Source organism: Triturus cristatus, chromosome 2_1 (genome assembly GCF_964204655.1).
Source record: "Triturus cristatus chromosome 2_1, aTriCri1.1, whole genome shotgun sequence".
Classification (NCBI taxonomy): domain Eukaryota; kingdom Metazoa; phylum Chordata; class Amphibia; order Caudata; family Salamandridae; genus Triturus; species Triturus cristatus.
In genome coordinates, this window is record NC_140581.1 from 746,652,068 (window position 1) to 747,228,783 (window position 576,716).

The following is a 576,716-nucleotide window of genomic DNA, read 5'->3' on the forward strand; positions in this document are numbered from 1 at the left end:
AATCTCTTTGCAACTAGAGACCTCTATTTCTAACAGGGCTTCAGCACACCATAATAGCAAGCCACCCTGAAAGCCATGTGACTATAACACATGCTTTTCAAAATAAGCATAGTCTACTTGCTTTGCTATAATTTTTCATTACAAACAGGCCTCTAAACTTTATAAAAGGCTTGAAACAATTTGCAAACAAAGCCAACTGAACTGTGACTGGCAACCATCAGGCATACATTTATAAAATTACAAATATAGAAAATATATAATGGCAAAAGCAATATACAACTCCTATCGGTAGTGCCTAACAAGAATCATCACAGTGAAATTCCATTCTTAGGGTTTGTCAGAGTGGGTGATCAACACCAAAACCCTTGCAAACTATGGCAGTCTGTCAGATTACATGTAACCAAATATCTTTCAGTCACCTGAAACACAATGTGATGTCAATCCACTGTTGGAGGCCTATTGGCGTTCCCATATGCTTTCCGAGATAAATAAAGCAGGATGATTGCTATCGATATAACCTTTCATATTAGGCAGGCCAGAATATGGCACCTGCCATTCTCTGCCCAGCAATCAAAGCTGTAGCTGTTATCAATGACTTGTCACTATAACCAACTCAGACATACTGTTCTAATTATTAGCTCCCCCAAAAGGAAGCCACTAGGCATACATTCAGACAATTGTAAAATAAATAAAAAATTACGGTTGGCTAAGCAAAATACTATCTCTCCTAAGAGGACCAAGGAAATATTCTCAAAAAGCAAACATTCAATATGCAGGGTTTGTTACACAGGGTAACCAACACCAAAATCATTGCCTACTATGGTAATGTGTGAGATCACATATTACAAAATACCTATCTGCAGGCGATAATATAAAGTGATAGCAAGTCACACTTAAATGCCCATTGACTTTAACATCTGCTTTTCACAATACATAAATAAGACCTAGTGCCTTTATCATCACATTTCGTAATAACCTGAAAAGGCCCGAGATGTTACTAGGAATGATCACATAGTTCCCAAACTAGATTTTTGTGTAAAATTTCCCTGGGTGATATATCAGGTAATCAAGGGAGTTCCAAAATTGGGATTACTTAAAAAAAGGCATTGTCCCCGGGAAGTCCTGCATGGTTATATTATTTGCTTTGTTTGTTCTAGGAAGTACTGAATCATCCCATGTTGTTTCCCCATAACAATATATCCTCAGGTGGAAATGAAGGAAGTTTTAGGTATGTTTTGCATATACATGGATACATTTTTACCAGTGTCCTGAGAGGGAACGAATGTAAAGTACCTATGGTAAGAAGGACCAGGCTAAATGGAGGACAGTATTTTTCTTTTCTCAATCTCCTTCTTCTTCTAATTCTACATCATTCAGATTAAAGGGTGTGAGTCGGGGAGAAGATACTACTCCAGTAGTTCAGGTAATCATGCCACACACAGTAGCTTTAGCACCTCCAGAAGGGTTTTATTGTGCATAATCTAAATTTGCTGCTTTCTTAAATCAATGCCACCTACACTTTATATGTAAGCTAGCGTACTTTCTTGGGGATTAATATAGAGTAGCATTCATACGTTCCTACTTCGGGGGAAATGCAGCTCTTACTAGAAAGGACTTTAGACACAAGATTAAAAAACTCTTCAATAAATGCAAGTATCAATAAGCAAATTGTTACCCAATCTGTAGATGCAGAACTATTGAATGTGTAACGAGGGACTAAAGATCTTATCAACTATTTGACCAAGTTTAATCAGCTTCGCTCTTTTGTCGGGGTTTATGGGACAATCTTAAAAATGTATTATTTCAAGTAGTTTAGATGTCGTAGTAGATGAACTCACTGATTTAGTAGAATAAATTGAAGCATAAACTAATAAAAAGAGGGAAGGATGGTGGTAAATAAGATCTGAAAGTCGTTGTCATTAGGGGAAAGAAACCTGAGCCTAAGGTGGTGGATGAAAGTGACCTGATGCAAATTTTAGGTTTTCATGGCCCAATTACCAAAAGGCATAGAGATAAGTAACTGTGCCTTTATTGTAGAAATGCTGGACATTTAGTAAAAGAGTATACTAGCAAACCTAAAGAGATAACCTGGACTGTTTCTGCCACTAATGAGGAAGAGGGAAGTGACAGAGCCTGGGAGTTTCCAAGTTCTAACTTTTGGGTGAGGAGAGGTTTCAGGTTTAAGGTTTTAGAGAACTTGGCAACTCTACTTCTGAGAATACCAGTTAGAGTGGGTACCGAATAATAACTTTACCATTCCTCTATGAATTGATTCTGGGGCGAGTGGAAATTTATGGACTCTTCATTTGTTAAAAAGTTAGCTCTTCCAGTACTGATTGGAGGGAAATGTCATCTGGCCCAGTAGTTACCAAACTGCACAACTAACTATGAAGATTTTTGAAAATCACCAAGAATAAATCCGATTTGATTACATTTCTGCACCTTAATGCCAGGCAGTTTTTGGAATTTCTTGGTTATACCAAAATAACTTGACTATCTAAAAGAGAAGGCCAATAAACAACTCCTTCAAGGTACCCAGGGAGAAGGAGATTCTGTAAACCCTGAAGGTTATCAGGACTTTAAAGATGTATTTGACAAAAAGAGAGCTAGTACTTTACCACCAAATTGATCTAGAACTTAGGTTCCAACTTCCTTGCAATATCAACTTCTTTGCAATAGAATTTATGCCCTCCCAAAATGCTAAAATCTTCATTTTAAGGAATATTTGGCTGAACTTTTAAAGTTGGATTTACCCATCCATCCCAGTCGCTAGTCCCATCGCCATTAGTTTTTTGTCTCTGAGAAAGGGAAACAGAGCTCAGTTCTTGCATTGGCAGGTGCTTAACCGCTATGAAGAATAGATATGCATTTCCTTTAATTCCATATGTATTAGATCAAGTAAAGAATGCAACACTTTACAGTAAACTAGACTTAAGGAGGAATTATCATTAAGTGCACATCCAGGAAAGTAAATCTTTATGAATGTCTCTCTATGTCTTTCGGGTTGTGCAATGCCCCAGCTGCTTTCCAATACTTCTGTAATGAAGTATTGAATGCGTGTGTTGATACTTGTGCAGTGGTCTGTATTGATAATATATTATTCTACTCAAATACTATCACCAAACACACAGGTCATGTAAGAACTAAATTACAAAAACTGTGAGACAAATACTAATTTACCAAATTGAAGAACTGTGCATTTTATGTCACTAGTGTGGAGGTTTTGGGATCCATCATTTATCCTAAGGGTATCGAAATGAACAGATAAAAAATGGAAGGCATCAACAGTTATAAATTCCCTCAGTCCATGAAAGATGTGCAAAGCTGCTTGGGTTCTGTCATGTTTTATTGTTTCCTCGATGCAATATTCTGCTTATGTCTCTCTCATTACTAGCTTGCTAAAAAAGGGAGCATGCCCACCAGTACTTAGCAACCCTGACCTAATCTGTTCCTCAATTGTGGAAGCTGATGCTTCACAAAGTGCTATTGGGGAAGTATTATCATCCCAACGGACAGTTATATCCAGTTGCGTATTTTTCACACAAACCTATGCCACAGAAACAAATTACATGGTAGCTGATAGGGAATTATGAGCCATACGAGTGCTTCAAGAATGGTGTAATTACCTTCTGGGCGCTCTACATACTATTAGTATTTTGACAGACCATTGCAATTTGAAATCAGCTCATTATCTTAGTGACAATTACATAGGGCACAATATTTTTGTGATTTTGATTTTGTTATTAATTGTCGACACAGACAGAAGAATTGGAAAGCTGATGCCTTTTCCCACTCTAGATATGCTCCTACGGAACATTCAATTGACTCCCAGTTCATTATACCCATCGATAAATTAGTGGGAGTAATTTTGGTAAGTGAATTAATGACTCAAGCTCAGAAAGAACAAATTACATAAGAATGCTAAAAGGTGTTTACTCAATATTCAAGCACTATGGAGAATGACTTACACTATGTGAAAAATACACTATATTTACCAGTCCTTTGCAGGAACATTAAAGTCATTCCTATTGACTGCCAAATCATCCTGGGGTGAGAAAAACGTGAGATGGGTTGAGCCAATACTTTTGGTGGCATACTATAGCAAAGGATTCTAAAAGGTTTGCAGAGACTTGTGCTGAGTGAGCTCAAAGTAAGGCTTCTCATGAGGCCTATATTGTGTCTGCTTCAACCTGTTCCTGTTCCACCAGCCCCATGGCACACAGTTTCTTGTAATTTCATTGTATAGATACCACTCCTAAAGAGTTTAACACAATTTTAGTAACTGTTAATCATCTGACAAAAATGGCACATTTCACTACTCTTACGGAAGTGCACCTGCTAAAAGGTTAGCAGGAATCTTTTCTCAAGCAATTGTTTGGTTACAAGGAGTCTATTCAGTGCTTATTTCAGACAGGAGTTCACAGTTCATTTAACGTTTTTGGAAATCACTCCGTTGTCTCATGGGTATAGAAGTTAGACTATATTCCAGTCATGACCCCTAGACTGATAAGAAGTCTGAAATAATTAACCAATGTCTCAAACAATATTACAAATTGCAAAATGTAAAGCAGTAAATCATCTTTGTACCATTCTTTATAGCAGTGTGGGAGCAGTGGTTCATATCTCAGTTAATTGCATACTTCCTGTTTGTTTTGAATTGAATGTTTCAAAATTTGGTCAGGCTACATCCTCAAATAAGGCTGGGCTGCCTCTAGGCCATGTCCTGGTTGAACATGTTATAAAGGTGGTAGGGTAAACTGCTCCTCACATTTGTCATCTTATCCATCAGATGTGAGGTTGTTCCGAAAGCTCATGCAGCTGTTGTAGTCTCCTTGATCAATGGGTTATTCTGACATTCTAGTAACTCTCTACCTCATTCTAGAATTCTTGTTATCCAAGTTGAAATGATGAGTACAACAACTATAGAACAGCCATTCATGATTGAATCATTTATTATGTATTTATGTTTTTGGGGAAAAATATTTAGAATGTAATTAAAAATGAACTCCTGTATGGTTACTAAAATTGCATTTCTTGTGCAAGCTGTAAATCTGGATGTTTTATTGAGTTACTGTAGTCTGCCACTCCTGGCCTCATATGCCAACTTCAGGCAATCTGGTTAATTCCATTGCAGCTGTGATTGTTTTTGTGCATTCTTGATTTTAGGAGGTTTTTGCCACTGCTCCATTTTGCCACTACAGAAATCTCTAATGATGTACATGTTCACAAAAGATTGGAGGCAATCAAAAGGTACCCTGGACTTTGAATGAATGAGGCTTCTGTATAGCACATGTATAGTGAATGTTGTAATCTGTGTGTTGAGTCTAAGGTGAAAGGGATGGAGGTTGTGATAAGCAGCAAGAACATCCTGGCAATAACACTTAGTACTGTTTCACTGCAGAAATGTGGAGTGACCCGTTATCACAACACTGGTGGGTAATTGGAGAGGTTGAAACTTGAGAATAACTAGATTTACATTTCCTTTTTGACTCCACTGGTGCAGACATTTTAAATCAACATCAGCAACTCTGTAACATTGAATTTTGCAGTTATATTTTAATTCAAATTTATTTCCATATAATATTTTGCTTTAAAATTTCAAAGATTGAAATCCAAGTCATAACATATTCATCCAAATTATTACAAAAGTATTTCTAAATGGAAGCAAATAGTATTTGGTTATGAATGGTGTTATGCCAAATGCAGGATGGCGGAGTGACTAAGAATTGTGGGGTATTTTGATAGCCATAAAGGCCTCATGGCTCTACCAAGAGACGTATCCATCCCTGCCAATATCTTACAGTGATGAAGATGGCACTTGTGTGAATGAGGAAGGGCATAACTAGTTTCAAGCATTATCTTTATCATGTGACACAAAGGTATTGTAACAAAATATATTTCCTACTGTGAGCACATGGTTTCCCGGCGTGGCCGCCTCTTGTATTCACCAGGTGTCAGTGGCATACATTCTGTTTCTCACAATACAATATTAATTTCTTTTTACTCTGAGAAGAGAATCACCAGACATGCAGAAGCACAAGATGCAGAAAAATGTCTTAGGGGTATTTGGAACGCAGAGCAAAGGAAAGAGATTATCTTTCTTAAGAAGACCCCTCACTCACCAACCTGGTTGGTGACATGCTTCATCATCGGGGTCCCACCTGGACAGCCGAATGCCATCCAGGTGTGCTGCGACACCTGACTACAGTGGAGCTGGTTTTTTGTGTGAAGGTGAATAGAAAATTTTGGTTAAAAATTAGCCAGATTAAACCCAATCCAAATAATTTATCCTAGGGCAATTTGGACAATGTTACAAAATGATATGGATACCGCGATAGGTTAGATTGACCTATAGTATCTTCTTGTGAGTAAAAAGTGAAAAAAGGTCTACATGTTTCAATCATCCGTTGGTATTACAGGTTTTTCGTCAGGACCAGTGAACGTGACCCGGGGGATGTACACTCGCTAAGGTGTACCCTGCTCTTGGTCACTCAGAACCTAACCATCTACTCACGGTTAGGACTCCCTTCCTTCAAATCGTTGAAAGGGGAAAAATTGAGAACGCGGTATTTGTGTGCCTCATGAGAGTCGGGGTCGTATGATTTGTTGCCTACAGGGAGATACGGCCGGTTTTACTGATAGGTACACCACGGATTGATTTGCTCCTCAGAATCTTGTAGGCAACAAATCGTACGACCCCAACTCCCATGAGGCACGCAAATACCGCGTTCTCAATTTTTCCCCTTTCGACGATTTGAAGGAAGGGAGTCCTAACTGTGAGTAGGGTTTTGACGCATCAGTGTTGGAAAAGTGACTCAGTGAAATCTTGTAGATTTCACTGAGTCACTTTTCAGGAGTGTTACTGTGACGGAACGCCCCCCCTGACGCAGGTTTCATGTGGCGCAGGGCTTTACACCGTGATGCATCTCCATAGATGCGTCATGATGTAAATAGGGCGCAACGTGGTGCAGGGTTTACGCCACCGCTGCGTTACAAAAGTGAAGCAACAGCGGCCTAAAAGTGGCGCAAGTCCAACATAAATATGCCCCAATGTCTTTTAGCCATGTGTTATGGAGTGTATGTGGTGCGTAGTGAAGTTCCTGTTTCAGATTTACTTGTAGAGCTGTGCAGTGTTTGAAATATTAGTTCCACCCTTGAAGCCTACTGATTTCTGTAATTACGTAAATGAAGGTAGCAGTGAAGTGCAAAGAAAGTTAGGAAATTTTAACAGTGCCATGGGCCTGGGTCCGTGAGAGTGGAGATGGAAAGGGGGGGAACAAAGACTCTGTTTCTAAAATGAAATAGATTACAAGAACCTCGCAGAGCGAGGAGCACATGCCCGCTCCAGCGCTAGGTCTTCGAGACCTAAAAACGGAAACCTTGATAAGTCCATATCTGTGTCCAGCGCAAGATCCCCCAGTATGTCTTGTCTCGACTTCACTAATTTTGTGTTTCACATACATTGGTATCTTGAACAACACACAGGCAACATTGGACGTGCCACTCTAAAAACAGAGTATAGAATTGTTCGGCATACTTTTCCAGCATCAAGAAGTGTAAACATTTAAGCCTTGAAAAAGTCACTGCGTGATGAAACACGTGGGCTGTCATCAATATATTGAAACTGGAGAGTAATGATTTGTGGAACAAGATTATACTGAGTAATATTCAAACAACGCTTTTATACATTAAAGAAAACGTTTCTGTCTAACATAAGTTCTTACTGTTTGGACTATTATTTATTTCTCGAACATTTCACTTTGAGTGCTATGGTTTTCCTTTCTGTTTCAATTCACATTGGGTCCTTTGTCCAATGTGAACTCACACCTGTGGAAGCAGGGTGTGTAATTACCTTTTAAGCATCACCTCAAAGGAATGTATTATATACATTCAGTGACTATTGTATACTCACTACACTATGTACTTAGAAAACGAGGTGTGATTTCTGATTACTAGTAATTTACTACTACCCCCTTATTTTGTTATATAGGCACCCCAAATATGGACATACACATAGCACCTCGCCACACACATGATGGGTGCACCACCACAGTCGCATGCAGGGGCGCCACCACAGGCACATACTGGTACCATGACAGCATGCTCATTACTGAAGCACCACCGCGTGAGCATGCTGAAGTGCTGAAGTGATGCCTGCTCTGCTACTTCTTGACAAGGAGCCCGCAGTACTGGTGAACTGCTAAAAGGGGTGCCCCACTACAACTACAGGGGTTCCTAGAAGAGTTGGACTGGGACAAACACAGGCCTGTGTAACAAACAGGAAAGTAGATGACATCCAACGACTGTAAATCAAGATTTTTGTGGCACGCTCTTTCTATGTCATGCATATATTTAGAGTGTGTGTGTGTAAGTCCATGTCTTTGGCCGCATGCTTACACGCATGCCCCTGACACGATGCCCTCTTCGGTACATTGCACTGATAATCTGACACACCATGGACACAAACCTAGCCAATGTCGGCACAAAAAATGCACACATCGATTTTTTAGGGCCAGTCCTTTTGGCAGTGTCCTGTTTCTGGTGAGGCTGGTTGCACACTGCATCACAAGAGAGACACCGCGGCCATTTAAATAACCTGGTTTCAGGCCAGAAGTGCCTGCTTCATTTAAACACTGAACAGCGCCTTTGGGTGAACCCTGCCTTTTTGAAGGAAGTTTGCATGCCATAGCAGCAAGCTTTTGCAAGAGCCCCCCAGCACACAGTCCTGAGTGTGCATGACACAGGTAAACAAACTGAAATGGCACCACCTGCTACCATCACACCTAGACACACGTCACAGTGGCTCGTGTGGTCCCCCTCACTACGACTGTACAGATAATCCTGCCTTTCCCTAACTCTTGGCGATTGTCGCCGTATGGAAAGCATGCCGAGGGCAGCACGGTGTCATGGACAGCAGCTGAGAGTGAGCATGCAGGAGAGTGGGCGGACAGCTCCAGCTCGAGCCTGCCACTGCACGGCAAGGACTGTGCTCGAAGCCTAACTGATCAGGCAAAAGAAGCTCTTATTGACCAACCAGTCTGGGGGAAATGTAACCAACACTGGCGGGGGTAGATGAGGTGAGCAGGCAAGCTGCTCGCTGTGGGAGAGGGATGGAGAGCCCCATGTGAAGGGGCACACTGCACATGCACACATGTGTTCCGCCATACACCACAGGTTTATTGGATATGACCTGATGGGAAGGGCTGTACATTGCATGTTTACTGCACAAGCCCACGTGTGAACAACAGTGCACCGCAGGCTCGATGCCCATATATACACAACCCCACAGAGGTGCACTGCAAGCTAATAACACATGCACACATGTGCCACGGCTGTGCACAGCAGACTCATTGTACTACACATCCCACATGCATGCACTGCAAATTTGATGCCCACATATAAATATCCCACATTGGTGCACGTCAATTGAACAGCGCATGTACACATACCCATGGCTGTGCACAGAGGACTCAATATACTACTTATGCCCCATGCTGCACATATATTTACAAACATATATGTGCATCCCAGGTTTGCTGAACATGCACACAATTAATTGGGGCCTGGAGCAGCGTATTGCCCTGCGTAAAGCGCTTCAACGCCTCATCGGAGTAGTAAGCGCTATATAAGTACCATTACAAGGTAATACAGTGCAATACATATTACACGGCTGTACAGGCTCATTGTATTACACACGAATGCACATGCCACAACGATACACCCCTCGCTCGCTGGTCATATATATAAAACAGGACTGAGCACCACAGATTTGAAGTACCGTCCTCAGCAGGCGGTTTATTTGTTACAATATATGATTCATTCATCTGAAAATCACTCACCCATCTGACAGAGGAGGAAGAGCTGCAAACCACCGAGGAGGCGGCACTGGATTAGTATGTTCATCTTGTCCTCGGTTTCTCGCCTCTGCCAACATTTGTGCTCCCTAAAATGCACCCTGTACCCCTTCCTCCGACCGCGCCTCCTCCTGCGCCAGATGCTGCACCAGGCGACGAAAGGCGCATTATCGGCAGCGCAGCTTGAAAGCAGGCCGGTCCCACACCTCTAAGCCACACCCGCTGCCTCCATAGCTCAGCCCTATTCACTTTTAGCATTTTTGGCATGCCCACTGGCCACGCCCCTTCACACACACCCACTCCTTCCCATCCTGTCCTGTATATCCTTCCACACCCCCTTATCATGCCACTGGGGCTCACTGCAAAGACATTCCTTCAAAGCATAGGAAACACCTATGTCACCTAGAATGTCCTGCACGGTTGTGCTTCCTATGATGTAACTAAAGCTTGATGCAACCGCTCTTCGCAATTCAAGCTGCGCCATTCTCCCACATTCTTTAGTGAAGAAAATGGTGCTCACACACTAATTAAAGCATCCCGTGAAACGCCGCCAGTAAAAGATCCAGTCTGGGTGGGCTGGGCGAAAAGGAGACAGGGCAGTAAGCAGAAGGGACTAAGAAGCCTCCTTTACAGTGAGAAGCCACCGTTTACCATGCAATATGATGCAAGCCAATAGGAATCATGGACGGGGCTTCAAGTCCCCTTCTAAAAGTGCATCGATCACAATAAGCCTCGCAGAGCGAGGAGCGCATGCGCGCTCCAGCGCTGTGTCTGCGAGACCTAAAAATTAGATTTTTTAAGTAGGTTCTGGAGACACCAACATGGTGGTGGAAGCAACACAGGGTGGAATTAACATAAGGGGCAAAAGCTAGAAAGGGGGTGTGAGTGGGGTGAGTCGAAGAAAAACAGGGATGCAGGTGAGGGTAAGCAACACCGGGGGTCAGATTAGGGGATCAAATGGGCAAAAGGCAACAACGTGGAGCTGGTGAGGAGAAAGCACATGGGCAAAAAGGTAGCATGAAGTACTGGGGGAGATGTACATGAGAATGAAAGAAAAGCACAGGAGGGAGACTGCTATAGACCACATGCACGCTGATGAGTGATTTGACAAAAACAAAAATATTAGCACCTAAAAAGGAGAGTAGTAGAAGGACACAATCATGTACCCTTTCTCCAGGGGAGGGACAACTATAAGAAGACAATGGAAAGCCCATACAGCTGATGAATAAGCAGCAAACAAATGAAGAAAAATATTGGAAAGAAAATGGGCAGACTTTAAGCCTACTGTAAGCTAACAAAATGTCTTACAACAAACAGCTCATGCGCTATCTAGCAGGTAAAATCAAAAATTGTGTGTCCAAATGCTGAATCCCAGAGAACAATATACACAGTAACTGTGAATGTATTGTTATAAATCTAGAGGTTATGTGCAAAATTGAAGCAAAATTAGTTCCAGATCATAAGCATAAACTCATAGGTACAGATCATGTACTGTAATTTGAAGGCAGTAATAAATCCCATGTTACCACTGTATCATGTAAACAGATATATCAAAGTGGCAATATGTGCAAAAAATGTGATCACATATTTTATTAAAGTATTCGAAAAGGGATGGATGAAATGCTTGAATTATTCTCAGCCACACATCTTAGTCTATTGTTATTTTGCACACATTGCTACCACAGTTTGGACCCATCAATATGCAAATCAGTCTTTACCCTGCTTTAATGGGAACAGGCAAGCCCATACCAGAAATGCCCAGATGTGGGTCCTGTGCTCACTGTGTCACTGGAACAGAGATGTACTTAGCTGATAAGCCCATAACTACGGTAAAACCGGTTCTGGGTTGCGTGTTCTCTGGTGCAAGGAGGACCTGGCTTAGCAGTTCAGATGTGACAGTTTCCATGAGGATCGGGGTCAAGACTGCTTATCATATGGCTGGGCCCAAACTGAGATAGCATGGTGAGCAAAAGATTGATGGGTTGGGATGCTACCCGAGCATTTGCCAGTGGTTAGACAAATTGCAAGCATTCCTCCCATCACCTTTTGTGTGTTGCATATTGTATTAGGCATAGAGATGTCAAGGTACAAGGACACAACAGCACCAAAGCAACATATCACATTAGAGAGATACAACAACAAATTAAAATAGCTCAACACAGGAAAATTATGCAGCAAAAGCTAAACACACAACACAAGTTGATATAACACATCATACCAATACAATAACACATTAACACTACACAAAGCACTGAATACAGAACAAAAAACAGTAACACTCCAAAACAATTTCTCAAAACATAGCTCAATCTTGGATGAGAAATAACTTCCTCCTTATAAACCCAGATAAGACAGAAGTTCTTCTGCTCTCCTCATCAGCAAAAACATGAATCTGTCTCTTCTCAGAGATTCCCTGCTATGCCTGTGTCATAAATCAAATTATTGAACTTCATTGTCGACCTTTTCCCTTGCACTTAACACTAATTAACAAGCTAGGGAAAGCCGCAATTTTCCATCTGTATATATTGAAGATACTACAGCATCTAATTCCTCCAGAACTTCTCAAAACAGAAGTGGAGGCAATTGTTGTATATAGATTAGACTCCATGAATGACTTAGCTGGTGTTGCACATTCACAATTGACCCCAATCAAAACAATCTTTCACTCAGCAGCCAGAGTGGCTCATGAAGCAAAATAATCTGTGCTTCAAGATATGTGTCTTTGTCCATAAAAATATTCATTAAGCAGTCTAATGTCTCTGACATTCTGATGATCTGAGGAGAAACTAGATGTCTTGGAAGCAGGAATTATCTATTGTTGGAAGTTCCCAAATCGTCATTAGAAAGGAAAGAATCATTCTGAGGTTTCTGCATGGAATTCCCTACTGGTCAAAATCAGAATGTTCACACCTCTCTTTGCTTTTAGGAGACAACTCAATTCCTGTCCCAGTACTAAACCTATGTCAAACAGTGATTGCCCTGCAAAATTTAAAACAAGCGTATTATGCATGGAATTTCTCATCTAATTGCAGAGTTACAAATGCTGGTTGTATGTTCTCCTTCATCCCTATCTCGATGTATTCCCTAGTTCTCAGATTATTATTATGTGTAAAGAACTCATATACCTCCCTTGGTCTTGATTGCATTATATAAATACCTAATTAATTTTGTCAATTAATTAATTCCATTAAAGAAACCATTTACCACAGAGAAGGTAGTAATATAATACTCTCTTAAGCTCTTAAGCTATTCAAGACCACAATTTAAGCAAAGGCATGGACTAGAGCACTTTCTATGCTCAGTTTTTGTGATGTGGTCCATGTACATCAACTCTGTAAATGAATATATCTCACAAAACGTGCTCAAGGACACACACACGCATGGCCATTCAAGCTAATTTAACTGGCAAATCTGAATTCTTGTAACCAGCAGATGTGCAAGAATAAGCCTTCAACAGGTTTCATTGTGTGATGAGATTGAGCAATGAGCATAAAGGTTTACAGAAGTAAGAGTGATCCTATTATACCCTGAAATGCAGGAACGTCGGGGGTGGGGGGACCACCAAGGTAGATCTCCTAAGCCCAGAGAGGAGTCATAAGTAATGAAGTCCCTTTGGAGAAAGGGAAAATGGGCTGGTGTCCACACTACAACTCGTTGTACTTATTCAGATATTCAGATAAGGAGTAATAGGAGTCAGACAACCCTGCCAGAGTAAATCTCATCTAAATTTGGAGTTTTATATTCATGAATATATACATATACACATATGCACAATGTAGTTTTTCCGTCCAGCTAATATAGACCAGCATATTTAGCTCAGAGATGAGCTTATATCAAGATTAGTGTGCCCTAACACCTATAAACATAAATATGTAGTATGGACATAGAAGAGTTACACAGCGCTCAGCCAGAAAGTAACATGAGTTGTAAATACAAAGTGCAAATTATTAGTGATACACTGCAAATGCTGGGTTTTTGTAAATATACCAACAATTAGGACACTATCCCTTATTCCTTTGTTGCAAATTCAGAGGCATTTCATTCCCTGACTAAATTAATCATGTACGAATTACTGGACATAGAAAAAATATATTGACACAAATATCTGATTTTAAGTAGGTGAATTCCAGCATTCTTGGTAAAATTAATAAGTGCAATTCAATATAAATCCATTGAATGCAATCAAATTAGAGAGAAGATATACTTAAATCAGGAAAAAATAAACAGCTTACAATGATGTCATATGCATGCATCCACTGGAAATTTCTCAGCTCTATTTTTGTGACTAAAAAGATATAATTCCAAGAACTTCAAAAAAACTTCAATGACATTTATCATAGAACCATGAAAAAGTACAAAGTTTGTCCACACCAGAATGCAATACATATCACGTGTATTAATCTGTATCACTTTAATAGTCTCTCCCTCTGTATCCTGCTATGATGCCTGCATAACTGAAATTGCCCTTTGGATGAAGGCAAACTGTCTAAGCCTGAACACCAACAAGACTGAAATTGTGATTTTCGGCTAGAGCACATCACTGTAACCAAAAGGACTAAGACCGACAACCACCCCCACCACCAATTCCAAGTACCTCGGGATCATCATCGACAGCAAACTCAGTGTGACTGCCCCAGTCAATATTGTTGGAAGATGGTTTATTAAAAGGTGCAGGTAAGTACCTACAGCTAGTAATAACACCATAATCACAAATAAGGTCCAGTAAAGTCTCAATAAATTAATCCTTGCTCAACCCTTGGTAGTTTGGCTGATGAGCAGTCTGGCTTAACTTAGGCGAGAGGTGTGTAAAGTTTTCAATGCAGTTAATAAGTAAGACACAACACTCAATAAAAATTGAACACCAATTCATAAACATAGGAAATAATTTTAGGATTGTGATGACACCAAAATGACAAAAATCCAATGTAGGAAAAAGGTAAAAATTATTTTTAAAGATTAAATGTTTTCTAATCCCTAAAAGCCAAAAGCACCAATTTGGGACATCTGGTTGTGCTCGACCAGGACTAAGTCAAAGTTTGAGGCTGACACTAAGCAGCACAGGTCAGATACAATGAGAGGTAGGGCTCAGTCAAGTTTTTACCTTCTAATTTAGTAACTTTTTTGGAGATTTTTCTCTTAAAGTCAAGCAAGGCACCTCGACAGGTCAGGTTGCGAGTCAATGACAGCAGCTTGCTTCAGGGGGAAGCTTTGGTGAACTCCTGGAGGTCTCATGGACGTCAAAAAGCTCTGGAGCTTCAGCAGTGCAAACCTAAATCTCAGGCAGAGTCACGGTTCAACGTTGCCGGCTTGCTCTCAGTGGTCAACTTATGGAGCATTTCGATTAAAATTCTCCAAATGGTCTCAAACTTCTGGTCAATCTACCAGTAGGTCCTGTTGGGGTCTTAAAGTGTTCACAACACCAATCCAAGGTTCCGGAAGCATTGAGTTGCTCCCTGGAAAGTTGGGACTACATGACCCACAATCCACCCAGTGTGGCGTTTTCTTGTCCGTGAAAGCAGTGTTCACAAAAATCCAAAAAGGAGAAATTCTCACCTGGAGGTTCTGGTCTGGTTAACCCAACCTACAGGTGTGGCTAACTTTCCCTAATACTCCTCTTCCAGCCCATCTGCTAATTCAATTAGAGGAGCTCCAATCTGGTTGTGCGTGCGGGAAGTGGGAATGAGCCTGGCTCCTGTCCTTACTTTTTTTTAGTCCTCATATAATATCAATGTAGGTATTCGGAGCTTGAATCTAGAAGAGTAATCAGGTAATCCCGCTGGCCTTCTCCCCCACCATGAGAAGAGAGTCTCAGAATACACTCCTCTTCCAGATCTGCAACCAACTTGCTAAATCTTTTTTTTTTAGTGAGATCTTCACTCTTTTGACTTAGCTATTGACATTTTTAAATCATAGGACCAATTTTATCCAGACCACTTTATATATCTATAATAATGCATGAAATTATAAACCTTCCCAATCCTCCCAGTTCTCCCAGCATTTAGCCTTCCTACTTCCTCCCATCAAGCTCTTATGGTCTAGCGACCTTGTTCTCAGAATTTATGATACTCATTCTAATTTGGTTGGTGCTATATGTGACACCCATTTAATACATATCTCCCTCCTCGCCAGTTGCATGAGTTAAACAGCAAAGATTTCTGATTTCTAGATAGTTTACTTCCCTCTTCTTCCACCCCAAATATAATCGTTTGGAGGTTTACCATAATGTTTTGACTTATAACCTCTTTAACCATCTTACCACTTCTAGCCAGAAGGGCACCATCAGAGGGCACCAACAAAACATATGGACATCATCAGCCCTTTCTTCTCCGCATTTCGGGCACTTCTTCGGCTCTTGTTTTCCAAGTTTGGACAGCTTTCGTGGTGTCCAGTATGCCCTATGCACTGTAAAGAGATGTTTTTTCTTGTCAGGTGCGGATTTTGCAGTGGACCAGAATGTAGTAATCAATACTTGCCATATATCTTCTAAATTCAAATTTGGTTAGTCCCTGTTCCAGATCCCTTCCAACTTTGAGTAGGGTTCTTCTCCTGCCTCAAGCATTACCCAGTACAATTTTGCAGCCTCCTTTTTCTGAGGGGGTGTTGTTAATTGGCATCCTTTTTCAGAGTCTGCATTATATTTTCTTGTTTTCTTCAAACTGCTGACCCAACTCAGCAGTTGATCATACTTGAATTTAGAGCGATGTCCATCTGTAACTCTTTCTAGTACCTCCCATGGAACTACTCTGGGGCAGAAGCACAGTAGTAGGGGAACCCAAATAAACATCTGAACTGGTACCATATAGTAGGCATGGCCAAATTTATATAGGAAGAAGTTTGCCACATTTTCCTCCTCCATTGTAAGTATTTTAAAAAGGGGTATAATACGCATTTTCCAGAAGTATTTAAAAGTTTTAAATTGGAAGGCTCGACAGTAAACTATTAGGTTAGAACTAGCAATTCTCCCATTGATCTTCCTCATAGGAAACTGTTTCCATGCAATCCTGACCCTTTGTTGTTCCTTGTAATTTATTAACTGCACCTGGATCAAAGCCCAGCAGAATTGTATCGAAAATAATCATAAACTTTGGCAGAATGGAAATTTTCAATACATTTGATCTGCCTAAAAAGGATAACGGGAGACAATTCCAGACCTTCAAAAGATTTTCCAATTCCTTTTTGACCTTTATGAAGTTCGTTGAGCCAGGTCATTTAGGTTATGGACCACCTGTATGCCCAAATACCTGATCTCCTTTTTCACCAAAGAGCTATAACATGTGTATTCCACTTTCATAATTTTGTTTTTTTGTTGATTAACTAAATATCCAGTAACTTTACCATAATCTTCTAGCGTTTTAATAATCTCGGAGTAAGATGTCTACATTTCACTAATAAAGCTCATCAGATCATCTGCGTAAAGTCCCACCTTTTTCTCCCAATTTTTATATTTGAAAGGGATAATATTGGAGTTTGCTCTAATTTTCTGTCAGGAGTTCGATATATATGTTAAAAAGTAATGTGGGGAGCGGACATCCCTGACATGTCCCTTGTTTGATTTGTATCTGGTCTGTAAGATTCCCATAATTACTAAGACTCTTGCTGTTGGGTTGTTATATATACTTGATACTGCTCCTCCAAATCATGTTTCTTTATTAGCTGCTGTAACAAAGGCTGTGAGAAAGGCCAGCTAACCCAATTGGATGCTTTTGCAGCATCAAAAGTAAGGATCGTCAGGGGCATGTAGTTAGTTGTTGCTAAATCTATTGTACCAATCAACTGCTGGGTTAAATCATGCACTTGTCTACCCTTCACAAAACCCTTTTGGTCTTTATGCTCTTCAGGTCAATAATATATTTCACTGCCAATTGTTGAAGCCTTCCATAGGAATTTCCTTCTCTCATGTTCCTGGGTACTCTGTCAATGGCAAAAAACGTTAATGTACTAGAGTTCCTGTTATGTAGTTCATCAAATGATGAGCACTAGGACTCCACTAAGCCGGCATAGAGGGGACTGCTCTAGACTGGATAGCGTCCTACCTTTGCAACACACTAATGTCATCCATTCCCCACCTTTCTCATCCACACCATACTTCACAAAAGCAGGTGTCCCTCAAGGCTCTATTATCTTACCCATGCTTTTCAACATCTACATTAAGTCATTACCGGGACTGATCAATCAATTTCACCTCACGTGCTATAACAATGTAGATGACACACAAATATTCCTTCAACTGCAATGCCCCAAAGTCATTGGAAACTCACCACTTTTCAGTTTTCTCAGAGCTGTGGATTGATGGATGACATGGAGCTATCTCAAATTGAATGCTTCCAAAACGTAAATACCCACATGTGGCAATTGGAAACATTATGACCCGCTCGGCATGTGGCCTGATGATCTGGAAATGCCACCTAAAATATTGAAGGAAGTAAGAAATCCCAGAATGACCATCAACTCCAAGCTATCGATGAATACCCAAGTGGACAAACTACCAAGATCAAGCTTTATTACTATAAAAACTCTGCGACTAATCTTCCCCCATTTGGGATTTCCACACAAGGTCCAGGCTACCATCTCCCTTGTTTGTCCAAAACTATTATGCCAATAGCCTCTAGCATGGATCTCCTTTAAAGACATGAAAATACTACAACGGATTCAGAACTGGGCTGCCACTCTACTCTTATATATAAAACTGCAAGACCACATCTTCCCTGCCTTGAAAGCCCTGCACTGGTTACCGGTTGCCAGAAGATCCATGTTCAAGCTGCTTTGTATCACTCACAAACCGATACATAGATCGGTACTGCTCTTCATCAGGAATAAAATCACCAAACACATTCAACAAAGAAACCTTCGCTCTAGAGTGGCACCTCACCTCAAGATCCCAAGATACAAGAAAAAAAAATAGGTGGCAATCATTCTCTGTTTAAGCAGCCAAACTATGGAACTCTTTTCCCCCAACATAAGATCCATGGATAACCACCTTATGCTTAGAAAACTACTCAAGATTTGGCTCTGCCCCACATAACAACCATATGCAAATAGATACAAATATACAACATATCTCTCTGTACATAAGCATTTATTTGGATTATAGCTGTGTACCTATATGTGTGTATTGCTTTTTATAAATGTGTAGAGTAATTAAATGTTTACAAATAATTATATATAGATATTCATTAGTTCTGCTTTACAAATGTACATATTACTGATACTTAGATTATTCTATGTTTTTAGCATGTACATAAGTGACCTCATAAATAAGTACATCTTTTTATCATAACTATCTACAGTAGCTTCACTATTGAGCTCAAAAAAACATAAAAATCATTAAAACTAATTTAAAGTACAACAACACTTAAATGCCGGAGTTTATTTAATGCATCTTTAATCTACATAAACTACCTTCCTTTATGCATCTATATACCTTCCATGTACTTATGGATCTATATCTGTATTACTTTTGGATCTATATATTTATTACTTTTACTTATTTATTACTTTTCATCTAATTCAGCATATCCAATGCACTGCCCTCTTTTTCACCCTATACTGCTCTCAATATATTCTATAGGTCAACTCTCTGACTCATCTCAAACCTCCTTCTACTACTCTTTCCAATGCAGTAGCATATCTCTCACCCTATACCTTTATCAATATATCCACTACCTCCATTTTCTCATTGATCCCAAACCCCACTACTGTTGTCCCCAAAATAACCCTTTCGATACTCTTCCATACTAACCCCTCTTTGTATCATTTCATACCTCATTTTACTATTCCGATACCCCAAAACAGACCTCTATAAGTATAAGGGACAGTTTAAAAACTTTAACAAACTTGAAAAAAAAGTACAATTTTCTTATCTTTTATAATACTTTAAAATATTTGTATATATTTATTTTAAATGCAGAAGAAATGAAAAAATGCCACAGTATAATGAACTTCATTTAAATTGATAATTTAAATAATTGAAATATATGAAATTTAAATGGTTTTTCTGACGTTTATCTAAAAAATCCCACCTAATTATTAATTAATAAAAGTGATATATAGTAGTATTAAAGCTAATTTAATTATATTTTAATCTAACATTTAAATATATTTATTTATATTTGTAACTATTTTAACTAGTTAGCAATTACAATATCAGTGGTTAGCCATGTGAGTTACTGGGCTTACTACTGCTCCTTTTTAGCAACAGTAACTTTGCAGTCATAAATTAAGCTTCTCCACATTTCTCAAGGCATGGGGACATGTAAGTGTAGACCAGGGATCTCCAACCTTTTCTGTAGTTAGAGCTACTTCTGATCAGTGAAAATAATTGTGCTCCATAGAAGGCTAAACAACATGTGCGTTGTTACCAGACACCTGCGCACCCAGCTCGTTTGACTTTAGGCCTAATGTCCATAAAGCCAGATGCTGTGGTTTCATCAAAATACTTTGACTAGTTGCACTATGACAGAGCTGACATTGTGTGTCAGTGACAGTGTGGTTTTTAGGGATGTATGAACATGTTTGCATATGAATGGAATATATTTGAATGGATGACTGAGAGCCTGTGTCATATTTACTTGCAGTACAGGAAATATATTTTGCCATATGTGGCACCATTACATGTATAACACAAACAAAATGTTATTTTTTTAATTGGAGTAATATAAAGTGCATAAAATGTTCAGAAAAATTGTTCATAATATCGAACATTTTTCTCATTTGAATAAAGGTCTGTATTTGTCAATTATATTTATAACACAATGTCTACTGGCAACTGGGAGTAAGAGGCCTGCTGTTTGCAAATGTGCCACTTTGAAATGTAAGAACATTAAAATGAAGAGTTAACTTAGGTATTAAGGTAACTTTTCATTTTACTATTCTACCATTTAAAAACATCCAGAAACTTCATTTTCTTCACAGCTTCAATAGTAATTTGACAGGGACTTTTATTTAACAGTTACATACCTCAGTGCTTCAGTTGTTCACCTCTATTCCCCTGTCCCAGACTGGGTCATAAATCTGATTGCTCATTATCAGGCCCTGCTATCTACAGCCTGATGATAATATGTAAAATAATAACAGTCTTCCCTTAACTTTAAAAGCAAAATATGACATTGTGCTCATTTAAAAATCAACTCAAGGCTGTGTGCTACTCTGAAGGTGTCTAGGAGCTACTGGTAGCTCAGAATCGACTGGTTGGAGACAACTGGTGTAGACTTTGCAGTACTTTTCTACTTGTATTTTGCAAATAGCCTAAAGTGGTAAAGTAACTACAAAGTGAAATAGTATACTTGTAAATTATTCACATGTGTAAGTTTCCTTTGTAAATAGCCTGCAATGTCTGAAAATATTGTGCTGACCTTGCACACACACTGTTAGGGTTTCCATTCATAATATTGGTTTTATAGGCTCTAAGCCTGATACTCATGCTCTCTAAAGAGTTAGTGGTCAGATTTTGGCAAAGATTGAGGCCCGGCGTATATTTAACATGTATGTATTAGCAGGAAAGCCCTGCATACCTGACACCTACCTAGTTGTGCGATGTTCATAAGAATAAAAATCCTTTAGATAAAGTTATATACATTACTTTCTTTAATAATTACATCCATCCTATATATAAATGTAAAGTAGTGTATTGTAATATTATGTTTTGGGGTGGTTTCTTATGAAAAATGAAAGTTCAGTGGTTTCAAAGTGTTACTCATTGCTTCAGACCACAATGCTTCAAAATGTTTTTCTTCCCTTGAGTTAAGGGAGCACCAAGTTTTATCCTTCACATGTTCCATACAGAAACAAATCTCAGGTCAGAAACAGCCAAATTCTCTATCAGATAAGCAGACTTTATAGCTGTTGGTTGAACACTGATCCATTACTTCAAACAAGTTACCCACACTTGGTACACACTCTTTTGTCTACTAAGTTTATTTATTTCTTCAACATCAATATTTCAAATAATTTGATTGCACCTGCTATTAAAACATAAAAATTATAATTGATAATGGCATACTCCACGCTGTGTTTGTTTCTTAGAGCGGCCTTTGATTTTGTATCGAGGATAACCCTTTGGAAGGTTCTTTTAGAGATGGGTGTCCCTGAATGTTTGTACAAAATCATAGAGAAATTGCATGAATCAAAACATTTCCAGGTTCGGTGTGGGAGGCTAGGTGAAGTGACTGAATAATTCCCTGTAAACAGAGGTATACAACAGGGTTGTGTTTTGACCCGAACCCTTTTTACCCTGTTCTTTAATGGTTTAGTAAGTCATTCAATGAACATGATAAAGATGTGCCTAAACTTGCAAACTTGAGGGTTTAGGCCCACATATTTGCTGATGATACAATCTTCTTAGCCAAATCACCTGTGGGGATCCAGAACGTTTTGGACCAGTTTAGTAGGTTTTGTCATGACAGGGAGCTGGAAATCAATGTGTCTGAAACTAAGTATATGGTCTTTAACTCATGTCACCTGACCTGACCAAATTCAATACTGAATGGGGTACCACTTGAACAGAGCCATCTGTTTAAATGTATAGGTGTTATCCTTGATGGGAAGTTGGACTGGGCTCAGTATGCGTCAAAACAGAGATTAGAGTTAGAACAGCATGCAGGAGGTTTAGCTAAGATTCATCTGGGCTCTATTATAAACCATTCTCTCTGGTTCTCCAACTCTACTCCTGTCAGGATCTAGGGTGGCCTTGCTGTGGGATCACAAAAATCTTAAAACTAGTGGAAAATCGGTTTCTGAGGTAGGTGGTGTGTCTCTTGGCCAGTACCCCTTTAACACCCTTAAGGTTAGATGCAAGTCATGAACCAATCTCGAAAAAATCGGCGGTCAGGCATTTAATTTTTGGGAGGAGACTTTGGGCCACTCCCAAACTGATATCTTATCATAATTTTTTGGAGTAAATCCTCAGGTATCCTTCTTCAGCAGATTTTCCCTGGATCAGATATATTAGAGATACACTCCATGAATTGGGCCTAGCCAATCTGTGGAAAGATCCCAGGGGAAGTTTTCTTTCTATTTCATAAAGGAGATTTAAACCCAATTTAGATCCTATAAGTTAAATAAGCTTTTAACCTCACAGACAATGGGTATTTTAACTAGTGTTTATACAATGCCCAACAATTTCTATTGTGCCAAACGATCATTTTTAATTTTTATTATAACTTTTTATTACGGACAAGGTTAAACATTTTATACATCATACAGTCACGGATATCTGAAGTTTTGTACTGGTGTAAAATTAACAACCAACCTGATATCATAGGTTAGTTACACAAATTTTACATTAGTTGCTCATATGGCAAGGCGTTCTGGATCAGTATCTCGTCTGGTTTGCAGGGCATCACAAAGTCCTCCCCTATAGTCATTCCAGTTTTTCCAAATTTTCGTCCATTTAGTAGGACATCCTCTGGATTCATATACAGTCCTCTCCGTCACCATACACCAATCCATGTCTTTCCTCCACTCGTCTAGTGTTGGTGGTTTTTGCGCCCTCCACTTTCTAGGTATATTTTGTTTAGAAACCATCATTCAATGTGTCACCCATGTTCTCTCTTTACCAATTTTTGGATGATATCAAGCCAAATTTAGCTAGGAAACTATGTGTGCACCTTAGATATGGAACTTTGCCACTTTGCACCTGTACTTCAAGATCGTTGAAGTCAGCTAACTCGGCTGCTATGGGTTGCCCATCCTGCGGATTTGAAAAGCAATCGGTAGCCCATATGTTGTTTTTATGACCCGTTTAAAGTATGAAAAGGGCCAGGTGGATAATTCCAACATGTAGATGTTTAGGTACTACCAGGCATGAGGAGGAATGCAGAATTTTGCAACCTGATTTAAATACCTCCTTGGTGTTTGCATTTTCAAGATATTTATTGATATTGTAGCATGTCAGGAAGAAAATGGGTGCAGTTTTCCAACCCAAATGAACTTGAGATCTTTTCAACCATAAATCGATTATATTTGTTTGATTTTAAGACCCTCATCTATATTGTAATAATGTTAAAAAAATAGTTGAGATTATTTGATTTCTTGTTTTAAGTTTTTTTCTGACAATGAACTGCATTGTAAATGTTTTTCATCTTTTCCTAAGTGTTGAATTTTATTTTATGTTATTACTGTTTTTGTGTGTGCCTCTTTTATGGTATTTTTCTGAAATAAAGAGTATTAAACTGAACTGAAATTTTCCAAGTCTAACTCAAAAATTAATTTCCTAGGTGATTGTAGTACCCACAATATTTGTCCATAACAGTCGTTCAAGTGGAAAAATATTAATAGGTATCCTAATAAATATGCAGATTTACCATGTAATATTTGGTTTTTCATAAGGCAGAAATTCAAACTCTTGTACTGAGAACAAATTATATATTGTGTCTCGCTTACTTGGATTTTCTGATGATTACTTTAGTAATATAGCTAGGATATCTCAATATCATCAATTTAGTTCCATGGAATGCTGTGTTATATCAGTTCCTGTGAATATGCTTGAAATGTGAATATAGTTTTAAGTTAAGTTGTTGCTGTTCCCGTTCATACCTTTTTAGTATCACTTTCATAAAATTAAAAGCAAACAACATCATTTCCGAAATTAATTATATTTTTTTTATCACCATTATTAAACTATAACCAGTAACCTGGAATGTTTCCTTGAATTTTTTCAGCATTTTGTCTGCTGCAGTCTATGCTTCAAAGTTATTACAATTCATGCAATAAAATCATGTTTCATTCTTTGTCACTTTGGACCTTTAAAGTAAACTTAAACGTTCACTTTTCATATAATTTATTGTTTAACAACATTTAATGAGTTATCATTTACCCAGCTTTGGCAAAAGTCAACTGTATTTAAGGATCTACTTTTTTGCTATTGGTGCTACAATACCTTCAGAAAAGCTTTTATAACATTCATATGTTTGTGAAGACACTATTTCCCAATTCAGAAGACATATTTTTAAAAGTGGTGTTAGCAATTAATGTTTGCATTTCATCAAAACTTAATGCTGTTTCCCATTGCTAATAAACAAAATAAGAATATTCATATTTCAGTACTGAAGGTATCAATAATTTACAACATTAGCTAAAAACGTGAACACCTTTATTGCTGTACTGTATCTCTCGAGAATATAAAATACACTAGAAAATAGCATGCAGGAAGTTATATATTTTCTCTTGAGTTTGCCAGCTTTCAGTTATCCATATAGATTTTATTGTTATGGTTTTATTCCATGTCATTAAAACTTTCTCAATATATTCATATAAGAAATCAAATGAATATATCGCTGTGTGCCAAGAAAATAAACACACAAGTGAGATTTGTTGCATTCTGATCCTAAACCCAAGTTTCTGCATAATTTTGATTCCATAAAGGAGAGTTGAAATATGGGAGTCTTGTTTTAAATTCGGGCTTACTCCCCACAACTGGAACTGGCCAAAGGTTCCACTGCTGATACTGAAATTGTGTTCTTATTGCATCTCATATATGCACATACCAATCAGCATATTGTTTTTAGCAGGGCATCTGCTTGTGGTTTTCCACAGTGAGATGAGAATTAGCACTGTACAATGAAGCAGTGTTTGTCATTCTGTGAGTAGATCCTTCACAATATACCTGTCCCATTCATCAGAAAACTAACTTGGGGCCAGATGTATGAAGATACCATTTTGCGATTTCCTAATTGCGCATCACAAGGATTAACAATTAGGAAATCGCAAAATGGAATGTATGAAGGTGTGTAGTTCACATTTTGCGATTCCTAAGGGGTCGTAAATTACCTACCTCATGAATTTTAATGAGGTAGGTTGTAATTTGCGAGCCCCTAGGAATCGCAAAAATCACAGGGATGGTGGCCTGCTGAGATCAGCAGACCACATGTCAGTGATTGCTTTTAAATAAAGCAATCTTTTTTTGTAAAGCAGCCTGAAAACCAGATGCTTTAAAAAAGAAAAATGAAAAGTTTTCTTTTCATTTTTAAAGAGCATGCAGTGGTTCCGTGGGACCACTGCCTGCTCTTAAAAATGGTTTCACAAACATTCACAAGGGTGAAGGGGTCCCTTCCCATTTGAGAATTGGTTACCACCTACTTGAAGTAGGTGGTGAAATGCAAATGTTTTGCACCCGCATTTACGGTCACAAAACATTCATACATACCGATGCGATACAGTATTAGGAAGAGAGCCCTAACAAGCCCCTTCCTAATACTGAATCGCAAACCCATTTTGCGTTTCGGTAACAGGTTACCGAATCGCAAAATTGGGTTTGCTACATAAGAAAAACATTTTTTGCATTTGCAAATGGGCAGATTCTGCAAATCTGCCCATTTGTGAAGGCAAAAAGGCTTGATACATCTGGGTTTTGGAGTCAAGACACCTCCTACAACTAGACAAAATATATGTGGTACCTGGATAGTCTCTGCTGGACCTAGAACTTGACATTCTAATTTTTAGCAAGGGATACCATCTTGCAGCAGGGTGGCTGTCATATAAGAGACTCTCCTGGTAACTCTGTGTACTTCATTTTGTGTTTTTAACATTTCAATTGTTGCAACAGGAATCTCAATTGTTGGTTGAGACATATTTTCCATTCATTCACAAGTCTCACAAGGAATGGCTCCATTGTAATCCAAATTAACAGTTAAAATAATGTTAACATAAGCCAGGCACAAGTTCAAGGCGGTCTAACATATTCTTCTTTACTATATTTGAACTTCTTCCATTTGTTTTGGAAGGATGTCTGTTTGGAAACTTTTCTCAGTTTCGTAGTTACATTGTTAGCTTTCTCGACAACCCTATATGAGCAGGGCCTAAAGGGGAGTGGGAATTGGAGTCTTAATTCCACTTTTGCAAGTACCCCTGCTAATTCCTTAGAGGTAAAAGCTGGCAATTGATCAGATTAAAATGATTGAATTCTAATGATCACTTCTAAGTCTAACAAAACTTTTTTGACTGAACAAGCTGTGATCTGGGATTGAGACCACACCTGTATGAATAGTGTGTACATGTCAACCACTACCAGGGTACATTTGTATTTATATGACGTGGCTCAGGCATATGATTTGGAAGGAACACACAGTTTTTTTCATTGCTTGAGATAATCTCATAAATTGTAGAGTATGTTATTTTTTACATATTTTACATTGTAGTACATATTATGTAGCTTGTTTTGGCATTACTGGCAACTAACAATGCTCCTGTAGGATGCACAATGCTGCAGAAACCCTAGTATGTGCACATCCTTATTCTTTTATGAGTGATGTTTAGGTTCAAATGGATACACGTATTTGGTACATAGAGTTCTCCTACTTTAAGACTGACTTTAGAGAGCCCTTCTTGTCCTAGAAAATAGTTTTACATTTTTTCTGAAAGCCAGAAGGTGAGGCCATTATACTGCATGATTATTAGACCACTGGCTGTATGTCAGGGTCAATTTCGTTTTTGCGCCGTGCCGGGTCGTCTCTGATACTTTGCAAAACTGCAAATGTAGAGCATACTTTGCAGCTTGGTCTGAAGTAGAATTGCCTATTGGAAACAACTCTCTCATTCTGTTGTTCCAAGGTGTGCTGGACCGCCACCAATAGAATCTGTCTTTTGAAGGCAGCAATCTGAGCCCATTGTAGTTTAGCTTTCAACATCTTCCCTGTGAGTTTTAAATAAACACTATGTCCTTTTTCACAAATTATTAATTGGATGCAATCAAGGTAGATACTCATGTATCAGCTTTCGGCAAGGCTAAGAGGAGCACATCCAATTCAGCAATTTGTGTGGCTAGATAACCAGGAGCTTCAATTGTATGTGCTTAATTTTTAATTCTGAAAGAATATATTACACTTCCACTGCTATGCAAGCCACATAATACAGCTGGTTTGAGCTGTTATGAGCCCATCTGTGCTCATTCCTCAGTATACAGATGATCGACATATACATTCAAATGCTGTGCAGACAGAGGTGCCAATTACGATCCGGTAAAAAATTTCCCCGTACGACTCGTATCCGGTCTTTTTACCGTACGAATCGTACAAGTGCCGTACAAACTGTCAATCACGATTCGCATGGTCAAAAGTCCATACGAACCGCCTTGGGAATTATTCCCCACACGTCCTCAGGTCAGAAAATGTGTCCGACATGTCCTCGGACGATTTACCCTACAAATGTGAAAAGTGAAGTCCGACCGAGGAATCACGATCCAACCCATGCGTCCGATCTCACAACCGTATGGTAAAAACACCGTCCGCACCGAACTCCCATTGCAACCATGGAGACATGTGCCTGCATACGTGCCCAACACTCCCCCCAGCACCCATACGTTTGAGTCGTACTCCCCGTGAATGTACACCCCCCCCTGTATGTACACCCGTGTACGTGTCGAACCCCCACCCGTGTATGTACACCCCTGTACGTTCGAGTCCTACCCCCACCCGTGTACGTGTCGTACCACCGTGTATGTACACCCCTGTACGTTCGAGTCGTACCCCCACCCCTGTACGTGTCGTACCACCGTGTATGTACACCCCAGTATGTTCGAGTCCTACCCCCACCCCTGTATGTGTCGTACCACCGTGTATGTATACCCCAGTACGTTTGAGTAGTACCCCCACCCGTGTACGTGTCGTACCACCGTGTATGTACACCCCAGTATGTTCGAGTCGTAACCCCACCCGTGTACGTGTCGTACCACCGTGTATGTACACCCCTGTACGTTCGAGTCGTACCCGTGTACGTGTCTTACCACCGTGTATGTACACCCCAGTATGTTCGAGTCATACCCCCACCCCTGTACGTGTCGTACCACCATGTATGTACATCCCAGTACGTTCGAGTAGTACCCCCACCCGTGTACGTGTCGTACCACCGTGTATGTACACCCCAGTACGTTCGAGTCCTACCCCCACCCCTGTACGTGTCGTACCACCGTGTATGTACACCCCAGTACGTTCGAGTCGTACCCCCACCCGTGTACGTGTCGTACCACCGTGTATGTACACCCTAGTACGTTCGAGTCGTACCCCCACCCCTGTACGTGTCATACCACCATGTATGTACACCCCAGTACGTTTGAGTAGTACCCCCACCCGTGTACGTGTCGTACCACCGTGTATGTTCACCCCAGTACGTTCAAGTCCAACCCCCACCCCTGTACGTGTCGTACCACCGTGTATGTACACCCCCGTACGTTCGAGTCCTACCCCCACCCGTGTACGTGTTGTACCACCGTGTATGTACACCCCTGTACGGTCGAGTCGTACCCCCACCCCTGTACGTGTCGTACCACCGTGTATGTACACCCCAGTACGTTCGAGTCCTACCTCCACCCCTGTACATGTCGTACCACTGTGTATGTACACCCCTGTACGTTCGAGTCCTACCCCCACCTGTGTACGTGTCTTACCACCGTGTATGTACACCCCTGTACGTTCGAGTCGTACCCCCACCCTTGTACGTGTCGTACCACCGTGTATGTACACCCCAGTACGTTCGAGTCGTACCCCCACCCCTGTACGTGTCGTACCACCGTGTATGTACACCCCAGTACGTTCGAGTAGTACCCCCACCCGTGTACGTGTCGTACCACCGTGTATGTACACCCCAGTACGTTCGAGTCCTACCCCCACCCCTGTACGTGTTGTACCACCGTGTATGTACACCCCAGTACGTTCGAGTCCTACCCCCACCCGTGTACGTGTCGTACCACTATGTATGTACACCCCTGTACGGTCGAGTCGTACCCCCACCCCTGTACGTGTTGTACCACCGTGTATGTACACCCCAGTACGTTCGAGTAGTACCCCCACCCGTGTACGTGTCGTACCACCGTGTATGTACACCCCAGTACGTTCGAGTCCTACCCCCACCCCTGTACGTGTCGTACCACCGTGTATGTACACCCCAGTACGTTCGAGTCCTACCCCCACCCGTGTACGTGTCGTACCACCGTGTATGTACACCCCTGTACGGTCGAGTCGTACCCCCACCCCTGTATGTGTCGTACCACCGTGTATGTACACCCCAGTACGTTCGAGTCCTACCCCCACCCCTGTACGTGTCGTACCACCGTGTATGTACACCCCTGTACGTTCGAGTCCTACCCCCACCCGTGTACGTGTCGTACCACCGTGTATGTACACCCCTGTACGGTCGAGTCGTACCCCCACCCCTGTATGTGTCGTACCACCGTGTATGTACACCCCAGTACGTTCGAGTCCTACCCCCACCCCTGTACGTGTCGTACCACCGTGTATGTACACCCCTGTACATTCGAGTCCTACCCCCACCCGTGTATGTGTCTTACCACCGTGTATGTACACCCCTGTACGTTCGAGTCGTACCCCCACCCGTGTACGTGTCGTACCACCGTGTATGTACACCCCAGTACGTTCGAGTCCTACCCCCACCCCTGTACGTGTCGTACCACCGTGTATGTACACCCCAGTACGTTCGAGTCCTACCCCCACCCCTGTATGTGTCGTACCACCGTGTATGTACACCCCTGTACGTTCGAGTCCTACCCCCACCTGTGTACGTGTCTTACCACCGTGTATGTACACCCCTGTACGTTCGAGTCGTACCCCCACCCGTGTACGTGTCGTACCACCGTGTATGTACACCCCAGTATGTTCGAGTCGTACCCCCACCCCTGTACGTGTCGTACCACCGTGTATGTACACCCCAGTACGTTCGAGTAGTACCCCCACCCGTGTACGTGTCGTACCACCGTGTATGTACACCCCAGTACGTTTGAGTCCTACCCCCACTCCTGTATGTGTCATACCACCGTGTATGTACACCCCAGTACGTTCGAGTCCTACCCCCACCCGTGTACGTGTCGTACCACCGTGTATGTACACCCCAGTACGTTCGAGTAGTACCCCCACCCGTGTACGTGTCGTACCACCGTGTATGTACACCCCAGTACGTTCGAGTCCTACCCCCACCCCTGTACGTGTCGTACCACCATGTGTGTACACCCCTGTACGTTCGAGTCCTACCCCCACCCGTGTACGTGTCTTACCACCGTGTATGTACACCCCTGTACGTTCGAGTCGTACCCCCACCCGTGTACGTGTCGTACCACCGTGTATGTACACCCCAGTACATTCGAGTCGTACCCCCACCCCTGTACGTGTCATACCACCGTGTATGTACACCCCAGTACGTTCGAGTAGTACCCCCACCCGTGTACGTGTCGTACCACCGTGTATGTACACCCCAGTACGTTCGAGTCCTACCCCCACCCCTGTACGTGTCGTACCACCGTGTATGTACACCCCAGTACGTTCGAGTCCTACCCCCACCCGTGTACGTGTCGTACCACCGTATATGTATACCCCTGTACGGTCGAGTCGTACCCCCACCCGTGTACGTGTCGTACCCCCATGTACCTACACCCGTGTACGTCAGAGTCGTACCCCCACCCGCGTATGCATGTAGCGTACCCACACCACAACATCCTAAGGACGGAGCGCACCCCAGGCCCCAACATCACAACCGAATGTACGTCTCGTATCAAGCCACACACAAGGACAGCACTGTACAACAAAAAGGCCCATGTACACACCGTATACACGCCAAAAAACGCACGTACACAACCAGGACAAACCAAAACGACACAAGAATACACCATTCGAATGGCAGAAAGCCACAAAACATGTCCAACAACTACCAAAACAACACATTCACTGACCTGCAATAGCCAAAAACAAACAGAGGCCCAAAACACCACCACTCCTTATAACACACCCACCCAATGTTCAAACACAGCCACACCCACCAATGGACCAATAAAAAGGGCCCACACACACAAACCATGAGCCTTTGCAACAGACTCACTGCTGCCAGACCCCACAGACAACCTACAGCACCAAACTAGAAGCTTCACCACACCTTACACTTGCACACCTTCACACAACCACCTTCTCAAACACACCCTCATCACATTCACACACACACACCTGCACAACCACACCCACACACCCACAACCATCCACACCCCCCCCCACCATCCACACCCACACCCCTCACCATGCCCACTAACAAGAATCCAAAGTTCAGTAACCGAGAGTTGGAGGTCCTTGTCGATGAAATCCTCAGAGTCGAGTCACAGCTCTTTGGAACCTTGGTCAGACAGACCAGCATGTCAGAAAAAACAGCCATGTGGCAGACCATCGTCGATGCTGTGAATGCTGTTGCGGACACCAGAAGGAACAAGCAGGAATGCCAAGCCAGGTGGTACGATCTGCAGAGGAGGGTCCGAGCCAAGATGCTGGATGAACACAACCAGGCCAACGTCACTGGAGGAGGGCCGTCCCGCAGACCCGTACACTACCATCCCTAGGGAGGAGAGGGTGATGGCCATACTGCCGGTGGAGGCAGTCGAAGGATTAGGAGGACTCCGAGACCCGGGTGAGTACACAAACAACGCACCTCACATGGGGGAACGTCATCCACAACCAAAATCACAAACAGGCACGCAACCACCCCAAGCTATCGCATGACTCAACCACACTCCATGAACACGCAAATGCCACTGCCGCCACCATGCCCCATGCACCCAGCTGGACAATGTCAAGTCACAGGCCACAGAAGACACCAACACATGACACGGTAACCCGGATGGCGGGAGGGTGGGCCCCAAAATTCACATAGTGCAACTCAGAAGCAGACAACAATGCCCTCTGCCCATATGGCCTAGGTCACAGCCAGACAAACAGTGTGTCCCCACACAAGAAAGACTCGCCAGCAAATGGCGGACGCCTTGCATCAACACATGGGGGTGAAGGCACTGTTTTGCACATGACAGCAGCTAATGAACAGCCAACATTGTGAAAGAGTGGCAGCACACACCACCACAGCAGCAGCGCAGAGACACACACTACACCCAATGGGTGCCTGGAGATCAGAAACAAACTCACATCAACAAGCCAAGGGCCATTCAAAGATCTGCTAACAGTGTGTGCCCAGGAAGCTGGGCTGAGGTGACAGAGGGTGACATACAGAGGGAGGGAAAGGGGGACAGAGAAGGAGGGAGAGGGGGACAGAGAGGGAGGGAGACACAGGGAGACGGACAGAGGGAGGAGGCTGACACACAGAGGGAGGGAGAGGGGGACAGAGAGGGAGGGAGAGGGGGACATAGAGGGAGGGAGACACAGGAAGACGGACAGAGGGAGGAGGCTGACACACAGAGGGAGGGAGAGGGGGACAGAGAGGGAGGGAGAGGGGGACAGAGAGGGAGGGAGACACAGGAAGACGGACAGAGGGAGGAGGCTGACACACAGAGGGAGGGAGAGGGGGACAGAGAGGGAGGGAGAGGGGGACAGAGAGGGAGGGAGACACAGGAAGACGGACAGAGGGAGGAGGCTGACACACAGAGGGAGGGAGAGGGGGACAGAGAGGGAGGGAGAGGGGGACAGAGAGGGGGGGAGAGGGGGACAGAGAGGGAGGGAGACACAGGGAGAGCAAATCAGTCCTTTGGTGTGTGGGAATGTCTGCTCGTCAGCAGGTGGACTGCGTGCATGTAGGCAAGGGTGGCCAGTGCCAGCACCCCCCCTCTCCTCCATGGCAAAACACAGGGCCATGTCACAACCTGTGCACGAGCACAACGACAGCTACCTGCATCATTGAAGTGTGTGTAACTACTTCATGTGCCCACATACAGTGCAACACGGAAGGCGCCAATGCACGGCTCGCCACACCTGCCCACTCCACTGCTGACTGCAGTCACACTTGACGCAGCAAGTAAGACCGTGCCACACATAGTTAAAGGCGCCAAACCTGTGCCCAAGGGACACACCCATGCACAAGTGCACTGTGAGTGGAATGCCAGACAGATCCAAATTCCCAGAGGAAATGTTCCAACTTTGAAACTGATGAAACATGGATGTTGCATGGACCAAAATTAACATTGTCTCTCTCACACACAGGTCAACCTCGTGGTTCACCCCCCAACACTGGGGGGGAAGACTCACAGAACCCGGCTCTGCGGGAGGCCGATTCCACCGGCAGCGACGACTCTCACCCCTCTGTGGACGACCCCGACCAACCTGGCCCCTCTGGTGTCCAACGACCTGCAGCACCTGCGTCAGGTACAACGGGGCCAACCACCACCCCCACTCCTGCCACATCCCAGGAGACACCCAGGATCCCTGCCCCACCACCACAAAGCAGCCAGGCTGGTTAGGAGGGACACGGTGTCCCGGGCACCCAGGAGGAGGCAGGCGACAACGCCAATGCCACCCCTCAGGGGTCCCGGAGACCCGATGTGCCCACAAGGGCAGGCCAGGTGCAAGTGGGCAGGGGTGGTGGGAGTGGAGGACGGCGGAGGCGCCAGCCTGACCAGTTGGCTGGGGACCCGGTATATTCCCATGGCCGAAACATCCTGGACACATACCGGCAGGACACCACGGGCCTGGCCCAGGTTGTGTCCGTCCTCGAGGGGATCAAGACCCAGCAGGCCCAGCAACATGCGGAGCTACATGCCTGTCTACTGCAACACCAACGGAGGATGGAGGACGGACAGGCTGAGCTCGTGACGGCGTACACGGGAATTCACAATACACTCCGTCGGATGGCCGACAACATGGGCAACCCTCCCTGTGCCAGAAGGCGGAGAACATCACCACCCACAGGGAGGGATCAGGAGGAGGAGGAAACATCCGATGGAGCATCCCAGACGTCGTCACGGCCTGCTTCTGAGGGTCCCCGCAGGAGGGCGGGTCGTCCACGGAAAAGACCATGAGGGTCGGCGCTACAGCACCATCTCCCAGGACACCTGGCCTGGCACCTGGCCCACTGGAGCAACAGCAGCACAGCATCAAACGACATTCTCTGCCACATGGCCTTGCTGGTCACTGTCTGACCAATGTTGACAAAGACTGTGGCATGGACTCTGAGGATTTCAAATGGCAAGGACACCAACTCCCCTACTGAACTTTGGATTCCAAACACCCGGAAAGCCCCTCATGTCATACCCCCCCCCCCACTAAAATAAAAAGTCACACCATGATGAGAAGATGCCTGCTGGTTGCATTATTACCTTACATGTGTCTTGTAAAGTCTAACCATGCCTGAGTTCTCTTTTGACTTCAACCATCCACACCCTGGGGCATGAGTCTGGCACAGGACACACGGGTCACAGTGTATTAGGCAAGACAGACATGGAGCACCATACACACCCGTGATGGGCCCAACCAGCTGAGGGGGTGGCCGCACAACCGTGCTGACAGACATATTGAGTACAGCAACAGTCATGCGCAGAGGTCAGGGATCATGTCCAGTGTCCTGGGGGCACCCAGGTATGTGTAGACAGGTGGCAGAACCATGTCCTGCAAGCTTGAGTCCGGTGGATGCACCTAATGGGGGCCTGGCCAACGTTGGATGCATGGGGTTGGCACATGTCACAATACCCACACAGTCATGGACATCATGCACGATACACAGTCACATCTCACACACACAGCTTGCATGTTGCTACTCGACACATAGACACATAGCCACTATCAGTGAAAACCATGCCAGACATGCTGGATGCACCGTGGCAACACACCAGCATTGACTGAGAAGAGGCACCTTGGAGGCATAGGGACACCTTTATTAGTCATGTTTTCGGGATTGCAGAGGCAACTTGAAGTACACATGAACACTTCATGTGGAGTAACATGTGGGTCCAACATTGGCACCCCCCTTCTGCAGCACAAATGCGTGATAGCCATGGAACTGGCACACAAGCGTCGGCTAACAGCTAAACACCCACAGCTGCTCACGGAGAGCCTGCCATACACCATTGATCAGCTGAAGTCCCACAGCATGTCAACCCAATGCAAACCGTATGTGTCCGAGGGCAGTGTTACACACATTGATGCCATCATCACAATCCACTATCCCATCACTGATGACTGTCAACAAGTCTGACCATCTATTCAGGTGTACCCAGCTGCATGTCATGTGCACCATGGTGATGCGACATGTCTGCAGAGGAACCAAACATCGACAGAGGCAGTGTGCATACATCGTGAACAACTGCCACACCCAAAACACCCCTGATGCATCCCTTACCCTAAGGAGACTTCCAAACTTGTCCGTGCGTGTAACACTGAGTCAGCACACGATGACGTGTCCATGAGGAATAGCAGTGCCACCACAATGCAACCAGCAGACGGCATGCGCAAGTACCTGGGGAAGAGAGACACACAAGAAGTCAGCCACAAAAAGCACAGCCACTTGCATGTGCATTTACTCGACACATGTATGGATGACAACATGCTAGGTCACAATTATGACTGGGGAAATACAACCATCACTGGCACCATCACTCCAGTGACACACCCACACATACCTCTGACTCACGTGCCATACATGCAGGTGGAGACACACATCACAACACATGCCACACGGGGACCAATGCGTGCACACTCAGACACTGGTACTCACCACTAAGCAAAGAAGTCGCGTATGAGCCGAGTACGGATGTCCTCTTGCGGCTCCACATCCTCCACATCACTAGCCCCATTGCCAAGCCCTTCGTCCTCCACGGGTGGATGGTCCTCGTCATCTTGATCCAGGATGAGTGGCACAGCTTTCTCAACTGCCATGTTGTGCAGCATGCAGCAGACCATGAAGATCTTGCAGACCTTCGCCGGGGCATATGGGAGTGCGCCGCCGGTCTTGTGTAGGCACCTGAATCGGCTCTTCAGCAGGCCAAACGTCCTCTCTATCACTCGCCTTGTCCGGCCATGGGCGGTGTTGTAGCGGAGCTGGGCCGGCGTGATGGGGTTGCGGAGAGGTGTGATCAGCCATGGCATGTTGGGATAGCCAGCGTCCCCTACATGGGAAGCACATGGACATCGTTAGAACAGGAGAAGCGGTCGTGCTGGAAGTCTACGCAAAATACAGGACAGACAGACTGTACCCACCAACAACACATGCTCGTTCGTTGCACAGCTGCGTCATCATTTCAGGCATCCTGCTACGCCTCATGATGTAGGCATCGTGTGCTGATCCTGGGAAACGAGCACAGACATGTGAAATCACCATGTTGGACAGACACACCACAAGGGCATTGATGGAGTGGTAGTGCTTGCGATTGCGGAACGCTACCTCCTGTGCGTGTGGTGGTACCAAAGCTACATGTGTCCCATCTATGGACCCAATGACATGGGGCATCCCTCCCAGGGCATAGAATACACGCTTGACCACAGTCAACATTTCAGGGGTTGGGAAATGGATAAACTCATCCAGGTGAATCAACATGGCCTCTAAGAAATCATGCAGCACACGGCAGAACATGCCCCGGGACATGCCACCAACATGAGCTATGGTATTTTGAAAGGTACCCGTGGCTAGAAAATGTAGGGCTGCCATTACCTTCAGCTTGGGTGTCAGTGCCGTAGGATACCTGTGCAGTGGTTGCAGGTGTGGTGCCAGTCTCGCCGTCAAATCCAGAATCAACCGTTGGGGGAAGCGGTAGCACCGGATACAATCATTCTCCCGCATGGCAGCCAAGTCCGAAATTGCTCGGGGAAGAGGCGGCGCTCTGCAGGAAATTGGAAATGACAAGGAGGAGTGAGTGCACCACAACAACAAATAATTTGTCCTGAGCACATGTTAATCTGTCTATACACATATGCTACATACGGAGTGAGGTATGTGCCACATGCCCTGGACACGTATGGCTGGCAGGTGACACTCCTACCAAGACCCAGCGACACACGCAGATTGAGAACCTCCACATGCCATGGCATGGGATTAGCTGTGTCCCAGTGCAAGTGAACAGCCAGACGCAAGACAGGAGTGACATACACCCACACATCAGCAGAAGTAGGATGTCGATTGCAGAGACTGGTAGCGGAACACTAGAGCCACAGGTCACATGACATTACACTAGGACAGGCCACACACCTTGCCATGAAGGTGCACATGTGATGACTCACCACACATTCATAGAGAGGATGCAGACATGTCCTTCTTACGCTACTCCGTGTCCCATGCATACATACGCACCTCACATCCGAGACCACATGTGGCCTGGTGTGCGTAACAGTGTGCCATGGCCATCTACACACAGACACATGTTGGTTGCTGCAACGGCTGCAGCTTTTGAGGGAGCTCAAACATCTACCTAATGTGAACCCCCCACACATACATGACATAGTCACATCGTGCACCGTGGGTAGTGACATGTCAGGTGTGGTAACCCCTGTACCGGGCCTCAGGGGACACTTCCTTGAGTTGGTGTCCGTGCCATGCCAGTGACGCTCATGCCAAGTGTGCAGTACGACATGCACACATGTCAAAGGAGTCAAGGGCATGCCTGGCACACATTGCACCGTCACACATTACATATGTACACATCTCATCATACATCTGGTGCCTTCTCCACTCAGGAGTATTGTGCCACATCACACCCTTTCACACCTGTGCCCCACACATGTAGTACTGCCCAGACAATGCCTTGATGTCCATCCATGGACAAGTATGTCAGCCCTATCCCTTCCTGTGTGCTGCCTGTCACCACTGTGATGTGTGAAAAACACCGTACTTCTGCTAAGAGGGCCTGTGTACCTTCCCGTATCACTATGGGAGTGCTGCCGTATGTGTACCCATCGTGATGGTGAGCGTACAGGCGTGTGTACGAGCCGTACCACTACGAGTACGCATACGCTTGGACACCCATAGTGGTACGGCCCGTACACACGCCTGTACGCTCCCTATCACTATGGGTGTCCAAGCGTATGCGTACTCGTAGAGGTACGGACCGTACACACGCCTGTACGCTCCTTATCACAATGGGTGTCCTCGCGTATGTGTACTCGTAGTGGTACGGACCGTACACACGCCTGTACGGTCCCTATCACTATGGGTGTCCAAGCGTATGCGTACTCGTAGTGATAGTGAGCGTACAGGCGTGTGTACTGTCCGTACCACTACGAGTACGCATACGCAAGGACACCCATAGTGATAGGGAGCGTACAGGCGTGTGTACGGTCCGTACCACTACGAGTACGCATACGCGAGGACACCCATAGTGATAGGGAGCGTACAGGCGTGTGTACGGTCCATACCACTACGAGTACGCATACGCGAGGACACCCATAGTGATAGGGAGAGTACAGGCGTGTGTACGGGCCGTTGCTATGCATTTGGGGTGCCCTAGGGCCCCGGAACGCACCGTACCTGTGTGTGAAGCTCAAAATTACATAGGGGACACATGAGGGACACGTATTAAGGCCTACATGCATGCTGGTTGTCATGGAGACCAAGTTTTAAGTTTGATTTTGTTCTGGAAGGTGCACAGCAGAAGTCAGTTGGAATGAATCTACTTTGTTGCAATGTGTTTGTGTGGTTGACATCATGCTGACGAAAAAAACAGAATAAGAACCCACTGACTGCTAGGTTTGAAGGGATTGGAGGAAACATAGGATGCAAATGTGAGTGACCAATCACTCTGCACTCCTGTGAATGAAATGGGCCAGCAAGGCAGATATAAGGCAGCCAGGTCCCATGAGGGAGCACTTGCCTGCACATCTCTGTATTCCACGACCCAGCTGCTGCTACTGATTCCCTGGAACCATGTCAAGGGCTGTGGAGAGGTCACAGCCATTCACCCTGGAGGAGAACATGGCTTTGGTGGATGTGATCCTCCCACAGTACTCCATGCTGTATGGGCGACCAGGTTATCAGGTGAGTGCAGTGTCCACTGGCACAAACTGTGTCCCTTTTTTGTGACTGTGACTTCTGCCATTGTGTCCAGGTGTGACACACATGCTATGTACTGTAGGGAGGGTCCCAGGGGGGGAATGCCTGATGTCTCCCAGCAGTGCCCAGAGACAGGAGGGGTGGGTGCCTATCACTCCCAGCAGTGCCCAGAGACAGGAGGGGTGGGTGCCTATCACTCCCAGCAGTGCCCAGAGACAGGAGAGGTGGGTGCCTAACACTCACAGCAGTGCCAGAGACAGGAGGGGTGGGTGCCTATCACTCCCAGCAGTGCCCAGAGACAGGAGGGGTGGGTGCCTATCACTCCCAGCAGTGCCCAGACGCAGGAGGGGTGTGTGCCTATCACTCCCAGCAGTGCCCAGAGACAGGAGGGGTGGGTGTAGAGTCCTCCCAGCAGTGCCCAGAGACAGGAGGGGTGGGTGTAGAGTCCTCCCAGCAGTGCCCAGAGACAGGAGAGGTGGGTGCTTAACACTCCCAGCAGTGCCCAGAGACAGGAGGGGTGGGTGCCTATCACTCCCAGCAGTGCCCAGACGCAGGAGGGGTGGGTGCCTATCACTCCCAGCAGTGCCCAGAGACAGGAGGGGTGGGTGCCTATCACTCCCAGCAGAGCCCAGAGACAGGAGGGGTGTGTGCCTATCACTCCCAGCAGTGCCCAGAGACAGGAGGGGTGGGTGTAGAGTCCTCCCAGCAGTGCCCAGAGACAGGAGGGGTGGGTGTAGAGTCCTCCCAGCAGTGCCCAGAGACAGGAGAGGTGGGTGCCTAACACTCCCAGCAGTGCCCAGAGACAGGAGGGGTGGGTGCCTATCACTCCCAGCAGTGCCCAGACGCAGGAGGGGTGGGTGCCTATCACTCCCAGCAGTGCCCAGAGACAGGAGGGGTGGGTGCTTATCACTCCCAGCAGAGCCCAGAGACAGGAGGGGTGGGTGCCTATCACTCCCAGCAGTGCCCAGACGCAGGAGGGGTGTGTGCCTATCACTCCCAGCAGTGCCCAGAGACAGGAGGGGTGGGTGTAGAGTCCTCCCAGCAGTGCCCAGAGACAGGAGGGGTGGGTGTAGAGTCCTCCCAGCAGTGCACAGAGACAGGAGAGGTGGGTGCCTAACACTCCCAGCAGTGCCCAGAGACAGGAGGGGTGGGTGCCTATCACTCCCAGCAGTGCCCAGACGCAGGAGGGGTGGGTGCCTATCACTCCCAGCAGTGCCCAGAGGCAGGAGGGGTGGGTGCCTATCACTCCCAGCAGAGCCCAGAGACAGGAGGGGTGGGTGCCTATCACTCAAAGCAGTGCCCAGAGACAGGAGGGGTGGGTGTAGAGTCCTCCCAGCAGTGCCCAGAGACAGGAGGGGTGGGTGTACAGTCCTCCCAGCAGTGCCCAGAGACAGGAGAGGTGGGTGCCTAACACTCCCAGCAGTGCCCAGAGACAGGAGGGGTGGGTGCCTATCACTCCCAGCAGTGCCCAGACACAGGAGGGGTGGGTGCCTATCACTCCCAGCAGTGCCCAGAGACAGGAGGGGTGGGTGTAGAGTCCTCCCAGCAGTGCCCAGAGACAGGAGGGGTGGGTGTAGAGTCCTCCCAGCAGTACCCACAGACAGGAGGGGTGTGTGCCTATCACTCCCAGCAGTGCCCAGAGGCAGGAGGGGTGGGTGTGATGCACAGTGTGAGCCTTGATAATTGATTGTGTCTTTGCCCTCATTCCACCTGTGTACTTTCACTGGCACGTACTGCTTTTGCCCTTCCCCAGAGGAGTATGTCCCTATGGCAAAGGTGCAATGCGTTGGCTGCATGACATGCCTTGTTGTAACCAGCTAATTTGTTCCCATATGTGTCTCTGTGACATGTTGCAGGTGTATTGATGTAGTGTCACTTGTTCATCCTCACAGGTAGGCGCCACTGCCAAGGAGCAGATCTGGCTGACCGCCGTCAGAGCCGTGAGGGGTGCGGATGGTCGGAGGCGGAGCCTGTCCCAGGTGAGGAAACGCTGGCAGGATATCCGGTGCTGGACGCGGAGGATCGCACGGGTCCTGCTGGGGGACTCACCTGAGAGCCATAAGAACCGCGGGCGCCGCCGTCTCTCCCACATCCACAAGCGTGTGCTGGCGGTGGTCTTTCCAGACTTGGACAGGCGGCTACAGGAGATGCAGCAGCAGGAAGGGGGTAGGTACATGTGTGTTTGTTGTGTTTCACCAGCATTTGTACGTGCACTGTTCCATGGGTACACTGCCAGGGTTTTATGGTGCTGTGCAGATCCTGTTACCCACAGTGTTGCAGTGCTCTCCTGCCTCCCTTCCCCTCCTTGCAATGTGTTCCCTGGTCTGTGTGTAGTCACTCCGTCACAAGGTTATGTAGCCTGGCACCTTCTCAAAGTGTACTATGCCTGCAGCATCATGTGTGGGGGTGGTGTGTAACAGGTATTGGGACCTTGCCTGTGCCCTGTCCCGTTCTGGACTTGTGGGTTCCATGTCAGTTGGCACTAATGCTGAGTCCAGACATGGGAGTTAATCTCTCAAGTGCGAGGCCTTCCAGCACGCATGTCCTATGTGGTGGCCTGTGACATGATGTGCATGAGTGTGCGGTACGCATAGTGCAGGGATGTTAGCATGTGTTGCAGTCATTCCCATTCAGGAGCATGGAGTTGTGTGGCCACTACTGTCCCGAGGGGCATATTTTCCTAGGTCTCATGTGTGTAATCCGAAAATGTCGACAATCTCTGTGTCTACAGCATAGGTTGTGCTCTGTGCCATTGTCCCCTGGCACCATGTATATTGACGTGAAATGTAGTACAAGTGTCCACTGTCCAGCCTGACCTGATTTTCCCAGTACATGCTCACGGTGGCCATTGCCTGTGTGTCTTGTTACAATCATCTCATGATGCCCATTTGTACATGATTATTTGGACAGGCGCACCTTGGGTATTTTGTGTGCAATATAGAAATTTTGCATCCCATGGGTATTTCACCCAGACTATGAGATGTACGTGCTTCCTGTGACTCCATAGAATTGTCTCATGTAGGGGGTGGGTGGTGCGGGCATGGCCGACATGTCAAGACCTGAAATCTCCTTGCTAGGACTGGCCAGTGTGTGATGTTTGCCTGGACATACACTCAAGGTGCAGTGTGCCAGTCAGGGTGGGCATGTTATCAGTATTACCTATGCTGCATGTGCCTCTAGTTCCTAGCTATGGTCCCTGCTCATCCCTATTTCCTGCCACGCTGTGTGGTGCAGATGCAGTGCTGGATTGTCCCCAGGGCCTTGCTCCTCAGGCAAAATTCCATGTCATCTCATTTGCTATTGTGTCATGCTCTCCATAGTTTTTCGGTGGCATGGTGGGTCAAACAACTGTGTCTTGCAGGGCCTACATATGTACCTTGTTTAGTAGTTGTAACTCTTCTTTTGTTTCAGGCTATGCACTGTAACCTAAGTACATTGGACTCATGTGACATATGTATACAGGTGTATGATTAATTTCTGTCTTTTCACCCTGCCCACAGCATCGTCGGGGGACACGGAGGGAGACATGGACACAGACGGCGCAGAGGGACCGAGCACCAGTGCCAGCGGTGACATCGGGGCTGGCACATCGAGTGGGCCTGAGGCGGAGGAGAGTGAACCCGGGGACCTGTCGACTGGCACAAAAGAGTATGAAGCTGACGGGTCCGAGGATGATCTCTCCGAGTGGGCGGTGGCTGCACCACCATCTGACAGCAGCCCTACATCTCGCACTACCCCCTCCATTGGCATCAGCCGCCTCCCACGTGCTCGTGTCCCTTCCCAGCGTCCCCAGTCACTGCATGTCTCCTTCCTGCCAGGCACCGCACCCCCTGCCCCTGTCTCCACTGCTGCCGCCAATGCCGAGTCTGTGGACATCCAGCGGCAGTTGCAGGTTGGTCAGACTGCGATCCTTAATGTCCTCCATGCCCACAGCCAGGTCCTCAACAACATGGAGGCATACTTGGAGGGCATTCATTCATCGCAGGCTGACCAACGCAACTTGCTGAGGTCGATAGACTCGACACTGACTGCAGCAGTGGGTCTCCTGCAGCGCTATGTCCCACCCCCTACCCCTGCCCCTTCCACACTTCCCACTCCCATACCTGTCCCACATACACCCAGACGTCAGCATGCACCCACCACAACAGACACAGGCACCACACCAGCAGGGAAGGTCCGCCACACACCTCCTGACACGCACACACAGGGTGTAGTAGGCACACCCACTGGGTCGGGGGGCAAACGTGTGACACGCAGCCAGAGTGGGAGTCCGCATTCCACCCAATCCACTCCCTCCAAATCCCCTCCCCTCAGCTCTCCTGGCCACATCTCCCCCAAAGACTCGTTCATGGCCGCTCTGTCCCTGAGCCCCACATTGACACCACCCCGCAAGCGGTCAAGGAAGTCCACGGTCAGGGTGCTTGAGTCCCCCCCCTGTCCACACCCTCCCCCAGTGGCGCTGTGACCCATCCCTCTGACCCCCCACCCTCCTTGGGGCCTGTGGTTCCTTCGGGTGCAGGGGAGTCCCTGGAGGACCTTGCCAAGGTGTGCAGCGCACTCCTAGAATCTTTGGCCCTGCCCCACCCCCTGTGGTGGAGTCCTCCATCCCTGCACCCACGTCGCCTACTCTTCGCCCTCCTGTCCCTGCGGTGCCTGTTCCTTCCCCCCCACATGATGCCCTCACCCCTGTGGAAGACGACGGCTTGTAACTGTGCAGGCAAGCTAGGGGACACGCATCCCACTGTGTCCCCCATCCAGCTGTGACTTCTGGACTGCCCTATGGGCTTTGTTACTATTGAACTTTCTACGAACAAACAATTTTAGATAATGCTGATTAAAGCCATTTTTGTTTCCTTTGAACACTACTGCTTTACTGATATTGCTGTTGGTGGGGCTGCTACATGAATTTGGGTGGTGATCATGTGTTGGGTGTGTGGGAAATGTAGTAGTGTGCTGGTCATAGGGGGGACCCTGGTATCTGTGTGCCATCACACGGTGTTAGCTAGGTTTCTCTGTCCATGTACGCAGTTGCTGCATGGTGGAATTGTACCACGGTGTATTCCTTCCTCTGTGTACCCTGACATCTTCCCTGCAGGGTGTTCCCAATATGTGGTGCTGAGCTGTGTCTACATCAGCTGGGTGTGTGACGGACTCCTTCAACTTTGCACATGCATGCTGAGCGATGTCTCCACCTGCATCATTCGTGGCATCCTTGGTAGTCATAGTACTTGTGTGTGTGGACTATTGACATGACTTCATGTGGACATGTTTTCTTTTCTGCGCTATGCATGCGTATACTCCCAGCCTCACACACATGTGGTACATGTACTGCAGGGTCTTTGTGCACCTGACTGACATTTGTGGGCATGGTATCTGTGGCTACTCCACCCTTTGCGTTTCATGGGCACTGCTGTGAGTGTTAGGCACACACCCCTCCTGTCTCTGGGCTCTGCTGGGAGGACTCTGCACACACCCCTCCTGTCTCTGGGCTCTGCTTGGAGGACTCTGCACCCACCCCTCCTGCGTCTGGGCACTGCTGGGAGTGATAGGCACACACCCCTCCTGTGTCTGGGCACTGCTGGGAGTGATAGGCACCCACCCCTCCTGCCTCTGGGCACTGCTGGGAGTGATAGGCACCCACCCCTCCTGCCTCTGGGCACTGCTGGGAGGACTCTGCACACACCCCTCCTGACTCTGGGCTCTGCTGGGAGGACTCTGCACACACCCCTCCTGTGTCTGGGCACTGCTGGGAGTGATAGGCACCCACCCCTCCTGTCTGTGGGCTCTGCATGGAGGACTATGCACACACCCCTCCTGTCTGTGGGCACTGCTGGGAGGACTCTGCACACACCCCTCCTGTCTCTGGGCACTGCTGGGAGTGATAGGCACCCACCCCTCCTGTCTGTGGGCTCTGCTTGGAGGACTCTGCACACACCCCTCCTGCCTCTGGGCACTGCTGGGAGTGATAGGCACCCACCCCTCCTGTCTCTGGGCTCTGCTGGGAGTGATAGGCACCCACCCCTCCTGTCTCTGGGCACTGCTGGGAGTGATAGGCACACACCCCTCCTGCGTCTGGGCACTGCTGGGAGTGATAGGCACCCACCCCTCCTGTCTCTGGGCACTGCTGGGAGTGATAGGCACCCACCCCTCCTGCCTCTGGGCACTGCTGGGAGTGATAGGCACACACCCCTCCTGTCTCTGGGGACTGCTGGGAGTGATAGGCACCCACCCCTCCTGCATCTGGGCACTGCTGGGAGTGATAGGCACCCACCCCTCCTGCCTCTGGGCACTGCTGGGAGGACTCTGCACACCCCTCCTGACTCTGGGCTCTGCTGGGAGGACTCTGCACACACCCCTCCTGTGTCTGGGCACTGCTTGGAGGACTCTGCACCCACCCCTCCTGTCTCTGGGCACTGCTGGGAGGACTCTGCACACACCCCTCCTGTCTCTGGGCACTGCTGGGAGTGATAGGCACCCACCCCTCCTGCCTCTGGGCACTGCTGGGAGGACTCTGCACACACCCCTCCTGTCTCTGGGCACTGCTGGGAGTGATAGGCACACACCCCTCCTGTCTCTGGGCACTGCTGGGAGTGATAGGCACCCACCCCTCCTGTCTCTGTGCACTGCTGGGAGGACTCTGCACACACCCCTCCTGTCTCTGGGAACTGCTGGGAGTGATAGGCACCCACCCCTCCTGCCTCTGGGCACTGCTGGGAGCGATAGGCACCCACCCCTCCTGCCTCTGGGCACTGCTGGGAGGACTCTGCACACACCCCTCCTGACTCTGGGCTCTGCTGGGAGGACTCTGCACACACCCCTCCTGTCTCTGGGCAGTGCTGGGAGTGATAGGCACCCACCCCTCTGTGCCCCTGTGCCCCTGTCTGTGGGCACTGCTGGGAGGACTCTGCACACACCCCTCCTGTCTCTGGGCACTGCTAGGAGGACTCTGCACCCACTCCTCCTGCCTCTGGGCACTGCTGGGAGTGATAGGCACACACCCCTCCTATTTAACAATATGTACGCTTAGTACATACACGTGTGTGGGTTCGCTCCATGGGGGTACGGGTCGTACTTACACTGTTGGGGTGGGAGTACGCTCCATACGTACGCGGGCGGGGTACGGGTCGTACTTACACTGTTGGGGTGGTGGTACGGTACGTACATGCACTGTTGGGGTTAGGGTACGCTCCATGCATACGAGGTGGCGGTACGGGTCGTACTTACACTGTTGGGGTGGGACTTGTATGTACGCGGGTGAGGGTACGGGTCGTACTTACACTGTTGGTGTGGGGGTTCGCTCCATACATCCGCGGGTGAGGGTACGGGTCGTACTTACACTGTTGGGGTGGAGGGTACGCTCCATACCTACGCGTGTGAGGGTATGGGTCGTACATACACTGTTGGGGTGGGGGTTCACTCCATACGAACGCGGGTGAGGGTACGGGTCGTACTTACACTGTTGGGGTGGGGGTTCGCTCCATACGTCCGCGGGTGAGGGTACGGGTCGTACTTGCACTGTTGGGGTGGGGGTACGCTCCATACGTATGAGGGTGGGGGTACGGGTCGTACTTACACTGTTGGGGTGGGGGGTACGCTCCTTGCATACGCGGGTGGAGGTACGTGTCGTACTTACACTGTTGGCATGGGGGGTACGCTCCATGCATACGCGGGTGGAGGTACGTGTCGTACTTACACTGTTGGCATGGGGGGTACGCTCCATGCATATGTGGGTGGAGGTACGTGTCGTACTTACACTGTTGGCATGGGGGTATGCTCCATGCATACGCGGGTGGAGGTACGTGTCGTACTTACACTGTTGGCATGGGGGGTACGCTCCTTGCATACGCGGGTGGGGGTACGTGTTGTACTCACACTGTTGGGGTTGGGGGTACGCTCAATGCATACGGGGTGGGGGTACGGTCCGTACATATCCGTCCCCACGCTATGTGATGCTTGTGCAGCCCGTACCCAGGCCTTTGCCACGTGGGTACGAGCCGTCCCGCCATTGTTGGGGTGACGTAGGTGTGGGCGTGGTACGACTCGTACCCACGCTCTTAAGGCGTGGGTACGGGACGTACCTGTCTGGTTGTGTTGCCGGTTCGCGTCGTCAAGAACTTCCGTTGTGGCGGTCGCTGGCTTAGCTGGACACGCCCCCACCCCCTCGTAGTGACCAGGGCCTGAGGGTCAGGTATGTCCAGGGCATGTGTGCTGTGTGACTATGGTGGGGGTTTTGTGGCCTGCCCCTGGTCCTGCCCCCCCCCTTTCCCCCCTCCCTTAGTTGTTCTGACCTTCTGCGGCGTCTGCGTCGTAACCTGTAGAGGAGGTGGACTGCTATGAGGGCCGGGATGACACGTAGGTTCGGGTCCATGTCTGTCCGTCGCGTACGGGTACTCCTTGTTCGCGTCGTCCTGTCTGTCCGTCGCGTACTGGTACTCCTTGTTCGCGTCGTCCTGATTTCCCGGCAGTTTTTGGCTGCCGGAAAATATTCACCGTGCGGGATGACGTCGGTGCGAATCGTAATTCCTGGTTCGTGAATGGCAGGCTGCGAGCGTCCCGACGTCAGGTCGGCGCTTTCCCGGATCGCATTTGTATGTTTATTTTCGTCGGTCGGGGTTTTGTACGATTCGTACGGAAATGGTGTTTCCGTGCGAATCGTAATTCCATGTTGGTAGATTTTGATGACCGGGTACGCGTCGGACGGAGAATATGCTCCGTCCGACGGTTCGTACCCGGTTTTTACAGGATCATGATCGGCGCCAGAGTCTAAGGCATTACCTCTTGATTTGAACGCCTAAGTCCTCAACGTGGAGTTGCAATCAAGCTCTCCATGCGTTTTGGCCTGATTCATGAACAACTGTACCAAATGCAAATTAATTTGGTAAGCTTGCTTTAGTAGCAGCATTCAAGAAACGGACAGCTGTTACTACAGTTAATGTATTTTCTTGGGCTGTGGGTCTTTTTTACTAATTGCAGTTTGCACAGCAGTTAGAATTTTTTCCATTTGAGCACATCCCCCCTCCTCTGCTGTATACAAATGCAATTTCTAGGCAATGACTACAATATGTCCTTCATTGTATGAGATATAATTGTATTGTGGCTACCTGTGCACTATTTTCATTACTAAATCAGGTGTATTACCTCATGTTTGTAAATGTGTCATTGTGAGCATGTTCTTTTGGAAGTCTTTAAGGGTTTGTATATGTTTATATTTCCAGCCCTTCCTGTAAATATAGGGCTGATCAATTGATTCAGGGGTTTCACCCTTTCTGAGCAGTGTGGTAAATATGGTCTGCTAGAATTTAGGAATCCCATTATTGCTAGTAGTCCTCTGAGAGACTGGGAATCTCAGCCCAACAACATCTTTCCAAGAACTCAAATGTGATTCCTTTTTCTTCACCGGATATTTAATATCCTAAAAATATTACATTAAAAAGCATATTTTAGATTTCCTGCAATTTAGCTTTTAAGCTGCTTCTGCAAGCACTGTGACTATTCTTTCTTCTTGCTTCAAATGTTCTTTTTAGTCCATCTTTTATGTATGTTTCATCTACATGTGAAACTATACTTAAATCAGACTATAACAATTATTTTTTTTTCTTCTGACAATATCTCGAGGGTGTTCCTATACCTCTGAGGTAATTGTGTAAATCCAAATTGGATTACGTCTAACAAAAAGGATGTTAAATAATATAATTTTGTTGCTGATATTTGTGTAACAAACTCATTTGCTAATTCTAATGCAGTATTGTATTTGTTAGCACGTTAGTTGCATCATTAAACGAGCTCTAAGCACATTTTGTACTGCCTATGTTGTAAAATGCAAGTTAAAACTGTGAAAGTCCAATACAATTCCCAACACTTTAAAATTATGTAAACAGGAATCTTGTTGATAGGCTGGGGGTGGCAGTTCCTAATTCATTCACAATTTGTTTGAGAATGTTCTTGAGCATCTGGCTTTCTTGAATATTGTTTCTAAACCTGCAGTCCATCCCTTAAAGGACCCACATGTGGTGTTGCACTTTTATCCTGTCCCGCTTGGTTTTTGTATAATGCTGGAGGCAGTTGTAATGTGGTAAATGTAAATTTTGCGGTATATTGCATCTTGAATGGCTGGGGCATAGTACCTTCCTGACCTACTTGTTGCAGTTCCATTTTCCATTTTCTTGAAAGAGTTTTATTCTCTCGCCTAGTTTTTAACTGGGGTCTTTGCGGTTTCACACATGAGGTACCTACCCACATAAATACATAGACTCGAGATAGTACTTTTGGTAGCTTTTCTTCTTTATGATCCTGTGGAATTAAAGCGCATTTCAGGTGAATAGCAAATAGTGGTGCGTTGATTTTAATATTGTTAAGAACTATCTAGACTACTGCATCTGCTTTACCTATTAGCTTCATTCCTGAATCTACTGGTGTTCTCACTGCAAGTAGTTTAATACTTCCCGGAATACCACAATTGAAAACATGCCATTTGCAGTCATATACAAGGTAGCAAACACACTACCCTATGACTGACACTGTTGTACAGTTGGTACCATCCACATTGCTAGGCACATATTCAAAATCCTGGATTTATACTGCAGAGCAGAACAAAGAAACACTATTTCTAATATGTAGGTTTGCCTAGCTAAATAAAACAGTATTTCATTTAGTTTAGCATGGCAATACCCAATTATAGCATTTATTAATGGCTTGTGTACACATTTGCATACTCCGTACTTCTTCAGTATCCCCATGTTATAATAGGGGTGGGCTGAACACGCAAAATGTACTTCACTGATTTCTGAGGAGTTACCCAAAAACTCTGCAAGACTCTAAAGAGTTCTGGGAGCGGCAGAGTTGTGGCACGTCATACTGCTCCTGCTGCTTTTTAGCAGCAGGAGCTTGTCCCACGCTGTAAAATCAGTGCAAATGGCACCACATGGCATGCCAGAGGGTGCTGCCTCTTCTACCACTCAAGTAGATTTTCTACTTGAGTGGCAGCTTTCTCACCACTAGTGACAGCTTTCTCAATGTAGTGAAATCTCACCAGAAGGCGGTCTAGTGCTTGAGAAGAGGAGTCTTTCACTCTGGAAATGGTGTGTACATAGCTAATGTAGGCCAAGTTTGTAATGGTGTGTGACCTAAATGGACCAAAATATGAATTCTTTACTTCATGTGGAAGTGTTCAAGTAAAGCAAAGGCACTTCAAAATTATCATAATGGGATGGACGGTCTTTCTTTAGATACTATGTGAATAGCTCCTCCACATAAGCAGCCTTTAGTATAAGCCAGTAGTAAACACCCCCTCAGCATATAGCGGGTCTGCTCCAAACACCACTACTAACTAGCCCTCACTTAATGGGAATTCACTTAAGAGCAAATGGGAAGTAAGAGCAGAGCACAATTTTGGGGTACCTCAACCTCCTCAAATTCAACCTCTTTTGAATCTCAAATTACAGCTCACAAAGACTCAGCAACAGTGTTCACAGCATGGGCTAATCCTTGTGATTTGTTAAATGCTTAACAATCCTCAGCAGGCAATGGAAACATCATTCATATCCTTTGGTGCAATTAGTAAAATACCTCCAGATCTTTCCAGTTAAGACTGTGTGTTTCTCTTCTCTCCCTGGTTCTAGGCCATCAGAGGTCTTTAGGATCTGAGCCTCATGTTCTGAGTGCCAAGAGGTGATCCCCACTTTTCACGGAGGGCATACATACCATTGGAAGATTTTGTAAGCCCCAAGAGGACTAATGCGCCCTGTTTGTAGAGAAGGACAATGGGCAAGAGTCTCTCACTCCACACCTACAATGATTTATGCTACTTCAAATAAAGTGGTGTTAGAAGTCAGATAACACTGTCAGAGTAACTCTCATTTGCAGAGGGAGATTTTACTTATGGGTATTAGACTACATTAACTATTTACATGCAAAGCCATGTAAGTGCTCTGCATATGTCAGAAAACCATTGGGTTATTAGTTCAATAGCAGTTTGGCTTGTTCCCTTAGCAATCAATTGTGGTGCCTATGCACTCAAATCCTAGGTAAACTGAATACATTCTTCTCCTCCAGTGATTCTCTATGGAGAGAGGAAGAGGAACTCCCATACACCTCCTCATATCATCGATCCAGAACACTAAAAGTGCCTTTGCTATAGAAATATATGGAAGGCAGCAAATGTTGCCATTTGAATTTCCTTCCATGCCTGATTTGTGTGAGGTCAAATGACCTTACATCTCCTTATCATTGCACAGAGCCCTTCAGCTTCCTGGGAACAAAAATTGCTAGATCTCTGAATGGGTAGTCCAAATTATGTCATTTTTCAGCTTTGAAAATAATGTCTGTAAATAATATAATGTTTTTGTACACACATAGAAATGTAATGGAGAACCCTGTCGGCCAAATCCTGCACCTCCTCAACATTTAGATATGGGCAGAACTCAAGTTTTCCTTCATCAGAGGCACAGTTGGTGGAAAGACTTTTGAAGGCTCAACATAATGGGATAATCGGAGGATGGCCATTACACTGTCAGCCCTAAAGGATAAATAGTTTAATCATTTTTTCTGTCCTTGAGAAGGGAAGGAAAGAAATGACTGTCACACCATGGGAGAAAACTCTCAAGGTGTGGGAGTCATTTGTTTTGGTGTTACAGAAACAAACACCCAATCCAAGAGAGGAGATGCAGCCATGGATAATGACATGTAATAACAAATACGGAAGGCATAAGTAACTTCAGGGGAGAGAATTACTTCCCATTACTGATTTTTGAGTGATAACATGGAGGAATACGTGTTTATGCAGCATCTACTGCATGTTGTTCCCAGTATTTCATCCAGACATTCACATCTGTTTCAACAGGCAAAGTGTCCAGATGAAAAATACCTGACTTGTGGAGGTTATGCAGCACTTTTCATCCAGATGAGTCTAGTACCTTTTGCATTCGACCACTTTGGGATTACTAGCCTGCGTATAATGGGGGCATGAGCATTTAAAACAAGTCTGACCTTGCAAAGCCATGCATTAAGTGCTAAGAGAATTCAAAGACGCTTAAATCTTGGAAAGTCCCTTTGTCCTCACAAGTACGGTGGAGAATTTAAAGTATTCTTTACCCAGAGCAAGGAGGGAATATTAGATATGAACGAACTAAACATAGTCATAGCAATTAACAAAGTCACACATCTCATAAAGAATCTAGAATCAATGCAAATCAGAGCTAAAGAACTATGAAGAGTATCTTTATAAGATACTTATACAAATTATTTTATTGTGCAATGGCGCTCATGACTGATACTATTTGTAAATGTAACAGCTTGTTCAGCAATTGTGTTCTTTCAATACAAAGGACCTGCCAGAAGAGTCAGCTGGTTCACCATTGAGCCGAAATCCACCAAATGCAACTGCCAGCAACTAGAAAAGAAGTGACGCACCAGCAAAGAGACAGGACACCACGCCACCTTGACCAGTACCACCACCTCCTGAAAGAAACAAAGAAGAACGCCCTAACAGACAGCATAGAAGGCAGCACAAACCGCGGTAAGAAGCTCTTCACCATCTTGACAGAGTTCTCCAACCCTGCAGTCACGGGGAACAACATCACTCCCTTCCAGGAGCTAAGTGACTCTCTGGTGGATTTCTTCCATGATAAAATCTCAGCCTTCTACTAAAACATCAAACCCCAAACCCCCCCTGCAGACAGCATCAGCCTGTTCACACCCATGAACACAAACCTCAAATAGCTTCTCATCCATTGGAACCCTTTCACATCTCAAGCCACAATCTCCATCCTGAACTCCGTGCACTCGGGAGCACCCATGGACCCATGTCACTACCACATCTTCATCCTTGGGAACAAGATGATTGGCAATAATCTCAAGAAAGTCCTGAACACCTCCTCACCTCTGCCTTCTTCCCTGAGAACTGGAAGCATGCTGAAGTGAGGCCCCTCCTTAAGAAACCATCCGCTTGCTCAACAGGACCGAAGAACTATTGGCCCATCTCCCTGCTCCCCTTTCCAGTCACAGTTCTCAAAAAGGCAATCAACCAGCAACTCACTGGACATTTGGAATAAAACAACCTCCTGAACCTCTCTCAATACAGATTCCAAGCCAACCACAGCACAGAGATGGCCCTGTTCGCAGCCACCAATGACATCAGGGACCTCCTGGAACATCGCAAAACGGCAGCCCCCATTTTCCTGGACTCGTTACCCTACTTCAACACTGTCTCCCATCACATCTTGATGAACAGTTTCCACCCCTTGGGAATACAGGGAGATGCCCTCTAATGGATCATGTCATACCTCATTGGAAGAACCCAAAGAATCCTTCTCCCACTGTTCACCTCGGAAGATTATAAGATCCTCTGCATCTCCCCGCAAGGATCATCCCTCATCCCCACTCTCTTCAACATGTATGACTGCCCTGACAAACACCTTCAGATAACATGGACTCAACATCATCTCCTACACCGATAACACCCAACTCATCCTCTCACTGTCAAGAAGACCCCACCACAATCTGAGCCAGGTGCTACAGATGCATGATGCTTGCCACCAACTGATCAACTGTCTCAAGCTCAAAACGGACTGGACAGAAGTCCTCATCTTTGGGAACAACCCCTCGCCATGGAAACAGGCATGGTGGCCTACTGAACTTGGCCCACCCCCTGCCCCGACAGACCACTTCTGCAACCTCGGAAACATCTTGGACAGCAAGCTATCTTTGGAGAAAGATGCAAGCACAGTCTCATCCACCTACAGCCACACCCTACGCTTGTTCCCAAAGATCTTCTGATGGTTCCTAGTCAACACCAGAAGGACTGTCATGCAAGCCCTCATCACCAGCAGGCTAGACTACGGGAACACACTTTAATCCTGTACACCTCCTAAAGGGACTACAGACAAAGAAAACTCAGAGGCAAGACTCATCCTCAATGTCTCCAGACAGACCCACATCACACCACACCTCAAGAAGCTACACTGGTTCGTGATCCAGAAGGGATGGCAGTTCAAGGTTTTGACCAATGGAGACAAAGCACTACAGAGCGAAGAACCAGCATACATCAACAAGTGCATGATCTAACACCAACCGACCAGACACCTACTATCTCCCTTCCTCTTCATGGCAGACACTCCCCAGATCTGCTGAGGCAACAGTAAACGACGCTCCTTCCCACACCTGGTTGCCAAAGTTTCAAACAATCTTCTCTTGCAACTCAGAACTGCCCCTTTGCTCTGGAAATTCAGAAATTGACTCAAGATCCGGCTGTTCGAAGGAACAGATCACCATGAAGCAGCTAGCAACTCCCACGCCTTGAAACCCTCACTGGTCATTTGCCACGCTTTAACAATTCTAACATTTGATAAAATTATTACGACAACGCAAATGCAAAAGTAATAACAAAATTAATATCATAACACGATAAAGCCCTCAAAATGCAGCTAAAACAATAAAACACAGAGACAGCATTTAAGACAAATGTGCTATTCTATTTGGAATTGTAAATACTTCTCATACTATTCTTATAGATAATGGTTAGATTAGCAGTAATGCCTCTTCATTTTAGGTCATCATTTGTCTTGTAGACTTGCATTTCCTTTGTGGCATATCTAAAATGAATGATCTCCATCCTATATTGATTTTATGAGATCGATTATGCTAGTTCCATGATCAAGATCAATTAATTGCTCATTTTAAAATTATTAATAGTTAATTTTCTCACTGTTAATTTACATCGTCGTTCTCTTGAAAACATGAAGGTAATAATTGTGGATATTATTGTCTCCTCATCCGTGTGTGAGTACTGACAGCAATGCTTTTTGAGATGCATGATTACCATGTCGGGCCTGATTGGCTGATGTTTGGTATCCGTGGGGCACTACGTCAGCTTGGCACAAAATTTGCAAAGGATCAGGTCACTATAAGAAATGCACCATTGATTTCAGGATCTCTACTCTGGTTAAATCAGTCAGGAAGAGAACCTGGGTAAGCCATGCATTTACAGTTAGTTTAAGTTCCAAATGAAATATGTGGGGATGTGACTGTACATTGTCGTTGTAATGTTTTTTAAAGTAATATATGTAAAATTTGATGGAATGTTTAATAAGTTAGATTTTGTATTGACATTGAGAGCTGTGACACATTGACCATGTGGCCAGCACTGACATTTGTTATATTAGAAGAACATAACTGTTTTAAGTGGAATGCATGGTTAACATTAAGGGATTGAAGAGGGCCGAAGGAAGAGGAGTTCCATGATGAGCACCACACGGCACGAATTACTATTGGTGTAAATGTTCTAAACGCCTTTGAATCTTCCGCCATCCACAAGGTGAATCTACAATAAAAACACCTGTTACTGGCCCAACCACTGGACTTCACGATGACTGACTATTTACTTCAGAGTCTTTTGCTGTGCTGATGGGCAGGTCCTGTCTCTTACCTGGACCAGATGATGCTCTATGGAACACGCTACCGATCCAGCTTTGATCAACGACTCACCACCTAGCATTCAGGAAGCAATTAAAAATGTGGCTCTTCCAGAACTTGCCATGAGACGGGAATCTTTTAGTGGTTGCAATCGGCGCTGGGTTGCCTAAGGGTAGCCATGCACTTTATCCACAATGAATTATTAATAATAATAACAATAATAATAATAATAATAATAATAATGCTAGAAGTACTGGGACCAGTCCAGCTCTGCCCATCCCTTGAACTTAAGACTCCTAATGAAGCTCCAACTCTGATCTACTCCTGGCTGCTCCTAATATGACACTGGCTGTCTCCTTCATAGCATGGAAAAGGGGGAATCCTGCAGCCGCTATCTTCTCTTCTCCTTTCCTAGCTTGTTGGAGGTACTCCTGAGCTACACATCACCATACAAGACATCACCGGATGACTCTTGACTGGGCGCTAACTCAGCACCTGGCTGCTGCAGACTGGACCCTGTGACTTCCATTACACCTAATGGAAGTGAGTCCGTGGCTGCCATCTTCTCTCATCCTACACCTGAGAGTGGCCAATGAGATGGTCCCCGGTTTGCATCTAGGGCCTGCTGGGCATACCAACATTTCTTGCTTTGGGATTGTGCTCCTTGCCACCCCTAAAATGGCTCATTATAGCCTATTTGCTCGTATTTCCCATGAGTATCCTAGCGGCTGTTAGCCTCTGATGTAATCTTGGCAACATTCATCATGATCCCTCTGGCAACATTGAGCTCCCACACCACTACAGTAGTCTGAATTTAAACCAACCTATGTGGTGAGTTGATCATGGCTACATCGCTCTGCCATGAGCCTACCTCCTCTATTAGAAAAGTGCTCTGCCCTAAATCACCCTCTGAATGTAAGTAGACCCAAAGGGACACTGATGGCCCAAGACAACCCCCGTTTCAATTGCCCCTGGATGTGACAGGGTCCCTGTTGTTGCTATTCCCTACTGCTGCAGTCCTCTGGCACTGTCTTCATAATATAGCCCTCTGCATCTGAAAAGGAGCCCACTGAGGCCAACCTTCACCCCACGACCCTTGAGGGACACCTCACCTCCAAAACAGTCACTTCCACCTTTAGAATTCACTTCTGCCCATGGCATCCCATAACCCCTGAGAGGTATCCTTATACCTAAACAGACACTAACATTCAATCTGGAATGACATAATTAGCCCCAACTTCTAGCTTGTACCATTCTATTCGCCACCTCTGTATCCACGATGGCTGGAAGTTAGAAAAAAAACACTTTTACTCAGGCTTATAGTTAACAGTTTGTTTAGCATTGGTGCCCCTCTCCATTTTAGGGCAAAATTTATCTTGCAGGGTGACATTACCCGTTTCCCTTAATGTAGTATCAAATTGAGTGATCTTTCACATATATAGATTTTATGGGTCTGATTCTGCTTTTTCCATGATCAAGGTCAATTCATTACTCACTTTAAAATTATTATTATTTCTTTTTCGGATGTATGATGTTACAACGCATACATTTACATCGCGGTACATTACATCGCGGTTTTGACAACGCAAGTCGTTACAATGACTTGCGTTGGAGGGCGCTGGACTTAGGAGTATTATAATTTACTATTCCAACTCCAGTCTACGTACAGTAGGGAAGGTGTTGGATAGTAAATTATACTATTCCTTGTCCTAGAGCGCCATCTAGCGCAAGTCGTTGTAACGACTTGCGTTGTAAAAACCGCGATGTAATGGCATTGCGATGTAATCCCCGCGTTGTAAACGATGTTTCCCTTCTTTTTCTCACTGTTAATTTACATCATCATTCTCTTGGAAACAGGAAGGTAATTATTGTGGATTTTACTCTTTATCAGTGTGAGTATTGATAACTATGCTTTTTGAGATTCATGATTACCGTATTGAGCCCTGATTGGCTGATATTTGACATCTGTGGGGTACTGCGTCTGCTCGGCACAAAACATGAAAGAGATCAGGACACTATGAATAATGCACCGTTGATTTCAGGATCTCTACTTTGGTTAAATCAATCGTGAAGAGAACCTGGTAAGCCATGCATGTGTAACTTACATCTAGTATAAGGTACAAATGATGTATGTGGGGGTGCAACTGTACATTGTCACTTATCATGACACCGGATATGAACAAATCCTCACTCTTGTCTCAATGAGCATTGTATCCAGAGATAAAGGAGAAATCCAAGATCAGAGTAATGAACACTGGGAGGGAGGTCTCTGAATCTGAAAGGATAAGCAAACTGTCAACAGTATTAGTAGAATTTTGGAAGGGCTAGCCAGCTTGGACACTCCAGTAAATTCCTTAGATTATGGAATAGCAGGTGCCAAGGGCTACAAAACCAATAAAATAGCACAACCAATGCACCTTTTGGGTAAAAGTCTTACTAAGGCCCATCCTATGGAAGACAGAGAACATATGGCTCCACTCAATCCTGTCAAACCCCTTTTTGGCATCTAAGTATAGAGCAAATACTTATTTCCTGGGAGTCTTTGGAGTACCAGAGCAGATGGGTGAGCATTCTCAAATGGTTGAGGGAAGATCTCCCAGACACAAAGTCCACTTATGTGGGATTTATCAACATTGGGATAACCCGTTTAAGATGGAAGCCCAGGATGCTCGCCAAAATGTTAACATCCCCATTGAGAAGCAATGTTGAGGAATAACTACCACTATATAAAGGTCCTTTCCCAGCTTTGAGAGGACAGAAATCAGGGTCATTTTGGAAATGGAGTGCCTGAAACATCTGCTTCCTTGAAGGCATCATAGAGCAAATCTGTCATTTTCAGCTTCGTCCATTCATAAAATTTCCTCAGGAAACCCTCTTCCATTGGAGATTTATTATACGCTAATGCAGAGATAGCCTGCGTAATCTCACCCCTCAAAATCTCGTCATCCAGAAGACTTTTATCAGGCCAAGGGGAGCAAAGAATATATCCTCACAGGCTTAGTCTGGTGTCAGTTTTGAGCTTTATAGTTTGTGGTAGCAGACAGAAAACTCCTCCGCAATTCTTTGAGGATTGTGTAAAAAATGGCCACACTCACCGTTAATAATGGGGATAGCCATCCTCAATATTTTCTGCCTCAGCTGGGCTGTTAGGAGGCGTCTTGGTTTCTTGTCCTTAATGTAGTGGTAGGTTTTCAGGCTGTAAAGCATATATTCAGCCTTGGGGCTGTTCAAGGTGTTGAGTTCAATCTTAGCCAATTCTAATGCTTGCTCAGCTGCCACTGTAAGGTGAGTAGAGTATTGCTGCATTAATTTAATTTAATTTTAATTTTAATATTTGTAGGGTGCAACGAATCCTGGGAGGCAGATTACCGGTAGGGTGGTGCTCTAACAAAACAGCCACATTTTAAGAAGCTTCTTGAATTGTGACAGGTTAGGACATGCTCGCAGCTCCTCTGGTAGGCTATTCCAGTGGGCGGGGGCTAGATGAGAGAATGCCCTCACTCCCATCTTGGCTTTTCTGATACTGCAGGTACGGAGGACTTGGTATTGAGTTTGAAGGCAGTTTGTCACTCGATCCACAGTTTATTGGTTAAGGTAGGGTCTGTGATGACTTGACCCCTAACTGTAGCCTTAGGAGCTGCCCACAAAATCTGGGTGGATGACACTAACCCTTTGTTGCTCTGTATATAGGCGGTGGTAAGAGATTTCAGCTCTGCCTCTTCATGAGGTAGATTATAGCGTGAGATAGTAAGATGCCATGTTTCCTTGAGGGCCCAGTGAGGCCACAGTTTATGGCCAATCTGACCTACGCAATGTCTGAAAAAGAGCACTTCACTAGGTCACAGTCCAAGGTCATAAAAACAATTGGTTGTGATATCAAGATATAGTCCAGTTGGAAGTGGGAATCATGGTCTTCTGAAGAAAAGGAATATACCTTCTCTAATAGGATTGCAGGAGCCATATATCAATGAGACCCTGATCCAACATGATGTCCTCTATAAGCAATTTATCTTTGTTGTTCTTCTGTCTACATATGCCATCTGGTCCAAGATAGGGTCTAACATCAGATTCCAGTCACCCCCAACTTCATATTGGTCGAGCCCAGTTCAGCTAGTACCATGTTCAGCCTGAGTAAGAAAGTCATTTTGACCCCATTAAAAGCATATATGGTTCCCACACTGAGCACCCTAGAGCCAACTCATAGCTTGGCTAAGAAAAATCAACTCTTGGTGCATATCCATGTCTGCAGGGTATGGGAAAGCAGAGATTTTTTTTAAGGAGGATCGCAAATCCCACATCTTAAAACTGGTTGAATGTGAAGGGGATGAGTCATGCATTGAATGGTGGCAGAAAATGACCTTCCCCACCTAGTCTCTATTATGTTTTTCAGCCTCCTTACTACTCAAATGAGCCTCCTGTAGGAGGGCAATATCTGCATGTGCAGATGCCTCATAGGTTAGTATATTTTTCCTTTTTACTTAGTTGTTCAGTCCATTAACATTGCAAGAGACAACCATGAGAGGTTTAGGCTGCATCATCTCCTCAGATGGAGGAAAAAGAGATGGCTAGGGGTACAGGCTTGAAAAATGCCTGGAGGTTCTGGTGCAAAGGTTAAATGGTATTCTCTGTGAGTTGGGCTAGGACCTAAATCAGAAGGATCCTGAGATGAGAAAAATGAGAGAGGGAAGGCAAGGGAATGCCGCTAGTGTAAGTGGGAAGCAGGAACCACTATAAGACTGCCTGCCAAAGGGGCAATCCAAAGTAGATGGTTTAACTCCACAATGGAGAGGTTTATCACTGTCCAAAGAATGTGATGCAGTATCCATCTGCTGATCTCCCAGGTTATCTAGACCTTCAGTGAGTTCCCCAGGTTCCCAAAGTGTAGTGGATTTACTGACCCAAAGCGACTGTCAGCAATCTGTGCGAGGTAGACTTAGGGCCTAGTTTAGAGTTCAGCAGTTTGGTTACTCCATCACAAAAGTGAAGGATATCCGATCCACTGTATTAAAAGTTCATTGGTAATACTGTAAAGTGAATATCTGCTAACTTTGTGATGGAGTAACTTATCTGCCAAGATCTAAGTCATGCCGTAAGACTCTTTCTTCACCTCCTACTACCCACCCAGATCAAAATTCTGTCCCCTGTGTTTACACAACACCTTGATGATTGTTTTATTCAACAATTGAAAACCATGTAATTGCGAGAGGAGTAATAAACTGCAACATCAACGTTCCCATGGCTGCAGATTGAACTACTATGATGACTAAAGCCAGCCTAAAATGCATACTGCATACCTGCAGAGTAGCAGTAAAAAATAACACAGAGATAGCTGAATCATTATTATCTGAGATTTACATCCTCTTCCTCACTTAAACCTGGCTGAATAGCCTCTTCTCCATAAAATTATTAAACTACTGATTCCTCCTAATTTTTCAATCAAGCGGCTTGAATAGTATGGGGAACTTGAGTTGGTGTTTCTTTCTTCCACCAAAATACTTTCTAACTCAACTTTTTAATTATCACACCTTCAAATATCTGGGGTTTAAAGTCTCCACTTAGCTATTTCTCAAAAGTGATGTTTCAGGACTTGTCTTTAATGGACTTTTTTCTAGAAAGATATTTTTCCCAACTTTCATGCTTCTGAAGAATTTCAAAGAACAGAAAATCAAAAAAGTCAAATGTGAGTCTAGTAAAGTTCACATATTTCAAAAAAGCTGTTTGAGTTTCACTTATCAGTAGTTTGAGTCCAGTATTTTTGTTGACATTAGCTGGTAGTTTGAGCAACTGAATGAGACCCTTGCCATGCCATTATTCACGTGCACTAATCGTGGAATCTTTTTATGCATTAGAATGTACTGTAGCAGCACACAGAGGTTGCAGCCCTGTCAGCAGGCATTATTTGCATGATTGTTTAGTGTGCAATGTCGACAAATGTCCCTTAGCTGAGCCCCTTAAGCAGTACAAGATGAACACGGACATCAATTAGGGTTTGCCAGGGGTAGCGTGTGATACCCCCGATTTACCCTTAGCGACCCTTCGCTCAGAGGCCAGGAAAACAGTGCAAAGGAAACAAGCATTGGCAAAGCCAATAGGTCTCTCCTATACAGGAGCTATTGGCTTTGGCAATGTGTATTTGCTATGTTATACACCAGTGTGCCTGCTGTTCAGCATAGCTAAACGTTAGTGGCATGGAGTATCCTAGAGTGAAGGGGGCGTGGAGTGTCGTAAATTGGATTTGTTGGAGTAGACTGTCATAGAGTGGAGGAGGGGGAGTCGAGTGTTGTGGAGCTGAGAAGAGTTCAGTGGTTTATTAGCAGAGAGTGTCATAAAGTGCAGTGTTATAGAGTGCAGTGTCATAGAGTGGAGTGGAGTGGAGTGGCATAGAGTTGAATGGCGTAAAGTGCAGTGGCATCCTCTAGGGTGGAATAGGGTGGAGAGGGTTAAAGTGGATTGAGGTATTGGGGTGGATTGGACTGGAGTAGATTGGGGTAGATTGGATTTGGGAGAGTGGGTTGGATTGACTCGAGTGGGGTGGATTGGAGTGTATGGACTCAATGGGGTGGATTGGATTTGGATCTGGATTCAAATAGGGTTAGGTGGATTGAAGTGAGGTGGATTGGATTGGTTTGGGGTGGGGTTGATTGGATTGAGGTGGAGTGGATTGGATTAGAGTAGGGAGGTTTGGAGTCAGGTGAATTAGACTGTAGTGGAAGGGATGGTTTGGACTGGAGTGGGGTGGATTGGACTTGGCTGGAGTGGGGTAAATTGGATTAGAGTGAATTAGATTGGGGTGGATTGGAGTGGGGTGGATTGGAGTTTGGTGTGCTGGTTCGATTGGATTGAGTGGGGAGGACCGAACCGGGTGGGGTGGATTGATTTGGGGCAGAGTGCGATGGATTGGAATAGAGTGGGGTGGATTGGACTGCAGTGGAGTGGGGTGATCGGAGTGGGATGAACTGGATGGGGTGGATTACATTGGAGTGAAATGGATTGAAATGGAGTGGGGTGGATTGGATAAGGGTGTGGTTGGGTGGGGTGGGGGTGGGGTAGATTAGAGTGTGGTTGATGCATTGGATTGGATTGGATTGGAGTGGGGTGAATTGGAGTGGGGCAGATTGGAGTGAGGCAGATTGGAATGGGGTAGGTTGGGAGGATTGAAGTGTGGTGGATTGGAGTGGACTGGACTGGGCGAGTGGTTTGGACTTAAGTGGGGTGGATTGGATCGATCACGGGTGGATTGGAGTGAGTGGGGAGTTTGTGGGGTGAGGTGGGGGGATTGACATGAATTAGAGTGGGACAGATTGGAGTAGGGTGGATTGCGGTGCACTACACGATTATGTCTTAATGCATCATTTCAGAAATTACACATAAAAAAGAAACAAAGTTGATTTGCACTAAAATAATCCTCTTCTTTTAAGAACACACATGTGCAAAGTGAGTAAAGAAGACTTGGCAAAACAAAAGAAAGTTAAATATAGAAAATAAATCTTTGTGATTTTGAAGGGCACTAAAAGTTAAACAGAACAAAATAGTACCTCAATTGTGTCGGAGGCAGCAGACAAGCACTGATTAAGATGAACCAATCAGTGCTTGGCCCCTATTCCACAATTAGGAACGCAAATGATTTTAGGCCTGCTTTGACGAATTATGAGGCTGTAATGAAGAGTGCCACGCAAGCCAACAAATGGTAAGCAAAGGGGCGGTCTACAAGCGCTTTTTGTTAACAAGAGTGTCTCGCAAGCAAGATTCATGCACAAGCACATGCTCTTGCAGGCTCGATCTTAAACAAAAGCAGCAGCAATAGAGATGGAAGACATATGAAGCTCCACAAGAGCTACTTTGCTTTCTCCAGTTCTCTACCCATGTCTCTCTCATAGCCTCTCAGCAGAAAATAGAAATATGGCACAAGGAGGTGGCATTTCCTATCCTGTGTAACAGTTTAACAACCTCCTATTTGCTTCTCATGGTTTAGGGCCTAACCCTTGCCTACCTCAGATATGTGACCAGGGCCTGGCAGAAAGATGGCTATGCCAAATGAGAAATATTTGCCAGTCAAGCATGACAGCATTGCCATTGCTTCTTGACATTGGGCCCAATTCACAAAGGTAAACTTAGACGTCTGGTCTAAGTTTAGACCAAAAGTCAGATTTCACCTATGTGAATCTGGCCCACTGATTTTATGCCTGATTCTAATGATGTTTAACTGCCCAGAGCCTGTATTGGAATTTTGTGATTACAGATGATGCTAGCCAAGAGGATGGATTTATGATACAGAAAACAGTAAAAAATAATTGGTCAGAGAGGGGTAAAAAGCTTGACACCAATTCTGTTAGCAGGCCTTAAATGTCTGCCCGAGGCACTGAAAACAACACACCCAATAAGTGCTGCGGAGGTCATGTTTCTCTGCTGCAATATAGCCTATTGTGAGTAGACCGAAAGCATAGGGTTTTTAGATAGACAGATACTACTTTATTGCATGATTAATTAAAATTATTGCAATCTAAAAAAACCTGAACAAAAGGGAAAGCAACAGCAATAAATCAGAAGAGAAACATGTATGTAAAACATTGAATGAGAACATAGTAAAATAATTTGACACAGTAAAATGAAATGCATTTGGAAGGGCAGTAATAATGACCAGGCTATTCCTCCAGTCTAAAAGCTATTTGCGCCCCTTCCGGTACTGTCATAGTCCCAAAAAACGGGGAGGTTATTTAGCAAGTCAATTATCGTGCAGTTGTGCAGTTGTTACATTCAGCACAGGGACGGTCTCAGAAAGCTGCTGAGAGGCAAGTAAAACGACTGCAGCTTTCATGAATTTCATGAAGCGAGCAGCTAGCTTAGCGGATTCTCTTCTCAGGCACCCTTCAATGCACATCCAAGCCCAGACATTTAGAATGTGCCAGACTGGTCAAAGCAGAACTACCATAGTGGGAAGACCTTCTCACAGATACAGAGGTCATAGGTCAGCGATTTGTCTCCCTTCGTGCAGAGGTGACATTGTCTGTCAATATCATGCAGGTTCCTCCTGCCATACCAGTAGGACTTTAGAGGGTCTAATATGAAGTACAAGCCCATTAGCTGGTGTTTCAGAGTTGTGTTAAAGGGCAGAGAAAAATAGGATGGGAGGGACCCTGGCTCACACAGCTTCGAAGCCAAACCTCCATGATCCAATTTCTTCACAGCTTGAACACCACCATCCGTCGACATTAGCCTAGCTTGTTCTGTCAGCAGTATAGCCACCACGGGTGCTCGTAGGCTGCTTGTCCAGATTGTGCATGCTTCCAAGGCCTCCAACGCGTGATTTAGATACCTGTGCCTGTTTGTTGCCGGGGTGCTTATTAGATCCCAGATAGAAGTTTTTAACATGGGGACATTCACCTGCTTGGCTTTCAGGCTCTAGGCTAAAAACGTGGGGCCTCATTTATGAAAAGTGACGCATCACTGCGTGAAAACAGTGATGCGTCACTTTTCACTGCGCCCTCCCTGCGACTCCAATGATGCGTCATATTTACAGTATGACGCATCATGTCGCAAGGAGTCACAGAAACGTCAGTATTTCTGACGTATCTGTAGGTGCAAAAGTGACGCATTGCTGGAGTGTGTCACAAAAGTGACGCAACTCCAGCAATGTGTCCTTTCACATGGGGCAAGCCCCATGTGAAAGGGCCTGCGTCAGTCTTACGCCTGCTGTGAGGCAGGTGCAAGATATTGACGCATTTGCACCCTAGAAGTGGCGCAGTGAAATCTCGTAGATTTCACTGCGTCACTTCTACGATGCTTACTTACGTGGGAACGCCCACCCTGCATACATTATACCTGAGGCAGGTATAATGTAGCGCAGGGGTTTACAAAGTGACGCATCTAGGTAGATGCGTCACTTTGTAAATATGGCGCATCATGGCGCATGTTTTACGCCACTGGTGCGTCACAAAAAGGGACGCACCGGTGGCGCAAAAGTGACGCAGGGGCTCATAAATGAGCCCCGTGGCTTTTAGTATCCAGTGCTGCAAAGCTAAATACAACTCTTTTCAGATTTGAGCATGTAAAGTCCAATTAGTAAGTAAAAATACTCTTCAGTAAGAAGAAGACTGTGCTCTGTCCAACCAATTGGCCATTTTGTCTCTGAAGTCAGAGCACCATAGGCAATGGTGGGGAGGAATTTTCAACCTATTACCTTCACGAGAGGGGATACATCTGGATTCTTCACTGATTTTTTTTAACTTACTGAAAAGCCAATTCAAAGGAGTTTGCTGCCCCCTGGTGGGCACTAATGTGAGATGCCAAATGGGCTCTGTAGTCCAGGCAATCCACCAGGTATCTGTAGGCGCCCACCACCTCAATGGCGTTCCACTTGATGAACCATGACCCCCTTTTTACCAGTTTGTGGGATATTACAATTACCTTTATTTTCATTAGGTTCGCTTAGGTGATTGGCCATGCAGTAGACGATGAACACATTGAAGAGCCTCTGCAGGCCAATAGGAGTCTGGTCCAAGAGGACCAAGTCATCAGCATACTGGAGTGATTGGATTTTGAGACTGCCCATTTTAGGTCGGAATGCCCTCACTAGGGGCCGGGTGGCCGGGGAGGTCATCTAAATACAGGTTAAAAAAGAGTGGTGCTAGAATGCAGCCTTGCTTCAAGCCTTTGTTTGTCCAGATTTTGCCCGTCGTTTTCAAGCCGGTCCTAACTCTTATCTTTACCCAGGTGTCAGAGTAAAGGGTTATGGCTTTTAGGAAAGTTTGAGAGATGCCCTAGGTGTTAAGATATGAGTACCACAGAGTGCTGAGAATATTTAACAGTGAAAAACTACATAAAAACAAGCAAAGGTCTGTGAATAATAGGTGCAGTATTCTAGTGGAACACACACAGGTCTTCCCCATGAGAGTAATCAATAAAATGTTTATGTATACAATGTTATTTATTGTGTATCTTTAAACTGGCAGTGCTTATATATTTCATCTACAGCCGTAGAAAGCCACATCAGTGTTAAAGGGCTTCCAGCTTAAATAGTGATAAAGTACTCTAATTACTGTAACAATGTTTTTACAACTAATAAGGCCTTATGATGAACAGTGAAAATCATCAATACTTCATTTATTTTAATATCATTAGTGCAATAAAACTTCCAGTCCACATTAAAATTAAACACGTTAAGGAAAAAAGCTCCTTAGTCATCTAAAGCACTCTTGAAACTACATCTATAATATATAATGATACACTCACACAGAGCAGGAAACAAACACACACTAATTTCCCTAATGTCATGTCCACCATTCAGTATTTTTGTTACCTATATACCATCAAACACAATATAATAGTCAAAATTTAGTGTAATATTGTTACTGTGCCTCACAACTTAAAATAGACTATTTGTTTTTAGAATATCAGCATTAATGAAATAAGAAATTGTGATAGCTGTCTTCATGGGTGCTGACCTTGTCCAGAGCCTCAAGGGGAAATGTTCCATTCTGACAACACCCACCGACACCGCCGGCCACACACTCAACCACATCTTCACCACAAGCCCCCACGTCACCTTCAACCACACCAACGAACCCCACTGGACCGACCACCACTGCATCCAGTTCACCTTCAGGAAGCCCACCACGGACCACCGCACCCAACAGATGCCTCGACGCAGCTGGAGCAAAGTCACCGAAGACCAGCTAACCACCACCCTCGCCCAGAACCCCTCCGCCAACTTCACTGACCCAAACACCGCAACCCGCAACCTCAGACAATGGATCGACAACTGCACCAACACCCTCGCCCCACTAAAGACACCCTCCAACAGCCACACCAGCAAGAAAGCCACCTGGTTCACCGAAGACCTCCAGGCCTCCAAACGAACATGCCGAATTCTGGAGAACAACTGGTTCCGCGAACGAACACCGGACAGCCACTCAGCCCACAAGAACGCCACACACAGGCACCATCAACTCATCAGAACCGCCAAGAGGGCCTCATTCAAAGGCCACCTAGATAACAACGCACACAACAGCAAAGAGCTCTTCAACATCGTAAAAGAACTCTCCAACCCCAGCTCCAACACCAACGACATCCCGCCCTCGCAAGACCTTTGCGACTCGCTGGCCCCCTTCTTCCGCCACAAGATCACCGATATCCATGACAGCTGCAACGCCACGACTGCCCCGACAACCACCACCCCCATGACCACCACCCACACCAACCGCCTGCTCTCCTGGAACAGTATCAACGACGAGGACACCAGCGAGATCAGGAACACCATGCACTCCGGATCACCGCTAGACCCATGCCCTCACCACGTCTTCAACAAGGCCTGCACAGCCATCACACCCCAGCTCCGGAAAGTAATCAACATCTCCTTCGAGACAGCAACCTTCCCGGAAAGCTGGAAGCACGCCGAGATCAATGCCTTACTCAAGAATCCCAAGGCAGACCCCAAGGACCTCAAGAACTTCCGACCCATCTCCCTGCTCCCGTTCCCAGCGAAGGTCACCGAGAAAATCGTCAACAAACAACTAACCCGCGACCTCGAGGAGAACAGCATCCTGGACCCATCCCAGTCCGGGTTCCGCAGCAACCACAGCACCGAAACCACCCTCATTGCCGCCACCGATGACATCGGGTCCCTGCTTGACAACGGAGAAACAGCGGCCCTCATCCTCCTGGACCTGTCAGCCGCCTTCGACACAGTCTGCCACAACACACTACGCACACGCCTCCACGCCGCTGGAATCCAAGAGAAGGCCCTGGACTGGACCACGTCCTTCCTCTCCTGCAGAACCCAGAGCGTCCGCCTCCCCCCCTTCTGCTCCAGGGCCACCGAGATCATCTGAGGCGTACCCCAGGCTCCTCCCTCAGCCCAACGCTGTTCAACATCTACATGGCACACCTCGCCCAGGTCGCCCGACAGCACGACCTCAACATTATCTCCTACTCCGACGACACTCAACTGATCCTCTCTCTCACCAAAGACCCTCACACCACCAAAACCAACCTCCACGAAGGCATGAAGGCCATCGCTGAATGGATGAGGAACAGCCGACTGAAGCTGAACTCGGACAAGACAGAGGTCCTCATCCTCGGAAACACCCCTTCGGTCTGGGACGACTCCTGGTGGCCGACCGCACAGGGAACTGCCCCAACAACCACAGACCATGCACGCAACCTAGGGGTCATCCTCGACTCCACCCTCTCCAAGACTAAACAGGTCAACGCCATCTCCTCATCCTGCTTCAACACCCTCCGAATGGTCCGCAGGATCTTTAAGTGGATCCCCGCCAAAACTCAAAGAACAGTCACCCAGGCCCTCGTCACCAGCAGACTGGACTACGGAAACGCCCTCTACACAGGAACGTCGGCCAAGCTCCTGGGACAACTGCAACACATCCAGAAGGCCTCAGCATGTCTGATTCTCGACATCCCCCGCTGCAGTCACATCACACCCCACCTCAGAGACCTGCAGTGGCTCCCCGTCAACCAGAGGATAACCTTCAAGCTCCTCATCCACGCACACAAAGCTCTGCACAACACCGGCCCAGCATACCTCAACAGATGCCTCAGCTTCTACACCCCCACCTGCCAGCTCCGCTCCGCCGACCTCGCCCTCGCCACAGTCCCCCGCATCGGAAGAACAACCACTGGCAGCAGATCCTGCTCCCACCTTGCCGCCAAGACCTGGAACACCCTTCCCACCAACCTACAGCAGACCCAAGACCTACTGGCCTTCAGAAGACTCCTCAAGACCTGGCTCTTCGATCAGTAGCAGCACCCCTCCCCCCCCCAGTGCCTTGAGAGCCTCACGGGTATGTAGTGCGCTTTATCAGTATCTTGATTGATTGATTGATTGAAAGCTTCCCTCCAAAGGAAGAGACTGCAATGGTACTTAATGATTACAACGGCAGTGTTAAGGGGATGCATTTTAAAACTGGACTCTAACTGTGCATATGCATAGCTCATTAGAAAGTATAGCTTAAATGGGTCACATTGCTTTCCTGAGAGTTTGCAATGTACCAGGCTACATTGAAATTGTTCTGAAAATGTAGTACACATGATAAACTAATTTCCTTGGAATAGTTAAAGGTATTTATTTCTTTAATTATTTTTGTAGTTAGAATTCTGATGGTGATTATTTGCTTTTCATGTTTGTATTTTTGGTTCATCGTTACGTTACTGTTCTACTTAAAGCAATGTTTTTGAATGGCATGAATGGTTATATTTGTTTCAAATTATGTACTGAAATATCACCAAGTGCGATTCCTTTCTATGAAGATAACATGTGTGTCAGTTCCTTTAGTTGTCTCCTCTTTGACAATATGAGTGACACAGTTTTTTTTTAATAGATTCTGTGCCTCAGAGATGGTTGATCATCCAGGAACAGGCAGTACAAACCTCTCCAGTCAGCCAGCTACACTGACACTGAATGTGAGGGAGGAAATGAGGGCCATATGTACTACTTACTGGTCACAAAATAGTGGTTGCAATTTGTGATCCGTAGTGTTGCGATCAGTAAAACATTTAAGATTCGACTGATATGCTGATAGGTCAGTTCTTAACATTCTGACGGTTTGGGGTCAGAATCCAACCTACCTCATGCATATTAATGTGGTAGGTTGCAACTTCTAACTTTCTGCGATTGGAGGCTTAACAGGGATGGTGGCCTGCTGGGATCAGCAGACTACCATATCTGTGATTGCTTTTCAATAAAGCATTTATTTCCAGTCTGTTTTCCTTAAAAGAAATGGGACTTTAGTTAAAAATATTTTTTTCTTAAGTTTGTTTAAGAGGAGACAGAAATTTTTACATTCCCAAAGGGGAAGGGGACTCCTTCCCTTTTGTGAATGGGCTACCATTGCCTTTGAGGTGTTGGTATAAAATCAATGTTTTGCAAAAAGATTTTGGTCTCAAAACATTTATACATTAGAAACCAATTTATTACATGGATTGGATGCCTACAACATGCCCATTCCCGATTCTGATTTAGTACCATTCCGAATCCAATTTTAGGAGTCTGAAAAACTTTTCTTACTCCTAAAAAGGGATTAGTAAATAAGGAAAATGCATTTTAATGGTTGCACATGCCAAATCAGAGAGATTGTGATCATTAAAATGCTAAGCACATGTGGCCCTGTGTATTCTTAACCCCTTCAGTGCCCATGACGAGATGGTCTTGTCATGGGCCGCGGTTGCGCTGTGCCCATGACGAGACCATCTCGTCATGAACCCCGCCCGCTAATAGAAAGCCCGGCACAGGGCGGGGAAAGGGCGGGGCACGCAAGAGGTTAAAGGAAACAAGGTGCTATAGCTGAGGTTATGAAGCTATACCTGCCCTTATGCATTTGTCCTGTTGATATGAAAGTATAGAGTTTAGTATGAATGGAACATGGAGTACGATGATAGCACCTGGACTATATTCAAGAAATTACAGTTTCATATCAATGGGGTCAAATGAATGCTTCCTATGCTGCCACAAGGGGTCAAAGAGGATGTGATGTCAATTCTGCAACCCGAGCATTTTGGTGAACCAATGGCCATGAAGATGAATTTCCCAATGGGCACTGATGACACACAGTTGAACTTCCGCCTAAATTAGAGATCAAAGAACTCTTCTAACATCACCTCCTATGTGGATTATGTGTTCCAATGGCCAAATGACAGCTTTCTTTGAATGAATGTTGCCAAGTTTAGATTCTAGTAACAGAGGAACCTGAGCCCATCGAACCCACTTTCTAATGGACCCCAGCCACCAATCTCCTTGAACGTTAACAAATCGATGAGACTTCTCCACTCTCTCTCACATTCACTCATCAAGTCAATGCTAACTAGTTCAAGTTCTCACTCTGCATCTCTGAAATTTTTTAAAGATCTTCCTGTTATTCCAAACGACTACTGGCTGGAGCTGATGAGAGACTCTGGTGTGGCATTTATTGATGGTTGAAAGATCATCTACACTTACTTTCCAAATAAACCCATCAGAAGGCTCCACAGATACAGAACCAAATAGCCAGAATGTGATTAAATCTGCTAAGGCAGTGGCACATCCTACTGATCCTTAAGGCTCTACACTGGATGCCAGGAGAAGCTTTAATAAAATTAATGCACCACGCAGTGTATTGGTGCAAACATCCACAGTACTTGCTGAAATAGCATTTTGTTCCAGATGCTTCCCATCTAATTAAACAACAGAGCCATATGCATGACTGTAGAACTGACTTCAATCATAAATAGTAGAAGAAAAGGTTGAAAATGATAGGATCTTTGATGGGTGTTGACCCACTCCGTGGAGTTCCATACCAATGTTGGAGTGCTGAGTGCTGGTGTGCTGGTGCAATACTCTTGCTGTGCCAATGTCGGTTGCTGTGGGCCCCATCAGCCATGCTGCAGGATTGGGCTCTCTAGCGTGAATTCTGGGTTCAGGTGGCATTCTTGTATTGACACCATGAAGTCCATACTGCAGGGTAACAGCACCATAATGGTTGGGATTTATATTTCCCGATCCTTCAAGGCCGCCGATTGTGAGTGGGGCTTTTACTGCCCAATCAAAAATGGTGCCTTTCTTCTTCCTGTCCCTTGATTCCTTCTAGGTTTGGACCGACTATTTGGACCCTGCTGTCTACTTTATTAGTGTATTCATAACATTTGGGACACCATTGTAATCCTGGGAACCTGGGCTATTGATAAATAAAATAAAGGGAATGAACACCTCATAGAGAGGAAAGAGCCTAATCTCCATTGGCTAGTAAGGTACCTGCACAGACATCATTTATTTATGTCTGTATATTGTACAATTCTTACATCAGTATGTCAAACCCATAATTTCTGAAGTATAGGAGCTCTAACATAAATGACCCAGTGACAGTGCAAAGTGTCATGAGTGAGAAAATTTGTCAAGTGCCATACACAATATATACAATGCTAGGAACCAATAATTGATACAATTTTACCAACAAGATTCAAAGTTAGATTACAATATGTGCATCATTTCTATCAATATCAGCCCGCTAGTAAGGTAATCAACGTTTCGACCCCAAAGTGAGTATTGCAGGGTCATCATCAGGACCAACATGGCAGTACCTGCAAGGGAGCAATGGCTGGATTTGAGTATGTGATGCTGTGCCGGTGTATCTGGACATGAGAAATTTCAATCAAAATAATGGTAGGACAAAATAGCTAGTACTGGATTGCACTGTCAAGAGATTGGTGAGAATTGCCCTGCTACTGTGCAGAACTTTGGTTGTTAAAGTGAGCTTCTTCGGTTTGATAGTTTTTACAGGCATGTCATCTAAAAAATGCTGAATATTCTTGAAACAATTCCCTTCTTTTAAAAAAAGAGAATATTAATCAATGTTAATATATTGAATGAAATGGCTGTACTTTTTTTGTAGCCCTAAAGAAAGCCTTTACTTCTGCACCTGCACTCAGACAATCAGTGTTTATTGTGATGACAGATGTCTTAGAAAGAACTATAAGGGTGACTCAAGTGCAACCTTTAGATGATGATACCTTAGAGGATCCCATCTTTTATTACTGCAGGACCTTATTATCATCAGAAGAAAAATATTCAGTCATCAAATACGAACAGCAGGCCACTAAGGAATCCTATTTTGAATGGAGATTATTTCTTACAAGATACTAGGTTTCCAATTGAAATCAGAACCAACCAGCAGAACTTACACATTTTACAGTTTCCAATATAGGAACAGTTGTGAGGTCCAATGGGCTTATTTTGTTCTTAGTATTGATTTGCGATCACATATGCCCCGAGTACTGATAAAGTCTTAGCTGATGCCTTGTTTTGCCATAATTCAGTTCTAACAAAGGCTATTCCTCAAAATATGTTAGCTCCTGAATGTGTCATCTTCCAAATCTCCTTTTTCTAAGGTCAAGTTATGAAAGCATATAGTGTCATAAATCAAGAGGAAATACGAGAAATTACCAAAATCTTAAATCAAGAAACAATGCCAACTATGTTTTTTCAAGAATGCTTTATTTGTTCACTTAAATAAGTTACAAAGAACTAGGTTGCATCTCTGCCACGATGCTTGGTGTGCTGGTCATAGAGGGAAAATACATTCTCTGGACCTGATCCTGTGGTAGTTTTGGTGGCCAATTGTGATGAAAGGTGATTATAAGTATGTGCAGGGGCGTAATGCAGGCACCTGTAGCCTCTGCACTGCAGGGGGCCTCCAACATTTCAGGGTGCTGCCAAACATTCAGGTCACCTTAGGATCAAGGCCAATTATTATCTTTTAGTTATGGGAGACTCAGGGGCCCCACATCAAATTTTGCAGGGGGAGGCAGTCAGCGGAGCCCCCATGACTGACTGCTGAGTCATGAGGCGTAGTCTCCTCCGACTAGTGGACGTCAAATGCTCCTGCATGGTGTAGCCTTGTGGCTCCCGGCTGCAGGGTCAGAGCGGGGTCGGAGACACAGAGCTGCTGTGGTTTTTTTCCATTTCGTGGTTCTGTGGTTTGCTGGAGAAATTTTTAGGAGATCGGCCCCTACACTGTGAGCAGAGACATTTTGTGAAGTGCACACCACTGTAGAAATAAGGTGAACCAAGCCTAACACGAGGCATTGTGGAAAACATGGGAGCTACTTTGGTGCAGGCCAGTGGACTATGGGACTACTGGATTAATAATGGCATGGGGCTGCTCAACTGACCTAAGGTATGTGGGCTCAGCAAGTGAGCAGTCACAAGGTGGGCTCAACTTATGGGGCAGGGGGAGGTCATGCGTCCCAACATAATGTGACAACAGCATTCAAAGCAGACGGTAGTCTCCCAACCACCCAAGTCATACCAAAACAACATAAAAAAGCATTCCAGTGTCGTGTGGCAGGTTGTAGAGATCAGAGTATACTAGCGAGCACTAATTTAATGTCTTTCACTGCGGAAACACAGTCCAGGAACATGATGGATTCTGTCCATTCATCCTATTCAACGGGAGAGGAAAGTTTTCTAGAGGAAGGTGGAGCAGAGGCAGCAAATGATTCATTCCATTTGCAATCTCTCTTGTTAATTAACCAACCCAGCTACCTATGACTGGTGTATTACTTATCACATCTATTGACAGACTAGGGAAATTGAAGGACTATCCCCTGTTTCAGAAGTTCACTCTAAAAGCAAGCTCTGCACAGAAGGAGACTGTCCTAATCTTACATGAGCCACCAAGTTCAACTCAAGTATAACAAACATACCAGGGGCAGTTGGGATATTAGGTAATACATGACTGGCAGGCATCCCTGAGGTAATAAATACAGGTCAAACTTTGGCACACAATAGGCAACAAGATTCATTTTGGGAAGAGCAAACATGGGGTTCATCGCTGGGAGTGAATAACACTGAGCTTCAATTAGGCTCTACTCCTGAGGAACGGTGGCCATTGCTGGAAGTAATTTTATTGGAGATTTGTGGGCTGAAAACACAGCAAGCTCTGGCAAAGCAACAGTTAATCACAGACTGTCTCAAATTGAGGATAGTTTGATACAGCTACCTAAACGTCCCCTGTGGGCTGAGCAAAGGATTTCTGATCTCAAAGACAATTTTCAAAGATTTGACAAGAATATTCTCCCAGAATTAAAGAAACTGCAGCAGATGGAAACTAAAGATTGATTGGTAAGTAAGTAAGTAAGTAAGTAAGTAATTTTATTAGCATAGTTACTTAAAACCATTGCTGTACAAAGTTGATTAAGAACAGGTATGGTAAAAATACAAAAATGACAATTCTAGGTACAAACAGAATAAAATTTGCACGCTTCATGTTAGTAGGGTTATTTCTTCTTTCTTTGTTTTCCTCATGAGTTCGTATGGTCAATAATGTCAGTCGACAAGCAGTGTTGAGTCAGTGATACAGGATCGTTATAAGTTAATTTTTGCCATCTTTTTGTCCACTGCCTTCATAAATTTTACAAAGCTGCAATTCATGCGAGGATCGTGGGAAGAAAAGCAAACCAGAACTGCCTTTCTACGTGTGCGAATCCCTTGCTGGTTGAAGTGATGTTTCAACAAGTGTTTTCGTTCGTCACGTAGTTTCTCACAGGAGCAGATCAGGTGCAGCATATCCTCTTGCCCCGATCCACATAGCCGACAGAGAGGATCGGCTTTTGTTTTGATCCAGGTTGGAAGATTTTGAATGCAGGGGAGCAGGCCCAGTCTGTACTTTAAAAAGCACATTTTGGTGGATTTAGAAAATCCCTCGCCAAAATAGTGCTGTGGTGCCTTCTTTAAATACGAATTTAGGATCATCCATCCATGCGTTCTTTTGGAAAGGGCTGCCATGTCTTGAATCCATGATAGCTGTTTGATCGATTTTTTGACCAGTTTTTTGAAAGTTGTATGATTTAATGGGGTATCCCAAAGCTGCTCTAGACCAGTGTTCTTCAGGCTGTCCCGTAGGAACTTGGCTGCTGCCGAGGACGGGTGTTGGGCTAACTCCATCCACAAATATTCATTTAATGATCCTTGTATCGATTTCCTCACTTTATCCCAGGCTATCATGTAGGCTCCCTGCCTTGCCAGAATCTGTTGGTCAATGCCAAATTCAAGCCTAATTTGAGCTGGTGAGGTTTGCTTGGGCAAGCTGAAGATGATCCTGTAGGCAGCTGTTATTGTATTATCAAGGGTCTTGGCGTCTCTTCCTCTAAGCACCTCGCTCCCGTAGGTAATTGTTGGGAGAAGTTTAGCGCGGATTACTTGTGTCAAGGGCAGGAGAGACGGGCCAGAAAGTTTGTTATTTAAAGATTTTAGAGAAATTGCCAAAGATATCCCTTTCCCTCGAATACTTGTTCTTCGAGGGAAAGGGATATCTTTGGTAATTTCTCTAAAATCTTTAAATAACAAACTTTCTGGCCCGTCTCTCCTGCCCTTGACACAAGTAATCCGCCCTTGACACAAGTAAAGATTGATTGGTATTCCAGAGGGACGTGAGTCACAGAGAGAGCATCAGAATGTCCCCCAGCTGAGGAATTCTCTCATTAAGAAATTGATACTGCCTGCAGCTCTGAATGATTTATCTATTATGAGAGCACACAGGGTCCCTGGCCAACGCTCAGCGGATGCCAAATACCCATGGACGATATTAGTTAATTTTGCAGACTTCTGTATCGAAGAACAGATTCTTGCCATAGCAATCCATCAAAGATCATTTGCTATCTCTGATAATGTTTATATGAGAATGTTTTCAGATTTGGCCTCAGCAACAGCCTGGTGTCTCAAAGCATTTCAGGGACTGATTCAAGAATTTAAGTGGCTGAGGGGACATGTTTCTATGGTGCAACAAGCTAAACTCAAAGTGCTGTTTTAGGGTCAATTTTATATTTTTTCTATAGTAGAAGATGCAAATGTTTTTTTTTCTATCAAACTCAACCCAAGAATAATTGAGGATGCAGGAGTTCTTTCTGTAAATAATCTTTAGAACCTTTGGTGAAGGGCTATGTCTTGGGCACAAGTGCCCTACCATGGTACAAACAGGTGGAGGGAGGGGCTGGTAAATCGGGGTCCTCCAGCTCTGGGAGGGTGGAGGGGTGGGTATAGGGGGTTGCAGAGGTTCAGGGATGGGTTTGCATACAAAAACATTGCATACAAAAGCAAATATTTTACAATATATTCTAGGGGAAAGATGAAAAAATGGAGAAGGGGAGAATCCTCAGGATAGGCGAGTCCAGACCTATGGTGTAGAGAACAAATTAGATGACACAGAACATTAAAATAATTACATGTCATGTGAATGGTCTGCTGATTCCACCTAAAAGCAGTGCTCTTCTTAAAAAGTTAGCATATTTTGCCCCGGAAGTAATGTTTATGCAAGAAACTCATTTCAGGACCAACACCTCCAAGATAAGTCTGCCAAAAAATGTGCACTTGCATACTTTTCGTCAACTAATGTAGTAGTTCGGGGGTAGGGATTTTATTAACAAATTTGATTTATTTGCGGGTTAAGGATGTAATATGGGATAGGTGGGGGAGATGGCTATGGGTTAAGGTAAAGGTTGACGAGACAGTGTTAAATTTGGTGAATTACTATGGCCCCATTGACGATGGAACCATAGCATTGGAACAAACTTATGATATAGCCATGAAATCGGAAGATGTATTGGTTATGGGGGTGATTTTAATTTTATTCAAAATCTTACACTGGATACTTCCAATAAGGCAAAATGACAATTAAAACCTAAAACAGCGAAGTTAATAACTGCCATGAAAACAGATTTTGCATTAATAGATAAATGGAGGTTTGGTCACCAGGTTTCTCCCAGTTTACTTGCTGTTATTTTAGACACAGGACGGCATCAGGTTTTTAGTAGATAAATTGTTAGCTAATGGTAACATGGAGGTATTATTTAACTCTTTTTCAGACCATTCAGTAGTTTCCTTTACATTAACTCCAGGGATTGCTTCAGAAAAGAAATCAAGGTGGCAGTTTGATAAATCTTTGTTCGAGGACATCACTTGGTTAAGGGAAACCAGAACTTTTATCAGGGAATTTTTTTTCAACTTATTGAAACCTGCTCCAATCAGCGTAAGCAAAAAGTTGTGAGCTTACAGGCCGCTGTTGATAAAGCCAGATAAAAAGAAAAACCTATTTTCAACAGGGGAGCATTTTTTCGAGCCACAGCTGCAAAAATTATTGAAAGCCAAGGAAGAACTGAAAGATTTTTTTGTGTTAGAAGAGATTACAGGCAGCAAAGCATATCAACAAAACTCTATGAAGAAAAGGAGCATATTGGTAGATTTCTGGCTTGGACCACAAAAAATCAGAAAAGCGACCAAATAATAAATCAACTTAAAGAATCAACTACTGGTCAATTAGCAGAGGACAAACATAGGATTGAGGATATCATTCTTACTCATTAAAAAATATATAGGAGGGGGTGGGCACACACAGCCTCACACTCCAGCACTCAGTTTTCCCCGATGCATCATAATAAATGCAGTGCATGATAACACTTTCTTCGGGGTCAGTGTTATCATGCACTGCATTTATTATGATGCATCGGGGCAAACTGAGTGCTGGAGTGTGAGGCAGTGTGTGCCCATCCCCCTCCTATTTGAAAAGGCTCCCTTGAGCTAACGAGCTCTGGTTGATGCACCTGCCCCCAGCGAGTGGTACTGAGACCTGAGAAGACTTTGGGCAGCATCTCCAGCACACGCAAAAAAAGTGTTGCTCTCTACTGAAGAAGGACAATTATCCTGAAAGTCCTGTCTAGAGATACAGAGCACTGGCTGCATCAACAAGGGTGAAAAACTAAAGCCTGACACCGAAGAAAGTGTTATCATGCACTGCATTTATTATGATGCATCAGGGCATACTGAGCGCTGGAGTGTGAGGCAGTGTGCGCCCACCCCCTCCCATTAAAAAATATATATATACGGAAACACAGGCAATAATAGAACAAGAATTGATTTAATATTTTGAATTTTTTGATCTGCTTCAATTATCCGGGAAGTATACTAGGGAGCTTAGCAGCCTTATAGAACCTGTAGAAATTGTGGGAGTGCTGAAAAGCATGACCAATGCTAAGGCCAGCAGTTGTGTTGGTCTATAAGGCATTCCAAGATGAATTACATCCTTTTTTAACCAATCTTTTAAACCAAATATAAGATGGGATTGATATTCCTGAAAGATTTAAGGAGTCAGTGGTGACAGTTTTTCTTAAAAAGAGTAACAAGCCACCAGATTCCAATTCTTATTGCCCTATTAGTCTGCCAAACACAGATTACAAAATATTTATAAAAATTTGGGGGATGAAAATTGCTCTATGTGCCCAACAGATGGTGCATACGGATCAAAATAGTTTCCTTCCTGGGAGGTTAATGGCCACCAAGACCTATTTTTTGATGCAAGCCATTGATTAAGTTTCAGCTATCCAGATCAAAGCTGTAATACTCATGATGGATGGCAAGAAAGCTTTTGACTGGTAGACTGGCATGCTTTATTTTTTATTTTAAAAAAGTTTGGTTTTCCACATCAGTTAATAGGTATGCTGAGAAAAGTATATAGCCTGGCGGAAGCAAACATTATTAATAATGGGTAGGAAGCTGGTATGGTGAATATCAGTCGGGATACTCAACAAGGATGCCCGCTGTCCCCCTTCTGTTTTCCCTTTGTATTGAACCTGTTGCAGCATAAATACATATTAAAATGCTGATTATACCTCCGATTGTAGGGATGGCAAAAATCAAATTGTATGCAGATGATATAATTTTATAATTTAAAGCTGAGGGACTCAATATACAGAGTGGACTGGACGAAATTCAGAAATGTACGCAAATTGGGGGATACAGAGTAAACCAAGCCAAAACGGAAACTCTTACATTTCATTTAAGTCTCTCAGAGACCCCGACTTGTTTACAGCATGTATCATTACGCCCTAATACATACCTGGATATTTTTGTAACAAATTGATATGCCCAACTGTTCCCATTTAAGTATGGAAATATGCTGGGGAAAGTAAAAAACTATTAGATATATGGACCCTTTTGAACTTATCACTAATAGGATGGATCTCTTTGGTCAAAATGTCGGTACTCCCACTGTTTTTATTTATTTTATTATTCTTCCCCTGAAAATTCCTAGTTCTTATTTTAAATAGTTGCATGAAATGATTTGGAAGGTGGTCTGGAACAATAAGCAACCTGGGTAAAACTAGATACGCTACAATTAGATACATCTCATGGGGGGGTTGACCCTGCCACATTTTACAACATACTATCAGGCCTCCCTGGTTAATTTGATAATACAGTTAGGTGAAACAGATTTGGTTCATGATAATAAAAAAAAATGTAACCATACGGTAAAGGAGAGTGCAATCAACCTACCAATTTTTGTACAGTCAGCAAAACTACACACAAAGAACCAGATATAAGCTTTTACTTGCGTTATCAGGGAGAGTTCAGTTGTTTTACAATTCTCAAGACATACCTTTATACCATGCCTATACCGCTATTCAAGATTGTGCAGTAGGAGGCTTACAGCTCACTTAAGGGCAAGAATTAGATTTTGATCAGCTTGGGGATTTTTACAATCATGATAGATTAAATACATGGGAAATAATAGAGAGTGCAGTTTGGCAACCAAAGTGTGGCTCTGTATGTGAGCTTTCACCAGGTAGTGAATTTCGTCAAAAATAATCATGGTACGCTGACTGAATCTGCACGCCAGATCACCAGGCAGATGGCAAATATCATCTGCTGCATCAACATGCTAATGGGGGAAAAGTTATCATGGTTACAGCTTAGTGGGATGAGTCACAAAGCACTGAAAGGTGCGAATTTCAAGAGAATTATTTTTTTATCTAGATGGATGGCATATAATATGCCATTGAGATTACATAAGATGTTTCGAACAAAGCGCAATCAATGTTTTAGATGTAAAAAACAAGACGAAGGTGGTTGGGTACATACATTTTTTGAGTGCTTTAAATTTGCAGCAATTCTGCAAAGAAGATTTTATAGTTATTACTCGTTGTATGTCTATAACAATTGCCCCATTTTGTATGCTGTTTTTATTTGGTTCTTCCAGGGAGGCTAACTTTAAAAAAAAATATCAGCAGTATTTGATATCTATAACAGTGGCAAGGTCACTTATTTTGCAGAACTGGAGAATAAATATGCAACGAATGATTGGTCACTGAATTAATAAAATGCACAGGGCATATAGATTTGAGGAGGCTTATGTGAAGAGGGTAGGTGCCACTGTGAGATTTAGGGCTATCTGGACAAGTTTCTCCTCTCAATTGATAAATTAATTTATTTGATTGTAATCGATTAGAACTGTTTCTTGTAATTGCACTCCTGCACTTTAGAAATGTATATGCTGCTAATCATATAGGCACTTTTATAACCTTTGAAACAACTAGTAAGGATTAATTTTGATCACAGAGGTGTATGTAGTAATATGTAAATATTTAGTAATTAATATGCTGCTATTGGTACGTGCATTTTAATGATTGTCTCCTAATGCTGCTAGATGGAATTGTTTTTTACTTTTTCTGATACGTTGTATATATAGCTGATAATAATATGACATGTTTAAGTTTTTTTTCTTCTTTTTTTATATTGCGAAATGAGGCTCTTTGCTTTGCTCTAATATAAAAATAATAAATAATAATAATATATTTTTTTAACTGATGCAGGAGGCTGCTTTGTTACATCCAAAATCTTTTATTTGAATATTTATCCGGCAACCACAGCCAATTCATATTTTGAGGAAACTACTCTTTTTCATTGTTTTCTATAGAATCAACATTAAATAATTCCCCGTTCTAGGATATATTTTGCAATTTATTAGTCAATTAGATCATCTCAGTTTCAATATCATCCACTGTTTTGCTTATAATGTCAATGTCCTTTTAAGTTTCATACATTTCATTAGTTTCCCCAATAGTGTTACAGGCAACATGATCTTACTGCAGCTTGACCTCGCAATGGGCTCTCTGTCATCGAATGGGAAATTAATTACTTCTGATGTATTGAAATCCTTGAGAAAGAGCTTTCAAATCATGTGATGGTAGTGGCTGTTGGGTGAATATTCAAATTAAAGATTCTGTATGAAACAAAACATAACAACTGTTGCTTAGCTATACACAATGATTTACAATTGAATGAATCAAGCATGAAGTTCCTTTTAAAATAAAAGTAATACGTAGATGGACCTCCTATTGATGAAATCTACATCGCAATGTTACTTATGTCAGAACGCTGGGTTCAGCTGTATCGATGTATCAGTCCTCTGTTAAAAGAAGACACATTAAATGAAAACACAATGGGACTGATGCACAAAGCCAAACATACCTATTTGTGTAAATTTACTATTTTGTCGGTATTAACAAACCACAAGTCTAATTTTTAACAATATGTTATTTTTCGACTTCGGAGACTCCGCACTCATGGCAGGCACATAAATCAATAGGCCTGCCCTGTCTTTTTATGTGCGAGTCCTCTGTCCCAACTGTGGAGTCTCCGCAGTCATAAAATTTGAGGTGGAACTTTATGGAAATGACAAAGAGGCAATACTTCGATAATATTGGCTTTCTATTTTTTTGTATTCTTCTCAAAGGGGAATTTTTCCGCAAACAGTCTCCTTTTCCTCCTAAGGTCTTCTGGATAGCCTCTTCCTTTGACAGCCGCGGCCCGTGGAGGGAGTTCCGATGCAGCACGCGCTACGAAATTTGTTTCATTTATTTAATTGTTTACTTACCTGCAATTATCCATATTCCGGTTTTTAGAACCCCCCACCCTGCCCCTCCCCCACCCCGCCTTACCGCCCCACGGAACTTCCTCCACGGGCCGCGGCTGTCCTTTGATCTCCCCAGCCGTAGACGTCCCTGGGAAAGAAGACTAAAGCTCAGGTAAGTGTTTTTGCCTTTTCTCTTACTACTATTTTAGGGAATAGGAGTGGGGGAGGGGAAGCTATATCACCACGCGTAATCATCCACCAGTGACGCAGCACTTGGGGGCATATCATCAAGGCCCCGCGATAAAATTATCGCCGCTTTAGAGTCCGTTTTCGGCAAGGACATGCTAACACGTGTTTCCATGCCTCAACGCCATTTACCTTAATGCCCAGATTTGCATCTCTAATGAGATGCAAAGTGGGCATTCCGGACCAAAATAACATGAAAAATGTCGCTAACCTGCATAGCGATGAGAAAAGTAGCGCTAACCGCGCTTATCGCTACTTTCCTTACGCCTGCTTTCAATCTGAATTAGCCATTATATCCAATGGAAGGTGGATATTATGGCTAAGTCTGCCCTCCCCTATCAATAAGCTATCACCTATGTTTGTGCGATTATCGCTGGATTTCCAGCAATAATCGCACATTTTGCAGCTAGCGCTTGGATTTTTATTGCATTGGAGAAAAGCGTTGCTGATAGCGCGCTATCTCTGTGATAAAATCCAGCGATAGCAGGCAATAATTATCCTCGCGCTAGGCGCTCTTAGCGATAATTATCGCCAGCTGCTGCTGATATGCCCATGGAAACTACATCACCGTTTGGTAAAGCCTGTGTATAAACTCCTCTATCCAGTATCAAACTTCTTTGCTGTCTGAATTCTTCCTGCCCAAGAAGCCCCTAAAGTGTCCACGTACCTGGGAGACTAAAGTGTAAGTTTCCATTTGTGAGTCAGGCCCATTGTTTTGAAAAGTAGTAACATCTGACTGTATAGAAGAATTATTGCACTTTATCTCATAGGGCTGACAGATAGATCGAGATGAAAGGGAAAATTGCACAACTCACTTTGTGACAGATCTGAATATTTTCTGATTTTTTATGTTACCTCTTTTTGCATTGCGTTCATATGCAAACTGTATGAAAAAATAGTGCTTCCAGAATCTGGGTAATTTTTAGGATGAGCATTCAAGACCTCTTGCATATACTTTAGTATATACTTATATATGTATGTACTTGGTGGGCTCCGGAGATTGGCCATAGGACTTGTCTGCTTCCGCTTAGGCACTTTTTTTCTGTTCGACTGCCTCTATTTAACTGTCTTGATAGAAAACGACCAGCAGAGGTCAGTAAAATACCAGAACTGATTTCTGCTGAGGGACTTTCTTTTTTTTCATTTTCTGGCAACTGCCTCTATTTAACTTCCTTGATAGAAAACGACCAGCAGAGGTCAGTAACATACCAGAATCACTGTAGCATTCTCTAGATTCCAGTCCATAGAAATTGTCTTTCACGGGCACCAGTAGACAATAATATTTTTTCAAATCTTGTATTGTCAGTGATATAACCACTGAGGGCCCTGATTTTATATTAAAAACAGAGCTTTGGACTATACAATTTCCCGCTGAAAGGCAATATTTATCTCCATGTATTCCCATACCTGGCGTGTCACGTAGTTTGTTGCTTACTATCCCTCCATGTAAAGAACAGTCGATGTTTCAGCACCCAGGCTAATGTGCTGCATAGCTAAATACATATAAGGTCCCAAAGGCGAGACCGATTGAATTGCAAATTCTTGTTATGGTATTGCATTCTGATTGAAAGAGGCCAACACGGCCTGGTGGTCTTGTGTTTGGGTAAAGTTGATCTGTCTGTCCAATGTTTTGTTTGTAAATACAATATTCAATAAAAGTTTCAATTGTACTATTATAATTAACACCAATAATACCAATACGATGACACATATTAATTCACATAAATACAGAATATTAATTGTTCTTTCTAATTTTGAAATCCTAACATAATGCAGAAGAATTTTACAATGTCAAATCTCAATTTGGGAATAACTGAAGAAAGCTAAATCCAGGCCCTGTTTATGCATCCGATTCAACTATTCGTAGTTTCCTTGTTTTTCCTTTTTTTTTCTTTTCGAGCTCTGTGATGCAGCTTTGCAACATGTAGCTAGAGGTTGGGGAGCCAACAAATTAATGGGGCCTATTGAGGCAGAGTCAAGCCAAGGGTCTGGCTTGGCTCTTCGAGCCCATGCACAAGCCGAGCTAAGAAAATATTTTCCATTTCAATCATGCAACACACAGCAGATGAAATGTAATGAAGTCAAATCAAAATTTTTAAAAGTGGATTTCTTTTATATGTGGAACCCTTAACATTAATATGTCCATTAGAGCACGGCACCGCAAAGTAATTTTTAAAAGGTTTTTAAACATAAATTCAGAACCATTCTTCCTCCGCCCCCAATCTTGGAGGAGAGCCAAAAGCAAACTACGAGGCAAGACAGTTGTCACCTGAACTGCGTATGTGGCCCAGATTGTTGTAGATACAGCAACAATATAGTCTATTAAATCAAACACAATATTTATTTGTACATCTGGTTTTCAGAACTCTGGTTTTTGAAGGAGCTTTCAATTGGCATAGTCAATAAAAATTAGTTGGTTCTATCTTTAGGGGGTAAATCGGATTGGAATCTTGAGGAAGGCAAATGTGTGAAACAGATTCTTGCTCTCCCAGCATCAACTATGATCCAGGCCCTGAGAGCAGAATGCCAACTTACAGCCTGGAAGTATCAGGGATTGCAAGCTACATTGAATTTCTGGCAGAGACTCAGTAGAGAAGGGATCCCCGAAATATGACACACCTTTGTAAAAGAGAAATAGAGGAAAATTGATTAAAATAGGCATCTCAAGTTAGACATACACTAGTTAAGATTTGCAAGAACAATGGAAGTTAAGGCAGAAGATCCCCAAACAGGAGCTACGCGCTATTATAGACTAACAGGCTCGCGAAGATGATTTATGTTATCTGGGAAGTTAACCGTCCACCCAGTTCCTGGTAAAAAGGTGTAGCAATGGTCATATGTTCCCTTACATCGAGGCCAAGCCAAGTCCTAAGCTTGGAATCGAGGTACTGAAATTTAGAGTTGGCCTGAACCCATGTGATGCAGACAGGAAGATAAAAACTCCAATGAGAAATTAACTCAGCTTGTGTACATGTGAGCTAAAGGTAAAATGCAGGACCCACATATCTTGCTGGACTGCTTCTGGTCCCTAGATGAATGGAAGGAGTTTTTAAAACTTTTTTTTATTACTTATTAATAATCAAGCTCTTAGTCTGTTGATTAATATGAGATTTCTAAATGTTGTATGTGCAATAGGATGATGTTTCATTGCAATACAGGAGTCTCTAAAAGAATTGTTAATATAATTTAATATAGACTAGGGGGTTGAAACGAGACTTTTCTCATTTTGTCATGACATTCTGGAGTCCCCGTATGTAGACAGAAATGTACAGTGTACTGCTATCTAATTCTTCCCATAAGTAGTCATGAATTAAGACTTATTTGATATAGAGTGGCACTGCTCTTATAGTAATTTTTATTTGGTATTTATTGTGCTTTCTATTATTGTTAGGGTCACACTACTTGTATTACTTGTATTTTTACTGTATGTTTTTATTGGTGTCTTCTTTTAGGGCTATATTAGCCGAATAAAGTATATTGATGAGGTTCTGTCTGTCCAATGTATTGTTTTGTAAATACAATATGCAATCAAAGTTTAAATTGTACCATTATAATTAATACCCATAATACCAATACGATGACACATATTAATTCCACATAAACACAGACTATTAATTGTTCTTTCTAAGATCGAAATCCTAACATAATGCGGAAGAATGTTATACGATGTCAAATCTCAATATGGGGCTAACTGAAGAAAGCTAAATCCAGGCCCTGTTTGTGCATCCGATTCAACTATTCATAGTTTCCTTGTTTTTCTGTTTTTTTTCCTTTTCGAGCTCTTTGAATGCAGATTTTCAACATGTAGCTAGAAGTTGGGAAGACAACAAATATACGAGGCACAGCGAGGCAGCGTCAAGCCAAGGATCTGGCTTGACTCTTCAAGCCCATGAACAATCCGACCTAAGAAAATATATTTAATGTCAAGCATGCAACACACCTTAGACAAGATGTAAATGCTAATTTTTTTTTCTAAAGTGTATTTCTTGCATATATGGAACCTTTAACGTGAATATGTCAATTAGAGCACTGCACAGTGAAGTAATTTTTTAAAAGATTTTAAAGATTAATGTATAACTATTCTGCCTACGCCCCCACTCTTGCAAGAGTGCCATAAGCGAACTACGAGGCAAGATATTTGTCACCTGAACCGTGTATGTGGCCCAGATGTGTGCAGCTAGAGCAACTATATAGTCTATTAAAGCAAACACAATATTTTTTTGTACATCAGGTATTCGGAAGTCGGGTATTTGAAGGAGCTTTCATTCGGCTTAGTCAAGAAGAAGTAGTATCAGTAAAATAAAATGTTTGCCTGAGACCACACATTTTGGATAAACTGAGAAGCCGCGATTCAGGCAGATTCTCGCATTTGACTTTGTACTACTAAGCCACTCTGGGGCAGATTTACAATAACTGGCGCATCCCTCCATATCAGCAGGGATGCGCCAGTTATTGTGCGTCACCGCTCCGCCACCATGGATGCGCCGCATTTACAACGCACCATGGGGCAAAAATGGACAGAAGAGTGACGCATCTGCTGCCGTAAAGGCGGTGCATTGCTGGAGTTGCGTCGCAAATGCAACGCAGCTCCAGCAAGGCTCGGGGGTGCCCTATCTTGAAAGTGCTGCGTCAATCCTTACGCTTGCTTCAAGCAGGCGCAGGGTTTTGACGCAGCATGGCCTTAAAAGTGGCTGAGTGAAATTGGAGGCGTTCCTACACTGGAACGCCCCCCCCCTGCTCCAGAACGCCTACATGTGGCGCAGGGCTTTACAACGTGACACATCTCTCAGATGCGTCACGTTGTAGGTACCCGCACCATGGCACTGGCTTTGCACCGCCGCTGCATCACAAAAGTAACACAACAGCGGCGTAAAAGAGGCACAAGGGGCTTGTAAATCTGCCCCTAAATGTGTATATGTGCCTCTCCTTTTCACCTCAAATGTTAATGCCTCTCTTTTGTCTCTTTATGCATGAGGGTCGAAAACCAGTTTGGCAGACAGAAGCCACATGAAAGCTCGGCCGAGATGGGCTCGAGGTTCGAACAAAATCTCCAGTTGAGCTAGCGCCAGGCTTCAGGCTGGAGCCTGGCTCGAGCTTTCAGCGGGTCGACGCTTCTACGCGCAGCGCATTATATAAATCCTCTAAATAAATTAGTAACACAATCATGCTTTTGAGTGGCAGGAACTTGGAATGATGCTTGTTCCTCTACTTCACGATTGATTCAATTAGTAATTTTCATCCTCTTAACTGGCCGAATTCTACTTTTCCACGACCAACGATAAAGTGCTCTAGATTCAGACTTCACGTTCTTAAACATTTCTTTTGGCAGATGGTTTGTTGTCGTAGCAAATGTGCAGGCAGTTAACAGCACATTTGGCACAGAGTCAATGTAATTTCCTTCTTAGCGCGAGCATATCTTCAAATATTTTCACAGACATGCATCACGTCACAGCTCGGGCAGCAATTAATAAAATCGTTCTCACCAAAGCCATTGACAGGCGCAGGTTAAACATTACGTGAACACTCTTGAATGAATGAACTGTCCTTTGTTTCCATGGTTGCCATGGCAGTGCAAGTTTAAACTTTTCTAGCGACGGAGAAAAAGCCCTTTGGCAGTTTTCCATTCAACCTCATTTTAAAAACCAACAGGTAGCACTTGAACTCGAGTGGAAAATATGTAACTTGCCTCCGTGTTATTATAATTATAAAAACTGTTGCTGAATAAGTCTCACAAAGACTGAGAAAGCTAGGATTACTTTCGGAGACTCCTGTCTCTGTGTCAGATTGTCTGTCTTTGTGCACGGCTCTTTCAGTTATCTCTGCATGCTGGTGCGGGCGGGCTTCTATTATGAGCCACTTCGTTCTGGTTTGTTCTCGTGTTTTAGTTATGAAAGGACATTGAATTATAACAGCAGGAGAATTACTCCTTGCAAAATGAGCTCTTCAATCCGGCTTCAGCAATTGAGACATCACTTAACTTACTTCAGTCTGTGAGGAATGTCTGGGTGGTAAACAGAACTCTTAAGAATTGTACAAGTGGTGAGGAAAGTAGAACTGGACAGTTTTATATCTGTTGTCAAAGGGGCGGATCACAAAACATTTTTGACTGATTGTAACTCATAGCCTTGGTGGTAAGATAAGGCAGTTCCGGTGCAAACACTTTTTACCGCCGTTTTTTCAAAAGAGGTTTCTTATAGTGGTAATGTATGACAAGAATGTTTGTCCTTATTTTTCATATGCATTTTGTTTTGGTAGTGTTATGCACTGTTGTTTTTTAATGTGCTGTGTTTTTGTATTGCGTTTTTGTAATATTATGCCGTTGAGTTGATCTACGTTGTTGTGTTCTGTTCTGACTGTTTTGTTGCTTTGTGTCAGTTATGTTTAAATTGAGTGTTAGGTTGATTTGTATTGTTTTGTGTATGTCATTATTAGGTTCTGTTGTTTACTTTAGAGAGGCCATGTTAGACCTGGCATCTTTTGGTGTGTTTCCCCTGTCTTTTTGCTTTCTGACCTCATGGTTTTGACTCTGTTTTTGCTGGTGTAGAGTTTCTGTGCACTTTCTGACAACTGTTTAGTGTCAAAGTGCGAATTCTCCTGTGGTAAATTGTATTATGGATTGATGTGTCCATGTTTGGTATATATGATTTACTAGTAAGTCCCTAGTAAAATGTACTGAGAGTGCCAGGCCTATAAATCAAATGCTGCTAGTGGGCCTGCAGCACTGATTGTGCCACCCACATAAGCAGCCCCATAAAGGGTTCTCAGATCTGCCAGTGCAGGGTCTGAGCACAGTTTGTAAATGCCATGTCGACTTTGCAAGTGCACCTAATTGCCAGGCCCTAATATTCCCTTTTCTTACATGTAAGTCAATCCCTACGGTAGGCCCAAGGTACCCCTGTGGGCAGGGTGCTGTGTATGTTAAAGGTAGGGCATGTACTGGTGTGTGTGTTAAGTCCTGGTAGTAAATTACTGTGTTTCGTTTTTCACCATGGAAAGACTATCTGGCCCATAGGATAGAATGGGAGTTTCCTTATAACATCTTTTAAGCATAACTTTCCATTGGGACAAGATAAGGAAATGGAGTTTAGTATGCCTGGACTCATAATGTAAAAATGCTTCTTTTTGTAAAGATGACTTTTATGTTCTGTGTGTGCAACTGCCACTTTTAGAAGTAGGTAATTTATTACTTAGCCATCCTGTGTGCCTCTGCTGGTTTTGTGGATTGACTGTCTTTCTTTGGAGTGACAGGTGCTGGGGATGTGCATTCTCTTAAGGGAAACAGAGTTTACAACGCTGGTAATACCACCCGGGTAGGTTACAATGCGGACGTTACATCGTCCATGTTGTTACCACGCATGGCATTACAACGCAAGTCGTTTCTACGACTTGCGCTAGATGGCGCACAACACCAGGGAATATGTTGGATTTTAAATCCAACACATTCCCTGCTGTTGCGCTAACTGGAGTAGGAATAGTAATTTATACTATTCCTAAGTCCAGCGCGCCACCTAGCGCAAGTCGTAGAAACGACTTGCGATGTAAAGGCCTCCGTGGTAACAATGCAGACGATGTAACGTCCGCGTTGTAACCTACTGCGGGGTAATGGATGGCGTAGTAACGTCATACATCCTTCTCTTAAGGCAACCACTGGGGTGTCGAGGTGTGTCTTGCCTTTTCTGGATGAGTCAGAGCTGGGCTGAAGAGACCTGGGCTGCATTTAGAGTAGTGGGAGGAGATTTCCTTGCACCTGAATGGGCTTGGTCTGCTATAGACAATGCTGTCTCCACCTCCTAGCGGGAAGCTGGGCCAGAGAGGACCAAACTGGTTGGGACTAGGTAAGGACACTCTCTTCCTAAGAGAGCAAAAAGAAACTGAGTATAAATATTGGGGTCCACACCCCTGAACTTTAGAACTTGCTGGAATCAAGGAACCTGCCAAAAAGAAGAGCTGGGAGAGATGCCAGGAGGAGTACTGCAGCTTTGCTGTGTTGTTGCTTTATTGGGTTGGCCCGCAGTTGCTGCTTCTGCCTTGGGCAGTGAAAAGACCGGACTGAACTTTCTCAGCTTATTGCTGAGTAGCTCCAAGGTTTTGAAGTAAAGCTTGCCTCCTGTTCTGAAGTCTCAGGGACCGCAATCACTTCACCGACATCTGGGAACCGCTTCTGGAACCATGATTTCAGTTGCCACAGAGGGGAAAAAACAACCGACTCTGTTGCTGGCTCCTTGTCCTGAAGGCACGCAGAGGGCACCACCATATCTCACACTGCAACCCTTGTCTCACTGACGATGATGCCTGGTGCTGGCGAAGGTCTCACGATGTACCGCCTCATACCGCACCGCAGTCTGGGCCAACCGACACCAGCTCCCCCTAACCTGCGCTGTTGCTTTCACCATGACCTGTTATCACCACAACAAGCACTGACTCATTCTGCATTGCAGCCCTGGTCTCAACAACACCGCTGGACGACAGTTACTGAGCCGCTCCTGAACCGTGCCTTGAGGGCAATGCTACGCTCCACATCGCAAACAGAACAGTTGCCATGACCGGCTCACATCAACATGATCAGCCACAACGTAAAGGTACTGTTTACAAGTCTGCCGACACCACGACCAATGTGGTCAGACAGAACTATTGGATTCTGTTGTTCTCTGCACCGCGGTAGCACCACACAGAGCTACCGAGTTCAAGAACTGCATTTTATGGCTATTCTTAAAAAGTGCATATTTGTAAGTACTCTGTGTTAGATTTTTATTGTTTTGGTCTTGTATTGAATATATAAAGTATAGGATATTTTCTAAACTGGCGTGGTGTCCCTTTTTAGCATTTTCACTATATTACTGTTGGCCATGTGCAAATGCTTTACACACTGCCTCTGAGATAAACCTGACTGCTCGTGGCAAGCTACCAAGAGGGTGAGCATGGGTTATTTCAGTAGTGTACCCCCCTTAGCCTGACTAGAAGGAAGGGCCCCTATTTGGACAAAGGTGCAAATCATTGCCAACTAGAGACCCCTATTTCGAACAGGCCAACAAATGCCACTGTCAATTAGCCTAATTTAATGACCCCACTGGGAGGCAGGCTGCTGGAGGCAGTTAAGATGCTTCGCTAGATAAAGGGTAGGATAAGCAGGCAGAACTCTTATGTCTTTATTTGCCTCTATTTATGAAAATGTACTAAGGCCTTTTCTCCATGTCATTCCAAATTGCTGTCCCACTTTCTTTTTATAGGTGCTTTTGGTTGAAGTAGGACTGAGCGGAAAGTGCATTCCGGCATCATTGAAGACATGTGTGAAAGCTTTCCTATAGTTCCTGGTGAATACTGAACTAATTTCAGCATTTTTAAATTTTGAATCAGGAACATCCATTTTAATCTGTGAGGAGACTTGATATTTAAGTCATGAATCCTATTTTAGGAACTAGCTGGCCTACTAGTAAATCTTTGAAAAATCTCAGCAGGACATGTCGTGCTTCCGGGCCGCCTTGATAGGTGCTCTCTTCCAGGTCCAACTGCTCAAAGTATTTCAGCAACAACAACTCTTCTAATTTTTCATATGAAAAAGGTAACTAGGACAAACCTACTTCCTGAAACTAGTCACATACAGGGTAGGACTGGAATTGCAAACCAGCCCTAGCAATTATGTCCGACCGGCCCCAAGGGAGGGGTGGGGGGGCTGGCTGGAACACTGCAGCTGCACTTTAGTTCCAAGGGCAGATTTTGCAGCACTGCTGCAAAATCGGCCCCCAGCGACAAAAACACCCCCCACTGGTCCAAAACACTGGGTGCCCGATACGTCCAGTCTGGCAATTAAAGCTTCCTATTGACACTTTTAGAATGAACTGGCTCAAGCAGTGCTTAACTTGAGCAGATGGACTCCGGTACTCAGCACCAGCTTTTAATTGTCAGCACAGTTTGTCTGTTTTAGAGAGAAGAACTATAGTTGTTTATTAATTCAGTATACATTAAAAATGACCAATGCCTGCTGCCACAGCCATTCTAATAGCTTTGGGTGCCTGGAATAGCCAGAACTGCCACACGTGTAGTAGTTTTATGGTTAGTACTTATGTTGTTACTGTAATTGGCACCAAGGACATCTGCAATGGGTGATGTAAGTGGAGGTGTCCTTCTGACAAAGGCCCTGGCAGTTGATTTTACAAATTAAGCACTGCGCACAAGGCCTCTTAGTCAAGAAAGTCATAGTTTATAAAGCTCTAAAGTTAGTGGAACAGGATGAGATAATCAAATAAATTAAGTATAGGTGTTTGAAGGGGAGATCTAAAATATTTTTTGCAAATAACAATTGGAAACACTTTGATAAACAATGGACACAAATATGTTAAATCAGTAAAGGAGGGTTGCCTGTAAATTCAGTACTCTTTTCAGTGATATGGACCATGTTTCGTTATTGCATGAGTTGCAACTCAAGATGGACATTCCACACTTGTTTGCTCCTTATTAAATGGAGTTCAACCACTCTTGAATGATGGTGTGCAATGCTCTGCTACAAAATCACACTCATATTAAGAAAACTCAATTATCTGCCTGGTATAGCTAATAGCATGGCACTTAAAGAGGTGGACAGAAACGTGCTCTGAAAAAATCAAATAGATGGAGTATTTCTCACACTGTATTAGGAATTACGCAAAAACTGTTTTCAGAGCGATGGGTTCAAATGAGGTTGAGACAGGGTACCCATGTTTTACATTAAATTATTTTGCAATATGTAAATACATAGAAATCATGTAAAGTTTTATGCAAAGATTAAGTTATTTAAAATATACTAATGATACATCAGATAAGTGTCACATGTGCCTACATGCAAAGGTGAAATAAATGTGTATTGATTTGTTTTCTCACTCTTCTTCTAGACTTGCCTGCCACAACAGTCTACAATTAAAAGGCCCAAATGAGCCTCATTTTGAATATTTGTAACTCTTAAAATTAGCTTTATTATTTTGATGTCTTTAATGTAAGTCAGTCTTTCATTCTCCACAGGACCCAATAACAAGAGTAGCAAATGTTTGTTTGCAAATGCCATCTCTTTGAACCCACATTAAGTGAACTTAGATATACATGACAAGCATTGTGCAGTGATTTGTTTTAAAAATTGCTCTCTAGGGTTTTCCTAATTACTATTGACTTTTCACTGCATTGAAACAAACAGCCATTGCTATAGCGAAATGAAAATTGATTGACAGGCCTCATAATTTCACACTACTTTACTCAATTGCCTCCATGTCTGGGGGTGCCGTGTCAGCTGTCGCACCTCTAGTCGCAGCACTACTGATAGAATTTTAAGAAATCAAGCACTCCGGCATGGTTGTATCCTTGCCCCCTTCCCTTTTAGTCTATATTTTGTAGATCAAACCAATAGCTTCAGCAAGGCATCCATCTTACCCCTAAACATGGGAAAGGTACAATTTCAGTTTTGCAAAACACGGGACGTAGCTGGTATTGGCCTTTTAGGGCTAGAACTGTCTTGAATAAATATAGTCTTGCTAACAAGTTGGACATCAAAGTCAACAAAACAATGGCAACATGGCCATATTCACAAAAGTAAACTTAGACCTGAAGTCCAAGTTTAGGCCTGAAGTTTAAAGGTTTGATTTACAAAGGCAAACTCAGACCTGAAGTCTAAGTTTAGAAGAATATCTTTGTAAATAAGGATGCATTTGTAATGCTAATTGCCATAGGAATGCGTTGCCTGAACCGCAGGATGGAATACGCCATATTTGGCAGAAAGGTAGATGTTGTTTCGCAGACTATGCTTTTTGTTATTTGATGTAAATCCGTTCAGTAGCTTTTGTGAAATTAAATAGTGATGTCTATGGCCACAGATATTTTGCACTGGTTTCACAGTGATCGCGTTCAAATTGCAACGTGTTCAAGGTAAATCACAAAAGTGGCCACCGCGGGGATAATCTGATTATCTTGACCCAACCTGAACAGAAAGCTGCGGCTGTTCTGCGGTGATTACAATGGCATCGCAAAGAGTTCGAGGTAAATTGCAAAAGTGTACCAGCGGAAATGCTCTGATTGGCTGGATGGAATCTAAACAACAATTTGCAGCCACCAGTTAATCAATCAGGAATAGTTCCCAGGGCTGAAAATCTTTGTCAAAGCTAAGATAAGGGGTCAAGGTGGAGATACTCTGAACCCATGTTTGAGAAATGGGGGTTTTAGTAGCACATGTTATGTGTCCAAAAACTATTTTTTAATCGCACCCGATATTCGCAATGAGGCCATAACTGTCAGCACAGCCCCTGTGAACCCATCGCAGCGACGTCCTGACTATTGTGGTAAAACCGCAAATATTGGTGGAAATATAAAACAAAAAAATATATATATTTGTAAACACTCATCGGTCACTGTCACAGACTCATGTACACATTCACAAACTTACTCAATCACTTATATACCAATTCACATACCCATTCACAAACTTATACATTCAGTCACATACCCACTCAGATACTCTTGCACACACTCACTTTCCCATTAAGATACTCATGCTCTCACTTACAGTCTCACTCAGAGAGTGATGCACCCATGAACAGACCCACTCAGAGACACATGCATTTAGTGAGAAACTCACTCATAGACTTATGCACGCAGCCTCATACCTACTTAGAGAATCTTACAACCACTCACAAACACACCTAGGCACTCATGCACCTACTCACTGATCCACTCAGGTACTCTTGCACTCATTTACAGACCCACTGAGACACACATACACCTGCTGACAGACCCACTGAGACAATCATACACCCACTTATAGATCCACTCAGACACTCATACTGTTGTGTAGTTCCTACAAATCTATAAAGGATTTGCGCGTTTAGACAACATAAACTAAGGGATTGGTGTCCGGACTGATTCCAGACACCTCCAAAGTTTATGTTAGCCTTTAGACCAGCTAGCTCACAGTGCCGCCATAAGCCCCCTAACCTTACTAAGGAGCAAATAGTTTCTGACAACTGTCGTACATTACAACCCTTAATACTTCAGGGATCGTGGAAGCAGAACAGCACTTTCTGCTTAGTCAAACATGCTCACTTAGTCTCAGAGAGATACACAGAATAAATGATGGAGATGTTTTCAATAACCATTTTTTGAACCAGGGTCATTATAGTATAACACTTGTTTGCTGCAATAATTATTAGACAGAAACAGATATATAAGATTACAAGCACCAATGGAGTAAATAACAGGTATAATTCTACCCTGGTGTTAAAACAGTGGATATATGCAGGCATACAGATACATGGCAGTAATCATGCGTACTCCTACAATGCGGAGCCTATCTAAGTGTACCTAAATGTACCTAGCATGTATGTGGATGTAGAGCCAAGAATCTCCCTAGGAAAGAGCCAATCCCATTACCTGATGGGAGAGAACAAAGGACCCCGTCTTGGCCTCGAGTTGGACACCCAGGTAGGGATGTCAGACCACTGCTTGCTGGAGTTTCTGCGTGCAAGGACCCTTGCGTCTTATGTCACCATGAAAGCTTCTCTTCTGGTACCCCAGTGAAGATGTGGTTCTTATATACCAAAAAGGTACCTTCAGGGGTTTTGCCTAGATATGCAATGGTTTGACATTATGTGCAGTCGGCCTGTCATCCAAGGATGACGAAAGTGGTAGCTTTTGTTTGGAGTTATTATACAGAATATGTTAATCCTGCTGTGCACGTCCAGGGCAGGGGATTAAGTTATGCTACTAAGAATTCTCATGCATACTAAGTGGGGCCAGTTTCAGAGAAAACTGATCAACCTTAATTCAGCACATAACTAGGTAAAAAGTCAGTGCTATAACTGTTCTGCAGAGCAAGGTTGGATGAATGTAGGTAAAAGGTCATGTAGCTACTAAGGCCTATATTGGGGTACATTGGGGTTCATAACAATACACCCACTCACACCTATATACTCAAAGACTCACGCATCCGCTCACAGACCCACCCAGATATTTATTCTCCCAGTCACAGACCCACTCAGACACTAATGCATGCACCTATTCACTCAACCAATAACAGACTTATGCTCTCTCTCACAGACCCATTGAGACACTCGTACACCCACTGACAGATCTACTCATACACTCATACACTCACACACCCACTCAGATATTCATACATTCATACAGCCACTCACACACCCACACACTCACAGACCTACTCAGAGACTTATGCACACAGCCACTAATACACTCATAAATTGGCACACCTACTCACATTCATTCTTAGAGACCCATGTATACATTCACATACACTCAGGCTCCTAGTCATTGACCCACCGAGAGACTTATGTACTCGCTCACAGACCCACTCAGTCATGCACCCACTCACTCACAGTCTCAGATACCTACTTATAAACTCATGTATTGACTCACAGATGCAGTCAGTCAGTAATATACTTGTTTTCAAATGCACAAACACACTCATGCATCTACTCACAGATCGACTGAGAGACCTATGCAACCAGTCACAGATCCAATGAGACACTGATGCACCCACTCATAGATGCACTGAGAGAGTTATGCAGTTTGCTACAGAACCACTCCTAGACTGATGCACCACCTTACTGGTCCACTAAAATAGTTATACAATAAATGAGAAACTTACTGATACATTAATGCATGCAGTCACATATTTCACTGAAAGAGTTATACATCATGGTATATAGATTTTAAGGGAGTTATACATGCAATATTATATTCTTTTAGATAGTGATATATTTAGTGTGTTGGTTAAAATCTATTTTGCAGTTTTCGGTTTTGTTTGTGGTGGTGGTTATTGAATGTCTGCTTTTGTTTTCTCATTTTGCGACGTATTCACTGTGATCGTGGCTACCGATATTATCGTGGCACCTGGCATCATCGCGAAAATGGAAAATTAGATTTAAAAGATTGTTTTTATATAAACTCACTATAAAAAATATGACTTAAAACAGTGTGTAATAGACCCCTGGTGTATAAATACTGTAAAATGTTTGCATATATGTGTTTTCACCTCCCACAAATGGTGTGATCATCACAGTTTCCAAAGTTATCACAACTATCGGCGTAATTGCGAAGATGGACGGAAGGGTTCAAACAGTTTTTTAAAAAACTTACTAGTAAAAAATGTGAACAAAGATGTTTTTTAATCTGGGATGTAGTTAGTAATGTGTGTATTGTAATACTTAGAATTAACTTTTTAAATTAAAATGTTTTAATGTGGTCATTGAATGTCTGCTTTTGTGTCTTGATTTCGCAGCTTGATTGTGATCATTGCAACCTTGTTGCGAATTTCAAAAATTAAAAAAAAAATCTTTAATGAGAAAATGAATGCAAGTGTGGGCACCTGGGTGGTCTGACAAGAGTCTTTTTGTTGAGAGTGTGTGTAAGACATCTACAGATAAGACTGTATGCAGAGAATCTGGTTGCTGAGAAATACCCTGTTCCCTTCGTCTGTAAAGTGAACTCACTTATATAAATTCCTTGCATGTAAAAACAGAGGATGTTGTATATAGAGCACATGTTATGTTCTCTTAGTTAAGCAGAAACAGTGGACAGAATTGATTAGACCACTTACATTTCGGTTGTTGGCATCTGCTAGAGTACACCAAGACAGCATGAGGGAAAAGCATAATCAATTTAGCAACAGTATTTTTCATTAGGAATTCCGGCCCTACCCCAGTCAATGTGTCTAGATCATTGCCACCGCAGGGCACAATCATGAGGTGAGGAGCTCGGAAATCCACAATGGTTTTACCCAAAACCAGCAATTGATGAAACCTTCACCCTTTATGGCCAAACCTAGGGGGTGATTACAATGGTGGATGGACTTCTGTCCATCCGCCATTGTCCCGGGGATGGAGATCACCCACCTATAAGGCGGTGGTCCCACACATGCAATTACGATGTGACTGCCGCCACGGTGGTTGCATCTGCCATATTTAACATTGCAGTGGGTGCTGCTAGCTGCAGCACCCGCTGCAATGTTAAAAATGCACCCATAATATTTCCTTTTCCCTAAGTGGCAGGCACCAAGCAGCGCCTGCCACATGGTGTAGGGAAATGTGGGGGGTGCCATAAATGCCCCCCAGTGCTCTTCACCCTGGCCCAGGGATTAAGAGGGGCACGCTATGGGCCCCCAAATCCATTTCCGCCTGCGATTTGGTGGTGGGTTGACCACCTCGAATCGACTGGTGGAAAAGAGATATCATAATCCCGATGGTGGTACCTGACAGGCAACACCGCCATGCTGGGCAATGCGACTGCTCTGAAAGGCGGTCGGAAAATGACCGCCTGTCAGAACCGTGGTGGTTGGTCTTTCCGACTGCCACGTTTCCGCCCGCCATAGTAATCTGGTGGGCGGAAAACCACAGTATGATGAAGGAGGGCCCGCCACGGACAGGCTGTCGGTGGCAGACCTTCCACCATTGTAATCATGCCCCAAGTAATCTCCACATTTGTCAAACCCAAGCTCCTGATAATACCTCTCTTTTTTGCAGCTCAATAAACATAGCTGTGGCAAACAAAAATTCACAATCTAAGCATTTTGAAGTGAAGGAGCATAGTAGTCAGAAGAAGTCTGGAGGCGAATTAGGTAGTTGTCTAAATGAAAAGCAGCTAAAATGGATGTGTTTTCTTTTTTTAAATGATATATTTAATTGGATGCTGTGAGCATATCAGTGAATAAAATTAGGTAGTGTGTTGGATGCAATAGCTAGAAGTCCTATAATTGGCAGTTAAAATTGAAGTTTTTTCATTGTTTAAATGGTGTATTTCATTGGATGCTGTCAGCATATAAGTGAATAAAATTAGGTAGAGTGTTGGATGCACTATCTAGAAGTCCTGTTATTGGCTGTTTTAAAAAAAAGAAATGTAATACATGCATGGATATGTGTTTGAATCTGTGAAGTAAACCACATCTGCTGTATCTCACTTAGAAGTAGCATGTTCCTTCTAGAATGTGCTGTGTACTTGTGACCTACTGGTTGCACTCGGTTGCCAGGTACACAGAGTTAAGAGTGTATTTGGGGGAAGAGTGTTGAAGAAAAGATTTTTTTTTTTTTAAATGAGGAAATATAACATAATTTAAGTAATGATATACTTTATTTTTCAATTGAAGACTATTTAATAAACTGATGTCCAGTATTTACATTAAAAAAAACTGAAGCTAAATAATGGTTTGGGAAAGGGAAAGGGTTAACTGATGCTAACCATTCACAAGTGGAGATACAGTAGTCTAAAATGAAAGACATGATTTCATTTTCTGCCTTTCTCATGATCATAGAGTGGAAAGTTGAAGAGGTTATCATTTTATAGTTGCTTTCTCTTGAGAGTGGTGTACCATTCTTGTGCTTAATTTTTACAAATCTTAACAGTGTCAAACCGATCCAGAAAGAGATAAAACAACAATATAATCTGCAAACTCAGTTCGCTGCTATGTATATAACTTTTTAATTATTTAAAAAATATACATTACTACTGAAGATGTATATGGGAGTTTGATAGAAAAGAGTATCAGAGTAATGTGAAAAAATATATCAGTTGAACTGTATCTGGCAGAGGGTATGTGTTTAAGATTTTAGTACTGTTGAAAGCTACCATGAGCAATGCACAGCATTGTAGTACTTTAGTCACATTATTAAACAGGAGTAGCGTAGTCATGAATAAAACATGAGAACATGTGCTGTGCCTGTATATGAATTATAAAGTAATAATGCTTGTTAGGTGTGTATTATAAGTGTTCGTCAATGTGTTTTTTAACTTATATGACCGGTTTGCATATGTTTAGTTGGAGAGATATGGTTTTTCTGCTTGCAGATAGTTATATGCACGATGAGACTCTTGAGTTTACATAAAGATGTAGTGAACTATATATTTTTGGAAAGATTGCCTGAAGGTGTATATCTATTTTATGTTTATGGTGAGGGTGGTGCATTTCTTTAAACATGCTATGTTTAAAATTGAGGAGGTTAGTAGTGCAGAATATCTCTTGAGAGTTCTTGTGCTAGGTTGACATGGTGTGTAATGTGTCTTTGAGAAATGCTCAAAATATGTTTTAAAAATACAAGAAATATTTGAAAAATGATGTAGGTATGCCATTAAGAAAAGGCTTTGTGGTTTAAGAAAGGGAGAAATGTTGTTTTCAGTTTTAGAAATGTACTGATGCATGTTATCGTTGAGTAACAGAGCAATGTATGCTCCAAGAGATCGATGTATCTAATTATGTATCAAGTTTGATATCTAGACTTCACTCACACATAGCTCAGTAGAAAAAAATAGGTACACTAAACAGGTAATTTAATATAGATTTAGTGCAGGTGTGTTGTAGGAGAGGGTGCTTATTATGTTAAAATGTGAGTTTTGTGTTTTGCTTTGAGTTTGGTGTATTGAAGTAAATACATGTAGTTATATAGCCAGGCCCCTCCTCAATTTAAAACTGCAACATAACATAAAAACAGTTTGTATTATGTGTAAGTCAGTAGTAAAGTAGTTTGTTTACTGGCTAGAGTAAAAATGTAAATATACTTATTTTTTTACAGAACAATATGTACAAAATTACAGACATAATGCCTGCAAAATTTCAGAGGAAAAAGCAACAGAAGCAGCTACAGTATTACTGCAGAACTAGCCCACAAAAGATGAAAACACAGAAAAAGTGGTGAAAAAAAGAACAACTGATAAGACGACAAAGTAATTTCTTAAAAATATATCTGGACACCAGCAAAGGTTTCAAAATAATGTAAATAATAACCAAACGATGAGAAACAATAAGAGTGGACATAATCTTTATTATAAGAACAGGAAAGAATATAACAAAGATGGACACACCTTAACCAGGAGACAGAAGCATTTAAAGAAACTCAGAGCCAAGTTGTTTCATAGTAGAGCGGTTGTAAATGTATTGAGAAATATGAAGAAGTATAGCAGAAGGAGGGAGGTGGTGAAACAGAAAGAACAAGTTGAGGGGATAGTTGATAAGGCCTTTGCTTGGAAGAGGAAGTTTTGCATTTTCATTACAAATAGAATTAAGGCTCTTGACACAATAGTGTTGTATATCAGGAGACAAAACCAGAAGAAAAGATTAGTCAATAGAAGTAATTTTAGGACAGTTTTTAGTGAAGAATTGATACATACTTTGACTAAAGAGCCTTTAAAGCTATATTCAGGATAGCACATTAGTTCATGCTATTGATGAAAGTGGATGATGTTATGAAATGAAGAATGGCACTCCTTTAGCAAAAGAGGTGACGGTGTCTAGAAATGTAGAACAAGTTATTGCAGGAGAGGTACAGGGAAGGCATAGTCAGGCCCTGTATACAAATGGTACTGTAGTAGTGGGGAACAACCTTTACAACGCAACTTTTACAACGCACTACACTTACAACGCATTTTTTACAACGCACAATCCATTACAACGCATGACATTACAACGCATGACACTACAACGCATTTTTAAAAACTACCTTTACAACGCATTCCATTACAACGCATACTACCATTACAACGCATACTATTACAACGCATATTATTACACTACACTATCCAACACTTACCCTACTGTTGCACCCCCTGGAGTTAGAATAGTAATTTTTACCCCTATACTATCCAACACTTACCCTACTGTTGCACCCCCTGGAGTTAGAATAGTAATTTTTACCCCTATACTATCCAACACTTACCCTACTGTTGCACCCCCTGGAGTTAGAATAGTAATTTTTACCCCTATACTATCCAACACTTACCCTACTGTTGCACCCCCTGGAGTTAGAATAGTAATTTTTACCCCTATACTATCCAACACTTACCCTACTGTTGCACCCCCTGGAGTTAGAATAGTAATTTTTACCCCTATACTATCCAACACTTGCCCTACTGTTGCACCCCCTGGAGTTAGAATAGTAATTTTTACCCCTATACTATCCAACACTTACCCTACTGTTGCACCCCCTGGAGTTAGAATAGTAATTTTTACCCCTATACTATCCAACACTTACACTACTGTTGCACCCCCTGGAGTTAGAATAGTAATTTTTACCCCTATACTATCCAACACTTACCCTACTGTTGCACCCCCTGGAGTTAGAATAGTAATTTTTACCCCTATACTATCCAACACTTACCCTACTGTTGCACCCCCTGGAGTTTGAATAGTAATTTTTACCCCTATACTATCCAACACTTACCCTACTGTTGCACCCCCTGGAGTTAGAATAGTAATTTTTACCCCTATACTATCCAACACTTACCCTACTGTTGCACCCCCTGGAGTTAGAATAGTAATTTTTACCCCTATACTATCCAACACTTACCCTACTGTTGCACCCCCTGGAGTTAGAATAGTAATTTTTACCCCTATACTATCCAACACTTACCCTACAGTTGCACCCCCTGGAGTTAGAATAGTAATTTTTACCCCTATACTATCCAACACTTACTCTACTGTTGCACCCCCTGGAGTTAAAAAATTAATTTTTACCCCTATACTATCTAATACTTACCTTAAATGCAATTTAATATTATGCGTTGTAATGGTATGCGTTGTAATGGTAGTATGCGTTGTAATGGAATGCGTTGTAAAGGTAGTTTTTAAAAATGCGTTGTAGTGTCATGCGTTGTAATGTCATGCGTTGTAATGGATTGTGCGTTGTAAAAAATGCGTTGTAAGTGCATGCGTTGTAAAAGTGTGCGTTGTAACGACATACATCCGTAGTAGTGTTTGTAGTATTTGACAGCAATCCATTGATATACTAAGAACATTTCTGCATATCTTTCCAAGATGAAGTTTAAAACAAAAAATAATTAATTTTCAAGGATTGGATCCTTGCAAGGTTAGACAGCATATTCATTGGGAGGGACACTCAAACATAGAGGGTCATTAGGATGTTCGCCCACCATCCTGTTGTGGAATGGGACCGCCCGCCATTGATGCGGGGGTCCCGTGGATGAAATTAGGATGCGCCTGCCCCACTTGCGGGCGCATCCTGCATTCCTGACATTGCGACGGGCGGTGCTCACAGCACCGCCCGCCGCAATGCCAAGAAGGCATGTCGTGCACTTCCATGCACAACATGGCAGGCACCGCGCGGTGCCTGCCATGTTGAGCATGGAACTGCAGGGGGTACCATAGTTACCCCCCATGTGCACCCCCCACCCCCCAGAATCCCAGGGGGCCCACTACGGGCCCCCAATGTAAAAAAATGCCTGCCTTTCTGTGGCGGCAACGCAAGTTCCCGCCTGCATTGTAATATGGATGGCAGTGTCTACCAGACACCGCCACCATATGAAATGCTTTTCCACCCGGTAGGCAATCGGGCGGATTGCCTACCGGCGGAAAACCGGCGGACGGTCTTCCCGTCCACCGGGGTCCCCCCGCCATGGTAATGTGGCGGGGGGAATTTGAAAGAGGGCGGTGATTTTTAGCGGGCGGATCGCCACCGCCATACGAGGAGGTGGCGATCCGCCCGCTATACTAATGACCCCCATAGTGTGGCAAAGCACCTTTCATCATTTCAAGATGTAAGCTGCACACCTCTCAACAATGCGCACTTTAGTTAGGAGGTTGTATTATATGAAAATTCCTGCTTTATTTTTAGGAAAAAATAATAAAGCACTTTTGTATGGTACTGTGGCAGAGGTCGAAAAGGTTTGTGTGATGCGCAGTTTTGTTTCTTTTGCTGAACAGAACAGGAGTATATGAAGAGTTGATAGAAGGAGGATTTGAAAAATAGGATACAGGTATTATAGTTGATAGTTTTGAAGAAGAGATTGCAAAATTTAGTGCAGTGTCCCCTCAAAAACTAGAGTATGTTTGTATATGTTGTCGACACACTCACTGCAAGATTCAAACACGGACTGTTGACTTGTACTAAAAAAGTGAAAAAGAAAATAAAGATAAATGGCAAAGGTTTGCTGTATACTTATTTGTAGAGAAACGCTTTGGCTTGTCCACACAGCAGGTTATATGTATGTACTGTTACAATAAATTAGAGGAGAATAAAATGCCAAAGAGGAGCTGTGCATAACAAGTTAATATAGGTTCCTATTCCAGAACCACTTCAAGGTTTTAAATATTTATGAGTGAATCCTTATTCAAAGTATATATCAATTTCAGGCTATATTCTTTATGGAGCCAAAGACAGGCAAGTTAACACCTACAGAGATGCCGAAAGGTCCAAAAGGTAAAATACTGTATTGGATTAGTAGTTTTTTCTCAAAATATTGAGCAGGATACTCAAGAATATTTAATGGTAATGGTAGGACTATTGGATCAAGAGGATGTGACTATCAATAAATACTTTGGTTTAAGTTAAAAATGAACAATATTGTGAACATTGTGAATTCACCTGTAGCACTGGACTTAATTTGGGATGGCTTCTCTATTTGTCGTTACCAGATTGCACAGCTGTGGCCTTTGAAAATGTAATAAAAAATGCACATGTGGTATTGTGTTTAAATGTATATGAATTATGAGTTTCTGAGACATTATCCGGCCTATTAGGGGTATTGTCTGCAACATGTTGTTAGAAATGAAAGACTTTTTTAACTAATGAAAATGAATTTATAAAATTTTACAGGACCACATTCTGCGTCTATTGATAAAAAGGAAACAGATATACTATAATACTAGCAGCCTCAAGTTGCATCTAAGAGGTCTCTTTTCCACTTCACCGTTGTATCTTGTTTTGGTTGGCTAATGGTCAAAATGAAATCATTTTTTTCACAGTGCTTGAACAGCTGCAATAAAAGAAGAATACAAATTAACTACTATGGTTTTTCTCAGTCTGGAAAATTCACAGATTGTTCTCCGGCTGTTACAATAGTGTTGAAGTCCATGCTGAAGGTAGCAAAACGCTTTAGTTCCAGTAGACATTTGTTTTTTTAGTTTCAATTTTTTTTTATTAAGGGAGACACAAAGAAATCAGCATTCTCACCCCCCCTTTTTATCCCCCCACCTCAAGCTCACATTAACATCAATACATAGTTCAAATCCAGTGGTTGTGCATAAGCCTTAAAAAACACTCACATTTTACATTTAGAATACTTAAAGTGCCAGGTGCAATAATGTGCAAAGCTGTTCATTCATACTTTATGATTCCTCAAATTTGATATGTAGCCGCATGGATGTTTAAAGTGGCAGCAGGGAAAAAACCATATAAGTGATTAGTGCAGAATACAAAATTCAGATAATGTAGTTACATACTGTGGCTGGGTACTCCTCCCTTTTTCCCCCCAAGACACGTTCATACTTTTGGTATAACTCTCATCCCCAAATCGTATCGCTTAATTTCTTTGCCCCCTTAACAGTCCGATTGTTCGACCCAATCATGTACGGGCTTCCATAGTTCCATTTCCTTTTTCTTTGCCCTGTAACCCTTTGGCCTATATATAGATATCTCCACGTTATATACCTCCAGTAACCGAGCCACCCATTACTGCCTTGAGGGGGGTGCAGAGTCAAGCTAGGCTGATGCAATGCATAGCCTATACACTGCCATTGCAATAATTAAAAAGATACCTCCTTCTTTTTCATTTGACCCAGGCATTCCAAGCAATATTAATGGGGGGTCCAGCTCGACCTGAAACTGTAATTTATCACTGAGAAATCCCTTGATCTCCCTAATCAGGGGACCAAGTTCTCTACAAGTCGCAAACATATGGACCATATCTGCCTTGTAAAATGCACATTGTGGTCAGTGTACTCCCTTCCCATTGCTCCCTTTTGTGATCCGATTTGGGTATAATAAAGCCCAAAGCTTGAGCTTGGAGATTAGCAGATATTAAAGTTGTCTGGGTACTTAAAAGATCTTTTGAAAGCTGTCCCCCATGATCGCTAGCGTTTCTTGCCACTTACTGGAACATCTTTCCATATCATCTTTAGAGTGCACATTCAGCAGCTTATAAACAACTCCAATCCTGGAGGGCGTGGGCAACATTGCTTTATTCACCAATTCATTCCTCCCGAAATTAGCTTCCCCGCCCCCATTTTTCTGTAAAAAATCTTTTATTTGCAAATACTTGAAAAACTCCCTGTAGGTGAGGCCAAATTGTACAGATAATTCTGAAAACAAATTAATACCACTGTGAGAGTAAAAACAGCCCAGTTGTTTGATTCCAGAATCGATCCAGCTCTTAAAATGTAAGTCGTTAAAAATGTCTGGCAAATTTGTGTTCCACCATAGCTGTGTATTAATTCAACCTCCCTAGCCCGTTTAGACACCATATGGCTCTCCATACTCTATAGGCTGTTATTAATGTCTTAAACCAGACCCTTTTATTGTATCCGTAACTTAGCTGATGCCACAGGCAACCCCTGGCATCAGAGCCAATTACTAGTTCCCATGGGGTAGGATATCTAGATTGCGTCCTGCTATTATTGGTTTTTGGGAGTGTGGTGAATTGTGTAAGTGAGGCCGCCCATCAGTATAACTTTAGATTGAGGAGGGCAAGACCTTCCCGCTCCCTAGGCAGTGTTAAAAATGTAAATGCTCTACTTGGCCTCGAGTAGGCCCAAATAAATTGTGCAAAAATGTTCTCGAATTGTTTAAACCAAAAAATGTTATTATGTTGCTTCTGCCAATAAGGGTTAAATGTAAGTAATCCATCTTTTTTAGTGCTTTCCTGATTTCCTCAGCGCAAGTCCCCAGATTATCCTTTACTACCTAGTCCAGATCCGAACTAATCTTGACCCCTAGGTAGTTTGTGCTTTTCACAACCTGATTATCATTAAAGGAGATAGATTCATCAACAACTATCTGGGTCTTTTCCTGGTTCAGGGCATATCCTGAGAGTGCGCCAAACTTTCATGCTTCTTCTTTTATCACCCCAATTGCTGTTCTGGATGTGGTGTTACAATTGCTATGTCATCGACGTAAGCCAGAACTTTACTCTCATACTCGTACCTTTCGATAGGGGGAATACTATGGGCCACTTCTAGTTGTTTAAAAAGAGGTCTATATACAGTGCGAATAGAAGCGGTGGAGCACAGACAACCCTTTCGTGTCCCCCTCATGATTTTCAAAGGCTCTGTCATTTCCCCATTTAAAAGTATTCTGGCTTCCAGGTTTTTATATAAAGCTTTCACTGCTCTAATAAATCTTGTCCCTATCCCTTTCTTTTGCATCATAGCCCAGAGAAATGGCAAGGAGACCCTGCCAACAGCTTTTTTAGCATCTAAAATTGCTGCCATAGGGTCTCCTGACACCTGGCTTACATCAAACAGTGTGATAACCCTTCTGATGTGCTCTATTGTTCCCTTGCCGGGAATAAAACCATGCTGCCCCTCAAACATCATCCTTTGAATTATCTGTTAGAGCAATGTTGCAAATTTTTTAGAATACATTTTAACATCCCCATTGATTAGTCTTATAGGGCGATAGGAACCCAATTCCTGAATTGGTTTATCTTTCTATGGAAAGACTATCATTCTTACCAGCGCCCAGGACTTTGGTGGTACCATCCCTTCTGAAGTCTGCAAGAACACAGACGTCAAGATTTATTTTAGTTCTTCTCCAAACATTTTATAAATTTGTGTAGGAATGAAGTCTCGCCCTGACACTTTACCTCAGGGTAGATTTGGCATTGCTTCTACGACTTCATCCCAAGAGATTTGGGAATCTAGGGTCTTGCTTTCCTGGCCTCCATCAAAAATGTGTCTAGGTATTGATTTATTTGGTCCTCAGATTGGCCCCCGTTGTCTCACACCCTCAGTGTAAAGTCTCCGGTAAAATTTGAAGAAAAGCCGCCCGTATTTCTCTTGCCTCAGTCACCAGCCCTAGGACAGGATCCCTTATTGACAGGACTTCGCTACGTATCACCTATTGCCTTGTTCTTACAGCTAGCAGGTGTCCCACCTTTCCCCTCAGTCATACAATTCTCCCGGTGAGCTGTTACTTATCTAATGCTTTTCTTATTAGCTCTCCTTGGATTGCTGCCTTTACGAGGGTCACTTCTTCTTGCGCTTATTTCGCTCCCTGATTTTGCCTTAACAACACGCTTTCTTCTGCCTGAGCTAGCTCCTGCAAGCTTAAACTCCTCTGATTTTTCTCTTACTCCTTTTCCTAATTGAGTATTGTCTCGCCACTCACTCCTGCTTTTAATGTGTCCCAGACTGTTCCCAGTGAGTCCATGCCCATGTTTCTTTGTATAAAATCGGGAATCCACCCTTTCATATGTCCCACAAAGTCATCATCTAGCAATAGGGCCCTCTTGAAGGTACAAGCTGGGGCTTTCTCAACAGATACTCCCCCTTCTAATTGTAACACCAATGGACTATGATCGGATAGGACTCTAGGGAGTCGGTCAATTATAGTTTTGCCCAGTAGTGTAGATGAAGCGAAAAAATAGTCCAACCTGACATGCTTCTTGTGTGGAGCTGAGTAGTAAGTAAACCCATGGTCCGCAGGCCTCTTTAACAGCCAGACATCACACAGACCATGTACCTGACATGGGTTACATAGAGCTTGAAACATCTTTGGTTTCCTTCACATATACGTTTGTTCCAGTTCCCCACTGGCAGCAAGATTTATATTAAAATCTCCGCACAATATTATTGGCAGCGGCCAGTGTACTAGTTCATTAGTTAACCACTCCAATAAAGACGGGTCATCCACATTACTGCCGTATATGGAACATAGAGAGAACTTAGGAAGTTCCGGGACTCTCCCACCTTCGATCACCCAGTGTCCTAGGCTATCTATGCGTACTTTTAAAGTGGATAGATTTTTCCTGGCTAAAATCGCGATCCCCCTTGTGTTGATTCCCTGTGTTGTTGCTCCAACTGTAGTATAGCAAATGTATTTCATCAGATCTTTTTGTGTACCATCTAAGTGGGTTTCTTGCAGGCAGGCAATGTCTGCCTGTACTAAGCGTAATTCTTGTGACACTATCTGCCTCTTTTTAACATCATTTAAACCACACACATTCAATATAGCTATTTATAATCTCCCCATTATTTTGGTTTTCTTGTTTACCACTTTTATTGTACTCCCATTGCATGCATAAAGTCCCGTCTGCCACTTGACCCAGCACTTCTAACCAAGCCAATACCTCCCTTTGTCTACCTGCACCACCCCTATTGTAAACCACTGTGCCCCTTCTCCCCACTCTCCCCTCCTCCCCCCCAACATAAAGGCAATCAGGCATAGCCTGATCGATGTGCGTCTGACGCTCTGCCCCCGTCCCCCTTTTAATAGCCAACTTAGTCAGAGATTTGCAATATGTCCATCATTTTTTATTTCCTTTATTTGGGAGGTCCTTTCCCTTCTTCTTTCTTCTTAATTTCTTCCAGGTTCTCCTTTGCTTGCACTTCGGATGTAAAGCTACGAGTTGTTCCTCTAAATATAATCTTGAGTCTAGATGGGTTCTGTAAGAAAACCTTAGCTACATGTTTTTGAAAGGGGGAAACAATTGTCTTAAGGGCCACAATCTTTACACTGTAGCATGCGCAAAGTCAGGTCTGTCGAAGAATGAGACCCCATTGCTGACCTTTGGAGCATTAGGACGGGCCTTGTCGAATACTAGTCACCACAGTAAAATGTTTCCAAGGAAAACCAACATTGCCCTGGGTTTTTCGTTTCTGCTTTGTGATTGCTTTTTCATGAATAAGGGAAAGCGGTGCGCCCTTTGTATTTCAGTATCCCAGTCCCCGTTTGATAGCTCAGGAAATTAATTCTTAAAAAGTTTTACCATGTAGCTTCCAGGATTGTTGCCTTCCCGACCCTCTGGAATCCCCAAGATGCACAGATTATTCTTTTTGACAATTTTCATAGTCTTCTAGTTTGTTCATGACATCCATCATAGCAGCACTTTGTCCCGTGCCTTGCGCTTTTAGAGATTCCACCTCAACTTCCAGTGCTTCTGTCCGCGTCACTACAGTAGCCAGGCATTCCACAATTTCCCCACAGGTTTTATTTAGCTTGCGAATCCCTGTTTGGACTTTTTTGCTGTGATCCTCGGTCTGCATCCCTCATTTCTGTTTTCTTCCTGGACTTGTTTGATTGACGCTAAGATAGTCATCAGGGAGGGCTCTCCATTTGTATCCGACTCATCTCCTCCCTCCTTCTGGGGCCATATCTGCACATCCAAATAGTCCCACTTAAGTTGTTTACTGGTGCTTATTGTGCTTTCATTTCTGTTTTTAGGTCTCGGCTACGCAGCGCACATGCGCTGCTTAGGAAGGAGACCTTTAGAAATCGTTTCAGTTTTTCAGGCAAAAACGTGCATGCGTTACATTGCTTTGAATGGCAACGCATGCATGTTTGGTGATTCCCTTGTGGGAGCGAGCTTTGAAACCATCTGTTTGTAATTTACAGATGGTTCCTGCTCGCTCCCGCAAGGGAAACAGGTGCAGGCCCCCTCCTCTCTCCCCTCCACCTGCTGCCTCCTCCTCTCCTGTCAAACTTGTTGTTCAAAGGCTTAATGGGAGGACAGGCAGCTGAAGCGAAGGCCTGTGCGGAGGAGATTCCTGCAGGGCACGTCCCAACACTGCTGCCTCCAGCTGTGCTCCACTGAATAAATTACAGCTCTGTCAGCAGTTCCCTCTATACCGCGGTGAAGACAAAAGCACTCTATTGACAAGGCAAGATGCCCATCTTCTCCAATGGATACAGATTGCAGACGGAGCTCTATGTGCAGCGTGCCACCATGCTGGCCTGTCACAGCACATCTTTCGGGAGGGACAAGGAGGCAGCATTCAGGGAGTAGTTTGCGCATTAACCGGCTCTTCAACACCTGAGTGATGTCCTCCACACCCCTCCATAGTGTAATTGGTATCGCCCACTCCTGTGTTTACTTTAACAGGAGCGAAAAATAACGGAGCAGACCTAATATACTCGTGCACTCCGGCCACCAGGACTGTGAGCGAAGTACCAACTACGCCCTGTTTCATATACAACCATTTACCAAGCAGACTGCGTTGTGCCTCAGTTGTTTCACATTTGCACAAATCATGGTGCCGGCTTTCAGGTGGCCACGTTTTTAACATTTATTTATTACTAGCTACCACTTTGAGATGATCAAATGTTCATAAGTTCTTCAAAAGCCCCTCATACATTTCATCCTTTGTTGAAGGGGTCCCAATTGTGCCCATCATTAAACTTAACTCATTACCTTGCCAACCCGGTTAGCAGGCCATTGGGTGTGCCTGAGCTGCGAAAGCCATTTTCTGGTCAGGGTACCCAGATGTATTTTTTCAATACCAGCTGGCTGTGCAGTTAGGCACCCCTCTCCCGTCTGTCCTCCTCTCCGCCTTGGGTATGTCCTTTACCGCACGTTCTGGAAATATATACGTTTTGCTGCTAACACCGTACCGGATCAAATCTGCTGAAATTTACCACAAGAAAAATTCCAAATAATTACCAAAAAAATGATACATGCGCCTGTTAGTCCTCAAAAAATTTGTAACAGGTGCAATTTATCACACTTGATAAATTCCCACACCCAGTAGCTGGAGTTTAGGAAATATGGCCTCAAACATCAGTCACCTGTAACAGGGCTCACAGATTGTGAATCTGCATTTGGAACGTAAAATTAGGCTCAAGGGTTTACCAAAGGGCATTAAATGGGTAGATGCTTTAAGGTACTAAATACCTGTGCTTCCCTAATTTGAAAGGGGAGTGCCAGTAGATTATAATACTTTTAATGGGTGAGTACTAACACTTCTCAGTAGCAAACATATACTCTGCGATAACAAGTACCTACACTTTTATAAACATCAAGACCAGCCTTCTTTTTGAAGAATGTTTTATCAGTCTTCTGATATTGGGTCCCCTGTGGCCCTGTATGTATCCACATGTACAGCAAATCACAGCAGTGGGCGTGGATATTACTAAGTGCATACGGTTTGGAGAAAGTAATGCTAAGCTGCATTCCTTGCTCCATAAGTAGCACCGTTTGTGCAGGGAGACGCAGCTTGTATAGTATAATACAGGAACTTTAAAACTGCCACTTATTATGACCCAAGTCATCATTGGAACAGAGCTCTCAAATTTATAAGTAGCTGAGAAATTCCAGGTTTTTCCAGTGTATTCTTTGATTTGGTGTCTTGTTTGTCCAGTTATAAAAATCAAGACTACACACCCTAGAAAGTAAACAAAAATCTGACAATGGAGGAGCTAATTACTCATATAACTGGGGAATGTAAAGGTGCTGCCCAAATGACCTATTTACATGTGTAAGCGGCATCAGTCAATGTTATTCTTCTTCTGGAAATGCACTATGACACCCATGAGTAGCATAAAAGAAGCATTGGCATAGCCAATAGGTCTTGCCTTTGGGGCCTTATAAGTATTTAGTTATGCAGCACAATATCCTTGGTGCAACAACATCAACTGTTGCATGGCTAAACACGTATAAGGTCCCAAAGGCGAGACCTATTGGCTATACCAATGCTTGTTCTTTTTATTTGTTGTTTTTTCACTTTGCGTTGTTTGTATTGAAGAGCTGATACTGTCCTCTGATAGAGCATCACGGCTTGAGTGGGTATCATCTTGTTCCGATACCTCAGATTCATCCGTCAACTAAGAACATTTTTCCCACTGTAATTTCGGTGAGAAAGCACAAGCCTGAGCACTTAGACTTCTAGATGATCCTGCGCCTGGGAATACCACTCAGATTTTCTCTCTCACAGTTTTCTCCCCCTGGTTGGCTTCCTTAGACTATGTCCCTTGTGCCTTGTGTGATGACGGAGTCCAATTTCCAAGCCCTGCTTCATTTCCAGAACCTCTATCCATTGCATTGTTTAGGAGGATTGGGTTCTCATTTCACCCAGTCACAGGCTTCCCCTTTTCCTCCCCATTCTCATCCTTGTTATCCTCCCCAGCCTCCATTATGGTCTTATCCTCCCCTTCCTCTTGTGGTGTATGTCCTTTCTCTGTGCCCCCTGCCATTCTAGCAAATATTGAGGGAACAGTTGGTTGTGTAGGTCCCCCCTCTACCTGTACGTTGGGTCTGGCCGCAACTGGTTTCTTGATATCCCGATTTGTCTTGCCAACTTCGCCGCGTTGCTTGTAATCAGGTAGGGTTCCATTAATCTCCTGCTGCTAACTGCCGCCTGCATTGTTTCCAACACTTCCAGGGGCCATGAAAATACGCCCTCTCGTGGCTTTTCCGCCTCTGTAGGACATTCGAAGGATCAGTGAATTCCATAGGTTCCACTGCCACCTCCACAAATCAGTTTGTGTAGCCTCGCGTAACTAGCAAGCAAGATAGCGGTAAGCCGCAGGGCAGTCTCCAGTGCTCCCAGGCTGTGCAGTCCCTTGCCGATTCGCTGATCCATTAAGGGAGATGAAGGGAACGGCCGCAGTTAGTCACCCGCCATCTTGCCCATCCGCTTCACCACGTTCTGGTGGAAATTTCACTGCATCTTCTCTCTACTTAAGCTGGAACTTTGTTGTCAGAAGCAGGGGCTAGAGGTCTGGAGACTGAGGCTCCCTCTCCTTTTGTTCTCTGTGGAATTTTACGTGGCTTCTTGTGGTATGTTTTCAAGTGGTACAAAATGCATGTTGTACCACATAAATATTTTATAGCTGTTGCCCGTCTTTGTTTGGTAGTTAGGTTCTATCTGTGCTTTCCAAGGTTGAATGTTTTTAATTAATTAATAAATTAATAATAAATTAATGTATTTGTTATGTGGTGGTTTGGCAAATGAATACAAAGGGGAAAGTTAAATGAGTATCTTAATAAACAGCTACACGGAAACTTTATCTAAAATATGTCTATATGTGTTTTACACTTTCTGAAAAACACTCAGTATTTGTGGTCTGTCCTTGGAAATCATTGTGAAAATCAAAAATATCTTGTACTAAGATGATTAATGTACTTTTTAAACAAATAGATGACAAATACAACAATAAGTGGTGCACCATGCAAATGTAATGTGCAATATCTAAATATAGAAAAAACAATACAGGCATGTTATAGTTATGGAATAGAATAAAAAAGAGTTAGAAATTCAAATTTCACAAATATGTAATCATAGAGACTTCTTTGTATTCCAAATTTCCAATTTTAAAATACAGCAATGTTACAGCCAGTTCTGCATTGTTATAGTTCTATATACGTCTATCCAAAAGACAGATGTAGCCAATGTAGCCAACATGTGTTTCATCTTGGGGTTAATCTCCCAATGACTTTTTCAGGGCTACAAAATAACAAAAACAAATCCACTGATCTTCCCCATAGGAAGTATGGTGTAAGTTCTCAGAAAATAAAATACATCAAAATATTCAGGAACACGAAAAAGCAAGAAAAAACACCATGTTCCTAAGTGCTAAAGGAAAAAAGGAAAAGGAAAAACACAAAAGAGAATGAGGGTTTAGTGGATAGGAGTAGCGACGTTGATCCAAAGTCTATCCATTTTGCCACCTGGTATTCAGGCCTGTTAGTCATACCATAAGTGAAATCTAAAGGGAGTAAAGTAAAACGAAAAATAGTCTAAGACCAAATTTGCCACCAAAGCATTATATAAACAGAAGTCAAAATTAATGAAGGTAACGTCAATATTCACGTCACCAGTGGAAATTTACACTTTCTCCCACACCTAATCATCAAATGATATCATTAGTAGGGATGGGCGGAATTTGCAAAAGTGACTTTCGCAAATTATCGCGAAAATGTTAAAAATCTCCGCAAACACGCGGAAATATCGCGAAGATGCAGAAGTTTTTTTCCCGCCCGTTCGCGGTATGTTCTGCGTGGTCGCGGCTCGCCAGCTTACCCATGCGGTTGCTCGCGGGTGTGGCCATCTTGTTTTCACTCTTCTTGCGGAGCATGATCGCGAGAAGAAAGACGTGATCGCGCGACCAATGACATTACTGCGGGCGCGAACTGTCGCGAGACAGCGCAAATGGCTACCAACAATCCAACATCTCGTGGAGAACATGACCGGATCCGGAAAACTTGTCGGCGAACGCGGGGATTCAGGTAAGGCGATCGCGCGCGTGCGAGAATGTATTATTTTACAGTGCGAGCAAGAAACAAATTATCGCTAAGCTGCGGAATGCGGAAATTTTGACATTTTCGCGCTCTCCGCGGAACGCGAAAATGTCAAATTATCGCAATTTCCGCGAGCGGAACGGAAATTTAGCCCAGGCCTAATCATTAGTCAGAATCTAGTTACAGAATAACTAGTGAACAGAATACCCAATTCGTGCAAGTATTAACAAATCATACCTATATTTCCAATTCGGTCCTCAATTTTAAATATGTGATCTCCAAAAGTAAGCACCATTTTACCAACAAGCTACGCCTACAAATTGTAACACAATTAGTCTACACACAGGCACATCATGCACATGATTCTAGTGTAACAAGACAGCAAGACAAAGTGCATATTTGTATTGCACATTCAATATCATGTATATTCAGTATTAAAGGTGACCCAAAAACCTTAGTTATAAGTCAGTGCTGTCACATATAAGTCTACCAGTCAATATATCTGCAGCTAACAGGGACCACTCACTGAAAGAAAAACCAGAGAGACGAGTTTTTATTATAAATAGGTAACCCCATAATTATGCTGTATTTATTTCTCATCTATTTATTTAAAACGTACATTAATCATTATATCTCAAGATATTTTTGGTTTTCATGACACGGATTTAAAAATTTGAACTTAAAAAATTCATTCTAACTATTCCTATACACCCATATTACGTACTACGTCACTGCTTAAAAAACAAGCTTGTACACATATTTTTCGAGTGAGTTTTGCGCTTACTTTGTAAAACACATAAATGCACACATTTTAGAGCATTTTAATAAGGTTTATTAGTGCAGTGTTTAAAGTCATAGTTTTGAGGGAGTTTGAATAAAAACAATCGTTTAAAATGATTTTCCATTTTTGCGATGATGCTCGGTGTGGCGATGAAATCGGTAGCCGCGGTCACCATGAATATGGCGTGAAATGACAAAACAAAAGCAGGCATACAATAGCCACCATCACATACAAAACTTCTAACTTTAAAATAGATTATAGCCAACACACTAAACACATTACTAGCTAAAAGACTCTGTATTAGCATGTATAACTTCTTTAATATCTCTATAACACAGTGTAAAACTCTTGCGGTGGAACCTGTGATTGCATACATCACAGTATCAATCAATCAAAAAAAAGTATCTTTATTCGGATATTAAAACATCCATAAAAGAACAATGTATTTACACATTTCACATATAGTAATCTGAACATTTCATCTTAAAATATTAAAAAAGAAAACATATCTGATGGACCATTCCAGGATATCAATTGGGCTCAGGATTTAAACTAAATTTCATGTTAAAAGTTATAAAGTGCAGTGCGATGACGTCTGTACAGGTAGGGAATACCAAACTTATAACAGTGAATAAAATACAGGATCGTAGTTCATATAAGATCAATCACGTTAAAAATAAGCCGTAGCCTAATTAAAACAAACATCTTATAACATCCCAGGTACTGTAAACATTACAGTTCATCCTTTGTGTAAACTCCATGAATCATCTCCTGTTCTGTGTACAATGTAAGACTATCGTACGGGGGGCCTTTTAATCCGGATGCCTACAGCACCCGGCAATTAAACTCACTTACATCTCCCCTCTAGATTTCCTCAATTTCATGGCTAGTCTTAAAAAATTTACAGTACAGAACAGTGTGAAGGGTTCCACAGCCAGTTTTAAGTATAAGAGGGCTACTCTAACCTGGGTAAATTTATTCGCCCTTAGGATGGTTTTTAGAAAAAGAGCCCGCGGATATTCATAAAAAGGGCAAAAGAATACAAAATGTAGGGTATCCTGTGGAGATCCTAGATCGCAGCCACAGGGACCCTTTGTACCAATTTCTTTCGTGTACCCCGCGGGAACTGCTAAAATATGATGTAAAAGATCCAGTCTAAATCTGGTCATTAAAAATCTATCATTTTTGTTATAGATTAGTGCCAGGTAGGGTTCGAGACCTACAACAGATTTGGTTAATATATGAGATCTCACTGACCCTTTCAGAATTTCGCTATCTTCCCTGGCACAGGCTATCCGCCTCATGTATTCTACCTTTAAAATGCCCTTTAGCTGTATTAGCATGTATAACTTCTTTAATATCTCTATAACACAGTGTAAAACTCTTGCGGTGGAACCTGTGATTGCATACATCACAGTATCAGTAATTCTCTCCTGTACTGTATAAGTATTTCAGTGGAACTGTGAGAGGGTTCTGTAACGACTAAGAGACTGTCTCAGTGCATCTATGACTGGGTGCCTAACTGTCTCAATGGGCCTTTGGAAGTTTGAGTCTCTCAGTCGATCTATGAGTATGTGCATGAGTACATTTGTGCATTTGAATATAAGTATATGACTGACTGGATCTGTGAGTGGATACATGAGTGTCTAAGTGGGTGTCTCATTGGGTGAGTAAGTGGGTGCATGACTGTCTCAGTGGTGTGTGAGTGAGTCCATGAGTCTCTCAGTGGGTCAATGACTAAGAGTGTGAGTGTCTGAATGGTTCTGTGAGTGAGAGCATGGGTCTCTGAGCAGGACAGTGAGTGGGTGCGTGAGTCTCTAAGTGTATCTGTGACTGGCTGCATAAGTCTCCGAGTGGGTCTGTGAGTGGGTGTGTAAGTGACTGTATGGGTGTGTGAGTATCTGATGGGTCTGTGATTGGCTGTGTGGGTGTCTGATTAGATCTGTGAGTTGGTGTATGAGTGACTCAATTGGGTCTGTGACTGGGAGGGCAAGTGTCTGGGTGGGGCTGTGTCAGGGTGAATGGGTCTTTAATTGGGTGAGTGAGTGGGTGGGTGTGTAAATCTGAGTGAGTCTATGAGTGGGTGTGTGAGTCTCTGAATATATGAGTGAGTGACTGTGTGCATACGTCTCTAAGGAGATCCATGACTGAGTGTGTGAGTAGCCTATGTGTGTGTGAGTGGGTGTATGAGTGAGTGGATCTATGAGTGGGTGTATGAGTATCTCCATGGGTCTGTCAGAGGGAGTGTGAGCGTTTCTGTGGTCTGTGAGTATATACATGAGGGTGTGAGTGCATCTGTAAGTAGGTGCATGAGTATCTGAGTGGTTCTGTGAGTGGGTGCATGAGTGCCCAGGTGGGTCTGTGAGTGGGTGTAAGATTCTCTAAGTGGGTATGGGACTGTGCACATACGTCCATGAGTGAGTCTCTCAGTAGTTGCATGACTCTGAGTGGGTCTGTACATGGGTGCGTCACTCTGTGTAAGTCTATGCATGGGTGCATGAGTACGTGAAATGGTATGTGAGTGGGTGCATTAGTGTCTGAGTGGGTTTGTGACTGGATGTATAGGTGAGTGAGTGGGTATGTGAATGGGTATATAAATGTCAGAGTAAGTGTGAGACAACATACATGAGTCTGTAACAGTGACCAGAGAGTGTGTACAAATATATGCATATATTTTATATTTTCACTAATACTCGCAAAGACGTCATAAAAGTTGCGATGTCCCCATGGTGGTACACAGGGGGGGCACACTGGCAGTCCCGGCGGCATCGCAATTATCACGTGAGATTAAAAAAATTAATTTTGGATACATAACGTGTGTTACTAACAGCCCCATTTCTCAAACATGGGATGAGAGTATCTCCACCCTGACTTGTTATATCAGCTTTGACACAAATGTTCACAGGCATTCGCAATTTACAGCAAAATCATCATGAAATATCTGCTGCCATTGCTGAATTGCCGGAAAATATCTGCAGCCAGCGATATCACTATATTATTCAGCTTAGGGAGGTGCAGGGGATAATGGAAGAATCCTTAAAAAGTTGTTGTTGCCTCTGAGTAGGATTGTATGGTTGTTTGGTAGGAAAGAACAGAAGCGTCAAATGTGGTGATGGTGGTGACTGCTGAGACTGCTGAGATCAGCTGACAGGAGTAGGAGAGGCTAGTGCTGCAGCTCCCTGAGTCGTTATGGAGGCATCCAGCATTAGGCTGGTGCAAAACCACAAAAATAGAGCTAAGGGAGTGAGCCATCTCTAATTTCCCTCACAAGTACACCACAACTAACAAAAAGAGAAGGACTAAAAAACATAACAGAGGAGACCCTACAGTAAGCAATTTTGTTCTTGTATCTGTCCTATAAAAACTGTAATGAAAAGGGGTTGTGATAGAGGGATAGAGAAAAAATCTTAAGATTTTTAAATAGTGCCTTAACCCAGTAAATAGTGGCATGCTTCATCATAGGGCCGCTTATGACGCCCAGGTGCAAACCAACACGCTGGACGGGGTGCTGAGTTTTTTGGTGAGGTAAAGAGAAAAGAAAGAATAAAAGAAGGAACATTTTCCTCATGAGGGATCACTGGTGCAGAGAAAAGTGAGCTAATACTACTTAAGGAGGCACCACCTAAATTCCTTTATTATTGATCCACCTTGGCAGGATTAAAGAGTAAAAAGGCGAGGTGCAACCTGTTACCATGGAGGCCCGCTGACGCGCTTCTTCACCTAACTTTGGTGCTGATTTATGCTTCCTTGCTCTGCCGCACCACACCGGGACCTATATTTCAGGATTTATTTCAGGATTTCTAAGATTTTCTTTGGCATTCTAGGATACCCAGGGACACTTGACTGGCATAACTACAGGATGTCTGGAGGAAGCCTGCACTGGGTTTTACTCCACTGCTGCCTTCCGCGCTGGATGAGGATTTAGGTGTCAGTCGCCCCTACTTGCCTCCAGGTGTGGAGTATTGAACAGAGAACAGCAAGCAGCAAATAAAGGGAAAGGGGATTGCTTCTCTCTCCTCTGAAAGGAAGCATATCTGGTGGATAAAATCAGACAACATACAGCAGGACCTGGCTCATTTCTGTTCTTTTTTTTGGGTGTGCACGTGCCTTCTCCACCAGTGTTACCTCCCAGCGATAACCCTGCACCCTGCACTCTGCACCGAGCAACGATTCAGCAGATTGTGTGCACTACCGGGGGAGGAATGGGGCTCCAACCATTGAAGTGGCTGAGTGATTTATTGACTGATTTTGCTATCACCTACAGTCAACACCCACAACCAGGTGGAGTGGGATTGGGAGCTCTTTGCATGTGAGATCACATCCTACAAGACCAGTAAGGCAAGTAGGAGAGCGACAAACCCTCTTAAAAAGAAAGTCCACCAAACCGCCCTCCCTTAAGCAAGTCGGGGGCATATTTGTTAAACCACAGACCTCCAAATCGCAGTCCTCAGTGGTTTATGGAAGTATTATAAACCAATTAGTAGGTCACAGTTAGAACTAATTAAAGTTATTCATCTCCCCAGCCCACAGTCTGTTGTGTTCAACAACAGTGCTGCAAGCATGGTGGGAGGAGAGGGGCATTCATACCGGGAATCGCTCCGAGCTTGGGAGCAAAAGGGGAAACTAAAGGTTGACTGTCAAGCTAGCCTGCTTGTTGGACCTTCACTACTGACAAAATTTCCTTGTATGAGAGAAGATGGGTCACCCAAGGAGGAGGTGAGCAGTGATGATCTTCACAATTAAATTTTGCATTCACCTTCCGTCCACCCCTCGTCTTATACACCAATTAGGACTTTGGACTCAGAAACACAATCATTCTCCCCACCCTAGCCCCTCTCGCTGGAAGTCATGATAGTCGCAGGCCACCCAGGGTGAATTCCAGTATATCAGATGTATGACAGAGCAGCAAGTATCCTTCCAACTCCCCTCGGCACTATCAAGTTGATTTCCCCCATATTCCAGTACTAATATCTTCAGAAAATCTTGAACCATCCCCTTAATGAGTACTTAGAGAAAAATACAGGCTCTCCTCACTGCAATGGGGAGAGAAGATGCTACATGAAGTTGGAAAAAACAGAGGATTTATACGTAATGGATGAAGAAAGTTTATTAGTAATCCACCCACTTGATGTACAGACAAAAAACAATTCCAGCAACCGCCTTAAATAAAAAATAATCAAAATGATAATTAATCAAACACTTTCTCCTGCCAATAAAGGGTCTCAGGAGGAGCCCCGGCCTGCATTAGGTATTGAATACCCTAATCACAACAATGTTCCATTGCTTCAGTAAGACAGAGATGACAATCTTAACTTATGAGCTAACAGTGAAAAGCCCAGCCATGAAACATAAGTGAGGAATAGCCATTCAAAGAACTGGTGGGCAATTATTGAACAACCATCAGCTAGAAGGGGACGCTTCATGCAGATAAAATGGACTCACAGATTCTAACACTACAGTCCCTGGCGAACAACATATGGAAGATTGAAATACAGCTGATAATCTAAATTCACTTATAATGAATGCCCAGCCACAAACCAACAAATAAATGGGGCGGTGCTGATGCTAATTACTTCTTGAAAGGATCTCGGCTCTTTCAGAAATAATGTCAGAACTCCACAGAGAATACGAATGAAGTAATTCACACCATGTTAGTAAAGAAAGGTTGTCTCCACGCAACGTCTAGACTTGCGAGATTGCCTTTGTCACTTCCTATCAAAATGCTGATCAAATTGCTGATAAAAAAGTGGATCCAAAAACAGAGTGGCTGGAATCAGATAGTAGTGAAGAGCTGAGCTTTGCCAGTTACCCTCTGGCAGTAAATATTGTCTGAGGAGATGCTGTCTCTTCCGTTGTGTTGCCTACTGCAGGCCAAGTACCTCAATCTGACAGCCCTTTAAATAAAATCTCTAAAAAGAACATAAAATGCCTAAAAAAACTGTATAGGAAGCAAAAACAAAAATCCAAAATATAACTGTATCCTATTTTCAGGAACTTCAGCAAAAAGACTGCTACCGCCACAGGAGATCCTGCCTTCGAGAAGCAAAACTATTCACCTAGCATTGCCCCTCTGCCAACCGAATCATCTCTCCTGATGACCCCTATCAGACAAATTAAAGGAGACAGTAAGTAATCCAACTTCGCCCTGGTGGACCCCACCAACGAATAATCCATGTGTCCTTCAGCTGAGTTTCAGACCTACTACAGCCGCTCGACAAACCCCCAAAACTATACAAGGCATAAAACCAGAGGCTTAAATTACTATGGGTGCGGCATCATCCTCAGTACACAGCTGTAAACAAACAAAAATGACAGGGGCACAGATGGAGGCTATCTTGTCTTGGGAAGGAGATAAAGGAATGACTGAACAGCCATCTACTGTCAATACGGTCCACCTCTTCCAAGTGGAAAATAGCGCACTCTACAGCCAAGCACTGGCCTGCCCTGCTTCCCAAAAGCATGGAACAACCAACATTTCTACAATAATGGACCTCTCCTTACATCGTGGATGCCTGGACTGCCTGTAAATCCCACTGTGGGTTACCCAGCAAGAGAGAACCCTTTTTCCACATACATTTATAGCCACAGCATACGTAAATTATGAAACAGTGAACTTCCAGCCTAGCAGCCAACCACTAGATTCTTCCCAAAAAAGTGACCAATATGAGCTTGAAAGTACAGAAGCACGCCTAGTATTTCCACAGGAATACATCTCATGAGGTCATGAAGATATTTTAAACAGAAGCAATCTGCCTAAGCTGCTGTCAGCTCTACCAGAGTTAGGGACTCTAGACTTGAGAGACTTGATCTATAGTATGTTCATCCTGGGGGCCAAAGAGAGCCCACAAGATGCAACAAAAGTTCTCTTTAGAAAGAAAGAGATCTCCAGGCTGATAGAAACACAGAGAGAGGCCTTGGCAGAATGGGGCATAAGCCGCAGTTGGCCTGTAAAACCAAAGTATCCATGGCTTCTAATAAAAAACATGCCTCGCCAGTACTCAGCTTCAGTATTGTGTTCCTCAAAGGGTTCGGCTATCTCCCAGCTGGAATCAGAATGTATCACAATCTCAACCGACCACACAGCAAATAAAAGAGTGTGCCACCTCTCAAAGAACAGCTACTATAGGTTATAAAACACTCCAGGGAAAAGGAGCCTACAGACTCCCATGAAACAAACAATTAAATCAGTATTGCACCTGTGTTCAAGGAACGTACGTGGCCTAAGCTCGCTTCTAAAGGACTACTGTGCTTTTAAGGAAATATACTCTAAAAACATAATTTGCCTGCAAGAAACCTGGCAATTAGCGTACAAGTCCTGGCCTGAACACCATGAATACTATGTATTTGCCTCTCCCTCTATAACTGGGGCTCATGCCTCGGGAGGTGTCTCAATCTGTTGCAGAGATTCTGCAGAAACACAGAACTATGCGTAGGATTATGGGACCTTAGTGTATAGGGACTGAGTCTTCCTACCGCCTTAGTACCCACGATCCCAGGACCAACTAACTATGGTGTTTCATTTGCTCTCCTACTCACTTACAGAGAAACAAATGATTAGATACCCCAGAACACAACACTCCCAGATCTCTCAGGAATCATGGTAACAAGACACACCTTTTCACTCACTCTCTTGTATGTGTCCACAATAAAATCTGACAGAGACATGAAATAGTTTAAAATATTTATTTTAACTAACGTGCCCTAACATGCAGTAAACGTGCCACAACAAGCAGGAAAATGGATAGTACAAATATTGTCAGTATAGCAGCTAGTCATATATCATGAAGGGAGATGTCATCATAGAAAGACAATGGAGAAAGGACTATAGTGCCTAACCTCCCTCCTCTTGCTAAGAAAAAGTATTATTATATAATAGAAGATCTCTGGGCTTAGTCAGCAGACCCCACACCTCAGCCTATAGATCGTTGATCTACATCATAGGTGCTGTCTCGCTCTTCTCCCTGGAAAGGTTCCTCTCCAAATGTGTGTCACCTATTTGTGTACCCCACTAAAACCCAAGTATGCTGTACAAACAACAGCTGCATCGGTATGTTTTGTCTAAGCGCTAAGGTCTGGCTAGAACAAAATAACAAGGGGCATTGTTGTTCGACCTTGCACCCAATGTTCAGTGAACGTTCCAAGAACATGCAGAGAGTGAACACAGGGATGAGTTCTCATGTGAAAGCAATCATTGAAAGTATTGCAAAAATAAAGACATGTAGTAGCATGTGCAAAGGCAGCAGGCAAGCTCCAAAGTGCTCATGCTAACTTAGTGAAAAACGACAATATCTCTATGGCCAAGTGACAATTCCTGGTCCATAAATCTCTTAAGGTGGAGGGGTCAATCATGGCACTTGTTCCCGAAGCTTGCATTCTGCTCAGTCTTGCAGCAACATCATCCACTGACCTAAAAAAGACTCCATGGTTAATCATAGGAAGCCTATATATGAACCCGAAGCAACCCAAAAAACATCCCATGCTGCCCCGGAGCAGCAAGAAGAGGACAATCTATGGAATATCCCAGAGATTGTTCCAGGCCCCCCTAAGAAACATAAATCTGGTCAGAAATCTGCCTTTGTTTTAAATTCATTGGACCTACCATCCTTAAATGGATGGGGAACTAAGGATCAACCAGCCAATCATACACCTACAACTAGCTCTTCCACATCGCTAATTACTTATATCTGGGTCTCTTCTCAGTATTTCACCTGGATAAGCAATTTTCAAGTCTGCCATTCCCCAATTAGCAACCATGCATATTCTCCTATGCTCCATCCATAGAGAGACTTTGAAATTACCCCAATTAAAAGAACTTGGTACAGAAGCTGGCACTGGCAGGATACAAAGAATATAATGGCATGTGAATCCAACCCCGGAAGACGTGGCATAATGGAGAAACACAATGCAAAGTGGAACATCAACAAAATTAATTTCTTCCTCAAAGTGACAAACTTTAATGACTAGATTATTAGCAAAATTGCTACACAATCACCAAACAATAGGTAGAGCTTGCTACACAAATACAACCAACAGTCCTGATCTGAGGCGTTTGATATGTGATCTAAACAAACTCCGGAGGCTAGTCCATAGAGGTTTTGCCACAGAGAGTGTGCTAATGAAGGTCAGGAAGAGCCGGAAGATGTACAGACACAAAGCCAGGGAATTTGCCATGACCAAAGAAGACCAAGCATGGGAAAAAATGTACAAGGCCACAAAATCAAAAGGTAACAATAAAATTGGTCATTTGTTGAGAGAAAATCCAACCAAAACAATGTGAAGTAGTTTCCAGCTCTATTAGCCGAGCAGTGCATTCGTTACATCTATAATCTATATAACTCCAATAAATTAGTAGGCAGTCTTGAGACTTCTTTTGAAGAGTTTTTGGAGGACACAGGTCAAACTCTAAATACATCAATGTTATCCGGTTGCATATTTACTACAGATTTGATTAAGAGCACTTTAGCCTCTTTTAGAGCTGCAGGAACCCCTGGACCGAACGGCATCCCTACAAGGATCTTCAAAGATGCTGCAGCAGCTTGGGCTGACCTTGTCGAGCCACTCTTCAAAAATTGCCAAATGGAAAACACAGTCCCGGACAGTTGAAAAGGCACCATACTGTCCCAATCCACAAAAAGGGCCCATGTGATAACCCAGCCAACTTCTGACTTATTGTCCTACTGGATGTGGACGGCAAATGTTTTGCAAACATTTTCAATTATGAACTGAAAGAACGGTCCCGCTCCAAGGCTCTTATTCAAATCAACCAAATTGGTTTCAGGAGCAGGCATGGGATGGAAGATAATATGATGATTCTCTCTGTGCTCATTAAAACTGCAAACTCCACTAACTCTCCACTTTTGTATGTGGACAAAGGGAGACTATGGAAAAAGTTGTCGATGTGGGGCATACTGAAGGCCTCTCGGGGCTATCATAAGCATATGCACTGACACATGGGTATAAGTAAAAGTAACACCCAATAGAGTCACTACCTCTAAAAGCAAGACCTCCACTGGAGTGAAACAAGGCTGTATTCTGGCGCTATTGCTGTTTAATCTCTGTCTTGCTGACATTAACAAAGCATTAGAGGCCGTAAATGCAGTTTCTCCAAAGTTTACTGGCTATCACTTACATTGTCTTTAGTATGCAGATACAATTTAATTTTTAACCATACAGAGGTAGGACTGCAGAGTTCTTTAATGGTCCTTGTAGGCTACTGTGTTGAAAATAAGCTGGAAATCAACTATAGCAAAATGAAAATATTAGCCTGGGGACAGAAAATTAACAGCCAGCTAAATTAAATTTCTGTATAAGCAACTTAGTGCTCGAGCAAGTAACCAGCTTCAAATATTTGAGCTTCTAATTTAATTTCTGTGGCTCACATGTTATACACTTAGAGGTTTAAAAAAATAAAAAATATTTACCAATTAGGGCCATGTACCGCATTTGTCATTCCCCATAATGGTGTCTATTGTTCTATGAAATTTCATAGAGTTTGTAGCTTAACTCAGTATCATGCGATCAATCCAAGTCAAGGTTCATGTCTAGGTTAACTCTCTGCTCCTCCTTAGCTTATCTTTATATCTGAGAGTATATCTTATGTTTTCATCTGTGTTTCTCACAATGTTTTGTGTGTCCGGTGTCTTGATGATTCTTCTCATGCTCTTCTTGGGCACATTCCTCCAAGCTATTCAAATGATGCCAGGGAATCACAATCATTCAATTCCTGTATATCGCTCCTTAATCCATACGCCCATCTTTTTTTGCATTTAAACAGGAATTATTTCACATCTGTTACGTTTGGTGGGACAAAATGTTTGTCAATTACCACCCACTTCAAATCTCTGTCTGTATGCTTTTTTTAAAAAAAATGTGTTGCTAGTCTAGTTATGGTCTTTTTAAATCTAATATTACTCATATGTTCTAGGATCCTAACTTTTACCCGTCTTGTTTTCATGCCGACAGAAAAATAGTCAGAAGGGCATTTTATAGGATATATCACATTTTCTGAGTTACAATTAGTATGTGTATTTAGGTTCCACGGGGACCTCAATCCTATATCAACTGTTTTTACATTATCTGTCAATGTAAATGTAAATGTAAATGTTGTAGACTTGTAAAGCGCACAGCTGCCCCAGCAACGGGGTGTCCCGGCGCTATAGACCGCTGGGGAACCCGTCCTGGCTATCCCTGTGAGATGGTCCCTTTCTGGGTATCTCCAAGGTGAAACCAGGCATCCCCGGCATCTGTGGGGGGCCGTTGTAGAGATGAGGCAAGCTTAATGCCCAGAGTTGCCGAGTGTGTTCCTGGTTAGAGTGGGTACCGAGGCGAGAATTATCGAGTCCGTTTTGACCCTGGTCCATGACCCTGCCGCGTCGGGAATTGAACCCAATGGGCAGGCTTTGCATGCTCCACATGCATAATGTCCCAATACTGGTGGTAGGCCCCACAGATTAGGTTTAGTTCTTTGTTTCCCTGCTGTTGGTCACATGTGTACCAGGGAGTTTTTGACACTCGCACTTTTTTTAAATGCGAACAGTGGTCTTTGTAGCTTCAAACCTCCTCAATTAAGGATGCGCCAATTCTTCGTCACAATTTTCTTAATGCAGTTAGAAGGTGTCCTGATTGTTGGTACACAGATGTTTTTCTCCTCCATGAGTTTCTCATAGGTTTCCAGAAGGGATTCCCTATTAATATTTCTTGTTCGTTTCCATGCTTTCGTAATCAATTGTCTAAGGTAATTATTTCATTTGTTGCTCAGCTCTTTTGCTTCTACCTCAAAGTTGTTATGAGCAATTCCTCTGAATCCTAAGGAATTGTCCATAAGGTAGATTCTCTTTAAGAGCTTTTGGGTGGAAGCTTCCAAACAACAACTAGTTTTTCTTATCTGTGGTTTTATGATACAATCTGCTCACCAGTCTGCAATCCTTTGGTTTGATCTCTAAATCCAGGATGGTAAACCGGTGGTCCTTATTGTAGATGTGAAGAACAAAAAGAGTTTCCTACTGTTCAACCACATCAGGAATTTATCCAATGAGTCTTTATTTCTTTTCCAGAATAGAAAGATGTCGTCAATAGAACGTGCCAGATTTTTATTGATTCAGAGTAAGGGGTAGAAGCAAGGATGTATTCATCCTCAAATTCTAAAACATAAAGGCATGCCAAACTGGGGGCGAATAAACTGGCGATGGAAGTTCCATGTGGCTGTAGATACAATGTATTCTTGAACTGAAAAAAGGGTTTTGGAAGGGCAATCTCTGTCAAATTCAAAACAAAGAATCGTGGAGTTTGAAACTGCCATTCTTCTGAGTAGATTTTCTCTATTATTCTTAATGTTTCTTCTTGGGGGTATTGGTATACAGTGATTAAATATACAACCCAACCAGAAGTTCACTATTTGGATTGAAGGCAATATCTTTAATTAGATTCAGAAAATCCCTTGTATCTTTAAGGTAGGATGGCTTTTTCAGAACTAATGGTCTGAGAAAAAAATTGCTAAATTGCGAGAGTGGTTCCAATACTTAATAGATTCCCGAAACTATGGGTCTTTCTAGTTGTTTCTTTATGGACCTTTGTATAAAAATAGGGAGTTACTGGTTTTGCTTTTCACAGAAATGCTGCCTCTTTCTCACCTATCCAATTGTTCGTTTAGCCTTCTTCCACCAGTCCTCTTATCATTCTCTGGAGTTTTAAGTTGCCATCACGTCTTAGAATCTTGTAATTCCAACAACAGCCACATGGTCAAAGTACAGGCAGGCATCATGGCCATAACAAAAAAACACATAGAGGCCTATGGCAAAAGCACACTGGCTAGCTACACAAAATGGCCACCAGCCACATGGTCAAACAACAACAGCTAGCAAGAGAGATGGCTACAACAAAGACCACATGCAGGCCTACAGCAAAATCACACTGGCAGGCTACACAAAATGGCTACCAACCACGGTCAAACAATAAGCAGACGGCATGGCCTCAACATAGAACAAATGCAGGACTTTGGCAAAAGTACACTGTGTGGCTACACAAAATGGCAACTAGACACATGGTCAAACAACAACAACGGCCAGCAAGAAGGAATGGCCACAACAAAGAACACAGCGGGCCTACTGCAAAAGCACACGGGCTGGATACACAAAAAGGCCGCTAGACATATGGTCCAACAACAAGCAGGAGGCATGGCCAAAACAAAGAACACATGCAGGCCTATGGCAAAAGCACACTGGCGGGATACACAAAATGTCCACTAGACACATGTTCAAACAACAACAACCAGCAAGGAGGCGGGGCCACAACAAAGAACAAATGGTAGTCTATGACAAAAAAGCACACTCTCTGCCTACACAAAATGACCACCAGCCACATGGTCAAGCAACAAGCAGGAGTCATGGAAAACAAAGAACACATACAGGTCTATCGACACTGACTATACAAAATGGCCGTTGGCAAACACGCACACACACTTTCCAGACAGATGTGGCATTGGAACACATTAATTCAGCAATACCGAAAACTAAAATTAACTGGGCTAAAAGAGTTTACAGCAACACACATCCTCAAGACCATCAAATATATTACCCTACCTATACACTGTTACCAGAAAAAAACATTAAATACCCCCCAATTTTTGGGGGGGCATTTAATCCAATGCTATGCATGGCTTAAATGATGTTTCAATTCAACATACACCACAGAAACAGTTCTTTCATGCACCCATGACTAGTGCTGGGCCTACTGGTGGAAGCCCCATTGACAGACTTGGCCTCATGGAAAATTAAATCAATATTGCAAATTTATTAAAAACATGGAGAAAATGTACTGAATTGTAAAAGAAGAAAAATTACATGTAAAAAAAAATAACTCGGCCCCTACTGAAACTGCAGGCCATCCACCACAATACATTTTAAAAATTGAATAAACGTCCAAATAAATCCTGCTGCAGGCTCTGTATCACAGAAACAACACCCTTATATAACAGCTTTTGAATGAACTTGTGGTATCACAAAGACAAAGTCCTCAAATTCAATGGTATATATGCCGCAGTCAAACCAAGTGATCTTTACAGCTCCAAATCCTAATATCAGGGACAGGATGTTGAAGTCTCTGGGACACTTCCTTCCTGTTGGGAAAAAGGAAAATAAAAATAAGGTCCATTTGAAATTTTTCCTTAATTCCAAATTGTCATTTTGAGGAGATTTAGCTGCTTCTCAAGGAGAGAATCTTCCCCAGGTTGCAGTGAAGTTGAAGTTGAAAAGTTTTGTAGAGCGCTCTGCTACCTAGCGGTTTCCTGGCGCTAAAGACAGAGATTATCTCGGGCGAAGTGGGAAGCAACTATGAAGATTCCCACGGCCATAGGCCATGGAGAATAGATGGGTTTTAAGAGCTTTACGAAAATCCGTATAGATGGGGATGGATCTGATGGCAAAGGGGAGGGCGTTCCAAAAATCTCAAGCCGCCAAGTTTTTTCCTGCGGTAGCGAGGGACGCTGATAAGGAGCTGGGTAGATGAGCGGAGATGTCTGCCCGGGACATAGGCGCTGATCTTAGATCTAATGAAGTCAGGAGCTGTACCAGCCAGTGACATAAAGATCAGGCATCCCATTTTGAATAAAGACCGTTCCAGGATGGGGAGCCAGTGAAGGGTCTTTAAGAGGGGGGTAGTGTGCTGGAATTTCAGAAGCTCATAGATAAGACGGGCAGCCTGGTTTTGAATTAGCTGCATACGGTGACGTTCATACGCCGGAATACCAACATAAAAAGCGTTGCCATAATCTAGGCGAGATGAAATCATAGCTAGGACGTCTGGTCAATCGTGCTTGCCTCTGACACAAAACAAGTGACGTAAGTCAAAGGTGTGGCCTAAAACAGCACTAACAGCTGCAAAATCTTGCGGAAGCTCACTGGTGACTAGAGAATCTTGTGTAAGCTCACGACCACCAGGCAAGTATCATCACACTCCCCCATGCCTGAAGTGAAATTACGAGCGCACCAACAGAAAAAGAACTCCTCTCAGTTAAGGAGTACGGCATTTATCAGTAACTCTGCGTTCTCCATGGAATGTGGAGTTGCAGAATTCTGCAAACTGCATGAGCAGGGCAGAGTTTTGGTGCCCAGGCTTATGTTCGAGTTGTTTTTAGTGCTCGCGCCCTAGCGTTGCAGTGCGCAGCCCTTTTGTAGGGGGTTTTAAAACAGAGCCTGGAATCGCACATGCTTGTGCGTGTGCTTTTCCTTTTGGCTTCTGCGATTGGGCTTTGAGTGCGTGTATTTCCCAAAGACAAATATTTTGGGCGCGTGCACTGCTTTCTTTTGAATAGGTTGAAAAGTGGTAATGTAATTTATAACGTTTATTCCGTGCTCCTGGGCGTCACTCCTCTGAATGTGAGTGCACCGAAGTAAATCCTTGAGTCGCAGACCCTTAGTGAAGGGTGTGTCCCCAGGGCACTGGTTAATGGGTGAAAACTCCCCGAATTTCAATAAAGTTACACTGGTTTTCAATAAAGTTGAACGTTTGTTTTATTTCATACGACGTTAGAAATTCATCTTTTTAACAACTACTCTCATCAAACTACTAGAAGAACTCAACACCATCGATCAAAGATTACAGTTTACCTTTGAGATTCAACAACACACAATAAACTTCCTGGACGTTACCATCACACAAACCAATCAAGGTTTCCAAACAGATCTCCACAGAAAAAGTACAGATAAAAACAACACTTTATCATACAACAGCTTCCATCTCAACGCCTTAAAAAATCATTTACCATTCACACAAATTTTAAGAGTCAAACGGATTGTATCTGAACCTGACAACATGATAACCCGCACCAAAGAGATGCTACACCCGATTTGAAACCAGAGGATATCCTGAAAATATCCTCCAACAAGCAGTAGAGAGAAATAACAAAATCAGCAGAAATAGGGCGTTATCTCCAAGGATAAAGACCCAACAAGATCGTATGACCGTGGTATCTAAATATTCCACAATGAGCAAAAAGTTAAAAAATATCATCAAAAAACATTGGCCAATACTACGTCTAGAACCAGACTTTAACCAAATTTTCAAAAACGAACCAATATTCGCATATACCAGAGCAAAGAACCTAGGAGAAATAATCAAGAACCCAATTGGACAAAATCAACACATCAAATACAAAGGTACCATTGCATGCAGAAATTGCAACAACTTTAATAACATCATACTGGGATCACAAATAACACATCCCATGAGAGGACACACCATCAAACTGAAAGTAACAGCCACATGTGATACGACCAACACCATATATGCCTTGAAATGCCCATGCGGCAAGATTTATGTAGGACAGACAGAAAGAAAAATAAAAATACGTATAAATGAACACAAAAGCAACATCAGAACCAACAATGCAAAATCTACAGTAGCTAACCATTTTCATGAAGCCGGACATAACATAAGTCAACTCAAGTACATTGTTTTAGAAATTGTCGTCAAATCTGAAGGCAAAGACAATCATAAAACATTATTACAACGAGAAAACTATTGGATCCGTCTACTGAATTCCATGAAACCTCACGGGATGAATGACCGTATGGAATTCACGTGTTATCTCTAATACAGATTGCTTTCTTGCAGTTATAAATTATACTTCATTGATTAATTTTCATCTTTTCATCAATAATGCCCTGTCCCATGAACCATCATGTTTGTAATCTACCACACGTTAGTCAATCCATATAGTCAGTTGTTACTTTCCTTCACACATAGGATCCAAGTCCTATTTCGACCTCCATACACACACACACTTAATTACACGCCCACAGACGCGTTGATACCGTACACACGGAACACTCAATCCATTACGAATTTCGAGTGAGCTTGGGAAATTGTCTTGGTGACTACCCGCCTACAGACGCGCTGATACCGCTCACGGACAACTTAACCCGTCACGAAGTTCAAGCGAACTTTGGAAATCATCACGTTGACTCACTAGTAAGTGCCCGTAGTCTAAAACTTTATTAATCTGGAGCTTTTTAAATACACTGATAGATCATTGCGATCTAGTGTATTAAGCTATCACTAAAATTGTTCACGCTGTTTATAAGCCACAGCAGACGATATTACTTATTCCCTCACAAAAACATTAGCAAGAACAACATTTGTTACACGTGCATGTAACCCCAACACTACATTGAACACACACATAGCTGTACCTTTAAACGAGCACCACAGCCGAAAGACCCTTTTTTCTTCACATTAACCGACGCGGAAAACTATACAAGCACAGCAGACTTTACCGTCCCCATGAAATTTTAAATACACTTGGGACAAATACAAACACCTGCACATGTTAGACATTGTGAACATAAGCGAAGAGGGACAAGGCATACTCTGAATAGTTATTCATTCACTGCCTTTATGAGGTTCAAATACACTTTGGATATTATTTATACAATGAGAATGAGTTTATATAATGAGAACGCGCATACACACTTTGAATTGTTACTTTTATTTATTAAGTGCATACCATATATTGTATCGAATATACATTTTGTATAATTTTTTTGTAGATAAACCCCTGACGAAGGCTGTATTCAAGCCGAAATGCATTGGGATATGTGAGAAACGTAGAACTTGTTAATCACTGCATCTTCGTTAAAAAGATGAATTTCTAACGTCGTATGAAATAAAACGAACGTTCAACTTTATTGAAAACCAGTGTAACTTTATTGAAATTCGGGGAGTTTTCACCCATTAACCAGTGCCCTAGGGACACACCCTTCACTCAGGGTCTGCGACTCAAGTATTTCCCAAAGACGGCACGCAATAGGCCAAAGGCGGATGCATTGCTCCGCCCATGGCCTATTGGTGTCTATTACGCGCACCAAAGGCCATGTGGTTTAAATTATCGTGCCCAGACAAGGGCGCGATAATTGAAACCACATGTTCGCTGTGGGGCGTCTTTTTTTTTTTTTACAATAGCGATCGCAAAATCGCTTTCACTGTCGCTTGTTATTCAAACCGGCCGTGCTTATCTCGTGGAGTTGTTTTCAAATAATGAGTCGGCCATAAATATCTTTATATTTCATACCAATCCATGTTTTCACTTGCGTAGGTGTGCAGTGTTTAGCTGTGTGCAATTTGTTCTATTTTGGCATTGTCTTTATGTATATGTTAGTTACAGATCTTTCTCATTTCGTTCTTAATCCTTCACAGTCCTCTTCAGCTGTCAATCTACCATTAGTTCTTGGCTGCTTTCCAATTTCGTCATCTCCGCCTTCTAAAGAGGATTTCTTTTTAATTCTAGCTTTCTCGTCACCTCACTAGCGTCAACATATTGTGACTTCTGATTTACCAAATAAAAAGCATGAAAGGAGTGGCGGATGGGTATCGTGCCCTCTGTTGTGGGCGTTGGAACTGAAAAACACCTTATTTAGCTACGTTTTTTTCTCATAAGCAAAACAGCCATTAAGCAGCCTTACAAGAATGAGCCATACTAAGGCTAACGCTTTTTAAGTTGCTAGCATTCAAGCCTGCATTGGTCCCTCCCTCAGGAAGAACGTAGACACAACGTGCGCATTGAGTGGGAACATTTTCATTAATTTAATAGAGCAACAGGTAGTCCTCTTGTTTGAAGTAGAACCTGAACTGCAATTAATGAACATTCACACTAAAATCATAAAGTGGCAACCATGTTTTTTTCCTTTCTCTTCTTGAAAAGTGTTCATTTTTTGGCGTAATTTGTGGTGACCTCGGACGGCTTGTTGAATGCTATTGCTTCGTCTGTACTTCAGCTGCTGTGACATGTGACCTCATTCTGCATTCCTGTGTCAGGTTTCACATTAACAGGAAGTGTATCCATGTTAGGATAGAGGTCTGTACCGAACTGAAGTTGCCGATGCCATCTTGGACTGGATAGTCTGTTTCATGTGCCTTTTGTTCTACTCGTTCTTTAGTGCTCTGAAATATGGCCTACTGTGGTTGGCTGCCAGCCGAGCTCTGTAATTGTATATTGAACTGTCACACACTTAGAGATAACCAGTAACAAAGAATATGAATAAGAAGATGCAGAAGTCAGCTAATGGTTTTCAAGGAATGGATCAAGGATTTGGTGTTTGCCTCATTCAACAGCGTGTGCATTCTTCTCTGCTTCCCCTTACTATCTCTCATTAATTTAAATCCAGCCCAAAGTTGTGCACTAACTGTGATTTAAAGAGGCCAAATAAGTATACATAGGATAAGTTAACAATAGTAGCTTCACAGTTTGCTCGTAATAAGTAATACTTGAGGAGTTTAATGCAGAGAATTCCTCCTCATTTTGTGGCAGGGTCAACAAATATCGAACTGCTTTGGAACATTTCCAGCAAACGCGTTCACATCTTGAAAGACAGTGTCTGTAGTGTTCTCTGTGCTTTTTGTAGTAATTTTTTATTTCGCTTTATTATTCAGCCGCGCTTTACTAATGTGGGACTAGTCACACTTGATTAAAAGCAGTAAGGATGAGCTTGAATTTGTGAGCTTTCAGCGACTGAGTTCTCGCACAAAACAATGTACATTTTTGCAGCTGGATAGACGATTCCCCAACCTCTATATCCTTGTTTAGTCAGTTCACATTGTTAATGCCGTCTTCTCGTCGTTAACCACATTGACCTCAATTTAACTGTTCTAAAGGGCACATTAGATTTATGGATTTATGGCACCTGCTGCACCCTAGCCCCACTCATATTTTAGTTGGAGAAATTCACTCTGTAAGAACCTGTAGCCAATCAAAGGGTACAGTGAAGGCGGTATTATTTAAGTAGGTATATTTCATAGGCATGTGTGCATAATTGTAGCATAAAAGCCACAAATGAAAAATCTATTGCAGCTATATTTTCCTTTCTTTGCCACAAGTTTAAAATCCTTGTTCCTAGTCTGATCACTCTGTTGGTGGCCACCGCTAGTGATAGGGGCAGCAACAGTGATAGTCTGCTGCGAGAGCGAGATGGTAGTGACACAACAAACCACCCAGCACACTGTTGCGTTACACCATAGCTGAAAGCATGCAGCAGACTAAACCATGCACGCTGGTTAATGGGCAGCAGTAAGCAAGAGACCGTGGACGTTTGCATCAGGAATGTTCTTTACTGACCGCTCGCGTCTTTTTAGGTCGAGCCTAGAGTCAACATGCATGCGCTGCTCTGGGAGTCTTGTTGTAGTGGGGTATTGAATATAAGCTCCACCCACTCTCCGCCTATATTTGGCATTTGCTTGTGTCATTGTCCTTTGTAAATGCTGGCTTCTGATTCAAAAAGAGGCTTGTTAGTCCTCCTTAGTACCGTCTTGTCTTCATTTGGAACCTCCCATTGCGGCTGGCCCTTTTACTGTGGTGGTTACATTATACGTGTTGTTAAGTCTGTTGGCACTCTTTTCCTTATTGAGTTTCTTTACTGCAGGCACGACGTGCTATCCTTATATTCAGCGCGCCTTATGAGGTTTACTCCTTGTCCAAGAAAATCACTTCATCTACCCGTGCTTTCCATTCTCCCCCGCGTTACTGCTTACATGTTATTACTTGATAAATCTCCTGGTTTCTCTCCCGACCACCAGCTTCTGTCCCTCGCTGCTCGTTACACTAAGCCCCTCCATCCGCCCCCAGACCCTGCTTTAACTATTTTTGCAGTAAGTGCGCACGTTACCGAGCTCCCACGGCCCTGAAGTCTTTTTATTTTCTAATCCTCATTGTTATGAAGACGTGCCGCCGTGCCGATTTTATTTTTTAATATTTAAGATTTGTGTGTTTTAAATAAATTAGGATTTGGGAGGTATCGGTGTATTCCAGTTTTCCTTTCTAGATTGCAGTAGCTTATAGAATGCCAGTACAATTGAGGTGAACTTCCAGAAGGTGCTGTGGTTAAGAGAAAAGTAAAGGTGGCATCAGTATGGCGCTGTTGGCATTATCATCTGACACCCTTATCTGTAAAGCAAAAGCACGCTTTTGTTTACTTCTTAAAACAGGGCGGGCGTGTGCTGGTAGAGGGTTCGAGGGGACCTGGTCGTGTTTGGAGAGGGGTAAGAGGGAAGGAAATATGACATATTGTGGTGCTCTAGAGATCAGGCAGTGCCAAGTGGCGTGCAGTGTTTACCGTGCAATGTGACACTTTAGTGGCCCAACGACGGGAGCAAGTATGAATTACAAAGGCTGAGGTTGTGGGCTGGGGTGCATGTGGGATTGGATTGGGATGCAGCTGTTGCATCTCCTCACTCTCCAAGTGATGGGAGGAGACGGTGGAGGCTGGACTGTGAGCAGGAGAGACTCTGCTGCATTAGCTCTAATTTAGAGGGGTCTGAGCCCCGAAGGGGAGGTTCAAGCCTGCTTCTGGTGTATGTGTTTGTGCCTGCAGATATTGATGGCATCAGCTCTGCCCCTCTTCGTAGCCCTTTTTATACAGGTCCTGAATAACCTTACATGATCTGGAGGATCCTTCAGGTGTCTGTTAATTCATGACATAACATAATGCATACACCATAACATAAGACATTATAACACATCAATCATAACAAAACACAAACGACAACATTAAGTACATAAAACATCGCATACAACAAGAATATTAAATAAAAAACGGCATACAACATAGAAAACATAACACCTGAAATCATACAAGATAACAGAAACAATGTAACAAAGCATAAACCATTTAATATAACACAAAACATACAGTAATATAAAATGACAGCACGATGACTCGGTAAAGATAAAAAGTGTTGGGAAGGGTGACGTATTAATTACTTATCGATAATTCCATTACTCTGAGTCCAGTTATTACTAAATTACTGAAACGAGGAAGAATAGTCTTAGTTAATTATCAGTTATTAATTGGAACATTGCCTCTTCGTCCACTTCCTCATTCCATCAATTTCTTAATGAAAAATATCTAGTACAAATCAAGGAAATAAAACACCTACAACCTGGTATCAGGGCAGCGAGACACCCAGCCAATGTAATAACAATGCCCAACACAGCAGAGAAAGAAAAGCATAACAAAACGGACTCAGTTTTGCACCCTTTCAACCAACCAAACAAGCATTTGCAATGCAATAGGTCTCGCATTTATCGAAACTTTGACGTATTGGTATTGTACATGACAATGCCTTTTATCATTGCAGGTTTTTTAAACACATAAATAAAAGTAATTTTCATTTACAATGCCAATAGCTCAAAATCTTGCAAATGCAAGACCAATTGCATTGCAAATGCTTGTTTAGTATGAGATTACTTTTTTTAAACTGTTTTTTCCAACAGGAAGGAAGTGCCCCAAAGATTCCAACTTCCTGTTGCTGTTCTTGTACAGCAGGCTCCTCTAAGTTTTTTGTCCATCTCCTGGCCACTTTCATTTGGATTCGGAGCTTCAAGCATCACTCTTTTTGTCCACTGCATATATACCGTTGGATTTAAGGAACTTGTATGTGAGATTTCACAAATAAGTTAAAAAACTATTGTATAAGGGGGCTGTTTGATTGATAGAGAGAATGAACTAGTATTTATTTGTACTTTAATTTGAATTTTTAAATTTATTGTGGTTGATGTCCTGCAGTTTAAGTAGAGGCATTTAATTGTTCTTCTTTTGTAAAGGAACAATGTTGTACAGTTCAGTCCATGTTCTCCAAGTTTGTTAAATTTGCTATATTTATTTGTTTTACTCTGTGGCCTAGTCTGTAAAAAGGGCAACCCAGTCAGCAAGTCCAGGCCAGTTCTAGTCATAGGTGAATGAAGCAACTGTTTCTGTGGTGTAAGTTGTTTTAAAACATCATTTAGGGCAGGAATGGCATTGTATTAAATAAAAAATGTATTTTGTTTTGTATTTCACATTTTTTGTGTACAAAAAGTGTATAGGTGGAGAAATATATTTGATGCAATGGGAGGATGTGTGTTTATGGCTCAGGTTTTTTTCATTTTTGGCATTGTGGAGTTAATGGTAGTGTTTTCTTCAGTGTTACCATTCCTCCTTTATCTGGCCAGTGAGTGTGCTTGCCGTAGGCCACCATTTGTCTTTGTTCTACATGCCATGTGGCCATGGGCCATTTTGAAGTGTCTGTGTCCATAGGCCTGAATGCGTTCTCTTTGTCCCCCATGCTTCTTTGCCTGCAGTTATTGTTTGCCCATGTGGCTGACAGCCATTTTGTGTATCCACACAGTCCAGTTTGACTTTGCCATAGGCCCACATGTGTTCTTTGTTCCCGGTGCCTCCTTACTTGTTGTTGTTGTTTGACAATGTGTCTGACAGCCATTTTGTGCTTCCACCCAGTGTATCTTTGCTATAGGCTTGCATGTGTTCTTGGTTCCCATTCCTCCTTGATTGCTGTTGTTGTTTGACCATGAGGCCAGCAGCCATTTCGTGCGTCTACCCAGTGTGCCTTTGCCATAGGCTTGGATACGTTCTTTGCTCTCCGTGCCTCCTTGCTTGCTGCTGTTGTTTGACCATGTGACTGAAAGCCATTTTGTGCATCCACCCAGTGTGCCTTTGCCATAGGCTTATATGTGTTCTTTGTTTCCCATACCTCCTTGCTTGCTGTTATTGTTTGACCATGTAACTGAAAGCCATTTTGTGCATCCACCCAGTGTGCCTTTGCCATAAGCTTACATGTGTTCTTTGTTCCCCATGCCTCCTTGCTTGCTGCTGTTGTTTGACCGTGTGACTGAAAGCCATTTTGTGCATCCACCCAGTGTGCCTTTGCCATAGACCTGCATTTGTTCTTTGTTCCACATGCCTCTTTGCTTGCTGTTGTTGTTTGACCGTGTGGCTGTCAGCCTTTGCGCATTCACCCAGTGTGCCTTTCCCATAGACTTGCATGGATGGATATGATATCAATTTAATAATATGCTTGAGGATCATTGTAGTATATTTATATTAAGAATGTGATTTTGATGAACAACACTTATTATATATTACATGTATTTTTTATATTTTTTTATTTTGTACCTACTTGCCTCACGAGGTTTCTTCTCATCCTCCTGTATAAACATTGGCAATTATTGATGTTTTTTTTTCATTTTAATTATTTATGTTAATTTTGTATTTTGATTTTTAATTGTAATTTTTATATTTTTTGTATTCCTATTTTATTTATTTATTTATTTAATTGTTTTGCATTTTGCTTTGGTCAATCCATCCATCCATCCACCATAGGCACACAGCTATGCAGTCTTATTCAGTTTTTTTAGGTTTTCCTCTTTGGCACCTTGCCTGCGGTGCACAGCAGACACATCAGTATAATTCATTTTTTAATGATAATTTCATTTCCTGCAGGACCACATTGCCTGCCATTGGTGCACACTAACCATTTGTTTAAACATTATATTATTCCATTTTACCCATGCAGTACCCTGACTGCCACAGGTGTCTCCTTTAGAATATATGGCCATAAAGCAAAGAGCTATATATGTTGTGTTATCCTGATGGGAAATTACATTTTATGGCATGGTGGTGTGGTTTGAGTTTAAAGTGACTGATGTATTATTACCTAAGTAGCCAACCACAATAGTATTGCGATTGTCTGTACTAATTCAAACTGCAACAATGTCATGTTTCACTAAATGTTTTTCTTGCTAGTTTACTTTTAGGTGTAAAGAGAAGAAGAGACATCACCTGCAGTACTGCCAAACCGAAGGCCTGTTCAATGAAGGCAGTTCTCCAATCTCTCCCGCTTGTGCAGCTTAGTGCCTCTGCCAACTGAGAGCTGTAAGTTGGTCCCAAGGAATGCTGCTCCCAAGAAAGTGGCCAATAAGAATAAGCAGCTTTACATAAGTGGTTGTCAGCACAAACTTTTTCAACAATGCCATGTGCCTGCAGCACCAGCCTTCAGGGAGCAAGCTGGGAGCAGCTCTTCCCCATCAACAGCACCACCAAACCTAAGCCCAAGACCTTGTTTGTCAGTGAGGCAGCCATTGTAATCATGGTGATGCTGAATAGAAGTGACATCGAATTGGATTTGTCCCTTTCACAAAGTAGTACCCAATCTTTTCAGCAAACAGAGCAAAGTGGACAGTAGCCACAGCCAGCAATAGTACATCTTCCTTATGTTGGAGCAGCACAGGAGGTTGAGCTTCCTGCCGAGCAAGAACTTCCTCTTTTAGAATCATTGGCTCCTAGACGTTCAGCAAGGAAAAGGAAGGGTACTACTCCACCATCTTCTCTAAGCACCACTTCTGATGGTGATGATAGGGACATGGCATGGACCCCGCCTGAGTCTGGGATATGCCAGGATAGACAAGGGAAAGAAAAGTTCCTGAAATCCTTAGAATTATGGGAGGGGATGATGAGGAGGATGAAAATGACAAGCTAGTCATTTAAAAGGTGACACAGAGGAGTCTGATACTGCTGTTCAACAGGATGTGGCACAGGTAGCACTGCCAGTTCCAATATTCCCTAAGCCCCAGCTGAGACCTTCACTAACAACTACCTCAGTTGAACTATGCACTGCAGAGAGGCAATTGACAACACGTCCCCCTACCTCTAGTTCTTTTTCAGGTATTGGCCCAGTACGGTTCACACACAGGGGGAGCACATTGCAATAGGCACGATTTGCCACATGAATGTTCATTGAGGTAAGTGTGGTTCATATTATGGTAATGAAGGCCACATGACCCATATATAAAAATATCACGCAATCCAATGGGAGGATTCCTGAGCGTGGTCATAGTGGTGAAGGTGAGGAAAGCCGGGGAGCATCAGGTGGGAGGTGATGATGAAGAAGAGGGTGACATCCTTGTGCAAATCAGCCCTGTCTTCAGCAGTGTGCATGCAGAATCACCAACCTCAGCAATTTCATAATGACACAAGAAGACTCAGTGCCAAATGGAGACACCATGGCACACAGTGACTGCTCCACCATGATGCGCACTGAGTCTTCAACCAACTACTTCTCAAAAGCCGCCAGCATCTGTGCCCTATGACTGCAACCACAAAATGGCATGTTTGTACAGTGGGAAGCTGGTAAAAATGTTAGGGCTGGACCTCCTCCCTTTTTCCTTTGTGGCAGCCATCTGTCTGAAATGGGAGGTTCCAAGTTGGATCTATTTAGCCAGAATTGCTATTCTATCGCTGCATCACGATCTTCCGTAATTGGTTGGACATGCTGTGTAGCAAAGTGTTCTTCACACTATCACTGCACACTGGATCTCTTTTGCTGGATAAAGCAAAAGATATCTGCAATTCTTGGCCCTTAAGAAGGTTTTAAGAGCATTCTACAGTAAGTAACAGTGACCATGTTCACCATGGAAAAATCACATACAGTTGTAAACATCTTGGATGAATCTAACAGCAAGGTGTATGAATGCCTGCGACCCAAAGGGCTCAGAATTGGATTTGTTGTAAAGGACAATATAAGTAACATAGTCATGTATTTCAGGATCCTGTGTTTGGCCCATTGGATTAACCTGGTGGTGCAAGACATTCTTTTAAAAAAAAGACATATTCAGCACCATATTGAACACCTGCAGAAGAATCTGCACTGATTGCAACCATTCTTTTAAATCCCGGAAGCACTTGCGGAGTATTCAGCGTGCTAATAGAGTACCAGTTAAAGCCCTGATATTGGAGGTGTCAACACACTGGAACTTGACTTTTTGCATGTTGGAACTTGTGATTGAGCAGTACAAACAGATCAATGACTATGTCGTTCAAAGAGGAGGGGATGCAATTGGGAAAGCAATGACCATGGATGCTGAGAAATGCGGCCTAGTCAGATGCTACTCCCTTTTGAGGTTTTTACACGGGAAGTTAGCAAGGAGGACAGTACGATGGGCCTAGCTATACGTTGCTGCATCTGCTACAGAGCCAGCAAATGTAGTGTGTCTGAAAGGTTCACACTCGCAGGTGTGAATGAAAACACAGAATCTCATGCCTTGGTTGAGAGCTTACTCTTGCTTTTCTTGTAATTCAAGGCTGCAAAATTACATCACTGCATCCAAAAAATACATCTGTCCCACATTACTTGATTCATGATACAAAAAAATTGTGCCCTCTTTCATTAATTTTTCTGAAGGAGATGTTTCAAAATACAAGTGGTGGTTTGTTGAGCAAGCTGGAGATCTGGAAGAACGACAGCTGGAACTTAGACTTCCACTCTGCAGTTCTAGTGTGCCGTCTTCAACTTCCCAAGAGGATAGTTTTGTCTCATAGCAGCCAACACCAGCAACCAGAACACCACAAACAACAGCAACAGAAGGGTCGAACTCAACCTCTGTACTGGATTTGTATCAAATGGCAGGGCATACGTCCAGTACAGAGATGATGGCAAAAGAGGTCAAGCAAGTGGCAGCACCAGTGACTATGCAGAGGACTTTCCAGAGTAGCTGGATGATACAAAATAGGTCTTTGTTGATCAAAACCTATGGATGTATTATTATTGGAAGATCTGCCAAAGACCAGAGCTCAGCAGAGCTCAGCAGACTGGCAATAAAGTATCCAGCTTGTCCTGTAGCCAGTGTGTCTACAGAGTTCATGTTAAGTGCAGCTGGTGCATTTGTTACAGTGAGAAGGACCAGTCCTTTGCCTCAAAAGGCAGAGAGATTGACCATGATCAAAATAACCCAAAATTCCATACCACACAATTACACTGTTCCTGAAATAAGCACATAATCAAGTGTGTGTTTCTGGGTGAACTACCTGAGTTTAAGGATGAACTCTACTTCCCAGATTTTGTAAGCCAGTGCCACCATAGAACTTTTTAATTATTTCTCGTTGAACGTCTTTGTTGGCAAAAAAATGTATGCGTGTGTCAGCTTTACGCTGCCTCACCATTTTTTAGTCACATATATGGCTGGATTGCAGTTGGACTGGTGTTCAGTGAAGAAGCCTTCACAATACCTTCCTGCCTCCCTCACATGTCTATCCTTTTTTGCATCACTTAGCAGGGCTGCCCCAGAAGATCGTTGATTTACAAGAGAACCAATTCCAAATTCCAATGTGTTGGCTGCATCAAAGATACAATTGTGTACTTACTATCTAACCTACTCATACTAGGATTGGAAAAGGTATCTACAACTATCACAACAATGAGTGAGTGATTGTGAGTGATGCTTGATGACTTATGTGGTGGCAGATAGTGAGGGAGGGTGCTCAACTAATTTGTAAACTTAATTTAGATGATTTGCAATGTTTGGGGCCTGATGGGTGATAATCTTTGCTGAAGTGATTAGCCTTTACAAACTTACTTTGTGAAAATTAACCTGTACGGTCCACTCCTAGCCTTCTTTTTTTTCATCACCTAGAAGGGCTGCTTCAGAAGATCATTTGATTTATAAGACTGCCAAATTCCAATCTGTTGCTTGTATCAAAGAAGATTTACCATTATGTACCTACCACCGTGTTTGGATTGGAACAGGTGACTATTGTACCACTGAGTGATATATTGTTGAGTGATTGTGAGTGATGATTGATGATTCATGTGGTGGCAGATAGTTAGGGAGGGTGTTTAAGGTAATTTATAATCTTGATTTTGATGATCTGCAATGTTTGAGATCATTTTTTCCTGAACCTGATTGGCCCTTTCACACTTCCCTGCTTGTTCTTCATCAGCAGTACACTACACCTTTATCTTGCATGGGTTGGGATTTGGAAGAAGTAACTCAGAGGAGAATGAAAGGACTTAGTGTTAGACTACCTTATTAACAGCTAGAAGAAGGATGTTATCAACTTCAAAGGGAAACATGACTGTAATGCCTAGTACTCAGCTATGTGGAATGGAGAGAGGTGCGTTGATTTAGAAAATGTTGTTGAGTGTGTGTGTTGCACCTGTGGCAAAAGTGAAACACTGAGTACTCTTGTTTTTGCTCTGTCTCTGACTCCTCTTAGTACACTCCTCATGAAGCTTACCTGCCTTCTGTCCTTCTCTTTAACTCTACAGTGCAGTTTCTGTGTTACAATCCACAGGTCTTCTCGTCTCCTGCTGAACGAAAGTACGGACCAGTCCAGACAGGTACCCAAGAGTGATGGGCAATCCTGAGGAGAATGCAGATGCCCCACCCAATTTTGCAATACTATATCATTTTTCTTTTAACAATCATGTTGTTAGAACTTGGTGGGTTAATTCCACCATAATTTGATTTTTTTCAAACCTAGGAGGCAGAACATTTATATATATGATGGTATCTGGTGCAGGAGGACTGTTTGTAATGCATTTAACTGTACTGTGTCATACTCATTCCTTCGCTTCCTTACACAGAAGATTGATGATGATGATGAGTTGCTTATTGCCCAGATAACTATTGTCTTTGTGTAGTGTTTGTCTTTGTCACATAATTTCCCAAATAGCCTTTCCTATCCATTCATCAAACCCCTAACCCTGAGTGATTTATTGAGGTGTGACTTAAATTACAACATAAATGATTCACACAATTAGTAGGGTGAATATGGTGAAAGTGACACCAACTCACTGCAGGATCTTCTATTACATAAGCAATAGCCCACACTAGCTTCATTTACCCATCCACACAAAAAAATTATCAAAATGTTAGCTATAAAAGAACATCAGTAGTCAGCATCATCATTCTAGCCTTGTGTTCTACAAATGCTTAACCTTGTCCACTCTTAACTTTAAGTCGACTTTTCACAACTCAAGGATTGATGCCCTTTAAAAGCACAGACGGTGATGGTAAACAGTGAAGCAGAATGGAGCCATGGTGAAGAGGAGCTGCTGAGGTTGCCATAGGCTACCATGGCCTAGGAAGCTCAGGCCCAAGCTCAATTCATCAATGATAATGAAGCACCGCATCATTGCTGCACCCCCTGTACCCCAAACACTGAGTTCTACAGAGGGCCTATGGGTATGCGAAGTAGCAGCAACACAGCTCTGAGTTTAGGAGCTCCGAGTCCACATGGATGCCGCATAGATGCCACAGACATGGTTGTGTGACAGCCGGTGCTGGGCAAGTAGGCTGGTGAGCAGGTGCTTCCATCAGTTAACACCATTGCCCAGTGTTTAATTGAGCAGAAGTGCTGCAGTCCTGAACAACAACTTTGTAGAGTCCGAGCCACTGGAGGGGGTCCTGCTACATCACTCATATCCCCTCCCCCTGCATTTGTCTGCATCACTGAGTTCTTTATTGAGGTTTCCAGCACACGTACAAGACAGTTGATATATATGCACCAGACATTTGTCCTAAAGATGCTACTCCTCATTCAGTTGGAGAATTAAGAAAGGAGGTCCACGTACAAGGAAGTTGTGAGCAAACCCCCGGGGGCCAAATCAAATGCTGCCAGCATCCCTAAGACCAGACAACGGGCCCGACTCACACAAAGGAAATGAGCCAGACCCTACAACCCATTTTCAACAGTTTGGGAATGATATTATAAGTTCTACCTCTAGAGACATTTAAGTGCAATAACAAAAAAGAAGGGTTCAACATCAAGAAAATCTCAAGCTGGCCCAGTCCTAGTCCAAACCTCAGCACCCGCGCATTTAACCTAGACTGCCCCAAGCACTTCAACAGCTGTGAGGGAGCAGATTAGCATTAGAGGGTAGTGGACGGGGCCTTCCTGAAGACGACCAAGTCCACCTTGAGTCCCAATCAACTTTAAATAATACTGGTAGAAAATACCTGCCTTGTAAGGCAAAAAATTGAATATTTTTATCTAGGGGGGGAGTACTCAACTTAAAACTTCAGCTTCATCAGCTTGAACAACTCAAGCAACCCCGTCACCCACTGCCTTTGTAGAGCACTCAATCCCGGGTCCACCTACTGAGTTTGGCCAAGTAGGGCGACGCTGCCTGATTTTTTCGTGCTGTGCCTCATGCTGGGACATCTCCATTATCCAACAATCATCTGATAGCATGCTAAGTGTATCACTGAAATGTGACCCAAGATTAATAAAAAGCTCAAGCCTGAGGAAATGCTTCCCACAAAACGCAAAAGCTGGATGTATATCGCAAAATGACACAAATAACCCCAGAGACTTTCATTCTACTCCAGCCCTCAAACCGAGCCTTTGTATCTCCAGTGCTTTTTGGAGACCCAAGTAAATGAACCAGCCCAAGAAATCCCAGGGTCCTCTGAACCCAACTGGTTGCCGGCACTAGCACCGTATTCAGGTGACAACAACGTGCTTCTGGAAGGGAACTCACAGGATTGGTTGAACTCCCTTGGCAACCATTGGGAGACTAGCATTCAACAAAGCACAGTTAGTCCCAAAAAAATGCTGGTAAATGCACTCAAATCCCTATATTGAATGATGACTGGTCTCTCCCTTCCCATAATTTCAACCAGATGGAGTTACTCACTAGTGGTGCGGGACCAGGCCATTTTTTCCTTCACACCAACACCAATCAGGGAATCTTACTGGCCTCCATTAATTCTGCCATGACCTCCACAATAACCGCCCTCACCTGGCAGTGAGATAATTTGGAACTTCAACTTGACTTTATAAACACATTAGACACATCCATAGCCAGGCTGGAGCATAAATGTGATTCCCTGGGCTCATGTGTCCAATTGGATAACTATAAGAACCTGTGAAAAGGTCAGCACCTGCTCCTGTCATAAAATAGTATACAAATTAGGCACTCTCCAGTAAATCTTATAAACTATGCTAACAAACTGGAAATAGGTTTTACTACTGCAGAATAACTCAGGTGCTCAGGGCACTCCTCACACTCCATCTGCCTCAGTCACTATCGTGGTTCCAAATGTTACCACCTTACAATCAGTACCACATATTACGACACCAGTGGCTAGTTCGGAAATTACCTCCAGCCATCCACAAAATGCAGGCCTGCCACTGGGCAACTAGTTCATCCCAGTGACTATAGATACTGCGTCCCTTGTAGATGAAACCAAGCACAACTCAAAGCATAGCTTCTCCGTGGTGCAACCTGGGCCCTCCAGCGAATGCTGCCCCCCAGTCATCAATGACCAATGAAGAGCAAATTTAATAGTACCTACTCAGACGGCTCTTCCAGTTTTCTCATCCACCGCAGCACCAATAAGCACTGGAGGATTGTGGAGTGCATCTACCTCCGCCAGTGTTAACCTCAGTTAACCAACACAGGGGAACAACCCATATTGAAAAGATCCAGGAAAAGAATGAGAAAGACCCAAAACAAACCAAAAAAGCATGACAGTTAGTAACAGAGAAGAAGCCCCAAGCATGGGCACAACCTGCAAATGAGATTGCCGCCAACATGTTCCACATCTTCCTGGGGATTCTACCCCCAAGTTAGACACAGAGTGGATGAAATACAAATCAACTTGAAGAACCCTTTGAGCCCTCATGCCTGGCATTAGAGGACTAGGGAAAGGGGCCAATACAAATATACATCCATTACATTCCAACCAAGGTTTATGATCAGCTAAGTCTCAATCCAAAAACAATAAATGATGGCAACAAGCCAATACTAACCTCACAAAGACCCCTGAACCCAGTAAAAACCTCAGAACCAGACAACACGACTATCTCGCAAATCTGTGCAAATTAGTTCTGGAAAGGGAAACTAGGATTCTCAAACCACTCAATCACTCAAGGGCCAACATGATATCTTAATCCAATCTAACCTGTTGAGATTGTTCCACACCATCCCTCGACTTGCAAGAATAACCACAGAAGACATCTTGGCAGTTAAATTTAGAACATCAACAAACAGAAAAATAGACCTGAATCAACAATTGTAGTATTTAATTCCTCAGTACTAGTCGCAGACATCCTATCTTATAAAACTTCATTTGATGAATTGGGAATACAGATCAGTGAACCCCAGGCCCCAAAATACACTAATCTGCTGAAGGAAGAAGGACCTGACCCAAGGCGCCACACCCAGCCACGCATTATCCTCAGGGGGCATGGAAACCCACAGCTCAACCTGACCTATAACAAACTGAGTCTCTCTTGCAACCAAGACGCCCGAGATGGCCCATTAAAAACTGTCCTAGAGCAAACCAGAATCTTGAAACAGGGAAACAACTGGAGTTGGCTATTTACAATGCTCCTGAACAATGTAAGAATTATTCTTAGCCTGGCAGTTACCCTCCACAGTGTAAACCTTAAAGACACCTCTGTATAAGTTTTATATCATGGAACCTTGCATGCCTTGTGAAATTATTAAAGTCCGCAGCTATAGCGACTTTTGTTCATACCACACACAGGCTCTGTTTCCAAGAAACCTGGGCAAGAAACTCTATCCCAAACCTGGGCAAACGCAAACTCATCCAGCTAGTTATAAAAAAAAAAACATATTTGGGAGACCTTATCATGAGCTTTCAAATACATAGCCGTCACCTCCAGCTGCTTTAACACCCTCTGAATCCTCTGAAAGACCTTCAAGTGGATCCTCCCTGAATCAAGGAAGGCCGTCACTCATGCACTCATAAACAGCAGACTAGAATACGGAAACGCCCTCTACGCTGGGAACAACAAGTTTCTGCTCCACAAGCTCCAGACCGCAGCCAGACTCGTCCTCGACATCCCTCGACACGAACAGACAACCCAACACCTACGGAACCTCCACTGGCTCCCCGTTGAGAAGAGAGTCACCTTTAAGAAACTCAACCATGCCTACAAATGCCTCCACAACACCGAACCCCAATACCTCAACGAGAGAATCTCCTTCCACGTACCCTAGAGAAACCTCCGATCTGCCGACCGCGCCCCCACCGAAATCCTGCACATCCGCAGAGCCAAAACAGGTAGAAGAACCTTCTCCTACATCATGGCCAAGACCTGGAACAAGCTCCCAATTGGCATCAGATGCGCCCCCTCCCTGAATATCACCTGGAAGATGCTCAAGACCTGGCTCTTCGACTGAATGGAGCTGGTTACCCCCAGTGCCTTGAGACCCTCACGGGTGAGTAGCACATTTACAATTCCCCAAGCGAAACCTCTGATCTGCTGACCTCGCTCCCGCCGAAACCCTGCGCATCCGCAGAGCCAAAACAGGTAGAAGAACCTTCTGCTACATCACGGCCAAGACCTGAAACGAGCTCCCAATCTGCATCAGACACACCACCTCCCTGAAAATCACCTGGAAGATGCTCAAGACCTGGCTCTTCGACTGAACAGAGCTGGTCACCCCCAGCACCTTGAGACCCTCACGGGTGAGTAGCACGCTTACAAATCCCCTGATTGATTGATAAGGTTAGAATTCAGTCTGGTGGCTCAAATGTGGGCAAGCATTGAGACCTTTGTGAGTTATTAACAAAGGATGACCAAGTCAATGGCTAATACATTGAAAGCATCCCTCTAGCCAATTTTCAGCCAAAGTGGGAACCCTTGGTCACAACACTTACAACTTGCAATTGACACCCCTCAAATTGACCAAAAGGGGTTAAATGGCCATCAGTTCTCGTGCACCATGACCAAATACATCCTAACTTAACTATCTTAAAGACTATTCAAGAAAGAGACATGAACAAACATAAAAACTCGAGAGCGCTAGAGCGATCGTATTCCAGTGGACAATCAGATTTCCTCAGGCCCTATCTATCGAGTGCACTATGTAAAGGCTACGGAAAACATATCCTATTTGGCAGGTTAATGGACCTGCAAATCAAGGAACTTAACCCAAGATTGCTATCTCTCAGGGTAATTGAAAATTGCTGGCTTTGTCACTATAAAAACAATCTTTCATCCACCTACTTTGTTGTTGCCCTGTACTTCTCACACAGCACCGGAGACTGTTAAAGCCATTGTTTATCGATCACGGCACCCGAACTTGCAACAAGTCAGTAAACTTGGTGTTCAGCATGATAGAGCCGGTGGACTCGGAAAAATTCAGTAAATACATTGATATTATAAGAGAGATTAGAGGACACCATCTTTTAAAGATCAGGCCTAATCCCCTCATCTGAGATACCTGCTCGGCTTACAATGAACTGCTCTAAAGCGGCCACAAATTTGCAGATTCAAGACGTCATGCTGCTTGTTCTCCCTAAGAGATACTGATTTTTACCTATTCATTTCTACTGAACTTAGATGCTGCTACTCCATTTTGATCTTGGCTCTTCACTCGGAATTTAACACACTGAGACAGCATTTCACTTTTAACTTACTTTTAGGGGTATTATGGATTTAAGACACAATGTTTTACCTATATTGTAAAGATTTTTATTAATCATACAACAAAGATCCTGTGATGGATAATCCTTCTGATTAATCGTACAGTGGGAGCTTACCTGGGTGGGAGTTGTTCCTCATTTGTGAGGTTGTGATGTGTTTTCTGTTATTGCTTCATCTATATTCACACAAGAGAACTATAAAGTGAAGTGAACAGCTTAACTTAGTCGGTAAGCAACTAACTACTACTGTAGACAAGTAATTGTTTATCTAGGTTGTTTTAGGAAATATAGGTCACGGCAGAATCCCCCCTAATGGGCAAGATAGTTACAGAGGGTAGTAAGACAAGGGTTTATAACTAACTATATCTAACCAGTGTATCCTTTTCTAAACAGATTAAAAAATAAGGCTGCACAAAAAGGCAGCTGTGCAAAGTGAAAGTAGAACACAAATAAACTACTTCAGGCATAACATGTGGAAAAAATGCTTTTCCTTTAATATATACAAAGAAAAACACCCTCTCCACCCACAACATGCCCACCCATCTCCCCCTCTCCCCAACAAAATTGACCCATCCCAAACCAATGTCCAAGCAAAAGTTCAAGAAAGAAACACTCAGTCCCAGCTCTCTTCCCATCCTCTCCACCTAAAACAAGTCCCTCTCACCCCAAAAAAATAAAAGAAGGATTAGAAGAGTGCATTATCCATGCAAGTCTGGAACTGGTCCAGACTCTGCTATATGCTACCTTGCCAGCATTATATGCAGTCAAGCCGCTGCATGATGTGGCACTGGAATTTCCTGTCATAGCAGCAGTGGCGATCAGGTCCCCTGACAGCTGGCACTGGTGCCAGAGATGTAATGGCCGGGAGGCTTGCTGAACTGGGACCCAGGACAAAGGCAGCTACTTCATCATCCTCCAGGGCCACCAGCTGCTGATATTTCCTATGTGGTGGGCCAGTTTTATTTTCACCCACACATACCTCACATAAAAAGCAATGACTATCTGGCAGAAAAGAATTAAGGCAGGAAAACAAAGATTAAAAAATTGTGATTTGATATTTTTTTCTTTTGAAGGCTTTTCTAGAAACTAAATAGACACTTTGACTGTAAAAGTAAAAATAAATCACCTCTCATTATTGAGCAAGGCATGTTGTACTCTGGAGTACAAGTTGTTGTGCTAAATTAATGGAGGCATGCTGGCCAGTGCATCAGGTACTTTGAGACTGTCTGCAGCTGGGGCAGATGTAGTTGACAATCAACTAACTTTCATTCCAATGGCCCTGCTCTTCCCCAAATGCCTTTCACTTTCTACCCTGACTCCAAAGAGGAAGATGAATAATAAATAAGATACTATGCCACACTCGTCACATATAAGATATGGATATTATTATCCTGTCGGCCGTACGTAGACGGTGGGGAAAACAATGCACTGCACTACTGGGAAAGGAACAGGCTATCTAGATTGTATGTGGTATGTTCTTCATAGACGCCAAACTTGAAATCAAATCAGGCACTTAGTTCCACTTTACTTCACAAAAGGGAGAAATCTGATCAGGAATAAAATAATTTGTTATGGGAAACCATTAAACATATTTTAGAATCGCTTTACATGGCCATACAAGTGTGGCAAATGCCAAGAATGGATTTTTACATTTTTTGCAGGTTGGGATAGAAGAGCTTAGAAAAGAATAAAGGAATGATGTACGAAGAAGGGACTGAGTGGACAAATGTAAACACATCTTGTGCATTTGGTTTTCCATCCATTGAAAACTTTGTAAATGCTGCATTAACTGAAGCAGACGCACACTGCACAGCCAACACTGCAGTCACTAGTTGAACCATACTGAACTTCGGTCATGGGTGGCGAAATGCAAGTGCAGGGAAGGGGGTGATGAAAACTTTGTAAATGCCACATTAACTGAACCAGACGCACATTGCAGAGCCAACACTGCAGCCACGAAATGAACCACGCTGCACTATGGTCATGGGTGGCGAAATGCCATGGGCAGGGAGGGGGCATGATAAATGATGATGGGTGGGATACATATCTGCCTCGCTTACTAAATACAGTGCCAAGGGATTAGAACAACAATTGAAGTACCTCCACTTTGAACCACAGCTTTGATAACCATCAAACAAAGTAAGCAAAGTAGGTGAGCAGTGGACCTCACTCCAGAAGAGCTCCCTTGTTTATTCATCCTAGCGATTATTCATTCATCCTTTCATTCTTCTATATTCACCCATATCCACCATGATTTAAGCTTTGCTTTCTCTCATTCAGTCTTTAATCAAAATGTCCAATCTATTATCGATCCATTCAGTATCCACCCTTTCTTTCAACCATCCTTTCACCCATATCCATTTACCCAATACCCACCCACTCATCCTTTCACACATACGTGCATCATTTCACCCATATAACATTTCACCAATTGTTCAAATCAAAAGTACTTTATTTCCAACAAATATAGTCTTATCAAAATATTATACACATTTGTATTTCATAAAAAAGCATACAAAAAACAAAATTTTAGTAATCTCAAACAACAGTGCATAATTATATACTTATACATTCTACTTTTAGATTGTGCAATTTCCACTATTTGAACATTTGAACAGTCCCTACCCCGACCCAATACAAACTACAGTCCAACTCTCAGATACATTTAAAACCTCTCACTAAAAATAGTAAGAAAATGATCAATATAAGAACAATTCATTCTGCCCCAATAGCATTTTAAAGTTTAATGTGCATTTAACCAATAAAAAGCTGTACGTTTTACCCAATCCGGATTCTAACATGCAATATGCATAGCAGCTTTTCACAAACTTCCTATTTGGGGGTCCACTAATTTACTTAACTATCCTTGCTGAGTGTAATTACATCCATACAGACCTAGGGCCAGATGTACAAAGGTTTATTGCGTGCGCGAATCGGTTTTAGACCCGTTTGCGCCCACAAAAAACCTGTGGCCCATGTACTAATCTAGGATTAGCGAGTCGCTATTAGGAAGAGGCGTTTCAAGGGCGTCCCTTCCTAATAGCGACTCCTTCAGCTATGTAAGAATGTTTTGCAATTGCGGTCGCAAAACACTTGCAGTTTACCATCCTTCTCAGAAGAGTAGTAAAGCACTTGCAAACGGGAAGTGGTCCCCAGGGGACCCCTTCCTATTTGTGAATGAATGCACAAATATTTTTTAAGGACAGGCAGTTGTCCCAGGGGCAGTGGTCCCAGGGAACACGCATTGTCCTTGAAAAATGAAACTGAAAAGTTTCATTTTTATTTTTTAAATGTATCCCGTTTTAATTTAAGGAAAATGGGCTGCATTAAAAAAGACTGCTTCATTTAAAAGCAGTCCCAGACATGGAGGTCTGCTGACCCCAGCAGGCCACCATCCCTGGGAGCGCCAGTCAGGGTCGGCTCTAGGGCGGTGCGATCGGTGCCATCGCACCAGGCGCTGACTTGGGGTGGGGGCGTCATGTTCATCTTTTTAAAAGCACCTGATGCCCCGTACATAATAAGCAGTTTTCAAGCATCAATAAAAATGACAACTCCTTTGATTAATGTTCTTCCTGGAGAGACCGGAGCTTTGTCTAATGAGAGATTCAACTCATCATAGCACAGAGGGTTTATATGCCTGCTGCAAAGAACGTGTCCCATTCACATCACAAAGTGCATGTAATATAAATAAATCAATGGGTTACCGTTTTTGCCAGAGATCCTTTTGTTATTTTCAGTTTATAATTTAAAATCCTAATAGTGAGCTATTAACTGCCACCACAGAGCTTCATGCAAACAGCAAGGAAAATATTAGAGCTATATATTTTTTGCCCAGTCTTTCATTGTCCTAATATTGCAAAAAGGGTTCATTTGGGTAGAAATCAATTCTTATTATTAAAGAAAACCCCTAATAATGGTGTTACATTTTAAATTCTGAATTTGTGCTTTTCCAATCCAATCACTCTTAAACTATACTGCCTACCAGTATGAATGAAATGTGACTCTTACTCTTTGTACGCCTCTGTCTTATGTAACATTTCCTATATACTGATTTACACACTGATGATTGATTGTCTCTGTGCGATGTGAGTGTGATGTAAAGTGTATGCTGACATCTTAAACTTTTATGAGTGGCGCTATAAAACTAAATAAATCTAAGAGACAGTGGTTATGAAGACTTGAGGGGCACTGTCAAATGGTGGTAGTGAGGGAATCCGCAGCAGAGGTGGTCATTTGGTGGGGGGGATGGGGGCGCAAACAAACATTGTCGCACAGGGCGCCACTAGTGCTAAAGCCGACCCTGGCACCAGCCGCTCCCAATAGGGTCGCAAATTGCGACAGCCTCGTTAATATGCATGAGGAATGTATTTTACGACCCCATTGGGAATCTCCAACAGTGTCTCAGACAATGTTGTGCATCCCAATTAGCAAGTCGCAAATGCGAAGCAATTTGCGTCTCACTAATTGGCAGGTCGTACATCCGGCCCTTAGGTCTTACCCTTATGGGGAAGTTAATACCAGTTGAGGGCTTATGATTTTACACAAATATTGCCCAACAGCGATAGCTACATCTCGGAATCTAAGACAATAAATCAACTCTAACCCCGCATCCCTAGTTTGGATCCCGTATTTTTTAAACACAGGCTGAGGGATCTTTTTCCTTGCCTCAATGAAGAATACACAATCCAACAATAAATGGCTCACTGAATATTTCCTCCCTATTTTACTGGGTCACTGGCTATTGTTCTTAACAACCTCTGTTTTAAATCCTTTATTGCGCCACCCAAGGTCAATTCCCACCATCAAGCGTTAGGCTTCATTCTGCTAGCGCTTGTCTGGAATATTTTATAGGTATGGGAACCAGTCTGTGCTCTCTTGTGAAACTAAGAAAGGAGTGGCTGAGCTCTTAGTTTTAAGATAATACAAATCCTCTCTCTAACTAGTTTCTTTGGCACTTTGAATGAATGAGCTCTATATTTGGTTAATCAAAAACACTTCCCCTCCTTCTATACACCTCTCAAGAACACTGAAATGCTTTTGTATTAGTGTCACCGGATTCCTTTTTCCTGATAAGGATGTTGTCATCTCTGGTAAGATTTGATCTGATAATTTGCCGCATGGGGGCCAATCTTTAAAAGACATATAAAAGCACAAGGCTCTGACATCAGCGAGCAATACTCCAAGCTACAGTTCTCAACTCTCTTTTTACAGCTTGATTCTTAACATTCATAGGGAGATCAAGAAGTAATTTTAAGAAATTACCTTCTAGTCCTTCCCCTATGACTTTCCCCTCTAAAGTCAACACCTCTGCTCCATATAAGGCTTGCTGAATTAGCTTACCCTGAATAACTTTGCTTAGTGGCACAAAGATGTGATTGCCAAATTTACGGTCAAACCTTTTCACCCCATTCACTGCTGCAGACAGGGCAAGCCCTCGAAAATCCATTTGTTTATTCCACCGCAAATCAACTGAGCAGGTTAGACCTAGATATTGATACTCTCTAAACTGATTTATTTTTACATTACAAGGAACCATGCAAACAACTTTTTCCCCCTAGCAAAAAACATTGTTTTTGTCTTATCAAGATTCATTGTTGGCTTATTTTCAAGGCTGTAAGCATTTAGGGCATTTAGTTTCAGTTGTAGCCCAATAGGTGTGAGTTCCATGACCACCTGATTGTCCACATACATGAAGTAACTAATATGCCTACCTCCAACCTTTAATGAAAAAAACTGTGTGCAGCACGCATGCATCTGGAGAAGGTCTGCGATAAACAGACTGCATAGCAAGGATGCTTAAATGCACCCCTGCCACAAGCCGTTCTCCACTGGATTTTCCTAGCCAGAATCTCAAGCCTATCAATCTAAATCTAAATTCAAGTACCATTATGGAACTTCATCCTCAATCCCAACAAGTACCCAGATATCTTCAACTGCTTTAGTTTGCACCAAAGTGCATCTCTATCCACCTTTCCCGAAAGCCACTCGGAAGTCAACGAAGCAGCAACAAAGGCCACCTACAGACACCTTTGACCTCCTTGCGACTCCCCACTATGTGAAGCAGTGATCCTTTGTAGAGTGCTTCAGTCTGAAACCTCCCTGATCAATTTGAGCCAAACAAGTATCAAATGCCCAGGCCGCTAAGTGCTTTATCAAAGTTTTGGCATACAATTTAGATGAGATGTATAAAAGCAATATCATATGGTAGTTAGCTGGTTGATCCAATTTGCAATTTTTATAAATGGGCTTCACTATGGCTTCCCTCCAAGACTCTGAAAGGGAGCCTGTCAGTGTTACCCATTGAGAAAATCTACTCAGGATGGATTCCCATTTCCTTGGATCTTTTTTAAACATCACAGATTATATCTGACAGAAATACTGCTGTCTGAGCATTAGCTATCATCTCAATATCACCTTCAGAGCTATCCTACATCACTAATCTAATATCCATGCTCCCACACTCGTATGAAGTGGAGATACACAAATCAAGTCTTCTTCATTTGTTATCTGGGCATCCAGCTAAGACGGTGACTAGAGGGTTATGGAGTTCAGTATCCGCCAGGACTGTATACTATTTTTGTTAGCCATTATTACTGACATTTCCCCCCATTTTGACCTACAGTACTACCTTTCTATAAGCACATAAACTACTTTATGTTGCTTTTGAGACAATCATTTCTGTTCTTAGAAAAGAGTATGTAGGTTTTGCGCCAAATGGTGGTGAGTGGCGACTCCTATTTACCAAACTTCTACCTTCCTAACATTCATTATCAAACCAAGAATTCATCTTATCCCATGGATTGTTACCTAGGCTTGAAACCCCTTTTACCAGCTTAAATTGAGCTGGTAGTTTCTTCGCCAGCCTACAGTACCAATCCAATGCATCTTGACCTACTTGTATGAGCAAAGGCTTAAAATCCACTGTAAAAGAGGTCATGCAATGCCTCTTCCGTAATCTGGACTCTAATTCTCTTTTGGCAAACCACCTCCAAACAGGTTGTAACATATGGAATTTGTGGATGCGACTCTCTAAACTTCAGGTTAAGGGCAAGATGATCACTGGGCCCATATCTACAACTCTAATGTTTTTCTATCCATGGAACTGGTGAACTGTGGCCATCGCATAGTCAATGGCAGTTCAAGTTTACCACACATGAATCATCTCCCAGCATGAATATCATCTTGACACCTACCATTTACATTGATCAAATTCAATTTCACAAGAGAATGCAAAACCTTTTCATCTCTTTCTCTGGGGTTTTCAGAAAAATACATTCTGGGATATTTAGTGCAATTCTTTTGTAGCCTCAACGATATCCTTCAAGGCTGAATTTTCATTGAAATTCCCCCTACCACTAACAAGGTGTCAGGAAAATCCCCAAACTATTCTTTTTACATCATTAACCAGAGGTAGGAGCTCACACTCAGGGAGAGGAGGGATTGGTGGTATATACACATTTAACCACATAATTTGTTTAAACTCATCCTTATTTACACAAAGGTCATTTAAACTTGCAAAAAAACATGAGCAGGACTTTTGGAGTTTTGTACCTTTGTGCCACCAAGGTGAGTAATCCACCTAGTTATCTTCCTCATGATGAGGCCCTAGCATTCTGGGCTATGACAACAAACACCTCCACTGCAGGGGACTCCAACAGCCAGGTTTCTTAAAGGAATAAAATGGAATGATTCTTCAAAATCTCTCTGTGGTTTTCCATATCTGTAAATATTTTGAATCCATGAATGTTCCATACTAGGACTCGCACTGACTGTGGGTGCCTTGTCTCCGACCAATCACTCTCATATGCTCCTAAAACTATTCAATGAAGGGAAGTAACTGTCCTGAACCATTATGAAAAGACAGCTCTCTCTCCTTAATGGGGTCTACTCCCAAGTGCTATGGTAATTTTCCCTCTGTTGCTCATCCAGTTGCCAGCGGTGAAACCTATTCCGACTCCTCAAATCATGCACTTCGTCGTTAGTGAAGGTCATGGTAACTATCCTTTCTTAAAAACCATCATGTTCCCACCAGCTCCTCCCAGCACCTGGTCTCTGCTTCTGCTCAGTAGGTCTGGCCAGATAAGCATGGTTCTGTTTTATCCCTCCATTTTTCCTCATTTTCTTTACAAAGACAGATGACATTTGACACCGGGACTAACTGAGCTGCTTCCACTAGATTCTTTGCATCATTTGAAGTAAACTCAACTCTGGTTATCTCTTCCCCCGCATCCTCCCTAAAGTCAAGCAGTGCTAAATCCTTTGTAGCAACATTCCTCAACCTTTTGATATTAGCAAGTATCTGTTGAGGTGGTGTTTAGCTGCCTGCCTTCTATTCTTTTTAGGTTGCACATTTAGGAATAACACTGGGGGTCTCGTCTGCTCACTGTCTATTCTAGCATGTGCTGCAACAACAGTACTAGGATCTGCTAGAGTATTTTTTTAGCTGATACCCTTTTTGCAGATCATACACTCCAACCTTTCATATGAGGAGAAAATCTCCCCATACGACCTTCTATGAGTTTAACATTTCTAATTGGCCTATTATTGCTACAATCTTTCCTCCCAACAGCCTCATTTTTCACTGCTGTGGATTCCTTGCTGTTCCATCCCCCTTTCTCCATAGACTTAACCATAGGCTCTAAATCTTTCTTGCTCATATTTTTCTGTTTTTATTGTGAGGGACCCTTAGGCCTGTGGAGTTAACAGTTTGAATAAACGGTTGGCTAAGAGGGGCTTTATCACATATCCTCTGCATATTCATACAATTTCTTTCACCCCTCCTTTCCTGGTGTCTCATTTTTCCACTGCCACATACACATAGAAGTATACTTAGATAAAACCCTTTTCCCCAAAAACACTTCCTCTTCACAAAGTTAGGTGGAACATCTTGGGACACAAATCTCATCATGTGCAACCTCCTTGGGGCAGCATACCTAATCTTGGGGTGTGAACGGAACACCAGCTTTTCAAATAGCCCCCTCTATCCCTTCTCTTACGGGAACCTCTTTAACTTCATACTTTAAAGATTTGCCAATAGTTTCAAGCAGATTTATATTCTTAACACTCTGTGTTTGATGTAAAACTAACATTTTTAGCATACCCTGGAAAGTTACTTGCATTAGGAAGAGAAGATTCAACATTGATAAGTCTTGAGCAAAGCTATAAATATTTCCCAGGAAGTTAATCCAATATTCATACTCAAGGTTGACCTGTTTGTTTTCCTCAGTCCCCCTCATATGGCTGACTGTGGATTCCTCAGACTCCTCGCACTTGTCGATAGAGATACATTCATGCTACAAATTGTCCACTGCTTCATTCAGCGCTATACACACCCGAACTCCCTTCATAGGCATTGGGAAAGATGAGCATCTAGGGGGTCTTGCCCCAAAAAAAACTTTTAGGACTCCTTCTGGTTGCAGTAACTTGGCAAGTCAATGCCCTCTGCAACTTGGCCAAAACCTCCTGATAGAAAACTTGGACAGTCCGCATCGATGCCTTACTCCTTAATGGGAAGGCAGCATCAAGTTGATTCAACAGATCAACCACCTCTAACAGATTGTAACATCTTTCACCAATTGATTTATCTCCGGAGCACACCGGCGTGGGGATTCAGAAAAGGTAAAATCAAACCCCCCTCACACCACCTTCATGCCCTTCCTCCTATGGTGAGGGGCTCTTCTATTCCTTTTGAGGTAATAATTCTAATTTCATTTTACACATCCACTTCACTTTGAAATTTAATCAGGATGATCTCCTCCGCCATTTCATTTGGGCCAGATCTTAAGCTTGGACTTCTAACTTTAAAATGTTTAGTAACAAAGTCTAGCTGGGAAGATGGTAAGCCTGCAACCGACCGCTTTTGGCCTTCTGCTCGGAGCCTGGGTCTTCTTTGCTTCTGGAAGGGAGATACCAGAGACAGCAATAGACTTAATGGGCTCCAGCTTCAGTACTAGCTCAGATAAATGATTATTTGCTGTCAGATCTATGGCCATTTGTAAGTCTTGGCCCATCCCCGGTATTAGTAACCTCTCTGGGAGGCCACTAGCTGATGTGGGCAGGGAACCATCACTTGGCTGTATCCTAATAGTACTGGTCACTTCCTCCACTTGCTGACTTATGATGGTGCTTATGATGGTGCTTATAGATAAACCGCCGTCACTGCCGGTGAAGGGGAATTGAGAACTCAAATTTGAAATGATTGTGTTGCCAACACCTTCATTTGTGCAGCCCGACTCATGGTGGGCTCTCTGCTTGGAAAATGGAACAAATCCTATATTGCCAGGGGCCATCATTCTTTCACCCAGGGGGACCTTCCTCTCAGCACCTGGCAACTCTATTGCCCACTGTTTGCTGTACCTTTTTCTATCCACGGTGGACTCATGGAATCACCTCCTTTTGCTCTGGCCCTCAACACACGTCCTGCAAAAGAAGTGCTTTTCCCACCACATTGCTCTTATACGCACTTATATAGAAGTAAGGTCAACACAGAGCAGGTTGTACTTAATTGTTCTTAGTTGGGGTGAAGTTCGCAAATATTCAAATAAAGGGCAAAATGTTTTATATATATATAGCGTGTACAGAGGCTTCCTTGGCTGATGTTTCTTTTGACTTGCTGTTCTTTCCCATTTCCATCAAGACATTATTTTTAGCGTTCATTATGTGAGCTATTGCTGAGTTGCAGATAGAAGAGGCCATAACTCAACTACAGCTGTAGCTGGTAAAGCGGGGGGCTCACGATCACGAGTCATGATGGTTAACTTGTAGCTAGTGAGTATAATAGTATTTGTCAATAAGCAAGCAATATGACCTGTCTATGCAACTGCTTTTTACCGCTCCAACCAAATCTCCTTCTCTTCCTGCAAAAGCACTTAAGCCAACAGCACCCTGTGTGGCTATAAAAATAAATTTCACATTTTAGATGCCAATTTGATTTTTAATCATAAAAGTACAACCGCAATACATCACTAAAGTTTGGTTAGCATTGTAGAATCTTCTATCAAAAATATCGATCAGGCCATTTTGTTGGTTCAGAATGTTAGAAAAGCTAGGTAGTCAAGCCAACCAAAAACTTTTCGCAATGAAGGGGTCGATCTATGGCTGATGAAAATGATGATGATGATGACTATGAGTCATTGAAGTGCAATGAAGAGATCGAATAGTAATTTTCAATGAAAGACATATGGTTTTGGTCATGGGAACTGCTGATATAATGTATAAACGAATTACACAGCACAACATTGGAGGGGTGGGCAGGTGGTTCCTGACCATGGCCACTCTCTCATTAACTGTTAGAGCATGAGCAAGAAATCTTCACAGTAGACAGCAGAGTACCAAAAATCTGTCCTTAGTCTTAGAGCAACATATTATATATATAGCAGAGAGGGAAAGATTACCAAAAACGGAAGAAAAGTACAGATTAGTACAGACTGGAAAAAGCCAGTTACCAAAAAAAAAACTATGACATAAGCAAAAACAAATAAGACAGGGATAACAAGAATTGAAGAAAAATTGGATAGGGGACTGGAAAAAAGGAGACAGTATAAAAAATAAACAAGGCAACATTTAAAGTAGTATAATAGTGGACAGAGTTAAAAGTTAGGGAACTAATAATAATAAATAATAGGAGTTATTGAGTGAACAGAGCCCTCAGCAGTGGTGCTGGTTGTCGGCACCTCCTACATAGCTCTTCCAAAACCCTCTCCTGTACTGCCTCTCTTCCTGCCCATGGGTTCTGATGTAAGAAATAAAAAAGATAAAAAATAGATTAGTGGTACAGTTAATCGCAGTAACATTGTACTTAGGTAAATCAGATCGCCTATAGTAGTAGTATCGACCATAGTTGAATTGACCATACCAATCCTAAAATCCTGAATCCAAATTAAATTAATAAAATCTACATTTGGATCTAATGCATTACAATGAATGATCTTTGATACTGTTCTCATTTTGCAACCCACTTGATGAACAAACTCAGTCCCCCTTTTTTGCAAGACATAGATGCATACTAGTAGTGGCACTACACATCACTGTGCTTTGGGCTGTACAAGCTACATATAGAAAGTCACAGAGACTGCTATCTCACTGATATTACTAATTCACTATGCTGACAGGTGGACAGAGAAGTCTGCAATGGCTTCTTAAATAATCAGCCGAAGCAAGCGCCAATGAGTATAATTAGGTAGCGCCTAGCACCTGCCTAGCTCGAACTAAGCTAAATGGAACTTACCTCTGAGTGTGAGCAGCAGGCTAGTTAGAAAAAAATGCAAGAATTGTAGAACACAAACACAACAAATAATTAATACTTAAAATATCTTGCATGCACAGCGCAGCATTTCTTGCTGCTCCCTGCATGTGCATGTGGAAGCAATGCTGGGTCCTGCTGGAGGCATGGAGCTGGCAAGCACTGCAGGGGCACTGGAGCTCCCTGTGGTGCCCAACACAGCACATTGGGTGCCCTGGGTACCCAGCAGCAAGTGGCCACACCCTGGGGGATAGGGGTCCCCAGAGCCCAAACCAACCTAGGTGAGGGGCCAGGAGGCCCCTCTCACCTTGCCTAAATGACCTTGGTGGAGGTGAATGCATCAGAGATGTATCGGAGCACAATCTGTACTGAGATGATGAGTGTGTTCTTTCTTGGCCTCTCCTGGTTAAAGCAGAGTCCATGGTTCTCCCTTTGAATTTCATTGATTATGCAACTATGCAAAATCACCTGGAAGTCTCATGCATTTAACCCGCCCTGTCCATCTTAGTAGTATGCAAAAGTCTTCCCCTTTTGTATGGATGATGGACAACTTATCAAAAGGGCCCCCCAGTGCATTTCCTGCAGATTGTAATTATGCGCTCTTGACGCAGAAGAATAAAAGGACATCTCACCAAACTCACCAAACTCTCTACTCTACTTACAGACCCACACTGCCAGAGACACACTCACTCACACTACCATAGAGTCACTCACACACCCATACAGCCATTCAGTCACCCACTTAGAACCATACACCCACTCACACAGCCATATAGCCATTCACACACCCACTTAGACCAATACAACCACTCACACATCCACTCACAATCAAACATAACCATGTTATAACCATGTATATAATGAAAGGAGGCTGCACAGACCCCATTCCATGGACTCAAGAATGTCCCAGGGAACAACACTTCCAAAGAACTATATTTTTAAAAAGGAGTGGGTGTGCACACCACCCTCCTGGGGCTGTTTGATACCTTGGGGATCATCACCTCCCTAGGGAAAAATAAAAACAATTAGAGGTGGGGTCCCGTGGACCCACAGGGCCTCTGGTACCACCAGGTCCCTAGGGCCTACAAAACAAATTGAAGTGGGAGAGGGCCGAATGCCCCCACTCCCAGGCCATATATGGCCCCAGGGACCTCAACCTCCCTGGGACCAGGCCATGCAGATAAAAGAAGGGGGTGTATGGCTCCCTCTTATACCAACCATGGGGACCACACACCCCTGGCCCGCTCCTGCTATGTCCCCGGGTGCCCACCTCAGGAACATAGCTGTTTGTAGTCGCTTGGCAGCAGATTTGACAGCTCCTGCCAAGCAAAAGCAAACACTCCAGTTCCAGAGGCGGGATCTGTCAAAGTGCTCCTGCCCGCTGGAAGTGGAGGTTTCATATCTTTTCCTGCCCGCATGTAAGAAACTGGCTCTATATATACTGTACCAAAGTGAGGTACAGTGTGTATAGAGTCCAAGGGTCTCCAGAGGTTTGGTAGAGGTTAAAGTTAGATAGAACCTTACTCTCTAAAGTGGTAGCTTGGTCAAGCAGTAAGGCAGTATCAGAGGACAGTGTAAAGCATTTGATGTACACACACAGTTAGCAAACGGTCTCACACACTCAAGAACTGAACTCTAGGCCAATTGTTTTGTATAAAAAAAAGATACTGTTGTTTTATTTCTAGAACCAAGCAAGCCTGGTACAGGTAAGCATATAAATACTTTGCAGAAGCAATTTACTAGTATGAACACAGTTCAGAATTGCAATATAACTTGTACTGGTTTTGGTTACAGTTTTAAGAAAGCAGTTTGCAACACATTGCAGGTATAGTACATTCAATTGAATGGGCTTTTTAAGTAAAATGCAGTTAATTACTTTTCAGATTACTTTTGTTACCGCAGCATTGGATCCTAGATTCAGCCCTGGGACATTTCCTGAAAACAGGTGAGTAAATGCGTTTTGGTTAAAGATATGATTTTTAAGGAATATTTGTAGTTTTCAAAAGTCGACACTTCGAAACTTTTTGGAAGAAAAAGTGTCAGTGTTATCCTATGAGGAAAAATGAGTTATCGGTTTCAAGGTAAGTGATTGGTCTTGTGAGTTAGGGTTCTGGGGTTAGACTCAGGGGTCTCCCAGGGTCAGTGATGCACTGTTGTTGCACCCCCAGTGGTACTAGGGCGGCCGGGTGCAGAGTGTTGAGGCCCAATGTTATCCTATGAAGGATAGGGGGCTCCAGTTGGTGGCTGCTGGCAAGCAGGCCACAGGGTTGTGGGAGCAAAGCTCAGGGCAAGTTGGGGACCAAGTTAGCACCAAAGGGGCACCCTCAGCGGCACTAGGACAGCCGGGTGCAGGGTGCAGTTGAGTTCAATGGAGATTCTCCAGGACAAAAAAACACTGCAGGCTCGGGACGAAGATCTTCCAGGAGCGACCACCACTTTGAGGGGTAAGTTGGGATGTAGAGGGATGGTTAGGCGCCACTGGGTTGGCACACAAGGCCGTGGGGCAACGGGTGCAGGGGTGCCTTTGGACATCGGATTTTCATACCCGCTCCGGTCCTGGTAGGCGGGGTCTCCTGGATTGAGGCTGCAGGCATCGTCTGGAGGCTTGAGGCAGGTCAGGGGTCGCCGGATCTTGGTTCAGGATCGCTGGGGGGACCTCCTCATGGTGTTTGTTCACTCAAACTCAGGCCGGGCTCGGCGGATGCAGAGTGTGCTGGATTCGCGGTTTCTGGCTGGTACCAGAACCTGCAGTTCAAACACGTCCGGTGTTCACGGGAAAAGCAGCTTGGAAAGTGAATGCAGGCAGGTCCTCAGGGAATTTTGAGGTTGTTGGCCGCTGGACACACCAGGGTTTTGCAGGAGCAAGTTCGAGGGGAGACAGGCCTGTAGGGCTGGGGCCAAGTCAGTGGGCGTTGTCCTCTTGTTAGCTCTGCACGGTTTCTCATCCTTCTTTTTCTTCTTCTTTTCTTGTGGTTGCTGGATCTGAGAAAGGAAGGTTCAGGGTGCCCCTGAATACTAGATTTAGGGGTGTTACAGGTAGGTAAAGAGCAGGGACCAATGGGTCCCCTATTCTGCAACTCTCCAGTGGCAGGGGGGCAGGAGCCTGTCCCTGGTTGACTGGGTCCCTCCATCCTCAAGATGGTGGGGATGCAAGGTTGTGCTTCACCTCGCCTCCCCCACCTTGGGAGTGGAGTTGGCAGAAGTGGGCACACCTCTCTTCCTCACTTGCTTTTGCTGCCGGTTCTTCCACCCAAAGTGGGGAGTAGAACCAGTCACTCACAGACCCACTCGGAGACAGATGCACTCAATGACTGACACACTCAGACACTCATGCACCCACTCACAGATCCATTAAAGCACTTATCTAGCCACTCATAGACCCACTGAAAGACACACACACACACTCACAGACCCACTGAGAGACTCATGCACCCACTCACAAGCACACTCAGAGACTCATACACCCACTCACAGACACACTCAAAGACTCAAGCACCCACTCAGAGACTGACTCAGACACTCACACACTGCCTCATAGACCCACTCAAATATTCATACACCCATTCAAAGACCCAGTCAGACACTCACACACCTATTTACAGATATATTCAGAGATTCAGGCACCCACTAACCTACCCACTCAGACACTCACTCACCCACTCACAGACCCACTTAGAGACATACAACAACTCACAGACCCACTCAGTCACATGCCCACTCACTCACACACCCATTATCTCACAGACCTTCAAAACCACACATATACCCACTCACAGACATAGATGGAGACTGATGCACCGACTCACAGACCCACTCAGACATTCACACATATACTCTGAGACCCTTCAGATACTCATACATCCAGTCACAGACCCACTCATACACTCATGTACCCACTCACATACCCACTCAGACACCCACACACCCACTCACCATTCTAAACAAGCACTCATACACCCACTTACACAGCCATGTACACACCCTTACAGTCACTAACACACCCACTTACTCATCCACCCATTGAGAGATCCATCCATTACCTCAAAGACCTTTAAAACCACACATATACCTGCTCACAGAAACAGACGGGGACTGATGCACCAACTCATAGACCCACTCAGACACTCACACATGTACTCTGAGACCCTTCAGATACTCATGCATTCAGTCACAGACCCACTCAGACACTCTTGAACCCACTCGCAGGCCCACTCAGAAACTGTCACACCCACTCACAGTTCAACAAAAGCACTTACACTTACACAGCCATGTACACACCCTTACAGTCACTCACACACCCACTCAGAGACCCATACAGCCACTAACATTCCCACTCTTAGAGATACAGGTTACAGTTATTAAATAAAAAAAATTAAACATTGAAAATCACGGAATAAACCAAAAGTTACAGGGATGTTATAGATAGGAAATATAATTTTTAAAACATGTAGAAATTCCCTGAAAAAGAATTATAGACATAATAGTTAGGAAATATCATTTTTAAAAACCTCAGAAATTCACTGAAAAAAACAAAGGTTACAGGGAAGTTACTGTAAGGCTCAGATTTCACTTATACAAATCATGGAAATTCATCAGTTTTAGTTACCTTGGCTAACTATAATGTATGCCCCTGCAATGCACTGCTTATGTCATTTGAGATGTCATCAGTAATGTCATGAGGGATACCAATGACCATGTCATGAGTCATGAAATATGTGAGGCCATAAGCAGTGCATTGCAGGGGCATAAGTTATAGTTAGCTCAGGTAACTATATCTGCTGAATTTTACTTCCTTTGTACAAGTGAAAACTGAGCCTAACTATTACATTCATGTAACCTTTGTTTTTTTAGTGTATATATGTATATATATATATACATATATATATATATATATATATATATATATATATATATATATATATATATATATATATATATATATATATATATATACATATATATTGCACTTATCTGCAGAATACTTACATTTTTAGTGGTAATAGTATGCACTGTAAAGGAAGGCCATGGTTGAAATATGCATGGTAAAGGCATGCATGGTGAAGACCACATTGTAATTGCTTTTTTCCTACAGAAACATATAACATTTCTTCTCCTCCTTCTCGACCTCTACACAAAAATCTTCATCCTCCTTGCCAGGATATCCAAAGCTGCCATTGAGAATGAACCTGATGCATTTTGGATGCATTTTATATGTTTGTACCTGATTAAAATATTCCAATTTAATGATAATTGCATTTCTAAAGGCCCTTTAGTGACTAGTCCCATTTAGGAAATGCAATGTACATGCAATATCGGATTCGCAAATAGGCAATCTCTATTTGTGATTCCCTATTTTGCAAATCGCAAAATGCAATTTCTCCAAGTTAGAAATCCTATTGTGCACCTCTCTGAATGCATTTCCTAACTTCCTGAAATAGCTATCTGGACTGCTAGGAAATGCAAATCCATTAATGGATATGGTCCATAGATTCATTTGGAAGCTCTAAGAGATCCACAGCTTCTTCCTAAGAAACAAATCCCCCCACATACAATGTCACTAGATTACATGGCAATGTTTCACTTTTTTCATCTTCTGATTTATTTCCAATTCACCGTCATAAGAGAGGGCCAAATGTTGACTATCAGACCTGATTGAGATTAAATAGAAGGCTGAATAACAAGTTGAAGTTAGGGGAATCAAAGGTCATCATATACAGGAGGGGCCGCCACAACACAAAGGTGGGGGGCGTAGGGTGGACTGGCAGGCAGAAGGGCAGAAAATAACAATTTTAAAAAGGCTTTCCTTTTGACTGAGCCTCTGGTTCTGATGCCTCTGAGTTCTCCCAGCAGCCTCGGGGAAGGCAGAGACTACTCAGCTAATCCTGGCACTGCTCTCCTGTTGGGACAGCAGTGACAGGATTGGTCTGAGTGGCCTGCTCTGCCACTCACACACTGCTGTGTAGACTGTGGCGTTTCTCCAACCTGGCTGTAAACACGGCTGGTTTGGAGAAATAGAAGTAAGCATGTGTGTTTGGCTGTTCAGTCCATGCCAGTCATGGCCCGGCCCAGCCCCGCCCTGCACACATGTTAGAACCAGTCACAGAAAAATAAAATGATATTGTTTCATTATAATTTTAATTTTCTGTGACTGACTGAAGAGTGGGATGACGCTCCCCCACCATTACGGAGGAGTCGCTCCGATCATATATAACAATATTCAATGCCATTTCCATTTAGTCGACCCTACAACCTGTGATTGATCTGTTGTGAGAGGCTATGATTGTGACACACATTTCCTTTTTCACTAGCTTTTCTGCATCTTTATCCATGAAAGTGAAGTAGCTTCTAAATCATTTTTATTAAGAGTGAAATGTGAAAAATTAGATTAACCTATTTAAAAAATATACATTTATTGTTCATTTGTTGTGTAAAAAAAATGAATCTTTATGTATATCTTATAAATGACACCATTAGCAGTTAATGAGACATTATGTATTCCTAATAAGTATAGTTTCTAGTCAAGCATGGTTATTTAATCATGCTGCAAAGCAATTTGCTGCACGGTTGGACCACATAAAACATATGCATGTCTTTAGAAATACAAAATCCAGCACAAGAGTTTGTCAAAAATAATGATCCTAGTTTCAAGTGAACAGAATGGACCTGCACTTTCTTTTGCACTTTTACTAGTGTATTGTACCAGTTGGGGTGCTGTTTGTAACACTGTAAAATTAATTTTAGTTAGTGTTGTGCCACTCATGTGCACCTCACCATAGCATGCTGACTACACATAGACATACCTACATTCAATGAAGTTTGTGTATTCTCTAGTTGTCCAATACTAAAGGTGCTTCTGGCTGGAAAACATTTCAAGTACATGGTTATCACTTTACATAGTGTTATTTTTCAACTCCAAAGTACAGTTAGACCAACAAAGGAAATACTGCTTAATAGAGCAACCACAACCGCTTCCAATCTTAACTGAAAAATTAGATAACTATTTTAAAACACAGTGAGAATTGCAAAAGATTTCAGTCTAAATGCCTTTATATAGGGAAAACACATTAAGTACTTAAGAGAGACTCGTGACAAAGGATGTTTCTGGCTTGTTTATTTCTTGGCCTTGTAGAAACAGGGATGACATCCGTTCTCCCTAATGCATTCAGCTTGCTGCACAGGAAAGTGAAGTATTCTGACGCTGTCTTATCAAGCTTGTCCCCAGTTCTGATACATTCTGAGAAATAGGTTAGCACTCTACTTGTTTATGACAATGTGTGATTTTCACAGGCAGCTGCTAAGAAAACAAGGCAAATGTATGTGGTTGTGAAAGTAATAAGGCTTGTCTTCGTTTCTAGACATGAATCTTATGGGTAAATGTGGATCTGTTAAGAGACTAACAAATGCAGCATTATGGTATTGTATAGACTTCTAATTTTAAGTAGCTAATAATTTCCAAAACGGTTCTGCCGTGCCTCCGTTTAGTTTATACGCAAAGCCTTATTCACTGAAGATTACACTTTCACTGGGAAGCCCTACATGCCTGCCTTTTTATACCAGGCAATGGAAAAAGAAAACCCCAGTTTCAACTTGCCCACAGAAAAATACTGCACTCACAATCGATGTTTATGCCAACGTTCATCACCTTAGTGCAACATTTAACTCGAATTAGGATCAGAGAACCAGCAAGAAAATCGTCTGTCTGCAATCAAATACCAGTGAGTCAGGGATCCCAGATGAACCACCCCATTGTTTAAAATCCATCTGTCTTACTAGCCTTGGAAAAACCTGGCTCAAATCCAATGCACGCATGATTAGTTATTGGACTTTGGGTTTTAGCTCCATCTATTTTTTCCAATTGATGTTTTCAGCTGTTGCTTTTCAGTGCTCAGCGCCCAACAACACTGGCTCTTTGTTTAATCCTTCACACAAACCTATTATGTCAGGCATTCATGATGACTGAGAACTGAAGATGATTTGTGGAAAATAGAAGGGGTGCGTCACTCACAGCTGAGCAATGGTGACCTAATTAACCTTGCTTCCCAAGCACGTAAAATGTTTGTAACTGGTGCATGTGGGGCGGGGAACAGGGAGATTTAGGATTTGCTTCTCCTTGAAGGCGTCTGGAACGGATGTAAGATACATAACAAATTAATACCCTAAATAGTCGAACAGTCTTTTTCCAAGCTATCGTGATAAAATCATGTTAAAATATCACTTCATCCAGCAATGAATGTGCACACAACTTCCCTTCTGCATATCATTTGAGAGTATTTTTCGCTGTTGTTTATTGTCTTGTGTGATCAACTGCTTGTTGCTTCCTTGTTATGTGCTAGGATAAATGTTTTTGCTGTTTTTAAGTTGCGTGTCTTTTTAATAGTTGCATTAATAGACTAGTCAATGCCGTTTGTATTCTGTCAGCAGTTGTATTCTTTTGCACAAGTCACAGATTTATTGATGAGTAAGTGTGACCTACACTTGTAGTAATCCTGGCTTACACCTTATTCAAGGAGTATGCCAGGAGTACAACTAGATTACTCCTGGAATATAGGATTGCTAAAAAAACATAAAACACAACCTAATATACTTTCTGATTGATATATAGAAAATGTGAAAAGTGGTCATTACATGTATATCGTTATGTGTGCAAAATGGTGCCTTTTAGATTTTCGATGTGTAAACATGGGACTGAAAGAGAATATGTATTTTCTCAAAGCAGTAATTCTGTCTGTTGATATGCTGACGACATCTATATTAATGCAATGTTGTACACAGAATAATTACATATCCACTGTTTAAATTGCTAAACTCATCTGTTTGGCAAAATTAACACGCAAGACCTATTTCACATGTCAGATGTTTATGTTATATTTCCATTCATACAAATAACACTATATCTTTATATTAGCTATTTGACTCGGTGGAATTGTTTTAATCGTACTTTGCAGTACTGAAATACTTCTGTTGTTTTACGTCATTGAAGCTACACATGCTAGGCTCCTTTTAGTTTACTTCTTCTCCATCTTAAATGCCTCCCTGTGGATCCATAAACTTCCTGCTATCATCTGAGGACGTTTATTCTTCCTTGCCTCTGAATGTAACAGGCGGTGACCTTGAAATATGAGTGTTAAAGATAGAATTCCTTATCTTGCTGGATGCTGCTGTCAACAACTACAGCTCCTCTTACTGCTGCTTTGAAATGCACTGGAGATAGTAAAAGAAACTCTCCAGAAAAACCCAGTGAACATAAAGTCTTTATTACTTATTTATGATGTTACATGAATCTTCTGCACTTTCCCTGATAAGCCCAAGGCTGTGTGTCTTTCATTTCAGCTGACATTTTTCTGCAATTTGCCAGGCTAAATAACTACTGTGCAAACACTTTGATCTGATGCATGGTCATTGTTTTGCACAAAATGGATTTTTCAGTCAGCTGAAATGGGCGCTCGAAGAATATAATTTGACAAAGTATGTTTTTGCCCCATAAGAGAAATCAGCCTCCTAGAGTTCTGCACAAAATATGGAACTCGTTTTAGGAAAGGATTGTTGCAGAGAATTTGGCAATGTATTTGCTTTCGGTTCACAAAGCAAAAAAAGGATTTCTATTGAATACAAATATTTACTGTGCAATCACTGACCGCCTTGACCTTCCAAGATAGCAGCAAAAGTTAAAATGAGCCGAGCGCCAGCACACTGAGCTTCATATCAAGTGAATACAATTGATTTAAATGGTTTTACGATCCCAGTGCACTTTGTACCCTTTGCCCAGAGTAAACGACCTTCTACAGCTCTGATACGTTGTAGATAGCTCCCTCTGTGTAGTAGAAGCGCGAGGATAATGAACGCAGGCCTTGTTTTTATGGAGCGCTTCATGGCGCACCTCTGCTTATTGTAAAGATGGCAAATAAATGCCATTAATATTAAAGAATGACTCCTGAATGAGTGTGCTAAATAAGTCCCGGTTGCTATATCACGAATGAAAAACAGCCTGCAACCTGCATGGTAGAAGGTCCCAACACGCCTGCAAAGACTGTAATTATTTACCTTCGATTTGGCTTAGGTAATTACGGATTTAAAAGTGAGGACTTATTTTGATTATGTTTAATTATTTAAGTTATTTCTATAGCAAGACGCCGGTCAGGGTAGCAACGAAGAGCTACACATAAAAAAACTAGGACAAAGCAACTCGAGAAAAGAGGACGATGAAGGAGGGGAATCAAGTCACAGAAAAGTTACAATCTGAGCAGACGAGTCATTCAGTCATCTGGAAAGATAGCAAGAAGACAGTACAGAGAAATAGAGTATCAGAAAAAGGTCAAGTAGAACAAACATTAAAGTACCCTGTTTAGCAGGGTATGCTTTTCAGGAAGAATGGAAAGTTGGTGTTGAGTATTAGACTGTGAAGCAGACGGTTCCAATGGTCTTGGTGGCTGGGAGGAGAAGGACTGTTTTATTATCTTGGTCTATTTCGTTTTTGGATCTTTCAGTAACTGCATGAAATATTTCATTGAAAGGTGATGAGATGTATTTAGAGAGGCCAGAAAGTGGAGGATTGCCACCATTCAGTTGAGAAAAAGACATTACCTAATCAACTGATTTGAACTCAGGAAGGGGCGTGGATGAGATGGCAACGGGTAAAATGAATAATGGATGAGGTGCATAATCACTATCCTGTTTACTGAAATGATACAATATGTGCCAACACAGTCGAAAATCTTACCGGAAATCCAGTGCACTATTCGTACCTATTGGATTAAAAGTTTCTTTCACATTTGGGTGCACCACTCACTTGATTAAATGACCCATTTAAAAAAAGTCTCTTTATAATAAATGTATACCTAAAAATTCTTACTCTAAAATTAAAAGTCACATGCACACGTGAATTAGAACAAAAATTAGCATCTTATTGGGGTGGAGCTTGCCACTATGACCTGAGGACGTAGTCGACGTGCGCTCCTCGCCAACTGTGAGCCCCCACTCTTTGCCTGCCCCCACAGGTATTTGACCGCACTCTGGGAACTGCGTCGTAATGGTTCTACACCAGCACGATCCGTGGGTGCCCCCAAAAGGACCTGGGATATAGAGGATTTGGCGGTGGAAGGCAGCAAGCATCTTTGCCAACACTGCAAGATGGCAGCCCCGTGGTTCTGATGGGGACTGCCCCGCTTCTTTGCCTGACCATCTGTGCCAGCACCGCATCTCCCAGACCTTGGAGTAGCGCCAAGGTGTCATTCAGGCTGAAAGAGCACTCCAGAGTGCTGGGGGGCTGACTCTCCACACTGTCTAGTGCCTGGGACAAATTGGATGCCTGACCCACTAAACACAAAAAGGTGTTCCCCCCAGAATAGCGAGGCTGTGACTCCACTGCACTTGCCTAGCACTGAGCATCAACCAGCTGTTCTGCCACCACGTGCCTATGCCGGTGAGTACCCCTGCAGAGGTGCCCGCTACACTGCAGATATCCAGATGGGAAACTCTGGAGCCTTCCTACTGCCCCTTTGCATTCCATACACTGGTACTATTGCCCCCCCCAGAGCCCCTCCTGAGACATTTAGGGGATCCTGCAGACCATCAGCCCAGATTCCTATTGTCAGGATCTGGGCACAGCACGCCTGCAAAGACTACGATTCCCAGAATTCCATGCGCAGGAGTGGGAGGAGCCACGGGCATAAAACGCCCTGAACGCACGCACGACGTTGTGCGTAATTGACGAATTCGGACTCGACGGGCTGCGTCCCCTAACTTCTTTCCCGCATTGTCAGTGAGAGCCGCGGGCATTGCTGAAAACTTCGGCCGAGAATTTCGGCATCAGAGTCTCAAGGAATGAGACCAAGACTCCTTAAAGGCAGTTCCAAAGTCCTTGATTCCATGCGGAGGGACTTTGTGGCTAGAGGCAAACACTGCTTTTTGTTCAGGCACCCGTACAGACCTCAGGAGGGGTCAGAGGTACACGCGACGGCTAGCGTGTTGATCCAAGGCGGAGTTCCTGTGAACCCTGCAAAACTGCAAGTAACTGGGGGGGGGGTGCGCCCGAGTCCCAAGGAGGACGTTTACTCGTGCAACTTAAATGTTTCCCTTTCAGGGGGCCTCTTGCACTTCAATCATTCTTTATATGACATTCTCTAAACAGCCGTAGGGTCTGGAGTAAGACCTGTGTTTAGTAGTAGTTAGAAAACGCGGTGAGGAAACCGCCTGTACAGCGCTTAGGAGATTGGTCAGGTGCAGAGGCAGGCGGGGTGTCGTTTATATTTCATACGGGATTATCTCTGGAAAGACAATCCGGCAGACTTATTGATATACCCCTCACAGGAAATATAGAACATTACCCACCAAAGGTATACAGATGGGGGACACCGCTCTCGGATGTATTGAATACTGTAAGGGTGCACCGACACAGCGTCCTGATAACTCAACAGATTAAGAACAGAGCCTCTCACACAAACAAACGTAGAGAAGGAGACCGCCAATCCTCTCTAGTACCTCTAATATTATACATGGTCCTAACCCAGACATACTGGGGTTATCTATTGCTTGGTCAGCGTGTGCAAGTTGTGTATGGTTACGCAATAGAGTTATGGTGTGCTTGTTTATGAGGAAATAAGGAAGCTCATTATCAGAACTGTGCCAAGTAGCGAGAGTAGATAATTGGCCTTGCATTGTATTATGTTATTGTTTGTATGTTAACTTTTCTTTACAGGTTCTACTCCCCGCTGTTCCCATCCTTCCCTTCCCTCGCTTGATTGCTCCAGTCTTCCGTGCCTTTAGTGCAGGAAGTTGGTGACGTCGAGAGCTGGACCCCATAGATCGTCGCCCGAATCCTGAGGAGTATCGGACCTGGGACTGATTCTCGACAGAATTATGCACCCACGTATTGAGACTCCTCCCGGTTCGGGGGGTGGTTAGAGACGCAGTATAGAAGAGGTCTTAGCTGCACTTGCCGCAGTACAGCGGGAGTTGGCGGCCTCTAGGGCCGAAACGGCAGACTTACGGGACAAAGTGGAGAGGCTGTCAAGGAATCCCTTTGATGTAGGATCAGGTATGCATCCGATTTAGGTCACGGTACCTCCCCCCATTCCGTTAGCCAACCCCGAGAGATATTCAGGAGACCCCCATAAGATACAGGTGTTCTTCACTCAGATATTGATGCACTTCTCCTGTAGGCCTTCCTCCTTTCCTACCAATCATTCTAGGGTGGCGTTTGCTATCTCCTACTTGGCTGGAGATGCAGCCAATTGGGCGGTTCCCCTAGTACGCCATAATGATCCGGTCTTATCAGATTGGGACGAGTTCCGAACAGCTTTGGAGGGGGTTTTTGACAGAAGAACTACCACGTTCAGTGCAGATAGGGAGCTCTTGGAATTAAAACAAGGAAGAACCGAGTTAGTAACTTACTTAACCACGTTTAATCGTTTGGGGCGGAAGCGGTGTGGCCCGAAGAGAAGAGAATGTCTCTTTTCTATCAGGGTTTATGCAACGAATTAAAGGATGTTATAGCTCGAATAGATCCCCAGCTCAGATCATGCAAGGCTCTAATAAGTCTAGCCTTACGTTTGGACGGTCGGGGGGGCGATAGGTTCAGGGGAGAGAGATTGAGGAAGGAAGCCATAGGGAGTGAGGCGGTCTCTGAGCCCATGGAAGTGGGCGCGGTCTGTGCTCAATTGTCGAGGACTGAAAGGGAGTGCAGACGAACACAAGGTTTGTGTATGTACTGCGGTAAGAAGGGGCACTACGTCCGTGAGTGTCCTGCCCGTCCCAAAAGACCAGGGGGCAATTACAGGAATAAAAAAGCTATCGCCACAGTGGCGGGAGGAAACTGTTCCCTAAAGGGGGATGAAGCCTCCGAAGAAGCAGAGGTACACAAGTGGACGATTCCGTCCCTGGCCACCACTCAACAAGGTGATGTCGAAAAACATTTCAAACTGATCATGTGGCTGGATACCACCCGACAAACTTATCAAATCAACGCTATGTTGGATTCAGGGGCAACAGGGAATTTTATCAAGAGCGGACTGGTGGAAAGATTAGCGATAGGAAAGATCGCACGGGAAATCTCCGAAGAAGTGTTAGCGGTGGATGGCAAACCTCTCACCTCCGGACTACTCCTAGAACAAACCGAAATAATAAGGTTAACGTGTAGAGCAGGTGAGATGCGCCACATCGACTCCTTGGCATTGAATATTATAGATGCTCCACAGTACGAGGTGATATTGGGGATGCCGTGGTTCAGCCTTCACAATCCCACCATCGATTGGAGAGGCTGAACCGTTAAGTTCTTATCTGAGGAATGTCAGGAGCATATGATGGTAGGAGGGAGTTTGGGGGCCACAGCAGTGGCACACACGTTGGTAGCAGCCACGGCAGCCGAAAAGAACATTAGTCTACCCGAGGAATACCGGCTTTTTGCAGACGTGTTTAGCAACGAACAGGCCGAGTCGCTTCCCCCACATCGTCCGTATGACTGCCAAATTGATTTGGTGGAAGGAGCTACGATCCCTACGTGTAGGGTCTATGCCCTCTCTGAACCAGAAACTAAACATCTCCGAGAGTATTTAGACCATTTTTTGGAGACAGGGTTCATTCGTCCGTCCCGTTCACCCGCGGCCTCGCCGTTGTTTTTCATTGCGAAGGCTAATGGGGATTTGAGAGCCTGCTGTGACTATCGCATGCCCAACAAAAACACAGTCCGTAACCGGTATCCGCTACCCCTTATCCCGGTCCTTTTGGATCAAGTACGGGAAGCAAGGATTTACACGCGGTTGGATCTGCGCGGGGCGTATCATCTGGTACGCATCCGTAGAGGGGACGAGTGGAAGACCGCGTTTAAAACCCGCTATGGTCTTTTTGAATATCTGGTAATGCCGTTCAGGTTGTGTAACGCCCCGGCGGCATTCCAGTACTTCTTGAATGATGTTCTTAAGGACTTCGTGGATAGAACAGTAGTCGTATATATAGACGACATTTTGATTTATTCTGAGTCTGTCAACCGTCACCACGAACATGTGTCACAGGTATTGAAGGAGTTAAGAAAGCACCGTTTATTTTGCAAACTAAGCAAGTGCGAGTTTGGGGTGACGGAAGTGGAAATCTTGGGAGTGATACTCTGTCCGGATGGTATGAGTATGTCAGAGCGAAAGGTTCAGGCGGTACAGGATTGGCCGGTCCCCCAAAACATGAGGGGCGTACAGTGCTTCCTGGGGTTTTCTAATTACTACCGGAGATTTATACAAGGTTTTTCACAACAGGCCCTTTCAATTACACGTCTGCTCAGAAAGGGAGTGGCATTCGCATGGACCACCGAAGCTAACCAGGCCTTTGAATATCTGAAGAAGGCGCTTACCTCTGCACCGGTCTTGCAGCACCCACAATTGGATGTTCCTTTCATAGTTGAGGCAGATTCGTCTAATGAAGCTATAGGGGCCATCCTTTCACAAAGAGACAAACACACAGGGCAGCTTCACCCTGTGGCATATCTTTCACAGAAGTTGTTACCGGCCGAGAGGAATTATAACATTGCGGAAAAAGAACTCCTCTCTATTAAAAAGGCGTTCCAGGAATGGCGCCCGTATTTATGGGGGGCCAGGTTCCCGGTAACTGTATATTCCGATCATCGTAATCTACAGTATCTGCGAACGGCCAGGCGTCTGTCACCAAGACAGATGAGGTGGATGCTTTTCTTTGAAGAGTATAATTTCATCATCACCTTCCGCCCCGGGGCCGACAACCGAAAGGCCGACTCTCTGTCCCGAGTGATGGCGGTTGAAGGAAACGAGGAAGATCTCAAAGAGGCTATTATACCGCCGTCCAAGGTAATTTGTGCCATACGCGCAGAAGAATATCTGGAAAGCATACGAACAAACAGGAGCCAGGAGGCTTGGAGCAGTTGGGTGGACAAATGCCCAGAACGCAAGATCCAGGGGGGGCTGCCGATCCAGAACAATAAATTGTTTCTACCCACACACGCCCTTAGAAGACGAGCCTTTGAGTGGTGCCATGACTCTCCTTTGGCAGGGCATCCGGGCATTCTAAAAACCACGCTTTTGGTGCAAAGATATTTTTGTTGGAAATCCCTAGTCCCGGACGTTAAGAAGTGGGTGTCGAGGTGTGAAGATTGTGCAAGGGGGAAGACAGACACATCCACCCGCAGAGGCAAACTGGTTTCCTTACCAACCCCCCAGGGCACCATGGCAAAACATTAGCCTGGATTTTATCACAGGCCTCCCGGTGGACCAAGGGCATTCTGCCATCTTGGTAGTTATCGACAGCCTCACCAAGATGGGCCACTTTATTCCTTGCAAGACACTGCCTACCGCTGGACAGACAGCACAACTGTTGTTACAAAACATAGTGAAGCTGCATGGAATTCCGCACGTTATTGTGTCCGACAGAGGCCCTCAATTTGTGGCACGCTTCTGGAAAGGGTGGTGTAAGGCTCTGCATAATGACTCGGCGTTGTCCTCAAGTTTCCAGCCACAGACTGATGGACAAACCGAAAGGTTAAACCAAACGGTGAAGAAATATCTACGATGTTATGCAGAAAGCGCTCACGAATCATGGGTGGCCATGTTATGGATGGCGGAGTTGGCGTATAACAACGCCTCCCACAGCTCCATTGGTGTATCGCCCTTCATGGCCAACTTTGGGTATGACGCTAGAATTTTGCCAATTGTCATGCCGGGCCGGGTCATAAATCAGCCTTTGATACAAGACCACATGAGAGAGTTGCGCCAAGGACACTCAAGAGTACAGAAACACTTGGTGAAGGCCAAGATACGGTATAAAAACTGGGCTGATAAACATAGAATGGAGGGCCCGCAGTACAAAAATGGGGACCGGGTATGGTTGTCCACAAAGAACTTCTGTTTTAAGCAGCGGAGTATGTTCCACCCGAGATACATCAGCCCTTATCAAGTGATTTAACAGGTCAATCCGGTAGCATATAAACTACGGCTTCCACTGTAGTCTTCTAAAACCGGCAAAAGGAGGATTGCGCAAACCTCCACCTGCCGTTTCCACGGACGTCGGTCAGGAGTATGAGGTACGACGCATGGTGGATTCAGGGGAGGGAACTTGTGGTACCAAATCTCCTGGAAGGGGTACTCAGCTGAAGAGGATTCGTGGGTGCCCAGCGCCAATGTGCACGCGCCTGCCAAAATCAGGGCTTTCTATCGGAATTACCCAGATACACCGGGTTCTAGGAGGCGCCTGGCGGGGGACCTACTGTCAGGATCTGGGCACAGCGCACCTGCAAAGACTACGATTCCCAGAATTCCATGTGCAGGAGTGGGAGGAGCCACGGGCATAAAACGCCCTGAAGGCACGCACGTGCCTTCAGGGCAAATTCGGACTCCACGGGCTGCGTCCCATAACTTCTTTCCCGCATTGTCAGTGAGAGCCGCGGGGATTGCTGAAAGCTTCGGCCGAGAATTTCGGCATCAGAGTCTCAAGGAATGAGACCAAGACTCCTTAAAGGCAGTTCCAAAGTCCTTGATTCCATGTGGAGGGACTTTGTGGCTGGAGGCAAACACTGCTTTTCGTTCAGGCACCCATACAGACCTCAGGAGGGGTCAGAGGTACACGCGACGGCTAGCGTGTCGATCCAAGGCGGAGTTCCTGTGAACCCTGCAAAACTGCAAGTAACTGGGGGGGTGTGCGCCCGAGTCCCAAGGAGGACGTTTACTCACGCAACTTAAATGTTTCCCTTTCAGGGGACCTCTTGCACTTCAATCGTTCTTTATATGACATTCTCTAAACACCCGTAGGGTCTGGAGTAAGACGTGTATTTAGTAGTAGTTAGCAAATGCGGTGAGGAAACCGCTTGTACAGCGCTTAGTAGATTGGTCAGGTGCAGAGGCAGGCGGGGTGTTGTTTATATTTCATACGGGATCATCGCTGGAGAGACAATCCGGCAGACTTATTGATATACCCCTCACAGAAAATACAGAACATTACCCACCAAAGGTATACAGACGGGGGGCACCGCTCTCGGATGTATTGAATACTGTAAGGGTGCACCGACACAGCGTCCTGATAACTTAAGATTAAGAACAGAGCCTCTCACACAAACAAACGTAGAGAAGGAGACTGCCAATCCTCTCTAGTACCTCTAATATTATACATGGTCCTAACCCAGACATACTGGGGTTATCTATTGCTTGGTCAGCGTGTGCAAGTTGTGTGTGGTTACGCAATAGAGTTATGGTGTGCTTGTTTATGAGGAAATAAGGAAGCTCATTATCAGAACTGTGCCAAGTAGCGAGAATTACTGAGAGTAGATAACTGGTCTTGCATTGTATTATGTTATTGTTTGTATGTTAACTTTTCTTTACAGGTTCTACTCCCCGCCGTTCCCATCCTTCTCTTCCCTCGCTTGATTGCTCCATTCTTCCGTGCCTTTAGTGCAGGAAGTTGGTGACGTCGAGAGGTGGACCCCATATAGCGTCGCCCGAATCCTGAGGAGTATCGGACCTTGGACTGGTTCTCGACACCTATACTGGTCTGGAGGGAGCTTTGTGGTGTGACAGGGGGAGGGTGAGAACACCCCACCCCCAGGATTGAATTGCTGTATTCTGTTTTGATGGCTGCAAGTTCCCCAGCTTGGACACGAGCCCCCTTACCCCTCCAGTTGTTGCTGGAGTTTACCCCCTTTCCCTGCATACTGGTGGTGTCTTGGGTGCCATTTCTTTGTGCGCCACTGAAACCCACAGTTTTGGGGCCAAGTGGTGTCCAATCTGCTGCTGTCCCCTTCAATTCTGGAGTCCGAATTTGCTGTCTTCTGTGAGGTTGCCTAGGATATTGCGGGGCTGTTACTGGGACACTGTTGGGGGTTTCCCTGCATTGGACCTTTGTTGGCGGGGTGTTGCCTGGCCAGGCATTCCTTTGAGCTCAGTGTCAGCACTCCCGCCTCTACTATTGGGGCTGAATGACTGGAACTTCCAGAGCAGTGGTGGCCCCCCACACTCGCCCACCAGATCATGGGTGGCAATGGAACAGAAGAGGGAGGTGCAGGACACTGGACTACATGGAATTGGCTATGGATCTCACTATGGTGTTAATTGTGTAGTTGTACTCTGGCACCTGTGACTTTTGTCATGCTGTCAAATTCTTCTGTTCCCCATTCCTTTCTGATTTGTTTGGGCTGAGGGGAGCTGGTCAGGGGGGTTTATGCAGTATGTCCCACTGTGTTGGATTGCATTTCTTTTGCCTTGCCATTTATTTCCTACAAGCTGGCAGCTCCATTCTTCCACTCATGTCTTTCCATTATGTTACTGGTTGATCTCCTTTGGACTTTAGTTGGGTCTTTAGCGGGCCCAAGCGTTATGTTGTTTGGACAGAATTGTTTTCTGTCACAGTCATCGGAGGGTGGTGGGGCAGTATATGTTAGTTTTGTTGTTTGTATTTTTGTATTGTACTATTCCAGTGGGTGTTGTATGGATGTGTTTGTATCACACTGCAAGTGGAGGACGTAGCCCAGGTAGTCCAGACGCTGCATCCAGTTGTCCTCGGTGTGGGGCAGATGATGTGTTTTTTTCACATGTTGTGGCCCTGCCTGACACTACTTTCATACTGGACTGCTGTTCTCCAGGTTGTCCACAGGGCTACAGATCAGGACCTCAAGCTCACCCCCTAGGTATGTCTTCTGGGTCTGCATGAGCATGGTGCGGCTCAGAAGGTGACGGATAGACCTGCGGACCAAGCATTGATTCTAGCCCGCACGCAACTCACAATGAGCTGGAAGTCAGCACGCGGCCTGATATCTATAAGTGGGGAATAGAATTGGCAAAGTGGGCAGAATGCAAGCGAGAGGCGATTAGGAGGGAGGAGGCCAGCGGAATACAGATGGTGCCAATGTGGGAGCCTGTTTCATTCTGATTGGAGTCCATGCTGTTCTTGTAGTCTTGTCCTGTGATACTCAATGATTATAATGCTTGGCCTTTGGAATGTGGGGAACACGTAATATTCCTTAAGGTTGAACTTATGTCCTTTTTGCTTACACAATGAAATATCACAAGATGTACAGTTGCCATAACAAGTTGCTGCTATACTTTCTGAGCAAGGAATATGCAAATATGTCCATATATAGCAAAGACCACATGCTGGGAGTTGATTGCACAGGTGTTTTATAAACCCCTGTCTGCACATAATTCATGATCTCAGCCACCAGGATATGTGGACACAATTACCTGTCGCTACCTACATCATGCATGTACAGCAAGGTGTTATTTCATCGTGATTGGCTAGCTGCGTAATGCTTGTATAATAACTGCATCTTTTGATCAGCAACACACCATGTATTTGTTCATAATAGTGAAGAAATTACTTTTTAATGTAACATGATTGGATATTGGACACATGTTTATCATGCATTTCTGTGGTGTTTTGGTATAAAAGTCCTTGTAAAGGCTCTGCAAATTGGGCATGCTAGTATGTTTGTGCAGACCCCAGTGAATTCATGTATAAAGTTGTCTATGAGATATAACTGTCTGTGTTTATTTTATTCTGAGTTTCCACTGCCTGCTCAGGATGTAGTGCTGTTGACTTGCCCCAGAGTGGACCCGGGTGGGTGAATTTTAGAAGATGGACAACTCTCAGCAGCTGCTTCCAGAGATGCTGTGATGCAGGACAGGCTCCCGATCCCGGGGGACCTAGCATGAGTGAGCCTGAGTGTGTTTGTGGGACAGGCCCCGAGTTTTTGAATGGGTTTGGCTACAGGATGAGTGTAGTGTGTTTGTGAACTGCGTAAATGGGAACTATTCTTGCATATTTCTGGAGTGACCAGAACTGCCTATTGTCCCCCCCTATAGCTCTTCTGTTACAATTTTACAGCCTTGATTTGTTGCACTGTGTGGCTTTGAATCTCTTCACTGAACTCTGTACATCGGCTGTTTTACTTCCTGCTTGATTGCACTTCTCCACTGTGGCTTGCTTTCTTTGATTAAGACAGTTAATATAACATATATATATATATATATATATATATATATATATATATATATATATATATATATATATATATATATATATATATATATATATATATATATATATATATATATATATAATAAAATAATCTGCATCCTCTGTTAGGTTCAGCACATCCAAATCGTCAAAATGTGACCATGTCATTTATGTCTAATTAGGAGATGGTGATAATTGCTGTTTTGGCCCCACACTGTCAAGTCTTAACAACTGGTTATTCCCTCTGAGGAGAGTGTTAACTAATGTTAGAACCCTTGAGCAGAGGGCAGTAAAACATAATTATGACACTTTTAGTCATTACTTATTCAGTAGTTAGGCATTTTTGTGGGGAATAATTTTTTGTATTCCTCTTTGAAAAACAATTTAAACAAGTATTGGGAAAGCAAAAAGGTCAGGCTTGTAGTTTGAGCATTAACTAATTATTGCAATTCTTAGACAGTGAAAAAAACTGAAACATTAAAACACCTTTTGCAGTTAAACAGAAAGCCCAAACATGGCTGTTTTCTGTGTACAATGCATTTGTGAGTTGAAGAATTCAATGACAGCTGATTCAGTGTATTTTAGAGATTTAATATTGTCCTACCATGCAAGCACTCCATAAGAGGTTTTGTGATACATCCAATATCCAATAGCATGAGTCTAAGTAAGGTAGTTGTGTTCCCCAAAATGGGTGAAAAACCGCACATCAATTTGAAACAGAGTTATCTTGAACAATAAATCAATAATGTATTATAGTGTTAACAGTATAATGTGACGGGGTGCTAGTGAAGCTATAAGCACTTACTACCAAAAAAGTGCTGTTGGCAAGTCGACAAATCGACTGGTCCCCACAATTGTTAAAAAAAAATAAGCTTATAAGCACACCCTTGTTATAGTATAAGTACAAAAAAGTCCATCCATACAATCTTTGGTCTGGAAACCAATCCCTTGTGATGAATATGGAAAATGATGTAAAGAAAGTCTTTGGCGGATTCACAATATTCACTAGAAATCACCGGACAGGTTGCAAAAGTTGCCAAAGTTGTCCAAAATTCTCCTCTTTATTAAATTGTGGACCCAATATCCAATAGTTAGACACAGCCGTTAAATATCCAGAGCACCCAACACGTGTTTCGTCTGTACTAGAATAGGTACAATGACTTTTTCAAGGCTCAATGTACGTTCGATTGATCCACCAATTATAAACGGCATCCTAAGTAGGGTGTCAATTCAAATGACCCTCTCCATAATGTAAATGGTAACCAATAGCACGAGCTTCAAATAATAGTTGTGTCGATGTTGAAAGTGTTGTTATCAAGTCATGGAAGTAGGACACACTGCCATAAAGTGTGGCTTGGAAAAGGAAAAGTCATACTTTAGGTAGCCTGTAGGTAGGCCATAGGGTAAACTGTATGATCATAAAAGTAAAGACTTGTAGTTAGAAGTTTCTGTCAGTTACACACACAGTTTTAGGTGTATGTGCTGACTTATACATCCAGCATTTTATATTCAGGTCAGTGTCATGTAACCACTTATAAAAGGGCAGAACTACTGATATATCACTCATATGCACATAAACAAATCTATTGTATGTAGCGCCAATAAAAGCAGTGATACACTCATTTAAATAAGCTAATAGTGATTGACACATGAAAGACACTTTTGTTTTGGACTATATATAGGTTATTAATTGAATAGGCTGTGGATAACCCATAGTACCACGATGGTATAACATAGTAAAATAATGATATATCTATAATTTAATTTAATTGTAGAATTTACAATTAAAATTCCAGTTTTTGTATTCATATATCTGGTTCACTTGAAAAAGAAGGTTTGAAGATGACAAGAATGGAACGGAGGAGAAGAGCACAAAAACAGTAACGATGGACAGAATACTCTCCAGGAAAGAAAATATGCTTGTAAGTGAACTAAGCAGTTTTTTTTAAATCAGTATTAACAAGGATGAAAAATGTAGAAAATAATAAGGTAAAAGATAAGTTGAACAGCAAGTCAGAAACAAAAAGGAATAACTCATGTTCAAACTACAAATAATTGTAAAAAAAATAAACTTGTGTAACAGCAAGGCAGAAACAGCATAAAGTTATAAGAAGAAAAATGTTTAGAAGTAGTGTAATACAAAATTTACTAAAAAGCATAAAACAGTGTAAGATGAGGTCAGCAGCTTATAAACAAAAGGAACACAGTAAGTAAAGTAGATAAAGCGTTTACGGTACAGCGAACACAATTAATTTTAATACTGAACAGAATGAGAACACTGGATAAATTTGTGCTCTCTATGAAGAAAAAAAAAAGGCTTGCTAACTTTTGTAAAATGTTCACTGGTGAATGGAAACACCCTTCCAGCACTAAGAATTTCTTTAATGAAGAAAGCAACAAGAAAAGAGGAGATGTTTGCTAGGAATGTTGAAGAAGATGTAGCAGAAGAAGTACAGAGAAGGCATAGACAGGCTCATGTATGTAAGTGGAACTGTAGTAGTATCTGTAGTATTCAGCAAGAATCTATTGACATTTTCCAAAAATCATTATGTGATTTTCCAGATAGCAGTACCTATGAAAAAATTGCTACTTTGCAAGGATTAGACCCATGTAAGATACAAAAGTGTACTAACTTACTGGGACATTCTTTGGCGTGTCTATCAAGGTAAATGTGCCAAAGCGCCTTTCATCATTTAAGAATGTTAGCTGTCTATCATTCTGAAATGAGTAAGTTAGTTAGGAGACTTTTTTATGTGAAAACGTCTGCGCTATGTTGAAATGAACACAGCTCTCTTGCCTGGTACAGTAGCAGATGTAGAGCAAGTTTGTAATGATGTGCAATTTCATTTCTTTGTTCCTGAAGAGGATTGTAGCGAAAGGGAAGACTTGATATCTGCAGGTGTAATTCAACATGAAAGAGACATTACTACTGAAAACTTGGTAAAAGAAATTGCAAAGTTTAACACAGTTTACTCAGAAAAACCAAACTGTATTTGTGTTTGCTCTTGATGCACACACTACAGAAGTCAAACTCAGAAAGTTCACTTATTTTAAAAACTGAAAAAGAAAACAATGATGAGCAGCAACAATTTACTGTTTATTTTTTGTAGAAGAAAGATATGACTTGTCCAGTGATCAAGTTAAATGTGACTACTGCTGCAACTAATTAGAAGAAAACAAAATGCCAGCAAGACCAGTACATAATAACTTAGAATTTGTACATATTCTTCAAGAATTTGCAGAGTTAAATGTGTATGTTCTATTCTAATCCAATCTGTATACCCATTCCAGGCCATAGTTTGTTCGGAACCTAAGACATGTAAGCTGCCACCAACTGACTTACAAAAAGGCCTTAAAGGAAGGGTCATATACTTACCTTTGGATTTTAAGCAGAATGTTAAACCTATTTGTATAGACAGAGAGGATAATGAGCCACTGGTAATTCTAGTAAATGGTGTTACTACAAAAACCTAAAAAAAAACTGGCAAGAGTTAGTAGATATTAGTAAAAATGCAATATTATACCTGGTACAAAATATTGTTTATTATAAGAATGTTGATGTTCTTGAAGATAGAACATATCTACATGATAAAACATTAATTTCAAGAGGCCAAATTGAAAAAGTAGACAAATCTAGATCAGAGATTTATGAACATTATAGCATTCATCCTCTCCATTCAAAAGAAGTAATTGGTAACACCATTGAATTATTTCAAATGAAAGAAGGAAAAGGAGCTCCCATGAGTACATGGGAAAAAAGTTTAGAAGCTCACTGTTTTCAGCAGCTATTCCCCACTGGAGAAGGTGGACGATTTGATGACCGAGCTGTACTGATTCCAGCATCTGAATACCGTTCAACAAGATTGTACCCTGAAGATCCAAGATTTTGGCAGCGCATTCCATGTATATTTTATTTTCTGTTTGAGAGTGATTTGTCTGCACTTTCATATGCGGTGAACCATATATTAAAAACAGGAGTTAATCTTCAAAATGTGTCAGCAAAAGAGTTTATGGAGAAAGTTGAACAAAGGGATGAACATTTGGAATCTCACTTAATCAATTTGATGGTGTGCCAACATGGCACCACCGAGTATTGGTATCGGCGTCATGGTGAACTTAAATGCATGTTAAGAAACCTAGGTACACCTACTTGGGGGCATATTATCAAGACAGGCAATAAAATTATCGCTGCTTTAGCGGCAGAAAACTGCCGCTAAAACGGCGATAATGGGCTTGATAATATGCTCTATGGAATTCCAATTGAAGCCCATGTTAGATGTGAAGGACATCTAACCTGAGCTTCAATTGGAATTCCATAGAGCATATTATCAAGCCCATTATCGCCGTTTTAGCGGCAGTTTTCTGCCGCTAAAGTGGCGATAATTTTATCGCCTGTCTTGATAATATGCCCCTTGGTTTCTAACACTCCGGTCCGTCCAATGTTGGAATAAATACATATTTAAAATGATGTAATATGTACATTTTTGTGTGGAATCCATTTGATTTTTTTTTTTCCCACTGTTCTAAGGTGACACTACATGCAGACCACGGTGTATGGTGAAGTAGTATGAAAGATGAAGACAGTAAAAAAGGGAAAGTGATATTTGTATCTGATTATAATACACTGTTTTTATTTATGAAAAATTGAATATTAATATATTTCTTTAAAGATAGCATACAAATATATTGTTATTTCTTTTTGTTCTTAATAGCAGCCACAGTTCAACATTCTAAAGTACTTGAAAACACTAGAAGAATGGTATGCTAAGAATCCTGTTGTTGGATTCATGTATCCTAATTAGAAAGTAAGAATATAGAACTTAGTCTTGGTGATGAACTCTACACTCCTCATAACTATGTCAGTCAGCTGTTGGGATATGCTTCAACATTTAGGGACATGTAAAAGTCTTCTGACCGTACCAAAAAGCAGATGTATGTATACAAAACAACATTCTTCACTTGTGTCGAGATTGTAATCAGACTGCCATTATTTCTATTCTGCAGATAGTTGTGTCGCCATATGCTCATAAACAAGAAGCATATTTGAACAAAGAGAAAATTCAAGAAAAGAAATGAGACACTTATTTACATATTTAGTGAAGCTCTAACACTACTATGTTCTCCATCTAGAGAAGTATTCCTTTTATTATGTCTGACACCTAGTGACCTTGAACCTACACTTAACAATTTGACTGCTAGGCTGACTTGCTATTTAAAACAGGTTCACTTTTCTTAACCTGTTGTTCTATTACTTAAAAGTCACCTCTAACATAACCTGTATCTCGGCTGTTAGGTAAACTGCCATGCACGTAAAAATAAAGAGATATATTTGGAAGTTGCAGTAATCTACCAACACAATTTCAGATGTATATACTGACTTCAACTTACAGAGTTCTTTCTACCTTCAGTTGAATGTCATTTATATAGTTTTAAAAGGGAAAAACACTAATCCATCTTGTCATATAGTGTTTAAAGCATCTACATCTTCAGTCACATGAATAGACACAACTCTTATGCATCTAGCACTAATGGAGGCAGTGACACTTTCACTTAAACAGGTGAATAATGGCTGACACCCAATAAACAATCCAGGCTACACCTTACAAAAAGATTTATAGAGGCCAAAGGGGCAGAAACAGAGGCAGCAATCTACTAAGAAACTTTCCAACATGCAGAAAAAACATCCAGACAGTGTTTCATTCATCTACACCTTGACTCACATGCACAGATAGTACTCTTATGTATGTACCACTAATGAAGAAAGTCACACTCTCACTGAAACAAGTCACTACTGACTGACATGCCCAACAGGCAGTCTATGCTACCCTTTATATGCAGGTTTACAAAATGAAACTTGCATAAAGAAAGTCAGTAATGTACTTAGAAATGTTAGTATGTATAGGACAAAAACCCTAGATAGGACCATAGATTCCTATTCAGATATGCAGTAGAAATCTTACACTACCATGTGAATCACCTAGAGAAGAAGCTCTTTTAACATGTTGGAAACAAGGGGCCCGATTCACAGAACTAACTTAAGACAAAATCCTAAACTTACTACCATTTTGGTATTCACAGAAGGCACTTACTCATTTTGGTATTCACAGAAGGCACTTACTCATTTCGGTATTCACAGAAGTTAAGAGCCCTAACTTTAGGACTCCTAAATGCCTTCTGTGAATACCGAAAGTCTTAAAATTAGGATTTTTCTCAGTTTAGTAGTAGTATAGTTAGGACTCCTAACTTTAGGACTCCTAAATGCTTTCTGTGAATACCGAAAGTCTTAAAATTAGGATTTTTCTCAATTTAGTAGTCCTAAGTCTAAACTTAGGACTACTAAATTGAGAAAAATCCTAATTTTAAGACTTTTGGTATTCACAGAAGGCATTTAGGAGTCCTAAAGTTAGGAGTCCTAAACTTAGGACTACTAAATTGAGAAAAATCCTAATTTTAAGACTTTCGGTATTCACAGAAGGCATTTAGGAGTCCTAAAGTTAGGAGTCCTAACTATACTACTACTAAACTGAGAAAAATCCTAATTTTAAGACTTTCGGTATTCACAGAAGGCATTTAGGAGTCCTAAAGTTAGGAGTCCTAAACTTAGGACTACTAAATTGAGAAAAATCCTAATTTTAAGACTTTCGGTATTCACAGAAGGCATTTAGGAGTCCTAAAGTTAGGAGTCCTAACTATACTACTACTAAACTGAGAAAAATCCAAATTTTAAGACTTTCGGTATTCACAGAAGGCATTTAGGAGTCCTAAAGTTAGGACTCCTAACTTCTGTGAATACCGAAATGAGTAAGTGCCTTCTGTGAATACCAAAATGAGTAAGTGCCTTCTGTGAATACCAAAATGGTAGTAAGTTTAGGATTTAGTCTTAAGTTAGTTCTGTGAATCGGGCCCCTAGTGTACTAGAGCCTGCACATGACGTTCTACAGCTAGGGCAACTTGGTATTTCAAACTTCTTGACAAACTTCGCCCTGCAGTAGTTCTACCTAAATGTCACCCCAAAGGTAGTATCTGCCTAGGTCATAGGGTAAACTGTATTGTATTGTAATTTGTAAAGCGCGATTGCTGCCCAAGGGCGTCCAAGCGCTAGAGTGCAGAGAACAGAGCTAGGGGGGTAACAGAGAATAAGATTTAGGTGGGCCTGGCAAATAGATAGGTCTTCAGTTGTTTACGGAATGAGAGTAGGTTAGAATTGGACCTGATTTGTAGCGGGAGTGTGTTCCACATCTTTGCGGCATTTAAGGAAAACGACCTTCCTCCGGTCCTGGCTCTCCTTACTCTCGGGACCACGGCCAGGAAGGCCTCCGTAGACCGAAGGGTTCTGTTGGGATGGTATTGAGTAACCAATTTGTTAATGAGCGCTGGACCTGACTTCCAGAAAGCTCGGTGCGCGATACATAGTGCCTTAAAAGCCACTCTCTGTTTCACTGGAAGCCAGTGTAGGCTGCTTAGTGCGGATTTGGCAGACTGCGTCCTTGGGGTCTGTAGCAGGATGCGGGCTGCACAGTTCTGGACCACCTGTAGTTTTCGCATGGACATCTCGGGAGCCCCTACATACAGGGCGTTGTTTGAGTCCAACCGGGAATGAATGAGGCCCTGAACTGCCACTTGTCTGGCTTCCAAAGGGAGGAGGGGGAGGACTTTCCTTAACATTCTCAGAAGGCCAAAGCAGATGGCGGATAATTTAGTAGCCTGGGTGGAGAAAGAAAGGTTTTTATCCAGCCATACTCCTAGGCTTTTAACGAAATCCTTGGGGGTGGGAGGGGAGCCCAGACATCCAGGCCACATGGAAGGAATTAATGTGGGTATTGCGGGGCCTAAGAGCATAAGCTCGGTCTTATCTCCATTCAGTTTTAAGGAGGAGCCTGTCATCCACATTTTTATGTCCTCTAGGCAGTTCATCAGACTTCCTGGGGTATGATCGGCGCCTTCCTGGGTCAGAGAAACGACTAGCTGGGTATCGTCAGCATATGATACAATTTTTATTCCTGACGGTTCAACGAGCCAATGGTTTCATATATACATTGAAGAGCACCGGGCTCAATGAGGAGCCCTGTGGAACTCCACAGTTCAGGGGTTTTCTGGCTGATATTATGACCCCGTCGAAGATCTGAAAGGATCTGTTGTACAGGAATGATTCCAGCCATTTTAGAGCATTGCCTCCGACCCCGATGTTGTGCAGACGGTTCAACAGGGTGGCATGGTTGACAGTGTCGAAGGCCGCGCTTAGATCAAGGAGGATCACTGCCACTGATCCTCCCTGATCCAATATCCTTCGCGACTCTTCGACAACTGCCAGCAAACTGTATGTGCATAAAAGCAAAAACATGTAAGTAGACATTTTTGACAGGTATATGCACTCTTTTAGGTACGTATGCTGACTTTTACAACCAGTGTTCTACATTCAGTTCAATTAGCCACTGATGCACCCAACAGACAATCTATGGCATCTCTTACATATAGTTTTTCAGAAGCAGGCAGGTAGAAACAGAAGCACCAATATACTGATCACATTTACTACATTTAGAAATAAAATCCCCAATAGAAAAGTAGACACTTACCTAGATATGTAGTAAATCTCTGACACTAGCAAGTAAACCATTCAGACAAATAGCCGTTTGAAAATGTTCCAGGCCTAGTGTACTTAAACGTGGGCATGTACTTGTACTGCTAGGTCGACTTAGTAGGTCAAACGCCTTGACACCTGTTAATCACCTACAGCAGTACTTAAAAAACACCTCTAACATAGTCTGTAGCTACACCATAAGGTAAACTATACATCTATATAACTAAAAATGTGTAGTTAGAACTTTTTCAGATGTAGATGCATTCGTTTGAGTGAATATGCAAACTTACGCAACCTGTGTTCTACATTGATTTCAATCTCATGTAAGAAGTTTAGAAAATATGTATGAAAGTATGTATATAGTTCTAATTTAGGCATTGGCACTCTCACTTAAACAACTCATTAGTGCCTTAAAACACATCTAAGACACAAACAATGCCATCCCTTACACATAGATTTACACAATTGATCTGTTTCAAATATAGTCAGCATTGCACTAAGAGACATTACTACATATAGAAAGAAAACCCCAGATCAGAAATAAGACACAAGTAGTCCATTGCAAATGTTGCAGATCTACTGCTCTTGAGATTTGGCATACAGTTGTACTTCTAAGCCAACTTGGGATTTCAACATCCTCATCAAGTTTTATTCACATATAGTACTACTTAAAAAACAGAAGACGTAGCCTGTAGTTAGTCCATACGAGAAACTGTAAGTGCATAAAAACGAAAACATGTAGTTAGAAATTATTGGCAGGTATATACATAGTGCATTGCACATACGTTAGCTTACACATCCAGTGTTGTACAAACAGAATGATTTATACACTCATCCACACATTCACACAACTAGTTACATATCCATTGACACACCAATACAACTCACACATTCAGTCAGTCACTCATTTTAACAAACACTCCCGTATAACCTCTTACACTCCAAATTACTTAACCAAACTGCCACTGAAAGAAATGCAAACTTACCCATATAACAGAGTTATACTCCTAGTCACTCACCATAGAATCACCCACACACCAATTCATCTCTCCATACAGCCAGTTACCCACCCATTCACTCACCAATACAGCCACTAACACTCACAGATACCTATTCATCTGGTTATTCCCTTACCCATAAAGTTAATTGCAGAACCACTCACATATAAAAACCCTCATACAATGATACACTTACCTATAAAGCTACTCAGACACATATATCTTAACCCATACAGCCAGTTGCACACCAACAACTCACCTAAGCAGCCTCTAAACACACCTAGTAATTCCCCCATACAATCACTAACAGACCCAAAGCATAAACTACATATCCATTCACATATTTCTACAAATACTCATACATACAGTCATTTTTATTCTACAAAAAGTCTATTAGCCACTTCCAAAGGCATTCACAGTTTCACACCTATAGAAATACTCACAAATACAGTTATTCATCTATACAGCCACTCACACAACCACTTAGTCACTTATACAGCCACCCACACAACAACTCATTCACCCAAACACCTACTTATACAAGTAGTCACTCATCCATTCCACAATTCACACAGCCACATATTCAACCATACTAGTACTACACACCTATTTAATCACCTATACAGTCACTCACACAGGCATTCACTCATATATACAGCCTCTCAACATAGCCACTCACTCACTCATATCAGCACTTAAGCACTCACTTGCACATCCATAGAACAACTTACATAACCATACACAGATCAATACAACTACATACACCCTGTTCACTCATCCATACAAACAATTACACAGATACATACTTTCATATACAGTCACTCACTTAACAACTCACTAACCCACACCGCTGTTTACACACCATATACTCTATCACACATCCATATAACCACTCACAGTTAATCAGAAATAATGTTACTAACACACACATTCACTTATATATATACTTACTTAGACACCCAAAAAAGGACATGACGTATTCACACTATTACAAACATACATATCAAAAAAAGGATCTTACTTTAACCAGAATAGGAAGGCCCATTTTAAAAAAAAACTTTGTTGTGTTTTTTTTTTATTTTTCAACTATTTTGAGTTTTTGGGGTATCTTTTTTTTAGCTTTTTGAAAAAGAACCGTCAAAACATTCTTCTTCATAGGAAAAAAGTAAACTTGAAGCACAAAACAAAATCAACACTTGTGACTTTTGATCAGTGTTATAATGGTGAAGATAGACTGCTCTCCATCACGTAGAATGCTCTAACACTTGCTGCAATGTACACATGCATCAGTCAATTCAGGATATGTCACCGACTGCTGTGAGATAAGTACTCCTCCAGATGAAATGCTACTTTCTACTAATTGTCCTCGTTCAGCTAGCTCCTTCTTTTCTCTTGCACACTGCTCATGTGCAAGTCTGCTGGAATGCATTATTTAAAGGCTCTTCATCATAGATGACGATAGTACTTTGCCACAAATGGAACAAGTCATCTTCCTGGCATTGAAGAAGGCCCAGACAATGCTTTCTTTCCTTTTTTTGGTAGGTTCTTCCTGCTCTTCCAAATTTTCCATCTCCTCTTCGCTCTGTGCTTCTTCTGATGCCATCTTCACTTGTACAAAGAAATTCACAACACCAAGAAAAATTTAAATTGAGCAGAGAAAAAACAAAAGGTGTGAAGCTGTAGTGACAAACCAAATAGTGATTGTTTTTTGTGCAGGAAGGTGCCCCTTCCTGCACAAAAACAATCTCCCCATTACGCAGGCATCCTAGCACCATGGTGCGAGGGTGCCTGTGCCGGCGCATGGCAGCTGTTTGTGCACCAGCACAGGGGAGAGTACGGGATTGCGACATATTATTGTAACTAAGTCCCATTCCTGTGCTTTGAAAGTGCTGCAGCGTGGCGCAGCCAAAGGGCTTGCGTTGCCACGCTGCAGCACTTTCTTGTAAATCTGACCCTAAGTTATTAAATGAATTATCTTTTACACTTTGTGAACAAACCTCTAAATCCAGAAAACACATTTAAATTGTATAGTTATATATTTAATACCGTGCACCAGGAAATACATGCCGGCACTGTGCGGGATGACATCGCAGCTCTGTAATAATTATTAAAAACACTTTATAGATTATTATACTATTTAATTATACAAGATTTAGTATTTTGTTAGTAAAGCAAACCTTGGTAAAAGTAAACCTTGGGGAGAGCAGTTGGTCTAACCGCTAGGACGGTCGATCTCGAATCTGGGGAACCGGGTTCGAGTCTCGGCAATGACGCTGAACATCCTGTGATTCTGGGCTAATCACTTAATCTCCCCATGCCTAACAAAAATGAATGTGTCCTCATATAACGCAACTGGTGCTCATGTAAAGTGGTCTGATATCCGATAACTTCTGGTCAAGTTCACGCTACATAAAACTATGTTAAACCTCTTCCCCTTGATTGAACATTAAAAACCTTTCATATCAATTCTATGGCATTAAAACTATACAGGGACGCGTCCCCATGATGTCTCTAAAGAAGTTACGGCGTGGTATGCGACGGATTTGTGCCTCCGAAATAAAAAAGTTACAGACATTTTTCAATTTATACTAAGATTACTTTTAGGGTCTTATTAGTAAACAAATCCAATTGAGCACTGCATTACAATTGCATATATATGTATTTTACACTCCTAAAAATACATCGAATATGCGGCCTCCAATGTGAACCACTGTGACTGGTACACAACTCCTACCTTTTGAAAAACAAAATTACACAATACTAATACTCTGGTGAACATATTTGCATATACTTCACATTAATCCATGCTTAACTAAGCTAATAGCCATTATCAAAAAGCACTTCCCTTAAGAAATATATAGAACTTCTTGTCAAAGGGCTAGATGGCAATTTCTTTAGTAAAATCACTAAAATGTATAGAAATTCACTCATAACAAAATGTAACAATTGTCTAAAATAACAAATGTTACTTACATTAGAATATCAAAAATGCATACATTAGCTTACAAAAATGAAAACTAAAAGATTATTCTGTAAAAAAAATCAAATACATGTAGTTATAGGGATGTTATATTTAGCAAATACAATTGCATGAACAGTAATTATTGAAAAAAAACCTTAGAAATTCACTGACAAAACCAAAGGTTACAGGAACATTATAGTTAGGATATAGAATTCTAAAAAAGCCTAAGAAAAAAATAAAGGTTACAGAGACGTTATAATTAGGCTCAAATTTGACGCATACAAAACCAGTGGCATTCAGCACTTACAGTTACCCGAGCTAACTATAACTTACGGCCCTGCAACGCACTGCTTATGACCTCACATATTGCATCACTCATGAGATGGTCAATAACATCACTGATGAAATCTCAAATGATATCACTGATTATCTCAATCACAGAACCACTCCCACTCACACCCCCATAGAACCTCTTGTGTACCCACTGATACTCCCACACTATCACTCACATACCCATTCACTGACACATACCACTCACAGACCCACTCACTCCTACAGCCACTCACACAACCATTCACTCACCCATACAGCCACTCATACAACCAGTCACTTCCCGTACAGCCAATCATATAGCCACACATTCACCCATACAACTACTGACACACCCACCTATTTACCTATTCAGGTATTCATATACCTACTTACTCACCCATACAGCCTCTCAACACAGCCACTCACTCTCCCATATAAACCACTTAAATAACCATTCACACATCCATACAAGCACTCACACAACTGCTCACTCACCCATGCAGCCATTCACACACACTCTCCAATACAGCCATTTACACATCAACTTACTTAACCAAACACCCACTCAGCCACATACTCACCCTCACAGCCATTTATACACTGAGTCACTCACTCATACAGTCATTCACACACACGCTCACTCACCCATACAGTCACTACACACCCACTTATCCACCCATAGAGCCACTCAAACTGCCACTCAATCACTCATAAAGCCACTGACATACCCACTCACTCGCCAATACTTCCACTCATACAGCATGTCAGTCACCCACACAGCTACTCACACAGCTACATATATACTCATACTGTAACTTCCACACCCATACACACAAGGATACCAACTGTCACACATCCAGTCAAATAATACATGTTAGAGGTAGTTTTATCACTCTGTAGTAGTGCACCTAGTACACTAATGCAACATTTGTAGTAGGTTAGTATAAATGCTTAACACCCATAAACACTTGAAAACACTTACACTTACACTCACTTGAAGATGTCACCAGTGATGTTATCAGTGATGTCACTGACCATGTCATGACTGATGTCATAAGTGACATCATCAGCAGTGCATTGCAGGGGCATCCGTTATCGTTGGTTCAGCTAACTATAAAGACTGAATTTGACAGGTTTTGTACAAGTGAAATGTCAGTCTAACTATAACGTCCCTGTAACCTTTGATTTTTTCAGTGAATATCTAATGTTTTTTAAATGCTAATTCCTAACTATAGCGCCCTTGAAACCTGTGTTTTATTTCGTGCAATTCTAAGGTTTTTTTAAATGCTGATCCATAACTGTAACATCTCTGAAAGTTGTGTTTTTTTCCGTGACTGAATATACAAATCAATAGATGTATCTATCTATATCTATATTCACTGAAAAAACCATAGGTTTCACACATGTTATAGTTAGCTGGACATTTCACTCATAAAAAACCAATGAAATTCCCCCGTTATAGTTAGTGCAGGCATCTATAACTCACGCGACTTTCAGGGTAGGAGCGGAGCGGAGCGCCCCACCTCTTTTGAGAATTTCGCGAGGATTCGTCAATCGGCGCCAAAGTTATTCCAAATAGAATGTTGCGGATTTCCTATGGAAACACGGTCCTAACTATAACTATCTACTGGCGATATAGTAGATAATCTATATATATATATATGTCTATATATATAATTCAAAATAGAATGTTGCGCTTTTCCTATGGAAACAGGGTCCTAACTATAACTACCTACTGGCGACCAGTAGGTAATATATGTCTATATATATATTCACAGAAAAAACCATGGGTTTCACACACGTTATAGTTGGGAATTAGCATTTAAAAAACCTTAGAAATTCAATGAAAAAACCAAAGGTTTCACACATGTTATAGTTAGCTGGACATTTCACTCGTAAAAAACCAATGAAATTTCCCCGTTATAGTTAGTTCAGCTAACTATAACTCGCGCGCCCGCAATGCACTACTGATGACGTCACATATTACATCACTCATGACATGGTCATTGACATCACTCATGACATCACTGATGACATCTCAAATGACATCACTGATGACATCACTGATGACATCATCCTTGTGATAGAGTGGCAGACCTCCTCTTCCCCTAATATAACCTTTGATACACACATACAAAAATAGAAACTAAAATGTTCAAAATAATGGACATACCAATATCAGTTACAACAACCTATTCAGTAATTCTAAGAACCACATACACATCCACTCATTCACCAACAGTCCTATACAGTCACTCATGCATGCACTCACTCATCATATGTACTCATACATCTATACATCCTGTTACACAATGCCACTCATCCATAGAGTTACTCACACATAGTCACTCATGCTAATAAAGAAACAAACATACATTTATTAGCTTATACAGTTACACACACACCACCACACTTACTTCTACGGAACCTTACACATAGTTAGTCTAAAAAACAATCACTTATAGAAACACATACTTATTCATACAGGAACTCTTTCAATCTCTCACTGTCACATATACTCACTTATATACACCAATAGTCACATATACTAGTTTAATAGATATGTAGTTACTCATAAAGACACTATTGAGACAGTCATTCACTCACTAACACACTCATACACACACTCATCCACCCATACAGTCCTGCACACATGTTGTCTTCAACACATACAAAGAGTGAATCACTCATTCATGCACCAATGCACTACATAATACCACCCACCGAACCATACAGACACTCAGACTGATACTTAAAAAAAGAACTATTTACCTATATAGATACCCATGAAGCTACTCACCAACCCATGCAGCCACTTATTCCCAAAGTGAGAAACTGATACAGATATTTTCATATTTAAACATTACTCAGTAAGCCATGTATTCACTATGATACACTTAATCAGTCAGTTACAGTAAAAAAAAAGCATCCATTTAGACACTTATATACCCATTTATTCTTCCATTGACCTTGAGATATACATAAATATAAAACATATTTAATTTTCAGAAAAACACACATTCACTGGATGATGTCATCAGTGATGTCATCAGTGATGTCATTTGAGATGTCATCAGAGATGTCATGAGTGATGTCAGTGACCATGTCATGAGTGATGTAATATGTGACGTCATCAGTAGTGCATTGTGGGCGCGCGAGTTATAGTTAGCTGAACTAACTATAACGGGGAAATTTCATTGGTTTTTTACGAGTGAAATGTCCAGCTAACTATAACATGTGTGAAACCTTTGGTTTTTTCATTGAATTTCTAAGGTTTTTTAAATGCTAATTCCTAACTATAACGTGTGTGAAACCCTTGGTTTTTTCTGTGAATTTGCAAGGTTTTTTAAATGCTAATTCCTAACTATAACGTGTGTGAAACCCATGGTTTTTTCAGTGAATTTGCAAGGTTTTTTAAATGCTAATTTTTTTTTTTTTTCTTTTTTTTTTACATATTTTTATTTTAATTTTCTATCCTTTTATAAAGACTTTGGTTAAATTTTAAAAATTCTACAATATGTTTTTTTTTTACCATTTTTATAAAATAAACAGGTAAGATTTATTAGTATAACATATTGGTTTTTTTTTTCCTTTTTTTTTTTTTTTATTTTTTTTAACGTGCGCGTACGGTAAGCGCACGTCTTGCTTTCATTACGTTAGATTTCTACGCTGTTTGCGTTCATTTACGCAATTTGCGTAGACGCACGTCACGCGCGCACAGCGCGTAACGCGTATGCTGCACGCGCACGTTACGCGGAAGTGAAGGGGCGTGCCTGTTTTGCGCATGCGCCCGTGCGCGTGTCTTTTTTACGCGCATGCGTACTTTTGCCGTAAGCGCACCGTAAGCGTAACGTACGCGCACGTTGGGTCATGTGATCAAGAAACAAGACTTTTGATTGGTTTTTACTACTTTCAGTTCTAGAACTCTCCTACACCACACCCATTCCCCTCATTTCTGCTTGTGATCCCTTAGGAGAAGGAGCTGGGTTGTCTTTGTGATACGATGGCAGAACAGCAGAGCTCTTCTGAGAGTGAGGCTAGCAGCACTACCTTGAGGCAGAGAAGGAGGAAACAAAAGACCTCTTTCATATGGGAGTATTTTACTTTTCCAGAGGACAAGAAAAAGGTAAATGCACCCTTAGTGACTTGTAAGCTGTGTGGCCGTGTACTTTCAAGAGGGAATCCCAACAAGAAGTATTCCTTCGGGAATCACACCATGTTGAGACACCTTAAAGATGTACACGGAAGGACACATGCTCGACATACTGAAGGTAACCCTTCAGTAAGTCAACCAAGCACATCCACAGCAGCTCAGCCTGGTCCATCATCTGCAGGGCCGAGTCCATCTTCGGCAGGTCAGGTGAGCCCTTCATCTGTGGGGGGAGCATCTCCTTTTTCTCGTCCTCTGGAAATCAACCATCGGTTTTCGAGGGTTTTAGTTCGGTGCGCCACTTGTCATGATCTAATTGCTCATAGGGAGACCAGTGTTGCCCTAGTGAACAATTTAATAGATCAGCACATTTGTCGTAGAGACTAATATTCCCACTCTTTCTTTCCTCTGTCCCTGCATGAACACAACGGCTCTTTTAAGAGCCAACCTTACCTTTTAACTTTTTTTAATATATTTTTTAAAACTTTTTTTAATTTTTTTTTTTACCGTACGCGTACGGTACGCGTAATTTATTATTTTTTTTTTTTTAAAAACACTAAAAATCAATTATCACATTACAAGGTCCTTGAGAGACTACAATGAAAAACTGAAAATGTGATTGTGGAGAAGTGGAAAAAAGGGACCATGAAATTTTTGACTTACCATACCCACTCAAAAAAATATTTATTAATTTAAATTTAATTTTAATTGCTTTAAAAATGGTTCTAGTTTTCGAAAATTTTCTATCTCAATCTGAAAAAAAAGAAAAAAGTATTAATATTTAATAAAACATTTTATAATACAGTACACATATTTACATATTTTTCAAAAAAATGTTTTGCCTTTTTTTTGCTGTTTTCAGAATATATTGCATTTCACTATAAATTGTGAAAGCAATTGCATTCATCATTTAACAGCGGGCAAAAAAAAAATTAACAATCTCAAAGATTGTTTTAAAAAAGCCCACAATCTCTTTTTGCATAAACATAACTTTATAGAAATGCATAATATTCTTAAAAAATATCATCTAATATCAATACTTATTTCTTTAAAATACCGTCTGACATTTTTGTTTCAGAAGTATAATCACAAAAATATATCTCAAATAACTCCACAATACATCTGGTTCCATTTCCTTTAGGCCAAATAGTAATTTTAAAATTCTTTTTTGATTACATTTCCAATGGTAATCCAATAAAAATCTAAAGTTTAAATTGTACAGATCCCACCGATTGTCTGTAACATTTTGGTTTCCGAAAGATTAATTAATAATTAAATAAGTCCACAATAGAATTGTTTACCTTTCCGCATGGCCAAATAGTAATTTTAAAAATCTTTTTTGAATAAATTTCCAATGGCAATCCAATAACATTCCAAAATTTAAATTGTGCAGATGTTACCGATTTTGTCTAAATTTTTGGTTTTCCAAAGTTTCATTAAAAATTGAAAAAGTCCACATTACAATTGGTTACCTTTCCATTAGGCCAAATGATAATTTGTAAAATCATTTTTTTTGAAAATTCCAATGGTAATCCAATAAAATGGTAAAATTGTTTTGTACAGATGTTGCCAAATCTCTCTAAAATTTAGGTTTCAGGAAGATTAGATAGGAATTAGCTAAATCAAAAGGCAAACGTTGCTTAAAAATCAATTGGGAATCATTACACAGTGTCCAGCCTTTTTCACATTTAAGATAAACTGTGTAATGTCCAGAAGTTACAGTAGGTCCTTCATGGAAAATTATTGCAACTGTTACAAAAGTTTTTCCTGAAATTGATAATTGCTGTCCTGTAAACTTCTTTATTAAAGTATCTAATTTTGAACCATCAGCTTTACAGCGTTGCATCATTAAAATTACATATTGTCCGTATTCCTTTAAAATTAACGTTGAAAACATGTCAGATTGACACTCACTGCATTCCATGCTATGATTAGCATCTTTAACTAATTTAGCAAAAGTGACTGTTTTACTTTCTGGCAATGTTAAATAAATAAACCTTTCAGAATCAACATTAGAGCCACATATATTGTAACAGTTTTCACAACTATGTTACCATTTATAAGAGAGACCAAATAAATTTTCAATGGGAACCCCTTCTTCTTCCAGTACCTGAAGAAAAAACATCAAGAATTCCTGTGCGTCTTGCTGTACATTTTGAGAAAACTGTGTTCGTCCTGAACATACATCTAAAAGTTTTCTAATTTCAGTAGCACTTTCTATTTGAGTTTTATCATTACTCAGCTTTTGAAAAAGGAGACTCAACTCAGAACAGAATCTTTTTCCCTGATTTACTATTATCTGCTCTTGCACACTTTCCAGATAAAATGCAACATTCAGCACTACATTAGTGTAGCAGTTGACACCAGAGCTATTTTCAAAATGACATCCTACAACCTGTTCTTCATTTTCCTTTTTCTTTTTGCTTGCAATTACATCACTCCTCTTTTTTTTCCTCCTCTCTACATCTTCATTACAGATATTCTCATTTCTCCTTTTACGAGAAACTACACGTTTCTCCAACACAGGATACTGACCTAAAGGAGGAGCATAGCTTCTTCTTAATCTATTATACTCCTTTACACAATTTGTATCAGCACTAACTTTTGAGTCATCAAAGTCTATCATGAATAAACCTGATAATGTTTTTACTCGTGACAAAGCAACATATGCCATACCTTCTTTGAACACAGTTGAACCAATGTTCACAAATGCACAATCTACAGTCAATCCTTGAGACTTGTGAATAGTTACAGCATATGCTAGAGAAAACGGAAATTGCTTCCTACGTACATATAAGTCTTTCACAAGCATGAAACGAACTGAACAACGACAAATGTCTTTAACTTCTTCTATCTGATCAAATTTTATTTTTAAACATTCAATTCCATCTTTTTTCTGATAATTAATAAAACCCACAACTCTTCCCATAGCTCCATTAACTAAACCTTTTTCAACATCCAAATTTCTCCTTAAAAATACTCTACAGTTCATGCAAACATATAGATTTTTTTCTAATCCAGCTGTTTTGGAAATGTTCTTCTCTAGTGAATCCAATTTATTTTTCAGTGTGCCTGTTAATGTGATAGTAATTCTTCCATCCTCAATTTTGTCCACTGCTTCCAATTTCCTGATATCTTCCTTTTCCAATTTCAAAAGCTCCTCATTGAATATTGAGCATTCACGTAGAGTTGGCATTAAGCAGATGACACTTTTCTTTTCTGCAATGTTCTTGTATATCTTCTCTGCAACTATTTCTTCCTTTGGAAATAAATTATGTAGCAGCCGACTCTGTAATGCTTTTTTGCCAACTTCTGTGAGTAGTCCAATTCTGATATCTTTCAGAATACTTCCATATTCTTCATCGTTTGCTTGCCTCATATTAGTAGTAAGTTCCTTGTACTCAAAGAAGGACCAAATATTTGCATTACTGATGCTTCCCAATGACTTCTTTGTGTCTTCATGTGTCACAGTATTAAACACTGGTTGTCCTTTAACTGGAGTAAGTTGTAGAAGATCCCCAAAAACTATGACATGTTTTCCACCAAATAACACGTCATAGTCTGTCCTTAGAATTTGCTGCATTCTTAAATGCACAAAGGCAAGCATTAAGTTTGATACCATGCTCACCTCATCAATAATGAGAACTTGCATCTTCTTCAATACTCTTGAAACTTCCAAGCATGCTTCTCCAGTTAGCTTGTTGTATTGTATTTTGTTCTCATGCTCCACTGGTAACATTAGCAAACGATGTAAGGTGATTCCTTTTATGTTATAGGCTGCTAACCCAGTTGGAGCAGTAACCACACAAGACAAAGTAGAATCCGTTTTTTGCAGTAGGTAGCTTCTGATGACTTTTATTAGGAAACTTTTTCCAATTCCAGCTTGTCCACTTACATACATCCTGATTGGATGAAATGATGTGCATGAGCACTCTTTTTTTTCATGTAGAAATCCGTGATCAATTTTGCTTCTGATCTCTTCATAAATGTGTTGCTGCTCTTCATTCAGTTGTCTTTCCAAATTTTGTAAGTCTATAAATTCTTCTTGAGCTTGATTCATAGCCGTTTCCACTTCATTCATGGCTATTGATGCTTCATTTTCAACGATTGGTTGTCCTAGGGGATCTTGACTGAGTGTTCCTGAACTTTGGCTGTCCTGAGAACTGTCTCTAGCTACTTCTGCTGCAATTGTAGTTTCCTGTTCAATTTCTTCATTTAACATTTGCAGATAAGTTGAGAATGTACTGCATTGTATGCTGTCTTTGCAAGCATTAAAAGAATCTTCATAGCTTTGAAATTCTCCCAGTAGTTCATCCTCTGTACGCCATGGTTTAAACAGCTGTAAAAGAGCCAAGTAGTAAAATTCCTTTTTGTCAGTAGTGTCGCAACTCAGCTTCCTGTGATTTATCAAACTTCCTTTTGTTTGCTTCACCAAACATCCTTCCTCACCAATGACTTTATATTTTCCATTGTTGATGTCTTCTGCGGCTTTCCGTGAATAAATGTAGTTCTGCAGCACTTCATAGAGACACATGTTCTCCAGATGATGACTTCTCTTGGGATAATATGTGTCCAACATGTTTGATTTCAAAATATCTGTACTTTCTGGGTCATTCTCGGCCAAATATTCAATTTCTCCAACAGATTTCAGTACCCGATTTCTCATTGCTGCAAGGCCTAAACTTGCCCAAATTATTCTTCTTGATTTCGAGTAGAGACTTGCAGAAGATAACCTATCTGAACATTCGTAGGATCCAATTTCTCGATGCGATAACATCTTTAAACTGAAACTGTACAGCTTCTTACTGACAGTCTTCTCGTGAGAAATCTCTTCCCACATTTCCTCCAATTCAGTTTTTTCTGATTTAGTAATGTAAGACGTTACATATCGAGCAACAGCAATGGAATTGTCAGCTACATACTGTATATCCATGTTAGCATTCCACATGGATAAAATGACTGGGTTGTAGTCATTTATATTTTTTGATTCTTCTTTTCTTTTAAGGTTGTAGGTATTCTTAGGTGATTTTCTTGTGATAGTATGTCTCACAGATGACATAAAACTGTTTACTCTTCCATTTGAAAGAACAGGTCTAGGAAATCCAAATCGACATTTAGTGTAGTATTTATCTTTGCTCTTGTATTTCCGTCGACAGTATTTTCCACACCGATGACTTTGGAAACGTAAAACTTGCTCCTTTAACTTTTTCTCTTCTGTGCTTTTTGGTATAGCACATGTTACATATTCTTCAATGTAAGATAACACTGCTTCATCAGCATCTGTTCCAAACTTTGGGGCATCCTTGATCCACAACAGCATATGAATATGAGGAGCACCTCTTGTCTGGTACTCTTTTCTCCAAAAGAAATCCACTACTTCTCCTAGAGGTGGATTTTTTTTATTGCAGATGAAGGACATCATAGCCTCAAATCTATGATTGAAATATCTGCAAACATTAACCGGATCCAATGAGCACAGTTCTCCTGCTGTCTTGTATTCGATGTTTTTAATGTTTGAATTTGCCTCTCGTAGAAAATCCAGTAAATCATCCCAAGCGTACTCAGCACAGCTTAGGGTAAGGAACCATGTTGGTGTTCCTAAATTCCGTAACATGCATTTTAATTCACCATGGCGTCGGTACCAATATTCATTTGTCCCACGCTGACAAGCCATCAGATTGATCAGTTGTGTTTCCAAATGATCATCTCGGTGCTGCACTTTCTCCATAAAATCCTTAGCAGACACATTTTGTAAATGTACTCCACTTTTTAAAATGTGATTTACTGCATAAGACAGTGCAGACAAGTCGCTTTCAAATAAAAGATGGAACAAATAAGGAATACTTTGTCGAAATCTGGGATCTTCAGCATATAGTCTTGTAGTCCGATACTCAGAAGCTGGAATCTGTTCTGGACGTTCATCGTATCGTCCTCCTTTTCCTTTAGGAAACAGCTGGGGAAAACATCGAGCTTCCAAGCTCTCCTCCCATACACTCACGGGAGTTCCTTTTGCTTTCTTCATCTGAAACAGATCAATATTGTCTCCCATAACTTCTTTTGAATGAAGAGGATGTATGCTAAAATGTTCATAAATTTCTTCTTCCTTTGACTTGTCCACTTTTTCAATTTGTCCAGTTGGTGTTTCTGTGTCTTCTTGTAAATCTTCTTCTTCTTCTTCTTCTTCTTCTATATAAATTGATTCATACCATTTGTTATTCCTTTTCAAATACAAATTTGCTCTTTGTACTTTCCTTACATCTACCAGCTCCTGCCAAATCTTCTTATTCTTTGTAGGTACACCATTAACCAGAATAATTAATGGTTCAGTTTCCAAAGTATCCGCATCAATAGTTTCCATATTTTTTTTCAAATCCAAGGGCAAATACACCACTCTACCTTTTAAACCTCTCAGTAGATCTGAAGGAGGTAATTTACCAGTTTTGGGCTCCATACGTACTATGGTCTGGAACGGATGAACACATTGAATGAGTATAGACTCATATGTATTTAATTCAGAAAGTTCAGCAGGAATAGCATCCAATTCTAAATTATTATGTACAGCTCTGGTCGGCATTCTATTTTCCTCTAACTTGTTGTAACAGTATTTACAAATACGCTGATCTTCACCCAATTCAAAACAATTTTCAAGAAATATATATGTGGCAAAATCCTTCCACTTATAATTATCTTCATTTTCACTCTTTCTGTAGAGATCAACATTCCTAGTTTGTTTTCTATAATGAGTTCTGCGGCAACAAATACAAGTAATATTTGGTCTTTCATTAGAGATTATTGCAAATTTTGTTATGTGATCATTAAATGTCGTACTTACAGAGGGTTCTACATTCTCTTCCACTTCTTCCTCATTTACTGTGTCCTTTTCTGCACTGTTTTGTTCAGGACCAAAGTAACAAAACTGAATTTCATCAACAACCTTCTCTACATCTGATACCGATCCACGGAACAAAGCCCTATTCAATTCATCTAACTTTATTGCTGGACTTTTAGCAAAATACAACCGTCTCACAAACTTTCTCATTTCAGTATGATGAACAGCCAGCATCCTAAAATGATGGAAAACACTATTACACACTTTTCTAGATAGACAAGCCAGAGAATGACCCTGCAAACCAGTATTCTCTCTCACTCTGCATGGATCTAGACTTTGAAGCACCTTAATCTTCTGTTTTACACTTTTTTTACTATATTCTCTTAGAAACTCACGAAATTTATCAATAGATTCCTGACGCACAGTGCAAATACTACTACAATTCCAAGTGTACACTGGGGCTTTAGGACGTCTCCCCATAGCCTCATCCGCCATCACTTGTACCTCATCTCTTGGAACCATTATCTCCTTCTCCATTATGCAACCATTTTTCACTTCGTAAGCACGACCTCTGGTGTCAACTGCATGCAGCAAACTATTACTTTGAAAATAGCTCTCTTCATTAAAAAAAGGTTCACTACTTGAACTATGCATCCATTTTCCTAAAAACACTTTACAAAAGTTTGTTCTGTTCACTACTCTTTTCCTTTTGCTTTGTGATTTCAGTACATTAACCATTTTATCTAATGTACGCATCCTATTCAAAATTAAAATGAATAGTTTCCTTTTTAATTCTAATGCCTTTGCTGCAATGGCTTCAATTTCTTTTTTCTCTTGTAAAATTTTGCCTTTTGCTTATATTTCTTCACATCCTTTATCAAATTGGACATAACTCTTCTCTGAAACATTTTTCTACGTATCTCTTTAAACGCTGTTTTTCTGTTTAAGTTAATCTTTATAGTTACAGAAGGTATATTTGCATTAACTAAATTCTCATTTTTTTCCTGTCCTTTTCTATTGAAAACATTCTTTCCAGTACAGACATTTTGTACATTTTTCCTTTTTTTGAATATGTTCTTTAAAAAATCTTTTGTCTGCTTACCAGAAGATTTTTTCTTTTTCCCAACATGAGCATCTCCAACTAACTTAGGTCCTCCAGTTGTCTTCAAATATAGGTTTTTTTTGTGGTCTTTCTTTAGTCTGGATTTTGTAGGCATCTTAAATTTTGTTCACTGCTCTTCAGCAATACCTGAAAAAAACTAAAAAAATTCCTTTATTTTATTTAAATATATTACTACATTTTTTATGTTCTTTAGAAATCTTAAAATACTATAAACCCCTTTCCTATAAATGAAAATCACAATAACACCTTCACAAATTAAATATCTAAAAATAATTCCTGTGTGCACACAAAGTCATGCTTTGAAATTAGACAGAAAACGAAATTTCTTTGCCAATTGCAAAGCATACTTTCTACTACTTTTTAGGCAAGTGATAAGTACTTTTACAGACTGACACATTTTGAATCCACTTTTCAGATTCTTAAAAAAGCACATGTCCAAACTGCTTTTTCAGACCAGCAACATGTGTAACCTGGGTGACTGACTACACTCCAGCAAGGGCAACCAGCCTTAGTGATGCTGAATGTATTTTCATTACTGACTGAAACCTCAAACCCCACTCGGTTGTGAATACTATGCATGATTCCAGAGGATAAGCAGCTGGGTGTGTGCTAAGAGTCTGCTTCTACACAAAAAAAATGGCTCACCCTTTCCATCTAATGCAAATGTGAAATCTCCAGAGCAATACACAATAAATCTCTGCCTGTAATTCCTATTTGCACACAGAGTCATGTTTTCACATTAGTCACAAAACGAAATTTCTTTGCCAATTTGAAAGCACACTTACTACTCTTTTTTTTGGCAAGTGATAAACACTTTTACAGACTGACACATCTTGAATCCACTTTTCAGATTCTTAAAAAAGCACATGTCCAAACTGCTTTTTCAGACCAGCACCATGTGTAACCTGGGTGACTGACTACACTCCAGCAAGGGCAACCAGCCTTAGTGATGCTGAATGTATTTGCATTACTGACTGAAACCTCAAACCCCACTCGGTTGTGAATACTGTGCATGATTCCACAGGATAAGCAGCTGGGTGTGTGCTAAGAGTCTGTTTCTGCACAAAAAATGGCTCCCCCTTTCCATCTAATGCAACTGTGAAATCACCAGAGCAATACCCAATAAATCTCTGCCTGTAATTCCTCTTTGCACACAGAGTCATGTTTTCACATTAGTCACAAAACGAAATTTCTTTGCCAATTTGAAAGCACACTTACTAGTCTTTTTTTTGGCAAGTGATAAGTACTTTTACAGACTGACACATTTTGAATCCACTTTTCAGATTCTTAAAAAAGCACATGTCCAAACTGCTTTTTCAGACCAGCACCATATGTAACCTGGGTGACTCACTACACTCCAGCAAGGGCAACCAGCCTTAGTGATGCTGAATGTATTTGCATTACTGACTGAAACCTCAAACCCCACTCGGTTGTGAATACTGTGCATGATTCCACAGGATAAGCAGCTGGGTGTGTGCTAAGAGTCTGCTTCTACACAAAAAAAATGGCTCACCCTTTCCATCTAATGCAAATGTGAAATCACCAGAGCAATACGCAATAAATCTCTGCCTGTAATTCCTCTTTGCACACAGAGTCATGTTTTCACATTAGTCACAAAACGAAATTTCTTTGCCAATTTGAAAGCACACTTACTAGTCTTTTTTTTGGCAAGTGATAAGTACTTTTACAGACTGACACATTTTGAATCCACTTTTCAGATTCTTAAAAAAGCACATGTCCAAACTGCTTTTTCAGACCAGCACCATGTGTAACCTGGGTGACTGACTACACTCCAGCAAGGGCAACCAGCCTTAGTGATGCTGAATGTATTTGCATTACTGACTGAAACCTCAAACCCCACTCGGTTGTGATTACTATGCATGATTCTACAGGATAAGCAGCTGGGTGTGTGCTAAGAGTCTGCTTCTGCACAAAAAAATAGCTCCCCCTTTCCATCTAATGCAACTGTGAAATCACCAGAGCAATACGCAATAAATCTCTGCCTGTAATTCCTCTTTGCACTCAGAGTTTTGTTTTCATATTAGTCACAAAACAAAATTTCTTTGCCAATTTGAAAGCACACTTACTACTCTTTTTTTTGGCAAGTGATAAACACTTTTACAGACTGACACATTTTGAATCCACTTTTCAGATTCTGAAAACAGCACATGTCCAAACTGCTTTTTCAGACCAGCACCATGTGTAACCTGGGTGACTGACTACACTCCAGCAAGGGCAACCAGCCTTAGTGATGCTGAATGTATTTGCATTACTGACTGAAACCTCAAACCCCACTGGGTTGTGAATACTGTGCATGATTCCACAGGATAAGCAGCTGGGTGTGTGCTAAGAGTCTGCTTCTGCACAAAAAAATGGCTCCCCCTTTCCATCTAATGCAACTGTGAAATCACCAGAGCAATACGCAATAAATCTCTGCCTGTAATTCCTCTTTGCACACAGAGTCATGTTTTCACATTAGTCACAAAACGAAATTTCTTTGCCAATTTGAAAGCACACTTACTAGTCTTTTTTTTGGCAAGTGATAAGTACTTTTACAGACTGACACATTTTGAATCCACTTTTCAGATTCTTAAAAAAGCACATGTCCAAACTGCTTTTTCAGACCAGCACCATATGTAACCTGGGTGACTCACTACACTCCAGCAAGGGCAACCAGCCTTAGTGAAGCTGAATGTATTTGCATTACTGACTGAAACCTCAAACCCCACTCGGTTGTGAATACTGTGCATGATTCCACAGGATAAGCAGCTGGGTGTGTGCTAAGAGTCTGCTTCTACACAAAAAAAATGGCTCACCCTTTCCATCTAATGCAAATGTGAAATCACCAGAGCAATACGCAATAAATCTCTGCCTGTAATTCCTCTTTGCACACAGAGTCATGTTTTCACATTAGTCACAAAACGAAATTTCTTTGCCAATTTGAAAGCACACTTACTAGTCTTTTTTTTGGCAAGTGATAAGTACTTTTACAGACTGACACATTTTGAATCCACTTTTCAGATTCTTAAAAAAGCACATGTCCAAACTGCTTTTTCAGACCAGCACCATGTGTAACCTGGGTGACTGACTACACTCCAGCAAGGGCAACCAGCCTTAGTGATGCTGAATGTATTTGCATTACTGACTGAAACCTCAAACCCCACTCGGTTGTGATTACTATGCATGATTCTACAGGATAAGCAGCTGGGTGTGTGCTAAGAGTCTGCTTCTGCACAAAAAAATAGCTCCCCCTTTCCATCTAATGCAACTGTGAAATCACCAGAGCAATACGCAATAAATCTCTGCCTGTAATTCCTCTTTGCACTCAGAGTTTTGTTTTCATATTAGTCACAAAACGAAATTTCTTTGCCAATTTGAAAGCACACTTACTACTCTTTTTTTTGGCAAGTGATAAACACTTTTACAGACTGACACATTTTGAATCCACTTTTCAGATTCTGAAAACAGCACATGTCCAAACTGCTTTTTCAGACCAGCACCATGTGTAACCTGGGTGACTGACTACACTCCAGCAAGGGCAACCAGCCTTAGTGATGCTGAATGTATTTGCATTACTGACTGAAACCTCAAACCCCACTCGGTTGTGAATACTGTGCATGATTCCACAGGATAAGCAGCTGGGTGTGTGCTAAGAGTCTGCTTCTACACAAAAAAATGGCTCACCCTTTCCATCTAATGCAAATGTGAAATCACCAGAGCAATACGCAATAAATCTCTGCCTGTAATTCCTCTTTGCACACAGAGTCATGTTTTCACATTAGTCACAAAACGAAATTTCTTTGCCAATTTGAAAGCACACTTACTAGTCTTTTTTTTGGCAAGTGATAAGTACTTTTACAGACTGACACATTTTGAATCCACTTTTCAGATTCTTAAAAAAGCACATGTCCAAACTGCTTTTTCAGACCAGCACCATGTGTAACCTGGGTGACTGACTACACTCCAGCAAGGGCAACCAGCCTTAGTGATGCTGAATGTATTTGCATTACTGACTGAAACCTCAAACCCCACTCGGTTGTGATTACTATGCATGATTCTACAGGATAAGCAGCTGGGTGAGTGCTAAGAGTCTGCTTCTGCACAAAAAAATAGCTCCCCCTTTCCATCTAATGCAACTGTGAAATCACCAGAGCAATACGCAATAAATCTCTGCCTGTAATTCCTCTTTGCACTCAGAGTTTTGTTTTCATATTAGTCACAAAACGAAATTTCTTTGCCAATTTGAAAGCGCACTTACTACTCTTTTTTTTGGCAAGTGATAAACACTTTTACAGACTGACACATTTTGAATCCACTTTTCAGATTCTGAAAACAGCACATGTCCAAACTGCTTTTTCAGACCAGCACCATGTGTAACCTGGGTGACTGACTACACTCCAGCAAGGGCAACCAGCCTTAGTGATGCTGAATGTATTTGCATTACTGACTGAAACCTCAAACCCCACTCGGTTGTGAATACTGTGCATGATTCCACAGGATAAGCAGCTGGGTGTGTGCTAAGAGTCTGCTTCTACACAAAAAAATGGCTCACCCTTTCCATCTAATGCAAATGTGAAATCACCAGAGCAATACGCAATAAATCTCTGCCTGTAATTCCTCTTTGCACACAGAGTCATGTTTTCACATTAGTCACAAAACGAAATTTCTTTGCCAATTTGAAAGCACACTTACTAGTCTTTTTTTTGGCAAGTGATAAGTACTTTTACAGACTGACACATTTTGAATCCACTTTTCAGATTCTTAAAAAAGCACATGTCCAAACTGCTTTTTCAGACCAGCACCATGTGTAACCTGGGTGACTGACTACACTCCAGCAAGGGCAACCAGCCTTAGTGATGCTGAATGTATTTGCATTACTGACTGAAACCTCAAACCCCACTCGGTTGTGATTACTATGCATGATTCTACAGGATAAGCAGCTGGGTGAGTGCTAAGAGTCTGCTTCTGCACAAAAAAATAGCTCCCCCTTTCCATCTAATGCAACTGTGAAATCACCAGAGCAATACGCAATAAATCTCTGCCTGTAATTCCTCTTTGCACTCAGAGTTTTGTTTTCATATTAGTCACAAAACGAAATTTCTTTGCCAATTTGAAAGCGCACTTACTACTCTTTTTTTTGGCAAGTGATAAACACTTTTACAGACTGACACATTTTGAATCCACTTTTCAGATTCTGAAAACAGCACATGTCCAAACTGCTTTTTCAGACCAGCACCATGTGTAACCTGGGTGACTGACTACACTCCAGCAAGGGCAACCAGCCTTAGTGATGCTGAATGTATTTGCATTACTGACTGAAACCTCAAACCCCACTCGGTTGTGAATACTGTGCATGATTCCACAGGATAAGCAGCTGGGTGTGTGCTAAGAGTCTGCTTCTGCACAAAAAAATGGCTCCCCCTTTCCATCTAATGCAACTGTGAAATCACCAGAGCAATACGCAATAAAACTCTGCCTGTAATTCCTCTTTGCACACAGAGTCATGTTTTCACATTAGTCACAAAACGAAATTTCTTTGCCAATTTGAAAGCACACTTACTAGTCTTTTTTTTGGCAAGTGATAAGTACTTTTACAGACTGACACATTTTGAATCCACTTTTCAGATTCTTAAAAAAGCACATGTCCAAACTGCTTTTTCAGACCAGCACCATATGTAACCTGGGTGACTCACTACACTCCAGCAAGGGCAACCAGCCTTAGTGATGCTGAATGTATTTGCATTACTGACTGAAACCTCAAACCCCACTCGGTTGTGAATACTGTGCATGATTCCACAGGATAAGCAGCTGGGTGTGTGCTAAGAGTCTGCTTCTACACAAAAAAAATGGCTCACCCTTTCCATCTAATGCAAATGTGAAATCACCAGAGCAATACGCAATAAATCTCTGCCTGTAATTCCTCTTTGCACACAGAGTCATGTTTTCACATTAGTCACAAAACGAAATTTCTTTGCCAATTTGAAAGCACACTTACTAGTCTTTTTTTTGGCAAGTGATAAGTACTTTTACAGACTGACACATTTTGAATCCACTTTTCAGATTCTTAAAAAAGCACATGTCCAAACTGCTTTTTCAGACCAGCACCATGTGTAACCTGGGTGACTGACTACACTCCAGCAAGGGCAACCAGCCTTAGTGATGCTGAATGTATTTGCATTACTGACTGAAACCTCAAACCCCACTCGGTTGTGATTACTATGCATGATTCTACAGGATAAGCAGCTGGGTGTGTGCTAAGAGTCTGCTTCTGCACAAAAAAATAGCTCCCCCTTTCCATCTAATGCAACTGTGAAATCACCAGAGCAATACGCAATAAATCTCTGCCTGTAATTCCTCTTTGCACTCAGAGTTTTGTTTTCATATTAGTCACAAAACGAAATTTCTTTGCCAATTTGAAAGCACACTTACTACTCTTTTTTTTGGCAAGTGATAAACACTTTTACAGACTGACACATTTTGAATCCACTTTTCAGATTCTGAAAACAGCACATGTCCAAACTGCTTTTTCAGACCAGCACCATGTGTAACCTGGGTGACTGACTACACTCCAGCAAGGGCAACCAGCCTTAGTGATGCTGAATGTATTTGCATTACTGACTGAAACCTCAAACCCCACTCGGTTGTGAATACTGTGCATGATTCCACAGGATAAGCAGCTGGGTGTGTGCTAAGAGTCTGCTTCTACACAAAAAAATGGCTCACCCTTTCCATCTAATGCAAATGTGAAATCACCAGAGCAATACGCAATAAATCTCTGCCTGTAATTCCTCTTTGCACACAGAGTCATGTTTTCACATTAGTCACAAAACGAAATTTCTTTGCCAATTTGAAAGCACACTTACTAGTCTTTTTTTTGGCAAGTGATAAGTACTTTTACAGACTGACACATTTTGAATCCACTTTTCAGATTCTTAAAAAAGCACATGTCCAAACTGCTTTTTCAGACCAGCACCATGTGTAACCTGGGTGACTGACTACACTCCAGCAAGGGCAACCAGCCTTAGTGATGCTGAATGTATTTGCATTACTGACTGAAACCTCAAACCCCACTCGGTTGTGATTACTATGCATGATTCTACAGGATAAGCAGCTGGGTGAGTGCTAAGAGTCTGCTTCTGCACAAAAAAATAGCTCCCCCTTTCCATCTAATGCAACTGTGAAATCACCAGAGCAATACGCAATAAATCTCTGCCTGTAATTCCTCTTTGCACTCAGAGTTTTGTTTTCATATTAGTCACAAAACGAAATTTCTTTGCCAATTTGAAAGCGCACTTACTACTCTTTTTTTTGGCAAGTGATAAACACTTTTACAGACTGACACATTTTGAATCCACTTTTCAGATTCTGAAAACAGCACATGTCCAAACTGCTTTTTCAGACCAGCACCATGTGTAACCTGGGTGACTGACTACACTCCAGCAAGGGCAACCAGCCTTAGTGATGCTGAATGTATTTGCATTACTGACTGAAACCTCAAACCCCACTCGGTTGTGAATACTGTGCATGATTCCACAGGATAAGCAGCTGGGTGTGTGCTAAGAGTCTGCTTCTGCACAAAAAAATGGCTCCCCCTTTCCATCTAATGCAACTGTGAAATCACCAGAGCAATACGCAATAAATCTCTGCCTGTAATTCCTCTTTGCACACAGAGTCATGTTTTCACATTAGTCACAAAACGAAATTTCTTTGCCAATTTGAAAGCACACTTACTAGTCTTTTTTTTGGCAAGTGATAAGTACTTTTACAGACTGACACATTTTGAATCCACTTTTCAGATTCTTAAAAAAGCACATGTCCAAACTGCTTTTTCAGACCAGCACCATGTGTAACCTGGGTGACTGACTACACTCCAGCAAGGGCGACCAGCCTTAGTGATGCTGAATGTATTTGCATTACTGACTGAAACCTCAAACCCCACTCGGTTGTGATTACTATGCATGATTCCAGAGGATAAGCAGCTGGGTGTGTGCTAAGAGTCTGCTTCTACACAAAAAAAATGGCTCACCCTTTCCATCTAATGCAACTGTGAAATCACCAGAGCAATACGCAATAAATCTCTGCCTGTAATTCCTCTTTGCACACAGAGTCATGTTTTCACATTAGTCACAAAACGAAATTTCTTTGCCAATTTGAAAGCACACTTACTTTTCTTTTTTTTGGCAAGTGATAAACACTTTTACAGACTGACACATCTTGAATCCACTTTTCAGATTCTGAAAACAGCACATGTCCAAACTGCTTTTTCAAACCAGCACCATTTGTAACCTGGGTGACTGCCTACACTCCAGCAAGGGCAACCAGCCTTACTGATGCTGTATGTATTTGCATTACTGAGTGCAACCTCAAACCCTTAAAGTATTCCTTATTTTTACCAGTACACCTTAATTTATCGTGAAAACATAGTCCATATTATTTTACATGTTCCTCACATTTAAATTTCTCCCAAAACAGAAAATGATAAACACTACTTCAACAAAAGGAATTCCATTTCTATTATTCTTTTCTTAATTTACCATATACATCCCCTCTCAAACTCTAAACTCACCTTTAAAATTAGTTAGTTGTGAAAGAAATGTGGCACTCAAACAGCAGATTATCAGAGCCAGGATCTCTGTTCTTTACACCTCTCTCCTCTCAGCAGAACCAGATAATGGCAAACTTTCCCTCTCTTTTTCCACACATATACATGTTAATTTCAAATCTCAGTGCTTCCCCCTTTTTTTCAAATGTAATCACACATTTCTATTGGTTGAAAACCAACCCTTTTCCAAAAGTACCCTTCCCCCAACTTGACTTCTGCCTAGTACCCTTCCCCCAACTTGACTTCTGCCTGCTACCATAGCAACAGCTCATGGAACACTGCTGTGTGGAGTTAGGTCAGAAGTTCACCAAACAATGTTTCAATTCCACAGAGCAAGAGTGCTTGACTTTTCAAACCTAACAGCAAATCCATAGTACTGTTCTTTGGTAACACATTTTTCTGTACCAATACAAAACATGCTTCTATTAATTTACACATACAGCCTAGTTTTTATTCTAGAATGGTATGAAACAGCCAATCAGTTCTTTTTTTTATAAAAAAAATATGTATGCCTCCATTTCCAAACTGTCTTTCATTTCTTTTTACCATTCTACTGAATTACACCTCCTGAGTGCATCCAGTTCTCCTTTGAAGATGTTCACAGTGTGGATTGTAGGGCACAGCTATGTCTTCTGGAGTGAAAAGTATGCAGAGAAAACAGATATGGTGAGAGACCTTGCTTTGCCAAATGTAGACATTAAATGGATTGGTCAGAGAGGGTTAAAGTGGCACCAATTGATGCCATTGGTGAAATCCTTCATGCAAATCCAACACCCTGACCTCATAATAGTGCACTGTGGTGGCAATGACCTAGGCACTTTGACTGGGGTAGGTCTGGAAATGCTTATGAAGGACACCTTTGCACAACTGTTTTCACTTTTCCCTAAAACTGCCTTTGTGTTTTTTAACATATGCCAAAGGCAAAAATTGAACTGGTCCAATCATTTCTGTCAGCAGATTGACAAAGCAAGAAAGCACGTCAACAAATCTGTTTCTGCTTTCCTCCGTGACTATGGTATGGGTTCCATTTACCACAACAACTTGCGTTACGACATGCAAGACATTTATAGAGGAGATGGTGTGCACTTCAATGATGAAGGGAACAGAGTCTTCCTCTTGAACCTTAGACTCTGCATCAGTACTTACTTGTAGGTACCACTAAAAAATCAAATCACTTCATAAACACAACGGCTCTTTTTAGAGCCCCCTAATATCTAAACTCTTAAATCTGCATTTCATTTATTTTTTTTTATTTTTTTTCTACCGTACGCGTACGTTGAGCTTACCGTACGCGTACCCCGCGATTTTTTTTAAAATCAATAAATGTTTTCTTTGTACTTTTCTGTCCTTCTTTGACCCCCTTACAAATGTTAGGGGGTCTGTAACTCTCTCCCTTGCCCCCTTTTCAAGATATCAGACTTTTTTTTCTGAGTGAAACACACGAAATGGCGGCCGCCGCTTCCTGGTTTTGACCGATTCGAATGTTTACTAAGATCTAACAGCCAATCAGAATCGCGCTCGCGCACACCACCGTACGCGTACGGTAAGCGCACCGTAAGCGCACCGTAAGCTGGCTCAGATATATATATTGATTTAAAGGCTATTTTCTCAGAATCTACTGAACAGATTTACACCAAACCTACAAAAGGCACTTCCTTGACCTGAGGACTACCTCTCTGCCAAATTTCAAGTAATTCTGTTCAGCCGTTCGGGCTGTAGCTGTGTCTAAAGGTCCTATGGAAAAATGCATGGGAAAAACGCGTTTTGGGACCCCCCTTTTATCTCAGCCCCCGCTTGACGAATCCCCCCGAGACTTTCAGGGTAGGAGCGGAGCGTAGCGCCCCACTTATTTTGAAAAATTCGCGAGGGTTCGTCGACCGGCGCCAAAGTTATTCAAAATAGAATGTTGCGGATTTCCTATGGAAACGTGGTCCTAACTATAACTACCTACTGGCGACCGCCAGTAGGTAATATATATATATATATATATATATATATATATATATATATATATATATATATATATGTTTTCAAAAGTCACTGTGAGCAGCCGCTCACCCTCCTGTCGACGCCGGTGCCAGCAGCGGACACAGTACCGCTAATAATATTTCCACAAGGAAGTAGCGATTCGAAAGTAAGGAATAACTTCCAGCGGCACACCAAAGGACGAGTCCAATAAAGATTTATTGTCTTTAAAATCAAACAGTACGACGCGTTGTAGTTAGTTGAGCTAACTATAACTCGCGCCCCCGCAATGCACTGCTGATGACGTCACATATTACATCATTCATGACATGGTCAGTGACATCACTGATGACATCTTAAATGCTTATTTCTAATTATAATGTTCATTAAACCTATCCTTTCTTCGGTGTTTTTTAATTATAATCCCATTCTCAGCTTGGTGAAAACTGCAAATCTCACCACTCTTTCATCGATACCATACGCCGACAACATCGCCACAAACGAGAGCCACAACTAACGCTAATGAAATGCAAAGTAGGCGTTCCCGTCCAAAAAAACCATGAAAACACCACTTCTACATATTTTCAACGACCAGACATATCTGCAATGCGATCCAAAAAGCAGGCGATAAGCCGAGTTAGCAGTAACAAATTGTAGGAGAGTAGGATCTGCTTCACATGGGCACCCCCACTTTTTGCTGGTGTTTCACTGTTTTTCGACCTTAGTCTGGCTGTGGCCCTGCTAATCAGGACCCCAGCCTAGCTGCTTCCTCTCTAAAATGGTTTCCATGTACATTAGGTACATCTCTAATTGGATTCTGGAGGGCCTTATAAGTCCCTAGTATATGGTATACTATATACCCAGGGCATAGGTACCTCAGAGGCCTACCAGGGGCTGAAGCATGTATTATGCCACCTCTGGGAAACACTCCAAAATGACACCACAAGTCTGCTACTGCAGCCTGGGTAAGGTGGTGCATGCACCCCTTACTGTGGTATAGGCTACAGATATCACTACCATTGCACACATATATACAACCTATCAGTCACTCCTATGGCAGGCCTTAACAATCCTGAAGGCAGAGTGCTTGGTTTTTATGTGAGAGGGTGCCCCTGCATGAGCAGAGCCCCTCTGCAGCATTAGGAGTACCTCCTTGAATGATGCTGTTTGTGGTGCAGCCTGACCATATACTCTTAAGTGCATTATAACCTCGCGGTAAATGCTAACTTTGGACTGGCTGCACAGAAACATGTTGTGTTTGGTGTCAAACACTTTGGAATACTACCCCCCATCAGTTCTGGCGTCGGGTGTAACATTCCACCCTTCTAGTGGGAGAGACATGAACCCACTGGTCTAACCGGTAAAGACTTTCTAGAGCCTAGGCATCACAAAATGGATGCCACCGCCACAGACACGGGTCTGGCCTCCTGCTGCTGACTGAAACTCCAGCAGGGGAGGCCTGGACAATAGGTTTCCTGTCACAGGGAGGTGTAACCGCCTCCCCAGACAGGCAGATGTGTATTGGGGCTGGGCGGGAGCACTCTCTGGTGCTTTGAAGTCCTGCACTGGGGGCACGCTTGGTGTCCCAGTGCATAGTCCAGTTTAAACCGGTTGCAGGGGCTACATGCCCCTGCTCTGGCGTGAAACTGGACAAAGGAAATGGGTGTAACCACCCCTCTTTCCAAACCCTCCCGTAGGTGGGTCCTCAGAGTATGTCCAACCCCCTATCTTAGTATAAGTATAGTAACCCAGTCCTTGAGACTTCGGATTACCCTGGACGAAACTCTGCAACATAAATCCTGGACCTTCGACTTTCTATTTCGACTAGCAGACTGAAGAAATCTCCCTTGGGGTCAAGGAGTAATTTCCCTGCTTGGCAGGCACCAAAGAAGCAACTGTCTGGTCTGAAACTCTGCAGCTCCCACTGAATTCTGAAGTCTTTGCATAACCAGAGGTGGATTTCCAGACTTCCCCAAGGTTACCCTGAGTCCACAGCAGAGCTGAGGCCCGTGGATATTGTGGGTGACGTGGAACTATGACCCCTGGACACTGTACTCTTTTGCCGGTACATCATCTTTCTAGTCTTCCTTGAAGTTGTGCTTTGGGCTCTGAGTAGCCCCAGCCTTGAGCACCAACTGCACTGAAGATCTCTGGCCTCCACTCCACGAGAGACCCGTGGGCCAGTCTCCAGTGCAATTGCTCAAGGCTCCTTCACGATCGCTAGCCCATTGGCTAGTGGGTCCCCACAAAGGCAACTCCTTTTCTGCTTGGGCTTTCCTGGTTGCTCCAGACGTGTCCTGACTTACCCTCACTGGGTGAGTCCCCCAGATCTTGCTGGTCTGCACCAACGTCTTTCTTCTATTTCCACTTGACATGCTGTTGCCAAGGCTTGTTGGGTCCATTCTGGTCGCCGATACCGCAGCACTCGACAGACTTTGTGGGACAGCTCGAATCCAGCTCCTGGTCATCGTCGACACCTCCTGGACCTCGTGGCTGAAGAGTCAAGACACCTGTCAGCTCACCTGAAGCACCCAACATCTGTGGGCATTGGACTATCGTGCCCCTGGTCACTGGTAAGTGACCCAGACTCTGTCCCCTCTGCTTTCAGGTTCCTTCCATCCTCGATCCAAGCTTGGATCTCTTCGGACCCTTCTCCTCTTCACGGCAGCAGCACTTATTTGCCAGCTTCCACTGAAAACGACGCCACGACCCAACACCAAAAGACACCCATGCACCCGGCTTCCCTGGGTGAGGTAACACGAGTACTCCAGTGCTCCCATGGGTGTTGGCCCTAGACACATATAAGTCCAAAAGGGTTTGCTTGTAGTCGTCCACTAAGTGTCCTTAACTTGTAATTTTCCAACCGCGACTTTCCCCATAGAAGTTAACGGTGATTTGCGCCTGTGTTCTAACACTGCACGCGTCGCCGTGGGTACCCTACGTCACTACCTTGGGTGGTTCTTTGGGGCCCAAGCACTTCTAAAGGCTATAGGCCTTGTGTCTAGTTCAGTCGTGGTTCTTATACCACTTTATTGGTATATGGTTTGGTACGTCCCTAGGGCCCAAACGTGTATTTGTGCTTTTACTGTTGAATACTGACTTGTAACTTAAGTACTTCGAACTCCAGCCTCATAAAGAGACTAGAGGGGTGTGTTTTATCTTAAATACATTTATTTTGAATATATACCTGGTGTGGTTGTCCTTTCATTTGGTCATTCAAGAGATTATAGACTGGTAAAACAAGCTGCTTTACATTCCTTCAAGACTTAGCCTGAAGGCGGCTCTCCATAGCTACCACTAGGATAGCTTTCAATAAATGTTGTCTTTAACCTATCACCATAAGAGCTTGTTTGGACTGGTACAGGGTGCCCACTTTAATTAGTGGACAGCACATACAAGGCCAACTTCTCACACAAATTAACATCAACCTTTAACTGGTGTAAGGAGGTCGACTATCTACTCCGTGAATTAGACCCAACTCACAGCCACATCTAAACACCAACACGTGATAGACCTACAGATCATGCAGCTCCGACACCCAACAAGGCCACAACACTCAGCGCCACCACCACCAGAACCTCCCCCCGCAACACCCCCCTACTACCACCGAGGCAGTGCAAAACAGGACAACTGACCTTCCCAAAACGCCATGCCCCTCAGCCACACAATAGCTGAATGTTGGGAGAAGTGGCAACCAACTATATATGAAGGAGGCAAGCCACCCATCAACAATATAGCACACAATGCCAAGTGTAATGCTGATGTGCTTCACAGACCTCACTATGCAAAGCACAACCTCTCCATGTGAAGTTATACTATTGATACTTGTAGTGTAGTGCACAGTGGACGCAACCATGTTACCTCAGGCAGTGGGGAAGATCTCGGTCATGTAGCTGTGTTGTCCCCCCCTGGAAGCGGAAGCAGAGTGGGCTCCAGCGTAGGAGTATGAATAAATAGACCAGGCCCTAGGCGTGGTTCACTTGTGGGAAGACCAACGAGTCTGTCACAGCAGCAGCACTCACCCTGGCACGTGGCTGCCGCCATAACCGCAGGACTCTTGACACAGGCCCCCTGCGAACCCAGCAGCACAGCACCGCAGACTTATGTCTGTACCGACTACTGCCTTCAATCTACACTGCAGACAGCAGGACTCACAATTCAGATGCAGTGGCGATTGCAGATGTCGCAGTCCAGTTCGCAAGACACGTTGCTGCCAGTGCGGCCCGCCCAGACCACGCATCATCGCAGGGTGCGCACACGCTGTGTGCTTCAGGTGCTACTAACTCACTGCACCATAAGTCATCGCCACGTGGCCTCAACAAGGCAGAATTAATTTGACAAAACAAATTGCTACCAGTGCGGCCTGCCGGAACCACATATCATCGCAGGGTGCGCACACACTGAGTACTCCAGATGCCACTAACTGTGCAGCTCAACTCAACGCCTCGTGGCTGTGCGCCCATCCTGACCACTGCCTCCGCCCTACACTGGGGTTAGACGGTTCACAATTCAAGATTAGTAGCGACGCAAAGAGACTATCATGGATTAAGAAGACCAAATGCTCCCAATTTTTGCAGCTCAAGTCAACATCACCTGCCTGTGGGCCTTTGCTGACCGCTGCCTCCGACCTACACTGTGAAAGACCGGCGACACGTGGTGCCAACTAACCCTGTTCAACACAAGCTGATGCCACATGTGTAACTGTGTCCTGAGTCCTGAATGGCAGCGACCACAGCACCAGACTCCCTTCGATCAGTGAGGGTTTATTCCGTATGGAAGGCAGGCGACACGTGGTGCCACTGAACCTGCACTATGCAGGCCGGTGGGGCCACCAATGTATGCACGTGGCTGTGAGCCCTTGCTCACCGCTATCTGTGACCTACACTGTGGAAGACTGGCGACAAATGGTGCCACTAACCGTCTTCAACACAAGCCGATCCCACATGTGGAACTGTGTCCTGAGTCCTGAATGGCAGTGACCCCAACTCTTTGAGACAACCACAGCACCAGACTCCCTTCGATCAGTGAGGCATATTTCCATATGCAACAGCGGTGACACATGGTGCCACTAACCCTGTTCAACACAAGCCAAACAATCCCACATGTAGAACTGTGTCCTGAGTCCTGAATGGCAGTGACTCCAACTTCGTAAGACAACCACAGCACCAGACTCCCTTCGATCAGTGAGGCATATTTACATATGTAACAGCGGCGACACGTAGTGCCAATAACTCTGTTCAACACAAGCCGAACAATCCCACATGTGGAACTGAGTCCTGAATGACAGTCACCCCAAGTCCATGGCAGCGATCACAGCAGCATACTCCCTATGATTAGTTAGGCATATTTCCATATGCAAGTCCGGCGACACGTTGTGCCACTAACCCTTTTCAACACGAGCCGATCCCATATGTGTAACTGTGTCCTGAGTCCTGAATGGCAGTGACCCCAAGTCTGTGGCACCGACCACAGCACCACACTCCCTTCGATCGGTAAGGCATATTTCGATATGCAAGGCCGGCGACACGTAGTCCTACTAACCATCTTTAACACAAGCCGATCCCACATGTGTAACTGTGTCCTGAGTCCTGAATAGCAGTCACCCCAAGGTCGTGGCAGCGACCACAGCACCACACTCCCTTTGATCAGTGAGGGGTATTTCCAAATGCAACTACAGACTCCAGTAGGCAAGTAACTATCACAGTCCTACACCCTATCCTTTTAGTATCCTCTCTTCAAGAACTTTTTTGTATATCAGTTATAGCTTTACTACGATGACCAAATTAATCTTCAAATGCAAACTAACATGGAATAGCAGTCTACACTGCAGGCAGTACAGCTCGCAATTCCAATTTTAAATGCTAATTTCTACCAACAGGATTGTACTCAGAAAATCCAACACTTCGTCAGTGTATTCTATACTTATTTCATCTTTTCATCATACGCCTACACTGCACTCAGTAGGGCTCACAATGAAAATTATTTCTTCATTCATTAACTACAGAGACCACTAGGCAAGTAACTATTACAGGCCTCAAATCTACATAATATCCTTTTAGTATCCTTTCTTCTTGAACATTTTGTATATCAGTTATAGCTTTAGTACAATCACCAAATTCATTTTCAAGTACAAACGAACACTCAGCAGTCTACACTGTGGGCAGCAGACCTCGCAATTTGAATTTTGGACACGTGGTGCCAAGTAAAACTGTCCAACACAAGCCGTAACTGTGTCCTGAGTCCTGAATGGCACTGACCACAGCAGCATACTCTCTTTGATCAGTTAGGCATATTTCCATATGCAAGGCCGGCGACACGTAGTCCCACTAACCCTCTTTAACACAAGCCGATCCCACATGTGTAACAGTGTCCTGAGTCCTGAATTCTGAGTTCTTTAAATAAATTTTTTTATATGTAAATCCTGTCCTGAGTCCTGAATAGCAGTCACCCCAAAACCGTGGCAGCGACCACAGCACCAGACTCCCTCTGATCAGTGAGGCATATTTCCATATGCAAGGCCGGCTACATGTGGTGCCACTAACCCTCTTTAACACAAGCCGGTCCCACATGTGTAACTGTGTCCTGAGTCCTGAATGGCAGTCACCCCAAGTCTGTGGCAGCGACCACAGCACCAGACTCCCTCTGATCAGTAGGGCATATTTCCATATGCAAGGCCAACAGCACATGGTGCCACAAACCCTGTTCAACCCAAGCCAATCCCACATGTGTAACTGTGTCCTGAACGTCAGTGACCCGAACTTCGTGACACCGACCACAGCACCACACTCCCTTCAATTAGTGAGGGGTATTTGCATATGGAAGGCCGGCGACACGTGGTGCCACTGAACCTGCACTACGCAGGCCGGTGGGGCCACTAACATATGCACGTGGCTGTGGGCTCTTGCTCACCGCTACCTCTGGCCTACGCTATGGTCAGCAGGCCTCACAATTCATATAGAGTCCTGATTTCACATGACACAGTCTAGTAGCCAAGACACATTGCTCCCAGTGTGGCTTTTCCACACCAAGCATCATCACAGTCTCATACAGTCTCAATGCTTGTGGTGCCACTAACCCTCTTTAACACAAGCCGATCCAACATGTGTAACTGTGTCCTGAGTCCTGAATGGCAGTGACCCAAAGTCTGTGTCACCGACCACAGCACCAGACCACACTCCCTTCGATCAGTAAGGCATATTTCGATATGCAAGGCCGGCGACATGTAGTCCCTCTAACACTCTTTAACACAAGCCGATCCCACATGTGTAACTGTGTCCTGAGTCCTGAATGGCAGTGACCCCAACTTCGTGGCAGCGACCACAGCACCAGACTCCCTTCAGTCTTATTTGTTGTTCTTTTCATTAAATACATTTTTTTATATGTAAATCTATACATGACTAAGATTCTTTTTTGTCCAACCGCACAGGGACACTTCCGGCCCAAGAAGGTTGATGGGGGTATGAAGGTAATGTGGGAAGAGGGTGTGTTACCTGCTGATGTGGGTAGAGGCAGCGTCAAAGGGGTATCTCTCACAGAAAGAACTCCGATATTTTTTCACAAATGCCTCGGACAAATGCCAGCTGACGGACTGAATCACAAAATGGTTTTTCAATGCTTATGTAGTGTGAGTTATGAACAGTTCACACCCAGGCTCGCAGAGGGACAGCTGTGGCCCGTCCACTCAACTCACTGTTGCAGTACTATGAGCCGTCCGTGTCATTGTAGCTATCCCTGCCCTCTGTCGTACGCCACGCCACGCCACTCCGATTAGGTTCCGACATTGGCCGTCGTACGCTGCGCCACTCCGATTACATTTCGACATTGGCCCCACATAGCTACCTGATGCAGGCATATCTCACTGCCACTCCCTGAGGGCAGGTTTGCACACACATCACACCCATCCGGCAAATGCGTCACAGGCCATGTAACCACTCAAATATAATAAATCAACAACGTCACATCCTTTATTGCCGGTGCTGACTAGATGGCGGACGCTCCATGTGTCTCAACCATAAAGAGTCTTTGAAAAGTTGGGCAGAAGGTTAGTCGCACCCTGATCTGTATAGCCGTCAGGGGCCTACCACCCACTTGGCGCGGACTTCAGATGCACAGGGTTAGTGCCACCCGAAGCTCATATGGCCATCAGGGGCCTACCACCACGTGGCACGGACTTGAGTTCCACAGGCTTAGCGGCCCCAAAAGTTGATGTGGTCTCCACCATTGATGACTCAGGACTCAGCGGCATATGTGAGATCTGCCGGGCCGTGGAGAAGCTGATGTGGTCTCCGCCATTGATGACTCAGGACTCAGAGAGATCTGTGAGATCCCCAGAGAAGCTGATGTGGTCTCCGCCATTCATGACTCAGAACTCAGCGACATATCTGGGATGCGTGGAGTTTTGACGGGCACGGGGAGTGCCCACTGCTGCACACTCCGGTGGCACCAGGTAATTATTTGCTCATGGATGCACAGGGACGGCAGTGTTGTCTATCTGTCTTTCTCTCTCTCTCTCTCACTTTCTCTCTCTCTCTTTCTTCCTTCTTTTCCTTCTATCTCTATAACTCTCTCTCTTCCTTCTCCCTTTCTCACTCCCTTTCTTTCCTTCCCTCTCTTTTTCTCTCTGGCTTTTTTTGCATTCCCTGTTTCTCTGTGTCTCTCTCCTTTGATATGCCCATTACACACGTCCTTATTTTGTGCTTTATTTTCCAGGCTCTGTCGTCGACATCCATGGTCCCCACAGGAGTGTTCCGCCTTGTTGTTTTGTATTATTTTTGATAAATGTTGTTTATTAGTTTATCGTTCATATATATGTTAATAAAAAGAAGTTTGAAAATAGTTTATCGTTTACATATTTATGTTTATTAAAAAAAAAGTTTGAAAAAAAAAAATTAAAAACGTTTTGGGTTGTTCTCTTAACTGCTCTTTCTTGTACTTATTACGGTTATTTGATGGAGTCCACCATGGTGTTAAATTTTGGGGCACTTATCACGGGAATACTGGTGATGTCTGTGGCTTGCACCAACTTCTGAATAGTGTGTTAGATTTTTCTCAACTTTACTTCCAATAAAGTGCTGATAATGAAATGCTGACTAGCCATTCCCGTGCAAAAAGACACGAGGGCACCTTTCTGATTTATTCTAAATACTAAATCCTGTATTGAATTGCACTGAGGTAGTGGCTGCACTTACAGTGTACACACAAAATCAATTAAGAAATCTCATTGTATTTATATTGATTTGGAATAGTGTGTCAGGTGCTGGATCTTGACAAGATACACTGCTCAGTACGTATATTGTTATGCACACGAAAAAAATCACATCATAACTTTCACACCAACTGCAATGCGAAACTAATTCCGGCGATAAGCCACGTTAGCACCAGGGATTTCACACCTGCTTTCTGCTGATGTTAAGCAGGACGACTACCTTCACCATTAAAGGGAACACAGCCAAGAGCCACACCAGGTGCCATAGAGTCAATGAGCATCATACAGGGATACCCATGAGGGCCACAAGACTCCTCGCAACAATTCCAGGACCGCCAACGCCCTCCAAACCTGCATCTGAGCAAGTGTGTCCCTGTGGTCATTGTCTTAGCATGATAGGCACGAGCCCTGCAACATCACAGTGTGCTGTCACCTCAGCGTTGGCAGTGAGCCTGGACATGTAGCTACAGATGCATCCTCCTGCATGCACAACCGGCGTGTGCTGGTCCAGGGTACACAGGTCAGAGCAAGGGTGTGCCTATCCGGCAAGGGGAACAGGGTGTCTCGGACATGTCTGTGTACAGGAAGTGTGGTAAGTGTGTCTCTGTGTTCTGGTGTGGCCTGCCACAAGGGCTGCAGCAGTCAATGTTGTAAAGTGGCATGTACCACCTCCAAACGGCACTGTGATGGTGTAGTTGGAATGTAGCAGGACATGCACGAATAGGCATTACAATGGTATGCTTTACGAGTGCACAAGATACAACAGCACACCATACAAAAGTGGGGGGGCTCGAGGGAGGGAGGAGCAGCTGTTTGGCAACATAACACACAGTGAACTCGCCCATGTGCTATGTGCTGGGCATCTCATCCATGATGACCACGGTCGCAGACATCCCACAACACCAACGACCAGCCTTTGTACACATCCTGTATGAATGCAGCGTGGTCTTCACTTCTATGCTCGTTCAGTGGTGTGATGTTGGCAGGTTGTGTGACTTGTGCTCCTTGTTGGTGTGTTTAATTTCGGCCATTGTTTGTCTATACTTGTGCTGTACTTAATTGTGTATGTGTGCTATTCTGCCCATCTCCCCCGTCCCCCCACTCCCTGCTTCTTCCTCTTCCTGGTGCTGTTGTGTCTATAATTTTGTTGCTCCACACATAAATACATGTAAAGAAGAAATTCGAATAGTTCCTTGATTCTTTTAGGTTTCAAAACGTCTCTCTATTGGTTTATTTTTAATTTTCCATATAAACCATTTTTTTAATATTCAACAACACATAGAAGTCAGAAGTGCAATGTATTCTATCAACACACTTTCTACAACATGTGCAGGTTAAAAGTTCATCAATTTTTTAAAACTTTACGATATTGTTTTGCAACATTTTCTCGAACATTTAACGGCACGTGCAGGTTAAAAGTTCACAATTGTTTTAAGTTCAAAGAGTGCCTTCCAAATGCAAGTAGCAGGTGTGGTTGAGTTGAGCAAATTTTATCCTATGATATGTACTCCACGTTGAAACTGCTTTTTCTTAACCAATCACAAAGATGCTTTTCCACAAAACGAATATGCACCCTACTTTTACAATAGAATGCTTTTCATCTCCCAATCATGTATTATTTTGTATGGCAAAAAAAAGTAGTTCCCCAACTTTAAACATATCTCTTATTCTACCAAGGAACTGCATGAGCTATAGACATCTTTCCATACCTTCCAGCCACACCTTCAAAACTCTAGATTGGATCGTAGGACATATCTACTTTTTCTGGTGCAAGAGCTATGCAGAACACAGACGTATTGACTTAGGTTTACAAAATGTGGACATTAAATGGTTTGCACAGAGAAGGTTGAAGTGGCACCAAATGCTACCTTTGGTTAAAACCTCTTTGCATTTTCCACACCCTGACCTAATGATTGTGCATTGTGGTGGAAATGACCTAGGCACATTGACTGGGGTAGGTATGGAAATGCTTATGAAGGACACCTTTGGGCACGTCAGCTCAGCACCATGTGACTGTGGGCAATAGCTCACTTAATAGCTCACATAATTTCCACGCCGGCCTCGAGGGCCTTCAGACCCATAGGGGTGAGTAGTTTGCGCTTTACAAATACCGTATTGATTTGATATGGGCAAATGTACCTTCGCACTCCCTGTATAACACCCCCTAAGCACCATACACAAGTTACAATGTTCGAAACAAGAGTTCCTCCGAGTAGGTATAACTACATGCTGACACTACTTGACAGATGTGGCAAAGAGGCCAGAGCACATGACTTGACAGCATATGACACACAGTTTGGATTCACGCTTTCATCCCCGACTCCAGCAGCACCTCAGCTTAGCACCATGAGACTCTAGACAATACCTCACATATTTTCCATACCCCAGGACTTTAAAACCAGTAGGAGTCAGTAGTTCGTCCTAGTAGGTATAAACATATGCTGACACTACTTCCACAGGTGTGCTGCAGCGGCCAGGGCACATGACTTCACACCATAAGACACACAGTTTAGGCTCACGGTTTCATCCCCGACTCCCGGAGCAGCTCACCTTAGCAGCATCAGACTCTACGCAATACCTCACTTAATTTCCATACCCAGCACTTTCAGACCGGTAGGTATGAGTAGTTTGCTTCGAATCCCCTCTATAGCACACCCTAAACACACCACAGAGGTTACAGTGCTCCTACCCTCCTCTTTCCTACTTTTTTTTACCCTTTTTCCCCCTTACTCGCTTTGACAGAATCACAAAATGGTGGCCAATACTTCCTAGTTGCAACCGCTCGCAGCACTCCCAACCAATAAGCAGCAAGCTCGTGCTCGTAATGCCTCAGCCAATCAGATGGCAGAATTCCCAAATATCGATATCTGTACATTTCGATATTTCTCAAAAACTACTGAACGGATTAACACCAAATAACCAAAAGCATGCTTTCTAGACCAAGACCCTTCTCCCTGCCAAATTTGGGGTAATTTCGTTTACCCGTTCAACCTGTAGCCTTGTCTAAAGTTTGCTATGGAAATTAACATGGAGAAAACACGTTTTGGGATCTCCCTTTTTTCTGGGTCCCCCCTCGACGAATCACCCCCAAACTTTCAACATAGGAGCTGATATGAACAAAGAATTAGTTTGGAAAAGTTATAAGCAAAACAACAAATGCTCTTCCTATGGAAACTTGTTCCTAACTATAACTACCTACTAGCAACCGCCAGTAGGTAATATATTATCTACTGGCGGTCGCCAGTTGATAGTTATAGTTAGGACCGAGTTCCCATAGGAAACCTGAAAATTCTATTTTGAATAACTTTGGCGCCGGTTGACGAATCCTCGCAAAATTTTCAAAACTAATGGGACGCTCCGCTCAGCTCCTACCCTGAAAGTCTCGGGGTGATTCGTCAAGCAGGGGCTGAGAAAAAATGGGGGTCCCAAAATTTGTTTTCCCCATGCATTTTCCCATAGGACCTTTAGTCGAAGGTACAGCCCGAACGGCTGAACAGAATTACTTGAAATTTGGCAAAGAGGTAGTCCTCAGGTCAGGGATGTGCCTTTTGCATATATGGTGTCAATCTGTTCAGTAGTTCCTGAGACAATTGCAGTTAAAAGTACATAAATATCTATAGGCGCACACCGTGCGCGCACCGTGCCGTGTGCGAGCGTAATTCCGATGGTGGTTAGATGTCAGTCAACATTCAAATCGGTCAAAATCAGGAAGTGTTGGATGCCATTTTGTGTGTGGCAGTGAAAAACAAAGGTGGAGAACGTGAAAAGGGGGCAGGGTAGAGAGTTCCTGACCCCCTAGCCTTTGTCAGGGTGTGCCTGAAGGACCCCGAAGGGTGAAAAAAACATTGTATTTTTTTTACAAAAATTCACCTGTTTAGAAGTTGGTGAGTTCTGAAAAGAACTGTTTTTTTTTGTCTTTTTTGTTTTGTATTTTTTTTTAGTTTTTTAACAATTTTGTATTTTTTTGATTTTTTTAGAGCAGCAAAAAAAAACAGGGAATGAAAAACTGTTCAAAAGGAACAAAAAAAAAATGAAAAAAATTAATGGGTGGAGCATGTGTGCTGCTGTATTTTGTTCTCTATTAAGTTAATGCTGCTCTCACCATAACGGAGAACAACATTGCACACATTGCACCGTATATGAACCTTCTGGAACAGAGGGTGGATATCCAGAGGTCTTGAAGCAGGTGAATCTGCGGCCGCAGATGATGTGCTCGGCTGAGCAGCTGCAGGGTTGTCTCTTGTGGCTCTTCTAGATTCACGAGCATAAGCCACAGGATGCGCTGTTTGGAAGTGCCTCAACATAAAATGAATACTAAAGGAGTATTTTTTTGGGGATCTCCTCTAGATAAGAAAACTCCACAAACAGTGCATGTGACTTTTGGGGCATTCACCTTCTTCTGACCCTCTGGATAAGTAAAGAACTTCCATATGAATGAGTCCTTTTGTTTTCTCTGCCTTGGTGGCACAAAGGTCTCCTCTTCACTCCCTGAAGAAGTCTGCTGTTCTGCCATTTTCACGTACTGGAAAAGCTGTTCAGCTCCTTCTCCCAGGAAATAAGAAGAAATAATGAGGGGAGTGGGTGTGGTGTTTGAAGATTCTGGAACTGAAACTACTATGAACCAATGAAAAGTGTTGTTTCGTAATCACATGACTTGCCGTGCGCGCACCGTTCGCGCACCGTGCACGCACGGAGCACGCACGCATGCGCTCATGGAGCACGCACGCATGCGCACGCGGAGCACACACGGCACACGCACGGAGCACATACGCATGCGCACACGGAGCACGCACGCATGCGCACACGGAGCACGCACGCATGCGCACACGGAGCACGCACGCATGCACACACGGGGCCGGTGCGCGCACCGTGCGCGCACCGTGAAAAACCCTAAAAAAAACAAAACTGTTTATAACTTTATGGAAGATATTAACTATGCTGTTCAACTTTATCCAAATTCAAAAAAAAAGAGCTGAGCAATTCCATATTACAGGATACAGTCAATCTATAACTATATTATAGGTAGTTTATCGTAAAATAAGTATATATAAAATATAATAATACATACATAAATTAGCATTTAAAAAAAATCACTGATGACATCTCAAATGACATCACTGATGACATCATCCGCGTGACAATCTGATACACCTCATCATACACTAGTATAACCTTTCATCACTCACAGTAAAATACAGAGTACCATATTTGAAACCATTGACACACCAATACCAGTTACTACATACCCACTCACTGATTCCGAAGTCTACACACACAACTACTTATTCAACAACAGAATCATTTATACATGCAGTCACTAATTAATAGAACACTATCAAATGCACGTATACACATATATAGACATTGACACATCAGCAGTCATCTTAGTCGGTTATGCAGTCATCCTACTCACTCATGAAAAGAATTAATCGCACTTACATTTACTCACTTACACAATTATCCAACAACACCTCATTTATTCAAACACATAGTAACTCATAGTTAATATGTTAAAAAAGCACCATTACAATTATACACTCATTCATATAGCTACTCTCACAATCACTGACTCTTACACATACGTATTTATATACACGAACTCTCACATACAATGCCTTTTATTTTTTTACTTTGTTGAGGATGTACAACTAAAACATATAGTCGCTCACCAACACACAAATAATTACACTCAGTCACCCAAACAACTGTTTCCACATGCACTCTTAAATCTACACACCTAGCCAATCAACCATTGACACATCTATGCATAGAGTTACACACACCCCATCCAACCACATACAAACTCAGTGTCCCATACAAATACTCACCCAACTAATCAATAACTAATATACACACTCATGTAGTTAGTGACCAACTGATGCAGCATGTTATACAACAACAGAGACAGTGCTGCACACATTCACATAGTTTAGTTACTAATCCATGTATTAAGTGAGACACTTTTAATTACTCACTTAAACAGACAGTCAGACAGCTACTAAATCCTCCATCCAGACAGTTATATATCCACTCAATCTTAAATACAGTTTGGTATATATATAATACATATTTAAATTCCAAACTAAACCACATTCACTGGATGATGTCATCAGTGATGTCATTTGAGATGTCATCAGTGATGTCACTGACCATGTCATGAATGATGCAATATGTGACATCATCAGCAGTACATTGCGGGCGCGCGAGTTATAGTTAGCAGAACTAACTATAACGGAAGAATTTCTATGGTTTTGTACGAGTGAAATGGCCAGCTAACTATAACACCCCTGAAACCTATGTTTTTTTCTGTCAATTTCTAAGGTTTTTTACATGCTAATTTCTAACTATAACGTCTCTGAAACCTATGTATTTTTCAGTGAATTTTAAAGCTTTTTTAAATGCTAATTTCTAACTATAACGTCTCTGAAACCTATGTTTTTTTCAGTGAATATATATATATCTATATCTATATCTATATCTATATCTATATCTATAGAGGCCACAGCAGGGAAAGTGGTGGAAGCGGTTTAATTGATGTAAAGGCATAATGCATTTCGGCCACAATTCGGCCTTCCTCAGATGCCATCAATATTTCTGGAGACTCCTTCCCCCGTTCAAAATCACCCTGCCACAGTTCCATTGGGTGGAAATCGCCACACCCCCTCGTAAGTTAACTGCTCACTGCTTGTAGCTCATGGGAACTACAAGCCCCAGAGTTCATTACCCAGGTAAGTGCTGCACGGGGTGTGTCCGTATGGATTCTGCAAAATGCTGCAAAGTAACGGCGAAACTGAAGTCAATATCCAGCTGTTAAAATCACAACCTGTTTCCTCCAGTCCCCAAACGTTCTAGCCTCCCAACAATAATCGTCAGCCGGGCAGGGATCAAGAGGACAATGCACTCCGGTCCTCTGTGAAGTCACGGACCGCGCTGCAGCCGCCCTGGATTCCGTTATGTAGAGAGGCAGGCACCAGGCTATTCCAATACCTTGGATATGAAAACAGGCCGCCGAAGCAGAAACCAGATGAGCCCGGGCCACTTTGAAGAACGGGGCCTCTGTAGCGCGTTTCTGGATACCGCGCAATATATAAAAACAACTCCTCCAACATGTAAAGAAGCAGAGGCCACAGCGGGGAAACTGGTGGAAGCGGTTTGATTGATGTAAAGGCATAATGCATTTTGGCTGCAATTCGGCCTTCCTCAGATGCCATCAATATTTCTGGATACTCCTTCCCCCGTTTAAAATCACCCTGCCACAGTTCCATTGGGTGGAAATCACCACACCCCCTCGTAAGTTGACTGCTCACTGTTTGTAGTTCATGGGAACTACGAGCCCCAGAGTTCATTACCCAGATAAATGCTGCACGGGGTGTGTCCATATGGATTCTGCGATATGCGGCAAAGTAACGGCGAAACTGAAGTCAATATCCAGCTGTTAAAATCATATATGTATGTAAAATTAAATATAACAGAGATCCATTATGTATATACCACATTTTTTCAGTGTCTATTATAGTGTGTGATAAGTTATATAAGCTATTTGATAACATACTTATGGGTCTCAGTTTTATGTTATTTTGTCTAGCAAAATGTGGAAATATATCCATAGCAATTGATTCCAGAAGCCCTTCTCTATTGAAATATTGGGAAAAATATAAAATTTAAATATATAAATAAACAAAAAAACAAACCATAAAATGTAAAAATTTCAAAAACTATATATTTGAATAAAAAAACATGAATAAATTAGCTTTATGTATAGCAACACTTGAAAGTCGACATTTCTCGCTATTTACCCATCATGTACATATGGGACTTTATATAATGAAACTTTATAGCTCTTTAGTCTTTTCCATATACATGTATACCTTTCTATTTAGTTATGTCTCTACATATTTATCACTTTACTCTTACTGTAAAAAAACTAACCTTCAACTCTTGGTTGCGGTGTAGCGTGCTACTCGCCAAAAGCTCTACAAAGCCTTGTCTGGGAAAGTAAGCACTATATAAATACAATTACAATTGCAAATCCAATTATATCTCAATGGGGAGGGGGACATGGTGGGGTGGGGGCTTGGTGGGTAAGGCAAAGGAACTGCTGCTGATGTGGGAATGTGCTTGGAGGGGAATCACAGACAGCAGTACGTGGGACACGACAAAAAACAAAACATTCCACTTACCCAGTACAGAACTGGCATCTTTTTCTGCAGTTGAATGAGTAGTAACTGAAGTATGTTTTAATGTGTAGGGCTTCAGATAACAGAGGCTGGTGCTTCTGAGCCCATTGCGGGCACAAGTATGGGTGAACATGCCTCATTGTACAAATTAAGACTCATCTTTTCCAGTTGAGATGTAGAATTTCTGCTTTTGAATGCTACTCACTTATGCCACAGTCATTTATTCCAATGAGATGGGGTAGCCTAACCCCTCTTTATCAGTAAAAGCTAAAATTCACCAAATGGTCATTTAATTTCGTTTTATAAAATTGACACTATTAAGTATGACCTGCCCTTTAGTAGTCCAGACAAGGAAAAACGATATTCTACTTTAACAAGTGCCAACTTGTTAATTAGTATGGACTTCCTTCATAGTCTGAGGCACTGCAGAAGCATTAAGTCTCACGAGAGTTAGAGGTTTGCAGCTGATGGCCCCAGAGCACTTACAGCTTGTTGTTATGTCCAGAGAGAGTAGGTCAGATACTCTCACAGGTGTGCATTGACTTTCAAAGCAGTACACAACAAGGCAGAAAATGTCTCATTTGCCCCATCCACCAACATTGTTAGTAACTTTATTAGTGTGGTAAGCAACCTCCACATGTTATTTGTCAGTTCCTGCCTTTAATTCTCAGTCATTGTGTCTGCAACAGCTCAAGCATTTTCAGGCTGCTAGAGCAGGTCCAATCAAGTACAACATACTGAGCTAGTCGAGTCATGCTTATTTGAAATATGTTTACTTCATTTTACTCAATCATGAAATACTGAAATCATTTCAAATAAGATATAGTATCTATTGAAAGTTCATGGGCGCCGGGATAATGGGATTCCATAAGAAATGCAATATGAAGAATAGTAGACAACATGTGGGACATTGGAGGGGGGTGAAATCTACTATTTCTACTCCAAACTATGCAACAATATGGAAAGTGTTCGTCAATTGAGAGATCCGATTTACTATTCCCAGTACAAACTGAGCAACATTAGGGGTATGCTGAACTTAGAAAGGATGATACTTATTATTCCAAATCCAAATGATCTATCCTGATCTGCATTAGAGAAACTGCAGGACTTTGGAAAAATTACATTTCTTATTCTCGAGTGATAGTAATATCAAATGCAATATGTTATTTTTTTGAAAAATATAATTAATTAAGAATTATGACAATAACCATTTTCATTCAAAACAAAAAAAATAATAAAATAGAAACAAAGTAATAAAGACAATTGTAAAAAAATGAATAGATGTAAAATGATACATAACATAAATTAAGAATGCGCTGTAAGGTAACAATTACTGCATACAAATATAAATAATGTACAAAAGGTGACCAAAGAAACATACACATATAAAACCATCATAAAATGCTTAAACAGATAATTCTTCAAATGAAAAAAACACTTCATCAATTAAGTGCATTGCAAAATAAATGGAAATATGTTAATATACACTACTACTCCAACTTTCATGAAAATTCAACAGACGAAAAAATTATAAAAAAGTAATCATTAAAATGTTTCATACATAATTTACAAAAACACAATATACTTAAAGTATTAACTAAAAATAATAAAAAAGGCAGAGTTTAAAAAAACAACCAAATATTCATACAATGCTCAACAAAATAATTTATATAATTTACACATATAATAATCCAATTAAATAAAATCATGGAAATATACACTCCTACAAATTAAAAAACTCACCCCCCAAAAAAGGTTTAATTCATGCTTCAGAACTTTTGAACTCTGAGATTTAATGATTTCACCACATTTCTCCTCTACTCAATTCACAATAATGGCTCTCTGCAAAAGACAAGCAGCTTAAATACATCCATGCCTATTGCACAAACTGTGTTTGTTCCAGATTCGCAGTCATCTCTGACATAAATCTTATTAATTTTAAATATTCTATTTGTACTCTGATTTTCTATTGTATAAATTATCATGTCATTTACATTTGTTTCCCTTCATAAAATGCTCTTATGTGCCAAACAAAAATATACACTAAATAAATACAATATCTAAAAGTGTACTATTGATGAAGGAAGTGGCGTGATTACATTATTTTGTCAAGCTGTGTTATTCAAGTGGAAAATGTTTAATCAATTAGGGGTTGAGCAATTTACTTCTTTTATACTGTTCATGTACGTTCCTTTGTAATTCAAGCATAAAGTCCAGACTGTACTTGAGCATATTCTAAGCAATGCATATATAACACCAGATAAAGGGGAGAAAATGTGTTACATTTTTATTTGCTGAAGTAGTAGCTTCCTATAACATATATGTATACTATAAAAACAAACTTCCCTAGACATCCTGTAAAATCCAAATGGACAGGTTTGTGCACTTTCCCAAACTTTTTGTGCACTAGTATTTGATCCATTAGATGTGAGGAAAGTGTCAAAATAAGTGTATTTACTGCAACATTCAAAGAACATCCATGCATGGTTGGAATACTTATTTGTATTCAATGTTTCTGGCCACCTCTCTGAAACTACCTGGTTACAACTCTCATTCTAATCTAGGTAAAAATGTAAGTATACTGTATATGGATTTTGCATAAACATAGCTCATGTATGGCTCACTTACAAGACATAAATATATGTTTATGAACGATACATGCAAGCCAGTGTTAAGTAAAAAACATCTGTGAATGTATTTCAGCCAGTTATGAGTTCTCTTGAGGGAGATTATAATATAAAACACCAGGAAGAAATGCATGTCTACTTCCACACTTTTCCTATTCAATCACACAACTAATTTGACCTCCGAACATAGTATTCCTTTTTGGCTTCCTAAATCTCTTCATTGCCAATTGATAATTATTGTCATTGGCTTTCTCAATGCTAAGGTATCTGATGGGATGCTTCAAGGATTCAGAACATATCAGGCACTTCAGAAAACCTTTTTAAAGTTCAGATGGTAGGCTCACTCTTAGTTGGAGTAAACATCGAACTGTTTACGTATTCATGGTAATCTTTGATTGTCAGATGCGTAGTGTTTTCTGCATGAAGACTGAAGTGAAACGCGTATACTTCCACACTAGCAATGTGGCACAAAAGTCCATTCACACTTGAAATGTTTTTACTTTTCTCTTGTATGTGGAACATATTTTACAATAGCAATCCCATATGCCGGATTGACGTAAATTTTGTGGGTAATAACCAACATTTTAGAAATGGATTCACTAAGTGAGAAATATAGATCTGTACCTTTTAGTATATTTGCTCGCAGTGAAATTCCAGAGTATTTGCAGAATTTCTGTATTGCCAAATCTAATTAGCGAGGGCAGAATTCAACCACTGCTGAAAATCACAATTGGGATTTTTGCCCTCAGAAATTACATTTAAGTGCCCCTAAAATCATCATGTACTTTAATTTATACCAAGTCATTTTTTTTAAATAATTCAGGCAATTTAACTAATTGTAATTACAACATTTACATATGTGGGTACAATGAATTCTGTTGTATTACATCTTAGGTCCATTGTACACAACTAATTACTAGGCTTCTTATTATTTACAAGGTATTCATGAACTGCATCCTAACAATTAAGACTCAGTCATACTTTATAACCTTCTGTTCAGGGTATTCCTTAAGTGACTGATAGTACTCATAACTGAAAAATTCAAAACAACACAGTAAATAGAAAGGCCTCTCAAAAGGGAGCACTGTACTAGATGCCAATTCACCCACTTTAACATCTCATCATATAATACTTTATCATATGACCTGGGATTCTGTCAACTATGGTAGATAAAGGGCACATTATTTTGCTTTGGGATTGCAGGACCATTGTCAGAGCCAAATAGATTTAATTGCTAAAACATTGAGACAACTACCCAATCTGAAAGTAAATACTGTACAGTAAATCAAGAGAAGGATTGGGAGCTGATTATAAAGTCCAGCACCCATGATCCTCGATTTACTGTTTATGTACGGTGCTTCAGTCCTGGGACATTAGCGTTTATCTTTTCCTGAGCGTGCATTATTTAGCGCTCACGTCTGTGTTTGAGGGTTCCCTCACACAGCACTGTTTTTCTCACTTCAGAATCACATCAGGCAGGGTCACACATGACCAACACCACTCACATCCCTGAAATGGATGACAACCAGGGCCTAAGCTACAGCGACAATATCTTTGCTGGGATACTCAGAACCCCCTCCCTGATGGGGGCAGATGGCAGCATTCCATCAAACAGCCATAATGACGATTGGAATTCAATCGCAGCACTAAAAACGCAACAGGCCAATATTGCACCCAAAGGCCTACTAATCACGACTACACCCTGCATATTCATTGCCATTATCAGACACGAAAAGTTCCAAACTGCATGGAAATGCACCCGTGATTGGTTGGTCCTGATAATCAATACAGACCGACGCCTTTTGGGGGCACAGATCATCAGGATCAACTTTGCAGAGAATACCCTAAAAGCGGGCATTAGTATCACGGCTCTCAAATAACGACTAGCCAAAACCAATTAAGAAATGAATGAACACAAGGATTACCTAATGCAACAGAAAATCAACAAATTACAAGAGGACATAAAAAAAATTGAAAAAGAAAAGGTCTTTCCATATTCTTTTTTTTTTTTAGAGTTTTATATAGGGCGAACTAGACCTGAGACATCGGGTATCAGAGCACTTTACATGAGTACCAGTTTCGTTACAGATGGACACACTCATTTTTGTTAGGCACAGGGAGATGCCCAGAATCACAGGATGGTGAGTGTCGTTGCTGTGGCTCGAACCCGGTTCCCCAGCTTCGAGGTCGATAGCTCTAGCTGTAAGGCTACATCCTCTCCCATATATTAGAGAGGACGTCCAAGCACCCAGTGGGGACACTTCATCTAACAAAGGGGCAACCGCACAATGTAGGAAACTAAACTCCTTCAGTACTTCATCAAGTGTACACCACAGGGGCAGCCATGATAGCCACCACGGGGCACCACCTCCACCCATGTATGGGTACCCAATGGCCCCATAGCCTGGGCACTAACCAATGTGGCAACGTCACTTTCACATGCCCCCACAAGCACCACACCCACTTTTTTCTCTTAATAATTCACCCATCCACCTTTTTTAGAGAGAGGCTGTGGCATAGGCAAAGGAAAAAGAAGAGGGGGACTCAAGCGGGTCCAATGGCAACAACTGGAACCTCAAATGCAAAGCAGAAGCCAAACAAAAGAAACTACTGGTCAACCTGCCCAACACAGCGATAACACCAGGTGAGAAAGAGATTCTTCAAAAGGGCCTTGACTTTGTACCAACACCACAAGAGGATATGTTCTGCCTGGCAATCGAACTTCACAACTTCTACCAGAAATTCAGACTACAGGCCTTTTTTCAGGGAAAACCAATGCCAGAATCTGAGTGTTCCAGAATAGGTAATCCCTCAAGAGTCCCCCTACTATCGGGATGACTCAAAGGACTTACATTCAAACAAATACTACTTAATGAGGGAGAAGAGTCTAACCCTCTGATACCTTCTAAAGTATGTCGAACATACTCATGATGAATTGTCCTTATGACCACCATAGACTGCAAAGATGAATGCCTTCCTCAATTAATGACCAACAGATATTACCACCCGATCAACATCGACCCTACTGAGAAGCTCACCATCAAGGTCCAGACTTTGATCACAGCAGCAGAAACCCAACAATGGAACATGAAAAACAGGGCAGAATTCTTGGTCAATCCACCCCCCAAAACACTGTATTTCTACATCTTGCGTAATTTACTCACAGGGAGGAATCCCACCCACTGGCAGACCCATTTTGCCAGGTATAGGATCCCTCCTTGAACCATTGAGCAAACTCCACGACCATTTCCTGCAATCACTCATGACAAAGACCCCATACTTCCTCAAGGACCCCAGGGTTGAACTGAACCTGATTGAAGAAACTAACCGCCAGTATGAAATTGACTTCTTGGTCACCCTTGATGTTGAGACACTATATACCAACATTCTTCAAGATGCCACCATTAAAGTTGTAGAGACCAGCCTCTTGTATGAAACTTGGACCTTGGCAACACCTGTGAGCTTCATTATCAAGTTTGCTACCATGGCACTTAAAGAAAATTTCTTTCTGTTCAAGGACCAACTTTACAATCAGATACAGGGTACCTCAACGCATAGTACCTTCACACCCAGCCTAGCCTGCCTGTATATGGCTGCCTTGAGAGGTTGTACATCTTTGCAACACAAACCCTTACAATACTAACTTCTTCCTATGGCGACGCAACATAGACAGCATGATCATCTTTTGATGTGGCGATATCGACTCTTGGCAGGTTTTCTATACCTGCATCAATTAACTCAACCAATACCTCAGGTTCACTAAGACGATCTCAGACAGAGAACTTACTTACTTATCTCCCTCAACAATGGCAAGCTTTTTTCCACTACCTTAAAAAAAACTATGGACTGCAACAGCCTTCTACTATACAACAGTCAACACCCAAAAGCCCTCTGGGACAACCTCCTTTACTGCAGTCTCTCCATCTCCGACAGAACTGTGGCAATGTTAGTTACTATGAATTATAGGCTACCGGACTCAGCACCAATCTCAGAACCTGTAACTACCCACCAAGGACCGTGGCCTAGGCAAGCAAGTGGCCTAAAAACAGCCATCAAGCAGCACAGCTAGAACCCAAAACCAGGTCCAATGATGACCTAACTCAAATCATATGCAAAAGATTGGCAAATACTACCCACGGGTTCCCTCTACCATGCTTTCCATTCAAATGCACACAGACCTTAAGAGACAAGTTAATACACAAAAGACTATGGGCAATCCTTAGGTCAGAACAATACCCACTTTGGAACCCCCCCCCCCCCCAGTGACATGACAGGACACATCCCTTGTGGGTCATGTGTTGTTTGCCATCTCACCAAAATAACAAGAGAAATCAGGTTAGATCACTCACACATTTGGACACAGAGAGGCCATACCAACTGCAACACAAAGAACTGTGGATATCGCATCACCTGTGCCTGTGTGCTCAGATTCATTGGCATGACAACAAGACCAGCAAAGTCTACGATCACAGAGCACTGTAGCAATATATGGCGCAAATGTAACACCACCAAGATGAGTTATCTTTTCCTGGCCGCCAGCTACACCTCTGATGACCTCAAGCAGACCATTTTGGAGGCACACAATCATTGGCACAAAATGACCCTGTTCTGGAAGGTACAACAATGTGTCTTTCGTCTAGCAACATATATCACAGATTAAACTATGACATTTCCTGAAGTGAGTTAGATACTTGAGGTCGTAGTTTCTTCTCTGGCACAAATTACCTACCGGACTCTCAGAAGGTTATGAGATCACCTCCGTCAAACACCTGTGACATTTTATGCCCATGTCACTATGGTATGACTGACTACACAGCCAGTTCGAGTTAGAAATAAAAACTATGTAGTGACCAGTTGATGATGCTAAATACTCACTACTCCTTCTTACCACCTTAGCAATGGCCACAGGACATTCAGTCAGAAAGAGTATCTGCCATCCTGTGTTCCCTATGTTACCCACTATCTGCCCAGACATTTGCTACATCATATTTTACCATCACACCCAAATTTCCTGACTATGAGGTTTCTTCTTTTGCTTCAAAGGAACATGGTATAATACTATCTCATACAATAGTTATATTTTTAATTTCATCCTATTATATGTCATAACAGTTGTTTGTGTCAGCACATGACTTTCTTTGAGTAATTCCTCTGCTTTTACAGGCATTTCTTAATCCCTTAAGATGGCATCTGTTTAACCCCCAAATGGGCATCAGTTCCTATTAGCTCCCCTTCAGGTTGGCTGGCATGCATGCGCTTCACCTAGACCCGCCCGAGCTTGCACCAGCCAGCACCTACATTGAACGGAGGCACAGCTGTGTTTCCAAACAGCGCCTATGTGCTGTATTGCGACCACACCCTGTACACTCCAGCCGATGCCAGCACCTATCACATGCTTAGCTGAGACTCCTACTGGTCTTGCCATATGGATACGGGCTATCCATCACCATGAAAACAGGATACGCTTCCCACCTAAAATGACAGCAGCATCTCTGGCATCTTCCTACGGTTGGTGTAGCCATCTCCTGACCGACTACAAAAACCATCACAACTGTGATCACTCTTGACCACATACCTGGAGACAATCCAGTTACCTTTGAAAACCCACTCTCCATCCTCATTCACTACCTCCAGGCCAGCAGAGGAGGGTAAATCATGGGTAAAAAATGGTATGGGCATCGTGAGTACTAACTAACCAATACTACGTATGTTATCTTTTATCTCATTTCCTTCAGCCAGTTCCTAATTGATGGATCTATTTATTACCAGTTTATCTATGCAGCTAAGCATGGTACTCTGCCCATACCTAAGGGCACAGTTGCTATTCCAAGGGGGTAAGATCCCTATTCCTTGCTTTTGGGATACGCTATCCTATAATATCTCATGACCTATTTATGTGTTTGGTGTCATGTTTTAAGCTATGCTGTATTCTCCATGTGCGGTCACCTGCCTGTTGTGTTTTCTTTGCTGTTCACATTTCACCTCAGGCGACAATGCACCCTAAGCATGTTTTTAATAACTATGAAGGAACACTACTTGTACCAAGGGAGTGTCAACCCATTGAGCCAGTGTTGAGACCTCCCTGAATAGCTGTCTTTTTTCTCTCTTGCACGTCGGAACTTCAATGACCCTATACATCTACTCATTCTGTTGGCTAATAATTTAGCTATAATCTTATAATTAGTATTTAGAAGACTTATTGGTCTATATGAATTCACATTCTCCTTATCTTTATTTGTCTTTAATAAACTGACCACCAGAGCTTTTTTGAAGGAGGGCGGTGCCCCACCCCCCTGCAAAATATAATGGGCTAATGTCACCAATTCAAGGTTTAATACTGCAGAATTTATTTTATATAATTCCGCTGGCAGTCCATCTTCTCCACCTGCTTTTCTGTTAGCTAAAGATTGCACTACTTCCTCTATTTCTTTTAGTGTGATATCGACCAGCAAACCCCCTTGCATGGTTTACCTGTAATGTGGGAACTGCGAGCTTGCAGGGGAAATCCTTAAGTTTTAAGACATTGACCTCCTGCATAGTAGAATAAATGACTTCAGAATGATTAAAAAACTGCTCATGAATTTGTGCTTCTTATGTGATGCGGATTCTAGTATCTTTTTCTACCACAGATGTTATCCTATTATATGCCTGTCGCTGCCTGTCGCTCTCTTTATTTGCCAAGCTAAGAATTTCCCAGAGAATTCACTTCATATTCTTTTTGAGTTATGCAGAATTAGCCGTATAAACTTTGGTGTAATAATACTCTGGCATCATTTTTCGTGCATGCATAGGTGCCAATTTATCTTTAAGATTCTTAATTCTTATATACTATTCGTTTGCCTGGTAAACCGCCAGTTTTAATTGGGACTTCTCTATTTATTAGGAGCGGTTTATTGCAATAACTTTGGAGGTTATATAGCCGTAGATAGTGGCCTTAAAGACCTCCCAGACACTTTCTACCTTAGCTGTGGCTCTATTTACTTTAACCAAAAACATGTTATTTCATTATGAATCTCAGTGCACCAATCTTTATCCTCGAGATGAACTTTGTTAAAGACCGATCTTAAAGATAGTTTACATTTGCCAAACACTGATAGCTCCATTTTTATGGTTGGAAAAACCATTTTGGATATGCTTGCAGTTGTTTAATATTAAATTACAGGAAGTAAGAAAATACTTTTTACTTTAAACTTTATTTCGGCTATAAGGGATAACTGCACATGGAATAAAACATACATTAAACATTTGGAATTTGCAGTATACATTTGCAAAACTTTGTGCAATAATATAACCAGTGAAGCAAGCAATGACTCCTTGCTATGAAGCGGGCTCCTACAGCGAAAGGATTTAATGCAATTTATCTGGGAGTGCCTGGTACCTCCCTAGGCTTGAATTATTTGTTGACATAATTGTAAATACAGCTATCCTGAAGCTAAGCAAGTGTGGCTTTCTGGGCAGGAAAAAAAGGTTGATCACCTGCTAAAATGTTAAAAATAATATACAAACTCTAAAATTGATCCTGTTATACAACAAGTACTAGCCTTCCTATTCTCCAACTATTGTACAGCTGCCATGTTACTGTTCGCCACTATGCAAGAGTCTTTTGAGGGATAATCAACTTGTACCTTATTCTCCACACACTCATCAGAAAACGAGAGAGAGCAAAAATGTACAACCTGCATGTGTTGCATTTCAGAATCCTGAGTGCTTTCTTATGTTCCCTAACTCCCAATTTCTGACAGAGCGGAATATTCCAACACCTCCTTTGGGGCACGTAGATTGGGCAGAAGAAGGTAATGTGCTCAATGGTGTCCTTTTGAACCCCCACAGGCTGGGCAATGCAACTCCTTTGCCCATGGTACACACTCCCACTTTGCAGTAAAGGCCAGGACAGGTAAATTCAATACCAGAACTGCAAGTAGAGATGCCTGGCTGGAGGAGGTTCTATTTAATTCAGGAAGTCCTCTAGCTTAAAGTAATCCTAAACTGTGAGAAAGGCATTTGTTAGAGTTTCATGGTTCGGCAGGCTATGTATACGATTATCTATTTATTGCCGGTATGCAGTTTGAATATGTAATTTAGAAATAACCCCGGCCTAGACCGGGGCATTCCACAGACCCTCAAGGCAGATGGCCATTAAAGTACCCTTTACATGCTGTAGTCATGAAATTCTGCTAAAGCCCACTTGGGACAAGATTTCCTCTAATCCCTGTCGATAAGCAGATAGCTCTGGGGTGGCCTAGATCCTCCTTCAATAAAGTATGGGGTGCAAAGTGCCAATTTGTCTTAGATATTTCTGGCCCCAAGGTCAAGTTTAAGTGGAAGCGAAGGAGTGCTTACTGGTAAATCGACCAGCTGTAGCATAAAGCGATTATCCACCATTTCCAATGAGGTCGCGCTATTATGTCTCCACGGCTCAGCACCATAGGCAGCAGTCTCCAGGGCTTTAAGATTGTAAATTTGGATCACTGGTAGAATAGGGTGATACTGTGAGCTGCGTGACATTTTGAGAATGCCTCCCACTACTAACTTGGTTTTTCATTGTCATTGTGTATTATGAGCTTGCCACCCCAGGTGTTCTGTAAGTATAAGGCCCAAGTGCACAAATGTATGCACACATTCTAATGGGGCCCCTGTCAGAGTGAGATCTGTAGTGGTAGACGGCCAAGGATTAAGCACCATGTGCTTGGTTTTACTTACATTGATTTCCAATCCCCTCATCCTGCAGCAGCAATCAAATTGATCCAGAAACCTCTGGAGTCCCATCTGGGTTACAATAGTCCAGAAATGTACAAGGCCTTTAATGTAGAATGTAAACAGAGTGGTTGCCAACACGCACCCCTGCCTGTCTCCTCTAGTTACGGGGAAGGGATCAGTTAGCTCTCCTGCTATGCCATGTCTTACCTGCGCAAAGTTTTTGGAATGTAGCCTATGGTATCTAACAAATACCTTAGCACTCCCATTTCGGAAAGGACCTGCCAGAGGGTTGATCTTGGTACCAAGTCAAAGGCAGATCACAAGCCTACAAACACAACATAAGGTCGTCCAGTACAACATTTGTAGATGAAACGCTTGATCAATTGTACTTGTGGGCTTTCTGAAGTCCGTCTGTAGGGGTGTCAGAACTCATTATCAGCAAGCCAATCCTGTAGTCTACCTAGGATCACTTTACTAAAAAGCTTTTGTGTACTGTCTATAAGACTTATTGGACGATAATTTGCCGGCAAGTCAAGTGAACCATTTTTAAAGATGGGGATTATTTTGGCCCGACCAGGTAAGTGGTATTGGTGGCTCCTTCAGGATTACCGAGTACAGCACTGAAAATTAGGCACTCCAGAGTTTAGTCTCGCTCCGGGATTGATCGCCCGGAATTTTGCCTATTCCTGGGGCTTTATTCAGGACTATTCTCCGTATTACTAGGTTAATTTCCTCCACTTTATTGCCTGTGAACTCCTCTTCTTGTGCATAGGTGGTGGGTCCTTAGGTGACAATCTTGTGATTCATCACCCCTTGTACACTGAGCAGTTTGTGGTTTCCCCTACTCACAACTGTCCCTGTGTCAGCTTACTGATCTCCCATCTGCGTGTATAGACTGATGAATTGTGTCACCCAGTGTTGAGCTGCGATGTTATTTTCTATGATGCTATATATATCCCTGCTTTCTGTTGCTACCACGTTCCATATGGAATGTTAGTCTTTCATTTTGGTGACATCTAGGAGAGCCTCCCAAATTCCCTGCTCCCATTCCTTTTTTACCCTCATTAACACAAGCTTATAGCTCTGCTTAGCAGCCTGGATCAGCAGTCTATCACTCTGTTTGATCGCAACGATCAGAGCTGACTTAGATTCCTGGCATGCTTTGTTAAACCAACATTTGTGGTGCTTCCTACCCACTGTACGCCCTGTTCCAGTGAAAAATAAGCTCCTCAGATTCATATACATCCGTGTGAGGGTTTAGATTAAACTCCCAAATTACTCAGGAGTACTCCCCGTGCTGATCAATGGAACCATATCCTTCATACCTGCCACAACCGTCCTGTAGATCTCACTGATTGTCGCTCCTGGGAGTGTCCTATTGTACTCCATTTCACTCTACATCTGTCGCTAGTTACTCTCAATCTTCTATCGAAGGGCTCCCCAGATAAGTTATGTTGTGCACTAAATAACAAACTTAGCTTGAGAATCAGGGCACTGTGATCGCTATCTGGTGTTGGTATGACTGCCCCATCCACAGCCATAGCTTAACGTCCAGCATTATATAGTCAATTAAGCTGGTGTGATACACCGGGTTAAACATGTGATTGCCTGATTTATCAGAGACTGACCTGCCATTACAAGCTTGGAGCCCCTGGTTTAAAGATCGGGCATTTATTTGGACTGCTAAGGGGGACCATTTCTTGATTGGGGATATTTCCATCTCTGGTATAGACCAGTTTGCATCCTTGTGTGCAGTCAGCACATTGCAATCTGTACTCAATCGTTCAAATTGGCAATTAAAGTTTTCCCCCCACTATTTTCCTCATTGAATCTGGAAGTGAAGCTAAGTGCCCATTCAGTTGGTCTACAATAATTGATTCTGTCCTATTCTGGATAGATCTACAATAAACATTGTATATGTAACATGTCACATCTGAGTGTGTGCCCAGGCTGATGCATGCGATGTCAGGGGATTTCACTATAACCTCCTTTGCCAGGCCCATGATGTTGGTTTTTACCCATATTGTAAGACCCCCTGAGGGCCTTCCTGCCCCTGTGGATGTGGCTTCCTTGAAAACATTCACATGACATGTTCGGTAGAGGAGCTGCAGAGATCATGTCTCTTGAAAGAGGCAGACATCATATTGATCAATAAAATCACACCATTCTGGTATGACTTATTTGGATGCCTGACTAGCTACATTCCAGGATAAAATCTTGTTGACATAGGGTCCTCGCCAGTGGGGGCCCTATCGAAAACAACATACTGTGGAAATGCGGGATCTAAAATTCCTTGTGAGGAAAGATAGATAACTTGGGTAGTTTGAATACTATGGTTACTATGGTTAATAAGCGTCATCTATGTAAGTGAAAATATTAACCAACCCCTACATCATGGCATGCAACTGCTTACTTTTGTGTAATCTGTGCAGTGCTAGTGGAGAGTCAATCATTATTTTCCAGCCCAGATAATAGTGTAAATCCAATAATCCAATCGGGCAGCATTGATATATTTAGCAGAAAGACATGAATAATCTTTCTTTTTTGGAAATCTTGCCCGTCAGATATCAATCAGGTCTAATTTTTGCATACACTCCGCCAATGCCCTAGCCATTTGTGGCTTATTCTATTTACGTTTGTCAGAGGATAAATCCATTTCGGGTCTTTGCAAAATGTTAAAATCACCACCCATTATTGTGTAATAGAGATCCAATATTGGTGCTGGCTAATCTTCTATTGGTGCATATATTGTGGCTTTTGTCAATCTGCTCTTATTAATCAATCCATTGATCAAATTCCATCTCCCTTCTCTATCTGTCTGGGATGAGGTGATTTGGAAATGGAATGATTTGTTAATGAAAATTGCAATCCCCCATGGGCGGCATTGGCTGACAAAAAATATTGGCCACCTGCCCAGTGTCTGAAAATGCTATGTGTAGATTCCTTTTTTTCTGTATAATGTGTCTCCTGAATTAATACTCTCTCTCATGAACTTTATTTCGGCCCCAAAGACCATAAAAGCAGCATAGATTATTACAAATCACAATTTTAAGATATCTAAGTCAAATCACAATCATGAAATATAATATAAAAACAATCAAGAGTTACAAAAATATATTAGAGCTTACAGATTAATTGCAGAATTTCCTGCGTTTTATCCACATAGCGTTTAGAAACCGGGAGACTGCAAAAACAATTGGAGGGTGAGTGTCATTCTTCAAGACTCTCAAAGCTTTTTCGCACTCTCTAATTCCCAGGTTACTACATATGGGCTTAACCCAATGTTTTCTTTGTCGGTGATAAGTAGGACAGAAAAAGAAAACATGTTTTTCGTCCTCTAGTCTAAACCCACAGGCCGGGCAAACAGTGATTTTATTAGCATCCCACCTGGAGGTGAAAGACCTAAGCGGTAGACTGCCGATTCTCAATTGGAAATACAACTTCCTGGCAGCCGGGTGGGAGATCAGATCTAAAAATGCCTCTCTCCTGTAGTTATCTTTGATTTGGAGAAACTGAGCAGTCAACCTGCCAGTACCAGAGCTCTCATGCAGGCGTGAGAGGTGGAAGTTTCTAAACTGTACAACCAGTTTTGCCTTCGAAGAGGCCAAACATGAAGCCTCCGGAGAGGCCCATAAATCAGGAAGGCCAATCTTGGCACAAATATCCCTTCTCAACCAAGAAATATTCTTGTTTTTAATTAGGGGCCAAACCCCCTTAAGTTCTTCTCGGTAAGAGCCCAACTCTGCATTAGACCAGAGTCTCTTCCAGTATATCAATGGGTGCAGTGTCACCACCTCTTCCATGGGTATCAACCCAAAATCCAACCTAATAGGGACCAACGGAGAGCTAGGGGGCAAACCCAGCAGGCTCCTCATAAAAGAGTTTTCGGTCCCTATCAGGCTATGGATTCTGGAATGTCCCCATAATTCTGCTCCATAAATGGAGGCTGCTCTTGCTTGGGTCTTGAAGATTTCTATTGCTGGTGCTACTGGCTTAGAAACCGAGCCTCTAAAAAGTTTGGAAATTCCTCCTGTAGTTTGGGAAAGTTTTAATACGGAGTTAGCGATTTGACCCCCCCACCCAAAATCTTCTTGTAATATAATCCCCAGATATCCGAACGTTTTTACCCGCTCAAGGGGAATACCATTCAGCACTGGGTTTGGGCGTTTGTGCTTGGGGGGGTTGAGAATCATGAATTTCGTTTTCGCTAAATTAATCTCCAGGCCTCTTTCACCACAGAAGTCCACAAAACCATCCAGAATACGCTGGATGCCAGTTGATGTTCGCGACAACAACAAAGTGTCGTCAGCGAACATCAACGCTGGCACCATACCCGTAGCAAGTCTTGGGACATCCGTGTCCTTGATACCTTCCAGATGTTTTATGAGCCCGTTAATATATAGACAGAATAGCGTGGGTGCTAACACGCATCCTTGACGGACTCCACGGTTAACAGGGAAACGATCGGACAACTCTCCATGTTTCCCACATCTGACCTGGGTGAAGTTTTCTGTGTGGAGTCTTCTCAGGGCGTCCAAAGGATATAGAGGAACATTAAGTGCCCGGAGAACTCTCCACAAGTTTTCATGCCGTACCAGGTCAAATGCCGACCTCAGTTCGACAAAAATGAGGTAGAGGCTGCCACCCTCTAAGCTCACGGTCTTCCAATGTAAGACCTGAAGTCGGAATATCTGGTCGACGGTGGAGATGCCCTTTCTGAAACCCGCCTGCAGGATGCTTAGTATATTATTTTCTGTCTCCCAAGTCTGTTATCTCTCCAAAATTATACGTCCAAACAGCTTCTGAGTAATATCAATTAAGCTGATGGGCCTATAATTTGAGGGTTGCAAAGGGCAGCCTTTTTTGTATATTGGCACAATCTCCGCACCACGCCAAGATTTCTGGGGGCTCCGCGCCCAACAGAATAGAGTTAAACAGAGTGCAGATATACGGCGCCCATATCTTGGGTTCCGACCGATAAAGGTCGCCAGGGATTTTGGCCAGTCCCGGTGCTTTTTTGGGTATCAGCAGATGTATAGCGGTTTCTACCTCCTTTATCGTTATCGCCGGGGCATCCTCAACTCGACACACTGATCTGGGGGGAGAGGTAACTGTAGATATTAAACTGTGGTTTGTGCCTAAGTAAAGGCCCCCATAATGATCTTCCCATGCTGCTGGGGCTATATTAGGGAATGTAGTGGTTCCTGGTTCTTTTCTGCCGTTGCTAACAATAGACAAGAAGCTTTTAAAGTCCTTGGACTGCAAAGTTAGTCTTAGCTCCACCCACATGTCATCCTCCCAGGACTTTCTTGCCCTTTCCAATGTTTGTTTATATTGTGCCCTGAGTGTTTTGATCCTGTCTTTGTCCATTGCCTTAATAGCCATGATCAAATCACACTTTGACTTCCTACACTCAGCAGTGTACCACATTTGCCTTTTGGCCGAATCGGCCCTCGCATTCCCAATCGGACAAAACACATCCGAAAGTTTGGTTACCAACTGAAAATGAATGTCTACAGGCCTGGTCTCTGTCTCTGTGGAAATACAATTAAGCCCAGCTTCGGCCATTCCACTAAGATGGGGCAGAGCAAGACTATAGATTTCTGCCATTTTATTTGGGCAAGCAGCAATGCAGGGCCATCTTACTCTGCGTCTGTTGTTATGCAGGATAAGGCGTTATGATCGCTGTCATCCCGTTCTGACACCCTGAAATCGAGCACCTTATCCCACGATCTTGTTTCAATAAGGATATAATCTAGAATAGAAGTATGCCCAACTCTATTGAAGGTGGCACGTCCAGGTCTATCGGAATCAAATCTGCCATTGCATGCCCTCAAAGATAGAGAGAGAGTAAGTGCAAAGATCTGAAGAACCAAGGGAGTTCAGACTTTGACCGTAGGGATCATGGGATCGGGAATATTCCGGTATGCGTTTTCCGCAGTTGGATCATCTAAGTCCAGCACACTAAGTGGTTCATATTGGCAATTAAAATCGCCACCCACTATCACGGAATATCCAGGGTCCAAGGACAAAATATATTTGTTTAGATGTTCTGTAACCTTAGATTCCCGACCACCCTGGGAGGGTCTAGAGTAGACATTCAGGAGTGCCAGGTGATTATTTTCGGGCAACTCAAGGAGGACACATTGTATGTCATCTGAGCTAGTTTGGAGCTGCCTTGCTTTGGCACCCAGATGCAGGGCCACCCAGGTGCTAAGGCCCCCTGATGGTCTCCCCCTGCCACTTGTTACTGCAAGTGTATTAAAAGACACAAAACCAGCCCTTTGGAAATTTTCAAGAGCCCATGTCTCTTGCATTAAACAGACATCAAAAGTATCTATAAAGGTGCCCCAGTCGTCACATATCAATTTGCTCTTAAGGCCTGCCACGTTCCATGAGAGCAAACTGATACTCGACTTTGATTTACTTATGTCCGGGATCGAGTCACCAGCAAGTCTATTAGTGGTTGGTGAGATAATTACACTGTCCGGGATTTCCTGCACGAACCCATTTGCCAACCCATCCAATACTGCCAGCTCCCCCAACACTGAAGATATGTGTGACTCGCTAGGGGGACTCTTAGAGTTTTTCCGTGATACAACCTCCAAAACATCCAAACTGTGCAATGTTTCTGGTGACCCCAGGTGAAAAGAGTTAAGTTTCCGATCCAAGGAACCTGTGTTGGTGACAGGTAACCCTTTCTTTTCCCCGGTCGAAACAGTCGGGACACTATAGCTTGTACGTCAATCCACCTGATCAAGGACACTGAATCTGTTGTTATGGTAAAATGCTTCGAGCGGGGGTGGGCAAGATTGAACATAGACTTGATTTACATTAAAAGGGCAAAGGAGAGGTCCAACCTTGCCAGTTCTAGAACTATCCACCCAGCCCCTGCGGGAAGCATCAAACCCAAAATTCGGAGGTCCCGGGTTAAAGTAAGTGAGTGGGAGAGCTTTTATAGCTGATTGGGGACTAACAAAACTACCAGACTGCATTGTACAAATGTGCCTAACTGTACTAGGATCTCTAAAATTAATTACAATGCAGTCGCCCAGAGTGTCCTTAACTCTTGGGCCTACCCAATTTATCCGCCTTGCGAATAGTATCTCGCTTCTGCACTGGTTCGGAAGGGGTTTGTTGCAATTTAACCAATGCATGCATTTATTTTTTAGTTCGAAAAAAGCCTCCCTAGATCCATGGTTCAGAGTGGGGACTCCTACGAGAACCACCACATATGGTACGGATTCAGGTGGGAGATCCAGGCAAGGTAGCTTAGAATCGAGGAAATGCCCTGCCTGCTTATGGGAGGTGGGGTCAGGTTCTCTCGACTCAAGCAATAAGTTAGCAGTAACATGACTCACCCCACTCCTTAGATTCCTTGCTAAAGTTGGTGGGATAGGGTCATTGGGTTCTACTTGGGTGTCGATGCCCAGTCCGTTACCCTGCGGAATAAGTTGTTCTGTTAAATCTATCAATGCATTAGGTGGATTGAGAACAGAGCAATTTGCCTCAGCTGAGACTTCTTTTGTCCCCCCCCATCCCTTGTCTCCTTCGCCCCAGGCAATATGGCAAACATCGATTCGAAATTAGAAAGTCTTTTTTCTATAGAGTCAAGTCTGTTACAAATAGGGCGACAAGTCGCAGTAAGTAACTGTTCCATTTTTGACCAAAAGTCTGTGCCGAGTGCTGGACCCGTCATGCTCTCAAAACCTTCAGCCTTCAGGTCTGTGTTGGCCACGGGCTCAGAGTTTCCGACGTTTGCCCGTTTTTGGATTTTGGATCTTTTATTGGACAGAACTGTGCCGCCCCGCTTACGTCTGGCAGCCTGTTCTGTCGGTTTGGCGTGGGTTTCCTCGATACGAATGGGTAAGCCGGATCTAGTTGTTCCTACAATGTTCACAAGTGAGGGAAAATCCAGCCCATTAGAATCACCACATTCGGATAGGCTGCACGCATTGCTATTTTCTATTGTAGCAGCATTCCCGTCATCTCTCCAAACCGATGGGTTTATATCCAAAGCTGAAGTAGGCAAATTAGTGATTACAGGTGACTTTACTAGGGCAATATTGCCCAATGAAGAGCGTTTGGTAAACTCTTGGTCGAGGGAGAGTCTTTTTGCCGTTAGCTCGATTTCCTTCTGTAAAACCGAGGTGGCCCTAGTGATGAAGTTATCCAGAGTTCCAGCCACTCCGGACCCACAGAGAGACTTCCGACCCTTCCTCATACCTGCGGTAGCCATTACCTACTGTTGGTGAATAATATGGGAGCAATAACAGAAAAATTTGCCTAATAGGCCTCTCGCGCACTATCACTCACCATCCAGTGTGGGAAGAACAAACGGTAACTTCACTCACGTAGTGGTGACCTAGAGAGCCAAGAGATGTGCCCCGTCCCGTCCTCAGGCGTACTCTGACGGGCTCAGACGGGCCCGCCCTTTGCCCGGGCTTCGCCCGTGCTGCGTCCCGCGCTGCGTGAATACACCCACGGGATTAAGTCTCTTCACGGGAGGCGGAGTCAGGAGGAAGAGGCAGCAGCAGGAAGGTGGAGGGCTGCTGGACCTCGCAGTCCTCAGGTCAGGGCTCCTTTGCGGCAAAAACAGGCTCCCGAGCGGCACCTGCGAAGCGGGGGGCCGCGAGGCTTGAAATAGTGTCCAAGGGCGGAGTCAGGAGGAAGAGGCAGCAGCAGGAAGGTGGAGGGCTGCTGGACCTCGCAGTCCTCAGGTCAGGGCTCCTTTGCGGCAAAAACAGGCTCCCGAGTGGCCCCCGCGAAGCAGGGGCCGCGAGACTTGAAATAGTGTCCAAGGGCGGAGTCAGGAGGAAGAGGCAGCAGCAGGAAGGTGGAGGGCTGCTGGACCTCGCAGTCCTCAGGTCAGGGCTCCTTTGCGACAAAAACAGGCTCCATGGGCGGCTGCTGCGAAGCGGGGGCCGCGAGGCTTGAAATAGTGTCCAAGGGCGGAGTCAGGAGGAAGAGGCAGCAGCAGGAAGTTGGAGGGCTGCTGGACCTCGCAGTCCTCAGGTTAGGGCTCCTTTGCGGCAAAAACAGGCTCCTGAGCGGCACCAATATCAGGAGTATGGCCTTGCACCCACTCATTGATAGCTCGGGCTTTGGTGTTATTACTGAGGCTGTTCGCATTTACGGATGCAATGCATATGGAATCTTTATGCATTTATATAGTAAGGGTTACTGCTAGACATCACGCATTTTAAAGTGCACTGTGCATACATAATGATATGCCCACTGCTAATTCATCCTAAATATAATGCTATCTCATTTCTATTTCCCTTGTGCCATTTCCTGTAGCACATCCCCAACCCTATCCAATTAAAAGTGCACACCCTTCATCAACAATTTTATCACTTGCAATTTTCTTCTTTTACCAGAATAAAGGGTGGCATGAAAACCTAATAAAATGCTGATTCCACATAACTTAAAGTGCATGTTTTTTCTTTTTTGATTTTCTAAACTTCCTATGTAAGGTAAGGTGCAAGGCATATTAAACATTCTAGCACGGAAAATAAAGTGCATATTGCATTTTAAGCAAGGGGTAAGCAGACTAAAACCATACTTAAAACATATAGCTGGAGCCAAATTTTATAATATCGCCACCCCAGCTGAATAGTACTGGCAATCATTTCTGATGACTCGGATGCCCAGAACCATTCGATCAGCTCCCTTCCTGGTACCAAACGACAGCTTCTCACCTCTCCCTCTTTTTCTTGCGTCTTCTGGAGGGACAGCATCCTCCTTTTGCTTAACTGTAAATATTGTACAACTACAAGCATTATTGCCTGGAACCTTGTAGAGTGGCATACATTGAATGTGTTTGTTACCTGGTTGCTAATATACCTGCTAGATATTGTGAGCAAAATGTTTCTCCTCACCTTTCTTTGTAAAGGACAAGAGAATATAGAAGTCATATCTGCTATAGTAGTACGTGCTTTCAAGAACAAAGACCCAGGCTGCTTGCTTATTTTTTCCACCCCTACGAGGTTACACACCTAATCTTAAATGCAGATGGAATGACCAAATCTAATGTAGATGCATATAAAGTTCAAACATAAATGGTTTGATTTTACAAACAAGGTATCAGTTCTCAGATAAGTGTGGTAAATGCATTGCAACTTATTTGTGAATGCCCACCAGTGTATCACTGTGTTACTGTACATCTCATTTGATTTCAATTTCCCTAATCACCCCTCTGACACGATTGGAACACCAATTAATCTAAGTGCAGACTGATAGGCGCATCATGTACCCATCAGTAAAATGTACTCCACACAGAACATTTCCCGAACGCACGTTCATCATGAACGTATCATATTTAGAAAATTTCGTACAACGGACAAATGCATATGTTGTAACTTTCCCAGTTGTAGCTCACAGCTGGGGTTAATTGGTTCCCATTAGTTTCAAAAGTGCATATTTTTGGAAAATGTAGTTTAAGTTAAATGCCACGGATACTCCCTGAACAGGAAAATAATGAAATATAAATATCTATTTACACCACTGTATCAAAGAACCTTCTAGAAGAAATGACAGCTCTCCTTGGTTGGTTAAAATGTATTATGCATTGTAAATCCCAGCGTATGAAACTCAGTCTGATCAGCTGCTCTGACATCCCAATAGATGCAGCTGCGTTCTGCGGGTTCCCTCTGTGCTTTTGACTGCCCCACAGCATGTATTCATGTTCCTTACTTTGCTTTTGCATGAGGATATTTCAGGCAGATGAGGATGAAATGTGTGGAATCTCTACACAAAAAGACATCTATATGTGGATACAAAAATAACGCGACGATTTTCTCCTGCGGTTGTCTAGGATGTCACTGAGTAAACTTGAGACTTGCCCTTATGCAGTGGTTGTTTCACCACTCATTGTCTACGATGTCACTCACAACCCCTTTTCATGTTTATGGTGTCATTTCGAACCCCATAGGATTCCTTCCTGAAGCAGTGTTTTTATTTCACCCATTTTTATCTATGACGTCATCCAGAACCCTTTAGGCTTCCTCATGAGCAGTGTTTTTTTTCCCTCCCGCTCATTATCTATTATGCCACTCAAAAGCATCTATCTTTGGGTACAATGGTAATCGAAACCCCTCGGTGGCGTTGCCGATACTTCCGCTTGCACAATTTTACATGTATAAGTGCCGGGTGAACTTCGGATAACTTCTTTATGCAACAATTCGGCTGCCATATTTCTTTTTTTTTTTATATTTTATTTTTATTCAGGCATTTTTTATAAACATACAAGACATACAAAAACATTTGTCTGTCGGGTTCGTCACCCTTGGTTTACAAAGTATATCGGTTGGTATAATGCTATCTTTAGGTCGGCTACCCCATTGCTAGCTAGTTTCATATAGTGAAGAGAGAGTTCTTAAAGTGGGAGTGTATAGGATAGATTGGAATAAGTAGAAGGGTGAGGATAGGATGGAAGCACGACTGCATACTTTTCTATGCATAGATAGTCCTTTTGTTCTGGTCTTTGCCATGGACCCTGATTGGGGCTGCTACTTATGGCGGGTCATAAGGGACTAGCTCTTTGTCCAGCGCTTCCCATAGGTCTCTGGATGACGCCTTCCACGGGGTGTATTGCATTGCCAGGTTCTCTGCTCCTCTAAGGTGGATGATCCAATTGAGCCAGTTCTTGTAGGATATTTTTGAGGAGTCTTTCCAGTTATTCAGCACCAGTTTAATTGCCGCTGCCAGGAGTAGGTCCATAAGTTATCTAGGGAGATGGAAATTAAGCAAAAATTCAGCCTGCTTTATCTTTCTGCTGGTAGAGAGTGTGCTCCGATAAAACACAATGTGAGAGGTGAACGGCAGAGAAAACATGACATTATACTACACAAATCACCCTCGCCTTCATGCAAGCAAACCTCGAGGCAATGTCCTTTCAATGTCATGATTTAGTAGACGTCTTACCCCATGAACGGCCTGCTCAGCAATGCCGATAAAGGCCGGTTTTATGTTTTAAAGCAAACAGCTAAATGATTTGCGGTGCACTCTCCATGAATAGTAATGAGGGGGTCTGTGGCATGCTCCTATTTTTAATTAGCACATTTCTATAACCTGACTGCTGCCGCTGCGACTGCGGCTGGCTGCCTGGACGCGAGCGCCTCATTACCATTCATCTGCAGCACACCACTTGAACCAGCTCATGAAACAAGATGGGAAGAAAAAAAGCCACAGAGAGTTCTCGGGATTGATTTAAAACATGAGCACGTTTTTCTTCGTCTTTGGGGTGATCAGCTGTTCAAGTTCAAACGAATTCTGAATAAGAAACTATGTGAGATTAGGGCATCTCATTCACAAGCTGACTTCAGAGCAGGCTGAGCACATATAAGTCTCTGTGGCATTTTCTGAATGCTTTCACGGATCCAAAAAAAAAAAACCCAGAGAAAAACAAAGAATTACAGCAATGCAGACAAGTACATGAATAGCAGACCTGTGTAATGTCCATTGTACGAACCTCTGTTTGTAAACATTCTTATATTAATACTAATTTAATCAGAAACTCATTTTTTATGTTTTGTTTTACTGATCTTTAATAATGAAGTGTTTCGTTGAAATTCTGGGCCCTGTTGTGGAAAATATTTGCTTTATGCAAAACCATTACTAACATACAAATTATTCAAACAGTTTTTCAAGTTACCTGATCAAGTTGAGCATATGCGATTAATTGCAATTAACAGTAGCTTGTTTTTGCATCACCAGTTACGTGCGTCGAGCTAGTATTTTGCTTTATGAGCTCTATTACAGTTTTAAATGACAGTGTAATTGGTTAAGATTAACATTCAATGATGCATTACAATGTGCTAAAAACAACATATCGCCATTAGGTCACGTCAATGTTACTGTGCTGCAAAATAATCTGCCAGTTGAATAAAGTCCAGATTTGCCATTACATGTGGATGCCATAAACTGCTGTGTTCCAAAGCCAGTCCCTGAGACGGTGTTGATCAGATGAATAATTTATCAGAAAATGTCTAAGACCAATTAACATAATTTACTGCAGACATGGAGGTCTCGATTTTTGTAGGGTCAAGCTGTTTATGAACGTGCGTCACTAGATAAGTAGGATTTCATCGATAACAAAAGAAAATCAATGTATTTCTTTATTTAATGGAACCGTCGTTTAGACTAATTAATATAAGCTGATGCAGCTATTGAGCGCTGATGCTTGTAAGGTCGATAGCAAACCCTCAATAGCACAGGAAAATCTGTGTATTTTTATTATTCAAGTTTGTAACAAGGCAAAAGATTCATCAGGCAAAGTCTTCGGTTTATTTTCAAATCTCATCCTCTTCCCTACCAATCAGAAAAACCCTACACTGTGGCTGCTATTGGCCTGTCTGTTGTGCACGTCAGTGTGCTGCGCTCTCTCTTTCTAGCCTTCCATAGGGCCGTCTCCACTAGGACCCCACACCTGCTTTCCTGAACACTTACGCCGAAATCTAATGACAACTCGCGTCGCTTTCACGTCCTCTTTCTTCTACTTTGCAAGACTCATATTGAATTGAATGCTTAACATCCACCAGGCATTCTCCCAGCCCTAGTTTTTACTTCCATACTTCTTTCCCTCTTCCCTGATGGTTTAACTGCTTCGCTCATATGCCTCTATTATCTCAGTGGACTCACGGCTGGCATCCATTATCCCGTTTTGATTCTTTTTTTCGGATTGTCACCTATCATAAAACCTCTTGAAGTGTGTATTGCTTCTTTTTAGCATCCACACAGAAACTCCTTTATTTTTGCATTGACTATATGCACTTCTACATCCTATGCGGATGGTGTAGCTGTTTGCCTCTCCTGCTTACACTCTTTAAGAATGATGATATAACTTCTTGCTTTTTCCCTCTTCCCTGCCATGTGGTTTCCCTGCCTACTTTCTTCTCTTGCCATACGTCAAATTCCCTAATGTTGCAGCTTCATTGCCTATGATGTAATTCCATTGCAGCTTCATCGCCCCTACCTGCATTCCTTCTTCTGTGGTCACTTATGTTATCCTTCTCTCATTGTGGGCACGGGGGACCCTGCAATCTTGACACCCCAAATTCTACCTCAATCAGAATGCCCATAATTTGAGGAATCAGAGATGGTGTTAAACCTAATTTTCATGAGGCAATGTGTCCCCACAACAAGGCAGCTTCCACCATATGTAAATATCAGTAAATACAATCAATTAATTATGTGGAAGGGCCCCCTCCTTAACCGAGTTGAAGATCAATGGAATAGTTCAAGGGCTTAATTAATTCAAAAGTAAGGTGATACAGAGTCAATGACATTACGGCTTTCAATAAAAATGAAAATACATGGAAATGCAAAATCAACAATTAGTTTGAGGCCCAAGTGCGCAGCAAAATCAGGAGAGAAATGGACAGCATCCTTAGCAGAACATGAAAGTCTTCTGGATTACACCAAAAGCAAGGCTTTTTATACCTTATTTTCACATATGAAATTAATAAACTTGCAAAATCACTGAAGCGCGAGCAAATGTGTCTGCAAATCAGAGCACATTACAATTTTTATATCATGTTGCCTTATCTTTCTTCTTTGTCTTTATTTCGGTCTCTTGGACCATAAAAGAATTACAGTATATTAAAATTGTTAGAAATGATAAAAATAATGAATTACAAACAATTGACCGGAATATAAAACAGTCATTCAGTTGATAATAACTTAATACATTGGTTACGACTGTGCCACATTGCTGTTAAAAATTTTGCAACTGCAAATACAATTGGGGCCGACAAATCTCTTTTTAAAATCCTGTATGCGGGAAGGTACTGCCTAAAGCCCAAGTTTTTAAGTAGTGGAACAAGCCAATAGTTCCTTGCTCTTCTGTATGCTGGGCAGAAGAATATTATGTGCAAGTCACACTCCCTCGGGTGAGCACAGGCTGGACATTGTAATGTAGTCTCGGAACTTGTCCAGCGAGCAGTATGGGCTTTAAGAGGGAGGGTACTATACCGCCATTGCATAAAAAGCTTTCTAGTAAGCGGGGGGCGTATGTTATCATATACAAGCTCTAGATGGTATGAGTCTTTTGACCCCAAAAATTTTCCCGTTAAAGACTTCTCCTCAGTATTGACAATGTGAGCGCATTAATGATACTCGTAATAGGCTTTAGAGAGAGACTTTCGTGAGGTTCTGGGGCAGGTGTTTTCAGGATCCAACCATAGATTCTGTCTACCTAATGCCTCACATGTTTGTTTGATATATCTCAGCCAAGGAATCCGTGCGGGCTTACAAAGCCGCATGATCTCCTGAAGCTCAGATCGATAATTAGACAGTTCAGGTGTAGACCAAAGTTTTCACCAATACATTAGGGGCTTAAGGCCCAGCTCTTCTGTAATTGGTCTAAGGCCTAGATCGAGTCTAAGGGGTAGGAGGGGGGTGCTAGACGGGAGGCCTGTCAGTTGCCTGACAAAGTTATTCTCAGTGACCTGCATGGTCTGGGTGTCAGTATGCCCCCATAATTCGGCTCCATAGGTCACTGCCCCTTTTGTCTGTGTTCTATAGATTTGCAAGCGAGGGGAGAATGGCTGAAAAGTCAGTCCTCGGGTCATCCTTAATAATCCTCCTATCATTTGGGTCAGTTTCAGGTTCGCCCTGATACGATGGGAGTCCCAGGTCATGGATTGGTTTAATGTTACCCCCAGATATTCAAATGTGTGGACCCTCTCCAGCCTAGAGGACCCAAGGGTAGGATTGGCGCGTGTTGTCTGTGGTGGGTTGAAGATCATATACTTGGTTTTAGAAGCATTGATCTCCAAGCCACGAATCGCGCAAAAATTCGCGAATCCATCAAGGATCCGTTGTATACCCATGGGGGACTTGGAAAGCAACAGGGTATAATCCGCAAAAAGAATAGCAGGTACCCTCGTACCTCCAAGCCTGGGAGCATCAGTATCTTCTAGGGCGTTCAGATGACTGATCACCCCGTTGACAAAGAGGCAGAAAAAAGTTGGTGCCAGCACACAGCCCTGTCTAACCCCCCTGTCAACGGGGAAACGGTCTGTGAGAATCCCTCCTCTCCCACACCTCACCCTTGCAAAATTCCCCAAATGCAGTCTTCTCAAAACTACTAAAATGTCAGTTGGAAGCCCTAGGTCCTCCAGAACAACCCACAGTTTGTCCCTGGGCACTAAATCAAACGCGACACGTAAGTCAACAAAGACCGTGTATAAGGTGCTACCCTCTATTAGCACAGTCTTCCAGTGGATAAAATTTAAGCGAAAAATCTGGTCAATGGTAGAAACACTTCTTCTAAAACCAGCTTGATATGTACTCATGATTCTTGATTCCTCAATCCAGTCTTGTAAATGATTGAGAATGAGTCTACCAAATAATTTTTGAGGGACATCAATGAGACTGATTGGCCTATAATTGGCTGGGAGCAGAGGCGAACCCTTTTTAAAAAATGGGACAATCTCTGCGCCCAGCCAAGTATCGGGTAGCTCCATGCCCTCCAAGATAGAATTAAACAGAAGCGTAAAGTAGGGTGCCCAGACTTCTGGTTCCTGCTTGAATAGGTCTCCCGGAAGGCCATCCAGGCCCGGTGCCTTTCCTGACGCCAGACCCATAATGGCTGTTCTGACTTCTTTGAGTGTAAATGACAGTCCCCGCGAATTAGTAGTTTCTACCTGGACAGGGTCAGCTCCAGTCCCCACAGGTGACATGTATAGGGACTGGAAATGGTCTTGCCAGGTCTTTGCTGAGATATTAGGTTCTACCGCGGAGACCAGCGACTCTGTGCCTGTATTTGCACAGCGCCAAAATTTTCGCGAATCTCCACATGCCAAGAATTTCACTAGTTTCTCCCATTTATGGTGCTCCCATTCAAGTTTTGCGTTCTCAATTAGGGATTTATATACCAGTCTTCTTTCCCTAATTTCTGCCCGACCCTGTCCTGTCTTAATTGCGATCAGAAGGTCACTTTTGGCCTTCCTGCATGCAGAATTGTACCAAGAGGGACCAGGAGTAAACTCGTTAGCCTTTTGGATTTACTGGTAAAAATTTCTGATGTAAATGTGATAAGATCTGCATGTAGCTGCCCCAGCTGATTAAATAATCCCGGAGTGCTACCTTGCATATTTAGGGCTTGGGCCTTCTCTAGCATGGGAATAAATAGGGCATATAACTTGAGTATCGGCCCTTGTTTGGCAGCTAGGTTCTCCCACTTTATTCTGCGTCTGTTGTTTGAGAGTAATAGCCCGCAGTCGGGTATCTCCTTATTCTTCTCCCTGGACTCCGGACCAGACTGATACAGCTCAAGCTCCAGAGCATTATGGTCGCTATCTTCTCTTGGTATTACCCGAAAGTCACTTATTTGTGACCACAGAGCCAGTGGGACCAGAATATAATCTAGTCTAGATGTTTTGTCCTCTCTGTGGAAGGTGCATCTTGGGGGGATATCCGAAGGTAACCTTCCATTGCAAGCCCTAAGCCCGTGTTTTAAAGTAAGGGATGTGATTTGTAATGCCAGAGGGGACCATGCTCTTGGGGCCGGTAGATGGGACGATGGTATGGACCAGGCGAGATCCTCCTCCTGAGCCAAACCATCCAAAGATCCCAAGAGTGGCTCGAAGTGGCAGTTCAAGTCACCTCCTAATATATAAGGGGTACCCTCTGGGATTACATTGAGGGCAAGATCGAGCTCATCAATAGTGCAGGATTCTTGCGAGACATTAACTGGCCTCGAGTAAACATTCAATACCAAAAGGCAATGCGAATCTGGCCACTCCAATAATACCGCCAGAATATCATCCGAATTTAGTGGAAAAGGAACGGCCCTACAACCTAGATCTGTGGCTATCCAAATTGCGAGACCCCCCGAAGGGCGGCCTTTGCCACCCCATTTTGCATTTTTGGAAAAAACGGCAAAGCCAGTGCGAGTGAGGTCTTCCCTCAGCCAAGTTTCTTGGAAGAGGCATATATCCTTATCCTCTACGAAAGTGTTCCAAGTCGGGCAGTTCAGTTTCTTAGACAGACCCGCCACGTTCCAAGATAAAATATTGAGAAGGGGCGGTTTAATTATTTCTGATTTGGGAGAAGAAAAAAAATACAGTGACCATGGAATGGGCCTTGGGGCTGACAGTCAGTTCGTCCTGTGCTGGTATCGCCAATGATACAATGGTTGATAAAATAGGGGCCGCCGCACAAGGTTCCATATTGATTAATGTCTGCTTGGCTCCATTGCTCTGTATGGGGGTATCTAGCTGTACATCGTGTAGTGAGGACTTTTTGTGGCCCAAAACCTCACCTGGCCCTAGCCTACCCAGTCAATCTACCGTATCTAAATGGCCGAACCTATTATATGTGGGAAGATAATCATCCGGAGTAAATCTAGAGTTAGGGTACACTTTCATTTCATTGGGCCTCCACCTACGACCCCTTCTAGGCACAAGTTCCCAACCTTCCTCTTCACCCTCAGGCCCCACCAAGGGGTAGAAAAATGACAAGGGGATGGATTGAATGGGTGACTCGTACACAATCCGGGGACAACTACATATATGCTTGACAGTAGCGGGTTCCCTAAAGTTAATCACAACACAGTCACCTTGGATAGACTTCCTAGTGGTGCCTACCCAAGGGACTCTTCTCACCATAAGGACCTCGCTATGTGTGCCCTCTGGAAGGGGTCGGTTGATGGACAGCCAGTGAATAACCTTGTTTTTTAGTGCCCCCACAGGTTCTCTAGCAGGAGGTTTTAGTTCAGGGATGCCAGCTAAAATCACTACATATGGAATAGCCTGAGGAGGTAAGTTAACTATCCTATGCAGTGGATCCTTCACCAGTTCCCCAACTGGGGGTGCAGCCAAATCTTCTTGTAGATTTATATTTGCACATGTTGCATTACATATTGATGGAATTTCTAGTGCAGGTGCAGGGGGTTTTTGCGTTGAAATAGGCTGAGGTAGAGGTAAACCTTTTTTAGGGAGGGACATAGATTTAATCTTGCTCTCCTTATTAATCGTGTCACTAGGTGTCTGCTTCACCTCCGCTATATGTGTGAGTCCCTTGTGAATTTCAAGTAGGAGTAATTCCATCTTGGACATGCGATCCTCCAAGGGATTAAAAATTTCCCTTAGGAGGATTCGGATATCCGAGAGGGTGGGAGGCTCGTTCCCTGATATAATATTTGAACTGGGAGGTGACTCAGGCAGGGTTGTGGTAGGTGGCAGCCTATTTTTCCCAGATTGGTTCGGCAACTTAGTTTTGGGGATCTGGTGGGTGGGCTTGTTTTTTGGAATACATTTGGGAGCATTCGCCTTACGCCCCCCTGTGGGGCCAGCCTTTGTTTTTCTTTTGGAGATAGCTCCCTCCCTCTCCCGCCGTGGCGACTGAATGTTAGAAGTAGCTCTCTCAGTAGTTACATTACTAGTGGGGAGGGTCATTATGACACTAGGTGGGAGCGAGGGGGGCTTGACACAGGGGAGAGGTAGAATACTTAACTCCGTGATGGCAGACATATCGCAGTCAATAGTAATTGTAGTAGGGCTGCACAGGTCAGCTGAATCAGGAGTACCATTTGTTCCCCCAGTATCTGGCAATATAGGAGCGCCAGTATGTCCAGGCGTAGTAGCAAGTGCAAGAGGGCCTAGTGAGGATCTCCTAACCCAGTCAATCTCTTGGGATATTCGCCTTTCCAAGATAGATATTTCATCAATTATAAGCGAACCAGCTTTTGTAAAATAAGTGTCTAAAGTACCTTTAGCCGCCCCTGCGGCCAGCGTGGTTCTACTTCTTGTTTCTCTAGCTGTCATTTTCAAGTGTCTCTTCCGTGGATATGTACAAGAATTGGCGAAAATGGGGGGGCCCTGGCACTGCCTCGCCCGTCCTCGAACGGCCTCAAACGGCCCGCTCTTAGCCCGGTCTTCGCACCGTGCTTCGTTCCGCGCGCGTTCCGCTAGCGCGAATGAAGAAGGCAATATTTGTGAGGAGAGAGAGCCAGGGGAGTGGCTGGGAAGAGGACCCAGCTGTGCCGATGGTGCTCCGTGCGCTGGGGGAGCTGGTCCTCGCAGTCCCGCCCTCGAGTGAATGAAGAGGTCTCTTTCTGGCGTGCAGGTACAAAACAGTGATCAGGACACCCACAGGTTGAAGGCAGGGCAGCAATTTAAGTCCTCGAGCGGCTCCCGCGAAGTGGGGGCCGCGAGTCGTTGCCGCGCTGATCAGGGGAGTGGCTGAGAAGAGGACCCAGCTGTGCCGATGGTGCTCCGTGCGCTGGGGAAGCTGGTCCTCGCAGTCCCGCCCTCGAGTGAATGAAGAGGTCTCTTTCTGGCGGGCAGGTACAAAACAGTGATCAGGACACCCACAGGTTGAAGGCAGGGCAGCAATTTAAGCCCTCGAGCGGCACCCGCGAAGCGGGGTCCACGAGTCATTGCCGCGCTGATCAGGGGAGTGGCTGGGAAGAGGACCCAGCTGCGCCGATGGTGCTCCGTGCGCTGGGGAAGCTGGTCCTCGCAGTCCCGCCCTCGAGTGAATGAAGAGGTCTCTTTCTGGCGTGCAGGTACAAAACAGTGATCAGGACACCCACCTTATCACTTAAGCACTATCCTAATGAATTAATAATTATTCTGTCCCTTCTATGCTACTGTCATGGGGAAATGTCAGAGCAAACTTGTTACATAAACCACAGTGTGTTATATGAATGAAAAGGACATCGCGATCTAGCGGAAAGACCTTGAAGACATAGTAGTTGTTTCATGACTGAGCCTGGGAAAGATCATCAATGATAGCATAAACAATGAGAATGGGAATAAATAAATAATACTTTACTTGACTGTAAACTCCAGAAACCACAGACAGTGAGATGTGCAGGGGGGAGGGGGGAACAAGGGTGACAAGAGTGACATCCATCTTGAACAAGATGGCAATTAGGCCCAACTTGAGGCATAGCTGACAAGTGTCAAAAACACACCGTTACATATTATAGTGAATTTGTTTCAAAGACAACAGTACTATATCAGTGTGCATATGTGTAATCAAGTTTGAAAATACATTCAGCGCGTTGTTAATGATGCAAACATATACATATTTACTGAAATCCTTAACACCATTAGCAACCGTATTTGACATCGAAAAACAATGATGGCTTCATTGCCAGTGTTTCTGCCATGGAAATCCCCAAATAACATGGACTATGTCATCCGTGCTCTGGTTGCTATAGTACTTACTGGCAATATCCACATACAGTAATACTACCATTGATGGCCTACTGGAGCATCTATTTTTTGATCAATGATGACGTCATAGTGTCCTGCACTCTGAACTGTTCTGTTATCTCTCCTTTGATTGATGGCCTGTAGTAACTGCCCTGAAATCTGACTCACAGAGGCCCTTTTTAACTCCTCTACTCATACTAAAACATATGTAAAAGTCATCTTTCTGGACATAATTGGAGTATAATGGTCATCTGGATACTACACTCCTGCAAAAGCCATTGACTAATTTTGCATTGCTATAGCAACCTCTGTGTCCTTGTCCAACACTCTTACAGTTACCTGTGATGAACATACATTATAACTATCTAATACTTTTCCTGCGTAAACTAGTCTAGTTGTTCAGCGACACAGCATACACCTATGTCTCCTAGTCTAATTTCTGAATCTTTCGTAAATAAAAGAAACAAGCACATTTTCAGAGCTGCATTAGGTTATGTTATATCATTTAGCATCAGTACTTATACTAAAGTCTGTGGCTGTGTGAACATATGTTGCTTAATCAAAACAAATTAAAATGAATAATGTATGTTTATAGTGATAATATACACTAATTTAGTTCATGCATACATCCATTTATAAATCTTTCATGGAGACACAAATGTAAAAGAGATTCAGTTAACGATATTTTTTATGACCTAATTTTTATTAGGTTTAAGTAGGCATGCACCATTCACCTTGGCACAAATATTATTCCATGACAATAATAGCTCTGGAGTACAATTTCGAGTTTGAATAGTCAAATCAAATAGCTTTACTTTAAGCAGAAAACCCATGGTAAGTCCACAAATTTCTCCATATGTTATCATGTTTTGGGGGGCACCCTTATGCTTCATAAACTGCCTTCTCTTAGTGAGCACACCAGTTGACTTCCTTTCCCCAGGCCAGAAGTGACGGGGCATAGTTTAGTTTCAGAAGCAGGAAATATCTCTCTTAGACACCAAACATTTCATCCCTATGAAAATCCTTTTGGAGTGAAGCCCTCCAAGTTCCTTTAAAAGGCCCAACAAGGACACCCAGGGACCCAATCACTGGGTGGCCAAGTACCGCTGAAATCTCATCACCCCCCACCTCCGAAAAGGGCCGCAGAGCCATGCAGTCCCAGGCCACATTGTAGAAGTCTGTGTCAGCATGTACACACTGCGAGAGCGATTTGGACCATCTGTCGCACACCATAGAGTGGGTATCTAAGTGTGAGTTCATTTACATTAAAGCTGTACGGTTATGTTTGAGTGAATTGTGCTCCCTTCAGACCCTCTGTCTGAGTTGATTTGATAGGCTTGGGCATTTCCATGCATCGAACCATGGAATTTGGCAAATTCCCAGATTTACTAAAGCTAATAAACCTGGGAATGCAACAAAATGTTACAACTTCCCCAGTGAAGTGTAACAGGGAGAAATATCTTTATTTCTCCTCTTTTTTCTCTTTCCTCGTTTGCTGCATTCCGAGCACACACAGAAGGTGAAAAATGCCTCTAAGGATTGTTTTTGTGCAGGATAGTGTCACGCTAGGCTGCACACAAGGCACCAGCACAAGGAGAGAGTAGAAATGTTATTTATCTTCATAATCTGCTCTCTACCTTTCATGCAGTGCTTCAACTTGTGGCCTTGTTGGGTGTGAAACATTAGTTAATATGCCCCAAATATCATAGACCCCAGGAGGGGAAAGTCCAACTTTTTGGGATAAATGTGTGCAGGGAGCCCTATTATTTGATAATTGATGGACTTGATTGAATTATTATTTTATTCAGTGCTCTGCTATCTAATTAGGGTGCCATGTCAGTGTGACATATGCACAGTATCTTCTGAAGTATAATCCAGTGACATAGTAAAAGAGCTGGAGATATGGATGTGAATGAGCTCAGCACAAAGAAAGCATTCTGGGTGGCTTGCATCTTAGAGAGAAAGTAGTCTGGTCAAGTAAATGGTGTTGCTTTAATTCAATCTGTAGGGGATGGTGGCCTGGATCACCATCATCATACCCTCAGGAGAAAGGAATGGTGTGAATTTTCTGATTGTGCACATAAAGAAAAAAACAGCTAGACACAACCCCATGATCTGGGTTAAAAAAATAATTTATTATCAAACCAGCTTCAACACTTTTGTCCAATTCCATTTCGGGAACTGACCTCCCTCTGTTCTGCCATCAAATCTTTCTCACAAGCAGATCAATTCTTTCCCTCCAACCTGGAGCATGCCTGCTAGATTATTCAACTTGCTGTGTGTGAACTAATTAAACTCTTCCTGTCTTCTGGTTGTGTTCCCAAAAGTGGAAACATGGCATGGTGGTCCTTCTGTGAAAAAAACATCTGTTGGACCCATCTAAACCTGAAAATTACCAGTCTATACCACTGCTGCCTCTTTTTTCTAAGCTAGCAGAAAGAAATGTGAACAGACAACTCTCCAGCTCTCTGGACAATAAGCTCCTGCATAGAATGCAATTAGGGTTCCACCCTTCTTATAGCACTGAGTCATCCTTGCTGCTTGCCATTGAATCCAGGAGACAGAATATGGATAAGGGCGATACTGAGACTATTATTATGCTTGACCTCAGTGCCGCATTCAATACTGTATCCCATAATATCTTGATCAAGTGGCTTTGGAACAGCAGCATTGGTGGCAAAGCATTGCATCGGCTGACCTCATTCTTGCAGAGATGCACTTTTCAGGATTAACAAAAACCATTTCAGTGGATGGTTCACTCTCTGCAGCAAGGAGTGCCACAGGGCTCTTTTCCTGAGTTCAACCCTTTTTAATGTCTACATTAGCCCTTTGGCTGAGGTCATTGAGCGTTATAGGTTTACTATCATCTAATATTCTGATAAGACACAATTTGTCATCACTGTATCTTAGGACACCGAACTCATGGCCTCTTCTCTCTATGTGTCTTTGTCAGAGTTTGCCCCTTTGATGGATCCTAACAGTTTAAAGCTGAATGCAGGGACACTAGAGGTCTTGGTATAGTGCAAGCGTCTCAACATCTGGTCCAACACTTTGTGGCCCAACAGTCTTAGTAATGTATCACCTCCTAAGCCCAAGGTTAAGAACCTGGGCATCTGGTTTGATAAGAATCTTTCTTTTGATGACCAGAATAATGCCATCCTAGGAAAGTGTTTTGGGACGTTGCGATCTCTGAAGAAAATCCTCCATCTCTTCCCCAATTCCGCCCAAACAACTGTAGTACAGGCTCTGCTTATATCCAGATTGAACTACTGTAATGTTCTCTACCTGGGCACTTCCCCATCAAGGTAGAATAGGCTTAAACGGGTCCAGAATACCGCAGCTTGGACTCTGGCTGTACTTCCTAGATGTCCCTCTTCAGTGCTGTATTGAAGAAACTGCACTGGCTGCCGGTGAAACAGAGGATTACCTTTGAGGCTCCTTGTTATTGCTACAAGGCTCTTTCTCTTCAAGGCCACGCCTAGCTACAGTCTATGATCACTCCTTATGTCCTAACCGGAAATCTTAGATTGGCTGCTGCAAAACAGGCTTCCATTCCAAAATGTTAAAAAGTCAGAATTGGTGGTTGTGCTTTTAGTCAGTTGACACCAAAAATCTGGAACTCGTTACCCTCGGACCTCTGGCTAGCTCCCTCTGAAACTATTTTCAAGAAAAAGCTGAAGGCTTGGCTCTTTGGACCTGTCTAAATTCCTCCCAGTCAGTGAGCAACTTTTCTGTCCGTAGGCAGCACCCCAGCACTTGGACACTTTGTAAGAAGTAGCCATGTGCTTTACAAGTTGCATTATTATTATCATTATTATTATAATAATTATCCCCATATTTTGCGCAAACATATTCCCTGTAGGATGATCAGAATAACAGGCAACCAATTGCTGAACCAGAGTGACAGGAGTCTACCCAGCAGTAATCTGTTTTGTCAATCTCTTTAGGTTATAATCCTGCATTCAGACATCATGCAGAAATGGCACTACAGAATGTTTACTCCAGATCACCAACCATACATATGGTAATCTGATTGTCATTTGTATCTGAGTAAAAATTGAAGCCAAAAGATCAAATCAAAGGTGTCAAAGGGGACATTTAGGCATTATACATGGTAGAGCTTCACGAACCTGGGACATACCACAAATGAGGGTGGATGGAGGGGCAAAATGGGGAAAAGTACATCTTGACAGCACTCTAATAGAAAATATTGAAATAGGTTCCTCATATCTAGTTTGGGAAGTTGGGTTAGAAGGATACAATGGTGGTCCAGATGCAGCAAAGACCTCCTAATAGACAGGAGTAGTAGCACCTCCAATATTCAATACAGCAGATAGATGATCATGTACTGAGATCTATAGCAGGTGTTGAATAAAAAACAGCTTCAAGCAGGTGAATACAACCTAATGCTTCAAGGAAAAATTAAGGTTGATCATTAACTGCTCTCTCAAACCTCTTAGGTGGCAAGGACAGTAAAGTAATTGCTCAGAGTTGGTGTAAATGTTTGCATTAAACATATTTAAAATTGTGGCAAATATTTGGGGGCCAGTAACTAAGGATATAATACATTAGTGACAATGTATGAATTGGCAGAAGATGAGGACAAATGAGTTAGTTATGTTTTTGACATATTTTCCACAAAGGGCTCAAGCAGTGACCCTGATTTCATCACCAGACTGAATCCATGAACCCCTCAGGATATGTTATCCTATAGTCATGCTAGCTTACAGTGCCACCATAAGTACCCCTTAATCTGGCAAGGTGAGGAATGGTTTGGGCAGATTCAAAACATGACAACTCTGACCCCTCAAGAAATCGTGGTAACAGATCTAGAACCTTTTCGCTCAGTCACTCGAGCTCATTCAGAGGGATACACAAGAAATACACAAAGGGTCGTTTTCAATATTTATTGAACCATCGTGATTCTTGTATAAAATATATACACTGCAATTATTAATAGACAGAAGCAGGCGAAAGAGATTAGCAATATAAGGACAGTGAAAAGTATGAACAATTTCATAATCGTGCTAAAACAGTATATATATATGGTGGCATATAAGTACTGTGTATAGTGTACTCCTACTATGCACTCCTGACCTAGTTGCCTAGGGTGGCTGATCTATCAAGAAACCTCTACTGGATGATCTAAGTCCCCATTACCTGAAGGCAAGGTATGTAGGTCCAAGTTGAACATCCCTCTTCGCAGAGGGTATACAGGAATCAGCTGTGCTGAAATGCCAACAATGGCAATGACCTCACAATATTAGTAGAGTGCCCTTCTAGTTAGAGTACGGAAGTATGTGTATATTTATAACAACAGCATTCATGTTTCCGTGTCGAGTCATCAGCCGAGCTGACTTTGTTTATTGTGTTTGTGATAGCGCCATCGCCTTATGGATGAATAATAAACAACAACATTTGCACAATGTCTTCTCAGGCCTTGTACCGAATGTTCAAGATGTCATGATAGTGTACTTCCAAAGTGGAATTGTAAGCAATGTGGATACAGAGAAACTAATCTTGCTCTGTCACGTAAGCAAATGTGTGTCAAAAGTTATTGTGTGGAAAAAGAAGGAAACTTTAGACATGCATATATGTAAAATGGCATTGCTTTCTCTTGGACCTAACCCAACCACGTGACACCCCCTCCTTGGACATAGGTTGACAAGAGAAATGCCACAGCATGTTTTTAAAAATGCAATCCTACAATTTGAAAACTAAAGCATACAGAAAGCCAGTGTTAAAACTATAAGAGCAATTATATAAAATAACTAATTTAAAAGAAATTGATGATGTTAAAAATAGGCCGAATCAAAATGTTACCACCAAATGGAAGAGAATTGTTTATGCATTCCGAGTGGTGGATGAAACATTTCTGTTCTCAGCAACTGCAGACGATGATCCAAGAGGCACACCTCGGAGCAGGTTTATGGAGCAAATGTGTTCCCATCCAACCCTCTCAGCAGCTGCTGAAGGAGTGACCACAGCCAGTGAAAAGTTAGCAGGACAAACCAAGATCCAATTCACCAGGAGCATAAGCATCCCAGGAAAGCTTGGGGAGAGAATGTGGCCTAACAGCTAGGGCAGTTGACCACGCTGCTGGGGAACCGTGTTTGAGTCTCAGCTGGGATGCTTAACATTCTGTGACTCTGGGCAAATGACTTAATCTCCCTGTGCCTAACAATAATGAATGTGTCCATCTGTAATGTAACAGGTGCTCATGTAAAGTGCTCTGATACCTTCGGGTCTAGTTCGCACTATATAAAACGCCACACAAAAAAAAGGCTCATAGAATGCGTTCAGAAGAATCGGAATATGCAAAGGTCAGTAATACAAATGGGCCTTTAAGGGGTTTACCAGTGTATGTATGTCCAGAGGCTGAACCGATCATATGCCTAGGCGCAAGTCTAAGGCACACTCAAAAGTGCACAGCAGACAGCGGAATACAGGTTGCATGCAGTGAAGCCACACAGGCCGAAACAAAAAGAACCAAAGATCATTCAATTTGTGAACAAGGGTGCGCCAAAATCTTGTACCATGTGTTCACAGCACCGATGTACATGTGGTAGTGCTAGTTCCCTTCAATCTTGAAATGGAACATCCATTGCCGAGCAGGAAAATTACAATCACAGACCTGACAATTAGGAACAGGACCAGCGGAAGACCTCCAAAAATTCTTCCGAGCATGGATTGAATAAATGCTGGAATGATTATGAAAACTGTCTGGAAGTTGCTAACCAAGCTAGAGCCTAAACCTTTTAAAAGGTGTGCTACCCCCATAGTTTGATATATTTTAAAAGAACTAGGAAACCCAATTAGTCTAGAAGTGGCCTTGGGTACAAGTATTTCTATAGAAACAGTGGTCCCTTCTAACATTGGTAAAGAGTAGTAATAAACACAAAATTACAATGATTCTATGTTCTAGTCATCCCAATTGGGAAATATGGTTTATTTCCATCAAGGATAAAAAGAAGCCATAGAAAGTGGGACAGTGTGCAGGAACAGAAAAGAAGGAATAATAAACACAGGCAAAATAACGTGCGTCATGTAACAATCAACATGTAGAACATACACATATAAGTCGCACCATTGCAAATATTCAAAATAAAATATAAGAAATTTAGTGTCAAGTCAGCAGTGTTTCGATCCCTACTGAGATGATGGGCTCATCACCAGGACATATCTAATAATTATTGAGATAGATGACTGGATGAGAGGGAGGAATTCCGTCAATACCATTCATGTGGTCACTGAGGCATGGGCGTCAGACCAGATCAGCCTCTGATAATGGAGATCAAGAAGGGCTATCAAAGTGTCCAAGAAAGATCAATGTTGAATAGAACTAATGACCCAGGCCAGAGTCTAGTGGTGGGGGAATTTGTTCACCAGTGCAGGGCACCATGCACGGTTAATGGGACATGCACCAAGAATACCTGATTGTTCTGGTGCGGTGAGTATAGTCATGAGAGCCGGTTCACGAATGTTGGCTGCAGACCACAAGAAAGTTCACAATCGTTGTCAAGGCACCATCAATCATAAACCGGTTCTCACGGCTCTACTCACCGCACCAGAACAATCAGGTGTTCTCGGTGCATGTCCAATTTGGCACCGACAACAGGAAGGAGTGCCTAATGCTATTCAAGACGTTCGTAGGTACGTAAAAAGGAAAGAGGCAGGGAAAGAATTAAACAAAAATAAAATGTAAGTTTCTGGTTTCTTACTTCTGGGCCCAACTTCAGGAAAGCTTTCATATTGTGGTTATTCCCCCTCCCTCGGTGGACTGGGGCTTTTCTGTTGTATGTACGTTAACTTCAGGTTTCTCTCCCCCTCTAATGCAGGTGCTCTCCTCTACCCCAACGAAGCTCCCCTACCTTGCTCCTGGTCACTCACTGCACTAGCCCCATCTTTCCTGGGCTGTGGGGGGCTACAGCAGCATCTCTGGCGGCGTCCACCATTTGTTCTTGAACCACACCTCAAGCGTCTTGCTACTGTACAGAAGATTCTTCTCTTCTTCTGTGGGACTGACTCAGAGCTTCCCCTCAGTGTGTCAGTCTCTTTCCTGTTCCATGATGGTATCTCTCTCCCCTTCTCTCTCCTTCTCCATGCCAGAGTTTCTTTCCCCTCCTTTCTGCTCGTTACCTCATACTTCCCCCTTTCATGGCCAATAGCCTGCCTTTTCAATCCTCCTGGTCCCATCCCTCTCCTCCTATTGGAGGAAGTCCTTTCTTACTGTCTTGTTTTCTATTGTCCCTGCTCCCCACTTTTCTTTTTATTTTCCTTTTTCTCTTTCCAGGCCCGTTGTTCTTCAGGATCACGACGTAGAGAAAGTGGACATCAGATCAGTTGGGCAGGTAAGGAGACGGGCCGGGAAAGGGTGTTTCTCACATATCTGCTCCCCTACTTTCTTGCTTGGAAGAAGTGAGTCTACTGATTTTTTAGATAAAAAGTGAGCATTGAACTGGTCTTGTCCCTCACAATGTTGAGTTTTAAATGGAAAGACCGCAGGGCCAGGAGCCATCTTAGTATGCAACGGTTTCTACCCATGTTATGAGGCATCCATTCAATAGGAGCGTGAGCTGTATACAGGGTAAATTAACGTCCTTTCAAGCTGTATCGAAGGGCTTCTACAGCCCATTTAATAGCTAAGGCTTCTTTCTCCTCAGTAGTATTGTTTATTTCTAAGGAAAAAAGCTTGCGGCTGATATCTACAACAGGTTTTTTCCTTTTCTCTTTCATCTGTTTCGGACAGAACTGCACCTAATCCAACTCCTGAAGAATTTTGCATTTGCAGAATGAAAGGTTTTGTAAAATCAGGGCTGCAAAGTATGTGTTCTGAGGGGAGAATGTTTTGCAATGTATGGAAAGCCTCTTTGACCACTTGGGAGGGATGACGTAACCCTAATTCTATTCATTTGTTCTTTTTTTGAAGATCTTTTAGGAGAGTAACTATTTGAGAAAATCTGTGTTTGACTCTTCTGTAGTAGCCTACCAGTCCTAAGAAAGTCCTAAGACCTCTTTTCATTTTTGGGACGGGTAACTTGAAAACAGCTGCAATTATTTCTCTCTGGGATTTGAATTAAGCCTTCCACCCAATAAATACCCTGGGTATTTTATCTTTCTAGCCGCTAAGTGGATTTTTATCGGATTGACCTTGAGACCACGGAACCTAATGAGTTCAAAACATTACATAAGTATAGTAGGTGGGCTTCCCATGAGAGACTGTATATAATGATGTCATCACTATTAGGGGTGGGCGGAATTTGCGTAATCGCGTTACGCAAATCTCCGCGAAACGGTAAAAAATCTCCGCGAACATGCAGAAATTCTGCAAACACGCGGAATTGCTTGTTTGCGATGCTTTTTTCCTGTTCACAGTTGCTGTTTGCGTGCTCGGGGAGAAATATCTCGCGAACACACATTTTGAGAACGCGAACAAGAAAAAAGTTCGCGAAGTCGCGGAAAGCAGTATTTTGGGCAATTTCACGTTCTCAGCGGAACGCGAAATTACCGAAATTCTGCAAATTCCGCGAGCGAAATGGAATTTACCGCCCAGGCCTAATCACTATGTGGCGTAGCATAGAGGTTGTGGGGTTTTAATACCACATTCCTCATGCATTGGAAAGTGGCTGGGGCCTGTTTAATCCAAAGGGAACTACATCTAAACTTATACAACACTTATATGGTAGAGAAGGCAATGTTTTCTTTATCCCGGGCATTGAGAGGTATCTGCCAATATCCCTTACAGAGATCAAGGAAGTTGATATACAGTGCGCCTCCCAGTTTTTCTATCATCTCATTGATTCATGGAATAGGATATGTATCACAAATGCGCATGTACGGACGCCCGCGCATGCGCATTTCTCACGAGAAATGCGCAGGCACGGGCATCCGCGCATGCGCATTTGTGAGAAGAAGTTGCCGTCAATAAGGAAGAGGGAGCCCCGGGACGCCGCACCGCAGGTAAGGCATTTTACTTACTTTAAAATTCTTTAAATTATTTTAAAATGAGGGCGAGCGGGTGGCGGGTGGCGGACAGCTCTGCTTCGCCGTGACGTGTGCGTAGTGCTGCCTGCTACGCCTACTTCGTAAACCGCGAAGCAGGCAGCCCTACGTACACTCCGTGGGTAGAGCGGAGCACTACGCCCGGGCGTAGACGAGACTCGTCAGGATAGCCGGAAAGCCCAATCAGGAATGTGAAAGATGCAAGGGGTAGTTAGGAAACTGTCTAAATACTGTGCCAATATAGGGGAAATAATGACAGATCTCGAGGCAAGAATCATCACCGCAGAGGCAGATATGTCAGGAGCAACTACCCGGACCGAAGCACACGGATCACAAATCAAGGACATCCAGTGGAAGCTGGAGGACTTCGAAAATCGACAGAGGAGGAACAATTTAAGGGTGCTAGGGATTCCGGAGGTAGTGGAAGGGTCCGATCCCCGGGCATATGTAGTCGAGTTGCTAAAATCTTCTTTCGCAGAGCTGGCAGAATGGAACTGGGCATGTGAAATACAGAGAGCTCATTGCACTCCCTTCAAACATAGATATCAGACGAAAGAGGGAGCTAGACCCCAAGCGATTCTTCTATATTTTGGCAGCTTTCTGCTGCACCAGGCAATATCGGAGAAGGCCAGACCAGAATCCAAAAGATCAAACGGCTAGGTCTTGTTCTTTGTGCGCCCTGACTTTTGTCATACCATGATGGAGAGACGCTGGAGATTAAGGCAGATGATAAAGCCCTCCCCGGATGAAAATATTCAAATATATCTGATTAACCCGGCGCAGCTGAAAGTGATTCACGAGGGCCAGATGCGCTATTTTATGTCTGAAATCAAAGCAAAGGAATTTCTCGATGGTCTGGACATATAAAACTAAATAAGTTTGATATATGTGTATGCAAAGAATTAGGATTTAAATAAAGGACTTAAAGAAATGAAGGGGGAAAAAAAAAACACATAGGGAAAAAAATATACTGGCACAGTTACCAAATTTATGATTTAAGGAATTTAAGGAGTAGATATGCTTAGTCTTATGAATTAATAGGACTCCACAGGGAAAGTGTTCTAATACATAGTAACAGGACCAGCCTTGTCACGCATGCTCTGCTCATCTAGACCTAGGTCCGAGCGCCTCACTCGGGTGGTGGTGGGGCAGGGTAGCAGGGAGGGGGAGGTCTGGTCTTTGGGAGAAGGGGGAGAATGGGCAGGGGTAGGGTAGGTTAGGGGGAGAGGGTGGGGGGAATGGTGGATAAAGGGGGAAAAGCAATACCCAAAACCAAATAGATAAGCACAAGAAGTTGTTGCCAAATGGACCATTAAAATATAGTTGTGGAATTAGAAGGCACAAAGAAACAAATATGTATGGGGAAACTTAATATATGTACAATAAACGTAGGAGGATTAAATGACTGGAATAAGAGACAACAGTTTGATGAATTTGCTAGGTTGAATCTTTTCGATTTGGTATGTATACAAGAGACACATATTCCCCCAGAAATTTGCTGAGGATAAGAGGGTATAATCTGATGGCCTGCACATCGCAAACCTCCAGCATTCGAGGTGTTGCGATCTTTGAAAAGACTGCTCTGGGGGGGCTAAGCATAAAGCAATAGATGCACTAGGCCGTAGGCGGTGGTGGAGCTCAAAACAGGATACACGATATGCACAATATATGGTTCAAATCAGGACGATCCTGAGATTTTTAAACATCTGGAAGTTGAGCTTGCAACATGGCCCTGCCCCTTAATTATATGCAGTGATTTTAACATATCTGCCGACTTGAGCAATAAGAATAACTATACGGGGCGAAAATCCAAAGTATATAGAGCACTGACTTCTCTTATTACTAGCCATGGGTTGATAGACATCTGGGGAAATGAGGAACCAAATAAGGCAGGGTATATGTATTATTCATGCCCACATAAAAAATATACAAAGCTGGATTATTTCTTGGTTTCATCAACCTTGATTAGTAAAGTGGGTATTAAAAAACTTTTGAAAGTGATCTCTGATCACAATCCACTATTTCTGACTATTGACGCTGATACCCCCAAAAAGATATATTCTAATCGGACACTGGATGGAAAGGTTTTGGTTAATAAGGCATATATAGAACATTTGCAGAAATGGGCGCAGGATTTTTTAGACAACAATCGGTATAGCGCCAATCGAAACTCAGTATGGGATGCATTTAAAGGTACCCTCAGAGGGGAAAAGATTCGTTTTGTTGCAAGGCAAAGAAAAGAGGCCCGGATCGAGAATGACAGGCTATTAGGTGAATTAGCAAGAGCAGAGGAACAGCATACAGCAGCAATTTCCCAGGGAGAGGCGATGGTAGATTTACAGCACAGGATTTTGTCCATAAAAACCGAGCTAAATAAATGGTTAGCACAGAAAGCAGCAGATGAATACGAAGTGCAGCGAGGTAAATCTAATGAAACTGGTGAGCAAGCAGGGAAACTTTTAGCGCCCCGAATTAGGCAAAAAAATACTAGAAATCAAATTACAGCAATATGTAAAGACGATCAAATATACACAGAGTCTAGGGTATTTAAGGAATATTATCAGCTGCTATATAAAGAAGAGCAGCATGCAGATCTGCCCAGGTTGGAGGAGGCGGAATTAGGCCCCCAGCTGGATAGCCAGGCAAAGGCAGAACTAGATAGGGACTTCTCATTAGAGGAAGTAATTGCAGCGCTACAGGAGCTACCACCAGGAAAGGCAGCAGGCCCAACAGTATCCCATTGGAAGTTTATAGGTGTATACAAACTGCAATCGCTCCTATATTATTAGATCTATTTGTCGGAATACAACATAATGGTAAAGCTCCTGAATCTTGGAAAGAGACAAACATTATAGTATTCCACAAAAAAGGTAAACCAACAGATAACCCATCATCATACAGACCAATCTCCCTAATAAATGCGGATACAAAATTATACTCAAAACTATTAGCTAAGAGGTTTCGGAGTATCATAGACAGTCTGGTCTCGCTGTGGCAGCACAGGTTTATCCCCGGACGGGGGACGACAGAACATATTAGGTGGACCATCACGCTATTTGATATAAAGGCTGCTTCGGGGGGCCAGATGGCCATGATCCTCCTCGACGCGGAAAAAGCCTTTGGTGGGTGGCATGGATCTATTTATGGGGGATATTAGTGCAGAAATGGTTTGGGCCCTGTACTCGGATCCAAAGGCACGAATACAACTAATGGGTGGTAGCTCAGACAACATCCATATATCAAGAGGGACGAAACATGGGTGCCCCTGTTCGCCAATACTGTTTGCCCTATACGTAAACCCTCTGATAGAAAGATTGCTCGGATGTCAAGACATCAAGCCCATTATCACCAATGGATTTGAGACTAAATTATTAGCATATGCAGACGATGTAGCTATTTTAACTACAGATCCGGCCAGCGCTATGAGAGAAGCCACCGTGATTGCTAGGGAATTTGGGCAGAAATCAGGATACCTGTTGAACGAAAGCAAGACCCTCATAGTTTGTACAGATAACATCAACATGAGTGATCCTAGGTATACAGAGAGCGCTGTCTATCTTGGGGTACGAATCAGTCCGGCAGTTAATATAATAGCCAAGATTAATTTTGACCCAGTAGTGAAGACAATCTCCTCAGACCTTAAAAGGATAAATGGTTTGCATTTATCTATCATTGGAAGGAGGAGTGTTTTAAAAATGACTATGCTCCCAAAAATTATGTATTTGTTTCGGTCCATACCCCTTATGATTGATGAGAATATTACGAAATCGTTAGAGGCCACATTCGCAAACTTCACCTGGCAGTATGGGAAAGTTAGGCGTTTCCTAAAGTATCTGTCACTCCCACAGGCAAGGGGAGGGTTGGCGTTTCCAAATATTAGATTTTATCAATGGGCATGCTTATTGTGTCAGATGGCGGTATTACTTTTCCCGGTCAGTAGGGAAGTCGTTGAGGAAGCAAGCGACAACACCCTCCCTTTGATATTCGAGCTTATGTTGGGTAGGGATGCCTGAGGGCTGCTGCTGCGCAAAATAGATGGGAGCAATTATAAGAAGGTACGGTTTAAGGTTATGCATAGTGCTTGGGAGGTATGGAAGAAAGCACAAAGAGCCATGTTAATCCCGAAAATAAATTATTATACACCATTATGGCGATCACATGCATTACCGCTAGCATTTTATGATATGATGGCAAGGTACTGGGAGCATCTTGGCTTTAAAACAATAGGAGATATATTTGAAGCAGATCAGGTACTCTCTTTCGGTACCATACAACAGAAGTATGGGATCCCAGCTGGACAATATTTTAAATATACTCAAATCCAAAAAAGTTTAGCTGGTTGCAGGCCATTGTTATCACCTGGGGGTAAAATCCCCCTAAATAGAGCAAATAGCAGGGGGTGGTAGAAGAATCAAGAATATTTATGGTATTTTGTTACAAAGCACACAGGATGATTTGGAGAAAATTGAAACCATGTGGGCATTAAAACTAAATGATTCCGATGCTGATTTGTATAAGGCAATGCTATTAGCAGATAAAATCTTCCGTTCAACTAACCAGAAGGCTCAACATTATAAAACTTCATTTAATTTTTATTTTACTCCCGCTAAACTTTTTAAGTGGGGTAAAAGAGAGGATGATAAGTGTCCAAGATGTGGTGAAGGACAGGCTACCCTGATTCACATGTTTTATGATTGTGATAGGCTACTATCAGTTAAAAATGAGATGGTATGGTTTTGGGAGGGGCTGCTAGGGCAAAAGTTTAACCTATCCCCTACCCTGATGATACTGGGTCACGACAAAAGTTTGGGTTTAGATACGGAGGAAAAATATTTCTTATTTATTTGTGTAGCGGTCCTCAGGATACTTTTAGCCTCGTGGTGGAAGGATTTGGACCCCCCTACCTTCCAAATGTGGTTAGCACGCCTCTTAGGAGTTCATAACCAGGAGTCTGCACTTTATTCATGCCGGGGTAGGGAGCTGAGAAAGCTGGGGCTGTCAATCTGGGTACCCTTAGCTAGGTGGAGAGAGAACATTCAGCGCCCGGACACCAGCAGAGAGAGGGAGCGGGGTGGGTATCTAGACTGGACTGATATCATTTCTGAATAAATAGACGTAAAAGGGTTTCAGGCCATGGCAGCCACTATGAATTTATTATCCTATGTATATATCTTCCTCTGTCTAGTATTGTCTGTTTTACATGCATCTTAACGGATCCTATGTTTGTATGATTATGAGAAGCCACACATTCTAACGGATACTAACGGTTCCTTTTATATGAGCTATTGTTTGTACTTTGACAGTTTAAATAAGATATGATATATATATATGTATGAAATGTTAAATATTATTGTAATTGGTTCTACGAGTATTTAATAAAAATATATTTTTTTAAACAAGCGTTCCATGGCCTTTTCCAGTCATGGATGCCCTTCTGTCATTCTGGATGTCCAAGTCTCCATTTCCTCGTATCCCACTTCTGACACCACTTGTGGGAGGGAAGGGCAGAAATATGGCTTTGGAGGCTTAGTTGTTCGGCGAATTTGCCTTTTATTTGTAAACTTGAATATCACTGAAGTTACACAAGACAATCAAATAGGTAAACAAAGTCTCAGTAGATAAGGAACAAAGGCTGCAGCTTCTTATTCTTGACAGGTGTGGTTATGGTTTCCTCTTTCTCACTATATAGGTGTAGTGCTGCTGCCATTATCATAAAAAATAAATAGGGATAATGTTATGAGCAAGGTATTCTATTAATATTTTCTCCTGTCACCACATCACCTAACGTGTAGGTTAATAGGTTAATATACTCTCTGTGTCTGGTAGAAACGTCGGGTGGACCAGACGTTCTTATACTCCACTGGCAATTGACAGAGCTGTTTTTGAGAACCTAGTGCACTGAATATGATCAAATACCTGCTTCCAGGTGCTATGTTTTGGCAGAAAAATCCATTCAAGATATGTAATCTAGTTTTGTATATTTTATTCACTATGTTGTTCATTAGTGCCACGCTCTGTGTTTTGTACTGCAAATGTGCAAGTAGCTGTATTTTGGTGTCTGTAATCTAAATCTAGGCAATATGAATGGTCTAGTTTCATCACAGGAAATAAGGGATTATTAATAGGACTTTCTATTACATCTTGGTATTCAAGTTGTTCTAGAATTTCCCTAACTTGCTTTTTAGCCTCATGTTTTATGTGGTATTGTCTTTGAGTTTGAGGGGTAGTCCTCACTGGAATTTCATGATAAGGGGAACAGTCATCCCACCCCACATGGTTGCAGTATAACGCAGGAGCAAGTGCTAATGTCCACTCCTTGCTTACGAATGTTTAACTGATTCTGTAATGAGGTCAGAAAAAGGAGGTAAAATTACCATTTCTCTGTTGGGGCAATCCATTATGAAATCAGGTGGCCAATCCTTTTTGGCCAAGAGAATATCGTAACCAAATGTTACATTCTCCCAAAAGAGAACATTAATATTCCTAGATATGTCTTCCTCCAATTGGAGTTGTATTTCGTATAAACAATGTAGGAGGCTTACCCTAATATCGGGTGTCTCCACCTGAATATATTCACTCAGCTCTACTCCTACCAGACAATCCATCATGGTCTAGCAAACTATGTGTCCTCTGCCACGGTGTCCAGCATGGTCACTCTCCATTCCCCATTCAGAAACAGTCTCCTCAATATCCGAGGCATGCCTGATCTTAAGTACAGCTACCGTCTTCTTTTTAAAATGATGTTTTAGGCTTGTCTTCCTGTTTAATGATGAGCGTTATGAGTCCTTCTTTGATTTCATGTGCTCCTCCGATCTGCACTCCATCCATTCTGAACGTTTATTGAATGACTTGCGAAAGGAGTGAGCCAAACGTGAATCAGTATCATGATAACTATCAGGTGGTCTAATATTATCATGGTTACACAGGTTACTACGTTTCTTAGTGGCTTCCTGTGAAGGAGACCCACCCACAGTTTAGTTTTGGCTTTGTTTTTCTTATTATCCCACTTCTTCTATGTGGAAGATTTGGGTGTTTGCTTAGAGTTATCTTGTTCCGAAATACTCTTTAGTTGTGGTCCGGCTCCCAAGTTTTCTCTACCCAGTATAGTATAGGTTTCTTCAATCATTTTAGGTAATCCTCCCTCCTGTTGTCAGGGAGCTAAATCCTGCAGTTGTTGGTGTATACCAATGTTGCTGCTTCCCCCTTTATGTTACTTCACATAATGGCGGATTCTGTGGCAAAGTTGTCCATCAGTTTCATCTCCAAATCCAGGGCAGGTGCTGCCCCGTACTCATTCTGGATCTGTTTAAGCACTTCTGGCAAAACAGCTAACAAAGGGGTATCATTTGTTCTAGTATATACAGCAGCAAAGACTGTACCCCAAGTGGTGCAGTCTTCCTCAGGGGGAGCAATTCCCAATGGCAAGCAAATTGTTAATATTCTTTGTTTTTCTTGTGGTCCAGTATGGGGAATCACAGCTTCAAGCTGACTTGTTTTTTTGTGAAATCCAGAATGGAATCTCCTCTAGTCAAGTGGGAACCTTAGCCATTACTGCATTTAGTGTTTGTGGGCTGATGCCTGGGTAGCCAATTGTGGTTGTGAGCCGCGGTTGGTAGTAGGAGTTCCTGCAGGGCGGTGACGTCAGGAGGGGGAGGGGCAGGGTGGGGGGTAGTAAACTATGGATTACGGATGTTTACAGGTAAGTAAACATATAAATTAATAAAACAAATTTCATTGCATGCACTGCATCCCCAAATGCGATGCAGTGCACGCAACGAAATTCATTTTATTAATTTATATGTTTACTTACCTGTAAACCTCCGTAAACCATAGTTTACTACCCCCCACCCTGCCCCCCCCTCCCGACGTCACCGCCCTGCAGGAACTCCTACTACCGACCGCGGCTGGTGGTTGTGCAGCTAAAGTTATCCGCGTAGGGTTAAGTGTCAATATTCGCGTAATGAGCCAAACATCTGTTCATTGTCACTATGTGTATGTATAGTCTATGCAATTATACTGCTGACAAATTACCAGCATTGATTGAGCCAGCTATGACTGGCCATGTTGCTCCCTCATTATGTAGGGGACTTAGTCTAACATCTTCTGTTGTGTGTGGTAGGATGCCATTAAACCAATTTTTGTGTTCTTGGTATGTAAAGATATTTCTATCTTGTCATATGGTGTGTAGTCATCTGGAAATTCATCTTGTTTATATTTGTGATATACCCCTGTCGCGTTGTCTGCTGCCAGGAATCTAACCCATGAATAGAACCCTCTGTCCTATAAGCTTTGTGAGACCTCAAACACAAAGGTAAGATCTCCACCCGTAAGTGTGGGAACATATTGTAATACTTTCTGAGTAACAGCACGTCTGCAGTTCTCTGCAATGTTAAGTGTTACAGTTTCATCGTCTCCTGACATAATTGAGTATGGATTACAGAGAGGGTAGCACAATAGGAATAAATCCTGTGAAATGTTTAAGCTTAAACAACCTACAGCCAATACATAGGGTTCCCCTTCTCGGTTGAGGAGCATAGTCCTACCACCATGGACATCTCCAGTTAGGAGGTATGGGTCTCTAGGTATAGATGAGAGAACTACTCAAGCGATCCATTAAAAAAGAACCCAATCTATCATGTTGGTGGCGCCATTTCTTACGGTTTCCACGTTTAGTAGGAACTGTTCATTTGTTGGTCAACATAAACGTTGGGATGGTGGCAGACTGTTTCCATGCACCCCTCAGGATATGTTGGCGTATAGTCCTGCTAGTTCACAGTGCTACCATAAGTACCTCTAAAGCTGGCAAGCTGCCTGAATGGTTTGGGCAACCGCAGAACATGGTACCTCTGACCCCCAAGGAGTCATGGTAACAGATCTAAAACGTTTTCACTCAGTCACTCGTGCTCACTCAGAGAGATCTACAAGAAATACACAAATGGGCATTTTCAATATTTATTGAACCATCGCCATAATTGTATAAAATATATGTGCTACAATGATTCTTAGACAGAAGCAGATGAAAGTGATTTGCAATATAAGGATAGTGAAAAGAATGAACAATTCCACCATTGTGCTAAAACAGTGTCTATACGCTGGCATATAAGTATTGTACATAGTGTACTCCTACTAAGCGTTCCGTAACCTAGTTGCCTAGGATGGGTGTTCTGCCAAGACTCCCCTCCTTAATGATCAACATGCTCATTATCTGAAGGCAGAGTATGAAGGTTCCCATCTTGGTTCACAAGTTGGACCTTCCTCCTCGTCGAGGGTAAACAGGAATCAGCTGTGCTGAAATGACAGCGATAGAGATGACCTCGCAACGACAGCAGAGTGATCTTCTGATTAGAAAACGGAAATACATGCGCATTTATAACAACAGCATTCATGGTTTTGTGTCGAGGATTCAGTTGTGCTGACATTGTTTATTGTCTCTGTGATAATGCCTTCGCCTTACAGATGAATAATAAATGACAACATTTGCACAGTGTATGTTTAGGCCTTGTACCGAATGTTCAAGGTGTCATGATAGTGTACTTACAAAGTGGACTTTTAAGCAATATGGATTCAGAGAAAATAATTCTGCACTGTCACATAAGCAAATCTGTGTCAAAAGTCATCATGTAGCGAAAGAAGCCAGTTTTAGAATGTGTACATGTAAATTGGCAGTGTTTCTTCTAAGGCCTAACCTGGCCATATCACAGTGAGGGTCATCTTATACAATAAAAAAAGCACCAGGGAATCAGCGATGTGGTGGATAAGTGGTAGGAATACTTCCAGTGAATCACTAAGCATAAAACAGGATCATATTGTGGCAATTTAAATGAGGAAAAAAACCCTAGATTATCACAATATATGGCTGAGGGGATTAACTGAGGGGAGCTCCAAGCTCAGCTGGTATATCTTTAATTCTGTCCAAATTTTAATCAGAAGCCTGTTTTAATAAGCTGCCTTTTTTAATTTGTTCTGATTCAAATGTTGGCTACCTAGTTTAGGTATAGGTTGGTAGGTTGGTGCTGAATCGCATTTGGGGGGAACTTGTAAGGAACCTGTTGCCATTCGTATCCTGCTGCTTTTTAGCCAGCTACTTTTTTGCACACCGCACTTTATCCTAAAAACATTAGGGGGGAAATTGTGAGCAATTGCTTCTATTCTTAGTTTTGTTGCTGATGTTACGTGCACATTGCACTTTGTTGAGAGCATATTTGTCTGGGGACATATCTCGTGAATTTTAACAGAGCAGAGCGCCATTTTTACTCCATCCCTTGGGGCCATTTTGTGGTGTCATCTTGATTGGGTGAGCGATCTAGTGTTTGTTGACCTGTTCCCAATCACCTACTTAAGGAGACCCATGTCACAAACGTGCAGCAGGCTCCAAGCTCAGCCTGTTTATTTATAACTCTATCCAAATGTTAATCAGAAGCCTGTTTTTATAAGCTGCCTGTTTTAAATTTGGTATGATTCAAATGTTGACTGCCTAGTTCAGGTATAGGTTGGTGCTAAATCACATTTGGGGGGAATTTGTGAGGAAACTGCTGCCATTTGTATTATTCTGCTTTTGAGTCAGCTACTTGTTTGCGCACTGCACTTTTTCCGAAAAACAGTTGGGAGGAAATTGGGAGGCAATTGCCTTTATTCTTAGTTTTGCGGATGATGTTCCATGCACATTGCACTTTGTTGGGAACATATTTTTCTGGTGGCGTAAATCGCGAGTCTCGTGAAGTGTCATTTTTACTTCATCTCCTGCGACCATTTGGCGGCGCCATCTTGATTGGGTGAGCGCTTTAGTATTTGTTGGCTTGCCACCAATCACCTATTTAAGGAGTCCCATGCCGCAGTCGTGCATCAGATGCACACAGCGGGAGGACCACTGGCGTACCAAAAGTAAGCCAGTCTGCACCCGTCCGCTTCCGGATTGTGTCCATGCTGCACGCTTCCCCATCATTCAGACTTGACCCCTGTCAAAAGAATCACTCTTATCCCTAATTTGAATCCCATGTCATTCAGCCAAGCCTTTTGATTTTACTGCTAAGGGCACCCAGACTTCGTGTGCGAGGCATGTGGCTTCACTCCTGATACTACGTGGGATGCACAAGCATTGCTGGAGGATGGCTTACTTGCACCTCACGAGGTGCCTCATGGAATGGCTGGCTACAAATTCTGCATTTTTAAAATTAATTGCAGGTCGTTTCTCCAAGCACGCCACTGAAATCTTGCTTTATCTATGTGATTATACATGGGATTTCATATTTCTAACTGAAACCTGAATCAAGGAAGGTTTCCACCCGGACCTCATATTGGCAATCCCTCCTGGCTACAGGATCCTGTGTGCCAATCGGGGAGGTGATAAGATGGGAATAAGAGATACTTTGGAGGTCTAGAGCTCTCTGTTGGGCAAAATTGAAAATATTGAAAGCATTAGCTTCAGTATTAAACTAGCAACCACATTCTCCTTTTCCAGCTTGCTAATCAATAAGACTCTAGACTGTCCCAACAGCTGTTTTCCCCTGCTATGTAAGCAAAAGAAATGAGAGGGGCCCCTCACATCAAGGGGAAAGGGCACTGGCAAAACAAGAGAAGGGAGAGATAATTTCACAACCCTACACTCAATCAGATCCTTTCTTCAAAATTCAGTCAGATCCTTTCTTCATTTACTGAGAGACGTCCACTCTCTAAACAGGTACCACAAAGATTAAAAGGTAACACAGGGTTTTAATATCACATATATGTGTCTCCACAATTTCAGCATATCAACATAAGACATATAAAGCATTTTGTTCACATATTTTTATATTAAAACCAATCATATGTCACGTAAACCTAAAACACAGATTTTTGTGTGACCCCCCCACAATATGGCCCAACACAGCCCATAAAAATACAAACACAATTTGAAAACAGTTTATGAATAGAAACAAAATCCCTTTTCATAACAATTGGGAGCACCCTGCAGAACAGTACTCATGTATCTGTTACATGTGCTGATTCGTTATCTCTATCAAGCACAGGTCCAGATGAAGTAAATATTCTTCATCTATTGTCCCTTGTTGTTAATGGATTCTGCATACAAAATGTGTTTACGCATTTCAGTGTGTTAGGCAAGATTTCAACCACCTTCTTTAGGGCAATATGATTAGGTAAACGTCTCCACCAATACTAGGATAATTCATTCAATGTCTAAAAAAAGCATACATTTTAACAAAGTAATAAAACACCATAAAATCTCACAGTTCCACAGAATCCAAACAAAGCTCCACTCATTTTAATTCTCAGTTGTACCCAAGAACTAATGAACCCCATATTTTCTAATGTGTACATCCAAGATGGGGGACGAGATCTCAAAATTAATTAACTATTGACCCTCTTCCTTAGGAAAAGTGCTGGTTCAATGTATTCTTAAAGGTTGATCCACCCAAGTACCTCTGGGAACCGCACAAAACAGTGATTTCAGGCCTCCTGTTCCTTCATCCCACTCACTGCTGTACAGGTTTGCCCCTGGCTATGTCCACTCACCCCGCTTTGAGATACATAAATGTTCCAATGCGGGTTTCTTATCACTTGGAACTCTTGTTCGTTCTTGGTCATGCGTCTTCTACAAGTTACGAGTTCTGACTTGACATAGGTTTGTTTTATCTTCTATTCCACAGACTTCCCCATTTGGTGATCACAATTGCACGACCTGTGAACAGCATTCCCCATGAGTACATAATATACACTGAGAAGAGGATGTGGTGCAGCATCCAGAAATGCTGACTTGGGACATGGGGATCCAGGTTCGAGTCTTGGCATCAGCGCAACATCCTGTGATTCTGGGCAAATCACTTAATCTCCCTGTGCCCATGGGCCGTGACTGGATACCCTCACCGGTGATAAGCCAAGCTATATAAATCTACAAACAAACTAACTAACTGGTTATGGTGAAAGAAAGCCTCCTCCTTGCCAGACCCATAAATGTATTGCTTACCTCTATGGCCATGCGGCCACATAGAGTATCTCAGAGTGTCTGAACACTAGATGTAGCAGATATTTCCGTCTGAAAACATAGCATGAAAGGGAGCTTATTAGAACCCTTCTCTCTATGACCTATTAATTATTGGTGTTCAAACTCATGATTCTGCCCACTCTTCCTACCCGCACCTGTTTAGTGTCAAACAAATCAAAATCTCAAAAATATGGCCCTGTGTAACCTCACACTCCCCCTTGGGTTGTTTTGCCAATTGGTCTCAAAATAGTCCTGTCTCTTATACCAACTGCTATCGCTTTTGTGTGCCCGCAAGCTCCACTTGTAACTGCCAATTTAGACCCCCCATATGGTAGCGGATGGGTACTTTTCCTCCACCCAATATAGTCATACAATTCCTCTATGGTCTGACTCTGCTTCCATAGGCTTCTTCAGTTCTACCATTGACTGCCTTTGTATCACACCCTCTTGGCCACAGTTTACTTTAGGGTGTCCCCTCCTGGCGCTCTTACCTTGTTGTATCTTCAGGGTACTGGACACATCACCCAAAAACCAAAGGGTGATTATGATAAAACTGCCCGTTTATATAGCTCCACCCTTTTAACTTTCCCCTTCTCAATTGGCTCACAACTAAATTGGAAGGGGCTATAGGCACATAGGTAAAACGGTGCAGCAAACCATGGGATGTCTTATGGTTTTGTTCCGGACTGCAAGGGGACACGCAAACTCAGGAGTTAAGCTATATTTTTCCTTGGAAACAGCTTACCACCTCCTGAATTGGGCCGAACTGCAGGAAGCCGAATCCGACTGCATCGGAAAACTTTTAAAACGTCTCCATGGAGGAGAAAAACACGGCAGCCCCCGGACGAAAGAAACATCCACTGACCGTGAGGAGTTGGTGAAACCCGAGTCGAAGGACCCGCGCAGAATCAACAAACTCGCAGAAGGTAGGAGATCAACAATTGTCCGGTTGGAGGTATGCAAAAAAATGGGGTGTTGCTAGAAGTCAACTACCGTAATGTAGAGTTAAATAACAGCCAGAAAAAATGTCCGCCGACGCGCTACGAAGCAGGGAGACTGCTGCAGATGAAATGTTTAGTGATTACCCAGGACTGACATGCAAGCACACGTGACCAGTAGTTTCTCCACTTGGGGAACGTCTAATATAAGGGACATGTTTGAGAAACTGTTAAAGAGGATGAAACACGACCAAGCCAAGTGGTGGGAGCATAAGTCCTTGTCTAGATACTTGGAGGTGGGCAGAATCCCTTGTGCACTCAGAGTAATGATCGTGCCCAGCTTTGAAAATCCCAATCCCAACATGCTACATGAATGGGCTGAAGGTAACCTGGATTCATCAAGGGAATATTGGTAAAATATGCAGAAATAGACCGGATTGAGTTACAGAAACAGATAGAAGAAATGAATGAGCAAATTGACAAAATCCAACAGAATGGGTCAACCACCAAATACAGAGATGAGATGCTAGTCAGACTCCAAAGGGAAGAGGAAATATTCAAGAAAAGAGAGGCGATCAAATTCCAGAGGGACAAACAGGACTATGAAAGCGGGCAGGTATTCACATTCTCAAAAAAATATGACTCGCTTAAAGCCTCCAAAAAGGCAGTTCGGTTTGGCACAGGAGACAGGGGCCAGGGCGCTACTGGCAGGGACACACCGGCCACAACATCGGCATCAGACCTAAGTTCAGCTGTCGAAAGCGAATCTGCCACTTAACAAAACAGGGGCGCAACAGGCCAACAAAGACCCAAACTGACACTGGCGGAAGAATTGGATTTTTTACGCCAGGACTGGCGTCAGACACTACGCCCCAGGACGCAAAACTACAGGCAAGACACAGGAGGAACACAAAGCGGCGAGAAAGACAAAAGCAACGCCGCAAATGAGAAAACGAAAACAAGCAACAAGAAAACGGCCAACAAAAATTGGAAACGTAAGTAAATTACCCTGCTGCAGACATCAATACCATAATTAAACTGTCTCCAATCACTCTTAATCAAGCGCAAATCCAACTGCTCTCTCTGGGACTATCCTTTTGCCCACAGAGCAATTTTAACTATTCCCAGACATAAATAGACATTTATTAATTTATACGCAAGTTGAAATTTAGGAAATTTCATACTTTACGCAAATTGATTGATAAGGCACAGCCCACAGGAGATCCAAATATAACAACCCCTAACATCTTGACAGCATCATATGCACAGTTATTGTGCGAATTACAGGCTTTACAAAATGAAGATGATGTACATGACAGGCCATTATCAATTCAACAGAGATTGGGACATCAACAAATAAACATCTCTGACACCGTCAATACAGGCTTCTAACCTAAATCTACGTTTCAGCCGAGAGATGCAATCGACACATTCAACGAACATGTAACAGCGCAAATAAAAAAACTCAATCATCGAATACAAAGATCTCGTAAAGTGCAAAGTCCTCTTTACAACAAATACCATCAACTAATAAAGAAGCTACAAGACAAAGAACAAATTGTCATAAGAAATTCTGATAAAGGCGGAAATATAGTAGTATGGCCAAGGATACTATTTATGAAGGAAGCAATGCAACAACTGAATGACCGTGACTGTTACAAAAGGAGCAACAGCCAAACTATCAATGGTGTCAGAAATGTGTTCTACTTGAAATTAGTTGCCTGGAAAAGGGCTGATTTAATAAATCAGGATGAATATAAGTTCTTAAAAAATTAGCACCCCACGATGCCTGTAATCTACTTTATTCCAAAAGTGCACAAAAACGGTACAAAGCCCCCGGGAAGACTGATCATCTCAGCGCAAAAGAGTCTTCCGGAAAATACGTCACGCTATATTGATTCATTTTTACAAGAACACGCGCGCTCCCTACCATCCTATGTACAGGAAAATAGTGACTTTTTGAGACACATCCTTGATTGCAAATGGGAAGAGGACTATTTACTTAAAACTCTTGATGTATCCACATTATACTCTAGTATAGGGCGCTGGAACACTATCTAGGCACTAGAGGTATCAGTCTATACCAGCGCAATAAAATGTTAATTAGCATGACAAAATTCTGCTTAGAAAATAACGATTTTATGTGTCAGCAACAAATATACCAACAAATCAGAGGTGTGGTGATGGGGGCTAGTTTTTCACCAAGCTATGCCTGTCTCCACATAGGTTGTTGGGGGGGAAAAAATTATTCTTAAAACCACCCACAAAAAAGTTCTAGATAACCATGTGGTTAAATGGATAAGATACATAGATGATCTTTTTGTAATCTGGTGGGGCAGCAAGGAAAGCACTATGAACTTTATCTCTGGGATCAATATAAACAATATAAATTTACATTTTACATCAGATATTAGTGACACGTCAGTTTGTTTCTTAGATGTGAAGGTCTTTATAGCCAATGCACGAATAGAAACCAGGTTACATCACAAACCAAGTGCTGGCAATACCATCCTGCATGCATCTAGCTTCAACCCTAAACATACTATACAGAGCATCCCATACGGAGAAATGCTCAGGATTAGAAGAATATGCAGCAGAGAAATAGATCTGAGCAAAGCACAAGTGAAAGGCAAAGAACGATTCCTAGCGAGAGGCTACTAAGGGCCCGATTCACAGAACTAACTTAAGACAAAATCCTAAACTTACTACTTTTGGTATTCACAGAAGGCATTTAGTAGTAGTAAAGTTAGGATTTTGTCTTAAGTTTGACTTAAGACAAACTTAAGACAGACTTAAGACAGACTTAAGACAGACTTAAAACTCTGTGGTGTATTTCTCAGGAGAGTTTCACTGTCTTCAAACAGGGTGATGCAGAGTAAACTCTCTCCATAGAGTAAACAAGTGTTAACAGTACCCACTTTTCTACTCATATCCAATTCATTTCTAGAAATCGGTACAGTGACCGTGAGGGATTTGATACAGTAAAGGCGGTCTGTAGTAGGGCATTAGTTGTGTAGCTGGGCTTGAGTATCTGGAGGAACTTGATTTTGCCTGAACAGTAGTATACAGATTGAACACTGTGTGCAGGATAGGTTACCCTTTCATCTGTGGTTCATAGTCAACATGAACTCGATTACCCATGAAGTGTATTGCAATGTTGCACATAGCACAATCTTGCTTTAACCTATACGGGTTGTATGTATGATAGCAGTAATAATGCTTCATATTATTCTGAGCTATTTTCCACTTACTTTCATAGCTCTCATGCTATACCTGTTTATAGAGCAATGTGTACAAAAGAAGCATAGATTATGACATCAGTGATTGAAGGAAGTGATCCGATTAGGGTCACCCAGGTCACTAATGACCACCACTTGGCCTTCTGTACCAAATGAAGAGTCGGTCAGATAGTATAGACTACAAACCAATAACTGTTTATTAATATACACTTAGAGAGGAGCCAGGTGTGACCAGTCGCTAGCAGTGCTGCAGAGGGGATTGAAAGCGACAAACATAATGATACATTATGTACATTTTGTAACTGGCCTAGAACACGCCTACAGTGGAATTTTCCAGGCAGGTGCAGTAAAATACAAAAAAACGACGGTATCAGTGCTTCTATCATTTACAAAGTATCTCAATTCCAAGGTTGTTCCATTCAGGCCGGTCACCAGACAAGTGGGAGAGGGCCTCTATATTGTGAGAAAGGTATGTAATAGGAACAGTGTACTTATTAAGGGAACACGTCTAACGTGGCAGAAACAAAACTTATAGTGGAGCATTTCTCGGAATTGCACTAGATCAGTTTCGAACAGCCTAAAATGGCACCGGATAAAGTAAATGGCGCTAAAAATGCTAACTTAAATAGGGCAATGCACAGACATTAACATTTCTATTCTAACAGACCCTCCTTTTAGTATGAGCTAAAACATTTTCTAATGGCAACAAAAAAAAAACAGAAAACCATAAACAGCAATACAAAATCACAATAACACATTCTTATGAGCACTCCATATTATCAACATCAGGGAAGGAAACTGTGAGAAGTGAAGAATTCTCGAAAATGCCCTTGTCTATATTCATGAGATCCTCAATTTCTTTCTGCACCATAATTGCAGCATTGATATCATGAATAAATATTTACCGTTCAGGGGTGAGAGTAGTGGTGCAATAGGAGCAACGAAAGGGAATAAACTGAATAAGAGCACAGCAAAACACCAATATCACAATCAGATAAACCAGTTTTTCAAGAATCCAGCCCCAAAAAGAGACCAGCTCCAATTTCCACTTTCCATTCCCTTGACATTATCCAGGATGTCTAAGATGTGTTTGGTAATATTCTTTTCCATATTCTTGATCACGACTACACCATGGTCTCCCATTACTGTGCATACACCACCACTCTTGGCTAAAATAAAATCAACTGAATATCTAGCCTGTTCTGAATATATTTGCATCCTTTCGAGTGGTGATGATACGTAAAGCTGCCACGGTGATATTGGATACAATTTGTAACTTGCACCCAAAATATTCTCTAGCTTTCTCACCTCGAGCCATAGCGGTACCACCCAGAGTGAAAATGGATGAGAGGATGTATCCAAAAGTGATCCCATTACTATAATTATTGACCTCTATATCAGTCACTCCCTCATAAAATTCTTTAGTTAAAGTCCATTTAACCCAGCGTACATTTGGCTTAGCATATTTACAAGGCACACCTAAGGCTACACCATCCCAAGAGCTACATCATCTGTACCATTATGGACGCTGGAATATGTACCGTTAGAGAAAAAGTAAAACCCCAGGTGTTCATAAATCGGCCCTTCATAATCCACTGCAGTGTATCTAGTGTTCATTCAAAAAGTACTCGGATCTTTGCCATTCACTAAAGGGATTGCATTCTTGTACAGCACTATTTCAGAACAATTGATATACAAATAAGTCTCTCTACTATTCACAATGGGGCAACAAGCAGGATAATAACCAGCCTCCCGGGTAACTATCAATACTTTTTAATGTCAACCCACCAAAGTAACATTCTGTTCTTCCATATAAAAATTGTCACAATATGTATTGTTATTACAACCTGGATAACCCATTCCCAGTGGCTTGCTATAATATAAACAAGATCCTGGATAGCTGAAACCAAAAACTCCCTTTACTTCTGTAAATTGGGGTGGACGAGTATATGTATGTTATGTTATGTTATAAAATTTGTAAAGCGCATCTGTTACCCGTGGGTGTCCTGGCGCTATGGTAAAAGTCCCCTTCAGATGAGTAGGTAATCATTAATACCTATTAATGAGCAAATAACCAGGTTTTTAGTGCCCTCCTGAAGCTGAGGTGGTTCGAAATGCCTCTCAGGTGTAGTGGAAGCGCGTTCCAGGCCTTAGTAGCTCCGACCAAAAAGCTCCGACCACTCCAGTTTTTTTTTTTGCTAGGGCGATTATGGCCAATTTGGCCTCAGTGGAGCGTAATGCTCTTCTGGGTATGTACCAGCGAATGTACTTGGTCAGGTAAGAGGGTCCCTTGCCCTGGAGTGACCTATGCACTATGCACATGGCTTTAAACAAAATGCGTTTTTTCACTGGGAGCCAGTGTAGTTTCTTGATTTCGGGTGAGATGGCAGGGTACTTTGGGATCCCTGAGATAAGTCGAGTGGCTGCATTTTGAAGTAGCTGGAGTTTATTCAATAGTCCTTCTTGATTATTTAGGTAAAGACTATTACAATAGACCAGTTTTGGTAGGGCAAGGGCTGATACCACTGTTCTTAAACTCTCTTTGGGAAGAACGGGCAAATTGTTTTGCAGGACTTTAGAGTAAATGAGGTGGCCGACACCACCGCATTAACTTGATCTTTGTAGGATAGTTGGTTATCTAACATCCCTAGGTTTCTAACTTTCCTGCTAGGTGGCGGAAGTGGACCCAGTGAATCTGGCCACCATTCTGGAGTCCAGAAATTTAGATCGTTCCCAAAAAGAACAACCTCGGTCTTGCTGGAATTCAACTTGAGGCAGTTTTGACCCATCCACTTACCAACCTCAGTCATACAGTCATTAAACCCAGAAGTGGTGTTCTGCTGTCCTGCCGGAAGCAGAGACACCACAATCTGGGTATCATCGGCATAGGAGGTGAGATGGAACCCAAAGGATTCTACCAATGGGGCTAGCTGTTTTACATACACATTAAAAAGTGTTGGACTAATGGAAGAGCCCTGTGGGACCCCACAGGGGAAGGAGAAGGGTTTGGCAGAGAAATCTCCCAGAGTAACCGTTTGTACTCTATCTTCCAGGAAGGAATTAATCAGATTCCAGGCCATGCCTCGGACTCCAATTTCCTCTAATCGGTCCATCAGCAGCCCATGATGGACCGTATCAAAGGCCGCTGATAGATCCAACATAATAAGTGCCGCTTTTCATCCTTGATCAAGAGTGGCCCTGATCTCTTCCGTTGATTTAAGGAGTGCCGTTTCCGTGCTGTGTCCCGCTCGAAAGCCGTATTGAGTAGGATCCAGCACCCGACCTGCCTCCAGAAAATTGCTAAGTTGGGTATTCATAATTTTTTGCGCAATTTTGGCCGGAAGCGGGAGCCTGGATATAGGCCTAAAATTATTAGGATCATTATTATCCAGTTGAGGTTTTTTTAGAAGTGGGAGGATGGATGCTGTTTTCCAATCTAAAGGGAAGTGGCCTTTTGTAAACATGGCATTGATTACGGATGCTAAAAATTTTGTAACTGGTTCGGGAGCGAGTTTCAACACAGATGCGGGGTATGGGTCCAGCGGAGATCCTGATCTAATTTTAGTCAGCACATTCCCTACTTCTTGAGCTGTGATAGGGGCAAAATGGAGTAACTGATTCGAAGAAAAATTAGGATTCTTCTGATCTTGCGCGCTTAGTTGGGAATTTAGAGATAGTTGTGAAAAGGTGGAAAATATCACGTTGACCTTGTCAAAAAGGTGGTTGGCTATCCTGTCGCAAAGCTCTTGAGAGAGGTTTAAAGGAGGGGGAACTGGATGAGCCAGCATCATAACTGTTTTAAATAATTCTTTAGTCGAATTTTTTGCCTCATTGATTTTAAGGGCAAAAAATTCTTGTTTCGTTTTGAGCAGCAGATTTTTATATTCCTTAAGACATTCTTTATAAAGAGATTTCTCTGCTTCATCGTTATTCCTTCTCCAATTTCTTTAAAACATTTTGCAACTGAGTTTTTTATCTCTAAGTTCCAGCGAATACCATGGGGACGGTGGTCGTTTCCTAGTGTTTCTGCATTTTTTTAGTGGGGCCAGTTTGTTGCTGGCGGCTTCCACCCAATTAAAATAACATCTGGCAGCCTCATCTAAATTGGTAGGAAGGGTAGGAAGAGTATCGCCTAACAAGTTATTTAGGTCTTGTCCGCCTACCTTACTCCAAGGGCGGTATAGCCGATATATAGTCTTACTTTGTAGTGAGTCGGGAGCAGGAGAGGTGACAGAGAATATCACTGCGTTATGGTCTGACCAAATTACAGGATAGGTTTCAATGAAACTAAGTTGTTCATTGTTGGAAAAGAGATTCTCTCTAGGGTGTGCCCTGCTTTATGTGTGGGCCCCTAGACCATCTGTTTCAGATCAATTGAACTCATTAGATCAATTAGTGTACTAGTGTCTGGGTCTCGCTCTTTTTCTAAATGAAAATTAAAATCCCCTAAGATCTTGATCCGAGTTCATTTTCGACCCAGCTACTAGCTTGATTGGAGAACAGGGATTTAGGGCCAGGAGGCCGATAGACCAAGGTCCCTTTGAAAGTGTAACGATGGGAAAGATAGAAACAGAATTCAAGTATTTCACATTCTGGCGTTAGTGAACCCTTAAACATAGCATTCAGAGATTCATGAAAAATTACTGCGAGCCCCCCTCCTTTCTTGTTCGCCCTATTGAGAGAGTGGCAGCTATATCCAGGTGGTGTGGCATTAACCAAATCTGGACCTGAAGCCTCGTTCATCCAAGTCTCAGTAAAAAAGGCTATCTTAATGTCTTCATTTTCCAGGAGCTGCGCGCATTCCAGACTGTGTTTAACTAACGATCTGGTGTTTAACAGAAGGCATTTGAACATCTTGTTTCCATACTCTCCCTTAATTGTCTTGGGCCGGAACTGAGTATTCACTGACGCATGGTAGTAGTATAGTAGGATTCTAGCACTACAGTTAGGGCAAGTTATCTGGTCTATTCCAGGAAGTGTGTTCGGGAAAAGACCAATACAACCCGAGTTATGTGATTTACTATTTAATTCATGCAGGTGGGGACTGGAGTATGTCCGCCGTGTCTCAACATTGCTTGTAGGGCCGACATTCGGGCTGGCGCTGGTCGCGGATCGAGCGTGGACGGGCGCAGACGGGCTTGCCTTGGGCACGCCTTCGGCGCGCCGGCGGCACGCCTGCTGCGCGTTCACTCCAGCTTCTGGTTGAAATAGCCCGAAGGAGCGAACCACTAGAGTGTTAACCCGCCTCCCTTCTAGTAATGGCGGTCGACACCTGGTGTACGGACCCACGAGGGGCAAGGGCACACACAAGGTATACACACAATAGTTGTACACAAAATGCAAAGGTTTAAAATGTTTAAAATCGAGTTAAATGAGGGTTAAAAAATACCTAATATTGCGCTTGATAAATGTCAGCCCGGCTCAAGCCTCAGGTGACGTATAGTTTACAAATGACAATGGATATGCAGTCCATAAACTAGTGACAGATTCAGTGGGGTAACAAGCTGTCCCTTCTCCAAAGAATCTCTTATGTGTTTCTAGAAATACATTACTCGGGGTTGGTCATCTGTTCCTTTTCGGGGAAATAACCTTACCCTTGCAATGTAAAGGAATAGTTTGATCATTTTCCAAAACCCAAGACACTCCACACAATATTATTATCAGCAAAACCAACAGATCAACACGTTACTTTTCATTTCCGGGTCCACACCATATCATGCTGAGCAACAAAAATCATTGGCTACTCTTCCTCAGCAACCTGTCTGCCAAAAGGATGCATAACGGATAATAAAAGGGGGGCAAAAATGCAAAAAAGATAAACAAGTTCCCAGTGCCGGCAGAGCCTCACGGGTACAGGCTCCAATTGTCCATCAATACATTGGCGCTCTTGAGCACGGGCGGTGGAGCTTGCTCTGTCCAAAACACTTTTAATGTATCCTACGCCGATCCAGATGGTATGCCTTCAAGGTATACTTTGGTCTTCCCTAACTAATGTTCGAACAACTAAAATAAAGTAAGCAAAAATTCTCCACTAATTTCAACTAATTCCGTTGGCACTGTAACTCAGTGCTAGCTACCTTACACAGTCCATCCCTAATCTTTTTTCTCCTTAGACTCAGTATTCCTCAGCCGAGTGCGCAAATTGTACCTGGTAGCCACAGGAACCGTATGATCAGTGAACAAAGGCTCCTGAATAGCTTGTATTTCTGGGGGAACAGCCTCGTTTAACACATCCTCATTTTCTTTATCCGTTTGCAACCATGTTACCTGGGCATTGCTGAAAGGGACAAACTGGGCACCGGTTCGCACTCCGTGTCCCCAGTGCCGTCTTTGACCAACTGGTTGTATGGTAAAATCAAGGGAATACTGTGACAGTGGGTCATGTGGACCCAGTTCTTATGGTCAGCAACCTTCAAAGCAGTACGTGTCACCAACAGAACCTGCTCAGGACCTTTCCAGCGTGGCTCCAATCTTTTCTTCCTCTGGAAGTTACGCAGTAAAACAAAGTCGCCAGGCTGGATATCGTGGCCAGGTTCCTCTGGTGTAGAAAGTAGGGAGTCCCCGACCTGTTGGTGAATAGAACGTACATTTTCTGTTAACTGGTCAAGGTAATGAAGCAACACAGTGTACTCAATATCAGAGAAATTACGAGGACGCAGGATGCCCCAGACATTTGCTGAGCGCCAAAACACGACCTCGTAAGGAGACATTTCTGTCCTCGTATTAACTGTTGTTCTTGTTGACAAAAAAGCAAAAGGTAAAGCATCTGGCCACTGTAACCCTGTTGTCGCCTAAAGTTTTGATAATTTCAGTTTGAGAGTGCCATTGTACTTCTCAACGAAACCCGCTGACTGTGGATGGTTGGCAGCATGAAATTTCTGTTTTACATGGAGACCTTCACTGATCAGTTGAATCACTTTCACATTAAAATGACTTCCATTTTCACTCCAGATAACTCGGGGCAAGTCGAAACGAGGAAAGAACTCCGTCAGGAGTACCTTTGCAGTCATAATGGCTGTATTATCTTTAGTGGGGTAAGCCTCAACCCATTTACTGAATGCACATACAACCACCAAAACGTACTTAAAATTGTTGCATCTCTCTAGTTCTATATAGTCCATTTAAAGGACTTCCAACAGAAAAGTGGGTGGTTCAAAATTACCAGGTGGTGTTGGGGTACCCTTCCCTGGGTTATGCATCATGCAGACAATGCAATACTTTACTTCACTAAATGTGCAGCTGTCCTAGAGATATTGTCATTCTGCCATACAGTGGCTAACAACTTACAAATGCCTTTTGCACTAATAAGAGCTATAGTAACCACAGGAAAAACATATACATCCGGCAGCATCCATCTCTGCTTCCCTGGTTTATCAATCCAGCATCCTTCGTCATTCAACTGTGCTCTACTTTCCTGCCATACTGCTAATTCTTCTATCGTAGCTTCACTTTGTATCTCCTTTACACTTTCAAGGGTATCTTCAAACATGACAACTTCAGGGAACCACCTTGCTGGACCTGCTACAAACATTCTTTTCATTTTGTTTAGGCCATCTTCTTAGCTGTCTGATCTGCAAAAGCATTTCCTCTACCCACATCATCAGTAACCTTCCTGTGGGCACTACATTTAATTATGGCCAATTTCTTGGGGAGTGTTAATGCAGACAGGAGCCTCAATATGAGGTGCCCATGCTGAATCTTGGTGCCTTGAGAAGTAAGGAACCCTCTCTCAGCCCAGAGTCTCCCAAAATGTGCGCGACCCCGAAGGCATACTGGCTGTCTGTATAGCTATTGACAACCAGCCCCTCACTCAATTCACAAGCTCGAATAAGGGCAGCAAGCTCAGCAGCCAGAGCCGACTGATAAGAGACTTGTGATGTTTCTACTACCGTGTGCAACGTAGTGATAGCATAAGCTGCAGTCGTAGTGCCATCCGGTGGTTTAAAACAAGAGCCATCGACATATAGTTCTCCTTGTCGGTCAGATAAGGTAAAATCAGTCAGGTCTATCCGTCCTTTCGTCTCTTCTTCCATCCAGAAGATACAATCATGTCTGTCAACTGCATCACTCTCAGAAGAGAGGGGTAGTAACGTGGCTGGATTCAGAGTGGCACATCTTTTAATCGTAATATGCTTAGCAAACAACGTCAATTCATATCCAGTAAGACGTGCACTGGTGAGGTGCTGTGCCTTTGTTTTATTCAAAAGCACATTCACAGCATGGGGTACAATAACTGTTAGGTCAGTATCAAGTACAAGTCCAGCTGTTTGTCTGATTGAAATGGCCAAAGCCGTGACCGCTCTCAGATAGCTTGGAAGGGCTCTTGCGACTGGGTCAAGCACAGCAGAAAAATAAGCACAAGGCCTCTGCTTATCCCCAAACTTGCCATCTCGTGGACATAGAGCACAAACGGTTTGCCATAGTTAGGTGTGCCGAGCACTGGAGCCGAACAAAGCGCAATTTGTAATTGCTCCAAAGACTGCTGACATTCAGGCGTTCAAGGCAAAGGCTCATGCACTTCTTTCGTTTTTAATGCAAGCAAAGGTTTGATTTCTAGTGAATAGTTAGGTATCCACTGGCGACAGTAGGAAGTGATACCTATAAAAGCGCGCACATCATTTTGACGTTGTGGAGTGGCCATTTTAACAATAGTACTGATGCGCTCAGGGGTCAACCTCATACCCTCCTTCGACAGTAAGTGACCTAAATAGGTGACCTCCTGTCGACAATACTGAAATTTAGAAAGGGAAACCTTATGTCCATGATGGGCCAAATGCAACAACAATTTGACTGTACAATCTTTGCAACCCTGTTCTGTATTGCTAGAACCGGAGTCCCGGGGACCACTGACTCCGACACGGTAGCTTGGCACAAGGCAGGTAGGCACGCCTGAGGCTATGTGTGAAGTAGTTGTGCAGCACACACTCACACTGACCCAGTAAAGCACACACAATAAGGTGACACCACTCCCGTTTCATTTATAAGAACCAGTATCTTTATCTATTTTTTTGTCAGGATTAGAAACGCAAAGTTCGCACAGAGTGCAGGGTAAACGGGTTCTTGTAACATCAGGTCAATGCAGGCAACAATTTTTAGGCAATTTTTCAATACCAGAAACATCTCTTAGACAGAGGCTCAATTTAGGCAACATTTCCTATGCAGTGCAGGGAATACGGCTCATTCAATTATACAGCACAGGGGATACAGCACATGCAATCAATATGGGCAACCTATCTCCCGCAAACATATATTCAAAATAGGTACCATGCCCCATGCACCTATTCAGGACAGGTAGTCAGGCTCACTTAGATAGGTAAACAGGTAACAAGGCCCAGTCAAGTATGACATGCAGGTAGCAGTTCTATTGCAGGTTTACATTCATAACAGGTAACAATTCCCAAGGCAGAGATTCACTACAGGGGACCATTTCCAGGCAGAGGCTCGTGGCAGATCCCAAGAGGACACGACAGTGGGGGGCAGCTCCCAGGCATTTAGGATGCATGCCTGAGAGTCTTTCACTAGATGTTTCAGACCCCCGGAGCCCCTGGGGCTACCCCTGCTGCGCAATGTATGGGGCCTCGGAGGGGGCGTAGGACTCAGTTCCCTCCAACTCACCGGGACAGTCCCGGTGGAGTTCTCAGTCACTGCAGGCACCCCGGCACAGGCAGATGCAGAGCACCCCTACCCCCAGCCAGCTCGCTTCTGCCTTCGCTCAGAGCTGCGACTAGGGGGGCGGATCACTTCTCTGCCTTGCGAACAGTCATAGGAGTAATTCCGGGGCTTCCGCTCTTCATCCGGAGCCCCTCAGATGAGTGTCTGTAGCGGACCAGGCCTCTGGGCTGGTCCCTCGTGCAGCAGCCAATCCGTGCGTGGCTTCCTGGTGGCGCGGCCGATGACGCGGCCGGTGCCCCGGTTGCTGGGCAACGCTACCACTCACGCACTCTGGCCCAGCGCGGCCTTTGCAGTATCTGCGGCAGCCCTCCCTATGCTTCGGGGGCCGTGGCGGTGTTCAGGACCACACAGTCTTCTTCTTGGGCAGTGCCGGGGCTGCGGCGGTGATTTTCAGCCACAGAGTTTCTCACGGGCAAAGCGCTGGTATGCACACAGCGTCTCGCGGAAATAGCACTGGGGAGCACTATCAGGTAGTGAGGCTACACAGCGCTTCACTAGCACAGTGCTGGGGGACAGTTGCAAGTTCTGGCAATACAGCGCTTAGCTGGCCCAGCGCTTTACAGTACCTCAAGGGGGGGGGCCCTAGCAGCATCACAGCACTTCCCTGTCTCAGAGCTAGTAGTGGATTGCAGGTTTTAGTTGCAGGGGTAGTCCTGGGCAGGCCCATGGGAGTTGGCATCCCTGGTTCCCCTCACACACGGTAAGGTCAGCAGGCAGGCAAGATCACTCATCTGACTTAGGGCAGCAGGTCCTAGGATCAGTCAGCCTCAGCAGTGTAGCTTCCCCCTAACTCAGCAGCCTTTACTCCAGCGGAGGGTCCCCAGGTCCAGTGGTGTAACAACTGACTTGTCAGGTTTCCCTCCTTTACTTTTATACCCCTAGGTCAGGTGACCCTCCCAAAAAGGCGGCAAGTCCTGGCACCAACCTGGGGGGTTGGAAGGTTCTAGAAGGCTCTGGGGACTCTGTGGTGACTGTCTCTGGTGACAAAAGGCGGGAAAGTCAAGGTTACAGTATCATTAAGTCCCAGCCTCATCCCAGCTACTAGTGCGCAAATAGGACAGCGGCCACTCAGCAGTAGCAGGGGCCTGTGGCAACCATGTTGTTAGGAGAGAGCACCTGCACCTCAGTACTGTTCAGCAGCGGTAAGGCGCCCAGAGTCCTATGTCCAACAAAAATGGAGGTCAAGATCGAGGCAAAAAGGGAAGAAAAAAAATGCGGGGCAAGACCACCCTAGGGCTGACAGGTCTAACATGTATCAGAAAAGATAAGTAGATCATCAACATACTGCACTAATACATTACCTGGGGGAAGTGATAAGGAATCCAACTGATCTTTTAATGCTTGACTATAGATGCTAGGACTCGCTGTATGAGGAGCGCGACAAAATCTAAAACTCTTACCAGCCAGTGTGAACCCAAACAAATATCTACTGTCTGGATGAATAGGAATACTAAAGAAATCATTTTTTAAATCAATAACAGAAAAGAATTTAGCAGTAGAAGGAATCAACGCCAAAAGTGTCAGGAACCACCGGGAATTGTGGAACTACTATTTTATTAACCTCGCGCAAATCAATCACAAAACAATAAATATTATCAGTGTCTTCAGAGGTGTCTGAGGGTGTCCTTTTAAGAATCAGAACAATAGGACTATTACAAATGTTGGCAGATGTTTCTTCAACTAATCCCTTTTGTATCAAATCCTCAATAATCTGAAAAAGAGCCCATTCACCTGCCTGAGGTATTTTACACTGAGGAATGCGAGGCAAAATAACATGATCCTTAACCTGAATCGGAACTGGCGAAATATGCAACAGCCCTACATCCGTATCACCCATAGAGTGGGTGGGATGTCAGCAAATTCAACTGGGAGGGGTGCATCCTGAGACAAACACTGTTTAGTACTCACATCCGGACCCATAGTAATATAGACACCTGCAGGAGAGCAATAGATAGTAGCATGCAACTTTTTCAACAAATCCATACCCATCAAATTCTCACCACAATTTGATGTCAACAAAAATGGAGATTCCACAGTGAAAGGTACAACATTCAATGCAAGGGGGCATGAAATGAGGCTTACAACCGGTACTCCTGAAAAACTTACCAAAACCAGAAAGAGCCGCCCCGGGGACCATATGTCAAGAAACAGAACTCTTTGTTGCACATGTGTCCACCAAAAAGTCCTTAGGCAGCCGTGACATAAGGACCATGCTGATCTACAGGTATCTGAACTGGTCTCTCACCCTGTCCCTGGCTGTCCTAGCTATAAGACAAACCTGTCACCTCATCCATATCGTAAACATCATGATAATACTGTCCATCACAAGGGTAACCAGGGTAACTATTTTCAGAGCGACCCTGTGATGCTGTAAAATTCTGAGCTTTATTAGTCCCATGACCTCTCCCACCAGAACCTCGCCCTCTAGGAGACACAACTTTCTGTACAAGCACAGGGCACTAACTACGGGGCACTGACTACGCCAATGACATTCCTCCTTAGAATACGCACACTGATTTGGCCCTAAAGGTGTCGCTGAAGGCTGACTGCTGGTACTTGGTAATTGTCTAGAAGGACCACCTCGTCCCTTACCATTGCTCCTAAAAACATGCTGCAAAACACCATTGTTTTAAAATCCTTATGTTTCTTATCAGTCCTATCCTTTTCCTCCTGATCTCGGTGTTCAAAATACTGGGCCATATTCAAAATACCAGAGGGGGAAGACGTGGAACAAGCACTCTCATATGCCTGTAAGTGAGTCATAATTTCAGGAAGAAGGTTAGAAAAAACTTATCAACAAACAATCAAACTCCTCCCTCAATAGACATATCCTGCACACTATATTCCAAAAACGTATCTTCAAACCGGGTAAAGAAATCAGAAACACTCTCATCCTTCTTCTGTCGACAAGCTTTCAATTTGTCCTAGCTTACCTTCTTAGGTGGAATAAGTGAATGCATATATGTAATAATACAACCTGGCAAAGCAAGTATCTCAGCCCCGGGTTTATCACCTGGTTCCTTTCCTGATCCTATCAGCTAATCACATCCCATGTACCCCTCAACTCCGCGACATGATCTTGAGTATGAACCTGGCTCCAAACATCAACTGGAACGAGAAGACCAAAAAACATTTCAATATCAGCAAGAGTCATTACAGTAGAAGAGTCAGCCTCTGTTAATTCCTTCTAATAAGCTGTGGGAGTTTTCATAGGGTCGGGCAGGGTAGCCTTACGGGCCAAAACCTCACTCCTTTTCCACGGAGTATAGACCCATTGCTCCTGAAATCGAGCGGCTACAGGTGCTCTAGTGACAGTACCATGCTGATCCGTTAACTCAGGTATTTCAGGATGATATATTGGATGAACCTCACGCAAAGGAAACTGGGTAATTTTAGTGGGACTCTTTTCAAGCAGCCGAACTCTATAGGAAACTATAGCATTAATATTTGCAAGCACCTGTCATGGGGCTAAATCAGCAATATAAACACGATCATTTTTATATCAAATAACACTTGTGGAGCCTCAATTTTAATATGTGTGCGTCAAAGATTAATCAATGTAGCAGACATATGCTGGAGAACATGCTGCTTTACAAAGGGCTCAAAGTCATGCATAACTTGCCAAACATCCTCAACGCTATAAATTTGATTAGTAGCCCACTGCATAGCCTGCCTTCCAAATACATCTTTCTCATACGGTCCCACATCTGGGCATACCAACGGGTCCATTCGGTCCCTGAATTTCTCCCAATCTCTCTCCTCAAACCCTCGTATGGGCATCTCAGCCGTCAAAAGTGTCAGGGATCAAAAACCATAGAAGGAGAAGCAACTGAGGTAACAGGCACAATCGTCGTTAATGCTTGCTCCGTAGGAGAAAGAACAAAAGATACAGGAGTTGGAACAGTTGAGGTGCTAGGGGTCACAGTTGTCAAAGCTGACGAGGACAAAGAAGGAGCAGGAGGTGCCGTAGCCAAAGCTGAAGAAACAACAGCCATAGATATAGGAACAGCCGAAGCAGACACAACAGGCTGCGGTGACTGTAAGTGAATGGTGGGATATATCGTCTGCGGTGCATAAGGAGGAGGGGGTCAAATATCTAACAGCTTCTCTACAAAGGTATTGTCATCTTCTTTGGCCAAATAAGACTTATCAATATGCAACCGAAATCTCCTATCTTCACATTCAATTCCGGACTCTTGTTTTTCTCTATCATATGCCACAGCTTTCTGCATTAATGCTTGCATATTTCCCTTCCATACATCTCTTTCCATCTTTAACCATCTCTGTCTAGCCTCCTTCTGCTAAGTTTGAAGAGAATCAATCATCGACTGCCTACTTCGTCTTTTAAACAACTGTTCCTGTAAAAACCCAATCTTTTGTTCATTAAAAGTGCCCGTCAACGGCCACTGCAACTCGGCATTGTCCCTCGTATATCTGTGCCATAATGTACTAAGCATAATCGGGCCAAGACCATGTTTCACATAAATATCAAAATTAAGGCTGCCTTCAGGAGGCACCGGCTGAGCTTCTTCCAATCGGGCATCTGCAGAACAACAATGAAAACACAAATTCCATATCTTGCTGAATTAGGCATTTTGAAAGGAAAACAAGTTTGTTACTTTTACCTGGCAAAGTAATTGGAAGTACTTTTTAGCAAAACAGTCCTCGGACCATACCAAGCTCAAACCATAATAGCACCATATCCAAAAAGAACCAAAACAAACTCACCTGATATTAGTAGTACAAAAAAAAACAGCTCTCCACTGCTGACTCTTCTGATCACACAGTCACATCCAAGGGTTTCGCTGTTTTGGACTCCAGTCGGGGTGACCACTGGGTGAGGCACCGTGCGCCAGGACAGAAGGGGCAGCTGTGAGCAAATAATACTCTTCGTGCAGGGATCCCTGAGCAGTCAGTCCAACCCAATGATGTCCTCGGCCTCCCCCGTCTGCGGAAAGGGGATGGATCAATCACCTGAATGAGTCCCTGTTCGGGCACCAACTGAAGGAAGTGACCCGATTAGGGTCACCTGGGTCACTAATGACCACCACTTTGCCTTCTGTACCAAATGAAGAGTTGGTCAGACAGTAGATAATAAAAACCAATAACTGTTTATTAATATACACTCTGCCCAGGCACTAGGAGTGCTGCTCAAGGGACTGAAATCAACAAGCATAAGGATACATTATGTACATTATGTACATTTCGTAACTGGACTAGAACATGCCTACAGTGGAATTTTCCAGGCAGGTCCAGCTAAACAGTAAAATTAAAAAAACGGTTTCAGTGCCTCTATCATTTACAAAATATATCAATTCCAAAGTCATTCCATTCAGGCCCATCACCAAACTAGTGGGAGAGGGCCTCTGTCTAGTGAGAAAGGTATGTGCTAATAGGAACAGTGTACTCATCACAGGAACAATTCTAACATGGCAGAAACTAAACTTACTGTGGAGCATTTCTCGAAATTGAACTAGATCTGTTTCGAACAGCCTAAAATGGCACCGGATAAAGAAAATGGCGCAGCGAATGCTAACTTACATAGGGGAATGAGCAAACATGAACATTTCTTTTCTAACATAATGTCATCAATGATGTGATGTGAGATGTCATCAGTGATGTCATACATTATGTCATAGTACATGTCATCAGTGATGTAATATGTGAGGTCATAAGCAGTGCATGGTGTCGACCCAAGTTATAGCTCCAATGCTATCCTATAGGAAAGGTATGCCTTGCAGTAGTGAAAAATTAATTCAAGAGGTATTTCATTCCAGGACATGTAAAACGTAAAACTACATGTCCCACTTTTTAAATAAATTGTACCCTGCCCTCTGCAGAGCCTACCCTGGGAGTCACTCATCTGTAACCATGTTTAAGAAAGTGAGCGCAAGCACTTAAGCCTTGGTTATCAGTGGTAACTTGCTAAGTCCTAAGGCCAACAAAAACAAATTCAGCAAAAAGTGGAGGGTAAAGGGTTTAGGGGTTACCCTGCACAGAGGGCAAGGTCCAACAGTTTGATATCAAGAAAGGAATTACCATTTAATGGAAAAAGGACAGAGAATTCACTTGCATTAGGGGCTTTGCAAGTATTAGATGCAGGACTTTGTACTATAGGAAACCACAAGGATGCTTGGATATTTTCACTGATTATTTTAAACATTTGTTTTATACAGGTCTGTTTCCAAATACTGCATGCACTTCAGACACATAACAGCTATTTGTTTGATTTGTTACATTTGAGATAAATAATATATAATTCTGTGCACAGTTAATTTATTGTTCAGAATGTTTTGAGTTTGAAATGCCATACTTAAATATCCTGATGTTTTAATGATTGGACACATAATCAACTGAATTTACTATAATTAGTAAAAACGATTAAGTTGATTACATGTGAGTGAATGTTTCCTATGATTAATCTTTTATGACTTATCTCAGCATGGTCATAGTATAGTGGTTGCGCTGCTGAATTATTAAAAAGGGTTATAAATCAATAGAGTGCATAACATCATGAAATTGCGAAATTCTATTTCATATGAGCAGAGTAAATTCCAGGACACAGAGAACATTTATTGGCCCATCTGCTGCCACATAAATTGCCTCCTCACATTCTTGTATCCTGGCATCTCCCAATAGTCTCAGCAGGCTGATGTACAGTCTGAATACTGTGGGCCTTTTCCACCAAGCAATTTCTGACAGTAAAAGTCAGTCTTTAGCAAAACCTGGCTTTATCTACTCCAATTGGGAATTCACAGAATACTTTTTAATTGTGGATTTGACCGGCAAGTGTGCAGATTAATTTGTAGTAGTAGACTCAAACAAAGGGTGGGGCGTAGCCAGACCTTGGTAAATGTGTATGTTTATTGAGATTCATAAACTCCAAACAACCCTTTCTCACCCTGGAAATTGTCTCATTTAACTGCGACATCAAGTAATTTTCTTCCCAGTGTAGGAAAGGAAACAGAGCACTTTTTAAAGTTTGAGGTGGTGTCGAAGAAGAGGTCTCAGCACAAGTAAAAAGTAAATAAAAATAGAAAACACAAAATATGCAATTGGACCTTGCGCTGCATTTTTCCAAGGTGGAGCCGTTCACTTTGTACAAATGTGCATTGCGTAAATGAGACTCTGGTGACTATCACCTGATATTCCTGGTAGTACGCCTGGAAACTTGCACAGGGTGCGGTTGTCTAAAGGGATTGCTGGATATGCTTGTGAATTCCTAGATGTAGCGAATCTACAACATTTTGTTGAGCACTACTGCAAGGGAAGATTTACTTATTTTTTAGTCAATCAGTCCCTATGCCTACAATAAAAGTATTACTGTGTGGTAAATAATTTAATTACCGGGACTTAATTTGATACAGAAACATAATAAAATAGCTCAGTAAATAAGAGGCAGAATCCGTGGTATTAGAGGTTCGGAATGGGCTTTATTCCAATGGTCGATTATAATCGGTTGCTCCAAGTTCCATCACCACGAAGGTTCAGGAAGTGAAGTACATACATTATTGACAAGAAATCGCTTTTATAGAACATACATTACAATGAAACAAATGCGGGAGGCGTAACAATTGATAAGGAAGATAATAATTCACATGCGTAACCGGAAATGGGCGTAATGAGGAGTAAAAAGGAACATAATTGGTTATGACGTCATATATAGGTGGATCTATAAGATTATACTTGGCATAGATGCGCGCGCAGCAGCATGACGTGTGATTGACGTGCAACTAGGGGGTGAAGGGGACTTGACATTTAGCTCTACATGTGGCGACAGAAGTCTGGAGGGTCAAGTCAACCTAATCCCAAATCATATCTAACATCCTATGTTTAAAGAACTAAGTTATCCAAAAGAGAGGTCTCTTCGAGTAGAATCTTATTCTATACTGACTATACTGACCATTAGTGCGTGTACAAGCATCTAAGTGTCTACACTAGATGCGAGGGGGGAAATCTTCCATAGCAAATAGGGCTATGAATTACTTTCATAAAGACAGAGAAGCCGGGCCTTCGCTCGGTAGCTGGAAGAATGTTTACTTAAACTACTAGACAGGAATGCATCGGGCAGGGAACAGAGCAGATAATTTCGAAGGTGAAATACAGTTTTTGGAAAGCAGCAGGCTTCGTGAGCCGCGCAGAGAATGAGACAAAGTTCATGGTCACAGATGCAGGCTCAGACTGGAGCTTTCAGAGGCAGAAGGCAAGAAGAGTTCGATGACAGAATCAGGGCCTACTTGCCTGGACTGTAAAAATGGCATAAGTGAACCATATAAAACCGGTGGCCTTTCATACTTAGGAATGGAATATCCGGCCTATTCATGGCGGATCTGACAGAGGACATGTTGACGGTGGACGCACATGTGTTTGCGTCTTCATAACTGGAACTGGAGGGAACATACATGTATTTGTGATTCATACATGAAACCGTTGGGGTCCAAGATAGGGGACATAACTGATCAGAAAAATCCATATTTCCACATTCCCTCCTTGTCCCCTACTTGCCCGTTAAGAGATATCAATCTTCATCAATCCATTGATCTGTTCATATAACATCATTTGTTCTTCTTTCTTCTTCCGTGACGAATGAAATCTTGGTGGTGGAATACACGATGTGGCACACAGACCACAGATCGCTGGTCCACATTGTAGACATAGACAGCAACTGAATAGTATGAGAAGGCCAATACCTAGGAAAGATAGGACCTTCCATCCAAAGGTAGATAATACACTCCAAAACCAACCGGACCAAGTCCAGGTGCCTGGGTTCTGGTGTATCTGGCTTACAATCTTATGAAGGCGAGTTATGGCTTTATATACAGATGGCGAATTTTCTGGTATGAAAATGCAACAGCTTGATCCGATGACCCTACAAGCTCCGCCCCTATCGGCTAGGATGACGTCAAGGACAAGACGATTTTGAAGCACAACAATCCGCATAGCAGACTGCTCTTCTGTTAAATTGCCTAAGGCGGAAATAGTTTCGTTCACTACTGCTTCAAGGGTTCTAGTTAATCTACGTATCAGCTTACTATTAGTAACGGTACCTATATAGGGCAAGAGACCTTTATTGAAATCTGTGTATTTTTCCCATGCTGTTTCAGTGTAATCGACTATCGGGAGATCTCTCCTTACTCTATTATATACTAAATGAATATTTCTGTGATAATCAGGAGGAGCTAGAAAAACAGGTGGCAAAAGGAATCCAATATAGCAAGTACCATCCCAATCTAGAGGCAAACGTACATATGCCGTCTGACCACATATGAAATAGGAATGGCAAGAAGCTCTAAATGTAGACTTGCCTTGATCACTAAATTCTACTACAGTGGTGCATCTACTATGGCCCATATGTATGGAACCATTCTTTCTTATACATAATTCCCCTTTTACTGGGAATACGGACATGGCGGGCAAGATTGGAGTAGCTTCGGACTCGACATTTAGGATCATAAGATTAAGTGTAAAATTACCTAATCCATACACTTCATTTTCTAGATCCGTTCCTGTTCTCTGGGGAAGTCCCTCCTTGTTAGGGTAGCAGACCTTAAGCAAAACTAAGTTCAAATTTCCCCATACCCAGTTATCTTGATAAACTACAGAATTCGAATCTAGAGAATTAATTAAACTAAACCATGCTCCACAGGAGCCGTTGTGTGTGAACGGGTATGGAAAGAGAGGTAGAATTCCTTTATAATTCTGATAGGGAGGGAGTCGGCCACATATCCAACAATTTGTAGCATTGCTAACCTGATGGGAATGATGTAACATACTTATAAACGTGTTATTGCGCAGCGCAAATCTATAAGACAACTCAAGCGGAGGTAATTCACTAAAAGAATGTTCAGCAGTAACATTATAAACATGTCTAGAAATAGGATAATATATGTGCAGCAATATACTTGCAGTAATTATTAAAAGACTTAAGAAAAACAAGATTAATAATGTCACTATGCAATGACTACGCAGTGATTTACAGTACGCCTGTCGTTTCAACATTTTCCGGGTGTTTTCTCTACTCAGGTCCAAGGGATACATGTCAGAGACAATTCAACCGCTTCACCTTGGAGAGGACTTAAACAATCAAATTGCTTGACTGATTGGGCCTAAGCTTCAGTTTATAATGTTCGGAATTACTTTGTTCAACAAAAGGAAGTTTTGAGTCAATGGGTGAAGTCACACGAGGTGGGGTATTCGCATCTGCTGGTAGTCCATAAAATTTCTTGATATGACTTGAATGAATCCAGCCTTTCCTGCCCTCGATCTTCACGGCTGTTCTTGTGGTGAGCAACACCAGCTGAGGCGACCTCCACCTAGGTTCCAGCTGAGTCTTTCGATCAAAGTTCCTCACGAGGACCAAGTCTCCCGGAACTACGTCATGGGGTTTCACCTCAGTGTTGTCAGGAAAAGCTGCAGCTACCTGTGAACGACAAGATTGTAGTGCAGACATCAAGGAAGCCAAGTAATCTGTCAGCATATTACAGTCAACATCAGTTATTTTGCGTGGTATAGGCGTCCCCCACATATTTGGTGGTCTGCCGAAGATCACTTCATACGGGGATAGCCCTGTTCGAGAATGTGCTACCATTCTCATGTAAAAGAGTGGAACGGGTAACGCTACTACCCAGTCGACACCTTTCTCTCTGCATATTTTGGACAATCTGATTTTCAGTATCTGATTATGTCTTTCTACGAGACCTGCTGCCTCGGGGTGTCGGACACAGTGGAATTTCCACTGATAGCCTAACAAAAGTGAAACATGTTTCATTAATTCGGATGAGAACGGCTGGCCATTATCTGAGTGAACAACACGTGGTAAACCGTATCGTGGGAAGAATTCTCGAACCAACTGTTTGGCAGTAGTCGGGGCAGTGTAATCTGAAACCGGGTATGCCTCCGTCCAACGGGAAAGAGCACAAACAACTACGAGAACATATTTGAATCCTCGACATCGTTCCATCTGGATATAATCCATCTGGAGGATTTCAAAAGGGTGATCAGGAGGATGAAATCCACCCTGTTCTACGGGAACGCTTTTTCCTGGGTTGAACTGGCAACAGATCATACAGGTACGAACTTTTTGTTTGGCTGCTGCTCGCAAATGTTTATTGAACCAAATGTGTTGAATGCTGTCTAGCATAGCTTTTTCTCCTAGATGTGCTGGACTATGTATAGTGTTAATTATAACTTGGACCATTGAATCAGGAAGGAACCACACAGACTTTTCCTTCATCATCCATCCTTGGTCCGTTTGGATCCCTCCTAATTCGGTCCATTTCTTTATTTCATCTGGTGTAGCATGTGTCTGTATGTCAATTACGTCAAGAGTAGGATCTTTAACTGTCATACAATGTGTCAGCGTCGGAACTATTGTCTTTGTCATGTCGGATGTTTGAGTTTGAGCGGTCTGTTTAGCTGTTCTGTCGGCTAGATCATTGCCTTGAGAAATGACATCAGTAACTTTCGTATGAGCCTTACATTTCATAATTGATATTGCAGTGGGTAGATGTATTGCATCTAATAAGGCATGGATAAGGGGTCCGTGCTGAATGTGGGCACCGTGGGAAGTTAAATAACCTCTCTCTCGCCACAGCACGCCGAAGTCATGTACCACTCCGAATGCATAACGTGAATCAGTGTATATGTTGACTTTTTTATTTGTGGCTTGAATACAGGCCTGTGTCAGAGCGATGAGCTCTGCGGCTTGAGCTGACAAGGTATTTATGCGATTAGTTTCAATGACTTCAGTATCTGTTGTGACTGCGTAAGCGGCCACTAACTCTCCTGTACTAGTTCTCATACATGAACCATCTACATACAACGTCAGGTCTGGGTCTGACAATGGGACATCGGTTAAGTCTTGTCTAGGTTTCGTCGTTATTGTAATAACTTCAATACAGTCATGTGCTAGTGGGTCTGTTCCAATCACAGGTAAAAGTGTGGCAGGATTCAATGTGTTACATTGTCTGATTTCTATATGTGGCTGAAACAATGTCAGTTCGTACCCAGTGAGTCGCGCAATAGTTAAGTGTTGTGTTTGTGTTCTATTCACAAGAACCTCTACTGCATGTGGTACTTGAGCTGTCAATGGGTGTCCTAGCACTATGGCATCGCTTTGTCTGATTGCTAAAGCTGTCGCTGCCACTGATTTCAGACACGCAGGCAAAGCCTGAGCTACGGGGTCTAATGTACTAGAAAAATAAGCACATGGTTTGTGTGCTCCTGCTTGTTCCTGTGTGAGTACTGACAAGGCAGTACCTTCGCGTTCTGTAACGAAGAGTGTAAACTGTTTATTGTAACATGGCGTTGCTAAAACAGGTGCCTGACATAAAGCTTTCTTTAAGCTTTCAAAAGCACATGTAGAGCTAAATGTCAAGTCCCCTTCACCCTCTAGTTGCGCGTCAATCACACGTCATGCTGCTGCGCGCGCATCTCTGCCAAGTATTTCTGCTGACATTGCGAAATCATCTCCAGGTATCCACCCACACATGACAATTTACCCATTATCATCAAGTGGACGCCCACATGGACGCCCACCTTCACGCCTACTTACACGCCCACATGCTCTTATCTCATTCTCTCTTGCTCTTTTGCTTACGTACAATTGAGAAATGTATATATACTGTACTCTGTGAATAATGTTTTGAGAATATTGAGAATACTTTTCAGCCCCGTCCAGATCCTTTTTTGGTGATGGTGATATTCTCCCTTTGACTCGAGTTATTGGAATAAAGCCCTTTATGAATCTGATACCACAGACTCAGCCTCTTGCTTTATGCATGATCTTATTGATATCTGAAAAATTATGACAGCGTGATATTTTATTTACCACAGAACTGGCAACAGATCATACAGGTACGAACTTTTTGTTTGGCTGCTGCTCGCAAATGTTTATTGAACCAAATGTGTTGAATGCTGTCTAGCATAGCTTTTTCTCCTAGATGTGCTGGACTATGTATAGTGTTAATTATAACTTGGACCATTGAATCAGGAAGGAACCACACAGACTTTTCCTTCATCATCCATCCTTGGTCCGTTTGGATCCCTCCTAATTCGGTCCATTTCTTTATTTCATCTGGTGTAGCATGTGTCTGTATGTCAATTACGTCAAGAGTAGGATCTTTAACTGTCATACAATGTGTCAGCGTCGGAACTATTGTCTTTGTCATGTCGGATGTTTGAGTTTGAGCGGTCTGTTTAGCTGTTCTGTCGGCTAGATCATTGCCTTGAGAAATGACATCAGTAACTTTCGTATGAGCCTTACATTTCATAATTGATATTGCAGTGGGTAGATGTATTGCATCTAATAAGGCATGGATAAGGGGTCCGTGCTGAATGTGGGCACCGTGGGAAGTTAAATAACCTCTCTCTCGCCACAGCACGCCGAAGTCATGTACCACTCCGAATGCATAACGTGAATCAGTGTATATGTTGACTTTTTTATTTGTGGCTTGAATACAGGCCTGTGTCAGAGCGATGAGCTCTGCGGCTTGAGCTGACAAGGTATTTATGCGATTAGTTTCAATGACTTCAGTATCTGTTGTGACTGCGTAAGCGGCCACTAACTCTCCTGTACTAGTTCTCATACATGAACCATCTACATACAACGTCAGGTCTGGGTCTGACAATGGGACATCGGTTAAGTCTTGTCTAGGTTTCGTCGTTATTGTAATAACTTCAATACAGTCATGTGCTAGTGGGTCTGTTCCAATCACAGGTAAAAGTGTGGCAGGATTCAATGTGTTACATCGTCTGATTTCTATATGTGGCTGAAACAATGTCAGTTCGTACCCAGTGAGTCGCGCAATAGTTAAGTGTTGTGTTTGTGTTCTATTCACAAGAACCTCTACTGCATGTGGTACTTGAGCTGTCAATGGGTGTCCTAGCACTATGGCATCGCTTTGTCTGATTGCTAAAGCTGTCGCTGCCACTGATTTCAGACACGCAGGCAAAGCCTGAGCTACGGGGTCTAATGTACTAGAAAAATAAGCACATGGTTTGTGTGCTCCTGCTTGTTCCTGTGTGAGTACTGACAAGGCAGTACCTTCGCGTTCTGTAACGAAGAGTGTAAACTGTTTATTGTAACATGGCGTTGCTAAAACAGGTGCCTGACATAAAGCTTTCTTTAAGCTTTCAAAAGCTTGTGTATGTTCCTGAGTCCAAGGGAGAACAGTCGATGTGGCTGCCTCCTGTGTTGTCAACTGAATTAGTGGTTTTGCTAGAAATGCATACTGAGGGATCCACTGCCTACAATATGAAGTGAGGCCTATGAAAGCCCGTACCTCCTTTTGTGTCTTGGGTATTGGCATGTTAGCTATTAACTGAATGCGGTCAGGTGTAAGCTGCCTTCCCTCCTTGGACAGCGAGTGTCCAAGATAAACAACTCGCTGGACACAGAATTGCAGCTTAGAAGGGGACACCTTGTGCCCCTTTTCAGCTAGAAATTGTAAAACTGTCAGTGATGCTTTCTCACATTCGGGTTCGCTTCTCGCGGTGATCAGCAGATCATCGACATATTGAAGCAGAGCAGTGTTAACTGGCATGTGGATACTGTCGAGTTCTCGTTTCAGTGCTTGGCTATAGATGCTGGGGCTTTCTGTAAATCCTTGAGGTGCGCGTGAGAATTTAAAGCTACGTCCATTTAAACTAAATCCGAACAAATATTGGCTTTCCGGATCTATTGGGACGCTGAAAAAGGCATTCTTGAGATCAATTACAGTAAAGAATGTTGCTTCGGAATCAATAGCTGTCAGTAATGACGAGATATCTGGGACCACAGGGAATTGTGGCAAAATGCATTTGTTTAATTCGCGCAGATCAATAACCAGTCGATATACTGGCGGGGCCTTTGGATCTGTTCGTTTAAGAATCGGAATTATCGGTGAATTACATACATTGGAGTCTGTTTCCACAACCACTCCTTGGGCAATGAGCTCGTCAATGATTTGTAGTAAAGCCACTACAGCATCTGGTGGTAACTTGTATTGTCGCATTCGTGGTAGTACCACTCCTGCCTTTAGTGTGACTCGATATGGTGTAATATTCATGCAACCAACATCCGTAGGGCCTTGTGCCCATAGATGTGTAGGTAAAGTCTGCAGTCGGGGATCCATGTCTCTAGACACATAGTGACCTTTAAAATCACGTAAAAACAATCTTACTCCTTCCGGAGAGCAACATATTATAGCTCCTAGAGCTTTGAGTGTTTTTATTCCTAACAAGTTTTCTGGACATGATTTAGTAAGCAATAAATCTGTAGTTCGGGTCAAAGGTCCTATCGTAAGTGGAAGAGGCTGTGACACTTCATTAACAATAGGTTTTCCTGAAAAACCAAGGGAAATATTCTGAGAGCCTGAGAGGGGTGCCCCTGGAACTTCACTACGTTTTATGGTTGTTCGACTTGCCCCTGTATCGAGTAAAAATTTTCTGTCTTGGCCTAATAATTCACTATGTACATAAGGTCCTTCTTGATCTACAGGGATCTCGATAAGGGGTAAGTCAACTTCCCTCTCTAGGCTGGTTCATGCGTATCGCTGGTAATCAGGATAGTCGTACTGTGCGGTATGGTACAGTTGTCGTGTCGTGGTTTGTGTGGCAGCAACGGGCAGCGCTGGTGCAGCTGGCACAAACTGTATAGACTGTGGTGGAGCTGGCATGGACTGTGCATGCTGCGGGGCTCCTTGTTCATTCTGATCCTGTCTAGGTGGCCGTGGTCTTTCTTTTGTATTACCTATGGCGATATTATGTTTCAAAACTGGACAATCGTGTACGTAATGACCTGGCTTTTTACAATAATTGCATGTCCCTTTTACAGGTCCTGTTGGATCACTGGAATGTGTCGTACCCTTTTTATGTCCTTCAGCTGGAACTGTCTGGGAGACTAGCATTTTCATTTTCGTGTCTTTCATACGTCTATGTTCATGTTCTTGTTCCTCTCTAATTCTATTGTGATGGTACTGTAACATTTGTAACATTTGTGATGGGGTGTTACCTTGCCAGGTACTCTCGAATTTTAATACTCTGTTCTTCACTTGAGGCAGGGCATTTTCTACTAATTTTGTTACAAACAGATGTGGGTATGATTCGCTACTTGCTTTTATGCCACTATTTATACCAAAACATTTTTCAAATCGGGCATAGTAATCGCTAGTGTCTTCATCTTGCTTCTGTTTACAGGCTGAAATTGTACCCCAGTCTTCCTTTTTCGTAGTTAATAAACGTGGCAGTACCTGTACTAATAAACCTGGTAGTGCTTTAGTTTTATCCCCAAGTCCTGCTCCTGCAGTTCGGGCCTTTTCTTCTGCTTCTAATACTGACCATTCTATCTTTTGGTCTCCTACCTCCCACTCTTTTTCCCTGAGTTTCTCATAAATGCCAGCAGGCATTAATACCTTTAATATTGTCATAATGTCGGGATAGGTATACTCTCCCATGAGTAACATGTCTTTAATTTCTCGGTGAAAACCCGCTGGATCTTTGTCATGACTGGGTACCACTTTCTTCATTTCTAACAATTCTATTTTCGATATGGGCGTATATACAAATACGCGTTTAAACTCATTGTCCTCGCCTTTTATTGGGTGTACTTCTCGTAAGGGATTCTGTCTATCCATGTAATACGTGGTTCTTTCCTTGATGGGCAATGAGACATGTTCTGAACATACAAAAAGAATATACTGCTTTCTTGATTCTAGAATTTCTTTAATTAATTTAGTACCTGAACCTCTCCATCTATTCATGAGCAATTCAGTCAATATGTCAGGTAAGGGACCAGGGTCCGAATGCTGACTCTGATATAGTATAAGGAGTTGTTGAATCATATAAATCCCAGCTAAACGCTGTTCATCTGGGGTGAGATTCAAAAATGTGCGTGCTACTGTATCGTCACTATACTTTCCGGGACTGTCAACCCAATGGACAGCTGACCTGGCTAATTCTTGTTCATCCATAGAATCGAGAAAATGATAACCCCTTCGTTCTCGGAGTAATTTGTCAGCTGCTTGGAATGAATGCTCGTTAGACCTTATATTAATTATAGGTGTTTGGAAATTTCTGTTATTATCTGGACATATCTGACGTATCGGGTCAATAAGACATCTATTACTATTACGAGATCTTCCTCTACCCACATAGGCTATGGTGTCTGACTGTCCTGTGGACAGTCCTGATCCTTCTTCCTCGTTTTGTTCGGACTGGTCTACCGCTAATCTCTCTTCATGTGAACGTTCTATTTCTTTACGGATCTTTCGGCACATGGCTACTATACAATTTTGCTTATCATGTCTACCTTCTGATATATTCTGGCTCCATCTAGTAAGAATTTGCATTGCTTCCGGGTCTACCCCCGGTCGGTCTTGATTTCTGATCACACAATTTATGAGGAAACGTAACAGTTCCCCCTGTATCTCCACTTTCTGGTATTCCATAGCTCTGTTAATACATTCAGAATCTCGCCCTGTTTGGACAAAATGGTATATATTATCTAGATGCGCAGTCATTCCTGGTAACTTCCCTAAATACACTGCGGCTCGTCTGATACGTAATGATGCCATGATCATTTCGTCCTCTTTGCCGGGCACAGGGTCATATCTACAATCTACAAGAAGTTCCTTAAGCGTAAGGGCATTTATGAGTTTGGGGGTACGTGAATGTGCTGACTCTTGAAAGGTAAGTTTATTTATTCTGGGTGGCGTAGAAAAAATGTTGCTAGTACCTCCCGTAGCCCCGTCTGGGGTATCGGGCGTGAAAGGATTCGTTGAACGCGACACAGCAACTATAGGTGTGGACACAGCTATAGAAGTAGCAGTAGGAACAGATGCAGAAACAGATGTGCTTGCCGGAATTTGTTGCTGTAGAGATACGGGTACTGGATCTTGGCGTTGAACCTCCCTGGCAGGCGGTCTATGTGGGGCGGAATTAGCATACTCGGGAGCTGCGTCATCTAAATATGAGGAAAGAAAAACATCTTCTGCGGTTCTAGGATGCCCCTTAGGATATACCTTTATTGGAAATAATGGGGTTGGCAAGTCTTTTGGTATCTCTGGAGTCGCCTTAGGTAATCCTTCGGCCAGAAGGGGATACATACCATTCATAAGGGTATTTCTTTGTCTGTCTACTTGTTCTGATTTCACTCGGATACCTTCTTCAATTAATAGATTTTCTCGAACTTTATTTGAATTCTCTCTATTTCTCTCTTCCTGTCGGAGGGCTTTTTCTGTACGTCTATGAGATTCTTTACGCCATAACTCAACGGCGTCTTTCTGTGACTGTCTGACTTTCCTTTTCCATAACTCTTCCTCTACTTTCATGATGCACTCTGCATCCCAGGTCCCCGCTGTGGGCCACCTCTGACTTTCTGGTAATTCCTTGGTGTAGTCTACCCATAAATCAAGAAATAATATAGCGTCTAAGCCATGTTTATGATACATGAAGTACCCTGGAGTGTCCCTAGGAGGAATAGGAACGGCTTCTTCGAGTACCCCTTTTCTTGTTGTGATCTGTCTTAATTTTGAAAAGAGCGGCATATTGAAAACTGATCTGATACTTGATTCTAAACAAACTTAATACAGTAAACACGATAATGAACAGTCATTCACACCACAATATGCAGAACGTACTTAAAACATTTAACATTTAACATTTACCTGAACAATCAATAATGATGACGATCTAAGGAAAACTTAATCACTAAACATAATACTCGATATTAACTGAATCATTCTGAATTATATACTTGATATACTAGATATACTGCTAAACAGTACAGATACACTGCTAAAACAGTGCAGACCGGATTTGTGTACCCAAACCCGTCTTGACCGGCACAACCTATGTGCACGTCAGAATGCCTCCCCAGTAATGGTACTCACCGGGTAGCTCGGAAACGGAAGGCCTCGGAAACTGAACTGAACTTGAACCGGACTGGACTCGACTCGAACACTGCGGAGACTGGACTCGACTTGGGACTTCGGAAACTGGTGGGCCTCTGTATACCTCGGATCTTGCTCTCTCAGCTAGGCTCTGGTCGGGATACTTCGCACTTCTCACCGCCTCGTCTGGGTGTTGATCGCAGCCTCAGTCGCCCCCGCTTGACCGGAGGGAGATACAGGAAATCCTGCTGGTACGCGTTATTGTCCGTCCAGCTGTGGCAGGAGACCGGGCCTGCAACTCACCGCCGGCGCGTGAGATGAGAAAGTGTCCCTATTCGGGCGCCATTCATGTGGTAAATAATTTAATTACCGGGACTTAATTTGATACAGAAACATAATAAAATAGCTCAGTAAATAAGAGGCAGAATCCGTGGTATTAGAGGTTCGGAATGGGCTTTATTCCAATGGTCGATTATAATCGGTTGCTCCAAGTTCCATCACCACGAAGGTTCAGGAAGTGAAGTACATACATTATTGACAAGAAATCGCTTTTATAGAACATACATTACAATGAAACAAATGCGGGAGGCGTAACAATTGATAAGGAAGATAATAATTCACATGCGTAACCGGAAATGGGCGTAATGAGGAGTAAAAAGGAACATAATTGGTTATGACGTCATATATAGGTGGATCTATAAGATTATACTTGGCATAGATGCGCGCGCAGCAGCATGACGTGTGATTGACGTGCAACTAGGGGGTGAAGGGGACTTGACATTTAGCTCTACATGTGGCGACAGAAGTCTGGAGGGTCAAGTCAACCTAATCCCAAATCATATCTAACATCCTATGTTTAAAGAACTAAGTTATCCAAAAGAGAGGTCTCTTCGAGTAGAATCTTATTCTATACTGACTATACTGACCATTAGTGCGTGTACAAGCGTCTAAGTGTCTACACTAGATGCGAGGGGGGAAATCTTCCATAGCAAATAGGGCTATGAATTACTTTCATAAAGACAGAGAAGCCGGGCCTTCGCTCGGTAGCTGGAAGAATGTTTACTTAAACTACTAGACAGGAATGCATCGGGCAGGGAACGGAGCAGATAATTTCGAAGGTGAAATACAGTTTTTGGCAAGCAGCAGGCTTCGTGAGCCGCGCAGAGAATGAGACAAAGTTCATGGTCACAGATGCAGGCTCAGACTGGAGCTTTCAGAGGCAGAAGGCAAGAAGAGTTCGATGACAGAATCAGGGCCTACTTGCCTGGACTGTAAAAATGGCATAAGTGAACCATATAAAACCGGTGGCCTTTCATACTTAGGAATGGAATATCCGGCCTATTCATGGCGGATCTGACAGAGGACATGTTGACGGTGGACGCACATGTGTTTGCGTCTTCATAACTGGAACTGGAGGGAACATACATGTATTTGTGATTCATACATGAAACCGTTGGGGTCCAAGATAGGGGACATAACTGATCAGAAAAATCCATATTTCCACAACTGTCTTCTACATTATAAGTCAATAGTCTGTTTACTATATAGAGAGAGATCCGACTAACAGGATCTTTAAAAAATCCCAGATTTCTTTTTTCCATTCTAATATAGTCTGTTAGACCGATAATGTAATTGGTTGGGTACAGGTCAAACAAAAGCGCCATATTTTTTTCATGTGATCTGCATTCCTAACACAGACACTACTCCTGTGTTATTTATGTGTTATTTACGTAAAGTACATAATATACATAACAGAGGGGTCAGTTGGATATATATATATATATATATATATATATATATATATATATATATATATATATATATATATATATATATATATATATATATATATACATATATTCACTGAAAAAACCATAGGTTTCAGGGACGTTATAGTTAGGATTTAGCATTTAAAAAAACCTTAAAAATTCATTAATCATAGGTTTCAGGGATGTTATAGTTAGTTGGACATTTGACTCAAATAAAACCAGAGAAATTCGCCTGTTATAGTTAGTTGAGCTAACTATAACTCACGCCCCCGCAATGCACTGCTGATGATGTCAACTATTACATCACTCATGACATGGTCAGTGACATCACTGATGACATCACTGATGACATCTCAAATGACATCACTGATGACATCATCCAGTGAATGTGTGTTTCTGTAAAGTTTAAATATGTTTTATTAATATATATATGCCAAGGTGTATTGAAGAATGAATGAGTGTATAAGACTCAGGATAGATGATTATGTAGATGTGTGACTAACTGTATAAGTGACTAATTAAGTGTGTATTGCTTAATGCATGTGTTAGCGATTGATATAGACATTCACAGAGTTTAGGTTGCTAGTTGATGTGTAAGCAGTTCCATGGTTTGGTTAGCAACTAAATGAGGATCTATATGAGCTATTCATTGCTTGTCTGAGTACCTGTACGAGTACCTGAGTGTCTGTGTGGGTGGGTGGGGGGTGTGACTCTGCATAGATGTGTGAGTGGCTAATTAACTAGGTATATGTGTTCAAGTCTGTATCTGTGAAGGTCTGTAAGGCTGAGTGAGTGTGTGTATTAGTGTCTCGGTGAGTGAATGGATACCTCAGTGGTACATGTGAGTAACTCCATATGTGAAAGGCAGTATATATGAGTGTTGGACTAAATAAATGACTATATGTGAGAATGAGTGACTGTGAGAGTGCCTGTATGGATCAGTGTGTCCTTGTATTAGTTATTGTATTAGAGTGTAAGTGTGTGTTAGTATATGTTTAAAAAAGTGATGTGGTATGTGTATAACTGTACAGGTGAGTAAATTAAAGTGTTATTGATTATTTCCATTACTGACTAGGTGTGTGAATAACTCTAACAATGAGAGGCAGTGTCTGAGTGTCTGTATAGATATGTGACTGGATATGATAATGCTGTATTGATGGCTGACTCTATGTATGAGTGAGTGTATAGGTGAATGAATGTATGTGTGTAGACCTACAAATTAGAGAGTGGATATGCACTAACTGGTATTGGTGTGTTCACTGTTTCGAAAACTATAGTCTGTATTTTAGACTGGGTGTATCAAGTATTATATTGGGGTCGGAACAGGTGCATCTGATTTTCATGTGGATGATGTCATGAGTGATGTCATTTGAGATGTCATCAGTGATGTCACTGACCATGTCATGAGTGATGTAATATGTGACGTCATCAGCAGTGCATAGCTCAACTAACTATAACAGGTGAATTTCTCTGGTTTTATGAGTCAAATCTCCAACTAACCATAACGTCCCTGAAACCTATGGTTTTTTCAGTGAATTTCTAAGGTTTTTTTAAATGCAAATTCCTAACTATAACGTCCCTGAAACCTATGGTTTTTTCAGTAAATTTCTAAGGTTTTTTAAATGCTAATTTCTAACTATAACGTGCCTGAAACCTATGTTTTTTTCAGTGAATTTCAAAGGGTTTTTAAATGCTAATTTCTATTTATAACGTTCATTAAACCTATCTTTTTTTCTGTGTTTTTTAATTATCATCCCACTCTCAACTTGGTGAAAACTGCAAATCTCACCACTATTCCATCAATACCTTACACCGACAAAATTGCACAAACATGCTAATGAAATGCACAGTAGGCGTTCCCGTGCAAAAAAACACAAAAACACCACTTCCCCATATTTTCAACGACCATCCAAATCTGCAATGTGATCCAAAAAGCAGGCGATGAGCCAAGTTAGTAGTAACAAATTAACATCAACCTTTAACTGGTGTAAGGAGGTCGAGTATCTACTCCGTTATTTCGACCCAACTCACAGCCACATCTAAAGACCAACATGTGATACAGCTACTGATCATGCAGCTCCGACACCCAACAACGCCACAACACCCAGCCCCACCACCACCAGAACCTCCCCCCTGGACCACCCCCCCTACTACCACCAAGGCAGCACAAAACAGAAACACGGACCTTCCCAAAACGCCATGCCCCTCAGCAACACAATAGCTGAATGTTTGGAGATGAGCAAACAACTATATATATTAAGGAGGCAAGTCACCCATCACTGATAAAGCACACAATGCCAAGTGTAACCCTCATGTGCTGCACAAACCTCACTATGCAAAGCACAAACCTCGCTATGTGGAGATATACTATTGATACTTGTAGTGTAGTGCACACTGGACGCAACCATGTTACCTCAGGCAGTGAAGAAGATCTCGGTCATGTAGCTGTGTTGTCCCCCCTGGAAGCGGAAACGGAGTGGGCTGCTCCAATGTACACCACTCCAGCATAGGAGTATGAATAAATAGACCAGGCCCTAGGCGTTGGTCACTTGTGGGAATACCAACGAGTCTGTCAGAATGGCAGCCCTCACCCTAGCACGTGTCAGCCGCCATAACCGCGGGCCTCCTCAACACAGGGCCCCTGCGAACCCAGCGGCACAGCACTGCAGACTTATGTCTGTACCGAATACTGCCTTCGATCTACACTACGGACAGCACGGCTCACAATTCAGATGTAGGGGCGATTGCAGATATCGCAGTCCAGTTTGCAAGACACGTTGCTCCCAGTGCGGCCCACCCAGACCACGCATCATCGCAGGGAGCGCACACGCTGTGCTCTTCAGGTACTACTAAATCACTGCACCATAAGCCATCACCACATGGCCTTATCAACGCAGAATTCTTTAGACAAAACACATTGCTCCCAGTGCGGCACGCCGGGACCACGTCTCATCGCAGGGTGCGCACACGCTGAGTACTCCAGGTGCCACTAACTGTGCAGCTCAACTCAACGCCACGTGGCTGTGCACCCATCCTGACTGCTGCCTCCGCCCTACACTGGAGTTACATGGTTCACAATTCAACGTTAGTAGCGACACAAATTGTGTAAGAGACTATAATGGATTAAGAAGACCAAATGTTCCCAACCTGTGCAGCTCAAGTCAACGTCACCTGTCTGTGGGCCTTTGCTGACTGCTGCCTCCGGCCTACACTGTGGAAGACCGCCGACACGTGGTGCCAACTAACCCTGTTCAGCAAAAGCCGATCCCACATGTGTAACTGTATTCTGAGTCCTCAATGGCAGCGACCACAGCACCAGACTCCCTTCGATCACCGAGGGGTATTTCCACATGGAAGACCGGCGGCACGTGGTACCACTGAACCTGTACTATGCAACGTTTGTTTGGGTCACCAACATATGCACGTGGCTGTGGACCCTAGCTCACTGCTACCTCTACCCTACACTGTGGGCGACCAGCTACAAATGGTACCACTAACCGTCTTCAACACAAGCCGATCCCACATGTGGAACTGTGTCCTGAGTCCTGAATGGCATTGACCCCAACTTGCCAGCGACCACAGCACCAGACTCCCTTCGATTAGTGTGGCGTATTTGCATATCGAAGTCATCAATGTGGAAAGTATTGCAGACGAAAAGATAACGCAAAAGATACATTTTACACAAACTGTCGATTTCCCTTTCCACGTCCAGTAATTTCCAAAGGAAGAGTGAACAGTTTTATGTCAGCAAGGAGACATACCATCACTCAAAAATCACCCAAAAATATTTATAATTTAAAAAGAACAGAAGCATCGAAGTACAATAAGGATTACAATACGGAGATTTTGAAGATGTGAAATGCAAATATGAACATACAATATGATGCACATAACTCAATTGCTGTTTCTCACTATGTCACATCATATATTACCAACACTTAGAAGACAGAATTGAAAGAAATGTGGGAAGAAATTTCACAGGAGAAGACACTTGGGAAAAAATGTACAGCTTCACTTTGAAGATACTTTCACATTGAGAAATTGGATCCTACCAATGTTCGAATCGATAGACATCGGCAAGTTTATATTAAAACTCAACAGGAACCATCTGGATAAGTCTAGGTTTTCCTGCGGCACGAAATCGAGTTTTAATATAAATGTTATAAAACAAATTTGTAATGATATAGACTTACGTTTCTTTGCTAGTCAAAAGAACTGTACAGAAAATAACAGTTGGATATGTCTAGGTGTTGAACAACAAATGGGAGATATTACTGTTGTGAAGTTTGAAAAAGAAATAACAAAGTTTAAAGTAGTTTCTGGTGAAAATCCCAACTATGTTTATATTTATTGCTGATGTACACATTATAAAATTCAAACCAGGAATGTAGATGTACTACCACTAACCCTGTTCAACACAAGTCGATCCCACATGTGTAACTGTGTCCTGAGTCCTGAATGGCAGTCACCCCAAGTCCCTGGCAGCGACCACAGCACCACACTCCCTTCGATCACTGAGGCATATTTCGATATGCAAGGCCAGCGACACATACTCCCACTAACCCTCTTTAACACAAGCTGATCCCACATGGGTAACTGTGTCCTGAATGGCAGTGACCCCAAGTCCGTGGCAGCACCCACAGCAGCAGTTCAGTTAGATATATTTCCATATGCAACGGCAGCAACACGTGGTGCCAATAACTCTGTTCAACACAAGCCGATCCCACATGTGTAACTGTGTCCTGAGTCCTGAATGGCAGTGACCCCAACTCCGTACCACCACACTCCCTTTGTTCAGTGAGGGGTATTTCCATATGCAACTACAGACTCCAGTAGGCAAGTAAGTATCACAGTCGTACACCCTACATATTATCCTTTTCGTATCCTTGCTTCAAGAACTTTTTTTTATATCAGTTATAGCTTTACTACAATGATCAAATTAATCTTCAAATGAAAACTAAAATGGAATAGCAGTCTACACTGCAGGCAGTACAGCTCGCAATTCCATTTTTAAATGTTAATTTCTAACAACAAGATTGTACTCAGAAAATACAACACTTCGTCAGTATATTCTATACTTATTTCATCATTTCATCACACGCCTACACTGCACTCACTTGGGCTCCCAATGGAAATTATTTCTTCATTCATTAACTACAGAGTCCACTAGGCAAGTAACTATTACAGGCCTCAAATCTACATAATATACTTTTAGTATCCTTTCTTCTTGAATATTTTTTATATTCGTTATACCTTTAGTACAATCACCAAATTCATTTTCAAGTACAAAGGAACACTCAGCAGTCTACACTGCGGGCAGCAGACCTCGCAATTTGAATTTAGGACACGTGGTGCCAACTAACACTGTCCAACACAAGCCAATCCCACATGTGTAACTGTGTCCTGAGTCCTGAATGGCAGTGACCCCAAGTCCATGGCAGCCACCACAGCAGCAAACTCTCTTTGGTCAGTTAGACATATTTCCGTATGCAGTGACCCAAAACTTCATGGCAGCGACCACACCACCACACTCCCTTCGATTAGTGAGGAGTATTTTCATTTTGAAGGCTGGCAACAAGTGGTGCCACGGAACCTGCACTACGCAGGCCGGTGAGGCCACCAACGTATGCACGTGGCTGTGGACCCTTGCTCACCGCTACCTCTGGCCTACACTATGATCAGCAGGCCTCACAATTCCGATACAGTCATAATTCCACATGACGCAGTCCTATAGCCAAGACACATTGTTCCCAGTGCAGCTCGTCCACACCAAGCATCTTCACAGGCTCATACACTCTCAATAGTTCTGGTGCCACTAACCCTCTTTAACAGAAGATGATCCCACATGTGTAACTGTGTTCTGAGTCCTGAATGACAGTGACCCCAAGTCTGAGGCAGCAACCACACAACATACTCCCTTCGATTTGTGAGGCATATTTCGATATGCAAGGCCGGCGCACATAGTCCCACTAACCCTCTTTAACACAAACTGATCCCACATGTGTAACTGTGTCCTGAATCCTGAATGGCAGTCACCGCAACTTCGTGGCAGCACCCACAGCACCAGACTCCCTTCAGTCTTATTTGTTGTTCTTTTCTTTAAAGAATGTTTTTATATGTAAACCTATACATGTCTAAGACTCTTCTTTGTCCAACCGCACAGGGACACTTCCGGGTCCAAGAAGGTTGTTGGGGGTATGATGGTAATGTGGGAAGAGGGTGCGTTACCTGCTGATGTGGGGAGAGGCAGCGTCAAAGGGGTATCATTCACAGAAAGAACTCCAATATGTTTTCACAAATACCTCGCACAAATGCCAGCTGACGGACTGAATCACAAACTGATTTTTCAATACTCATGTAGTGTGAGTTATGAACAGTTCGCACCCAGACTCGCAGAGGGACAGCTGTGGCCCATCCACTCCACTCACAGATGCAGTACTACGAGCCATCTGCACCATTGTGGCTATCCCTGCCCTGTTCCGTCTTACGCCACGCCATGCCAAGCCACTCGGATTACATTCCGACGATGGCCACACATAGCTACCTGTCGCAGGCGTACTAGCTGTTGGTGTGCAGGTCAGTGGTCTAGTTCTCAACATCTCACGGCCACTCCCTGAGGGCAGGTTTACACACACACCACACCCATCCAGCACATGCGTCACATAAAGAGTCTTTCAAAACTTGCGCAGAAAGTTACTTGCACCCTAATCTGTATAGCCCTCAGGGGCCTACCACCCCCTTGGCGCGGACTTCACATGCACAGGCTTAGTGCCACCCAAAGATCATGAGTCATATGGCCATCAGGGGCCTACCACCACGTGGCACGAACTTAACTTCCACAGGCTTAGCGGCCCCAAAGGCTGATGTGGTCTCCGCCATTGATGACTCAGGACTCAGCGACATGTGTGAGATCTGCCGGGCCGTGGAGAAGATGACGTGGTCTCTGCCATTCATGACTCAGGACTCAGCGACATCTGTGCGATCCACCAAGCACCTGATGTGGTCTCCGCCATTCAGGACTCAGGACTCAGCGACATATCTGGAATGTTTGGAGTTTTGATGGGCACGTGGAGTGCCCACTGCTGCACACTCCGGTGGCACCAGGTAATTATTTGATCATGGATTCGCAGGGGCGGCAGTGTCTCTCTCTCTCTCTCTCTCTCTCTCTCTCTCTCTCTCTCTCTCTCTCTCTCTATCTCTCTCTCTCTCTTCCTCTCTCTCTTTCTCTCTCTCTCCCTCTCTCTCTCTCTCTTCCTTCTTTTCCTTCTATCTCTCTAACTCTCTCTTCCTTCTCCCTTTCTCACTCCCTTTCTTTCCTTCCCTCTCTTTTTCTCTCTGGCTTTTTTTTCCTTCTCTTTTTCTCTATGTCTCTCTCCATTGATATGCGCATTACACATGTCCTTATTTTGTGCTATATTTTTCAGGCTCTGTCGTCCACATCCATGGTCCCCACAGCAGTGTTCCACCTTGTTATTTTGTATTTTTTTGGATACATTTTGTTTATTACTTCATCGTTGATATATGTTAATAAAAAAATAAAGTTTGAAAAAAAAAGTTTCTGGTTGTTTTCTTAACTGCTGTGTAATTCTTTCTTGTTCTTATTACTGTTATTTGATGAAGTCCACCATGGTCTTACATTTTGGAGGACTTATCGTGGGAATACTGGTGATGTCTGCAGTTGCCAGCAACTTCTGAATAGTGTGTTAGATTTATCTCAACTTTACTTCCATTAAAGTGCTGATAATGAAATGCAGACTAGCCATTCTCATGCAAAAAGACACGAGGTGCACCTTTGCGATGTATTCTAAATACTAAAATCCTGTATTGAATTGCACTGACGTAGTGGCTGCACTCACAGTGTACACACAAAATCATTTACGAAACCTCATTGTATTTATGTTGATTGGGAATCGGGCGTCAGGTGCTGGATCTTGACGAGATACACTGCCCAGTTTGTATATTGTCCTGCACACTCAAAAAATCACATCACAAACTTCACACCAACTACAATGCGAAACAAATTCCGGCGATAAGCCACGTTAGCACCAGGGATTTTACACCTACTTTCTAATGGTGTTAAGCAGGACGACTACCTGCACCATGAAAGAAAACACAGCCAAAAGCCACACCAGAACACCCACAGGTGCCATAGAATAAATTAGCATGATACAGGGATACCCATGAGGGCCACAAGACTCTTCAGAACAACTCCGGGACCCCCAACACCCACCAAACCCGCATCTGAGCAAGTGTGTTCCTCTGGTCATTGTGTTAGTATGATAGGCACCAGCCCAGCAACATCACAGTGTGCTGTCACCTAAGCGTTGGCAGTGAGCCTGGCCATGTAGCTATGCACGCATCCTCCTGCATGTACAACCGGCGTGTGCTGGTCCAGAGTACACAGGTCAGCACAGGGGTGTGCCTATCCAACAACGGGAACGGGGTGTCTCGGACATCTCCGTGTACAGGAAGTGCGGTAAGTGTGTCTCTGTGTTCTGGTGTGGCCTGCCACAAGGGCCGCAGCAGTCGATGTTGTAAAGTGGCATGCACCACCTCCAAATGGCACTGTGATGGTGTAGTTGGAATGCAGCTGGATATGCGCAAAGAGGCATTACAATGGTGTGCCGTATGAGTGCACGAGATACAACAGCGCACCGTACAAAAGTGTGGGAGGAAGGAGCAGCTGTTTGCAATGTAACAGACAGTGAACTTGCGCATGTGCCACGTGCTGGGCTTCTCATCCATGATGACCACGGTCGCAGACATCCCACAACACCAATGACCGGCATTTGTACACATCCTCTATGAATACTGCGTGGTTTTCACTTCTATGCTAGTTCACTGGTGTGATGTTGGCGAGTTGTGTGACTTGTGCTCCTTGTTGGTGTGTTTCATTTTGGCCACTGTTTGTATATACTTGTGCTATACTTAATTGTGCATGTCTGCTATTCTGCCCATCTCTCCCCGTCCCCCCACACCCTGCTTCTTCTTCTTACTGGTGCTCTTCTATCTATAATTTTGTTGCTCCACACATAAACACATTAAGCCTGGGCGAAGCACTACGCTACGCTCGCGTAGTTTGCGAAGTTCGCGCTACTTCGCACTACGCGAACTGCACGTAGCACAGTGCGAACACGCATAGCATAGTGTTGCGTAGTGCTGCGGTCCTTTTTTGCTTGCTCGCGGTCCTCTACGTCAAGTTGGCGACCGCGAGCAAGCAAAATGATATCCCGGCGAGACTTTTTCCTTGTTCGCGATCAGCAACATCAAGTTGGCGATCGCGAGCATGGAAAATAAATCTCCCGGCGAGATTCTCAACGCGAGGAGGTCAGGTTTCTCATTGCGAGCGGTCGCGTATGCTCGCGACCGCTCGCGATGAGAAACTACCAGTTCGCGTTGAGAAAGCTGCTGCTCGAGTAAAAATCTACTCGAGCAGCAGAAAACTACAGCTCGCACTGTGCAAGATGCCATTTTCAATGATTGCACAGTGCCGGTTGCTTGTCCGCACTGTGCAATAATTGAAAACAACATCTTGCACAGTGCGAACATGTTACTACGCAGTTCGCGAAGTGCCACGCGTAGCTCACGTAGTGCGAACTTCACTTTGCGTAGCTTCGCGAAGTGCTACTTCGCGAACTATGCCCACCCTTAAAACACATGTAAAGAACAAATTAGAATAGTTCCTTGATTCTTTTAGGTTTCAAAACTTCTCTCTCTTAGTTTCTTTTTAATTTTCCACATAAAGTTTTTTTTTAATATTCAACAACACATAGAGGTCAAAAGTGCAACGTATTCTATCAACACACTTTCGAGAACATTCTACAACACGTGCAGGTTAAAAGTTCATCAATGTTTTTAAACGTAACCATATTTTTTTGCAATATTTTCTCGAACATTTAACAGCACAATCAGGTTAAAAGTTCACGATTGTTTTAAGTTCGAACAGTGCCTTCCAAGTGCAAGTAGCAGGGGTGGTTGAGTTGACAACTTTTATCCTATGATATGTACTTATAACTGCTTTTTGTTAACCAATCACAAAGATGCTTTTCCACAAAACGAATGTGCACCCTACTTTTAAAAAATAATGCTTTTCGTCTCCCAATCACGTATCATTTTGTATGGCAATAAAAACTAGTTCTCCATCTTTAAACATATCTCTTATTCTACCAAGGAACTGCATGAGCTACAGATATCTTTCCATACCTTCCAGCCATACCTTCAAAATGCTAGTGTGGATCGTAGGACATAGCTATATTTTCTGGTGCAAGAGGTGTTGACTTAGACCTAGGTTTACAAAATGTGGACATTAAATGGTTTGCACAGAGAGGATTGAAGTGGCACCAAGTGTTGCCTTTGGTTAAAACCTGTTTGCATCTCCAACACCCTGACCTCATGATTGTGCACTGTGGTGCATACGACATAGGCACACTGACTGGGGTAGGTTTGGAAATGCCTATGAACGACAACGTTGGACAATTTATGTTACTTTTCCCTCAAACTGTCTTTGTATATTCCAATATGTGCCAAAGACAGAAGTGGAAATGGTCAAAAAATGTTGTCCTCAGAATGAAAATTCTAGGAAGAAACTCAACAAAGCTGTGTCTGCATACCTCAGAGACCACAAATTGGGGTCCATCTACAACAACAACATACTTTTTGATATGGCTGATATCTACAGAAACGATGGAGTACACTTCACAGATCTCGGAAATTGAGTTTTCCTGAGTAACTTGAAGCTATGCATCCGCACTTATATGTAGCTCCAACTAATCAACACAAGGGCTCTTTTTAGAGCCGCCCTATAACTGACAACTTAGGCCTGCTATTTTAGGGCCAGGTAGCGGCAACTCTCGGACCCTCGCCAAAATGTATTCTCCACACAGCTGTGATGCAGGGCCAGACCATCTGACTTTGCAGCACAGAGCTCTTGCTTTGATCACCACCTCTACTCCCCCATAGGGGTGAGTAGTTTGCGCTTTACAAATACCGTATTGATTTACCTTCGCACTCCCTATACAACACCACCTAAGCACCATATACAAGTTGGACAAGTGTGGCACAGAGCCCAGAGCACATGACTTCACAGCATAGCAAACACAGGCTCACGGTTTCATACCCGAGTCCAGCAGCAGCATAATTTAGCGGCATGACACTCTAGGCAATACCTCACTTAATTTCCGTACCCAGCACTTTCAGACCAGTAGGGGTCAGTAGTTCACTGGCTTAATCCCAAGTCCATCAGCAGCTCAGCTTACGCCCCCAGTGCCATCAGACCCGTAGGAGTGAGTAGTTTGCACTTTACAAATCCCGAATTGTTTTGATACGTGCAAATTTACCTTCGCACTCCCTGTATAACACCCCCAAGCACCATACACAAGCTACAGTGTTCGAAACAAAAGTTCCTCCAAGTAGGTATAACTACATACTGACACTACTTGGACAGATATGGCACAGTGGCCAGAGCATATGACTTCACAGCATATGACACACTGTTTGGACTCAAGCTTTCATCCCTGAGTCCGGCAGCAGCTCAGCCTAGCACCATGAGACTGTACACAATACTTCACATATTTTCCATACCCCAGGACTTTCAGACCAGTACGGGTCAGTAGTTCATCCTAGCAGTTATAAACACATGCTGACACTACTTCCACAGGTGTATTGCAGCGGCCACGGCACTTGACTTCACAGCATAAGACACACAATTTGGGCTCACGCTTTAATCCCCGACTCCTGCACCGGCTCACCTTAGCAGCATCAGACTCTAGGCAATACCTCACTTAATTTCCGTAGCCCAGCACTTTCACACCGCTACGGGTGAATACTTCGCTTCACACCCCGTCTATAGCACACCCTACACACCCCACAGAGGTTACAGTGGTCCTACCCTGCTCTTTCCCACTTTTTTGCCCTTTTTCCCCTTACTTGCTTCAACGGAATCACAAAATGGCGGCCAACACTTCAGTGTTGCAACCGCTCGCAGCGCTCACAGCCAATAAGCAGCAAGCTTGTGCTCATAACGCCTCAGCCAATTAAATGGCAGAATTTCCAAATATCGATATCTGTACATTTCGATATTTCTCAAAAACTACTGAACGGATTTACACCAAATAAACAAAAGCGTGCTTTCTAGACCAATACACTTCTCCCTGTCAAATTTGGGGTAATTCCGTTCACCCGTTCGACCTGTAACCTTGTCTAAAGTTTTCTATGGAAATTAACATGGAGAAAACACGTTTTGGACCCCCCTTTTTTCTTGGCCCCTCCTTGACAAATCAACCCCAAACTTCCCACATAGGAGCTGATATGAACAAAGAATTAGTTTGGAAAATTTTATGAAGATTCATCAAACAACGCCAAAGTTATAAGCAAAACAAAAAATGTTCTTCCTATAGAAACTTGGTCCTAACTATAACTACCTACTGGCGACCACCAGTAGGTAATATATATATATATATTTATATATTCACTGAAAAAACCATAGGTTTCAGGGACGGTATAGTTAGTTGGACATTTCACTCATACAAAACCATAGAAATTCCGCTGTTATAGTTAGTTGGGCTAACTATAACTTGTGACCCCGCAATGCACTGCTGATGACGTCACAAATTACATACTTCATGACATGGTCAGTGACATCATCACTGATGACATCTCAAATGACATCACTGAGGACATCACTGATGACATCATCCAGTGAATGTGCTTTTCTTTAAAATGTAAATATGTATGTATTGAAGAATGAGTAGATGTATAAGTGTCTGGATGGAGGATTTAGTAGGTGTATGACTCACTGTTTAGGTGAGTGATTAAATGTGCCTTACTGAATACATGGGTTAGTGACTAAACTGTGTGGATGTCTGTATTAGTCTGTCTGTTGTTTTATAACATGCTGCATTAGTTGGTCAGTAGCTCCATGGGTGTCTATATGGGTTATTGATTAGTTACCTGAGTACTTATATGGGAGACTGAGTGTGTGTGTGGTTGGATGGGGTGTGTGACTCTGTGCATAGATGTGTGAGTGGTTGATTCACTGGGTGTATGTTTTTAAGAGTGCATGTGGAAACAGTTGTATGGGTGAGTGAGTGTGTGTATGGATGTGTTGGTGAGTGAATGGATGTCTCAGTGGTAGATGTCCAAGTAAGTACAAAAGTAAAAGGCAGTGTATGTGTGTATATAAATGACTATATGTGATAATCAGTGATTGTGAGAGTGGCTGTATGGATGAGTGTATACTTGTATTAGTGATTATATAAGAGAGTAAGTATGCATTAGCATCTGTATGAATAAATGCGGTGGTGTGTGTATAACTGTGTAGGTGAGTAAATGGAACTGTGATTGATTCTTTGCATGACTGACTAGGATGAGTGCATGACTGACTAGGACGAGTGGTGGTGTGTGAGTGTCTGTATAGGTGTATGAGTGCATATGATAGTGTTGTATTGATCAGTGACTACATGTATGAATGGTTGTATGGGTGAATGAGTGGATGTGTGTATAGACCTAGGAATCAGTGAGTGCGTTTCTAGTAACTGGTATTGGTGTGTCGATGATTTTGAAAATGGTAGTCTGTCATTTGAGATGTCATCAGTGATGTCATCAGTGATGTCACTGACCATGTCATGAATGATATAATATATGTGACGTCATCAGCAGTGCATTGCGGGGGTGCAAGTTCTAGTTAGCTCAACTAACTATAATGGCAGAATTTCTATGGTTTTGTATCAGTGAAATGTCCAACTAATTATAACGTCCCTGAAACCTATGGTTTTTTCAGTGAATTTCAAAGGTTTTTTAAATGCTAATTTGTTACTATAACGCCCCTGAAACCTATGGTTTTTTCAGTGAATTTCAAAGATTTTTTAAATGCTAATTTCTAACTATATTCTCACTGAAAGCTGCTATTAATAATAATAGTGGCTACTTGTGTAAGTAACTAGTCCATTCCATCAGTACATAACTAGTAGCTGGAATAATTACAGTGCTGCAAACAGACTGCATAGTGGATTTATAAGTGCTTACGTATTGCCTGGATGGGTGATTGGAGAAGTGCATCGGACTCACAGGAGGATTCCTACACTGCATGGGTAATGACTTCATATTTAGAGGAGTGTATTAATGGTATATAGGCAGTTAGAGATCTGCATGGATAGTGTACAGAATATTGGAGCTGTGCTTGTATTAGTAATTAGGCCATTCCATAAGTACGTGACTAGTAACTAGATGATTATAGTGCTGTAAAAAGAGTGCATACTGTATTTAAAAAGTGTTTGGGTATTAGTGGACAGATTGCATTAGTATATAGTACTGGCTGGGTGACTGGAGATAGGCATGGGGAATGACAGTGTCTTTGATAGACTGCAAGGGTAGTACCTGGGTGAATTAATCTTACCTGTTTTCAAGTAGATATCAAATTAATAGTAAATTATATTCACTTCTTTTTTAATGCAAAAGAGAGGAACAAAAATCTGTTATTACATATAATTTTATAGTTGTTGCAACACAACATAAGTATACAATTACATCACATATTCAATTTGCCCTTTTTTGCTGTCTTCAGATTGTATTGAACTTTACCATAAACAGTGATTTCAATGTTAATCATCAGATGACAGCGGGTAAAATAATACAATCAATAGGATTGTTAAAAAAAAACATGTTTCTCTTCAAAATATCTACAACAAACGCAGCTTGGTATTTACATTTCACAAATGAACATCCTTAATAACCAGACCCTCCAGCATTTCGCGATTTCGCGATTCACGAAAAAATCACGAAATCGGCAGATTAGCGCGATGGCCGCGATATTTGCCGATTTGGCCGCTAAAAAGGGTCTCCCTGAAGAAAGGAAATAATTAAGGCTTATTATTGGTTGCACGCGGCACACGCGTCACTAGGTGTCGCCGTGCAGCCATAAGATCACTGCTTCCTCTGCATAACTCGGTGTAAAGCTAGCTGTGGTCGTAATTTTAGAGCTCTAGGAATGGGGCAGATTTTCACCCACTGTACCAAGTGCTGAAACTGAAAATATAAAAGTGCTGGTTTTCACTGTCTCAGAGTACTTGCTGCATCTTAGAAGTACCAGTATTATTCTATTAAAAGTGCTGCAAGGTTCTAAGTCACCGTGGCTGGAATAGGCCTTGGCACTGCCCGGTCCCGTAGCTTCGAGGCAGCAGCAGTGAGTGGAACTGAGCCATGCTGTTCCATGTCTTAGTGAATGTTTGTCCACGCCATTTTATAGCACCCGTGCCACGTCACTGTTTATCCTGCGTGATGTGCGTGTATATAACTTGACGAAGGTTGTACACGCTGTGTAACGTCACTGTTATTATGTGTGATATGTATTTATATACTTTGATGAAGGCTGTGCGCGCCGTGCCACATCTCTGTTTATTGTGTGCGATATGCATATATATATCTAGCCGAAAGTATGCACATGGTTATATCACCTGAGTCACCTCATTGTTTATCACGTCTGTCATTAATTTCTTTATGTAGCTGAAGGTTGTGCCATACAATTTTACGTCACCCATGGGCCATGCCACACCAATATTTATCAGGCTTCCCCTTATCCTAATCGAAGGTTGTTCCATACAATGTTATGTCACCTACGCCAAGTCTATGTGATATGCCATCGTGAAGGATGTTCCATGCAATTTTATAACACGTGCCACGCCGTTGTCATGTGCGCCATGCATGTGCATACATCGATGAAGCTATTTCATTGTATTTTCTATGTGCCATGCATATCAATTTTGATGAAGGTGGTGCTGTGTCATTTTATATCACATGTGCGTGCCATCATGTGGCTTTATGAACATTCCTTTAAAATCTTCGTTCACTGATCACACGCCAGTTTGCAGCTGCTTCAGTCTCATATTTCACCAAGGCAATGGCCTGGCAGTCCTTTGTATTTCCCTTGCGGAACAACATCTAGGAAGCAAAGCCTTCCGTCAGTGTTCCAGTCTGATCTCTATGCTTGCTGTGTTGATTATCTCTGCCTTGTCTTAACTCTAAGCAGACCACCCAGTGTATGCTTGCAAAAAATGCAAAATGTGTTATTTACGTGTCCCTCAAAACTTCAAATGGTGTTAAAAGGATGCAAAGTTCTGCCTTTTACTCATCTACCCTTCACTCGGATTTGAATAACTGATTAAAAAAAAAAGAAATCGGCAATTAAAATTGTAATGACTACAGCACCAGAGTCAAGAATGTCATAATTTAGTCACAAGATCGATAATGTTCTTAGAACATTCCGGAAATGAGTGGGGTCATAATAAATTAATCAGCAGCCATCTGCAATATCTAGAAAATGTTACGTTGTTTTATGAAATAGCGCCAGAGATTGGCTTCCAGACATTTCTGACAATTACCCTGAGGTGAGAGGTATAACAGCAACACATCCCTCTAGCGCGGTTTCAGCTCCTGCTAATTAGTGGCAATATTTGCAGTCCCCCAGAACAGGAAAACATGTCCGGTCAGTGGCCGATCGCAATTCTCGCGGGGGGGCAAGGGATGTTGGGCGGGTGGTACGGGGGTATGGGGTAGAATATAACTAAAACTTACCTGATACCGGTCCTGCGTCACCACTGCTCCCGGGGCTGTCTGGCATACGCATGCTCCCTCCCCTCCTGTAGCTAATCACAACGCTGCAATGGCAGCGTTGTGATTAGTGCGGAGTCGCGGGCAGCGCCCAGCCGGGCGTCTGTAGGGAGGCCATTTTCTCTATGTAGGCTGCACGCACCCTACATAGAGAAAATTTAGAGAAAATGAAGAGTGTGCATGACTGCTTTGGTTGGCCCCAGGGCATGCCACTCCTCCCCGACCCGCCCGCCCCCAACCAGGCATATGCTCAAACCCGCCCCCAACCAGGCATACCCCTGTCTGCTTTCTCACAGCGCGAGAAGCAGAAAATAAAATGGTTTTTAAAATACCATTTTATTTTCTGCTTCTCGCACTGTGAGAAAGCAGTGGGGCAGCGCTCCTCCGCCCTAATTGAGGAGCCGCCCCTGTAAATCTCTCCCTTTCAAATGTAAGAAGTGCTGGAACTTGGCACCCACAGTACCTGCCTTTTTAACACTGGTCAGGGTCATGTGTTTCATCCAGTGACTGAAACAGAAATATAAAACTACATCTACTCACTTTCTCAGAATATCTGTTTTCTAAAGAGAAGTGCTAGTACTCTTCCATTCTTTTAAAGATTCTTCGCAGCGCTAGCAGGTTGATTATCATTAAATCCATCTTAAAAACTTTCTCTCAATTTGTTGGACAGTTCCATTAGACATGGGAAAGGAGCCCACGTCTACTGATCTTCAGTATAGGGCTTCAAATGAGGGTGAAGTTGATTTGGAGTGGGGAGGGGGAGCGGTCCCCTTTCGGGGCCTAGTGCTCGCCTGCTGAGCATAGTTGGACTAGCATCATCTGTATGCTATGTCATCTTTATTGACTGATTTCTCTTCTTTAACGCCGAACTGGGGGGTGCGAGGGAGGAATGTAGAGAGATGACTCGTGGAAGTATGCTTACCTGTCTGTAAACCCTCTATCCCGGGAAGATTGCACCTGATAATGTACACTTATTGGGATCAGCCACTAGGATCATGCACCCTAGGGTGCCTGAGGAAGAGGTTTCCTGCCTCACAGATCCGGGAGGCAGCGGTGTCCTGGCAGGGGTGCCTACATGGGCACTAGAACATCTCCGGGAGAAATCCAGCTCCCTCCCGCGAGCTTAGGACTGGAGCTGTGCTTTCGTAGAGCTGCAGACACTTTAAACATGCCAATTGCAAAGTGGAATATTCTGCTGAAACAGTTTCCATTGAATGATTATGAGTAAAATTAAGTGCCGCAAAAAAGCCGCTAAATTTCCATATTTGTGCCGCTAAATTTTCATATTTGTGCCGCTAAATTTGCTAATCCATGCCGCAATATCCTGGGGGGTCTGAATAACATAGTATATAATACAATTATCAAATATATGACCACCTTCTTTCGAACAAAATTTTCTAAATGCAATGTGAAAGAACAGAATCAATAATTGAATCCGTAATTATCAACATCTTCCCAACTGGCTGAATGATGTTTCTGAAAATATTTCCATTAAGTATATCTAAAATAAATTTTTGAAGTCATATACACACCTTCTTAATAGGCCGAATGATGTTTCTGAAAACATTTGCAATGAGGATATCCAAGATAGACTTCTAAAATCATATTCACATGCTTTCAATAGGGTGAATGATGTATCTAAAATCATTTGTAGTGGAAATATCCAAAATATAGTCAGTAATTCATTTGATATCTTCTCAGAATTTTGGCATCAAAGATATTAAATATGAATTCGGTAATTCATTAGGCAACCGAAATGTATACTCTAAATGTGCATCATTACATAGTGTCCATCCTTTATTGCATTTTAAATATCCAGTATAGTGTCCAGATGTTGAAGTAGTTCCATCATGGAAAACAATAGCCACTGTTTTAAAAGTTCTTCCTGTAATTGAAACTTGACCTGCCACAAAATTTTTAATTTTGGTTTCCAATTTTGTACCATCTGCTCTACAACGTTGCAGCATCAAAATAATATATTGTCCACATCTTTGTATAAATAATGTTGACAACATTTCTGATTTGCACTGAGTACATTCCATAAGTTGATTAGCTGATGTTACTAAATCGTTGAAAGACACTGTTTTAAAAAATGGCATTGTCAAATATATGAATCATTCAGTGTCTATTTTAGTAGTAGATAAAATGAACAGCTGTCATATGTATGAAACCATCTGTAACGTAGTCCAAACAGATTTTCAATTTGTATACCTTCATCTTCTAATACTGCAAGCATAAACATAAGAAATTCCAGAGCATCTTGCTGTACATTCTGTGTAAATTGTGAATATCCAAAACATATATCCAGAAGATTCCGCACATCAGACGTAGTATGGATTTTATTGTAACAAAGAACGAAATCTTTTTTCTCGATTTTCCATAATTGCATGCTGTAGATTTTCTAACAAAAACACAACATTGATGATTACATTAGCATAGCAGTTGATACCTGAACTATTTTCAAACTGATATCCTACAATATTACCAACCGTGTTCCCTTCTATTTTCTTTCCAGACTCATTATTCTTTTCAATTCTTTTTACTTTGCAACCTCAGTAAAATCTTTATCATATTTTCGTTTTGGACCTATTAAACGTTTTTCATAAATAGGATATTCACCTAATCTAATCTAGGAGCATAGAGTCTTCTTAACCTATTGTACTCTTTTACACAATTTACATCTGCACTTATCTTTTCTTCATCAAAATCAATCAAATACAATCTGGATAACGTTCTTACTCGAGATAATGCAACATATGCCATACCCTCCTTAAACACAGAACTTCCAATATTTACCAAAGCACTGTCTACACTTAAAGCTTAAGATTTATGAATAGTCACTGCATATGCTAAACAAACAGGAACTCTTTTCTACGAACATACAAATCTTTTACAAGCAAGAAACAAACAGAACAGCGTCCAATCTGTTTCACCTCTTCAATCTGATCAAATTTAATCTTCAATTCCATCTCTATTTGCATAACTAACAAAGTCAACAACTTTCCCCATTGCTCCATTTACTAATCCTTTCTCAACATCTAAATGACGCCATAATATTACTCGGCAGTTTAGAGATACATATAAGGTATTTTCCAAACCAGCAGTCTTAGATATTGATTTTTCCAAAGAGTCTAATCTTAACTGCAATTTCTCTAACAAAAGAATAGTTACTCCTTCATGTTCTATTTTATAAATAGCTACCATTTTCATTATCGGTTCATTCTCCAGTTTCAACAGTTCTTCATTGAATATAGAGCATTCTTTCAGTGTTGGCATAAGGCAAATTATAGATTTCGTTTCTCCAATTCTTCGGTAGATTGTTTCAGCTGCAATATTTTCTATTGGAAACAAATTTTTTTTTTTTTGTCCTCATTTGTCATAAGCAGTTTACGAGTTGGAGATAAAAGAAAAAGACAGGAATTCAATTCTTCGGCTTTTTGTTTGGGCACACAATATGTGAGAAGTTTTGTCTCTCCTTTACCGAGGGGATGAATAACATCACGAACCCTCTATTGGCCTAGCCGCTTTTCCATTTCCTTCTTAGACCATTGCCACAGGAGTTGTGGAATTACCGCACCAGGGCTACCAATCAGTCTTAGAAAATCCCTGTTCACCTGCGTAACTGCTTCTTAATTATAGGCCTGTAAAAGAATCACAAAAAGAGAAAAAACCAACAACAAAAAACTACTTTAAAAAATATATATAATAAGAATACTTATAGCAGTTTCCACTACGGATGCTTACTCTTAAACCATTCATCCCAAATATTCCAAAATGTTTTTTGAGCTATAAATTGCCCTATCTAATTTTGCTATTCTTTGTACAGAGATAAGCCATTCGCACTCTAAAGGTGAAACAGGTAAAATTCATTTAATGAACAATTCTCTACGTGCCAATAGAATTAACAAAAAAATAAGAGTTTTATTTTGTTTAGGTACTATAGTGTATTGATCTGGGATTACTCCGAAAATAGTCAGCGGAAGACTCACCTTAATTTCATGACCCACAATACTGGAAATTGTTGCACCTACTTTTTCCCAAAACATTTGGATGGAAGGACACCGCCTGAACATATGAGCTTCGTCTGCTTTTATCTCTCTGCATTTTGGACACTTCTTCGCAGCTTGTGTACCCATCTTGGATAGCCTATGCGGAGTCCAGTATGCCTTGTGGATGGTAAACAGGTGATTTTTCCTTAGAGATGCAGACTTACCACTGTACATAAAAAAGATAGAGATACTTGCCATAAGGTGTAAAGATCATAGCTCGGCAGTTCCTGCCTCCAAGTTGCTTTGGACCAAGACTGTGGATCTTCTTGAGACTCTACTAACGTCCAATACCAAGTAGCAATTTCCTTTCGACCCAGTGGAGACAAAACTATTTTAGACTCAAAAAAGTCATTTCCCTTTCAGCATTTTCTCAATGATTTAACCCAGCTTAATAACTGATAATACTTAAATTTGGAGACCAAGCGTTCTGTAGAGACCTGTAAGTTCTGCCACGGAATTAACTCCGACCCTTCTAACAGTTGACCCCATCTCTCAATTCCCTTTGTTTTGATTGGAGCCGCCAAAGCATCTTGTAAACAAGCTGGTGTTCCGGGTGAATTCCAGATTGGGGAATATTTGCTATAATACGGAATTCGTAATATCGCTCTCGTTTGAGCCCATACCTTACAGGCTGCTACAAGGATTTTAAGTCTCACCCTTTTAGAAAAAAATTGGATCTCCAAATTTAAAGAGAACACAACTGGCTTGGTCTGAAAGGCCAAAGTAAGTGCTTGAAAAAGTGGTCAAAAGGCAGCAGTGTCTCCTAATAGTTGTCTGAATATTTTAAGATGGAATGCTCTCTGATATTGGAGAAGATCTGGACTCGGAACTCCACCATTTTCCTTTTTTTCCCTTAACTTCCACCAGGCTATTCGCGGTCTTTTTTTACCCCAAATAAAACTGGAAAACAAGCCTTGTACTTTAGTTATCAAAACCTTCTTAAACTCCAATGAAATTGAATTTAATAAAAAAGTGTAATTGGATAGGATTGCCATTTTCAAGAGGTTTGACTTGCCTAAAAAGGATAGAGGTAAAGAGTCCCACTGTTGTAGTTGTATCCTAACATTAGATGTAACTTTGTCAAAATTTATTTTAGTTAATAATTCGATCTTCTGGACCACCTCAATCCCCAAGTACCTTATGTTTTTACGGACTTGGTCACACCTATAGCTTGTGTTCCATTGCATGATCTGTTTTGTCAGGATTAACAGCATATCCATAGATTTCCCCAAAGGTTTTTAGTGTTTCCCAAATAGCTTCTTTTGAATCTTGTAGATGACCAGTAAATATCATCAAGTCTTCTGCATAGAGACCGATTTTTTTTATCCCACCCATTGCAAGAAAACGGTTTAATGCCCTTACAGTCCCTTAGTTTAATGGCCAGTGGCCCTATATACAGATTAAACAATAGTGGTGAAAGTGGACACCCCTGCCTAGTGCCCCTACCTATTATAACCTGCTTAGAGAGGGTGCCATTAACTAAAACACAAGCTGAGGGATTTTTATAAAGGGAATCGACTGCCAAAGCAAAATTATGACCTAAGTTAAAGCTCTGAACTACCTCTTGGAGGAAAAGCCAATTGACCCTATCGAACGCTTTAGCTGCATCACATGTCATTACAGTTTCCGTTGCTAGATCGATTGTGCCTATTAACTTGTGGGTTAAATCATGCAAATGCCTTCCTTTTATGAATCCCTTCTGATCATTGTGAATCAAAAGGCCGACCATCCGTTCCAACCTCTTAGTGATTATTTGTGTATAGAGTTTATAATCACTGTTAAGAAGGGAGATCGGCCTATATGATTCACATAACCTTGGGTCTTTGTTAGGTTTTGACAGTATAACAATCATGGCCAAATCCCAAGAAGAGGGGAGTTCCTGTTTTGAAATGTACACTGAATTAAAAAGGTCAAGCATAATGGGGGCCAGTTCCTCTTTCAGATGGGAATAGATTTCATTTGGAAGAGCATCAGGTCCTGCGGCCTTGCCTTTCTCTAGATTTTTGATTACGCTGTAAATTTCTTCTGTTGTAAAAGGGGCAGATAGCTCTTCTCTAAGTTCCTCACTGAGAGTCGGAAGGTTGATATCTTGCAAACAAACTGCTATTTGGTCCCTATCTGGGTTTGTGTCTTCTGTATAAAGATCTTGAAAAAAAATTACAAAAGCCTGCTCGATCTCTCCATCTTTAGTAATTCTGTTCCCAGTAATTTGACATTTTACTTCTTTTATCATGTTCCTGGCTTGGTTAGCTCCTGCCTTCCATGCTAGAAGTTTACCGCATCCTTCACCGTACTCATAATTAGCAAATTTACTTGCCTCCCATTTTTGCTTTAATCTCCAGATATTCAGCTAGACTATTTTTTGCATTTATTAATTCAGTTTCCAAATCTAAAGCATTAGTTACGTTTGGAGTGCACCATATATTCTCCTGTGCTACTTTAATTGCGCTCTTCAATGCTTGAATCTCCTTTTTAGCCCTTTTATTGTGTGATGCATTGATGCTAGTTAATGTGCCTCTAGTAAACGCTTTATATGCATCCCAGAATTTATTTAAAGGGGCTGTAGTCAGATTAAAAAGAAAAAAATAATTCATAGACTGTTTTAATTTATCTATTACAGTAGTGTCTAAAAGTAATGAACGATTCAGTGTCCAACGCCTTTCAGTTGTTTTTTCTTTCAGCAAAAGGTGTAGTGTAACTGCCGAATGGTCAGTTAAATGCTCTGGAATATGTACCACACTTTTAATATAATCTGTGATTGTGGCTGATACCAGAAAATAATCTATCCTTGACCGGTGGCCATGCTTTTTGTTATGAAAGGCATATCTTCCTGCTTCTGCCCCTACCTTTAGATTTTTTATCGACCAAATATCCACAAGGCCTAGGTCTTGGATTATTTGCCTTAGGGTGACTCTCATTTTTAGTACAGTTGTACCTGCCCTTTTGGACGTTGTATCCTGTGCAACCCTGAGGGGAACTTTAAAATCACCCCCCATAATAATGGGCTCATTTAATTCAATTAAACGTAAAAATAATGTTTTTAAAGGAAACGGATCATCCAAGTTTGGACCGTATTAGGCTACAAGTGCAAGCCAAATACCTTGAATTAAACGTAAACATTATGTTTTTAAAGGAAACGGATCATCCAAGTTTGGACCATAATAAGCTACAAGTGCAAGCCAAATACCTTGAATATTAGTAGCCAACTTTCTAAAGCATTTTTCCATCCTTTATTAAGACACCAATTCTAATACTTTGAAGAATATTCCATAATCTTCATCATTTGCTTGTCGCATGTTCTTGATAAGTTACTTATATTCAAAATAACTCCAAATGTTCACATTTCCAATACTTCCCAAAGATTTTTTAGTGTCTTCATGAAGAAGGGTTTTAAAAACTGGTTGGATTTTCACAGGTGTGAGTTGAAGTAGATCACCAATTACAATTACATGTTTTCCTCCAAATAAAACATCATCATTTATTTTTTAAATCTGCTGCATCCTCAAATGTATAAACACAAGCATTAAGTTTGAGACCATGCTTACTTCATCAATTACCAAAACTTTCATTTTCTTCAGTACTCTTGAAACTTCGAAACAAGCTTCTCCAGATAGATTGTGGTATTCCAACCTATTTTCATGTTCTACTGGTAATATAAGTAGACGATGTAATGTAATCCCTTTAATGTTGTGTGCTGCTATCCCAGTTGAAGAAAAATGTGAATCCATTGTTTTCTGTAGATAACTTGACAAACATTTAATCAAGATACTTTTCCCCGTTCCAGCTTGTCCACTGATATAAGAATAGGTCTAAATGATGTAAACTGGCAATTATTCTTTTCATGTGGTAATCCATGTTGTATCTGTTGTGTAACTTGGTGATATATTTCTTTCTATTCAGTATTCAAACGTTCCTTCAAATAATATTCTCCAGTTGTGCTTGCTGCATCACAGTTTCCACTTCACTCATTGCTTTTGCCGCTTCATTTTCAAGTATGGCTTCTCCTAGTGGATCTTGACTTTGTGGAGCAGAACTCTGACTATCTTGAGAACTATCTCTAGCAATTTCAGCTGCAATAGTTATTTCTTGATTAATCTCTTTGTTCAACATTTGTAGATAATTTAGAAAAATTGTTCATTCAATGCTATCTTTACATGCATTGAAAGAATCTTCATAGTAGTCAAAATCTCCAAGTAATTCCATTTCAGTCCGCCAAGGTTTAAAGAGTTGCAGAAGAGCTAAATAGAAAAACTCTCTTTTATCTGCAGTATCACAACTTAATTTCCTGCGATTTATCAAATTTCCTTTGTCATGCTTTACCAAACATCCTTCAGGTCCAATTACAGCGTATTTTCCTTCATTTATTTTTTCTGTAACTTTTTTTTTAAACTATAATGTTGTAGTATTTCATATAGACATATGTTTTACAGGTATGGACTTCTATTTGGATAGTATGTATCCAACATATTTGATTTCAGAATATCTGTACTTTCTGGTTCATTTAGTGCCAAGTATTCAATTTCTTGTAGAGATTTCAAAACTCGGTTTCGTGCTGCAGCAAGGCCTAGACTTATCCAGATGAATCCTCTTGACTTTAAATATAAACTTACAGATGTCAATCGATCCGAACATTCATAGGATCCAATTTCTTGATGTGAAAGCATCTTCAAGCTGAACCTGTACAATTTTTTGCTAAGTGTCTTCTCCTGTGAAATTTCCTCCAACATTTCTTTCAATTCTGTCTTCTCAGACTTGGTAATATATGACGTGACATAGCGAGCAACAGCAATTGAGTTATCTGCAACATATTGTATATCCATATATGCATTCCACCTCTTCAAAATCACCGGATTGTAATCATTAATGTACTTCAATTCTTCTGTCATTTTTATATTATAAGTATTTTTGGGTGATTTTCGAGTGATAGTATGCCTCACTGCAGACATAAAACTGTTCACTCTTCCTTTGGAAATTACTGGACAAGGAAAGCCAAATCTACATTTTGTGTAAAATTTATCCTTTGACTTATATTTCCGTCTGCAATATTTTCCACATCGATGACTCTGAAACCATAAAACTTGCTGTCTTAAGATATTTTCTCCTCCTGTTTTCAGAATTGCACAGGTAACATACTCTTCAATAAAAGATAAAAAGTCTCATCCGAATCAGTTCCAAATTTGCGTCCATAAAAGCATATGTATATGAGGAGCACCTCTAGCTTGGCATTCTTTTCTCCCCAAAAAATCAATAACTTCGCCACTAGGTGGATTTTTTTTAATTACAAATGAAAGACATCAGAGCTTCAAATCTATGATTAGAATAGCTGCAGACATTTACAGGATCTAGAGAACACAGTTCTCCAGGTGTCTTCAATTCAATATTTTCTATATTTGAATTTGCTTCTCGTAGAAAATCCAGTAAATCATCCCATGCATACTCAGCACAGCTAAGTGTAACAAACCACATACAGGTTCCTAAGTTTCTTAACATACATTTAAGTTCCCGATGACATTGATATCAATATTCATTAGTGCCACGTTGACATGTCATCAAATTAATTAACTGTGATTCTAAATGTTTGTCTCTTTCTTCAACTTTGTCCATAAATTACTTTGCAGAAACATGTGAAAGATGCATTCTAGTTTTTAATATATGGTTAACTGCATATGAAAGTGCAGACAGATCACTCTCAAATAAAAGACGAAACAAATATGGAATACACTGACGAAATCTTGGTTCTTCTTAGTACAGTCGTAAAGTACGATATTCTGAAGCTGGAATCTGAACTGGTTGTTCATCATATCATCCACCTTTTCCAGTAGGGAACAGCTGTGGAAAACAACGAGCTTTCAAAGCTTTTTCCCAAACACTCATTGGAGTTCCTTTTGCTTTTTTCATCTGGAACAGTTCAATAGTATCTCCTATCAGTTCTTTTGTAGAGGGTGTATATTAGAATGTTCATAAATGTCTTCTTTTCTGGAATTCTCCACTTTTTGTATTTGTCCACTTGAAATATGTGTTCCATCTTTTAAAGTCATTTCTTCTTCTTCTACATTTACACTTTTATAGTAAATATTGTTTTGCACCAGATATGATGTAGTCTTTTGGACTTTCGTGACATCTACTAACTCTTGCCATATTTTCCAACTCTTGTGGGTACACCATTAACAAGAATGACTACAGGTTCAGTATCCTCTCTTTCTACACCAACAATTTCAACATTTTTCTTAAAATCTAAAGGTAAATACACAACTCTTCCTTTTAATCCTCTTTGTAGATTTGTAGACAGCTTACCTGTTTTAGGCTCCATACGAATTATAGCCTGAAAAGGGTGCACAGATTGTATAAGGATGGCCTCATATGTATTTAAATCTTTAAGTTCAGGAGGTATAGCTACTAATTCTAAGTCATTATGGACAGCTCTAGCTGGCATTTTGTTCTCTTCTAATTTATTGTAACAATATTTACAAATACATTATACAGTACCTAAATCAAAACAACCTTCCACAAACAGATAAGCAGCAAATTCTCTCACTTTATCATTGTTTTCCTTTCCACTTTTTAAAAACACATCTACATTCCTAGTTTGAATTTTATAGTGAATACGTCGGCAACAAATACAAACATAGTTGGCATTTTCACCAGAAACTACTTTAAACTTTGGTATTTCTTTTTCAAACTTCACATCAGTAGTATCTTCCATCTCTTCTTCAACCCCTAAACTCTCACTTTATCTACACTTCTCTTGACCAGCAAAGAAACGTAACTGTATATCATCACAATTTTTTTTTACATTCAACACTGAACCATGCAAAAGAGCTGTATTCATTTCATTTAGACATAATGCAGGACTTTTCACGTAGTATTATCTTCTAAATAACTTCCGCATTTCAGAATGATGTACTGCTAACATTCGTAAATGGTAATAACAACTTTGACACACTTTCCTAGAAAGGCAAGCCAGAGAATGACCTTGCAACCCTGTATTTTTTCTCACTTTGCAAGGATCCAGTCCTTGTAATATCTTAATCTTCTGTTTCACAGTTTTTCTTCCATATTCTCTTAAGAAATTTAGTAAAATATCAATAGATGGTAGACGTATACTTCAAATACTACTACAATCACATGTAAACACTGGAGCCTGGGTACGTCTTCCTTGAACTTCCTCAGCTATTACTTCTTCAACATTTCTAGGAACTATATTTTCTTTTTCAATTGGGCCACCATTTTTCACTTCATAACAACAACCACAGGTATTAACTGCATGCAGTAAACTATTTTGTTGAAAATAACTTTCTTAATTAAAAAAAGGTTCTGTACTAGAAGTATGCTTCCATTCCCCGGAAAATATTTTACAAAAATTAGTTCTATTTACAATTCTTTTTCTTTTACATTTGTCCTTCATACGCTGCATTATTGTATTTAAAGTCTTCAATCTTTTAAAAATTAAGATAAACAATTTTGTTTTTAATTCAAACGCATTTTCAATTACACTTAGAATCTCCTTTTCTTGTCTGTAAAATGCTGTCTCCTTATTTATATTTTAATTTTTTTTGGTACATTTTGGAGTACTCTACTTTTATAGATTCTTTTTCGAATTTCTGAAGATTGTTTCTTCCTGCTTCCAACATAATTCTTTTTCCGATAATCCAATTTTCCACTTTTTTGTTTTCCTTTTTTTCACTGTCCTTGTTGTGTCTGTCTGTTCTTTATTTTTAAAATTGGAAACTGTTTTTGCAAGTTTTTAAAAAAAAATCTTTACTTCTATTACCAGAACACTTTTTCTTTAAAGAACCATGTTGTAGTTGATCTAATTCCTCTTTTACTTCTTTTTAAATAAACCTCTTTTTTTGTTCTCTTTTTCTTTGCTCTTTTCTTGTCATTTTTACTCGTTTTTAATAATTATGCAAAATATCTGTAAAACATGAAAAGTTTTGAAAACATTTTAATATAATTAAAATAATTATATATACATTTTCACATGTAGATCTATAAAAATACATACAAAGAAACTAGATCAATAATTTCAGCAATGCAACAGTGCTACCTGCAGAATGTAGTAGTGTATGAGTAGTGTGAAAGATACTCGAGCACAGCATTAGTAGTACACATCTAATTATAGAACTGCATGGTTACAACCTGTATCATTCCATGAATGCATGGCTAGTGACTAAAAGATTACAATACTACAAGGAGAGTGCCTAAGTGCATTTATAAGTGCTTAGGTATTGGCGGAGGGATAGGATAAGTAAATAGTGCTGGATGGGTGATTGGAGAAGTGCTTAGGACTGACAGGAGGATTCCTACACTACATAGGTACTAACTGGATATTTAGAGAAGTGTACCAATACTATGTAGCTGGTTAAAGGTCTGCATGGATAGTACACAGAATATTGTAGTTCTACTTGTGTTAGTGGCTAGGCCATTCCATAAGTACATAACTAGTAACTGGAATGATTACAGTGCTTCAAACAGAGTGCATGGTGAATTTATAAGTGCTTAGGTATTGGCAGCGTAATAGGGTAAGTAGATAGTGCTGGATGGATGATGGAGAAGTGCATGACACTGACAGCACGATTGCTAAACTACATGGCACGCAGAGGGACACCTGCGGGTCGGCTAGCATAGGAACAGCTGCGGGCCAAATACTGTAGTAAAGAGTACAGGCCGTCACCTTGCAAAAGATAGCTACAACCGCTAATGTCGGAAGAGGGAGCATGAAGGGGCTATCTCACAGAGGGAACTGCAGTATATTTCCAGTGTTGGCTTGCAGTGGTACAACTGCGGGCCCGACAGCTTACAGACGAAGAGCTGCGAGCCGAATGATGGTTTGCAGAGGGAGAGCTGCACGCTGGCAGGCTGGCTCATAGAGGAAGAACTGTGAGCCAACTAACTGGCTCGTAGAGGGACTGCTGCAGCCAGTGGGCTTGCAGAAGGAGAGCTGTGAGCTGACTCACACAGGAAGAGCTGCGGGCCAACAGCTTTAGGGAAAGTTGTAGGCCGTCAGCTTGCAAATCATAGGTGCAGGACGGTGATATGGGGAGAGGAAGCGTGAAGGGGGTCTATCATAGACAGAGACCTGCAATATATTTCCAGTGTTGGCTTACAGAGCTACAACTGCGGGCCCGATGACTCACAGACGAAGAGCTGCGAGCTGACTGGTGGTTCGCAGAGGGAGAGTTGCGAGCTGGCGGGCTGGCTCGTAGAGGAAGAGTTGCGAGCTCACCGATGATTCGCAGACAGAGAGCTGGGGGCTGGCGGGCTGGCTTGTAGAGAAAGAGCTGCAAGCCGACTGACTGACTCGTACAGAGAGAACTGCGGCTAGTCGGCTCACAGAGGGAGAGCTGCAGGCCGGCTTGCAGAGGAACAGCTGCGGGCGAACTGGTATAGGGATAGCTGTGGGACAGTGATGTGGAGAAAGGGATCGTGAAGGGGGTATCTCGCAGAGAGACAGAGCTGCGGTATATTTCCAGTGTTGACTTGCAGAGGTACAACTGCGGGTTGGTTCGCAAAGGAAGAGCTGCGAGCCGGACAATGGTTTGCAGAGGGAGAGCTGTGGGCCGGTAGGCTGGCTAGTAGAGGAAGAGCTTTGAGATGACTAGCTGACTCGTAAAGGAACAGCTGCGGCCCATCTTCTCAAAGAGGAAGAGCTGAGGCCGGCTCGCCCAGGAACAGCTCAGGGCTGACTACTTTAAGGAAAGATGCGGGCCATCGGCTTGCAAAGGCATATGTGTGGGACACTAATGTGGAGAGAGGGAACCTGAAGGGGCTATCTCATAGAGTGACAGCTGCAGTATATTTCCAGTGTTGTCTTGCAGATGTACAACTGCAGACTGGCTCGCAGAGCAAGAGCTGCGAGACCACCAGTGGTTTGCAGAGGGAGACCTACGGGCAAGCGGGCTGCTCATAGAGGAAGACCTGTGAGCCGACTGGCTGGCTCGTAGAGGATCAGCTGCGGCCCGTCGGCTCGAAGAGGGAGAGCTGTGGGCAGGCTCGCACAGTAACAGCTCCGGGCCGACTGCAATAGTGAAAGGTGCGGGCCGTCAGCTTCCAAAGGCATAGGTGCGGGATGGTGATGTGGGGAGAGGGAGTGTGAAGGGGATGTCTCGTAGAGAGAGAACTGCAGTACATTCCCAGTGTGGCTTGCATAACTACAACTGCGAGCTAGAAAGCAGAGGAAGAGCTGCAAGCCGAACAATAGTTTGCAGAGCGAGAAGTGCGGCCAGTGGGCTGGCTCGTAGAGGAAGAGCTGCAAGCCGACTGGCTGCCTCGTAGAGGGACAGCTGCGGCTCGTGGGCTTGTAGAAGGAGAGCTGCGGGCGGGTTCGCACAGGAGCAGCGACGGGCCAACTGCTATACGGAAAGGTGGGGGCCGTCGGCTTGCAACTCATTGGTGTGGGACAATGATGTGAACAGAGGGAGCGTGAAGGGAGTATCTCGTAGAGAAACAACTGCGGTATATTTCCAGGATTGGTTTTCAGAGATACAATTACAAACTGCCTCGGAGACAAAGAGCTGCGAGCTCACCAGTGGTTTGCAGAGGGAGAGCTGTGGGCCAGCGGGCTGGCTCATAGAGGAAGACCTGCGAGCCGACTGGCTGGCTCTTAGAGAGAGAGCTACAGGCTGCCTCACAGAAGAGCAGTTGTGGGCCAGTGGGCTTGCTTGTAGAGGAAGACCTGCCAGCCGACTGGCTGGCTCGTAGAGGGAGAGCTGCAGCCCGGCTCACAGAGGAACAGCTGTGGGCCGAGTAGTATAGGGAGAGCTGCGTGCTGTCGACTTGCAAAGGGATAGCTGTGGGACAGTTATGTAGGGAGAAGGAGCGTGAAGGGGTATCTCACAGAGAGAGAGCTGTGGTATATTTCTAGTGTTGGCTTGCAGAGGTACAACTGGGGGCCCGAAAACTCGCAGAGTGAGAGCTTATTCCTAAAACCATGTAATCTTTCAAACATATGACACATCCGTTTTCTACCATTGAAACTGATAACCACCTTCTCTATACACTACAGATCCCCCAAACATGCCCAAAAAAGTATAAGTGAAATTTTTTACTAGATAAAGCTCTTTTACTTTATTTTTATAAACACTACTATAGGGTTGTTTCTTTTTTATCTCTTAAACATTGATAAAATATGTCTTGCAAAGAAACGCCCCTCTCCACCTTTATTTCGTAAGAACGAGCAATAAATAATCCCTTTACCAGCATCTAGTCACTAACTACTAACACGGTGCAGTATACCCAATTGTAAAGCATAAACACTATTTAGATTATATTCTTAAAACATCATCAAATGATTCTAACCTTGCATACATACAGAAAGCAACATGTAAGTTTACTTTGTCCATTTACTCTCCATGTAATCTGTGCACATTTTCAACAGATTCGCAGTATAACACCTGTCTTCACTTATATTCAAATATACCTCACAGTGTAAAATATAACATCACAACCAATGCATATGTCATATTTACAACATAACACAGTGCAGTTTTATACCAATGAAACTGATTGCACCATTCTCTATATAGTACATACCCTACCAATATGGCAATAAACTTAGAAGTGCTATTTTTATAACACAAAGAGCTGTATTAGATTATTTATATAAACAGTACCGCTGGGGCACAAAATGGTGGTGAGAGCTGGACAGAGTAAATAAAGGTGTAGTTCCCAAACTTTTTACGTATCGTCCCTTTACTATACATATATTAACAGCTTTAAGTGGAATGAAAAATTTGGCAACTGTGTTAAATGGGTAGCGGAGCTCAGTACCAACAAGACCCGGACCACTTAAAGGCCTGTGTATATTCAGCAGACAAACACACTCTGACAATTACCTTCACTAATAATCACATTTACTTTAGCACTGTGAACAAAATCATACAGAATATATACACAGAACATTTTCATTTATTTTTTATCTCTCACATATTTAAAAAAAAATGTGTTCTGAAGATACGCTCCCCGACAACTTCCATTTGATAACAACACCAAAATCCAAAGCCTCCCAGTAACACAACAGCCTTCACTGATATTGAAATCTACCTCTCACTAAAACAAATACCACAAATTGTCCACATAACATTTCTGGTTTTTGTTCCATCTCTGATAAATTAATAACACATGAATTCCCCTTCCCCACTATGTCCACACAAAGCATAATTTAACTTACGTTCGTAGTTGGTATGCGGATTACAAATGTCACAAACGCATGCAATTCTTTCTTTCTCACACAGTACATGTAATGCACCGCTCTCATCAAGAATGGGACCAGTAATGGCACAATTAATTTCCCTGTCGCTCCATACATAAATACATGTAAAGAACAAATCAGAATAGTTCCTTGATTTTTTCAAATTGCAAAACTTCTCCCTATTGGTTATTTTTGAACTTTCCATATAAACAGTTGTAAAAAAAATTAAGAACACATACAGGTGAGAAGTTCACACTTTCTAGAACATTCTACGACACGTGTAGGTTAAAAGTTCATATTTTTTAAAAACCTAACGATATTGTTTTCCAACATTTTCTCGAACATTTAACGCACCTGCAGGTTAAAAGTTCACCATTGTTTTAAGTTTGAACAGTGCCTTCCAAATGCAAGTAGCTGTTGTGGTTGAACTGAGCAAATGTTATCATATGTACTCCGCGTTCAAACTGCTTTTTACTAACCAATTACAAAGATGCTTTTCGACAAACTAACATGCACACTATTTTTAAGTAAACAATGCTTTTCATCTACCAACCAGTTATTGTTTTGTATGAGAAAAAAATAGTTCTCCATCATTAAACATATCTCTTATTCTACGAACGGACTGCATGAGCTACAGACATCTATCCATATCTTCCAGCTATACCTTCAAAATGCTTGTGTGGATCGTAGGACATAGCTATGTTTTCTGGTGCAAGAGGTATGCAGAACAGAGACGTATTGACTTAGACATAGGTTTACAAAATGTGGACATTAAATGGTTTGGACAAAGAGGATTGAAGTGACACCAATTGCTCCCTTTGGTTAAAATCTGTTTGCATCTCCAACACCCTGACCTCATGATTTTGCACTGTGGTGGTAACGACCTAGGCACATTGACTGGGGTAGGTTTGGAAATGCTAATGAAGGACACCTTTAGACAATTGATGTTGCTTTTGCCTTAAACTGTCTTTGTATAGTCCAATATAAGCCAAATACAGAAGTGGAAATGGTCAAACCAATTTTGTCCTCAGATTGAAAAATCTAGGAAAAATGTCAACAAAGCTGTGTCTGCATACCTCAGAGACCATAGAATGGGGTCGATCTACAACAACATACGTTTTGATATGGCTAATATCTACAGAAGTGATGGGTTACACTTCACAGATCAGGGAAATCGAGTTTTTCTGAATAACCTGAAACTGTGCATCCGCACTTCTATTAACTCCAACTAATAAACACAAAGGCTCTTTTTATAGCCAACTTATATTCCCAATATCGGTTCACAGAGTAACAGCTGCGATCCGGCTAGCACACGGAGACCTGCGGGCTGTCGAGCAGCCTCGCAGAGGGAGAGCTGCAGCCCGTGGGCTCGGCTCGCACAGAGAGAGCTACGGGCTGTCGGCTCGCAAACGCAGAGCTGTGAGCAAATGGACTGGTAGCGTTCTATGGTTTAGGGTAGTGCAGTGGTGTTTGGGTACTGTAGGGGGTGGTGCTGGGGTAGTGTTTTAGGGTTTAGGGTAGTGAAGTGGTGTTTGGGTACTGTAGGGAGTCGTGCTGGCGGTGGTGTTTTAGGGCGTAGGGTAGTGCAGTGGTTTTTGGATAGTATAGGGGTCGTGCTGGGGGTAGATTTAGGGTTTATAATAGTGTAGTGATGTTTGGGTAGTGTAGGGAGTCATGCTGGGGATAGGTTTAGGGTTTAGGGTAGTGCAGTGGTGTTTGTGTAGTGTAGGGGGTCGTGTTTTAGGGTTTAGGGTAGAGCAGTGGTGTTTGGGTAGTGTAGATGGTCGTGCTGGGGGTTGTGTTGTAGGGTTTAGGGTAGTGTAGTGGTGTTTGGGTAGTGTAGGGGGTCGTGCTGGGGTAGTGTTTTAGGATTTAGGGTAGTGCAGTGGTGTTTGGGTAGTGTAGGATGTCGTGCTGGCGGTCGTGTTTTAGGGTCTAGGCTAGTGCAGTGGTGTTTGGATAGTATAGGGGTCATGCTGGGGGTAGAGTTAGGGTTTACAATAGTGTAGTGATGTTTGGGTAGTGTAGGGAGTCATGCTGGGGGTAGATTTAGGGTTTAGGGTAGTACAGTGGTAATTGTGTAGTGTAGGGAGTCATGCTAAGGGTAGTGTTTTAGGGTTTAGGGTAGTGCAGTGGTGTTTCTATAGTGTAGGGGGTTGTGTTCGATTTAGTGTTTTAGGGTTTAGGGTAGTGCAGTGGTGTTTCGGTAGTGTAGGAGGTCATGCTGGGGGTAGTATTTTAGGGTTTAAGCTAGGGTGGGCGGAATTTGCGTAGTGGCCCTACGCAAAGCTCCGTGAAACGGTAAAAAATCTCCGCAAGCATGTAGACAATCCGTGAACACACGGAATTGCTTGTTCGCGATGTTTTTTTCCTGTTCGCGAACGCTGTTTGCGTGCTCGGGGGGAAATATCGAACAAGCCAAAAATTCCGCGAATTTTGGGCAATTCCGCGTTCTCTGCGGAACGCGAAATTACCCAAATTCCGCAAATTCTGCGAGCGGAACGGAATTTACCGCCCAGGCCTAGTTTAAGGTAGTGCAGTGGTATTTCTGTAGTGTAGGGAGTTGTGCTGGCAGTAGTGGTTTAGTGTTTAGTTACGTAGTGCAGTGGTGTTTGGATAGTGTAGAGGGTCGTGCCGACATACTGACACACAGAGCTCTGAGCCAACTAACTGGCTTCTAAAAGCATAGCCGCGACCTGGTGATGTTGGTAGAGGCAGCGTGAAACGGGTATCTCACACAGCCACAGATACCAGTGTTGCCTCGCAGAGGTAAAGCTACACACCCGATGACTTCTACACAGAGAGATGCAAGCAGACAGACTAAGTCACAAAAGCCCTGCCAACACTTCCTAGTTTCAACCATACACAGCCAATGAGCCGCGAGCTCGTGCTCGTAACCCCTCAGCCAATCAGATGTCAGAATTCTCAAATATTGATATCCGTAAAATGTGATATTTCTCTAAATATACTGAACGGTTGTACACCATTTCAACAAAAGCGCGCTTTCTGAACCACAACCTTTCCCCCTGCCAAATTTGGCGTAATTCCGAACAGCAGTTTGACCTGAAGCCTTCTCTAAAGTTTCCTATGGAAAATGCATTGAGAAAACACATTTTGGGACTCCCTTTTGTTCTCAGTCCCCCCTTGACCAATCACCCCCAAACTTTCAAGATAGGAGCTGATTAAAAAAGAGAAACATTTTGGAAACTTTCGTAAAGATTCGTCAAATTATGCCAAAGTTATAAGCACATGGAGGGCTTCAGGAGAGGGGCCGTGCAACCCCCCTCCCAACATGAGTGAAGCCCGGGGGCTCCGGGGACCCCAGCGGGCCCCCACAGCCCCAGCAAGCCCCCACTATTATTTTTTAAGAAATGCCCCCGGGTGGCCTCATTAAAATAAAACACAGGAATCCACAACTCCAGCGCCGATTAAAAAAAAAATGTAATGCTTTTCTTGGCCCTGCGGTCCTTCTGAGACTCCCTAAGCAGGCCTATGTGCAGTGGTGCTTCTGTAGTGCCCCCTTCTCTTGTTTTATACATTTGTTTCTCTGTTTTCTAGTGACTCACTTCTACCGAGCCACAAGATGGCTGCCAACACTTCCTGGTTTGAAGTGTTGGCAGCCAATCACAGTGAAGCTCGTGCATGGGACTTAGGCTCCGCCCAGATATCGAACCTTTTATTTTTCTAATTTCTCAGCAACTACTGAACGGATTTACACCATTTTTAAAAAAGGTCGCTTTCTGAACCAAGCTCTACCTTTCTGCCAAATTTGGGGTAATTCCGTTCAGTAGTTTCGGCAGCCTTCATGAGCATAACTGTCGATTCGGCTGGGAGGCCGCGTGTACATCAAAGCTCCATGGTTCCCACCTGTGGAGACGCACTCTGACATCCACTGCAGCAACCTTCATGAGGTAAAAGCCGGATCGGCAAGCGGATCCAGTTTACCCACAAACCAACGCAGACTCATTCGAGTCGCCCATTGGAGGGCTCATATTTAAAAGTGGGAGGTGTGGCCTCTATGCCAAAATGACTGTCTGAAGAGTGCAACAAGCACGAAATGCGTCAGGCGTGAATCGACAGGCATGCTGTAAACTGGATCCGGCTTTTACCTCATGAAGGTTGCTGCAGTGGATGTCAGAGTGCATCTCCACAGGTGGGAAACTTGGAGCTTTGAGATATATATATATGTGTGTATATTACCTACTGGCGGTCGCCAGTAGGTAGTTATAGTTAGGACCACGTTTCCATAGGAAATCCGCAACATTCTATTTTGAATAACTTTGGCGCCGGTCCACGAATCCTCGCAAAATTTTCAAAATAGGTGGGGCGCTACGCTCCGCTCCTACCCTGAAAGTCTCGGGGTGATTCGGCAAGCGGGGGCCGAGAAAAAAGGGGGGTCCCAAAACGCGTTTTCCCCATGCATTTTTCCATAGGACCTTTAGACACAGCTACAGCCCGAACGGCTGAACAGAATTATGTGAAATTTGGCAGAGAGGTAGCCATAAGGTCCATGAAGTGCCTTTTGCAGGTCTGGTGTAAATCTGTTCAGTATTTCCTGAGAAAATAGTATTTAAATCAATATATATATCTGTAAGCGCGCAGCGTGCGCGCTGGGTGCGCGCACCTTGCCGTGCGCGAGCGCAATTCTGATTGGTTGTTAGATCTTAGTAAACATTCGAATCGGTGGAAATCAGGAAGCGGCGGCCGCCATTTTGTTTATCGCATAAAGAGGGGGTGATAAACAAAGGGGGAGAACTTGAAAAGGGGGCAGAGTGGGGAGAAATTAACCCAGTAGGCATTGTAAGGGGGTCACAGTAGGACCTTGTAGGGCAAAAAAGATTTATATTTTGTTAAAAAATATCGCCGAGTGCGCGCACCCAGCGCGTACCCGAAAAAAAACTTTATTAAAAAAATCAAAAAAAATCGCATTTAAATGTTTAGATATAAGGTGGCTCTAAAAAGAGCCCTTGTGTTTATTGTTTGATTTTTTGGTACCTACAAGTAAGTACCGATGCAGAGTCTAAAGTTCAAGAGGAAGACTCTGTTGCCTTCATCAGTGAAGTGTACACCATCTCCTCTATAAATGTCTTGCATGTTGTAACGCAAGTTGTTGTGGTATATAGAACCCATACCATAGTCTCTGAGGAAAGCAGAAATAGATTTGTTGACGTGCTTCCTTGCTTTGTCAATCTGCGGACAAAATTGGTTGGACCAGTTCCACTTTTGCCTTTGGCATATGTTAGAATATACGAAGGCAGTTTGTGGAAAAAGCGTCATCAATTGCACAAAGGTGTCCTTAATAAGCATTTCCAGACCTACCCCAGTTAAAGTGCCTAGGTCATTTCCACCACAGTGCACAATAATAAGGTTAGGCTGTGGGAGATGTAGAAAGGTTTTCACCAAAGGCATTAATTGGTGCCACTTTAACCCTCTCTGACCAATCCATTTAATGTCTACATTTGGCAAAGCAAGGTCTCTCACCATACCTCTTTTTTCTGCAAATTTTTCACTCCAGTAGACATAGCTGTGTCCTACAATCCACACTGTGAACATCTTCCAAGGAGATCTGGATGCACTCAGGAGGTGTCTTTCAGTAGAATGGCAAAAAGAAATGAAAGACAGTTTGGAAATGGAGGCACACATACTTTTTTTATAAAAAGAACTCATTGGCTGTTTCAAACCATTCTACACTAAAAACTAGGCTGTATGTTTAAATTTTAAAAAGCATGTATTGCATTGGTTCAGAAAAAAGTGTGAAAAAAGAACATTAGTTTGGATTTGCTGTTAGGTTTGAAAAGTCAAGCACTCTTGCTCTTTGGAAATGAAACATTGTCTGTTGAACTTCTGACCTCTCTGCTCACACCTGTGTTCTATGACCTGTTGCTATGGTAGCAGGCAGAAGTTAAGTTGGGGGAAGGGTACATTTGGAAAGGGGTTGAAGTTTTCATCCAATAGAAATGTGTGATTTCATTTGAAAAAATGTGGGAAGTACTGAGATTGAAAATTAACATGTATATGTGTGAAAAAAGAGAGGGAAACTGTGCCATTAACTGGTTCTGCTGAGAGGAGAGAGGTGTGGAGCTCAGTGATTCTGATCTGATAAACTGCTGTGTGACTGCTACATTTCTTTCACAACTAACTAATTTTAAAGGTGAGTTATGAGTTTGAGAGGGGGTGTTTGTGGTTAATTTTGATATATAAAAAAAAAATTATGATTATTTGTTTACAGTTGTGATATACATTTTCAGTTTTGCAAGATATTTAACTGTTTTGAATATGTAAAATATTATGGAGTATGTTTTCAACATAAGATAATGTGTACTGGTAACAATGAGGAATACTGTTTTGTGACTACCATCAAACCATGAGTCTGTGTGCAGAGAAGAATTGTGGGCAGAGATTTAATTTGTGTTGCTGTTGAAAAGTAAGACTTGCAGTTGAAAGAAAAGGACAGCTTCTTTTTAATTGTGATGGTTAGCATTTAGCAGAAATCACTTTGGAAAAAAAGAGAGGAAAATGGCAGCACATTTGAAAAAAGCATGCACACATGCACTGTTACATACATCCCTGCAGTCTTCATGCAGTTCTGGAAGTCTCTTTGCTCATCTGTCAAGCACCAGACAATCCACAGTGTTCAGAAACACACTCTTGGCACACACGCAGCAGCTTCTCCAACACTCTCATGTGTAGTACACAGCTCTGTGTGCTGTTTCAGATAGCACTGTGTAATGCAAACACATTCAACGTCACCAAGGCCTCATTTAAATTGATCTTGTTTAATCACTCACTCTGTAACATATGGACATGGTCTTAAGGAGCAGTTAGGAAATGTGCTGTTTTCTGCTTCTGTAAATAATAAGGGAAATGTATCAGGCTGTAACAGTAATTTGGTACTATTCAGAGACACTGTTTTGTTCCAAAAAACATAGCATGAGTCTGTGTGCGCACAGAAATTGTGGGCAGAGATGTAATTTGTGAAGATGTTGTTCAGTAAGAAATGCAGTCCCATGAAAGGGGCAGCCTGTGTTATGTGCCTAAAATGATGGCATGACTCTGTGTGCACACAGGAATTGTGGGCAGAGATTTAATTTGTGAAGATGTTGTTCAGTAAGAAATGCAGTCCCATGGAAGGGGCAGCCTGTTGTGTTTACACAAATTATCCTTTAGCACACATGCACTGTTACATACATCCCTGCAGTTTTCTGCTTCTGTAAATAATAAGGGAAATGTATCAGGCTGTAACAGTAATTTGGTACTATTCAGGGACACTGTTTTGTTCAAAAAAACATAGCATGAGTCTGTGTGCGCACAGGAATTGTGGGCAGAGATTTAATTTGTGAAGTTGTTGTTCTGAAAGAAATGCAGCCCATGAAAGGGGCAGCCTGTGTTATGTGCTCAAAATGATGGCATGACTCTGTGTGGTTCCATTTCTTCACCTCTTTTTGTGTATTAATTTAAAAAAAAAAAAAAAAAAAAATGTAAAAACCTTGGGTGCGCGCACCTCAAAAAAAATTTCAAAACAAAATATCTCAAAAAAAAATTTGGGGGGTTTAGTTTATAAGTGGCTCTTAAAAGAGCCCTTGAGTTAATGGAGGGAAACAGGAAGAGAAAAACGCAAAAAAAGAAAAAACATCTATGGCCTAGTGCACGGATGCGCATCAGATTTTCTCTGAAGGAGATCAAGACTGGTCTCCCCCACAGAAATAAGAGAACCGCAATCAGTGCACCGTGTAGACAACCTCGCCAAACAAGGTGGACCAACAAGAGGTGTAGAAACAGGTGAAGGCACCATCGCAGCTGAAGTGCTCCCCTGAGCTGCCGAAGATGTGCTCGGCTGAGCTGCTGCTGATGTCGTCGGCTGAGCAGGTGGAGGGTTTTCTCCAGAAGCTCGACGAAAAGTTACTGGATGCATTTTGTTAACATGTCTCAACATAGTGTGAATGCTAAAAGAATATTTCTTGTTAGGATTCCCACGAGATAAGACTTTATTACAAAGTACACATGTAACTTTCGGTGCATTTACCTTTTTCAGACCTTCTGGAAAAGTGAAAAACTGCCATATAAAGCTGTCTTTCTGCTTCCTGTTCCTCTGCCTCTCAAGAGTGTCCTGGTCACTGTCTGAAGTTGGTTGCTGTTCAGCCATTGTCTCTCAACAACAGAATAGCTCCTTCTCCAAAGGAATCAGAACTAATAATGAGGGGAGTAGGTGTGGTTTGGGAAGAATCTGGAACTGAAAGTACTTCAAACCAATCAAAAGTGATGATTCTTGATCACATGACTTGCCATGAGGGGATTGGGTGTGGTGTTGAAACAATTAGAAACTGAAAGTAATGATAACCAATAAGAAATATTGTTTTATTATGCATAAACCCGAGGTGCGCGCACTGCGCAAGCTCCGAGCGCGCACCTCGTGATTACGTATTCGCGAACGCGTAAGAGCGCATGTGCATACGTCATATGCGCGTACCTAGCGCGCATACGTTGAACACGCGTATACGCGACCGTTATTGCGCCTAATTTTAGCGTATGCGGAAGTAAACCGCGTAGAGCGCGTAGGACGCATGCATGCATGCGTACGTACGTACGCACACATACGTACTGGGTGCGCGCTCCCAGCGCGCACTATGACGTATATTTGTGTACGTAAATAACGTACGACGGAATTCATAAAAAACTTACGAAATAGTACTAGAAGCGCTCAGAGCGCGCATCCCAAGAATTTATATAAAAAAAAAAAAGTGGACAAAAATATTTAAAAAAATTAATAATAAAAAAAAAAATTATCCTAATTGAAATTTTTTTTTAAATAAAAAAAAAAAAGATACAGATAATATATAAATGAATATATAGGAATTTTATTTTTATTAAAAAATAAATATCATTAATTAAATAATACAAAAATAAATATCATTAATTAAATAATACAAAAATTAGCATATAAAAAACCGTACAAATTCACTGAAAAAACCAAAGGTTTCAAAAACGTTATAGTTAGGAATTAGCATTTAAAAAACCTTTGAAATTCACTGAAAAAACCATGGGGGTTTCACACACGTTATAGTTAGGAATTAGCATTTAAAAAACCTTAGAAATTCAATGAAAAAACCAAAGGTTTCACACATGTTATAGTTAGCTGGACATTTCACTCGTAAAAAACCAATGAAATTCCCCCGTTATAGTTAGTTCAGCTAATTATAACTCGCGCGCCCGCAATGCACTACTGATGACGTCACATATTACATCACTCATGACATGGTCAGTGACATCACTCATGACATCACTGATGACATCTCAAATGACATCACTGATGACATTATCCTTGTGACAGAGTGGTAGACCTCCTCTCACCCTAATATAACCTTTGATACAAACATTCAAAAATAGAGACAAAAGTTTTCAAAAAAATGGACATACCAATAACAGTTACAACAACCTATTCAGTAATTCTAAGATCCACATACACATCCACTCATCCACCAACAATCCTATACAGTCACTCATACATGTACTCACACATCATATGTACTCATACACCTATACATCCTGTTACACAATGCCACTCATCCATAGAGTTACTCACACATAGTCACTCATGCTAATAAAGAAACAAACATCCATTTACTTGCATATACAGTTATACACACACCACCACACTTACTTTTACAGAAACTTACACATACTTAGTCTTTTAAACAATCACTTATAGAAACACATACTTATTCATACAGGAAGTCTACCAATCTCTCACTCTCACATATACTCACTTATATACACCAATAGTCACATATACTAGTTTAAAACATATGTAGTTACTTATGAAGACACTATTGAGACAGTCATTCACTCACTAACACACCCATGCACACACTCATCCACCCATACAGTCCTGCACACATGCTGTCTTCAACACATACAAACAGTGAGTCACTCATTCATGCACCTATGCACTACGTAATACCCCCCACCGCACCATGCAGACACTCAGACACTCATACTGATACTCAAAAAACCAACTATTAACCTATATAGACACTCATGTAGCTACTCACCAACCCATGCAGCCACTTATATACAAAGTGAGAGACTGATACAGGTATTTACACATTTAAACATTACTCACTAAGCCATGTATTAAAAAAGATACACTTAATCAGTCAGTTATACAATCAATTTTTCAGAAACAAATCATCAATTTAGACACTTATATACTCATTTATTCTTCCATCGACCTTGAGATATACATATATAAAACATATTTAATTTTCAGAAAAACACACATTCACTGGATGATGTCATCAGTGATGTCATTTGAGATGTCATCAGTGATGTCATGAGTGATGTCACTGACCATGTCATGAGTGATGTAATATGTGACGTCATCTGTAGTGCATTGCGGGCGCGCGAGTTATAGTTAGCTGAACTAACTATAACGGGGGAATTTCATTGGTTTTTTACGAGTGAAATGTCCAGCTAACTATAACATGTGTGAAACCTTTGGTTTTTTCATTGAATATATATATATATATATATATATATATATATATATATATATATATATATATATATATATCTCCATACGAACCATGACCAGAAAAAGTACAGAGATCAGGGCCTAGATCCATCTGTTTTTCTGCTCCCTATGCCATTCCAGTTTAAACCCAGCCATACGCAAATTAGTCTTGACCATACTCCCCATGGAAATGGTCCACCCGAACTGCCTGGCCAAGTGCGCCCTGGACCAGAAACAAGCATCCTGGGACAAGGTTTGGGGTATCAGGTAAGCTTGACTCCAGTGGTATGGAGAGCCCGGGATCCAAGTGTGGGCATCCCATACTACTCAGGGTGACAAATGCAAAAAGGAACAATTGATGGACAGAATGCTGAACAATGTCAAACATTCACCACAGTACAAAGATCAGGGCCTAAATACATTCAATCTTTACCCTACGCCCCATAGAAACAGTCCAGCCTGAACTGCCAAGCCAGGTGCTCCCTGGACCGGAAACAAGCATCCTGGGACCAGTTGAGGGTATCACCCCTCATCAGCCAGGCTAGTTTGACTTCAGTTGCATGGAGAGCATAGGACCCACATCAGGGCATTCCCGTCCCACTCGGGATGACAAATGAAAAAAGAATAATTGATCTACAGGATGCTGAACAATGTCAAACATTCACCCCAGTATAGGGATCAGGGCCTAAATACATGGTTTTGTTGCTCCACATGCCATTCCATTCTTAACCCTGCTCGCCATGGAAACAGTCCAGCCCGAAATGTTATGCCAAGTCATCCCTTGACTGGAAACAAGCATCCAGGGACCATTTTTTGGGTATCATCCCATATCAGCCAGGCTAGCTGATCTAGATGTTATTCTTCAGTCAACAGAGTTCCTCAATCTCATGCAGAACCCAGTAGATGCCATGGATGCTCCTCTGCTATTGGCTAAGTACATACAGTGGAAATGGCCTAAGACGCACAAAGAAGACAAGTCTGTGATGATGTTTAGTAGCCTCAACATGGAGTTAGCTGTATGGATAACTATTGGCGACTATCTGGAAGGCTCTGTGTGAAGAAACGGATTGACACAATCAGGACTTGCTTCATCAGGAGTAGCCGATTCTTTTCTCAGCTACTCATTTATCAACAGGACAAGAAATGCACATCAGGTATGTGCTGCTGTTCTGAAGAAACTCCAGAGAGATGTATTTCTTACATCACAGTCTCTAGACACTGAGAAATCATAAGAAGCCTGAAGATAAAAGATGGTCAGAAAGCGCCCAACTTTCCAGCACTGAGATGCCATCCTCGGGTTTTGACTCCTTAGTCTCCTCCTTTTCAGAGGTCGAGAAGCTGACTTTGTTTTGTATGTAGAGTCACTAAAAGCCCTGGTCCCATGGTTCTTCACCTTAGACCATCAGAATTACACCCACTGGATCCCTATCCATATACGCAATATGGAGAACCTGCAGCCGTCCATCTTAAAGAATTGTGAAACGTGGCCACTGGGTTGTTCGTAAGACAGCAATCAAGTTCTCTGCCATGCTCGTTGATCAAGGACATAAATAGAACAATGAGCTGGTCAAGGGTTCTGGTGGGGCAGTTGGACACACTGAAAATCCAGCTGCATTCAGAAAGTGGATGATAGCAGGTCCTGAACAAGTATGGTTGCTCACAGAGTTTGAAAACTGTTGTAGCCTGGACAATGCAAAGCATTGTCAACATGAAGAAGGCCTCCCAACACAGAAGAGCTGTAAGCAATAAGTGCTGATCCTCACAAAGACTATCAGGGAAATGGGCAATTCCTTTCTGAATGTAACTGAAGAACTGCTGACTTTGTATTGTCATGATGTCCTCAACCAGTCTGTTGTGTAAACAGTGCATACAATCAAAGAGGTTGATGACTACTCCAAGTCAGTCCTCATTGACTGTGGAAGGTATCTTCATGACCCAATTAAAAAGAACTCCCTCTGACTGTTCCAGTCTCCTGCTCTGAAAATCAGCGGCAAACAAGCATAGAAGGTTGCAAGTCGAAAGACAGATGTCAACCTTTTGTTGAGAGTGTATATCGTCGAGTCAGAGAGGAGGAGCAAGATGGCGGGCTGACGCCGCCAGGGAGTGCAGGCACACGAGTTGGCTCCCGGGTCTCCTACACACTGCTGGGCTTTACTTGGTTACAATGAGTAACTGATCAGCTAAAATTGTAGGTAAAGCCTTCAAGGGAGTGAGGACAGCAGGAAAAAACTGGAAAGTAATTGAATACTGACAGCGATTGATGAGACAAATGCCGGTTGCAGTTCCCCACGGGAGTCAGCGGCTGCTCTTCGAGGTTCGAATTGCTCGCCTTGTAATTACGAGCCATTCGGTTATCCACTGACAGATGCTAGTTTTTTGGAGACGCGCTAGATTGAAGTTGGCGTATTCCACAGATATGGCTCCACCGAAAGCAACGACCAGGGCTACACGCGCAGGCAAGACGTCTGCGAGCACGACCGGCATAGTACCCGATAAAGGGGTCAATGAAGCGGAAAAATGGCAGAGGCCGCGTGGGGACGCCACTTCAAGTGTCAGTAAGCCGCTATTGCGTCTTTTGCAATCTGGGAAGGCATTGGAACTGCTTGCTAATGGCAACAGCATGGCAGACATTCATTTGGAGGCAATCCCTGGGCAACAATGTTGCACTGAGTCTGTTCTACTGCAGCGAGAAAATAACTCTAGCGCACTGGAACAGCTAGAGGCAGAGGCAGCTGTGGTGGTTCCACATGCAGAAATGGATACGGTAACTTTTGAGCTTATCAGTTGTTTAACTTTAACAGGGTGCATGTATCGTGAGAGCAATGATCAAAACATAACCGCTACTACGAATAGCACAAACATTATAGCTAGCTCAGGCAGCATCCCAGGCAGTATCCCAGGCTCACGGACCAATGATATCCTGGGGTTTGAACAGAACGGGGCAAATGGATGTGCGCCAGGCATAACCTCTAGTGCAACGTATACTGTTGCACCTTTTGATGTATGTTCGGATACAGAGCCAAGGGGTGATTTACAATCTACATTAAGGTCATCAGAGGATTGCGAAACAGCTAGCGGTGAGGGCCAAGCTGAGGCACAAAAGGCTCTAACTTTGGGAAAGAAGATGCAACAGGCATCCAATATATCTAACACGTCTAACACATTTAACCCTTCTGCTAAGAAAACAAAATGTCAGAAATAAAATCACTAAGGGTAACAAGAAAACTCCAACTAGGGTGCACCAGCAACGTACTAATTCTCCTTGCGATAAGGATGCCTTAGTTGTTACCCCTCTACGTCGGTGGGTTCAAGCGAAGGGTGGAGTTAAGTCAATCATCTCTCGACTGTTGGGAACTAGCCCAACAGAGTCTGGCCCTGGCCCTAGCAATATTGAAGTGTCGGAAATAGCTCCGGAAGGTCTGGTGCATGGGCTTTCTCTTGATCAGCCACCCTACTCGAATTTAGGGAGTTTCACCATTGCCATTGGCATACGACTTGTCACAAACACAACAGCAAGGACATATAGCGCAGTCAATCAAGCCACTATGCGTTGATACGGAGCCAACACTTGCTTCAATTCTTCAGGTCCTACTGGTACAGAGACAAGAAGCTCAGGAGCACTATGCTCAAGCTCGTGCTGACAGTCATGGCATCAACCAGGCATTGCAGGAGGTGACATCAAAGGTCGGGACACTTGCGAATGATGTTATGGAGTTACAGCAGTGGGTAGCAGATACTGAGGAAGCTACTGTACAGACTGCAGATTCGCTTCAGACTCATGATGCACATATTACAATGCTTCACTTAAAAATCGAGGATTTGGAGAATCGCCAGCTTCTGCATAATTTAAGATTGTTTGGTGTTCCAGAGGGGAAGGAGGGGCCTCATGCTAGAATCTTCATAGTACAACTTTTGCAGAAAGCTTTCCCTGACCTAGGGGACTGGAACTGGGATTGTCAGGTACAAAGGGCCCACAGTCTTCCGCTAGGGGATCAAAAACAGGGGTCTCGCTATCGGCGACCATTTTAGATTTTCTTTGGTAATTCAGCAGGCTGTGTATCTGAAAGCTCGCCCTAGCTCTCCAGTAACGGTTGATTCTATTAATTTTTTTCATACAGTCAGATTTATGTAAAACATCTATGGACAGATGCTGGCAACTACGACAATTAATAGAGCCAGTAAAGGCCGTTGGTGCACAAGTGTTCCTACAGGAAACTGCACGCTTGAAGGTCTTAAGCGGGGATCAAACACATTTTTTTCTGACTGTAAAAGACGCAAAAGAAGCTATTGGCAGATGGCAGAATGAGGGGGGAGCATGAGGAGTATATCGTTTGCATTCTTTCGTTCATAACTGCTTTTCTTTTCTTTTCCTTTTTCTTCCTATTTTTGTCTTCTTCTGCTTTTCTTTCCTCTGTTCTCTTCTTTACTTAATGGTTGTTGGTAAGGCTCGGGAGCCATCGTAGGAGCACTGCCTCTAGGTAGCTGCCTATCAGCAGCAGATCCATAAAGGGGAGGTTTCCTCCTTCACAATACGGGGTGAGGGTGGGTGTTGCTAAAGGTTTGGGTGGGGTTGATTTCTAGTAGGGCTAAATAAAAAAGTCAACACGAGGGCACATAAAAAATGTGGGTGTAATTTTGTGTATGAAGATGACACAGAGAGAATCAGAATGGAAATTAGTACTTTTTCAGCGTTGTGTAGCAATGCATTTGTAATGGATAGCATGGGTTATGGATCAAGTTAAATGCTTAGCATGGAACGTAGCTGGTCTTAACAGAAAACTTAACTGACAGCTTGTCCGTGAAGAGATAAATATGTATAATCCTCAGTTAGTTCTGCTAACAGAATCTCTTGTTTAAAGATCACCATCTTCTTCAGCATCTGGGATACGAAACTATTGTATGTACTCACTGAATTGTTCGATAAGGGGAGTTGCAATATTAAAACATAAACGTTTTTCATGTGTTATACACAAAACTATAGCAGATCAGGCGGGTAGATGGGCAATAGCACAGCTAGAAATAAGGGGGCAGAAATATGTATCGTTTTTCCCAATATGAATATTGCGAGCAAATAGGCAGGATTCTAGATCATAAGGTTGCAGATGATCAGGTGAAAAACTATATCAAAGGAATAAAATGGGAAAATGGTGTATTTTATACTCAACCGCATGAGATATTAGAACAGTTTTCTGTATATTATCAGGAGCGCTATACTTCAACTATAGCACCGAAAGGGGAAGATATACAGAGGTACGTTCAGGATAGACACATATCTATCCTGAGTGAGGAGACTGTAATATCAATGGAAATGGAAATTACAAGGGAAGAGATTGATTTAGCAATTTCAACTTTGCTATCTAGGAAGGCATCTGGGGAAGACTCTTTACCACTTGAATTCTATAAGGTTTTTAAAGATATTCTAATGGAACCCTTTAGACTGGTTTTGCAATACATTGGTATTCATGGTAAGGTACCTGATTCACGGAACATTACTCATATAGTTAAAAAATAAAATTAAAATAAACCCCTTGATGATCGTGGTTCATATAGACCAATATCACTTATCAATGCGGATGCTAAAAAAAAATACAAAATACTTGCTAATCGTCTTGCTCCTGTTACTTCAGGGGTCGTATCTCCCCATCAGCATGGCTTCATTCAAGGTAGAGATACTACTGAACATGTTAACACAGCAATCTGTGCCTTTGATATGGTAGGGAAAATGTCAATTCCTCTTGGTATGATATTATTAGATGCTGAAAAAATGTTTGATAATGTGGGTTGGGATTTCTTATGGTGTATACTTACAATGGTTGGGGTTAAGGGGGTATACAAACCCATAGATTCAGGCCTTATATAATAAACCTCAAGCAAAACTAATATATTTTGGCTTACAATCATCAGTCTTTCCAATCCTTCGAGGTACACGGCAAGGATGTCCCCTTGTTATTCGTCTTATATATCGAACCCTTTCTTCATGCTTTACAGTCTAATTCTAAAATTACACCATTGTTGTCCGGTGCTACTTCGTTAAAAGTTATCGCCTATGCTGACGACATTGCGATCTTTACAACTGAGCCAGCTAGAGCAATCCAGCTAATTTAAGATGAAGTGGCTAAGTTTGGCTCTTTATCAGGCTTCAAATTAAACATTAACAAAACACAAATAATCCTTAATTTTAAATCTGGTGCACCTATCCATGGTATTTGCTCTGTGGCTACTTATTTGGGAATTAAACGGATAGACAAGATAATTTCCTTGAATTACGAATCTTTAATTAAAGGTGTAGCTGCATTATTGAAGAGATGGCTCAAACTACCCATCAGCATTATTGGACACTCTAATAATATTAAAATGAAGGTACCACTAACATTTTTGTATCTATTTAGATCTATTCCTTTGTGGGTTCCTAATAGTTTTTTCATGAGATTAGAGGGTGTTTTAAGTAGTTTTATTTGGGGCTACAAAAAACTCTGAGAGCTATCGATTTATTAAAACATCCATATAAACAGGGAGGGATTGATTTACCCAACTTGAAAATGTATTTTTGGTCTGCTTCACTGCTCGCTTTCGCAGTCTCCTAAATCCTATGCATACCACCTTTTTCCATCAATTTATGCTGGCAGAGGATAGTAGTATGTACTTGTATGTAATCAATGACCCAAGCTATTTTAAAAGAGTAAAGTTCAAGACCATACAGGATAGTATTTATATTTGGCGTACTATTTTTTCTAGCTGTACACTCTCACTCTATCATGAGAGACTTCCCTTATGGGGTAATCCAATATTCCCAGAAGTATTTCAGGATACTGTTGGTAAACATTGGGTCAATTACAGGATTGCCTTTCTTGGGGATCTTTATGATCATAGTGGTCTTATATCTTTTAAGAATTTACAGCTGCAATTTAAGTTACCAGATTGTATGTTTTTTCAATATCTTCAAATTAGGGATTATCTATTGAAACATTTAGCTTTGACAAAAGTCTCTAAGTCGGAAGTGTGGGAATACCTATATAGGGAAAATACAAAATCTCTTATAAGCCACATGTATAAATGCTTTATTTGTCATAGGCATGGGGACGGTGAAAAACGGGCGGAACGGTGGAGTAGGATGCTGGGAACAACTATAACAAAAACAACAATTGATGGACAGAATGCAGAACAATGTCATACATTCACCCCAGAACAGAGATCTGGGCTTAAATCCATCAGTTTTTTTGCTCACCATGCCATTCCAGTTTGAACCCAGCCATATGCAAATCAGTCTTGACCCTGTGCCTCATGGGAACAGTCCAGCCCGAACTGCCAAGCCAGGTCCTCCCTGGACAGGAAACAAGCATCCTAGGACCGGTTTCGGGGTTTCACCCCTCTTCAGCCAGGATAGCTTGATTCCAGTGGCATGGAGAGCACGGGACTCACGTCTGAGCATACCCGTCCCACTCGGGGTGACAAATGCAAAAACAACAATTGATGGACAGAATGCAGAACAATGTCATACATTCACCCCAGTACAGAGATCTGGGCCTAAATCCATCAGTTTTTTTGCTCACCATGCCATTCCAGTTTGAACCCAGCCATATGCAAATCAGTCTTGACCCTGTGCCTCATGGGAACAGTCCAGCCCGAACTGCCAAGCCAGGTCCTCCCTGGACTGGAAACAAGCATCCTAGGACCGGTTTCGGGGTTTCACCCCTCTTCAGCCAGGATAGCTTGATTCCAGTGGCATGGAGAGCACGGGACTCACGTCTGAGCATACCCGTCCCACTCGGGGTGACAAATGCAAAAACAACAATTGATGGACAGAATGCAGAACAATGTCATACATTCACCCCAGTACAGAGATCTGGGCCTAAATCCATCAGTTTTTTTGCTCACCATGCCATTCCAGTTTGAACCCAGCCATATGCAAATCAGTCTTGACCCTGTGCCTCATGGGAACAGTCCAGCCCGAACTGCCAAGCCAGGTCCTCCCTGGACTGGAAACAAGCATCCTAGGACCGGTTTCGGGGTTTCACCCCTCTTCAGTCAGGATAGCTTGATTCCAGTGGCATGGAGAGCACGGGACTCACGTCTGAGCATACCCGTCCCACTCGGGGTGACAATTGCAAAAACAACAAGGCTTGGCAGTTCGGGCTGGACTGTTCCCATGAGGCACAGGGTCAGACTGATTTGCATATGGCCATGTCTGAACTGGGGTGGCATGTGGGCTAAAGAACGGTGATGGATCAAACCCAGATCTGTTGACTGGGTGTGAGTGTTCGATTGGTTCTGATGCTCCGTCCATCACCACCCCCTTTTGTACCGCTTTGTTCGCCATAAGTTGGCAGGGTATGCTCAGACGTGAGTCCCTTGCTCACTTTGCCACTGGATTCAAGCAAGCCTGGCTGAAGACGGCTGAAATGCCAGAAACTGGTCCTAGGAAGCTTGTTTCCGGTCCAGGGAAGGCATGGCTGGGCAGTTCGGGCTGGACTGTTCCCATGAGGCACAGGGTCAGACTGATTTGCATATGGCCATGTCTGAACTGGGGTGGCAGAGTGGGCTAAAGAACGGTGATGGATCAAACCCAGATCTGTTGACTGGGTGTGAGTGTTTGATTGGTTCTGATGCTCCGTCCATCACCACCCCCTTTTGTACCGCTTTGTTCGCCATAAGTTGGCAGGGTATGCTCAGACATGAGTCCCTTGCTCACTTTGCCACTGGATTCAAGCAAGCCTGGCTGAAGACGGCTCAAATGCCAGAAACCGGTCCTAGGAAGCTTGTTTCCGGTCCCGGGAAGGCATGGCTTGGCAGTTCGGGCTGGACTGATCCCATGAGGCACAGGGTCAGACTGATTTGCATATGGCCATGTCTGAACTGGGGTGGCAGAGTGGGCTAAAGAACAGTGATGGATCAAACCCAGATCTGTTGACTGGGTGTGAGTGTTTGATTGGTTCTGATGCTCCGTCCATCACCACCCCCTTTTGTACCGCTTTGTTCACCATTGGGAACAACTATAACGGCAGGGGCTTTGGAACAAGCTTTAAGGGTTATCGGTGATTTAGTTCATTCTATCAATTTAAGATTACAACAACTTTGTATGGTATGCCTGCTGTACTATACGCCGGAAAAAATAGCTAAATGGGCATTACCTGGCTCAGTCAGCCCTCGGACAAAATGCTCTAGATGTGATTTGTATGCTGCAAATATAATACACACGTTTGTAACATGCCCGAAATTGAGTTCATTCTGGCAGCAGGTTGGTCAAGTTTGTTTTCAGCGATTGGGAATAGATCAACATTTTTCGATTAGGGAAATTATGATTGGTCCAGAGAATAGGAGATATAGACTTGCTTGGTTACTCCTGATCTTACTTGTTGCTGCCAGGTTAGTAATTGCCTGGGTTTGGATCAGCCTGAATCATCCCTCTATCAGGGATTGGTGGATGTTAGTTAAGGAAACATATCAAATGGAGCATGCATTGGGAAAGGCTAGGGGCATTCATTCTATGATAATATTAAATGCTATTTGGGGGCTTTTATTTTAGGCATCCACATATATGATAACAACAAGGATTGAATTTGATGGTAATATTATGTACATATGCAACCTTGTTTTTTACTTATTGTCATTTTTTTGTGTGTCTTTTTATACATGTAAGCTATGTACCCGCTTGTTGACAAATAAAAAAAAATGTTTAAAAAAAGAGTGTATATCGTCGCACAACACTGGGAGTCTGATATGAATACTTTCTTCACCCATGAAAAACACCCATTTCCACTGCCCCTGTCTGATCAAGGAAAGCTTTGCTTTGGGAATAAGTCTGACGTAATGACCTTTTTGGTAAAGGCATCAGCGAAAGCAGCACCAAACCTACTTGAATTCTATGACATTGATGATACAACTGCGTTGTTGGCCAACTTGGAAAAACTGGATGAAGAAGAGCCATCAACAGAGGTGAATATTCGGGATCTTGCTCCTGAGCAGGTATCTTTGGAAGAAACAGTTGAGACAGAGGTGACAACTTCCTTTGATGTGAAGGTGTTCGCTGCTGCTGCTGTTGTCTACCTCCTCTTGCCAACTGCAAGTGTGAGGAACTTTGACAATGCCATTGATGATTTCATACCTTACATAGTGCAGTAGCTTGATAGCTCTGGAAGGGTGTAGATAGTCTGAACCAGTCAAAGGCAGCATCGAATACTCTGTCAGTAAGAAAAGAGGAAAAGGAAAGTGAAGAAAGGTTGCAAGTCAAAATAAGATTCCAGGACAAAGATAAAACTTCTTTTTATGATGCAGACAAAAAACGGGAGTTGTTCACGCTCCTGCCCGAGAAGATTGAGAGCAGGGAATTTCCCTTGGCAAGAAATAGTGACAATATATGGAGATAGCATTCTGGTCAGAGGCAGGAATCTATCCATGCCAGGCTGTAACCATGAAGTGGCAGATATAGGACGGGTCTTACATGTACAACATGCCCTGCAAAAAGGCTCTCTGTCTTGTTTGGTCCACACTGTGGACACCAATATCGTAATGATTCTGATACAAATGTTTAACCAGCTACAAGACTTGTGTCCTAAGACCAATATCTGGGTATCATTCGGTAGAGGGAGGAATTTTTCCTACATCCACATTGATGTCTTGGCTCAGACCTTGGGAAAGGGGAATTTCACAGCCTTGCCAGTGTTTCACAGCTTCACTGGCTGTGACACTTTCACAGCATTCCTTGGAAAAGTGATAAAATCAGGATGGATGGCCTAGAAATCTTATCTAGAAGTGACAGCAGCCTTCGTCAACATTCATAGCAGTGAACATTCAGAGTGACAGCATCAGAATTCTTGAACCCTTCATCGTAATCTTGTACCAGAGAACAATTCAACTGGACTCAGTGAATGAGGCCTGCAGAGAGATGGTTTGTCAGCAAAACAAGATAATGTTGGCCATCCCACCAACACAGTCTGCTTTTCTTGAACATACAAAGCATGCTGTTTACCAATCAGGCATCTGGTCCACATGTGGCATACCTAGGTAGGAGCTACCTACTCTGGAGGGGTGGGGGTGGAATATATACAGAGACAGTAAGTGCTGGACCCCATTGTGGACAGCACTACCAGTAGCATCTAAGGTATGTGGTGTACTTGTCAAGTGTGGCTGCAAGGCTGCAAAGTTGCAGCTGACTACACCAGGAGGTATGCTCACAAGAAGGCAGTGTGGACCTGAACTGAAAATTGCAATTGCATCAGAAACTGAGCTCATCCATGATTTTTTTAGAAAACTTTATTAAACACAGAACATATCTGCAGATTTCAAAGTGCATTTAATTTTGGTTTCAATTCATTTATCACTGTTGAAATCTACAAATAAATGAGTTTTATGTATGAGGTCTTGTTTTACTTTTCCTCATGTCCTCTTCTGAAGTCAATAACAGAAGTATTAATGCTTACTCTGTGCCCGTTGCCCAGCCCGATTTCTGACAAATGGCACGTGGCATGATGCATGATCACTGATTGCATGGACCTTACCAAAAACTGTTAGTTTAGAATAAGACCAAACAAAAGCTGCATTTGATACCATCTAACACAGTATTCTCCTGGCAAGGCTCAAATCCAGCGGTATTTCAAACACCACACTGGAATGGATAAAATCCTTTCTCACGAATCGCAGACAAGCTGTGTCCCTTGGGACACTCCTTTCTGTTGAATGCACCATCACAACAGGAGTGCCACAGGGTTCATCGCTAAGCCCGCTGCTGTTCAATATACACATCACCGCACTCATCTCACTGATAACCTCATTTGAGATCGAAGTTATGGCCTACGCAGACGACACTCAAATGATTTTATCTTTGGACAACGACTCCACAGACGACGAACTTAACTTCAAACGATGCCTAACTGAGGTCATCCAGTGGATGAAGGACAACCACCTCAGGTGCAACACTGACAAAACAAGATCCTACCAATAGGAAAAGATGTCTCATTTCAGCCTTGTGCATGGAGGCCGGAGGGTGCGACACCTCCGCCTAATATGGTGAAGGTAGCCAAAAACATAGGAGTGCAGTTCGATACCGCTCTCACCTTCCAACCACACATAATGACAGTAGCAGGGACCTGCTTTAACCTCATAAAGTCCTTGAAAAAATTATTTGATCTAATTCCACTCACTGTAAGGAAGTAAGTGGCGGTGGCCCTGATCCTCTCGCACCTGGACTACTGCAATAGCCTCCTGGTAGGAGCCAATAAACAAACACTAAAAAGACTCCAAGTGGTCCAACACGCTGCAGCCCAGTTAGTACTAAAACTACCACGTAGGACCCCCGCATCTACAGCCTTAAAAACCCTTCATTGGCTCCCACTGCATAAGAGAATACTTTTTAAGATTCTCTTAAACACCTTTAGAGCATCACTTAAGCTAGGACCAAAGTACCTCTTAGCAAGGTTCACCTCATACATCACAACTAGGACCCTTAGGTCCTCGTCATCTAACCTCCTCAAACCCCCCAGTTTTAGGTGTAAAACGAAAGGAGGGAAAATAGTAGCAGTCCTGGGAACCAAAGCCTGGAACCTGTTGGCAATCCATCTGAGATTGCTAAAAACAGAAACACATTTTAGGAAGGCACTGAAAACGTGGCTATTCGGATCCTCAGATGAATTCTGTCTCTCACTAATTTAGGATCTCATGGGCTTCCTTTCACCCCACCTCCAACCAGCACCAGGATGCTCCTTGCGGAGTGACAGTTTGCGCTTTATAAATACCCCCTTCAATTCAATTCAAAATTCCACACACAGTTTGGTGGTTTTGTCCAACCTGTCCTCTTGATCTTGCTAAGGGACCACACTAATTGGTTTTAGAGACAAGCCATCCATAGCAGGGAGGATAAAAAGCATAGCAAATCTTCACTGCCATGTGGGGGCTCAGTTTCACATGAAACCAGGAATGTTTGTAGTTGAAATCGTCATTCGATGCTCAGGTGATTTCAGGTGATTGAGCATTTGACCGAAATAATTTATCCAATCCCATCAGAACACATTTTGACATGTCTTAGTATACTCACTTCTTTCTCACAGAGGATTATTTTAACCAGAATGTTTTTGTATTTTCACTCGATCAAAAAATAGCCCAAAATGTGATGTATTTTTGGAGCATCAGAAGGAATATCCATTGCAGGAGGGTTTACAGTGTGATATGCAATGCAGGTCTTGCTGGTTCAACGTGTAAAACAAAGTATGGAGAACAAATTAGCATGTGACCTTTTTAAAAGCTTTATTTCAAATTAAGTATTAAAATGTAATAGAATTATTAGGCGTTAAGGAATGAGCAGAGGGAAATGTTTTCAGAGGCCCAGCTTCCAATTGAGTTTACCTCTGCCAATTGTCAGTTTAAAGTATATTTCACAAAGATTTGGTGAGGAAGAAACCACTGACATCAATATCCAGTATTAATGGTCTCAGCTACGAAAATAGCTTTTGCTGAGCAAATTAATCAACCTAATTGCGATAATTTGTTCTCTAACCATTCAAATAACAGAATTATTTATTGTACTGAGCCCTGTTGTTTTTCTAAAAAGTCTAATTTGCGTGATAAATACATGAAGATCCAAGGGACAGCTAAATTAAATTGACAAAAAAAGAGTTGGCTATTTTCTCTGTAAAACATGCAAGATAGATAGGCTCGGGTGCCCTTTTTAAATCTGTTTTAATATAGGTCAAACAGGATTTAATATGCTTCCAGAGACATCTGCTGAGAGCAATTCACTAGGTTTAGTGAAATCACGAGTCAGCCTTTAATATTTTAAGCTGTGGCTTTGAATAAATGAAGTTGCTCACGACAGCATGCAGAACTCATCTACACTTACTAATCAGCTATCCAGCACCTCGCATGTCAATATTAAATATGACAGTGAACTAAGGCCGAACAATAAGTGTCTACATTAACAAAGCAAAAATACTCATAGCATAGCTTAACTGAGCATCAATGTAGGCCAGAGGTTATTTCAGACATGTCATACTTTGCCAGCAAATGCACATTTACCTAACATAGGCACTTTACCTACTTCACATCACAGAGCAAATCAATAAAGAACCATCCAAGTAAGAAAAACACACAAATCTCACAGACCTGTGTTTTTTTAACTTATAAGAAAACTTCAAACATATTGAATAAAATGTTTAACTATACCTGGCATTTAATCACGACACGACCCTTATTCCGTTTCATCTTTAAAACCTTTTGCAGAAGAACAAAGCCGATGAAGTCGAAGTGCTACTTTAAAATCAAAACACAGACGTACGAGCCAGTGCTTCCAGAGTGTTTTTGCCTCGACGTGGCTTTGAAGAGCGTCGGAGAGACAGGGAGGAGAATTGAAATTCTTAGCACAGCACCTGTCTGGGAGGAGGTTCTTGGTACAAGAGAGCATCTTCGCCCGCCTGCTTTCCATCCTGAGCCACTAGAGTTTTCCACAGTCCTCTTTGATTTAAAATGATCAATTGCAGATCAGCGGTCTCCCCGCAGCACAATGCAGACTCCATCACTTGCAACCTGACAACATTTGCATTTCCACTTTAGCTGCATTTAAAATGATGGTTACAACTTCTTCAGGTTCCTATTTCTCATTCTTCATCCTTCACTTGCATTTTTCAGAACATACATATTGATTGCCTGCATCGAGTAGAAAAGATACTTCAGATTGTGAAAAAGTTTTATCAGAAACTTTAAAGAGAATTAGCTACTCAAGATTAGATGTCAAGATGATGTAAACTGCCACTTGATGCAAGAATTGGTTTACTTTTGTGCCAGATTACTTTAGTTGTTAAATGATAGGTTGAAGGGAACCGTATCAGCACACCGGTTCCCCCCAATTCAACCCGTTAGCACATGTTAGCATTCTGCCAACCCTAAGGGAACATTGAGTTGCAAAGCTGTACCCTTGTTACATGGAGAGCTTACTTAGAACTCCTGTGCAAATCTTAGTGCAGGTACGACAGGGAATGTGTGCCCAAGTGTCCTTTCGTGAAAGTGCCCTGACACAAAGCTTACCTTTGCTCCTGTTTCTAAGACCTTGCACTGTCTAGATTGAACTTGGAAATTCTCTAAGTTAGCAAATGAGCTGTGGATAGCACAGCTTTGGAAACAGGGAGAGGCACCCTCTGCTTACTGTCTCCAGTTTATCCACTAACTCTAAGAGCTGTTGAGTAACTGCAGTTTCGACAGAACACAGTCGTAAACCATGCGGACATCGATGGTCTGCTGTGAAATGATAACTTTGAGGGAAACAGTGAGGTAATGTGTACATCGCATGCAATGGTAATGTCTGACACCTATAAGCATCATTGCTCATTAGTATATCTACTATCTGATTGAATGAATGAAAATGTTTTATAAAGCGCGCATTACCCGAAGGTGTCTTAGCGCTGAGCAGCTCAAGAGCCGAAGGAGGGACACCTCAAGCTGAGTTTATAGTCGAATGACTCTGTTTTATAAAGTGGGAACAGCCAGGTCTTTATCTGCTTTCTGAATATCTGCAGGCTAGATTGTGACCGGAGAGCAAGGGGAAGGGATTTCAATAACTTTCCCGCCAAGTAAGCAAGCGCTCTTCCGCCCCAGTGTACTCCTATGGTTCTAGGGATCCTGACCATGTGCGCAGTGCTAGATCTGAGGATTCTGCTGGGAGTGTACCAGGAGTACCTTTCTTGAAAGTAGGACGGACCGGTACTATTCAGAGCCTTATGCATTAGGCAAAGTGCCTTGAACGAGATCCTCTTCTCTGCAGTCAACCAGTGAAGGCCATGCAAAAGGTAAGACACTAGTTTAAACTTGGGGATTTTCAGAAGAGTTCTTGCTACAGCATTCTGTAGAGACTGCAATTTTTTATCAGGTAACACCACATAAAAAGTATCCCATACCAAGTTAGAATGATAACACTTTCTGTCATAAATAAAACATGACTAAAACAACAAAACATCCAATCAGTAGAATCAGAGATATGCAATTTTAAAGATTTTAGTGAAATATAGCACCAGAAAGCACAAAACCCCAACTGTGGACATCTGGTCGCACTGGACTGGGATAAAGTCAAAAGTTGAGACTGGCGGTGATGGAGCACGGCTGGCTGCAGTGTCCCAGTTAGGTCTACTGAATAGAGTACTTTAAATCCAGGTTTGCAGAGTGTTACGAGGATCCACGTCGAAGAAGCGTTGTGCAGCCAAAGCGATGCATCAGTTCTGAGATGCAGCAAGGCTGTAATGTGTGGGCCTGCGTCGTCATCGAGGGTCCCGTTGATGGAGCTGGCGATGTGACGTCCAGAATGAGGCTCGTAGTCGTGGTGATGTCGGTTACAGGGCTGTGATGCAGAGTCTGTCAGCGAGGGTTGCGGTGGCCTATTGTGAGGATGTGCCATGCAGTGGCAGGTCCAAAGATGTTGAGTGCTGCAGCTGTGGTGTGAGTCTTTGCAATGGGTCCAATTCACACAATAGCTGAGATGCATCAGTTTTGTTCTGGTATGTCCGCTCAGCAGAGGAAAATGCATTGGTTCTGCTGGATCCACACAGTCTGGTGTAGCACTTTAATCCCCCTTACAAGGCACAAGGACTTGGGTGGCACCAGTTGGCTGGGTAGACTCATAAATGGCATAGTCCAGCTGCAGATGCAAGGTTGTTGGAAGTCTGTTATGTCCCTGAGGCTTCAGGTCAGGAAACCAGCTAACTAGACCATGGAGTCACTAAGGGTTGAAGGGATACAGGTCCAGTTCTTTTCACCCAATCAACAGTGCAGCAGGCAGCAGGTCAGCACAGCAAAGTTAGAGTCCAGCAGAGTGCAGTCCAGCAGAGTGGCAGTCCTTTAATCAGCACAGCAGTCCTTCTTTCTGGCAAAGTATCCAAAGGTCCAGAAGTGTACTGTAAAGTTGGTGTCTGAGGTCCAGGATTTATACCCAGCTGTGCCTTTGAAGTGGAAAGAAGCTTCAAGAGGCATGTCTTGCCCTGCCTTCTCTTCCTTTCCCTGGCTACAGGAAGTATGCAGGCCTTTGCATGGAGACAGGACACAGCCTATTCAGGTGTAAGTGAGGCTTAGCCCTGCCCCACCCCTCTATCCTACCAGTGAGGGGCCATCCAGTCACACACCCAAGCTCCCATTGTGAGTGGCTGTCTAGGAGAGCTACAAAAATCCCAAATGCCAACTACACCCAGTGGTGTGACCAGAGACAAGCTGCAGGCACCAAATGGCTAAGGCAGGGAAAATGCCAACTTTCTAAAAGTGGCCTTTTCAGAATTGCAATTCAAAATCTGTTAGGATTTTAAATTAAAGTCCAGAGACACCAACCATGAAGCAGTTATGTCTTCTAATTTGGAAATTAAACTTTTGAAATGCAAAAAGGCTACTCCAATGTTATCTAATGGGTGAGACAGGCCTTGTGGTACTGAAAAACGAATTTGAGAGTTTTTCCCTACCAGAACTTGTAATTCTTAAACATACCAGTCCTAATTTATAAATACATTGCACCCTGCCCTCTGGGTTGTCCAGGGCCTACAGTAGAGGGTGACATATGTATTTAAAAGGAAGGGCTAGGCCTGGTAAAAGATGTATATTGCCAAGTTGAATAGCGGTGTAAAACTAAACATACACAGGCTCTGTGATGGCAGGCCTGAGACATGTTTAAAGGACTACTTAAGTGGGTGGCACAATCAGTGCTGCAGACCCATTGGAGGCATTTAATTTACAGGCACAAGGTACATGTATTACCATTTTACTAGGGGCTTAGAAGTTATTTAAATATGCAAATTGTGTATAGGCTAATATTATCATGTTTAGAGGAGTAAGCACATGCACTTTAGCATTAGTTTGCAGTGGTAAAGTGCCCAGAGTCCTAAGGCTAACAAAAACAAGGCCAGAAAAAGGAATGAGGAAACCAAGCAGACCACCCTAAGGCTGGCAGATCTAACAATGACCCTAATGCACAATGAGTTTTATTTTTTCTGCTAATCATTGTTCAATTTCCCTGCCTGAGGACACACTGTCACTAGAGATGGTCAGGTCAGATTGACTGCCACTATGACTGCCAGGTCAGAGGTTTATGCCTCTAAAGAAAGTTGAGGTGTCGCCGATGCATACCTTGGGCTTTGTCCACCTCTAAATGAGGTAGGGGAACTACGAGTTTGGCTGTGCTGGAGCCCCACCGGTTTAGCCCTGGGTGCCCACTCTACCAAAACACTCTGTAGTTTGTGAGTCCTTATTCTCCTTTAATTGCGGTCTACTCAATTTACTATAAGCTCGCCTGGCTCTTTTACTTTTCCAGATAGAATGTCTTATTATGGTTTTTCCCTTTATAATTTCTTATTAACCTTCGTCTTTAATGATTCTATGAATCACTGCAGCTAGGGGCTCATTACGGAGCATAAATAGGACAGACCGTAGCTGAGAGCCGTTCCTTGTCCCTCCTTTCCTCCCTTTAAACTCTGTATTTTCTACTTGACTGACTCTTCCGCTACAACCCGCAACCTTTCAACCTACCAGATAACTGATAGTATTTTTGGACCTCTGGGGCAGATTTACAAGAAAGTGACGCATCTATAAAGATGCGTCACTTTCCCTGCACCACCATTAGAAACCCTTGCGCCACTATGGATGCGCCGTATTTACAATACGGCGCACCATGGCGCAAGGATTGACAGATGCGTCAGAATTTCAGACGCATCTGTTGACGCAAAAGTGACACATTACTGGAGTGGTGTTGCTTGCACGATGCAGCTCCAGCAATGCAGGGGGAGGCCTATCATCATTGTGCTGCGTCACTCCTTACACCTGCTTCAAGCAGGTTTAAGAATTTGACGCAGTGGCGTCCTAGAAGTGGCACCGTGAAATCTTGTAGATTTCACTGCATCACTTCTACGAGGCTTTTTTGCATTGGAACGCCCACCCTGCATACATTATACCTGACGCAAGTATAATGTGAAGCAGGGCTTTACAACGTGACGCATCTCCCTAGATGCGTCATGTTGTAAATGGGCCGAAAAGTGACGCAACAGCGGCACAAAAATGACGCATGGGGCTTGTAAATCTGCCCCCTGGTCTTTATAAAAAATGTTTTTTCCCTTTGGTATGTAATGACAAATTATATTGCCTATTATTGTATTTCTCCTACCATTTTCAGTATTTACTTTCAGCACTTTGTCTCTGACTCCGCCAATTTGTTTGTAATGAGATTTATTACCCTTCCATGTCCAGTGCTCACTCCAGTGCTTTAAAAATAAATACCTTTTTTTTTTCTGCTTACTCCAGTTCAAAAAGATTTTATTGATAAAAATATAAGGTGTCACAACATAGTTCAACATTTTGAATGCATGTCATACAGAGAAGAGAATTACATTATAATTAACAGATCGGGCTTGAGGATACAATTAAAAGTTATAAAATGCATAAACCGTCATGTATAATGCTAAAGAAAGAAAAAAGAAAGGAAAATATTATAGGAACGGTTAGGGCATTTCACGGGGGTTTTGAGACTTCTTGTTGAATTGGATGCAATTGAAAAGAACGAGCAGCACAAACATCTAAATAAATTGTGACAGGTGACCATAAATCCAACGTTTTCGATGCCATGTGAATAGGATATGCAAAGGAGGTATCTAACCTATGATTATGGCAAACAGCATACCACCATGCCTTAAAATAAATTTTTGAAAAATCTTTCCAATTTGCTGTTATTTGCTGAAATGCGACTGCTAGTAATAAATCAACAATTTTAACATTGAGCATAACATTCTCCCAGCAGAAGGATAGACTTCCAAGAAAAACATGAGTGTAAGAGAAAGAGAATGTAGTGTGAAAAATCAAATTGATTTGAGACCATACTTGTTTCCAAAAATTAGACACAATAGGACAAGAAAATAACATGAAATAAATCAGCTTTTGGAGAAGAACATGACCAACAAATATCAGAAACAGTAGTATAATTCCTACTTAAAGCACCGTGCGATAACAAGAGTCTGTTATAAACAAAACACAGCGTTTGCGTTGTGCTTGCAGCTCTAGAGGTCCTACGAATGTTGGCCCATAATTTATTCCATATGAATATTGGCCAAGAGGTGTCAAGATCCCGTTCCCAATCCTCTTCCGTTTTAGATTTCTGTCGGACCTTTTCAGTGCTGTGTAAAAAGTCATATATTGTGGATGCTTTGGGTGTTGTTTTAATAGGGTTTGTAGTTGTGATGATGAGTCTGGAAGGATGAAAGCATTAAGTGTCGCTATTAAGGTGGTGCGTGTATTCATCACAGTACTTTTGAGTAAAAGGTATTTGTGAATGAATGAAGCCGGTAAATTGAATGAGTGACTAAGTGAGGAAAATGATAAAAATTCTGAATGTGAAAACAACTGGTGAATCCAGATTAGACCTCTTTGATGCCAAGTTTTCCAATAAAATGGTTTATTTTGAATGAGTAAGTTTTTATTATGCCATGCGTCACTTTCCCTGCACCACCATTAGAAACCCTTGCGCCACTATGGATGCACTATGGATGCGCCGTATTTACAATACGGCGCACCATGGCGCAAGGATTGACAGATGCGTCAGAATTTCAGACGCATCTGTTGACGCAAAAGTCACACATTACTGGAGTGGTGTTGCATGCACGATGCAGCTCCAGCAATGCAGGGGGAGGCCTATCATCATTGTGCTGCGTCACTCCTTACACCTGCTTCAAGCAGGTTTAAGAATTTGACGCAGTGGCGTCCTAGAAGTGGCACCGTGAAATCTTGTAGATTTCACTGCATCACTTCTACGAGGCTTTTTTGCATTGGAACGCCCACCCTGCATACATTATACCTGACGCAAGTATAATGTGAAGCAGGGCTTTACAACGTGACGCATCTCCCTAGATGCGTCATGTTGTAAATGGGCCAAAAAGTGACGCAACAGCGGCACAAAAATGACGCATGGGGCTTGTAAATCTGCCCCCTGGTCTTTATAAAAAATGTTTTTTCCCTTTGGTATGTAATGACAAATTATATTGCCTATTATTGTATTTCTCCTACCATTTTCAGTATTTACTTTCAGCACTTTGTCTCTGACTCCGCCAATTCGTGTGTAATGAGATTTATTACCCTTCCATGTCCAGTGCTCACTCCAGTGCTTTAAAAATAAATACCTTTTTTTTTCAGCTTACTCCAGTTCAAAAAGATTTTATTGATAAAAATATAAGGTGTCACAACATAGTTCAACATTTTGAATGCATGTCATACAGAGAAGAGAATTACATTATAATTAACAGATCGGGCTTGAGGATACAATTAAAAGTTATAAAATGCATAAACCGTCATGTATAATGCTAAAGAAAGAAAAAAGAAAGGAAAATATTATAGGAACGGTTAGGGCATTTCACGGGGGTTTTGAGACTACTTGCTGAATTGGATGCAATTGAAAAGAACGAGCAGCACAAACATCTAAATAAATTGTGACAGGTGACCATAAATCCAACGTTTTCGATGCCATGTGAATAGGATATGCAAAGGAGGTATCTAACCTATGATTATGGCAAACAGCATACCACCATGCCTTAAAATAAATTTTTGAAAAATCTTTCCAATTTGCTGTTATTTGCTGAAATGCGACTGCTAGTAATAAATCAACAATTTTAACATTGAGCATGACATTCTCCCAGCAGAAGGATAGACTTCCAAGAAAAACATGAGTGTAAGAGAAAGAGAATGTAGTGTGAAAAATCAAATTGATTTGAGACCATACTTGTTTCCAAAAATTAGACACAATAGGACAAGAAAATAACATGAAATAAATCAGCTTTTGGAGAAGAACATGACCAACAAATATCAGAAACAGTAGTATAATTCCTACTTAAAGCACTGTGCGATAACAAGAGTCTGTTATAAACAAAACACAGCGTTTGCGTTGTGCTTGCAGCTCTAGAGGTCCTACGAATGTTGGCCCATAATTTATTCCATATGAATATTGGCCAAGAGGTGTCAAGATCCCGTTCCCAATCCTCTTCCGTTTTAGATTTCTGTCGGACCTTTTCAGTGCTGTGTAAAAAGTCATATATTGTGGATGCTTTGGGTGTTGTTTTAATAGGGTTTGTAGTTGTGATGATGAGTCTGGAAGGATGAAAGCATTAAGTGTCGCTATTAAGGTGGTGCGTGTATTCATCACAGTACTTTTGAGTAAAAGGTATTTGTGAATGAATGAAGCCGGTAAATTGAATGAGTGACTAAGTGAGGAAAATGATAAAAATTCTGAATGTGAAAACAACTGGTGAATCCAGATTAGACCTCTTTGATGCCAAGTTTTCCAATAAAATGGTTTATTTTGAATGAGTAAGTTTTTATTATGCCATGCGTCACTTTCCCTGCACCACCATTAGAAACCCTTGCGCCACTATGGATGCACTATGGATGCGCCGTATTTACAATACGGCGCACCATGGCGCAAGGATTGACAGATGCGTCAGAATTTCAGACGCATCTGTTGACGCAAAAGTCACACATTACTGGAGTGGTGTTGCATGCACGATGCAGCTCCAGCAATGCAGGGGGAGGCCTATCATCATTGTGCTGCGTCACTCCTTACACCTGCTTCAAGCAGGTTTAAGAATTTGACGCAGTGGCGTCCTAGAAGTGGCACCGTGAAATCTTGTAGATTTCACTGCATCACTTCTACGAGGCTTTTTTGCATTGGAACGCCCACCCTGCATACATTATACCTGACGCAAGTATAATGTGAAGCAGGGCTTTACAACGTGACGCATCTCCCTAGATGCGTCATGTTGTAAATGGGCCAAAAAGTGACGCAACAGCGGCACAAAAATGACGCATGGGGCTTGTAAATCTGCCCCCTGGTCTTTATAAAAAATGTTTTTTCCCTTTGGTATGTAATGACAAATTATATTGCCTATTATTGTATTTCTCCTACCATTTTCAGTATTTACTTTCAGCACTTTGTCTCTGACTCCGCCAATTCGTGTGTAATGAGATTTATTACCCTTCCATGTCCAGTGCTCACTCCAGTGCTTTAAAAATAAATACCTTTTTTTTTCAGCTTACTCCAGTTCAAAAAGATTTTATTGATAAAAATATAAGGTGTCACAACATAGTTCAACATTTTGAATGCATGTCATACAGAGAAGAGAATTACATTATAATTAACAGATCGGGCTTGAGGATACAATTAAAAGTTATAAAATGCATAAACCGTCATGTATAATGCTAAAGAAAGAAAAAAGAAAGGAAAATATTATAGGAACGGTTAGGGCATTTCACGGGGGTTTTGAGACTTCTTGTTGAATTGGATGCAATTGAAAAGAACGAGCAGCACAAACATCTAAATAAATTGTGACAGGTGACCATAAATCCAACGTTTTCGATGCCATGTGAATAGGATATGCAAAGGAGGTATCTAACCTATGATTATGGCAAACAGCATACCACCATGCCTTAAAATAAATTTTTGAAAAATCTTTCCAATTTGCTGTTATTTGCTGAAATGCGACTGCTAGTAATAAATCAACAATTTTAACATTGAGCATAACATTCTCCCAGCAGAAGGATAGACTTCCAAGAAAAACATGAGTGTAAGAGAAAGAGAATGTAGTGTGAAAAATCAAATTGATTTGAGACCATACTTGTTTCCAAAAAATAGACACAATAGGACAAGAAAATAACATGAAATAAATCAGCTTTTGGAGAAGAACATGACCAACAAATATCAGAAACAGTAGTATAATTCCTACTTAAAGCACTGTGCGATAACAAGAGTCTGTTATAAACAAAACACAGCGTTTGCGTTGTGCTTGCAGCTCTAGAGGTCCTACGAATGTTGGCCCATAATTTATTCCATATGAATATTGGCCAAGAGGTGTCAAGATCCCGTTCCCAATCCTCTTCCGTTTTAGATTTCTGTCGGACCTTTTCAGTGCTGTGTAAAAAGTCATATATTGTGGATGCTTTGGGTGTTGCTTTAATAGGGTTTGTAGTTGTGATGACGAGTCTGGAAGGATGAAAGCATTAAGTGTCGCTATTAAGGTGGTGCGTGTATTCATCACAGTACTTTTGAGTAAAAGGTATTTGTGAATGAATGAAGCCGGTAAATTGAATGAGTGACTAAGTGAGGAAAATGATAAAAATTCTGAATGTGAAAACAACTGGTGAATCCAGATTAGACCTCTTTGATGCCAAGTTTTCCAATAAAATGGTTTATTTTGAATGAGTAAGTTTTTATTATGCCATGCGTCACTTTCCCTGCACCACCATTAGAAACCCTTGCGCCACTATGGATGCGCCGTATTTACAATACGGCGCACCATGGCGCAAGGATTGACAGATGCGTCAGAATTTCAGACGCATCTGTTGACGCAAAAGTCACACATTACTGGAGTGGTGTTGCATGCACGATGCAGCTCCAGCAATGCAGGGGGAGGCCTATCATCATTGTGCTGCGTCACTCCTTACACCTGCTTCAAGAAGGTTTAAGAATTTGACTCAGTGGCGTCCTAGAAGTGGCACCGTGAAATCTTGTAGATTTCACTGCGTCACTTCTACAAGGCTTTTTTGCATTGGAACGCCCACCCTGCATACATTATACCTGACGCAAGTATAATGTGAAGCAGGGCTTTACAACGTGACGCATCTCCCTAGATGCGTCATGTTGTAAATGGGCCGAAAAGTGACGCAACAGCGGCACAAAAAGGACGCATGGGGCTTGTAAATCTGCCCCCTGGTCTTTATAAAAAATGTTTTTTCCCTTTGGTATGTAATGACAAATTATATTGCCTATTATTGTATTTCTCCTACCATTTTCAGTATTTACTTTCAGCACTTTGTCTCTGACTCCGCCAATTCGTGTGTAATGAGATTTATTACCCTTCCATGTCCAGTGCTCACTCCAGTGCTTTAAAAATAAATACCTTTTTTTTTTCAGCTTACTCCAGTTCAAAAAGATTTTATTGATAAAAATATAAGGTGTCACAACATAGTTCAACATTTTGAATGCATGTCATACAGAAATTTATAGTGAAAGGAGAAGAAAAAATTAAAGGCGATAGAAGCTTAGAGGTCAATTTAATAATGGGAGTAGATAAGGCTTGTGGTTTACGTGTAAAATAAAGGTATTCATCAAAGGAAAAGGGGGATAAAAAAAGACGTTCCATAAAGGATAGTCTTCTTTTGGATCACGCAACCATAAAGAAGCTTGTCGAAGAAGAAATACTTTTGGTATGTTGGAAAATCAGGAAAGTTCACTCCACCTTCATTTTTGGGGCGAATTAATCTAAGTATAGACATTCAAGGCTTCTTATTATTCTAGAGGAAGGAAGAGAGAATGGAGTTAATCTTTCTAATATTGGAGATGGTGTATATGATTATAGGTGACAGCATCATCTTTATAGTGTCCAAACGACCCCACCATGAGAGATAGAGAGGGTGCCATTCGGTAGTCAGATCTGAGATCTTTTGTATACATTTATTCATGCATAATGTTACTGTGTCCGAAATTGAAGAAGTGATATTCAGACCTAAGTATTTAATGTGATTAGAACTCCAAGTAAAATTGGAAGCATTAAAATCAGGTTTAAAGGTATACTTTGTTAAAGGTAGAATCTCACATTTATCATTGTTTAATTTGTAACCAGAGATGTTGGAGTAGGCTTGTACTTCAGTTAAGAAGGCAGGGATTGAATCATTCGGTTTAGAGATAAAAAGCAAAATATCGTCCGCATAAACAGCAAGTTTAATGTGGGAATGTAATGTTTGGAAGCCGTGCAAATTTGGATTCTGGCGCAATTTGGAGAGAAATGGTTCCAAAGCAAAATTAAAAAGGAAAGGGGAGAGAGGACACCCATGACGCACAACTCTTCCTAAATCAAAAAATGGAGATATCAATCCATTAGCACAAACAGCCACTCTTGGATTGGAGTAAAGAAGAGAAATCAAAGATATAAATTTGGGACCAAATCCAAACCATTTAAGGGTGTAAAAGAGGTATGTCCACTCAACCCTATCAAACGCCTTCTCAGCATCCAGCGCTATTGCTGCTAGGGGTTCTTCAAGACGTGAGGACTTTGACAGAACGTTAAACAGGAGTCGTGTATTATCGGTTATGTAACGACCTTTAACAAATCCTGATTGTTCTATCCCTAGTAGGTCCGGTAAGGAAGAATCCAATCGTATCGCTAATGCTTTGGAAAAGATCTTATAATCAATGTTTACCAAATATATAGGCCTATAGTTCTTACAATATTTGGAGTCTTTACCTTACTTGGGGATTATGCAAATATGGGCATCTGAGAAGGAACCAGAGGAGTGTCCTAACCTGCTAAAGGAGTTTATTAGAGAATGTAATTTAGGCAATAAAAGTTTGGAAAAGTGTGAATAAAATTCAACAGTGAAACCGTCAGGTCCTGGTATTTTGTCATGTTTGAGAGAGTGAAGAGCTTCCAGCAACTCTTGTTGCGTTAACTCCAATTCCAATGAGGATAAATCTGGGGGATTAGTTTGTGTTTGTTTAATGTTAGAGAAAAAATGCAATAAGGAATGGTCAGTAGGTTGTGTTTCAGAAGTATATAATGTTTTGTAAAAAGGAAAATTAATTTAAAAAATAATCATCCTTAAACTTTAGGTCTAAATTTGCATTATAAATAGATTAAATATTTAATTTATTGTGCTTAACTTTCAAATAATTAGCTAAAATTTTCCCAGCTTTATTCTTGCCACCATAAAATTTGGAACTAGATTTTAATAAGTACAGTGAGGCATCCTCCGTGGATTTTTTATTGAATTGCATTTTAGCATTAATGAGGGCTGTTAGACAATCTTTTGCGCGTGAGGGGTAGTAAGAGTGTTCCAGTCTCTCAATGTCTTGAAGGAGAGCCATAGTCTGTTTACGAGCATTTTTTCGCTTCTTTGCAACAAAGGACAGTATGAAATCTCTTGCTGAAGCATTGAAAGCATCCCAAACACCAGAGAAGGGCATGGATTCAGTTTGGTTTAACATGTAAATCTCATCAAAAAAAGTGGTAAAGGAAGCAGTGAGTTTTGGGTCTCAAAGAAGGGCGTTATTAAAACGCCATCTTCTGGGACCTGTGATTTTAGGTAAGATATCGATACCAATTGAAACTGGAGCATGATCTGATAACAAAATAGGACCAATTTCCGCATGGGTGAGAGTTTGCGAAATATTATGAGAAACAAAAATATAATCGATTCTGGATTGAGACTGATGAGATGGGGAATAAAAAGTAAATTCTATAGTAATCGGATTACAGAGTCGCCAGGCATCAAGGAGCTTATGCTGATTGATGGTGTGTGCAAAAGATTTGTGGGGCTTATTGGGTATAAAGAAAATAGTGGAATTCCTGTCAATAAATGGATCATAGACCTGATTACAATCGCCAGCCAGAATGAAATTATCCTCTATTCAATGAGAAATTTGCTTGGCAAGTGTGGGCCAGAAGGAGGGTTCTCCGCTTGTAGGGGTATAGACATTTAGAAGAGAGACTGGAACACCCTTTAAAGAGAGTTTAACATTCAACCATCTACCGTCATTGTCTGACTCTTGGGTTAAAAGTGAAAGGGATTTGTGGCATAATATCATTGCACCATTTCGTTTGCCGTCTCCTGGAGAGAAGAAGGTCTCACCTACCCAACCCTTTCTCAACTTGGAGGATTCGATCTCTGAAAGGTGAGTCTCTTGCAGAAAAGCAATATCTGCATTTAATTTGGCTAAATGATTTAATACCTGCTGCCTTTTAATGGAACAATTTAAGCCCCTCACATTCCAAGTAATCAATTTTAATGACATAGGTAAATGAAAACAAATTGACCTACAATTATTAAATAAACACCCATACCAATCAAGAAACAAAAAATAGTACGAGAGAAGAGTACAATAAGGAAGAACGTAGTAACAAGATAAGAAGGAGTAGAAGAATCACATAGCGAGAACTGAGAATGAGAATTAAGATCAAAAGGTGAACAAGTTATATCACCAGAATGAAAGATAAGGTTTATAATTGAGAGAAAAGAACATGATAAAATGACAAAAAATGGACATGCAATAATGGGTGCAGAGAGAAGATATAAAAAAGAGAAAAGGAGATAAATAACGAGAACATCAAGAAAGCAGGTGAACGTAAATGGGGAGACATACTGAATAAATAAGGGGAATGCAACACGGAGAAAGAAAAACAAAACAAGAAACATACCTACAAAAGGAAGGTGTAGGGGGGGAGGTGAGGCCACATGGATAGATGGAACATCCAAGCGTGGACATACAGGAAACCAGGGGAAGACCACGCCATGAGAAGGAGAAATCTGCGAAAGCGGAAAATAACAATTAGGAAGATAAATAATAGGACATACCACATATCAGAAAACAAAACATTAAGAATACACTTATCAAGCTAATCGTATCTGAATCCAATCCAAAAACAGTTTCGTAACTAAACCACCAACTATCCATACTGATGGAAACAGTGTTACCAAGATAACCAAAAACGTATACAGAACTTTGGAAGTGGAAGCATAACATTATATGACAGTATAACATTAGGTATTGAATGACGATGAAGAAGTAGACGAATCCATGTTAACTGGTTTGCAGGAGTTGACATGGATGGAAAAGTCCATATCGAGCTCCCAATGACCGAAGATCAGATCTCATATTGAGAAAAGCTTTGCGTCTATTAGCTGTGGCTTTGGCATAATCCTGTGCAAAAAATAAAGTAGAGCCACACCATGTGATTTTTTGAATGGATTTGGCCGCTGATAAAACTTTTAGCAAGTCTGTATACTCTAAGAAATATAAGATCACACCTATTGGTCGCTGCGCAGGAGAAGCATTAGCAGGAACACGACCCAGTCTGTATGCTCGTTGAATATTGAGTACAGTACCATCTGGCATATGAAGGAGCTTGGGGAGGAAGGATTTTAAAAAGGTAAGAGCATCTGATCCTTCAAGACCTTCTGCCAGGCCATAAATTCGGAGGTTGTTCCGCCGATTCCGATTTTCAAGGTCCTCGATTTGTCGTTGAAGCACAGAGACTTGGGAATGAAGTTGTGATACATTAGCACACGACTCCTTGAGTGAGGAGACACTTTGCTCAACTGTTGAAACTCTCGCTTCTAGTTGTGACCAGTTATCCGTAAGGATTTGCAATTTAACATTAGTCTCTTCCATAAAAGGTTGGAGAGCTCTAATTTCTTCTAGCAGGAGCTCCATAGAGACCAATGAAACTGACTTGGGAGGAGTAGGAGGATCCTTTTTTAAGCGTTTTGTGATGGATTTTCCTGAAGCTATCGGGCGAGGATCCATTGTAGACTCCGGAGGTTGTGGATGGAGACAAAAGAGAATCGCCAAGTTCAGAAAATGCTGTGAAGATTTTTGAATTTTTAATAAAAGGTTGCTTAGCTTTTGGAAGTGTTGAGAGGGGTGTCTTAGTTCTGCCCATTAAATATGCCAAGAATGGAAAAATACGAGAAGTATGAAAAAGCGCTGGTTACGCTGAAGGATAGCGATGTATAAAATGTGGTAGAGAAAATAACTCAGGTTGGTTATGGCTTCCTCCAAACTATTAATAAAAATAAAGAGAAATAAAAGTTGATAATGCTCAAAGCCTAAGGTGAAAAAATGTTTAGTTGGGTTGATAGATCACTAGCATACAATCTTGCGTAGTGACATGAAAGTATTGTAATACTGAAGGTATTCACGAGTAGAATGCCTTTGAGAGGACTGCCAGAGTCATTGTACTATAACTTACAAGAGTACACTCAAAAAAGATATGGTATGAAAGGTTGGGCAGAGGATTAGAATAATATCTGGTAGCCCAATTGTCTACTTTGAGGTGAAAATGAGAGTAAACCAAATGGGCTATGTCTTCCTCTAAACGATTGACGAAAAAGTTAATAGTGCTCCAAACAGAAGATAAAATGGTAAATTGGGCTAATGAGTCAACTGGCGTTTAATCTTGCATGGCAGTACAAATGCAATGTAGTGCTTCACGAGTGAAAAGTCCATAAAATGGCCGCCAGAGTCATTATTTGATGACTGACAGGAAATGCATTGAGAAAATAAAGATTGAGTGTTTGAATATAAAAAGGAGGTTACAAAGAGGCAAAATTAGCCCCCGTAACTGCTTTTGAAGTGAAAATGCAGCATATGTAGGAGGCAGGCTTCATTTCCCTCAAAACTTCGCTCGTGGCAAAAAAAGAAAATGTCGGCCGCAACAGAGCGATGTTTCCCAGTATGCAGAAAAGAAGGTAAAATGCTTCTTTTCAGCGTGCGCATATCAGCGACGCTGACTCCATACCTTCCGACGTGTTCCGGTGGACAAAGCTTTGCAGTAAACTTCTTAATGTGCGGCTTCGTCGAGGTGAGCCCGGAGCCTCACTCAGACACCGCCATATCGTTCGGCGCCAAGCCGCGCCCCCCTAAAAAGAAATACCTAAACGCGTGTCTTGCTCATTCCTGCTGAGAGATTCAGTGCTAATGATTGTATATTCCAGGTTACAAATTAGGAACGGTCAGGCATAGAGGGTCGTTGTGGTTTTTAGTTCGGCCTCAAGAGAAATGGTAATCTTCCCTTGACGATTGCTTTCCAAGTGTGCCAGGTTTTTGGGACGGATGTTGAGTACATATTCCACCACCCCCAGTAGTTTTGCCATATGATTTCAGTTTGAAAGTGACATTTCGGAAGGATTAACCACTCTTTATGCAAACACCACCTAATGTGTTTTTTGCTGTGTAAAAGTCCTCAATAGTTATAGCAATACCTGTATCATCAGATGAAAACCTATTTGAGTTTTATTGACTGGACCAGCTGACTGCTCCTTAAAATGCTATCTACTCATAAAAGGTGATTTTAACATTTAGAGAAGAATGCATAGTCACAGGTGACTGAGCGCATAGGCAGAGGTGGGGCAATTCTCACATAAATATTTAGGGTTTATTTTCCTCAAATGAATTTGAGTTTACTCTATCTATGAAAATATTTCTTGATGCTGGCATTTGTTCGAACTGTGCGCAACTCCTTAGTCGAGCGCTGTTTTTATCAAAGGCTCATATTAAAAAAGTGCTATGTCTGCTTTCCCACACAACTTAATAGCGAGTGGGGCAATAAATGTGTGCTTTATCTGTGCCGGTGATCTTTACATTGGCCTTTGCTACATTCTAGCACACATGTTGCAAATCACCCAGAACCCATGTATCTACGGGGTTTGGTGCATCAGAAAGCATTTCATCAATTTATTTGACCCATCACGATTTTGGCTCTCGCCTTTTGATTCACTTTGCAATCAGGAGGGAGCGCGTGACCCAGCCCTCACTCAATAAATTTGTGCAAGGTTTTGTTCACTTTTTATATGCACTCTTGGGCGCCATCTAAACATACGAGATTGCTGTCTCTAGCTGGGCTCCATAAATACCACATTCAGACATAAATGTGAATGAAACCGTAGTGCACGAGATGCGCTTCTGACTCATGTCAGCAAATCTAATAAAGGGAGAGGTGAGATTAGAAGTTGTGCTTTTCCTCAGAGTAAACACAAGACTGCTGCACTCCTCCTGGCCCACACCCAGTCTAAAATATCTCAGCTCAGGTGTAAATGATTCATTCAAGTCATTTCTACTCAAGCAGTGGGATGCATGAATCAACCACTCCATCCAGAGAGTTACAGAAGGAGAGGTACTGCTCCAACACATCCCCAGACACACTCAATGGCAGAGCAGACTACAGGTCCTCCGTCAATGTTTGAAGCTAATCTGTAATGTTGTTTGTCCCATGCACAGAAATAAAAGGCAGTAGCATAGAACTACTTGTACACACACTGGAATAGTGAAATCTCTTATAAGAATTGATGATGAATATGTAACAACACAGGGGCATATGCGCAAGCCTCTATCAACACCACAACGTCACTTTTTCTGACATTGTGGTGGTGATAGCCTTATTTACAAGTCAGAGTAAAGCCACTTAACGTTGCTTAAAGCTGCCTTGTAAATAAGGCCCCCTTTCACAATATAGTTTGCGTGAAAGGGGTGGGCAGTGGGTGTTGTGGTGAAAGTTCCACCGTAAAACCCATTGATTTCGATGCTGCCAACTATGTATAAGGGCAGCGTACATAGGAGGCAGCACCAAAAATAAGACCAGGAAAAACCTGATCTTAAGTTGGCTGAACGAGGAGAAATGCACTATTTCGCCTAGTTTTTGCTTTTTGCTGGAAAAAGCAACTGCAATGGATTGTTTATGCACAGGAAGGTTCCCCTTCCTGTACATAAACAATCTGTAAAAAAAAATCCATTTTAGTTACTTTTATGTTCAGGAAGGGACATCTTCCTACACATAAACAATCCTCACCAGCATGCAGACCCCCTTTCACTATGGTGCAAGGGGGCCTGCGTTGGCACTACCCTGCTAAGTGTAGCGCCAGTGCAGGGGGAAACGCAAGGCTGCACCATATCCTTGTAAATATGGTGCACCTTGCATTTCTGAAGTGGCGGAGTGAGGCGTTAAGCCATGATGGCTAACACCTCACTCCGCCACTTCCTCGGACATGTGCCCCACAGTGTCTTCGTAATTTGAAGTAGTTTTTGTGTGGATAATCCTGCATGACTTTATTCCAGAATCTGTTTTGAATCTATTCAATGTTTTGACCATATGTTTTCCATCATTTAAAAAGATTAAGGACACATTAATAGCAAAAAGAAAAAGATGCGAGTGAGTGAGGAGGAATGGGTTCGGTCGGGAAAAAGATGAACGGAAAAGTAATAAAAAGACTACTGTAGCTCTGAGCATTCATGGCAGTTTAGCCCTTTCTTCCGGCTGAATTTTCGCCTGCTTCTCTGGGCTGACCCCAGCTCAAGTAGCATTGTTTAACTGTTCTTTCGGTTAAGGTATTGCGTGCCTCTTACCTATATGGTTGGTTGCCATTGAGTTCATTAGCCATTTCCTTCAAAGGATCTTTGATCATAGGTATCACTGGTGGAACATCTTGCCCTGGAGCCTGTACTCTGCCCAGAGGGTTGCACAGCGATATTTGGATCTTGCATTTGTGTTTCGTCATTTCAGGAACAAAGGAACCGTGTTCTGATTGTCTGTGCTAAAGCCAGAAACCAGACTCATGATGTCATGCTCAAAGGGTTACTGTAATACAACACCCCTTTATTCTTTAGGTGTTGGACCAGTATTGTCACAGTTTGATATATCATTGGCATATGAAGGATAGCTGCTGGAAGCTTTTAATGCAATCCTTCTTGCAAGAGCATGTGGAATGAAAAAAAAGGCGTGACTATTGAGAGTTTGTTAGATTTGAAATATATGGCTTTTGAAACCTAGAATGATTGTAGACTTTTTACCATGTGAGGTAGGCAATGCTTTTAGAAGAAATAATTATTAGCCATTATCTGAAATTAAATATGGCAAATAAAGACTAAAGAGAGCATCTGAAAAATGGCTTCTAAACTGGCATATTGTTAATCAGATGTGAGGATTAATAAGGATATTTAAATTCCAAAAGGTAATGAACACAGCACAAGAGGAACAAAGTTAGTGGAAATATCAGCCTTAAACTAGAGAGAACAGTATAAGGTTTATGGAAAAGCTCAAAATATCATAAAAAATATTGCTTGATCTCAAACAAGGTCGAGATTGAATGTAATAGAAACCTAACAGAATAGGAGGAGTGAAACAAGAGGGAACAAATGCAATGATGGCTATGGGAGACATAACTGTTTACATTACTAAACAGCAATCTTTAAACATAAGATAGGTGTAACATGAAAGTTTTGGTGTCTAGGGGTGTTCTGCAAAAATCTTGTTGTACAAACATGCTAATATAGCAAATTCGCTTTTTTTCAACATATGTCTTGTTTTTATTTGAATATATAAACAAACACGATGAAGGTTACATGGTCTGATGTAATGTATGTACCTGCTGTGTGGAGAACAAGTGTGATTTTGAAATGCAATGCACACACGTCCTGTATCCAGAATATTGACTGCCAAAATATATAATTGACTGACGAATCTGCATGAAACTTTCCAAAAGAAAAGTGTATCCAGATCATCTCCTTTCTGGAAAGATTTCCACAGACCCAATTCAGAACAAAAAAGCTGAACGGAATTACGCCAAATTTGGCCAAAACTTAAAACCTGGCTTAGAACCTGGCGTAAAAAGCATTCTTTCTGTGATTTGGTGTACATGCATTCAACAGTTTTTGAGAAATTTGCATTTAAATACGTGCTTGGGTTGGGCTGGAAGGGATAATAAGTTAGGTATATCTTAATGGTTGGCCCACGGCAGTCCATTGGTACTGAACCTTATTTTATAAAGAAGGGGCTCCGATTGGCCAAGGGAGCTTTTTGCCCCTCATTCATTTTTGCACTGCTGGACCAGGGCCAGTCCTGTGGTAGCAACAGATCTGATTGGCTAGTGGTGAGGCCATGCAGCCAACCCTCAGAGTGCACAACCAGAGCTTGTGCACAGCAGTGGGAACCACGTGGGATTGGCCATTCACCAAGGGATGGACATGGGGTCTGGTGAGAGGTCAGGTCCTGCTTCCAAACTCCCGCTGCATATGACTGAAGAGTTAGTCGCCTACAGCATGACCAAGTGCTGTGCAAAGTGTCTGGGCACGATTCACCGAACTAACTTAAGACAAAATCCTAAACTTACTACTTTTGATATTCACAGAATGCACTTACTACTTTTGGTATTCACAGAATGCACTTACTACTTTTGGTATTCACAGAATGGATTTATGACTACTAACTTTATGTCCGCACTAGTGCCGGAGATTCCGGCCCAGAGGCGGAGATTCCGGCCCTGAGGTGGGACTTCCGGCTCGGAGGTGGAGATTCCAGCCCGGAGGTGGAGATTTTGGCCATGGCTAAATCCCCGCCACCAGCCGGAATCCCCACCTCCGGTCCGGAATCCCCACCTCCGGGCTGGAAATCCCACCTCCGGGCCGGAAGTCCCACCTCCGGGCCAGAATCTCCACCTCCGGCCCGGAATCTCCGGCCCGAGTGCGGACATAAAGTTAGTGGTCCTAAATCCATTCTGTGAATACCAAAAGTAGTAAGTGCATTCTGTGAATACCAAAAGTAGTAAGTTTAGGATTTTGTCTTAAGTTAGTTCTGTGAATCGGGCCCGGAGAGTTGTCTGAATAAGATCAAAAAAGCACAGAAGTTCACTTCAAAAGACATTATAGTTTGGATCAGGACCAGCCCTGTGGTAGCAAAAGATCTGATTGGCTGACTCCAACTGGAAATAAATGCTGCTGCCATCATTAGAGATCTGGGGGACTCTGTTGCAGTGTCCTGAAAATGTAAAAAAACAAGTAAGGTGTTAGGGTGCAGGGAAGGGATGCCCTGGCATCCAGCCACTTGTGCTGTGGATAGCATTGTATTCTTGCACTAATCAGTGTGGCCCTGTCAGTATTCCCACAGAGCTGCTGCAGTAACTTCACCCCCATTGTCTGACAGTACCATGCAAGCATCTCTGAGGAAGCTTGCATTGTACCTCTGCACCATGAGGGTGGATTTTGCGTAGAGGATACTGCATGAGTTTCATGGTACCCAAACACATTTAATAAAATAAAATAATACAAAGAAATATAGGTTTAATATCTGCTGGGAGATATATGCAAGTCCTATCCTCTGGCCTGGTCCTGCAGCCAACCTCCAACTGTGCACAGTTGAAAGCCCTTCACACTGGGGAGTTGGCTGTCCATGGTGGGGATAGGCAAAGGGCTAGGCTAGTGGTGAGGCCATGCGGCCAACCCTCAGTGTGCAGAGGTTGTGCAAAGCAAGGGGAACCACGTGGGATTGGCCATTTACCAAGGGATGGGCATGGGGTCTGGTGAGAGGTCAGGTCTTGCTTCCAAACTGCTGCTGAATACGACTGAAGAGTTGGTCGCCTGCAGCATGACCAAGTGCTGTGCAAAGTGGGAGAGTTGTCTGAATAAGATAAAAAAAAGCACAGAAGTTCACTTCCAAAGACATTGTAGTTTGGTATAGTAATAAGATCTTAGCTTATGTTAAAAAATCCCCAGAAATTCACTGAAAAACACAAAGATTACTATGATGTTAGAGTTGGATGTTAAAATATGAGAAAAATGCTTAAAAAGCAAAAAAAATACTAAAATGTACCAGTTTTGGCATTCCAACATGAAAAAAATGTTTTGTTTCTTTAATAACTTTGGCACAGGTTAATTAATCTGCACAAAACTTTCTAAAAGATATTCATAGAAAGTTTGGAGCTGATCCAACAAGTGGTGTCCAAGATAAAGGGAGCATCCCAAAACATTGATTTTGCATGTTAATTCCAATGAGAAACTTTTCTCTCAAATTTGGCAGAATGTTATAGCCTTACACAGAAAGCGTGCATTTTGTTAGTAGGTGTTTTTATATTTGGTAGTTTTTGAGAAAACTGCATTAAATGGTGCTGGGGTAGTTAGTGAGATAAGGACCCTTATGTTCTGTAGGATTCACACAGTACCAATCATTTGAGAAATACTTGAATCCCACTCCTCTGCCAATGGGTTACTGCAGTACTCAGGATGGTGCAACAGTACACACAATCGGATCTCAGCAAATGTTGGGGTGGCCATTACATGACTCATGGACTTGGTTCCAATGGCTTTGAGAAAGGGTAAAAGAAAATGCATTAAGTGGCAGGGTAGAGACACCTTGGCCACCAGGCACTTGTGAAGGGATCCAATTGGGCCCAAGGATGTATGCAGTGGTAGTTGTCTACACAGGAGTTGGGCACATGGCCTGGCCAAAGGACATGCACAGCAGGTATTGGCTCCAAAGAGGAGATTGGGTGCAGGGCCTGGCCAAAGGCCAGACCTGCAGACAACTCCAAATGCACAAGGCCAAAGGCTGTGCACAGTAGGGGTTGTCCACATGTGGGGGCAGGCATGGCAGCCAACTCCTGCTGTGTAAAACCAAATACCAGATTCAGAGGTGGTTAGCTGCATGCAAGCGAGTGGCCATTGGTCGAATTTAAAATGTGATCAAAAACGCCAGAAATTCTCTGAAGAAAACTAATGTTAAAGTGATGTTATAGTAAGGTAAGCGACATGAACTAACATTTAAAACCCCAAAAAACAGTGAAATATACGAGGTATTGTTTAGCCAACAAACTATAACTTGCACCCCTATCATGCACTGCTAATGAACATCACATATTACATCACTTATGATATGTTAAAATTAACAAAAACAAAAACAATACACTGAAATTCACCAGTTATAGTTAACTGAAATAACTATAACTTGCTCACTTGCCAATCACAGTGATGTTATTAATGATGTCATTTCATATATCATCAATGATGCTATCAATGATATCTTAGAACATGTCATGAGTGATGCTACATGTGATGTCAAAAGCAGTGTATGGTAAGTGTGCAAGTTATAGTTAGGTTCTTCAGTTAGCTATAACTGGTGAATTCCAGAGTTTTTTCATTTAGATTGGTATTTTTTAACTGCCATTTTCACCTAACTTTAACGTCACTTCAACCTTTGTTTTTTTCACTGAATGTTGAAGGTTTTTTATGTAAAGTAAGGCATTACCATGTACCTTTGTTTTTTGTGCATCCAACCCCCTGCTGTGCATTGCATTGGGCACCCAATCCCCAACGTTGGTGACCACCCCCCCTACACATTGCCTTTAGACGTGCGTGGTATGGAGTTGGGTGCTGGCATCCAACCCCCTCATTGCTGACCACCCCTCCACAGACATGCAACAACCCATAAACACCCCCTCAACTTGTATTTTTTGGGACTCATGGTAGCCTTGTGGTAATTGCACAACAATTTTGTGGAATACCTATGTACTCACATGATTTTTGCTGGAGTGACGAAAAATTACCACAAGATTAGTGCAAGTCCACTGCGACACACAAACTTTTTTTTGTACTTTAACCCAACCACCTCACAAGGGCCAGGTGATCCGGGTAACCTTACCCTGCCAATATTTATGTTGTTTTAGTGTAATCTTCTGTACATGGAGACCAAGTCCCCGAGTCCTAACATGGTGGATGCAATATTTCTCTTCATGTTTCGCCCGGCCAATCAAGTACTAAGTCCGACAGGAAGGGTCCAGTCACTCAAGAGCAGGAAATCAGAGTGCTTAATTAGTAGTTTTTTATCTTGGTACTCCCTAAGTACTTTGTCTGTACTCCCTCAGTAGTCAGTCAGTCAGTCAAAACCACTTTAATTGATTAATTAAAATCATAAAAGTACATCACAGAAATTCATACATTTAGTTAAGTACGTTAAAAATACAATGTAATAAACACTTCCTGAAAAGAGCATCCAGACAAATAGATGTGCCACTGATGTCATGATCCAAACTGGACATCAAGTTTTTTCCTTGTCCGCACCGCAGCAACCAAAAAATTAGCAATATTAAAAATAAGCCATGGGCAGTCAATTAATTGCAGGTACATCAGAGCTGGTTTAACTTGATAAAAACCTCTCCCTTGAACCAATGGTAAAATGTACTTCTCTCTGCTCGCAGTGTAATAATTACAAAATCGGATAAAGTGTGCAGTGTCTTGAATTGAGCTGTCATCACATTTGCAAAGAGCAGCATCGTCTGGTTTGCTCCATCCTTGGAAACTCCCTAAATTAAAATGTATCAGGTTAAAACGAAATCTAGTCAACAGGCAGCGGTGAAAATGATTTGTGACCAACTTGAGATAAGGCTCGATCTGGGGGGAGGTTATTAGTAAGAAATGAGCCCTTACAGACGCTTTTTTAAGTTCCTCTCCCTCCCGCTCTTGGGACCTTAAATTCAAGAACTGAACTTTAACCCGCTCAATATCCCCCTTAGTAATCACTTCTGGGTTCTCGTAAATCTCAGGGCGCCCTAGGTTATACAACGTTTTCTTAATATACAAGAGCCAGGGGATATCAGACACTCTATCTAAACCAATACAGTCTTTTATAATTAATCGGTTTAGAGAGAGTTCAGGGTTCAGCCATATTTTCAGCCAAAATATTAAAGGGGCCAGACTTATACGGTCAGAAACATAATCCATTCCCAATTTTTGATGTATTGAATTCAGTAGTACAGCATAACTAGATTTCGTAAAATTTTGAAGCTGAATTTCTCTCATACGGCTTGATAGATTTTCACTAAATCACAAATAGCACACTTACTGGGTAAAGATCAAGCTTTCTTCCAAATTTGTTGTAATTTCTTTAAGCAGTTTTGGCTGAAGTGTTATCTTAAGTTCATATGGGAAATTGCTTAGGGACAACATGTTTTGGAACCCCCTTAATTTCAGCCCCCAATTGATGGATCAATTCAAAATTGTAGTTTTATGAAGATTTGGGTGCCAAAGTTATTAGCAAAACAAAAAATCAGTGTCCTATGGAACCTTAGTCCTAGCTATTATAAGTCTGCCGCCCCTAGTACTGCCAGAGTTATGGGTGTGCGGCGGTGATGTTTTTTCAACCACCCTATTACAATTAGGGCAGTCTGACCGCCATTGCCTTGCCGCAGCTGACAGCAAACCACCATTCCCTGGCGATATTGCTGCGGATACGAGGCTGCAATATGCTTGGTGGGACTGCCAAGGTCCTGCGAAGCATATCACTAGTTTCCTCTCTGCCACGGTTTTCATGGCAGTTCCTCCTCCATGAAAACCATGGCAGAGAGAAAACAGCTTCCTTGTTCCTCGGCGCCCTGGTTTGCATGCAGGGGGCACAACATGTGTCTCCCTGTGTACATGCACCACAGTTCCTGCATGGCACAGACTTTACAATCCATGCCGTGCTGGAACTGTTTTTGGCATTGCGGTGCCCATTTTCAGGGGACTGCCATCAGAACGCTAAAAAAAAGCCCATCACATACAAGAAATACTTGGACCCGGCACCGCACCATCAAGCTCATAATCTGGCCATAAAATTGTCAAGGTATATATATATATATGTGTATGTATAGGAAATATATATTTACCTATATTTGCTTACCTTCGGTATATGTTGGTAGTTGGTATTCTGGCTTCATATTTTTTTGATCATATTTAGAAATGTTGGTACTATGCCATTTTGGAATTCCTTAGACTGCAAAAAGACTAGAAATTATATTTGTTACTTTGTAATATACAAAGCAGTCGTTAAAAAGCCATCCGTAGCACAGTGTTTAATACCTTTCAATCAATTGCCTCTCATTGTGCTGACAATAAAATCATGGGAAACACGTTTTCTGTACAGCTAGGATATAATGGGAAGAAGCGGATAATTATTATCAGTGCGGGGTGGCTGTTAGCAGCAGGTCATTCTTCGCTTGCCTTGACAAAGTGCAGAGTTACAATAATTGCCCTGGGATCTATTTATGGGCAAGACGTTCATTTCCTTCAAACTAAAAGCGCCTGGTTGAAAATAGCTTGAAACTGACTGGGGGAAGCAACCTACTTATAAATTATGCTTGAATAATTCTGCCAGTTGAACTTCGTGCATCGTGTGCAACTCTGCAGCAATTGTAAAAATGGAATTTCTTTAGGTGATGGTTCATAGCTGTTAAGGGAATAGTTAATGAGAAAAAGGTTAGAAGCCAATAAGGCAAATGTTAAAACCACTTTTTCTCTTAAGCCTTTGCTTTCCTGGGTTCTTTAAGCAATTATCTGGAAAAAGCCCAATACTACTCCCAGTTTTACAGCCTGCCTGGTATCTGGTTTATGCCATTAGGTTTAAAAAAACACCCCATTTTAATTGTTTTGTTTCATGTCAAATATATGTACAGATGACTAAACATTTTAAGTAAATTTCAAATCAAGAACTGAGTGTTGTGAAGATTGGGTCCTCTTGTTCCGAACGTGTGTCTTCGTTCTGTGTAGCTATGTTCCTTCAGTGCCCTAATAATCAATAATTTATAATGGGGTTGGAGGAATTACTGCTCTTCATGACACCAGTATCATTGTACCTAACCCCTAGATGGTAGATATGCTCAGGGTGAATCTCTTTCAAATACTTATGGGATGCCAAAGTATCCTGTAACCACAAGTTAACTAAAGAAAATCCATTCCACTAGTGGTGTAATGAAACTTGAGGGGACCCCCTGCAAAGTACCTGGATGGGCCTCCCTCCATGGACCACTACTTACCACTTTAGTCCCAGGCCCAGTCAGTGTACTCTGCTCCGGCCCCACCACCCGCACCGCATGGGCCTCGGGGCTAATGTTACACCACTGCAATCCATGTTTGTCTCTAGATGCATTGACTTTTACACTTTTCGCACACAAAACAATCCTGAAAATATAAGTGATCACAAACAGAAGTCTGTTTACAAGGTTATCTTGTATTAGGCTGGACAGGAAACGTTCCTTCTTTCCTCCACTGTGAAAATTTAAATACAGAAAGCTGAAACCTGTCAATTATCTCAGGAATAAAAGAATGTGTGCTATGACCACATTCCTTGGATATTGTCTCTGGAGTAAAGATACTTTTTCTGCTCTCTGTGTAGGTCCTACTAGGACTGTATCATGAATTCATGCCAGTAACACCAGGAGACGGTGCATGCACAGCAGACACACAGCTTGGAAACAAGGTGACAAGGTTGTCACTCTGTTGGCCTGATTTAGAATAATAATTACACTCGGATTTTGTGAAAAGTTAAAAGTAGTAAAGGTACTAAAAAGTGTAAGAGTAAATTGAACATGCAAATTACTAAAACTTGTAAGTTACCTTCGTGAATTTCCCAATACATTTTGTACTATAAAATGCCATTTGTAAATAGCATTTTGTAGCATGTTTGTAGTACTACAAAATGTACTGCAAAATGTAATGCAAAATGTAGCTTTTAAATAGCTTCGAGGCACTTCAATTTGGTGGAGACATGTAAGTTACACTTTCAGAGTAAATTTACACTTGGATTTTGTGAATAGCCAAAAAGTAGTAAGCTTACTCAAATGTATAAATTACTCAAAAGTTACTTTTGTGAATCAGGCCCTGTGTATCGGGGCTGTGATGTCCTAAGCTCATGCACTCACAGAGAGAACAAGTTATCTCATATGCCACTCACAATGTGTTCTCTTGAAAATTGTGCACCAACTCCATTCTGCTCTTGAGAGCAGCAGGTGCAAAAGGAATTCCTTCACTAATACAGCACATGCTCAATGGCTCCAGAATGGTTAACTATATAATTCCCTGAAACCTATTAAAAAATTGTGTTGTTGTAGGTTTTTATGGTTCTTCTATCCTGAGGATGTATTGTCCAAGTTAAAGGACAGAGGAAGTGTTTGAGCTGAGAATGTCTACCCTCAAACATTTACATCTAATTTAGGAAATTAAGCTTCTCAGTTTGGGTGACCAACCTTAAGAGGCTGGCCAGCTGTTACAATGTTACCATTCTGGAATGGTTTGAGTGTGCCTGACCAGACATAAAACATAGCTTTTTAAGTTCTACCTTTTTGTTTGGTCAGAGGCAAGTAGAATTACATATCTGTGGTGTGTATGCTTTAGAACAAAGTTGCGCCAAGCCACATAATTTTGAGTTCATTAGAGCTTGTTGATTTTTTCAATGGGCAAACCAGTGTATCTGTTGATGCTGAAGCCTGTTGTGAGCCACTCACCTGAATCCCAAGCGGTTCTGATAGGGCAACACGCAAAAAACGATCGGCTGTTTGAGGTCGAAGAAGACGCGGCTCCCGCTCCCGCCTTTGTTCCCCCCGGCGGCATTGTTCCAGCATTGTTTCAGCATTGTTTTCAGCCTCTGCTTTTGCCCCCCCCGCTTTTCATTAGCGGTCGGCGGGGGTTGGCTGTGGCGAATTGCGGTGGCAGCAGTGCGCGGTGGCCGTGGTGATTCCCGCAGTGACTCCCGCGATTTTCCTGTGGCCTGGGGGCCGCGGTGGCAGTCAGACCACCCCTTCTCTTCGCCCTTCACCCTCAGACCCCAGTTGCAGCTGCAGGCGGAGCTGTGAGCAGGGCGTAGGTGGAGGTTAGGGGAGCTGCAGACGAGCTGCTCGGGCCGAGAGTCAAGTCGAGACCCGGCTGAGAATCGAAGACATTGAGACTTTAGCTGCCTTGTTGTTCACCGGCTGCACGGGACACCACAAACTACTATCCGGAGGAACCCCTGGAGGGGCGAGGGTCCCAGGGCCAAACTTCTTACCCCACACAGCTACTTTGACTCTGGGGCTCTACCTTTTACAGTGGATTTGCTGGGCTTTCTACGTTTACACGGCCATTTCGCCGACATCTCCTTCCTGCTGCCCTTCCGTCCCCCGCCGCCGCAACAACCATCAGCGGCCGCGGAGCGGGGACGAGACTACATCCCCCACGATCCTCAGCGGCTGGAGAGCCGCCGATACAGTTTTGGCGCCAGGAGGCGTATAAAGGGCCATCGTGACCCCCGCGTCGCGGGACCGCGCGCGGGCTAAGCCCGGGCAAAGGGCGGGCCGTCTACGGCCGGAAAAGGCTGGGCTGGGCCCCCCCTCTGACATCTGTGACCTGGTCACCCCAAGTAAGTGACCCCTTAAAAGTTCGTGTTTGTTCCTACATTCTGTTTTGTCCCAGACCCTTCGTTCAAGCCTGTCATCTATTGCCTACAATGGATAAAACACCTTCGGTAAAAAAGACCACCAATGGAACATTGGATCACTTCGTTATCAGGACAATACCGGATCCAGATCGGGAGGACTCTCTAGCAGCGCGGCGAGCTGACAGACGCCGCTCGATTGAGCATATTAAGAACATGCGTATGTCTCCTCAACCAAGCACATCAGCCCATGACGGTTCCCTCGTAATTTCAACAACATGTGATCGTTCTAGCAGTGAAAGCACTCCATTGCTTTTACGGGACAGATCTAATCTGATAACTTCTATCACCGATCACATTGTTGACTCTATTAACGAACTAAGTGTAATTATTTCTACCTCTCCCTGTGTCCTTGTTTCACCCGCTAAGTCCAGGGTATCTACCCCATCACCTGTGGTAGTGTTACCCCAAAAAAAGATTCATTCTCGGAAACTTAAGACTGATCCTCCCCAAGGTCCCCCGCCAACAAAAAGAAGGAGAAAGTTAGGAGGTAGAACTTCTAAGGGTAAATCGGGTAGGCATATCCAAAATCCAAAGCAAAATATCGATTCTGTTGACATCCCAGCTTTATCTACCCCGCAATTGTACATGCCATCTCCCCTGTCTATCTCTCAATCCATTCCAACTAAGGATACCCCCACCATTAATATAACTAGGTCTATCGAGCAAATAGTGCGATCCCTTATTCTCCCAGTAATAGAGAGATTGAACACCATTACTCTCCAGTTGGGGTCCTTAGGAGAGCTAGTCAGAGAGAATTTAGTAGCAAAGAAGACTTACCCTAATAGTGCTCCATCATCTCTTCCCCCGGTAACGGTATTACCGAGCCCCTCTCCTGCTATCCTGGAAAAAGGGTTATTACCTTCTTTGATATCTGTTCCATCAAAGCTTCCTTCTGCCCCCGTGGGAAAAAGTTGTGCCACAAATAAAGATCGACCTCGCCCTCCTCAAAAGGGTGAGGTAAAAAACTTCAATACCTCCATCTCAAAATCGTCCCAGTTAAACACGTCATGTTCATTACGCCCATTTTCTGAATCCAGGGTAAATACACAGGTGGGTGGGAATTGTACAAATCTAAATCCGGCCCCTGTCCCAGGTAACCATCTAAAACCAGAGGCAAGGCGAGAGCATAGCACTAGGTTAGTTGACCTCCCCCCGGAAGTGGCTCCATATGTAGTAATTTTGACAGGTGTCCCGCCCTTAGAGGAAGGCAAGACGGAAGATTTTTACCAACTAAAAAATAAAGTCCTCTTCTGGCTTAGCCAAAATCGACCGCTTCCCCCTTACCTGAACGGCGCAATCATTCACGTCAGGCGTTTGCCCTGGCTGGGCTGTAGAACGAAAAACCTATTCGGTGACATTATTATTGTTAATTTTTCAGATCGAGGAACTGTAAGATATATTTTAGATGAATTTCAGGAAATTGGGTCAGGGGGCATCATGACACACGATCTGCTATTCTTCTACCCAAGATCGGTTGTAGATTCCATACCTAATCTGGGACTTTTAACTAGCTACCCTAATGAGCGTTTTAGGTACAGCCGTAATAATGGTTTGTTTAACATGAATTCCTTTATTGGTCTCAACCCATTTTACGGTCATAAACCTTTTTTAGCTCCCTATAGGTTTGATTACCCATCAGGACTTGACATAAATGACTGACTGGTTCAATTCACGCAGTCCCCAGTCTGTCCGTCCCGTTCACCTCCTGAAAATGAAAACGAAGTACCTCAGCTCCACTCTGCTTGTAGGCCTATGGAGGTCCATCACTCCACATCCCAGTGTACACTGGATTTCCAATTAGACCTAGATTCCTCAAAGGTTTTGACAAAACCCTCTGGTGGAGTTACTTTAACTGTGGTGGGTTCGGTTAACTCCGCCCTCTCCCCCAAAACCAAATTTCCAGTCGATGATCTTCCTTCTGGGGGGGGTCCAGTTAGCACCAACCTTGCTCTCAAATTTATTTTCTGGAACATTGCAGGACTACGCACTAAGGCAGACAATCCATCCTGGCTCTCCGTCATCAGGGAGCATAACATCGTTTGCCTGCAGGAAACCTGGCTGACAGCACCTATTCACCTGCAAGGTTACAAAACCTTTAACTCATTTGCTGAACCATCTACATGTGGGCGAGCGAAAGGTGGCCTGGTAATTTATCTCTCGAATGAACTTTTAACCACAGACATCAAAGTTATTAATATCAATCCCTATTCCCAGATTATTTTGATAACACTTGACAAAACACAGGTGTTTTATATAGTTAATTTTTATAATAATTTGACCCCCAAGGATATAGTTCCAGTCCTGGAAAACATCTATCGACTCTTATCTGAAGAGCGTCTCAATCATTCTAATTGCAGTATTTCCATAGTCTGGGGTGGAGACTTTAATCTTAACCTCTGTAAGGGAGGTGATTCCAACATCTGTGGTATTGAGGATGACCTAGGTAACAATGTAACGCATTTCCCTCATACTAAACTAGGGAATTATCTGACCGAGATAATATTCAATTTAGATCTCGGATTTACTAACGATCTTGTTTCCCCCCCAGTCCCTTTTACTCCTACCTTCAATGGCAGGGGACTAACTAGTCTGATTGACTTTGTTCTGGTTTCTCAAGCTTCCAAAGATCAGCTACATAGCGTTCGAACTGGGATCGACCCTAGCAGCGACCACTTCCCTAATATTCTCGCCATCGCTATCCCGGAAATGTTAGTACCACCCAGTAAGCAAACTCTCTTAATACAAGACACTTTAAGGGTAAATAAGCTGAACGGGTATGCGATCAAATGGTGTAAAGTTGACGCCGAAAAGACTACTTCAGCAGTCTTGAGCCGCATACTCCCGCACATAGAAACGTGCTTAAATTTACAGTCGCTCCCCGGTCAGGTACTGGAAAGTTTCTCTCTCATTACATCTGAAATTAAGAGAGAGCTGTTCCGTAAAACGACGGGCACAAATCAAACAAAAAAGGGTTGGTTTAATTCTGCAACAAGGCGCTCACATCAACTATTGAAGAAAGCTCTCACTAAAACTGTCAGGGATAGCGAGGAAGTGAGAAGATTGAGAAAATGTTATAAGCAAGCACTAAAATCCTGCAAGGTTGATATCAAGAAGGAATTATGGGCCAAGCTGCATCAGAGTAGCTCTCTTAAGGATTCGGCCACTTTCTGGAAAATAGTAAGAACTCCCTTTTTGACTGATCAACAAGAGACCCCAAGGATCGAGGTAGCAGTGGGTGAGGCAGCATGGGTTGACCATTTCTCAAGGATCTTTGGTCTCTCGGATGATTCTATGCCAGAGCCCCCCCCAGATAGTGCAGGGATACGGCTCAACCAAAACTACAGTAGGTCTCCTCCCACCCCTAATTCTAACCTTCATTTTGGCCACGATGAGGTACTTATGGCATTGCAGGCCTCTAAATGTGGCAAAGCCCCAGGTCCTGATGGGGTCCCTGTGGACCTATTCAAAAACAACTTAGAACTATGGTCCCCAATTCTCACCAGGGTCTTCGAAGCAGCCACTAAAATCGGCCCACCAGAGTCCTGGACAACTTCTATTCTTCTTCCTATCTTTAAGAAGGGCGACCGTAATAGTCCTGCCTGTTACCGACCCATTTCCCTCTTGGATTCTACCGGCAAGGTGATGGGTCGGCTGCTTCTTAAAAGACTCCAGGATTGGGCTGAAAGCAATCAAGTGGTTTCCGACCTACAGTACAGCTTTCGAGAGGGACTTGGGACAGTGGAGCAGGCACTAAACCTTTCCCTACTGATAGGTAAATACGTTGGGGCTAAAAAGGGGAGGTTGCATTTAGCATACGTCGACTTATCGGCGGCATTCGATTGCGTTTCCCATAGTAAGTTATGGAAACTCCTTTTGGCTATGGGGATAGATCCTATTCTGGTGAATTTTATTCGGAATCTCTATTCAGGGGCCTCAGCTAAAGTACGGTACGGTCTGGGGGGGGAAGTCACAGCATCATTTCCAGTACTTAAGGGTGTCAGACATGGATGCGTTTTGGCCCCCTTTCTTTTTAATCTATATACAAACGGTTTAGAAGCTGCGATGTTGGCAGGAAGCCAGGACTTACCAGCGATTGGTCACCGTTCAATACCCGCGTTGCTTTACGCGGATGACGCGGTGATCATGGCCAGGACCCCACGCCAACTCCAACTTCTCCTCGATAGATACTGTGACTTCATGGCAGCCCTCGACTTAAAAGTAAACATAAAGAAAACGTTTGCCATGCACATGGGGAAACGCCTTAGACATTCCGGCTGTATCCAGATAAACAATACCATCCTGGAGACTGTTACTGCATACCCCTACTTAGGTATTCTGATAGACAATACCTCTAGTTGGGGTCCCACCCTCCAGGCCAGAAAGTTGGGGCTCCTCAGGACTACAACAGCTTTGGTCACATTCGCACAAAAACTAGGCCAGCGCCCTTCCCGGGAGTTGATTCAGATTTATGGGGCCAAGTGCCGTCCAGTGGCAATGTATGGGGCAGGGGTCTGGGGTTACATCGACACGGAACCTATCCAAAAAATAGAAAATGCTTTCTTGCGGTACCTTTTGGCCGCCCCCAAAAGTTCACCAATTTACGGTTGCCACATGGAGTTGGGGGAAGATTACATTTCGGATCTTATTGCAATCCAACCAATTCTTTTATGGCATCGTCTTTGGGTTACTCCAGAATGCAAACTGACTCGGCAGCTCATCTCTGACTGTCTCACCTTAGAAGGTTGGAAAAATATCTCGTGGCTGCTGTATGTTTATACATTTCTGAAAGATGTAAACCTGGAATCTCTTTTCATACTTCCTGAGTCTTCAGCGGACATTTCACGCAAAAACCTGAAAACCGCGTGCTTATCTCATCTACGTGAGCTGCGCCTAACATCAGAGATCTCAAAGCCCACAAATCTCCATCTTGCCGCTGTACAAGTCTCATTAGGAATTCAGCCATATTTACTAACCAGTGCCACCCATTATGAAAAATATATTTTAACACGATTCCGGTTTAACACTTTCTATCGGTTGATTACCTTCCCGAAGACAAAAGATTGGTCCAGAAAATTAATTCCGTGTCCCTGTGATGGCCAATCTGAACAATCATTATTGCACGTAGTCCTATTTTGTAGTTATTATGATTTTCCACGTCATAAGTGGATTTTACCTTTACTAAAAGTCATAGGCTTACGCCAGTGTCGTCCGGCCCTTCTTGCATTACAACGTTTGGACACTGAGCATAGCATCTTTTTAATATCCAGTTTTCTAAAAGCTTGCGTTAAATATTGTGAAAACTATGACCTTTCTTAATTCGCTAGATTGTAATGAATTAAAAGTAATTATGTGTTATATACCTGTTGTATTTACAATCAATGCATATTAATTTTTTCATGATTTACTTGAACATTTTAAATCTCAAAACTTTGTTTTTAATTCTTGTATACTTTTATGGTTACAAATTTTGTATCCGAATAAAGTTTTAATTGATTGATTGATTGATAGGGCAACACTAGGTCCCTTAGTTCCTCCTAGGGTCTAACACCAGTGACAGGAAATGGCACTGTACCGGTGGCAGGCCCCATGGAGAAAGGGTGCTGGTATTGAGAAAGACAAACAAGAAGCTGTGGGGCTCCTCCATGCAGCTACAGTGGGGTCTCAATCTTGGATGTAAGCCTGATCAGAAAAGTATCTGCAAATTATAAGAACAGTGATTTTACTCACAATGTAGTTGTTCAACAAAATCATCTAAACATATTTGTATGTCATTAGTCATACCCCAAATATACATCTAGTAGTGCTCTGTCTTTCCGGTCAGAAGGTCTGTGTTACCTTGGAGTTGGAGTATGGATTCTCAATGAGTCGCTCAATGGATGTCACCACAATTATCCTGCATTTTCCCAAATGCAGCTCAAGGAATCCCTTGGCACTCACTTATCATGTGCCCCAATTGTAGTCCATTTGTCAGGCCAGCATCTACCCAAGTTGTACTCCTGTGGTGCACAAAAAGTTTTTAGGCTAGAAGGCTTTATTCTTGGCACAGCCCTGCCAGATGTCAGAGTCTATTACGTGCTTCAAAAATCAAAGGATTAGTGCGTTTCTTAGAATCAACAGTTACTGAACTCAGAGCACAAGTAATGATAACAGTTTTAGCAAAATACCTGATGTCAGCTTGTCTCTTTGTTGTCTTTCTCTTTCTCTAGGGAATCTGATGCTGGAGCAGTTGCCGGGTCAGGACAAGGCAGAGGAACTAATCCAGCCTGAAGTGGAGAACAGAAGAGGACCGAAACAGCGAGAGGCGGCTCGACAAAGAGAAGCAGGTGAGTATGGGACAAAGAGGGTAAAACAGAAAACCAGGGTGGGAGCAGCTTTTTAATAAGCAGACTATTGAGTTTAGTCAACTGTCTGTTAAGGCCAATAGTTCCCACCATGCAACCAAGGAAGGAACAAATAGCAACCCACACCACAGTGTGAATATGAAATTTGGGGAAGAAGGCGGGAACAAGAAAAAGGGAAAAATGCCTACCTAAATCATAGGGGCATAGAGGGCCATGCAGTGGCAAGGACCATGACAAAGTCTGACAAAACACTGGGCACTATTAATGATACAATGATACTTGTTTGGGACAGAAGCTTCAAAAGTAACAGAGGCAGCAATGATGCAGCTTATGTATCATTGGTAGGACTTGTGATATTGTTGATATTTGGCATCAGTGTAGGGTTGTCACTTACAGTGATTGCAGAGTGCATATGTCTGGAGAGAAAAATGGAAGAGAGCCTGTGCCCGTTTAATGGATGCAAGGTAGAGTATTCTGTACCTAATGCATGTTTGTAACAGGCTCATGGTCTTTGAGGCATTGTAAAAATCAAATCTTGTGTTTCTTTGTTTGTAGGCCTAGGAGCCTGTCCATGACTTGTCAGCTATTGCCAGCTTTATTGAACACGTAACACTTCAGAGTTTCACAGGACCATGTACTATATTTGGTAGTGAGAAATTCACATAATTTGTTCTTGAGTAATTATGCCAAAATTATGCAACATTATGTGTATTTACACAAATTGCAAATCCTTCATTTGCGCTGTATTTTACAGTGACATGCATGCCCACATCAATTGTTAACGCGATGATGAATTTAGACAAGATCACCGCAACAAGCATACACAAAATTAATTGAATTGCGCTGGCACAAATCAAATTTCCCCCAGGCCTAGATATTGTTATAATTTTAGAGATAGGAGGGCACATTCTCCTGTTGAGTCAGTTTAGGTACAATGATGTGCAATGTTGGAAGGATAATTTCAGACAAGAAGTTGTTGCGAGTAGGAGAGAAAGTCAGTTGTGGTTGAATGTGTTGAATAGTTCTGAAAAGGTAAAGAGGAACACAATTTAGTTGACACTATTTCAATGAGATGAGTGTTTTTTTAGAGGTTGTTATGTTTCCAGTTGAAAGAAACTAGCATGGAAAACTTCTTACTGTTGCAAGTGTTCTAGGTGACACCATGTGAATATGGAAATGTGATAGTCTTTCGATGGTGGTGTGATGCCACCTCACTGAGACAACCTTAAAAATGTATAAAAGAAAAAAACACTAAGAACGGGCAACATAAACGCCATCGATTTTTGCTTCTTGATGAACGCCATTCTGATTTTCCATACCCGAGAACCGGAAGGTATACTGATCGATTTTTTAACTATCTTTTGCTTTTGAACTGCTTTGCTGAAGCTACAGTGCATATCTGATGGACTGAACTTTCTTTGACAAACTATTTCCAGTTTTTCCATTCCTTTATTTACTTGTTTATGCTAATGGACTCGTCCTTAATGGACTTTAAATTTGAAGCCTTTTTCCATCTTAGTAGGACCTGAGCTGTTAGATTACAAACTATCCTTCTGCCTTCATGGTGGTAGAATTCTGTAAATCTGTAATTAATTTTATTTATAACCATCCGAGAGAGCCTGCTTAAAATAATTGTCATTTTTATGGAAGCTGTGATATTCTTAAATGAACTGCTCAAGAAATTACTTGTGGCAATGAATTTTGAATTTTAAATACAATAACCAAATTAATCAATCATCTGTCTGAGTCTATTATTGGATCCTATTGTTCTTCCATTCAAACTGTTCTGTTTCATAATAACGTAATGTGTTGTAGGGAGAATCATCGAATTTTGACAGAACATCCGATGTTAGTTCTATTGTTTTGTGTTGCTGTTGCAGAGCTTTTGGTTTGCATAATCCTAACTCGACTTAACTTCTTTAGGAGGTTGGCACTTCCTGTTGCTATTCTTTATTTCTACAGCATGGTCTTAAGAGTGGTATAACTAAATTTGATCTCTAATTTGTGAGTTGCTGTCAATTAATGATCCTCAATGAACAACTAACATGGAGTTTGGTTGACACTAATTTCCACCCCTCCTATAAAGAGTAGCATTGCCTCTGTAGTAAATGTAAGCATTGTAGATTGTCTAATCGTAAAGGGACAAGTATGATTAGTTTAGTAAGGAGAGAAAGTGTATGATAAATATGTTACCATGCTTTACACTGCAGCCACACCATCTGGTCAAAAGCAAAGGATCTGGATTTTTTTCAATGTGAAGGGTAAGGTACATAAGGTACTATCAGGGGCAGCCTAATCTTTTAGGTGGTGTTATTAACTGGCAACCATATAATTTCTATTTGTGTTCATAATTTAGGATTAGTTGTGGTTCAGAGTAGTCTCGGAATCAAAATGAGGAAATATCAATAGGGATTCTTTCAGGTTTGATGATGATGTATTCAGCAATGCAAGTCTCTCCCCGAAGCTGAATTTAGGATAAGAAAGATGAGGTTTTGTTTTGTAATCACTGTTGGGCTGACAACGATTTTGTCTGTGTTTGCGTCTCTGTGACTGTTCAAGAATTTTCATGAGGATGTGCTGGAATGATTTGTTATCAATATATAGGGGGAAATAGAGGTAAAAAACTAGGTTCACCCTCCAAATGTACATGAACGTAAACAACCTGAGATATCAGGTAAAAGAACCTAGCTCCAAGTACTTGGGGTGTCAGAACTCTTTTGGGTTCTGAAAAACACCAGAAAAGGAAGAATTTTTTCCTTTCTTTCTTGAGTCCCCTCACTCACCAGGGTTTCCCCACGGTGACATGCTTCATCATTGGGGTCCTCCCAGTCCTTTACGGACTGAGGCGTGCTGCGACTTGCGGATTACGTAGGAGCACTGTTGTAACAATTATGTGTAGTGCAGGAAAGTGTAGTGGAGTGGGGTATTGTGAGTATAAAATAATTAACTAGTGGGCCAAATAATTTTATTCTTGCTCCTAGCTAAATATAATTGAAAACGGGGTAATATGCTGGAGACCCTAGCTATAACGAGATAGGTGTACTTAGCATATAGTCAACAAGTTTCGCGCTTCCCCAAGCTCTTCATCAGGACTACACAGGGACCAGCCCTGTGCAAAACCACTCCTAGTCGACCTGATTAAGGTGCAAAAAATCAATGTCAGACGCTGCAACTAATAAGCATGCGTTAGGAAATACATACGTTTGATCAATGTCAGGTAGTATCTGTAGGGTACATAAAGCAAATATATTAAAGGAACAAAAGACTAATAGCGTCATTATAAGTTCATTTGCGATAAAATGCTGCACACATAAGTGTTGGTAGATTCCCCTCTCTTTTGTGCCACTATGTGGGTCAAAAAGAGACGTTATTTAAGAAAACACTCTCCATGCAGATGCTGTGCTAGAAAAGTGATCGTAAATGCAAAACCATGTGCAACTGACACAAAACATTAAACATAAAACACACACAAACTAACTTAACGTGTTACGAGTAATTACATACATCTTAGGAAGCAAAATTGTGCCCCATGGTCTCGGAGGGGGTGTGGATATCTCGTACACCTGTAAAGTTATAAAAACGGAATGAATAAATGGAAGAGTTCGCCGTGTTGGCGGCTGATCTCCCTGGTAAAAAAAGGGGGGGAGAAAGATTAGGTATCCGGTCTGATAGACCAACAGGTCTCCCAGGGTGCCTCACTTACTTGTATTTGGACAACCACACTCGTATTCACCTATTTGGAAGATTCACGGACTGTGACTGTTCAAGAATTTTCATGAGGATGTGCTGGAATGATTCATAATAAAAACTGAAAATCTGACTGTTGAGAGAGAATACCTGTCATGAGTGCAGGGGTTTGATTTCTATTAATTCTGGACTTTGGACATTTATAAACTGGCCGCCTACCAAGGTTGAGCCCATTTTAAGGGTGACTGTCTTGTCTATGCTCAATGGATTCCGTTTGGTATTATTTAATGGTCGCCTTTGCTACCTACAGAAAAGCACATAAATCTTGTACTTATGACCTGACTTTGCTTTCCTGTTTGAGATGTCTTCTATGTTCCCCTTCTCTCAGGTGGCATATGCGAAATCTAGTGTTTTTGCAGGAAGCGGTCTGGTAGTTATCTCTTTTTAGCAATCCTGACTTTAGCTTGAATTTTGACTTCTACAATTTGGCTACTATTATTTGATTTCAATCTCTGATGAGTATTGACAGTGCACCACCACATCAGTAAGTCCAGTGTTATTGGTATTGTTTGTCCCAGCTAGTGGTAGTTGAAATATTAGATATATCGGGCCTCCTAATATTGCAACAGTGAATATTACTGCTTGCATTATTCATACACCATCATGATAAAGAAACATAACATCTTTAATGATATTGTACTGGCAGCAAAGAAATGTAATCAGTGGAAAAATAGCAGGTTCATAATACAACAAGCATTTGCAGTGCTATAGGTCTCACATTTACGTGAGTTTGAGCTATTGGCATTGTAAATGACAATGTCTTTTATTTATGTTTTGGTTTTTAAAACATAAATAAAAGACATTGTCATTTACAATGCTAATAGCTTAAACTCTCGTCAATGAAGGCAAGGCGGTACTAAGGAGGGACTAACAAGCCTATTAACAAATCAGAAGCCAGCGTTTATGAAGGACATTGACACAAGCCAATGACAAATATGGGCAGAGAGTGGGAGGGGCGTCAAATCCATACTCCAATACAGCATGCCTCGCAGCGCATGTGCTGCCCAGGCTCGACCTAAATATCGAGTTATGCAACATTAAAAGTCTACATTTCCACTTAAGAGGACAAATCAGTGCTCATAGGGAATGCTAATTAAATGCAACCCACAATTTACTACCATGAAGTGTTAATTACTGGTGGTGCATAGAAAAATGACTGAGGTGGGCTGAATACAAGACTCCTTTGAGGCTGACTTCCATACGGCTGTTGCCTGCCTGTAGTAGTTCAGTGAGCACACAATAATAGCCTAAAATGTGACCCAGTGGGTGCCGTACTGTCAGACATTGATGGTTGTATATAGGTAGACGCACTCATTGTGGAATATCATGATGATAACACATCTTGTCATGCTTGTCATTGTTCATCATGAGTTTTGCGGCATGGGATGTATTTAGCCTACAATTGTTTTCTACTTGCCAGTTGTCCCATCTATCTATCTTATATGTGCTTGTAAATATCTTGGGTGCATACTGTATCTGCTATGTATCCCTTTCTTCTATAGATTTCCAGTGTTCTTGAAACCTGGAGAGGCCAAATGTGTACAGACCATCAATTAAACATGACACTCTGATTACTTGACATTGTCTTTTCCGGTGCCAGTTTTTCAGAGATCCTTGAGTAAGAGGCCCGGTTTATAGAGTACATAGTACTTTATACTATTTGACACATGCTGAGATGTAAGCCCTCTTTTAGCAAAATAGAGATTGAACTCTGGTAAAAAAAAAGACACTGTAAGTTATAAATATTGAGGCACAGGAAGAAAGAGGAAGTATACATAAGGAAATTAAATGAAATGCAGTTCATGGGCATGGGTCGGGGCCAATATATGAAAGCACTGGGAAACACTGACATGGGGTGATGAAGACATCGGGAGACATTGACAACGGTTTTTAAGATCTTTTACAAACACTGACATGTGTTATTGTTAGGTAGAGAGGCTTTGAGATGTATCACAATGAAGCTCTTGATTACTTTAAAGAGAGGGAATACCTTAAAAAATATTCTGTGCCCTAGTGACTTTGAATAACACCCATGGATTCCACAAATGTGGCAACTGTGTATGTTGCACATATTTTAATCAAGAACAATGCTCTTTCCAAACTTCTAGAGGTAGTAAGACCTACACGTTTAAGGACTTTCTTATCTACATCCTGTGTGTACATAATAAAATGTTTGCAGTAAAATATGTGTGGGATAAACACTTTAGCAAGTTAAAGAGAGATGGATATAACACATTAGGGCTTGTAATTAACCAGAGGAGTGATACAATATATTTTGAGGTTTCATATGGGTTTGTGTATAATTCTGTGCCTCTATTACTTTTTAGGGGATAGTGTTGCACTACCAGGGTTTGCCCATGTGTTGTGCTGAACCTATTACTGATTTTATCAGTAACTCCTCCTTTCTGCTCCGTTTTTCCCTTCCCAATTAGTCCCTCCCAAATTTACTTCTAAAACATATAATTACATGTGCAGAGACTCCGAACTTGGGTGGGCATCTCTGCATTGAAAAAGATAATAGAGGCGGAGCTGCAACCTCCCCATGTATGTTTGTGAATAGCATTTTGTAATATATTTTGTTGTACTAAAAAACATAATACAAAATACAGTTAATGAATAATACCCATTATATTTTACTACTTCTGTTTCATTAATTGGTTTGCATTAACATCTTGTTTTTTTCCCTTTTTTTAATTCTACTTGTCTTTATGTGTGATGATTATTGTCTATTTCATTTTGTTTTTGGATTTTATAATGGCAATATTTGGTTTCTTGTTCTTTGTAAACATTTTTGACTATTGGTGTTTTGTATTCTATATAAACTTTTCCATATAAAGATTAATGTAATAGTTTATCCGTGATGGTAATAGTCGTGAAACATGTGTGTCCTATTTTTTAATTTAAGTTATGTAATGGAATGATGAAAAAATATTTTTGGGAACTTTAGGAGACTTTCAAGACAAATAAAATAATAATTGATAAAGACAAATTTGAAATACTGAAGTAATTAGATTTTTTATCTCATTATCTTTTTCAGAAAATTGAGACAGGTGTGGGGGACACAGACAAAGCATTTTAGGGCAGAGACAACCTGGAAGACCAAGAGGTGGGAGATAGGGCAGTCATGAAACTGGAGAATTTTCCCTTACCACCTAAATTTGAATCAGGTCCTTAGTCTTGCTCAAAATAGGGCTGTTGCAGCGGAGAAATGGAAAATGGTCAGATATTAACTATGCAGACATCTTGTACTTAGAACCTCTGTGATGGAAATCTCTCTACCGCTCTCTATGCATACCTGCTCCTTAATCGTGTCACAATTTGTGATTTGCTGCAATACAGGTGAAATTGCAAAGTACAGCAACTGTAGATGCTTTGGGACACTATTTTAAGCCAGGCTTATACAAGTAGAGCCTTAATCAGTTCTTTGGCCAGGTGGACAGGCACTATTTCATTTGTGCCAGTGGTTGCTGGTGCTTGACACCATCACTTATTTCTTAACACCAGTACATATTTGACAGTCTACCACAGGGTGGCACTGTCTTTCATTTTAAATAGACACATACGTAGAGTGCTTAACAATTTCATATCGATTACAAAATAATATCTCGACGTCCAAGTGACCCTGTAGCTCTAGGTGGCCTGAGATAGTTCAAATGATCACACACTTTGGAGTGGCATTGCTTGTAGGTAGCGTAGGTACAGGTATTTGGTGCCACTGGCAAGGACAGCGTGTAATGCTTCCTGCAGTGGACTCCTGGGTAATATGTCTGGCCCTGATATTGTTTTTTCTTTTCACTAAGAATTGTAAATGAGATTGCTGAATGAGGATAATCCAGCTGCTCCAAAGGAGCCACTGTAATTGTCGGGCTCTCATTTTCTTCTTACTGATGCTCCAGAGAAAAAGAAAAAATGCAATTACTTAGGGCTTTTTATTTTACAGTTCGGAGGATGGGTTACAGTGTCACAAATGTGACGGATATTATGTCCTTCTGATTACACATTCCATAGGATATAATGCACCAGTTAAGGGGGACAGGATATCCATCACATTTGCGAAGGTGTAACCCATCTGCCAAACTCTAAATTAGGCCCTTAATCCCAGAAAAGTGCATCCTGATAGGAAGGGACAGGTAAAGTAATGCTCTTGGTGAGTGCTGGACTATCGGTTAAAGGCACTGCAACTCTGCTGAGAAGTGTTGGTACTGTCCATTGAAAGTATAGTAGCCCTACTAAAAATGTTGAAAAACACTGCTCCTGAACTAAAAGAAGGTTTAATACTTGAATAAGAACATGACAAATTACTAAAGTTCCATCTCATTTAAATTCTAGAAAGTAAAATACGGTGTTTCCACTCGGTCAATTATTTACAAATGCATAGTGTGAAAAACAAAGACATTTTATTAACCACCAATAATGCTAAATATACAGTGAACTATAAAGGAATGTACACGTAAAAAAAAAACTTAAACTATGATTTATTTTAACAGTGGCGGCTGCCATTGAGTAACATTTTAAAATTACTTACCGTGCTGCCGACCTGCCCCCTCACCTCGCGCCATCCTCTTCTGTTCCTGCTTGAAGCAGGAAACACTCCCTGGTTCCACTAAGCCAATCACAACGCTGCAATGCAGCGTTGTTATTGGTCTGAGTGCCATGGTTCAGCATTCAGACAGGTAGAGAAAGCCTGTGCATGTTCCTCACCAGGCTGTGTATTACAGCCTGGTAGGGAACATGCAAAGTGTGCATGACTGTTTGGCCGGCCCAAGAAGGCCAGCCAAACATTCATGCTCACTTAAGTGCCCACAACTCCTCTTCTTTCTGGCTGTGATGACAGCCAAGCCCTACCCTGCAAACCTGCCCAACACCGGAAAAATAAAATGATAATAACAAAGTGTTATTATCATTTTATTTTTCCTTTTACCACTGAGTAAAATGTAGTGGGGTAGCGCTCCTCCACCTTAGCAGAAGATCCACCACTGTGTTATAAATGAGAGCGCTGCTTTACCATAAACAAACAAACCGATGATGGATATCTTATTCTACAACTGTTTAAGTAACTGAATTTTTAATGAGAATACTGCTTGTTTTCATAGTTGCCAGGACATTTAACATTTCGGAGGTGCACTGATCTGCATTTAGCTCAGAATAAATTACATTATACTTAGTGAAGTGGTTGACTACAACCCTGTTTGCAGACCTGAAAGATAAAAAGATATTCTCTCAGCTCTGCTATAGATAACAATACGACAGTCCAAATTGTGTGTGTGGGTAACACTGACGTTTACTGAAGGCAAGTGATGATGTGTTGATATTCTGCTTACTAAAAACTTACAGTAGGCTTAGAGCCCACCCATTGCTTACTAGTAGTTGCTTTTACTGTCTCTTTTATTTGTTTGCATCAAATTTATTGGTTTGTCTTAATCTTCTTGTGTTTGGCCCTCCACTGGAGCATAGTCGTTTTACTATTCTTTTAGTTTGTTGCTTTTTATCCTTCCACTACTCACATTCTTTGGTCCATGAGAGTGCATGTGTTTTCTTGCTCTCTTCCTCTTGTGTGCTTATTTTGCCCACTATTTTCCACTGTATGTGTTCATTATTTACTGTACAGCTTCTTATTTGCTTCCCACCTGACTATGTAATTCTATGAGGGCTCCTATATTCAAAGTGACTTGTAAAACCATGTCTTATCCTGCTTAATTCTCAATGTTCCTCTTATTTAGATATCAGCAGCTTGCAAACCAATATTTCTCAACTTCACTCTCCAAGGGGCATATTATCAAGCATGGTGATAAAATTATCGCCGCTTTAGCGGCCGAAAACTGCCGCTAAAGAGGCGATAATGGGCTTGATAACATGCCGCAGAGAATTCCCATAGAAGCCCATGTTGACACCAGAACATGGGCTTCTGTGGAAATTCTCAAGGGCATATTCGCCGCTTTAGCAGCAGTTTTCGGCCGCTAAAGCGGCGATAATTTTAACGCAGTTTCTTGATAATATGCCCCCAAGTTCTTTATTTATTTCACATTTTACAACTCCTCAATTGCTTTCCCCTTAACTTTATACACTTCCGCTAAAGCTTCACGGTTGTTCTCCCTGGCCGCTCTGCTCCTCTTTCCTTGACTGTTTTTAGTGAACTGATGTCAATGTTATGGCTGGAAGAAGGAGCCTCTGCTTTGATGATTCTTTCCGGTGCATGAAACTGGTTCTCGGCTGCTGCTTCCTATTAGTGTGGGCCTCAGTGCGTCATTCTATAGGCTCGGCACAAAGCAGTGGTATGTCCCTCATTTTCTCAGCACCTCCCATGTCAGTACAGTGGGAACAGATAACTCAACACCCATTTTCAAAACTGCAGCAACTCTGGTGTATAGCAAGGGATATCCAAAACGGACCCTGGCTTGATGTGGTAATTGACACATTCTGGTAGAATGCCTGCAATTCAAATTTCATTTTGTCTGCCATACCATAAACACATTTTGATTGACTAGATTGCAAGCTAGCAAACATTTGAAAATGTGAAGGGCTCTCATTTCCTAAAAAACACAAACTTGTTAATAGCGTTTCTTTAAAAAAATTATCCAAAAACCAAACCTCTGTCCCCACCCCACACATATAGAATCACAGGCAAACACACACAAAGACACACATACATGTAAACCCGCTGCTTAATTTGAGCCGCTAGTTTCTGATGCTCGGCACCAACACTTAATTGTCCACACCGGCACTTAAGATAGCTGCCATATGGTGGTGCTGTTTGTGTAATTTCCGAGAAGAGCAGAACAACAGCTGTTTAATAATTCAATTTACATGAATTCCAACTACCTCCTGCCATCCAAGCCATTCTTATTGCTTTGTGAACCTCAAATAGTCTGAATTGTCACACTTGTGGTAGTGTGATGGTTCGAAGTTGTGCAGGTACTGTCATTGGCAATGCTGGCACGGCCAATGGGTAGTGCAAGCTGAAGTGGCCTCCCGACAAGGGCCCTGGACTTACCTTTTTACAGATTGAGTACTGCCCCACACAGGCAGACACTGTGTTTCTTTCTCTCACATACATGCCCATGTAGTTTGTCTACCTTTTTAAAATTTGTTTAAGCATTAAGTATTTGATTTTAGTTGTGGGCATATGTGGCAGGGGCCTTGTTTGTGCATGTCATCGTGTGCTCTTTGACGTGTGACACAGGGACATCTTAAGGATTTTTGGGGCCCTGTGCCACATGTATTTTGGACGTCACAGCTCAGAACACTTTGAATTTATGATCAGGTTTCAGCTCTTTCATGGCCTCTTTGGCCAGGTCACTGACAGTGCACAGGCACACTCGTACAAATTCAAAATGTGTTTACATATAATATTCAGGAATGGTGACAGGTGTTTACAATATTGTAACACAGCAGGAGCTCATTAATATTACTGCATATCTCTGTAACATCCCCCTTTTCTCAAATGTGAGGTCCTGTTTTGATCTCAAATAACAACTGCAGTCTGTGCAGGTAACACCGGTGGGGTGGTGGGGCCGAGTAAGGGGGATTTTGAGGGACAATGCCAAGGGAAATGCAATTATTTTTTTAATTTTCCTTCTGCAGCATCCCTCGCAAATCCCCCTTACCAGTCCCCACCGTGCCACCGCTGTTACCTGCATGGACCGCGGCTCTAAAAGAAACTTTTTTTATGAACATTACACGAAACATAAAAACAACATTTCTCTGCATAATATCTCTGATCGAGTCTCTCACAATAAAAACATAACAAATGTATCAAATAAAACTATTTGAAACAATCTGTTTAGGAATTATTCAAGGTCATCAGGTCAAGATTCTGGAGAATAGAGCTGGATCTATCAGGGGGCCCCCCTGAAAGGCTGGGGTCCTGGGCCTGAAAAATGGAAGATCCTGCAGCCTTTTTGTTGAACCATTAGGTTTTGCGACAGAAATCCAAGGCACATGTTTTACCCATTGAAGCACAGTTTGCAAGTAAATCATCACAATTACAGATGCACACAAAATACATTCTCACTTTTTGCATTGCACAGAAACACATAGGGGCATATTCTCAAGGATCTATCGCCGAGTTATCAGCACTTTATCGCAGCCAAAGTCGTGATAAATGTACCGCCCCATTCACAAGCTGGTGTTAACAGCCGATAACACCAGTTTACCTGCAATAGCAGCCACAAAAATCATCTCCACAGATGAGCACGGCAACTATCCCTAATGAGATGCAGAGTAGGCGTTCCCGTGCAAAAAGCCAAGACAACACCACTCCACAACATTCTCAACAACCAGCCAGATCGGCGATAAGATCTCAAAACATGCGATAAGGCACGTTAGCAGCAGGAATCTAACACCTGCTCTGACCTGGTGTAAAGTCGGACGACAACCTACACCATCAAAGGAGCCCAGCCCAGAGCCACACCTGAAAAACAACAGATTCCATGGAGCCACTGACCATGCATCCTGGAGCGCCAAGAGGGCAACAACACACACCGCCACTAACCCCAGGACCCCCCCCCCGCGGACCAACTCCGGGCACCCTCCACCCACCCCAGGACAAAGATATGTCACATCAACGTTACGAAATCATGAACAAAACAATGTTCCTGTTGTCGCACAATTACAACACCTAACATACATGTGTGGTCAGAAAAATGAGAATCATACATTCATCTTAGAATTTCCAAATAATTTGTTTCATTCAGAATAAACACAAAACAACTATTTTGAAGAGTCATGGCGGGTCCTCTCAGGACAATCTGTAAGTCACAGCCTGCTTGAGGTACACCTGCATGGGATGCCCTTGACACATAAGTAAAAACCAACCCAAACGTACAAACGTTGCACACAAATACGAGTCATTGCTCCGAGCAGTAGCAAATCATCCACATAAATGCCGCCTGTCAGAAGAGTGCCGGTGCTACGAGACCAACAAAGGCAATGGCTGGCAATTCTGGGCACATGCACGACCCCTGTCACGTGGAACTGTACAGTGCACACATGCTGCATCTGTTGGAATCACTGCCACTGGCAGTGTTGTGCATCAGTTACCGTCTGAGTTTCCGTCTTGCGTACGTCACCTGCGTCCAGCCCTGGTTCCACTGTGGATCATGCATATTTGAGTGGCTCATGGATGTCTGCCTATCCAACACAACGGTAGCAGAACTGGATTATGACTTGTGTGTGCGCCCGCTGTTGGCCCACGGACAGGAGTGTAACCGTGATACCCGTGCATGGGATGCCTTGATATTTGGCGTATGTGCAGGCAGTTGGGCATGGGAGATTGCACAACTCCCCGTGTGCAGTGACCACATTGAGGCGCTCCCCTATTGGGCTGTGTTGCGGATTGGTGAAACGGCGTGCACGGAGCACAGCTGCCCGGACCAGTTAATGGATTGGCTCGCCCTCGTGTTCCTTGAACTCAACCACAATGTACTCTTGGAACAGATTGCCCATGAAGCTGCGCTTGCATTCATGGACGAGTAATTACGTTCCTGCAGCCACAACTGATTGTCACCCACAGAACAGGTCCACACACCTTGTAGCATCTTGGAGGAATGGTCACATATTCCACCACAACAGTGGACATGTCTGTCTTCGCCTGGACTCAGAATGCATGTGTGTGGACCTATGCGTGTGTACACACACCTGTGCAAAGTGATGCAGTCCCATGGGCAGAGCTGCACAACATTGTTTGGCAATGTTCCAAAATCGGAGAAACTGCTGGGGGAGAGTACACATATGGTAATGTACTACGACATGTGACCTTGTAGGACCCTTTCACCTGCTCACTGTCAGCAGAGCACACAGTCGGCGCAGTCCAGTGGTACAGCACTATACAGATCCCATGGGCTGTGAGTCGTGTCCCCTGACACTGGGCAATGAGGAGACGCCAAGCATCTCATGACTCGTCCAGCAAGGCAAGGTGGGCTGAGACCGTTGACATCCGTAATGATTTGTGTTCATTTTTGCCACCCCATTTCTTGCACCTCGACATGTTCCTAAGCTGCCTGCAAATGTCTTAAACATTGGTCAGCATGCTGTGGCCCTTGCCTTGCCCGTACTGACTCACACATGCCAATAAAGTCTACGAAACTTCACTAGTGTACAACTGTGATGTGTGTTGATTATAATGATAAATCGTGTGCCTCTATGAGCATTGTCCGTACACAGGGAGGGATTGACGGACACTTTTAAATTGGGGGTGAGTCTTTATTGACAGATCCACCTCTGTGAGCCAGACATTGTGTTTGGGATAGTTGGTGGTAGACCTTTGCTCTTACATGTCTCCAGCAATGTGAGTATGGTGTTCAACTTCTTGCCATGTAGATCAAGGTTATCCATCAAATCAGACTGTGTCCACACAGATGTGTTTGAGTAGGTATGCAAAGACATGTTCTGTTGTCACATGTGATCGGGACACCACTTCAGGACTGCTACCGAATTTGACATTTCTACACACAGCCCTATTTAATACATGGACGTGAGGATACGTTGGGGGGTAACGAGATTGTTGTTCATGTGCAATAAGGCCACAGCTAATTCACACCTTCACAGTCATCTAATTGGCCATGTGGGTCAGGGTCAAACATGCGCATTGATGACATTTACCAGGGTGTACCTTTTAGTGCAATCAATGTCCTTACATTCATCCATACTTTTATACTTGAGTGAACATAAACATGACACATCTGTGTGATTTGGAATGTTTTATTCACATTCTGGGGAGTATCGGAGCTGGAGCAGTACATGGCCATTTCATGACCACATAACATGGTTTCCCAGTGTTGGGATAACCAGAGTCCGTGGGGGAATGCAAAGTTAATCTGAAGAGGAAGTGTTCAGTCCACAGCCGAATTGCTGTGTCATTGGTACCAGAGCAGATATGGTAGTCCATGTCGGGGTCCAGGTGAATGTCACAGAGTGTTTCAGGGGACAGTGGGAGGTGTTGTTCCAGGGCATGATGCATAGGGCTGAACCAGGCAGGGACAGGCCATATGGCAGGGACGGATGCTACTACCTCCTTCCTCACACAGTCATTACCCTCCACATCTTACTCCTCTGAAACGTCTTCTGTGTCTGGTGTGTCAGGTGTGTGTGGTGGTGTTATGGCTGCATCACTGTGTGCCACTGACACATCAGGGTGCGAAGGTGATAGGGCTGCATCACTGTGTGCCACTGACAGATCAGGGTGCGAAGGTGATAGGGCTGCCTCACTTTGTGCCAATGACACGTCAGGGACGGAGATATGTGTGTTGAGGTTCCTGCAGCAGTCATCTGGTACAGGCTCAGTGGCAGAAATGGCAAGATGAGGATCTGCAAGGCATGGAAGATCCCAGCTACATCTCGCTGGTGTTCAGCCGCGGCAGCCCTACTTCCAGGCTGCATCGGCTCCATTGTCTCCATTGTCCTATGCATCTGTGCCAACTCTGTGTTGTCATCGCTGGAGCCTGTCTGACTAGACAGTTGTTGTATCCGAGTATTGGCCCCAGCGATGTCAGCCAAGGATTTTTGGTGAGTATTGTGTGGACAGTGGGTGTCAGTTAGGGACAGTAAGTGGTCCCTGATGGGACTCAGACACCCCGTATGGCATCGAGGTTGGCTGCCATGAGGTCGAACCCCACCAGCAGCTGATAAGCCATCTTCTCCTGGCACCCTAACACATGGCGTTTGAATTCCATGAGTTGGTCGTGGGGGCCCTGGGAGCCAGACATAGTGGTGTGTGCTTCCAGCTGTGTGGTCTGTGCAGGGTGTGGGGTCACTGTGATGCAGCTGGGCTGCTCACCTCCTGGGGGTGGGGTGCGGAGGCTGTCCATTAGCCGTTGGTGGGTGTCTGAGCAAATGTGCAGGGTGTCCTCTTCATCATCATTAAAGAGATGCGTGGTCTGCTCTGCAGGAGGTGTTGATTGTCCCTCTGCAATGTAAAGGGGAGATGCAGGCTAACAGTGTGTTCTATATATGTTGACGCATTGTAGATTTTTACATTCAGACTGCATGACAATGTACATTGTGACTGTTTTGGTGAAGCTGGCTATTTGATGGGAGACAGTGGACATTTCGACTACATAACGGATGTGTGGTTGTACTCGTACATTATCATCTCACAGTGTCATGCAATGCCAGATGTGAATGGCCAGTTTCTACACAAGAACCGCACCAGTTGTGTCCTCTGTCCTGTGGTGTAAGGGTTACACTTTGTACCACATTGTTGTTAATGTTGATGTACTGTGATTGCTATGTGTGTGTGCTGCATTGTTGGCGAGTTGCCCCTGCAGCTCTGATTTGGCGCCCCCTTATCCCTTTGAGTCGGTGTGCCTTTGACTTGTATGCTTTTCGGGTGCTGGGATGTTTGCGACTTGGGTCATTTGTGCTCTTGGACACATTTTGTACTCGTATGCATTGTTTGTCTGCAGATGTGTTTTGGACGTCATGGGTTGTAAGTGCACATGGATGTGTCAGAGTGTGACCTGCTCCTTTACGGATGTGGTCCACACTCAGCCACCTCATTGTCATCTCATGCACCATGTCATGTATTGTGACTGCAGCCATGCTATCTGTCATGCAGTGTCACTTGCATTGTCAGTGTGGCTCACAAAGCCGCTGCTATTCTGGATTCAGCACATGTGCATGAGTAGGTTGTGGCATTGGTGATATGGAGGGGGGCCCATTTGTGCACACTGTGGATGGGGGCCTAATTGTTGTTTCTGTGTGTGCTGCAGTGTGCCAAGGGTATCAGGGACATGTTCCACACTCATTGTGGGTGTGCAGTGTTCTGCACATGATTGTGCATGTGTGCCATTGTGTCCATCTCCCTCCGTCCCCCCAGTCCCTGGTCGTTACTCACCCTGTTGCTGTTGGGTCAGGTCATATCGAGCTGTGTCCAGACCCCCGAATCCTTGCACTGTATCCACACTGATGACTGTGGCCACCATTTCCTCCAGCTCATCCAGCTCCTCCTGTGGCTCAGGGTTCCCAGCTCCAGTTGCCTTTGCTGCCTTCCTGTTGGCAGCGAGTTTCTGTTTGGTTTGGCTGTGCACTTCATGCCAGCGCCTCTTGACCTCCTCCATTAACCTCCTCAACACTCTGACTGTATTCACATTGGTGAAGATGGACTGCCATATTTTCAATTGTGTTGGCAATGACGCAGTGGAGGTGACAAACAGTTGTTGGTAGTGTTCTATCACCTCCGTGACGATGATCCGGTCTTCCTGCGGACTGAACCCTGTCTTCCTCTTCCTCTTCTCCTTGCCCTTCCCCAAACACAGGGTTCCTGGCTGGCTTGGGGGGGTTCGGGTTATCCTCTGCACTCCGTTCGGGTGCATCCATGGTGCTACGCACTTTGATTTGGTTTTGATGTGTTTTTTTCTTGCTTTTATGTGCATTTTCCCGCATGACGCATGGAAATTGCAGGCCTGTCGCTGGTTGTCGCTGATTTATGTTTCGCGATTTGGGGCATCACAGGTTTTTTCGCGTTCATGTTCTGTGTTTTTTCAGCGTCACATGAATTTTTAGGCGGTCATTTGGCGTGTTATCCTGCTACTATCGCATGGTGCCGCCGGGTTGGGAATACAACGTTAACACAGTGTTATTTTGCCGCGATAGACTGCGATGTGTAGAGTTGCGTTAAGCTAATTTTGCGATGGTTATCACACGTTCTTGAGAATATGCCCCAGACATCTTAAAAGATTGGTTGTCTGATATAATTCCCATATTTGAGCTTTTCCTTGGCAGCATAATTAAAATTTAAACTCCTGATATTTAGGTGTTTGCAGATCTATGCTCATTTTCAAATGGCTGCTACTTCAAAGCAGGAATCTGTCCCTTTCAAGAAATTGTTTCATGACCTGTTAAAATATGATATAAAAATGTATGAGACACCAACAAAGGTTTGTGATAATACACTAGCTTTGTTTATGTCGCAAGACATACACTTTACATTCCTCATCCTTAATCTCAATCACCAAATGTTCACCAAATTCCGTCACCCAGACACTGTGATACTCATTTGAACATTTATCCACTACTCCACACCAAGGGGCCGATTACGAGTCTGGCAGTCCACGGTGTGGCAGAGTGGGGGTCTCCTGAGTGCCCTATTATAATTAGGGCAGTCAGACGGCCATTGCCCCACCGTAGGACACCAGGGAAAGCTTCATAGGACCACAGCAGTCACACCGAACTTTTTTGTTTTAGTTTTCTCTCCGTCGGCGTTGTCATGGAGTTTCCTACTCCATGAACACTTGTGTGGAGAGGAATTAGAGGGGGCCTTGCAGGGTCCCCTGTGCCTCCTCCGCATGGGAATGCATGCAGGGGGGCATAACATGTCTCCCTGTGTGCATGCACCCCAGTTACTGCACGGCATGGACTTTTCAGTCAAACAGACAGCTTCATCTTACTTTGTATGCACATATCACACGTCTCTACTGGTCGAAGTCTATTAACCAAGAAAAAAGTGAGAAGTATATGTGGTACTAAACCTCAGACTGCAAAATACACTGCCTTATGCGACAGTAAAGAGGGGGTGTGGCCTGCAGCCGATGGGAACGGATGCGAGCTGAGGAGCTCAGACCGCCGCTTCCCCCGTAATCAATTATCCTGTACCCCGGACCCAGCTGGGGGAGCAGATTTGCAGACCGGGGGCGCTAGATACTAAGAGCGAGTAGGGGCAAGCTCTGTATTGCCTGAAAAGTTCTTAATGTACTGAAATTGGAGCTGGAAGGCTTGGCGGCAACGGCAGCAAGATGGCACCCACGCCGTGAAGTGCATCGAGTAACCACCATGGACCACCAATGGAGAGACGGAGCCCGGCAGCGGAACCCATCTCGCCCAGCAGAGGGTCCTGGGACGCGGCAGGTGCATCAAGGGAGCTGAGGAGGTCAACCGTAAATACGGCGGCCCTGCTTTGAGGCGAGCGCAGTACAGCGGGGGTGCTGACAAAATGGCGCTCACACCATAGAGGAACCTGAATGGTTGCCACGGTGAGAAGACGAGATTCGGCGGTGGGGCACACCTGGCTTATTGAAGGGTCCTGGAGCGCTGTATGTAATTGAGGGAGACCGGGGAGCGCAGCGATGAATGTGGAGTGCATGAGCTGCCCAAGAGGAATCCCCCAAGCTCTGCAGTTGAAGTCGGGCAGGTCCCTGGTAGGGGAATCAGGAAGGCGCCTGCATGGGAGAAGGCCCAGCATATCCAGAACAGGCCGCCAGATAGGGGACGAATCCTGCTGGAGAAGATCACTTTGACCCCGAGGGAACACTGAACAATAAAGTGGAACGGAGGAGCCCTGGGAGTTCCAGGCGCCAATTGAGTCAGGGAATAGCCCCCAATTGTTGGAACAGGTCTCCTCCAGCACGACAGGACTGGCAGCACGATAGTATCCATATCACAGTGGGGCATACATAGCCGCCGCACGCTGAGCTACCTGGCATAAACCACAACAGCGGCAAGACCTAGAGATATGGAGGCACCCAGTACATAACCAGGGCCGACAAACAACGGCAATTCACGAGGCTGCACATTGACAGGGGTGCTTTCTGTGAGAGAGTGCGGTGGATGCACGCACAGGACAGACCCAAGTACAGGAACCTGTAGTCAGGTACATAACCCCCAGAAAGGGGATTGCGGTGACTTGAGGTGCTGCTAATATATCGAGCAATAGCAGCGCATGAGGTGTAATACAACTTGGGAAGGGGAGCGTCCTCCAGTCGTTCAGAAAGATTACGTATCTTGAGCAGACCACAGGGGGTGCATGTCGTGGCGCTCCGCTAAGCCCCTTCTGCTGACAGAAACTCCTAAGTGGTGGCAATCCTGACCAAAAAATGCAGAGCTGACTCTGCGTGCTTCCCAAAGAGGCTGAAGTGGGTCCTAATGAGTAGATACATTACTGAAGAGATCATTGAGTCCGTTGAGACGGTGATGGCCTGGGATGGTCCAAAATACGACAAGACCAGCAAGCAGCCACAATAGAACGGAACAGCCTTCTGGATTACACAACCAGCTGGGAACAGAGGAGAGGAACCAAAGCTTGCTCAGGAAAATGGGGAGAACCCAGAAGAAACAAGGATTTAGTGTACTCAGTGTAGATGCCCCCGAGGCCCAGACTGACGATGATGAGGAGGTGTTGGAAGCAAGTAAAGACTCTATGCCCAGGAGACCGACGCTGATGGACATAATGCAAGCGATCACAGCCTCCAGAGAGGCTCTGTAGGGGAAAATTGACGCAATAGGCACAGATCTGAGCATCTTAAAAGATGACCATCGGAAACTCAAAGAACGGGTGAGGACCACTGAGAAGAAACTGGGGGGCCTCCCAGTGCAGATGTCCGAGATGCAGAAGAAACTCTCAGAACTGGAAACAAAAGACAAAGTGCTGGAAGTTAGGGCTGAAGACAGTGAGGGAAGATCCTAAAGAAACAATATTAGACTGATCGGGGTGCCCGAAAAAGCTGAGGGCGCGAATATGGTTTGTTTTCTGGAAGACAGGCTGCAAGCAGAAGTAGCCCCAGAAGGGTTGTCCTCCTTCTGTGCTCTGGAAAGGACCCATAGAGTTCCAGCACGACCGCCCAGGCCTTGGGCCCCTCCTAGACCAATAGTGGCACGCCTATTACATTTCAGAGATAGAGATCATATTCTATAGCAGGCCTGCCAAAAACAAGGATTACAAATTTGACAACAGTGCAGTTATGATCTTTCCAGACTTTACCGGGGAAGTCCAGCGCAACAGAGCATCCTTCTTAGCTGTTAAAAAGAAGCTTCACCAGTTACAATTACCATACGCAATGCTCTTTCCTGCGTGGCTCAGAGTTGCAGACCCTGCGGGGCCACGATTCTTCAACACACCCCAAGATGCCTGGGATTGGCTGGACATGTGACGACTTCTTGAGAGGCATGACTCACCATCGGAATTGTCTCAACACAGCCCTCGCAGCAATAAATCAAGGCCCAGAGCCCCATCTCCCAGGGAGCTTAGTCTAGAGCGGAGGAGAGTGCTACAGGCGGTAGCAAAGCATAGTCACAATGGCTCCAGCCCTTTTTAAAAAAAAAGTGGAATGGATGCAGAAAGGTCAGAAGGTTCGCCGGCTCCTAGTGACAATGATACCTCAGAGACGGAACTGCCAAAGATCACTCCTCAAATGGCTGATGATATTGTTTGAGGTCTGGGGCCTGACTTTCCAAACAACAAACCCTGGGGTGCACTATAGCTTCCACTTGGAGGGGCGAGTAATGAACTCTGGTGGTAACAGCATGCTAGCAAGAGACTTCAGATTCCTGGCCCGGAACAAACTAATTGGTACAGGTATTGGGGGGGCAGTGGGTCAGGGGTTTGGAGCCAGAACTGTCAGCTGATCCTCCCTGTAACCACTAGTGGATGTTTACACATTTAGATGAATTTGGATGGGGACTAGTTCACCAGTACCTGTCCTGGGTTGGGGGAGTTGGGGGTTCTATTTGGTTCATGGAAGGGTATGTTGGGGCAGGCGTGTCACTAGGGAGGAATTTAACAGGGGAAAGGTTTCACTACTACAATGGGACCCTCACTAGACTTAAAATGTATCTCGTGGAATGTCAGAGGGATGCACACAATGCAACAGCATCATAAAATATATGCATATTTGGGCCGCAGGGGGGTCTAGATTGCACTACTCCAAAAAACCCACATAACGGCGAAGGAGGTAGTGGCGGTGCAGCGTCGTTGGCGAGGGCAGGTGTTCTATACCAATTTCACATCTTTTGTGCGAGGGGTCCTGTTTTGAGTGAGGGCGGGAGTACCCTTTCAGTGCAGAAAACAAATCATAGACCCAGACGGCAGGTATGTGATAGTTTCTGGGAGACTAGATGGCAGGGATATAATATTGGGAAGTATTTATGCACCCAACTCGGACCAATCCAATTTCTTCTGACACCTATCTAGGAAACTGGCCTCCATACTCATGGTATCGGTTCTATTGTGGGGGCAACTTTAATTGCGTACTGGATGTTGCCCCTGACTGTTCTCATCCTCTGCTCCCTGATGCGCCAACACATAAAATAGCAGAAGTAAGGCAGAATTGGCAACAGAGGTGGGGGTTAGTAGACTCTTGGAGAGCCCAACACCCCGGAACCCGGGATTTTTCCTTCTTCTTGTCGATACATGAACTACATGGGCGATTAGATGCCATTCTGTGCTCCCCTGATGTACATCAAGGAGTACGCAGCAGTGAATACCTCACTTGGACGATATCAGACCACAATCCAGAGTTGATAAGTCTGCATTGGTCCCAAGCGAGGCCCAGAATACCCACTTGGCGGTTGAGGCATGACGTCTTAGAAGACCAGGTGTTCCATGAAACGATAAGTATGGCTATCAACCAATATTTCTACGACAATGCTAACACAGCTACAAACTCATTGGTAGAGTGGGATGCATTTAAAACAGTCATCAGGGGGCGCTGTATATAAGATGATGGGAATGCGGAAGCTACTCCTCCAAGACGTACAAAGAGCAAACCAACGTTTAAGAGAACTAGAACAAGAGAGGCTGGAGAACACTGACAAGCAGGGAGAACTATTGGAGGCTAGGGAAGCAGTAGCAGTGCAGGTAGAACTCCTATGCTGCTTTGAGGCCAAGATTAGGCGTGAGAAATGCTCAACAGGGCATAAATGACTTGTTCCCGGAATACTACACTGAGTTGTATAGGAACAGGGTGATCCCAGCAGAAGAGGACATGGATAGGTTCATGGGGGAGGTGGAACTACCAGCTGTGGATGAAGATTACGCAGGTACACTAGGTCGCGATGTAGAACTTGGTGCAAGTCAGAGGGGCCATTAGCAATATAGCAAAACCAAAAGGGAGTGTTGAACAATGCAAGCACTCACCCCCAGTCAACTGATCTGGGTTTAATCCATCATCCTTCTTTAGCTCACTTCGCCACCCCAGTTCTGACATGGTCATATGCAAATCAGTTTGACCCTGTGTCTCATTGGAACAGTCCAGCCCGAACTGCCAAGCCATGTCTTCCCTGGACCAGAAACAAACATCCTGGGACCGGTTTCTGGCTAATCAGCCATCATCAGCCAGGCTAGCTTGAATCCAGTGGCAAAGTGAGCAAGGGACCCACATCTGGGCATACCCTGCCAACTTAGGGTGAACAAAGCAAAACCAAAGGGGATGATGGACGGAGTGTTGAACAATGCAAGCACTCACCCCGAGTCAACTGATCTGGGTTTAATCCATCATCATACTTTAGCTCACTCCGCCAACCTAGTTCAGACACAGCCATAGGCAAATCAGTCTGACCCTGTGCCTCATGCAACAGTCCAGCCCGAACTGCCAAGCCATGTCTTCCCTGGACTGGAATCATGCATCCTGGGACCGGTTTCTGGCTAATCAGCCGTCATCAGCCAGGCTAGCTTGAATCCAGTGGCAAAGTGAGCAACGGACCCACGTCTGGGCATACCCTGCCAACTTAGGGCGAACAAAGCAAAACCAAAGGGGATGATGGACGGAGTGTTGAACAATGCAAGCACTCACCCTCAGTCAACTTATCTGGGTTTAATCCATCATCATCATTCTTTAGCTCACTCTGCCACCCCAGTTCAGACATGGCCATACGCAAATCAGTCTGACCCTGTGGCTCATGGGAACAGTCCAGCCCGAACTGCCAAGCCATGTCTTCCCTGGACCAGAAACAAGCATCCTGGGACCGATTTCTGGCTAATCAGTTGTCATCAGCCAGGCTAGCTTGAATCCAGTGGCAAAGTGAGCAAGGGACCCACATCTGGGCATACCCTGCTAACTTAGGGCGAACAAAGCAAGACAAAAGGGGATGATGGACAGAGTGTTGAACAATGAAAGCACTCACCCTCAGTCAACTGATCTGGGTTTTATCCATCATCATTCTTTAGCTCACTCCGCCACCCCAGTTCAGACATGGCCATATGCAAATCAGTCTGACCTTGTGCATCATGGGAACAGTCCAGCCCGAACCGCCAAGCCATATCTTCCCTGGACCAGAAACAAGCATCCTGGGACCGGTTTCTGGCTAATCAGCCGTCATCAGCCAGGCTAGCTTGAATCCAGTGGCAAAGTGAGCAAGGGACCCATGTCTGGACATACCCTGCCAACTTAGGGGGAACAAATGCAAAACCAAGGGGATGATAGACGGAGTGCTGAACAATCCAAGTACTCACCCCCAGTCAACTGATCTGGGTTTAATCCATCATCATTCTTTAGCTCACTCCACCACCCCAGTTCAGGCATTTCCATATGCAAATCAGTCTGACCCTGTGCCTCATGGGAATAGTCCAGCCCGAACTGCCAAGCCATGTCTTCCCTGGACCGGAAACAAGCATCCTGGGACCAGTTTCTGGATAATCAGCCATCATCAGCCAGGCTAGCTGGAATCCAGTGGCAAAGTGAGCAAGGGACCCACGTCTGAGCATACCCTGCCAACTTAGGGCGAACAAAGCAAAACCAAAGGGGATGATGGACAGAGTGTTGCACAATGCAAGCACTCACCCTCAGTCAACTGATCTGGGTTTAATCCATCATCATTCTTTAGCTCACTCCGCCACCCCAGTTCAGACATGGCCATATGCAAATCAGTCTAACCTTGTGCATCATGGGAACAGTCCAGCCCGAACCGCCAAGCCATATCTTCCCTGGACCAGAAACAAGCATCCTGGGACCGGTTTCTGGCTAATCAGCCATCATCAGCCAGGCTAGCTTGTATCCAGTGGCAAAGTGAGCAAGGGACCCACGTCTGGACATACCCTGCCAACTTAGGGGGAACAAATGCAAAACCAAGGGGATGATGGACGGAGTGCTGAACAATGCAAGTACTCACCCCCAGTCAATCCATCATCATTCTTTAGCTCACTCCGCCACCCCAGTTCAGGCATTTCCATATGCAAATCAGTCTGACCCTGTGCCTCATGGGAATAGTCCAGCCCGAACTGCCAAGCCATGTCTTCCCTGGACCTGAAACAAGCACCCTGGGACCGGTTTCTGGCTAATCAGCCATCATCAGCCAGGCTAGCTTGAATCCAGTGGCAAAGTGAGCAAGAGACCCACGTCTGAGCATACCCTGCCAACTTAGGGCGAACAAAGCAAAACCAAAGGGGATGATGGACAGAGTGTTGCACAATGCAAACACTCACCCTCAGTCAACTGATCTGGGTTTAATCCATCATCATTCTTTAGCTCTCTCAGCCACCCCAGTTCAGACATGGCCATATGCAAATCAGTCTGACTTGTGCCTCATGGGAACAGTCCAGTCCAAACCCCCAAGCCATGTATTCTCTGGACCAGAAACAAGCATTCTGGGACCGGTTTCTGGCTAATCAGCCATCATCAGCCAGGCTAGCTTGAATCCAGTGGCAAAGTGAGCAAGAGACCCACGTCTGAGCATACCCTGCCAACTTTGGGTGAAAAAAGCTAAACCAAAGGGGATGATGGACGGAGTGTTGAACAATGCAAGCACTCACCCCAGTCAACTGATCTGGGTTAAATCCATCATCATTCTTTAGCTCACTCCGCCACCCCAGTTCAGACATGGCCATATGCAAATCAGTATGACCCTGTGCCTCATGGAAACAGTCCAGTCCAAATTGCTAAGCCATTTCGTCCAAGCCGGGAATCAAGCATCCTGGGACCGGTTTCTGGCTAATCAGCCATGATCAGCCAGGCTAGCTTGAATCCAGTGGCAAAGTGAGCAAGGGTCCCACGTCTGGGCATACCCTGCCTACTTAGGGCGAACAAAGCAAAATCAAAGGAGATGATGGACGGAGTTTTGAACAATGCAAGCACTCACCCCTAGTCAACTGATCTGGGTTTAATCCATCAAAATTCTTTAGCTCACTCCGCCACCCCAGTTCAGACATGGCCATATGCAAATTAGTCTGACCCTGTGCCTCATTGAACAGTCAAGCCCGAACTGCCAAGCCATGTCTTCTCTGGACCGGAAACAAGCATCTTGGGACCGGTTTCTGACTAATCAGCCGTCATGAGCCAGGCTAGCTTAAATCAAGTGGCAAAGTAAGCAAGAGACCCACGTCTGGGCATACCCTGCCAACTTAGGGTGAACAAAGCAAAACCAAGGGGATGATGGTCGGAGTGCTGAACAATGCAAATACTCACCCCCAGTCAACTGATCTGGGTTTAATCCATCATCATTCGTTAGCTCACTCCGCCAACCTAGTTCAGACATGGCCATTTGCAAATCAGTCTGACCCTGTGCCTCATGCAACAGTCCAGCTCGAACTGCCAAGCCATGTCTTCCCTGGACCAGAAACAAGCATTCTGGGACCGGTTTCTGGCTAATCAGCCGTCATCAGCCAGGCTAGCTTGAATCCAGTGACAAAGTAAGCAAGGGACCCACGTCTGGGCATACCCTGCCAACTTAGGGTGAACAAAGCAAAACCAAAGCGGACGATGGACGGCGTGTTGAACAATGCAAGCACTCACCCCCAGTCAACTTATATGGGTTTAATCCATCATTATTCTTTAGTTCACTCCGCCACCCCAGTTCAGACATGGCCATATGCAAATCAGTATGACCCTGTGCCTCATGGGAACAGTCCAGTCCAAACTGCCAAGCCATTTTTTCCATGGTCTGGAAACAAGCATCTTGGGACCGGTTTCTGGCTAATCAGCCATCATCAGCCAGCCTAGCTTGAATCCAGTGGCAAAGTGAGCAAGGGTCCCACGTCTGGGCATACCCTGCCAACTTAGGGTAAACAAAGCAAAACCAAAGGGGATGATGGACGGAGTGTTGAACAATGCAAGCACTCACCCCAGTCAACTGATCTGGGTTTAATCCATCAACATTCTTTAGTTCACTCCGCCACCCCAGTTTAGACATGGCCATATGCAAATTAGTCTGACCCTGCACCTCATTGAACAGTCAAGCCCGAACTGCCAAGCCATGTCTTCCCTGGACCGGAAACAAGCATCCTGGGACCGGTTTCTGGCTAATCAACCGTGATAAGCCAGGCTAGCTTGAATCAAGTGGCAAAGGGAGCAAGAGACCCACGTCTGGGCATACCCTGCCAATTTAGGGTGAACAAAGCAAAACGAAGGGGATGATGGTCGGAGTGCTGAACAATGCAGGTACTCACCCCCAGTCAACTGATCTGGGTTTAATCCATCATCATTCTTTAGCTCACTCCGCCACCCCAGTTCATACATGGCCATATGCAAATTAGTCTGACCCTGTACCTCATGCAACAGCCCAGCCAGAACTGCCAAGCCATATCTTCTCTGGACCGGAATCATGCATCCAGGGACCGGTTTCTGGCTAAGGAGCCGTCATCAGCCAGGCTAGCTTGAATCCAGTGGAAAAGTGAGCAAGGGACCCACGTATGGGCATACCTTGCCAACTTAGTGCGAACAAATCAAAACCAAAGGGGATGATGGACGGAGTGTTGAACAATGCAAGCACTCACCCTCAGTGAATTTATCTTGGTTTAATCCATCATCATTCTTTAGCTCACTCCGCCACCCCAGTTCAGAAAAGGCCATATGGAAATCAGTCTGACCCTGTGCCTCATGGGAACATTCCAGCCCGAACTGCCAAGCCATGTCTTCCCTGGACCAGAAACAAGCATCCTGGGAACAGTTTCTGGCTAATCAGCTGTCCTCGGCCAGGCTAGCTTGAATCCAGTGGCAAAGTGAGCAAAGGACCCACAACTGGGCATACCCTGCCAACTTAGGGTGAACAAAGCAAAATCAAAGGGGATGATGGACGGAGTGTTGAACAATGCAAGCACTCACCCCCAGTCAACTGATGTGGGTTTAATCCATCATCATTCATTAGCTCACTCCGCCACACCAGTTCAGACATGGCCATATGCAAATCAGTATTACCCTGCGCCTCATGGGAACAGTCCAGTCTGAACTGCCAAGCCATGTCTTCCCTGGACCAGAAACAAGCATCCTGGGACCGGTTTCTGGCTAATCAGCCACCATTCGCCAGGCTAGCTTGAATCCTGTGGCAAAGTGAGGAAGGGACCCACGTCTGGGCATACCCTGCCAACTTAGGGCGAGCAAAGCAAAACCAAAGTGGATGATAGATAGAGTGTTGAATAATGCAAGCACTCACCCTCATTCAACTGATCTGGCTTTAATCCATCATCATTCTTTACCTCACTGCGCCCCCCAGTTCAGACATGGCCATATGCAAATCAGTATGACCCTGTGCCTCATGGGAACAGTCCAGCCTGGACTGCAAAGCCATGTCTTCCCTGTTCCGGAAACAAGCATCCTGGGACCGGTTTCTGGCTAATCAGCCATCATCAGCCAGGCTAGCTTGAATCCAGTGGCAAAGTGAGCAAGGGACCCATGTCTGGGCATACCCTGCCAACGTAGGGCAAACAAAGCAAAAACAAAGGGGATGATGGTCGGAGTGCTGAACAATGTAAGTACTCACCCCCAGTCAACTGATCTGCTTTTAATCCATCATCATTCTTTAGCTCACTCCGCCACCCCAGTTCAGACATGGCCATATGCAAATTAGTCTGACCCTGTGCCTCATTGAACAGTCAAGCCCGAACTGCCAAGCCAAGTCTTCCCTGGACCGGAAACAAGCATCCTGGGACCAGTTTCTGGCTAATCAGCCATCATAAGCCAGGCCAGCTTGAATCAAGTGGCAAAGTGAGCAAGAGACCCACGTCTGGGCCTACCCTGCCAACTTAGGGTGAACAAAGCAAAACGAAGGGGATGATGGTCGGAGTGCTGAACAATGCAAGTACTCACCCCAGTCAACTGATCTGGATTTAATTCATCATCATTCTTTAGCTCACTCCGCCACCCCAGTTCAGACATGGCCATATGCAAATCAGTCTGACCCTGTGCCTCATGCAACAGTCCAGCCAGAACTGCCAAGCCATGTCTTCCCCGGACAGGAATCATGCATCCTGGGACCGGTTTCTGGCTAATCAGCTGTCATCAGCCAGGCTTGCTTGAATCAAGTGGCAAAGTGAGCAAGGGACCCATGTCTGGGCCTACCCTGCCAACTTATGGTGAACAAAGCAAAACCAAGGGGATGATGGACAGAGTGCTGAACAATGCAAGTACTCACCCCCAGTCAACAGATCTGGGTTTAATCCATCATCATTCTTTAGCTCACTCCGCCACCCCAGTTCAGGCATGACCATATGCAAATCAGTCTGACCTTGTGCCTCATGGGAACAGTCCAGCCCGAACTGCCAAGCCATGTATTCCCTGGACCGGAAACAAGCATCCTGGGACCGGTTTCTGGCTAATCAGCCATCATCAGCCACGCTAGCTTGAATCCAGTGGCAAAGTGAGCAATGGACCCACGTCTGAGCATACCCTGCCAAATTAGGGCGAACAAAGCAAAACAAAAGTGGATGATGGACAGAGTGTTGAATAATGCAAGCACTCACCCTCATTCAACTGATCTGGGTTTAATCCAGCATCATTCTTTAGCTCACTCCGCCACCCCAGTTCAGACATGGCCATATGCAAATCAGTCTGACCTTGTGCCTCATGGGAACAGTCCAGCCCGAACCGCCAAGCCATATCTTCCCTGGACCAGAAACAAGCATTCCTGGACCGGTTTCTGGCTAATCAGCCGTCATCAGCCAGGCTATCTTAAATCCAGTGGCAAAGTGAGCAAGGGACCCACATTTGGGCATACCCTGCCAACTTAGAGTGAACAAAGCAAAACCAAAGGGGATGATGAAAGCAGTGTTGAACAATGCAAGCACTCACCCCCAGTCAACTGATCTGGGTTTAATCCATCATCATTCTTTACCTCACTACGCCCCCCAGTTCAGACATGGCCATATGCAAATCAGTAAGACCCTGTGCCTCATGGGAACAGTCCAGCCCGAACTGCAAAGCCATGTCTTCCCTGTACCGGAAACAAGCATCCTGGGACCGTTTTCTGGCTAATCAGCCATCATCAGCCAGGCTAGCTTGAATCCAGTGGCAAAGTGAGCAAGGGACCCATGTCTGGGCATACCCTGCCAACTTAGGGCAAACAAAGCAAAACAAAAAGGGGATGATGGACGGAGTGTTGAACAATGCAAGCACTCACCCCTAGTGAACTGATCTGGGTTTAATCCATCATCATTCTTTAGCTCACTCCGCCACCCCAGTTCAGACATGGCCATATGCAAATCAGTCTGACCTTGTGCCTCATGGGAACAGTCCAGCCCGAACCGCCAAGCCATATCTTCCCTGGACCAGAAACAAGCATTCCTGGACCGGTTTCTGGCTAATCAGCCGTCATCAGCCAGGCTATCTTAAATCCAGTGGCAAAGTGAGCAAGGGACCCACATTTGGGCATACCCTGCCAACTTAGAGTGAACAAAGCAAAACCAAAGGGGATGATGAAAGCAGTGTTGAACAATGCAAGCACTCACCCCCAGTCAACTGATCTGGGTTTAATCCATCATCATTCTTTACCTCACTACGCCCCCCAGTTCAGACATGGCCATATGCAAATCAGTAAGACCCTGTGCCTCATGGGAACAGTCCAGCCCGAACTGCAAAGCCATGTCTTCCCTGTACCGGAAACAAGCATCCTGGGACCGTTTTCTGGCTAATCAGCCATCATCAGCCAGGCTAGCTTGAATCCAGTGGCAAAGTGAGCAAGGGACCCATGTCTGGGCATACCCTGCCAACTTAGGGCAAACAAAGCAAAACAAAAAGGGGATGATGGACGGAGTGTTGAACAATGCAAGCACTCACCCCTAGTGAACTGATCTGGGTTTAATCCATCATCATTCTTTAGCTCACTCCGCCACCCCAGTTCAGACATGGCCATATGCAAATTAGTCTGACCCTGTGCCTCATTGAACAGTCAAGCCCGAACTGCCAAGCCATGTCTTCCCTGGACCGCAAACAAGCATCCTGGGACCGGTTTCTGGCTAATCAGCCGTCATGAGCCAGGCTAGCTTGAATCAAGTGGCAAAGTGAGCAAGAGACCCACGTCTGGGCATACCCTGCCAACTTAGGGTGAACAAAGCAAAACAAAGGAGATGATGGTCGGAGTGCTGAACAATGCAAGTACTCACCCCCAGTCAACTGATCTGGGTTTAATCCATCATCAGTCTTTAGCTCACTCCACCACCCCAGTTCAGACATGGCCATATGCAAATTAGTCTGACCCTGTACCTCATGCAACAGTCCAGCCAGAACTGATAAAACCATGTCTTCCCTGGACAGGAATCATGCATCCTGGGACCGGTTTCTGGCTAATCCGCTGTCATCAGCCAGGCTAGCTTGAATCCAGTGGCAAAGTGAGCAAGGGACTCACGTCTGGGCATACCCTGCCATCTTAGGGCAAACAAAGCAAAACCAAAGGGGATGATGGACGGAGTGTTGAACAATGCAAGCACTCACCCTCAGTCAACTTATCTGGGTTTAATCCATCATCATTCTTTAGCTCACTCTGCCACCACAGTTCAGACATGGCCATATGCAAATTAGTCTGACTCTGTGCCTCATGGGAACAGTCCAGCCCGAACTGCCACAACTGGAGGGGGGGAGGGTGGGGGGACTGTTGTGGGTAGGGTGTTTAAATTCAAGAACAAGGACACATAAAGCAGCTGAAGAATCGAAAACTAATTGACGTACGCCATGGGGTTGCTAAGAGAGGAGTTGTAAACTATGAGAATTGTAGAGATCACTATCCATTTTTACCTACTTCTATATTATCTGTATAACAAATTGGTCCATTATGATCCTGATAAATGAAGTATAAGATATACTGATGACGTCTGGAATTTTATGTCAAACCCAATAAAATGTGTTTAAAATAAAATGGGACAGTAAAAATGTATTACAAGTTCTATAATGCTTGGGTGACAGATCAAACTTGTCTCAAACATAACTCCTATAAATTTACAGTACTACTCTGCCTGGTGTCTTTTAGATGAACTTCATACATTAAAGCCTTAGATGTCTCTAACAGGGCCTATCAACCCGAGGGTGTTTGCTTCTACCTGAAAAAGAGAACACAGACTTTGCCTTGTGCAATGCTTAAAAGAATATGGAAGAATGAACTGAAAGCTAGAGAAGAAATACAGCTTCTAATTTCACATAGATGGGCTTATAAAGCCATCTCTTCTCCTGCACTAGCAAGTTGGGTGAAAGAAGTTATGAGCGAGAGCGGTGTGGACGTCTCTATTTCAGGGGAACACTCCATTAGGGGTGCATCAGCTTCCAAATCCTTTATACTGGGTGGAGGTCTGCAGGATATTCTTAGAGCTGAGGACTGGTCGAATGAAAATATGTTTAAGAACTGCTATTTCAGACCGATCACAAATGTAATCGATAATGTGTTGGATACACTTTAAATTTGCATGATATTAGCCTCCGTGTCATGCCATAAAGTTTAGATTCTTCACAGCCTGGTGGTCTGAAAACCTGGATTTTATTAAAAGCTCAGATTATCCCTCCATTTATTATTGTTACCCACCCCACTGACTATAAAGATATTACCTATTTTGTTTTCTATATCAGATTAAGAAGTCTCCTCCACTTTGTATTGTTAGAGGAGAACCATTTTCCACCAAAGTTTACGTTTTTTCTTCTGGAGTAATTTTGTTTGAAGCTTCTGAAAGAATGAAGATGACTGTCCCTGGTGGGACTTTATAATGTCTTAGAATGTTACTTGAAGTTCTACATTCTTCAATTGTTGCTGCTGTGAGTTGATAATGATGTCTTAGCCTCTGTGTCTTAAATAAAATCCATATTTACAGCGCAGGAGGCTGTCATAATCAAAATGTTCCACTTCCCAAATTATACCTCCCCCACACAAATATGATCAGAATTTGGTCTGCAGAAGCAGACCCTGACCTGAAGGTGAGCATTCATAAAAAGCTGACAAAGCAGCAGAGCAAAATATATAGAACTCACACCTTTGGGCAGAATTGACACTCCGGGAAAGATCACCAGCCAGAGCGCATCTTCAGCAAACCACACCAGCTTAAAAACATAGTCTCCAAAGTGACTTAAGCAATTTCAATGAAAGAAGAGAAGTCTGTGTAGGCTGATTTGTAACATAACATATATATTTTGTAAAGAGCATGTTCACCCACCAAGGGCCATCTTGGCGCTGAATAACAAATGTTTACTGTTGCCCTACTCAATGGTACTCATTGTTTTGACCTCAGAAAGGATGAGAGGCAGTGTGGACCTAACAGGATTTGAACTTGTGACCATGAGGTTGAGCACATGCCACTGCAGTGGATGCATTAGTCCACTAAGCAACCAGACCAGCTTGTCCTTAGCAGCTATGTCGCTGCTAAACTGCAACCTTACTAGAGCGCAGGGTTTAACTTATTAGTGAATGAGGTATCGCATGAACATATTTCCTATCCTCCCTCATCTACAACTGTGGGAAAGGAATATAGGAGTAACTACTTGCTGCCTATGTGGAACTGGAAGAGAAGATCTTCCACACATAATATGTACCTGCACAAGTTTAATGAAAGATCAACATTCAATGCTCCACTCTCTTTTTAATCAAAAAGGCATTCGAACTGGTAGACAGGCAGTACTAGACTGCTTTGACCTAACTGCCATGCAACTAAACTGTCACTTCACAAGATTTCTCTTTTTTTTTTTTTTTTCTCAACATAGTACAAGGGAGACTGCGACCTTGCAGTGGGAAAACAGGTGAACATCTGCGTTCGATTGTATCTTACCAGGCCATTCCATGCTTCTGAAAGCCTTGCACAAGCGACTAGCACTCGTTAAACATATTTAAATCGATCCTTTTAAAAGTCTTACATACATAGTGAAATTGCACTACTTATGTATATATGTCACTTTACTGGCCCACAGGACACATTAACAAAAGACATTAAAATAACAGTTTGTTCTGAATAGTGACCACCATGGTCTTGCCTTCATGCCACCTAAGACCTCAACTTTTTATAATAAGTATGGCACAAAGCACTTTACCTGGTACTGCTTACTACTTTTTCATGGAAGTTGTTGAATTCTTCTTTTCTTGTGGTACATAAGCATTTTCATAATTTTACATTTTATCTCCAATGGCTCATAATTCACTTTTGCTCTTCATTTTAAGTCATCTAAATACCCTGCTTAATTCATGTTTAAGAATGTCTATAACTTCATGTATATTCAACCGTTTTTTATTAATTATGCATAGTAAACTTACTTACTCACTCCAAGTGGATGAGGGAATTGTGACTGCATCTCTCACAGACAGTGATACCACCTGTATGACTACTGAAGTATCTTCAATTGTCCCACTGATTCTTAGGCACTCACGTCAATGGCAAACATTATAGATGCACAAACACTAGCAGCACAGTACAAGTACCTATAGCTTGATATGGACACCATTATTGGCCAGTAATACCTTTGAATCAGAGTCATACACGGGATGGCCACTATCTCAATGAAAAAGCCTATTCACCAGCTCTAGGGAAGATGTCCTGTGCTTGGAACCACTTCAAGTATCATTGCATGGTTCTTTAGTAAGTTTAGTAAGTTGTATTTGTGGTCTGAGTAAATGGTTAGTGACAAACCAGACACCTCGAAGCCAGGTGTTCTGGACCTGATTAGGCAGTGACTTCCATTAGTAGGTCCTGGTCGCACTCTAGCAGTAACGTCTTTACATGTATGCCTTTGGTACAGAAATATGCATTGTAACATGCACCCGTGTAGAGATGGAACTCCTCAGAGTCTGACCTCCTGTTGTTTTGTTGTGTTAGAGTTGTGACCTGCATTTAAATAAGGGCAAACCCAGTTCAAGTCTAGCTTTGTATTTCCCAAGGCTCCTTTGTGACCATATCGCTCTTTGTAAAGTCATTCATCCATACTTGTACACACATTGTAAATAACTCACAGATCCATGGCCACAAAGTAGACTCAATTCCAGCATCCTGTGTTGATGACTCATTGTTAATCACTGGAAAATCAATGCATAACCCCCTATATAGTAGTGTGCATTTAGTGGTGTGTTTATGTATAGCATATGCACACTATCACTGGTTACTCTGTTCTGAGCCATAGAATTAGCCAAGAAATATGACATGGGTCATGTAACTTAGGCCTGCTAGCTTGAGGCTTACTTTGTACTTCTGAGTGTTGAAGGCCTTATGTTGTTCTTCAGTGTGAGTACAGGGTTACTATCCTATGAGTTAACACACTTAATTTATATGGCTGCATATACCACTGTGACAGCTGCTAATCACTGCACAACTGAAAATCATGAGATATACACATTGTTATGGTTTTAGCATGTTAGGTTGTAATGTGCTGTGCTATTGTCATGTACAGTGAGTTGTAGAAGCCTGTCTGAAGTTTGAAAGAAAAACTGGGATTTTGGAAAAGTTTCAGAATATGCAACCTCTGCTAATATATCCAATGAGTATCCGACCATCTAACTTGAAATAGTTAGTGAAAAGTTTATCTGTCTGTCTGAAAGAGAGTACCTACAAAAAGTGCTGCAACAATCCTGGCTGCAATCCTGTATTCCCTTTAGGATTTAGGTGCATTAAAGTGTAATTCTTAAATAACTTTTTAGGTAATTCAGAATGTACCCTTAATAAACAATTTAGTAATTGTGTTCATTGTTTTCCCAAGCTGTGATTGAGTCATAGAACACTTCAGATGGTCTAATCAGGCCACTCCAAGTAAACTTTAATGTTGTTGCATGCAGCACTGAGATATGACCCTTATATATGAAATAGGAAAATTGCTGATTTGGGTCGTTGTAGTATTAAGGCCTACTGTTTCATGCTAACTGAGACTTTGTGTGCTGCAGTCTCAAATGCAGGCAACACGATCAGTTGATATGAATTTGGGAGACTAGTAGGAACATCCTTTTCAACAACCTAGAGAGGGAATACAATTAGAAGTAGGCAGTGGCTACCACCCAGGGTAACAACTACGTAAGCAGAGTGATTGCTAAGATATAGAGTGTATACATTAATGTTCCATGTTGAGTACCAACTGTTGAGATTATCTTATAGTTTGATCATGGAAAGAAAACAAGATCCTCAAATGGTTACAGTACATGTGATACACATGCAGAATTATGTTGGTTATCCGAGATCAGGCTGACAACCTATCCATGGGTTAGGGGTGTGCAAATTTACAATTGCTTGACATTTAGCAGACCTGGGAGTTTGCAAAACTATTAACAAAAATGTTACAGATAATATTTTGTTTACAAAAAGAGAAAATGATTTGTGTGTGGCTAAGACATGGCCCACCACTGACATGTCCATTGGCCAGATGTGGAATATTTAAAGTCCTGATCAGAAGCACTAACCTCTAACGACTTCTTGGCTCAGGAGTCACGGTCTCCCTGTAGGGCATTCCGTCCTCCCATCCAACTAATATCTTCCAATTATTCCCTTCCAGTTCAATTGCTGGGAAGCTTTCCAAAGTTTCACAAGTGTAGGGCACTCAACTTGTGTCTGGTGGAACTCTTCCTGCTAGGGCCTCTGGAAGCTAGCAACCATTTCGCTTTGGATGTGACCCAAACTTCATCAACGCTTCGGGTACTTCATCCTATTCTCTATCTGGAGTGCCACAACCTATACCTTCTTAGAGTCTGTCCTAATCTTCACACTACCTTTTTATGGTCTTTGTGATTGCCACATGATTCACCTGATATTTGTGTGCAGCCTTGCTCTGGTTAACAGCTGATGTGGTCTAAGTCATGTAGGTTTCTCACCCTAGCAATAAACCCGGCACTCATGTTATTGCCTAAAAGACATACAGTATCCTGTTTCTCGCTAACACTTTACAGCAGTAGCCATCTTTTCATTGACTCCATTGGCTTCAATGGAGGCTGCTTCATTATTTTGGCACACATATGTGCAAACACACATGTGCATACCAGCAGAATGATGCTGCCACCAGTAGCGGTGCATAATCACACCTTTTTTCCCCAGTGCTGTACATTAACTGCAAAGACCAGAAAACAGCAATGGCAAAGCAAATAGGTCTGTTGCACAAAAAATGAGGGACAGCAGAGAAAAAAGGAGTTCCCTCCACTCAACTGAACAAAACAACACCAAACTCCACTATCTTCTCACCTCATAGAAATCACCCATGTATATTCCCTGACAGGTCCATGGTGGTTATCTATGTGAGGCACCTCCTACATATTTTAAATCAATGTTGTCATTGTTTCATCACATGGCTTTGACTGTCACCATTTAATTCCACATCTCTTGGGTACTTTCTAAACATTTCATTGAATGCAGTTGCACCTCATCTTTCATATGTTTCCCCAGGTGCGGGATATGGAGTTTCAGTTTTAACAATAAACATGGAACCTAGTGTACACGGATGATTTCTGTAAGATGAAAGCAAATAGATCAACAAGGCAGGACCTACTGGCATTGCTAATGCTTGTTTTACCCTGCAAGTTTCTGTGGATTCTTCTATGTTCGATCTGACAGATATTGCTAAAGTGGGCACAGCACTCATTTGAAGTCTCTCTGTTTCCACCAGTTGGTTAAGGGAATGGGCATCCTGTGCCCCCATCAATCTTACCTATTTATTCCAGTCATGCAACACAACATAACTCTACATCTCAAATGGAACATTAACTGCTTTCTTGCTCTTGTTGAACTTCTAAAGGCATTGAGCTGGCTTGAGCCCCTGCAATCAAATCAGAGATCATAATTATTTTCAACAGACACAGGCATTCTCCAAAAGACATCTTTACATTCAGAAGGCAAACAGCTCATTAAAGCAGCTCCTTTATTACCATTACTTAAAGCGTACACTCTTCAGGCAATCTCAAAGATTTCAAACCATTACAAAACATAGTTTTCTTCCATTTACATATTAATAAGCTCTTTTGGAACCTTCAAAGTTCTAGGAGGAAACATATTTTCCAGAAGTGGCTTGTTCTGTTTTAATTCTGAGCACCTCCTTCTCCAAGACTATCATCTCTCTCTAGTTCTCTCTTCTCTTCTTACTCCTGTCATTCTATTATTTTCCCTCTCCTCCAGCTGTTTTTTTTATTTTCCTCCCAGACCCATTCATTGGTTCTCCTCTGCCTCTTTCCTTTCCCAGCAAGCAAGCCTTCACTTCTTCTCATTGGCCTTTCAATCTCCTTTAGCCATAGCTTTCTGAAGGATCCAGGACCTAACAGAATTACTCATAAAGTCAGGGAAACGTTATAAATTGAGAATGGAGACTGTGCCAGGTAAAACACAGAAAGATAATGAGTTGGCACACATGGGGTGTGTTTGGGAAGCACTTGTGCTAAACAGGTGAGCAAGCTTGACACCAAAATACTCCCTCCTTTGGTTCCTAACATGGTGCCCACTCCAAAGATCAAGGCAGTATCTTCCCTAATACCCAATTTCTCTGTCATTAATGTAACTCACAGGAATCTCCCTATCTGTTTCTGGGATCCCACTGCCTTCTCTCAAAACCCAGATTGCTCAATTGATCTAAGAACAAAGTGTCAAGGTCTACTCCCATCATCGTTGTATCCAGCATTCCTATATACAGCTATTGATGTGCTCAAGCTGAACTTATTGTTCTTTGCAGGCAGGTTGAATTGGAATCTAGAGATTCTACACTGCTGCTGACAAATGCCATACCCAGTTCTGGGGGGCGGGGGACAGGATAAGCATAGTCTACTGGTCACATCTGTAGGGGTTAGAATCTGTTGCCTCGGGTGATTGTGGGTCCATTCTACTTTGGAGCTGCAATGTGTGCCAAGAGCACCCCTATTGCACTTGACTCAGTGTAGCAAGGTCGAGCAATCCAAGTTATCTCAGAGAGGTAGTGTGGGGCATAGAGATTCATAATGCTTACACAACAATGGACCCGAATACCTCAACGACGGAATCAACTTCCACATACCCAAAAGAAGCCTCCGATCTTCCATCCTTGCACAGGCCGAAACCCCACGCATCCACAGAGCCAGAGCAGGCCGAAGATCCTTCTCTCACATTGCAGCCAAGTCCTGGAATGAGCTACCAGCAGACATCAGACGCGCACCCTTCCTGAACTCCTTCAGAAAGACTCTCAAGAACTGGCTCTTCTGCTAAATAGACCGGCGGACCCCACCTCCAGCAACTTGAGACCCTCATGGGTGAGTAGCTCGCTCACAATTCCCCTGATTGATTGATTGATTGATTGATAATACAAGTGGTCTCATATTAAATACAATATGTGAATGTCCAGCCCTTTGCTTTTATTTTACTAAAAAGAAAAAACTCTTTAATTATGTCACACAACATCACACAATTTACATATGTACATACACATAAGGAGTATGCAGCAAAACAGGGAAGGGATTTTACAGGTGCTACAAGGCTACTAAACAGAAAACATAAGTGTTTTATTTAAGTACAGAATGAGGCTAATTATGGTGGCATGGTGCAACTTTCCTGAGTTATATGACCCATCGGTCAATCTGTATGCTTTGATTATCTTAATCTCAAAAAAGTCTCACAAACGTCTCAGTCTGTTCAGGTAGAGGAGTTAGGTGAAATTTGGAATGGTTCCTTTTCACATTTAATTTTTTGTTTTCTGCACAGAAACAGGCATTGTGTAAAGTGATAGTTTTAACAGCAGGTAATGCTGAGGCTGCCTCCAAGTAGAAGTACCCATAACATGATCATTTAAGTGTGAAGCTTTGCACCTGGTGGACTTCACCCTTTTTTGAATAAGCCACTCAAGGGAAAGACAAAAGGGCCATGCTTTTCCCAGAAACATCTCTTCCTCTAACAACACACCCTCATTCCCCCAAGATCACCAAATTGCAGCACCCAGGAAGGATTGATTAGAAATCCCCTGTTGAAAAGGTTATCAGCCTGTTCGCCATACCGTCATACCTCATTTTCTAGGTCTGCACTTTGCAGCTCAGGGATGCAGGCAATGCATAACCACTTTCTGAGAAGTATATATCAAATTCCCAAGCTTGTGCCATGTCAAACCAGGGGCAATGCCAAATGACTCACACTGGCTTTAGTATTCACATACTCACAAACAACATGGAGCTCTGCCACTAATCACCACCGTATAGGAAGGAATGTAAACAAAAGATCGGGGCAAAACATGCAAGGACTACTTCGTACAAGCAGATCTGTAGGCATTGCACTATCATTCTAAATAAGTTGCAAAGGCCTGTTGAATACTATGGACCTGATATTAATATCAAGAGATGGGGGGACGGGGAGCCTAAAAGAGGTCCAGTACCCTTGCTACCAAGAATAAGCTCATTAGTCTTATCGGGTAGCTGTTCCTGTAGTGTATAGTTGCAGGTTTGGAAGCTATTAGGACAGCCAGATGGGTATATCCTTAATAGAAATTGGTGCCCTCACACACCCTTGAAGGTGTCATGCTTCATAATTGGGCTCTGCTCCTCATGGGGTCGTTGCTGCAATACCCCATGGAGCCCATATTAGGGCTCTTTGGATGAGATATTTTATGGTAAATGCAGGTGTGGTGGATAGTAAGTTAAGACCACCCATGGGATCCTTCAATATTTTATTTTTATTCCGAGGCCCCAATGGCAGGATTATAAAGTGATGTATGTAGATTGTGAGTTTATCATGATGGAGAAGGACAATCTACTTATGTGTGCGAGATCTGGGTCTTATGTGTGTGAGATCTGAGTCGACATGTTTCACACCTATGTGATCCAGGAGAGATCCGCTGCGTTTCATCCGAACCATAAACAGGGGGAGTTTCCTAACCTGCAACTATACACTACAGGAACAGCTACCCAATAGGACTAATGTACTATGGGCCTGAGTCATAAAGTGCACTTTGTAGTACTATTGTAGTACTACAGCAGTAATACAATAGCACTAAAACGTACTACAAAGTACTATTCACAAACTGCTCTTCTAAACGTCTACCGCAAAACAGTAGTAAGTGAAGTACTGGTACTGCAGCACCCTCCCATAGAAAATGATGGAGGTGGGGGCTTTTAATATAACCCCTCAGGATTTTGTTTTTATGAAATTGAATTATTTAAAATTGTTAAAATAGGTAAAAATATAAAAAAGCTACTAAATGCTAAGAAAAATAGTATGTATTTGTTATTTTGTAATAAAAAAATGTGAGCAATTCTTTTTTTATTTAAACATTATTGTAACATGTTTTCATCGAACTATAATTAAATTACTTGTAATACTTTTGGTACATCTCTTTTTAAATGTAGTGAAAAAGCACTATTAACCTTATTTTGAATGTATTATTTAACTGATTTAAATTAACTATATCAAAATTAATTCTGTAATGTTTACATTTAATAATATATTCCCACCTAAAGAAAGATTTATTTTTATTATTATGCTTGAATCACACTGCTATCTTCACCTGAAGCATTGCATTCAACAACAGGGAAACTGGCATTGTTGAAGAAGTCTCAGAGTCCAGTTACAGGAATTAAAGTAATTGAACTAACATCTCGGCCCCCAATAAACTTCAATTTCACTTTAATGTCTTGATGGGAGCAAAGCTCTGATGAAAAACTCTCTATAAAACATCCAAGGTAATGCGTAACAACTTGCTCTGCTAGTTTGAGCATCTTTGAGAAAATCAGGCTTCGGTGCAAAGGAAGTGAGGAGGATTGCAAGATTTCTGACTTTATGTATTTCTCTTGAGGCCTGGCATTAGCCATGATATTTGGGGGGTCTATTTACCAAAAATTCACACAGTGCTGCACTGTGTGAGAAGAAGAGAGCAGAAGAGTGCTATTCGCAACAGAGATTTGGCACTCTCCTCCCCTCTGCTTATTGCCAGTGCACAATCAGGCAGCCGTGAGCCATGCACACATCTTTGCACCATAGTGCAAGGGTGTCTGCGTCAGTCTACCATTGGTAGTGAACTGGGAGAATAACTTTCCAGTACAAAAAAATATGCTTAAAGTAACTTTAAAACTTTTCCCACTTTGTGTGCGTGCTATACAGTGCAGCAAACAAGCAAAATTGGAAAAGAAAGAAGAAATAAAAGCATTTCTTCCTGATAGCGCCTATTTAAAATGGGTGTTATTTTTTTCAAGCAAAAACTTTTTTTAGGAGTTAGGGTTTTGTGTCAAAACCATGGGTGGTTGCATGGAGACGCCCATGCACCACTTATGGAAAGCCCCTGTGGTGCTAAGTAATGTAAAGTATTGCTATTCACTGCTTTTTCATTACTTTCAAGTGATTTCCCAGTGCAAAACAAATTTTGAACTGGAAAGTAAATTGAGAAAAAAGATTTTGTATCAATTTGCTGTACCTTTGTTACACAAGCACAGAACAAAATCTCAGTAAATACACCCCTTGGATTTGACTTGTTTCACTCTTTTTCTATAACTTGCTTTTTTCATTTCTTTTACTCACTTTTCTAATTCCTCCCTTTTCTTTTCTGCCCCCCCCCCGAGTCCCAGAACCATGGCCAGGGGAGAGGGTAAGCGAAAGGGCAAGGCTGCTCGCAGCCGCGACCGCCTTCCCAGCGGAAGGTGGCGCCTACAAGGGGTGCAGCCACAGGCCTTATTCAGCAAGGTGGAGGTGGCTGCACTTGTTTATTTTGTCCAGCGCCACCTCCCCTTAACTCTGGCAGCAGGCGGCAGGCCTGGGTCCGGGTACGGGCTCCAGGAGCATCGCTAGCGATGGGGAAAGGTGCGCCGGGCAGTGTTTGTGCTGCTCTGGGGTCCAGCACACCCCTAATCAGCTGACGCACCGGTGGTCTGATATCCTGGACCGGGAGCAGGACCTGCTGGACCTACTAGGAGTGGAAGTCCCGGGGCTTGGTGAGTAGCTATTTAATATTACTACTTTGTGTTCTTCTGCTCTGTGTTATATGTTGAAAATATTTGTTTTTTTCTAAACTGCAAGAATGCTGCTGCTTACATTGCAGGTAAATGACGTTTAAAAATCTTCTGTGATTGTTATGACACAGGTGCTCGGCGCTACTAATCTTACTTGTTTGTAACTTTGTGCTCGCTTGGCATGATTATGTAAGAGTTTACTTTAGGGAACTTAAGTTAGGTAATGCTTGAGAGACTCTAGTCCTTCCTTTGTCCTCCTGCTACTAAGAAGAGATAGTGGTGGATTGATAGGTTTAGTTACTTATTAGTAGGTAATTGTTTAGTGGTCTGCGTGACGCATCCTCTGTCACGTCACATCACGTTGCTGAGCGCTGCTTACCACAGTCCTTAGTTGAACCATTTGTAGTTTGTTTAGTGAGTGGTAATAGAAGGCTTATCACTAGCAGAACATCAGCAGCAACCAACCAACAATTTGGTGTATGTGCAAAAATGTATGCATGTGTCCACCATCTATGCATTTTTGAGGACTAAAATAAATGGAAATGCAGACTTAGTGAACAATTGGCCCATCTGGAATAGGTGGGCTAGGTTAGCTGCTACTTAGGCTTAGTTAGTATTCAGGAATCAGAATGGAACACTGGATTAGTGTTCATAAATAATAACTAGACGGTCCAAGAATCCCGCAATACTAGTCGACCAGATTAGATAGGTAAATTTTATTGGAATTGTTTCCATAAATGTTTTTCTGAGCGTTTTTTAAAATATTTTATCTGTTTCACACCAATCATTCATGTTTGTCTCTTTCTTTCTTACATATTTCATGATCAGCACCCAGGGGCAAGAAGACAGGGTCGGAGTCGGCGGGAGCTGGAGAAGATGCCTCCCAGGACCAGGAACGCTCCTCTACCGAGGGCTCTGCTGCTGGCCCCAGTAAGTAATCCTGTTGTTAATATTAATAATTATACTTCCCTAACTTTTACTGCACCTTATTTTTTCTGAACTATTATTTCGATTTCCTAATCTATTTTTTACAAAATCTTCTTCGATCTAGACAATCTGTTTCTAAATTCTTGTTATCCCTGCCTCTAACTGCCTCTGCTATGACTCTCTGTACTACTACTATTAGTTGGTCTGTAGCTAAGCTTGTCCAGGTGGCCACTCTTTATTTAAAAGGTTTTAAATAAAACTCAGATTCACCAATCGCTCTAGCACCTGAGTCCAGTTCTTTGGGTTGTCCTGTTCTAGTCTTCTTGCACAAGAAAATAGGACGTTGGTGATAGGAAGTTGGACCTTCCTCATGCCTCACCCACAATCCCCTGATGGACTAGCTATAGTGTCTCATTAGCTCCCCAAACCCCCCGAAGATACCCAATGATTAGACAACCCAGAACATAACACTACACTACTGACCTCTCAGAGTCGTGGAAGCAATGCACACCCTTTCGCTCACTCACTCGTTTCAATCCATACCAAATACCACAGGGTCTATGTAAGTTCGAAAGGTTTATTTTCAACTAATACGTTCTGTACGTTGTTCTATAATGCAGTATACGAGCCAGCACCAACAGCAAAATGCATAAGATTAAAACAATAAACATTGTTACAATTACAAGTCCATAGAAGACAAAAGGGGAAATCAATCATGATGATAACAATGGTGGAAGAAACATCCTCCCCTTGGTAGGAATATAGTTTATATAAAATAATAAATGAAGATCTCTGAGCAAATTCTGGTGGACCCCTCACCATAGAAGAACCTAGAAGTACTGGTTACATTAAAAGCTCTGCAAATCTCTGGTTCGTTGAAGGAAATCTTCCATCTGTTATGAGAAAAATGGTGCACGTTAGTATATTGCAAGCATTTCTAAGTCATGCCAAAAAGTGTAGCATGTTATGGCTAATCAATACGGACTGACCACCAGAACTCCATAAAAAAGTGGCTTGTTTTTCGACCTTGTACGCAGCTCTCAGACAGTAGCAGTATGAGCTCATGTGGGCTCAAAGGCGTCTTACACAACAAGCTGCGAGGTAATGTGTGCAAAAATAAAAGACACAAAGCTAAAATGGTTGCATGGCTCAGGCTAACTGAACATAGACTAGAATGACCCTAGGGACCATGATATAACAATACTAGTGTCTAGTGTACTCTAGTACCCGATTTGTACTAGTGATGTATGTTGTATATGTATGTATTAACTTTTTTTTCAATCTTGCTAATGAAAAAGAATAAATAGGGGGAGGTGTATATGGCATCTAAAAAATGTGTAATGTTTTTTCTAGGCGTACTACCGACCACCAGTGCCGGGGCCAGCGGCGATGGCGACGCGGCCACAGAGGGAGCAGGAGGAGATGCATCAGTTGCAGAAGCTGCAGGGGTGAGCCAGCAGCAGTGGCGGGCAGTGGTAAGTTATATTCCTTACTCATTGACAATATACTCGCTGCAAGGGTGTACACTGTACTGTTGAGACTTAGCAAGTAAGAAGTTGTTGTAAACAGTTGGAAAAGACACCATTTACTTAGCGTTAGCAATAGCATTAGCGGCGGGAGTGTTGAGTAACCAATGGCCTCTTCTATCTGACTACAACTCAGCTGTGAAGGTTTTATGGAGAAGACTAAAAGTCAGATCAGATGACCTTGATGGATGGGTTGAACGAAAAGGGAAAGAAGGGTGGAAGGAGGAAGGACACGTGAGATGTAATATTTATGACTGGCAGAGAAGAGAAGGGTACGTGGGATGCATGCATAAGTGGCTGATAGTAATCAGATGCATGGGTGGTTGAATGCCTGAAACTCCCACAAATGCTAGAGGCCGAGGAAGTGGGAGGATAGATGTAAATGTAAATGTATATGTACTTATATAGCGCGCGAATCACCCCTAGGGGTATCTCAGCGCTGTACTCATACCGCTGTAGGAACCCTTCCTGGCTATCCGTGTGAAGTGTCCACTCCTGGGCACCCCCATGGTGAAGCGAGGCATCCCAGCGCTGTTGGGGCCGTTGTGGAGATTAAGCAAGCTATTGCCCAGAGTTGCAGCGTGGGACCCATGATTAGAGTAGGCACTGAGGCGAGAATATCAGGTCCGAGGAATTTATAGCCCGAGACCCTGCCGCGGCAGGAATCGAACCCTGGTCCAGGTCCAGTGCTCTGCATCGAGGTCTGCCGCTCTAACCATTGAGCCACACTTCCCCACACAATACCACATACATACCAGATACATACCACAAATGTTATGTGCTGTGCTTGCTAGTGCTACTGTGCCACAATGTGTAGAATTAATTTGTCTTACAGTTTTGCTAAGAGTATATTGTTACAATAGCCTTGTTTTTTCTTCTTGATGTAGCTACTCCTTCCAAAGGGAAACCAGACTGGAAGGAGTTGGCAGCCATGGCCCGGCGCTGGAAGCTGGAGGCCATACACACTGAATACCGGCAGCTGGTGGTTATGGTGGAGGAGGAGGAGGCGGCAGCCCCAGCCAGGCTCCTCCAGTGTTACGGCACTGCCGGATGGCAGCCGCCCTCCGCCACACTTCCTTATCTAGCACTGCTGCCCCCGTGAATCCAATTGTTGTGCATTGAAGCACTGCGTGGCCCACCTAGAGGAGCAAATTAATGTCCTGGAGAGGAGAGCCCACAGATGAGTTGAGACCCTGTTAGATTGCCCCTTTTTTGTTGCTTCTTTTGGTGGGTGGGAATTGGGCATTGGGGTTTATAATGGACATGGACAATTGGTTGGACTTTTTCGTTTCGGACATTGGTTGGGGTTAGAGAGAGGGGTGGGTCAGGTGTTGTTGTGGGATTTTTTGCATAGTTTATTTTTGTTAGGGGATTAAATTATATTTATACTTTACATACGATGTTAATGTTTTGTGGGTGGGGCTACAGATTTACGTCACTCTGTTTCCTTGCTGCTGCCAGGCCACAGCCAGTTTTTGATTTAAATAATCGGCTGACTCTGTAAGACACAAAAAGATAGACGCTGTACCCCTCACTGAGTGATTGTCGTACTAGTACTGTCAGTCTCTCCTCCTAGTCTATGCATTCTGCAACTGGACTCAAGGGGTGTGTGAACTAATGAAAACATTTTCATTATTTTTTTTAGTTTGAAAAGCTTTATTAAATAAATTAATCAATACATGTGGAGATTAGCAAATACATAAGAATGTATCAATGCGCTTAAAGTGAGTAGCAGGAATATGAACAGGAAGCATGGAAAAAATATATATAAGGATAGGGGCATTCATCATCTTTATCGAGTCAAGGCGGCCCCACCAAGAAAGAAAAAGTGGATTCCAAGAAGAAAACATCTTTTCAATGCGAGATAGGACTGCGGAGATGTTTAACTGAATTGAGGAGGAAATAGAGTTCGAAAACCAAATACCTAGATATTTAATCTTCGATCTGTTCCAGGCAAACCCAGTAGAGGAGAAAAAATGAGGAAGACAGAATTTAGTAAGGGGAAGAATTTCAGTCTTATCTGAATTGATTTTGTATCCAGATACTTGCGAAAAAGAGTTAAAAGCCAATAACAAAGGGGGAACAGAAAGTTCTGGATTAGAAATAAATAGAAGAATATCATCTGCATAAGCAGAAAGCTTTAATTGATGATCCCCATGGGGAAAACCACAAATAGAAGCATTATTACGAATCGAAACCAAAAAAGGTTCAAGGGCCAAAACAAAAAGAAGAGGAGATAAGGGACAACCCTGAAGAACCCCTCATTGAAGGGGAAAGTAAGAAGAGACCTGACCATTAACTAGGACCGAAGCCTTAGGGGCAGAATACAGTAGGGAGATAAGGGAAATTAAGTTAGGACCAAAACCATGCCAAAGTAACGAAGCAAATAAAAAAGACCAGTCTACTCTGTCAAAAGCTTTCTCTGCATCAACAGAAATAGCTGCTAGAGGAATAGAAAGAGATGAGGCTTTATTGAGGACATTAAGAAAAAGACGAGAATTATCAGCGGTGAGTCTGCCCTTAACGAAACCACATTGTTCCTTGCCGATTAGAGGGGGTAAAAAGGGATCTAGACGTAAAGCAAGAAGTTTAGCAAAGAGTTTATAGTCGACATTGACTAAAGAGATCGGGCGATAATTTTAACAAAATTGGGGATCACGGCCTTCCTTAGGAATGAGGCTGATGGTAGCCTCCTGAAAAGTGCCATCAGTCTTACCAGATAGAAAAAATGATTGAAAAAGCAATAAGAGTTTGGGAAGCAAAAGATCAGAAAAATGCAAATAAAATTCAACTGAGAAACCATCAGGTCCAGGGGATTTCCCTTTAGTAAGAGTATTCAGTGCTAGGGAGAGTTCGTCAAGTGAGAGAGTGTTTTCAAGAGTGCAAAAATTAAGGTGAGCTGTAGAAGGAGTAGGAAGATTCTCCAAATAAGACTGAATAAGAGAAGGAGAGGGAGGGGACTCAGGAGTATAAAGGTTTTGGTAGAAAAGTTGAAACTGTTCAAGAATTTCCTGATCTTTATGAAGAAGAATATTAGCAGAGGAGAAAACAGAGTCAATAAAAGAGCGCTCTTTGCGCGACTTAAGATAATTGGCCAAGAGTTTCCCTGCTTTGTTGCGGCCCCCATAGTAACGAGCACTGCTGCAGAGAAGTATTGAAGAGGCATTGTCAGTGGTAGATTTATTAAACTCATGTTTCGCTTTTATTAGCTCCGGTAAAATGGATTTAGAAGAAGTATAGAAGTTATGCTCCAAAAATTTAATATGAGTCAAAATGTCCTTCCGTTTCTGAAGGTATAATTTCTTTTTCTTAGAGACAAAATCAATAATGAAGCCTCTAGCAGAAGCTTTAAAGGATTCCCAAAGAATCTGGGGAGAGATATTGGGGGTATTATTAAGTGAAAAGAATTCATCGGTAAAAGAACTGAAGGAGGAAGAAAAAGTAGGATCTGTTAGGAGAGAGTTATTAAAACGCCAACGAGAAGATTTAGGATGTGGGGGAAGCAAGTCCAGGTCTGTTACAATTGGGGCATGATCCGAAATAACAATGGGCTCAATAGAGGAGGAAAGTAAATTTTGAGATAAAGACTGAGAGAGAAAAATATAGTCCAGATGAGAGAGAGAAGCATGAGGAGGGGAGAATAATGAGTTGTCAAGAGTATCAGGGTGAGCAAGCCTCCAAGAGTCAATGAGGTGTGACTGAAAAATAGTATCAAGGAATTGTTTGTGGGTTTTATGAGGCATGAAACGAACAGTAGATTTGCGGTCTAGAAATGGATCCATAATCTGATTACAATCACCCCCCAATATGAACAAGTCATTGCGATATTGAATACATATTTTTGTAATTGAAGGCCAAAAGGAACAATCCACAGCTGTAGGACCGTAGACGTTAAACACAGTTAAAGGTACAGAATTAATTAACAGCTTAGCAATAATCCATCTGCCATCAGAATCATTCACTTGAAACATAACTTTACACTTTAATTTTTTATGACATAAGATAGCAGCACCATTTTTTTTATTAGTTGAAGGAGAAAAAAAAAACGTACCCACCCAGCTTCTTTTAAGTTTAAGAGACTCAACCTCTGTAAGGTGAGTCTCCTGCAGGAGAACTAAATCAGGATTGTACGAAGCCAGGCGGGAAAGGACTCTCTGACGTTTGATAGGACTAATAAAACCTTTTACATTCCAGGAAATTGCTTTGAATTAAGAAACAAAAAAAATTTGATAAAAACAAAAACGGTAAAGAGAAATGAGGAAAAAGAGAAGAGTCAAGAAGAGGAAAAAAGTGAGATAAAAGAAAAAGAAATGTTCAGAGCGGAAATAAAGAGAACACCAAGAAAGGAATAATACCGCACATGCATAGAGAGAAAGAAAAAATATAGAAAGAGGAGGTCGGAATTGAGCAGGTAAGTAAAAGGAAAACAAGAAGGAAGGAAGTGGAGGGAAAAGAGAGGAGATAGAAGAGGAGACAGTACATATCCAAAAAGGATGACTGATAATAACATACCTGAGGGGAATTTAAAGAGAGACAGCGGGACGATGGCGGCACTCAACAAGACGAGCCGCAGAAAAGGGAAAACCATACCACACCAGGACGAGGGACAATAGTAGGGAGCCACATGGATGAAGGAGAAGAGCACCAACCAGTCTGTGTAAAACAAAGAAGGGAGAGGAGAACATCAAGAGAAGGAGCATATGAGAGAAACCAACAAAGAACAATACTGAAACTTCTTAAAAAGCATAGAAAAGGTAAAAGTGCACCATAACTGATAAGAATACGAATGAAAAGTTCACTGACAATTTCAAAAAATAAGAGAACAATGCATAGCAAAAATAGGAGAAAAACTGTAAAATATCAACGAAAACCTGTGAGGGAAAAAGAGAAGGCTAAATAGTCAACCATTAGCAGAATTAGTAGTGTCCATGCCGCTGGTAGTATGAAGAAGGATAAAGTTCTTGAGTTCTGCAGGATCCTGGAAAGACCAAGTTTGATTTTGATACGTCACTTTGAACAAACATGGGTGGAATAGACCATATCTGGCACCAAGAGTACGGAGAGGAGCACGAAGATTGAGGAATTCTTTTCTTCTAGAAGCAGTAGCATTAGAAACATCCTGAGAGAGGAATACTTTCTGACCCATCCAGGAGAGTTGACGTTTGGATCTGGCCGCTGAAAAAACTGAGAGAAGGTCCGTGAACTTCAAGAAGAGAATGATGACACCTCTGGGCCTAGCTGGAGCTGTGGAAGAAGAAAGGCAAGGACCCAATCTATGAGCCCGTTGAATGCTGAGAGAGGTTGACGCGGGCATGTCCAAGAGTTTCGGGAGAAAAGTGGAGAAGAAGGACACTGGATCATCACCCTCAAGGGATTCTGGCAAACCGTAAACACGAAGGTTATTCCGTCTATTTTGATTTTCCAAATCCTCAGTACGTTGTTGGAGACTGAGAACAGTCTTCTCTAAAGAGGAAAACCTGTATTTCTGATGTATGTTGTTCCAATGAGGCCACTCTGTTATCCATAGTAGACCATTTCTCCTCCAGAAATTGCATTTTATTATTAGTCTCTTCAACAAAAGGGCGCAACGCACGTATCTCCTCTAAAAGCAGTTCCATAGAGACAGAAGGAGGTGTTTTTTCTGGTGAAGGAGGGTCCTGTTTTAGGCGTTTAGTTGAAGAGGTAGACGGAGAAGATTTACCTGGAGCGGAGTGTGAGGAGGAGGAAGAGGAGGAAGAGCAACCAGTAGTTACTCCAGCCATTTGAGAAGACTTAGAAGCAGATAATACAGAAGATGAAGACGTAGACTTTGAAGGAACAAAAACAAATTTTGGCTTACGCAACCTTCCCATAGGTAACCACCAGAATTACAGAGAGAAGGAGCTCGATTGTGGTGGCAGCGACAGAATAAAACCACAAGTTGTAGCCTTCAAGGAAGCATAGCTGAGTACAGTACAAGAAAATCGCAATCAAAGACAGCAGCGAAGCACCACATGGGCAGATCAAATTCAACTGAGGAGAAATAAGAGGAGCTCCAACAAGCAACAGAGCGAGGGCAAACATCTCCTTGATAGGTGAGTGAAGCATGCGATGAAGAAGAAACAGGAATCCTGCAGTAGTGATTCTGAGAGGCGTCAGCGCTTAGCTTACTTCTTATGTCGACCACAGCTGTCGCAGATTGCACCTTCACACACACCATCAAAGACAGCCACAATTGATGAAATGACCATAAACATAAGTAAGTGACTGTCTTAAGGAAGCAATGAGCATTTGTGCATAGGAGGAAGTCGAAACTCCAGCGCCGACAGGAAGCGTGACAGGTGGTGCATTAAGAATCCAGTGACAGAAACAAAAGCACACGTTTCAAAAATAAAAATTAGTGTGAAATTGCCATTTAGTTAAAAGGCCATTTGAACAGGCAATAATTGCTTCGTGACGCAATTAGAGGCTCTCACAGAGCTGTGGAATGCGACGCGTTAGCGTTAATGAAAACCGCAACGCACGCGCACCAAAAGGCTGCATTCTGAGGAGAGGGGCGAAATACTGAAAAGTCGACGAAGCGCGTCGCGCTCGTGAAGAAAAAGCAGCTCACCCAGTAGCGAAGGTGTTCCGACATAGTTCGGAGGTCATGACAGCATTAGGAGAAGGCAAAAGAGGCACCTAAAGGCTCCTGACAGGTCCCGGAGCGGCAGAGTGAAATCTCTACGCGGCCATCTTGGACGGCGCCGAGACCACGCCCCCAATATTTTCATTATTAATTATGCCTCCTCCAAACTTCTTCTCTTATCTGTGCATGATGTTTAACTTAGGCACAGCGATGGCTGCATGATGATGATGGTTTGGTTTCCCAACTTGCCATGGTTGTGGTGGTAGTAGTAGACACTGGAAGTAGCATTTGCAAAAAAAGAAGATGAGACAGTCAGTCGCCAGAGAGAGACTGTGGAAGTAGTAGTAGAACGAAGTAGAGTACAGAACTTACTGCCAAACAATAATATGCCAAAATAAAATAAAACATAATGGTGGCGGGGATAGCAAAGTACAACAAGTTACAAACTGTAGTTGTGTCAAGTCACTCGACTAGGCCTAAACTCGACACAAGCATAACCTTTAGTGCTGTGTAGGAGGATGACAAATCAAATCGATGCCAGCAATTACTGATGATGGATTAGGTTCCTTTGGGAAAAAAATAGCTTCCAAATATACTGATCATGGGTGAGCAAGCAGAAGAAGATCCTTGCCCTGCCTTGAAATTGAATTAGTGTTGCTTTTGCCACATCTGCTCCAGCAACCGTGTGATCAATTATTGGTGTACATTTAATTTAGTCACATCTCAATAAATCACACAGCCCGGGCAAGAGGGTTAGGATATGATTAATGGTTGCGAAGGGGGGTTTGGGGAAAGGTTTGCCAAAGAAAAACAATACGCAAGGACAAGCAACAAAACACAATCTTGGCAGATGACCATATCCATAAATCTGTTAAGGGAGAAAAAGGAAATGCATGCATGATGATGATATTGATAACTTGATGGCTAATGATAAGTAGTACTTGCTAACTACTACTAGGCAATTAGACAGTACAGGACAGCAGCATATTATGCAATGTGTCTTGCCTGTCTGCCCTCAGAAAGACCCAAATTACATACAGTTTCTGTTCCGTTGTACCGGGCTTACTTTTAAAGATAGCAAAGAAAATTACAAAATAGCTGTAGGGATGAATTATAAGCAGAGAGCAATGCAAAAAGTTATGGGACCCCCTCTCAAGGGATTTCTTTTTGAGGTCAGGGAGAAGAGGGGAAAACAACAAACCACTATAGAATTGCTCCCTCGTGACCTATATATTCTTTTCTATAATTCAAATATGAATTCAAACATGGGCTCTACAAAAAACAAAATTCAAAAAACATGTACACCTTACTTTTTAGTTTGACTTTATTTTATTTGACTATTTTTCATTAATGCTCTTATTTTATCATCATTGTTTTCAACATATAATCTTATCTAAAATACATATTTACAATATCTTCAACAGTCTGCAATACAAGATTGTTTTTTCACATTACAATATATTTATTCCCAGGTAGAGAACTAACACAAACATACCAATATAAGCAGAGAGCAAACATAATAACAGCAACACACAGTTGTAATGATTGAAGATAAAACATGAATCAAATTATTTAAAAGATGATGAATCTTGATACTGTTACTGTATGTCGTTATCCTGGTCAAATTGGGGAGTTGCATCTCGGCATTCCTCTTGGTCCTCCCTTCCATGGATGCTCCGTCCATCAATCTTGGGTGAGGCCACTGCCTGCCTGGCGGATGTGGATTGGTAAGGTAAGTGTGAGTTGTTTTTTCCAGTATAGCACAGGGTAAGGGCTGGCCTGCAATTGTAGATGGAAAAACAAAAGGTATATTGAAAAATCAAGGAGAAAAAAATGCATAAATTACGGTGGAGTGCAATAAGAACACTTTCAGTGGCGGCATGGATTCTTCATGTCTACTCTGTTTCCAGCATTAACCTACAACAACAACAAGACAGAGCAGGTTCATGGCACCCTTCACCCATCCTCCGCGTACATTTTTTGACAGAGACAGACAAAGCACATATACAGCAACATAGCATTTTACAAATTAAGTGACTAAATCAATGCACCGCTGTCAGTCATACCACTACACTTGACTCAACTCAACCACTACACAGACATGTAGGTCTGCTGTGGTTGTTGTTGACTTGTTTACCTTTTATGCCACTCATGAAATGCCCTAACTTATTCCATCAATCATCTTCGATCCTACTGAGTGACTGCGAAGATATTATATCACTGTGGTCATCATCATGGTGTCGTCCAACTCAGTGTGCAGTGTACAGAGTGAGTCCACATTCCATATTCAAAATGCAATGGATCGGCCTGCAGTAGAAGTACACTTTTGTTATTAAAAAACAAGAAGGGAAACATTGACTTGAGTTACTTTTAGTGTGTAGATTAAATAATAGTACACAATGAATTCCCTTCATGCACAACAAACAACAACAACACAAATCACTCAGTCAGCGTCCAATGCATGCCATCATTCATTACCTGTTCCTTCTCATCTTAAGTTAAGGGGCAGTCTCCCTCGGCTCGGAAAGGAGGATAGGTATAGTAGTCATCATGTTCCACTTCTTTTGGAGGGACTCAATGAGGCAACATTTTCTTTTTTCTTCTATTCTACATCCAATCATCATCTGGCTTGAGGGAAATGGATTTAGGGCGAGTCAGGAGGATGCAGGGGCAGACTTGGAGGAGTGGACTTCAGTGAAATGCCTGCTGAGCACTGGCCATTGGTTCCTTTTCCCATACCAATACCGCAATGGGTTTTGATCAATGTAGACCTCTGTTGGGTCATCCAGATAGGCATGGACCATCTGCTCAATGTTCAGGGGTGCTATAGTTTGTTTGGCGTCTTTTGTCTTTGCATCAGCACTGGACCTAGCAAGTCCTTGCTGTAAATACCAATCCTGTGCTGATTTTACTGGGGCTGAAGATCCGGTTCTTGCTAATGTTGTCGATAGTGTTGGTGACCGCTCTGAGCCAAAAGCACTGCCCTCAGGCTCTGAAGTGGAACTTGACACCGGATGCCCTGCTGCAGTAATTGTTATGGGTTTGAGTAGCAGGCCTTTAATTGCCAGCCGTTCATTTTCATTTCCAACTTTTGTACCAGGCAATGTCCACTTCTAAAAAAAAGAATTAATGTCTTACTGTTCAGTGCCGATTTGTACCGTGGATCCAGAATTGTGGCACAAATGTAATGTTTTTCTGACACAATCTTAGTTTGCACCCTTGTATTTTCAGCTAAGCAATGGGATAAGCTCTACAACAACTCATATGCTTCATTTTTTTCCTCCACGCCTATGTACGCTTCAGACACCTCCTTCAGCTGTTTCTGTAGCATGTGCAACAATGAGATAGCTTGGCCCATAGTACAGTCCTCCTTGCTGACTTCACGTGTGATGACCTCAAAAGGAAGAAGCATCTCTGTCAGGCATTTAACCAGGCACCATTGGTCCATCTGAAGGGTCATGCCTTTTACAGTAGCATCCCCTCTTTGCATGACATATTCATTGATTGGTCTATACTGCTCAAACAGGCGGTCAAGCATGTAATAAGTTGAGTTCCAACATGTTGCCATCTCCTGGATGAGTGCTTTGACTGGCGTTCTATATTCACATTGAATGATCCTCAGCTGCTTCCGGGCTTTAAAAGCATGGCTGAAATGTGTGCATATTCTTCAGCAGGTGGTCAGTAAGTTGCTGACTATGGCTCCTTTTTTCAGAAAGTCTTGAACAATAATGTTAATGCAGTGCGCCAAACAGGGGACCATGAAATAGGCACCATCCTCCATGGCCTTAAGTACATTACTGCCATTATCCATGGCAACAAAACCAATCGTAAGCCCTCTTGGGCGCATCAATTCAAAGACCTTGCTGTTAAACTCTTCCCAAATTTTTGCAGCAGTATGAGATTTCTCCATGGTGAACATGGCTACAGTTGTATGTTTCCGAGTAGCATTAAAAATCTCAGCAGTGTCAACAGCACCTGCTTCAGGTATCTTTTTTCTAACCACTACAAAAGAGATCCAGTGTGCAGTGATGCACATGTAATCAGTGGCTTGGCAACTGGTCCACATGTCTATTGTCAGGTGGATATTGTGAACAGCACTCTGCTGCAAAGCTTGTCCAAGCAATTCCAGCACATCGTGATGTAGTGCTGGAACAGCAACTTTGGTGAAATAGGACCGGCTGGGAACCTTCCATTTAGGGCAGATGGCTGACACAAATTCAAGGAAACCCACCCCTTCCACAAAAAAAAAGGAAGATGGTCCAGCGCTAACATTTTAGCCAACTTTGCATTGTACAAACGTGGCGTTGGGTGGTTGCATTCGTTCTGCCCCTCCGACCTAAGCATGCTGTCAATGATAGGTTGGATTATTTTCCTTTGTGGTGCAGCTGTCTTCTTGAACCCAGTTAGGCTCAACAACGCACTTGTTTTCATTGCCTTGGTGTCTCAGTCTGACTCTGAGTATGGCTCTTCTTACTACGGTGCCACTGAGATGTTGCTGAGGATGTGGGCGGTACCACTACACTGCTGGGGACAGGGCCAGAAATGTCTCCCTCTTGGTCACCTTCCACCGAGATCATATCTTCTTCTACTTCTTCATCCCCACCAACAGCAATGTGTGCGGTTTTACTTTTTTGTAAGCAAAGTAGGTGAGCCTCCCACTGGATGATGTGGTGTTTTTTAAGATGACTTGTTTGGCCTCCGGTACCAAGCTTATCCCGCCTAACAGCGTGTCGACAAATTGAGCATATAGCTATCTTCTCCTCTGTACTGTTAAGCGACAAACTGGGGAGGTGTGCTTTCTGGTGCTGCTGGAGGTGCCTCTTTCAATGGCAGATGAACTGGAGGGTGGGCGTGAAATTTGACTCTGTGCACTTACAGTACCACTACCTAGTGAGGTGGTGGTTGAGCTTGATGTAGGTCCCTGCCAGGCCTTAGCAAATGCAAATATGGAAGCTGGAGGTGTTACCTGTCTTGGTGGTATTAGTGCTACATCCCTCGCAGTTATTTTGGATAGGGTAATAATGTCGGTCTCCATCTCCTCTGGGCAGGTAGTGATGTTCATGATGACTGGCTCGTCATCATCATCATCCCCCTCTTCTACATCTACCTCCATAACTCTAAGGCTTTCTGGAACCTTCCTTTTCACTAGCCTTGTCTTGTGGCGTGCATCACTCTCAGACTGAGCTGGTGGATTCCAAGTGGCATCTAGATCATCAGAAGCGGGGCTTGAAGAAGAAGTTGATGGATTAACCCTCCTTTTCCTTGCTGGGGATCTGGAAGACAATGGATATTCTGAATGAGTGGCTTGCTCCTCTTCATCTGCAGGAAGCCCGATTTCCTGAATTGCCCCTACTTCAGGAGGAACAACTACTATTGTGGGCTGTTGTTGCAGCTGTTGTTGCTGCTGTTGTTGCCCACTTATCTGCTGAGTTTCCGCTTGCGTTGATTGGGTACTACTTTGAGATAATGACATTTTAACATCACTGTTCGTTAGTAGACTGGCTACCTCTGCAACACTCATGGGCTCAGGCCTAGGTTGGTAGGGTGGGCCCGCTGATGCGGAGGTGCTGCTCCCAGTTTGTTCCCCCGACACCACTGCTAAAGGCATAATTTTTTGTTTCCCAAAAAACATCATGGGCGGCCCACCAGTCTTGGTAAGTGCCACTTCCTTCTTCTGTTCCTTCCTCTCACTGGCAACTTTCTTGGTACTGGAGGACCTGGTAACTTTCATTGGGGCCATCTTCTTCAGATGTCAGCAGGATGCTGTTGCACAAGTTGCAGAGATGTCTGTGGCCACACGTCATATGACGTGCGCAGAAGGACTTCTGTCTGGCAGTACAACGGGTGATGATGACGCCTCCTCCTCTGTCTTTTTGTGCACCTAAAAGCAAAGAAGCCAGGAGAAGAACATCAGTGAAATATTGCATTTGTTGGTGTGGTTCAGTTACTACTAGTACAAACAAACAAATATAATATATAACTTAGTGTGTGGTGGTCACACTTGTTAGTGTTATAATATTAAATTATATTAACTCAGTTTAAGTTATAAAAAAAAACATAACAGTGTAGCCATTTGTGAGACTTTGACAACAAGGGCTTTCATGGTATACTGTGTACACTCAGGAAGGATAGGAAAGAAGAAGAACAAAAACACAAATGTAATGGAAGTGGAACCTGTTTGTTTGGTATTAAATTATTTGCTCATCACGTCATTCAGGGAGTTGCAGCTGGAAAAGGGGATGGATGGAAGCAGTAAGCCAAGAGGAACATAGGAAAGACATGCAGGCCTATATGGCAAAAGCAGCACCCTTATACCTACCACCACAAAATGGCCACTAGCCACATAGACACTCACAGTCACAAGCATCAAGCAGGAGGCCTGGAAAACAATGACCTGAAACAGGCCTATAATGGCCAGGCAAAGAAGGCATGCTAAACAACACAACTTTAATGTGATAAAATGCAAAAACGAAAATCCACAGGGCTACACAAGGTGTGCAAGTTATACAACAAACACAGCACACACAACAAAGGCATTTATTTAACACACACCAAAAAAGTGAAATACCCCAAAACACACATTTTGGAATTCAATCCAATGCCAACCATGCCTTAAATTATGTTTAAATTCAACAGAACACACAGAAACAGTTGGTTCATGCACCCATGACTACCTCTGAGCCTACTGGATGAAAGGCCTGTTGGCAGACTAGGCCACAAGCTTGCAGCCCTATGGCAAAAGCATACTGTCTGGCTTCAAAATGGCCACCAGCCACATGGTCAGGCCCACAACAAGAAAGCGAAGACAGGCAATGCAGGCCTACGGCAAAAGCACATACCCTGGCTTCCAAATGGCCGCCAGCCACATGGCCAGGCCCACAATAAGAAGCCTAGGCTAAAAAGGAACAAAGGAAACACATGAAGGCCTTTATGGCACAAGCAGCACACTTATAACTACCACCACAAAATGGGCACCAGCCACATGGACACTCACTCACAGTGACAAGCAACAAGCAGGAGGCCTGGAAAACAATGAACTGAAACAGGCCTGTAATAGCCAGGCAAAGGAGGCATGCTAAACAACACAGCTTTATTGCAGGAAAATGCAAAAACGAAAATCCACAGAGCTAATCAAGGTGTGCCAGGTACACAACACACCACACACACACAACAAAGGCATCTATTTAACACACACCCAAAAATTGAAATACCCCCCAAAATACACATTTTGCAATTCAATCCAATGCCGTCCATGCCCTAAATTATGTTTAAAATAAATTCAACCGACACCAAAGGAACAGTTGTTTCATCATGTACCCACCATGACTAACTCTGGGCCTACTGGCTACCCACAATAAAAAAAATTAAATATTATGAAAAGTACCAAAATTGTAGTTGCAGCAACTGCAGTGCCCCAATCAAACAAACAGCAATACCAACTGACTTGTAAAATATCAAATCCAAAAGTCCTCAAATCCAATGATATATGATGCAGCAGACACAAAGAGTGATCCTTCCAGCTCCAAATCCAAATGAAAAACGAACAGGAAATGGACAAAGCACTTGCACAAAAAAGTACAGCCAAATATCAATCTGAGGAGCTTTTTTCATCCAAATCATCATTTTAGAGAAGGTTTTATGCTGCTCAAGATATTATTTTTCTCCAGATTGCAAATTTTGCGTGTTAGGAATCGCGAGTAAAACCAAACTTCCACCGGATGTCCGATGGCGCGTCCGAATGTCGTGTTCGCAATCGCACACTCTCGTGGTATCCATTGGCGCAGCAAATGACGTGTTCGCAATCGCACACTCTCGCGGGATCGCACGGCCAGCTACCAAAATCTTGTGGTGCACACGAACGGAAACGAAAACGCGTCGGCGAACGCAGGGATCCCGGTAAGTCGCTATTGCACGTGCAAAAAAGCTACCTTAGTAAATAAATCATACCAGAATAGGACTGTTCTAGACTTATTTTAACCCACCTACCTGTGCACTACCCAGCCCTCACACACGCACACACCCTACGGCTTCTTTAAAAGATCTCCGTCAAAGAGCCCCGTTTACGGGAGCCCGTCGGGCATTGGAGTGCCGGCCTGATGAGGAGCATGGCCCAATGATGAAGCATGACATCCCTCGGGGTGTGTGAGGGCATCACAAAGAAAGACCTTTTCCCTGCACCTCCTGTTAGGAACTGCACACTCTTGATACACAATCCTGCTCTTACGCAAAGAGCACATCCAAAGTAGTTCCATTCACCAAGACAAAAAATATATTTTTCTTTTAGCCAATGCCTATTTTTTTATATTGGTCAAGGACCCAGCAGTTCCGCAGAAATAAAGTTTTACAAAAACCACGACATAGAAAAATAAGCACGGACAATGGTAAAATTGGCTGATAGCCAAGGCTATTATCTTTACTGTTGCTTGTTTTACTAGTGCCCAAGAGCCAGGTAATGAATGTTTATTTTTAACAGACTTAGGTGCCGATCACGATCCGGCAAAAACCGGGTACGAACCGTCGGACGGAGCATAATCTCCGTCCGACGCGTACCCGGTCGTCAATTTTTACAAACAAGGAATTACGATTCGCACGGGTACACCAGTACCGTACGAATCGTAAAAAAGCCCGACCGACCAAAAAAAACCTACCAATGCGATCCGGAAAAGCGCCGACCTGACGTCGGGACGCTCGCAGCCAGCCATTCACGACCCAGGAATCATGATTCGCACCGACGTCACCCCGCACGGTGAATATTTTGCGGCAGCCAAAAACTGCCGGGAAATCAGGACGACGCGAACAAGGACCACCAGTACGCGACGGACAGACGACGACGCGAACAAGGAGGACCAGTACGCGACGGACACACAGGACCACGCGACCAAGGAGGACCCGTACGCGACAGGACGACGCGATCAAGGAGGACCCGTATGCGACAGGACGACGCGATCAAGGAGTACCAGTACGCGACGGACAGACATGGACCCGAACCTACGAGTCATCCCTGCCCTCATAGCAGTCCACCTCCTCTACAGGTTACGACGCAGACGCCGCAGAAGGTCAGAATAACTAAGGGAGGGGGGAAAGTGGGGTGGGGTGGGGGTGGCAGGACCAGGGCAGGCCACAAAACAACCACATAAGTCACACACCACACATGGCCTGGACATACCTGACTCCCATGCCCTGGTCACCACGAGGGGGTGGGGGCGTGTCCTGATAAGCCAACGACCGCCACAACGGAAGTCCGTCACCACGCGAACCGGCAACACAACCAGACAGGTACGTCCCGTACCCATGCCTGAAGAGCGTGGGTACGAGTCGGACCACGCCCACACACGTCACCCCAACAATGGCGGGACGGATCGCACCCACGTGGCAAAGGCCTGGGTACGGGCCGCACAAGCATCACATAGCGTGGGGACGGATATGTACCGACCCTACCCCCACCCCGTATGCAAGGAGCGCACCCCCCACCCCAACAGTGAAAGTACGACCCGTACCCCCACCCGCGTATGCATGGAGCGTACCCCCACCCCAACAGTGTAAGTACGACCCGTACCCTCACCCGCGTATGCATGGAGCGTACCCCCACCCCAACAGTGTAAGTACGACCCGTACCCCCACCCGCGTATGCAAGGAGCGTACCCCCCAGCCCAACAGTGTAAGTACGACCCGTACCCTCACCCACGTATGCAAGGAGCGTACCCCCACCCCAACAGTGTAAGTATGACTCCTACCCCCACCCGCGGACTCACGGACCGTACCCCCACCCCAACAGTGTAAGTACGACCCGTACCCCCACCCGCGTATGCAAGGAGCGTACCCCCCAGCCCAACAGTGTAAGTACGACCCGTACCCTCACCCGCGTATGCAAGGAGCGTACCCCCCACCCCAACAGTGTAAGTACGACCCGTACCCTCACCCGCGTATGCAAGGAGCGTACCCCCCACCCCAACAGTGTAAGTACGACCCGTACCCCCACCCGCGTATGCATGGAGCGTACCCCCCAGCCCAACAGTGTAAGTACAACCCGTACCCTCACCCGCGTATGCATGGAGCGTACCCCCCATGCCAACAGTGTAAGTACGACTCGAACCCTCACCCACGTATGCATGGAGCGTACCCTCCATGCCAACAGTGTAAGTACGACTCGAACCCTCACCCGCGGACGTACGGACCGTACCCCCACCCCCACCAGTGTAAGTACGACTCCTACCCCCACCCGCGGACTCACGGACCGTACCCCCACCCCAACAGTGTAAGTACGACCCGTACCCCCACCCGCGTATGCAAGGAGCGTACCCCCCAGCCCAACAGTGTAAGTACGACCCGTACCCTCACCCGCGTATGCAAGGAGCGTACCCCACACCCCAACAGTGTAAGTACGACCCGTACCCTCACCCGCGTATGCATGGAGCGTACCCCCACCACACCAGTGTAAGTAGACTCGTACCCTCACCTCGAATGCATTGAGCGTACCCCCACCGTGTATGTTCCAAGCGTACATATCCTGAAATCGGAGGTGTGTGTGCAGAGTCCACCCAGCAGTGCCCTGAGACAGGAGGGGTGGGTGTGGAGTCCTCCCAGCAGTGCCCTGAGACAGGAGGGGTGGGTGCCTATCACTAACAGCAGTGCCCTGAGACAGGAGGGGTGGGTGTGGAGTCCTCCCAACAGTGCCCTGAGACAGGAGGGGTGTGTGCAGAGTCCTCCCAGCAGTGCCCTGAGACAGGAGGGGTGGGTGTGGAGTCCTCCCAGCAGTGCCCTGAGACAGGAGGGGTGTGTGCAGAGTCCTCCCAGCAGTGCCCTGAGACAGGAGGGGTGGGTGCCTATCACTAACAGCAGTGCCCTGAGACAGGAGGGGTGGGTGCCTATCACTCCCAGCAGTGCCCTGAGACAGGAGGGGTGGGTGTGGAGTCCTCCCAGCAGTGCCCTGAGACAGGAGGGGTGTGTGCAGAGTCCTCCCAGCAGTGCCCTGAGACAGGAGGGGTGGGTGTGGAGTCCTCCCAGCAGTGCCCTGAGACAGGAGGGGTGTGTGCAGAGTCCTCCCAGCAGTGCCCTGAGACAGGAGGGGTGGGTGCCTATCACTAACAGCAGTGCCCTGAGACAGGAGGGGTGGGTGCCTATCACTCCCAGCAGTGCCCTGAGACAGGAGGGGTGGGTGTGGAGTCCTCCCAGCAGTGCCCTGAGACAGGAGGGGTGTGTGCAGAGTCCTCCCAGCAGTGCCCTGAGACAGGAGGGGTGGGTGCCTATCACTAACAGCAGTGCCCTGAGACAGGAGGGGTGGGTGTGGAGTCCTCCCAGCAGTGCCCTGAGACAGGAGGGGTGTGTGCAGAGTCCTCCCAGCAGTGCCCTGAGACAGGAGGGGTGGGTGCCTATCACTAACAGCAGTGCCCTGAGACAGGAGGGGTGGGTGCCTATCACTCCCAGCAGTGCCCTGAGACAGGAGGGGTGGGTGTGGAGTCCTCCCAGCAGTGCCCTGAGACAGGAGGGGTGTGTGCAGAGTCCTCCCAGCAGTGCCCTGAGACAGGAGGGGTGGGTGTGGAGTCCTCCCAGCAGTGCCCTGAGACAGGAGGGGTGTAACACATGTGTGTGAGGCCAGAATTATCCACATGCATACTGGCTACAAGGGAACATGTCCCCATGAACTCATGTCAACAGACTCCACACACAAGTACAGTGATCACCAAGGATGCCACGATTGTTGCAGGTGGAGACATGGCCCTGCATGCATGGCCAAAGTAGAAGGGCTCCGTCACACACACAGCTCATGTAGACACAGCTCTGCGCTAAACATTGGGAACACCCTGCAGGGAAGAAAGCTGGGTACACAGAGGAAGGAATACACCCTGGGACAAGTGCACCATGCAGTAACTGCTTACATGAACAAAGAAAGTTAGCCAACACCTTGTGATGGCACACAGATCCCAGGGTCCCACCAATGAGCAGTACACTACTACATATCCCACACACCCAAACCCTCACACACCACCCAAAACCATGTAGCAGCCCCACCAACACCAATACCAGCATAGCAGTAGTGTGATAATGAAAACAAAATTAAGCTTTATTCAGCATGAGCACAATGTCCGTGGATCGCAGGCAGTTCAATCTTCACAAAGCCCATAGGGCAGTCAATGATTCTCAGCTGGATGGGGGACACAGTGGGATGCGTGTCCCCTACCTTGCCTGCACAGTCAAATGGCATCGTCTTCCACACTGGTGAGGGCATCAGGGGGGGGGGGGGAAGCAACAGGCACCGCAGGGACATCAGGGCAAAGGGGCGGCGTTGTGGGTGCAGGGATGGAGGACTCCACCACAGGGGGTGGGTCAGTGCCAAAGGCGGAGGCCAGGATGGCACTACACACATTTGCAAGGTCCTCCAGGGAGTCCCCTGCACCCGAAGGGACCTCAGGCCCCAAGGAGGGGGGGGGTCAGAGGGATGGGTCGCAGCGCCACCGGGGGAGGGTGGAGACAGGGGGGGAGACTCAACCACCCTGACCGGGGACCTCCTTGACCGCTTGCGTGGTGGTGTAACTGTGGGGCTCAGGGACAGAGCGGCCATGAAGGAGTCCTTGGGGGAGATGTGGCCAGGAGAGCTGAGGGGAGGGGATTTGGAGGGAGTGGACTGGGTGGAATGCGGACTCCCACTATGGCTGCGTGTCACACGTTTGCCCCCCGACCCAGTGGGTGTGCCTACCTCACCCTGTGTGTGCGTGTCAGGAGGAGTGCGGTGGACCTTCCCTGCTGGTGTGGTGCCCGTGTCCGTTGATGTGGGTGCATGCCGACGTCTGGGTGTACGTGGGACAGGCATGGGAGTGGGAAGTGTGGATGGGGCAGTGGTAGGTGGGGGGAGGTCGCGCTGCAGGAGACCCACTGCTGCAGTCAGTGTGGAGTCTATGGACCTCAGCAAGTTGCGTTGGTCAGCCTGCGATGAATGAATGCCCTCCAAGAAAGCCTCGATGTTGGTGAGGGTTTTGCCGTGGGCATGGAGGACATTAAGGATCGCAGCCTGACCAACCTGCAGTTGCCGCTGGATGTCCACAGACTCTGCATTGGCGGCAGCAGTGGAGACAGGGGCAGGGGGTGCGGTGCCTGGCAGGAAGGAGACATGCTGTGACCGGGCACGCTGGGAAGGGACACGAGCAAGTGGGAGGCGGCTGGTGGGAACTGAGGGGGCGGTGCGAGGTGTTGTTCCGCTGTCAGCTGCTGGTGCAGCCACCGCCCACTCGGAGACATCCTCCTCGGACCTGTCAGCTTCGGATTCTGACGTGACAGTCGACAGGTCCTCGGCCGCACTATCCTCCACCTCTGTCCCACTCGATGTGCCAGCCCCGATGTCACGGCTGGCACTGGTGCTCGGTCCCTCCGCCTTGCCTGTGTCCATGTCTCCCTCTGTGTCCCCCGACGATGCTGTGGGCAGGGTGGAGAGACAGAAATTAATCAGACAGCTGTACACATCAGTCACATGAGTCCAATCGACATAGGTAACACTGCATAGCCTGAGAAGGAAGATCCCTAACATCTACTAAACAAGGTACCGATGTAGGGCATGAAACACACAGTTGGTTGAGCCACCATGCCACTGAAATACCATGGAGAGCATGAGACAATAGCTAAACACAGGAAACGGAGTCTGACATAGCACCCAGGCCCTGGGGACAATCCAGCACTGCATCTGCACCACACAGCGTTGGCGAAAATACCGATGACCAGGGACCATATCCATGAACTTGAGACACATGCTGCATAGGTAATGCTGAAAACATGCCCAACATGACTCGGTCACTGCACATTGCGTGTGTGTCCAGACACATCACACACTGCCCAGACCCAGCAAGTAGAAATCAGGATTTGACACATAGGCATTGCCCGCCCCAACAAGACCCTACACGAGGCAAATTGTTGAGACACAGGTGGCACCAACATCTCATAGTCTGGGTGATACACACAGGGGCAGGCAAAAAGCAAGATTGGACGCCAAACAGCCAAGGTGCGCCTGTACAAATAATGAGGTACCAGTGCCCATCCTCAGATGAGTATAACAAGACACACAGGCACTGGCAACTGTGAGTATGAAGAAGGCCAATCAGGTCAGGCTGCACAGTGGACACCTGTACAAAATATCACGTCTATATACATGGTGACAGGGGACAATGGCACAGAGCACAACCTACGCTGTAGACACTGAGATTGTCCACGTTTATGATGACACATACACCACTGAGGAAAAGGTGCCCCAGGGGACAGTAGTGGGCACGCAACTACATGCTACTGAATGGTAATGACTGCAACACACGTCACCATCCCTGCACTATGTGTATCGCACACTCATGCACATCATGTCACAGGCCACTACATAGGACATGCGCGCTGTAAGGCATGACACATGAGAGACCAACTCCCATGTCTGGAGTCAGCATCAGTGCCAACTGACATGGAACCCACATGCAGTGAACTTGACAGTGCACAGGCAAGGTCCCACAACCTGTTACACACCACCCCCACACATGATGCTACAGTCATTGTTCTCGTGGACAAAGCGCCAGCCTACATTACCTTGTGAAGGAGTGACTACACACAGACCAGGGAACACATTGCAAGGAGGGGAAGGGTGGCAGGGGCGCAGCGCTATACTGGGGCAAACAGGATCTGCACAGCACCTTTAAACTATGCCAGTGAATTCATGCTACTGTGCCCTTACAAATGCCGGTGACACACAACAAACACACATGTACCTACCCCCTTCCAGCTGCTGCATCGCCTGTAAGCGCCTCTCCAGGTCTGGAAAGACCACCGGCAGCACACGCCTGTGGAGGTGGCTCAGACGGCGGCGGCCGCGGTTCTTGTGGCTCTCAGGTGAGTCCCCCAGCAGGAGCCGTGCAATCCTCCGCGTCCAGCACCGGATATCCTGCCAGCGTTTCCTCACCTGGGGCAGGCTCCGCCTCTGACCATCCACACCCCTCACGGCACTGACGGCGGTCAGCCAGATCTGCTCCTTGGCAGTGGCGCCTACCTGTGAGGAGGAACAAGTGACACCACATCAATACACCAGCCACATGTCACAGAGAGACATATGGGTACAAATTAGCTGGTTACAACAAGGCATGTCATGCAGCCAACGCATTGCACCTTTGTCATAGGGACATCATCCCCTGGTGAGGGAAAAAGCAGTACGTGCCACAGTGGGTACACAGGTGGAATGATGGCAATGTCACAATCAATGATCAAGGCTCACACTGTGCATCACACCCACCCCTCCTGTCTCAGGGCACTGCTGTGAGTGATAGGCCCCCACCCCTCCTGTCTCAGGGCACTGCTGTGAGTGATAGGCCCCCACCCCTCCTGTCTCAGGGCACTGCTGGGAGGACTCTGCACACACCCCTCCTGGCTCAGGGCACTGCTGTGAGTGATATGCCCCCACCCCTCCTGTCTCAGGGCACTGCTGGGAGACATCAGGCACCCCCCCCCTGGGACCCCCCCGACAGTACATGGCATGTGTGTTACACCTGGACACAATGGCAGAAGTCACAGTCACAACATAGGGACAGTCTGTGGCAGTGGCCTATGCACTCACCTGATACCCTGGTCGCCCATACAGCATGGAGTACTGTGGGAGGATCACATCCAGCAGAGCCATGTTCTCCTCCAGGGTGAATGGCTGTGTCCTCTCCACAGCCCTTGACATGGTTCCAGGGAATCAGTAGCAGCAGCTGGGTCGACGAATGCAAAGATGTGCAGGCAAGTACTCCCTCATGGGACCTGGCTGCCTTATATGTGCCCTTCTGCCCAGTCTCATGCACAGGAGTACAGAGTGATTGGTCACTCACATTTGCATCCTATGTTTCCACCAATCCCTTCAAACCTAGCAGTCTGTGGGTTCTCTATCGGTTTCATTCTCCTGCATGATGTCAGCCCCACAAACACATTGCAACAAAGTAGAATAATTCCAACTGACTTCTGCTGTGCACCTTCCAGAACAATTTCGAAATTTGAACTTGGTCTCCATGACAACCAGCATGCATGTAGGCCTTAATACTTGTCCCCTATGTAATTTGGAGCATCACACACAGGTACGGTGCGTTTCGGGGCCCTAGGGCACCCCAAATGCATGGCAACGGCCCGCACATGCATGCCTACGTTCACTATCACTATGGGTCTGCACGCGTATGCGTACTCGTAGTGGTACGGGCCGTACACTCGCATGTACGCTCACTATCACTATGAGTACGCATACGCGTGCAGACCCATAGTGATAGTGAGCGTAGATGCGTGTGTACGGTCCGTACCACTACGGGTACGCATACGCGTGCAGACCCATAGTGATAGTGAGCGTAGATGCGTGTGTACGGTCCGTACCACTACGGGTACGCATACGCGTGCAGACCCATAGTGATAGTGAGCGTAGATGCGTGTGTACGGTCCGTACCACTACGGGTACGCATACGCGTGCAGACCCATAGTGATAGTGAGCGTAGATGCGTGTGTACGGTCCGTACCACTACGGGTACACATACGCGTGCAGACCCATAGTGATAGTGAGCGTAGATGCGTGTGTACGGTCCGTACCACTACGGGTACGCATACGCGTGCAGACCCATAGTGATAGTGAGCGTAGATGCGTGTGTACGGTCCGTACCACTACGGGTACGCATACGCGTGCAGACCCATAGTGATAGGGCCGTACACACGCATCTACGCTCACTATCACTATGGGTCTGCACGCGTATGCGTACTCTTAGTGGTATGGACCGTACACACGCATCTACGCTCACTATCACTATGGGTCTGCACGCGTATGCGTACTCGTAGTGGTACGGACCGTACACACGCATCTACGCTCACTATCACTATGGGTCTGCACGCGTATGCGTACTCGTAGTGGTACGGACCGTACAAATGCCTGTACGCTCGCCATCACGATGGGTACACATACCGCAGCACTCCCACAGTGATTTGGGAACATACACAGGCCCTCTTAGCAGCAGTACGGCGGTTTTTACACATCACAGTGGTGATAGGCGACACACAGGTAGGAATAGGGCGGACATACTTGTCCATGGATGGACATACTTGTCCAGGAATGGACATCAAGGCATCGTCTGTGCATTACTACATGTGTGGGGCACAGGTGTGACAGGCTGTGATGTGGAACATGCCTCCTGAGTGGAGAAGGCACCAGATGTATGATGAGATGTGCATAGGTGTACTGTGTGACGGTGCAATGTGTGCCAGGCATGCCCTTGACTCCTTTGACATGTGTGCATGTCGTACTGCGCACTTGGGGTGAGCGTCACTGGCATGGCACGGACACCAACACACGGAAGTGTCCCATGATGCCCGGTACAGGGGTCATGACACATGACTTGTCACTACCCACAGTGCACAATGTGACTATGTCATTTATGTGTCCGGGATTTTCATCAGGTTGATGTTGTAGCACCCTCAAAAGCTGCAGCCGTTGCAGCAACCAACATGTGTCTGTGTGTAGATTGTCATTGCACACTGTTCCGCACACCATGCCACATGTGGTATCGGATGTGAGGTGCACATGTATGCATGGGACACGGAGTAGCGTGACAAGGCCATGTCAGCATCCTCACAAGGAATGTGTGGTGAGTCATGACATGTGCACCTTCATGGCAAGGTGTGTGGGCAGGCCTAGTGTAATGTCATGTGACCTGTGGCTCCGGTGTTCCGCAACCAGTCTCTGCAATCGGCATCCCACTTCTGCTGATGTGTGGCTGTATGTCACTCCTGTCTTGCGTCGGGCTGTTCACTTGCACTGGGACACAGCTATTCCCATGGCGTGGCATGGGGAGGTTCTCAATCTCCGTGTGTAGCTGGGTCTTGGAAGGAGTGTCACCTTGCATCCATACGTGTCCTGGGCATGTAGCACATACCTGACTCCCTATGTAGCATGTGTGTATTGCCAGATTTACATGTGCTCAGTAGACATGAGTTGTTGTCGTAGTGCACTCACTCTTCCTTGTCACTTCCAAATTACTGCAGAGCGCCGCCTCTTGCCCGAAGAATTCCAGACTTGGCTGCCATGCAGGAGAATGACAGGATCCGGCTCTACCGCTTCACCCAACCGTTGATCCTGGAGCTGACGGCGAGACTGGCACCACACCTGCAACCGCAGCACAGGTATCCTACGGCACTGACACCCCAGCTGAAGGTAATGGCTGCTCTACATTTTCTTGCCACGGGTACCTTCCAAAATACCATAGCTCATGTTGGTGGCATGTCCCAGAGCATGTTCAGCGGTGTGCTGCATGATTTCTTGGAGGCCATGTTGATTCACCTGGATGACTTCATCAAGTTCCCAACCCCTGAACAGATGACTGAGGTCAAGCGTGGATTCTATGCCCTGGGAGGGATGCCCCATGTCATTGGGTCCATAGATGGGACACATGTAGGTTTGGTACCACCACACGCACGGGAGGTGGCGTACCGCAATCGGAAGCACTACCACTCCATCAATGCCCTTGTGGTGTGTCTGTCCAATATGGTGATTTCACATGTCTGTGCTCGTTTCCCAGGATCAGCACACGATGCCTACATCATGAGGCGTAGCGGGATGCCTGATATGATGATGCAGCTGCGCAACGAACGGGCATGTGTTGTTGGTGGGTACAGTCTGTCTGTCCTGTATTCTGTATAGCCGACCAGCACGACCGCTTCACCAGTTCTAACGATGTCCATGTGCTTCCCATGTAGGGGACGCTGGCTATCCCAACATGCCTTGGCTGCTGACACCTCTCCACAACCCCATCACGCCGGCACAGCTCCGCTATAACACCGCCCATGGCCGGACAAGGCGAGTGATAGAGAGGACGTTTGGCATGCTGAAGAGCCGATTCCGGTGCCTCCACAAGACCGGCGGTGCACTCCCTTATGCCCCGGCGAAGGTCTGCAAGATCTTCATGGTCTGCTGCATGCTGCACAACATGGCAGTTGAAAGAGCTGTGCCACTCATCCTGAATCAACATGACGAGGACCATCCACCCGTGGAGGACGAAGGGCTTGGCAATGGGGCTAGTGATGTGGAGGATGTGGAGCCGCAAGAGGACATCCGGACTCGGCTCATACGCGACTTCTTTGCTTAGTGGTGAGTACCAGTGTCTGAGTGTGCACGCATTGGTCCCCGTGTGGCATGCGTTGTGATGTGTGTCTCCACCTGCATGTATGGAACATGGGTCAGAGGTGTGTGTGGGTGTGTCACTGGAGTGATGGTGGCAGTGATGGTGGTATTTCCCCAGTCATAATTGTGACCTAGCATGTTGTCATCCATACATGTGTCGAGTAAATGCACATGCAAGTGGCTGTGCTTTTTGTGGCTGACTTCTTGTGTGTCTCTCTTCCCCAGGTACCTGCGCATGCCGTTTGCTGGTTGCATTGTTGTGGCACTGCTATTCCTCATGGACATGACATCGTGGGCTGACTCAGCGTTACAGGCACGGACACGTTTGGAAGTCTCCATGGGGTAAGGGATGCATCTGGGGTGTATTGGGTGTGGCAGTTGTTCACGATGTGTGCACACTGCCCCTGTCGGGGTTTGGTTCCTCTGCAGCCATGTCGCATCCCCATGGGACACAACATGCAGCTGTGTACACCTGAATAGATGGTCTGCCTGGTTGACAGTCATCAGTGATGGGATAGTGGATTGTGATGATGGCATCAATGTGTGTGACACTGCCCTCGGACACATACGGTTAGCATTGGCTTGACATGGTGTGGGACTTCCACATCAGCGGATCTATGGTGTATGGCAGGCTCTCCGTGTGCAGCTGTGGGTATTTAGCTGTTAGCCGACGCTTGTGTGCCAGTACCATGGCTATCACGCATTTGTGCTGCAGAAGGGGGGTGCCAGTGTTGGACCCACATGTCACTCCACATGATGTGTTCATGTGTACTTCGAGTTGCCTCTGCAAACCCGAATACATGACTAATAAAGGTGTCCCTATGCCTCCAAGGTGCCTCTTCTCAGTCAATGCTGGTGTGTTGGCAGGTGCATCCTGCATGTCTGGCATGGTATTCCCTGATTGTGGCTATGTGTCAATGTGTCGATTCGCAAGATGCAAGCTGTGTGTGTGGGCTGTGACTGTGTATTGGGCATGATGTCCATGACTGCGTGGGTATTGTGACATGTGCCATCCCCATGCATCCAACGTTGTTCAGGCCCCCATTCTCTGCATCCACCGGACTCAAGCTTGCAGGACATGGTTCTGCCACCTGTCTACACATACCTAGGTGCCACCCAGGACACTGGACTGGATCCCTGACCTCTGCGCATGACTGTTGGTGTACTCAATGTGTGTGTCAGCACGGTTGTTCGGCCACCCCCTCAGCTGGTTGTGCCCATCACGGGTGTGTATGGTGCTCCATGTATGTCTTGCCTAATGAACTGTGACCCATGTGTCCTGTGCCAGACTCAGGCCCCAGGGTGTGGATGGTTGAAGAGAAAAGATGACTCAGGCATGTTTAGACTTTACAAGACACATGTTAGGTAATAATGCTACCAGCAGGCATATACTCTTCATAGTGTGATTTATTATTGGGGGGGGGGGGACAAAGTGAGGGGCTTTCCGGGATTAGGGAATCCAAAGTTCAGTAGGGGAGTTGGTGTCCTTGCCATGGGAAATCCTCAGAGTCCATGCCACAGTCTTTGTCAACATTGGTCAGCCAGTGACCAGCAGGGCCATGTGGCAGAGAATGTCTCTTGATGCTGTGATGCTGTTGCTCCAGTGGGCCAGGTGCCAGGCCAGGTGTCCTGGGAGATGGTGATGTAGCAGCCACCCTCACGGTCCTTTCCGTGGACGACCCGGCCTCCTGCGGGGAAGCTCACCAGCAGGCCGTGACGACGTCTGGGATGCTCCGTCGGATGTTTCCTCCTCCTCCTCCTGATCCCTCCCTGTGGGTGGTGATGTTCTCCGCCTTCTGGCACAGGGAGGGTCGGCCATGGTGTCGGCCATCCGACGGAGTGTAGCGTGAATCCCCTGGAATGCCATCACTTGCTCAGCCTGTCTGTCCTCCATCCTCCGTTGGTGTACCAGTAGACAGGCAATTAGCTCCACATGTTGCTGGGCCTGCTGGGCCTTGATCCCCTCGAGGACGGACACAACCTGGGCCATGCCCGTGGTGTCCTGCCGGTATGAGTCCAGGATGTTACGGACATGTGAAAATACCGGATCCCCAGCCAACTGGTCAGGCTCGCGCCTCCGCCGTCCTCCACTCCCACCACCCCTGCCCACTTGCGCCTGGCCTGCACTTGTGGGCACATGGGGTCTCCGGGACCCCTGAGGGGTGGCATTGGCGTTGTCGCCTGCCTCCTCCTGGGTGCCCGGGAAACCGTGTCCCTCCTGGCGAGCCTGGCTGCATTGTGGTGTTGGGGCAGGGATCCTGGGTGTCTCCTGGGTTGTGGCAGGAGTGGGGGTGGTGGTTGGCACAGTTGTACCTGACGCAGGTGCTGCAGGTGGTTGGACACCAGAGGGGCCAGGTCGGTCGGGGTCGTCCGCAGAGTGGTGAGAGTGGTCGCTGCCGGTGGGATCGGGCTCCTGCAGATCCGGGTCCTGTGAGTGTTCCCCCCCAGTGTTGGGGGGTGCACCACGACGTTGACCTGTGTGTGAGAGAGACAATGTTAATTTTGGTCCATGCAACATCCATGTTTCATCCGTTTCAAAGTTGGCACATTTCCTCTTGGAATTAGGATCTGTCTTGCATTCCACTCACAGTGCACTTGTGCATGGGTGTGTCCCTTGGCCACCACTTTGGCCCCTTTAACTATGTGTGGCACAGTCTTACTTGCTGCGTCAAGTGTGACTGCAGTCAGCAGTGGAGTGGGCAGGTGTGGCGAGCCATGCATTGGCGCCTTCCGTGTAGCACTGTACATGCGCACATGGAGTGGATCCACACACTTATATGATCCAGGTAGCTGTCCTTGTGCTCGTGTACAGGTTGTGACATGGCCCTGTGTTTTGCCATGGTGAAGAGGGGGGGTTCTGGCACTGGCCACCCTTGTCTACATGCACGCAGTCTACCTGCTGACGAGCAGACATTCACACACGCAACACGGCTGATTAGCTCTCCCTGTGTCTCGCTCCCTCTGTGTCCCCCTCTCCCTCCCTCCGTGTGTCAGCCTACTCCCTCTGTCCGTCTCCCTCCATCTCTGTCCCCCTCTCCCTCCATCTCTGTCCCCCTCTACCTCCCTCTCTGTCCCCCTCTCCCTCCCTCTGTGTCCCCCTCTCCCTCCCTCCGTGTGTCAGCCTCCTCCCTCTGTCCGTCTCCCTCCCTCTCTGTCCCCCTCTCCCTCCCTCTGTCCCCCTCTCCCTCCCTCTCTGTCCCCCTCTCCCTCCCTCCGTGTGTCACCCTCTGTCACCTCGGCCCAGCTTCCTGGGCACACACTGTTAGCAGATCTTTGAGTGGCCTTTGGCTTGTTGATGTGAGTTTGTTTCTGATCTCCAGGCACCCATTGGGTGTGATGTGTGTCTGTGCGCTGCTGCTGTGGTGGTGTGTGCTGCCACTCTTTCACAATGTTGGCTGTTCATTAGCTGCTGTCATGTGCAAAACAGTGCCTTCACCCCCATGTGTTGATGCAAGGCGTCCGCCATTTGCTGGCAAGTCATTCCTGTGTTGGGACACACTGTTTGTCTGGCTGTGACCTAGGCCATATGGGTAGAGTGAATTGTTGTCTGCTTCTGAGTTGCACTATGTGCTTTTTTGGGCCCAGCCTCCCGCCATCCGGGTTACCGTGTCATGTGTTGTTGTCTTCTGTGGCCTGTGACTTGACATTGTCCAGCTGGGTGCATGGGGCATGGTGGCAGCAGTGGCATGTGCGTGCTCATGGAGTGTGGTTGAGTCATGCGATGGCTTGTGGTGGTTGCGTGCCTGTTAGTGATGTTGGTTGTGGATGCCGTTCCCCCCATGTGAGGTGCGTTGTTTGTGTACTCACCCGGGTCTCGGAGTCCTTCTAATCCTTCGACTGCCTCCACCGGCAGTATGGCCATCACCCTCTCCTCCCAGGGATGGTAGTGTACGGGTCTGCGGGAGGGCCCTCCTCCGGTGGCGTTGGCCTGGTCGTGTTCATCCTGCCTCTTGGCTCGGACCCTCCTCCGCAGATCGTACCACCTGTTCTGGCATTCCTGCCTGGTCCGTCTGGTGTCCGCAACAGCATTCACAGCATCGACGATGGTCTGCCACATGGCTGTTTTTGCTGCCTGGCTGGTGTTTCTGACCAATGTTCCAAAGATCTGTGGCTCGACTCTGAGGATTTGATCAACAAGAACCTCCAACTCTCGGTTACTGAACTTTGGATTCTTGGTAGTGGGCATGATGAGGGGTGTGGATGGTGGGGGGGGTGTGGATGGTGGGGGTGGTGTGTGGATGGTTGTGGGTGTGTGGGTGTGGTTGTGCAGGTGCGTGTGTGTGTGAATGTGATGAGGGTGTGTTTGTGAAGGTTGTTGTGTGAAGGTGTGCAAGTGTAAGGTGTAGTAAAGGTTGAGGTCTGGTGCTGTGGGTTGTCTGTGGGGTCTGGCAGCAGTGGGTCTGTTGCAAAGGCTCATGGTTTGTGTGTGTGGGCCCTTTTTATTGGTCCATTGGTGGGTGTGGCTGTGTTTGAATTGTGGGTGGGTTGGTTATAAGGAGTGGTGGTGTATTGGGCCTCTGTTTGTTTTTGGCAGTTGCAGGTCAGTGAAGGTGTTGTTTTGGTGTTTTTTGGCCATGTTTAGTGGCTTTGTGCCATTCGAATGGTGTATTGTTGTGTTGTTTTGTTGTGTCCTGGTTGTGTCCGTGCGTTTTGAGCGTGTGTACGGTGTGTACATGGGCCATTTGGTTGTACGGTGCTGTCCTTGTGTGTGGCTTGGTACGACTCGTACATGCGGTTGTGATGTTGGGGCCTGGGGTGCGCTCCGTAGTTAGGAGGTTGTGTTGGGGGTAGGACTCGAACGTACTGGGATGTACATACACGGTGGTTCGACACGTACAGGGGTGGGGGTACGACTGGAACGTACTGGGGTGTAGGTTCACGGTGGTACGACACGTACTGGGGTGGGGGTACGACTGGAACGTACTGGGGTGTAGGTTCACGGTGGTATGACACGTACTGGGGTGGGGGTGGGGCTCGATCGTACTGGGGTGTAGGTTCACGGTGGTACGACACGTACTGGGGTGGGGGTACGACTGGAACGTACTGGGGTGTAGGTTCACGGTGGTACGACACGTACTGGGGTGGGGGTACGACTGGAACGTACTGGGGTGTAGGTTCACGGTGGTACGACACGTACTGGGGTGGGGGTACGACTGGAACGTACTGGGGTGTAGGTACACGGGGGTATGACACGTACTGGGGTGGGGGTGGGGCTCGAACGTACTGGGATGTACATACACGATGGTTCGACATGTAGAGGGGTGGGGGTAGGACTCAAACGTACTGGGGTGTAGGTTCACGGTGGTATGACACGTACTGGGGTGGGGGTGGGGCTCGAACGTACTGGGGTGTACATAGACGGTGGTACGACACGTACTGGGGTGGGGGTACGACTGGAACGTACTGGGGTGTAGGTTCACGGTGGTACGACACGTACTGGGGTGGGGGTACGACTGGAACGTACTGGGGTGTAGGTACACGGGGGGTATGACACGTACTGGGGTGGGGGTGGGGCTCGAACGTACTGGGATGTACATACACGGTGGTTCGACACGTACAGGGGTGGGGGTAGGACTCGAACGTACTGGGTACACGGTGGTACGACACGTACTGGGGTGGGGGTACGACTGGAACGTACTGGGGTGTAGGTACACGGGGGGTATGACACGTACTGGGGTGGGGGTGGGGCTCGAACGTACTGGGGTGTAGGTTCACGGTGGTACGACACGTACTGGGGTGGGGGTACGACTGGAACGTACTGGGGTGTAGGTACACGGGGGGTATGACACGTACTGGGGTGGGGGTACGACTGGAACGTACTGGGGTGTAGGTTCACGGTGGTACGACACGTACTGGGGTGGGGGTACGACTGGAACGTACTGGGGTGTAGGTTCACGGTGGTATGACACGTACTGGGGTGGGGGTGGGGCTCGAACGTACTGGGGTGTAGGTTCACGGTGGTACGACACGTACTGGGGTGGGGGTACGACTGGAACGTACTGGGGTGTAGGTTCACGGTGGTACGACACGTACTGGGGTGGGGGTACGACTGGAACGTACTGGGGTGTAGGTTCACGGTGGTACGACACGTACTGGGGTGGGGGTACGACTGGAACGTACTGGGGTGTAGGTACACGGGGGGGTATGACACGTACTGGGGTGGGGGTGGGGCTCGAACGTACTGGGATGTACATACACGGTGGTTCGACACGTACAGGGGTGGGGGTAGGACTCAAACGTACTGGGGTGTAGGTTCACGGTGGTATGACACGTACTGGGGTGGGGGTGGGGCTCGAACGTACTGGGGTGTACATAGACGGTGGTACGACACGTACTGGGGTGGGGGTACGACTTGAACGTACTGGGGTGTACCTAGACGGGTGGGGGTATACATACACGGGGGGTACGTGTCGGACGTACGGGGGCTGGGGGGAGTGTTGGGCGCGTATGCGGGCACATGTCTCCATGGTTGCTATAGGAGTTCGGTGCGGACGGTGTTTTTTCCATACGGTTGTACGCTCGGACGCACGGGATGGATCGTGATTCCTCGGTCGGACTTGGCTTTTCACGTTTGTAAGGTAAATCGTCCGAGGACGTGTCGGACACATTTTCTGACCCGAGGACGTGTGGGGAATGATTCCCAGTGCGGTTCGTATGGACTTTTTACCATGCGAATCGTGATTGCCAGTTCGTACGGCACTTGTACGATTCGTACGGTAAAAAGACCCGATACGAGTCGCACGGGGACATTTTTTACCGGATCGTGATCGGCACCATAATGTGCCAGTTGTGTTTATCTCTAGCGTAAACACATTACACTATGCCTCTTTTATAGTTTCATTCTTTTTTATAAACATCACTATACCTACTTATCTTGGAAAAGAGTAGACTTACTTTGACTTACAGTGTTGCTACAACTGCCCTCTGGTTCCACTGGGTAATTTTAACTCTCATATTCATGCAGCCGGTACAATGGCTTCTCGTTCTTGTCACGTGCCCATTAGCATGTCTATAGGACTTCCAGAACTATGAAGCCATGACGACTGCCTTTATTTGAACTTCATTTGGTTGAATTATTTTTATTTAGACACATTGTTATACAGTTGATTATGTGCAATTTTGTGGCCATTCCTCTTTTAAGAAAAACGTATTTCTCATTATTCATGTGTTGCTCTGAATCTGGCTGCTGCTTATTCTTACAGAGTTTGCAAAGTAAAATGTCAATTTTATGATTCATGCTGGCGCTGCGTAAGCTCACAATGCAACTAGCTGAAAAAAAACTTGTCGTACTGGTGACAGTGAGGAATGAAATAAATAAGCTGCTACGATCAGTTAGGGTTAGTGGCTCAGTCTTCAGTAGAAGGAACTCCAACCAAGGGTCAAGTAGCATGAAGCCACTCAAAGCAGAAGCAAAATCAGAGGTCTGTACCTCATGAAATCCTAAGATGTCTCTCTGACCCTCACTACATTACAGCGAAATACAATAGTTGAACTCAAGGTAAGTTGAATGCTGGTCTCCATTAACTTTCCATGATTCCAGCACAAATTGGTTACTGGGACCACCTTTAACACGTCGATAAATTGCTACTTCATTCGTTCTTGGCCATTCTTATCCTCTATGAGAACTCGCCTCCTTGCTTGTTATTGCATTTCTCCTTGTAAAGATCAATTTTCTCATACCTTGCTAAAAAGAACTTCTTTTGTAGCTAATAATGCTTTGTCCCCACCTGCAGTAGAAACACAAATACAAGAAAATACACTTTACATTGAAGGTTAAATACCAATTACATGTTAGACTTTAAACGTGAGCTCGTACAGAAACGGTTCTAAAGGCCCAAAAAGTTATGTCAACTTAAAAGTGCACAGGGTTACAAATACTTGCACATTTCTACACACATGGAAAATGCAACTTCTTAATGCATGAACAAATTGCAAAGGTTGCGAAAATATAATTTGATATACATTAGCATGAATATAATTTCTTGTTACACCTTTTAATGCTTCAACATTAGTGGAAACGTACACTTCATTTCATCAGCTTCACAATGAGGCATATCTACTTTACCTTCTCTTAAAATATAACATGTAAATGTTACAAAGACCTTTATTAGTCACGTTTCTATGCACATAGTTTATGAGTCTCTCTAAATTTCACTTGGAGTACTTTAATCACACAATACCCCATCTTTCTTAGTAAGATTAATCACACAAAATATGTTTGAGTACTGACTACACATGATTATGATACATTCCTACAGTATTTTAGGATGGGATCAAAATTACGGTGCTCCAACAAGAAATGCTCCACTCAGCTTTTATCCATCCTTTGCTATAAAATTGGTACAGTTGGGTAACAATAAACTTTTGTTATCAATTGATAGTGCCAAGAGGCCAATATCTGGGTGAGCGTGTGCTTTACAAATACAGGTGTTTTTTAACATCCTGTTTTTTCTTTTCTAGTTTGCTTCTTTTGCTATTTATTTTAATGACTTGATGGGAGAAGAGGTTCAAATGGACTAATGAATGTCAGGTTTGAATGTCTGGTGCCAATTTAACATGCAGTGGAATTTTCTAATCCATACCAGCACAGTACTCTATGCTCTGCATATGGCAACATTGAAACTGAAGCCACGGAAAAGAAGTTTAGATTTCAACTAATATGAGTCTCGAAAATAAAATGAGTCTATTTCATGGGTAAGAGTTGGTAGCTCAGTGGACTAATGCTAATGTGTTGAACTCAATGGCCAACTTCTTCTTTGGTCGATTAAAATGAATACCAATGAGATGGGTAGAATTCAACATTCCTTATATTTTGATAAAGCCAAGTGCCTTGCATCGTGGTGAACGAGCGCTCTACTGGAACAGTTAATGTGGAATCACGGCCATTGTGCTGTGTAAGGAGTTGCTCTTTTGTTTTTGATTTGATTATAGCAAAGCTCCAAGGTAGGTGATCAACAAAGTTTGAATGTATGCTTTATCCTTGTAGTTTGTATTTTTTCACTTTTAATGTAACTTGGAGTTATCACCGTTGTTAAACGTTAATGACTTGCCATTACACATGGAACTGTGGTACCATAAACTCCTGAAACTAAAACAAATGAAATTACATGCAAAAGAAATGCCAGCTGAAAGGCTAAGACACCCATTAAAACATTTCACTGATAAGTTATCTTAGCTCTCTGGACCTTTGAACTTGTATAATCAAGATAGTAATGTTTTCCTGCACAGAAGCTCTGCCTCAAGACAAGCAAGGCTGGACTCACGGGGAAAATATTGGCGCTGTGTGATTTGCTTAATGGATTAGGCAGCATTTCTTTAGTGTGGTATGAAGTTGTTGTGTCTATGTGATTTCCATTGTGGGCAAAGGCAGTACTTCTTTAGTTTGGTTGAAGGAAGTTGTATCTGTGCGATTTCTACTGTTGGTGAAGGCTGTTTTTCATTGGTTTGTGTAAAAGGCATGTTGTCATTCTGATTTCCGTTGTGGATGAAGATATACTTTCTTTAGTTTGGGTGAAGGAAGTTGATACTGTGGGTGACAGACGTATTTCTTTAGTTTGGAAGAAAGAAGTTGTCTCAGGTAATTTCCATTGAGGGCGAAGACATCATTTGTTTAGTTTGTGTGAAGGAAGTTGAGGTTCTGTAATTTTAATTGTGGATGACGGTAGTGGCCATTTCTTTAGTTCGTATGAAAGACATTGTCTCAGTGGAATTTCCATTGAGTGCGAAGACATTATTTATTTGGTTTGTGTGAAGGACGTTTTCTCTGTGATTTCCACTATGGGTGTAGGCTGCATTTCTTTAGTTAGTGTGTAGGAAGTTGTGTCTATGTAAATTCCATTTTGAGTGAGGCAGCATTTCTTTAGTTTGTGTGGAAGAATTTGCTTATGCGTGATTTCCATTATGGTTGAAGGCCTTTTTTCTTTAGTTTGCCCTGAACCAAAATAATACTCATTCAGTCACCTGGTGTGTGGCAGGAGCAACAAGGGTGATCATAAAGGAGGCCCTGGAGCTTTTGAACTGTTAATTGTAACTGCTTATAACATTATTACATTCTCAGGTCTTCCCACACTAATTTGAAGAATACTTGTTGTTACAGAAAATAGAAATAAAATAAAATTGCATTGTACCACCATAGCTTCCTGCTTCGCATCATGCCACAGCATCAAGACACACACAAATGCATGCAGGGTAAAGCATAGACGCATATGTCAACTCTGTGTGGCCGGCATTTCAGATTATTTTACTTATGCTAATTATCATCTGCAACTAACTATTTCTTCTTGCAACTCACATTGTCAAAGCCAAAAATGGGGTCATGCCTCTCAGTGGTGAGATCTATTGGCTATGCCAATGCTTGCTTTTAAAATTTCAAGATACATCTAAGCTAGAAATAAAATTGGCATGGTCCCTGTAGCATACATAGTGAAAAATCAGTTTAGTTTTTATTTCAACAAAGGTTATATGCCTATTTGTTTTTTTTTTTTCTTAATTGTATTACACATATAAAACGCGGTATCTTATATTTTTACAATGGTTTCACAATGTCTATGTTTGTTTAAATGCATCCATGTTAGTGGATCTATGTAGTATGAACCTAGCTACAATGCACGAGTTTTCGGAACAATGGTGGAAGATACTGTACATTCAGAGAAGTTAAGAGATGGTTCCATTGACAGAAGGAGTGTTATAGCAGGCAAGAGAAGAGACGGCAAAGTAGATACATATGTGGGAAAACTGTAAGATCGAGGTTGAAGGAGTAGATCCTTGGGTGAACCACACTGTGGATTGGGGGCGTGATTGTGTTTTAAGATGTATATCAAGGTGATTACACTGCTTTGAGGTATTTCTTGGACAGCTAAACCTTGATATTTCTTTTGAAGGGTAGAAGATATGGCACCTAGCAGATTTAAACAGTAACAGAGTTTCCCATCCCTGGGATGTACCAGAAAAAAGTCTGACATCTGATCTTAAACTTCTCACAGCTGCTGAATAGCAGTCCATTGATACTGCTTTGTAACCACTTGTGGAGACCTCTGGACATCTTGATTCTGGTTGCAAGATATGATGGGATTACATCACTGACTGCCTTGTAGGTTATGCAGCAGTTGTTAAAGGTGATGTTGGCTGGTACAAGCAGCTAGTAAAGTTCGCCTACAATTGTGATTATCCTGATGAAGACATTTGATGAAGGGGGAGGTTGCTGCATACAGAATGTCCTTATATTTTTCACATGGGTTATCTTACACTTAATATCTTTTATAATGCGTCCTATCATCAATGAGCTCTAGGCACAAATTAATCAGTAAGAATTAGTGATAGCCATGATGGCTAGTTAAATAAGAAAAGCTTGACAGAATAGACAAGTATTAAGTTAAGAATGGAATGAGTAAGTAGAGGCGTTAGATTGTAATCTAGCAGGAAGTTCCAGACTCTCGCTGCTGAGAACATGAAACTTCGATGACCTCTTCTTTGTTACTTAAATATTTGAACAACTAAATAATTCAATGACAAAGATGTCAAGTTTGTTCTAGTGATTGCTTCTTTGAAACGGTTATTGATAAAGTCAGAGTAATAATTATGTGTATGCCTCTGTTGTCTTGGGGGTAATAAATGCAGCCCTCCAAACCCACAATGATCACTCAGGTCTCCATATTAGGAGGATTTTAGTTGTATTGCCACTGTTCATTTATTTTCTCATGTCATGTTCCGGAAAATACTTGTTCTATTGTTTGGAACTTGAACTGCAAATGTGGAATGTTGCCCTGGTTCTGGGGGGAATTGATAATAAAGATTTCCTCATTAAGCCTCATTTGCTATTACGCCTCTCTTTATATATTCCAGAAGATCTCCTCAGTAGGGTCGCAAATTAGTTCATGATTCAATAACGATTACAGCCCGGCTGACCTTGGCTCATGGGATCGGATCAAAGTTCACAGTAATTATGTATTGGGATGCAAATCAGGTTTCTCTCTACTCAATTGCAGAAACTACATTCACCAACAATCTGTCATGTCCATTTGACCCCCAGAAAAAAGTAAAATGCCTGATAATGACCCAATAGTTGCAACGGAAATGAGTCGGGAACAAGCAAAAAGGCATACCAACAAAGACACACATCGCATGTTGAGAGAAATGGCAGAATTACTCCATGAAATGCAACCCCTACTCTGAATGCTCACCCCATGACCTAAGGACATAAACCTACCTCTGAAAGTAACAACATTTTTTACTTTATGAGACACAAGTAACCCAACCAGTAGATAAATAATGGAAAAGTACTGACTTCCTAAGCTAACATCATGTGGACATGACTTAACATGTGTTATAACGGTTAGCAATTACCAAACTCATTTAACAGCAGGACATGTTGTTCACTCAATGCTCTATATCTGTAAATATATATCATAGATAATCACCTTTAGTCTTAATACTTCATGGACCTTCTGGCAGTTAATTGCAGTGACAGATTTTTGCAGTGACAGTTGTAATGCCTTAATGCCTTGAGCAATCTTTAATGAACAGTTTACTTCACTATTTTGTGCTCAGTTTCTGTGTGAAACATCTTTACACTGATTTATTGAAACCAACAGCTCTATTGACTAATTAGTCCAACATGCAAAATGCAAGAGACTAGAACTTCACATAGTAAAAGGAGAGTTGAACTTGCAAGCAATTTAAAACCGTGGCATGGGGCAAGACACGTTATCAGGTCTATTGCGACATAAAAACAACTCAGCTCCTTCTTTATACCCAATCTCCATGAAAAAAACATGCAAAGGAACTTGACTAATCTCTGGCCACCCCACGTACTTACTTCTAAAAGAGTCCAATAAGGCTTTTGAAAGCTGCTCCTGGAACACTCTCATCAAGTAGCAATGAGAAGAAACAGGGCAAGGTACCTATATAGTCAGAATTGCGTCTGTGATGGCCAGGTCTCACAAGATCTTGCCGCTCTCTAATCATGCCAGAATAAAATGCACCATTGAAGCACCGGCATGGAAACAGATCTGGCCAATCATGGAGTGCCATCTCTGCAGACATAGCAGTGAATCATTACTTCAATTATTATGCATTTGTCTGGTGCTTCTATCACTCAGGATGAATCTATTGCGGCCAACATTAAAAACAGTTGCAAGCTTGATCAATCCGATTGGCTCTAAAAAAGAAAGCTACCAGGATGTTCTTTGGTCAAGTTATAATGCAGGGTAGTGAAGTTCTTGGACTTAGCAGCCAAGGAGTTAGAAAAGGAAAATTAACCACAAAAAATGAAATTCAGTCTACAAATTCGGGCCTCGTAAGGCAGATGTCTCCATTTTTGTCTACTGTGCTCTGTGCCAATGAGTATCAGCACTTCATTATAGCATCCAAATTCCTGTGGACTCTCGTTTCTTTTTCTGACCAAACCTAAGCCTATAAAGCTCCCGCACCTGCAGTACATGTACAGAGGACAATTCATCTAACAGACTACACTGAGAATCATTTGCTCTCATCTGCTGTATTAAGCCCATTGCTCTATACAGGCAAAAAATGCTTTCTAAACACACATGCATTTAGACTGGGGCACCACTGAGCAAAATAGGTAATCTAGTTGCTATCTGTACTTCGCATCAATGTAATGCAATATCTCCATAGTAACATGCTTAAACCTCTAGCAGTTTTCAAAGAAGTGATCTTAATATACAATTTTTTATCATCCCAATGACTTTACATAATTATAAGTTTGAAGCGCCGTATATTTTAATTACTGACAGATCTGTTGCAATTGAATGCACTGTTTCTTTCCTTTCTTTGATCGGAACATTGTGTAAAAGATTTTAATTAATCATACAATAAACCTTCTTCTTCTTCTTCTTCTTCTTCTTCTTCTTTATTTCTCTGCAGGAAGGATGGAGGAGGAGAGAACTACATTGAGGCATGAAACAAGGCGTTAGTACAGTGCTTCATTTGAGCCGGTGATTTCCGGTGCTCGGCATCGGCACCTTATTGTCAGCACCGGGGCTATGACAGTCTGCCACATGGTGGCGCTGTCCAGCTAATTTCAGTATGAACACAACAACAGCGGTTTATTTGTTCAATTTACATTAATAATGACTGGTACCTGCCTCCCAAGCCATTCTTCTGGCTTTGGGGGCCTGGAATAGTCTGACTTGTCACACTTGTAGGAGTGTGAAGGTTAGTAGCTGTGCATGTACTGTCATTGAAAGCGCTGGCATGGGTTATGTATGTTGCAAGCTACAGTGGCCTTCCGGTCGAGAGCCCCGGCACTTATACTTTTACAAATTAAGCACTGCGTTAGTAGGTACATAGGAACGTAAGTGCTATCCATTTTGGTGAACAGATAGATGATAAATGCCTAGGAACATGCAGCTACTCATCATAAGCTTTCTTTGCCCTACCAAAAAGCAAACAAAACTTTGGATCAAGAGCTTGCTGAATCCTAGGTGACTGGGTTCTGATCTCAATGGGGGTCTTCCACAAAATGTCCGCATTACAACAGTCCCATGAAAGAGATTTACATTTCATGCCTGGAAAACTACTGGGAAGATACAAGAAAACATCACAAGTAAATACTCATGTCCTAATTAGAACTGCATGTAAATTATTTCCTATTGACATTTTTCTCATCATGTCCTTGACATTGGGTTTTTCAGTTTTCGAATATATTATGTGCATAATCACATTAAGTATTTTTTTTTAATATCAAATATTAATACGTTGTGGTGGTCAAATATTATATAGGTTTTGCTCAACTGACATGGTAATGTTAACTATTTTAACTATTCTTTTCATTTTACCCCATGGGTGTACATGAAATGCTAGTGCTTTTTGTTTGGTTCACATGTGCATTAAATTATGGTCATTATACTTCTGAAATAAGTCTTTTCCTGGCCTTTAAATTGGAATACTCATGCAAGAATCGAGAATTTTAACACGGTTGAGATAAGAAACATTCGTATCCAGGTCTTCGCATCTGGCATTTTGAGTTAAATGTAGAAAATGATAAATAATTACAGTGCACGATCTCTAGTCACCACAAACAATTCCTTTTATCATTGCAGTAACCTACCCCGACTTCAGCACAATAAACATGTCTACAGGGCTGATTTCAATGTATTGAGACATCCCTCTGGGATTAGTTTACTTATTCATAATCTTTCCATAGATCAGATGGGAATGAATGGAAACATAACCCGCTAATCATTCCGCACCAGCAAAGAACAGCTAACCACTTGGGACAGCCTATTATTTTGTTACCTAGAGCCATTTGTCAAATCGTGATGCGGAAATCACAGCAATGCTTTGAAGACCTCTTGTAAATACAGTTGGATGGAGAGCTCTTGGTCGCTAACTGTGGAAAGAAATTACTAATTTTCCAGTGAGTTACTTGCTCCCTAGGCCCAGAACAAAAGAGATGAGCAGCTTGCTTCATAGGACTCGTTTATCAATCACTTTTCACTTTGAACAGTGGAATATTTCAATTCTTTCGTGTGTAAAACCTCGCACAATAAACACAATAAGAATTACTTTCTTTGTATTGCTTATTTATGATGTACAAATACATAGGAATTTAGCTATGCAAACCAATTGCAAATCGAACTTCCTCACTGTTGTGAATACACCAAAATAGGAACAAACATTGCAATATGTTAATCTTTGTCAATGTTTGATCCAGTCAGACTTAAAACACATGGTAGGTTACTTTTCATCAACATCCATACGTTTTCCACCTGTTCATGGAAAGGCAAGAAAATGCGAAAGGGATCACTGAAAGGGTAATAATTGTCAAGATTGGTACATAGCAGAGTGACACTTTGTGAAAGTAAATAATGTATTAGAAACATAAAAAAAATATAGAGGTAAGACAACTGGAAAGTAAAGAGGTTGAAACAATTAAGGTGTCTATGAAGGTACAAGTGACACATATTGGTCTGACTTAAAAAGAAGTCTTTAAAGACATCAGTATGAAACAAAAAAACAGAGAGAGACACAAACAGGGACAAGCAGAGTGTAGGAAGCTGGCTCTTTATATGATATACCAAAATGTGGTGTTTCGTGCAAGGGGTCCAGAGGTTCCATTATGAGCAGACAGGGTCTTGATCTCAAAATCCAAAGTTGCTCGTCTAGGGAGTAGTGTGGTCGAGCAGCCTTAGGCTTATCAGAGAGGAGTGTTAGACATCTGGAAATACACACACTAGTCAATAAATGATGCACATGATTCATTAAGGATATCCTAACCAATTTATTAAAATACATGTATCTTTATATATGTTTAGGCACCACAATCAATATGATCAGGGAAGTATTTTTTTCAAGAGAAAGACTTTTATGTTTAAAAAGCCAACACAGTGCATTTTTCTGAAGCTGCAATGTTATTTTATCGGAAGAAAAACAAGTATGGCATTCAGGTAAAGTACAGCAACGTATGAGACTAATCTCTGAGACTTAAAGTGAGAATTGGGCAAGGTCCAATGCAGCACCAGCAGGTCACCTCCAGCGGCACAAGGGCAGCTGGGTGCAGGGGTGCAATACAGCATTGGGTGCCCAATGCTAGTCAAAGTGGATTGGTCTGCGGGAAAAGAAGCTGCAAGTTTCGATTAGCAGTCCAGTCGGGCTGAATCAACAGAAGAGTTCAAGTCTTGCAATGCTAGGGGATATGGGTGCACCAGCGGTCCTCTTCCCCTTAGGCCGGACGGCCGGGTGCAGAGGTCATTTGAGGTGTTGGGTTTCTTCGTCAGGACACACTCACTGTCGAGGAGGTCTGCAAATAGAAGCTACAAGTGATGTCGGGGAGTTTACGAGGGGTGAATCCAAAGTGAGCTCTGTCTCCTGAGGGCTTGGGGACCATGCTGCCACCATTGGCCCACTTCGACTAAAGCTGGGGGGCTCTGGTTCAGTGGTACTTGGCGGCGTTGGGTTTTGGGATAAGTGATCCATTCTCTTTTAATTATTTGCTTATTGGATGGAAGCCGAATGGATCTCAGCTTCTCTCTCCCCTGATTGATTATAAGTTAGTAGCCAATGGGCAAGCTGCCCCTGGGGTCACTATGCCCCCTCTATGACCACTTCCTGTGGGGAGTGGGCATAACCCTGTCCCAGAGTTCCTAAGTTTGCCATCACTAAAATATCTAACTCTGAAATGTCACCTCCACTTCAGTTAGCATGCTTTTGGTGTGGTACTGGCCTGGGGTGGACTAGCTAATTTTCATGTCTGTCCAGGTGCCAAAGTGCTCTGGACAAAGGGGGCCAGCTTCCTCTCCTGTGACACATACAAAATGTGTTGGGCTCTTTGAATCCCCCCTGCCTTGGAATGCTAATCAGCAGGTCTTCGTGTGGGCAGGGGTGTTAGCATTCTCTGCCTGAGCAGGCTTGATTCATGGCCTTCTGTGAGCAAAGACCCTCACCCTTGAGAGTCAGAAACTTGGCTCTGGTGTCAGGTTGGAAAAAGCATTCAGTCAGCACACAAGTAGCTGGTAGGTTTGTCAGGAGGCACCTTTAAAGTGTCCTCTGTGTGCCTGTATCAATAAATCTGACACTAGTATCAGTGGGGGTTTAATAATATGAGAGGATTGACACAAAACATCACTATTTTCATGAAGCCATCATGCAGCTGGGAACTCATTTTAACCAGTGTCCAGCACATGTACTCAAGATGACTTCCCTGTTCACTGTACTGGCAGTAATAGAGCTGACTAGCACAGGGGCATATCTGTTTGAGCAGATAGGTCCTCACATTTAGTAAAATTCACCCTGCCTTCGGGCTGTAAGGCCTGCCATAGGGGTGAATTACCTAGACTGCATGCAGTGTCTGGGGGCATGGCATGCAGGGATACGTACCATGTCGTGTTTTCACTTTTGTCTGCACCAAGACAAGCAGCCTGCTGTGACAGTCTTTATGTGTTTGGTGAGAGGTCCATTAGAGTGGCCCAATTCGTGCTGACACTAGTATCAGTGGGGGTTTAATAATATGAGAGGATTGACACAAAACATCACTATTTTCATGAAGCCATCATGCAGCTGGGAACTCATTTTAACCAGTGTCCAGCACATGTACTCAAGATGACTTCCCTGTTCACTGTACTGGCAGTAATAGAGCTGACTAGCACAGGGGCATATCTGTTTGAGCAGATAGGTCCTCACATTTAGTAAAATTCACCCTGCCTTCGGGCTGTAAGGCCTGCCATAGGGGTGAATTACCTAGACTGCATGCAGTGTCTGGGGGCATGGCATGCAGGGATACGTGCCATGTCGTGTTTTCACTTTTGTCTGCACCAAGACAAGCAGCCTGCTGTGACAGTCTTTATGTGTTTGGTGAGACGTCCTTTAGAGTGGCCCAATTCGTGCTGCAGCCCTTAAGGACCCTCATTAGCCTCCTTGCCCTAGGTATCGGGGTGTACCACTTACTAGGGACTTAAAGTAAGTGATAAAGGTATTTGCCAATCGGGGTACACTTGAACAGTTTTGGGGAAAGAGTTCTGGCACTGGAGACCTGGTTAGCAGGACCCCAGTGCCCTCCAGTAGAAATCACACCATATACCAGGCAAAACGTGCGGTAACCATGTCAAAAAGGGGCACTTTGCTACACAGAGTGAATGTGCAGCCCCAGTAGCTACTACACCAACTCAATTTCATAGATGCACAAACAGAGTCCTATTACACCATATTACTCAGATCCAAAAAAGAAGTGGAAGACCCGGTCAAACACTTCAGCAGAACCAACGACTAATGATAATAACATTGAAATGGTCTTTCTCTACTTTTCCAAAATCCACAATACCATAAGACACCAACTACTTCCTATCCCATTCCTATCCCAAGATTCTAACACTTGAAATTTCACAAGGCAAGGCCAGTTTCTTCACTTTCTACAATACATACTTTGCCAAAGAGCCAATTGTAACCTCTGAAAAATGTTGAATTCGAGACAGCACTCCTCAACTTTAAGATAGATAACATCCAGAGAATTGGACAATGTTTACAACCAGTTCCAAACTGTTTCAAGCAGCCCAGTTCTCTAGGGCTTACAGCTCCAGCCACACAAAAACTAACAACAGCCTAACCTTACAACTGTTCAAAACTTAATAATTGTACCCATGTAATGCCAATCTCTGAACTTTTATGCTATTGCCATCAGACAAAAGAACTGGGTAAAAAAGATCTGTAAATAAATTCATTAAATACCATTCATCAGGACCCCCCACCTCACTCCTGAACAAACACCTCACACACTTACCAATTCCACCCTAACCACTAAGTGAATCCTTGAGATCTAGAACATTTAGTAAGAGGAAACATGAAACATGGAACTTATCTGTACTAAGGCAATGAGAAATCGATTTCAAATCTTTGTGAAACTTCTCACGGTATAACGTTTTTGAAGAAAATATTTTCTGAGAAAGGATTTTCTTGGGACATTCATCTGCAAAATGAAGAGAAGGTTTGTGGTTGTCCCTTAAAACATTATTTAGGACTTTAAAATATCACCAACCTTTTGAAGTTGGAGAAGTTGGCCCTGATTTATAAACAGATTCACAAACTTGACAGAAGTCAGCTTCACTAACTTTATAACTTAATTTTTGTCATTGGCAAACTATCCCAAACAGCAAAATAATAACCCAAACATGGGCCATATTATGGAAAGGGTGCACTGTCCTTGTTTGCACCTCGAAGCACCTTTGCATAGGTATTCAGAGTGCAAACAAAAAGACGTATGCCTTATTGCAATGAATGCCCTGCATCCAGGGGCAGCCATGAACATGCACTGACTTGAGGGCAGTGCATGTAGTGAAATTTGGAGTGACTGCTTCAAAGCCACTCTGTGTTTCGCAGTGCAGGTCTGCACTTTAAGAAAGGGGAGAAATCCAGCAGGCTGGGGAAGTCCATGGGATTCTCTCTCCTCCCTCCAGAGGGGTGCCTCCAGGTGAGGCACTCCCAGTTCGTCACCTGTTTGTGGTGCACTGTAGTGTGCCTCTTAAGTGCATGACTGCACCTTCTCTCACATCTAAAATACAGAGCAGAGGCAGTGACATGAGATTCTCTCATTTGCATGGTGCCATGACCCAGATGCAAATGAGAAAACCCCCTCTAATGATAGCACTGACCCTACATGTGTGCCAGCGTTTTCAGTATTACATAGGAGGATGCAAAAGCATCTGTGGACCCTTTTGTGATACCATTGTGCCCTTGGGTGCACAAAGCAGGCCCACATGTCCTTTGAGCCCTCTAGGCACAATGTATTATATGGCCCTTGGTAGCTGTTGCAGTGCACACAAAAGACTCCTCTAGCAGTTTAGCACGTATTAGCCACCAAGTCCAAACACTCTCTTTGACATAGTTATACTCTGCCTTCAAACATGGGCACAACCACAACCTAATACAGTGGCCCATTACCAATAGCAATACCTATTATGCTTAGGGGCAAATTAAACATTCAGTTCAGCATATCAGCTAACAAATATGTTGCAGAGGTAACCAAAAATTTGTGAAATGTAGAATTTAACCAACTTGCTGATTCCTCAACCACAAAGGAGATCACATGTTAGACTCTTCAATTCTGGTATGTGGACATTAGACCTAAACATCCAGTCATAGGCCTTGTCTTACCATTCCCTAATCAGTTTACTCAATACCAACTTGGCCTCACACCTGAAGTTTTTCATGGTAAAGACAAACAGTTGATATTCAAGAAGGTAAGCAAAACCATTGCCCCCATTTCTCTCAACAAGCTTCTCTTCTCTGCCACTAGAGATGCAAACATGGAATGGCTTAGGGAAAAATCAAACTTTAACTTACCCAGAGCCCTGAACAAGGTTGTAGATCTCCTGAAAGGAAAACCATATTAATAACCACAGAGCCACCAAATTATTTCATTTGGATTCAGCTCTTTTGTGGGGAATGGGTAAAAATCTTGAACAACAGCGCAAAATAAAGCCTAAAAAAGAATATGACAGTAATGGATGCAAATTGCAGATGAGATGTTGCCCACTGGGCAATCCACAGGTCAACATAAGTTAATTCCACAAATAACTAAAGTCACTAAGTCCTCTGTGATCCTATGATATCTGGTTCAAGTTGACTAGAGGAACTTTGGATGGGCTTTGTTTGTGTTTTCAACAAAAGGTAAACTCTTGCAAATTGATCCAAAACATGGACAAGTGATACAGATGAAGGAACTGGGCACCCAGCATTGGGCCTGGAGTTAGCATGAATGCAGCACTGGAACCAATGCTGAAATAGAAGGTGTCAGCCCCTTAAAACAGGTCAGGAAAGGTATCACCTAGAAAAAAAATGTATAAACCAAAAACCCATCATCCAGACAATATATCCAACATCAAGCAAAATTGTTTGCACTTTCTGTGCTTCTTATGGTGATGTTTAAGTGACATCACCAGGATTAGCAGTTCAGTTAGTGAAGTCCAGGTAAATACCCAAATATTTTGAAAGGATCAGATGGCTAAGGAAGAGGAGGCACGAGTACCATACATCCACTTGATGAGTAGGGGACAGAGCAGGTTCACCTATCTCAGTGATAGATGCTGATGATGATGTAACTTTCTCATCCAGATAATGCTCTTTACTACTTCCTCTGGCCTAGCGATATTGCTGTGGCCATGCAGCTCCTACATGGAGTCAATCTATGTTATGTTATGTTATGTTATAATATTTCTAAAGCGCAAACTGTTACCCGAAGGTGTCCTGGCGCTATCTACAAAGAACCTCCTGCAAACAAGGGTACCAAAAGAACCACATATTACCCATTAAACATCCAGGTTTTCAAGGCCCTCCTAAAAGCCATGAGATCCATGCTATTACGAAGTTGAAACGGGAGGGCATCTATCATGGTTCATTCTCCATCTGGATCTTCCCATCAGCTTTTTATGAATCAGATAGGCTACTACTCATTGCAAAAACAGTCTTGTTTTGTGAGCAGGCAGAAAGATTTTCTTTTAACCACCGATCACAGTAGCAAGGCTTATTAGATTCTTCTCCGACTTATGCCCAGTTGGGAGGGATGAGAACTTTAGCGCAGATATCCTTCCCCTTGTTTTCTCCCCTACTTTGATGCGCAGTCCTCCGCCTTGGAGGTGGTCAAGAACAAGGAAATTCCTGTGTTATAGGTCTATTACTTAGACCACTATACTGGTCAAAACAGAATACCAGAGCCAACCTGAGTGCTTGCAGAATTTGAAAGTCTGTGTTCAATTCCTTTCCCACATGAGCATCAAGTAGTGCCTGTTGGCAAGGTTTCATGTGTTTCTGACTACAGCATCCACAGTCTGACATATTTGAGTGGTGAAAATGTGATGTGTTGGAGCCCAGACTCAACCAAGAATATCCCCCTATTGGCAAGGGAAATGAACACAGAGAAGGAAATAGGAGATGAGCGAGTTTCTCCTAGGGATGATAAAACCTTTACTGGACAAAATAAATAGGTCAGTTACCTCACTCAGCAAGCTAGTACACAGGTGTTAGATAGGAAAACAGGAACAATGTACAATCTAATTGGGTTGTTCCCAATATAGTTCACACGTAGTCATAGGATTCAAATGGATACCAATATTTATCAGTCCAACCTTAACCCACACATCATGTATGTGAATTAATAGAAAAGCAAAAACTGAGAAACTGCATTGGAGGGAACCAAGTCATGAAAAAACAATTTAAAAAAAGATTATTTCAGGAAAACACAAATAAATCAAAAATGTAAGGAAACAGTTTAAGCAAAGACCATTTCAAGGAAGCATCCAAAATCACACACGTGGGTAAGGATTAGGGGTAGTAAGGGTTTTTTGGGTTAAGGGATGGGTGATGTTTAGGGGTGATGAGGTGTATTTTGGGTTTTTATGCTTCAGGGATGAATGGAGTCTAATGGTGGTGAGAGTTTTTTAGGGATCAGGCATAGATGAAGTTTAGGGTGATGAGGGTTTTTTAGGGTTCAGGGATTGGTGGCAAGTAGTGGTGTTGAGGTTCTATAGATTTTATGAATGGGGCATTTAGGGCTGGTGAGTGTTTTTAAGGTTCAGTGATGGATAGATTTGGTGAAGAAGGATTTTTAATATATGGAAATGGGTGGGGTTTAGGGTTATGTTGGGTTCTAATTGTTCAGGAATAGGTAGAGGAGCTTTAGGGGTCACGAACGGGTGGTTTTCATGGGTTTTTAGGGGGTGGCGCTGCAGTCCCTCACGGGCCCTTCAAGAGGGCTCTCTGTCGGAGATCTTTTATTGGAGTAGCCGTAGTTGTGAATGCTGGTGTGTGGGGATAGATGGTGACGTGGTGAGGCTAAAAAGACCCTCTGGTACCCCAAACAGATTTATTAGTGGGTCTGTCGGGTCTGGGTAAAATCTAACGGGGAATAGTACCTAAATAGCACTGTAATGAGTAGGGGAAAAAAAGGTTGGCAATCCCACTGCTCTCAACCCGTGTGTAGTGAGAGTGAGGATGTGAAGAGGGTGGTCAACATGTTTCGCGCTGCCCCTAAATCTGTTTGGGGTACCAGAGGGTCTTTTTAGCCTCACCACGTCACCATCTATCCCCACACACCCGCATGCACAACTACGGCTACTCCAATAAAAGATCTCCGACAGAGAGCCCTCTTGAAGGGCCCGTGAGGGACTGCAGCGCCACCCCCACGAGGAGCTTCGCCCTATGATGATGCTTTGCACCCGCAAGGGTGTGTGAGGGCACTTCGAACACCGTCCAGGAGTATCTGGTCTACATCACATCCACACTCACGAACCTTTTCCTCACATTCCCTGTTGCTCTGTTTCTTACCTTTCAGGCAGTAGACCATACCGGCACTGTCTTTCTTAGGAACTGTTACCTCTTTGTCTGTGTAGTTACTGTAGGAGCACTGGTACAGGACCTTCTCTATAATTCTTGCTCCTTGTCCCCCCTTAGTGTGTTTACAACATCAAATTAACACAAACATCTTCAAGTTAGGCAATGCCAAGGGAATCAATGAAGACAAATACAGAAGGAAGAGACACATAACTAAATCAGTCAAGATGAAGGAGCAATCCCTGCAAAAACAATCTGAACCATCCACACCACCTTCAAAACCATCTTAAAAATAGTTCACTTCAATGAGACCTCTCCAATATAAGATGATAGGTTCTAGCACCAATGCACCAGACAATAAGAAAAATCTTTAAGGTGGGACGCTTATCCAGAGACATGTTAGAGATATACACACATTAAAATAAATACAAATAAAGCACGCACAATTTGATGGCAAACAATTTGCTATTAAGAATAAAGTTGCACCAACAAGCACAGTACAGATTTCCCATGATATGGCTAACACCGAGCAGCCTAATCAGAAGTATGTAACCACACCTGTTTCCATAGACTACACCCAAACAAATCTATGAAGCATACAGATATTTATTGATTAGTGACGTTCTTGAAATTTTACAAATTTGGCCTTTCCCAATCCTTAAATTCGACTTTTGAACTAAAGCCAAAGCCTTAACCAAGTTAAGCTATTGGTGACAAGGAGTAATCAGTCCTAGCACAATAAACATGCTATCCTTAACTGTGACTTTTAGGGTGGGCCCTCATTTCTGGACATCCTATGAGTCTGTTGGTTGAACAGGACAACGCTGAACAGTTTGGAGCAAATGGGCTGTTAAATTCTAGTTCAGCATCACAAGAATGAATAAACCAGTGAAACGTTTGATTGAGCTCCTTGCCAACTTTAACAACCTTGACAGCATTCTATCAGAACCCTATCAAGAATTTATCAATATATATTTGATAAAGCGAAAAAAGCAACTTACCTCCTTGTAGATATGTTGAGTGACAGTTAGTCACAGATGCAGTATGTGCTTACTGCCGAAAAATATTAAAACCTGAAAGCTCTCATTGAAGAGAATTTGTTAGTGTTTATCAGACATTTTAAGTCTCCTCATTTATCCATACTTTTGTTTGCAGTAAAAAATGAAAGTATTACAATAGGGTAACATAATATACATTTTACTGTGTGCTTTGTTTATGCTCTGAATGGTTCATGGTATTTTTCTTATGCTTTGATATTAATATATTGAATTTGATGATTTGTGTTTTAGTACTAACATGTATAGGCAGCTTGTGTTTAAGAAACAGAATTTCTGTTGCTTGTTTGTATTTTAGATAGTTACACTTATAATGTAAATGCTTTATTCTCACTAACATCTTGGGTAACAATGCTATTAGTTCAGACTTTTTTACATAATAGAAAATTATAAAAAAGAAGCCTGTGTTTTAGCTTGTATCTAAAGAGGCACAGATATAAGCCAGATGCACCCACTCCTAAAGAAACCTACACTGCACCCTGATGACATCACCACCTACTGGCCCACCACTCAGGTACCATTCATTGGCAAGCTCATTGAAAATAAGTTTTTGTTCAACTCCAAGAGCATAATAATCCTAACCATCTCCTGCAAGACTAAGGGCCAGATTATGATCTCGCTTGGAAAGCCCTCTGTAGGACTCTGATCCAGAGGGTTTTCCAAGTGAATCACACTGTGCGAGTCCGACCGAATGAGTATGATGCAGCCGTAAGCTTCCGTACTCGGTTCACTCAGACTCCCATTGATCTCTATGGGAGCCCATGTACCGACGCGTACATAGGCTCCCATAGCAAAAAGGGGTGGGTGGGGATAAGCGTACACCCTGTGGCGGGCACCCCATGTTGCCCGCCGCACTGTGCATGCATGGATCGGGGGACCCATGGGTAACCCCGGTGACTGATTCGAAGGGCTCTGGGTGAAGGGGGCCTGCTACGGCCCCCTAGATCCGATTTTGAAAACTGTTTTGTCGTGCTGAGACCCAGGCGATACAGCTGCCCGAATCATGCATTGTACTCGCTCGGTTGGAATCCGGCTTATTGCGCGACATGATTCATGTGCGAATGTGTCGGTCGGACAGGATTGGGTTCCAGAAACGATTCGGACGACGGGGACGAGATCTTCGCAGGATACTTGGTTGTTCGGAGCTGGTGATGACTCGGTCAGAAACATAGGTGCCATATCGTATTCGCACGTTCCGGAACCCGTCAGGAGGCCTTCTTAACAAGATCGTAATCTGGCCTTAAAAGTCTGGGTTCCGATCATACTACTGCATGGAGACCACTATGTTACACATCATAGATGATACCCTCCTGACCACAGATAAAAATGGCCCCTGTATCCTGATATTGCTGGACCTCTCAGCTTCCTTTGGCCCAGTCAACCATCCCACCCTCATATGTGGATACCAAGGCACTGTCCTTCACTGGCTCTACTCCTATCTTTTGAATCAGCACCAGTTTGTTAACATGGCACCTCCAGGTCCCGAGAGATCCCTATCACCTGCAGAGCTCCCGAGGATGCCATACTGTTCCATGTCATCTTCAACCTCTATGTGGAACCGATGGTTTTCTAATCACAGATACCAGCATCAAGATCAATCCTTATACCAATGATACACAACTCTGCTTGAAAGTCTCTTCTGCTTCTGACATCCAGTGCATCACACACTGCCTGCACACCCTCCAGGCCTTGATGTCCAGCACCTACCTGAAGCTCAATCCAACTGAGACAGATTTACTGTTATTTACCAAGAACAACAAAAAAGAATCAATACAAACCAGGCTTAATGACATGACACTTGTCTGCTTGGATCTCCAACATTCATTGAATGCCAAGTCACTTGCGCTCACCTTAGAGACCAAACTCACCCTCAAGGAATGCATTGCTAATAAAACAAAGAATCGTTTGAGCCAGCTCTCGCTTAAAGAGAAAGTAAAACTGTTTCTTCCACTAAGCAACTTTAGAATTGTTGGGCAGGTCGTATACTCAGAATAGTGGTTAGGCCCTGCTCCATGACCTCTCAGGCTCTTCCACATTGTCCCCCTTATGGACATCTGCTGTAGCACATCATATCTAAAGCCTGAAGAAATACAATCACATCACCGTCTTTCTAAAGAACCTCTGTTGGCTACCCTTGCATCATCTTACGGGCATCCTCTAGTGCCTTAAGAAATACAATCACATTACCCACATCCTGATGGAACTTTATTTACACCCCTTGCCAGCTCCCACCATCTTGCAGATACGCTCACGATCTCTGGTGGGTCTTGGGACACCTGCAGCCGGGACACCATCAGGCTGCAGACTAAGGGCCTCAATTAATATTTGACAGATAGTACTCCATCTGTCAGGGTGGCATAGGACATTAACCTTTGCCACCCTTATACCCTTCATCAAATTTCAAGATGACCACCAGTTCAATCGTCATCTCTGCACATTGAAAAGAACTGCTGTCACGCCTGTTCCTTTCAAAGTACTAAACGTGTGGTGGAAGATTTCCATCAGTTTTGATGGCCAGTTAGCAAACTTTTCCAAAGTTTTTGTTTTTCTGAAAGTGTGGAAAACTGGGAGTTTGTGTCAGAAAAACTATAAAACTAATAACCCCCACACCCTGGAAGTTTTTACTTCAGTGACAGACAGAAAAAAAACATTATACCTTCCACCCTATATAGGGCTGGTGGTGTAATGTCCTTCCTCCGATGGCACCTACTCCATCTGGCTGTCGGATTAGGCTTTTCTTTACTCTAGACAGTGGGGATTGGTTGATGGAAAACGTAAGGTTATCCCATCTCTAAATGAGTTGGGCAGACAAAGGGCTTAGTAAACAGAGTATCTATTGCATTTGTGACTAAGTACATGTCTGAAAAGTCCAAATCAGGCCCGAAAAAGTGTAAAAAAGAAAAATCAAGTCATTTGACATTTTCCTTCTATGCACCCAGGACCTTGAACATCATCCCTGCTCCAATGCTGCTCCAAATTAGGAAAGAGTTGAAGATCCCACTCCTGCATCACAATGCATTAACAATCCACAATCTAGCTACCTCTCCTATCATTCATTTAATTAATACTTGTCATTTACCCTTTAAAGCACTCAAATGCCTTTTGCTTAGGTTTGTGATAAAGAAATACCACTCACTCTTACTTATAGAGGATAATTGCTATGCTGGTCAGGTGATGGCTGTACCCACAGATGATTTCATCTGGAAGATGTGGGGATGGGAAAAGGAATATTTTAGATTATTTTAAACTGTTTTATAAACTGACAGGCATTTTGAGTATATTCATTTTTAATTGTGTGCTATGCTCATATTATTATTGCAATTATTGCATGCCATTTCCTTACTCTAGGATAGTGAATAAAAGATATTTCTATTCACTGTATTGGCATGTTTCTCAAATTCTCAAAACCAAAAGGGAGACCAACCTAACATAATCCAGGGTTATCTGGAAGGTTCTGAACAGTCTTTATACTGACATATTTGGTGCAATAGCTGACTGAAGGTTTTGTGAAACCTGTGTCTGTTCTCTGTGCTCCTCAAACTTACACACTTTAACACACAAAATCTACAGGTAGGAACAAAATTTTGTCTTGACTCATGGACGTTTTTAACACCTTGACACCATCATTGTGAAAAACAGATACTGACTTTTGATGATTCCTGTTTTGTTTGATTTTCTAATGGATACAAATGTTTATTCTAAACTGGATTTGCTCAGGGTTTTCAGCAGTCAAAGTTGAGATTAGTGTCAGATGAATACCAAGTTATGCTTTTCAGGATCTGTATTCCACTTAGTCCTTTCTAGTGTCTTTTTTATACAATTGTTCTGTGGGACATTTGTATAACATATTGATAACATATTACTTTTGTCATGAACCCTAGAAGATCATGTCCAAAAGTGTAGACTACCCTGAAATAGCTAATCATTTATAAGATGTTGTAGTGTAAGAGTGTTGGGTCTCAATAACACTCTACATAAAAATAAAGTTTCCCAGAATAACCTCAGCTACTACATTTGCCTTATTAGGTCCTATGCTGGATCTTGTTCTTTGCTGAAAGGGACTAGAATATTTAGGGGATGAATTATTATCATATGAGGACTTGAAATAAGATAATAGTTAGCATTTAATAATTTCCAAACGGATTTGCTTAGGCAGAATCTGTTTAGGTTAGTGCATTTGGAAACGGATAAAATGACCACAACAAATGCATTTGAAGAAATTTCAATGCCAAATGATTTTTACGACTTATAGAGATTAAATAAGCATTAATAAAGCTGTGGGAATCAAGATTGAAAATAATTTTCTTCCTCAGCCGAGGGAGATTGTATCATGGGAAATGAGTCATCTAAAGCATATAACCCTCACACAAACCCTATGGATGTAAGTTCAGAAATCGCCAAACGACCAGTTCCAGTTCATGTACAGGTTCATCTGCTCCTGTCCGCATTGCAGTGTCAATGCCACCGCTGTTGTTGGAAACCTTCCAGTTTGAAAGGTTCCACTTACGCAAGCATACCAGTTGACAGCAAATGCAGTAATACGTCTCAGTTTGTGTTAGTTTCTGGAAGTCCAAATCATCAGTCTCTGTACCACAGGGAGGGTTGAGAAGGTGGGCAAGATAGGTGCTGTCCCTTTCTACAATTTAGGTAATTATACTCCATCGATTTATGGTCACACCCCTTGACATCACAGAATTTTGTCGGACCAGTTTGTCCCATTGGTCAGTTTCGATAGGATGAGATGATGTAGTAGGTAAAGTATACAAATACCGAAGATTAAGTAATCCATACTTTGCATTTTCCATAAGACCACTGATTTCTATGACATCTAGGAAGTAGGCGAGTCCATGCTCTCATCCTTTGTCAGTCCTTTCCCAAGCATGTACTCTAGGAAGAAACAAATTTGTTGTAAGTCCATTCAAGTAAGCTACAACTGTGAAAGGAATTACTTAGTGTTAGAGCACAAGTAGAAACTTTACAGAAAATTCACATAGGCTTCAGACTATTCAGTACAATAATTCATGCCAGGAAAGAAAAGAAGTTTGAGGCCTATTCGAAACACAGCCTGTGCGGACTGAGTTTGTACTAAAATGGGAATTTCACACCATTATATACAATCCATGAGTTCTTCATTTAGGTCAATTAATAATTGCATCTACATTATGTAAATACAAAATACCTATAAACATTTTTTTAAAACACCACATAGTTAATTTACATACTAAATAAATACTCTTCTCGTGTTACATTCTTATGGCACCATTCAGTATTTGGAAGCATATCTAAATTAAACCTTTACGAAGCACAAATTATTATAGCAATTGTGTTTCTCATCAATATTAGCGCTCACAAAACACATTCTAATGTTAATATCCATTTTCTTAACACCTAAAACAACTTTATTCATACATGTATAAGGATTTTCCATTTTATCATTTGTCTGTTATTGTTCATTTATGAAGAAAGAAAACATATGACCAATAGATTTATTAAACTTCTCATTAGTTCATCTGTGGTTAAGTGTCATCACAAATCTACATCTAACATTCTGCATGCTTTTATGATGCAGTATCTAAATCAAACTTCATTTTGTGCATGTTCTTAAATCATGATAACTCAACACACATTTGTCATTTCTGTCACAAATCATTTTTCCAGGTTGAATTTATCGAGATCAGATGAACGATAACATCCAGGCTCTATCAAAGACATATGTTTAAAATGTATTTTTGTGCCAGCTCAGTTGAGTTCTTGGGATGCAGAACCCTCCCATCTAGAAAATGTATTAATAACATAAAATTTGAAGCTTTTAAAAAACACCCACAATTGTAAAAGAGGTGCTGAAGCTTCTTGGGTTTTTCAAATGCCTAACTGTAATTGACTAATTATTTTAATCATTACTGTCTCCCATCACTAGTTTACTTTAAAAAAGGACCACATTCCACCAAACAAATGAGACAGATCAAGCAATCTAGTTACTAAAGTAGAACATCATCCATTCTTAATCATCCAAATTCAGCACAAACTTCTACTAGAAATTGATCATATGCCGGTTTCTGTGGCATGAACACGGTCAAAATGAGACCCAGATTCTCAGCAGCTACAGCTTTTTGTTGTGAAACATTAAATTCAACAGATATTACCCATGGTGTAATATACTTACTGAATTTCAAGGTGAGGTTTGGTGAGCACTATCCATTGTAGGCATCTCCCACTGTAACCATTCTCAAAGACCACTGTAATTTAGAGATTCTGAAGCAAGCTTACAGGTAGACAGCTACTATAGATTCACAATTTAATGATTACCATGATTTCAATGTTGTAATCCTGTTCTAGGGAATCAGGAAAAACTGTAAAAAATGTGTCGTATTACCTTATGGGTACTGTGGCTCGATGTCAAATGCTTCTAGAGAAGCATCTGGCATATGTTCAAGAGATAATGTGAAGTATACATTTGGAAAGTTCATTGGAGGGACAAACTCAGGCTTTTTGATCTACTATTGAAGGAATACAATACGTTCAAAGTGTAGTTCAGTGTACAGGAAAAATAAATGGCAGTTTAGAGCTACATTCTATATTCTTACCTAAATCCATGTTATAAGCACAAGTTTTACAAAGGTGTTCCTCTTTGGAAATAGAAACACATCATGGACAGACGAAAATCCTACTGTTAAAGTAGTATCAGGTAGATTTGATTATAACAGAATACCAAGATTCAAGTATCTACATGAGCAACCTGTTGGCAAGGAAAAGGTTCACATTTGGTGCCAGTGTTTTTCTTACTTGCGATACCATTACCTCTAAGCCTCTTTCATAAACTGTCTGGAGACCTTACTGTGGAACTATGATCTACAACAAGTGTGTGAAGCGATATGCTAGTAATTGTAGACCACTTTACAGAAAGTGGCTCATTTCTTTACCCTAAAGAAACTACCAAACGCCTTAAAAATAGCTACAATGATCTTATAATCTTCATTTTGGACCTTGGCTTCACGTTCATTTCACAATTTGGATGTGCATTGTGAATCCTGCTGGACATTGAGACACAATTCTCCTCCAGTTACCATCCACAAACATGTAGAAAGTCAATAAGATCGTAGAACATTAAATTTAATGTGAACTGTAACAGCATAGGTAAGACTGGGTTTCAACATTGTGGTTGGAAAAATATGCATTAAATAATGATGTGTTCACTTCACGGTTCTCACCCTTCTGAATTCTTCCAAAATAACAGGGTTTGACGTAACCAGGTTGGTAGAAGCGACCTCTTACTATACGATTGCTGATACACATTGTCGACCTGTTTCTATCAATTTTCCCTCTAACATTTTCCACAGTGTGGAGGATGGTATGGCTCTGTGCACTGCAACCAAGGCTATGTGAACCAAAGACATGTGCAGACTGACTATGAAACCAAGCAAAACACATGAGCAACCAAAATTTGCAGCCGTTGCCTCTCTAAATATGTTGTTAGATGCTAGGAAAACTTTCAAGCAACACTTTGGGAGCAGACTGCTCGACAGGAATGGGTGCAAACAGAGGCAAAAGTCTGGCAAAAGATCTTATCTGAAAAGGCATGAAGGGTACCTTAGCAAATGTACTTATGGTGGATGGAGAGTATATAAAAGTACTAGAATGTACTAGAATGGGGTGGATATAAAAAGTACGAGAGGGATCAGGTACTGAGGGGCAGAGTAAAGAAGATTTCTAAAAGGCAAAGTGAATAAATATAATTGGGGTAAGGGGAAGGCATCCCATCGTAGAAAGTACCCAATGGAGGTTGCAAAAACCTGAAAAATTTGGCAGAGAACCAGAAAAGAATAAAGGCTACTTTAGGGAGATGTACAGGACTAGATTCTGATTGGAAGAGGGAGAGGAAATGAGGAATAAAGGAGGAGACAGTGCCTGAGACAAATTGATGTTGCTGAACATCTGAGCTGGGTAAAGTGGATGACGGAATACCTGAAGGACATGGAGAGTACTGGGGATGGGACAGCAGTGAGTATTTAAACAAGGATAGCAGACAAATGTTGTAACAGTGGAGACCACTAAGCCATGTTTATACAGTTCACCTAGAAAGACATTTGATAATTTCCTGTTATAGGCATGCACCAACCCCTCTAACCTCTCTTACTTTTAGTGTTGAGAAGAACATATAGCTAGACGCTGTTTCACAATAACATTTCTTTTCCAGTGACAGGCATTTGGTATTAGTTTGACTATACTTCCTCTGTCGTAAAGAGATATAGAGATGGAAATGTAATAAAATCCCCAACAGATCTGTGGATGAAATATGCTATGCAGATGGTTAGACCTGCAGGACATATGACAAGGCTATCTGAAACAGAAACAGGTCACATGACCGGAAGGTACAGGTTTCATCTTGTAAGGCCAAAAGCACAAGGACTACTTTTTCTCTGTGACTTGGAAGACTGCTTCCAACTGTGTGTGACTGCTACTCTGTAAGGAATGTAAGAGAACCTTTGGTAGTGTATTACTGCTATCATCAGGGAGTGTCAGAGTGCTGCTACTAGTGTGCCGATGCTACTCTGGTGGGTTGCATACTTCCCTCCCACATTTGTGATGGATGTTTTGTTCATTACTGACCCTGACTCAGATGTCCTGCCCTTTTCCATTCACATTTTTTTTTTTCATCATGTTTACTTCGAGTGCAATTTTGCCACAATGTCTGCAACAAAGCACAGAGGGATCACAGTTCCAAATATAGTCAGAGAAAACTAATCAAGTTTTGTTACAGAGTAGCTGAAATCAGAAGTGTGGGGGCGGTCAGTCAAGTAAGTCTGGGAGCAATAAATGGCTTTGGCATATCGACAGTTAACTGGATCTTCTGCCATGCAATGCATCAAAGAGGTCAGACAAGCCCCTCAAATGTTGATAATACATATCTTTGTAGGAAATTGGAAAATATTCTGTTATATAAGAATAAATACAACAAAAACAACTGGGGCCCATGTCTTCAAAACACATTGGTCCCCCCATCCCACCTAATCAAGCAGAATACAACATTGTGACAATAGTGCACCAGGGCTGAGCAAAATACAAACTAATTCTGAGGAGAGAAGACATACACAAGTGACATATCACTGGTCATGTCACAAGTCTGTCAACCCCTATGGTGTCCCCAATAGCCTCACAAAGTGGGGACATCCCCACCCTCCCTGTGCAGAAACATTCTGAGATCAGACAACATCGCAACAAAGCTGGGCGCTAACAAATATCTGCACAGTCCCATAGTATCCTCCCTTGCAGTGCCAACCCTGCGCCTGCACGCACACCAGAAGGACTGTGTCCATGCCTCAAGCAAAGGGGGTTCTGGGGATTTCCACTGCCTGCTGATAAGACATTGAGCTGTCAAGAAGCCCAGATCAAGGAACCTGGAGGTTGTTTTATATTTTTCAGCTCTAGTGAACAAACCCAATCTACACGCCCCCCAGGTCTGCAAATCTATCCTATCCTTTTCTAAACATTGGTCCCAATGTGACACGGTGAAGGAAATGAGAACTAAATTAAGAAGGTGAAAGGGCCTTTAAGGATGACATAACCATCAAAATGATTGACATAACAGAGAGCTGGCATCAAGCACCCATAAGAAGTCCTCTGCTGAACACAGTGCTGTAAAAAATATGAATACAAATAATATGTAGAATGCTCAAGACATGTTCGTTCACAGTGAATGCCTTCCTCAAGACAAAAGATTAAGCACTATTCTTCCACTACATGTGTGTCTTACAAAAATCCATAAAGAGGCGTGGCTTCACCATAATCTAAGATGGTGGATCACTAGTGAGCTCTGATGGCCAGGAGAGCCCTCGATGAATTTTGAAGACCCTACAGGGCAGGCTGATGGGCATCCTTAGGTGGGATGGTGCCTAGAAAACCAAAAGGGGTCAACAACAGAGACAATCAGAGATGGTGGCAGCAGAAAGCCAAAGGCCCCTCCCCACTGCTGACTAATATAGTAAGAGTTGTGCTGCGGCCTGCACGTGCCTCCAGCTGAGAATGACTGATGCCCCAGGACTGAGAGGCAATACAAGAGCATTATCATTACAGGGCTGATATGGCACTTTTACAGGAGCTTTCCAAACCCCCATTTCAAGTGGACAAATTACTTCAGGATTGGGTTGGGAAGGTCATAGGCAGTAACCACACAACACACCTGGCACACTCCAGTCCTGGTTCAACATCTTCCTCTTTACCCTACAGGAAATGTGGTAAAGCTATCTTGATACACAGATTCCTGCCACACCAACTCCTGAAGACCTTGCCAATGTGAATGGCAGGTATGCTTTTGCAACATATAGAGCACAGCTGTTAAATCTTCTCAATGATAAGGGTTTGGTGGACAACTAGTGACTGCACCTGCTCACAGACAAGGACTTTACTTTTACAACATCAGCACACAACTCTTCCTCTAGAATCGATTCCTTCTTAGCATGCCACTCAATGCTACCCCATTTATTTCAAACAGACATACCACCAGGGGGACTGTCTGACCATTGCCCAGTAATACTCAGCTTCCTAATGAGCCATCGGCTCCCACCATCAGACCTTTGGCACAGGCAAATATCCCAATACTGCCTGCTATAGGAGAATAATTCAATCAATGGTCATGTGAGGGTCTACCATTCTGATAACGAACCATAGTTCACCTCTATGCAAATGGTATGGGTGGTGGGAAAAGCAACATGGAGAGGCCTCGTGATGAGGGATTCCACTATTGTCAAGAAGAAGCATGCAGCTGAAAGGCAGCACCTAGAACACTTGATTACCTCTCTCAGAGAAATCTATAATGCGAAACCCACACTTCACAATAGATGCTTCCTACATTATATGGATTTGTAGAGTGTGCTTATCACCCAAGGGGTATCCAGGTACGGGGTAGGTGAGTATACCTCTCGGGCTCCTAGTTAAATAGCAAGGTCAGCAGTTTCTTGCAGAATTCAAGAGATCCTTGTGGTGTGGAAGATTTTTCCAGGATTTAGCAGTAATGTACAATAAGGAGCATCTTCGTGACTTGCTCGTGTGGATGTGGAGTATGTGCATGAGGTGGAGTGATGCTGAGCATGTTGGTGGAGGTTGAGGTGGTGGTTCATGTAGGCACGTCCAATGTTGTGGAGGGCTTTATATGCATTGGTGAGCAGTTTGAATTGCCATTGCCTCTGGATTGATAGCCAGTATAGCTCTGTGAGGTGGAGCATGATGAGTGCATTGTGGGGTATGTTGAGGATGAGTCTGGAGGTCATTATTCTGGATCTTTGTATAAGTTGACTCATGATGCCGGCATAGAGTGCATTACCATAGTCTGGTCTGCTGGCCTCGGTGACCATTCATCTGGTGTTGGTGGGGAGACAATGGAATATCTTGTGAAGCATGTGTAGGATGAAGAAGCAGGAGGAGGTGATAACTTGCACTTGTTTAGCCATTGTGAGCCTGTCCCACACGATGATGCAGAGGTTTTTGGTGTGGTTGGTGGGCGTGAGCGTGGGTCTCAGGTCTGTTGGTCATCAGAGGGAGTCTCATGGAGAGCTCTTGTTCCCAAAGATCAGGACTTCAGTTTTATCTGTGCTGAGCTTTAGTCAGCTCTGTTTCATCCAGTTTGCTACATTAGACATGCAGGTGTTGAAGTTGGTCCTGGTGGTGTGGTTTTTGGCCTATGAGGGAGAGGGTGAACTGGGTGTCATCTTCTAGGATAACATGTTGATTCCATGGCCTCTCATGATGTGGATGAATGAAGACATGTATATATTGGAAAGGATAGGGCTCATCAATGATCCTTGAGGAACTCTGCAGATTATATCCTTGGGTTTGGAAGTGTAGGGCAAGAGCCTAATTCACTGAGGTCCTGTCAGAGAAGAAGAAGGCCAGCCAACTCAGGGCAAGACATGTATTCCAGAGTTGTGGAGTCTTGTAATGATGGTGCTGTGGGAGATGGCGTTGAAGGGTGTGGAGACTTTGAGTTGTATGAGTGCTGTGGTTTCCCCTCTATCCATGATGGGCTGGATGTCATCAGTTGCTATGATGGAGGTGGTTTCCATGCTGTGGTTGCTGCAGAATCCAGACTGTGAGATGTCTAGTAGCTAGTGTTGTTCTATATGGTTGGAGGGTTGTTTGTTGATAACTTTCTCCATGACTTTGGATGGGAAGGGCAGGAGTGAGATGGGTTTATAGTTTCTGAGCTGTTTTGTGTCTGCTGTGGGTTTTGTCAGGAGAGCTGTGATTTCTGCATGTTTCCAGTTGTCCAGAAAGGTTCTGCATTTGAGGAAAGGGTGACAATTGTGGGGAGGAAGGAGCTGATCAGGGTTCCACCTAGCCTAAATACATGGTAGGGGGCCCCGGAGTGGATTGTTCTTATGATTTCAGCAGTGTGTTCTGGGGTGAGGGGTTTCCAGTTTGTGATCTGGTGGTCTAATTTGGCAGTTGTGGGCAGCTGGTTGATGAGTTCTTGTGTCTTACATTGGGGATCGAAGTTGCTGTAGAAGTTGAGGGCTTAGTTGTGGAAGAAATTGGAGATGATGTGACAGAGGTCTTGTGAAGGGGTGATAGAGTTGGTGAAGGCTGTGGGGTTGGCAATTTCTTTGATCATGTAAAAGAACTCATTGAAGTTTTGGACCTGTTTTCCATCCTGAGAGCCAGGGATGTTTTTCTTGCCTCGTTGAGTTGAGTATGGTATTTTCTGAGCGCAGATTTGTAAGTGTTTCTTGCAGTAGTGTCTCAGCTGTTTTTCATCTTTACCCGATGTTTGAAGAGTCATTTGGAATTTCTATGGTCTTCAGTGTACCAGCTGGTTTGCGTATTGGTTCTTGAGTGTCTCCCATTATTCAGGAGAGCTAGGGTGTCTGCGCTGATAGTGATCCAATTGTTGAATGCTTTGATGTGGGCATGCAGGTCACCAATGAGGTTTGGTTGGTGGGCAGTCTGTATCCTTTACCTAAAGGTATAGTTTCATTGTTAAGAAGGCACTGTTTATACTTAAATGCCAGCATTCTGAGTTTGGTAAAAAAAAAAAAGCAGGCGTCTGCCTAGCCTTTCAATTCCTGCACCATGAAGCACAACTGTCAGTTCCAGCTATAAACTAAGCCTGGGCAAAGCACTACGCTACGCTCGCATAGTTTGAGAAGTTTGCGCTACTTTGCACTACGCGAATTGCACGTAGCACAGTGCAAACATGCGTAGCATAGCGTTGCCTAGTGCAGGGGTAATTTTTTGCTTGCTCGCGGTCCTCGACATCAAGTTGGCGACCGCGAGCATGCAAAATGGCATCCCGGAGAGACTTTTTCCTTGTTCGCGATCAGCAACATCAAGTTGCCGATCGCGAGCGTGGAAAATAAACATCCCAGCGAGATTCTCAATGCGGGGAGGTCAGGTTTCTCATTGCGAGTGGTCGCGTATGCTCGCGACCGCTCGCGATGAGAAACTACCAGTCCGCATTGAGAAAGCTGCCGCTCAAGTAAAAATCTACTCGAGCGCCAGAAAACTACAGCTCGCACTGTGCAAGATGCCGTTTTCAATGATTGCACTGGTGGCGCAATGAGCTTGTAAATGAGGCCCTTAATGTGGAATGTTCCTGTTGGGAATCCATTTGGGAAAGTAGATCTTGCTAAAACTTTGTGGGGGCATATACCAGAGTGAACTAATCCAGAGACTTACACAGATGTAGTTCCATTAGGCAAGGAAGCACACAATAATTGCTTCTAAGTTATGATACTTCTTTTCTCCCATTAAAGGGCAGGTGGGTCATCATTCATTTTACCTCTTTGTTGAAACTGCCTGCATTGATACTTTAGTGTGCTAGAAATACAATAAAAAGATATTGTTAGAACTGGGGGTCTCTAGTTGGCAATGGTTTGCACCTTTGTCCAAATAGGGAGCCTTGCTTCTAGTCAGGGTAAGAGGGCTACACTCCTAAAATAACCCCTGCTCAACCCTGTGGTAGCTTGACACAAGCAGAAAGGCTTATCTCAGAGGCAGTGTGTAAAGCATTTGTGAACACATACAGTAATACAGTGAAAACACTACAGATGGACACCACACAGGTTTTATAAAAATAAGTATTCTTTATATAGACTTAACACAAGACCCAAACGACAAAAATCCACAGTACAGTATTAAGAAAAATGTCTTTTAGATGGTAGAAATAAATGCAACACGTTCTCACAAAGTAGCTTTGGATGCATCACACAAGCTAAACAAAAGGTTTGCAGGGAGAACGATGCGAGGTTCCTTGCTTCGGGGGATATGATGGAGACACGCTTCTCCGGTGATGCAATGGTGACCATTGCGGTGGCGACACGCTTCTCCGATGAGGCGACGGCAACAGCTGCGGATGCGACAACAATACACAGGCTTCTGCAGACAGAATTCCCAGCAAGGAAATTCAGTGGGGAGCCTGTGGTGAAGTCTTGTATCCCTGAGACTTCAGCAGGAAGCAAACGCAGTTCAAACCCTTGGAGATTCTTCTTCAAGATGATGAAAGTTTAATAAAAGTTCCTTCCCCTTTCCTTGGCAAATAAGCAACCACGGCAGGCCAACCCCAGAAAATAGCACATTGGCAGAGAGGCAGTCAACTGCTTCAGCTTCTTATGGTTCCTCTCCTTGGCAAAGGTACATATTGATTTCCAGAAGTGATCTAAAGTCTTGGGATCTGGGCCTCAATTTTAATACTAGTAAACCCTTTGTCCTCTGAAGGAAGAGGGTGCCTGTGCCTGGCCAAAACCAGTTCTGTGCAGCTTCCTGGCAGGAGGTGGAGACAGCATTGTTGAAAGCAGACCTGGCCCAGGTAGCTGAAAGGAAATCTCCTCCCCCTACTCTCTATGCAGCCAAGGTCCTATTCAGCCGAGCCCTCATCAGACTGCTGGAGCCCAAGCCCTCCTGTCACTCACAAACCAGACATGCAATACACAACCTAGCAGAGGCAGGCTGGATGGTTAGGCAAGAAAATACCTATTTTCTAAAAGTGGTATTTTCAATCAAAGAATTTAAAAATCACCTTCACTAAAATATGTATTTTAACATTCTGAGTTCATGCATACTAAATCCATTTTTCTACCATGTTCCCTGGGTCAGTTAGGATGATAAGATGTTATAATCAAATTGCCCATTCTGGCCTATGGGGACAGGTAGCCTTGCAATAGTGAAAAACGAAATTGACTGTAATTCACTATCAGGACATGCCACACACATCAGGGCATGCCCTACCTTTTACTTACAATGCACCCTGTCCTTGGGCCTACCTTAGGGGTGGCTAACATATAGAAAAGGGAAGGTTTAGGGACTGGTAAGTGGATGCACTTACCAAGTTGACATGGCAGTAATAGACTTCACACAGGCTCTGGAATGGCAGACGTGAGACACACTTTACAAGCTTCTTCTGTGGGTGGCACAATTAGTGCTGCAAACCCAAAAGCAGCATTTGATCTACAGGCCCTGGGCACACATGGTGCACCAAACTAGGGTCTGACAAGTAAATCAAATAAGCCAATCATAGAGTCACTAATCCATTAGCACAATTTTACAATGGGGAGCACTTGCACTGTGGCACTGAATAGCAGTGGCACAGTGCCCAAAGCATCTAAACCAGCAAAAACATATTAGACACAGTGGAGACAACAGCAGAAAATGGAAGGGAGACTCACACCAATGATACCAGGTCTAACAGATATTGTAAAAAAAGAAATAAACATCCATAAAACTATGTCATTTGCATTCCTGGAAGACTGTAATTTTACCAGATTTCTTGCACATTCGCATCTCACAAGATCATGCCATTTTTTTGGTAAAACACCAAATACCACCCCAGGGACAAACTGCAAGTCAGAATGGTACCTTATGCACCTGGAATGGTATGTTCTGAATCAGGAATTTTCTGGCATTCATGTAGCAAGTGCCAATGAAGAGGACAGCTACTGCTGCCAATTTACTACTTCCTCTGAAACCAACTTCAGCCATGGCCATGGTAATAGTAGCCTACCATTAATGTACAGTGCCTCCAAGTATTGATCAGAGTGCTCTTCTCAACACAAAAATGACAAAGCTCTCCAGTTGCTATGTACGAGTAATACACCAAGACCTCCTTTCTTTGCATTCTGTTACTTGCAGTTTACTTCTCTTGTTATATATCCAGGACTACAAGTACCAGTCTGCAATTCTGAAGCTCCCGCCGGACGCCGAAGTCTCTGCATTCCCAGAGGTGGATTTCCAGACTTCCCCGAGGCTACCCTGAGTCGACAGCAAAGCTGAGGCCCGTGGCTATCGTGATTGATGTGGAACCGTGACCCCTGGACACTGTGATCTTTTGCTGATCCATCATCTTCCTGGTCTTCCTTGAAGTTGTGCTTTGGGCTCTCATTAGCCCCAGCCTTGAGCACCTCCTGTACTGAAGATCTCTGGCCTCCACTCCACGAGTGATCCGTGGGCCGGTTTCAAGTGTGACCGCTCGAAGCTCCTTCGCGATCGCTAGCCCGTTGGGTTACCATGAAGGCAACTCCTCTTCTGATTGGGATTTCCTGGTTGCTCCAGAAGTGCCCTGACTTACCCTTGCTGGGTGAGTCCCCCAGACCTTGCTGGTCTGCACCGACGTCCTTTTTCTATTTCCACGTGACTTGCCATTGCCACGGCTTGTTGGGTCCATCCTGGTCACCGACACCGTAGCACTCAACAGACTTTGTGGGACAGCTCGAATCCAGCTCCTAGTTGTCGTTGAATCCTCCTAGACCTCGTGGCTGAAGAGTCAAGACACCCGTCAACTCACCTGAAGCACCTGACATCTGTGGGCATTGGACTATTGTGCCCCTGGTCACTGGTAAGTGACCCAGACTATGTCCCCTCTGCTTTCAGGTTCCTTCCATCCTAGATCCAGGCTTGGATCTCTCTGGACACTTCTCCTCTTCACGGCAGCAGCACTTCTTTGCCAGCTGCCATTGAAAACAGCGACGCGACCCGACACCAAAAGACACCTATGCACCCAGCTTCCCTGGGTGAGGTAGCTCAAGTACTCCGGTGCTTCCATGGGTGTTGGCCCTAGACAACTCTAAGTCCAAAAGGGTTCACTCGTAGTTATCCTCTAAGTGTCCTTAAACTCTTAATTTCCAACCATGACTTTCCCCATAGAAGTTAACGGCGATTCGCGGCTGTGTTCTCACACTGCACGCGTCCCCCGTGGGTCCCCTGCGTCACTACCTTGGGTGGTTCCTTGTGGTCCAAGCACTTCTACAGGCTCTAGGACTTGTGTCTAGTTCAGTCGTGGTTCTTATACCACTTTATTGGTATATGGTTTGGTACGCCCCTAGGGCCCAAATGTGTATTTGTGCTTTTACTGTTGAATTCTGACTTGTAACTTAAGTACTTCGAACTCTAGCCTCATAAAGAGACTAGAGGGGTGTGTTTTATCTTAAATATATACCTGGTGTGGTTGTCCTTTCATATGGTCATTCAAGAGATTATAGACTGGTAAAACAAGCTGCTTTACATTCCTTCAAGACTTAGCCTGAAGGCTGCTCTCCATAGCTACCACTAGGATAGCTTTCAATAAAGGTTGTCTTTAACCTATCACCATAAGGGGTTGTTTGGACAGATACAAGGTGCCCACTATAACTAGTGGACAGAATATATCAGGCCAACTTCTCCCATTGGTGTGCAGCGTGTGGGATTCCAGCTTGCTATTGTTTTACCAGATAATCTCAATTGAATTGATCAACTGAAAACCACTAAAGGTACCTTAGGTACATATGACATCAAGTTTAGTATACGGTAAGTTCTACTGAACTTAGAGTTGTGTGTTAAGGGCTTAGCACCCATTCTATAACTCAAGAGAGTTTAGTAGGCCACACTAATGTAGGTAGTGTAATACACCACACCGCAATAGTAATATCTAATCAGCCAGGAACCAGTGGGCTTCTCCCCTATAAATATGAGGATTTCAAATTTGCTCAGCTTAGGGCCTTATGTTCCATCAGGAAGCTGAAGACAGGCAAAAGCCCAACCACCTAGCATCTTTTGCAGATACTCAGGCTGGATGATCTCTCAGGGCCTAGTGGGCCTGAAGAGGTAGGCAGAGTCGGTGGGGCAGCAGTTGAGGGTGGATCTGAGGGTGGAACTCCCCCTGGCCTAAACTCTGCTGCTGACCAGACTGATGACAATGATCAGGATCTGGTGACCACAGCTCAACTGGATGAGGATGATGAGGATGAGCACAATGCTCCCCTCTTTGTCACTCCAGGAAGAGTTGAAAGTAGGGTTAGAAGGAATAGATCTCTCTCAAGGGAGTCTGTCCAGTCTACCTCATCTGTAGGGACCTCTGTTTCTTCTCACAGAGGGAAGGAAACCTCCCAGGAGAGGAGAGAGAGATTGCTGAAGTATGAGCATGATAAGTTTAACCTCAGAAAGCAGCAGATGGCCCTAGATAGAGAAGCCCTAGGGCTCTACAGAGCCAGCAAAAAGGAGGGACTAGAGTCCCTTGGTGGCAGCAATTTCCCTAGAGATAGGGAGAGGTCTTATGACCATAGAAACCTAAGTAAGATTGTCCCTCCCTACCAGAATGGATATGAAATCCACAAATGGATAACTGCCTTGGAGAGGTCCTCTCTAAGTATAGCACAATACGGATGCGCTTTTAACACGATACCTGCATACTTCGGCAACACCAATTAGGCACTTGACAAGATGTGATTTGGATCGTACCTTGAAGTAGACACTCATATCAACATCAGGATATCCCGAGTGGGGGTTTATCCAGTAATACCACGCCCTGAAGAAGCCCGGAGTGTGGGCAAAGTGCGTTGGCTGTTTTGGATAAAAAATATGTGTAGTGTCAAAAAATGAATGAAAGGATATTAAGGACACAAAAAGAACGAATGCCTCTGTCATTGTGACTTTGCAGTTTTGGGGATTATCCCAAGGACTCTGTTTGGTTACCTCCACCTTTGTGCCTCTCTTATTTTTACTTTCATGCTACATTGCAGTTACTGACACGATACTTCAGGAAATGTGGAGCATCTGATAAGAGATTTATTTCTTAATGTGAAGCTTGATACACCTTCAGAGGGGGCATTGGATCAACTTAATTTTGGCTCCACTTACACATTGCATACATATGCATATATATATGTACACTTAGCAATAAATATGCCTTGCTTCTCCCTCCTCTACTTATGCTCCCATGCCCCAAGAGAAATTATAGTTTAGCACAAGCCATATTTTTGATTATTTCCTGCTATTGTCCTTCTCTTGGTATGGAGAAAGATGTGGTTGGTTAAAAAGAATACCTGGGGACTGAGGAAATGCCGAAATGTAGGCAGCGCTCTCCCGCAATTGCACAGCGTACATGGGACATAGTTCCTAACTTTGCAAGCCAAGGATCTCGGATGGCCTCCCACAAAACATTTGCCTCCAAGAAAATAACATTGTTTAGCCACTATACATTGGTCTTAGATTGAAAAAAACATTCATCTAGTGGTGGTCAAGTTGGAAATAATCCAGTCCCAAATAGCCTTGCTTAAGCCCTTTCATTAAGGTACTAAAGTCGTAACTGGTGAGCATTCAGAGTATGATGTCAATATTACTCTGGACTAAAAGAGAGTGCTGGATCTCATATATCTCATAGATTGGAAAGGATTCAGGACTTAAGATATGACAACGGAGTCTGCTGGTTATTTCCACATACATTGTATTAACTTACAGTTTCATCAATGCTACACATCCAAACCCAAACCTGTGGCACGAATCGTGGGTGTATATACTGGCCTCGTCTCAGCATTTTCATGTTCCCTCCAGGAGTGCCCTACCTGTCTTCCCCTGAAGTAAGGCCAATCCTTTTATCTCTCATCATCAGTGCCAGCAGCCCTGCATGGCTCCCAGCACAGGTGTTTAAATATAAACTTCTGGAGTAGCATAATTCTGGCTCCACCCTCACACGTCATAAATACGCAATATATATACATGCACTTAGCACTACATACCCTGTGTGTTCTAACGTTATTAATGTAAATTATTGCACTTAAATCCAGCACTGAAGTGCATTCACTGTAGAATTCTAAAATCATATATACTGTGTGCTTTAACCTTATTAAACAAAACATAGTCTTTAGAGATTGGAGACATTTAGCATTAACCTGGCTCGGATCCTTTCTTGAGAGTAGGGAGCAAGTGTTTGGCTGAAGCTGTATGCTTCAGGAGCTAAAAGGTTGAAGTGGGGAGTGCTGCAAGGCTCTCCTCTAAGTCCCACACTCTTCAACATTTACATGCCACCATTGGCATATCTGGTTGAATCCTTTAACATCAAGGTCATCTCATATGCAGATGATACCCAACTCCTGATCACATACGATGGGGATTCCACACTTGCAAAGGATGCCTTCACTCGCTGTATAACAGTGTTGCTCGACTGGTTGACGGCTAATCAATTTCACTGTGACTCAGACAAGACTCAATTCTTGTTGCTAGGGCGTAAACCCCTTCCAGGATGGGTAGGTGCATGGCCTAATAATGTTCCCCCCACAGCCCCCTCCAATGCAGTGGATCGAAATACGTCATATGTACATATCATATAATTACACAATTGATGAAGAAATTATAAAGGAACATTAGAGCAAATGCCTCATCAGGACTGGTTACACACCACTCGCCGCCTGACTCATACCGGCCAGCATCCTACTTTGGACCTCCTCCCGACGATTTAATCGCCTCCTCAAATCTCTTCCATTGATTGCATCCTCCCCCAATAAATACTCCCTCGGACCTGCCCGTACCCCTACTTGGCTGGTGCCTGCCGTTTCCTGCCCTCCGGCTCCGTAATTCACTGCCCTAAATATGTGTAACCAGTCCTGATGATGGCCTAGAATACTACAGGCCGAAACGCCGTCGACTTCCACAGCGTTATTTCTGGCGCATTGTATCATGGGCATTTGCTCTAATGTTCCTTTATAATTTCTTCATCAATTGTGTAAATGCCCTAAAACTTTGGCATAACCAATGTACCATTGTTCGTTTTGTTGCGCCCTCTCACCGCTGTATATACCACTTGATGTGTCACTTGCGCCGTCACAAATTCCACGAGCACTTGTGCACAGTATTTTGTTGGTTACACTTTCACTAAGTGTCACGCAGTGCTTTTAAACTTATATGATATGTACATATGACGTAATATGTCTATCTTGTGTTGAAAATACAACTCTCTCCTGCATTCTTGGTCTCCCTGTGTCCTCTCTGTATGGATTCATTCCTCCGTTATTTGTTGATATGGTTCGCGTTCAAATAACTTGTCCTTCCAATGAATCCCATTATGAGACACTGTTGTTAGATATCATCAACTCTTATTTGGGGCATAGGGATCAGCAGTTGTGAGAGAATTATTTTTGATCTTTCTCATGCTGAAGAAGTTTCTTCATATGCTTCCATATGAGGCCCAAATTACAGTGGTTAGGTCACTGATCCTCTCTAGGCTGGACTATGCCAATGTCCTGTATTTGGGTCTTCCTGAATACCAGATCCAGTGGCTACAAGTGATGCAGAACATGGTGCTCCACCTATTGTATGAAATACCTAAATACTCATCAGTGTCATCATTTCGGGAGAACTTCATTGGCTGCCAATCCAAATACATGTAATGTATAAGGCGCTGAGCCTGACACATCAAACCCTTTATAATAAGGGGCATATGTACCTTAATGTGAGAACTAAAGAACACAGCCCAGGGAGGCTCCTGCATTCAAAGTAATGCAAGCCTAATTGTGGTGCCTCGTTTTAAAAGGCAACGCAAGGGTGGCTCTTCGTTTACGGGTAAGGGGGCTAGAATATTGAACCATCTTCCTGATCATTCGAGGTCAATTAAAGATGAAGCCAGATTTAGGAAGGACTTGAAAACACTCCTATTCAGACTACGGAGATTAAATGGGTCTGACCGCCTTCGGTTGCCTAAAAGTGCAGGGACACATCTGTGAGTAGCCGTGCCCTACACATGCCCCTTTCATTCATTCATTCATTTATGCGTCTATGCAAATGTGTGCACAAATGTTCTCGCCTTGGTATTCATAATGTAGTTCTTAGTCAAACGTGTATTCGTGCATTTTCAGTTATTTGCTAGTTTATCTTCTACACACATACCTCCCATAGTCAACTAATACAGTACAGAAGTTTAAATCTAAGGCCATTTTACTACAATGCTTGTTTCTTAGTTACAGACATTACAATATCAGCTTTTATTATCACAAGAATACATCACTGATCCAACATTCGCACTGCTTAACCACTTTTAACAACGGAGGCTTCGACAAAACGCGCAAATACTTGAGTGAATGTGCTTGGAGCGCGCAGATAATTAATTGAGAGAGAACAGCAGTGGCTGTTTAGAGCACGCTTCCAACTGCGGGGCAGTAATAGTGCCTTTGAATTGCTGATTGCTTGTGTGTGGTCCTTCGCCTTCCCTGGTGTAGTGTGCTCATAACTCGGTAATTTGCTAGAAAGCTCTGGCATGAGAATTGCCATTAGGACCTCCCTGCTGCTCCGTGGGAACCTCCCTGCTGCTCTGAAGTGTGCCCCATTGTGCAGTGCCTATTCAGACACCCTTCCTGCTGCAGCCCAGCCTGCCTGAAAGCACCTGTTCTTGATTCAAGAGCCTCTATCCCTGGAAGATGTTGTCGATGTAAGGTCACAGCGCTAATTTACTCTAATTTGCAATTAGAGTAGATTAGTGGAACGTTGTGTAAAATCATTGCTCTTTGTGACACACTGTGATACATTTAAGCTTTTAAAAATTAAACGAAAATCTGAAGTCCTTGTGTGGAAGAAACAAAGATTTACAAAGTGGAACGGCACACATGGATTTCAAACTACAACTTGTGTAGATTTCATCATATTTTGGGATTTACATAAGCAAAAGGAGTATGTCTTGATGTTTCCAGATGTAGTCTTACTATTAATTTACGAATTTCAATCCCAAAACCAATTTGAACGTTGTGATTTTTATTAATTGTAAAAGGGTTTGTGAATAAGGTTGTTATTTATCGAGTTTTACAGTGTACATGTTACTGTAATAATTAACTGGGGCAATGGGATGCAGAGTGAACACACCCAAACCCGAAATGTTAAATTCTGGGTTCGGGGTCACAGTGGGAGACTTTACGTGGCTAGAAGGCACAGTTGGATATTGAGGATGACCAAAGTGTCCCTCATTGTGGTTGATGGCCAAGGTTTGGGTCTAGTGACCCATAATTAAAGGAAATAATGATAAAGAAGTGCAAGCTGTCCTAAGGTCGAGCCCAGTATCAGCAAGGCATGACTGCAGATCAGACAGACCCTCTGGCCTCTTAAGGCATATAGACTTAATAAAAGAAAGAAAACTGGTTTAATGAGAAGAGAGCTGGAGTAATGCCTTGATTTGAGCCCTTTGCCCACATGGAAAAGCAAAACCAAATGCAATGCCTAGTAGGTGCTGGAATACAGGTACTGTGTGCAGAACACAATCACATGTTATGTACTTCACCCAGTATCTGATGGAATGCCTAATGGCTGCATATATATCTAGTCCATGCCCTGCAGCTACTGAGGGTCTAGGTACTTAAGGAAGGACATGTTCAAATGGTAATGTCTTGCACCCCTGTGCAAGCAGGGAAGGGGTGCTGTCATAACCTGTGGGGCATACAAGTTGTTGATACAGTGTATTCAGAAACAAATTTATCAAAACACTTTGGTTAAGGGACCAATACCACATACCAACATATTCTATAGAGAAGCAAAAGTAGTCCCCAGGCATTTTTTCTGTTAATACCATGTATAATTAATATTCTTTAAGTTTAGTAAGCTTTATTAAGTAAGTAATAGTTACAAAAGAATTGGTCATGAACACTAAATATCCGTAATATAATAGAAAAGCCTTGTGTAGACAAGAATTCCAAAATAGAAAACCGTTTACATTTTAGGGATAATAAAGGATAAAGGGGAGGGAAAAAAGGGGGGGAGAGGAGGGAAAAAAGGGGGGGAGAGGAGGGAACAAGGAAAAATACTAAAGTTCTAAAATTGAAGATCATGAGAAAGAATAACAAACATGTTAAATCATTAAGCAGTTGAATAAACATATTATAAGACTTAAACTAATCTGATCGTACCTAACGTATACTAACTCGTCCTATCTTATCTTGTCTAAGAGGCAGGTAAAAAAATATTAACATAAAAGAAAATGAAGATAAAAACAAGGAGAAAGAAAGCAATAAAAGAAATATCTCTGGAGGGTAAACATTCTCAGCATGCTTGCATAAAACCTGAAGTGAACATTTAGAGAAATAGTTAGATAAAGATAACCAAAATACATCTCTATTTACAAAAGGTTTAACAGAAGACATAAATGCCATGTCCAATCTATGATTGTGACAAACATTGTTCCACCAGATTTTCACTGATAGCTTAGATGAGCATTTCCAATTAAAGGCAATTTGCTGGAAGGCTAAAGCCACCATCAAGTCAAATAAACCCCTATCGTGTAAGGACAACCCCAAGGAGTCCGATAAACTTGCAATGAAAAGAGTGATGTTGGATAGTGAAGTGTGAAAGTTGAAAATAACAGAGAGGTGTTTCCAAACATCTTTCCAAAAGGAATCAACAGCGGGGCAAATGAAGAGAAGGAGCATCACATCAGCGAAGGGGGATTGGCAAGACCAGCAAGTATTGTCATTGGATTGAGTAAATAAAGCTATAGATAGAGGGGTATAGTATACTCTGTGATATAGAAATAACAAAGATTGAGTAGTGGAAGCAGATCTAGAGAACTTCAAAGATCTGCCCCAGAGTTTGTTCCAAAAATCTATGCTCCAAACACAACCCAGATCCGCCTCCCAAGCAGTCTCAATCCTAGATTTAGGACAAACAGGATCAGGGGAGATCAGAAGCCTTGGGACAAGTACGCAAAAGTGTGAGTACAGGATCATCTGTGGAGGAAGGTATATCAGAAGGTAAAGAGTAAAAAACATCCAAGATGATTGCCGTCAAGACAGAAAATTTGTGCCAAAACAAACTAGGGCAATGAAAAGTGGCTTGAAACTGAGGGAAGAAGCATGGGGATAATCCATCAAACAGATCTCGAACCCATATAATTCCCCTATCTCTCCAGGATCTCCAAAACAGGGGTCTGTTATTAAGGGTGATAAGGCGATTGTACCAGAGAGGAGATTAAAGAAAGGAGGTTCTAGAAACAATTTCCAATTGGAGGTGGGGTTTTAACAATGAACAAGTGGGCTTAAATAATGGAAGAGAAGAAATACCAACTTTGGATGAAAGGATTTCCCTAAAAAAAAAGGGCGCAAGTAAGGAACGCTCAATTAAGACCCACAGCGGTGCAAAGAAGCCATTTAGAAGCTAGCCGAAGACAAAAGGCCTTATGATAAATAAAAAAATCAGGAAAATATACTCTTCCTAAAGATATGGTTTTATGGAGAAATTATAAAGAAAGTCTAGGTTTTTTATTATTCCATAAAAACCTGGAGAGCATGGAATTTTTTTTCTTAACTACATATTAGGGATGTGAATAGGTATCATAGAGAGAGTATATAATAAAATAGGGGTGATCATCATTTTAATGGAGTCCAGCCGCCCCCACCAGGAAAGAAAAAGAGGATTCTATGAGGACAAGAGTTTAGAGATACGGTCAATCACCTCCTTCATATTAATTCTCACTGAGTCTAATATAGAGTTATTAAACCAAACACCAAGGTATTTAATTTTGGAACTATTCCATCTAAAGCCAGTAGCATCAAAATGTTGCTTAAAGCAAAATGTAGTGATGGGAAGGATTTCTGTCTTATCAGAATTTATCTTATAACCATAAACAAGAAAAAAATCCAACATTTCTTGCAGAAGAGGAGTGATAGAAGATCCAGGATGGGAAATGAAAAGTAAGATATCATCGGCGTAGGCTGACAACTTTTAATGTTGCTCCCCATAAACAAAGCTGGAAATTGATGTGTTCTGAGGAATGTGTGACTGAAAAGGTTCAAGTGCTAAAATAAAAAGGAGGGGCAAGAATGGGCAACCCTGACGCACTCCTCGATGTAAGTTAAAGGAATTAGAAACAAGTCCATTCACTATTACAGAAGCTTTAGGAGCTGAATACAATAAAGATATTAGGGAGATAAATTTAGGGCCGAAGCCATGCCACTGAAGAGCTTTAAATAAAAAAGACCAATTAACTCTATCAAATGCCTTCTCTGCATCGATGGAAACAGCAGCAAGAGGATAAGAAAGAGATGGGGCTTTATTTAAAACATTAAAAAATAAGCAGGAATTATCAGAGGTTAATCTTCCTTTCACGAAACCACATTGCTCTAGACCTATAAGTTTCGGGAGAAGATGGTCAAGGCGCAACACGAGTAGTTTAGCAAAGATCCTATTATCGACGTTTACCAGGGAAATAGGGCGATAATTTTGACACTGTTTGGGGTCTCGACCGTCCTTGTGAATTAAACAAATTGAAGCATCTAGGAAAGAACCTTGTGTGCTGCCAGAATTTGGAAAAAACTGATAAAGCTGTAAAAGTTTGGGAAAAAGAAGCTGGGAGAAATGTAGAAAAAATTCTACCATAAATCCGTCAGGGCCTGGTGTTTTATTTTTCTTAATTAGATTTAAGGAGTGGAAATTTCTTGGATAGACAGGTCTGATTCTAACAAACTGAAGTCAAGGTCTACATGGGGGGAAGGTGAAATCTTATTAAGATAAGCATCAATAGAAGAAGGCAACGGATTGGATTCCGGGGTATACAAAGTTTTGTAAAATTTTGTGAACTCATTTAAGATATCTTGATCTTTGGAAAGAAAACTTCCATCCGATGATAGAATAGAATCAATAAAAACGCGCTCCTTCTGAGCTTTGAGATAGTTTGCCAGATTTGGTACGACCGCCATAGTACCGAGAGGACGATATGAGTAGAAACTAATAAGCATTGTCAGTAGTTATTTTATTAAAATCAAGTTTGGCACAAAACAACTCCTGTAGAGAGGAATCCGAAGAGGATGTGTAGAAAAGGTGTTCAAGACGTTTAATATTGGCAAGTAAGAGTTCCCCTGGTTGAGAAAAAACTTATTTTTTTGGGAAACATAGTCAATAATAAAACCGCGGGCTGTAGCTTTAACAGTGTCGCTTAAAAGTGAAGGAAAGATGTCAGGAGAAGAATTTAAAATAAAGAATTCTTCTGCAAAGGAAATAAAGGAGGAAGAACAATTTGGGTCTTGCAAAAGGGAATTATTGAACCGCCATCTAGACGGCCTGGAACATGATTGGAGCAGATCAAAAACAGCAACAACCGGGGCATGATCAGAGATGACAATGGGTTCAATTGAAGAGGAAATAAGATTCTGAGATAGTGCAGGTGAAAGAAAAATCTAATCTAATCGTGTTAGGGTGCCATGAGGAGGGGAGAAAAAGGAGAATTCAGAACTGTCAGGATTACAGAGTCTCCATGCATCAATCAGATGGGTTTGAGCTATTGTAGTGTGAAATTGTTTATGTGGTTTGTGCGGAGTGAAGCGAACTTGGGATTGTCGATCAACAAAAGGGTCCATAACTTGATTACAATCACCACCCAGAATATAGAACTCATCCTTATGCTGAATACATTTTTTTGTAATATTAGGCCAAAAGGAAGAGTTTGGCTGAGTAGGACCATAAATATTAAAAACAGTGAGAGAGATATTATCAATAAGCAACTTGACTAACAACCATCGGAATCAATCTCCTTTGAAATAACAGAACATTTCAAATGTTTATGAACTAAAATAATTACCCCATTTTTCTTCGTAGTCGTAGGGGATACTAAAACCAAACCCACCCATTGCCTTTTTAAGTTTCAAGGCTTCCAATTCTGACAGGTGAGTTTCTTGCAATAAAACTAAATCAGGATTATAAGTAGCTAAATGAGATAATATTCTCTGCCTCTTTATGGGGTTAATAAAACCTTTAACATTCCATGAGATGACTTTGAATGTAAATAAATTAGATCAAAAATAGAAACACATGATCAACAATGATGCAAGGAAAATAGATGAGAAAAAGGGAGATACATGATGCCCGGCCGCGCAGAGTGAGGTGACAGCATGCCAAACTGCTAAGTCACCATTGTTTTTAGATAATATTGCCTAACTTGCACTGTTCATTTTTAAATTAGTTTTGCTTCTGCATTGTCTGTGCCGCTTTTGTCGAAGCTTACCTGCTCACATTGCTCTCTTTTCCCATCGTTCCCAGTCAACCGCAGCATTTTGCTAATTGCAGTGGAGGGATGTGGCTCCGCCCTCTTCCCCTCATTTCCGCTACCGGGGGCACTATTAAAAAAGCATGGGTGATCGGCTGTTCAGCGGGCGCCCCGCTGGGGTGTTGAAGGCGCGCCAACGGCAAGCCCATCTGCGCCCGTCCACGACGGTTCGTCGCCGGACGCCGTCATGCTGTCAATTTAGATAAAATAAGGCATTCATATGCTCAGAACAAGTTGCTTGCTATTAGGATGCGTGTGGCTGAGTACAAACAACCTAGGCTGTACGGTCTAGAGGGTCCCTTTGGCTGCAAATGCTGTGGCTTTGTTTCCGTCATCCCGGCTAAGATTAGCAGCCCCCCTCTTTGCAACTCTACGACCGTTTTCCATGTCAACTGCCGCTCCCTAGCCAAACATTTTGCTGATGTTCATGACCTCCTGGAAGCTGAGTCCCCTGATGTCCTGGTCCTCACTGAGACTTGGCTCTTGGAGGACATGGTAGCGGAGCAAGTACTCGCACTCCCGGAAGGCTATGCGATTCATACCCTCAACAGAGCAACGAGAGGTGGGGGCATCGCGGTCAGTCTTAAAATCGGCTACCCTTGTACTTTTTTAAAGCAACCCGTTGCCGATTGCGAAGGTGCCCATTTTAAAATAACCCTCAATCCCAACTACACTATGACGGGCTTATTGATCTATCGACCCCCAAGGTCCTTCTAGAGTGTTCAGAGAAGCTCTTACTGAGACAGTCAGCGCCTTGGCTGTCAATGCTTCTAATTTCACAGTCACAGGGGATCTTAATTTACATCTGGACAATCTCTCTGACCCCGAAGTGATGATATTTCTGGCCGATCTCACAGCGTGTCAGCTTGATCAATGAGTATTAGGTCCCACACACTCAGCTGGCCATCTATTAGACCCTGTTTTAACAAATATACCTTCCCTCACTGTCCTACCCCCTGTTCCGAAGGGTTGGTCGGATCACTATCTAGTCCCCATGTCTATTCATGGTATCATGCCGGCGTGTAATTTAGTGAAAACATTCTCTCTTAAACGTCCCTGGCATACAATGAATTGGGACCAATTCCAAACCTACCTCGCTGCCACCTCCCCAGCCATCCCGGCTGACCCAAATGAGGCCAATTTAGTCTTCTCTAACTGGATTAGTCAGCCCTTGGATAGTCTATTTCCAGCTACATTTTCCATGAATCTTCAATCTAAATCTAACCCATGGTACAATACTAAATTAGCTGCCTTACACAAAATCTGTAAAAAGCTGGAGAGAACTTGGAGACGTGACTTTGATCTGACCTCCAAGGATCTCTACCGTGCTGCCTTTAGGAGATACCATAGGGCCATCCAAGTTGAGCGTGCAGCATTCTACACCGAGCAGATCAGCAAGAGCACTAACCCGGCCAAGAGCAGCTTCTCGATAGTCTCAGATCCTAAAACCCAGAAAGACGTCGCAGGCCCGCTGATTACATCTGATCGGCAGTGTGATGAGCTGGCAGCCACTTTGTTAGGAAGGTGGAAGACATTTATAAAAGCTTCCCTATGATCCAGATAGGCCCCCTTGAGACATCCTGCAATCATACCAATGGTATTCTTGAGGTTTTCCCCCATCCCTCAAGATGTTTTACTCACACTCTGTTCTAAAGTCAAGTCGGGCTCTCCTGTTGATCCTCTGAAGCCCGACCAATTCTGGAAAATTCTACCCACTATCATACATCCTTTGGAACAGGTGATCAATGGTTCCCTCGGTGCAGCGGTCGTGCCTATGGCTTGGAAACAGGCCAGGGTAATACTGCTGCTCAAAAGAACTTCCTTAGACCCTATAAAGCCAGAAAACTTGCTACATTGGATGGCGAAGATCACGGAGACCTACATTAACTCGCTCCTCACGGAGTATCTCAATTCTAACCATAGGCACGACCCCTCTCAAAATGGTTTCCGCCCCGGCCTTAGCACTGAGTCAGCACTTTTGGCTGTGACTGAACATCTCTGGAAATCCTTAGACGCGGGGCAAACATTGGCACTGATCCTTCTGGATCTTAGTGCCGCTTTGGACAGGGTGTCTCACGCCATTCTGCTACGTCGTCTGGCGGAGGTGGGAGTCACTGGCTGAGCATTGAAGTGGCTGGCATCTTTCCTCGCGGACAGGAGGTTTCAGGTGATAGCTCCTCCTTTTGCCTCTAGCACCCTTCCTATAGGCCAAGGGGTACCACAGGGCTTGTCCCTGAGACTTCTGCTTTTCAATCTTTACGTTCAACCTCTGGCCGGAGTTGCCAAGAGCAGAGGGCTGACCATGGTCTCCTATGCCGACGACACACAGTTGGTGGTGGCTCTCTCTAGCGACCCCGAGCGGGACGCTATGAAATTTCAGGGTGATCTAGTGGCAATCGCCAAGTGAATGATCACCAACTGTTTCCAACTGAATGCCAACCAGTCAGAGGTGTTGTGGGTGGGAAAGGACCATGATCATTGGAACAAGCTCTGGTGGCCAAAGAGCCTAGGCACTGCCCCTAAGCCTGCAGTGAAGAACTTAGGAGTCTGGATGGACACTTCACTCAACTTTCAGACTCAAACTAAAAAGGTGGTGGGAACCTGCTTTGGTCTGCTGCATGGACTCAAACCCATCTTGGGTTTCTTCGATGCCCCTACCAGGTAGATCATCATCCATGCTCTGATTATGTCAAGACTCGACTACGCCACTTCTTTGTATCTGGGAGTTAGCAAGTCAGAAATACATAGGCTACAGAGAGTCCAGAATGCGGCCGTAAGATCTCTCCTCGGTCTGCGTAGAGCCTGCTCAGTGACAATTGCCATTCGCCATCTCCGCTGGTTGCCTGTGGCTAGGCGAATCGAGTTCAAGGCACTCTGTACAGCCCTTTAAAATCCTGCAATTGGCATCTCCAGAAATCCTGACCGACCTACTTTTACCCTACACCCCAACGCGCCAGCTCCATTCCATGGGACAAAGCCATAAAAACTTTTCTCTTTCCCACTCCGTAGGCCTTCCTGTGCCCTTCCGCGCTTGGTCATCTCTCTGCTGTTTAGCGCCGGGACGCCTCTTCACTGGGGCAGCTGTCGCGCTATATAAAAACTCCTAAAATAACATAACATAAGAAAGGAGCAAGATAAAGAGGGTGAAGAAGAAAATAAGGAAAGGAAAAAGAGGAGTAAATAAGATAGTCCAAGAAGACAGTACATGTCAACAATTACAAAAATATGATGACAAAAATATGAGGAGAAAGGAGATTAACTACTGTAATACAAACCTTTTGGGGAAGGAACAAGAAATTGCAAGGTGTTGCGAGACACAAGTGAAGATGGCTTACCCAAACAAGAGGAACGGACCACAACAGGGAGATGTATTTAACGAGCAGGAAATGGAAACACAAGGAAATGTCAAGGACAACTCTGTGAGAAGAAAAAGGAGAAAAGAGAGATGAAAATACAATGCTAAAAAAAAATATCAACAAACCAAACTTGAAAAACAGTATAGAACCTGAAAGAAAAAAGTTAGCATGTAAAATTACAAAGAGTAAAAATAAGGAAAGGAAAAAGAGGAGTAAATAAGATAGTCCAAGAAGACAGTACATGTCAACAATTACAGAAATATGATGACAAAAATATGAGGAGAAAGGAGATTAACTACTGTAATACAAACCTTTTGGGGAAGGAACAAGAAATTGCAAGGTGTTGCGAGACACAAGTGAAGATGGCTTACCCAAACAAGAGGAACGGACCACAACAGGGAGATGTATTTAACGAGCAGGAAATGGAAACACAAGGAAATGTCAAGGACAACTCTGTGAGAAGAAAAAGGAGAAAAGAGAGATGAAAATACAATGCTAAAAAAAAATATCAACAAACCAAACTTGAAAAACAGTATAGAACCTGAAAGAAAAAAGTTAGCATGTAAAATTACAAAGAGTAAAAATAAGGAAAGGAAAAAGAGGAGTAAATAAGATAGTCCAAGAAGACAGTACATGTCAACAATTACAGAAATATGATGACAAAAATATGAGGAGAAAGGAGATTAACTACTGTAATACAAACCTTTTGGGGAAGGAACAAGAAATTGCAAGGTGTTGCGAGACACAAGTGAAGATGGCTTACCCAAACAAGAGGAACGGACCACAACAGGGAGATGGAAACACAAGGAAATGTCAGGGACAACTCTGTGAGAAGAAAAAGGAGAAAAGAGAGATGAAAATACCATGCTAAAAAAAAATATCAACAAACCAAACTTGAAAAACAGTATAGAACCTGAAAGAAAAATGTTAGCATGTAAAATTACAAAGAGTAACCATGTTCCAGTAGAAAGAAAGAAATCGTGGTAACGAAGTTGTAGAAGAGGAAGGACCAGCAATATCCATCGATGTTGGGGAATGAGAATGAATAAAGTTTCTCAAGTCTACTCGGTTTTCAAAGGTGGAAGTTTTGTTCTGAAAAGTAACTTTAAATAAGCATGGATGGAATAAACCATATCTTGCCCCCATGGTGCGTAGAGTAGACCGTAGATCCAGAAACTCTTTCCAACGCTTGGCTGTTGCTGAAGAGACATCTTGTGAGATGAAAGGCTTAGAACCAGACCATGACAGTTGTTTTTTAGCTTTAGCAGCGGTTAGAACTTATAAGAGGTCTGTAAACATCAAGAAGAGGAAAATTACTCCTCTTGGTTTCGAAGGAGCTGACGAAGAAGTTAGACGGGGACCCAGCCTGTGAGCACATTGAATACTTAAAGTCGTAGAAGGAGGGAGATCCAGAAGTTTTGGGAGAAAATTTGTGAAAAAAGTCACGGGATCATCACCTTCCAAGCCCTCCGGGAGTCCATATAAACGCAGATTGTTGCATCTGTTCCTGTTCTCGAGATCTTCAGTCGATTTCTTCAACTGGAGGACCTCCTTTTCTAAGAAAGCAACTTTGGTAGACATTCTGTGTATCTCTCCAATATGCTGTTCCACTGTTGAGATGCGAAAATCCATGGAGTTCCATTTAGCATCTAAGACTTGTAAGACTCGTTTCCTCAGTAAATGGACACAGGGCGCATATTTCGTCGAGCACGATGTCCAGGGAAACAGAAGAGATAGATTTCGGTGGAGAAGGAGGGTCTTGCTTAAGACGTTTGGAGGTAGAGGATGGAGCTTTAATTGAAGAAGAAGGCGAAGCCACTTGTCTAGAAGAGTTATATTGCGCCATCTTGCAGGTAGCTTGTGGTGAAGAAATAGTGTGAGGCGGACAGGAAACAGAAGCACTGGACGTATCTTTTTTATTAGTAAGAAGTAAGTTCTTGCTTCTTCCCATATGAGCTGATAAAGATGAGGCCAGAAGAAATGTAGAGACGTGGTAGTAGAAACACACCAATATAGTATAGTTGTTGAAGTGGAGTGTTCTAACAATGAAGGAGACAGAAAGAACCATTGAAACCGCTGCTCATCTGAAGAGTACACCGAAGAAGCTTCAAAAACGCTCAGCCGACCAAAGAAGTCCATAATAATGTAATCTAAACCATGTCATATAAAAGAATGGTCATGAAATAAAGAGGAAATGCTGATAAATTCTTTCACATGTGCAGAGTGACTGAGGTAGAAAGAAGCCTTGCGGGAGACAAAATGGCGGCTGGAGAATGAGGAGAAAAACAACCTCATAAAAACACCTTAAGGAGGCAGAAAAAAGCCATGGAAAACATCAGAACCTGTGCAGAGGGTCTTCCGATTGTGGAAAAGCACCGTTTCATCCTTGGAGGCGGGCTGGAACCACAGAAATCATCTCCCGTCGCGGACCAGAGCTCCGTTCTAGGCGGCCATCTTGTTCTGTGCCGCGCGCCGCTCCCATATAATTAATATTCATGTTTATTGTGGGCACATCATCTTCTACTTCCCACAGAAAGGAACACCCTGTGTCCCTGTATGTATTGTGGCAGTGCATGGGAACATGTCATGCTTCCTACTGGCTATATAGGGGGCTTTCTTCAAGGAAATCATCTGGTATCAGTTTATTACACAGAGCAGAATGAAAGATGTGCTCTGCCCTCAATGTATTACCTACAGTACATGGGAGCGAGCTTTGCTCTGCCAAACCTGTTTCTCTGCAATAGTGTGAACAGAGCTTGGGTTGAGGTTGTGATCTGTGTACCACAACACACAGAATAGGACAGCCCACCACTTCCTCATTGCTTTCTGCCTGTTGTGATTTGCTACTGACATCACCGGTGATGCAAATACCGTAGGTCAATATGACATAATTTCACAAATATTCCTGTACTTTCACTTGTTTTTAAGTTTAGGATTGAAACTTGAATGCAAATACTCGACTGTAGAACTCTTTCATTACTACGCGATAACCCATACCCCAACAACAACTAGTACCTCCCGCTTAAAGATCCACCAAAGCGAAATCTTGCACTCCTGGGTAAACAAATACTCTCAACTGTAGCACCAGAAAATGATCTAGACAACTCATGAAACCATGCAGAAAAGTTAAAAAACGTAGGGCCTTATTTATGAGAAGTGAGTGATGCATCGTTGCGTGAAAACGATTTGTCACTTCTCAGTTCGCCCTCCTTGTGACATACTGGATGCGTCACATTTACTGTATGACGCATCATGTCGCAAGGAATGACAGGTACATCAGTATAACTGACGTATCTGTTGGCGCAAAACTGACGCATTGCTGGAGTTGTGTCGGAAGAGTGACTCAACTCCAGCAATGCAGGGGGAGGGCAATGAATATAGCACTGAGTCACTCTTACGCCTGCTATGAGGCAGATGTAAGGATTTGACGCAATGGCGTCTAGAAGTGGCGCACTGAAATCTTATAGATTTCAGAGCACCACTTCTACAAGGTTTGGATGCGGGAGAATGCCCACCCTGCATACATTATACTTGACACAGGTATAATGTAGCACAGCGTTTACAAAGTGATGTATCTACTTAGATGCTTCACTTTGTAAATAGGGTGCAACATGGTTCATTTTTTACTCCATCGGTGCGTCATAAAAAGTGATGCACCGGCAGCACCGGCGCAAAAGTGTTGGGGCTCATAAATGAGCCCCTAACATCTGAAAGCACTCAAAGTTCAGAGAAAACCCAATAAAGATCTAACTTTCCACACCAAGACCAACATTTCCAAGAAGCAATTTAATAAGACTTAACTCCATTAACAAGACCTCTTCAAAACTATTAAATACTGAACTCACCTAATCACCGATCAGAAAATTCTAAGCCCAGGCTGAAGTTCTTCTACTAAGCCTCAGGAAAAAGTATTAAACATTCAAAAGGCGTTGGAAAATGCCACAAAGTCTCCTGCCCCTAAAGTTACCAGAAAATACAATCCTGAAAGAGCCCTCCTTTAAATACTTGATACCATAATCCCGGGCTGGAATAGGAGCAGGATGGCACTGACTACTGGAGGAAAGGAAGATGGCGGATTGACTCCGCGCTGAGGACACACGTCTCTGCTCCTGCCTCATGAGCCCCGGATGAACTGCCACCCACCCGCCCGCTGGCTTAATCAGTTTGTTGTTATGACACGATGCCCGGGTGCAAGTTGAAACATTAATACTGTGAAAAATAGGAGTACTTTCAGTTGATGTGTCGGATTGTGCAGCTTTATACCGAGTGTGGCAGATGCCTTCGGAGCTGGTGAGCACTAAGATGGTCCGAGGAGGCTGGTGGAGGTCGGCATCAATGTCGGAAGGAGCCGCAAACCGCGAGAATGGCCCCGCCGCGAACCACAAGGGGACGAGGTCGTGTGGAGGTAACAGTGGAGGGTGGAGCAACAGCAGGGGGGCAAGATGATAGAAGGAGCAGCGGCAGCAATACAATGGGCGATACAACTGGTGAGCTGATGGGAAGTGAAGTTACCCCTACCGTCGGCTTAGATAAAAGCACTGTTTCACAGCTGGGAAAGCCTATACTGAAACTGTTGTAATCTGCGAAAGGTACTGAACTGCTCCAGTCCTGTAACACAGGAGGGTTTTGGAGATGGGGATGCTTTGGTAAAAAGACCCACTTTGCTTTTAGCCTGCCATGGAATAGATGAGAAAGTTGGATCAGCTACAGAAACTTTGGCCGATAATATTGTGGAAAAAGGAGGAGTGAAAGCTGCCACATCTTTTAATAAGGAAATGCACAGTGACCCTAGAGTTTGCTTGGCCTTTGCTTCAGCAATAACGTCAGTTGCTACTGTGGGTTGGAGTAGTCTGATATTAAACCCTCTAATAAACTCAGCTGCTACCTCTGACATGAGCAGTCTGACAGTAAAAGATCTTATAGTAACAAAAAGCCAGACAAATCAGACCTCTGAGGAAATGTCCGATGAAGTAGAAGGGAATGAGAATGGGAACGGTGCAAGCAATGGTATAGCAGATCAGCTTGACTGTTCACTGTGTAGTTCTTTGGGTGTTGGGCCTGCAGAAATGAAAAATGATGACCTGGTTACAGATGATTTGGCTATAGACGTGGTGTATCCCAATTCTGCACGAGACTTTGAAAATGGCCAGTATAGCCCCTCAACGGAATTTGTGAAGCAGCAGGATGCATTAAGTTATACTCTGAGAAGTCACACTAATGATGCAGGGGCTTCTTGTAATTTTAAGGTTACCCCCTCGAGGGGGTGAAAGGAGGCAAAGCAAAAGGCTTCAAGACCGCGAAGGCTGCCAAGGGAGCCAAGGGCCTGGCTGGCGGAGCAAAGCTTCAAGTTGCCAAAACCGTGGGGCGGCTTAAGGAGGTAGCTGCAAACACAGCAAAGGTTGGCTCGGAAGCAAGTGTTTTACATGAATGGATTTCTACAAAGGGAGAGTCAAGGCTATTGTCTCACGGCTGTCTAATTCTGGCAGTTTGGTGGCAGTGGCACTGGCAGTAGGAGTTGGAGTAGGAGCCTGTTTCAGTAATAAGCAAGTGATACAAGTAGCACCCTCAGAGGTTGTAGCTAGCATTCACGACGGCATCGACGATCAAGGGGGGCTGTGTGGCATCCTGAAAAACAGACACGTAGGCCCTTCAGTAATGTCAATAGAAACATCAATAGTAACAGCAGTGCAAACGGCGGAAAATGTGCCTTCAAGTTTTTTGTTATCTCCACCATTGGCCCCGTGTTTTACATCATCGGTGAGGGAAGCTCCCTCTAAAAGTCATCAATAGACAGGATGTGAGGAGCCATCACTGTCTAGAATAATGCAGGCATCATTAATTCAGAGAACGGCTCCTTCCCCCTCCCATACCCACCCACCTCCATAAGCCCATCACACCGCATAGCACAGACCCCTATACGAGCCCCATACACACTCTGCGCCTCATAACATCTCACCAACTGTGCTGGTAATATCATGGAGCTCACAGGCATGCATACCTACACCATCATTTACCTCCCCAACCTCTCAAGAAAATCAGCCAAACGATTTAAGCACAATTTTATAAAACTTCACCCTGAAACACCCATCGCTGATCCCTACTTCTCAATACACAACAGGCACACAACCACAGATATCATTTTCCACACGAAACGAAGAGCGCAATGGAGGAAAGCATTCCTAGTCTTATTTCTGATCTCCTCTACTAGGAAAACCGCGCATGGCCTAGTTATTTATATCTACCCCTCCCTGCTCTTCCAAGTGACAGCCAACATCACCATCTACTATAACGGAACCATCCTCATGCAATCCACAAACCATCGTTTAAATCTCCTGGATAACATCTTCCCCATTATTAAAGAACGAGTGTCAAAACCCCAAACTGCCACCCAGGCTACTCCCACCACCAATACACTATATCACATCGCCAATCCCTTCTGACAACCACGACTCACTACTATTCCGACCAGTAACTCCATCCGAATCATATGCTACTTCCACCCAGACTAACCCCTCCACCAACACACATCACATCACTTCACCAAACCCTCCCTCCAACCACGTTCCTCCATTACACCGACCATTATTCACATTGGAGTCACATGCCACTACCACGCCACCTGACCCACACACAATACATTCACCCAGCACGACTGCGGCAGCATACGCACCCCAATAGATATTAAACTCCCTCCGTTTACGATCATAGCTCCCCCTTTTCAACATCATCCCTTCCATAACCAAGCATACTTCCCACACCCACAACCCAACCATCCACATCTACTACTCAGCCATCCACATCCACAACTCATCCACCCACATCCGTAACAGCCTCCAACTCTACTCATTCCTGCACCAGACCATAGACTTATCCAGACCACAACGCAGACATCCACATCCATAACACAGCCTCCAACCCTATCCATTACCGCACCAGACCCCAGACTTGATGAGATCATGATCTCATTACATCAAATCAAAGAAGAACTTCAAGCATTCAATGAGTTGATATCGAGACAACCATGGTTCACCAGAGCTACAAGACAGTCTAAATCTAGCGGGTACCTGAACCACCTAACAGTCACTTTGAAACTTACTCTACCCAGCTGGAAATCAGTTCCCTCCCGTAATAAATCAACCCGCCCAATCCGAAGCACCAATCCGCTTTCGGAGAGCGATCTACTTTCTCTACCACACTCATATGAACCCTCTCCCACGAACCCTCTCACTCCCACTTCAATGACTATCCCAACTATCCCCCCAACCCTCACAGGACCATTAAACACAACACTAGAGGCGTCATTGACAACAACTTAAGAAGAGTCCCCCTCACTCAGGAACCTACTTCATCCCTCATCACGCCCCGTCTTAAATGCATACTCCTAAATTGTAGATCGGCCTCTAGACACGCAGCGGACATAGCTGAACTCATTCTCACACAAGAACCGGACCTGATAATGTTAACCAAAACATGGCTAAAGGAATCCTCCACACCAATCATCGACATACTACGACATCATCAGACTGGACAGAATTGATAAGACAGGGGGAGGTATCGCCTGTATACACCGTAGCAATAACTCAGTAAACAGATCCATATCCCCTGTATTCCCTTCCTGCGAATACATATGCCTCGACTTCACCAGTAATGGCAAACCATTATGCTCTCTACACACCATCTATCATCCACCAGGTGACAACCTCGCCTTCACTGAACACTTCATGGATATGGTCTCAACGAACATCGTGCGTCAAAATACCCAAATATTCCTTGGCGACTTCAATCTCCACTGGGACGACCACAATGATGCAGTGGTCAATAGTCTCAAATATTTCCTCGATGACCTGGACCTCACCTAAATTTGTAACAGCCCCACACACGATAAAGGTTCAATCCTGGATATAATAATCTCTAAAAGAGATTCCATTCAGCTAGAGTCGATCCAACCCTGTGACTGGTCAGACCATCATATTATCACCTTCTTTATCAAGGAAATAGTGACACTTAACTCGGTTCAATCCACAAGACCAAAAGTATGGAAAAGAGACCTGAAAAAAGTCAACCCTAACATGGTACCAACTTCCAGCTACAACCTACTTCTACCCCCTGCAGGGTCTTCCGAAGTCCATGATCTCACCAATCACTGCCTCAATTCCATGACCTCGATAATAAATGAGGTAGCCCCCCCTTCAACTAAAGAGAGTCTCCATAAAAGACTCTAAGCCCTGGTACAATGGAATACTCAACGAGGACAGACGATCTCTCAGAACTTCTTTTTTATAAAAAATGTTTTTTTTCCTCATACAGCCAAATCACTAGATGGGATTCCTCTGACCTCCTACCCGAAGACAGGAGAAGAGCTTTCCCCTCTAGATCACACCATTACCGTATCCTACTCCCCTTCACATATCAGTGGAGGCCCTTGGGTGTTATTAGGGAAATTAGATCCAATGGTGTACAGGCTTAATCATAGGAATCAAGTTTACTGCTCAATCCAATTCGATAGAGCCATCCAAACTTTACTTTTACTTTGTTGATCACAGGCCATATCTGATTTGGAAGTATAAATCATGTTTTTCAAACAATCGGCGAATATCGGAGGATGTTCTAACTTCCAGACCCTACAGATATCTCTTCTGCCAGTATTATAACATAAAGTACAAAATTGGATTCCATAGAATTCACATCATAATTTTTCATTAGACCAAAGAAGATCAGGCTGAGACTTACTTCTATCGATTTTTCCAACATAGCTTCCAAGAATTTACAAACCTCCATCCAGTAAGTTTTAATTCTTATACATTCCATAAATATGTGTATATCATCTGCCTCTGGATACTTACACCTTGGACAGCTATAGGCTTTCCCCGTTACCTTAGTTAACTTTAGTGAAGACCAATACACTCGATACATAGTATACAGATGATTTCTTCTCAATGCAGCTGGTTTAACTGTGGCCTGTAGCATAACAAAAGAATCACACCATAATTTATATAAATCCAATTCATTGTCTCCAAACTCTTTTCCCCATGCTCTTATAACTTCGGATTACCCTTCAACCTCTCCTTCCAACAGAGCTCCATACCAGAAGGAGACTTCCTTTTTCCATATACCTGTCCTAGTAATGAAATCCACCTTACAGTTTACCTCCTCCTCCCCTTCATGCCAATCCTGTGACATCCACCAGGATGAAATCTTGTAAAACTTAAATTTTGAGAGGGTTCCTTGGGTTAGCCTGTTAAAAGCCTCCCAACTCATTAATTTGCCATCTTCTTGCATATCGCCCCAGAATGTTATGCCCCCCATTTTTAGGGGCAAGCTCAATTGATCTTGTAGACACTCAGGTGTTCCAGGAGAATCCCAGATGGGGGCTTTTTGCGCATAATATGGAATTCTCATTCTGCTACTTATATGTTTCCAATTCTTTAAGGCTGCCCTCAGAATCTTCAGTCTAACTTTTTTTTTAAACTTTGGATGTCCATATTTAAATAAAAAGAATTCCTGAGCTTGTGGTATGTCCTTTAGCAGGGCCTGGAATAATAGTCCTAAAGAGGATGAGTTTGTTTAATTGGCCAGCATCCTAAAATTTTTAAATTAAAAAGAGTAGCAATATGTGAGTAGGTCTGGAAATGCCGACCCACCCACTGCAAGACCTTTTCTAAGTTTTTTCCAGGCTATTCTAGGACTCTTCGATGCCCAAATAAAAGTACCTATTCTTCCCTGTAACTTAGCTATATTCTGAGTCTTAAATAACAATGGGATTGAGTTAAATAAAAAAGTAATTTTTGGCAATATAATCATTTTCACAAGATTAACTCTCCCATAAAGATTAAGAGGGAGGTTCAACCAACGTGTAAGTAAGCTATTTACCTCCTTAAAGACCCTCTTCCAATCTACATTTGGAATATCCTCGAGCTTCTGTACTAACTGGACCCCTAGATACCTCATATGACTTCTTACCCCCAGACTTCCTTTCACTTGGTTCCACTCCATTATTTCAGTTTTTCCTTTATTGATTTTATACCCTGAAACTTCACCATATCCTTCGGCCTTCTCAATTAACCTAGGAATGGCCTCTGTTGGATTTGTAGTGTAGAGAAGCAAATCGTCTGCATATAGGGCCAGCTTCAATTTCATATCTCCCATTATGAATTGATGTATACCAGGATCCATCGTAAGCCAGCTGACAAATGGCTCAATATACAGGTTAAACAAGAGTGGTGATAAGGGACACCCTTGCCTTGTACCCCTAGAGATGTTAAACCAACCGGTCAAAACACCATTGACCAGTACTCTAGCTTTAGGGGCCGAGTAAAGATTTCTAACTGCCTGAACAAAATTATTAGGGAAACCAAATTTTATTAGAGGTACCCAGAGATATACCTAGTTGACCTGGTCAAAAGCTTTTGCAGAATCTATAGCTACTATCGTCAGAGGTACCCTCTTTACTTCTGCCATATCAATGGCCCCCATTACCTGGAAAGTAAGCTCGTTTAATTGTCTCCCTGGTATAAAACCTCTCTGATCGGGGTGAACTATAGTTTTTATAACCTTCGCCACTCTAGCTGCTAATATACCTGTAAAAATCTTGTAGTCGGAGTTTAGTAGAGATATTGGTCTATATGACTCAATGGACTGTGGATCTTTATTAGTTTTTAAAATTAAAGTCACCGTAGCTTCCATCCAAGAATTTGGAATATCTTCCCCTTTAGCATATATTTTATTAAACAACTCTTTTAAGACTGGTACTACAATATCTAAAATAGTTAGAAAAAACTCAATTGGGAGTCCATCCGGGCCTGCAGCTTTTCCCCTGACCATTTTTTTGCATTGTGCTCTAATTTCCTCCTCTGTTATAATCTTCTGCAAAAATAACCTATATTCTTCAGTCAGTTGAGGGAGAGTAGTCAGTTTTAACCACTCCTGGACCACCCCTTGTCCTTGTTCAATATCCTCTTTATATACATCTTTCATAAAGGTTCTCGCCTTCTCTTGAATTTTTTCATCCTCACTTATTACATTTCGCGAGCCTCTTTGAATTAATTGTTTTATTAAATTTCTAGTTCTATCGCTCTTGCTTTCCGGGCCAACAGAGGACCACATTTCTCACCATATGAGAAATGCTGCAGCTTGCTAACTTTCCATCTTTCAGAGAGCTTCCTATCAAGATTTGCTTGGTATTTCGCCTGCAATTTTTCCAGCTCTTTCTCTAAACTTGGCACTGTATCCTCATTCTCAATAGATGCTTTCTGTACTTCTGTCTCTTTCTTCTTTATCTTACTTATCCTGTCTGCATCCACCACTTTCATAGTCCTCTTTCTCCCAACTGATATAGATATAAAAACCCCTCTTATATAAGCCTTAAAGGCCTCCCATACAGTCTGAACCTTAGCTGTACTGTTATTAAATTCGAAATAATCTTTTGTTTTATTCCGAATCTTCTCAGTAACTTCATTATCAAGTAACATAGTCCTATCTAGAGTCCACCTTCTTTGTACTTCTCTTTGCTTGAACTCGAATAATAATGCTACAGCTGAGTGATCTGAAAGAATAGCTGGAATATGGTATATCTCCTTGGCCTCTGAAAGCAATACCTGGTCAATAAGGAAGAAATCTATTCCTGAGTGATGTTTATACTTTTTGCTATAAAAAGTAAAATCTCTGATTTCTCCGTTTTTAGTTCTCCATACATCAACTAAGTTAAAGTCTTTGATTATATTTTTTAACAGAAAAGAGGTCTTAGGTGGACTACTATATCTAGCTTTAGACGTCCAATCCAATTCTCTATTTAGGACCAGGTTGAAATCCCCCCCTATTATTATCGGTATTGAGGTACTCAACAAGCTAGCCTCAAGTTTCAAGAGCGCCCCAGGGTTATCCTGATTCGGGCCATAATATACAGCACATATAAGGGGTGTACCCTCAACTGTTAAGGTGGCAGCCAACCATCTCCCGGACTGGTCTGATTCTTGTTTTACTACCTTTATTCCAATGTTACTTCTAATGATTAAAGCGACTCCCCTAGTACTTCCCCTTTGATTAGAGTAAAGCACCTCTTGGACCCATCTCGCCTTACTAAGCTCTTGTTTACATTCCTGGGATTCTTGGTGTGTCTCCTCTAAAAAGCAGAGGTGGGCCTCACTATCCTTTAAAAACTCCATTACCCTAGCCCTCTTTTTCCTATTCCTTAACCCATTAACATTCCATGTTATCATCTTAACTTTATTAAACCTGCTCATCTTACTTCACCCTGGGCTCTCCCTCCATAAGTTTTTTTTTTTTTGGACTTGTATGAGGACTGTAAATTTTTCCCCCTTTACTCCCTCCACCCAGTGCCCCCCCACTCCCACCCATGAGGAACCCCCCTTCTACCCCTTTGGTGATTGTACCGCCTTTAGGGACCCTCTGCTATGATCTCTCAGAACTTCTGAACGCACTTGGAGATCAGTTCCATCCACCAATCACCTCAAGATTCTAAGGAAAAAGAGAAATGCATATTACAAAAAGATCAAGCGCAGTTAGAGTGGTTATAGTGGCAGACCTCGATGCAGAGCACTGGTCCGGGACCAGGGTTCGATTCCCGACGCGGCAGGGTCTCGGGCTATAAATTCCGCGGACTGGATATTCTCGCATCAGTGCCTATTCTAATCATTGGTCCCACGCTGCAACTCTGGGCAATAGCTTGCTTAGTCTCCACAACGGCCCCAACAGCGCTGGGATGCCTGGCTTCACCATGGGGGTGCCCAGGAGTGGACACTTCACACGGATACCCAGGAAGGGTTCCTACAGTGGTATGAGTACAGCGCGGAGATACCACCAGGGGTGATTCGGCGCTATATAAGCTCATACACATTTACATTTACACTAAAGCAGACTTCTTCCGCCACCAACTAGACCAAGCAAGAAATCGCCCCAAAAAACTTTTTGAATTAATCAGATCCCAATCTAAGGATTCACCCCAATGTCCGCAAGACATAACTTGCTCGCAACCCAACTGTGAAGAATTTTCTACCTTCTTTACTCAGAAGACTACCAAGATCAAGAAGGACCTCCTCAATGATCTAATCTTACACTCTGGTTCTAATATGAAAACCTCTCCAGCATTTCTGATTGCGCCACACCAAATCTCATCAAAGTTTGAACTAAAAAATGACGCAGCTTGGTCATCCTTTGCTGCTTACACGGAAGAAGCTATATGCAAAATACTTAGTGCCCTGAACCCTGACAATCACTTCACCGATCCTCTCCCCGCAAACGCTGTTAAAGACTTAACTCCACTGCTTCTGCCTCTCTGGACCAAGATCATAAACAGCTCACTACAACAAGGTTGCATCCCGGACACCCTCAAAGTTGGACAGGTATCACCCATCCTAAAGAAATCCACGGCCAACCCTACGGACATAAACAACTATCGTCCTATTTCCAATATTCCCACCTTGGCCAAACTATTAGAAAAATGTGTACACCTCCAGCTTACAAGGCATATTGATCACTTTGACCTTCTTAACAAACACCAATCAGGTTTCCGAGCAGGTCACAGCACTGAAACGGCCAATGGAACCTGCCTACTCATCCTGCTAGACCTCTCCTTAGCCTTTGATACGGTCAAACATGAGAACCTGACAGATCTTCTGAAAAACAGAATGGGATTATCAGGGTCAGTGCTAAATTGGTTCACCTCTTTTCTCCAAAACCAGACACAACAATTCAAGGTCAACAACTCCCTGTCCAAACCCGTTCCAGTAACTTTGGGAGTCCCGCAAGGGTCCTCACTATCCCCGACATTGTTTAATCCTTTCATGGAACCACTCACTGAAATTCTACACGCATCTAACATGCAATATCACATGTACGCTGATGACACACTACTCTTGGAAATACCGAGACATGGCTAGCAGAAAACCATCTCAAATTGAATGCCCTAAGAACTGAATTCCTCCTAATAGCTCCAACCGCCCAAGTCCCCATAATGCAAGACTGGATCAAACATCTTACGGCACTCAACGTTCAACCAACCATCGTTGATTCAGCGAAATCACTGGGAATAACTCTTGACAGTAACCTCAATATGCAAAAACACATCAGCAACGCAACAAAGGGAGCAAACCTCCAGATAACCACACTGAGGAAGCTGAAACCCCTCCTGCCAGTCAATGACTTCAAGCAAGCAGTACAATCTCTAGCTATCTCTAGAGTGGAGTACGGAAGTGTCTCTCTTTGTGGCCTACCCAAAGCTACGACAGCACCTCTAAGAGCTTCAATCAATGCTGCAGCGAGACTCATCACTGGTTCTAAAAGAAGCTCCCACATCTCTCCGGACCTAAAATCCTTAAATTGGCTACCTCTGGAAGCCAAAATTCATTTTAAAATAGCGTGTTTGACGCATAAAGCCATGCATCACAAGGTAGCCAGCTATCTGGCACAGAAACTAACGATCTCTGGTGGGATCAGATCTTCAAGAAGTGCGGAAAACCTACTACTGAAACCGCAAAGATTCAACAAAAAGAAAACTTATAACCAAACCTTTTCAGGGATGGCACCTAGAATCTGGAATGCCTTACCCCCAGAAACCAGACTTAACTCTTCTACTGCATCTTTAAAAAAGGAAGTAAAATCGACTCTCATGGCCAAATTCACCTGAGCATGGTCTAAAGAAATTTTGAGACCAAACGTACCCTCGCTACTAACCCTTATTATGACAAGGGACCATCTAGGCAACCCAGACTCTTTATCTACCCTTTGCCTGATTCAACGGGATAGTTTGGAGTTGCACCCTACTACTTTGCTTTTACAAGATGTTATGTTTACGTGCTTTGACTTGCATTTAATTGATGTATAAAGAACTTTATTTACTGAAAAGTGCTATGATATCCGCAAGGGTCTTGTTCGTGCTCTATAAAATTTTCTAAATAAATAAATAAACGGAGGCTCAAGTGTATTATCAACAGGCCAAAGTATACAGTAAAGAGATAAAGCAAGTTTTGCTGGATGTTACATCTAAGGTTACTCAGCTCTCCTCTGAGGTCACAGATTTGCAGGAGCGGGTAGCAGCGGTAGAGGAGACCAACATATATTCAGCAAAATCGCAAAACTCTCAAATTGGGCTTATGCAATCAAAGTTGGAAGACCTTGAGAACAGGCAATGTCATCAGAATCTATGGGTCTTTGGTATCCCGGAAAGGAGGGAAGGCACTGATCTTCGGGCATTTATTGTCAGCCTTTTTCAGAAAGCCTTTCCTGACCTAGGAGATTGGAACATGGATTCTCAGATCTTAACACAGGCTAATCAAGGCTGGTCTAATTTTGCATGGCCAATTCTGGTGTTTTTTTGGAAATGTTACGTTTCGACAGGCGATATATTTGGAGGCTCGCCCATCAGCACCTGTGAAAATTGACACAATGTCTATATTTGTGCATTCCGATTTGTGCAAACAAACAATGGACAAGTGGTGGAAGCTGCGTGAACTGATGGATCCGTTCAAGAACCTGTGTTCACAAGTATTCTTGAAAGAACCGGCTCGCCTAAAGGTTATGAAGGACGGTCGAACACACTTTTTTTTTTATGAACATGATACTCAACAAGCTCTTTCAGATTGGCAGTCTGCTGTCAAGAAGGGACAGAATATTTGATGGCATTAGTTCTTTTCCTTTTTTTGAAAGCTTGGGAGATATTTTTTCTATCCCGGGCTAATAATGAGGAACAACTTGTGAATGTTTATAGAAAATGCTTTATAATATTCTTACAATTTATTGTCAAAGTTGGTTGAAGATGGTTATAATACATGTACTAGGGTAACAGCAGGCAGAGTTAGATGGTGGCTCGGGGCTCGTGGGGGCTTGTGGGGGTGTGCGGAGGGAGAGTCTTCCTAAAATGCTGTCAGGGTGGGACAGCAGAGAAGGGGCGATTCCTTTCCACGGACACAGGGGGCGGGCTGGGTGGGTGGGAGTGGGACAGGGTGCTGGCTGTCTTTGGTTTATCTTACAGAATGACAGGCGGGGAGGGGGGTATGGAGGGAGGAGTTTAAATAGCCACAGTTTGGTTAAGGCAGCACTGGTCGAGCACAAAGTAAAGAGATATGTAATTAGGGGGGACAAGTGGAAAGGCCTCTTTAAATATGGTTAAATGTTGTACTTAAAGTATATGTGTTGGAATGTATCAGGTCTCAATAATGCTGGGAAGCGTCATCTTGAAACGGAGGAACTTCGGGTATTTAAACCCCATATACTAGGACTCTCCGAAACCCATTTGGCTTTTAAAGATAGAACATATTTAAAACAGCTTGGATATCATGTGCTTGTTAGCACTTCGCAATCAATCTCTATTCGGGGGTGGCTATTTTGAGATCTGAAAATTGTCAGGCCACTGTGCTTCGTACATTGGCTGATGCTAAAGGGAGATGGGCAATCACCCAGGTATATATCTATGGGCGTAAAGTTATGGTTTGTTCAGTGTATGGCCCTAATACTGACTGCCCAGATATGTTCTTATAGCTGTGTTTTGAATTATTGGAATGGGATGATGAGCTGATCATTATGGGAGATTTTAATTGTATTATAGACAGAAAGATAGATGCTACCAATACTCTAACTCGGTCCAGAATGGGTAGTACTGGGCTGCTATATTCAAACTTCTCCACATAATCAACTAGAGGATGCCTGGCGAAGATTAAACCCTACGGTACCGGGTTATACATTTTTTTCACATCCCCATAAAACATATTCTAGAATAGATATGATTTTCGTTAATAATAGGGCCTTATAGAGGGCACTAATTGAGGTATGTCCTAAGATCACCTCTGATCATAATCCGGTGATGTTGACCTTGCGGCTCCAGTCGGGGGTTAACCCCTTCTGTGCCACGCCCTTTCCCCCTCCTGTGCCGGACGTTTTATTAGTGGGTGGGGTTCATGAAGAGATAGTCTCGTCATGGGCACAGCGCGACCGTGCTCCATGACGAGACTATCTCGTCATGGGCACTGAAGAGGTTAAAGGGCCAGGGAGGGAATTTTCTTTCCCTAGATATCTCCTCAACATTCCAGAATATGTGGAATTTATGCAAGGAACATTAGGGGAATTTATTGAGAATAATTGGGGTACGGCGTCAAAGGCAATAGTTTGGGATTGTATGAAGGCGTTTGTTAGAGGGGCTACACTGCAATATATTATAAAAAAGAATAGACAGGGGGTATCTTCGATGGAACGAGAACACAAGCTCTATTTAGATCTAGAGCAAAAGCATGCTAGAGCTATTGTTTTAAAAGACCCCGGAGAACAGTAGATATATAAGCAGGTTATAGACATCAGAGCTAAACTTAAAAGATGGCTAAGGAATAAAGTAGCGAATAGCTGTTATAAGTTCAAAACCAAACAATATGAGTATGGGGAAAGGGTTGGGCATCTGTTGGCTAATAAGATTGCCAATATGAGGGTTAGATCAAGCATTAAATGTATTAAAGGGGCAGACAGGTTAGCCTATACTAGATCCGAAGATATAGTTGATCAATTCAAGGCATTTTATGCTGACTTGTACGACAATTCAATTAGTTTTAACCAACAAACTGCCACAGGGTATATTGAGGAGAGTGCTATGCCTGTTTTGACTCATTCTCTCTCTGAGCCTCTGCAAAGAGATGTTGACCTAGGTGAAATTGAGGGAGCAATCAACGCTCTGCCTACTGGTAAAGCTGTTGGAGGTGACACAATTGCATTGGAATTTTACAAGATCTTTAAAAACAGGCTTTTGCCAGTGGGGAGGGATGTTCCACACTCCTATAATATTACTAATATTATAGTGTTTTTAAAAATGAGGAAACCGGCAGAGGAGCTGAGTTCATATCGGCCAATATCATTGATTAATGCCGAAGCTAAAATCTGTTTAAAAATTCTTGGCTCTCGTCTGGCCCCGGTTAATCATGTCTTAGTTTCAGAGCATCAGCATGGCTTTGTTACAGGTAGAGACAGTGTGGCCCACATTAATACACCTATTGCTGTTTTTGATGTTTCCAGCCAGCTAAATCAGCGTGCTGGGATGTTGATGTTAGATGCCGAGAAGGCCTTCGACCGGGTGGTTTGGAGATCGTTATGGCTAATGATGACAACACTTGGCCTTGGTTGGAAGTTTATCTTGGCAATTCAGAAACTGTACAGCAATCCGACAGCTTCTGTCAAGGTCAACTGTCTCTCTTCATCTTCTTTTGTAGTTCAAAGGGGCATGCGCAGGGGTGTCCTTTATCCCCGTTGCTGTTTTCTCTTTATATTGAGCCTTTTGTACAGCATTTGCTGCGTAATGCAAGGATCCCTCCAGTATCTCTCAATGGCTTAGAGCTCCAACTAACTGCGTATGCAGACGATATAGCAGTTTTTTATAGTAGACCTGAGGATGCTATAGTTGAGATTACATTAGAAGCCCAGCGTTTTGGGTCATTTTCTCACTACAAATTAAATCTAAATAAAACACAGACAATATTGAATTATGAATCAAATGCGGCTCCAGCCACTTTGGGGATAACACGAACAGCAACATATTTAGGGGTCTGTATATGTAGTCAAGTAGATGAGGTGATTATGCTCAATTATGAACTACTGTTAAAGAAGGTGGTTTCAAATCTGCGTAGTTGGCACCGGCTCCCCCTCAGCATTGTGGGGAGGTGTAATATTGTCAAAATGAATATTTTGCTGAAGTTTTTGTATTTATTTCATACTATTCCATTTAGGGTTCCATTGGCATTCTTTAAACGTCTAGAGGTTGCTATAGGTAGCTTTATTTGGAGCTATCGACGTGCTAGGAGAGCCTTACGTTTTACTAAGCTATCATATATACAAGGTGGGTCCATGCTCCCAGATTTTAAATTATATTTTTGGGCCGCGTTTTTTGGTCGAATGCAAAGTTTGCTGAAGGGACCTGATAGTGGTTGTATCTGGCTTTCTTATCAATTGGCATGTGGCCCTGATGCGGGGATTCTGTTATACAAAACTACTGACCCCTAATATTACTAGAGGGTTGATTTAAGATTGTGAGAGACATTGTCAAGATCTGGCAAGATATTTCTAAGGCATGTTCTTCTTCAAAGTTGCACGTGTATACTATGTTATGGGGAAATCCTACATTACCTGAGATATTTCATGACCCTATTGGAAGAAGGTGGCTAAGCAAGGGTATAGTACAGCTCGGCCAGTTGCTTTGCAAGAAGAGTATGGGTTGTCACAGACTACATTTTTTAAGTATTTACAAATTAGGGACTACTTTTTACGTGGTCCGGGCTTATTACAGATACCCAGTCCCTCTGATGTACTATCCATACTTTTTCCGACTTCTGGCTGAGGGCTTATTTGTAAAGTTTATAAGAAACTTTTAGCTACTGTTAGTGATGACGGTATACAGATTGCAGCAAAGCTAAGTCGGGTTTATCAAACCGATATAACTAGAAATGAAATACAGGAATCCTTGGCGACTATAGATACAGCAGTAGCATCGGTTAATTTGAAACTGCAGCAACACAGGGCTATATTTATGATGTACTATACCCCTGAGTTAATTTCTAAATGGGTTGCGAATCAATCATTTTCACCTAAAGCATACTGTCCAAAATGCCAAGTGTATGCTGCTGATTTACGACATATATTCATTATGTGTCCAGGGTTGAGTATATTTTGGCTTAAAGTTAATCATGTTTTTTCAATGTTGGCTGGACATGATATTCAGATGAGAGTGAAGGAAATTGTGTTGGGGTAATACATGATCGAGGTTGTCTTTTGGGGTCATTTGTATCAATCTTAATTGTATATGCCCGTTTGTGCATTGCTCGTGTTTGGATTGAAAAATAGGTCCCAGCATCAATGAATTTTGGGTTCTGCTTCATGAAATATACGAAATGGAGATGGCTCTTGCCAAAGCAAGAGGCCCACGCTCTTGGCGAAAATTCAAACGGATGTGGTCTGGTATTCAGTGGGACTAGAACTGTGTTATATACAAACTTTGTTTGAGTTTATGTTTACCAAGATATCTATAAGTTCATACCTATTCTTGTAATTCTTTCACTGTCTACATTACATAATGTGAGTTTTTTCTTTAACTTGTGTTCCCTTGTTCTCCCTTTCACTTTCTGGATTTGGTTAATGGTATTTCCCTATGTGCTTGTTTCCTGTATATCTTAATACACTAATGGCTAATAAAAATAAAAAAATAAAAAAAAGACACCATAATCCCTACTACCAGTCTTCCCCTCGATCAAATCCTCTTCTTCTACAGCTCACTTGCATGATATCCAATGAAAAAGTGCCCAATATGTATCTCTGATCATTATCAAAATTGTGCATTCCTTCATGGAAGAAGGCACATTTACTTCTACACTACAATTTAGTGAGATTACATCTCTATACAAAAAAATACTCGAATTTGGACCCCTCCGAATTCACCAACTTTAGAACAGTCTCCAAACACCCATTCCAAGTACTTGATGACATTCTACTTGTACTGAACGCTGGCAACATCTTTATTTGACAACATCAAGAATGATACCTTAAACAGCCTCCACTACTTTTGAATGAGGATTAAAAGACTAGTACTAAAATGCTTCACAGTATTCCCCTAATCTAGGTCCTATTTTGGAAATGGACTCCTTTACGTCACCCTCTTTTAAGTGTAGTAACCCTCAGGCTCTATTCTCAGACCTTCCCATTCAGCATCTACATTGATTCATTAGGCTGAAGAAAGACAAATGCTTGTTAAGCATCATTGCATTGCAGACACCAAACCTTCCCTCAAAACCTCTACATCTTGTACATTACAACTTTAAAAGCTTGGGAAAAGACTCTCCTTGCCCAGTAAAAATGCACAGAAGCACCTCAGACCTCACAATTTCACAGTTCGTAGTTCTGTTCACTAAATCATATGGCTTAATTATTGACCCAAAGTTGTCTGTGGTCCCAGCAATCGGTAAATAACCAAAACCATATCCTTCCAATTCATGCAGTTTAAGAAGAATAAATAACCCATCGCTGGTGCATCAGTGATTCCTTTCCCCATAGTTCACAGTGAAACAAGATTACTCATTTGATGCTTGCAGGGCACTATCAGAGGTGGGCACCCAGTGTAGCTTCCATCTCTAAAGTATACAACCTAAGTACACATACTGTTCCACTAAACTTTCATTTACCCAAACAACCAAGTAGGCAAATACCTCTATTCAATAAAACATACAGGGTCACATTTAGAAAATGTTTATGCAGCGCAAAACAGCAAGCGACCTTGCTGTGCTGCGTCAAAAGGAAAGGACAGGAATGCACCATATTTAACATCATACGGTGCATTCCTGTCTTTTCAATGAGCAGCTGCACTCTTGGCTGCCTAACGACAATGCAGGCACGAGAACAACATGGTGCAAGGGTGCCTGCTTTGTCAGCAGGATTGTTTTTGTGCATGAAGGAAACCTTCCTGCACAAAACAATCCTCTGATGCATTTTCGTCTATGTGTGCTGTGGAATGCAGCAAACATAGAAAGAGGAACAACCAGGAAGAAATAAAGATATTTATCCTCGTTACAACCCACCTGGGGAGGCATTGCATTTTGACGCATTCTCGGTCTACCAGTAATGGTAAACCTGGGAATGTACCAACATCCATGGATTTATGCATGGGAACACACACGATCCACCCATGGAATGCCTCTCTGAGGCACAGCAACTCAACGAAGCGATTTGCAGTGCAATGTGTTGCTCTAAATCTATCAAGCCACTCAGGGCCCTGCAAGGTGGCCGCGTGTGGCTTGATAAGTTTGACTATGTTGTTGCGTCACCCTTGCGCCTCGTTACATGGCGCCAGGGCAACACAACAACGGTTACCATGCCACAGAACCTGTGTTTTATTTGCACAACCCTCCAAATAATAAAAAGAGCAATAAGTGAAATAAGCACCACATCTATCAAACTGCCTTTGAAGGCCTACTAGAATTTGGTCCATGATAACTAAATATTCCATGTAAAGTAATACAGTAAGCATGTAGGCAAAGATGTTAGGAAGGTGTGCCTTTACTTACCTTAGGGAAGCAAAGAAGTCAGCTAGATGTAATACACTCACGGGGAGCAAGAACGAGGCTCGTTTGGCCTCTTTCCGGTTTAAATTGCATTAGGCATTTCCACTTAATTGTCGATCTTTAAACTTACCTATATGTCAGAAGGCAACTTTTTAACAAACTTATTGAGGGTCATAGAATCCCCATCTCTTGAAGCCAATTCCACAGATGGTACTTTGCAAACCTGTCAAAAGCAGAACAAACATTAGCATGGCAAGCACATAAATTACCTATTACCATCAACGCACCAAAGAACAAAAATTTGAGAGTCCCGCCCAACACAGGTCAAAACTAGTTCCAAATGAATACGTTTAATTTCTTCCCCAATTCTGCACGACACTGTTGTATAAATTTAGTAAAACATGTGGAAGATGAATTAAACAATTAAATCAAAGTATAAGGACCAGGATGAAAACAAACACCCTTCTTATAAATTCACATAACGGGAGAGCACAGCCGTGTGGATGGAATAGCTTCCGTTCCAGCAATAAGATGCAGCAATGATAAGAGCATGAAGGCCTAAAGTTCCGGATTTCATTTCAACACGAGATTAAAAATTCTATCAAGGCCAGCGGCTGCACGCAGCCTAAAAGATGTCATAAACGGCTTTTTATTTTCGAGAGTTATTTTAGAAACCCTAGACCCGAATATTTTAAATCTCCCTACAATAGAACTCCTTTGTTGCGAGGTTTCTCACAAAAGTTAAGTAAAAATATCACTCGTTGGTGTTCAGTGACAGCAAGAGGATCTGCTCATCCCTCAGCCACCAGTGACAGGAATTAGCTCACAGCAGTTGATTCAAGTGCTTTCTCCATTATGTCCCAGTTTTTAAAAAACTGCAATTTCTTTCTTTCTAAGCACGTTTTACAATTATGTATCTTTCTAAAGTACATTCAAACTGAAGAGTCTTATGAAAGCCTGAAATTTCTAGGCATCTCCTGCTTACCCACACATTCTGAATCAATCCTTTGTCTACTTTACTCCGTACATAAAACAACATTGGGACATATTTACAAGGAACTATTGCCCTTTATTGTAGCCAAAGTTGCGATAAACTTATCGCCCCAATCACAAGCTGGTGTTAACAGCCCACAGCACCAGTTTCCCCACGATAGCAGCCGCAAAAAACATTGGCACGGATGACTCCCCGCAACTATCGCTAATGAGATGCAGAGTAGTCGTTCCCGTGCCAAAAGCTGCGACAACACCACTCCACAACATTCACAACGAACAGCCAGAACTGCGATAAGAACACAAAACAGGCGATAAGGGCGGTTTGCAGCAGGAAAATAACACCTGCTCCGACCTGTGCTAAGTCAGACCACAGCCTGCCCCACAAAAAGGAGCCCAGCTCACAACCACATCTGAAGGGCAGCAGATGCCATGGAGCCACTGGTCCTGCGGCCCGGACACCCAAGAGGGCCACAACACCCACCGCCACCACCCCAGGACCCCATACAGCACCCGGAACACCCCCCCCGGACTACCACCCAGGCAGCGCTGACAAAGGCAGTGGACCCCTAGGAAACACACCAGCCTCACAGACCCAACACCTGACAATGTCATTGCCCAATACAGGCTCAAAAGGACAACCATCGCACGCATCAAGACCAACAACGCCCAACAGGCCGATGGCACCAACACAGCGGACAACCAACATCCCACCCCACACAATGCTGCTGGCTGTGCTGCACCTGTTGGCCCATGGTACCCCCCAACTAACACCCACCACAGTTGGAGGAGTCACACAGCCAGCCACATCCCAGTCCCTCACACCTGTCCTGGACATCACCATCAGCCTGGTACCCCTGTCTCCATACGTCCAACATAATGCGCAGGATCCACTGGAGACCAAGCAAGGACCATACGCCATAGCTGGATGCACGCACATGTAGGGGGCAATCCACAGCACACATGTCCTACCTGTGCCCCCTGGTGACATAGCACACAATCACCGCAACAGAAAGCACACGTCTCACATCAATGTGCAGGCAACAACCGAACACCGTGGAACCTCCACCAATGTCGCCTACAAATTCCCCACCAGTGTGCATGATACCTTCATTCTCTGACAGTCCATCAGCACCCAGCATTACCAGGATGGCACCAAGGGAAATGCACACTCCCTTGGCAAGTACAAAATGAACACCCACCTGAACTCCACAACCATGCAACTCACAACATTGGCAATGCACACGACACAAAATCACAACCAACATGCAAAACAACATGCCCACACACCAGACACGACAGAACAACTCACAACGGTAACCTGGGCAAGCCATGTACATGAGCCATCAACGGCATCGCGCCTCAGCCACACACTAGCCCAATGTGGGGAGAGGTGGCAACCAGGCATGTGTGAACGAGGCAGGAGAACCATGACTGGAGAGTGACCCTTGACACTGTTCCAGGCAGGTCGCTCCCACATCGCACAGCTCCACCTGCTGTGCCCGTGTCCCTGCACTCAGGTCTCGCTGCTGCTGCCATTTCGAGGCCCTCCTCCACCCGCAGGCTCCAGCCTGCACCTCATCCCTGGTGGCTCAGTAGTGAGTCATAAGTTTCTGTCTGCCCGCTCTGTTCCTTTTTTGTATTTTGGTATCTGTATTGTATTGTATTCTGTCTGCTGTATTCTTTACTGCATCTGTATCTGTTGTATCACTGCTGTTCTCTGTCTTCTACTACACCTTTTCTTATTTCGTTTTGGTCTGTTTTCCCCTTTAACCCTTCTAGTGTTTCTGCCTTCTCCTCTCCCACTGCTGCATCCCCTACGGCACCGCCCCCTCGCTCGCCCCATCGCTCCTGCCTCTGAGCTGCTCCCACCTCCCCTTCTTATGGCGGCCGCTGCACGGTGAGGAGAGTGACCCTTGACCCTGTTCCAGGCAGGTTGCTCCCCATGCCGCACAGTTCCACTTGTTGCGCCTGTGTCCCTGCACCCGGATCTCGCTGCTGCTGCGAGTTCGAGGCCCTCCTCCACCCGCAGGCTCCCACCTGCGCCTCATCCCTGGTGGCCCAGTGGTGAGTCATAAGTTTCTGTCTGCCCACTCTGTTCCTTTTTTGTATTTTGGTATCTGTATTGTATTGTATTCTGTCTGCTGTATTCTGTTACTGTATCTGTATCTGTTGTATCACTGCTGCAGTCTTTCTTCTACTACCCCTTTTTTTATTTCGTTTTCGGTCCGTTTTCCCCTTTAACCCTTCTAGTGTTTCCGCCTTCTCCTCTCCCGCCGCTGCATCCCCTGCGGCCCCGCCCCATCGCTCGCCCAATCGCTCCTGCCTCCTAGCTGCTCCTCCTTCCCAACTCCCCTTCTTCTGGCGGCCGCTGCACGGTGAGGAGAGCACCCTTGACCCTGCTCCAGGCAGGTCGCTCCCCGCGCCTCACAGCTCCACCTGCTGCTCCCATGTCCCTGCACCTGGATCTCACTGCTGCTGCGAGTTCGAGGCCCTCCTGCACCCGCAGGCTCCTGCCTGCACCTCATCCCTGGTGGCCTAGTGGTGAGCCGTAAGTTTCTGTCTGCCCGCTCTGTTCCTTTTTTGTATTTTGGTATCTGTATTGTATTCTGTCTACTACATTCTGTTACTGCATCTGTATCTGTTGTATCACTGCTGTAGTCTGTCTTTTACTACCCCTGCTCCTCCCTCCCACCTCCCCTTCTTTTGGCGGCCTCTGCGTGGTGAGGAGAGTGACCCTTGACCCTGTTCCAGGCAGGTTGCTCCCCACGCTGCACAGCTCCACCTGCTGCGCCTGTGTCCCTGCACCTGGATCTCGCTGCTGCTGCGAGTTTGAGGCCCTCCTCCACCCGCAGGCTCCTGCCTGCACCTCATCCCTGGTGGCCCAGTGGCGAGCCGTAAGTTTCTGTCTACCTGCTCTGTTCCTTTTTTGTATTTTGATATCTGTATTGTATTGTATTCTGTCTGCTGTATTCTGTTACTGCATCTGTATCTATTGTATCACTGCTGTAGTCTGTCTTCTACTACCCCTTTTCTTATTTCGTTTTCAGACTGTTTTCCCCTTTAGCCCTTCTAGTGTTTCTGCCTTCTCCTCTCCCGCCGCTGCATCCACTGCGGCCCCGCCCCCCTCGCTAGCCCAATCGCTCCCGCCTCGCAGCTGCAACTGCCTCCCACCTCCCCTTCTTATGGCAGCCGCTGCCTGGACCGCGCCCAGTGCCAGACGCCTGGCCCCCGCGAGCTCCATGACACCATACGCCGCTACGACACCAATATCCTCCACGCACTCAACACTGGCAGATCTACCACCTGCTTCCAGGCCACCCCCAAGCACACCCACGGACCCTTCACCTGCCGAAACTGCAGCTTCACCAGCCAGCAGGCACCAGCACGTCCTGCCCCCCCACCGAGGCAGGCCATAACCATCTTAGATGTATACTGCTCAACACCCGCTCCGTCCACAGGCACGCCGTCGAGCTCTGGGACCTGCTCGACTCATCCTCCCCAGACGTCGCTTTCCTGACGGAGACCTAGATGAACACCTCATCAGCTCCCGATGTTGCCATAGCCATCCCGGATGGCTACAAGACCACCCGCAGGGACTGCACCAACAGACCGGGAGGAGGAATCGCCATCAACCACAGAAACACCCTCAGAATCTCGACAAACACTGAAGACACCCTCAGCACCACCAAACACCTGCACTTCCAGATCCACATTGATCCCAACACCACCCTCAGAGGAATCCTCATGTACAGACCCCCCGGAACCCAGACACAGTTCAGCGACTCCATCACAGATGTCGTCAGCCCGCATACCTTGGCCACCACAGACTACATCCTCCTCGGAGACCTGAACTTCCACCTCGAGAATGCCGACAACAGCAACTCCACCACACTACTGGACAACCTCGCCAACCTCGGTCTCAAACAGCACATCACTACACCTACCCATTCCACCGGACACACGCTCGACCCCATTTTCTCTGCCAGCAGCCACATCAGCTTCAGCCACACCACCGAACTCCATTGGACTGACCACCACTGCATCCACTTCTCCTTTGAGAAAACCACCGCACACAACCACCAGAAAAGAGTCCCCCACCACAGCTGGAACAAGGTCACCGAAGACCAGCTAGTCACCACCCTCGCCTGAGACCCAACAACCGACCACACCTACACCGACACAGCCGCCCACAACCTCAGGCAATGGATTGACGACTGCGCCAACACTCTCGCCCCGATCAAGAAACCCTCAAACAGACGCACCGACAGAAGGGTCATCTGGTTCACCGCCGACCTCCAGGCATCCAAGCAGACCTGCCGAAGACTAGAGAAGAAATGGCACCACAAGCCAACACAGGACAACCATGCAGCCCTCAAGAACGCCAGCCGCAGACACTACCAACTCATTCGAACCGCCAAAAGGACCTCCTTCAATGAACGCATCGACAACAACGCACACTACAGCAAAGAGCTCTTCAACATCGTGAAGGAACTCGCCACCCCAGCTCCAATGACATCCTACCGTCACAAGACCTCTGTGACTCTCTAGCCACCTTCTTCCACCGCAAGATCATAGACATCCACGACAGCTTCAACATTCAGACCCCCCCGACAGCCGCCGACACCCTAGTCTCACCACCCCCCAGCCACACTGGCCTCTTGATCTCCTGGAACCACCTTAACGATGAAGACACCATCAAAACCATGAACACCATCCACTCCGGATCACCGTCAGACCCCTGCCTCACCACATCTTCAACAAAGCGAGCTCCATCATCGCACCCCAGGTCAGAAAGATCTTCAACAGCTCATTCGAGACCGCCACCTTCCCAGAAAGCTGGAAACATGCAGAGATCAACGCCCTACTCAAGAAACCCAAGGCAGACCCAAAGGACCTCAAGAACTTCCGGCCCATCGCCGTGCTCCCTTTCCCAGCGAAAGTCATCGATTAGATCGTCAACAGACAACTGACCCTCTTCCTCAAAGAGAACAACGACCTTGGACTCGTCCCAATCCAGACTCCGCAGCAACCACAGCACCGAAACTGCCCTCATCGCCGCCACTGACGACATCAGGACCCTGCTGGACAACGGCAAAACTGCGGCCCTCATCTTCCTAGACCTCACGGCCGCTGTCGACACCATCTGCCACCACACCCTTCGCACACACCTCTACAATGCAGGGATCTGTGACAAAGCCCTGGACTGGATCACCTCCTTCCTCACGACAGAACCCAGAGAGTCCGCCTCCTGCCATTCTGATCCGAAGCCACCAAGAT